This window comes from Meriones unguiculatus, chromosome 3 (assembly GCF_030254825.1).
Source record: "Meriones unguiculatus strain TT.TT164.6M chromosome 3, Bangor_MerUng_6.1, whole genome shotgun sequence".
NCBI lineage: Eukaryota > Metazoa > Chordata > Mammalia > Rodentia > Muridae > Meriones > Meriones unguiculatus.
The window spans coordinates 146,191,059-146,664,540 of NC_083351.1; the positions used below are offsets into that span (position 1 = coordinate 146,191,059).

Here is a 473,482-nt window from a genome sequence, read left to right on the forward strand (position 1 = left end):
TCTTGGGTTGCACTGGTTGTCAGCCCTCCGAGCCCTCTCCCTTGGTCTGTCCGGTGAGCGTGTCACTGAGAGGCCCTTACACGATCAATTCGCTTTCCACTCTTGATGCGCATTTGAGAAGCATTTGAGAGACTGGAGCCAGAGGCACAGAACTGCCGAGTTCTAGGGCTTGTTTCAGCGGAATAACCGGAAACTGAGGGTGGGATTTTGTTCTGAGTTAGTTAGAATGTTTGTTTCTTTAAATGATCTTTCTTTCACCATTTTATTCTTTCTTAATTTTTCAGACACACTTCTCTGTGTAGTCCTGGCTTCCTTACTGTTCTTGATGTTATGTGTTAACTCTCTGAGAAGTCCATGTAATGTATTTTGATTCGAGCTCTCTCTCCTCCCAAACCACGCTCCTCTCGCACTCCTTCCGTAGTTCTCTCTCACCTCCCGACTCACCCAGCTTTAACTTTGCTTTTCACATTTGAGTCCAGTTTGTGCCCTCCTACTGTTTTTTTTTGACCCTGTAGCATGGTCAAAGTCCCTGCTTGCCTTCTTGAAGGAAGTAGTTAGGCAAACGTTTTGAGGGACCGGACAGATTGATTTATTTTTATCTTAGGAATAAAATTGAAGAAACCAAAAGAAAAGCATAAAAGAAAAGAAAGTAAAGCTGCGTTACCCTGAATAAAGGAGTCCAAAGGAAAGAGAAAGAAGCCCAAATCAGAACTGCAGTCTTTTTTTTTTTTTAATAAAATAATTGCTAGTTACAAGAACTTTACATTTTTAAAATTAAGGTCTTTACCCTCCTAAACATAACCACTAGATGTTTCAAGCCTAATGCAGTGTTTAACAAAATCACAGTAAAGTGAGAATATGCTGGACGGCCTGCAAAGTGCAATGAGGGTCACTCTTAGGGAGGGGAACAGCTAGGTCCTGGGTCACTGGGACATCTGGGCTGGGCGGGCTTCCGCTGGGTCCAACAGCTGGGGCCGGGAGTCCTTGCAGCTGGCAAGCCCCGCCCCTTACGTCACGGGGGCGGGGCGGCTGGAGATGGGCGTCGCGCGGAAGCTCTGTGCCCCTGGATCCCGGGAGGCCTCGAGGAGGGAGGAGAGTCGCCCGCTCCGCCGGGTTCAGGCGCCCGCGCTTGCACGCGGAGCTGGGGGAGCTGAGAAGTAGGTTTTGTTCTGCTTCTTAAAGACAGATGGCTGGACTGGAAGCATAACTCACCACCCCGCCCTTTGGATCTCTGCTTGGTTCTCTTCTGACACCTCGGGATCCGTGGTGACCGTGCTGTGATGAGCGCCCGGGGAGGGACAGGTAAGAGAGACGAGGCTAGCCACCCCCGCCCGACCTCTGCTCACTCTCAGCCCAGCTGTGCCTACTTTTCTGCCACTTCTGGTCCGGGACAGGACTTGGAAATAGAGAAGCGATCACACCATTCGCGGTTATCTGATTTCTACAGGGCAGTATCTTTTTTCTTGAAAGCTGTATTCTTTTGTAAGAGATGGATTGTGCACACGCTTGTGCCTTCACACAGGCACACACACGTTTGTCATTCCGTTTCGAAATCCAGTTGTTGAGAGCAGCTTTGACTGTCTGCACCCCTCCCCCTGGTAATGAAAAGCTTTGGTAATTTCTCCCAGCGAACAAACCGCGGGGTTGATCCCTAGGGAGGAAAAGGTATTTTTGTGTTTGTGTTGGAACTTGTGATGAAATTGTTTTGAAAGGAATGCTAAAAATAATTAACAAATACAAAGATGTCCGCATTCTTCCTGTATACTCCAACTTTGAAGAACTTACTTGTTATTTGGTGCACGCTTCATCTTATCATAAAACTTGTTTTATTTCACCGCGTCAGTTGAGAAAGATGCGGGCTAGTCAACGAATTCCTCCAATCTCGAAAATCAGAAGGCCGATTTGGGACTAGGAATCTGTTCAAAGTATTTTCATTCGGGTATTTAGGATAAGACTACTAAAACTCCTTCTGGCCTTGTTTCAAGACAGCTGTTCACATGGAAGAAGACAATTCTGTAGGCTCAGAGCAAGCCTTTAAGGCTTATCAAGCAACTTTGAAAGATGTGCCAAGGAGGATAGGGGCTTCTGGCCAATGTTACTATATCCAAGTTGAAATTGCACTAGGGCCAGCTTCTATGAAAAGTGCACACACACACACGCACGCACGCTCGCACACACACCTGCTGCTTTCTTAAGAGCAAAAATGAGGCACATGAACTTTGTATCAGAATTCTTAGCTCAGTGTCCTGCATAAGCCCCAACTGCAGTCCACCCCCCAAAATAATAAGGAATTCTTACGGATTTTTAGTTTCACTCAGGTGTACCTTATAGACCGCTATCCTAATTGTATAGATCAAAATGAGATCAAACTGTCGAAAGAACTTGACAACCATTAGTTTATTTAACCTAATATCCTTTGTGTGGGGGGAAAAATGAAAGGTAAGCAATCTGAAATAGGATGTGGAGAATTTTTGACCTTCCTGTAACAAAAACTGAGTAATTCTCATACTTTGTGACTAAATAACTGATACAGTGTATTAATTTTCAGCAACTGGAGGGAAAATGCTTGGAATCTGACTATAATGGATTATTGGAATGGTGACTGGTCTATTGGATAATCACAGACTTTAGAATCAATTTTAAAAGAATTTTTAAAAATGTTCACGTATTAAAGCCTTCATTCATTCCATGTTTTACTTGCTGGCTGATTAAGGTGGAAATCTCTGCTTTCCACCTCCCATGACTTTTTTATTTTATTTTATTTTTTTATTTTTAAGCACAAGCAACATTATTGAGGAATCCTGAAGAATACATGTAACAGGTCACCAGCACTAAGCAAGGAGAGTTTTTAACCTCTGGAACAATGTGCTGGATGCGAGCCACACATGGTTTATAGATAGAGCCCAGGGCAGCTTTCCTGGGTCCCCCTCCCCACATTCACCCCCCAGCCTAGCTCAGAAACAGTGATATTAAGCACGTGCTATATATAATAAGGAAGACTGTGGGAACACTGCAAGACAGGGCTGGGATGGTGCCGCCTATGTGTTCTCCGTTCCCAGACAAGCTATTTTTATAAAGAGATCAGTTGTGTTTTTCCTGACAACTAAACTCTATTTACTAGTATAGAAAGTATAAATTTAATGCCACAAAATGAAATCTGTGGCATTACCACCTATGATCTCCTCACCCAATGCAAGAACTACTGACATTTGGATTATTTCTTGTCAGTAAATTAGTTTCTGTATAGGAATTTTTTTTTTAATTCTAGAAGTACGATATCATTTTGCAACTTTTGTTTACATCTTTCCTGTCAAGGACATCCTTCCATGTCCCTGAGTAGTCTTCCTGATAGCCTCACATGTTTTGACTTGCTTTCCCTATTTGGTGTGCGCACATGGGGGCTTATTACTCTGCTGAAATTCTTGGAAATTTTGGGGATGTTTCCACAGGTTTCCAAATGTAGACACTCCAATTTTTATTTTTCTTTATAATCCGCCACTTTCCATCTACTTTGTTCAGATGTATTTTATTGTTTCTTGTGAATGAGTGTTTTACCTGCTTGTAGGTATTTGCGTCAGGCGCTTGTCTAGTGTCCAAAGAGGCCCCCGGCTTCCCTGGGACAGGAGTTACATACAATTGTGAACCACCATGTGGGCACTGGGAATTGAAGCCTGGTCCACCACAAGAACAACAAGTGCTCTTAACCTCTGAGTTAATTCTCCAGCCTGATGTCTACTTTTTACTAAGGATCACTTTTATAGGGTTTGAATCTATCCCTGTCTTAGTCTTTTAGGTTGCTAAAACAAAGTAGTGTAAACTGGATAGCTTGTTTAAAGAAAAACACAGTGATTCACTTCTCCAAGTCCAAAAGGTCGGGAGGTCTGGGGTCATGGTGTTGATAGATAAAAAGGTACTTGTTTCTCTTGAGCCAGGCTGTGTGGGAGCGTGGTGGTCCCAATGCCCAGTCGGATTAAGTATGGTTTTGCAGCTTGAGTTGGTCATGGTCAGTATGAATGGACTAAGGGCAGGGATGTCTGCTGAAGACATGGCATTGTAAGGGTGGAGTTGTGGTAATAGGCAAAGGACAGTGCCGAACTCACAGGTCCATTCGGGAAACAGGGAATATGGCTCACAGAGAGTTAAGATATTGCTCTCGTCAGATGCATGTGCTGCCCTTGTCACAAAGGTGCCCTCAGAGGTGCTTTGGGAAGTGGCCCTTTCCTCAGGTCATCATGGGAAAACTACTCTAAGGCTCATAACTCCATTTTCCTGGCAGTCTCTTCCTTTGTCCTCTTCCAGTGTTGCTCTCACACTTCTTGTGAGAAAAATCCAAATTTTTGTACCATGTCACAGTCTTCTCGAATATCATTTATCATTTATGGGTTTTTATATTTATTATTTTATATTTATCATTTATGGTTTCCCATGTCTTCCAAACTAAGCATAAACTCTTCATCTCAACACTTAAGACTTCACCCTGGTCCTCCTGTCTTTATCTCTGTTTTTATGTACCATCATTCTGTAATTTGTGCTGTCTGGGATTCTAGCTATATGGGACTGTTCAGAGTTAACCCAAGTCTTCCCAACCTTCCTCTTTTTATAACTTTGCTTTTTTGGAGATCTATAGCTCCCTCCTTCCGGGATTCTTAGCTTCTGCCCAGGTTCTCTTTTCTGGGAAGCCTCTCTCCTTCCTTTCTATCCTCAGGCCTCATACAGTGATTTTTCCTGGGACTTTTTGTTTCCCTAAATTCACATATTATGTGATTTCCCTAATTTGATCTTTAAAACTCGAATTGGATATTTTTACCTGATTCTAGGGTTCTTTTATTCACCACCAAACAATGTGATACCTAAGACAAGGTCAAATAAGTGAGCCAGAGAAAGTAAGGGGAGATTTTTTGTCTGTTTAGTGGCCTGGCTGATTTCTGATTTATAGTGAGAGTACAGAAACAACAACAACAACAACAACATTTTAATGAATGAGTTAATAACAGTGGGCTAGACATGGTGGGCTATTTAGTTATGATTCGAAAACCGTGAGAAGTATTTCATTTAACAGTCTTGGAATCCAAGGCTCAGAGAGTTTAGTGCTTGTAGTAAGTGGCCAGTGGTCAGTCTGTGGGCAGAGCTTGTGTTCTTTCTTGCAGATGCATTTGATGCTGTTTAAACACAGCTGATGACAGTGTCAGCATTGATTCAAGGTCAGTGTGCTGACTCTTAGGACTCCCTTTTTTAATGTCATGAAGATGGCTGAAGGTGGCTGATCTTTTCTTCTTCAAGTATTTTTAAATACCCGATGCAACTTTCTTTCTTGGAGTCTCACCTTAGAATGAACATTTTTTTTTTTAATTGCACATCAATTCTTAACATCCCAGCATCTCTAGTATTTGTAATGGGATGAGGACAGTAGAAGCTTTCAGACTCTGAGATCAATATTAGATATACACACATAGCACATGCAGTAAAAACAGAGAGGGGAGAGCACTGATAAATTACAGCTGGACACATAGCTTTGTTTGATCACCAAAAAAGGCCTCTGATACTTCTAGCTCTATGCCATCAAATCTGTTGCTCTTGTTGACTTCGTTTTTGTTTGTGGTCATAAGTTGACCCATTTATTGTAGACTAGGGACGATAGCACTGCTACTGGTCTTCTGGTTCCCTTTGCTTTTCTGGTGGCAGGCTTGACTGATAGCAACACCCATCACTTTCATGTAGGAAGCAGTACGAGATGCCTGTGCCCACCCCCCCTTTTTTTTGATCTTGTGATAACAGAAGCAGCTACACTTGGCTTACTGCTCTGTTTCTTTTTTCTTTCTTTCTTTCTTTCTTTCTTTCTTTCTTTCTTTCTTTCTTTCTTTCTTTCTTTCTTTCTTTCTTCAGGAAACCCTTCAGCAGGTTTCATATTTACCAACGATTCTAAACTTGTTGGTGCATGTAGCGCTATCATTGTGACCTAGGCTCAAGCCTGGAGAGTTTGCTTTCTTCTTTTTCATATCGTTTACAATTTAGGCCTGTCCGTTATTAGTGTTACATGCCACAATTGTCATGCTTAGCTTACAGGCCCCAGAGACAATTGCAATATCTATGCCGAGACAACTTAAATAATTGGCATTTATAATCCAATCTTCCACAACAGTGCATCGTATATTGAAGCCATTTTTAGTCATTAAGAAACAATGGTGATCCATGTAATTTTATAACAGACTTAAGGTCAGCTGATAAGGTCTTAGGAATTAAGATTTTCATCCACTGTACTGAAATGAGTGAAGAGATGCCTGTCTTTTTCATTACATATCCAGGAATGCCATTTACCTTAAAGGCAAAATTGGAGATTGATGTACTTATTTGATTTATATTCAATAAATATATATGTTTGTGTGTGTGTGTGTATTAATCTGTGGAAGACCTTTAGAAAACATTTGGTGTCACACATTCTTATAACATCTGACTTTTCAAGTGCATACGCTTTTTTTTTGGAGACTCAATAATTTTCTTTTTAGCTACAACAATACTTCCTTATTTACTCTTTTTTTTTTCTTTCGTCATTCCTCAACCTATTTTCCTTTGTAGAGCAAATACTGTTATGTTTGCTTATACAAAAATAATATTTCTGGCACATAAGGAAAATATTGTGACTGGTTATTTTAAGATTAATGTACACAGGGTGGAAATGTCTAGCTGCATTAAAAACAATATTGGATAATAATCTGTGAGGACGATATAAATTAAAAGGGGGACTTTCCATGTAGACTTGAATTGTCAAATTATGTTTTTCAGTGTAGTCTCTAGACCTGGGAAATTGGTATCAGTTCAGCTTGTTAGAAATAAGCTTTCTCAGCCCATAACTGCAGACCTCCTGAGTTGGAAACAGGACAGCCTGTGCCTGGCATGGAGAAAGACTGAGCCTGTTTTTACTAAGCTCGCCCTGAGATTCTGTTTGGGGATAACTCAGCGAACTAGGCTTAGGGGAGATTCACAGGTGAGCAGGCCAGCTTATCCACTAGGCTATGACAGGCAGGTCTGGCCTCCTCTAAAAAAAAGGACCTTAAGAAAGAAAATTCCATCCACTTTCCTATGTCACTTCTTCTATGGAGGGAATGGAGGAAGCCTTGATTGAATGTGGATTGTTGATTACTGGCACAACCATGGCAAGGACCAATGCCTCAGACTCACGGGCATGGCAACGCATCCCCCACACTGGTCAGGCTGGGAATTGGCAAAGGCTTCCCCTGGTCCCAATGTGAATGTTGACAGCATGTGATGCCAGTGTATGTTGACGAAGTCTGATGAGTGTTTACAAACTCAGTGTGTGCAGAAACTAGGAGCTGCCCTTTCTGCACATTGGATATTCACAGCCGGAGACTGCCGGCCTACAGAGACCTCCTACTGAGTGTAGCTAACTCCTCAGGCTGGGTGTGTGTAATAAACACGCTGAGGTTCACGGTGGCTGTGTCGTTGATGTCACACCGTCAGGCACCCGACCCCAGCTTTTCCGTATGCATATCTATTCTTTCTTCATTCCCACACCGTCCGTATTCAGGCCAAGGTGCCAAGCCTTGCAGGTGGCAGTACTAAGACCTTTGTGTTTCTACTGAGCTGACCAGAAACACCACTAATCTCAAATCCCCGAATTCATAAAGCAGTCAGAGTACAGTGTCTAATTCTTAAAGACCCTGTTGGCTAGTTTTATGCCGTTTCGTTCCTGACAGCAGATTCCTGTTTGAAACAGAAGTAAGCAAAATGTTGTTGTGCTTGATAATTAGGACATTTCTACTGAGTAGAATTTAGCATGGAAGCTTCTTTAAAATTGATCTGATATAATGCTAGGCATTGACATACACCTTTTGGGGACTTGAGTGTGAATGTTAGATTTTACTACCGAGGCCGCATGCTTGCCGTACACTTCATGAGATTTTTCTTAAAAAGGAAAAATAAAACAAAAACTTAGCTGGGCAGTGGTGGCACACACCTTTAACCCCAGCACTCTGGAGGCAGAAGCAGCTAGACTCTGAGTTCAAGGCCAGCCTGGGCTATGGAGCCAGTTCCAGGACAGCCAGGGCAGTCCGTGTCTCAAAAAACTTTAAGAAACCCTATCTCAAAATAACCAAAAAATTCAAACACTACCACTTCCCACGGAAATAACAAAACAAAATAAAAACAAAACCAAAAACAACCCAAAAACCAATCAAACAACAACAACAAAAAACAACCCAAAACTTAAATTATTACATCTGTCTCCTCCGCAACATCCCATAATTTAAATGTGGAAGAATTTCATTCACTTCTGGTTGTTTGATGCTCCATTTAAGGAGGTTTCTAAATTACAAGAAGTAATATACTTGTGATCAGAGTTAATTTTAGTCTTTAAAGATAAAAATGGAGGTCTGTTTTCTGAATCAGAAATAAAACTTGGTAAAAAATAGAGGTCATCATAAAGACACTTAAAAATAAAACTTGATTATAATAACCTTAAAGTTAACCAGTGTTTTAAAAATATTTCATTATAGATTTTATATAGAATATCACTTCTGTGTGCTTTTTCAGGCTCTTCGGAAATATCTTCCTCATGTAAATATTTAAATCATAACTGAATAATTTATGATATGGACTTTTATGAGATGGGTTTTAAAGCAGACTAGTGTGATGATAAGAGAACATTTCCTATTGAAACAGTGAGGTGGATCCCACAAATGAGCTCAAACGTTATATAGGCTCATGTCTAAATAAAACCTATTTTGTAGTGCAATAGTCACATCACATTAGTAGCCACAGTAAATCTCTCATTAAAATTGACATAAGTAATTTGATGGTATATCTATAAATAAAGACATACGTAAGAATAATAAGAGTTCGCTTGGATACATGGCCTCTGAGGGTGAACCTGGGACAAGCAGCTAATTACTCTTTGAATAAAGGCAGTCTCTATGAATCTCATTTTTCTTTGATTTAAAATGAAATATTCTGTTGGCTATTTAAGATTATTTTCACCTGTAAGTATTGAGTTTTCGAGTTTCCAAGTCTTGCCATCCTAAGAAAAAAAGATGCATTCATTTTTATGTTTATGTGCGTGTGTGCTTGTGTGTGTGTGTGTGTGTGTGTGTGTGTGTGTGTGTGTGTCTACATGAGCATATGTTCTTCATGTGCATACAGCCTCCTGTGGAAGAGCCTGGAAATGGATCTGTGGGTGTTGAGTGCCCAGTGAGGGTGACAGTACTGGAATCAAACCCAGGTTCTTTGCAGGAGCAGTAAGTGCTCTTAACTCTGAGCCATCTCTCTGGCAGTAAGCCTTACTGTCTTTAAGATGCTTTTCGTGAATGGCAGACATGCCAGTCTTTAACAAGTGATAAGCCTTCCTCTTCTAGAACTACTATTTAGTGGTCTTTTGTATTCAGATAACTTGCATTCATTCTTATGAATGCCTAATAACAACCCTACAGGGTAGGTATTTTTTAATTGCTGTTTATCTTTTACAGAGAAATGAAGGTTGTAAGAAATCCTGCTGGGGCTGAGTGATGGAGTGTGGATTTGAACAATTAATCAGTTGTTAAACTGATTAACAAAAAAAAAAAATCCGTTCTTTACATTCTGTCACTCATACCTCTTAAACAAAAGGATGGTTTGCTTTGATCCTGGGTTTCTCAGCAGCAGCATTCATGATTTGGGAGCTAGTTTTTTTTTTGTTTTTGTTTTTGTTTTTTTTTTTTTTTTGGTTTGGTTTTGGTTTGTTTGTTTTTGTGAGAGACTATTTTGTGTATGTGAATATTTTTCATATTCAATAGCCTCCCTTGCCTGTGACATCGATAACAAAAAGTGCCATGTTTCTAGATACTGCCTAACCTGGCTCCATTTACATAATCAGTAGTCTAAAGGTGAATAGAACTGCCTGCCTTGGCATAGGTGAGCTGGCTTTAGGTCATTTTAAGGATCTGGATGAAACTGACCAAACAGATCTCTGGCAAAGGACCTGCTCATTCATTCAGTACTTGCCATAATTGATTAGCCTTTATTCTCTTAAAGTTTGCTTTGCTTGAAGAGAATTATTGCCAAGATGCATAATATAACTCCTAAAGCCTGAGAGACAGTAGTTAATGTATTTAAAAAATAGTCCTTGGGTACCTACTCTATGCCAGGCATTGTTGGGTTACTGTTAACACAATGAGATGGCTGTATAGGAGATGTTGATAGGCAAACAGTGTTAACACATTGATCTTTATCTTTCTAATAATATTTTTAATACTGTCTTCATAACCACAGTCCAGGGTGTTTACCACAGTTTATGCTCACACTATGTACACACACACACACACACACACACACACACACACACACGCACACACTCAAACTCACACACTCACTTGTCACATAAAACAGGAGTTTGCCTTCCGTGTGAGTGAGTGAAACCAAAGCAGCAGGAGATTTGTATTCTGCCTGTTTAACATGACCCTTTGGTTCTAGTTTTCAAAGTGAACACTTCTCTGTGTGCTTGCTTCCTTTCGGAACATGCTTACTTATTTATTGGCTGGCATTTTGATGCTCTGTTCTGCTCTGAAGCCTGCCCTGGCCTCTGTTTGTCTCACAGCAGCTACGCTCTGAGGTTTGGGCTAATGAGGGAACCTCACGGGACTCATGGCTGATCCCTTTGCTAGACTGTACACCCGCAGGCCAAGAACTGTATGGAGTTGGTGGAGGACCTTGGCTTCAGTGCCTGGGACACAACCTGGCTAGACCTGGGGGAGGGGGCGTTAGTGCTTATTTACTAAATGGCTGGAAGGACAGGATGTCTCTGAACAGCAGAGATGGTTGCATTAAGCGTTCTTGTTAGTTTTAGAAGTCACAATTTACTCTTTAATAACCTCTGTCTTGGAGTTAAAAGAGTTTCCTCTGTATAACAGTGGCTCTTTGGTGGGGGTGGCATGATGAAGCCATGTGTGTACATTCACGGAGGTGTTGAAAACAAGAAGACTCAGACACAGTTCCGAAGGCACCACCAGGTACCTCAGCTCCCAGAGCCCCGGTGCTCACCTCCCAGGGCAGAAAGTGTACTGAGTGCCTTGTGAGACGCAGGAGCATCAAGGACACCTTGTATGATGTCTTCTGTTCTGGATGGGATTAATTCTCACTTTATGTCATATGTTAAGTGGTCTGAAAATATAGTCTTCCCAGAAGAGTGCCCTCCTTGGGGGCTGGAGAACAATGAGGTTTAAATACTTCAGCTGTTTTAAAACTTGATTCTACTTGGCTCGTTTCCTTTGTCATGCGTCCCATAGTGTCACATGATTAATTTCTATTTCCTGGTGACATACTGTAGAGCTTAGCACAGACTCTCATGACTCCAGCATGCAGAATAAAAGCAATAGGGAGATACTAGGATATGCTGATGTTAATGACTCCCATCTAGAGCCAATGGGACTGAGATAGCGCAAGGGGACTGTGGCTGCAATGCATATATGAGGGGTATCGTTTCACTCATTCACTCATTAGTTCAGGCCACAAATACTCATTGAAGGTCTCTACTCAGTCCTGTTCTAGGCTGAAGCTGTATCTGTGAATGAAAATGACAGACTTTTCCACTGTGATGGAGAAGGGAAGCTGCCAAAGGCTAAAACACAAAAAGAGTTGTCTGTAGAAAACGACAGGAACGGTCAATGAAAAATAAAGCACCGACATACACCATTACTGCCATTACCGCCGGAGCCATGACAAACTATCCAGATCCAGTTCTGGTCGTAACAGAACCAGGGTGTTGGAGATGCCCCTGGGGTGATGGTAGGGGATACTATAAGGGACAGTGAGGCTGAGTGGCTCAGATTAGTTTTCAAGCGTCAGCTGTCAGGATTGGCTGATTGATGTGGGATATAAGAAAAGAAAATGTACTCAGAGAGTGCACAGGGGCGGCCACCGACGGACCAAAGCCATCTTGTGGTGGAAGCCGATCTGAGCACAGTATGACTAACGAGCTTAGTCTATTGTGTCTGTCTGGAGACTGGCTGCCTCCGAGGCAGCTCAGTGCAGGAGTCTGGGTTTTAGGAGGAGGGTATGCTTGAGCAAGTGAGCTGGGGTCCTTGTGGAAGCTCTTTTATGATGACATTGCTTTCCCTAATAAAAGAAGAAGTAAGATCAGGAACAGAAAGAATGTTGGGGGATGGGAGATATTAGCTATCAGAGGAGGAAGAAAAACATCTGAAGCACTGTGCATGGAAGTGGGAGTTACCACACCGATTCTGTGATTGCAGCCTGTGCTGACTTGTTACTTGTGGCTGTGGATTTCAAGGGACTGGTCTGGGATGGTGTGTTTCACCAAAGTCCTTTCAGGGACCATGGGCACTGAGGCAGAATGTATTCAAACTCTGTTGTGATTTGCTTTGAATATATGCAGAAAATGGATTTTTTTCAAGAAGGAAATGAGAAACACATTATCAGGTGTGAAGAATGTACAAGAGAGGGGTAGATGTTGGTCATAAAATTTAGACCTGTCAAGGAAGGAAGTAAAACCATGTGGGGATGATGGGCGGTAGAAAGGAAGTTGATCTATTAGTGGAGGATGGATCACGAGGTATTGGGGTCTTATTTAAGGAAACATTCATTTAAATACAAATTGTATTTACATATGTTGGATCTTATTTCAAGTGCTTGTGAGAAATCTACTGACCACATCTAATGTTTCTGAAATTAACAAATACAAATGTTTAAATAAGTCTTCCAGCACAGATCATGGCAAGTATTGAGCATTAATTATGATATCATGTTTATAGTGTTAATATATCACATATTAATATCTTTTTAATCCTGAAAAGCCAAATTTCAAAAATATACTAGTCTGTTATTTTAATAGCATAGTATTGTAAAGACATTGAAGATTACCAAAAGCAAAACATAGTATTAAAAAAGCTGCTGTTGGTGTTTCAATGTATGTTTATTCAGTTTTCAAAATTGATTAAGGTAACTAAGTCATTTATAAATATGGATGAGATTGTAAAGACACAAGGATGGGCCTCTATGCCTCTGGCATACCTGCCTCTCTTCGAGCTGACTGACCCTAGTATCCACCAAAGGAGACTCATTTAGAGATGAGATCCCTTCAAAAATGTAACAGGCTGATTGAAGAAGAGAAGCATTGAACTTTCTGAGTCTGAAGGGACCATCTATGTTTATTCACCCATCATCCATCCACCCCACCCATCTCTCTAATAAATGTATTTGTTAATATGTGCTAATGGTTCCCAACATATGGTGGTAAAACTATAATTTTTTTTTTTTTGTCTGTGACTTGATACCAAAACAATACAGATTTGGTAGAAACTATAATGTGCTTCAGAATTTGAACTTTAGTTTTTTTTCTCTCTCACCAAGCCAGAGCAGCAGCTGCTCCTGGTCAACCATGCAATCACATGGATAAGGGCCTAGTCTTTCACAGGGTGCTGTCATGTTGCCAGCGTTCTGTGCATACAGGTCTTCAGTAGATCACCGAGATAGTCCACGCTGTGTTGAGAGATAGATGTGTTAGATGATTTTGCCCAACCTTAGGCTAATGTAAGTGTTCTGAGCACATTGAAAGTGGGCTAAGCCATGATTCTTAGTAGCTGGCTATAATATATTTGACATAACATTTTAAACTTTCTGTGGCTAGCCCATTCTACAGAGTGAGTTCCAGGGCAGACAGGGCTATACATAGAAACCCTGGAGAGAGAGAGAGAGAGAGAGAGAGAGAGAGAGAGAGAGAGAGAGAGAGAAATGTGTATACATAAAATATTGACTTGGATATAGCACCATGGTAGAATACTTGTCCAGCATGTGTGAGGCTGTGGCTATTTTAAAACTCAGCATCTCACACAGACAGATTAAAAAAATGTTTATACTTTTATGCTATATATGCATTTAATACATTTACATGTATAAATGGTATAAACATGTATAAATGTGTACATGAGTAATATAGATACACAGAAATATATATTTTGTATATAATATATATAAGTAAATATGCACTTATATATTATATATACTTATACATATAAATAGATATTCACATTAGAGAATTGAAAAAACTTTTTATGTAATGTGTCTGAAAACTGTAAAAATCAATACTTTTTCTAGTGTAAAACAGTATTTTTTGGTAGATATTTTAGTTATATATTGTTCCTTTGCCCTTTTCAAAATAAACATGTTGTATTTAAAAGGCCTAATTTGATCCTTTATTAAGGATATATAAATATGGGATTGATTTTTATGACGTTCTTCGTGTGTGTGTGCTGTGGTGGGTGGGAGCTTTCTTCAGCTGCTTTCTTCAGTGAGAGTTCTGTGATGGAGAACCAGAGCCTTTTCTGTCTCTTTCTAAGCTTCACCCATGGTGTCTGGCTTGTGGTGAGTTTTCAGGACGTGCCTGCTAAATGACTTGGGAATGGACTTAGTTTTAAGCGCCCATTTCTAACAAGATATGAGGGCAATGTTCGTGATCCGAGTTGACCTTTTCCTATTTAGGGCCCTTAAAAAAATGACCAAACTACCATAAACATTTATTTCTTAGAGGTATAGTGAAAGTATGACTTAGCTTTTTATAACCTTTCCTAACACCTCCTTCCGTGATAATGATCACCCGTAATAAAAAGTAATTACCTTATGGCAGTGTTTCAGTGAGGCAGCAACCTAGCCTGGCCTCATGTCTATACCTAAACTGTAGGATATGCATGCTGACATGGGATTTAATTCAAAAAGTTCAATACAAAGAAATAGTATAGGTAGCATTCAAAAGTCCAAAGTTACTTCATTCAAGAGATCCGACTTACTTACCTGGTGTGGAAAACAGATGATATAGCTTCACAATTCCAGAACTACCACTTTCTAGTGAAATAAGCTTTTGTCATCAGAAAACCCCACGTAAGATACATCCAGATACTTTTTATGCTTATCTTCTATCCTAAAGAATACCTGAGGTCAAGGAAAGAAACTCCACTTTTGTAAGTAACAAGACATTCACTGCTAAGGGAGCCATGCCAGTAAATTATCTTGGTACCTCATGTAGCAAAGAAACCCACAAAGATAGGAAGTGATCTTCCTGTCATTCCCATGGCACGTAAAATAGAAAATCTGTCTCCTCGGGAGCTAAGCCTCTTGTAAAGTATGTTAGCGAATTGGGTCATAGATGACATAGGTTGGAGCAAGCTCAAGTTTTACCAGGATGTCCTGTGCTTCCGGCGTGGCCATCTCAGATGTACAGCCAGTGAAACATTCCTGAGATAAATCTGCTATGAAAGAATTCCCGTTTCATATTTGGAGACTGCTGTAAAATTCTCAATACTAAATAGGATTAGGAGCAAAGAAAAACTTTCATGCTTCATTAGTGTTTTCTTTCTTTTTTTTTTTTTTCAAAGCTAAATTGAAATTTATTTTTATTATTCTAAAATTGTGTGTATGGGTGTGTGCATATGAGTGCAGAGCTCTTGGAAGGCCAGGGCATGAGATCCTCTAGAGCTGGAGTTTACTAGTGGTTGTGAGCTGTCTGATCTTGGTTACAGGAACTCCCATTTCCTAACCCTGGAATTATCTCAGCAGACCCTGAACTGTTTTTTTGTTGTTTTTTGTTTGTTTGTTTGTTTGTTTTTTTAAACTTTGTTCTTTGACAGAAAGTTGAGTCCCTAACATTTAACTATTCAACCATTTTGATGACTTGCTTACTTAACAAATGTTCTGTAAAGGTGAATCTTTTTTCCTTTCTTATTTGTTATTCTTCTCCCGTATATTACGTTCTGACCAAAGTTTCTTTTCCCTCCAATCATCCCAGGCCTCAGCCCACATCTCCCTTAGATCTTCTCTTCTATTTCCTTTCAGAAGAAGAGCAGGACTCCCAGGGATAGCAATGAATGTAGCATGACAAGTTACAATAAGACTAGGCACAAATACTCATATCAGGGCTGCATGAGGCAACCTTGTAGGAAGACAAGGGTCCCAAGAGCAGGCAAAAGAGTCAGAGAGTCACTCCCACTGTTAGGAGTCCCACAAAAACACCAAGCTATACAACCATAATATGTATGCCAGAGAACCTAGCTCAGACCCATACAGGGTCTGTGACTCTCTACGCCCTGGTTAGTTGATTCTGTGGTCTTTGTTCTCATGGTGTCCTGACCCCTCTGGCTCCTAAAATCCTTCCTCTCCCTCTTCTGCAGGCTTCCCTTAGCCCTGCCCAGTGTTTGGTTGTGGGTCTCTGCATTTGCTCCCATCAGGTGCTGGATGAAGTCTCTCTGATGACATTTGGGCTGGTGGGTTGTGAAGAAAGCTATAATTCTGTCAAGGTGACGATCCATCATTCTTCCTTGCCAAGCTTTTGGGTACGGTAGTGGACATTAGTCCACAGAAAGAATTAATCTTTAAATTCCACTAGCCTGGTTGTGGTGCGTGTTTGTAAACTTGACCTTTCTATATTTTTGGTTCATTTCAGCCTTTGTCCATGAGATTCTGTTTGTATCAACTGTCAAGATATATATATTTTTTTATTTTATGTTTAAATGAACTGGGCTTCCCAACAATGTGTGAGATAGCATGTTCAGAACTGCCTGCTAACTTGTTAGATATTCTTGGTTTTGAGCTCCATCCCAGAACCCCTGGGTCGGAAACCAAACAGCCAAGGTTCAAGAAATTCAGGTACATGCTGAGAAAGACAATTGGAAACAACTATGTGTAAACCTGTGTTTGTCTTTTAGACAAATGACCTCATGTGTGTATTTGAAGTTGTTTGTTGGCTGGTGATGACCTCCAAAACTTTTAAGTACTAACTGGGCCCGAGAGAATTCATTATCCTGTATTTACCTTTGGTAATCTTTCCTGCTTCCAACATGCCAAATTAAGCATTCATCAAGGGAAATGGAGTTTTGAGAACTTAGCGTGTTTTTAAGTGATTTGTGTATAGTAAGTAACTGTAATAGGCACTAAATGTAGGTATACTTCAGTAGTATATCTGTATATATATATGTATACACACACACACACACACATAAATTTAATTTCCTAGGGAAAAGAAACATGCCTCAAGGAAATTAGCTCAGGACAAAGTATCTAAATCTTAAATGTTCTTTGGTTCCACTTGATCATCTTTGGACTTGAAGTGCCTGATTCTTTGAATGGTTTAAAAATATGCTTTTCTTAATCCTCAAGTCAGAGTGCCAGTCAGTGGCAGAACATCAGGCCAACTGTACCGTAGGAACCTTGAGTTGTTGAATCATGATTGAATCATGATTCAAACAATGATGAATCATCAGTTGCGGAATATGGATAAATCTTGGAATTAGGAATGGTAACCTTGAAAAAATACCTTAAAAGTATCTCACTCTAAGTTATTCTTTGAAGCTTCTGTCTCCCAGGTGCCAGGCTTGCCCCTGGGAGCAGCTGGGAAAGAAGAGGAGGAGGGTGTTGCTGTCCTTAGCTGTTACTTAGAAGATGCTCTCGTTAACTGAGGAGCCAGGTAACTAAAAGATGAATGTGGCCAGTGACTGGATACGAGTTAGAGTTTAAAACTTAAACGCAGATGAGTATCTGGGGTATGTTGTCACTATCATCTATTCATACAAACTCTCAACTAATACAGCAATGTTTAACCTCTACTTAGCGTTTGTAAAGGGTCACATATTATTCTGAGGGCTTGAAGTGTTCATCTGATGTTTACAACAATCCCTTGAGTGAAGTTAGCTGGTAAAAGAGGTGCCAGCAATGGACATTGATCCCTGGTCTCAGTGAGTGCTCTTAACCACCGCTACACTGCTTACCGAATTTATAGACCCAACAGCAGAGAGAACAGTGCTTTCCTGAGTTTCTCAGACCTGGCAGAGAGGGTTCCTTCTACCAATGGTAGAACGATGCAATCATAAGCCGCAATTGATGAGCCGCGCGTCCTCAAATGTAGATCTTTTCTTTCATCCTGGCTTCAAAGAGAAAACAGCGGTGCTGAGTTTGTGTTTCTTTTTTCAATATTACCACTTTTCTCTAAGGGTACAATGATCAACAGAAATTTGTTGATCATCTAGCTTTGGCCAAGTCCTGAACGGACACTAGAGAGTAATGGCCTAAGTTCTCTACTGAAAAAGAAAGCCAAGTATAGTAACTGAGCCGTGTGTTGGATGGTAGTGGTGGCAAAATAGGGGATGCCCTGCCATGCTGCCTATGTGAATTCTTTTTAGTCAAACTAAAAACAGGTCAGCAGTTCAGTAAGGGCTAGTGTGTCGAGTGGGTATTTTGGATGGCAATCCTCCTAATAAGAGAGAACAGTGTTTGCAGAAGGACAGAGGTTATTCTAAGGTCTCAACATATTGATAAGTCATCCTGATGCTAATAAAATTACACATGCGTGGGCTCCACTGTAGGTCCCCAGGATCGGAATCTCTTGGGAAGAGACCTGGCAGCCTGATTAACCATGCCCTGGAGCATTCCTATCAGGGGAGTTTGGGAAACCGAACAACTAGAATACAGTCAGCTCACAAACATGGTTGGAATAACCTTGGGAGAGAGGGGGTTTGGGGATGAGTATGGGTGGTTTAGAGGCAATTTCTTGTCACATTTGTTGGTTGTGACATTGGTGTGAATATCCAGCGTTGGTTACTTCCCAGGTATTATTGGTACATTGAACAGAGTATCACTTAGACTCCAGCAATCTAAATCACACTCTAGGCGATGCACTTGAAGTTTGCACTTTAGCTCAACATACAAGCTTCCGAGCCTTTGCTTGGGGGTGGCCTAAGAGATAGCAGACCACGAAAGTAAGGGCAAGAATAGTTTTCATGTACAGTGTGTCCCATGATCTAAACGGCATCCATTTTTTCTTCAGCACACTGAATTTGAGAGATTACTTGTGTGGGTCAAATAGCTGTTAAATGCCACAGCTAATATGTGAGCCTGCAGCACAGCAGGAGGATTTTGATGTATAAAGATGTGGTAAGGATGATCAGACACGTGAAATGTAAAGTTGGTTTCATAAGGTGTAGAGTAGAAGGCTGTCCTGGGGCAGAAAAGGAAGAAACAGGGAGAGGTTGATGAGATGCAGAGTGAAGTTAGATAGGAAAAATAAGTTCTGATGTTCCATTGTACAGTGAGATGAATATGGTTACCATATTGTATTGAGTGCTTCGAAAGAGCTAGAAGAAAGAAATCTGAATATTCCAATCGCAGAGGAATGGTAAGTGCATGAGGTGTTAGCTATTTAATTGGCTTGACTTAATCCTCATAAGATGTATACATACATTGACATATATCTGTAAACACGAATAACCATTATGTGGCAATTAAAGTAAAAATTATTTCAAATGGTGAGCACAGTACTTACTACAGCTCCAGCTAAAATGGATGAACTGTGAAACAGAGTTGCTGGAGTCAAGTCTCCGGAATGAAGAACTGACAAAAAAATAATGTGGCCAGTACTTTGTTGCTCTTCCTTTTAGGAGAAGCTAATTATTAATACTTTGTCTCTGTTTTAAAATGCTGATTATCTGTGTTCTTAAAAAGAAGTTAAAACAATGTGCTATTGGTACCTTGATGCAAACCACCTCGTTGAGTAGAAAGTCTTCAAGTTACGTTCTACTGATTCTAGATCACAGTTAGTTAACTAATCCATGGCTTGCAACTCCGTGGATGGTTGCACAAATGGGTGTGTGGGTTGCAAACATCAGATTGGTAATGATGAAGTGTATGTGAACGTCAATGATCAAAAACTAAATCAACTGTGTGATAAACCTAAGGTGTTTTTGGCAGTGCTGGCCTGCGTCTTATCTCACAGAGTCACTGCAAGCCTGAGTTCTGAACACACGTGTGCCTTGCAGTGAGCATGCTGTTGCGTCATCCAGGACCAATGAGTGCTACCCAAAATGCCTGGGTTCATATTTGGGCCTACTGCATTTAGGTAGTGTCTTTGTGTAGTGTTTAAATGAGGACTTTCTGCTCATATAGAAACGTAAGGCTTGATTATGGAAACCAAAGATTTTTGTGATGTTTTCCTACCATTGTTTCCCGGCATGCAAATATCAGATTAGTACGTTTTTGGATTATATTGCGATTGAATGTGTGATTTTAAAAACTGCTGTTTGAATTGCTGTGTTGTGTTTCAAAACAAAGAAAAAAATCATTAAATAGATTCTGGCATAGGATTAGGGCAGACTTTCTTTTTTTATGGATCGTATCTTTTATTAATTTATTCTCTCATGAATTACATCCCAACCACAGTTTCCCCTCCCCCTGCCCTCCGTCCCCACCTTCTTCATCCCTCCCATCTCATCCTTCCCCATCCATTCCTCCTTCATTTTACTTCAGGAAAGGGCCTACCTCCCAGGGATACCACCAAACATGGCCGAGCAAATTGCAGTAAGATTAGGCACTTCCCTTCAGACTAAGGCCAGGCAAGGAAACCCACGGGTCTGAAAAGCAGACAGAAGCATCAGAAAAGCCCCTGATCCCTCAGTTAGAAAGGATAGAATGTCTAATAATTTCTTTTTTTTTAAATCATTTCTTTTACTTTTAACATTATAATTACCTCATTTCCCCTTTCCTTTTTCTCTCTCCTAACACCAAATATATTCCTTCTCACTCTCTCAAATTCATTGCCTTATTTTTTAAAAATGAATTTCTAATAATGTCGTAATGATTTTTTTTATTATACACTTATGGAAAATAGTGTCCTTTGCATTGACAGTTATGATATATCTGAAAAATATCAGAGATAATCTATACACTGCATATTAAATACTCAGCCCAAATTTAATTCATTACATTTAAAAATAAGCAAGCGCACTCATCTTATTAGCATGTAAATTGGCTATTTCAAAATGAATTTCCTAGCTTCTATTATCCACAAATGTTTGATCTGCATACCTGTTTTATGTACAGGTATATCTGAGGTCTCATAAAAAAGTTTCTTGAGGGAGAAAGGTTCATGAATGGGAGGTTTCAGAAGGGCTGCATTCTTCAGTCCTGATGAGATTTGACAGGCTGGGGTAGGATGGTAGGGGAGGAGGGCTCCACTTTTCTGAGGACTAGGGGAGGGGAATAAGGGGGGAAGAGGGAGAGAAGGAGGAACGGGAGGGGTATGGGAGGGGGCTACAATAGGGATGTAAAGTGAATAAATGATAAAAAGTAAATTTACATTAAAAAATAGAAAAAAAAGGCCTGCTTTAGATTAAGTGACCTCCAGAATCTATACATTAAAATATCACGAGCCTCGATGATTCTAATGAAACTTTCATGAATGCTTATTGTTCCAATAATAATATGAGACTCTTTTTCTCAGCACTGACATACCTTTACTTGGTTGAATTAGGAAGTTTAAAAGGCTCTTGTGAGAAAGTGCTTGCATGCATCTGTGCCCTCCAGTCCTACTGGCATTTTTAGCTTGTTTCTACAGTAAGAGTCCAGTGTATACATCTCTCAGACTGAAACTGTGGATCTATTGACACCATAAATACTTTCGCTTCCATATAGAGCTTGTGACTTTCAGAATATGTATTTCAACACATTAGTGAATGTTGAAACCAATACTATTATGATGAAAGGGGGAGGAAGAACAGGAAATGTCCATCTGCAGAGCCGGTAGGAAGGGCACGGACTGTTTGTAGAGCCTTTGTTTGCAGTAACATGTCCACATACGTTAGGCTGCCTTCAGAGAAGATACTTTCTGGAGTTGGTAGGGAATACATTTTGACAGCTACTGAACCTGGCTAAACCTGATAGATTCCTGGTCATTCTGTTTGCATCAGTCATTTACACATCACTGTGGCCAGAATCCCTGACAGAAACAACCTACAGTGGGGGAGATTAATTCTCAAGGACTCAAACAGTCCTGGTTCATCTTGGCAGAGGAAAGGGGAGGGGCATCTTGATTCATGATGTCAGAGTGTGCCTCGGAGCTTTTCACATGGCCACTGACCTGGAGGCATTGAACAGCCGAAACTGGGACCAGGATAGTAACTTCCAAATCCACTCCTAGTGACCTTACCTCCTAAAGGCCCCTTAACACAACCTCCCCTCCCCCCAACACACACACACAAGATGGCACCACCAACTGGGGATAAGGGCTCAAAATATGTTGGAGACATTTTACATTCAAACCACAGAGCTTCCCAGAGGACTTCAGTTTTAAACTGAAAATTCAAGCATTCCTACCAGTTGGTCAATTACCTCCAAAAATTTTGTTCTCCGTCCCATGAGAGCACAACTTCTCTCCATCAGGCATAAGTTTTCAGATCCAATTATCACTTAAAAAGTAAGACTCGTTGACATTGACTCTACGTTCTATAGCTTTCACTCACATGTACTTTATCACTCTCCCTTACACACACCTACACACACATGGACACACACATAATCAGACAATTAGCTTGCCAGTGCACCTCAAGGTCTTGAAAAGCAAGAAAATCCACAAGCAGTAGACAGAAACAAAAAAGTGATTAAGACCAGGGTAGGAATTAATGAAATGTGAATTAAGAAAATAATATAAGGAATTAATGAAAAAAGAGTTGGTTCTTTGAACCCCAGATTAGATCAATAATTTTACCTACACTAATGAAGAGAGAGAAGAGATAAGTTAAGAGAATTAAAGAAGGTATGTGTTGCAACAGATGCTAAGAAATTCAGAAAAACTTTAGGACATGAACTAAAGACATAGTCCACTAAATTGGAAAAATCTCAAAGAAATGAATGAAGGTCTCAAAATACATAACTTTACCAGGTTAAAACAAGACGAGAGGCAACATACCCAGACTTATACCAAGGAGTAAGATTCATGGAAAAATCAGTCAATCAATCATCAGTCAATCAGTCTATCTCCCCACTGAAGAAAATGTTCAGGCTCAGTTGTGAAGAGTACAGGGTAGTGGTGACTGGAATGATGGCTTGGTGGTGTAGAGTGCCCCCTAGTCTTCCAAAGGACTCAAGCTCAGGTGTCAGCATTCATACTGGACAGCTACAGCCACCTGAGAGTTCAGCTTCAGAGCAACCCAATCCTTTTGACCGCCACAGGGACCTTATACATGGGCATGGAACCCACACCTGGACACAGATACATGTGTAAAAATAATCAAATCTTTAAAAAAAAATAAAGTATATTTTTAAACTATACAACAAAAGTTTATTGTTGTATAAAAAATAAACAAAATACCAGATAGTAGGCCCTCCTACATACCTATACAAAGCTATATTCGCAATCTTTTTTTTTTTTTTTTACATTTATTTAGCTCTGTGTGAGTATATCTCCCTCTGTGTGTGTCTGCGTGTGAGTACGTGGATACCAAGATGCATTTGGGAAGGTCAGACAACTTCTGGTCATCAGGCTTGGTGCGAGTACACCTCCCCACTGAGCCACCTTGTTGGCCCTCCCCATTCAGTTTTTGCTTTAAGACAAGGGTTTGCTAAGTTATTCAGGCTGACCTTGAATTTGTAATCCTCCTGCGTTAGCTCTCTAAGTAGCTGAAGTCCCAGGCCTGAGCCACCACGGCCAGTTCCCAGCTATCAATTTTAAAGACTGGGCAACAGTGCTGATGAGCTGGAATTCTTCCGATTCTGAGCTGCTGGGCTGTCAAGAGTGGAGTGGCTGAGGGAGGCGGTCCGGAGTGGTGAGCCAGCCCCAATGCACTAAATGCACTAAAATTTGTGGAGAGAGGAGGAAGGGATGAAATAATGTATGAGTGGATGCAGAGCCTGTAAGTTTAAGAAGATTGGGAAGGCACAGGGAAAAGCAGATGCTGGCATACATTGGCAGTGAAATGTTTTCCAGTCAGTATGCCGTCATTTCTCTGAAACCGGGTGATTTGGGGGAAGATACGGTTCTTGCCTGGCTGTCTGCCATGCGAAGCTGACTGCCTGTGTGAACCAAGTGGGTATTTTTGTTAGGACAAGGGTGTTAGTCAGAGGTACAATGAATTGCCAGAAGTTAACACCTCCTGCATTTGTTCCATGTTTCTTTAGTTTTATGTTTACATTGTTGGGAAATGGCTCTGAAATTTAAAGAGCCAAACGGTATTTAGATTGTGATGGGATGTTGTGGACACCAGGCAGACATGCAGTGTTATGTCTTAATAAGAGTTTAATTGCAGTTAAAAACTCCCACTTGAAGTGTGCAGAAATGATAGCAAATCATACCAACTCCCGCTTTCTGAAGTTGGAGATGAGTCAGGATGGCCCCTGATGTGCGTACACAAAAGCGCTTAGTGTGATATTAGCTATTTTGCTCTGCAGTGTTGATTACTTTGTGGAGTATTATCTCCCTTCCTTACCCAGGATACCCTTCATGAATGTTACAGCTTAAAAAACAAACAAAATTCTGAGTGCCCTTCCCCGCTGCCCAGACAGGGTTTCTCTGTAACAGCCCTGGAACTCACTTTGTAGACCAGACTGACCTCAGACTCACAGAGATCCACCTGCCTCTGCCTCCCCAGTACTGGTATTAAAGGTGTGCGCCACCATCCCTGGCTTAGCTGTTTTTATGTGAGGCAAGAATCAGGCTTTTCTAACACAGACATTTAAACACTGTATTGAAAAGACAGCATTATTTTAGCTAGCTAATTTTCATTTACTCACTTCTCTTGAGCAGGTGGCCTAGAGGACAGGATCCAAAAGACAGACATAGCGAAAGCATTGCTCTTGTCCTTTGCACAAAAGTGGTAAGACTGCTTTTCTAATGGGGGCAGATACTGAAACAGCATCCAGGATTCAGAGACAAAGAGAGGCCCTTGGAGGCGGTGTGCTTTTTGCGGAGAGTGGTTTTCTGAGCCAGGCCATCGTTTGCAGGATTGTTGTCTCCGCTGTGCAGCAGGCTGAGGCAGGAGGATAGCAAAGTTAAGTCCTGCTTGAGCGACAGATGAGTTTAAAGCAGCCAGGATAACTTGTTCACACCCTCTTACAAAACGAAATCACAAAAAAACAGATAGGGATATAGGTCAGAGGTAGGAGGCTCGCCTAGGGTATGTCCGGCATGTTCATAACCTCAGGTTCAGAGCCCCAGGACTGCAAAAATAAGCAAATGAATGTGTGTTTTTACCGTTTCTTATTTTCATTGCTTTGTTTCAGGTGAAGTTTTAAAGAGAGCTAATGGATTTAAGTCATTAATTTGTGATTCAGTGTATTTCCTGTGAATGTGACAATGAAGTGACACCAGTTAGCTGTACTATCTTGGAGTGTACAAGGCCCAGCGCACAGTGAGCAAATGCACTGTTCAGACCAGATTATTCAAATATTGGTCGGTAGAATAAGGGGAGTCAGAGCAGATCTGCCCATGTTGGTGGGTGATGGCTTAGGATTTCAGAGTCATAAGAGTTGAGTCCTTAGGGGAAATGATTAGCTTCTGATTTTTATGGTAGTACTTTAGAAAAAAAAAATGAATAAGAACTCATGTTATAAACTTACACTGAGGCTTAGGAAAGAACCCATCTCAAATAAATTTTGTTTTGTTTTGTTTTTTGAAACAGGGTTTTTCTGTGTAGCCTTGATTGGCCTGGACTCACTTTGTAGACCAGGCTGGCCTCAAACTCACAGAGGTCTGCCCGCCTCTGCCTCCTGAGTGCTGGGATCAAAGGCGTGAGCCACCACGCCCAGCTAAGTAATCTTGACGACAGGTGCTGTGATTATGATTTCACACCAGGGTTACATATTTGCATGCATAGGTCGCTTAGACCCTCAGCTCTCGGAGAATGGGGTCCAGAGCTTTATCATGTCTGTTTCTAGCCTAGAGCACTATTAGAACATAACCCAGGTTTCCTTCATACCGTCTACAGATGCCCACATCAGCGTTCACTTGGGAATTTGTCAATTTAGATGACTGGATGACACATTACAGATTTCCCGAGTGAGAAACATGGGCAGTCCACACCCACTGTAGATATGTACATGGTAACATTGGCAAATCAAGATGGACATCAAGGGCCCTGGCCTTTTTTCGAAGCATGTTTGGTGGCATGCTCGTTCCCTAGAGTATGGGTTTTGGGGGACATTATCCAAGGGTAGGGGTCCTCTAAATACACAGGCAAATGAAGTATAATAACGATGAGCCCCTGTTTCAGACGATGTGACTTGAATCAGCTGTGTGATTTTTTTTTTAAAGATCCTTATTTTTTTATATCTGTGTATGTGTGTATGTATGCATACATGTATGTGGGTGCTCAGAGAGGTCAGAAGGTTGCGTCAAGTCTCCAGGAACTAACCTTATAGGAGGCTGTGAACCACCTAATGTGGGTGGTGGGAACTGAACTCTGGCCCTCCGTAAGATGAGCAAACAATCTTAATGGCTGAGCCCTTTCTCCAGCCCTAATCGATACAATATTAAGAGATAATGTACAGAGAAGGTTTTGCAGTGTGGTCGGAATATAGTAAACTCTTTTTTAAAAAAAATTAAAAAAAGCATTTTATTATGTATACAATGTTCTGTTTGTATGTACATCTGCAGGGCAGAAGAGGGTACCAGATCTCATAGATGGTTGTGAGCCACCATGTGGTTGCTGGGAAATGAACTCAGGACCTTTGGAAGAGCAGTCAGTGCTCTTAACCTCTGATCCATCTCTCCAGCCCTATAGTAAACTCTTAATAAATGCTGGGCCTTTTTCTCTTCAATAGTACATTTCTGGGAAAATGAGGAACACTTAAAAGTAAAAAAAAAAAAAAAAAAATGAGGACGGGATTATGGGTCAATTGGAGTTTAGCACATGAACTTGATTGAGTCAGTCTGGCAGGAGGCTGTGTGCGGTTCAGTTCATCTGGGGCCACTCCTGCTCTTCCTTGTTTTTGGTTCCTGCTCTTCCTTGTTTTTGGTTGTCATCTGAGTGTACTAACGTGTTGGTGGTCAGCCTCAACCATACATGTAGAGTAGTGCTGGTGTGAGGGGACCCACTGCGCTTATCCTGCTGGCTGGCGCGGGCACATGGGTGTTCATGGTGGGCTTGGTGCAAGAGTTGTGGGGAGCAGTGAGAACGAGGAACCTGACAACGCTTTTCAAGCCTCTGCTTGGGTCTCGTTCCATGGCCAGAGTGAGGTAGACTAAGATGTCAGGCAAGGAAGGAGTCGCCTCTTGCTGAACAGAGTTGGGAAGAGCAGGTAGCCATGTTTGTGATCCTGCAGACTTCTCACTGTCCACTCGGCTTAGGCTGGACCACACGCATGCTCCTCCTTTAAGCTTCCTGACAGCCAGTGTGCACAGGCTGGTTTCAAAAAGGAGAAAGCTGATGACCAGGGAAGCAACGAGACTTGCATACATTAAAGTCAAAATAGCGGCCCCCAGTGACAGAAAAGCCTTGGAAGTGCCATCTTTTGTTGCTTAGATAATCAGCCGAGGAGGACTCCTGAGGATGATGGGGCATGCTTTAGCAAGAATTTGGTTTAAGAGGAGAAACAGCAATGAGCCGTACCTTCCCAATTACATATGAGAAACCCTAGGCCACACACTGGTCTGGTATAGAAGAAGAAAACTGTGCTCTCTTTCACAAGCTTGCAGAGGCTTACAGGAAGTGTGTTTTTGTTTGCTAGGTCACCTGAGCCACCCGGGCCTCCCTGCGTCTTGGACATGACTGAGCTTCTTCAGTGGGCCAGGCATCACTGGCATCGGCTGATGAATGGTAGAACCCAGGATGAAGATGAGCGGCCATACAACTATTCTTCACTGCTTGCCTGTGGGGGCAAGTCCTCCCAGACGCCCAAACCGGCAGGCAAGCACCGCATTGTTATTCCTCACCTTCAGTGCTTCAAAGACGAGTACGAGAGGTTTTCTGGAACCTACGTGAATAACCGAATACGGACAACCAAGTACACACTACTGAATTTTGTGCCAAGAAACTTATTTGAACAGTTTCACAGGTACTGTGGTACTTTTAGAGAAAGTGAAATCTCAGAATGTTCTTCGTTCTTCTACTTGATACTCCCATTAACCTCTCATTTTTCATAGTCCCATGTGCTACATAAGCTTAATGCATATAATCATCTCAGGCAATTTAGATTCAAGTCCAGGCTGGAGTGAGCATGCCTTAGGGTCACACATTTCTTTACAGCTGGAAGGATATCTTCTGTTGGTGAAAGATGCTATCATCCTTGTGTTAGCAGATAGAAAACCCGTCTGTGGCTCTGTCAGTGCCACACTGGCCATAAGCAGCAGAGTGGATGCCATAGCCTTGGGCCTTCTCCCTCTTGCTTAGTGTCCTTTCTATTAAACCACGTTGCATTTTAATAGCAGATATTTTTTTTTTTTTACTTGACAAAAGAAAAAAGAAAAGGACTCTTAAGCAAGTGTAATAAGGTGTTATTATTACGTGAAAGGGGGATGTCATTCGGCTTGGCAGACATTTCTCAAAGCTTATTTGAGATCTTAGTGAAGAAAATGCAGGCGTAACCTGCTACTGGCCTCACGGATTCTGTGGGTTATGCAAATGTGTGTATCAACAGTGGAAGGGCACAGTTGCTTTGCCCTTTACCATAAAGTGCAATCAACCAGAGTGGAGGCCTCCAAGAGAAATCATACTACTAGTGGAACAATAGAAGGGGCAATAGAAGGGGATGTGACACTCAATTTAATTATGGAGGGTGGCATGTCCTCCTCCCAGGAATGGGCAAAGCGTATTTCATGTGGAGGAAGGATTGTTCGTGAAAGTACAGAGACCTCAGCATAGAAGACTCCTGAAGCCTGGGACGTTTTCTCTCTGGTGATACCTAGTGTCATTGTTGGTAGAGCAGTAGGAAATAATGTCAGACAGACAGTCTAACTCACCAGAGGAGTATTGCTGTCAGAACAGAGAATGGAGACTCAATACAGCAGGTATGGTTCTGAAGAGGAGAAGGACACATCTGTGCCTGCGTGGAGGCAGTGGGGTGAGCTGATGGAAGGACTTAGAAACAGTGAAGAAAACTGAGCATTTAGGGAGCTGCTGCATATATCCCGCTGAGCTGTCAGGGAAATCCATGCTTATGACATGGGAATGAAGGGAAGGACAGTCAATTACAGATGTTACAAACCAGCTTTGGGAAAATAGCCGGAAGAGAGGAGCCTTCGATGTACATGTTGGGTGTGATGACTACAAAACTTACCAGGGTCAAAAAGGGAAGCCAGGACCAAAAAAGCAGCCGAGCTGGTGGAGTGAGGCCAGAGAGTCTCAAGATTTATACTTCATAGGTTCAGTGTACATTTCCTGAACGGTGGCTGTGTTTAAATGCTGGTGTCAGTTTATGCTGTGTGGGATTGATAACCTTCAGGGCTGTAGGTGTTTATGTTTGTTAATTCTAAAACTTAATGGTGTTCTCATGAGCTATGGACTTGAATGTGATCCATGGAGAAGTAATTTCAGCCACAGACAAAAACAGTTAAGAAAGAAAATTTCAGAACAAAATGAATTGGAGGTGACAGAGGAGACATTTGGGCAGATTTTTATTTTAAGGAGTTTCATGGTTGAGGGACAAAGGAAAATTCCTGATAACTATGCAGATCTGAGGTTTCTTGTTGGTGCTTTTTTAATTTGAATATATAAAATAGTGAAGTTTTGGAAGAATTTCCTGAGTACTGTTGTTATGAATAATGTGAAAACCAAATGAAACAAAACCCAGAAAGACTCAAAGAGATAAAAGCCCAAGAAGCCCTGATCATTTGAGCCTTGTTTTAATGTATTGACTCAGAATCTGTTTTCCTTTTTAACTTTTAAAGACAAAACAGTACTTCTTTTTTAACCATGTGTTACATAACTCAGGACCATCCCATTTGAAATTTTCACTGTGGCATGCTTAATGAAAAAAATCTTACATTTATTAAAATTATGATCCAAGCTAAATATCCTCAATAGATACAATACTTCATAACTGTTTGAGTTTTGCTAATTCCCTGTTCTGTGACGTGTAAAATCAGCTAGTATCTACTTATCTGAAAAGTACATAAAACAAGCAAACAAACAAAGCAAAACAAAAAACCCAGTGTATTGCCACTTTTATTTCGGCTCTTGTGTATTTTTTTTAAAAACGTTTTTGTCCATGCTTGGCTTGCAGGGCTGCCAATTTATATTTCCTGTTCCTTGTGGTCCTGAACTGGGTGCCTTTGGTAGAAGCCTTCCAAAAGGAAATCACTATGCTGCCTCTGGTGGTGGTCCTAACCATTATTGCAATTAAAGATGGCTTGGAAGACTACCGGAAATACAAAATCGACAAGCAGATCAACAATCTAATAACCAAAGTTTACAGTAGGTAAGTGGGATGGGTGTGTCCCTAAGGAATCAACTGTATCATTTATCGTTTATAAGCATGTTAGTCCTTCTACCCTCAGCTATGATCAGGACCCATTTTGTGCTGCTGTTGTTATCCTTTCTGTTTCTGTTTTGCTGGTTTCCTCTCCTGGTACCAGGGATTGAACTTAGGACTTCATAATCTTTTACATATCTATATAATATATGTATACATGTATAATATATGTGTGTGTGTGTGTGTGTGTGTATAAAATAACTGAGCTATATCCCCAGTTATTATTACTGATTTTAATTAACTTCTTTTTTTGGTAATAATTAATTATTTTTTTTTTATTACTTACAGTTTATTCACTTTGTATCCCACCTGTAGCCCCCCTTCCTCGTCCCTTCCCAATCTCACCCTCATTCCTTCTTCTCCACCCATGCCCCTCCCTCAGTCCACTGATAGGGGAGGTCCCCTCCCCTTTCTTCTGATCTAGTATATCAGGTTTCATCAGGATTGTCCGAATAGTCTTCCTCTGTGGTCTGGTAAGGCTGCTCCCCCCTAAGGTGATCAAAGAGCCAGCCACTGAGTTCATGTCAGAGACAGCCCCTGTTCCCATTAAATCCTCAGTGAATTTAATTGAAGTCATAGAGGGGAATCAAAAGCAACCGTCAATGAGGAACTTGACAAAAACAAAACAAAACAAAACAAAAAACCAAACTTCTGACTCACTCACAGAGGAACTGAAAGGGTTTGAACTGGATTGAGAACTGGGTTCAGTACCCCTCTAATGTCAGCAAGATAGTTGTCAGCCTAGGTGTGAGAACCAGGATGAGGATCAAGAGCAGGAAAAACAACTTGAACAGACACAAAAAGCTGGATGGAATATGAGAAGTCAAGAGTAATCTGTGTAGAAAAGGGTTGTGAAAACCAAAGAAGTCTTTTTGGGCGTAGAACCGGAGGCATCCTACTGCAGCAATGCTTGAGGGAGGCCACTCCAGGAGAGGGCTCATGCAGGAGCCTGTCTGCTCGGTCGCATGCTTTCATTGGCAGTATGCAAAGAGAAAGTCCGTGTGTCCAAGAGTGAACTCAGGTAAGGTGAGTTTTGAACAGGGATGCTCATGATTCACAGCTCCTGGGTGCTTCTTTCTAAATGTAAGTTAGTATGTAGTAAACAGCCTGGCCCAGAGCAGCTTGTCCTCAATCTTAGGAGAATCAAAGATAAAAACTTGTTTGAAAGATGTGGCAGTCAAGCTAAAGCCTGCAGGACAGTGAATTCTGTTCATAAGTTAGACTTCTTCGCTAGCTCTCTCAATAGAAGTCAAAACATCTATTGAGTAAACAAGGGAAATAATTCGTTTTTCATCATTGTAAGCTGATGTCAGATTAACTTGAATAGTGAAAAAAAAATAGTTCTAATTTTTATGCTGTTTATGAAGGAGTCTCCCCTTCCCCAAACACACACACAGAAAACCCTGTTACATGCTACCAGATACTGAAATAGTTTTAGAGTAAATGTCTCTGCTTTGTAGCTGAAAGCCACTGAGAATGTGTGCACCAATTCCAATCCCTTGAGTACTTAGGGAGAGAGAGGTAACACACTAGACCAAACTGACATTTGGACACTAGCTAGAAGAAATCAAAGATCGCAATGATCACCTAGTGACAGAATCCAGATTTTGACACTTTTGAGGTTGCCCAGGTGATACCAAGCTCAGCAGAAGGGAAGGACACTGCACATGTGTATTTGTGTGTAATACGTATGTGCGTCTGCATTTTGCATACAGTCTTGTAAATGTAAATTCTCGTTGACCTTCACCACTAGGATTACAGTCCATAATGTGTCTTTAATTTCTGTATTTTTCTAAAAAGTTATCATCTTGATTTCTTTTTCTTTCTTACTTACTAGCTCTGTAGCCCTGGGCAGATTTCTAATGCTCAGCTAGCTAATGTCCAGTTTATTTCATCATGAATATAATGATAAAAACAGAAAGCACCATGATGAGTGTATTTTAAGAGCTAAGTAAAGGTTAGCCACCAGCACTATGATGGCAGGTTAATGGCGGTTAGCAAGAGGGTTTCTTGGCGCATAGGCAAGCCATTTAATTAGCATGTAAGACTTTAACTGCTCAGTGGGAGACCTGGTAGAGCCTTTTCTCTGGGATCCTTTTAGATGATTCGCATATTCATTCAGTGATAAAATGCACTATTCTGGCCAGTTAATATCCATTTTATCACCTCATGACTGCATTTCATCAGAGACTGGGTAACTTGAAATCTTTTTATCTCTATTCCAGGTACTTTATTTTTGCTCAGAGCTATGAAAGAAATAATGTTTATTGTAGAGTCTCCCCCAAATTGTCCTTGGAACAATAAAGATGAGAAGAAATAAAAATAGGCTATGAAGCCACACAGTGTTGATTTACATATGCTAATTTAAATCTCATGGAATATTGAAAAGATTATGGAAGAAAAATATTTCCCAGAAAATTCAGGGCGAATTAAGCATGGGGCTTTTAAATGTAGCAAATGTCTTGACATTTCCATGCAAAAAAAAAATTGTTTCATATTCATAATATCTGGCTTGTCACAAAGTGGTTTCTATGGATAAATATCATAAACACAACAAACGGTGCTAAGAAATTGAACATTGGGACTTGGGGAGTGGCATGCATGCAGAGGGAGGAGGGAGGGTGGGATTGAGAGGGGAGGAGGGAGGGGCTTATGGAGGGATGCAGAATGAATAAAGTGTAATTGATGAAAAATTAATAATAAAAAAAATTGAACATTGAAACTCTGTAATACTCCAATTAAGTTGGAATGAACTAATACAGAAGACATGGCTTTCTTTCCATTGTCTTTAAGAGAGGAGCTGTGCATAAAGTTTTCATGACACAAGAGACATCCTCAGACCCAGTTATTAAACAAATGGGTATTTTCTGTGTGATTGAAATGGTCAGTCTTTACTTAGAGATTGGCCAGGTTTGTGTTACTATAATAAAATGCCTAATAGAATCTTCTTTACAAATAAAAGTTCTTTTGACTTACAAATTGGGTAGTGCCTGTCCATTGTCTGCTCTCCTCATTGCTTTTGGTGATGCAGCCTGTCCCATCAGACTCACATGGCAGAGGAAATGGCTCACCTTATGACAGCTAGGAAGAAAGGAGACAAAGGGCACACCCCCAAATGACATACCTTCTTTTCACGAGGACTCAGCTGTTTTTTTTCTTTCAACTATTAAAAAATTATATATTTATTCATTTTACATCCTCATTGCACCCCCCTCCTCTCCTACCCAGTCCTCCTCATGTGCCCTTCCCCCTTTTCCCCCTTCCCTTCTCCTCAGAGAAGGGGTATGCTCCCCCACCTACCCACATAAGTCAACTGCAGGGCTAGGTGCATCCTCTACCACTGAGTACAGACAAGGCAGCCCAGTTAGGGGGACTGGATGTAAGGGGAAGCATCAGAATCAGAGGGCCCCTGCTCCAGTTGATGGGGGACCCACATGAAGACCAAGCTACACATCTGCTACGTATGTGTAGCGGGCCTAGGACCAGCCATACACGCTCTTTGGTTGGTGGTTCAGTCTCTGTGAGCACCCATGGGCCCAGGTTAGTTGACTCTGTAGGTTTTGTGGAGTCCTTGACTCCTCCAGCTCCCTCAGTCATTTCCCCAACTCTTCCATAGGACTCCCTTAGCTCTGCTGATGTTTGGCTCTGAGTCTTTCCATCAGTTGTTGGGTGAAGCTTCTCAGAGGAGTTTTGCTAGGCTCCTGTCTGCAAGTAAAGTAGCTTCAGGGATTGGTTCTTTCCCATGGGATGGGTCTCAAGTTGGGGCAGTCTTTGGTTGGCCATTCCCTCAAATTTTGCTCCATCTTTGTCCCTGCATATCTTGTAGGCAGGACAACTTTTGAGTCAGAGGCTTTGGGGGTCGGTTGGTGTCCTTATCCCTTTACTGGGAGTCCTGCTTGGCTTTAGGAAGTAGCCAATTCAGGCTCCAAATCCCCTGCTGCTAGGAGTCTCAGCTAGGGTGACCCCCTTAGACTTCAACTTACTCCTCCATTCTTCTTTTCAAGAGATTTCATGTTATCACCCTTCTGGAAGGCTATCAGACCTCCTGTTGAGCAAATGACATAGGTGTGCTGGTTCTTATTAAATAGGGTCCCTTTGTAGATTCAGACTGGTGTTACTCCCACTTTGAAATTTTCTCCTCCTTTGTTTTTTTTTTCTTTACTTTTTTAAATTAATTACACTTTATTCACTTTGTATCCCCCCATAAGCCCCTCCATCCTCCCCTCCCATTCCCACCCTCCCTTCCTCTTCTTCACGAATGCCCCTCCTCAAGTCCACTGATAGGGGAGGTCCTTCTCACCTTCCTTCTGATCTTAGTTTATCAGATCTCAGGTGTGGCTGCATTGTCATCTTCTGTGGCCTGGTAAGGCTGCTCTCCCCTCAGGGGGAGGTGATCAAAGAGCAGGCCAATCAGATTATGTCAGAGGCAGTCCCTGTTCCCATTACTGTGTAACCCACTTGGACACTAAACTGCCATGGGCTACATCTGTGCATGGGTTCTAGGTTGTCTACATGCCTGGTACTTGAGTATGAGTCTCTGGGAAGACCCCTGTGTTCAACTCCTTTGGTTTTTATGACATCATTTCTTTTTGAATATTCTTGCACTTTCCTGTCTTCTTAAAGTCTTTTTTCCGTAAGGACTCTTGTATCATTCTTTGGCTGTTGCTAATTGCCTTTTATGTACCAAGGGCTTCCACATCTGCGTCTTCACTCACATCTGGATAAGAATTTTACACTTGCATTATACATCAGCTACCCAATTGACATAAAAGCTTCTTAAAGTGAATTTGCTCCCTCACCTCAGATGTAACTAGTTGCTTTCAAAATCGGGGACATGGTGAAGGGTATCATCTGTCATCCCATGATGCAAATTAGGAACCATTCTGTCATCCTGGATGTGCCTTACATGCAACAAGTCAGGAAATGGCTTTCTCTGGTACCTAAATATGTCTTCATTTAATCTTTTATTCATCTTTCCGGCTACCACCCTAATTCTGAGCCTTCTTACCTCTCTTTTGAGTTATTTCAGTAACTTTCCGTTGGTCTTTTGTCTATTCCACCACTAAACTAGGCTGCTGCTCAGTAGTTTGTTACTCTGCTCTAAAAACGTTCAGGGACACACCTTTGTTGGTGAACTTCTATGACTCCCCTTTTCTGTAGAATAAATTCCTCTTTTCTAGATATGTGTGGCATTTGGGACTGAGCTTTCAAAGTATAACCTCTACCTTTTTTTTTTTTTAATTTTCTCTTACTTCTCTCCAGAAAAAATTCAGTAGTATGCATAGACAGTAGAGAGAATTTTAGAAAAACAAAATAAATGATTTGCCTTTCTCTAAAGTTAGATTTGATGTTGTGCGGTAGGCACTTGTAAAGTTACAGACTTATTTACATTTCCTTAGCCCTTCCAACTAAGCATTTCTTTACGAAGCGGATGGAGCTTGGATGACAGAAGCTATCCAAGTAATCTAGGGCAGCATTTCCATTTAATCTGATGAATTAATGACTTTTAATATATCATACAGCTTAAGTAACTCCCAGGATTCTTGGGAGTGGATACAAATTCTATCTCCATCAACCCAACAGAAAATAAATAGCTTTGCAACATATCGATTTGCTTACTTATTTTTGAGATCCTTGCCTCCTAAATGCTGGGGTTGCAAGTGTGTGCCACCGTGCCCAGTGTGCATGCATATAAACTGTAACTAAAAAGGTATAGTACAATAAAGTATTAGAAAAAGTACGGAATGGGAAATAATATTTTTTAAAGGGAAGAAATTTACAGTTCTTCATGCAGAGGTCAGCAGCTGCAAAGTCAGGAGTAAACTCACCTGCCAGTGTTGGGAAGAGGGTAGGAGTGCCCAGGAGACTCACCGAGATGCCCAAGTCCCATGTTGCAGCACCAGCTTTTAGCTAATGCCTGTTCTCCTGTGAACTTTAACTAGTCTTTAGATGCTGAACACCATGTAAAAGTGGTATAGTCGCTAAATGTGTTTCTTTAGGAAATGATAGCAGGAAGAAAAGTCTGTACAAATTTTGTAGATGTTTTTTTTTTCCCCAAATATTCCTGACTTGCAGTTGCTGGAATCGTCAGATACAGAGCCTGTGGATGTGGAAGGCTGCTTGTATCTCTATTGAGTAAGAATTAGAGGTGGTAATGTGGTAGAAAAAAAATTTAATGTTGTGTGTGGGTACTGCCTTTCATTAGGTTTTCCTTAACTAGCCAGTGTAGGCGTGTGCCACAGGGCTCTCTGAGATCAGATGTGTCTTGTAACACCTTCAGGTCCTTGAACCTAGTCACAGAATCACGGGGAAGAACCGTTCTACATGTGAATGTGTTCATGTAATGTTAATTGTAGTTCTGTCCTAGAGCTGCAGTCAAGCAGCATAAGGGCTCAAAACCCAACAGTTAGGTCGAAAGATCTGAAAGAATATGTTTTTGTTTGTTTTGGTTTTTGGAGACAAAACAGGGTTTCTCTGTGTAGTCTTGGCTGTCCTGGACTCGCTTTGTAGATCAGGCTGGCCTCGAACTCAGAGATCTGCCTGCCTTTACCTCTCAGAGTGCTGGAATTCCAAGGCATGTGCCGCCATGCCTGGCGAAAGATTATGTTTAAGTGACTTAATAGATAAATTTTCCAAATAAAGCCTTTGTGAAACCGTTTTTGCCAGTTCGTAAACTACACACTAAGATTTTAAGAAGTAGTTATGTTTCGTCTTACTGCTTTTTTCTAAATCTTTTTTTTTTCACCCCTGTTCATATTTAGGAAAGAAAAAAAGTACGTTGACTGTTGCTGGAAGAACGTCAGCGTGGGAGACTTCATTCGCCTCTCCTGCAACGAGATCATCCCTGCAGACCTGGTCTTGCTCTTTTCCACGGACCCGGATGGAATCTGCCACATTGAGACTTCTGGCCTCGATGGAGAGAGCAATCTCAAGCAGAGGCAGGTGGTGCGCGGATACGCAGAGCAGGTAAAGCGTGTCTTCGCAGCTGGAGGGCTATGGGCAGTCCTTCTTCCTCAGGAAAGCTCTGGGCTCGATTTCACAAGGCAAAGAGATTTTTAATTTAAAGTTTTACCGCTGATAAAATAGAATTGCAGAAGGCTTAACCCGTTTTCAGATTGTCAGTGGACGTGTATTGTGTTTTATAAATAGGATAAACGTGACTCTGTAGCTATCACACTCTGTCCTGCAACCAGATTTTTAGGGTCTGCATTAGAGGAACACAGCAGGGTTCATTTGCAATAGAAGTAATCACCGGCCGATTTCATTTTTTACTCTTAGGGTCTTATATTTTTTTGTTTTCATCATTGTTCCTAAGATGTCTAATTACCTATATTCCAAAGCGCTTAAAAAACTTTTATGGTTTCTCATGCCACAGACTTCTAGGCTGTTTGTCTTATTGTGATAAGGGAAATTGGACTCATATCTCTGAGTAAATAAATCCTTACGCTGCCACGGGTTGCTTTGTGTGTTTTACTCATGAAGTAATGATCTTGTGAAAGTTATTCAAATACATCATGCCTGAGTTTCCTCATAATAACAAGTGATATCTCTCTCTTAGCATTGTGGTTTGACTTGTGAAAAACCATGTTTATAGTTAAGTATCACGTTCCTTTCTCTAGATCTGGAAACACTGGAGATAAAAGATTTTAAAATTTAATGGTCATTTTTTTTTTAACCTGAAGTATTAATAAGTTGGAATTTCTTCATCTTGTATGCATAAAAACTGTTTTCTCCTCCTAGCATTTCATCTCATATTGGGCCCCTTTTTCCATCCATGGATCTTCATGCAGATTGCGCCATGGGTCAGCCTCTGAGGTCGATAACTTTGTTACTTTTCTGAGCAGCCTCATTCCTATGGTTTTGACAACACCTTGCACAAGTTAGCATTGTGCTTCAGCACAGAATGCTGGTTAGCTGCTGTCAGTCAGCTGAGAGGCAAGGCTTTGGTTTCAGCTCCACAGGAGTGCAGTCGCTCCCTTTGTAATGTACAGCTTGTTTTGAGAACGTGAGGGCAAACTATTTGGTCCTCTGTGTGTCCTCAGCTGTTCTTTGGATTGTGAAAAAAGAAATCATTTAATATAGTTCAAGTCCATAATGAAATACATCAAATAACTCAATAGGGATTACTGGCAAATCAAATCATATTATCATATAATTCAAGTTTTCTGTATTTGCTATCGTGATATAAAAATATTATTCAAATAGCTACACTCAAACTCTCTCCTCACACCTCTCTGAGAAGATGTTCTGTAGCTCAGACTAGCCTGAACTTCACTACAAGTAGCTCCTCCTGGCTGTAAACTCACAGCACTCCTCCTGCCTCAGCCTCCTACGTGCTGGAGTTACAGGCACGAGCCGCCATGCCTGAGCTCGTGACTTGTTCTTACTGAAGCCACGGCTTAGAGTGGTTTGAAAGGTGTTTTGCCTACATCTCCTCTGGTTTCAGAACAGAATTATAAAAGTATCTGTTTGCTCCACCAGAGGACTTTGTGATATGCTGATGTCCTGCAGATTTGGGCATTTTATTCATAAACTTTGGTTGAGATTGAATGCTTTTGTATTCCAGATATTTCCACGTGCTCCGAATCTGGCAAACCATTAGATTATAGGCAACATAAAAAAAAATATCTTCCAGGCCTTAACTGAGACTAATGCTTGTTCCTTGAGTGGAAGCTCTGATGCAGAGCCCTGAGTACATTTCAACATGTAACTTGCATCATGTCATTAATTTGAAACATGCTATAACCAAAACCTACTCCTGTTTCTGTGGATGCCGTATTAGAACTAGAAAGTCATTCTGATCTCTGTTAAGATCTCTCTTCATCATAGGAGAGTCACAGCACACACTCTGAGCCAAAGTAAACAAACAAAAAACAGATAAAACATATATATGCATATATATGTGCATAGATCTATGCCTTAGTTACTGCATGTATTAAGAACTGAGCAAAAATGATACAATGTTTACATACTAAGATTTAATCTAAAATTCTTTTTCTTTTGTGATTTTTGGCAAAATATTTTTAGGACTCTGAAGTTGATCCTGAGAAGTTTTCCAGCAGGATAGAATGTGAAAGTCCAAACAATGACCTCAGCAGATTCCGAGGCTTCCTGTGAGTGAGGCGTAACTTACCCTTGTGGGCATAAAAGACATTGAGCTTGGTTCAGTGATGTTTTTGTATATTCGTATCCGGTGTAAATCATTAGAGCCTGCAAGTTTGGCCTTATTCTAAGACCCTGGTGACTTGATAGTCACAGAAAGAAAGACAGCGAGACCTTTTACTATTTTAAAGCTTAGGCTTCGCTGGGCGGACTCTCAACTAGCTCATCTAAATTAACCCGACCATGTAGCCCCACCCCAGAGCATTTAATGGTCTTCTAGGCCTCCCAGGCCCGTAGTCACTTCTGTCTCCTCCTGTGTCTCTGGTGAAAACATCCTTCTTTTTCTTCTTCCCAGAGTCTGCCCGGAAATCCCGCCTTCCACTTCCTGCCCTATTGGCTGTCACATCTCAGCCAATCAGCAGTGAGATTAAACAGGTTAAACAGGTAAAGCAGATTAAATAGACTAGGGTTAGAGGACAGTGTGACCTCTTCTTTAGGATTTACAAACCAGGAGGCCAGTAATGGGTCACAGTAATGAATCGGCATCAGATCTGTTAGCATTTAGCTCACTGCTGGTTCAGCAATTAACAATCGAATATACAGAGACACATCTTAATACAATGTGAATCAAGGTCACCTCCGCAGGCCGTCTATAATTTGGTAATAATTTACCTAAGTAATTTAATAAATGTTCATCTCCATGTATCATAAAATATTCTAAACAATAAAACCATCTAAAAATATTCCTAGAATTGTTTCCTATAGTGTAAGAATATCTTCTGGGACTATATCGCTTAGGCTGGCCTTGGACTTACTGTGCAGTCCAGACTTGCCGTGAATTTGTTGTTCTTCTTTCTCGGCTTCTTGAGGTTACAGATAAGCATCAACATGCCCATCTTCATGAGCTCTGTGTGAAGCTTGGTAGATGTTAAAGCTTGGGAGGAAGTTTTTGTACAGGCATAAATGATAGGCTTGGGTGGTCTGTTCCCATCTTGGGAAGTGGAGTAGCAGGTGTGCGGTTCTGGTTGGAAAGAGTCACTGACTCGGAAGCCTGTCTCAGAGTGTGGGAAGCCCCGACGGTACTCAGTCTCAACACTTGGAGCACCATCCTCAACCTTTCGCAAAGACACCTATAATGTGGGGTCTTTCTCCATCTCAAACATGGCTTCTGATACTTAGATATTTTATGACTCTGAGCCAACTTAGACTCTTTAATTTTATTTTTCAAAGGAAAAAGTTAGCCATAATTCTTAGACAGGAAGAGAAAATTTCCCACCTAATTTCCTGCTTTTAGAGATCAAAGTTATCCCGATCCCATTACCTGGTCATTTAAAACATACCAAGATATTTTAGGAAAAACTGTTTCTCATGACCTCATGATGAAAAGTGTGGCTTCTAGGGAGGAGAACTGACCCTAATGATCACCATGTTTTCACTGTCCCCATATAAGGATTTTGCAGCAAATGCTGTTACATCAGTAAGAACTGGCTGATGCACACCTGTACATGCCACTTGTAAACATGATTTCTTTGACTTAACTGCCTTATCTACAAAACCAGAGGGCTTCAAACCCATGGCTGTGGAGGCTGCAACAGGAGGATTGCCACAGGTTCAAAGCCAGCCTAGGTTTGATAATGAGTGTATGGCCAGCTTGGGTTAAAAATCCAACTCCCAGCCCAACTTCCAACGTAAAAGGAGTATGCTTGGGGAGGCGAGTTAGGTTGCTCAGGGATGTCTCTTGAGGTGATATTACATTGCACAGAAGTTTAGGTCTCTGGTGGAGTAAAGTCTATAAAACTGGGAGTAAAGTGGGCAATCTGTTTTCCTCTTTCTTTACAATATGAAACTTCGGTAGGGTTCCTTTTGTAAACTTTATTTTCCTTGCAGTGCTAGATAGTCAGGATTCTAGGTTTATTGAAAAATTTTGCTTGTGTAAGAAACAACAGCAGCTTATAGGTTAATGATTATTGCTTTGAAAACCATCAAAATTTAATGATAAAACTGAGATGACATTTTCACAAATGGGTGAAAGGTTAATTTTTGCTCATTTTTTTGTAACTATTTCACTTACTTTGCTCCTTGCTCTTGTTGCTATCATAGTTTAGTCAAGTTATTACTTTGATAATTTTGCAACAGGTTATGTCACAAATTTCCAAATGTGTGAACATGGAAAGAAAAGTATGATGAGCAGTCAGGTTCTCCCCAGCCTTGTCATTTCACAGTGGTGGTAATTTTGTGCCATCTTCCTTACTTCCTGCCCCGACCCTGTGACACATAACATCACCATATACTCAGAGCAGGTAAGGACATTATAAAAAACATGAAGCCATTATCATACTCGAGAAGAAGCAAAACCAGTTCTTAACCTCATCTACGATCAGGAATTTGTTCATATTATTCTAGCTGATGAAAAAAAAAGTGTTTTCTGACAATTGTCATATTCAAAACAGGACCAAAGTAAGTTCTATACTTTACATTTAGCTAATCAATTCTTAATTTTCATATCCCAAGAAATTCCAGTTTGAGTAGATTGTTTTTTTTATTTATTTTTATTTTTTATGTTGAGCCTTGCCTTCTGCTTTCATTCTCCTATAGTATTCTCTGAGTGAACCAGGCCATTTTTTTTGCTGGAAACACTTACCACATTTGCCTTTGGCCAACTGTCTCTTTCCCCCAGTGAGGCTGACCTTGTTTCTCTAGCTCTTTTATTTTGTCTTTCAGAAACTGTTGAATGAGTCAGATTCTGTCTCTAAAAATAGCAGGATGTACATATATATACAAACTATTGCTTATGACTCTAGAGGTATCACAGCACCCTAGAAGCCACAGACTTGAGGTTACAATTCGTTGGTAATGGATCTGGGACCCTCACCTCCTTTCCAGTAGGCTAGGAGACCTGTCCTCTGTCCCATTATCATATTGGTGGTGTTGGTCTTCACCTTTGGTTATACAGTTTCCCATCAGTCTTCCATCTAATGGCTTAAAAAGTCACCAATGTCAGTGGCCAGCAGGACTCTTAATTTTAGCCAAATCAAAAATACCACTTTTCTAAATCAAGACTGTCTCCTCGTCAACTATTACCTTCTCTAAATACAGTGTGTTAGAGCAATGCAGGATATTTAGAGTGTTTTGGAATTCTTGTGGAAATGGAATGTGACTGACAAGAAGTGATGGGGATTTGCAATTTGTCCTATTTGTTCTTGCTTTCTCCTACTCACCGCAAAAGCAAAGGGCCCTTCCCATGAGCTGTCAAACTTCCCACACAGGGTATAGAGCTTTCCAGGATCAAGACTCTTTATTTTTGCCTTTTGAAAATAAATCTCCATGATGTCTTTTCTTACAGGGAACATTCCAACAAAGAACGTGTGGGCCTCAGCAAGGACAATTTATTGCTCAGAGGGTGCACCATTAGGAACACAGAGGCTGTTGTGGGCATTGTGGTTTATGCAGGTTCGTTCCGTTCCTACCTTCACAATGATCTCCTCTGTGCCTCCTATGTGGTAACATTTTTCATTCCCTCAACATGGAGTCCACAGAAGGTAAATTGTGTCTTGATGAACTTAACCACAGACCCCAGTTTTCCTAAATAGACCACAGGAACAGATTAGACGGACAAAATGTTATGCAGCCATGGTTGATGAAATGTTGAGGCAGGGAGAGTTTTCAACAGGCGTGCTTGCTGCCTGCTTCTACGCCGTCCGTTCTCAGACACAGTGTGCTTTCTATGCAGGTCATGAAACCAAAGCGATGCTGAACAACAGTGGGCCACGGTATAAGCGCAGTAAACTCGAGAGAAGGGCAAATACAGATGTCCTCTGGTGTGTCCTGCTTCTGGTCGTAATGTGTTTAACTGGTGCACTGGGTGGGTAAAATTCAATTGTCCATTAATATCTTGTCAGTATCATCTTATACTATTTCTTTCCAAAATAACATCCATGATTGGTTTTGGTAAGGGGTTTTTATTTGTCAAAATTTCAGGCATGTTTTCCTTCAGCTTGACAAACGCTGTTGTTGGGTGTATCCACTCACACTCTGCCACAGTACTGAAGGGACCTGGGAGGAGGTTTAGAGGGAGAGTCAGAGACAAGAGGCTGAGCAGCCCTTTGAGTTTGAGCTCATTTTAAAGGAAAAACAATGTTGAAAGCAAACTCTCTCACCCGTTTTAGAGGGTGTAGCTCTCTATTTGCATACTCTCTCTGTAGCATCCTTTTTGCTGTCTGTACTTTTTAAAGGTCACGGAATATGGCTGAGCAGGTATGAAAACATGCTCTTTTTTAACATCCCTGAGCCGGATGGACGTGTCACATCACCTGTGTTGACAGGGTTCTATGTGTTCTGGACTATGGTCATCTTGTTGCAGGTAATTTCTGCCAGGCTAGCAGAAGATAGCTCGTTATCTAGCTATATTCTCCTTATTTCGCTGACGTTAATGTTTTTAAATTGTTCGCACTTTACTAGGTCTTGATTCCCATTTCTCTCTATGTGTCCATCGAAATTGTGAAGCTTGGACAGATCTATTTTATTCAGAGTGATGTAGAGTTCTACAATGAGAAGATGGATTCTACTATTCAGTGCCGTGCTCTGAACATCACTGAGGATCTTGGGCAGATTCAATACCTCTTTTCTGATAAGACAGGAACCCTCACTGAAAATAAGATGGTATTTCGAAGGTGTAGTGTAGCAGGATTTGACTACTGCCATGAAGAAAACGGTGAGTGGGAATTCTACAAAAACTACCTGTAACTTTTTTCCCAACTACTTAAATCCCTAATAATTCTTCCAAGAAAATTACGGGTCTAAGCATTGAATAATTAACTCAGCCCAATGCTGTATTCTTATTCCTTTGGAACAGTGGTTCTTAACCTATGGGTCGTGACCCCTTGGAGGAGGTCAAATGACCCTTTCACACTTGTCACCTAAGAGCATCAGAAAACACAGATATTTGCATTACGATCCATAACAGTAGCAAAACTGCAGTCATGAATTAGCACCAAAAATAATGCTATGGTTGGGGGTCACCACAACACGAGGGAACTATATTAAAGGGACACAGCATCAGGAAGGTTAAGGACCACTTCTTTAGAAGTTAGTAGACAATGAGTGACACGTTACTTTGTGATACAGACACTGGATGCTGAAGGGATACTGAATGGTGCAGTAATGTGGATACAGGTGTACGCACAGGTCAGAGGTGTGGGGGTAGATGGATTTGGGATAAGGCCCAATTCTTCCTGGAATGTACGTGGAGATATAATATTGTCACTGAAATAAAGCTATTAACAGTATCTGGATTTCTATGGCCAGTGTTTCAGGATTTTCTAGCAAACAAATTGCCCAGGAGAGAATTCTGGAAAGAAAACTGCTGCGTGGAAATAACCCCTTTACACATTCAAATGACTTAAACACACGTGGCAATACTATTATGTGTCTTAAAACCTGCCATCTTGGAAGTGTGACCCTTGTTATGGCATCACCAGTGGCTCCAGCAGCACCTGGGCTTTATTAGAAATTATGGAGCTGCAATTAAAATCTCACTTCGACAGAATCCTCACATGATTAGCTTGCATATCAAAATTAAAAAGCCACATTTTTTTTTAATTTGGTTTTTCGAGAAAAGGTTTTTCTTGGTAATAACCCTGCCTGTCCTGGACTCACTATAGACCAGGCTGGCCTTGAACTCACAGGGATCGCCTGCCTCTGCCTCCCCTGTGCTGGGATAAAAAGCATGTACGATCACAGTTGGCCAAAAAGCCACTTATTTAAAAAAAAAAAAAAAGAAAAGAAAAGAAAAGAAAAAAGTCATTCTTATTTTCAGAGAGAGCGAGACTATTGAAATATGTCATTTGAGAAATAAACTTTCCACATTAGGATAATTATAGATTGCAGAACAGCTGCAAAGACATTACAGAGGGTTCGGTGTGTCCTCATATCATTTCCCCTGTTAATGGGAGTCATGACATGGCTTTGGTAACTGATAAACTGGTATTGATACATCATCATCACCTGAAATCTATGTACCGAGAGTATCCTTCATTTTCTCTTATGTCTTTCGCGGTCCCAGAATGGCACCTGGAATGCCAATAACCACTATCATGGAGGTTTCTATACACCTGACAGTTTCTCCATACTTTCCTTTTTTGGATGAACAGATCAGTTTTGACAGGCACTGTTCTGGGATTGGGTGGACTATCCCTTAATTTGGGATTGCCTGGCAAATGCCTTTGTGACAGTTTGTAAATGTGTTCATCCATGGAGGCAATGGGGAGCGTGAGGACTATGCAGTCAAGTTTCTTAAGCCCGAATCGCCCTCCTGCCATCTGCAGAGTATGTGTGTTTCAGCGGACAATCTCTTTGAGCCTCAGGGAGAGAAAAAGAAGGAGATTAGAGCATCTACTTCATTGAGATGATCTGTGTAAATACCCACAGAGCATGGCACAGAGGAAGTCCTTATATATACAGTTGTTATTATTGCTATTTTTATTTATTGTTTTTGAAAAGAAGAGCCAGCTCATGAGCCAGAGTGGGAGACAGATGTATAGTTATAAAAATAGCATGTTAATTATAACATTAAGGTTGATATTCTTAGGACTAGGAGATGGCCCATTTGGTAAAGTGTCTACAATGCATGCATGAGGGCCTGAGTTCAGATTTCTATCATCCACATAAAAACAAAAAAAACATGTGATGATATTCATCTTTAAAGTCACTGCTAGGAGGGACAAAGATGGGCTTTCCTAGACCCTTAGAGCTCATTGGCCAACAAAGCTATCCATGTCAATCAGGTTCAGTGAGATACACTATCTCAAAAATTATAGTGGCTTCCTCTGGCCTCCACTAATGAACGGACACATGCATGTACCCTCGTGTATTTATGATTATTCATATGCACACACTTAGATGAATGTGCATGAATACGCATACACCTACGTACATACACTTGGAAATACTCCTTCCAAGTTTGTTTTGCCTTTTAGGCAGCCAGATAGTTTTGGAGATGAATTTTGCACTGATGTAATTTGGCATATTAAAGGAGGGATATCAGACATTCTTGTATGCATGAAACGTATGGAGAATTAGTTCAGAGCAGAGGTTTGTTATCAGTGATGTGCGGATGATGGGGTTGGAGGAAGGTTGGCTCTGCTGTTTACAAGTAGGTGAAAACATGGGATGCCAGGGATGTCTGAGAAATTAGTTTGTTGTGAGTGGTGTGAAGGAAGACAGCCCTTTGAACGGTTTATGTTTGGCCTTGTGTCAGTCTTATGGAGAGCACATTATAAGTTGTGACAACCTAATTTTCCTACAGTCTCAGACCTACTTCTTTCAGATATCAAACCAATGCCCTCAATGAGTTTTGGAATATTTGAAAAGGAAATTGCAAAAGAAGATACTAGAGATTAAATAAGAAGATGAAATAAGAAGGATAATTATGGTTGTGAGCCTAGCCTTTAACGGCTGAGCCATCGGGTTGATGCCCCAGGTCCCGCCTCTGAGAAAAAGGTATCGGACGGGTCTGATGCTCTTTGGGTGGATGACACCTAAATGAACATCTGTACAAAGTCCCAATTTATTTCTAATATCAGAGATCAGACCTCTACTCTTGCCTGATGCGTCTAAAACAAAAAGGGGGAACTGTAGAGAGCTGCGGAATGCTATGCCTTAAAGATGGAGCTGGTTTCCGCCTTCCACCTTCCCGATGGTGAGTGCTCTCTGTCACGAACAACTCCACATCTGGCTAAGGCTGAGGATCTGGCTTGCTTCCATGTATGTGGACCTATCTGCATTGCCCCCGTGGCACGCCTGGGTTGGCTACTCAGAGGCTATTTAAGCTGTGGGCTGGCTTTCCCCGGGGTCCGAGGATTGTTCAATGTTCCTGAATAAACTGCATTGAAAAAAAAAAAAAAAAGGATAAATTGTCTAATTCAGGACCTACCTTTAGAAACAGAGAGCAATAACAGACTCTGTTTCCTCCATGAGTCCAAAAACGGGAGTTCCTGGCCCATTCTGAGACATTCACAAAACTAAAGCTAAAGCTACTCTGTGAGAAGAATTAAATGGTGATAAATCCTTTTCATCATTTCACTACATTTTGCTTATTGATGTGACATGAACTTTGGCTTTACACAGCTAACTTCGATACAGTTTTCTCTGGGCCTTGAAATTTAGCTTCAGTGGCTCTGTTTTCTGGATCATGCTGTAATTTTTTTGACCTATATGTTTGTAGAACTTCCTACAATATGAGTACAGTTTGAGTCATTCTGTCTGCTGCATTCCATTATCAAATTTCTGCTTATTGAGCAAGTTTGTCCTACACTAGTAGCTGAGCTATTATTAATATGACTTGATGTCATATTAATTACACAACTGTGTGATCCTAATTTGCCAAGTGATGGCTCAGAGGAATTACATGAACCCATTTATGTGGGGTTTGAGGTATTTTTGTTGTTGTTTTTTTTTAAAATGATGTCTCATTACCATTAAATTCCTTGAGCTATTCAAAGTTTTATCAGTCTCAGCACTAGTCTCTCAATGGATTGGGTTATTCTTTGTTGAGGTGAGCAGCAGCTACACAGGAATACATTGACAAGAATCCTTGATGTCTGCCTGCTGAATGCCAGTAGCCATTGCCAAAAGTTCTGTAGGGAACCTATCCATAAACATTAAAAAACAAATAAAACAAAACAACCAACCAACCAAACAAAAAACAACTATTGAACCTCTGATAGCTGTTTAGAGCTAAGGAACCATGATGTAGGGATATTAGTTTTAGAGTGTCGGCTTCAGAAGCAGGGAGACTAAATTTAAATCCCAGTTCTATCTCCAGTCAGCTGTTTAACCATGATTCAAATATTTAGTCTTTCTGTTCAGTTCCTCAGCTGCCAAGAAGAAGAACAATAGTTCCTGCTACATGAAATTATTTTGAGGATGAAAATGTGTGTATGTGTAAATAAATATATGACTCTTGATGAAAACAAAAACCCTAGGAACTGAAAGTACCCTACCCACAGCTTTCCTTTAATACTAGAGATATTTCATTTATATATATATTCATCCATTAGTCATTTACCAAAAACTTATTTAAAATTTAAAAAAAAAAAACAAACATGGGCTCATAGACATTTGACAGGGAGATTGACATGCATATGGTGAAACACTAGCTTTAGGTCACAGAATGCTGGCTCTAGCATCCTACAAATCTGGTCTTAAGACTAATCTAGTTTTTTTGTTTGTTTGTTTTTGTCTTTTTTTTTTGTGTGTGTGTGTGTGATGACAAATTAATAATATGTTTTTCTTTACTTATAAAATGGGGGTGTTAAAATTTCCCACTCAGAAATGTCACAACGATTCAATGAAGCAAAGGTCTGGTGTATGGTATCATTCAGCGTAGGCAAACTGTAAATGTCTAATGAATAGTCTGGATGGGAGCTGATGTGTTCATCTACATTAGAGGTCTTCAGAAAGAGCAAGTATTTATTGAAACTCACCTAATTCATGCCTATAATCTTAGCACTTTGGAAGTGAAGTTAAGAAGGTCAGGAGTTCAAGGTCATTTTCGTCTGCATGCTGAATATCTTGGGCTTTATGAGACTCTGTGTCAACAAACAACAGAAAAAAAAAAGAACAAGCTACTCTGTGTCAATGAACAACAGAAAAAAAAGAACAAGCTTGATTCTTAGCTTTTTCAATCCTATAAAAATATGACAAAGCTAATTCAATAAATAAAACATGAAAACCCTTTATGAAACAGTTTCTCCCAATCTGTATCTTATTCAGTACCTCTTAGGTTAAATAGACACAACCACTAACACAAGCATGTTCTCATTGTCTGTCTCTCCAACACAGGTTTTAATGATAAGTAAGAATATATAAGGCAGCTACTCTTCCAGGATTTCTCTGGGAGAAAGTCATCACAAATGCCTAAGTAGATGAGTAGTGATCAGGACTTGGCAGACAGTTAGAATAAAGTGATATGGCATTTGATGGTTGGATGGCTACTTTGAACTATATGGCTTTTAAAGTGGGACATTCAAGTCTAGAACTGAATGACAACATCTTGATGTGCATGGGCAAAGAATTTCCAGTCCAAGGGAGCAGCTACTCCACAGGCCCTCATTTGCATTAGCTTTTAGGACATTCACTCGAGCTACCATTTGAGACATGGATCTCAGAGGGGCAAAGAGACTAGTTTTGAGGCGTTGCACTAGTTCACATGAACGATGATGGTAGTTTGACTGAGGTAATGGAAATAAGGAGACGCCTGGGAACTCAGGGTATATCTGATGTACAATTTGTGCTCACCTGTGCTGGTGAGCCTCTGGGTGTGCGGAGGAGATGAAGGATCAGGTGCAGTACTGTTGCGCGGAGGTGAGGAAGTCCAGAGGGAAGGTTGAGGAGGAAGAAGTGGCTCAACTCTAACCATATGGAACGTTAAGGTTACTGTTATTTGTTTACTTATGTATTCCTCAGGTATTTCTTGAGTACCTGTGAGTTACCACATTGGACTCTACATAATGCTCAGAACATATTAAAGAAACATGAGTTTCTCTGACCGTTTTGAGGTGTATGTTTTATGGGGTGATATTATAAAAATAAAAAGGTTTATAGTGTGTAGCACTGGCAAAAAATAAGACCAATGGTAAACAATAGGGATCTGCCCAAGAAATCTTCATTGATAGAGAGGGTAGACTTGGGGGAGGACAAGGGGTGAGGAGATCTGAGCCCTCCCACTGCCCATCTTCTAGAAGAGTGTTCTGGATAACCAGCCACAAGTATCTTGTGGAGATTCCAGTGAGAGGTCAGAGTTGAAGATACGGGTGGTTTTAGTTAGGGTTACTATTGCTGTGATGTAACACCATGACCAAAGAAACTCGGGGAGGAAAGGGTTTATTCAGCTTCCACTTCCACTGCACAGTTCATTTTCAAAGGAAGGCAGGGCAGGAACTCAATCAGAGCAGAAACCTAGAGGCAGGAGCTGATGCAGAGGCCATGGAGGAGTGCTGTCTATTGGCTGGCTCAGCCTTCTTTCTGACAGAATCCAAGACCACCAGCCCAGGGATGGCACCATCCATAATGAGCTGGGCCCTCTCCTGTCACTTACCAATTAAGAAAATGCCCTCCATGCTTGCCTGCAGCCCTGTCTTATAGAGTCATTTTTCTCAGCTGAGGTTTCTTTCTCTCTGATGACTCCAGCTTGTGTCAAGCTGACATAAAACTAGCCAGTACACAGGTTTATAGGCTGTGCGTAAAGACATTTTGTTTCAAAGATCAGGCCATAATGAGAACACCCAAGAGAGGCGTGTGGATGGGATTAGTTGGTCTGGAAGCTTCGCAGAAGCTGAGGGATGAGAAGAAACATAACTGGAGACTGGATAGATCCTAGTGTGAGAGTACTTGACTGCCTGCTTAAGGCTCCAAGGTCAATAACCAGCACAACAAAAAAGACAGTAAACTGTACCTGGGGGCTGGGAGGATAGCTTAGTCTGCAAAACGCTTGCCTTGCAAGCGTGAGGACTTGAGTTTAATCCCCACAACCCAGATGACGAAAACTAGCCATGGTGGTGCCAATTTATAATCCCAGCCTGAGGAGGTGGAGACAGGCAGATTCTGGAGCTTGCTGGCCAAGCATCAACACCCAGGGATCTCTGGGCTTCACATACATGGACATGCATATGTATCCCTACACACCCTCATATGTAGGAGGGTACATACAATAAACATGTACGAAAGACAGGAAAACGGTGAGTGCCATCAATGAAGAAGATGAAACAGGTTAGGATGATTTCAGAAGCCCTAAAGGATTATTTCCGGAAGAAGTTGAGTATTGTTAAGGGTTCATATGCGATAAGGACATATTTGTCTATCTACCTACCTACCTATCTATCTATCTATCTATCTATCTATCTATCTATCTATCTATCTTTATGTATCTATAGATCTATATCTATCTGTATCTTTGTCTACAAAAATATATAGATATAGCTAGATAGCTGTGAGATCACTGGGCTTGGCAAGATGGCGCTTATAGGTGACCTCCAGAGATCACTGGAGAGTTAGGCCAGAAAGTCGTAAAATTTGTTAAAGAGAGACTGGTGTACTGAAATTCAAATGTGAAGAGGAAGGGTTTGAGGACCCAGAGGGCAGGATCCAAACCACAAGTGGAGGGCTTCAAATTTAAAATGAGGAAAGCTAAGTTCTGCATCACAGTAGGGTGGTAGATAGTGTGTGGATAGAGGTGCAGACAAGGCTAGACCCAGAGATGGAAAAGGAAGGGTCTTCCTAATCCATTGTGTCTTCTTTCCTCAATAAGGATAGAGTAAGTTTACTGGCGATGGATTCCCATGGGGGGAGTTTGGAGGCCAGGACAGAAAGGAGATGGTGTAAATAGCCCTGGAGCTACCTTCTATATTCAGCTTGCAAGGTCTTCTCAGATGGTGACCTGGTGTGAATTTTATCCCGCAGCCAAGCGGCTTGAGTCCTATCAGGAAGCTGTCTGTGAAGAGGAGGAATGCACAGATGCTCTGAGCGGCTCCCTCAGCAACATGGCAAAACCCAGAGCCCACGGCTGCAGGACAGTTCACAGTGGGCCTTCGGGAAAGCCCTCAGCTCTTCTCTCTGGGAGCAAACCTGCCGTAGGAAATGAAGAAGGACCCGGCGAAGTGCCTCATTCCAGACAGGCTGCATTCAGTAGCCCCATGGTAAGTGGGAAGACATCCCCTCGCCCTGGACAGAACAACCCCCTGTTTAGTAGCCCAAACTACACTGCTCTTCTCTGTCTACAAAACAGGTGGCATTGTTACAGTTCAGCATGATGGTGACACATACCTTTTAAAAAATAATACAAATTTGAGATGCGATACATAATTCAATGTTGGAAGTCGGGTAGCATTTCTGAAACATAACGTATTTCTGGTCAGGACTGATCATGTCAGAGCTTAAAAAGGCTCCGTTGACATGACGATAATGACTCTAAGAAGCACCAGGACTTAGCCAGAATTATCTGGCAGGAATGTTTGTCTAATTAACATAGGTCTTTTGCTCTGCATTTATCACTCTGTAATCTTCCTCTGCATTCCACCCAAACTGGGATCTCCTTCCTCATCCCCAACTTACAAAGGGCACTTTCCAGTATTTTCATTCCAGAGTTCCACAGGTGGCTTGTGTCCCCGAAGCGGCTCTGAGGAAGTGATTAGTCATCTCTATTAACAAACCCATTTTACTGCAGAAGAACTAGAAGATCAGGTAGAACATGAAAAGATGATTGCGTAAGAGAATTAGAAATTAACGCTTTCACCAAATTTAAAATTACCTCTCTAAAATGTTCTCTGCCTTCTCATCCTTTCCTATTTCATCAACACCAATATGTAACCAAAATGGAGATTTCCCATCACAAGGTCAGTAACAGCTCAGGCGGACAACATAACAAGAACAGAGCACATTGATGTCCCTGCTCCTCCGTGCCAGAGGGGCTTCTGTCCGGGCTCACACAGCAGCTGCCGCAGGCCACCGGCAAGCCGGCACAGTACGTCAGTGCACATGGTCCCGGACCAGCTCATGGCTTTTGCGGCCCCTGTGCCCTCTGCAGCATGCACAGTATCTGCAAGGTCAGATTGGCAGCGCCCAGAACCACACCTACAGCAAGCTGCTGTGAGGCCTGCACATCCGCCCGGACCAGATCTACATCCACTCTTACGACGGGAACGCAGCCAATATGGGCTGGAACGGCACCACCTTCCCTAGAGTGCTGCCTGTACTGCTGTTCTTGGAGCCTTGCTCTATGCAATCAATGTTCTGTGTTCTTCCACCCGTCCTGATGCCCAACTTCCAGCTGGGAGAAATAAATGGTTTTAAAATACCAAAAAAAAAAAAATTATAGTAATAAAGCAGCTATGGGGAACGCGTGGGTTGCAACATACGGTCATTGCTCGATTTTCATTATACATTACATATGTAGGCCTCAGGTAGCTCACTTGACTTGAGAAGGCCTTCAGGGCATCTCTAGGCTCTTTATAAACTTGCCGTGAAATGTGCAGCTGCAGTAATGGTGTGGCCACTGCCAGCTCAGTTCTGTGGCAATAAGGATATAACACTCCTAACAATACAACTTCCTGATATAGCAATCTGTTCTGAAACACCTAGACTTAATTTTTTTCCTCTACAAATTTTGAAAGGCAGTTAGCAAGCAGTATGCACAGCCTCCCCCTTTTTTTCAGTCACTTTAAGGTTATGCGAGCAAGAAATATATGTGTATGTGTATACTCTTTTTCTCTATGATACTGTCTTGACTTAGTCATCTGCTCAACCTGTACATTTTCTGCACATTTTCTGTGTTAATTCATGTCTGGTTGGTGATAGCATTGAGTAATTCTGGCATCAAGGGGGGGGGGGCTACCTGGCCCTCCTTAGCGTCCTGAACAGGCTTCACTCTCCTGTGGGAACAAAGAGGTACTTCCGGAAGCTTCTGTGACTTTGCCTGTGCCATCTCCCCTGTCTGAGATACATTTTCTCCTCTCTACCCAATCTGATGAAGCGTTGAGCTGGGCCACCAATACCTGTGCCGATTCTTTGATGTCAACCTCCTGGTTTTCCGTGTGTGTTCCCATTGTCTCTTTGCCTGAATGACATTGGCCTTATTTCTGAACCTGAGATTGTACCATTAGCACCTTGAGAGCATGGCCTTTTTAAGCCTTTGAATTCCAGCACGTAACACAGTGCCCGCCACAGTCATTCTCAAAACAGTCATTCGGAAGGTTATTGAATGAATCTGATCAGCACACCCACATGGCCTGTTCTCCACTGTCATGTGTCTTCTTAGTTATTCGGAAGTTCTGCGGTGGTTTTTGTTCTGAGTCTTGCAGAAACACACTCCTATGTGTTGGATAAAGTGGCTGTGTTCTTTCATGAAACATGAGTCTAACTCCTGAGTCCTACAAGCTAAGCTTAATATTTTCAGAAAGGTATATAATCTGTGACCAGGAAAGTCACTGTAAAATTTATTCTGCATTTGGTTCTAAAAGCCCACTTAGAAAGCTTGGGTTAAAAGCGTCGAGTACCCAGATTTTAGATACTAGAAAGATAGCCCCCATAGGAGGGAAGCAGGCAGGACCACACAGAGCTCAGCAAATCCTCAGAACTTCTGGATGAACGAGTTGATATAGAGGAAAAGTCATCTGTGTGGCCTTTGTATCTTTCCTTGGGGAAATACAAGGGAAGGCTTTTGTCCCACAAAACCCAAAGTAACATAAGTAGAGTGACAGCCCCTAGAACTGCAGTGGCAGCAGGGGATGAAATGACAAGGACTGGGGACCAGCCTTACCACTGCTTGGTTGGCTCCGTCACCTCGATAGAGTGTCTTTTTCCATTACTGAACCGTGGGTGATTAGAGCTCTGTAGAAACCATTGAATAGGCCCGTTACTCTCAATCTTAAAATAGATGATATTTAAATTAGGTTGAAGCCTTGCAAAAGCTTCTGCAGACACGGAGGAGAGCCGAAGGGAGCCTCTCCAGAGTTTGCATATTCAATTGGGATCTAAATAGTGGAGAAAAAAACATAACAACAACAACAAAAAGTTTGAAGGAGAATTCCTTCAGTCAGGTAGGAGTTTGAGTCCTGATGATGGACATAAACCTGGAAATGGTCAGAAGTCGTCACACAAGGCGACAGCAAGGCTGTGACTTATGTTAGGGAACCAGCAAGGCTTTGCTGGCACTATAGAACAATGGTTCACAACCAGTGGGTTACAGCCTCTTTGGGAGCTATTGAATGGCCCTTTTGCAGGGATCACCTACCAGATATTTACACCTGTTCATAACAGTAGCAAAATTACAGTTGTGAAGTCGCAGCAAAAGTAATTTTAAGTGAAGGTCATGGCAACATGAGGAACTGTATTGAAGGGTTATAGCATTAGGAAGATTGAGAACCACTGCTTTGTCTGTGTCGTGCTGTGTGTTCTGTGATCTAATTATGAGTGGAAATGTTCTCTGAATCTTGACCAGATGCCTGGGTGAGACCCAGCGGGAGCATGTGTTTATTTTACACAGGTAATGACTCTAGCTTGTTTGTTACTCTACCTTTCCTGTATAGATTATAAGGCCAGCAAGATTTTTTTTTAGTAGTGTACAATTAACTTGGGTTATTTATCAAGTGCCAGGTCCTGCGTTAGGGATTTAAAGATCAATAGCATGTGCTCTGTGCTTTAAAGGGACCTAAATTCTGGGGAAGGCACTGTTTGAAACAGAGCTATTTCAAACAAACAGGCATGGTTTCATGTAAGATGGCAACAGTTGTCTAGAATGAATGTATAATAAAGCCGTAGAGAAGAATCTAGATAGAATTTTAAGAATACTCTGTGACAGCTGATAGTGTGTAAAGGCAACCTGAAAGGTGAGTGTGTGTCATTTGAAAGGAAGGAAAGAAGAAAGGCAGGTAGGCAAAGCCACCGTCCGGAGGCTGGTTGTCAGTGGAGTGGAGCCCAGACAGGAGCCTCGAGCATGTAATTGCCAGCATTGTTCTTCTCTCATTAAACCTGTGATCACTCTTAACAAATGCCAGGGCAGAAATACAAACCATGGTGCCTCAGTTTTCTCCTTGCTTTTTAAGAAGAATTCCAGACAAGAGCAACTTAAGTCTGAGAGGATTCAGACCATCATGGCGAGGAGCGTGCAGCATGGGAAGCCTGAGGCAGCGGGTCACATTGTACCCAGTCAGGAAGCGCCACTGATGCTCAGCTGGTGTCCTCCTCCTTTGTTCTGTCTAGGAACAAATCTAATGGAATGGTGCCACCAGCATTTATAATTGGTGTTTCCTCTTTGGAAACACCCTCACAGACACACCCACAGGTTTGGTTTTTTTTCCTTAAGTAATTGTAAAGCCAGCCAAGCTGACAATGAAGGTTAGCCGTGACATGGTCATGTGATTGTAGGGTCACGTGTCCCTGATGCACCTCTCCAGGCTTCCCTGCAGTCAGTGTGCTTTGCTTGTCTGCATCCAAGACCCCCCGTCACACAATGGCACCTCTCTAGGACCATGATTCTAACAAGTATTCTCTAGAGCATACGAAAGGATACAGTGTGAAAATCAGATTTCTGGGCTATGACACCCTTGTTAAAACCAGTACTTTCAAATGAGCTTGGGAGGCACTGTGCGAGATGAAATGGGGCTCCCACATCCCACTCTAGTGACCAAACTTCCTAGAGAAAATCCTTACCAGGAATCCTTCTGAGGAGGGCAGTTGCCAAACATGTTTCGTGATGAGAAAACTCTTGTAAGCACCCCGGCTGTGAGATGTCAGTCAGTCTCCTAGCCTGCTTAGAATATTTTTTTTCTCATAATAAGTTGTTTTTATAATATTCATGAACTGAGCAAAAACGTTTTGTTAAGTATTCTGATAGGAATTAAACCCCAACTTTGAAATAAGTGGTGTTCATCAGTTGTTGAGTAAAATAAGCCATGATAGAATTTTAAGCACAGTAAAATACATGCCTGGCACTATGTGTTTCGTAATGAGAAATACTCTTTCAGTTAGATTTTCATAGAAGGCAGTGTTTCTATCTTCTATTTAACCGAACAGTCATGATATTCGCCATTAATAACATATAATACGAATTTTCATTTTACGTCTTCGTCTCATTTTATTGTTTTTGTTTCCCAAGACATCATATGCATTAAACTTTCTAAAATTAAATTTACTGGGCTGGTGAGGTGGCTCAGTGGGTTAAGGCTCTTGTTGCCAGGCCTAAAAACCCACATGGCAGAAGGAGACAACTAATGTTCTTGTATTGTTTTCTGCTCTCCATATGTGCTGTAGTCCATGCGTGAGTAGGCACACACGTTCACACACACGCAAATGAATGACTGGAGGAAAATTAGAATTTAGTTTACCATCTCATGCTTCACTGAGATATCACTATCATCTATGTCACTTACGTTAATAGCAATACCTTGTCATATTGTCTCTTCAGGAGACGGATGTGGTACCAGATACCAGACTCCTGGACAAATTCAGCCAGATCAGCTGTCAGCTCTTCACCCCACTGGATGGCACCGCGCAGAGCCCCCCGCTGGAGACTTTGTACATCATGGACTTCTTCATCGCACTGGCAATATGCAACACGGTGGTGGTTTCGGCTCCAAACCAGCCTCGGCAAAAGGTAAAATGTCATTTAAACAAGGTTGTTTGTTTGTTTGTTTGTTTGTTTGTTTTTCCCCAGCAAGGGATAACACGGAGTTTACATGCATGCATGTATCTGTATTGGCATCTGTATTGGCTTTGCTGTGTGATGATAACAAATAAGAACAGCAGCCATTGCCTCTCTGCCCTTGCCATGCTCTGAGAGATTTGCTGCTACTAATGTGTTTAGTCTGTTTAGTCCTCTCGCAGCCCCAAGAGAGCTGGGCATTCTTGCTCTAGTCTGCGTTTTTTTTTTTGTTGTTGTTGTTGCTGTTTTGTTTTTGTTTGTTTGTTTTATTAATTACACTTTATTTACTTTGTATCCCTCCTCTAGTTCCCTTCCCTCCTCCCCTCCCAATCTCCCACTTCCTCATCCTTCTCCACGCATGCCTCTCCCCAAGTCCACTGGTAGGGGAGGTCTTCTTTTTCTTCCTTCTGATCCTAGTCTGTTAGGTCTCATCAGGAGTGGCTGCATTGTCTTCCTCTGTGGCCTGGTAAGGCTGCTCCCCACTCAGGGGGAGGTGATCCAAGAGCAGGCCAATCAGCTCATGTCAGAGACAGTCCCTGTTCCCTTTACTATGGAACCCACTAGGAGACTGAACTGTCATGGGCTATACCTGTGCAGGTGTTCTGGATTATCTCCATGCATCCTACTTGGTTGGAGTATCAGTCTCAGGGAAGACCCCTGTGTTCAAAATTTTTGGTTCTGTTTCTCTCCTTGTGGAGCTCCTGTCCTCTCCAGATCTTACTATTTCCCACTTCTTTCCTAAGATTCCCTGCACTCTGCATAAAGGTTGCCCATAAGTCTCAGCATCTGCTTTGATAGTCTGCAGGGCAGAGCCTTTCAGAGGCCCTCTGTGGCAGGCTCCTAACTTGTTCTACTATTCTATTCTATGTTTTAAAGATGCCTTGGAAGGATTTCACCAGGGTTGCTAAACCAGTGTGTGGGGTGGGGCTGAGGGTGGGTGTTGGCCTTAGGAAGTAGGACTCTGGGCTTGCTCTATTATTTGCCTACGGGAGTATTGCTGAGGAGAGCTTCTGCTTTGCAGTCATTGCCGTACTAAATCAAAGCTGTCCGTGAGACCTCTGAGAGAGACCTCCGAGACCTCCAACATGATAAACACAGCATCAAATACAATCCGGAGCATTAGTCTAATGCTCATGACTCTGACAAGCTTCTTCCATGTACCAGCGAGGTTTCTTTTAGCTCAGTATCTATAATCCAATATGGGTATGATGTGCCAGGATTCAGCAGTTCCTTACTCTAGCTGTACCTTAGAGCTCATGGAAAATTCATTTCCACTTCAGTAGAGCCTGGTCATCCGTCATGGTATGCTAGGCTCCTGGTGTATCTTGCTTTTCCCACACATCCACTTAAAATTCAATTTACAGCAAAACCCAATTAAATTTTCATTTTCCAACTGATCATTTTCTTTTGGCAACTGCAGAGGTGGGAACTTTAACATAAAAGTAATTCACTTCCAATTAAGCTGCACCTGATCAGCTACTGTATTTTACAAGGTTCTGCCTAAAAAGATGCTCTAGAAGAAGTGATTATGCAATTGGAGAATAAATGATGGGAGTAAAAAAAAAAAGTCTACTACACCATCTTTTATACCTGTTTTCAAAGGTTTTTTTTGTTTGTTTTTGTTGTTTTTGGTGCTTTCTTTTTATAAAGTATTGTTGATTTATTTTTAGAGGACGTAACTCTCTACTGCTTAGAATAAGATCTTTGGAGGCATCAAAGGTCCCTGCTTCTCCCAGATTCTTAGGGTAGTGGGAGAAAGGGAGCATACTGCAAGATGCAGACTTCATCCTGTCAAGGCGCACACTTTGCCTTACATCTGCGTTGCTGATAATGACAAAGATTGACCAGCAAGAGCCCTTCAGTGCTCAGAAAGTCAGTTTGTGAAGAAAAATGTTTACATTCTCCACATAGTTCTGAATGAGCAAATTTTAGAAATGGTTGGGTGATCTTTCATGATAGGCATGGAACTGTAAGCTTGATCACTGATATTAAAAGTGTAAAAGAAGACAAGGTACAAACAAGAACAAACTAGTAAACAATTTAAAGCGTGTGATGGTGCGGAGAAGTCCCTCTCAACTGACTTTTGTGTTCTGGCCTGTTCTGTTATAACTGTCAAGATAGCAGCCTTTTACAGACTCTAAAAAGAAAAGAGAAAAATGCTAGCCTTTTGGTTAATTTCCTCCAGTGGTCTTAGTGTTATGTGTGGTCTGACTTATTTGTTCTTCTATTTCTCTCTTACTGTTTTCTATTCTTTTCTGGTAATACTCCACAAGCGTTGGGCTTTTCTAACAATATGTCCATGCTCTATAAGCTTCATTTAAAATATATTTCAAGAAGATGTTTTTGTTTTGATATTGAATATTTAATTAATTTGCATCTTTATTTTAATGGTGATTAATTGTTTCATAATAGATTCCTTGAGACAGGGTGTCATTATGTAAGCCAGCCTTCTTTGAATTTGAGTCCCTCATGCCCCTGCCTTTCAAGGGCAGAGATTATATGCAAGCATTACCATGCTCGGTTCAATTTGCCCGTAAATGTTATTGTTAAGCTGTGCTAATAAAGATTATAGATTTTATACATGTAAATTTCTTCATTTTGTTTTGTGTTTTTGAGACAGGCTTTCTCAATATAGTGCTGGCTGCCCTGGAACTCACTCTGTAGACCAGGCAAGCCTTGAACTCATACACTACCGCACCCCAGTTTGGAAAGAATTCTATAAGGAGGAAACCCAATATTAGCATATTTTATCTTTTGTTTTCATTTGTCAAAATCTTTCTGAATAGGTACAGAAATGTATAATGTCGTCACATGTCACATCCATTCCTCTGTTGGCTTTTGTTTGTCTTCCTATTTGCTATGGAATGTCTATGGAGAAAGCAGATGGACAGCTAAGACAGTGATGGTTCTTTCATATGTCACCCCCCCCCCCGTTGGACCTGAGAATTGTGAGGACCCAATTTTAGACCTGTTATTGAGACCTTCTTCTCTTGTCTTTCCTAGATTGGGCTCTCCTCACTGAGTGGAATGCCCATCAAGTCCTTGGAAGAGATTAAAAACATTTTCCAGAAATTGTCTGTCCGGAGATCAAGTTCACCGTCCCTTGCCAGTGGGAAGGAACCAACTTCTGGGGCTCCCTGTGCCTTTGTGAGCAGAATCTCTTTCTTTAGTCGAACAAAACTGTCCCCTCCTATAGAGGATGCATCTTCCCAGATGGGTGAAAGCCCTCAGGCCAGTAACTCAGCTTGCTGTACAGAAACCGAAGCACAGAACAGTGATATAGGACTCCCCGCCGCCTCAGCCTCAGCCTCAGCCTCAGCCCTAAATGGACCCCTGTCCTTGGCTTCCAACCTGTGTTATGAAGCCGAGAGTCCAGATGAAGCAGCCTTGGTGTATGCCGCCAGGGCTTACCACTGCACTTTACAGTCTCGGACCCCAGAGCAGGTCATGGTGGACTTTGCTGCTTTGGGCTCATTAACATTTCAGCTCTTACACATCCTGCCCTTTGACTCGGTAAGGAAAAGAATGTCAGTCGTGGTCCGGCATCCTCTTTCCAAACAAGTTGTGGTGTATACCAAAGGCGCTGACTCTGTAATCATGGAGCTGCTGTCAGTGGCTTCCCCAGGTAGGTTTACACAGCCGCCATGGTGGTGATCGACAGGGCTCATGAAGTCAAACTTGAAAAGGAAAAGTGCTGCCTATTGTTGGGTGGGAAGGTAGAGGGGCTTCGGACCTACAGAGCTCCTGGCTTGTTTACATCTGAAATCCGTTGTCAGCTGTGCCCTTGAAGAGTCACCTGTTTGGTCTTTGGGAAAATGGGCACCATGATACCTTTTTATGGGTTCCAGAGAAGCTTAATGTCACTGTGTGAAATGCAGGAAGAACCTGTGTTCTAGCAAGGGAGGAGTGCCCCGAGAGGACAGGAAGGTTTGACCCATCATGGAAGCGTCTATATCAAAGCTTTTGTGCTTTTTCTGTCCAGGGGGAAAGGATCAAAGTGAATTATGCATCTGTGTTCCTTTCCTAGACACACATTTGACAGTCAAAGTGAAAATGCCTTTTGTTTATTATGGATTAAACTGTCATTTTTTTCAAAGGAAGAAAAGTCTAATTGGGCAGGCTGGCAGGAATAATGATTTTCTGTTCATGATTTCAGATGGAACAAATCTGGAAAAACAACAGCTGAAAATAAGGGAGAAAACCCAGAGCCACCTGGATGATTATGCCAAGCGGGGGCTGCGGACGTTATGTATAGCGAAGAAGGTGAGACTGCTGAGCTCACCCCAGTCTTGCTCCTTCTCCTGGTTTAACCCTCATTCCTGAAAATGGGTGCATATGAGACCTCATTCCCAACACAAGTACCCCAGACTAGAGTCCCCAGACTAACCTCTCCAATCTGTGTGGGACTGGGTTAGGATTCTGTCCCCAAAGGATTTTGGTGGCTACCTCAGTGTTATATTCTCACAGTTCTCACACATTTCAGTACAGCTGGCCTTTGTGTAAACAGTTGTATCTCTAGAGGTAAAAGTACCAACATGTTATTATCTTCCCCTGAGAACCTTGTATCTAACACGGTCTGTTTGTTAGCGTTAAATGAGAGTTGGGCAAAAAAAGCAAAAACAAAACCCAAACAAACAAACAAACAAACATAAACAACGTCCAGAGAGCAACTTTCATTTTTCTTTCGTAAAGTTTTGGTAGTTTTGTTTGGCTTGTTTTCTTATGTTCTTTCACTCCAAGTACACTTGCTAGGTTTTATCCCAGTTTTGATTACTCCTTGTGGAAAACAGTCTTCAGGAATAGTATGTCCTTTCTTAATGAAAAGTTAAATAGCCAGAAATAAGCCGAGTCCAAGAAGTGCTTTCGGGGGCTGCTACTGCCAAAACGTCTCACTGACTCCATGTGTTCTAGTTCTTAGTTAATATTTGGGAAAAGCTAGGACTTCCTCTGTTGTGGACCTCCAAGAGACCCCATCAAATAGTCACATGAAGGATCAAATGCCTCTAGTTGTAGGGAGAGGCAGGGATTGAAGGTAGAACCAACTGCTTTCTCACTTAAATATATTCCAATAGATGTCATATTTTCCCAAATCACTTTACCTTGCAGGCAAAAATGAACGTCTAAGAGAAAAATTGCTTAGCCCTCACTGCTCAACCCTGCTTTTAAGACCTAAAATACAGATTCACCCCGATGGCAACCAAAGATAGGAAGACATCGGCTCCTTCTCCAGGAGTTGCATTTAAGTTTGTTAGAATAAAGGCCTTCCTGCCTTTTCTATAGGGTGGCTCTCTTGTTACCTTTTCTGAAGCTTCACATTAAGAGCTACTCCTAAAACATCTGAAGGGCTGTTGGCTGAGGCATGCCTCGGGTGAACAACTTTGAGGTCATTTTTTTAGCTGCACCATTAGAATTCTCCCACATTTAACTGCCAACAGGAGGCCTATTCCACCCTCTTATGTTCTTAGGTTTAATAGGCTGACCCGCTTTCACCAAGGATAATGCTTCAAATTTCCCAGAACTACTAAGTTGCTCTCTATCAGCCGGGTCACGTTCATCTGAACAGAGTTTGGGGATCTTGTGTCCATGTGATTGGTGAGGGAGTATGGATCAGACCACAACTGTGTGCAGAGGGTGAAATTTAGAAACAATGTTGTGGGCATGGATTTTGGCCAGAGTCAGTCCTGGTAGGACATTGCAAGGTTCCATGCTCTGCCTCCTAGTGTCGTTTTTTTCTCTCTCTCTCTCTTAGGTCATGAGTGACACTGAGTATGCAGAGTGGCTGAGGGATCATTTTCTAGCTGAAACCAGCATTGACAACAGGGAAGAATTGCTGGTTGAATCTGCCATGAGACTAGAGAACAAGCTTACATTACTTGGTAGGAAAATGATGCTGTGTTACCTGAGCAGAGAATCTTATCTCTAAATGTATTCTTCTTTAGTCCCTTTTAGCCTCTTTGATCTATCTTATTTATCTATTTATCTATCTATTTATTAAGTTAGTTATTTATTTACTTTTGAGACAGGGTTTTCTTTGTGTATCCTTGATTGTCCTGGAACTAGCTCTGCAGACCAGGCTGACTTCGAGCTCACAGAGATCCACCTGCCTCTGCCTCCCAAGTGCTAGGAATAAAGGTGTGTGCTACCACCACTCAGTTTGCTCTACCGAGCTTGTCCGTTCTGATCTCTTCCCACGTTCCAGAGCAACCAGACCCATGTTCCACCTCAGCGAACTAGAACTGAGTTCATTAGTCCTGGGAACAGGGTGGACATCCTTGGTAAGCTGTGAAACCGAAACACCCACTGTAGAGTACAAACCCAAGCAAACATCCTGGTCTGAGAGAAGGGTTTTGCAAGTGTCTTGCAAGGAATTGGGTAACATCTGAAATACCTGTTTATAGATTCTTTAATCTTTGTAACAAACGTATCTTATTTAGAAGAATTAGGGCACAGGGTAATGCTGCTGCTCATTTACACTCAAAGCCTTAAGCGTGAACTGAAAAGCAAGAAACTCAGGTGTCTCTCACTACATATAGGCTCCGTGTCCTTTTTTCTACGCCTTTAAGTGATCCAACCAAGTCTATTTTTCTTCCCCTTCCTGATTCCAACCCAAATTGCACAAATACAGTGCCTCTTGTATAAGGTCGGCCTGAGCCTGGAATCACCCAAAGAACCCAAAGCCATACTGGGGTCAGAACCATGTCCCCAGGAATTCCAGGGCTGTAGGTCGTGTGCGTGACCGTGACAGTGGAATGGCTGAAAGCCTCCTGAGGGGTTTCCGAGAGCCATCAAGTTCAGAAGTGTGCTGCCTTGAAGCACAGAGATGTGGATTCTGATTGACGCTTTAATACACCGGGAGAGCTGCCTCTGAGCTCCGTTCCTCTATTCAGGGGGAAAAATAATCTCATTTAATATCTGTCGGGTAGCCGTGCTCCCTTTCACATGCTAATGATTTCTTTATGGCCATGGAAGCGGCTTGCTTCCTCACCTGCATTCCAAGGGAAATAAGGCTCTGTGGGCTTAGAGCCAAAACTCATTTGGCAGCAAAATCAAACCCAGTGTGATGTAACGCTATTTTTAGTATTAATGTATAAATTAACTTGAATTAGCATGAAAACCTGCAGGTTTTTCTATTGAAGCTTAAATATGTCTGACTAACAGGTATCACAAAATAGACTTGTATTGCGGCATTACTGGTGAGAAAACTTGGATTCCAAAACACATCTGGCTCCACCCAGTTGTTCCAGAAAAGGACATTGTGGACTGACACTATGAAAGAGCATCCCTAACAGACCTTGTATCTTAAGTATAAGAGTGTTCTTTAAGAGCCTACCCTCAATCCTGGGAGTTTCATAAAATTGTAAAATTCAGGGCAAGCTTATGTATGTGAAAAGGTGAATCAGCTTTTGAATTTGTTGATAAGAATACTAGACAAAAGGAGACTGCATGTATTATAAACTCCTTGAGGGGAACAGAATGCATGTTTGATAAATTCCATGATTCTTTATATCTTATGTCTGGTCTGCAGTTCATATAGTTCAGGACTGAATGGTCCATGGATAGGATTCAATTAATGGCTAAGTGAGTTACTGCTGGCTCTGGTTTCTAAGCAACCTTTTTTTTTTTTTTTTAACTACATTTTAATTACTTCTCAGGTGCTACTGGCATCGAAGACCGTCTGCAGGAGGGGGTCCCCGAGTCTATAGAGGCTCTTCACAAAGCTGGCATCAAGATCTGGATGCTGACAGGGGACAAGCAGGAGACAGCTGTCAACATAGCTTATGCATGCAAACTCCTGGAGCCGGATGACAAGCTCTTCACCCTCAACACTCAGAGTAAAGTATGCACCCCGCCGCTGAGCCAAATATGCTTTTAAACCCCGAGCCCGTAGGGCTCCAGGAGACTGACGCAGGCAAGGAGAAAGAAAAGCCAGTCGCCTGCAGCTTCATGATTCTAAGCTGCTGAATGACCTTGCTTGTATTTGGGAGGGTGCCATAGTTTTTCTAAAAGCCTGATTCAGAGGCATCATGGATGAATACAAGCATTAGAAGGAACTTCCTTTTTTTAATTTTGCACCACCTATCCCCCCCCCCCACTGTATGTTAAAACAGACAAAAATGAGAGTATGTGTGAAATCTTGAGACTGGAACCTGCTTCCCTTTTTAAGTTAAAGGGAAGTAGTAACTAGGTATTTTTATGATACATTTTAAAATTAGGCTCTCAGCATAATCCTGCCCTCTAGTGGTGAATTTAGGTAGTGCTCGTAAGAGCATCCAACATTTGTAGAAATGAAGGGGACAGAGTTTGTTTAAAACGGCAGGACTTGAAAAGATTTTAAACCACCCATTTCCCCCCTACCATTAAGCACTAGGATGGACATTTGAATACGTCAAATGGGTATTTCACAAAAGGCTCTAAGAGAGCGAAATACTCGCAGGTGTGCGCATCCTGTTTTCTTTGCTTGAAAGCACTTCCTGCCTCCTCCCTCGTGAAAGTCAGGCAGTCACATCATTCTGTCACAGCATCCTTACTTTGCGATGCCTTCTCCAGACACCTTGTGGGGTGAGATTCTGAGCTGGTGTCACAGGCTGTCACTTTTGGCTAGCCGTTTTGTGGCTCAGCCTCTGGAGACTGATACTCAGCTCGGTGATACGTTTTGAGGAAGAGAGTTGTCCTTATCCGTCACGGACTGGGTTCGCTTCTGTAGCAGCCCCGGGGGACGTATGCAGAACCACCAGCTAGCACCCAGTACCATCAACTGGCAGAATCATCTCTGACTCAAAATGGATATGGTCTGAGTGGCTCGTGAAATATCTATCTGCCACTGACCAAGTATATATCTGGTGGGGGGTTACTTGCCCAGTGCGGCCTCTTCTTCCCTGCCTGTCACAGACAGTAACACCCATGTCATGATGCAGTTAGGAACAAAAATAAGGAAAGGTCTCCTGCTGGCATCAGTTCTGTGAAGGGCTTCTGCAGCAGTGCCAAAAAAAAAAAGCTAAATGTCTCAGTGTCTATTGAGAGATTTGGTAAGCATAAAATAAAAAAAAAGAAAGAAAAAGGCAAATAGTGCTGATGAAATGCCGCTGCCAAGCCTGAGGCCTGAGTTAGATTCCGGGAACCAACTTGGTAGGAGGAGACCATGATTTGACTCCTGAAGGTTGTCATCTGACTGCCACACATACACCATGGCATGGATATGCCAGGACACACACACACACACACACACACACACACACACCCCAAACAAATAAAAAAAAAAAAAAAGAGGAATTAATTACTGGTGTCCTTAATTTGACGTAGAGCTTTTTAGCTGGGAAAAACTTTTATCTTAGATTGTAATACATTATTACACGTTCAAGCAACGCGGAAGCCTTTCAGAAAAGATGAAAGAATGGAATTGTCCCTCAGAGAAAGTCCACTGACAGTTCAAGCGTCCTTCCAGTTGGCTCCAACCTGCATGCACGGGAAACCAAGCATAACTCGGCATGCCTCGTGGGCCCAGCGCTCCCTGCATGTGTCGGGGGGAGTGCTTCCTGTGTCTGTGAGAACAGACGTGATGATCTGTGTCAGCATGAGAAGCGGGGCATAGCGTCACTCAGGTCGGGCGTGTCAATCACTCTTTGCAACCAAAGGGAACTTTGCTCCTCAGGGGACACTTGGCAAGACCTGGGGGCATTTTGGCTGGCGCACTTGGGGTAGGATGGATGCTGCTGGTTTGTAGTTATCAGAAGCCGGTGATGCTGCCAGATGTCTTGTACCTTGTGCAGACAGCCCCACACGCAACCAAAATCTTTGTTGTTGTTCAGATATTAGTGCTGCCAGGAGCGAAAGGTTGCTGCAGAATTGTTCCATTTCTAGGAAATAATAAATATAAGTGGATCAATGAGCTAGTGTTCTAACTGGCATGCTGATAAGTGCTGATATTCTGCATATTTCCTTTTTTAAATTAAGTAAGTGTGTATACGTGTGTGTGCATACATGCCTGCTGCGTGTGCTCCTTCACATGAGTGTGCATGTACGTGTAGAGGCCAGAGGTCAATTTATAATTTATAATGTTGGTCCTCAGGGGCCATATACCTTGCTTGGTTGGTTTTTTAATCTATCTATCTATCTATCTATCTATCTATCTATCTATCTATCTATCTATCTATCTATCTATTGTCTTACTGTTTTGTGTTTTGAATCAGGGTCTCTTATTTGCTTTGGGGCTTGCTGATTGGACTGCATCTGTCTGACAGCAAGCTACAGGGAGCAGTCTGTTTCCATCTGTCTCTGCTTCCCCATTGCTGGGTTTATAAGCAGCATCTCCTAAGCTCAGCCTTTTCCCCTGGCGCTGGGCCTTGAGCTTAGCTCCTTAGTTTGTGTGTGTGCAAACACTTTCCTGACTGAACTGTCTCTCCAGCCCAACTAAACTTATTTTTAGGTGATATTAGATATAAAAAAAATTACTCCTATTAATGGGATATTATTTTTCAGTCTATGTACAGATTCTCTAATGTTTAAATCATATTCAATATATTTGCCTCTTCAACCATTTCTCATTTCTTTATGATAAAAACATGTAAAACCCTTTCTTCTAGGTTTTTAGAAACAGTAAATATTTTTAATCTGTTGACTTGGGTACTCTGTAAAACTCAGAGTGATTATAAAATTTATTTATAAATACACAGTTTACGTTGGAAGGCATTTAGAACCACCAGTCCTAGACGTATTGAGCGCACATCTAATTGACTGTAGTTGCTACTAATAACTTCCTACATGTGAGGTTTGTATATGGCTCAAAAGAAAACAATGGACATGATTTGATTTATTTCTTGAACATTGGTTTAGTCACTAATCTGTAAATAAGTCCCTTTTCCAATCTCCATTCCTTAGGATTCCTTAAAAGCTAAAAAGGACCCAGAGAACACAAACCCCAAAGTCCTGCGGTGAATTACTTCTATAACATCCTCGGAGCCACTGGGCAGCCAGTGAGTCCTTGGATACCTGAAAGTCGTGTTTATGTGGCATCTTTATAAATTTCTATGAACTTCACTACTGGCAAAACTAAGGCTAAACTGTATCCACTCAGAAGCCTGCATCATAGGAAGGTTTTGTTTTTTTTTTCCTTTCATGTTCACATTATCAAGTCCTCAGAAACACAGAGACATCTCAAGATTGCTCGTTCATTTAAGTTGTATGCTTACAGAGTTTTTCTCCCAAGAATAATAACCTCATATTTGTAATCTTCATTAGAAGCGCTGAGAGGCTTTCTATGCATGGTCTCATCTGACAGTTGTAACAAGGGCATATTAACTCGTTTTATAGGCAGAGACACCACAATATTGTCATTTCTTACCAAGTGTGAAGTAATAGCAAGTGTTGGATTTGGTATCTCCTACTTCAAGATCCTTCTGTATTATAGTGTGATTTGCACATTATATATAAACAACCACTTCCCACTTTGGTGGAGTTATGTTTTATAGCGTTACCTTGAACCTGAATTACTCAGTTGTGACTGCTATCCTAAGGCAGAGTCACAATTTTTACTTCCTATATGCCTTTGATCATTTGGCTAACACAGCATCGTTTCATATGTGTTTCTTTCTCATGATAGGTTCTTTAATATTTATTGTGAATTCCTTCAAATTAAATGTGTGGGTAGCCTCACCCTAAATTCATGCCTGAAAAGAGTGTACTTAACACAGCAACTTCTTGGTAATGTACATCATAGCTGTTGAGTGTTTAGGGACACTAGCAACAGTGTAATTAGGAGCTATTTCAAATAACAAAATCACCAACAAAAAGGAGAAAGATAAAAAAAAAAGTGCCACCAATCAGAATCCCAGTACTTGGGAGGCAGAGGCAGATGGATCTCTGAGTTCAAGGCCAGCCTGGTCTATAAAGTGAGTTCCAGGGCTATGTGGAAAAATTCTGTCTTGAAAAACCAAATAAGAATAATGATGTAATAATAATAATAATAATAATAATAATAACAGCTATAATAATAGTGTGTCAGTCTGTTCAGCTTCTGCTGAGAGGGCATGCATTTGCATCACATGACCCAAACCTCTCTGCTGAGCCAGGATGTATCCCAAGCTCAGGGTGTTTTCTCAGCAGCTGCTTCTGGGTGGATTATGTTAGTTAAAAAGAAGATGAAAACGTTAGTCACTGCCTTTGACGTCTGCATCTCCGTTGGTCCTCGCTGTGGTGTTAGGATGGAGGTAACACGTGGCCTCCTGCCGATGAGAGAGTTGATGCTTAGGGAGGTGATGTGTTTGTGTAAAGCCAAACAACTAGAGGTTGATGGCCTGAGCCCCGAGGGCTCTTCTGGAGAGGGGATGCGGCCGACACGGCGGGATTTTACAGCAAGCATAGACATTTTAGCTGCAAAATTGTGTCTGAGGTGCTTCTGCCTTCTCACCTGGACGCAGAAGCCCACGCAAGAGCTGCAAAATTGAAAAGTTACGAAGTGGGCTCTTTGACGGTAACCTGTGGTTCACTACCCAAGGCAGCCTCGGTCCAGCAATTGCTAAAGAAAGAAAATGGAAAATTGAGCCAGCTTTCCAGCGGTGCCCCAAGGTTAACCGTCTCTGCCTCTTTGTTCCAGGATGCCTGTGGGATGCTGATGAGTGCAATTCTGAAAGAACTTCAGAAGAGAACTCAAGCCTCTCCGGAGCCGGCATCACCAAGAAAGGTCCTTCCTCAGCCTCCCGACCCCCGGCGCTCGGGACGAGCAGGACTTGTTATCACCGGGAAGACCCTGGAGTTTGTCCTGCAGGAGAGTCTGCAGAAGCAATTCCTTGAGCTGACGGCATGGTGTCAAGCAGTGGTCTGCTGCCGAGCCACCCCGCTTCAGAAAAGTGAGGTGGTGAAATTGGTTCGGAACCATCTCCATGTGATGACCCTGGCCATTGGTGAGTGGAGGCGGGAGGGTGGAGACCCTGCCCTGCATCCTCCTTTGTATAACTTCAGGGGCTGATCCTTTGCTTTCTTCTTTATATAATATATGAATATATATACATTATATATGTATATATAATGTATATATATATATTCTGTATTTTCTTTTCCTGCTGTACTGTCTTTCCTCTCCATTACCGTCTGTCTGTTTTGCTTTACTCCCTTCCTGCCTTTCTGATCACCCACTGTGAGCCTGGTGTTGGGAATGGAGCGCAGAGAACAGTGTGATAATATTCTTTGGGTCATATCTTAGACTCCAGATCAACTTAGTCATTTTGAAACATGGAACTGAAAACCTCAAGAGTTCAATCTTTTTTTTTTCTTTTTTTTTTTTATTATTTTACCCTTTATTTGTTTTTAAATTAGTATATAAAATAATGAGTTTCATTATGGGATTTACATACAGATTTTGGTTTTCTTTTTAAATTTTTCATCAATTACACTTTATTCATTCTGCATCCCCCCATAAGCCCCTCCCTCCTCCCCTCCCAATCCCACCCTCCCTCCTCCCTCTGCTTGCATGCCACTCCCCAAGTCCACGAATAGGGGAGGTTCTCCTCTCCTTTCTGATCTTAGTCTGTCAGTTCACATCAAAAGTGGCTGTATTGTCCTCTACTATGGCCTGGTAAGGCTGCTCCCCCCCAGAGGGAGGTGATCAAAGAGCAGGCCAATCAGATTATGTCAGAGGCAGTCCCTCTTCCCATTACTATGTAACCCAATTGGACTCTGAACTGCCCTGGGCTACATCTGTGCAGGGGTTCTGGGTTATCTCCATGAATAGTCCTTGGTTGGAGTATGAGTCTCTGGGAAGTTCCCTGTGTTCAAATTTTCTTGTTCTGTTGCTCTCCTTGTGGAGACCCTGTCCTCTCCAGCTCTTACTATTTCCCGGTGAATGGAATTTTAGGTAAGAACTGGGAAATAGTAAGAGTTCAATCTTTAGAAAAGTTAAATTTAGGAATATGAAAAATTTTATCCATTCAATGAGTAGTTTTGAGTGGCATTTTTGTAACATCCTTAGACAAGAGCTATAAAACAATATCTATAGGGCTGGAGAGATGGCTCAGTGGTTTAGACCATTGGCTGCTTTTCCAAAGGACCCAGGTTTCAAATCCCATGACCCACATGGCAGTTCACAACTTCTGTAATTCCACTTACAGCGGATCTGACACCCTCACATAGACACACGTGGAGGCAGAACAGCCATGTAAATAAAATAACAATCGCCACTCGGTCTGCAGTTTACATATTTATTCCTTGTGTGTGTCTCATGTTTCCCTCTGCCTCATGAAGGTGATGGTGCCAATGATGTCAGCATGATCCAAGTGGCCGACATTGGGATCGGCGTCTCAGGTCAAGAAGGCATGCAGGTGAGTCATACACTCCCAAGGACCATGACATGATCTGCTTGCTGAGGGGAACCTTCTCCGTGCTAAAATTGCCATGGGTCAGGGAGGCTGTGGGATGAGAGAAGCCTTTCAGCCATTCCGCCATTGGAATGTTATGTGGCCCTGGCTAGTTTCTTCTGTGTTCAGGTTTTCTTTACTTAAAAAAGCTTTTGTACATCGTAAGATTTTTCTTTGTAGGCATGCGATAGCTTTGTTAAATTCTCACTGAAAGTAAAATCTACTGCCATTTGAGTACATGACATGAAAAAATATAGAGGACTGGGAGGGAAGGGAAAGGAAAGGAGACATGAGAGAATGAGAATGAGAAAGATGTGACTCTGTCTGTCTGTCCTGTTTGTCCGTCCCTGTCTCTCTTTGTGTATGTATGTGTATATGTATAGTCTTTCTTTCTGGAAGGTAAGTTAACTGGTTTGGGCTTACTAATGGTCAGGCTGTACCTGCTAGGCTTTGTGTGTTCCAGCATGTTCTGTTGCTCAAGGTGCTCCTCTCTCCCTGTCGCCTCCACAGGCAGTGATGGCCAGTGACTTCGCCATTTCCCAGTTCAGGCATCTCGGCAAGCTCCTCCTCGTGCATGGGCACTGGTGTTACACGCGACTCTCCAACATGATTCTCTACTTTTTCTACAAGAATGTGGTATGTACCTGCTGAGAATCTGCCACCTCCTCTCCAGTTCAACCTTCTGGTTGCCTCAAGGATGAGGAGGACAGATAGGATGCTACCTCGCTGTGCTTGGTATCTGGAGAAAAGCTGGAAGCTGTTACAGTGTCTTCCAAGAGATAATCTGGGAGCGCTTATGTTTGAGCTATTAGGAACAAATTGCTAGGCCTGTCCATCTGTCAGCACACTCTCGTCCCTGTACGTTTGCATGCCATGAAGTCCTGACTGCTTCATTTAAAATCCAATTTTTGGCCTTCTCTGACAAGATAGTCACAAGCAGGATTATGAAGTGTTTCAGGTTGTCGGGAGAAAATAAAAAGGTTTGCCTCTGTGGTACTAGGGATGGCAAATAAGTAAATAAATGAATGAATAAATAAATAGGGAAATAATCTACTGCTTATAAGTAAATAAATCTACTGTTCCTAATTAATGACTCCTGTAGTATATCAAGGAGGGGTAGAGATGAAAACCCAACTGCAAGGATTTTCTACCCAGCCCATAAAAGTCTATTTATGCTTAGTAGATATTTTGTGGTCATGAAACTTTAGTGGGATTATTGGTTGGAATAATCAGAAACTGGAAATCCTGTTGTCTAATCATCAGTGTTTCATTTAAATTCCTTTCTCTCTTCCTTCCTCCCTCCCTCCCTCCATGCTTCCCTCAATCCCTTCCTTCATTCCTTCTGCTTCTTTTATTCTTTCTTTATTCTTTCATGCAGTGTCTTGCTCCACAGCCCTGGATGGCCTGGTAGTCACTATGTAGTCCAGGTTCACCACAAAGTTGGAGAAATCCTTCTGCTTCAGCTCGTTGCTAGGATTACAGCATATAGCAACATACGGGGATTCAGTTTTCTTTCTTACACACTCATGCTGATTTAGTGCAACTCATTTGATTCTTCTAGGTTGACTATGCAATTACATTATATTCTTTAGAGTGCATTCATTTTTGGTCTTTAAAAGTATAGCATGTTAGTAGTGGAAATACAGTGGATTACTCTTGAAATACCTGTTTAGGATATCTCCATGATGTGTAATTTAGATCTGTGTTTGTGGGTGGGGTGGGCTTTTCAATGATTTCCTAGGAAGCTCTCAGTTCTTTCTGAATCGAAATAGCGCTTATTCAAAGTTAAGGGCCTTCAGATACCTTACGAACATATTTGAAATATCAAATGTCTCTACCCGGAGAAATCTCTGGCTTGTCACGGAAAATTTCAAGAAATGTAGTCTAGGGCTTTTAGAGAGGAGGCCTTCTCCCTTCACAGAGAACTGGGCAAGGGCCAGAAGTCTTTGAAGTGGCTTAACTTCAAAGACTGTTTCTTTGATGTTGGTCAGCTTATGAGATATTAATGAATGCTCTGATTCACACCCAAAGTAATGCCCCAAACTACGTGTATCCAAACTGGATAGATGTGGAGGAACTGACCATAGAGCTTCTCCATGAATGCTAGAGGTGTTTATTCTGAGTTGTATGGCCCTGTGCTAGGGTGCTGTTGTAAATCCATGGGGCTAGTGACCACAGTATCTTGCTACTGGGTGATATGAAGTTGTAGCTCAGCTGGAAGGATGCTTCCGTAGCACAACGCGCATCACCACACAAATTGCCTGTGTGATAGTACATGCCTGTCATCTTCACACCCTGAATGGAGAGGTCAGACTTCGGGGATGAGGGTCAGTCAGTAAGAGCTGGGTGGAGGAGATACCCCAAGTTCAGTTCCCCAGGACTCACGCTAAAAAGCTGGGCTTGCTCAAGTGTTCCCATACCATAGCACTGTTGTGGATGGAGACAAGATCACTGAGGCTAACTGATTGCTAGCCTAGCTTCAGGTCCAGTAGAGACCCTGTCTCAAAGAGTGAGCTAGAACATGATAGAACAGAGTCCTGATGTCCTCCTCCTGTCTGTGCTTGCACATAGTGTGCACATACTCCTATAGAACAATACACACACACACACAAGTAAAGTAAGTTTAAGGTCATTTTTGGAAGTATAGGGACTTTGAGGCCAGCTGAGCTATAAACTTTACGATAATAATAATAAGTAGCACTCATTTTGAAAACTCTACTTTATCTGGGCTGTTTAGGCCTCAACCTCCCAGCACTGTGTAGGAAAAAGAAGGTGAGTGGGGAGAGAGGCCCCTCCATTTCTCCTAGCTGTTTGGGGTCAATGGGTTCTTTTAGGGCTCTATACCAATCTCCATCAACAGCAGATTCAGCCAGCAGGCTTCTTCAAGCCAGTGAGCCCCGAAGTGTTTCTGTTTCTCTCCGTCTGTCTGCTCCAAACAGCCACACCATCTTGTTCTCTGGTCTCTTGCTACATGCCACACGCCAACACCACACACCGCACCTTCTCTTTCTTAGCTCTCACTTTATGTCCTCTGAGCCTAGACCACACCCCTCTTCATACTGCCTGTGATTACTAGCTGACAAAAGCCACAGCCTGCATGAGACAGTTAATAGCTGTGGACAAACTATAACCCAATTGGAATCCCACACTTGGGATTAAAACAAAAACATGTTTATACGAACTAACTGAGTTTTTAAAGAAGCCAAAACTTCTATAATGATGATGATAATAATAATAATAATAATAATAAGCCCGACATCTTAATATGTGTTACACAGCTTCTTACGGGTTATGAGTACTCCCCAACTTGTTTTTGGCAGTTAGTTCTGAGGTAATATAATTTTGATTGTATACAGGATGAAACCAGAATTTACAGAGGTTCAGAAAATGACAAACATTTGAAATCTTGAAATTAGAAACATCCTCTGGGACCTGAGTTCCATACTCACCCCTTTGCCCTGCTTGAAAGCAAAGATTTTTTTTTTTTTCCTGTACTGGCCAAGTTTAAGATACAGTGCTCAGGGGAAAGACCGACCCCCAGGGCAGCCACGTCCTCATGTACGAATCCCATGCTTTGGGAACCTCTCAGTCTCAAGATAGCTGGATGCTGCCCATTCTGTTGTCACCATTCCATGTGACTACTAGGGCCGTAACTGGGCAGGGAGGCGGAAAAGTGTGTGGTGAGCCTTCTCCTGGCCAGGCATTCGCTTCTGTTGTCTTTATCTAGAGTGAAAATAGCTACGGCTCTGCCGCTTCCATGGCAAACAAGTAGCTGGGTAACCTGGTGCAAATGTTTTATTCTCTGTGGGTCTCAGTAGCTTAGATTATTGAGCATGCAACAATGAAGTGCCACAATAATAACCATGGAAATCTCCTGCAGTCTAGGAGCCAGAAGTCTGAGATCAGAGAGTGCGTGTGGTTGAGCTTTGGTACTGAGCTTTTCTGGCTATGTCCTCTCTGGGTAGGGGAAAGCCATCAAAGGTCTGTTTTTATAGGAATTCTGATTCCATTTCCACGGGCTCTACCGTGACCTAATAACTTCACCATTTGAACTCCCCTCCTACCACCATCACACTAGAGACTAAGATTTGCCTATTTGTATTTTAAGGGGTTGGAAATATTTAGTTCATTATGTGTAAAACGGGAGCAACGGTAATTACCAAGTTGTTATGAAGACTAAAGTAATTCTTTGTGACTCATTTAGAATAGTGCCAGCAGCCGGGCGCATGCGTGTAACCCCAGCCCTCAGGGAGGCAGAGGCAGGCGGGTCGCTGTGAGTTTGAGGCCAGCCTTATCTGCAAAGTGAATCTAGAACAGCCCTGTCTTAAAAAAAACAAAAACAAACAAACAAAAGAATAGTATATAGTATGTATAGATCATTGGCATGTGTATAATTTAATAAGATATTCCTTAAAAACAAAACAAAATTAAAGAACGACTTGGCCTGCTGTGTTCTTCCATCTGTGGTTGATAAAGCTGTGGGGAGGCAGAGGGCACAGGGCCCAGAAGCGCAGTGTATAGGAGTCTGTTCAAGTGTACTGATGCCTCTAAGATCTGAACGTCTTTCTTTTTGTCCTCAGGCCTATGTGAATCTCCTTTTCTGGTACCAGTTCTTTTGTGGGTTTTCAGGAACATCCATGACTGACTATTGGGTTCTGATCTTCTTCAACCTCCTCTTCACATCTGTTCCGCCCATCATTTATGGTGTTTTGGAGAAAGATGTGTCAGCGGAGACCCTCCTGCAGCTGCCTGAACTTTACCAGAGTGGCCAGCAATCAGAGGTAAGTACCCAAGCAGACGCACGTGTCAGGAGAGGCATGCCGTGGGGAAGCCAGCATGCCTCCAGTCAGCCAGACCCGGATAGTGTAGGAGTATTTAATGTGCTCGGTTGCTTTCAGTGCTCTGTACCAGTGGCTCTCGAACTTCCTAATGCTGTGACCTTTTAATATGGTTCCTCATGTTGTGGTGATCCCCAGCCATAAGATTATTTTGTTGCTACTTCATAGCTGTAATTTTGTTACTGTTATGAATTGTAATGTAAATGTCTGATATGCAGGATATCAGATATGTGGCCTCCCCGCAAAAGGGTTACGACCCTTTCTCTTTCTACAAGCTTTGGATAGAAAACAGTGACATTAATAAGAATAGCTAATTGACCTAAGATACATGTCATGAGTACCTGCTTTGTCTGAGCCATTGTTTTAAATAAAAGACCCACAGTTCCACTCTGAACCTTGCGATCAATTTTGAGAACCAAAACACCTTAGCAGTTTTTTCTGATAAAGGCTTTGTATGATGCTGTCTGTGCTAGTAAATGACAAGCTGGAGATATCTTTCAGGCTAGTCTGATGTCCCTCTGCGAGGAGGTGACTTTTAGGATTTGGAAAACTAGAACCAGTCATGTAGGGGGCCTAAGAAAGAGCTCCTAGCAAGGAGGATAGCCTGGAGGAAATGAATAGATCTGACTATATCCATGCTGTGGAATGCCAGTGGAAATGTAACCAGTGGCAAGAACATGCTGGACCTGATATGTCTGGGGAGGAACTTCAGTTAGAATGGAAATGTTCTAGGGATCATTGGAGCGACTAGAAAAAGGCAATTTGATCAACGAGGAACTGACATATTTTTAGAAAACCTAGTAGCTGGTATTGTGCAATTATATGTATGTACACACACACACACACACACACACATATACATACACACATATGTGTATATATTGTGTACACTTATACAATGTATTTTTATCGTATCCTTCAGCATCACCTCAGTTCACCTTCCACTAGCGTTCTCACTTCATGTTTTCCGTTTGTTCTTTGTTGTTGTTGTTACTGAAAATCCTCAGTCCAATTAGTGACACCCATGCCATGTGTACATGGGTATGGGCCTGCATTGGCAGTATTGTCCCCAAAGTACAGTGACCTCCTCAGCAAACACTGCTCTCCATAGCTCCTCTGCCAGGGATGGAGCCTCAGGGATCCCTCCCTCGTCTGTTTTGCAGTTTTGATGGGCTTGATACTGTGGACCCAACACCAGCCGCTGCGAGGTGGTGCCCGCAACTGCAGTGTCACCTGGAAGTTGGCCTTGCAGCTCCCTTCCCATTCACCAGCTCTTACATTCCTTTTACCTGGTCATTGATGTTCTCCGAGCCTTGGGTGAGGGAATGTTGGTACAGATAATTCATCCACACTTGGCAGTTAAGTCAGCTGAGAGTTCCTGCATTAACTATTAACGCTATCTCTGACCAAAGTTGACAGCGGCATGAGATTGTGGGTATAAACACAAACGTTTAGAATGCAAGTTGACGGCATGGCTGTTTAACAGGACAACCGTAGGTTCCCAGCTAGGTCCCAGGATCTCCCCAGGTTTACAGTGCCAGGCATGAAACATCTCCTCGGTTACCCCCAAACTCTCATGATACCATTGCACGAGTGAATGCTTTGTTGCCACGCAGCTGGATGCTGTAGCTCACGTTTTCTATTGCTGGCTATGATCACTGGTTTCTTTTTCTCCTCCAGAAGCCTGCAGAGCAACTTGTGGCACTGTGTAAGCTAGTCAGTAGGAAGAAGTTTCCTGTTCAGTTGAGGTTGGTTTATCTATGCTCTGTTTCCAAAGTGAGTGGTCTCTTCAGCAATAGGGTCTTACCATTTAAATGTGGTGACAGCCAAGACCAATGATGACAGCCTTTGTTGTTTTGGGTACCCCTGGGACCTGTATGGCTAAGAACTCACAGGCAAGTATCCTGTGCCTAGCACTGAGATTTGCAGTTAGCAAACCACACCTTCTGGGAGCAGCATTGTTTGCCCATGCAAGGTACTTTTGTTCAAATTCCTTTTTAAAAATATACATTATATTTTTAAATTAGCTTATAAAGTAGTGGGTTTCCTTAAGGCATCTTCATACATCTTCAGTCATGCCTAAACCAGCCCCTAGCCCCTGTGCTCCCTGTCTCCCACCCCATCCCCATTTATACTCTTTAATGCAGAGAATACTCCCCCCCCCCGTTCCTTCATGTCTCCTGTGCTCTTCTCTTATTATATTTTTTAATTGTGTTCAAGATCATAGGTTTCCTCATGGCTTTTTCATACACCCCTCATTTTGGCTAAGCCTCCTCCCAACCTTTCATTTCTCTATTCCCTACCAACTTCCATGTTTGAATCTTTCTACTCCCAGTAATTTTTATTTTGCCAAGTTCGCTTCTTTAAAGTGTAAGTGTCCCCTACCCAGTGTCCCTTTTACCATTACCTGGCTTCCACATGCATTCCAAATCAAACAAACAAAGCAAGAGTCAGCACTGGAATCTACACAAGAGAGAACATGTGACATTTGTTTTTCTGAGCCTGGTGGACCTCACTGAGTATAACTTGTTGAAGTTCTTCCATTTACCAGCAACTGTTATGATTTCATTTTTCTTTACGTTTGGGCAATATTTCACTGTGGACATGTACCACATTTTCATTATCCATTCTTCAATGGATGGACATCTAGGTTGGTTCTATTTTCTAGCTTTTGTGAATACAGCAGCAATGAACATGGACTTCCAAGTATTTCCAAAGTAGGATGTAAAGTCCTTTGGGGTTTGCCCAGAAGTATGAGAGCTCAATCATATATTTGTTTCATTTTGAGTTTTCTGAGAAACCTCCAGATTAATTTTTTAAGTGGACTGCAGTAATCTAACCAACAGTGTATAAGGATGTCCCTTTCCCCACATCCACACCACCATCTGCTGTCATTTCTATTTCTAATTATGGCCATTCTGACTAATGTGAAATAAAATCATAAGTTGGTTTTAATCTGCACTTCCCTGATAGCCAAGGATTTGGAATCTTCTTTACTAGCCATTTTATTTCTTGTTCTGAGAACCTTCTGCTAGCCTTATAGCTCTATTATTTATTTACTTATTTATTTAGTGCTTTCCTCATTATTGTAACCAAATACCCAATGAACTAAGGAAGGATTTATTTTACCTTACAGTTTTTTCCTTTCCTCTTTTGTTTTATTTATTCATTTATTTATTTGTGTGGCTGGTCATGTTACAAGCGACAAGAGATGGTGTACAGTGAGTCAAAGATGCAGCATTTGGGCAGATAAAACTAGACCTGGACTGGCCTACTTCTGCCAGCCAGGCCAGATTCCAAAACCTTTTTAGGTTCCAAAACCTCTCAAAATAGTACCAAGTTTGCAAGGCAAAAGGTGATTGGAGGACATTTTGTGCTCATGTTATAACATATAGAGATTGTGTTGAGGCTACCAAGGAGCAGCATAGAGGGTGAGTAAGATGGCTGTCCAGTTGTTCATAAACAGAACTGGTGGTAATGGCAGGAAGTGTAAGCAAAGAAAAGTGATGCATTTGGGTAAGTTTTTGAATAGCACTTTCTGATCAGTAGACATGAAAAGTTACTGCGATCCTTCTTTAGGTATTAAAATAGATCCAGAATATGCTTAACATGTGTGACCGGGTAGTTGAATCAGTCGCAAGGAGAGGCAACACACACCATGCATATACACACAGGCACATAAACACACACGTACATGTTTATACAAAAATACAGAATATATGTGCATGTGTGAACACATGCACATATGTACACACATACATGTGTACACATACACACATGATTACACATATGTTTTTCCATGATAAAGTATATTTTTAATTAAAATATAATTATGTTATTTTCTCCTTTTCCTCCTTCCAATTCCTCTCATCCCATCTCATCTCCTTTCAAAACCATGACCTTTTTTTCTTTAGTTGTTACTGTTACACACACATACAGACATATATCTACATGTATATATTCATACATCTCATGAAGTCAGAATGACTAGGAGCAACCAAACAGCTGACGGCAAATGCTGGAGAGGATTCAAGGAAAAGGGAACCTTCGGCCACTGTTCATGGGACTGTACCTGGTCCAGCCACTCTGGAAATCAGTGTGGAAAAACTCTCACAAAAAGCTAAGAGTAAAGTTAAATTTTAAATGGATCAAGGCTGTTGATTAAGAGTTCCTTTGCAGTTTGTTGCCTTCCCCGCCACGTTCAACTGCGAGGGTGTCCTCCCTCACTGCCGTCCCTCCTCCCCCACGCAATGTGAAATAGAGAATGAAGGAATGGATTTTTACTCGCACTAACCCTCCCTCTCCAACGTGTGCTCTGTTTCCAGGCGTACCTGCCTCTCACCTTCTGGATCACCTTGTTGGACGCCTTCTATCAAAGCCTGGTGTGCTTCTTTGTGCCTTATTTTGTAAGTCGTTTGCTCAGTATACTTGCCGTTAGTGAATCAATGATGTGTCTGTCTATGTACCAGCCTCTGGTTGACTGTTAATTGGCTGATTAATAACCCCTAACAATATGCTAGTAATGGACTCAATGAAGTACCTAGTTGCATTACCTTGGGTCTCTTGGTTAACACTAAAAACTGTTTACTTATTTTTGTCAGTGGCTTAAATAAAATTTAAATTCCAGCCATGTAAATGAACTAGCCAGAAATCACGGAGCACTACCAGAAATATAAGAGCTTCTGCTGGTGAGCATTAGGCAAATTCTGTCAGGCTTACACACAGAATAGAAAATGTAAGTGCCTGCAAGGAATATCTTTAACACTTACTAAAAACCACATTTTACAAATACGTTTGGAAGAAATGGAACTAAGCAAAGACTGTGTAAAAGTTCATTTTAAAAGCTCACTGTGCACAATAGACATGGTGAATCTGCCTGTCTGAGCCTTGTTCCAGAAAGAAGTGTGTGAGCACGGAGTGTGTTGACAGAGTACAGCGCTGAGAGGGAAATCAGTGACTCACGTTCAGCTGACAGTTTCTGTGCCTTGTTCAGCTTAAATTACCTGAAGTAGGCTCCCTTAAATATTCTGGCTGTATTACTGTTCAGGAGGAATTTACGCAAAGCAACTGGAAGTGCATTCAGGAACGGGCCTGGGAGAACAGAGAATTGTATCCCTCGAGGAAAGGCAGAAGGAAGGACTTCAAGATGCGTAGGTGGGCGGGAGGGATGTTTACCTACAGGTATAAGCTTAGGGTGGGTATAACTGCAACTTCAGTGATTTCTTAGGCGGAACACGTTTGTCTGCCTGTGTCTGAACAGAAGCATCCACGAAGATCAATTATTATTCAGATTGAAGAGGAATTCCACCCAAGAGTTCAACACACGGATTGATAGTCTACCTGGGGGTGTCAGTCTCTTTTCTGGAAACATTCGTTTTTCCTAAGTGACCATTAGTTAATAGAACTATTACAGAGAATACTCCATTGGATTTCGAGTCCAGTGCCTTGACCACATTTGAACTTTTAAGTGACATGGTGTTAACCAGCAAGTGTGTGTCGGTCCTCATGCTCACCGCCTGTCTTTCTCTCCGTGTAGACCTACCAGGGCTCTGACATCGATATCTTCACATTCGGGAATCCGCTGAACACAGCAGCCCTGTTCATCATTCTCCTCCATCTGGTGATCGAAAGCAAGAGTCTGGTGAGTGTGTTTCTTCTGCTCGGGCTTATTGTCTGTTAGCAGTGGAGCTGTCCAGCCCTCCGTGGCTGTGAGCGCAATGCTGGCAAGAGCAATGATTCTGTGGAAAAAAAGGGGAACAGGAACTATCTGACTCCTTTACCTCCCCCCCCCTCAGGGAGAAACAGTTTTTCTAGGCCACAGAGGAAGACACTAGCCAGTCCTGAAGATACCTGATAAGCTAGAAGGGGAGGAGGACCTCCCCTAGCAGTGGACTTGGAAAGGGGCAGGGAGGAGATGAGGGAGGGAGGGTAGGATTGGGAGGGAATGAGAGAGGGTGCTACAGTTGGGATACAAAGTAAATAACCTGTGATTAATATAAAAAAATAAAAATTAAAAAAAAAGGTCATTCAGGGCAAAATTGAGAGCACCATGATGCCGAGTCCAGGGAAAGTGAAAAGTACCTCTCTGTGTCTTTATTTCTGTCACTGGTAGGTATTTCATGGAGGTGTGAGTCGGTGGACAAGAAAATCACCATCTGTGCTGAGTAGGCTTTAAGACCAAGCTGAAGGCTTTGCACTAAAGTCAGTGACCTTCTGTGCCATAACCCCGCTGTGTTGACTTTAATAAATGATGACTTTATGCCCTTGTGATAATATATTTCTGATTTCTTCCAGCAAAGATTCTTTTTTAAATTTGTTATTTTTTTGATCATTACAATTTGTTCACTTTGTATCCCAACTGTAGCCCCCTTCCTCCCAGCAAAGATTCTTTATATCTTATTATACTTGGCATGAACTTGGAAATCCTAACACAGCTCATCAGACCTCTCACAGTGAGACGCTTAACCTGTGGTCACACTCCTTTCTTTATTCAAGGGCTGGCACCACGCTACCCCTCTTCCAGCTTCTCGGATGCATCGAGGTTGTTGTCACGTCAGAACCTCGCTGCTTACTGTATTTGTTAGTGGAGATCCTTTTAGGTTTCCCTTTGTGTCTCAGTCAGGTTTTATTGCTGTGAAGAGACACCACAACCACGGCAACTCTTATATAGAAAAACTTTTAACTGGGACCGGCTTCAGCTGCCCAGTTCAGAAGTTTAGTTCATTATCGTCATGGTGGGAAGCAGGGTGGCGCGCAGGCAGACACGGTACTGGGGAAGGAGCTGAGAGTTTTCCATCTTGATCTGTAGCAGCCAGGAGGGGACTGTGTGCTTGCTACACTGGGCATAGCTTGAGTGTATATAAGACCTCAAAGCCCAGCCCCACAGTGACACACTCCCTCCAGCAAGGCCACACCTATGTTATCAAGGCCACACATCCCAACGGTGCCACTCCCTGTGGCCAAGCATTCAAACACGTGAGTCTTTGGGAGCCATTCCTATTCAAACCACCACGTGTTTTATTTGTGACTTTTACCAGCTTCAGAATATTACTTTAGCTCATTAGCATGCACTTTTTCCCTCCAAAACTTTTCCTGAATCATCCATTATCTCATTTTATTATCTTGCCTTTATTCATAATCCTAAAAATAATTTATAGTTATTTATTTATCATAGGATTATTTGATCCATGTTTATCTTCCTCATCAAATTATAGTTTTTGCGAGGTCAAGGCTCATGCCTGTTTGTTCACTACGTAAACCAGGGTCAGAGAAAAGGCTGGTTAGAGTGAGTGTTTAAAAGTCCCTTGTGAGTAAGGAGGCAGATATGTGATCATTCTGGGAGTATATTTACCATCAGGGTAAATATCAGAATTCAGACAGGAACTCATTGAGTGAGGTTATAGTTTAAAATATACAGTGCTATATTATCAAATTATCTTTGACAAGTTATAAAGTAGAAACAGATATCTATTTTTGGCATCATTTGCTTTTCTTATGCATAATGATCTGTAAACTTAATCACGTAAGCCCTGAATATGATAAAATGTTCATATATGCAACTACCAGGTTGGCGGAAGAAAATTCCAAAGCAGTAATATTTGGTCTCCTTTGAACATCTGTTTAACTTTTAAACAACTGTTAAGAGACACTTTTGGTCCCGTCAGGATACATGGCACAGGCTCTGAGGTTTGTGTGTTCCAAAGGGACTGGCACATCATGTGTACCAGTTGTGGTTCACTGATTGAAAACACAGTTCATTCTGGAGAGCCTAAGCAAGTAGAAATGTTCTGAAAATTACACTGAGGAACCATGATTCAACAAACGAGAAAATCCAATGAGCTAGTGAAGGGCAGTCCCTTTCCAGTCACTTTGAGCTCAGGAATTGCATGTCCTTCGCACCCTTGCTCACTGTGTTCTGGCCACCTCCCTCTTCCTGGGCTGTTTTACCCACATTCACTTTTTTATGTCAACTCATTTATGACTGTGGGCTGTGATGTCACAATCTCACTTGCAAAAGCACATAATAAGAGGAAACAAACCTAGAATAAAGATCAAATATAGTGTAGGACGGTTGAGAAGAAAAACAAAAAAGAAAGAAAGAAACAAGCAAAGGAAGAACCTAAGAAGGGAGGGAGGAAGTGGGGGAAGAAAAAAGGATAAAGGAAGCAAGCATAAGTAAGTAAGGTAACGCCTTAATCAAATCAGTGAGTGACTGTATAAAAAAAAAATGAATGGGTGACAGTGTAAAAATGAACAAGGAAATCCAAACAGCTCCTGGTACATGGACAGTGCAAACTAAACCAGCCAGCAGAATTGCCCACGGACTTTTGATTTAGTTGTGAAGAATTCAAACACTCGCATGAGCCACTCTTGAATGATGCTCTTCCCTCAAGGGCTTGTGTGGTAAGGTCTCAGATGCCCTGTTCCTTTAATGGAGCAGGTTTTTGCCCAGTTGTAATGCACCAGCAGCAAGCATTCCTTTCCTGGCCCTTCTTGTCTTGCAGACTTGGATCCACATGCTGGTCATTGTTGGGAGCCTCGTGTCCTACTTTTTCTTTGCCTTGGCTTTTGGGGCCTTGTGCGTAACTTGCAACCCACCATCCAACCCCTACTGGATTATGCAGGAGCACATGCTGGACCCAGTGTTCTACTTAGTTTGTGTCCTTACAACCTGTGTAGCTCTTCTGCCCAGGTACGTAGTTTGTTTGCTCAAGAGAGTAAGAACATGAAATCACGGACTTCAGGTAACTATGAAGAATGGATGGCGACCACTCTATTCAGCAGCGAGGCCGCCAGCCTATGCTTTAGCTAAAATAGTGGTTTCTGTTGTTGTACCATAAAACAGGACTAGGTTAAGAGAGCGAAGACGTATTTCTCTGTCTTGGAAATTTTTAATTTGGTTGTTAGTTCACGGGAATAAGGAAACTTTCCTTCATGGGACTATCTGAGGACCTACCAGGTCCTATCATTTGCTCTGCCATCCCCTGGGCCCTTGCCTCGGGTCTGTGTTTTACGGCTATAACAGAATGCCTAAACCGGGTAACTTATGGACAGAAATGTGCTAGCTCAGAGTTGTGGAGACTGGGAAGTCCCATGTCAAGGAGGTTTGATGATGCCTGTTTGAAGATGAAACTTGATGCTGTGTCACATATGGCAAAGGCAGAAGAGCAAATGCTTCATGGCCTTGTCACTTGAAAAAGTCTCCCCTCTTCTATTGGTATAGTGTACCATGCCCGTCTCATGCTAAAAGGAAAGAAGTTTCCTGTGGGCCAAGGGCACGGATCTGCTGAAAGGAGCCATCTTCACTTACGCTGAAGAACCTTCTTTGCTTTGAATGTTTCCCTCCACAAATCTCATGTTGAAATTACTATAACTGTAGAAAAGGTGCTCCCTTATGCCTATTTGGAAGGCACTTAGAGGGTGCTCACTGTGTGCTAAGGCTTCATAAATATTAATCTGTTTAATATTTTTAAATAACGTTATTTTGAGTTTTTAAGTCAGGGTCTTGCGCAGTAGCCCAAGCTGGCCTGGAACTCAGAGCCAAGATTAAGCTGACCTCGAACTCATGGCTATCCCTCTAATTTAACCTTTTCCAAGTACTGGACTTATACAGGCTCACCATCACGTCCAGTTTCATGTTATTGTAATTACACTTTACAGCTGACTTACCTTCCTCTAGCTCAAAAGCTAAGTGTCTTTTCCTTTTTTTTTTTTTTTAAACTGATCAATGGGTCCCAGGGGTCCCATGATGCAATGGAAATGAATATAATTCTGTGATGCTTTTTGTAACCCTAGGTTTGTGTACCGAGTTCTTCAGGGATCCATGTTTCCATCTCCAATTCTGAGAGCCAAGTACTTCGACAGACTTGCCCCAGAGGAGAGAGCAAAAGCTCTCAAGAAGTGGAGAGGGACTGCAAAGGTCAACCGGGAGACATCAGCGCATGCCAGCCAATCAGTTGCTGCTTCAGACAGACCCATGACTGGCTCTTCAGCTGTCCTGGCAATGAAATCAGCAACATCATGTGCTGTTGAGCAAGAAAATTTACCTACATGTGAGACTGTGCTAGACCTTGGCTGCTCTGAACCTGAGGCCTCAAAGATGCCTGGACCCTCAGGACACCCTGCTTAGGGTTGCAGGTCATCTTTTAAGTTTGCAAGGATGCAGAAGTTGTGCCCCTCAAAAGTGAGGATTACTTGTGTTTTTATACAAGGGATGTCAGCATTTTGCTTGGCGTGGAAAAACCAACGCTGTGTCTGCAACTGTATACCTGCGTGTACATTTGTAAACAGGGGATAGCGTTTGACCTGAGCAGAGTTCAGGGAATTGGAATATTTGATTCAGGACCATATGTTGTTTTTATGACACGTTTTAGATTTCTGCAAAGGAATTCTAATCGTCTTTTAAGTGAAAACATTATCAAAGAAATTTGTTTGAAATATATTTACTTTAAAGCAGTGGAAATGCTTTAAGCGAGATCCAACCTGAATTCTCTTTAAGAAAGAAAAAAAGTACGTTTAAAACGTGTTTATTAGGAGAACTCATTAATTTGAAGACAAATTCCCTAGAGCCTTTGGTTTCTCCTGAGACAAGGCCTTTGGTCTCGATATGAGGGTGTTTAGCAACCCTCGCTGTCATTTCAGCGTTGTGCTGAAGTACAGCCTTTATAGGGAAGGAGGAAGTGGGGGACCGTTGGGTTCAACAGCAGCCAGGCTGCCTTCTGCTCTGTTTACTGTTATCAGTAGGTGCATGAGCTCCCGCCGTGCAGAGGTGGTCAACCAGGAAACATGCACGTAGGTCATGCAACACAGTCAGCTGAGCCTACAGACTGTGGGCAACTTCCGAGTTCTGAAACTGAGGACGCCCCCATCAACGTGAGACAATCACCTTCAACACAGTCTGCCGCGGACCACGTGAGAGTCCGTAGTTGCGGCACTGTGCAGCCCGTCTGTGTTGTACCCTCTACAGAATGAGATACGGGTTGGCACTGATAACGGGTTATTCTCAGTGGGGATCCCTGAGGCTCTCCGAAAGAGTAACACATTTAAAGGTAGAAATGTCTATAGCAAGTTTTCTGCTGTGACAAATCATGGATTTGCTTAGTGCCTAGGAGCTGCTTTATACCAGGTGAGTCCGTTTGCTGCTGTGAAGTCACGTTCTCCCGTCGAAGTCTTTCGAAACGTCCACGTTCACCTGACAGTGCTCCCACCAGTCATCTAGAGTGCCCTTTGTGAATCCCCGTGCTAAAGGTCGGTGTCTACATCAGAGTCTTACAAACTGTTGCTCTCAGGGCCTGTTACCTGCTGTGTACCCTCCTAGTCACTTTCTGTACCTTCCCGGTATCCTTGTTAAATGGTCTTTTCATATAGACTGATTCCTGGAATTGTCAAAATACCACGTGCCTCAAGGAAGCCACCTTCTACTTCCCTGAGATGTTTTTTTTTAAATAAATTATTTAATAAATAAATATTCACTGAAAACTGTCATCACTCCTGTCATTGCTCTATGAATCCAGCTGTAGCTGATGCCAGCACTACACCAAGGCACGCCTTTTTCAGAATGATGTTTGGACCTTTTTGTATGTGGAGAAAAAAAAATCACTTGATCATCAGATTATGTATCGTCCCCAAAGCAACTGGAATTCATCCCTGAGGTCATCATTTCCCAAATAAGTGTTAGAGACATACCCATATAGGCATAAAAAGGTTTTAGTCTAAAGAATAAAGGACTATGACAAGAAGAAGAAAGGTCATTTCCAAAGTGTGAATTATCTGTAGGTAAGAATATAGGAAAACACTGAATGTTTATGTCATGGGGCTAAAATCTTGCATGTACAACTCCAAAATGCTCACAGCTTTGTTTATAAATTAAATCCAAACTTAGTGTATTGGGTAAATCTGAAATGATTTATACAATTTATGCAATTATTTGTATATCTTGCTAAAAAATACTGCTACATTTAATTACTTGGTGATTAACTATTTTTCTTGAATTTGAAACATTTTAAAACACACCAGGCCCCTTGGCTGAGGAGATTTCAGATCTCTGTAAAGCTTTTAAAAGGTCCGATTTACAAGAAAAAATAATAATAATTTTATGCAGAATCAGCAAAACTAGTGTGGTGCAGTGTGCTTTCATAATTTGGAATATTTCACCAAATTTTGAGGAATCCAAGAAAACAAATAATAAACAGTTTGGGATATGATTTTATTATAAAAGGTTTCTAAAGAGTAGGAACACTTGCAAAAATGCACTATTCCTGTTCTGTTGGCAGGGTTGATGTTCTCCGGGAACTCTATGAATAATGCTACTAGTAACTCATCAGACTCATGAGGAAGCTGCTACTAGTGCCAAAGAGCAGGTTCCTGTGAGCGGGAGCTATACAATATGTAAATCTTAATTGACAGGAGACTGGGTACCATGATGCTATTAGAGAGACAGACACTTTCCTGAACTTGGTCTGTATATTCCATCCATAACCCTCAAGAGAAAAAAAAAATTTTTAAAGATTATACCACTTTATTTGTACTCAGAATTATTTAAAATGAGTCCAATATTTACATTTTGCTGAATAGAAGTTCACCAAGGCTAAAAGCATGTTTTATTAATCATGTGCCAACAATTATAACAAAACTGACCAATGGTCTTAAACCTTCATACAGTCGTGGCCACAGTACAATGGCTTGTTACACACCCTTCGTAATAAAGTCCAGGACAAGAGATGGATAACATGGAAAAAAATGCTTGAAATAACTTTCTGCATTTGAGCTATATTGACACATAGAAAAAGAGTATAAAATACAAGTAGAAAATTGCAGGTGGTCCCTGTTCGGAATGCTGAGGCAGTCTGGTTGCTCGTGAAGGTTAGTAGCGTGTCCTCCTTGTTCACAGAGGCATTGGATGTTACAGAGTTAATGTCTGGCTAATTAAATTAGGCATGTATGAAGGTTTGTGTTTGGAAGGTTTTTAATGGAAAAAAAAATACTTTTAACCACTAATGGCTTTGGAAATTGATTTGCGTAAAGCAGCCTAGTACTTAAAAGCATCTTTTAAATTTAGTTTTAATTATCAGTGGGGCAAAATGGCAACACCAGATGTCAGGCATCATGAAGGGAAATTGCAAAATCTTGTACTCTGTGCAACATTTTGCTACACTTGGAAATATATTTCTGTAGCTTTTCTGGCTTGGGTGAACACAGGCAGAGTAATTTTCAGATTTAACTTAATTTTTTTTTCTCCTTTTTAACTTGCTTGTTTTACAGAATGAGAAAGGTTCTCATTCATCTTCACATAGGCAGACAAATATTTTCACCAGGGTCGAGCTAATTGTTGGTATCTTAGCCATCTAACTGACCTATACTGAAAATCCCTAGGAATAGGGAAAGTCCTATGGAGGTATTTTTATGACATTACAATCTTAATATGAGTACAGGAAGGATAGAATTATACTTCCGAGTGTTAGTTTTTGTTGGCTAAGGAATTTTACATTCTGTATGTCTTGCAGCTTCACATGTGGGTGAAGACCCACATATTGTGGGTCTTTTCTGTCTTTCATAATTTCTTCAAATGATTTAGAACAGGATAGGAAATAACATAAAGCATGCACGTTATTTTGGCTTTTTATAAATTAAAAGTCAGTCTCCAAGGTCAGTTCTGAAATGTGCTCCCCTACGCCGCTGTGCTTGAGCAGAAACTAGAGAACTGTCAGGGTGTATCTCTGTGTGTGTGTGTGTGTCTGTGTGTCGGTGTGTTTGTGTGTTGGTCTGTGATAGTAAAAAAAGAACTTTCTATAACTTGTTATCATAGAGCTCCAAATGTTGTCTTTATGGAGTTGATAATTCTACACTGTGTTCAAGGTTAGCTTAGCAGAAACAAACCCTATTTTGCTCTGTGCTTTTAAAGAATTCATGAAATTAATGAATGATACAGTTGAAGAAATCAAAGGCTGAGTGAAACTCATCTAACAGCAGGAGATCCTGCAGTGAACACTGAGCATCCCGTGAAAAGCCTGCCTGCCCGTGCAGCTCTTGGCAGGACAATCTTCATTCTTGGTAAGGTTTCCGGCAAAGCCCCTGATTATCCTTGGAATTCCTTTTGGAGAAAGGTCTGGATATAGATTTGTCTTTGGATCCATTCAACGAAGTAAGACACATTGCTGTAGACTCCAGGTCCCAGGACTTTGGAAAAGCAGACGGAGCCCCATGAAGTCAAACCAAATAATGTCCACTGTCCTCTGGGTCGCTCACAAACCAGAGGCCCACCACTGTCTCCCTGCGAGGAATAGCAACTGATGTTAGTGCTGGGATTTCAGAGGTCTGGTGTTGGGCTATCACCCTCAGGTTGCAATAGTGCCTAAATCAGCTTAACGGAATTGGAAATTTTCAGCAAAGTGTTCGTGGTAAGCCTGAGAGGGCATCTGCTTTCCACTCTTATCAACAGACCTTTCCAATAAACATGATGGATTCTGAGCTTTAAAGGGATTGATGTAGTTTGCAAAGAGAATTTTCTGTCTGGTTACAAGGTCAAATGACTCTTAGTTACTTCATGCATATAACAAAATATCATAAATTAAAAAAAAAACACCTTTATGCATCAAAACTGATTATCTCAACAATTTTTTTTTAAGTTGGACTGATCTTATAAAAGTAGAAAGTACCCATAATGGGAAATTAAAACAGCCCTCCATTAATCAGTTGTACACAATGTTCTAAAGTGAGCCATCACAAATGGCATTTAATTCTGTTGGGCTAATGACAAGCATGGTTTATCTCCGTTTAATACTAACATCTGAAGAGCCTGATCAGCAAAGCAGCAGCACAGCACTGTAGCAGCCCGGCTCCCTGCTCCTCTCTGGCTGCTTCTTACTGCACGTGCCCATTTGAACCCCAGGGATAGTTCAGCACAATATCTGATGGTTGTTTAAGTAAATATAAAACCCTTCTCTCCACTGCCAAAGAGGCGTGGCTTGCAGATTTCTATAGCCATAAATCCTATCTGAGGTTGAAGGCAGTGACATTCGATAGGACACTAATCAAATGAGGGCCATAAGGTATCAAGCAATGCCAGGGTGTTCACATTGGAGAAGGAAGTCTTCACACGGTATGTGAGCTGGGGCGCCAATGTATGTGCTGATGTCATGGTTATACCTGATGATGTCCTCTGGTGCTCCCCCCCCCCGCCCCGAGCTTAAGACAGCACCTGACTTATGACCAGCTATGGAAGCTCACCAAAGTCACAGAGGATCCCGGTGGCTTGCATAGTTGGAAGGCAGCTTACCATGCATGAGTCCACGGTGCCGGACTCATAGCCGGCACATATCATCCGACTGGTGATGGTCTTCATGTCAAAGTACGCCTGGCACTGCTCCAGAGGAATAATACGGACCTCCCCCTCCTGCAGCTTAAAGGGCACTGCATTCGAACAGAAGACGAAAGAAAAATACTCAGCAGCGTAGAGGTGACTCAAAGGTGTGGCCAGCAAAATACAAAATGAACAATATTACAGGAACATTTTCATAACACCTAGAGAACCATATCTTTTCCCTTAGATATCATCTCAAGGGGAAGACTTGTTTGGAACCCAAATTTTCTGCTTGGAAATTTTGATAACAATCATCTATTGATACTCCTTCTTTTCCTAATGAGGCCGACGTTAAATAAGAGATTCTCAACCTGTAGGTTGCGACCCCTTTGAGGGTTGACTGGTGACCTTTCAAAGGGGTCAAATATCAGATATCCTTCATATCAGATAGTCACATTAATATTCATAACAGCAAAATTACAGTTATGAAGTAATTGTAGCAAAATATGTCATTGGGGGTCACCACAACCTGAGGAACTGTATTAAAGGGTCACAGTATTAGGGAGGTTGAAAACCACTGGCTTGTAATTTCCCCTCATCACGTGCTCTGGAAAAACATCAGCTATGACCATGAAGAGGGGGATGAGCAGCGTTCCTAGCTCTAGCATATCTGTCTATCTCTCTAGGATTAGTGAAAACCTGCTGTAGAAAGATCTGAAAAAGGCATTATCATTTATTGCTTACAAGAGATGGAAGATATGGTCTCTGTCTTGCCTAAAGTTTCTTAAGAATAATAGCAGCTGTCTCCAAGCAAAACATCGTAAATCTTGCACATCCTAAAAACCATACAGAGTGTCCTTTGTAGCAGTGATGGGGAAGCAATGCTAATAATGATAGTCATTTGGGGAAAAATAAATGTGATGTAGCGCGAGCTTAACAAGGCTTCAGAAGGAGGGCCGAGCACAGCAGCCAACACCATGCCGCACACTGGGGGAGCTGAGGCTCCTGCCACCAGCCAGCATCTTCTGGGCCGCAGTGCATTTCCTCTGGGCAGCAATCTTGTGTGTTCAGGATCATCTCATTCCTTCTGGGGAAGGCAAGAGGCTGGGATGGCTAAGGTCAATGTGAGCCTCCAGAGTGAATTCATTTGCGTGCTCTTAGTGCTGTTCCCTGACTGCCGGGTGTGCTCCCTGGTACCCCGTCACTGCAAGTTTATATAGCTGCTCTGTAAAGACTACGAATAGGGACCCTATGAAATATTGTCCACTCATTTCGTTACGGTACTAATCATGGTTTTTAAACAAGGCAACAAGTATAGGAATGGTGGCATTAGAAGGCAGCATTGCCTTCCAAATTCTTACAGGATGATGTTGAAGAAGTCACTGATATCTAAAAACATTAACTTCCCATCATTTTAAAAAATCACACAGCAAAGAAACATAGCCCAAACAGTCTGACTAAATTTCAAGAAGAAAACAAGTCCCTTTAAACTGGTGTTCTTATGGTTACTATCAAGATCCTAGGAGACCAATATGCACCACCATTCAGAGAAGCATGGCCCTGTCCTGAAGCTGTTGCAACAATTTTGTCGACTCGGTTCTTAGCCTAAACTTTAAATATGTCAAACTAGAAGCAAATGTTTTTTAGAGAGGTTGAGAGTAAGTAGCAATTTTTTTCCTATGGGTTTTGTGTTTAAGTCACTTTTTATAAAGCCCGGTTTAAGCCATTTAAACAGTTAGATATGTATCTCACTTATTTATAGAAGGATGTGCTGCACATGTAGATAAGAACCAACTAATGGCAGAATTGAAAACGTGATCATGTATCCCAACTGCAGCAATGGACTTGCCTAATTATTCCACACAGTCTCTGAGAAATTGCGCCAAGAGAGAGCCAGAACCCTTGCTCCCTCTAGCAGGGTGTCCGGCAAGTATGACCCGGCAGGGAAGCTCCAAGACATTGGTAGTAGCTCCCTGGAGAAAGAGTCAGAAGTGTAGGGAAGCATGTTAGAGCTTGCATCTCAGGTGGGCATGTGGATGTGCCGTGACTGAGTGCTCGTGTTTGCGATTGGCTGAGGGGAGAACACCACGCAGCCTCAGCATTGACCTTGTGTGGCTGTGTTTTCACAAGTGAAATGGGAAATCGCAGCCAAAGCCTAGAAAGAACGCTAGCGCTTTTCAGTTCTGAGCTCAGTGGGCGATCGCAGATGACCCTCGCTTACTTTTGTTGCCCATGTGGCCCCAGCCGGTGATGTAGCAGTACGTATCTGGTTCTAGAAACTCGTCCGGGCTGGGTAAGCAGACCGGTCTGACGTAGCTCGTCTCGCTGATGTCATCGCTCAGCTCCACTACGCTGATGTCGTAGTCCACCACGGCACGGCTGTACCGGGGATGTAGCATGATGCTTTTCACAAAGCGGGTCTGCATGAAGACTGATGGATGGTCCAGGTTGTTTATGCCGAATACCACTTTCCAAATATCAGCATCTTCTCTCCTAAAACAAGAATACCTTCAACCCCATCTGCTCCAATTGCAATGCTTCTGGAAGTAACTCTTGCACAAAAACAACAGCTATCCCCGTGCCCAGCTCCCAATACGTTCACGTAAGAAGTGGTCACACAATGGCCCAAGGAATGAATAGGTGAGTATTGTTATACAAGGAAGCAAAGATCAGACATCTTTTGTTATTTAATTAACCATTTTTTTAAGTATTGAGTGCTTCATAAATTTTCATATCATTCTTGTGCAGGGACATGCTAATCTTCCATGTATCACTGAAATTCTGGTGGCAAATACTCAGCCTTCTTGAACAGAGTATTCTTGAAAACGGAACTTGTGTGGTCTTAGGGGTAGTTACCTCTTTTGTGGCATAAAAATGACAATTAAAAATTAAGAGAAAAAGAGAGGAACAAGGGGGAATGTAAAAAAATAAAAACAAAACAAACAAACAAAAAAGAACAGAGGGGGAAAGCCAAGACTAAGGTCATCCAAGAAAGAACAAATACTTGAGAGAAGTTTCAAGTGTTCAGGGAAGCTGTTGGCAGATTTCAAGGCCAGGGTTTTAAATGCTGGCTTATAAACCCCAGTGGTCAATCTCAGGTTCTATTTTGGAGGAGCATTTGTCATCAATGCTTTAGGCAATGTTTACCCTTTTTGGCTTTCTTCCCCAAGTTTACAGGTCTTATCAGTCTAGATTTTCCTCCAATCTTAGGAGTTGCTTCCTGCTTCCTACCCATCTTTTCTTCCGAGTCTTTCTTCCACCCTCTTGGTGTCAATGTTGACATGCTCTGGGACCCCTTTTTAGCATTCTTTATGCACTCCACACTCCCTTGATGATTTCCTGTAGCCCAGTGGTTTTAAATACACCATATTCTGGTGACATCTGGAAGTATATCGTGAGCTCAATTCTCTGACCTGCGTCACAAACTTGATCCAATTGTCCATTAAAAACACTCATTTGGTATAGGAGGTCCTTCTCCACTTCTATATAACTCTAGCCTATCAGGTCTCATCATGACTGGCTGCATTGTCTTCCTCTGTGGCCTGGCAAGGCTTACCCCCCAGGGGGAGGTGATCAGAGAGCCTGTGACTGAGCTCATGCCAGAGAAAGCCCCTGCTCCCCATCCTAGGGACCCCACTTGAAGACTGAGTTTATGGGCTACATCTGAGCTGGGGTTTTAGGTCCTCTCCATGCATTGTCCTTGGTTGGGGTATCAGATTCTGCAGGGTTCTCAGAGCTCAGGGATTTTTTGTTTTGTTTTGTTTTTGGGAGGGGGGGCTCTGTTGGTCTCCTTTTGGAGCTCCTGTCCCCTCCAAGTCTTTATATCTTCCCCTTCTTTCATAAGATTCATTGCACTTTGCCTAAAGTTTGGCTATGAATCTCAGCCTCTGCCTCAACACCTCAATCGGTAGAGTCTTTCAGAGGCTGTCTGTGGTAAGCTCCCATATTAGTGGATTGGGGAGGGGCATAGGGGGAGAAGAGGGAGGGAGAGTGGGATTGGGAGGAGATGAGGCAGGGGACTACAGCCAGGCTACAAATTGAGTAAATTGTAATAAATTATATATATATATATATATATATATATATATATATATATCTTAAAATCACTTGCTTGGATGTTTGGTAATAGCCAAGATCTATAAAGGCAGTGCACAGGATTGGGGATGTATAAACATTCAGAATATTTGGAACAAAAACAGTTCCAATCACCGGTGACTAACTGAATCATTTCTCTCTTCAACCCAATATTGGAGACAACAGAAAGTCCTCTTCACGCTTACTTTCAATGTGTATCCTGCACCTTGCTATTCTACCGTCTGTCTCTGTTGTTCTCTGCTAATGAACCTGCTTTAATTTCCTTCTCATGGTTTTCACTGACATCAGTGACATTTGCAGTTAGTACATCTGTCTACTCTCTATAGTCCCCTCTCTACCCCCACAGAATTCTATAACTGTGAAAACAAGAACTATGTTAGTTTCTCTCACTGCTGAGACTATACCACAAACACAGCTTAAATGAAGAAAGATTTATTTTGTTCCGTAGTTTCAGAGGCTTTCAGTCCATTATTGTAGGGCAAGCATGGTAGCAAGTGTGAGTGGTACATCTGAGTTAGCTGACTGGCAATCTGTAGGGGGATTTATTCAACAGAGGTCACTCTTCCAAGATAACTCTAGCGTGTGTCAAGTTGACAGAAACAAACAAATTATTTTAAAGCATTATTAATAGACTCCAAACATGTAAACAAGGTCTATTTTTTTGATCACTTCATGCTCTCCTCTTTTTTTGACCTTTGTTTTCTGTGGAGAAGACTAAGGTCAGAGTTGTGGATATTTGTTGGATAATGGAGTTAAGGGGCTAATCTTCATGTGGACACTCTCTAATATTTTGGTATAAGAAACTAGTTGCTCTCCCACTCTTCCTGACTTAAAAACTTCTGGTCCAATCAGCTGTTGTAGATTAGTTTCATTGTGTAGATAAGTCATTTTTATGCCAGGGTAGACATGGAACCATTTGGAGAGATACCAATTCTTTAAACATTTCCACCTTGTCACTTCATAGGAAATCAAAGCTGGAAATGAGCATGGAAAAAGCTCTCCTGGCTTTGGTAAATATTCAAGTTTGACATTTAAGCTTATTTCAGTAACATCAGAACCTTGACCCAAACTCCATTAAAGAGCTCTGTGCAGTCACACATTCTGTACTTTTGTAAGTTGTTTTAAAGAAAATAATGTCAAACCTATAAAAATGACATCATGAATTGGATACAATAGATACAGATAAATTACAATTTTTGTAGGCCAAGCATTGTGCTGGAGATTACAACCAGCAAGAAAGGCATGACCTCTGCCTATACAAATTATAGGCTTGAGTGAAGATGACCAGTTCATGAAATGACTATGATTAGTTGGAGGAAATGTTATGTGGGCATGACAAGATAATGTTACAACATTATGGTCCATTACATAATGCTGTCATTCAAAATGCATGCTTTCCCTCCTGTCTTCTTTACTCTGGCCTTTTGTTTCATTTTTTTCTTACTAGCCTACAAGACTAGGTCTACATGATCAATGAGGAAACATCATGTACACATGGAGTGTTACTGTTAAGACATATGAAATCTACAATATTTTTTCAGATTGAGTTATTAAATGCCTCCTTAGAAGCTTCTTATCCCAAAACCACGACTTAGCTTTAGTTGTTGCAGCAATTCATCCTCTGCTTAAGCCATAAGCAATATTCAAAATAATTAAACATTCTTAATTGTTTGTAATGAAATGGAATAACATCAAAAGTCAATATTTAATTATAATTTAAATCCAACAGGAAAACACAGGGGTCAATAAAAACCAAACACTGTTACTAACTTACATTCAGCAGTCTTGCCGCACAGACTAGCATGCTTACGGCACTAACATCCACCAAGAGCAAGAAAAAGACAAAGTAGATATAATTATTCCTTTCTGTTTTGTTATGCATATTATATAAAATGTAGAGTGCTTCTTAATGTTTTTCCTCCACAGCTGTGTAAAAAGAGAACTGAGAAAGCGGAAAGGGGTTTCTAAAGTGAAGAAGAGGTGTAGGAATGGCTGATTAATTCTATTGTATAGACCAGTCGTTCTTAGCCATGGTAAACATGGCTTGAAACATACTAAACATATACTGGAAAAATGAGTCAGGAATGAGGGCAGAGACAGTCTGTCTCTAGGTGGAAGAAAACAGGGGGAAACACTTCAAGGCTACATGGATGCCGCCTGAATCTACCACCCATCAAAAAGTACTCAATGACAAGCATAGGAATAGCACGTGGTTATAAAGTTAGAATCAGGATCCAATGAGCCAAGTGTATGAACTTCAAATCCACAGCATAATAATGGCAACTTCCCATTTGAAATCCAAACTTCAAAACAGCATCAAAGAGAAGTTCACAATCTTTGTGCAAAGATTCTCTGGATTTAGGCACTGAGAGGATTGCTCTGATGGCAAAGTGCTTGCTTTGTAAGCACAAGGACCTGAATTAGGTCCTCAGAACTCACACCAGTCAAAAACATGGTCGTGTACATTTGTAAACTCAGCTGAGAAGGGAAAGACAGACAGATCTCTGGGGCTTGTTGGTGAGCCAGCTTATTCCACTTGGAAGGGTTCGAAATCACTGGGAGACCATTCCAAGCAAAAGAATGATACCAGAGATTAGCCTGTGGCCTACACACACACACACACACACACACACACACACACACACACACTATTCTTACCCTAATATTGAGTAAGCACGCTCAGGTAGAGCCAGGGGCCAGCCAATGACCCACAATGCATATAGCTCAAGAAGCTGTTAGCTCACATTTTTCTCTTTTCATTCTTCCTGCAGATACACTTCATTTTGTATCATTCACATTTAAGATCAAATGTATCCACGCTTCTACTGTTATTTTACACGAGTGCACATGAGAGATGAGGCATAGATGCTGTAATTTCAAGTCTTCAGTGATGAACTCTAAAGGGAAACCTCATGACTTGCATGTCTCATATGTACTGTCGTATCGACATCTGGATGAAATAACCTGTCACGGTGGTTTGCAATTTTCCACATTCAACTCTAGTGTTTAGACATGAAAATATGACTTAATTCTGCTAGGCAAAGGCACTTTGAAGTTTTTATTCGTTAGAGTGTTGGAGACTGAGCCCAGCACCTTGTGCAGGCTAGCTAGCACTCTACCAATGGCCGCCCTGCTCGGTTTCATCTACTTAGATTTATAGATGTTTGTCATCTTTATTCTTCAAGACACAAAATGTTTTTGCATTTGACTGCTTTATATGGAATATTTTACCCATTTAACAAAGGAAAATTGCTACATATAATTAACAAGCATAATAAAATCCATCCAACATTATAAGATTCAAACCAGCACAACTAGCTGGTGATCTGGGGGCAGTTTGGAGTTAACCCAATTCTTACTTTTAACACTGAGCTCTGTCATTAGTGCTGTAAAATTATTGTCTGCAGAAAGGGTACACAAAATGTAGATCAGGGTGAATGAAAACCAAATGCAAGAAGAGGTCAGGTGTAAGCTACTGAAAAGGTGTATCAGCCACAAGCTCTAGTTCAGTGCCTTCCACCTCTTGGCATCAGCTAATCACTGTCCTATTAAAATGGAACACCTCCTACACATATGTAGCTTGTGAGCAGCTTGGTCTTTATGTGGGTCCCCTAGCAATTGTAGCAGGGGTTGTCTCTGACATGGATGTAGTTGCTTGCTTTTGGATCACTTGCCCCTCTTTGAATCACTTAGGCTCCCTTGTCTGGCCTCAGTGGAAGAGGTTGTGCTTAGTACCAATGAGACTTGATGTGCTGGGGTAAGGTGGTACAGGGGGGTGACTCCCCTTTTCTGAAGACAAGTGCAGGGGGTATTGTAAAGAGAATGGGAGGGTGGGGCAAGGAGGAGAGGAAGGAGGGGGCTACGATCAGGATGTAAAGTGAATAAGTAAAAAAAAAAAATGAGAAAAAAATGGAATACCCAGTGTATCTGACCTTCCAGTTGTTCAAAAATCAAAGATGTAAACATCCAGATTCAAAGGCTAAATAAAGTTTTTAAAAGCAAATTAGATTCACAGCCTAGATTATCCATTTGTCAATGAGCTTTATAATTCTCCAGGAGTTTCTACACACTGTTTCAAATGATTATTGTCATGTCTGCTCTGAGAGGTTTATAAGAATATTTAATGGTAAGTCACGTAAGACACAGAGATAGTGGCAGTAACTAATGGGGTCAGAAAGCTGGTCCCTTGAACACCTACACCACACATTTTCTATTAAACTCTGAAGCAATGAACAGCATCATAGATATAAGTGAGGCACTAGGAAATAAAAAACTTGTCAGGTGAATGGAAAATGATTTGTGGGCAATAAGATGGCAGATGACAAAGGAAGATGACAAAGGAAGATAGCTTTGGCACAAAGTCCCAAAGCTAGCACAGAAGTAGTAAGCAGAAGTAGTAGCCTTTGCTGTCTGTATTCTGCCATCCCAAGTGACCACGGTAAGTAGGGGAAAGGAAGAATCATCTAAATGGTTAATGTGACTGCATATGGATTAGAGCCCTGTGAAACTGAAGGCTGTCATAGAGCGGCAGCAATCATCAAAAGTCTTAGCTCTAAAATGAGTAGGAGTTTGTTTCAAAAGGAAAACATAGGAAATGGAAATGGCTCTCAGTGGGGGAATGTGCAAGGAGGGGGAATGTGCTGGCTGTCACAGCTCATTTCATCCTAACAGATAACTAGAGCCAAGCAGAGCATTCTATCCACAAGCCTTCCTGCCTCCACCTCTCCATTCGAGAGTCATATGCAGCCAGTATGCATAAAATTCATCTTCTGTGTGATTAATATGTGCGTGCTTAACGCACTGCAATACTGAACTGATATACAGTTCAAAACATGGAAAGAGATGACGAGAGACTACTGACCCTCTAGCTGATCACTGAAAGACGGGAGGAATCAATAGCCATTTAAAGTAGGGCGTTTATTATACATTTCAATGGACATCTTTTCTAAGTATTAAAGTGTATGTGTGTGTTTGTGTGTGTGTTCACATGTGTGTGAATAGCAGTAGTAGTAGCTGCTGATGGTAATGGTAGTTGAGAGGAAAGGTAAAATGGGCAGGAAATATGAATTTGAAATCTACTAACAGTATTTGATATTCAAAACGGTAATACTTAATATTCATATTTGCTCAAATATGGCATATAATTGGACCAGTAAACTAAAGACAGGTAAGAAAACCAGGCAACAGACCCTGGAACATTCAGTGGTCCCAAAATAGCTGAGGATGGAAAAAGAAAAGAAAATGGTAGATCGTGAAATCAAGGTGTAAGCCAAAATATCTTTCGGTATTCCAGAATAAAAATAAAGTTATTTCAAGAAAGAAACAGTGATACAATGGTAAGGGACATTCCAGTGAGCTGAAACTGAAAACTCACTACTGGGTTTGGCAAGGAGGAAGTCATTACTAAACTCCAGTAAACATCGTTTCTTTGCTGCCCTTGATGACAACCCAACTACCACAGACACTAAGATAGGAGAAATGGAGAGGGTAACTATAACGGACATTTTAGGTGTCTTCCAGTGAACAGTGATCAAAATGGAGCAGTAGCCAAAGGTGGAAGTAAAAGTAAAGATTAAAAGCAAAATAGGAAATATGACCAAGGATACAAAGAACTTTTTGGAGCAAAGGGTTAAGATGAGATGAATGATGTGATAGCACCTCTATTATTTACAATATATGAGCTGAGATCACTGCAAGGTAATGAAGATTTATTACTTGACAAAAGCTGTCAAGTAATTTCACCCTAACTGTCTCTTAGGGTGAAATCTGACTTTCCTATTGAAGTGTCCATTGCATTAATTAGATGCTCATTTGAGGTTCATGATTATACACTTGGCATGAGCTCAGTTAGCAATTGGATATACTCTATTCTCCAACAATGGTCAACCTTTCTGTTCCAGGTGTGATGTACCAGATAGGAAGTGATGACATTAGACCCAGTGTCTCTGTCTCTTCTGGTTCTGAAGGCTTCCCATTGTACAGCCATTCTTTTCCCGGTTGAACTTTGCCAAACTTCTCCTAAAGGGTTTTTTTTTTTTGTTGTTGTTGTTGTTGTTTGTTTGTTTTGTTTTTTTATCAGAAGTTAAAAGCAGAAGGGGAACATTTAGTGTTGGAAGTCCCAGAAACTGGGGACTGGTTGGTAACCCAGGCCAGCTACGACCTACATTATAAACATTGTGGTGGTGGAGGGAGAGCGGAGAACATTAGAACTATCTCTAGAAGAGGCAGAGCAGTGGGGAGCATAGAGCCACATTCCGGTCAACTGGAAGTTTTTAAAACCACGTTTGCCTACTCTTCAATGGTATCACAGAGGAGGTGTGGGTCCAAAGCAGAGAATTTCTGTGTTCATGAACACTTTTAGTGATGAGAATGTATCAAATACTGCCAGAAGGTGAAATGGAAAAATAAATTGTGAATGACTGACCTAGTTCATAAGCACCAAGAAGAAGGGGTAATCCTAAGGACACAACACGGCCCTCAGTAATTCGCTTTCTGAGTGAACTATAAAGCAGTCAGATGGGGGGGAGTGTTGTTTGAGACATTAAGGGCATGATTTGTTCTGGGACAAATAAGAGAAGGAGCTTTCCCAATTTAGATGGAAAGATTCTCAGGGATTATTAAAGATCCAACTGATGTTGAAAGTCAGACATGGCACAATCTTTCTTTCTTTCTTTCTTTTTTTCTTTCTTTCTTTCTTTTTTTCTTTCTTTCATCAATTGATCTATTCTTTTTTGTTATTTTATTTATTCACTTACATGCCAAACGTAGCCCCCTTTCCTCCTCTCCTCCTGGCCCCATCTTCCCACCTTCTTCTCTCCTTCCCTCTTCCTGTTCTCCTCAGAAAAGTGGACCTCCCACAATACCAACTCATGCCAGCACATGCCAATCACATCAGGACTAAGTGCATACTCTTCTACTGAGGCCAGACAAGGCAGCCCAGCTAGGGAAAAACAAGTAGCAGAGTCTATGTCAGAGATAGGTCCTATTCCACTTACTAGGGAACCCATATGAAGACCAAGCTGCCCATAAGTTACATATGTGTCAGGGCCTAGGTCCAGTGCATGCCTGCTCTTTGGTTGGTGCTTTAGTCTCTGTAAGCTCCCATGGGCCTAGGTTAATTGGCTCTCTTGGTCTTCTTGTGGAGTTCCTGTCCCTTCTGGATCCTTCTATTCTTCCCCCTTGACTCTTACACAAGGTTCCCCAAGCTCTGCCTAATGTTTCACTGTGGGTCTAAGCACCTATTTCAATTTTCTGCAGGATGGAATTTCTGAGAGGATAACTATGTTAGGCTTCTGTTTGCAAGCCTAGGAGAGTATCATTAATAGTGTCAGTGGTTGGCTCTCACCTATGGGGTATGTCTCAGGTTGGGTCAGTCATTGATTGGTCATTCTCTCAATCTCTGCTCCATCTTTATCCCTGCACATCTTGTAGGCAGGGTGAATTTTAGATCAAAAGCATGTGGATGGGTTGGTGCCCCTTCCCTCCATTGGAAGTCCAACCTGGCTAGGAAGTGGCCATTTTGCTATTTATGTCCATCACTGCTAGGAGTCTCAGGTAGAGTCACTCACATATCCTCCCAGGAGCCTCCTCTATCTATCTATCTATCTATCTATCTATCTATCTATCTATCTATCTATCTATCTATCTATCTATCAGTCTATCTATCTATCTATCTATCTATCTATCTATCTATCTATCTATCTATTAGTCTGTCTGTCTATCCATACATCTATCTATCTATCTATCTATCTATCTATCTATCTATCTATCTATCTATCTATCTATCTATCTATTTCTAAGTAATGAATGTCCTGTATGTTCTTAAGGATATAAAGAAAAAGATTACAAAATGTGCTCTTCACCTTGGAAGTCTTCTTGCTTTATCTGACAGAAAGGTCCAGGGATGAGATCGTTGGAAGGTCAAAGAACAGATGTGATGCACTTAAAGGACTGTAAAAGTTGGGGAGAGGGAAAGGAAGCTAGGTAATTTGGGCAGAAATGCAGGCACACAGCCAAAATTCTGGACCACCTGGTGCTGTAAAAAAATCAAGACACTGGTGACATGACCGGGTTTAAGGTTGTGGTCAGGATGACAGTTTTCCATGCAAGCTTTCTGGAAGGAAATTAAAAGCTTTGATCATTACTCACTGTGGGCTGGTCCAAGAAGTTCATCCTTCAGTCCTTCAAGCGTGAAGGAAGGGAGGGAATTGCCTGTTATATTACCACTGCACGTCAAAGCCTTTTCCTCCTTAGAACCTCTGAAGCTGAATTGGTATAGGGGAATGTGGAGCTCTATCTGGTCAACTTAGTATCTCATGGTTTTGATTTTTATTTGGTGTTTTTAAATACCCCTCTGTGGAAAGGCAAAACAAATTGTCTTTTCTTTCCCACCAATCTAATTAAAAGAGACAGGATGAAAAGGCCACAGATGGATCATGTTATGCCTTGCCAAAGGATAGAATCAGGATATGAAGTAAATCCCAATAATTGCAGCAATTGATGGCCCCAGCAGAGAAGATGCCTTACAATTAAAAGTTCTGAAAAGCCTGCAGTGCCACTGGTGAGACCATAAAACAAAATTAGGTACTGGGTACACAGTCAAACAAGGACTTGTTTGAAGTTGGGCAATTTCTAACCTCGTAATGGATGAGCAGGGTCCTCTTGACACCACTGTTAAATTTTGGATTCAACAAAATTTCTTCAAGGTCTTTGGTATCATTTCTATGTCATGAATTAGAAAAACATACTTATTCCTTCTTACAAGCCCCCTTCCTTACTGTATAGGTACCCCAGTGCAAGAGAAAACGTTGATTCCACCTGTGACAAGAGCAGCCCATAAACTTGAATTAATGAGCACATTGGGAGTGTCAGTCTCTTAAAGAGCTATCGGTTCATTTAGGTGATGACTTTTGATGAATCTGCTTTGCCAGCATAATCTTCTGCTTAGTGAGGGCTACAAATCAGAACTGAAAAAGACACCTGGAAACATCTGGTCCCGAGAACATCTCAGTGTGATTTTAGAAAAACTCTAGAGACCCTTCCAACCATTCTGGCTCTCACATATGAAAATTCCCAACAGAAGGTGTTGGTTGATATTTTCATACTATTTTCCCCCAGTAGAGATCGAGTTTTATCATGTTTTTAATTTATCATCATTTGCTACATATTTGAATACATGTTTAAATGTCTGTCCCCTTTGTTGGTTGGGGTTGTCAAGAGGCTCCCCAAACATCATAATCTATTGCTATTGCTCTTGGTAACCCCTCGAGGTGGAGGACCATGCCCTTCAGACACACCCAGAGGCCTCTGAGCCAGAGCTGACCTGAAAGATTAGTGTTTATAGTATCAGAAAGTGACATGCAAGCTTCTAAGGGAGAGAAGCAATCAACAGTACTACCCATCTGTGCTCCACTAACCACTGTGGTACAATAACTCCAAGTAGTAGAACACACACTGTAGCAGCACTCAACAGTTCTCTAGTTGGTCCTAAGACCCATCCAACAAGAAGAAAGTTATTCCTGGTCCTGGAAACCTAGCTGACTAGCTAGGACTAGTGAAGTCATGGGTCCTGTAGGAAAACTTACAAACCACCACTTTTCTGTACCAGCAGAATCCCTAACTACATTCTCGATAACTTTATTTCTTACAACATATGAAAGAAACATCCCTTCGCAACAGACAGGGTCCATTATAGAAAATTTCAACCAACCAAATGTAGAGATATGGGACCCATTCTCAACTGATAGATACATCTACAACACAACTCATTCACCTGAGGTTCAGGGATCACTGCAGAAGAGGGGGCAGAAAGATTGTAAGAGTCAGAGGACCAGGGTGTTTTCTATGAGATTGTGCTCCCAGAAATGTGAGAGGAGTAACACCGACGAAGATTCACTAATATGGCTGACTACACATGACCTGAATAGGTCTTGCTAGACCACAGTCTAGCAAGGAGCAGAAGTCATAGTCCATGACCTGAATACTGACAACACTAATAAACATGCTACCATGGATGAGAGTGGGAGAAGCTCAGGAGACCTCAGTCCTAGACAGGAAACTCCGGGCAACTAAGGAATGCAGTGGGTGGGAGAAATCTTCTCACCCGGGGAAGAGCACACCACCTGGTTATGTAATATTAAACTGTCAGCACTGAAAACAATAAACGCAAGCAGCATCACAGACGGAACGAATTGTATTTATATATTTATGAATATACATCTGTAAGTATGATGACAATTAAAGGAAAGGAAGCCATGAATTCAAGAGAGCACAAGGTGGGTACATGAGTAGATCTAGAAAGAGAAAAGGGAGGGGAAATGATGTAACTATATTATAATCTCAAAAAAAAATTTAAAGAAATACTAAAAAAAAATCTGTCTCCCTACTAAACTTTCCAAGTTTAGTAAACCTGTCCATGTCTGTAATCCCACATGGAACCGAGTGTGTTCTCAGCCTTTTTTAGAAGCCGTAGCACCCATAGGAGACTAGAGAAGGGCTTTCTTCCCTAGCATTGTTATAATAACAGCAAGCTGAAACTATCTCAAATATTCATCAACTGAAGACCAGTAGAAAAATTCATGGCAAGTCTATACAGATAGTACTCAGCTTCCAAAAATAATGTACTAGTGCTACAAGAACTGACCTAGAGGGATGCCCATGGTATATTACTTAAAGAGAAAGGCATTAAGGATGTACAAAGTGTGATTTTAAATTGTAAAAATCAACAGTGACACCATGTGAATAACTGGATGTGCTTAGAGCCATGGAGAAATGTTCTTTGGGCTGTAACAGGGGTAACCTTCAGGATGATGAGGAAACAAGAGGAAGGGTGGGAAGAAGTGAATAACGCTGGCAAAATGGGAGTATACTCAGACCGTAATGCCAAGGGGAAATGCACAAGGCGTGCTTGCAGCAATATTTTTTTTTTAAGAGATGTACACTTTCATCAGTCTTGCTAGTTGCTGCCAAGCATGGTTCCTAAGGCTTTAAATAGACTATCTCACTTCCTGCACACACAAATCTGTGGGGAACCTATTGTTAGGACAAAGACTTGGTTCTGGAGTTTTGAAAAACCTAACACAAACATTGTACCTTTAGTTCTACCTACCAAACTACAAGCTAGTTGCTCATTTGAGCCTCATGGAGCTTCCAAACAAATAATTTCCATATATATTCATAAGATGTCCAGAACAGAGGCTGAACTGCGGTGGTTGAGAAATCAGTCTTCTGCACGTCTTCACTTTCCTCCTTCTATAGCAATACGTCCTAGCCACCTAGTATAGTTATTGGTCATTAGTGAGTGGAAGATGAGAAAGGCTAGAGAGAGTTCCACAGAGAATTTGTGGGAAAGAGAATGTCTGTGATATTTGTGTTGAAATGACTCCAAAAAGTTCCATACACCACTGAGAATTCCCAAGCAACAAATGGGAATACCTGGAGAGAAGTAAAATGAAAGTGTGTCGCTTACCCCTCAAAGCAATGGGCAACTGTGAGAACCCACTTCTTGGCAATGAGGACACAGCCACAGATATGTCCACTGGGCTCACTCTGCAGAGAGCACTGCCATGGCCACCTCCCAGGACGACTAGTCCGACCTCCAAGGATCCTCTTGTTCATTCGGGCAGCAGGGCGTCGACCACAGTCTAGCAGGGAGCAGAAGTCATAATCCATGATTCATCACCAAACCCAAATAGATGCTGAGCTCTGGTTGTCATGTATCAGTGATCCTGTCTCCCAGGAGCCAGCACAGTAAAATGCCATATCCCATGATACACCACCAGTCTCACCTTGCTTAGTACACAGAAGGGAAATCTTACTTCTGCTTGGACAGGACTGCCTAGGTTTGGAAACATAAAATGTTAGAACGTTAAGTTCCATGCTTAGTGTTTATCTGAAGCATGTTATCAAAGTCAAACAACACAGGGTCTACTTTCAGGGGAGTCCATACTCTCTGAGCACAACTGTCTTACTGCAAGACTTCTCAGGGCACCGGAGTGCTCAGAGCCCACACTGGGAGCACACACACTACTTGTTTCAGTTTATTTGACTTCATAACAAGATGTCACAATTGCGGAAAGAGAAGTTCTTATCCTGAAGCTTCTTACATCATCTTAGTTAATACTTAGAATCTATGGTGAGGGATGAGCAGGTCAGATATGTACCCCTGCTGAACAAACCTTGAGATATAGGCTGAGAGAAATAAAATATTCCTTTAAATTTTTATATAGAAGATAAAGGAATAGGGCACTTAGACTAGAAAAAAAAAATCCTGTCCAAACTGTCAAGGTTAAACTGTGGACATAGGAATTGATGACAGGAGAAAGTGAGCTTGAACTTACTCAAATGACTTGGGTCTTCACACTTAGACAGCAGGCACCTTATCAACTGAGCTGTATATCTAAGCCTAGTAGCCTAATCTCTGAATGTATTCAAATGATCTAAGTTCCTTGGCATCAAATCTTTCTTTCCTTTACTTCCATACCCCTTTTGAGACTAGCCCTGGGCCTAGTATAAAAATGACATTCAAAAATTAGTTGTGAATCTAATTATCACATTTTTAAAATAATGGCTTTTGGGTAGAGACTCATAAGGATTGCCCACCCCACTCTTTGTAGCAAAGTTGTTACACAATATCTTATTTAGTTAGTGAGCCATGCTTACAAATCCCCAAAGTGGAATGATTATTTATTCATTTATTTGACCTAAAGGGCTTTCTCCATACCCAGCTTAGAGGAACATCATTGTGTTGAAAGGTTTGGGTCACTGGCTTAGAGAAAGTATGTCATTTGACAGAGTATTCAGAAATCTGAGGACTGAGTTTGAGCAATAATGAAATCTTGAGATTTTCTGAGGGGTGAAGGGTCACCTTTTCTTTTCCTCTTTGTAGTTCTTAAGACATGATCTACCTCGCACTTAAATTTTGGAGTCAGATAAATTTAGCTTGAGTTTACCATTACTTACCATCTGTAGGCTGTGGCATTAGAGATGGTTGTTTAAATGGTCTTAAATCTAACCCTTAGCTTCTTCAGCTGTTAGAATAAGATAATTATAATTCAGGAGTTTATTGTAAAGGATCGATGGGTCAATCTGTATAAGATAATGTGGCTAATACCTGTAATGTAATAAGCGTCTAATAAGAATCCTTTCCTACCCATTGCGATGGCGCACGCCTGTAATCCCAGCTTATGGGGAGGCAGAGGCAGGTAGATCTCTGTGAGTTTGAGGCCAGCCTCGTCTACAAAGTGAGTCCAGGACAGCCAAGGCTACACAGAGAAATCTGTCTCGAAAAAACAAAACAAACAAACAAGCAAAGAATTCTTTCCTGCAGAGACTTGCCCGCTGTGTGTAGACACACAGAGGACAGAGGCCCATGTGGCATGGGAGGGAAAAGACATACAGAGACCTTCCTGCCACACACAGAGGTCTGCGAGCCACCATGCCACGCAGCATGGACAGCAGAGGACATCGATAGGCCCAGCAGCTGAGTGGCCCACCCACAACAGGAGCCGCTAAAATGTATAAGTATGTGGTGGATGGATGGGAGAGAGGAGAAGCAGGACAGTTTGAGCATTGTGAAGAGAGATGGAACTGGAGACAAGAGGAAGGAGAGGAATAGTCTGTTGTGGGTAGCCAGCCCCACTAGCTGAGCCATGGTGAAGTCCCAGCCCAAGCTGCAGCTGAGGGCCATGACTGAGTCTGTGGCTGTGTAATGACAGGGCCCAGTGCTGCTGTCTATATTGCCACTAGAGACCACGGGGATGTCTGTGATCTGGGAAGCCGCCTGGGTCCATATAGATGTCCAGAGGCTGTGCAGAACTGCCCCTACCCCTCACTGGCTCTGGTACTTAGGAGAGATGGCCCCACCCCTCACCAGCAGCAGCACTCAGGACAGCCGGCCCTGCACCTCACCCGGGCAGCACAGTGGAGCTGGCCCTGGTGAAGGTGAGCCAGCCCAAAGGGCATGAGAGTGGGAAAGCTGCCCTTGCCCCTGCTGGTGGCAGCATTAGGCAGGCTAGCCAGCACAGTACTGGAGAGCTCACCCTGGTGGTGTGGATGAGGAAGCGCCAGCTCAGCTACCACCCAGGCCCAGACCCAGGGCTTTTGAGTTGGCCCTCCCAAAACTGTATCATCTGTGAACTCTTGGAGTACGTGACAGGGCCAGTCTGCTGAACCAAAGCTGCAGGATCGCCATGACTCAGGGAAACAGCAGGGTAACCAGGAGGAGTCCAGTGAGGATCCAATATTGATGATATTGTAGAAACCAGAGGAAGAGAGCCAGGCTAATGACACACTGCAATGAACCTCTGCAAGTGAAGATGTGGACAGACGGGCATGCTATGGACACACGGCGACACACTACCTTGATGAGATGTTTTCTATGCCTTGTTTTGTTTATTAGTTTAGTTTTGTTTGCTTGCTTTTCATTGTCTTTTGGTGGGGAGGTTGTGAGGGTGGAGGGCGGATACGAGGAGATGGAGAGATGAGCGGGTCTGAGGCACATCATTTGAAACTCACAAAGAGTCAATAAAAACTTGGGGAAATTTTCATTCCCTGGGCTGGGAATACAGCTCAGTTGTAGAGTGCTTGCCTAGCATGCATGAAGCCTTCACTTTGAGTCTCAGGACCACAAAAATGTTCTTATTAAAACACACACACACACACACACACACACACACACACAAAACACATATATCCTTTAAAAAGGAGGAGGCTGGAGAGGTGGCCCAGCAGCTAAGAGCATGTAATACTCTTGTTGAGGGCCTGCATTCTACACTCAGAATTTACAGCAGGAGGCCCGTCACTCAGAGTTCTGGGAACCCAACACCCTCTGGCCTTATGAGACAGCACCTTCACCCTTGCTCATATACTTAACACACTCCCATAGATGAAAACAAATCCATGAAAAGAGAATCCATTTCTTTCACTCACTCTTCTAGCCCATCCATCAAGGAGAGAGACCTGTTTACTGTGTCATCATTTAAGAAGTGAAGACTTTCAGAGTTACCGGCCTTTGGTTTTAATTTGTATTCATTATTTTCTTACACTCTGACTTTTCAGTACCATTACTTAACTAGTCCCCTGTTAACTAGTCCTAGGTAGTATTTGTAGGAACTGCAGATGTGAGAGTTCATCTCAAAACAAGACATTTAAGAGACAAGAGATTAGCTCTTGAGTCTTTTTCCTAACATAGTATTTCCTGTGGCTCTGACTGAATCTGATAAATGAGATTTGTCAAAATAAAAACTAATCCTGTCTATAAAGAAGACGCTACTGTTGAAATGTAGAGATTAACAGGCGTTCTGGGGAAGTTATTCACTGGTGTGGCAAACCTGAGCGTTTTCATATTAAAAACAGAGGAAACACAAGGTGCGCACATGTGCTGCTGTGCGGTCGTCGTTCTTACCTGGGCACCAGCAGCTCCTGCAAGGTGGTCCCATTGAGATTCTCCCAGCCGGAATGCAGCCCCAGCCAGTGCTGGCCTTCCGGTCCGTGCATCAGCTCAGTCCCAGACGGTTCTCTGATATAAGGCAAATGCTGGGTAAATAGTCAAAGTATCTTTGAACGGGCACTATCATTATTTAGGACTCATTTGTTAAAAAATATATCACATTGCAAATCAGTATTTGAAGAAAAGAAATGTATTCGGGAGGGGGGGCTTTGTTGGTAGAGTGATTAGCAAAGGGGGAGGGAGTTAGGAAAAGGACCAGGCCCATTAGTTATCTTGGGGAAAGGCCCCACAGAATACAACATATTGTGTGTTGCACATCATTCATTCACAAGCTTCCAACAAGAAAAGCCATTGTTTTAGCTTGCTCCCAGTTACATTAAATAGAAAATCTGAAAAACTCATCATTAGGCAGAAGGGAGTGCTATTATAAAAATGAGTTTTAGACATTCCTCGTATTACAGAACTAACTTCTTCAGCACCGGTAACTCTGTCCTAAGGCTCACTACTAAACAGAGTCAGTGAAACCATGGGACTCACTATTAAACATAGTGAATCCATAGGGCTCATTACTAAATACAGGGGGTCCACGGGGCTCACTACCAAACAGAGTCAGTGAATCCGCAGGTTTCCTGATGAACCATAGTGAATTTACGGGGTTCATGCATAAACACAGTGAACCCATGTGGCTCATGACTAAACAGTGAATCCACAGAGCTCACTATTAACCACAGCCAGCAAATCAACACCATTCTAGTCCTAACAGAGTTTGAGCATGGGCATGATTTCAAGTTTTCTTACCTCACCCTTTCCAGATACATTGCGATAGCCTTTTATTAAAAGATGTTTATGTTTAAGGCATGCAATGTGATGCACTCACAGACATTTCCATCATAAAGTGTCTTTCATACCCTTTTGTGGTGAGGGCGAACAATCCTAGTGAATTTCCACTACACAGAACAAAGCACGGTTAAGTCGTCACACTGTCCGGCAGATATGATCATTCGTTCATCCATACAAGTGACAAATCATCCGTCTGGTCCCCACTGTCTGGTCCCTGGTTCCTGTCAGTCTACCATTCTACTGTCCAGTGTAGAAGATGATCCTTTCAGAGTCTGCATGTCAGTGAGACCTTGCCACTCTGAGCCTGGCTGATTTTACAGAGCATGCTGTTTATCCAATATTATCTATGCTGACTCAATTTGCTTGAGTTCTTAAAGCCGAATGCTGTCCTGCTGTGTGTGCATGTGCACAGACGCATGTCCCCTGTTTTCTTTGTCCATTCTATCCATAGATACAAAAGCTGTTACCATATATTGGCTACCGAGAACACCATGTTAATTAACCTGAGAATGCCAATAACTCTTGGAGATACTGATTTCATTCCCAGTGTGTATACACCAAGACATGGGTTTGCAAATAAATCATGTCAGATTTTGTTTGTTTGTTTGTTTGTGGGAAAATAGAGTATATTCTACCAAGAATATATGCTTTTCTTTCTCTAAATATTCAGTGGTATTTTGAAGTGTTTTTTAATAAATACTGTTTCAACATACATGAAGTGTTTGTCACTGTGATTTTTAACTGAATTTCCCACAATCAATATTGAACAGCCTTCCTTGTTACTTATGACCATTTCTAAGTCTTAAATTGAAAAATGTCTATTCAAGCCCTTAGTCCATTTTTTATCATCTTTTCTGTAGTTTTTTTTAGTGATTTCATTGATTAAGTTCCTTATGTATTTTAGATATTTGATATCCTTTCTCAATATATACATTAATGTAGTTTATTCCATATGTTTTATTTTTCATATATTTAAAGATGCATACGTATTTTAAGATGGGGCTTCACTATGTAGTCCAGGCCAAGCTAGAACTCACTAAGAATGACAAGATGCCTTGAACTCATGGTGATATTACTGCCTTAGCCTTTCAAGAGCTGGGGTTACAAGTATGAGTCACCAGAACTATGAAATAATTTTATGAGAAAAATGAAATCATGAAATTTGCCAGTACATGGATGGAATTAGAAAATACTATATTCAGTGAAGTAGCCCATATCCAAATAAACGAACATTACATGTTCTCTCTCATCTGCAGTTCCTAGCTCCAAATCTTCAGGTGTGAGTATATAACCTAGGTGACTTCAGAAAGAGCGAAAGAATAAGGGACCAACAAACAGGGAAATAGAAAGATATATGTGATTTGAAGAAGGAAATGAGTAAGATGGGTGTTAACTGGTTGGGGAGATAGAGTTCAACACAGGAGGAAAGGGAGGGAAGAGGGTAGAATAACATTAAGGAGGTCTAAAAAAGCCAAAAGGAATCACATTATTATTTGTTCACCCAAATTACATACAATAGATATAAATCTATATATACACATGTCTATATAAATATGTATATTTACACATATATTTAAACATATATTTATACTTATGTGTACATAAATAGTTCAAATGAAATTATCCCACTTGTGTTGGCAATACTCCCCTGTAAAAGCCTTAAACTATCTAAGAAAAATCTCAGTACCAAGCATGAGAAACTCTTTTTGAACTTGTTGGTCAGACTTGTCCAAGAGACTCCCAAACCAATACAGGCTTTTGCTGTTGCCCTTGGTTGCCTCCCGGAGCTCGAAAGCAAGACCCTGTTGCTAAAGACACAGGCTGTGGAGGATCTGAGTGGTTCCGACCTGAAAGCCTCCTCTTTGATGACTGGCTATGCAAGTTTAAGGGAGGAAAACAATAAGGTTGCACACGGCTGTAACATCTATGCACCAAATGATGATTAGAGTGGTTCCTTAAAGGAGCAATAGTGTCACACATGTCTCGGTGGTAACCAACAGCTCTCTAATTGGACTTAAGGCCCACTCAACAAGAGGAAACCCTATGCCTCCTACTGGAAACCTAGCCAGTCTCCTGGGGCTATTGAAGTCATGGATCTCCTACTACCATGTTACTAAACTTCACAATCCCTAACTGTAGTCTAGATATCTGTCATTATGCTCACGTGGCTCTCACACCTCATCAAAGAAGCTTCTTTTTGCAGCAGATGGACACCATTACAGAAGGCACAACTGACCAAAATACAGAGAAAGAGTGGTTTGTGGGATGCCTAGCCAGAAGTGATGAATCTATAATACAGCGCCTGCATCTAAAGCTTAGAGAACATCACAGAAGAAGGGACAAAAAGAACACAGTAGCCAGAGGACCAGGAAAGTGCTGTGAGATACTGTCTCCTCCAAATGACAGAGAAAGCTTCACCCATGATCCCTCAACAACATGCCTGCCTAAACTAGACTGCAAAAAGCACACCACCAATAGACAACCTAGCACAGGAGAGGGAAATCTCATGGGACCCACCTCCAGACAAAGAATTACAGGCAATCAAGAAATGCTGAGAACAAGAAAAATAGCCCTCCCCAGGGATGAGACCTACAATCAGTAATCCAGTATCATCAGGTCATTAGGTCATTGCTCAAATCATAGGCATACAAGTAACACTAAAGGGAATTACAGGTTGCTCTTATATATTTAGGCACACGTGTGCATGCAAACACACACACACATGTCTATATGTACAGAAAGTAAAGAATAAAGAAGCCATGATTTTGAGAAGGAGCAAGGTGGGACATAGGAGAGGGTGGAGGGAGGAAAGGGGATAATAATGAAATTATATTTTAATTTAAAAAACAATAAGCATAAAATACCTAAGTGTGCCTATAAAACAGCACAAAAAAGAAAAAATATTTCATTCCATTTCGGATTGGTAGAGACAAAAAAAAAAAATTGTAAGTGACATTTGAGCACTTGTGTCCAGACTTTTTAGTCTGTCATGAATATCACCCTCTTCTTTTAGCCTCAATGTATTTTCTGTGTTGTTGGTTTGCTGACGTGTGAGAACCATTTTACGCGGCAAATACTAACAGATCAAGTTGTTTTACCTTTTGTAACCCTCTCAAGAACTCTGCACCTTTATTATTACTTCCCATTTTTGACATGAAAAATCGAAACGAAAAGAAAAAAAAAAGCTTAAATAGCTGGCCTTCAGTCACCAGTGAGCAGATGTCAGAGCTGGTAACTCAATCCCCAGAGTACCACTTCTTACACAGTGAAAATCACACGGCCTCCTCGATCACAGGACATGCAGCATTCTTCTCAAACTGCACAGTGGTGTGTGTGTGTGCGTGTGTGTGTGTGTGTGTGTGTATGTGTGTGAGCTCTTTATTGAATTTACTATTTGTGTATATTATATTGGTTCAAAAAATTTTCTTTTACTATTTTGGCAGAAAAGCAGCAGTTACCATCCCAAACAGTTTGTCATATCTTGGAAAAATAATATCATTGAACATCATTTTAAATGTCTGGTTGATGTTACGAATTTCCTTTCAAACAGTAACTGAATATATGGGTGTATATCGAGAACTTGCGGGTCTAAACTGCTTCTCGAACCCCTAACAACACAAGTGTCTCTTGGCAGTGAACAGCAGGGAACACAGAGACTCATAGCTGTTCTAGGTTCTCTCTGCTGAATGGTCAGCTCTAAGCTAGACATTTAGGATCCAGGGAGAGTTACAGAAGAGGGGCTGGAAAAAATGGAAGGGGCAGTAGACAGGGAGAAGGCCTGTGAAGTGCTATCTTCTGGCCATGATGTGGCCCTCACGACCATGATCCCTCTTGGATTCTGGGGGAGAGGCAGTTGTTTTCAGCTGTGTACACATGGAGGAGTCTGCCAGGCTCCAGTGGGTATGCCCAAACCCATGGCCACACAGGTAGCTCTGATTAAAAACAGCACATCACAAAACCAAACAAAAAGACATAAACGGGGGAAATGGACTTGTAGAGAAGAAAGAGCCAAACAAGCCTCTCTACGCTGAGCATAAAAATACCACGGCTGTCCTCAGTGTCTGAGAAGCACCCGCTGGAGGAAGAGAAATACCCAGGAAGTGAAGAGTGTATCTGTATGCTTCTGACATTATTACTGAAGGAAGTTTTTATACAGGATTTACACTGAAAAATAAGGTATTATTAGTAATCCAGAGATAATGTAACTATGTAAAAGGACATGCCCAGGTGGTATGCACATACTACATCATTTCTATAAAGGTATTTAAGTACCCACAGAACTGAGGCTTGAAAATCAATCCCCTGTAGAAAGCAAGGCAACCATACAAATGAATGTGCTTCTTGGGATTCATGTAGTTGCAAAAGACATATACAAAATTTGTGATTTTTCCCGTTGTTGAACTGAGATGGCCAAACTGACTCGGGGTTCTGAAACTTCCTGACAAATGACATTTTGTATTGTTTCGATGCAGGCATCGACTCCAGGTCTTATGGACACTAGTCAAGAATTTGACTGCTGAGCTATACAACCCAGTTCCATCCTGAAAGGAACTGCCAGCAGATCACTAGGCAACTCTGCCCATTCTGGCTCCATCCTTATCAGTGGGCTTTGGTCCAAATACAGGCACCCCATGACCCTGTTATAACTGGGCTTGCTTACATTAAACATGCAGATAAGCACAGGTCTCCAAAAGACAGGGGCCCTGTATCTAGACATCATGAGAGCAGCAAGAGCTTACACATCCCCACAGGACAATGAACTGTTGTGTGTCTGTTGCTGGGGAAGAAGAACCCCAGTGTTTATTCACAGTGCTTGAGAGAAATACATGTTGAAGTACGTATGCTTGTGTTGGAAACAGGCTCATTTCCACCCCCTCCAAGTACCCTGTTCAGAATGTGGAACATTTCTATGAGAATACTTAGAATCCAGCTTCTGAAGTCTTTTCTTGGACCCTATCATATCATTATTCTTATTTGAGTCCTGTTTTGTAGATAAAATTTAAGGTAGCACCTGACTCTGAGCCTGTTACAAGATAAATAATTGAAGGCTGGTTAAGTTACTTATCAAACTGAAGAATGAGTTAAGGTTTTGACAGAATGGCTTTATTGGGTTTCAGACAAATGTGAATGAACACTACCACTGAATCATTTGTCTGTTTAGACAGCTCAGCTTACACTTGCACAACTCTCTTCAGTATAAATATTTGAAGTGGAGCACGAAGTCTGAGGCTATCTTAGTAAAATCATAATTAAAAAATATTAGTGAAGTTCCAACTGAAAAGGAACAACTTTCTTATCTTACAATCTATCTGTCTACTTCAGAGATGGGATATAATAATTATATTGGGCACAGTCTATAAGTACAAATTTCTTAAAAACCATTTTTAAGGAATGAGAGGAGCGGTATTACTTTACAGCATTAAATTACAGTTGTTAAAGTTCACAATATTAAAAACATCCATTTCAGTATGAAAAGTCAAATTATAAGTGAAGTGAAATTTTTACTTGATCATAACTATCAAGTAATATTAACGTTATTAGAACATTAACAACAGTGTTTAAACAACATTTAAATTGTAAACAGCAATACACTATAAACATTATAAATTAAAATGTCATTTGATAATAAAACTCAGTTTTACAAAACCAAGTAAGTTGTGCCAAGCGATAAGTATATTTTTATGTAAATATAGTCTTTGTCTTTCTGGATTTTTTGGGGTAAATCTTATGTCATTTTTAGTAACTTAGAAAATACCTTTTGGGGCATCACTTTTACTTTTTAACAGATAGATACTCAAGCATTGTATTGACAGCACCTTGATTTTGGTTTTAAAGAAAATGCTATCGCTTTTCAGCTTATTTGTATTGCTGTGTAAGGTTAGAGATTACCAGTTTCTGTTTCAATGCCATTTTTTCTTCTTCAGGAGGCTGTGAACAAGAGTTGAATTTGACTCTCTAACGGAAGTGCCTCATCTTGTTAGATGCTATTTTCTCCAGTCTTTTGAGGCTTTTGGAAGCATAGAAAATGCTTTTAAACACAACTTGATTCAAGTACCAACATTCAAGTATCTGTAGGTAAAGAGATACTTTAAAGTTAAAAATAATTAAATTTAAAGATAATTTAAAGTTCAGAGTGTCAGAGAATAGAGGTGGGCTCAGCCTATAAAGGGATGTGTTCCTCTATCAAACAGTTGGTGCTGGGGAGCTACACAACCTCAAGGCCCTGCATCTCTCATCTCCATTTCCTTTGCAGCGAGGGAGGGGGAAGGGTGGAGGAGTGCTTTTCTTCTCCTCGGCTGACTCTCCTACAAGACACCAGACTGGATTCCTAATAGCAATAGACTAAGCATTCAATCAACATTGTGACCAAAAACAAAAGCAGTTTCCCCCAGGTCCAACTGAAATGCATCTTCTTGAAGAATTTTAAGTATCTCCTCGCCACTCACAAGAACCTGGGAGTGAGGTACTTTCATCTAGTTTTGATTAATGCACATTCACCTCAGCCAAGAAGAGAAGGTCATGTTTAAGGATGTTAGCACTCATCTGTCTTCCAGGGATAAATGGAAAGTGAAACAAGTTCATGAAAAGCAAAGGTTGTGTGTTCCAAAGGAGAAGGGTAATGCAGATAAATGTTTTCTCCGCTTCCAGGGATATTAAGTGTAATATTTTATTTCAAGAGATTACTGAACCCTGGAATTAGGAATCTACATAGTCCTTTGTATGTTGGCTTTTGAGTAATGTAAAAAGGTTAAAGGAGGGCATTAAAATTACACTTGACTTATGCTCATAAAATGGTTTAACCAATAGTGTTCAAACAAGTACTGCTAGCCATCAGATGGCTTGAAACTGAAAAACAAATCTTACTTCAAGAGAATTTAAATAACTGACATAGTCAAGTAGACATTAAAATGGATAACAATGAGTTTAAAAGGTAAATAGAAATAGAAATCAAAACAAGAAATTAACAGACATCATTTTGGTGAGAGAAACAGATTAATGCTTATTTTCAAAAGTTGCTTGAGGTACTGGCAAAGGGCTTCAAAAAAGATGAAATGAAACAATGTAGTGATATGAAGGCTGCTTCAGTCCAAAAACATCTCTGGCTCATCTGCGCAGGAGCCGAGATGTGAATGGTGACAGGCTTAGGGACTTAGGTGAAGGTCTAGTGATCAGAATTCCAGGCAGAAGGGCCAGGGAGTGAAAGTTGCCCTCATTAGAAGGAATGTGGAGTGTTAGAACATCACTAATTAGATCAGTAGGCCTAATATCTAGCGAAGAAGTAGAGAATGCTTGAAGATGGGTAGAGTATAACAGGAATTGACATTTTATAAAATGCTAGAATAAGAGAACTGAATTTTCTTTCCAGATTTTAATATAATAAGAACAGACAAATAGTTTTGAGATGAAGGTAATATATCACTCCTGAATTGAAGATAATTTTTAAGAGACAACACGAAGAAGACCTAAGATCAGAAATTCAGCCATCACTAGGAGTTTCCCGGTGCCATTTCAAAAGGAAGCTGCTGTGAAACAGCTTTTGTTGGAAACAACTCAAGCCCTCTTGGGCCAAGCGCTGAAGGCTACACAGGTTGTACCACACTCCTATCCGCCTAGGTTTCATTCACAGTCATGTCCCAGTCAATGCTCTAACCATTGGAATGGCCTGGGAATCTGATAGCTTAGGAGATTCGTGTGAGCCAAGGTCATTCCTGCTCCTGAATTTCATGGTTCACAAGTGGTTCTGTTATTACTGGCGTCAAGACTAGAAGGGTAAAAGCTGGCTCTGGACAGTGCATGGTTCTGAAGAACTTGGGGAAGCTGGTTTTCATTTGATAACCACTGGTGGGAATGTCTTTTTAAGGATACGTTGTTTACAACCAAATGTAATCTGAGAGAGAACAAATCTGATTAACTTAAGATCCTGCCTTGTTCCATTGCAGTTAATAATGGAGACTTTCTCTACCTCACTGAGAAGTTTCCATTTATTTCATAAATTATTCAACTGACACACTTTAAAATTCAGTTTGCTAATAGATATCCAAATTCTTGGCAGAGTTTACCATTAGTGGTCAGAAACATATGTTCTCATGACAACAGGAATATTTTTCTTTTGTTTTTCAAAGCTGATACCAAGTAGTCTCATGGAAGGACTTAAACAAAAAAAAAAAAAAAATCCTTTTCCCATGGGTACCTTTTCAGGAAAATTATTCTCTTTTGCCCAAAATATAATGTTCTAGGAAATAGTATAAAGACACACATTACACTCTAGATTTTCTTTTCACCTAGATGTTTAAGCACTAAACCTCTTAGAGTTGTTTAAGAAATTAATTTCCTATGCATTCAACGTAAGACATGCTCCAAAGCTGCTATGTGAAGGTCATGGCATTCCATGGGCCTGCTTCATGTAGCTTCTCCTTAGACGTGAAAACATCTATTCATTACTGTAGTCATTTTTTTCCAAGAAGTAAAAAAAAAAAAAAAAAAAAAAAAAAACAAAAAAAAAAACAAAAAGCAAAAAAAAACCCATGGATTATGTTATGTAGGGTGGTTTCCCTCAGTTAGTAAACACAAAAGAAGGTAATACAGTGAATGTGATAAGAATAAATTATATATATGCAACATTTTTCAGATAATTAACTAATAAAAAAGAACTATAGGGCTGGAGAGATGGCTCAGTGGTAAAGAGCACGTGTTGCTTTTGCAGAGGGCCCCAGCTCAGTTCCCAGCACCTACATGGTGGCTCACACTATCTGTTAACTTCAATTCCAGGAATCAGATGCTCTCTTCTGGCTTCCAGAGGCACCAGGCATACACATGGTACACACACGTATAAGCAAGCAAACATTATTACACACAAAACGGAAATAAATGAATCCTTAAGGATAAAGAGTTCTGCCTTTTCTGGGATCCTAGAGTAGAAATGAAAGACTAAGTTAAAAAGAATGTGTTTGACATCATTAGCCCTTATGGAAATGCAAATAAGTATCACAGTAAAAATATTATCCCATTGCCACTAGCCTAGCTATCAGAAAAAGACAAGGATATAAAGGAGCTATAACTCATGCCTTAGTGGTGGGAGTATAAGATGATATGGCCCCTTTGGAAAAGAGTTTGGCAGCTCTTTACACAAATTAAATATAATTTGATATTGTAATTCCAGTTCTAAGTATTTACTACCCAAGAAATTTGAAAATGTGTGTTCATGAAAAAGCTTACAGATGACTCTTGCAGCATCATAAATCAACAATGGGGATGAACCTGAAAACAGTATGCTAAATGGAAAAAGTGAGACCCAAAAGCAGATATTTTATAATTCTGCTTATGGGAAATTTTCTCTTTGAAAAAATCCACAGATGAAAAAATGGATTAGTAGTCATCAAGTTCTGGGAGAGAAATAAGTGAAATCTGGCTGCTAACAGCCATGTGTTTTTAGGGTGTGGTTAGAGTGGAGGGAGGCTAATAAGAGGATTTTGGAATTGGACGGTACTGATTCTGCAGCTTTGTAAATACAGTGAAAGCAATGCAATAGTACAAAGAGAAAAGGGTGAATTTTATGATAAGCAAGTTATATGCCAATCTTTAAAACCTCGTGACTATCATGAGCTGCTTATCCAGGGGTAATAAGCATGAGAGCAGTGTCCTGGGCAGGACTTTCAATTGCAGCAAACACAGAGCTTTCAAGTTTCATGTGAATAAGGCAGCCATTCTGAAGAAAGCAGCTCTTTCCCAGAGAGTAAGCCTCAGGAAGCAATGACAACATAAGCCCATCCTAGAGATGACTAGGTCACAAAGTAGATGGCGTCTCTAACTGTGGTCTTGCTCCAAATATAGAAACATTCTCCGGATGAATTTCTTTTGATTAGCTTTGAAAGAGTAAAACAACAACAACAACAACAAAATCAGTTTACAGCTAACTCCACAAAGACACTCTGCCAATCAAATAGATCCAAGACGCAGATTTCCAGACTAGCTCATGTTCTGTAGGGATAGAGCCTATGGAGCTCGGAGACAGGGAAGTTCACATCCCCCTAAACTTATCCCCAAATGCCAGATGTCTCAACCCTGCATTTGGCAAGGATTAGAGGGCATAATGAGTTCTGATTTGTACTGTTCATTAAATACGTGTGCATATGCTTTTAATAGTGTAGATAGAAGTCAACATGCTGTCAAAGGAGCGCAGAGCCTTGATTTATGCCCTTGTCTAAACAGCAAAGCGCTGTGCTTCCCGCCTGGGGTGAACCCTGGAAGAACCTACAGATGATAGTAAGTCTTCAGATTCAACAAAAGCACCATCCCCTCGCCCCCACTTGGACAAACACTTAATTACAGGTCTGCCATTTTTGCAGAATCCGAGACTGAAAAAAAAGACCTCGCACATCTTTTTAATCAACAGCTTTTACCAGAAATATTGTGTATAATCCCTGAAAATACATCACTTGGCACAGAAATGAGTTTTTTTATGAAATAGTTCTAAAATGTACCCACTGAAGTCAACAAATACCCTTTTCATAGGAAGGGTGAGTTAGTTCTGAATGTTATCAGTGCCTTTTTGCAATCTGTGCTTACATAATGAACCCTCTCAAGGATTAGAGCTGAATAGTTCTTATATACTTTTTTGAGGTTGTTTTTATTTTTATTTTTTTTACTTGTTAATATTTACTTGCTCAAATTTATTTTTATTTTTTATTTATTACAATTTATTCATTTTTGTATCCCATCTGTATCCTCCTCCCTTCCTCCTTCCCTCTTCTCTTCCCATACCCCTTCCCCAGTCCACTGATAGGGGAGGTCCTCCTCCCCTTCCATTTGACCCTAGCCCATCAGGTCTCATCAGGACTGGCTGCATTGTCTTCCTCTTTGACCTGGTAAGGCTGCCTTTCCTCAGGGGGAGGGGATCAAAGAGCCAGCCACTGAGTTCATGTCAGAGACAGCTCCTATTCCCCTTACTAGGGAAACCACTTGGAGACTGAGATGCTTTATTTGTAATAGCCTTTATCTGGAAACAACCTAGCTGTCCCTCAACTGAGGAATGGATACAGAAATTATGGTACATTTACACAATGGAATACTACGCAACAATTAAAACCAAGGATGAAATCTGCAGTCAAGGACTTTGACTCAGAGACAAAGGCTGTGCAGAGATTGCTTGTGGCATCAGTAGCAGAAGTACAAATTTGTACAATACCGCTAGTCTCCAGAGACCCAGGAAACAGCAGCGTTCCAAGCAGCCCATCCTTACACCAGGAACGTGACCTCACTTGCTCTTATCTTCATTCTTTGCCTATTCTATTTCTAAATATATATCTGTCATCCATATGAGCCACAAACATAAATTGACAAGTACATCTGAAGCCAGTCTCAGATGACCTGATATTATTTATCTATTTATCCATGAACTCAGTCAATCATTAAAGCTTTTTGACTATATTTCTACGTCATAGTCTCCTTGCCTTTCAGTAAAATAAAAGAATTAAAAATGAAAATATCCATGTATCTATTGGGTCTTTAAATATCTAAAGTACTAACCTTTTATTTTCATTTTGGAGACAATAAAATAGGGGAAATAGAATAAAGGAACTTGTTTACACAGAACTTCTGCAGACTCAGCTGCCCTTGAAGCTTACAACAGGATAAAATTAAACTTGAGGCAATTCTTCCATCTCTACTTCCCTGGTGTTGGGATATCAGGTATTCACTATCATATTGATTAAAGATTCATAAATAATAAATCTCATATGCAATAAAAAGTAGAAACAACCCAAATGTCTGTAGGGATAATTAAAGGTGGCATAACACTTGAAATGTGGCTAAGACCGAGTCAACGAAATATTATTTAGCTAAGAACAATAATGAAGAGTTGGTACATAGTGTTAACGCAGGTGACTGAGAATATTATCTAGACAAAAAAAAATCACATGCTATGTGCTTCCTTATCAAAACATCCAGAATAGGAGTGAAATGCATAGAGATGGAAAGTAAAGGAATGATTTACTGGGTTCGGAGGACAACTGAGAATGACTACGTATGAATACATAGTTTCCCTTTGTGGTGATAAAAGTGCTATAGACCTACACAACAGAGACAGTTGAGCAACACCGTGAATATGCCAAATGCCACTGAAGTAGGAAAATTTGTTAATGTATTTTAGCTCAGTGAAAATCCAATATGCAAGAAATGCAAAAAAAAAAAAATGAAGTGTGACATTTAAGACAGGATCTCTTCTATTTGCAGTTAAACAGTTACATTTAAGGTGGCTTGTCAAAACTGTTGTTCTCGTTGCAAACATTTGCAGGCCTGACTTCCCCTCAGAGTTCTCAGTAGAGCTAAGTCTCATTATATAATTGAATTTTCTTATTAAGCAAGACCCCTATGTCTTGGTGAGAGAACCAAGATAAGCACTTTCAAGGGGGTTTCGTTTATCTAATCAAAATCATATCCCATTTCATTTAGACACAATAAAGAAATTGTTAAAATGGATGATAATCTAATGGATCGTGACAGCTATAATTTTTCTAATGCTGGAAAGGATTAAAATTCTTCTATTATAAATTAGTACCAGTTACTCACATTTCCAAAGATGTGGTCCTTTACCTGGAAGAAAATGGCTCAAGATGTTAGCAGTGATATGATTCCTCAAACTAGGGTAGCAAAAAAGTACAGCTAGGTGCCGAGTTGAATGGCTCATTATTGTAAACGGTCTTCAGTTGCTCAGTGGATCCTGGGAAGTGCGGTAAACTCTGGCTTTAAGTCTAGAATTGCATGACCCCCTTATCTTTCATTTTTCTCATTTCTATGTTTACACTCGAATCTCACATCTTATTACCACAATAAATCAAAATGCCATATAAGTAACATAACAGACACGTATCCGTGCATCGTCCTTTATGGGCTCTGTGATGATACGGAAGACTGCTGTCTGCTGCTGGGGACTTGGAACAGAACACCTCACGAAGCAGCGCGCCTGCGTGTTTCAGAGCATCCATTTCAGTCTGGGTATGTAAAAGCCAGGGTGAGCCTTCCCATTCCGCTAAAATGCAAAACTGGTGAATTACCCCTTGATCCATCTTTCCTGTATTACTTAGGATAAATAGAAATACCAGCAGCTTCGACTTCTATTTTTCAACATTTTTTTTAAATGTATGTGTATTGCTTAAAAAGAAATTTCCAGTATCTCAAGGGAAGGCACATGAAGAGTTTTCCATCCAGGTTCCACAGAAGAGGGAATCTTAATGCTTTTATAAATAGTGAGACGTATTCCATTTCAGAAATACTTAAAAATACAATTACTTCATTTACTTTTGAGGCTTCATCCTAACAGGTTTTCAGCCCACACTCTTCTGAGCAGGTGCCTAGAATTAAATAAGTTCCTCACGCCGGATTTATTACTAGGGCTTTGGAGAGTTCTTATTTTCCAGTTCTACATCATTCATAAGGAAGATATTATTGCTAACGTCCGCAGAGCCCTCTGAGAAACTCATCAGTGCTACAAACTACTGACCTTACCCTAAACCCATCTGCCTGCACGCCAGCTGACTCAACGTCTCCTGCCAGCCGTCAGCGCACACGTGGTGTTCTGTTGCAGATCTGTGAACAGTCAGCAATGAGGAGGAGTTCCCATTTTTAGAGAGGGTCACTGAGGAGAAAAAAAAATTTTTTGAGAAAGCCTAATTAAAAACACTTCTTCTCCCAAGACCGTAAGTTCGTATGCCTTTGCTTTGATTACATACATTCATTCGTATTTATTTTAGTTGAGAACCATTTGGGGTTGACCTGTTTTGCGCAAATCACTGCCCCCTCAGTGTGACAGGAGACTAAAAAAAGTGAATTAGATATGTGCTCTGCTTTCAAAGCACTGCAGAGTCTACTGAAAGAGGCAGGCCGTTCTCAACTTTTCCTTATGAGATACAAGATGGCCAAATGCAGAGCCCCACTGCCTTGAACTTACCCAGAGATTAGCTGAGCTAGCTGTGAGGAGCAATTTGAAACTCCTTATATTTTTTTTTTCCTGAGGGTGGGTGCTAATTTAGGATTGATGTGCCATAGGCACAAATCCCACAAATCCTCTGCACTGCTCAGCCACAGGTCATTTGTGGAACACTGTGTACCTGATCACAGCACACAGGAAACCTGTTATTCAGCCAGAGGATACAAGAGACGAAGGTAGGAACTGAGGGAACTAGCAGAGCGATGTGTGCAGAATGAGGGGATCAATCAGATCATCAAGATTACAAGCTGTCACACTGGCTGAAGTGCCTTTAAGTCCTGCCCATGGCAAAAACTAGATGGTTAGAAATTCCATCTGGATGAGGAGTAAGGCATACAGCAGATGAAGAAGGCACTTCCATGTCGTCTTTTGGGGGATGTAAATGACCCAAGAATGACTGATTATTCACCACAATTGAACTTGGGTGATACATAAAATTTATGTCCAAAAATGACATGTTTACAAGCATTTGAATGCAAAACGTTATGCCTATAATATAGACATTTCAAACAGAGAAGTAACTTGGGGACAAATTTTCTTTTACTTAGAAACAATACCCATGAATCACCACTGTCAGCTTTTATAACAGTAAAACAAAATAGATGGACTTGGTTGGTAAAACCCATGAAGTCATTTAGGATTTATTTAGCTTTAAATGGTTGACGGACATGTAAATGTCAGGCAGATGGCAGGCACCAGAAGCTTACCACAGCCCCATTCATCTGAACTGTCTGAGCAATCGGCCCCTCCATCACACCACAGGTCACGTGGTACACACTCATGGTTGGCACATTCCAGCTCGTCATCCCGGCAAAATGCTGGCAGGGGGACCAAGAGGAAGAAGATGGAAGTGTTTAAGAAAGCAGACTCTGTTCACATAGATAGATGGCTTTTGAGGGACCCTGCTATTAAATTACTCTCTGAGTCACATATAAATCTCTTTTGGATTTTTAAAATTACAGTAAATCTCCTTGATTACCTACTTAGCATCCATTTCCCTTCTTCCTTCCGTGAAAAGGAAACCTGATTTTCATCCAGGGCTTTGTACCAACCATCCCTGGTCCCAGAGGAGGATCTTGATTAGTTTACCATCGGCATGGCATTTTTTCTGACAATTCTTATCTGAGAGTAATTATTAGTCCAGAATTAAACATGATTCCACAACAGACCCTCGGTCTACGATTTTATAATTTATGCATTGCAAAATAGCATCCACCCAAAGTCTGCTGGCCATGCCATGTGCCTTAGCCTGGAACCAGGCCAGCCTAGAGCAGACAGCATCTCCTAATCCCTGCCTGAGGCTGTGCTTTGAGTGTCTGTAGAGACTTCTTTCCTAATAACACAAAAGTCCCTTGCTACAGGCTGTGACTCTGCCCAGTGTTGACCCATGGGGACCCTGTAGCCATAGTCCAGAGAAAGGGGCAAAATCCTCCCTTCTTCCTATGGAATATGGTCAAGACAGCTCATCCAACCCAGATGCTCTTTGCTCTTGACCATCCAGCCTGAGCTCAAGCTAAAATGAACACAAACAAGATGATGTAAATCTACCAGAACCTCATGAATTCATTCTGCGTTTACTTTTACTATAATAATATGAGACATGTATGATATGCATAATAATAAATGTCTTCATAATAATAAATGCCTTCTCTTTTCGTTAGTTTGAGTGGAGCTTTCTCTTACTTATGAGTAAAATATCTTAAGAAAAAATTAACTAGTTCTAAAGATAATGGCCGTATGTAGTTTAGACATAAAAGATTTCAAAATCTCAATACTTAATCACAAGATAACTGTAAACTTTTTATGATCTTCTGATGTTTTTCTTTATTTACATATATATGTATGTATGTATAGATATATATTTAAAACTCAGCACAACAGTGCACATCCAACTATATAATTTCTGTTATTAGACTGCTAAGTTTTGGATAAGTGTCCTTTGAAGCCTATTTCTTAAGGGTTTAGTCTCAAGCCTATGATGCTATTGGAAAGCTGAGAACTGATTTTAAAAAGAGAGAAGGTGTGAGGGACAACTAGCAGTCAGTGAAGGTGTGACCTTGATGTATATGGTAGGACCATGGCCTCTTCTTTCTCTCTAAGACACAGCCTTGAAGTTAACATGCTTCTGTTGTCTCCTCTCCTCCATGAACCACAGGTTCAAAAGCAATAAGTCTAAATCATGGACTGAAACATTGCCAAACTCTAAACCAAAATAAATCCAACTTTTAAAATTGATTCCCTTGGGTATCCTGTGAACTAATAAGAAACCAACTAATTATATCATCAACTAAAGCTAGATAATGAACCCAGGTCAAATTATTCTTCTATAGCTTGAGTTTGATGTTAACATGGTGTTTCATCTTATGGTTGCATTTTATGCATTACAATTTTGGATACTGGGAGGAGGTATTTTAATGTTTCCATAATGTTAAAATAATATATGTATGTATTTTGAAAACATTAGTCTGTCTAGGTCAAAAGAGCTAAAATCTTTTAATATGTATTTCCAAATTTTCTAGCTTACACTTAAAAGGAGGCAATGGGTATTTAAAATAAAGAACACTGTTAACAAATGCACTTACAGCAGTTTTTTTCATCCATGCCATACGGGCAGTCTGGAAACCCATCACAGATTAGAGTGTGCTTCAGACATTGCTTGTTGAATGGACATTCCCAAAGGTCTCTTTCCTCACAACCTGGAAACAGAAGAAAGAGCTATTGGCAATAGATGCACAGCTGAAAATTATGGTAAAATTTAATTAAATAGGGTAAAAAGAAAAACTTCAGCATGATGGTATGATTTCATCTTGAAGAGTTTGCATATCTATGATTACTATGAATAATGCGATTTCGAAAGTAGGACTGTCCAGTAGTCTCCGTTCTGCACTGCGAACAGAACAGCTCTACTACCACAAGATACAAATCAACACACGGGAAACAGAAAAAGTGAAAAAGCAGCTACACATTAGCATCCTTCCTGAGTTGTTCCTTTTGCCTTCTGAGTCAACTTGCCAGCATGCAAGGCTCAGCTGTAAAGCAACTTACCGTTCAAGCAAACATGCCAAAACCTAAATATGGAAATGTGTGCAATCTTAAAATGTAATTTCAGTCTGCAAACTGAGGGACCATCTGTGTGTTTCATAAAAGAGGCTCCTCGTATGTTAAGTACCTACAAGGTTCATTTAAGAGCCAGGTGCAAAAGCCGTTACTTTTTGGTGGCCAGAGATCTGAGAGAGCTCAGGTTGGAAACCTCACCGGTTAGTATGGATTAGTCAGGACTGTGAATTTACAACCTGGACTTAATTTCCCTTTGAGGAGCAAGTCCTTAGACTACACTTATTATCCATCATTTGATTAAGTGCAATGTGTTTGAATGTCTTCTAAGATATGCCAAGATTCTACTGCAGCTAGATGCCTCAGAAGATCCATAGTCCTCACCATACTGTGAGGGTGGGAAAGAAAAGATTTCATAGCTTTGAACTTTTATGCGTTTTGGGCTTTTCAATTATTTCACTGAGTGGCCAAGGCTGTCCTCAAACAAGATCCACCTGTCTGATTATAGACACGTGCTCCCTTGGCCTTTCTAATATCTCTCATTTCTCCTAGAATGGTGGTTAGTTCATGGTAGACCTTTATAGTTAATTCATATGCAATTTCACTTCATCTAAGAAATGAAAAACTCTGGTTCCCAGGAAAATATAATTTAAGATATCTAAATTGCAAAGCAGTGACCAAATAAGGATACTCTTTTAAAGACTATCTTTGTGATAGTTATCACAGACCCATCAGAAAGAATTCGGAGACATCTCATGGATGATTAACTCAGGATGCTTGGAATCCATTATGAGAAAAAAATTCTCACTGTTAAAAATGGTCACTCAGAGTATGGAGCAAAATATTTCACCAGAATAGACATTTTGCTGAGCTAAAATTAAGTTTAGAGTGTTTTATCAACCATATTTGTGAGGGATAAATGGTGAGAGTCCTTGACTGTCTGCTAACCTGGAGTGGCCTTAGGTCCAGATGTTGATTCAATGAACTCATGGTCATGATGTTTGGAGTTTTCAGCTGGCAGAGGATGAATGTCAACCCTAAACACAACATTATGGTATTGTCCTCTAAGGATGCAAAAAGGACCCTGAAAACTGCCAACAGCCTAAACTTCTCATTCAACCAGAGGGCAGAGAAAACACAATAGATATGACTTTTGTTGTTGTTGAGAAAGTACTATACTTGGGGACAAGAGAAAGAAGCCTGAAGCCTGATGCAAAGAAATCTTTGAAATGCTTGGAGAATCTGTACACATGGAAAGGACTAATATAAAACAAACCCAGGAACAGGGGTTTAAGGTCACTGGACATAAGGTCTTCTGTAGTGCGTGCTCGTCAACAGTACTAACTGCAAGAGGCAATGGCATTCGTCATCTGCTATTTATCTGCATTCTGCAAACTTAGATGTGTATTCTGTGAGCATTTTGATTCCTTTTGCACACTTGTGCAGCTAATCATCTCTTGGGAATAAAGGTAGTAAGAATAGAGGAAATAAATGAAAGGAGGTCACGACATCGGTCACGTCAAAGATAGTATTATTGGTGAAGAAACCACTTTGTCTATACAGTGACATTTTTGATGTAAGTATAAGTTTAATGTATGTTCTAAAAGCAAAGTGCAAGACTCCTTAAGAGCAGATATGGATAAGACAGGATATTTCATGCACCTTTAGGTTGTCATACCAAATAACAGAGGTTGTTCTAACAGTGGTCCAACACAGGAAAAACAGCAAGGTACACCAAAGGAGGCAAGATACCAAGTCCTGATTTGCCCAGAACCTTCCTAGTTTGAGTACCAAATGTTCTTTGTTCCCAGGCAAACTGGTATGGCTAGGTGCTTTAAACTGGCTTAGCACTCTGTTCACTGTGTTTAGTGAATTCACTGCTCACTACACCTCTCAGTTTTGCTGACACTTTAGGAAAGACACTTCTATGACAGAGCCAGACTCTACCTGGACTCAGCACCTGGTTTCTCTACCAAAAGAAAATTGTTATAGCAAAGACAATGAATCATTCTCTCTCTCTCTCTCTCTCTCTCTCTCTCTCTGTGTGTGTGTGTGTGTGTGTGTGTGTGCATTCAGCTGGTAGAGATCACCTTATGGTATCCAAGAAGCATAAAGTAGGCACAGAAACATGACACAATAGCAGAACATAGCCACCCAAAATAGACTTCTAATGACTCACTTCCTCCAATGAGACCCATCTTCCAAAGTGTCTGTTACCTGCCATTAATGTCATTGAATTATAACTGGATACATGGGTTAATCTACAGATTTGGATTAGGCTCATCCAATGTTCTCTCAGTGAGCTGTTCTACTAGCCAGGGATCAATATCCATATCATAACCCTAACACAGATACTTCTATGACACTTCATATCCAAAGCATAATCCTAAAACTGATATTCTTGCTGCATAAAAATCTTAGTTATGCAAATATGAGGTCCATTCATTTTCCTAAATGCAAGAAATAAAACCCACCTCACCCTTCAGACCAGAGTTGCTAGCAAGGGGAAAGGAGAAAATGTGCTTCTGGGTTTTTGAGACACTAAAAGGTAAGGCACTTTAGATCCAGAAATCATGGGCCAGAATCTGTCCCAGGAAAGGACTGTGGATGTAATCTTACGATGAATCACGTGAGCAGGAACAGCTTGTACTCAGTGTAGCAGGTATGAAGATCCTGCAAGAATGTGCATAATCCTGACTCCTCCCCAGTACTCATCCTAGCAGTCAGCATAGATGGCCTCCATCCCTTCTGGGCTCTAGGCATTGACCATCGTGAGCAACAGCACAGGTCCTACAGCTTTGATCTACATGTTTACTCTTGGCGGGTTTACCATTTCTTCTCTTTCCTAGGGGGACACACTTCACATCCTCTTTAGAGCATAGTGGCTTAATGCCCCAGGAAGAGGGAATAGTAAGGCTTTAACCATAGTCTGAGGATCCCTGTCAATGACTGAGATTCTGGAAACAGAATCACCCATCCCTAATAACCACTGCCTTTAGGATAAGATACTTTCCTCATATGCTTGTGCTGAAAGCTGGGGACCTGGTCCAGCTCTGCTCTGGATATGTCATGCTATGATGGTCCACTCCACATTGCCAAAATGGGCTGTCTGAAACAAGACCAAACCAAACATGACTTCAAGCAAAATGCAGAGTTAATTTAGAAGAGAATTACCTCTTATATTCTCTATTACCACGCAAGTGGGTTCCTGGCCTCTGTCTTCTGAGGATCAGAGTGGGCACATTATAAGTCTTTAAGTTCAAAAAGATAAAGGAGGGCACATCACAACTTGCAAGCAAGCTCTAGAAGGAAAATGGCAAGCTAAAGCTAACAAGTCCTCTAAATGTTGAGTCTGGATGCCAAGCTAAAGTCTCCACAGAGCACTCTACCAATCCAAGAAGCTCATCCGATACACAGCATAAGAGAGTGACATAGGAACCATGAAGCAAAACACCAAAAGGAAAGATCGCTCTTTTCCTTTGGCAGAGAGGAATTAGGCCTGTTCAGAGAGCAGAAATCAAACCCACAGATTCATCATAAAAGCACAGTTAAGGATATGCTCCATGTATGGACATAATGGCTCATTCTTCTGATGGTCACAGAACAGAGCTGTCTCATCCACAAGTGAAGGCTTTTGGGTGATAAATCATCTCAGTGCTCTTAAAGAGTACAAAAATATACAAAACCTTCCATAAACTTCAAAGTATCACAGTAATGATCCTCTGAGGATCCCCAGAGGATTGAACTCCAGGAAACAGTTCTGGTTACATCTAAAGTTTTTGTTTTATCTGAGTTTAATAAAAGACCAAAGGTAATTAATAAAAATGGGTTTTTTTGTTAGTTTGAAGATAAATGAAAGTCACTCAACAATTTGTACTGCCATCAATCTTTCTCTGCTCAGGGGATGTCATTATTTAATACTCAGAAAAGTGATCCGTACTAGTGGTAGTGATACTATATTCGGAAAAGTAAGGATTTTATTTTTATGTTAGATATAAAGAATTTGCTTAAGCCATGTTCTCATTTAATGGTCACACTGAGAAGACCCTCTGTGAGCATGATAGATGGCCCAGACTGTGGTCATCAACCCTAATGAAAGCAAACCTCAGCTTTCCACAGCCAATGTTAAAGTCTAGCAGCAGAAGGCAAATGCAGAATCTCATTGCTGTTTTCTTTATGTCTTTCATGTTTGCATCTCTGTTCAGGACTGGCTGTTCTCCACTGTTTAATGCACAAAAGTGTTATGCTGAAATTAAACTGATTTTATCAAGTTGCCAGTTTAATTATATATGGATATGCTATTTATTTTATCACCAGCAAGCTGTCAACCTGTAAGATGAGGAAGTGCTGACTCTGCTAATCCCTATGTCTCCAAGGATTCCCTCGTGTGAGTCTGTTCTTCAGTGATGGCTTCAGGCTTGCATAGTTCTTACAAGCATTAGTAGAAAACTGAATATTAGCAAGCCTTACAACACTTGTTTACATTAGCAATTGCAACAGCGAAAAATTTACCACGAGAACAGGAGCCTGCTATGTGCAAAGCTCGCATCACCAGGCTCTCATACGTTTATCTTGAAAGTGCGTCTATAATTTACGTGCTTTTCCAGATACATTTCCAGGTACAAAGCTGCCAAATACAATCAACTTAACGTCCTAACTGAAGTAAGTGTTGTTTGGAAGGGAATCTCCGATAGTGTGGCTAAGCCTTCTATAGGAGCTGTTGATTCATGACAGGCGATACCAAGCACTGAGTGTCTTTGATGCAAGAGACAGAATAAATCAGAGTGATGAGAAATGTGGAATGCAGCACAACTTCCTTGTTTCCATTTCCACATCGACATGTGGGCACGTGAAAACAGACAACTACAGAGCATGAACTAGATGACGTTGCTAGAGTATTGTGGGGCCTGTCAACTTGACATTTTATCTAATCATCAGTAATGTGTCTTCCCAGAACATTGGACAGCCAATCTGACTGGATACACAAAGGGAAACTTGTCCACCATGAGTCAGTATGGGAAAACTCAGTGTAAATTTTCCCATGTAAATTATTACTATTAAAACCATCAATTTAGCTCCAAACAAGTTAGTTCCTTGTCAGTTTTTAAACTTTTTACATCAGAGCTTCCAGTGGTAGAGAAGATATTTTGAAAATGAAATAAAGGTTAGTTTATTTTATTATGATGGTATTCTGTTTTAAGATTAAAGTTTTCATGAAAACTCATTATTTAACTAGATACATACTATTCTACGGTCATTTAAGTACTTTATCAAAGTACTGTGAATTTATGCTTTTCATAATGTGTTTTAGAATGAAGACCATTTATTCTCGGCAAGATGTATTTTAGTTGCTTTTTTGTTTGTTTTCTTGACTTAAGGCCTTGTGTAGCAGGCCAGGTTACCATGACACTTCATTGTTGAAGGTGACCTTGGACTCTCAACCTCCCAAGGGCTTGGATTTCAGGTGCGCACCACCAGCAGCACACTTGAACTAAGTATTTGCCAAATACTTAGTCACCCGCTGAAAATCTGGAGTTAATAGCCTCAATACAGTCATATAGCCACTTTGAATAATCTAAGATAATCTGTCCTAGGTCCTACCTTAGAATATTATATCCCAGCAAAGTTCTTAAGTGACTAATCTAATACATTGTGGACACACCACTAAAATGACAGTAGTGAATTTTTTTTTAACAAAAATCTCACAAACAGGCAAACTATAGTACATTCTTAAATTCTTAAGTATTGCTACATAGCAAAATTACACTGGCCTCTGTACCATCATCCTGACAGCTGCAATCTTCCTGAAGATGTGTGTGTCCATATTTATAGTATCTGATAGTGGTTTAGCTGATTGCTTATGGCATTTTGCCTTGACCAGAAGGGCAATGCTTACTACAAAATTTCATTTTGAGGGGGAGGCAATATTTCATACTTCAAAGGCCAACAAAATGAAATAATCTCAAAATATATATTGCCTTATGTGCTTCTAATGAATAAGGTGTCAGTTTTATTTTGGCGTATGACAAGCTAAATAATCATCAGCAAGCTAGTTTTTAGATCTCACCTCAATCATTCTGCTCTATGCCAGGCACTGTTTGTTGAAAAGCACTGTCTGTTTTCTGTTCCCTGGCACATTCAGCATGCAAGAATCACAGTTCTCAAGAAAATAAACTGGAAATGGCTCTGTCAAATTGCCATTGGCATCTCCAGCCTCCCAGCTGACGATTTTGGGGCCCAATAGCACAAGTGCCAAGGAGAGTTTTATCCTTTTCAACAGAGGCAAGGGGAGAGGGGCATGAAAATGAATCTCAATTAAATGTGAGCTCTGTAGCCTGAACTGTCTCATGGATGTAGATGCCTGATTAGAGGCTTCGGAAGGTATGCCAAGACATAAACCAGATTAACAATGGCTTTGCAACTTAGTAACAAAAATGGTTCCTCACCTTTGCGAACTGTTCCTTTTTCCTTTTACTGTTTAGATATTTAAGGCTATAAACTGAAATGTAATTTTATTATGAATTACAATGTAATTTAGCACAAAAATCACATCAATTCATGTCTTATGGTCTGCTGATTTCAGAAGTAGGTGCATTAGCTTCAGAGAAGATGCTGCTCCCTAGACAAGCACACAGTTTACAGGTTCCACACACTGCCTTATCCTTGGCAGTTACTGACCTACAGGAAAGACAATGCCATCTCACACACATACCGCAGTTCTCTTCGTCACTGTCGTCATCACAGTCAGCCTGGCCATCACACCTTCTGGAGCCCAGCACGCATCGCCCCGATCGACACTTGAAGTGACTCGGCGAACATTCTGTCAAAAAGCAGTGCTGCTCTGAGTGGACAGAATCCCGAAGATGTCAGCTAACATCTGTGTCTCCATGTGGGGTGTTGTGAGTGGACAAGTGCTAAAGATAGAAGAGCAGGTCTCCACACAGCCTGAGACGCCTGAGCTTCACTTGTTTTTCTTCCTTCTGAGAATCTGAGAATCTCCAACCTTCTCCTTCACCCCTGCTACCATCTCCCCAGATCAGCATTTAGCACCTGGGCATTGCAATAACTAAGTACCTTTTTAAATAGACACTTAACAACAGCCTGGGACTTGTTCGTAATCCATGATTCTAACTTCCCAGACATTCTAATCTTTCATTTGATGGACCAGTCCCCTGATAAATAATCACAGGTTATTTACTTTGTATCCCAGCCATAGCTCCCTCCCTCATTCCGTCCCAATCCCACCCTCCCTCCCTCATCTCCTCCCTGTCCCTTTCCAAGTCCTCTGCTAGGGGAGGTCCTCCTCCCCTTCCATCTGACTCTAGCTTATCAGGTATGCACTTTTCTATTAATAATCCAAAGTGCCTTCTTACGTGGAAGAACCAAGGGCTGGTTTTTACTATTAGCTTCACAGCTCCTAAAACAAACAGCATACACAAATAGCCAGCTCTGGAAGGAGAGTATGCATAAAGTGGGAAATACCTGGATGAGTAAGCTTATCTTTGAGTTCATTTTTGCTGCTTAAAATTATTTTACGTGTGATAGGAATGATAACAGGTGCCAATGCCTTCTAGGGCAATCCACTAGTTTTCAGCATCACTCACCTATGCAGCCTAACTGACAACTAAATAGAAAACCAACAACAGGCCTTCCTAACTCAGAGACTGCAAAAAGTAGCTGGCATGTTCATCCATGCTAGATGCCCTACTGGAAATACATTGGAACATTAACCTTCCACATCTTCATTGGGCAGGAGGCAAGTCTGATTATCCGAATTTTCCTCTGGAAATTGATTGCACTCTGTGTCTTCAGGCCACTGGAGGCCTACGATCCCAAGGACAGACTCACAGCGCTCTTTGGAGTGCTCACACAGGAGTCTACAAGCAGAAAGACAACGTGTCAGAAGCTGCACAGCTCCCGAGGAAGCGTGTGCTCAGAACGCATTTCGGTTTTAATCCTACGCAGGACTCTAGGTGTAAGGAGGTGTGTGGAAACATATTGGCACATATACATAACTGGCACTTAAGAAATCCAAACAAGCAAGATTACTACAAAAAGGAACCAGCTGCTGTCACCAAGATAGATTTCACAGCAGACCCAAAAAAAAGAAAAAAGAAAAATCCCCTTCCCTTTGGCTTTTTACTTCTCTGTCTTTTGGGCGAGCGTTCTTGAGCTTTTGTTCCAAGCAGAGTAACGCCCAGCATCACTCCCTACAATCTGTCACCATGGACCACGGGCCCAAGAGACTCCAGTGGCGTGATCCTCTAATAAGCAGTGGGGGAGGGAGGGCGTGTGCTTTACTGGATTCTCTGAGGCTCTGCCTCTGTTTCCCCTTCTTCAGCTTCCATCAATACTGCTCACTTGTTTATTCTAAAGATAAAACTCAATTTCTAGTTTTGATTTGGAATTTTCAACAAAGACAAATATGGGCCATTCTCCTATTCAGTTTGAAAGACATGGTAAGCTCAATATTATTCAGGCACGGCTGGATTAGAGCTTGGCTGCAAGTATACGACAAATGTACAAGCTCAGCTGTAGCTGTCATCTTAAGGTTACATTGACTATGCCACTTCTGACTTTTACCAGAGAATGGAAATAGTGCTAACAGCACCACCAAAAGGTGAAAGATGTTCTTGCCAAAATCTGTGTGGCCTTCAGTGGTAGGCACCTGCCATGATGGTACAACTTTGGTCAAAGGGGATTTCAGACACAAGACATACTAACCCTCACACTTTTACCACATGGGAGGGGGGGCCTCAGTAAGATGGTTATCTTTGGGCGTGCAACTTAAAAATTAAATGTTAAGGTTACTAAACAGACTCAGCAGAAACAGCTATGCATTAATTCATAAGCTTAGGAGCACATTAGTTGGTTATAATTAAATAGATTTATGCATAAATATCAAAACGTTTCCATTGCTGGCACTGAAGTTGCCAACTAAGCTAAGAAACAGAATTAAAGTCACCAAAAGAAGTTTATCAACATGTTTCACTGAATAGCATCTCAGAACTATTTGCAACCCAGTCATTTTAAATTATAAAACTTAAACCATGAAACTCAATGTGGGATATACATTTATAAGAACAGTAAATTGATGCATTAGGGGAATTTCATGTAGATACCAAAAAATATCAAACACAGTTGGGGAAGGTAGCAATTTCACTACCATCACTGACCTTGCTTTGCAAAAATAGAATAAGATTTACAAAAGCTTCAATAGGAAATCAGTAGATACCCTGACAATACTTTGAAGGGCACGTAATAAAATTCTCAGTATTGCTTTTGCCCAAGAAAACACTAAATCTTACTTTCCTTGTATGATTTGTTTAGCTGCCTGAGTCATCCTGTAATCTTATTGTTTCCTGCCCTGACTCCAGAGATAGCCCTACTTCATCATCCATTTGATATACGGCCTTAAATTTATTGTTTTCCCATCTTTCCACTCTATTGATATTCTTTTTTTTTTCTTAAAGCTGTGTGCAACTTCTGATCCAACATGTGTTTTCTATAGTTACTGTTCACAGCCAGACAGGCACACCTGCACGGCCACCCTTGATTGCAAGACAGCATTGCAGAAGGTAGCAGCAATGAGTTCTTGGATAGTCATCTCAGTTATGCGCATTCTCAGACTACAGCCTCTCACATGTGGCCCAGAAGGGGGACACAGTTGCCACCAAGCAACTGAGCCTATGTGCTATCTTTATAACTACATCAGTCAATATAGGGTCCGCGGCATTTATTTAACTTCACAATCCTTTCTTGAATGCTCATTACAACAAAACTCAACAAACAAAATACTTATATCACCAGAGACTTGCAGTCCAAAGGGACTGAGTAATTTGTCCTAAGGGTACAAAGCAGTTAGAGAGGACTTGAAGCTGACAGTGACCTCTACAGCTGTACTACTGGCCCCCAGGATGTTATTGTTCAGACCCAAGGTTCAAGCTCTGCTCCTGAGATGTTGTCTTTCTTTCACTCAGACAGGCAGAAAAAATGTCAGTGATGTGCATTGCTGTCACACCTGTGGACGGCCATCCTGTCTCCCTGTGTAGCCCTACTAATTTGTAAGAACATCTTAGAAACATGGATGAAGAACACATTTAAATAATTTCGAAAAGCAAACACACCAGTGTTTCCAAATAGAGTGGCAGACACAGGCCCTTCCTCAGCTCCCTCACATTCTTCTGCTTTGCTTTGGGGTGCCAGTGATCCAACCCAGGACCTCACATATCCTAAAGGATGTGCTGCCACTGAACAGCACCCTATCCCTAACTTATATTCAAAGGGATTCTTTGTGATCCAACAAAATGAAACACAGATAAACACAGACCTGTCATGGAAGGAAGATCATGCCATCCATATTTGGTGCTTGCATGATGATTTCTTACTCAGATATTCATTTTATTCCTATTTCTCTGTCTTTTGAATCTGCTAACTTTCAGAGTCCCTGGCAATATATATTTGTGTAAACCCAACTTTGTGCTTTGTTGGTTCTCTCTGAGATAGCATGAGGATAGCACACATTTACAAATCGAATTACCTGCAAGGGGGGATGCGTTGGCCTGTATTCACATCACACTTTGGAACCAAAATGGTGCAAGCAAAAAACATGAGGTATTTGTAACAATTGGTTTGTACAAGTGCAGGGAAGAGAGATGACTCCCAGCTGATGGACGCTTCCTTTTGAGTCCTGTGGCCAAGGTAATTTGGATAATGTGTATAGTTGTAGGGCAAATTCATACAGAGTTCCAGGGTGATTGGCTCACATTGACCTAATAGAAAAATCACATACAAATCTGAATATTAGAAACAACCTCTTTAAGTTTCCCACACTCAGAGTCTATTTTCCTTGATTTAGATCACAACTTCTACAACTCTGTGTCCTGGTTATATAACCATGCATGAGGGCTATACAGTAACTGGCAACATTCAACGGTTTCTGAACATACAATGGCCAAAGCTTAATTCGAAATAAAACAAATAATGAGTCTGAGGTGTTAATGACAGTTGAAAATGTTGTATCATGTGACTTCACTGCAGCCTCGGTTCTGAACACATGACACTGAGTTCTGCAGTACACATCCCGTTATATCCTGTGTGACAGCAACAAGCACTGCATGAGACACAGCACACCTCGGCTCTGGTCCTGGACTACCCTCTGTTGTGAATTGCGTACTACTGTATACGCTAAGTTTTCAGCTCTGATAAAAACAAAGTGGCTTAACTGCAGGAAGTAAAGACAACATTATTTTCCATCTTTCTTCAGCATGTATGAAATTGGTATGTATTGAGATTGTATAGTATTAGAATGAGTAATTTTTAAAAATGGCAATTGAATTTGACTTGAATTTTAATGAAAAACTTGTTCAGAGAATTCTGTCTTGAGACCAGGACAGCATTCCCCACAGTTCCTGAAACTTCTTCCAGTTTGTACTATGTTTTTATGTAAATGATGGTAGCATTCTCAATGTGTAGAGAATTATAAAATTAAGCACAGACCAACTTTGAAAAACATTAATGGTGTCCTATATCTTGTAGTATCAATTGGTTTTTGGTTGGCTGGTTTGCTGCTGTTTCTTTTGGTTTGTGCTCTGGCTGAGGTTGCCCAGAAACTCATTATATCGCTTAGGCTGGCCACGAAGCTGAGGGCATTGTCGTGCCTCCGCCTCCTAAGTTCTGGAATTGCAGGTGGGAGGCACAGCACCCAATTTCATTTCAAATATTCAACAAATATTTAATTCTTATGCAAAAACTCTATTTATCTCATTAGTAAGCAAATTTGTTTTTTATCTCTAAAAAAATGATAAAACTATAGTATACCAAAGATTTGTTTTAAAAGAAATTTCTTTATGAGTTGTTACTGGTAAATGTTCAGTTTGTATTTCTGTTTTCCATGCCTAAATACCTGAAGTTGGAATTAAAACAAAAAGGGGTTGTGAGAGAAAAAGTTTAAGAAGCCCGGAGACTGAATGTCAAAAACTAGACTGCAAGGAGTACAGGACATTTGTTTATGGACATCAAAACCAGGGACCCTTCTCCAGAAGAGCCATGACAAACCTGTGTTCATTTCCAGGCATGGCGCAGCCAGCACGGTGGCCAGCACATGCATTAGAAAGCCCTTTCTCATTCAACTTAAAGTTGACTCATCTGTATCTGAAAATGACTCTTGTATCATTCCTGTGTTTGGTTCCCTTTTCTTCTTCTGATTTATTCATTGCCTCTAAAATAGCATAGGCCCATTATCTGCACAAATATTTAAAAGAGAGTCAATGAGGTTTATTAAACGGGCAATTAGACAATTTCTGAGTGTATGTTTTCTTATTGACCAACGAATTTAAAGATAAGGCAACAATATGTTAGCTTAAGAGCAGACTGTTATCTGTTGGGTGCTTCTAGCTAATGAGGACAAAATGCAAACATGTTAGCATGTAATCCAAGGATACTTTATTCTTCAACAACAGCCCAGCTTCCCCTCCTATGGCCATAGCAACAACCGATCTTTGCTGTGGTCGGTTCTGCACCACCGATATTTCCAGAAAGCTACGACCTCGTGCAGCCTGTTTGTTCCCCTCTTCCCACTTCTTTTCCTGATATCATTCACCCAAATGGGACTGGCTTCAGTTGCCATGTATTTCGAGAACTTGGCACCAGGCATAGTCCTTCTCCACCTTCCTCAGCAAGTTGTCTCTTCTTCAGCATACTGATCTCAGGAAGTGTAATACCACTTCCAGGGGCCTTCCTGACTGAGGGCTCATCCTTTTCTTCCTGACACTTGTGAGGCTGCTTGCCCACTAGGCATGATGGGCTCATGTTCACTACACCCTGTTGTGGTCCTCCTTGACCTACTTTTGCCTCCTCCACATCACTTCCAGATTTTAAAGAAACGACCTTTATCTCTTGACCTCAAAGAACGGAGGAAGAAAAAGAGGGGAAATGTGCCAGGGACTGTTCTAAGCATGGAAGGAGAAAGGCAGTGTCCTTGCCATTTTGAACTCCACAGTCTCGACAGAAGAGAAGACATGTGCACTGACTACTGCAGAAGGTGTGACCAGGCTAGGATAAAGTTTGCATGGACTATGTCCCCCTCAGCCCTAAATTCACAGGCAGGAGCTCTAACCCCTAATGGTACTGCACTTGGAGGCGGGGGATAGGAAGGTAGCTAGATTTAGTTACAGTATAAATGATAGGAGAAAACTCACTGTGGAATTAGCATCCTTAAAGCTAGTCATCTTGCTTTTACCACCATCTAAAGACCCAGAAAGACTTCAGCTCTTGGCAAACGGTGAAATAAGCAAACTCTCCCTTGAGATCAAATATGCCAGGACTTTGACTGTGGACTTCCAGCTTCTTGAACTGCGAGGCACACATGTTTGTTGTCTCTGCCTCACAGCCTATGGTACTCTGTGATGGAAGCCTGAATTTACAAACGTAGTGTTACAAGTTCAAAGGGACAGCACAAGATACCAAGAGTGATTCAAGCCTCCGAGGACAGGTGAGTTTGGGCAGGTTTGAGAGAAGGCAGTAGAGGCTTTCTGTCTCCTTGGAGACCCCAGTAGATATACGATTGAGCCTGGGGTAATAGAGTTCATTAGACATGTGTCATAAAATTGACCTAGTCACACTAAGCCCATGCCTTATTGTGAGCAATTATTCAAATCATACTGTTTATCTGAAAAGTGCTGTGACACAAATAAATAAGTAATAAAGACTGGGGTGAAATAAGCCTCAATCCTACCTACTAATTTAGAGACTGTGAGAGCTATGTGGATATAATAGCCATAAGGAGCCAAGTAGACTAAAGCTGTGATGGACAGGATGTGCTTACGACTCTCTGTTTCCTGGAGGAGCCAGGACACCAGAGAACTGGCATAGTATTGGGGACAAATACAACGTGGAAAGACAAGAAGGCAGAAGAAGGTCAGGGTTTGGCCCTCATTGTTTCCTGTACTTATAAAGGAAGGGTATTAAAACCCTTTGTATTCTCTCAAAGTCATAAGCCTAAGTCCTCCAGTGAGATGGTGTTGGGGGAAAGGGCCCTTTCATAGTGACTAGGTCATGAGAACAGTCTTTGGGAATTTGATCAGGGGTCTCTGTACATGAGACCCCCAAGTAAACCTTCCTCTCTCATCCTGGCATATAGAATACAAAGGGAGGTTGGCCTTCTGCAGTTGAGAAGGGTTCGGTTCTGAGCTATGCTGGCATCCAGGCCTCAAGCTTCCAGACCACAGGACTGTGAGGTATAAATGCCTACAGTTGAAGCTACTTAATCTACAGTAATTTATCACAAATGCTCAGAGTAAAGCAAACAGGAACTTTCAAACTTTGTGCTCTGATTCTTAGAAGATTTTCTTTTTTAGCAACAACACAGAAATGCATAACCAGCTCAGTATCTCCAGTTCCTCCTTCTCTATGCCTCTCCCAGAATCTTCAGAAGACTTTAGAGCCCCTCCCATGCCTTTCCCTGATCACTTTCACACACACGGGCATTTACAAAGCCAGAGTTGTGTTTGCCTTTGCCAATGAAGAATCACACTGTTTCCCCTATTCGTCCTGTTGCTTTTGTTACAGGCATCTTCCCTTATCACAAACATCTTCAGTTCCAGAGATGTGGACCTCTTTTCCCTCTTCCCTTAATATACTTATAATTTTACAAAATGGCATTGTTCACACAGATGTCCGAGGCAATCAATCCTTCTTGCTCTTACACATCTTTTCTTTCTCTTCCTTTACCACCCCACTAAGATATAATTGTTTTACCAGTGTGCTTCAACGAGGCGGTGAATGGATAATATCACATGGATAATTTCTCTCTGCTTTGACATATGGAGAATGTGCCACTCTTGATTTGTCAAAACATAACTTTCAGCGTTTTACAGCTAAGTGATGATGGAAAGATTACGTGATGAGCATGCATTACGCTGAAGGTCCTTACTGAGTGAATTAAGGATTGGTTCTTATGTCTTATTTCCTTAAAATGCTGATTTACAGATTGCTGAACAAGTTAGACTCTTAGATACTCATCAAATCCAAATTCAGCGGCTTTGACCAATACTTAGGCTGGTACATCGAACTTAATATAAAATAGTCACTAGAGGGCGATCACGTCACAAATGCGATGATGCTTAGCATAGAACAGCTGGTCCAGCTTGCAAGTATTCGGCACAAACCCTCACTGGGTCCTGCAGATAAGGTTTAATACATATCCGTTTTTAATAGCCTGGTATCCTGACAATAGCATCTCATTTTCAAAGTCTGAAACACGAGCTATTAAATTCCACATAAAAATGGGATTGTGAACTACACATGACGCAGAGCTGTGAAGTCACCGGAAACTGGGTGTTAAGTGACAACCATTTATAGGAAAAGATGAAAAGTTCAACATCCAGTCACACTGCCCAGACATTCATTGTGAAAACTCCAAACTTCTCTCTATCACTGTCATTTATAACAGTCTATGAGCTTTTATAAAGTGCATGTTGTTATAACTACCATCGAGAAGAAGTAAGAGCAGACCAGAAACTGTAGATGAGAAGGAAGCTATCTGGGGCAAAATTATCCACCCCTCCCTCTTCCTCAATGTTCAGTAAGAGCCTTAGGAAGTGGATTAAGAGAATAGGTGACTTGCCATATTAAAGTAAACACAGACAGAACATTGGGAGCCCAGGAAAACGCACAGGAGCATGACAGCCACACCAGGCTTCCTGGGGTCTCTATGAACATGGGTACAAAGAGGAAGAGACAACCATGGGGATTACTTTCTCCATCTGGCTCTCCTGGTTGCCTGGATTATATTCTATGAGGTAAAAAAAAAAAAAAGTGATGAATTGGTTCCTCTGTGCCATAAGAACTTCACTTCTATTCTTGGCCCTAATGTGAGGCTATGTCTGCAATTTGCTCCCTGCAAGGCATGGAGATGTCAGGATGTCATGTGGGTACTGGACAGAACAGTCCAGGCTACTCAAAGCTATTCTAGTGATGCTTTTAAGTCTTTCAATGTATTGTCTCATTCACAGAGATGTAAACTTGAAGACTTTGCTTGTAATGGTAGACATTTGTGGTGATGGAAAGTAAGCCATGGGCCTTTTCTAGAACAGTGGTTCTAAACTAGTGGGGCTCAACTCCTCTGGGGGACAAATGACACTTTCACAGGGGTCATCTAAGACCATTTGAAAACACAGATACTTGCAATCCATAACAATAGCAAAACTGCAGTTATCAACTAAGCAACAAAAATAATTTTATGGCTGGGGATCACCACAACATGAGGAACTGTACTAAAGGGTCACAAGATTAGAAAGATTGAGAACCACTGCTCTAATGAAAAAAATGTATTACAGAGTAATATGAAAACTTCCCACATCCAATGTCCAAGGAGGCACAAATTCATGTAGCCAAGTCACAAACAGACCGCAAGAGCAGTCTTTGTCAACTGTGGCTTCACACAGGAGTCCGCAAGGACATCGAAAATATCCTGAGACCCAAGTCTTACCCAACACATCTTCAGAGACCACTGAATAGCTGTGCAATTTTTATGAGACGGCAAGAACTGGTGTCTTCCGAGACTGAACTGCAAGAAGGTTTGATGAAATGTTGGCTCTGCCAGATGACTATCAACTTTCTTCACTTACAATGTCAAGGGCATCAGAACAAACACCGTGCTGTTCACTTGTGCTGAATAACCAGATAGTAATAAATTCGCCATCTCTGTGTCTATCCATGCATTCATTTCCCTTCACATTCTAAAGTTTAATTTTGCACTGAAGAAGAGACAAAATGTGAGTGGTACATGCCTTTAGTCCTAGGACTCAGGAGACAAAGGCCAGCAGATCTCCAGGAGTTCAAGGCCAGCAAGGTTTACATAGAGAGTCCCAGGCTAGCTGGGGATACATAGTGAGACCCTGTCACAGAAGAGGGGGCAGGGAGTAGGAAGAGCTGGGCAGCTTTCCTGCAATAACTTCCTTCGCACCTGTTACTTCCTGTTCTCCCTTTGCAAGCTCCAACAGGAAGAAACAAACACCATGGGGGTGAGGGGTTAAGAAGCTAAACAGCATGGATTGCAGCTGATGTTAAACACCATTAAATAATCACATTTCCATGTACGTGAACAGATTTACAAGAGGATACGCTACTTATCCAGCCGCACAGAGAACCAAACATACGCAACCCACCCAGAGGCTCCTTGGGAGCTAGCTGGAAGTCAGGGACAGATAGCGCTTTCAATCATGGAAGGACCAACGCATAACCCAGTGTCTAACACTCAGAAGATACGCGCTTCCGGTGTCTGCTATATACAGAAAGGAGTTAGCGGAGATGTACATGGAGAAGCTGGGGAAAGGGAATGTTGAAAGGGTATGAAAAGAATAACGTGGTAAACGTGAGCGGGGAGACCACAGGGTGTCCTCCGTACTAAAAGCTACCTCCAGTAAGCAGGAACATGACTTCTTTCTTCTCCCTTAAAGAGGACAGTGCCCCTTCTGGTGCCCGGAACCTTGCATATTCATTGCAAGCTCTGCTTAATGTATAAGCCAGAAGTAGATGTTTGCCCTTCCTATGCCTCTTTTTTTTTCTTGTAAGTTGCCAGTAAACTCTAAATTTTCAGTTATTGAAAAATTTCTGAGATTTTTTTATTTATTAACATTTAATATGTATGGATGTTCTGTCTGCCCGTAAGTCTGGGCACCATGTGCATGCAGGGCCCACGGAGGCCAGAGAAGGTCTTGGATCCCCCTGGACTTGGGTTGCAGATGTGGGTGAACCACTGTGTAGGACCTGGGAATCGAACCCACATTTTCTGGAAGAGAAGCCAATGTTTTTATTCCCCAAGTTTTTCTATTTTGAAGTGTTTCAAATGTAGAGAAAATAGAAGAGCATATTTGGCTTCTCCCTTTCCCAATTGTGACACAGCTGACAGTTCCCTGTCTACATATTTAGTCTAACAGTGTCATTCCATGTCAAACGACACGGAAAATTTTAACACTAATAAGCACACGTCCTTGACATGACTGTCATACTTCAAAATTATTCATTCAAAAATTGAAAATGAAATAAAAATAAATCATTCTTTAAATAAGATCCCAGACCTGATTGTGACATAATAAGGAAAACAAAATGATGGGATCTATGGACCCTTAACACATTCAGATGTACATTTATCTGCAAATAAAAACACACCTGATATGCCTGGCTGAGAGAGTAAAGTGGCCAGGGCACCTTCTTTCATTTTCATTTTATTTTATTATTTAAAAATTGTTTTGAAGACAATGCTCATGTAGCTCAGACCTGCCTCCTATTCACCAAGTAGCTAAGGATGACCTTGAACTTCTAATATTATTGCCACTTCCTAGGAAGTGCTGGAATTATGGACGTGCAGGAACATGGGGGCTAAAGATTGAGCCCTGGGCTTTGTGCATGCTAGGCAAGTACTACAGTCTGAATGGTGTCCTCTGCTCCTGCTGGTGTATCTTCTTAGTGACCAGACTAATATCTACTGTTCTTTCATATAGTGCCATAGTTTGTCTGCACTGAAATCATGTAGCTTATTTCCATTGTGAGGTATTAAGAGTGAAGAGTTTTAATCGATCCAAGATCCATAGACGTGGCACTTTAAAAAGTGATAGGAACAGCAGGGTTGAGCCCAGGACTGGGCACCTAGGGCTTTGCTGGGAGAGAGGAAGTCCCTTTTAAGCCTTCACGGGATGGCCTATGCCTGATTTTCTAGCAGTAAAAAGGATATGACCATATGGGGCTTTTCAAAATTGAAGCAGAACTATGAACAAAATAAACCTTTCTTGTGAATGGCCTAGTTTGTGGTCTTGTGTCATTAGCAACAGCAGGAAGAACTAATATAATAGATAAGAGAAGCTGTCCCCTTGTATGAGAACTACAGAGACTCGAAGTTTTGCTTTCAGCCAAATAGTTTCTTAGAATCCATGAGCACTGACATACTGATATAATGCACCTCAAATGTTACAAGGGCACTGAAAGTCCATGGCCCCCTTAGTCTACTGGCCTCAAAGCTTCCAACAGCCACATGACGTAAAGTAACTCTCTCTTGACATCTGAAATCTGACTGACTGTCTAAGTTTTTAACCCCAAGCTGAGGACGGAACAAACATTAATTACTCCAAGAGAAAAAAGTGAGTATGCTCTAATAACCGAGTCCGGCAGGAATAAATGATTTCTAAAAATCAGTCTTTGGAAATGTCCTAATTCAGTTCAGATTTCCCACACGAGTTGATTTGACAGTCTTCACTCTTGCCCGTCTTGACTTCCCTCAGCTAATCTCTCCTGAAAACTAACTTAGAGACAGACAGCCACCTGCTTTCTCCACCGGAGCCACCTCACCATCAATGAAACAGATTTAATGCAACGATTTCCAGATCATCATATTTCGACATGTCGGAGGGGGAAGGGGAGGGAAGGATCTCCTATCTGCTTCTTGGATGAGGTCTCCAGTTTGGAGCTGTGCTTTCAAAAAAGAAGAAAGCTAACATCTGCCTGCAGATGGAGCCACGGACATAATTTATAGGAGCTGATGTTGAGTAGAAAGCAATGGGTAATGACACCAAGCAATGTGGATTGATGGCCCATCCACAACCACACATTTGTTTCTTATTTAGCTAATGAAGACCGTTTTGGTTCTTTTCTGCTACCACATGCAACCTTTGGACTAAAGAAAAAGCAAACATATATACTTTTTTTTTTTTTTTTGGAGAGGTTCCAAACTTGAGGAGTTCACGGCAGTGCGCTAATAAGAGGCTGGATGTTCTGTCTGTCAGAGATGGCTCACATCAGCTGTTGTACTTACTACAGTTGCTTGGGCTGCTGTCCGAGTCGCACGGAGAGGCACCAGCACAGGAATCGAGGCAGGAACTGTCGAGGCACCCCTGATCTCCTTCTGGACATGGTGTCTGACCTGTGGAAGGGGAAAAGCCCGAGAGCTTTCATCACCTGCCAATCTGCAGCCCTCTGTCTGAAGGACTAAAAATGTCTGCTGGAGCTGTCAGGCGACAGAACTTTAATTTCCTTCCAATCTTGCTCCGAAGATTGAACACATGTGGAATAGGTATGTTCTGGATTCATCCTCCCACCAACTAAGCACAGCCCAGTCTCCAAAAGAATTCTGTGCAAATGAACAAAGAAGAGGCGAACCACACTAAAGGGAAAAACTGATGGTTGCTTATAATGGGGAAAAGTGTATTCTGTTTTTACACAGGTGCCTATACTTTACAAAATAAAATGCAGGTGATGTGAAGTCAAGAGGGTTATACAAAGAGGTTCACATTCTGGTTTGTAAGTGACACCTGAAACTCCAACTCTCCAGTTTAAGAAAAATATTTGCCCTGGCAATCAACGGGGCATCGACATAAACGCCCCATTTCAAGGGTCCTTTATCAGAATGCAAGCCTTTCCCAGCTGCTACCCAGACTTTTAGTATCCCTGGAAAGTATCATTAGCCAAGCTCTGACGACCTAACATCATCGTGGTTTCTTCTTTCCAAATGAATGGCAGCAGCCTTTTCCCTGATGGCTTTTCCTTAAGGTATGTAGAGAGGAAACTGCCTTTGTTGTTGATTTCCTGGTCGTTTGTGGATTAAGTCGATAAAGTAATAAATTGCTACCCGTTCTCTTTCCATCTCTCCCCAACAATTATGGTCACTTACTTTCAGACATGTCATCTGGAATCTAGAATATCCTTCAAGGCAACCTGAGTATGAATAGCCATACATGCACGTATATAATCATGCTTATCCATATCTCTAAGGCAACGTGTACCGTACCGGAATCCTCCTTCCAGCCCTGCTAGTGTGAAATGTTCAGTATCGTCACCTTGCCTAAAAAATGTCACTGTTGTCAGGTAAAGGCATCAGGTTTGTTTGTTTGTTTGTTTGTTTGTTTGTTTTTTCCATCCCTCAAGGCAACCCTAAACATTTTTCGTAAGCGTAAGCTCTTTGTGACATTTTAGGACATCACATATTCAACAGTTCAGCAAATATTAAGTGCCTACTTTGTGGCAAGTCTATGCAACAAGCCAGGAACTGAATGCTGAAAGACAAAAAAGGGCACGGCCTCCTCTGTGCAGTTTCTCTAACATGGATGGCATGAGGGGCAACACCACACGAGGCTGTGAAAGCCTGGCTCTACCAGAGGTGTTTATCAAGAAAAGTCGAAGCAGGCTAGGTCAGGGGGGCCAAAGCTACCCTAGGAAGTGTTCCAGGCTGATGGGATATGTTGTCCTGAGGAGAGAAGGGCTTTCTGAGGAGAAAAAGTGACAGGAAAAGGCCTGTAGAAAAACTCACAGCAAGGTCTTCGCTCGGCATGTAGCCGAAACACACCTCCTGCTTCCTATTTCAAGACCGTCGTTCATGTGGTGCTATGTGGGGGTCTGTCGTGCTCCTCCGAGCTCGCCTCTTCCTAGAGAGCACTGCTCGTTCTTCAGCTTGCTGCTCTAGTATGTCTCCATCAGAAGGCACTCCTTGCCAAGCGTGCACAACACACACAGGAGCACGGCACCCTGGATTCTTTGCAGCCTGGGCTACTTGGTTGGATATCAGCCGTAGGCCTAGTCATCTCACGAGATTCTGAGCTCTATCAGTTGTTTGGTCATTTTCCAGGAGAAAAATGACCCCGTATTAGCCTGGTAACAACATGCAATATTTTCTTAGCTCTACCCAGGCACTCGCCCCGCATGGCACGTATTGTCATCGGAGCTGAACTGTGACCTAGAAAGGTGGAGTGACTCACTTACAGCCACCCAGACAGCAAGGAGAAGAAGCACGGGGCTTGAGGCTTGGCACCAACGTATGAACTGATATGGGGTTTATTAAGTTTGGAAAGCTTCCGTCAGCCCCACGCTGGGAGGTTTTCATACAAAAAAGGTCTTAAAATAACCAGTGTGGAACTTGCCTTTTTTTTTTTTAACAGACACGATCACATTTAAAACCTAACATGCTTAATTTCCTTTTTCTGTTTAAGTTCCATGCACAGATATTATGTTCTTTTTAAAGTATATTTAAATCTGTTGCTCAGCAAATGTGAAACATTAAACTGCTTCCACGAACACGGCCAAATTAGGATGCAGTTACACTTAATTTCATGAGCCAATTCTTTCGATTTGGAATCACATTTAACCGCATGCTACAGGCTGAAGTTTTCTCGTTATTAAGCCTAATAAAGAGAAGGCTCCACAGAGGTCTCCATAGAATCTGACTATGTGGCTTCTTCTCTAGCCTGCATCCTTGGGAAGGAATTTCTAACCTGTGCTGCTTAGGCATTACATGTTTGCGGAGGAGAAAGGTGACCAGAGAATCTGAAAGTATCTGTACGGAAATCCTGCTTAAGCAACCTGCAGAGGTTCTGTTTTGTTTCCCAAAGAAGGATCCACCAGTACAAACATGCTGTGGGGGGTGGGGACGCTGGGGGACACTCACTGTCACTGCAGTGTTCCTCATCGCTGCCGTCCTTGCAGTCTTCATCTCCATCACACTGGAAGGTGCCAGGGATGCACTGCCCACTTCTGCATTCCACCAGGCCCTGGCTGTGACAAGCTGGGGAAGGCCAGGAGACCGGTCATCTTGCTCATGACTCCTCTTACTTTTCAGGCAAGTGATGCCTGATTTATCAGGTGTCACTGACAAACGACACGTTGTACGCACACAAAGGGGCGCAGCACTCCAGGAATTTTTGGAATGGAGGGTTTTCTTTCTTTCGAGAACCTTCTCTTCATTATAAAAGAGTGCTTATTAAGAACTAGGTGCTTTTCAGTGATACTGGCAATGATAAAAAATGCAGTTTATAAGGGGTGTATTTTGTGGCAAGAACTGTGGTAGATGAGGCAAGTGTATAAAGCTCAGATCCTTGTAAACAAACGTTTCAGCCCTTGTACAAATGAAGAAACTGAAGTTGAGAGAACGCAACACCCATTTCTTTTTTTTTTTTTTTTTTTTTTGACTAACTCCATGTTTTCCTCCAATTTTGAAAGTCATTTAAGGTTCTTAAATTACTTTTTTCCCTTTTTTCTTAAATTTTTCATCAATTACACTTTATTCATTCTGCATCCCCCCATAAGCCCCTCCCTCCTCCCATCCCAATCCCACCCTCCCTCCTCCCTCTGCTTGCATGCCACTCCCCAAGTCCACTAATAGGGGAGGTTCTCCTCTCCTTTCTGATCTTAGTCTGTCAGTTCACATCAAAAGTGGCTGTATTGTCCTCTACTGTGGCCTGGTAAGGCTGCTCCCCCCCCAGAGGGAGGTGATCAAAGAGCAACACCCATTTCTAAGTCACATGGCTGCTAGGGGGCAGAGGAAGAACATGAAAACAGCTTTGTCTGTAGCTACACCCAAACCTTCCATTCCTTAGCTTCCCAACCTAATGAGCCAACGAAATAATGTGTTTGAAAGAACTCCCATAGGACTACTTTACTGTCTAGCTTATTTTTGACTGTTATTTGAAAGGAGGGTGTCTGATTACCTTTAGTTTTCTGATTCTTGTGATTTCTCAAAATTGTATACTTCCTGTGTTTGAAAGCCTAAGACAGCCATGTGTCACGTGACCTCAGGCTCCATTGAATTGCCGTCTAATGTTAATACCCACTTCTTGACTCAAGGCTTCTCAGCAGATGTGCTTTATTTGGCCATCATGGCCTTGCTCTCCCCAGTACTCTGATACAGCCATTCCATCCCATTGGCTTACAAAGCAAGGGCCTCAAATTAAATAGGAAAAGGGAAGAGAAAGCCAGGTATCATGTTTATGAAACTTTTTATACAGCTTTCTTTTGTGTCAAAATATAAACTATGTTATCTACACTTCTATTTTTGCCTCAAAGTATAAGGCAAGTAAATATCCAACTTCATATACAACATCTATGAGGTCTGAGCTTACAGATTTAGCTAATGACAAATCAAAAACACTGGGGCAAACATTCACGCTAAACATGCACAGAATATTTTCCGTATTATTATCTCTTATGTAATTCAGTGTAACAACTGTTTATAGAGCTTTCACATTGTATTGTGCATTGTAAGTGAACTAGAGATGACTTCAAGTACCCAGGAAAAGTGAGTCAATTTAACACAAGTATGCATGCCTTTCCATTGCACCCACCTGGGCATCCTGAGCCAGCGTCCTGTCATCAATGCAGACACCACAGTGAAACATTGTACCAACTCTTTCCACTAAGTGAGCTAAAGGGTTTACTTCAGTGATGTGAGATACATCGCTTTAATCATTTCAAGTCAGGTTGTACTATTTCAACATGTAGCTGTTACTATTAACTATTATTTGTTTCATTTCTGTCTTCTGAGGGATAGCATGTTTTCCAAGAGGAAAAAAAAATGTGGTTAACAATCATACTTGTCATGGGTTGATGTGAGAACAAGTTCTCATTCATCTAGAAACATAGCCTGCTATAAAATGGTAATTACTATCACACACTTTCTGAGTTACTATAGGATCATAACCTGCTCCCTTCTCTCTGGCACTTCCCCCATGGACTCCCACAAATGGCCCCCGAGAACGTGCTTGGAGGCTCATCTGCTCATATATAATTTGCAGAGAAGTGGGGGGGGGGGATCTCCGTGGTGTCTGGGAAGAGAATTGATTGCTCTTAGAAAAGTCATAGATAGATGAAGGATACGTGGGCAGCAAGAGAAAAAGCAGGCAGTGCTGGGCCATATCAGCCAATTTCAGCTTGGAATTGGAAAAGAGGGGCTTGAAGTCAGAGCTATGCTGTTACTGTTCTCACATCTCTTGAATGCTGTATTCGTAGACAGAAGACAGAATCAGACAGAACCAAGGCTCATGAGTCCTGAGGGCAGTTAACATAATGGACTTTGATTTCATTACGATCTAAACAAGCAAAATGAGCCACCCTGGGGGAACTCACAGCAGTTGACCTCGTCAGATTTGTCCACGCAGTCATGGTCCCCATCGCACACCCATTCGGCTGCAATACAGCGCCCGTCTCCACAGCGGTGCTCTTTTGCAGGATTGCAATCTGGAGAAAAGAAAAAAATCAGGAAGAGGAGACAGAGCATGGGAAACACTTAAGAAGGCCTGTGCTGCTCACAGTCCAGCTGAAGAGACTCTCCTTTCATTCCAGTTCCATCACTAATGCGCCTCGGATGAATCCGGCCAAGTTCAAATGCTACCTTCCCACGTGCCCAATCCTCACTGTGTGCAAAGACTCATCCGTTTCTGAGGACAGGTGTTCCAACTATTGCCATGTCTTGTTTCTTCATTAGGAAAAGAATCTACTACTTTTACACTGGGTTAAGTGAACTGAATAAGCTTTGAGCTTCGGGATGCAAATAAGATGTGTCCATAGCAAGTCTGCTGTGTTCCTAAAAATTACAGCATCTCCTGGCAAGGTGGAAAGATGAGAGTTTTCTTATGGCATCCGTCCTGATGCTAAGCCTAGGTTTTCTGCTGGATTATCTTAATCTATAGCTCATGTTTGAAAGAACTGTTAAGCAAGAACAGAAAACCACTGTGACTGTTTTTATGATTTCTTTGCATCTGGATACATACTCTGCCCCAATCCACACATTCTTAGAATTCAGCAAGTGGGAAGTAGAGGATTTTACTAAGTGACAAGTTTCTTCTCTTAAAAAGAAGAATTCATAGACAGTTTTGCTCTGAGGGATGTTGTGACATAACAGCTCTATGGGAGATACAGATTCACAAATAGCAGAAGCAATAATGAGAAAGTCTTATGTGTCTCCATGAAGGTGGCCATTGTCATAGTCTCCTGAACAACAAAGGACCGTAAGGTGTATTTTAGAGAAATAAAGCAGAGACTCTGGAAGGTATGTTGTAGAGAAAAGAAGTAAACACAGAGAGGATGCTTGGACAGGAACCAGAAGATCCATTCATGCTCAGCCCACCAAAGACAGAGAACAGGGCAGAGGGAAGACTATGCTGTCTGCTATGTAGTGAAGACATCTTGAAACCACAGACTTTGTGACTTCTGCTCATCTTCAGAGGTCTTTGGTACTAACAATCCTTTTTTTTTGACACATGAACTACCCACTAACGTGCCCAGATCCTAAACTGGTCCTGCTGTGGCACTTTCCCAACCGCCCTTTTCCCTTACTTCATTGAAAGGGAGGGGTGTGGATTAGATGAACTGTAAGGATTCTTCACACTGGATTCTGTGATGGATAGGATTACAATTCTCTTCCTCCTTTATCCCGAATAGGGGCAGCCCCACATATATCTAATCACTATTGAGTGGTTTGTACACCTAGAGTTTTCAATATTTTATGGATTTGGTGAAGAGAAGTTAGATCACACTCCTAAAAACTACCAAATATCCCAGCTTGGCACTATTTTCTGAAGATCTCCACTCCAAGACTGTCTTTGCCTCACACTCCAATCCTTTCCAGCATCCATTTAGATAGTCTCTAATGTCAACCATTGTCCAACATTTGTCTTCATTCCAGCTTTCCCTTTGGTACACATTGCAAAGATCGTGCTGTCAATAATATATTGCCCAGAAATGTAAAACTAATCACAAAGCTATAAAGATCAAAAAGCAAGAGTTATTTTGCTGGCTTAGATTCAAAAGATGTGATGCAGAATTGAATATGCTCCTTAACAGGAAGGTTTGTGTTTGGAAAGACAAGAAATCAGCATTTGCATATAAAGCCAATCCATCATCCTAACCCCTGGCAAATGCACCATGCAAGGAGTCACTCCAGTGTCTGAAATTCAGATGCTGGGGAGGGTGGGATTCTTTGGTCACATGATAATACTTTATAATATATGTCTCAGCAAAGTTTTTCTCAGGAGCTCAAAATCCGAACATGAAACAGCCCCAGCCAGAGGAGAAACAGAACAGGACACAGAAAAACACTAGCACTTTGCCTGCTCCATTATCTTTCCACTCTGCTTCCTCAACATGCCCTTAGAGTGACTGTTGGGTGAGGAGTAGAATGCTCATCATAAGGCACGGCTGAGACCAGTGTCTGGACAAACTCTTCTTTCTCAAAGAGGAGGAGGGTTGTTGTTTATCTCGTTTCACAACCAAAGTTGTTTAGTAAAGAGACAGATACGTGTCCTTGGTCATAAATAATCAAATCCTTTGAGGGATCAATGTTACTTACCACAGTTTTGCTCATCGCTCAGATCCCCACAGTCGTCATACCCATCACACACAAGGCTGCGGTTGAGGCACTTGCCTGTGTGACAGTGAAACAGATCCTCGCTGCAGTCTGCAAACAAGGGAAGTGGTAGACCTGTCATCGGGGCAGCACTCTACAGTAGTATCTAGTTGGACAGAGGCTAGGAGGGGAGAGGAACCTTGGTGTTGTCCTGACCCATGCCTATTGTCTTATAGGTAAGGAGTCGGAGATGTTCAACTGCAGAATCACTGAAGGACCAGGGCCAGGCCACTGACTCCCAAGTCAAGTATTCTTATCCCTTTCTAAAAGTCTATTTGCCTTCTACCTTACATTGCCTGAAAGGTCTTTGGCAATCAAAGATGAGAAAAAAGACCTGCCTGGGTCACCAGGGTAGGTAATGTAGTCTGTGCTTATCTGGAATGGATGGCTTTGGTGGAAGATGTGTAGCTTTTTCTAAACACACCTCCTTTACAGGGAAAATCTGGGTTGGTGTCATCACTGTGACACGGCCATCTACACTGCAGTGCAGTCATTCCCTTCCACACAAACATCATGGGTCCTGTCACTGGGCGTTTCATACTGCAGTCCTCAGGTAAGCAAGCACTTCCCCAAGATTATGGTGACAATATGAGAATAAGTGATATGTAAAACTTAGCAAGGTTACGGTTAATGTGGAAATAAACTACATGCGGGGAAAGGATTTTGTGAGTGAGAATTTCTGGAACAATGCTGCGACTAGAAAGGCTGGTTGACTTTGATTAGAGTTCAATGATGTAGGGAAATTGAATGTTGCAAGCCCAGAGCCATCTTTATCGTCATTACGATACTTATTGCCGCAGCCAGTTCCGATGATACCGGATAAGCTAGGGTCAGATGGAAGGGGAGGAGGACCTCCCCTATCCGTGGACTTGGAGAGGGGCATAGGAGGAGATGAGAAAAGGAGGGTATGATTGGGAGGGGAGGAGGGAAGAGACTACAGCTGGGATACAAAGTGAATAAACTGTAATTAATATAAAAAATTAATTTAAAAAGATACTTATCGCCCCCTTCTTTGTGTGACCTACAATCTGGATGACCTTTTGGAATGTGTAAACAGACCATCAGTTTCCACCAACCAAAGGCTAAGAATGCAGCCAGTTAGCACCTGAGGCCTGTACATGAGATTTCCCTGCTCTTGTGTAACCCACCAACATGAAGCATTTGAAGCGTCTTGACTTACAGTTTTTATTGTTTCGTTGCTATAAAACTTCATGGAACTGCTATCATGTTGGAACCCGGTAAAGCTGAATCTGTGTTCCTGGGCCATTGTCACTCATATTTAGCTCCAGAAAAAAAAAAAAAAACCCAACAATTTCTTGTGTTCCTTTGAGATGAGAGCTGTTTCCTTTGCTGACAGTTTATCAGTAATATGAGGAACATAGGACTTGTCCTTGGGTGGGACTCTTGTGTTAGTTCTGATGTCTACTACCTGTGGAACTACTAGGGTATTCAGCTCTACCAGTCTCTAAAGTCGGTGTCTGAAATTAGAATAAAATAATAATAAATAATGTTTTGGAGAAAGTTTAACAAAAATGAAATGTGCAAGATGCCAAGCCAGTTTAATGAGAAAAGGGATAGTCATGTTAAATCTGGTATTTGGATATTAAATACCAATGAGTAGATTATGAACTCTAACCTCCAGCTCAAATCATATGTAAAAATTAACTCAGAATAAATTACATACCTAAATGTATGAGTAAATATCATAAAACCTCTAAAAGAAAACATAAGAAGAAAGTCTTTGTGACTTGGATTAGGCAAATAATTCTTAGATAAGACATCAAATGTATAAACTATTCAAGATATCATTGATGAAATGAAAAGACAAGCAAAAGTGCAGAAAAGTATCTGTAAAACATACTTAAGTTTCAAATCCAGCATGCACATGTGCTGATAAGCACACACACACACACACACACACACACACACACACTATGTAACAATACAATTGCAGGTAGAAGACTTGAATAAAAGCCTTTTTGAAGATACACAAATGGCCAAAAAGTATATAAAAGGTGTTCAACATTTCTAGGTGTTAAAGAAAGGCAATTTTGGACCACAAAAAATTCTCTTATACATTCAATTCCTAGAACCAAGAAAGAAAGAAAAAAAAAAGTAAATCCAAGTAACAGTGAAGATTTTGTAAAACAGGAACTCCCACAAAAAGCTGGGGAGGATATAAAAGAACTCCACTACAGAAAGAGTTTGGCAGCCTCTTAAGAAGGAACTGCAACTTTGTCACACAACTAATTCATGTTTTCTATTCTTAAGAGTCTGTCCAAGAGGAATTAAATGTGATTCACACAAGATCTTGCATGTGAACATTCACAGCAGCCTTATTCTTCACAGCCCTGAACTAAGCCGTCAAAATGTTCACCAGCTGATGAACGGACAACGATAGAGAGTGCATGCTTGCAGTGGGATACTTTAATCTAGAGATTAAAGAAACCAAATGCCTAGTGTATTATGGGACTGTAATGGCCCAGGATTATGGAGGAAGTGTTGAGGAGAGCTTCAGCTTGGATACTTCAGATGAGGATGGCAGGAGCTGGCTTTCTCCCCACTCTGAACCTGGCGCCTTACAGCAGGCTCCCCTACCATCAACCCTAGTAAGAATTTATTACCTGGACAGTGAAGCATGCAAATGAAGTATCTTTCAACACCTCTGTCCTGGCCAATTGTACACAGCCACACAAACCTTGCCCCAGAGACACTCCCTTTCCCCATCCCCCAATAAACAAACCAGTTCTCTGAAGCTGTTCCCAGGTGTGTGCTCTTTGCCTCTGCACTCACCACACAACCAAGATCCTGCCTGTACCCACCCTCCCTGGCCAACCTTCACTTCCTCCACTCTAGCCTGGTAAGCAACAGGCCTGAAAAACCTAAGGGAAGAAGGGGCACTATTTGTGACAAGATTAATTAACCTCATAATGCTCTGTTAGTGAAAGGAAACGGAACCAAAGTCTTCGAACTGTGTTACCCATCTATGGAACTCCCAGAAGACAGCAAATTTATAAAGACAGATTTCAGTGCAACGGTTTCCAGTGTCTGGAGGGTTAGGAATGGGCAGATGGTTGGGAGAGAAAATTGGAACAAACTGAAAAATTTTGATGACTGGATTTTGATAATGGTTGTACAGGTCTGTAAATTCACTAGAGCCTAGGGGTGAAATTTACAGAACACAAATTATACCTCAAACAACTTCTGTGAAATGTTTTGTCCCTCGTTTAGTAATTGAATTTCAAAAATGTGTTGTCTTCCTTGCTAAAACTAAGTTGAGGTAAAAATAGCTTATTATAGGAAGGTTGTTTTTCCTCATTTAAAATAAAAAAGAACAAGATTAAGTTTGTTCAGGTTGTTAAGAAGGACAACTAAAAATGAGAGGTCTTTGCCATTGATCAGTTGAACAGTTCATATGCATCTATTTCAAGAAAACTTTCTTCTGTGAGGAAGTTAGAATTCCCTCATCTCAAGAATAATATGGGCCTTGGAGATCCTCTACAGCAATTTCAAGGAAATATATATATATTATTTATTTTACATATTATATTTATATATATATACATATATGTATTTGGAAACAGCTTCAGAGAAGTAGTTTATTGGGAGGTGGGAGGAAGGGAGTATTTATGCCCCTGGGGAGGAGGCCAGGGTCTTTGGGGCAAGAGAATGACTATATATATAATTTATATATATGTATATAGAAATATATATACTATGCTTAAATGTATACAGAAAATTTTAATCACTTTTTATTTGTTTTATTTCTCCCAGCCTGAATAATTTTCAAACAAGGGCGGAATAACAAAGGAAAATATAAGAACTAAGAGGAGATGCCAGTCTTATTCCCATTTCCTCCTGTGTGACAGAGGGTACTCTTTTCCTATGCTGTACCCCTCTTGCTGAGTGAGGTGTAGGAAAGCTGAGGGCAGGAAAAGATGATCTTGCTTTTGATATCCGCAAGGCACATTCAGGAGTGTGCGCTGAGATGTGTATAATTCTTTGAAAAGGTTTAGAAGGACTTTTTCATTTTTCCTTTGTTTTAATTAAATTGTTCTTAGGATATCTTGAATTACAGAACAAGCATTAGCCAGGAAAATAGTCATTTTCACTTACCTCTCAGTGTAAGAATCCAGGCATCCCCAGGGAGGGGACGGGAAGACTGGAAACCATGAATAAAATTCTTTTCAAGCAGCATGTTTAGTTTTTTTGATGGTATGAGCACTGGGGAATCAAATACTCCATTTAGAATCTGATTGACCTAAGGGCACACCAAAATTTTCCAGAAGTTTCTGTGTCCTCTGTGAAACCTATTTTGGCTCTTTGGTAATCCCTACTAAAGCACCTCATCAGAGATATTTTTTTTACTATTAGCATTTTCTTTTGCTAATCTCCCTCAGAAATTGAAAGGGTATAGGCATTTAAAAAAAATAGCATTCACGTACTCCCAAATTCAGCTTCCATTGTCTGGTCCTCCTCAGTGAGAAGAGCCTTTCAGAAGTTAGATACCAAATTAGCTGCACTTAGAGAACAGCCTGTTACTTCCGAAAGGGCCCCTCAGATCAGTAAACACTGAGAACCTTAACCAAGCACACTGCACAGCCAGGAACCCACAGCAAACAGCCAAGATCACAGTGGCTCCTTTTATTGGCGTAAATGTTTATTTGTGCTGAAAAGAGATGCGGTCAGTGCAATTTGGGGCCAAGAGATCATAATTTTCCAAAGGAGCTTGTTGACATTTTTCTTGCTCAGTTCAAGCATAATTTTTGCCTAGGTGTTTTTATACCCCTCGCTTTTTTTTTTTTTTAACAGAGAACTTGGTGGAAAAATGTTTCTTCTGGAAATCTTCCATGTAAATATTTACTTCAGGCAGGCACCTGATAAACACACCATTAACCTTTGTCCCCCAGAACTAAGTTAAAGCCGAACACTAAGAAACAGAAAGCCTTTTTAGCAAGGACTCTCCTCCATTTGTACAGCCTCCCACTCTATAAACATAAGTTGATTTGTCTCAAGAAGTAGGTGGGGAGGGGTTAACTTTCTATTCACAGAACTTCATAGAGTAAAGGTCATTTCACACAGCACTGTGTTATGGCCAGAGAGGCTGAAAGGCTTGTCTGGCTCTGCCTCACCCCCTGAGAGACCTGGAAGAAGAGGCTGGCCTTGGTGAATACCTGGATTTTCTTTCCTCATGCTGACTGCCTCTGGAGGAGGGTCCTGCCATTCCACTGGTACCTTAGATGGAGTAATTGACAGCTCCTTGGGAGTGGATGTTTATTTAGTAGCATCCTTGACTGAAAACCGTTAGACAGTGTGAGCATCCCTCTCACACTCACAGCTGTAGCAGCGAGAATGTCTCCATGTGTTGTGAAATAACACCTCCAGGCTTGAGAACCACTGTCCTAGCACATAAACATAAAGTACAGGTCTAGCTTAAATCCTCAGTTTCCCCCGGGCGTCTCTCCATATCCTTGTTCCTAGTGACACCGTTTTCTAATTTAGTGTCACTGCATTCATACCATCTTGCTTGATTTTACATTTCGTGTATCATTCTTTTCAAGTGACGTATTTGAAATGCCGTATTTAGGATCTGATTTAATCTTTAAGGCTTAATGGTATCTCAGAAATCACAAAATCCCATCTTCTGGGAGTGTTGCCGAGACAGTAGCACAGACTGCCTGCGTTGGGCCTGTCAACCACCAGTTAGGAAGGATGGAGGGAATCCTAGAGCTCCAACTCTCCCTGGCAAAAGACTGACTATAGAAAGGTCCTGGCTGGAAGGGTGGAAGTCAATGTCTTCAATCCTTTTCCCAATGAGGACCTCACCAAACTCTGACAGATAGTCCCTAACCCTTAGTCACACAAGAGGACACCAGTTAAACTCTGCTTCCCAAAACAAAGCAAAAAGTCAACAATATGAAAAGGTGCAGGAGGCTGACAGGGGCAAAATGTGAGAGTAATTGGAATGCATTTTATATATGAAAGAAAATGTCCAAGACAACTTAATTAACAACAACAACAACAACAAAAATGATTTAATGTTCTCTGTGTTTGTATATTATTCTCCTGATTAGACCAAAAATCTGTGAAGAAAGCAACCAAGATGTAACATGTTCAAGATATAACATATCTGCTGACTGGGTTTCTACACCATGGGTTCACAGAGAGCTGAAGCTTAAGAACCCACAATTGTTTGGGGGAGTCAGTGTTTTCGCAGAGCCACTGCTCTAAGTGGATTTTTGCAAACATTTGAAGCTCTTTCCTTGCTTATCAAATGAGATACTTCTATTATTCAGATGGAACGCTTTCTAGTAGTTACATGCACTCTTATTTTAGGGGAAAAAAAGATTTCTAGAAAATAGAAATCTCATTATGTCCTTAACGGCAACCATGAGGGGCGCCATTTTGCTCCACCTCACTCTTCCTCTGTGCTCTTCTGCCTCATTTCAGGTCCAGAAAAACACCAGCCACCCAAGCACATGCTGTCATCTCTAAGACTGTGAGCCAAATGACCAACACCCAAACAAAACACATGCCTCCCCCATAAGAACCCTAGCCTTCCTCCTTTTCAATTGTTTCTCTAGGGTATCTGTCTCAGACACGAATAATACAATGGAGGAGGCAGAGACGGGCTTCACATCAGTGAAAAGTGCCACTTGTCTTGGGAAGCTGTGCCACGGCTATACAGGGTTTACATCCAACAACTCAGTTCTAGAGATAATCTTGTTTCCACTTTGCTCATGAAGAAATGGAGGCAAAGACAGGTAGAATGTGCCCAGGTTCCCAGAAACAGGAGTGGTAAGTACAGAAATATAGGAAAGTAGGTAGCCTGACTCAAGCACCTACAATACTGATCACCATATTGTAAGGCACTCCTTACGGTTAGGTGACCACTCTCAACAAAAACAATCGAACAACAACAATAGCAACAAGCCAAGTTTACCAGTGTTTCCCAGAGCTCAGAGCAAATGGCTTCCAGCAGTATTTGATGGATTTTGTGTGCCAAAAAGTAAACAGTCATACCACCATGAACCCACCCCAAACTCTTCTGATCTTGGAAGCTAGCAGAGTCAGGCTTGATTAGTTTTTGGATTGGAGAAGTTTTTGAGCCCAAGTATGTGGACTAGTTTCTTTGGGGCTTGCTTTTGTGGTTAGACTTGCTTATTTTATCTTATGTGCATGAGTGGTTTTGCTTGCTTATATGTCTGTGCACCACACGCATGTTTGGTGCCCTTGGAATCCAGAGAAGGGCACCAAACCCCCTGGAACTGGAGCGACAGACGGTTGTAAACCATCATGTGGGTGCTGGGAATCAAATCTGGGTACTCTTCAAGAACAATGAGTATTCTTTACTGGTAAGCCATTCAGCTCTGTGGGGCTTTTAGGCAATCTATACCTATAAACGCCTGCCATGTGGTAGTTTTTGCAGCCCCTGCTTCAACTGTTCAATGGTTACCCAGCCAAAGTCTATAGAACATCAGCAACAACAGAGATGTGCTGCCTTCTGGTCCAGAGTCTACCTGCTGGGTTACCTGGGCAGCTGCCCAAAAGCACTTCCTCCTAAACTCACCTCCAGGTCAATTACATCAGTATCCTTTCAGTGGGGAGAAGGTGCTTCCTGAGGATGCTAACGCACTCAGCAAAGGCTGAGGAAAGCCCAGGTTATAGGCACAGCCTGCCTTGAACGGCAGCATGAAAAAAAAAAAATTCTAAGTGTTCCTAATTTTTCCAAAAATCTTTCTGTTACGTAACTAAGATTGCTCCAAGTAGTTAGGAATAATGTTCAATAAATCCCTAAAGAATAGACTGACATACAAGACAAAATTAGTTCTAAAGGAAAGCAGTAAGGGGTACTTACAGTTACGCTCTAACGGTCAGTTACCACCCAGGGCAGCTGGGACAAAACATTTTCTTGTCATATGAGTGATGAGACCATCACCTAATTCATGAAAGCTGAACTTGGGTGAACAAGGCCAATTCAAAAGCAGCACATATGACAGAAAACATGTTAAGTTTGGAACTTTCGGCCTGGAGAGATATCTCAGAGGTTAAGAGCACTGGCTGCTCTTCCAGAGGTCCTGAGTTCAATTCCCAGCAACCACGCAGGCTCATAACTATCTATAGTGAGATCTGATGCCCTCTTCTGGCATGCAGGCACACATGTTGGCAGAACACTGTATACATAAAAAATAAATAAATAAATAGATAAATAAATAAATAAATAAATAAATCTTTTTAAAGAGTTTGAAACTGGGCAAATCCATCACTTCGCTCACTGATAAACTTCTTCATTGCCCCAAGCCTCTGCTGAATTTGAACAAAAGTAAGACATACACAGTTCCTCCTGAGCTGGCAGTTCAATCAAATCCTGTAGAAGAACAGTTCTAACATGGCTGACAGATAATTCACCACAGCTAAGTCCTTTCCCTGGCTTTGACTGAGTCTCACAACTTAACAATGTGATAAACTGCACAATCTTCCTAACTTGCTTTTTCAAAGACAACAAGCGCAATGCAAGAGGACATTTTAACTTCCTGTCTTCTCTGGTCTCCTCTTGCCTGGAATACAGGAGCTGGGTGCTTTCTCCTGCTTCTCACAGACAATGCTCAGCCAAGCCTACCCCCTCCCCAGTGCCTGGGGCTGTAGTAACTCTCTCGACTTTGCACACACACAGTTCTCACCACAGAGTAGTAACAACAGGAGAGTAGGTCTGGTTGCAGAAAGCTCATGTTGAAATGCTGTGCACATCAAATGCTCATGCTCAGAAGATGCCCTCAGATGGTCAGAAATGATGGCATGCAAGTTTTATGTTTCACTAAGGGGTTTCATAGAGACCTTTGCTAAAGGGAGGTATTTTCTCAATGGGCTAGACCATGTCCCTTTGAGGTATGAATGTGATAAAAAGCTAGTAGCCAACTTATTTAATAACCTGTTCCCAAGACACTGCCAGGTACCTTCCAGAACAGCAATGCCTTCTCGTTCAGTTGGTAACTAGGAAAATGGACTCCTTCAAATTATACTTTAAAAAGTGCAGCAGGAAGCACTGACTGTGCGGACAGTATAATCCACGCTCAGCAAGTACCAGAGAACAAAGCGGTGAAGGCAGTCCTGGCCCACCACAGGGAAAGGCATGTGCTGACCTTGAGTAATGCCCCAATACTGGCCGCAGCAGGAGATAAACAAAAGGTTCCACTGCAGTCCCATAAAATGGGCATAATCCAATTGAACCTCTCAGAATTCCCTCCTGCGGTCATTTGGGATATGATTTTCTGCTAACGCTCCAGCAGTAGTATTCATGTAAATACATAGCCTAAAAAAATGTTTTGCGTGTAAACTTGCATGCATAAGCTTTTCAGAAGAGAAAATTTCATGTTGTAAAAAAAAATCAATATTGTACTAAAAATAAAAGGTTTCAAAATACATGTAGCACGACTTAATTTCTACCAAGTGCTAGGTAATGTATAAAATAAACAAATGTACAAATAAGTAAAGGTGAGAGTCCACAGGAGAAAAAGCTTGAAGACCCGTTGAATTGAGCAAAAGTGACTTAAACTGCAACATTTCTCAGACCATTAATATATCAATATGTGCTGAATCTCTCTAAAGAAGTTGACACAGAGCCTATCTTGATGGTTTTGTTTGTTTGTTTGTTTGTTTGCTTGTTTCACTCAACCATCTTTTTAAAAACTCGTGAACTATGAAACCACATTTTGGCGAACGGTGATCTGCCACAGTGATATGCCACGGCCCAAAGTTCCAGAAAACGAGTATCCTAAGCCCTTTCACGAGGAAAAGCATCCACACATGGTAAACAGACCAGAGGAGTCTCTCTGCTGAGGCAGCAATCAGGCAGCTCACAAGGCCTGGTTGACTTTCTCAGGAAGGAAGCACAGTGCTGCCTGTGCTGACTGCGAGTAATTAAACGTTGGTGAAAGGAAGTGGAGCGCAAGGGCTCCGATCTTCTCTGAGAAGGTGTGGTGTAATACTCAAGGTTGTGTTTCCCCTCTGCTCAGCGAGTGCAAAAAGACCTGAAGTCTGAATCTGTGTTGACAAACCACTGGCTCATTCAGTCCAAATGACAGAACAATTAAACTGAGCAGTGGAAGGGTCGTTCTGTTGACTAGAGGGTTTAAAACGGTCAGCACCAGTGAGGAGCCCTCCGGCTAAGGGGAGGCATACACCAGCAAGATGCTTTGGATCTGCTGCGCAGTGAATGTTAAGAATCATTAATATAAAAAGTTTCTTATTAAAAACAAAACAAAAACACCTGCTAGACGCCTACTATCCCAGCACTCGGGGAGACAGAGGCAGGTGGATTTCTGTGAGTTCAAGGCCAGCCTGGTCCACAAAATGAGTCCAGAACAGACAAGGCTACACAGAGAAACACTGTCTTAAAGAAAGAAAAAACAAAACAAAACAAAACAAAACAAAACAAAAAAACTTCCTTTAAACCATTGATCATTACACTCATAGAGTTTTAAAAACAAAAACAAAATTCCTCACCCAAACAAAATAAACCCAAACCCTCCTGCTCGTGGTAGGTCAGCTTCCTTTGGACATCTAGCTGCAGGGGTGCCTACAAACACGCACCTTTGGGCAGGGTATGAACCCAGTTTGGAGAGGCAAACCTGTTGGCTTACTTAAGAATGCCAAGCCATCTGCTCTAATACCCTGCGGGTAGAGTCTCTCAGAGGCCCTCTGTGGCAGGCTCCTGTCTTGTTCCTTATTTTTAACTTCTTCCGATGTCCATCCCATTTGCCTTTCTGAATGAAGACTGAACATCTCACCCAGGGTCCTCCTTCTTGCTTAGCTCCTTTAGGTGTACAGATTTTAGTATGATTGTCCTATTTTGTGTCTAATATTCACTTATAAGTGAGTGTATACCATGTGTGTCTTTCTGCTTCTGGGAGAGCAGGGAATCTTGTGGAAGAATGGGGAGATAGAAAGTCCTGGAAGGGTCTAGAGTTCTACAAGGAGAACAACAGAACCAAAAAATCTGGGCCTTGGGTTTTTTTCTGAGACTGATACTCCAACCAAGGAGCATTCATGGAGATAATCTGGACCCCCTGCACAGATGTAGGCCATGGCAGTTCAGTGTCCAAATCAGCTCCCTAATAAGGGAAGCAGGGGCTGTCTCTGACATCAACTCAGTGGCTGGCTCTTTGATCACCTCTCCCTGAAGAGGGAGCAGCCTGACCAGGCTACAGAGGAAGACTATGAAAGACAGTCCTAATGAAACCTGATAGGCTAGAGTCAGAAGGAAGGGGAAGAGGTCCTCCACTATCAGTGGATTGGGGAAGGGGCAAGGGAGGAGATGAGGAAGGGAGGGAAGGCGGGATAGGGAGGGAATGAGGGTGGGGTTACAGCTGGGATACAAAGTTAATAAATTATATTAAAAAAAGATTGGCAAACCAATGGCTGCTAGTAACAGCCCAGCTGGCTGTCCGCATCTGACAGTGCAGCCGTTTAGCTGTCTAGGCTCCTAAAGGAAATCCCTTCCCTCCCAGACAAGCCCCACACAGCTGGTCACGCACTGCAGTGAGCCTCGTCACTCCAGTCATCGCAGTCATTGTAGCCATTACACTGGACCTTCTTGGGGACACAGAAGCCACTGGCACACAGGAAGCTCTCGCCGCCTCCGCAGAGCGCTGGAAGAGAAAGAGGGGGGTGGGTTAGAACAAGGTTCTTTGTTCTTTTAAACTTCAGAGGGAGAGAAATTTTAAAAGAAATAGAAATAAAAAACTTCCTTTGTGATTTGATGGGTTTGCCTCCAGGTTCCCTCACTGTCATTTGTCACCAGTTTTCCTTTAGGTGTTGGAACACTCTCGGTAGAATTACCTAGAAGTAGCCCAAACAGAGCTTGCTGGAAACAGCCAGGGTACAATTTACCGGCAGCCTTGCACAAGAGCTGTGTGTTCAGGGAACAACTGTACAATTTATGTGAATAAAATGCCAAATGGGGATTTTTTTTTTGTAGCAATGGCAAACAATGTGAAAGTGTGCAAACCAACAATTCCCTCTTAAAATGCTACTGTGTGAGGCATAGAGACAGTCCCAATAAAACAGAGTCAGACAACTGATGTGCTCTGGAGTACGGACACAGAGACTCCATGCCCTGTATTGGAAATACAGTTGCTTGCCTCAGTAAGGAGGCCAATTAAAATGTAAGAGCCTGCGTGAGCATAACATTCATAAGGAATGTGAAATGACATTAACATTAATATTTTCCTTCTTTTTGTCCCCAACAGTGAACATATATTTGGAGTTTTTGTTTTGTTTTGTTTTATTATCATATTCCTTTTCTTCTTTCATCTTCAGCAACTACTTGACCACTTGAAAATTATGATATATAACGAATTTCAGATAAAAAGGCAGAAATACTATCAAGAAATGTCATTACCGAAAAGTGAAACCAGTTCAACAAAGCAGATACAAATAAACCTCCATATGTGCTTATGTGCATTGGATAGACTTTAAACTATAGCACCTCTAACTCGGCAATCTGAGTTCTTGGACTTTGTGCAAAGGAAATCAATATAAATGTAGACATGTTTTACTTTAAGGCTATTCATACTATCCTTGTTTATGACTAGGAAACCATAAGATGACAATTATACCATAGGAAAAAACTGCCTGTATTCATTTGGTAACTCCTTAGTAAAGAAAACTGGTATTGTCACCGAAAATATACACCACAAAAAATATTCAACTTCCTGGGGAAAAGTTCAAGATACTTCAAATGAAAAAACAAACAAACAAACAAAAAACAACAATTGGTTCTAAATAGCATGGATCAAGCATCGATTCTTGTCATGGATCAAGGTCAAGTACTATAATTATCCCTAGTAAAAAAAAAAAAAAAAGCTAAGGACAATTTTAGTTTGGCTACCTTTTTTATTCTGAATTTCACAAATATAGTGATCATGTGTATTTCTCTAGTCAGAGGAAATGCTTTTGCTTTTTTTGTTTTATTTTGTTTTTGGGGGATGGGGGGATGTTCCAGTTTTAGAATAATCGAAAATAAAATCATCAACAACACTCCTTCCCTCTGCCAAAGCTACTGTGCATCCTACTCGAGGGCGTGAGCTGTCTGCTCACAGCCTCTTGAACTACCTGTTCCTTGGTGATGTGACCCTTCTTCACTTAATAATGAGAACTGAGAACTCTGACGTAGATAGAAAGGGAAATGCAGAAGAACACAGGGAGGGCTACAGGAGGGAGTCCCAACTGCCACAGTTCTCGAATGTTCAGTGGCCTGCACTCAGAAGGCTCTAGACTAGTGTTTGGTGGAAAGAGCCATATAATTCTCCACAGGGCCATATATCATCACAAAGCTTAAAAGAAATAAACAGTACTATATCAATGAATTCCCACCCCCAAAGCTCTCAAGAAAATCAGTGCTTTGATTTGCTGAAAGCGAAGTCCTAGCTGATTGCAAAACCCTGCAATATCAATAATAAAAATATGGTTTTCATTGCACCTTACAATTTCAGAATCAACCTAATTAATTACATATTGAATCTCAGTTACCAAAGTACTCAACACATCTGATGTGTACAGGCTGGACAATTTAGCACACGCCCAAATGCCTATAAGACTGCAAGTACAGACTCCTAATCGGCACACAGGAAACCAGATATAAAATGAAACGCTACACCAGGAGTTTACTAGCTGGCCTACGCAATATCCTCCCTCCAGAGTGCAGAGAAGATTGTAAAGGAGGGTTTATCCTACTGTGAGATTGGTTCTCTACTGTCCAAACCACAGAGTGCAAAAGTCCATGTCTGCTTCTCAGTGGGGGCCTCAGGAAGCACTGTGTTCCCACGTATGGCTCTGATGAGTCCCTAGGACATGGAGCTGAAAGTTCAGCATGAACCAGCTCCTGACTTCTAGAGTACATCTCAAGACCCCATGCAAAGATGACTTCAGTGAAGTCATTACTTGGATTATTTCATCTCAGATCTAGGCCAAATTTGAAGCCCAGCATTGCTTGCTCTGCCTCGTTATTGACCTCTCTTGTCTTGGCTCATTCAGCAGGAGGTAAGGCCTGTGCCACATTTGAAAGGGGTGGCGGAATCTTCTTCTTGGTTTTGAGACATTGAAAACCATGACCTTATTCTTTGTTTGAAAGTGTGCACTTAAGCCAGCCTCAAAACAACAGTGTGCGTTTTCTCTCATTTGTGGTTGACACAATTTATATTAATACATAAAGTAATGTGTGTATATTTAAATTCGTCTAGAGAGCAAAGGTGACTAACAGGATGGAGGGTGAAGATGGAAGGAGGGAGTGGAAAGGATTATGTACAATGCACATTATGTACCTGTATAAATGTGTCCTTATGAAATACAGTATCATATACAATGAGCACACAGAGATTTAAAAAATAAAATGAAAAAGTTCAAAGTTTTGTTATCCATCTCACTTTTTAAAAATTAAAGTATAAAGAATCTTTTCTGTATGACCCTTGTCTGTAGAATTTGCAATTTTCTTGCATGCATTTTTCAACCTACAGAAGGCTATGGACATAAACTTTGAATTTCCAAAATTCAAGGCAGGCATTCTCACTCTGACATCCTTGGGGGAAAGGTACTTTACAGACAGAAGAAGCAGAGCACTGAGAGGTTAAGACAGCAACAGCCCAAAGCTACACTGCTCGTAAGAGGTAACAACCAGCCCACAATCTTGAGGTAGACATGGCAGCCCAATCTTCCATACCCCACTGGCTGCCTGCCCTGTTCTGCGAGAGTCCATAGCATTTGTGCTCAGTCCAATTCCAGGGCACAAGGCCTAAGTCAAAGTTCAAATTGTCTTTATTTTTCTCTTTAAACCAAAGACAGATGTCTGTTCTCCAGGTGAGTTGGATCCACATGGAATGACATTCCACGTCAGCACTCACGTTTTGGAAGACATCCTAAAAGAGCACTTAACAAGTTTCTGCAGAGTTTTTGGCATAAATTTTGCTGTCTTCTACGGATTGTCTTCCCACAGCTTTTGAGTTATCACTTAGATGAGAAAAGGGAGAGCCCTGAGGAGAAGTCATGCTGCGTCATCTTGACACCACCTACCGAGTTCGTCTGCAATTCTACAAGGAAGGTGCTGAATGTAAAATCAGTAACAGGTAGGTTAATGGGAGATTTGTTAATTGAGAGGAGGTTTACAGAGCACCTTCCTAGCCCCGTTCCTCAATCAACTGTGCACGCAACCGATCATCTGATTGAAGGTGTCTCACCACCAATGCTGAATTCCCTTTATCTGTGGCACAATTAACACTACTGCGAGAAGAGCAGTGCTCAGAGATGTTTCCTGAGATGCCACTTTGCATGTCCAGGTAGCGTGAGGTTGATGAGGAACCACCTGGGCTTTAGATCGTCATGGCCTCAGGAGAGTGTGAACTATGTGGATAGTTGGCCTATCTCAGTATTCTAGTCCCTTGATGAGTTTCTGAAATAAAACTTCGCAACCCGAAATTACGTTGGAAGTTTCGACTTGGAAATTACATTGAAAAGCTTCCAGCCTTCCTTGCTTCTCTCTGTGTTTCAAGGCAAATTTATGAGCCACCATGTGGTTGCTAGGAATTGAACTCAGGACCTCTTGAAGAGCAGTCAGGTGTTCCTAACCACTGAACCATCTCTCCAGCCTATCATGGCAGCATTTCTAATAGCAAATGTGCTCTCTCTTTCTCTTTCTCTCTCTCTCTCTCTCTCTCTCTCTCTCTCTCTCTCTCTCTCTCCCTGTGATCAACTTCTAGCACCTCAGAAACTCCTCACAAACTACTGACTGTGAGGGAGCCCCATCAACCCATCCATTAGGCTTGCTCAAGACCTGAAGCTCAGCTTCAGTTCCATCCCTAGGGAGAAAGCTAATCTAGAACAGCACACTTCAACTTGGTCTACACAGACTAAGAGCCTGTCAGCGCTGCACTCCACACCCAGCTTGAAAGGCTTTGTGTAAACCACTCTCATTCTCTTCTTCCAAAGGTTACTTATGTGCTTGAAGGAGAGCAAGCACGGTCTGCCCTGGCTGATGCAATCACTCCTGGGGAGAGCGCTGTATCTTTACGAATAAAAAACAGACCTCAGCTTTGGGATAAAAAAGAAGGGAGGAGAAAGTCCACAGGTCTGATCAAATTACCAAACTTGGTCTGTGCCCTGTCTTCCATGGAGGGTGAGTCATAACGACTGGGCCTTTCATTTGCTGAATCTTAAAAAGTTATGGCTAGGAGTGGGAGTCAGGAGGCTCTGAGTTTGGAATCTCAGAGAATCCCCAAGACATTTTGAAAAAGAGCACAGCCTTGCTGGACGCTGTTGAGGAAGAGATCATGTACAGCAAAGAGCCTGTCTTTGGATGGAAACTAACCCCAGGTCTGCAATGCTGAGCTAGTGGAGACCCTGACCAGAGTTTCAATAAAGTAGAGGCAACAGCCAGATGGGTGTGTTGGCGGGAGAAGGAGCGGGTGGTGAGCAGCTAAGGAAGGACAACTTTGCTGCAGAAGAAAGCAATTAAATGTTCTGGTTGATGAGCATAACAAAAACATGGTTTGAAATTCAGCATTTCAATGCTTTTGAATTAGTGTGTTCTATAGAAGAAGCGGGAAAGACAGTAAGTATTGCCCACAGGCCAAATAAATAAAGTCCACTCGCCCAGACAGAGACAAGGCATGTGTGTGTGTGTGTGTGTATACATATATGTATGTCTCTGTGTGTGTATGTATCATATAATTTTACAACAGAGTCTATATCTTTCTATCCCTTTAATCCATAACAAAAATGAGGAGTCCTCATATACAACTATCTACTAATCTAATAAATCCTTTTCATTTTCTTCTCGAACATCTCCTTTTTCTTTTTTTTCATTAAATTTTGTTTTGTTTTGTTTGGGGGTTTGTTTTGATACTGAGTCTCAGAACAGATCCCAGGCTGGCTGGGAGTTGGAACTCACTGCCTGTGCCTGGAACACAGTCGCAGCAAAGGACTCAACTATGGTATCCTTAAACAGTGCCCTGTGCCCATCATTTCCAACAGTGCTGATATCCAGGACCATCAGAACACAATCGGCAGAGTGTCATACTAACCCAGACAGCAACAAAACCATGTTTTGCTACAACTCACACAATTTATATTACAAAATATATACATGTTTGCTCATTGTCTCTGGCTCTTTTTCTACAATGTAACTTTCCTGAGGCAGGCAATTGGTCAGTTCTCTTACTGCTGTGTCCTGAGTCTAGAAAGAAACTGTCACATGAAGGGAAGAAGTTAGATTATTTATAAAATAATAAATGAGGCCTGGGAACATGAGGTACCTGGAAAGGAGAGCTAAATGATGATTCCAGTTCCTCAGCCCTCCATATTTAAGGGTAATGAATATATTATGATGTTCTGTCCACTGATAGATGAATAACAGGAGAATATATTAAAATGTCTTTATGCGCCAATAGGATATTAATCAGACCTGCAGACAAGGCCTGCTTCTTAGTACCATTTGCTCTAAGAACAGGACAGAGAAAGGCTCTTAACTAAAATAACCGTCTCTTCTGGCCCACGATGGTGTCTGGTGCTCTGATTCAACATACATCACCCATATCTTAGGTTACAGTGGGAATATGTCTGAAAATGTCCATGATGTGCAGGAAAGGGACCTTGGGGCCATGTCACGGATCCTGGTGTGTGTCAGGACTGCACGCCTACAATGTAAGCACACACTTACTGTAGAAAGGCCTTTGCTGCCAAAAACAGCACTGGAAACTACCTCCTTAAGATTATACGTGTTCAGTTCAAACTTTTTTGTAGAACACAGTTAATTTTGTTGTGGTAATCAACAGTTAAAATTTCTATTGTAGACCTTTATCTTTTCATTATAATTAGTATTCATTCACCAGGCCCTTCCCCACAGTACCCATGCCCCTTTAATTTAATACCCTTAGGTGCTTTTTATACAACATCTTTTATTTAGTAAGAAACTATCTCTGTCAAACAAATGTTCAAAGAAAACCCAAAACAACTCCCAAAATTAAGTGTCTTCACGCCTGAGTTCCTCCTGGACTTAAACACCCCACCCTCACCCCCGATGTGAAATAAAGCTATGCTTTGTTTTTGTGGGGAGACTTTACCATATGGCTCTCAGCTTTAATTCCTAAAAATAAGAGCAAAGTGTAGGTATTGCCTTGTCTGACAGCATGATGGAAGATCTACCATTCTGTAGAGAAATTAGTCATCATAAAGTTATCTAAAAGTGATAGCGAGGAAACAAATTCTGCATGTGCAACTGGGAAGGAGAATGTAAGTGGAATTCTGAAGGCAGACCCATGCCAGCACTCGGCATCTCAAGGAACATCATGTTATAAAAGAGACACAGTCTAGTCTAGTCTAGTAGATATTTAATTATAATTAGACAGAGTAGAAGGTAAAGAAAAAAAAATAGATGAAAATCTGGAAGTCAAGCTGGATGACCAGAGACTGACAATGCATCGTAAAAAGAAATTTGTGCTTAATTCAATATTTAAGAGAAGGAAAAAAGGATGGGAGGAAGGAGAAAGATACAAAGCGTGGAGGGAGGGAGATGTTATCAAAGAATCGTCCAAAGAAAATCAGAATCGTATAATGAAAAATGACACTCTGATATACTCCTCGAATATTCACCCTCAAAAAGGACTTGTGGCAGTGTGTTTTCAAAGCTCATCGGCAAACAGGATATATGCAGTGATGATCACTTGTTTTTCCCTGTAAAAAAAACTGCAATAAGTTAAAGTTTCTGAAAATCACAAAAATTCAAAATTGCCTGTTTATAAGCCAAGCAGGTATTTCTAAATTTGAAGAAAATTACTTCCTTAGAGTTTTGAGAAATTAAAAACTTTTATCCACCCACTTTCTGAATTTGCTTCAGAAAATACCAAAATTCTAAAAAAAAAAAAAAAAATTGAGATTCTTCTAGACTACTGGCATAGTTCTGAGATTTTTCTCCAGACATAAGGCCGCCTCTAAGGACTGTCTTTGGCAAAGTCCAGACAAATGGAGCATATTTTTTTATTATTATTTTAAAGATTTATTTATTTATTATGTGTACAGTGTTCTATCTGCATGTATGCCTGCATGCCAGAAGAGGGCACAGGATCTCACTATAGACGCTTACAAGCCACCATGTGGTTGCTAGGAATTGAACTCAGGATCTCAGAAGAACAACCTGTGCTCTTAACCTCTTAGCCATCTCTCCAGCCCTGAGCATGGTTTTATACAAGCCCGATGAGTACACATAAAGATATATTGAATAAAGGAAGTTCAAATGACGTGGAAAAGAATACTCCGACGTCGTAGTTGCATATGACTAGACTGAGAACCTAAACATTGCAGTTATTATATAAAGAGACGGCCCTCTTGTCTTCTTTCCCTTACGGCTGGGCTGCTTCCCACGTCGGGTGAAACAGGACAGGAGCCTTGCTGAGACCATGCTTCTGGACTTCAAGCCGCCAGATTAAACCTCTGAAGAGGAGCCATCTTGGAGCTTTTGTTATAAGGTGGACTAAGCTGATCCGTGATCCCATGTGAATGTGTTGGGTTGTAGAAATCCCGCAGATTTCATTTTATGTGTCGAGACTCTAGATTTCATTTTTACTATACCCACCCTGAAAACGTAATGACCATTCTTTTTTGAGTTCTTTTTTTTTTGTACCAACCACTTATAAAACTAAAATAAATTTGCTTGTGATTCTGTAATATTAGGTTGCTCAACAAGCAGGACTAGAACAAGCATGCATTTATATTTTTGTGAAAAGGATTTAGAAAATGACCTTTCAAAGGCAGATCGCATGTCTGTAAATTCACTGTGCACCCTGAGAACGATCAATTCCACTTCTTCGCAATCACATCCTAGTGTTGTTGTAATGTAGATCACCCCAGAGCAGTTCTCACCCTTCCAAGGGCAAGGGCACAGGGACCTCAACCACCTTCCAGAGGTGACAGCCAGTGGCTAAAAGCCAAGTTCTGCAGCTCGGTGTCAGCGTTCAGCCTGAGGTCTGCTGCTGTCCTCATCCCCATCACTAATCACACAATCTCATTCCACGCAGAAGCCCATAGTGACAGCACATAGTGACTGAGCCAAGGCAGAGTTCAGAAGGCCTGGCTATTTCCAGCAGTTTGTTCCTGTACAGGCCACTCCTCAGACAGTCAAATGACTTCATTCCTGAACGCTTTCATAGTTAAAGGAATAAAATGCCAATGATGAAAAAGTAGTTCCTAAAACTCACCCTGATATCCAGCTTGATTTTGGGAGGGTTTGGGAGAGGGTAATTTCAGACCAAAAAGCTCAGAAGTGTGAAGCTGTGCTCTAAAAGCAATCAGATACTTTAATTCAAATCCACGGCTGTACTTTTTCTCTAATACCACTGTTTTGATATGCCGAAAGCATTGTAAGTATCTGTATTGCTTTTAAAAAACTACTTTACACTTCCGAGCTTTCATTTTCTGCCTATTTGAGGTTGTCTTTTTTGCAGTCTATAATAGTAACAAGGGTTACTGCTACCAAACTGAGCCAAGCCCGGTGTATTCCGTTCATTAAGACCAGGAAGTGTGTGGTTCTCCTCTGACAGAGACAGACATGCCACGTGCCTGAAGGATTAACCTGCAGTAACGAGAATTCTCACCTTCAAACCCAGGGATACATCACTGCCTACCTAGATGGGGAAGGTGAGGGCAGTCAGGTTCTTTGAAATAAACAAGCTACAACATGTCTCCGAAAAGATGAACACACACATGAACTAACACAATAGCATAAAAAAAAAAAAAGATTTGCTACAGACTTCTTGGCTCATAAACAGAAGGAAGCCCATATCTCCAGCAAAACTTGTGCTGTCAAATCCTGTTCTGTGAACTGATTTACATATTGGAAGAAGAGGGAGGGGTCTGCATTCTTTTTCCCAATTTCATTAGTGTTTCTGCTATTGCAAGGCCTTGACATGGCTACAGAGAACCACTCCCAGCACCTCTAGCTATGAGAGTCTATAACAAAGCCGCACAGGCTAAATGTAACAAGGAAAAAGAATTAACTGTGCTTAGAAGAAAACACACCCACAATTTAATTAACTTGCATTCTGCTGCCAATTCCCAGATACGAGGAGACTAAGTACTCAGCACCCAAGGGCACAGGGAAGGGAGAAAAATCTACTCTTCCCACATGTTCACAGGAAAAAGTATGTTCTTTTGTAGCAGCAAAGAGAAATTTTATCTGGTCCAGTCTTGGTTGAACAGTGTGTACTGATCCAATCAGAGGTCCAGGATGGACAGAGGGAACAAGGAGGAAAAGAGTTTAGAAGGGACAGAGGTTTCAAGAAAGACACATGTATTGGAAGTTGCCGGCTGAGTCAAGTGAAGAGCACTGACTTTATTCTGAAAGGAGGAGAGACACTCAACAGTGCCTCTCAATGCTGAGGCTGCCATTGATAGAACTATGAAAACCACCAATCCCAAGGAAAGCACTCAGTCCCAAGACCTTGAGGACACAGGGCTCGGTCGAGGTCAGGTGATTTGTGGCTAGTGAGTGCAACAATGGGAAACACTTTGTTTAGAAAGATTATTTTTGCTCATTTTCCCAAAGAAAATGTGTAGTTTCCAAGACAGTAACCAGCTCCTAAGTCCCTGGGAGGTTCACTCAGGGATGAGGTTGGCTGAGCCCCTCATGAGAGATAGAGAGAGAACATGGAAAGTCAACGAGTCCCCAGGGGGCTGCAGCTTTTCTAAAGGTTGGTTACAGCTTGATTTGTGGCTATGTCTGTAATCACCAAACCCTGCTTCTGCCTGGACTGACTTTAGAGGGGCCTCCCACGCAACTCATGCCTGTTCACACATGTCTTGCATGTTTTCCGGTAGACTTTTACTTTTATCAGGGCCTTTCATGTGGTCACATTTTACTCCTGTCAATCATCTATTTACTTTTAAAAATTACGGTCTCTTTAACTATTAAAAAAAAAAAAGTTTGATGGACCCATGAAGTAAAGTATGCTACCTTTATGAGTTTTGTCCCTATAAATCACACCACCATGAGGACAGTGACTTTTGTCTGTTCTGTTCCCAGCTGTAGCTACAGGAGCTTGTAAGAGCTGGATGCACTTCATGAGCTAAATAAACTTGGCATCCAACTCGGAGCTCTTTGGAGCAAATAGGAAAAAAAAAAAAAAAACAGCCAAAATTCAGGGCTAGATTCTGGCCAAAGTACACTACAAAAAGTCCACAGAGATAAAGAAATCAGGACGCATTTCCTAACTGTCAAAACTGAGTCTGACAAGCCATGGGAGAAATCCACAGAATGACTGGCTAATTGATTTTTGTTAGGTAGTTGATCTTTCCATGCCTCTAGCACAGCCCAAACACAATGTGGACGGACCTGGATTTCACAGAATAGAATTCAAGACCCGTGTCCCGGCTACTTTCCAGATCTGGGTTTCAGCAAGATGTCCAAGACCACAGCCTTGCTCACTGAGAACCACCAGAGGGCACGCACATCCTGGGCTGCCCAAGACACGCCCAGAAGGTGCCCCAGGGTGTGATGGAAGTCCAGAATAACTGCATTGTGTCTTCACTGTTTATTTTAAACAAGATGGCATTTCTTTAAAAGTTGGCTTTGCATTTTACAGAACAACAGAAAATTATGAGCTATGGAGACCCCATGACTGCAGAACAATAATTTATTTTTTTCTGCTTGTATGTCTGAGTTGACTTTTCTCATAATAAGAAACAACTTCAGGAACCACTATTTTAGAACTGCAACTCATGTATAATGTGATTTTTGTGGGCTGTAAATGGAGTTTTCAGTGGGGACTCTCATTAGAAGGTAATCGCATTACGGATCCCTGTTAGACTTTCTCACCATGTCATCCAGATAGAAATGAAAGGTCTTTACAGCTGTAGGAAAGTTCCGGAACTGTTGGCGTTATAAGCTCAAAACTGCTCTACTCTAAGAACTTTAAAGAAAAACTGCCAATTTCGCCCAGCAACTACACTCCAAAAGGAAAAACTGACAGCCAAAAACGTTTACAAGCAGACAGAATGGGAAGCCACATGCCTCGCAGAATTTGGCTAGATTCAGAGGACTCCTGGGAGGTCTCCTGTCTTAAACATTTCCCAGCTCAAGTTTCTCACGTTGGAGTCTATTCATTTCAAAGGAGCCCAAGGTCCTCAATTAAAAGGCAATTTTCTGAGGATTCTTCATTCAGTTATCAGCCAGGGTTTCTAAGGACTTTGCAAATGACACAGCTCTGAACATAGCAAAAACTGTCTTGGGAGCCAGCAACAGCTCAAACAGCTCATACATATGGTTGACTATGTTAATGGGTTTCTGATCTATGGATTTGCCTATCCAAAGACAAAAAAAAAAGGAGGAGTTAGGTCTGTAATGGCTGAGTCATTATGGGAGACACAGACAGACAGACCAACAGACACACACGCACATGTAATTCCTCATCATTCCTCACCGAACAATGTCTTAGAATGAAGATTTATGGAATATTTATACTCCTATGTGGATTAGCTAGAAATGAATTAAAGCACACGGTAAGACTGCATGGAGGGCACATGAGAATATGACAGTCTCTTATATTAGTCATGAGCATCTGTGAATTTACGTATGTGCACGAGGGGTCCAAACCAATCACCCAAAGACACCTAGGGCCCACTAAATATTTCTCTTTGTGTTCCTTTTTTAAAAGACATTAGAAGATTAGTATGGGGAAACAAGAAAACAGTGACATCTGAGAAATGGGGGCAATGTATAAACTTAATTGGTTCAAAGCCTTAGATAACTCTGCTGGCTAGTTTTATATCAACTTGACACAAGCTAGAGTCATCTGAAAATATGCAACCTCAATTGAGAAAATGCCTCCACGAGATTCAGCTGTGGGGTACTTTCTTAATTCGTAATTGATGAGGGAGGGCCCAGCCCATTGAAGGTACCATCCCTAAGGTGGTGGTCCTCAGTTCTACAAGAGGGCAGGCTGAGCAAGCCATGTGAAGCAAGCCACGGAGCAGCACCCTCATGGCCTCTGCATCAGCTTCTGCCTCCAGGTGTCTGCCCTGCTTAAGTTCCTGTCCTGATGTTGGTCATGGTTGCTTCATTAATCCTAACTAGGAAAATAAACAAAGGTCAGTAGAGACTGAAGAAGGCAAGGCAGAAAACTACAAAAGTACAAAAATATTCAGACTGAGACATATTTTTGTACTTTTGTACAAAGGAGAGGCATCCTCTGTCACACTAAGAATTTCATACAGACTGAGACATCCAGGACTTGTTTTCTCTTTTGTTATCTTTTTAATTATGTGTACAAGTGAGAAGGGATGGGTGCATGGGAATACAATTCCCTCTGGTCAAAAAGAGGATGTAAGACATACCCCCTGGAACTGGAATCCCAGGTCCTTGTGAGCCGGCTGACATGGATGCTAGGAACCAGACTCAGGTCCTCTGCAGGAGTGGTATGTGATTTCAAGGGCTGAGTCATTGCTCCATCTCTCCTGACTCCCATTCATGCTTTTTTTTTTTAAAGCTAATGCTCATCTAGAACTTTCTAGGTACAGAGTATGTCTAAAAGGCTCTACTTCATTTTTCTTTAGAATACAGACAGCTCTGACATGAAAATCTTAATTACCAGAGGAGAAACTGAGGCTTTGAAACTGACTAACCTTCTCCACAAAGGGCTGACAGCCATCAGAGCTACACAGATCACCCCAACAGATAGATTCCAGAGCCCTGTTACTGAATACCCTCAAGGGCCTATATTAACTTCCAACTGCCACCAACTCTCTGACAAACTGGGTGAAGGTAACAGAATTTGTTGCCTCTTACAGTGTGGAAAGTCAGAAGTATGACAAGGGTCTCTCTGGGTGGGGTGGTGAGGCTTTTACTCATTGTCACTTTTCTCCTTTCATAATGTCAAAGCCTAAAACATGCAGGTCTTTGACACATGTCTGTCCTCACATCTTCCACTAACTCCTTTGTCTCCCTCTTCACTTCTCAGAAGCCTGTCATTATCCCAAGGCTACCTAGGTAACCCAGGAGAGGAGCAGTTCTCTGTCCATCTTCAGTTTGGACTCCTGAGGACCAAGGTAACTAATGTATCCAGGGATTAACAAAGAAACATCCTTAGGGAGTCAGGTGTCATTCTGCCTACCAAAGATGACCAGCTTTTTCACCCTGCTTTCTATGTTCCTTTTACATGCAGCATTCAAAACCAAGTTTTGAAATCCTGGAACTCTAGGACTCTTTGATAGACGCTTTATTGATTCCAATGTTTTACAATAGTTCACTAACAAAGACTGTTTCCAAAATGCCAGTGGTTTCTGCCCCCAGGTTCAGCTAGAGAGCTAATACTGGCACAGATGCCACAGGGGTAGAACTCCAGGTATAAATGGCCAAGCTAGCCTCACACAGACCCCAGTGCTCACCACTCCCTTCCCCCTTATCCATAGTCACTACTGCCATCTTGGTTGCTTCTGCTGTTCCCAGTAGGGGTCCTGGTCCAGCAACCATGGAGTCACTTGAACACCTAGACATACAATCCTGAAGTGCATGCTGCGCTGGAGAGACAAGCCAATTGTTCAGCATCCACACTGCCCAACAAACAAGTTCACATGTGTTCTGATGGACATGATCCCACATAGGATATGGCTGAGGCAAGTGCATTGGCCTGTAAGACACCACTTAAAGATCATGTGATTAAGAATTACAATAAAAAGCTGGGGGTAGAGGCAAGAGACATGATAATGCACAGGAGGCAGCGACGGGTGGATCTCAGTGAGCTTGGGCTAGCTTTGTCTACACAGTGAGTCTAAGGCCAGCCAGGGCTGCCTGTGAGACTGCCCCAACAGGCAAGCAAGCAAGCAAACAAGGAAAAAAAAAATACAGGAGAGCAATGCCAAATTAATAAGCTTAGTACCACGTCATTCAGAGAGCAAGATCCCATCCCAAATCTAGACCAGGAAACCAGCTGGAGCTTAACCTTCCAACGCAAAGGTGAGATGGGAACAAAAGGCCTGAAAGAATTCCAGTAGCAGGGTACCAGCAGCCCAGCACTCCTACAAGTATGATCTTTTGGCCACATACCTCTCCTCCCTCACCCACATCTCTTCTGCCACACCCACCAAACTGCATCCTGTTGGAGTCACAGCGTACACAAATGACCCAGCCCTGTGATGCCAGAGACTCCTGGTTGTCATCCAAATACCCCCCTCGGCTCGTTTATAACAATGACATTAATGACGCATCCGTGATTGCCATTCTGAAGCCTTGGCTGTGTCCATGTGACGAAGTTTTCACCAACACAGCAGGATCAGTTTGTCCTTTGCCCTGACCTGCCATAAAAAGTCTTACTGCCATGCACATTGCCTCACAGGATGACGCACAGACAGAAGACCGCTGGACCAAGAAGTGGGTGGAGCCACATTTTTAGATAAGTTCATAGGACAAGCTGGCCTGGAAAGCTTACACACTAGAAAGGCTACCTTGGGTCTCTTGCTTTACTACGGGGGGAAGAAATGTTATTCTCATGAGCTAACACTGTTACAGGGAAGTTTGGGTGATAGTAGTTTTGCTTTCACGTGTCAGTCTGTTGGGCAGATCAGACAGTAACAGCCAATCTAGGCAGAAGAGCTAAGTGTCCAGAAAGAGATGATCCCTTCACATCCCCTAGAAGCTGATGAACCTTCCCACAGTGGGCTAACATATTAGCCATGCATGAAACAAACTTCAGTAATCCAGCCCAGCCTATACCAAGAGCGTTATCTCTGTGACAAACGCCTTCCATATTTGAAATTGCTAATTTGGAAGTGTATCTTCCAAATATAACCAATTTATTGGTTGAATGAGACTGTACGTCATTAAGCATGATTGAGAGCAAATGAGTTTAAAGTGTCACTAGTATGACCGACGGTACTAAATTGACGTCATACCACAGACAGCAAAACAAAGACATTTATTTAATGACACAGGCAACAGTCCTCCCTCCCTTGACCCACAGATACAGAGGCACAAGATGTCAATTGTTTTCAGAACATTTGGTTTCTACAAGAACTTCTAGCAGCCTTTCCCAAAATATACCAAATAAAATATTGTCTCAAAGATGTGTGAGTTGTGAAAACAGTCACCAATGCATAGGGGAATATCGCTGCACCGGAAAAAAGAAACAAAGAATTGATGCAGGAGAGAAAGATAAAAGGAAGAGGCATCCAAGGTGAAAATGGCCGCTATTCATTCTGGGGGTCATGGGATTTTTTTCTCCCAGAGTGAAGAAGCGAGTCTCCTTGTTGGGAGATTCACTTTCCTTCAGTAATACACAGCTGAGTAGAGTTCTCATAAACATAAAGAGAAGTCGCTTTTGTGTCGGGAAAAGTAATAAACTCAAACTGTGTCTAAAACGATGGGGAATACAAGGAGATAATGGGAAAATCTTAAGATTTAATTAGGTGTGGTGAAAATCTATCAAGCAGATGAAACCAAGAAGTCCCACTTTTAATCACAGCACCTCCAGAGTGCTGCTGTCAGAAAGTGGACAATGGATGCTACAATTGCAGTCCTGAAAAGTGGCAGGAAAGAGGTGGTGACTTGGCTAAAAACTTTGAGCTTAATTTGAGCTCCGTGGTGTTTCATGTGCTCAGCATTTTTAAGGGAGGAAACATTTCTCTCAAGGAAGTAGTGTAAGCTTATCAGCTTAAGTGTCTTAATTCTTTCTGTAAATTTCATTCAAGTGTCACTGAATGGAAAACTCAGTCTCCATTGTCTTAATCAAGCATGCAAATGTTTAGCATTTCCTTGAGGCTCTGGGGTCCTTACTAGGAGGAGAAAATGTTTCTTGGCTCTGAGATAAAGTTAGCCTTATGCTACGCAGTCTGAGGCTTCCTCGGCACCTTGTCACTCTTCTTTATCACACACAATCTCCCAAGCACCATTTCCACCACTATCCCTGCAACAGGATCTCTAGCCATGCCCATTTCCAGTTTCTTTGCTGTCAATTATGAAGACTGGTGAAAATGAAAAAAAAAAATTAAATTATTTTTTAAAATAAAAGACAAATAGACTATGCAAGAGGACTTCAGGGAATCTTTCTTTTTAAATGGCAGAGTGAGTATCTGTTAGATGTTAACCTTTTCATTTCCCCTTCTTTTTAGTCACTGAACGTATTCTACATAACTGAGGTACAGTCTTCAGATAAGTGAGGTGCTATCATATAGTCAAATGACTAAATTAAAATGGAGGTGCTGCCTGGAGAGACACAGTGTTGTAGTAAGAGAGAAAACGTGGGACGTTAGGTTCAGGTCTCAGCTCTGCCTCTTTCCAGCTGTAGAAGTCTTCAAGTCTCAGCACCCTAATAAAAAAAAATGTAACTATTGGGTCAGTGGTAGAGTGTATGCCATGCTTAGCATGAGTGAGGCCTTGGGTTAAACAAATGTGAGCATACTCTCCAATGATACAGATGTGTTTTTGAAGGCTACAAGAGACAAGCTCTCCATATTTGGCATTTAGAAAGCTTGGACAGGTGAGCTACGTTATTACTATTCATCCTTGGTACAAACATCTCTGTGGGTGTCTGTCACAGTCAAAAGTGATTCCTGCAAGCTGCAAATTTAATCCCAAGCATATCTGTTTAAAGTGCTTTAGGTGAGGTCCGATTAATCCAACCTTTCAGATTTTTTATTTTAAAACCAAAAATACCATCAAAGATATGTTCCTGCCTTCTAATACTCTAAGTAAGCAAATGAAGGCGAAAGAGTCAGCATGACACAACCAAAGTCATGACTAATTAATTAAGTAACTCCCAGAGCTATTTAGGAAGCAGAAATGGGATTCTGTTAATTACGTTCATGTCAGGATGGCTGTGAGGGAACAGTTTAAGGATGAAAGATTTATTTAGAATAGCAGTTCAATCCATGCATGTCTGGAACATGCAGTAGCAAGAGGGTGTGGTAGAGCCTGGCCTTCATTCCTAGGAAGACAGGAAGCAGAGAAGAAGGAGCCAGGGACAGGATATGGGCAAAGACTCACTCCCAGCGACCTACTTTCTCGAACCAACCCCTACCTCCTGAAGTTCCTAGAACCTTCTAAAACAGCACCACCAACTGGAGACATTCAAAAGGTAAACATTTCATATTCATTTCATATGCAAACCATAACAGAAATGAAGATGTCCTAGTGTTAATCAAATGTTCTTAAACGAGTATGGCTTATTCTAGAACAGACAAGGGCAAACTTTCCTATATAAATCTATAGATTTTGTGGTGGACAAGTGTCTGTGTGTTGCTGTTCATCGTGCAGCAAGAACATCTGCAAACAATAGAAAATGGAGTAAATGTGGCTATGGTTCAGTAAAACTTAAAAGACAAACAAGCAACAGGTTGCATTCAGCTGACGGGTTATGGTCTGATGACCTCTGAACTAGACTACACTGACGGAGTTTCTTAATAAAGGAAGCGTGACAAATATAACTCCGAATCAATAGACCTTTGCTTGCTGTTGCCAATACTCTAGAAGACCAGGATGATAATAGGAGCGTTTAGCGGGGCAGGATTTAAATGTTGTTCTTGTGACTAATAGAACAAAGCGGTGTTTGATGAGACAGTTTCTATTCAAGCCATAACACTGCAGGTTTCAATATCATCTTAGTAATAACCAGGAAGTGCTAATCAAAGAATTCGATTCAAACGGGGTATGATGATCTATCCTCATTTAGAAAGACAAATGGGATATGCATTGAACGTATGACAGGAGTCTACCGCAGAAACCATCTGAAAGACTCTACCTAGCAGTGCTCTAAAGTAGATACTAAGACTCATAACCAAACCTTCGGCAGAGTGCAGGGAATCATATAAAAGAAGGGGAGTTTGATGTGGAAAGGATAGGAGCGCCACAAGGACAAACATATCTGGGCACAGGGTCTTTTCTGAGATGGACACTCAACCAAAGACCATGAGAGGATAAAACCTAGAACCTCTGCTCAGATGTGACCCGTGATAGCTCAGTAATCAATTGGTTTCCCATAGTAAGGGGAACAAGGACTATTTCTAACAGGAACTCAATGACTGGCTCTTTGACCTCCCCACCTCCCAAGGGAGGAGCAGTACTGTTAGGCCACAGAGGAGGACTTTGCAGCCAGTCCTGAAAACACCTGACAAAAGGGAGTCATATGAAAGGGGAGGAGGTCCTCCCCTATCAGTGGACTTGGAAAGGGGCAGGGAGGAGATGAGGGAGGGAGGGTGGGATTGGGGAGGGAATGAGGAATACAGCTGGGATACAGAATTAACAAAATGTAACTAATGAGAAAAATAAAATTAAACAAACAAACAAACAAACAAAAAAACTGCATTGGTTAAGTAACAGTGATGAAAGTAGAAGCCAGCACTAAAGTAGTTACGAAACTTGAGTCAGAATAACTGAAACCAAACCTCTAAGGAAAAAAAAAGAGTATTCTAACCTGAAAAGATATACAAATTTTCCCTCCAAACTCCACTGATTAACACGAAGTGGGAACATCTTATTCATGCAAACAATATGTTTGACATCAGCCACCACCTCCCCAAGGCGCCACCCTTAAAACCCGAATCGAAGCCAGCAATAAACTGCAAGAAACAGAAATGCTCACCAGTCTCCTTGGCGGCATCAGGTCTTGCTGAGGACGCTGGCCTCAGACAGAGAGGGCTCGTGGAGGAAGGCGTTTACTTATGTGGCCCCTCCAGTAAGGACACACACAAATAAAGCCCTTTTAGCAACTGGAGGCCTGGACCAATTTCTACTTCCTTCCAAGAATGACAGATAGGGGTGGGTTGCCAAAGGAACACCAGTCATGCATCCTCTTTTGGAAGTCTGAACTCTGCATCTGTTTGGCAGGAGGTATCCCAGAAGAGAAAAGGAACTCAGGAGACAGCCCAACCTCCAGCATTAAGGGAGCCATTCAGACTGTCATTCGATTCACTCAGTTGAACAAAATGTAGCGTTTTATTTCCCCCAATGTCTACGTAGCTCCTTCCCGGTAAATTGGTTGTTTAAAAGGCGCATGTACCAGGAGACACTAAAGAGGAACAGGACAACAGGCGGGAGTGTGGGGCTCACTGTTTCACATCAGCTGACTGCCAACATCTGCTCCATTTAAGGAATTCACTGCAAACCAGCTGAGATTTCCCAATATTTGGTTTCTCTTTGGCTTTTTCACCTGAACTTTTGTTTCAGGGAAAGAGCTTGGAAAAATACATGCATAAAATGAACCATGTGAGAGGAGAAGAGACTCAGTGAGTTATGAGAGGTTTTGTTTTTGTGTTTTTCTTTTCTCTTTTCTTTTCTTTTTTTTTCTTCTTTTCTTTTCTTTTCTTTTCTTTTCTTTTCTTTTCTTTTCTTTTCTTTTCTTTTCTTTTCTTTTCTTTTCTTTTCTTTGAGACAGTGTTTCACTGTGTAGCCTGGGCTGTCCTGGACTTGCTTTGCGGAACAGGCTTGCCTTGAACACAGAGAGATCCTCCTGCCTCTGCCTCCACCAGTGCTGGAATTACAGGCATGTGCCACTGAGCCCAGCTGAGTTGTCGGCTGAATTCTGAGAGTTTTATGAATGTAGTGTCTTCTACTCAGTGGGATTTCAGTTAACAAGGCATGCTAACCAAAAAGCACTTCATCATCTTTGTCCTCTTCAGAAACACAGACAGCATGACTACCTCAGCAGCATCATGGAGCCACTATCATTTCCTATGCTTAATTCTTTTAGTTGAGAAATTATAACTTTTTTCCTAATTAATTTATTTTTTATTAATTACAGTTTATTCACTTTGTATCCCAGCTGTAGCCCCCTCCCTTGTCCCCTCCTAATCCTACCCTCCCTCCCCTTTCTTTTCCTATGCTCCTCCCCCAGTCCACTGATAGGGGAGGTCCTCCTCCCCTTCCATCTGACCCTAGCTTATCAGGTCTCATCAGGAGTGGCTGCATTGTCTTTCTCTATGGCCTGGTAAGGCTACTCCCCTCTCAGGGGGAGGTGATCAAAGAGCCAGCCACTGAGTTCATGTCAGAGACAGGCCCTGTTCCCTTTACTAGGGCACTGAGCTGCCATGGGTTACATCTGTGCAGTGGTCTAGGTTATATCCTTGGTTGGAGTATCAGTCTCAGAAAAGATGCCTGTGCCCAGATTTTTTGGTTCTGTTGCTCTCCTTGTGGAGCTCCTGTCCCCTCCAGGAGAAATTATGACTCCTTATTTAAAAAATCCCAATTGAATAGTATACTAGAGCACACAGAATATATGTGTGTGTGTGTGTGTGTGTGTGTGTGTGTAAATATAGATAGTGCTTTTTGTTTTCATAAAGTATTTTTTATCTTGTAATGTAATTAAAATAAACATAGTCTTGAGAAAAACTTCATTTGTTTCATTTCTCATTTTGCTTCTACTTTTTAAGGGCTTCGATTATAACACAATAATATTGATGTTTTGCAAAGTACCAAGAAGCTTATCTAAGTGAAACTACTTTTACAAAGTAAGAAGTAAAATGCTAGCCACAAGAATTACACATTGGCATGATACAGCGTATCCTTGCTATCAACAGAAAGAGAGATACCTATGAGTTGTGACTGATATTATATAAAATACCCATAGAATAAATACTATCAGAACTAAAAATCAGAGCTGAAGGATGCTATTAAAAATAATTTAGCAACATCAAAAAGATCGCTATCCCTTGACAAGAGATGTTTTGTTTAGTTTGGCTACAGGAAAAGTAACTTTGGTGTTGAAACTCAGAAGTCTTTGAATCACAGATCTTTGTCATTTATTTTCCATTGTCATGTCTTTCTGGGCTTTTCACTGGATCTCACAGACAGCTCAGGCACGAACAACCAGTACATCTTCCATTTCACCAGTTGGTGAAACTGTTTTCTCTCACGCACAGCTTTGAAAAGGTCACCATCCCTACAGGGGCCTCACTATTATTCTCCTTATCAGGAGCAGACTCCTGGGCCTCAGCTTCAAAGGCCTCCTCCAGCCTTCCCAGCACTCATGCCTGACCACTCTGGACTCTCCCAGCCAAGGAACCCTTCATTCATCCCTTTGATTCACTGCCCATCTCACATGCATCCTATGCCCGAAACCTTCAGCATTGGCTCAGACCACTAGCAACAGCCTTGTCCCCTGGAGGGGGATTCCAGTACCTTTGTCTGCAGATGTGAGCGTGACAAGAGACTTTAAGACGGGAAGAGATCTCTTCAGCAAATTTCTTGTGTCTTTTACCTTTCCTTTGTTTCATCTCCTAGACCTATGTGAGGCATAGACGGAAAAAATAAAGTACTGGCCTCACTTTTGAAGATACACGACTCAGTTGGTATAGCACTTGCTTAGCAAGCACTAAGCTCTGGCTTCACCACCTAGATCTCACAAGACTCTGCATGTAGTCGCACACACCCAGGAAGAGCAGAAGTTCAAAGCCATCCTCAGCTAAATACTAGGTTTAAGGGCATGTGGGGGCTATTTGAGATCCTGTCTCAATAAAATAAAATTTAAAAAGAACAATGCTAGGAAGGTAGCTTAGCTATTAAAATGCTTGCCTTGAAAACACAAGGACGCGAGTTGGGTCCCCAGAACCCACATTAAATATGCCGTGTGCAGTGGCACAAACTTGTGGTCCTATTGGGAAGAAAAAAACAGACCTATCCCTGGGCCTAACTGGGATCCAGTAACTGAGCCTATTGAAGAGTTCCAGGCCAGTGAGAAACTGCCTCAAAATGAAGGCGAGTGGTGTCTGAGAAACAGCGCTTGAGGTTATCTGCTGGCCTCTACATGCCACACATACACAAATACAGAGAGAATAAAACAGAATAAATATACTGCAACATCTCATGACTGCTCTGCACAGGAATGCCCACTGATATCATGCCAGAGACCATGCCAGGGATGAAGGAAACTGGGACAGTTTTATGTCGCAGACAGGCATCACCGATGAAGTGCCGACGAGAGTAGGGAGGACAAACTGTGGTGGGGTCTAAGAGGGGAAGTCGGGAACTGGAGAAGCACAGACCCCCAAGTGCAGGGAGCCCTGCCACACGGGGGTGCCAGTGGCTTCTGACTTTGTGCCACATGCCAAGATGATTCACGGCATGAGTGTCACAGAGCACCGCCTCAGGTACTGTTCCTCACACAGAGCAGGTGGCAGCTCCCAGGCAGAGGCGGGCACCGTTTGCTGAAAGTTCCAGAACTTCCGAGTTTGTGGAAAGGTCAGAATGTTGCAGGTCCGGGGCCTAATTAAAATTTATCAAAGTGTATTAAGCTGGCAGATCCAGGTTCCACCAATCAAAAGCCTCAAAAGGCCATCAGACAGCATTTGAGGCCTACAGCTGAATTTCCGCTTTGCTGGAACAGCCTACTTACTGCTTCCAACAATGCACCTTGATTTTTTGGCTTTCTTTGTTCTGTTAATACAAAAATAAAAAATGATCAAACTACTACCAGGTTGAAACATGGAATTCGAGGCAACCTAAATCGGTGTTCCTGGGCCATGTTCATTCCTATTTGGCTCCAGAATAAACTATCTGTTCTGCCCTTCAAGGCAAGAAGTGCATTTTTGCATCCACCCAAATCAAGATGAAACTCCCTGCTGAAACAGAAAAAGTTAAATTAATTCAGGGCTCTTTTTTTTCCCCTAAAAAAAATTTTTAGTCATTCTCATTCAAAAATATATAAACAATGATGCTGGTTTGTGTCAGAAGATATGATTAAATGATGAGCCCCAACTTACTTTCTATAAAATAAGAATAACAAGATATATCAACTCTGGGTTGTACTGAAAATTAAAATAGGGCATATGCAATACCCAATACAGAAACTATGGTACCCACCATGCATGCAGTCAACGTCAGCTATTATTGTTGGTGTAATTATAACTCTAAAACCCTCGTTTTATGTGGGGCCTGGTGGAATACACCTGCTTTCCCAGCACCCAGGGAACAAGGTCAGGACATCAACACAAGTTCAAAGCACTTTGGTCACATAATGAGCCAGCCAGGGCTACACAGTGAGACCCTTGTCTCAGACAAACAAAACAAAAGATTTTGTTCTTGACAGATGGCAGAACTCTGGCGTTGTTGCTGCCTCACTTGGGCTGTGCTGTAGGAAACTTTGAGCCTTAGACCCAAAGTTTAGTCTAAGAGTCTTAAATGTTCAGGTACAGTGTATTCATTTTTCTATTCTTTTGTAAAATGCACTGAGCCACACTACCTTCATGACTTTCCTGCAGTTTCTTTCCAATTACCCAAGCCTAGAAGAGGCCCGGCTTGCTTAATAACTAACATTACCTGGGAAGCAGAGAGGTATGAACTGGGGTTTTAGTATTTCTTCAACTGTGGCGACAGGCGTACGTATTGAACCATCACCCATAATCCTGGTGAGCCTGAAGAAGGCTGATGGGGTTGGCGCTGCTCCCACAAGCCACCTTTGAGATGCCCCTGGCTGTTCCCTCCTCTAGTCTGTTTACTCTCCCCTTCACCTTCCCCTCTCTTGTTAGGCTGGGAATTTTAGCTCACTGTGTGTCCTAAAAACTCTCAAGTCCCTATTCATTCAGCCCCGAACAAGTCTCTGAAATCCAGGCACTTAGAGTCAATGATATAGCCCAGAAATTCACAGATCCATGTGTTCTTTCTTCCAAACTTTCATTTTTCCTATGGTTTCTACGTTAGCAAGTACAATGAGCACTGCTTTCACATTGTTAAAAATAAAATGTTCAGTGAAAGATTAAGACATTTTAAAAAACTATAGTATATATAATATAGTGGAAAGAAAAGTGATTATTATATTACTTATAAACTATAAATAAAATTCTTTTTTTTAAATAAAATCCTTATAGAATATAAATAAAGTTATTATAGAATAAATATGATGAAAATCAGAACTAAACAGTGGTGGTTAGGACGTCTGCTATCCTTTCCTCTCCCCAGTAGCTCATCAAATTCTCAGCTCTGTGAATCTTTGAGAACAGGGACTTTTCTGTCCTTTTCCCTCCCGAATCCCCAGTGTCTGAAACAATACCCAGCATCAGGTGGTTACTTCACAAACCTTTGGCAAAGTCCTGTTCATTTGTAGTTGTGTGTGTGTGAGTGTCCCTGCTTCTCTGTATGTGGGCCACATGAGTTCAGTGCCTGCAGAGGCCAAAAGAGGACAGCAATTCCCCTGGATATGTGAGCCACCCAACATGGATGCGGAGAACCAAACCCCAGTAACATACAAGAGCAGCAGTGTACTTAACTGCTGAGTCATCTCTTCAGCCCCTTTGTAAACATTTATAACGTATTCATGGCACCTTGTTGGTGATCTATGGCTCTCTGTTGGATAGAGCTGCTACAAAAAATTTATGAGACACCATCCTTTGGGTTGAGTTCCTGCAGCAAGCCCCGTTGGACCAGGCTAAAAATCAGAATGAAGTCACTCATGTCAAATTCCACATAAGCAACTAAAAATTCAGTTCAGCACATAGACCAGTTTTTCCTAAAATAGGAGAATCTAGTCTCCCCATGTCAGAATAATAAGGATGCTCTTCTGTGCTTCAAACTCTTACAGAAGGGTCATTTGAAGTCATCCATGGTTTTCCCCACAGTTATAGGATGAATTCCCCACTTGACACACCCCTGGGAAGCCATCCAAATCTGTGAATCACAGATAAAAAGATAAGATTCAAAACTAAATGTTAAAAAGAAAAAAAAAAGTCTTCTGACAGCTCTAGCTACTGATAGAAGGAGCCGGCCGGCACTGCTGAGGATCCGCAGGCCTCTCTTCCCAGGTCTCTTGCCTTTCGCTTGCTGGCGGAGGACTGTGGGTAAGCAGTGCGCATCTCCTGAGTATAACCTGTGTTTTGGCATTGGGTCCCCCAGCCTTTTGACATCCATATTAGTTTGTGCTTGGGTGTGGGGTGGAGTGGGGAGGGACACATGACCTTGAGAGACTATCTGACTGTTGCAACTTGTGGTGGCTGATGAATCACTGACAGAAGTAGAGATTAGAATGAGACACACACCTTTGTCCAAGCAGGCACCCCAGCCTGGTGGTGGGCCTGCCCTTATCCTTATCTGCACAGGGTTTTGAACTTTGTATACTCTTGACAGTTGCTCACTGGAGGATAGGAGCGCAGCCGCCTGAAATGATAGTTTCTACTGTTTGTGCCGTCTGTAGGACGTAACCAGTTCCATGATGGAGTATCTAAGGACCCGCACTTGTGCAGGTCTGTGTGGATAACTGTTATGTGTTCAGTTTCAATGGCAATGCCGTACCTGGATGGCAGCACCTCCTGACACTCTGATCCATCCTCCAGCTCTTAAATTGCTCCGTCCTATCTTGGAAAATGTCCCCTGGGAGTGTGCTACGGATACGCTGCTTAAAGCTGAGCTCATCAGTCACTTAAGCTTGAATGTGGAATCTCCTCTTCTGGTTCACTCATATGAGTACTGGTCCCATCCAGCAATGTTGGTTGAGAGATTTTAGCAGCTTTAAGACTGGGCTCCAGCCTGTTGACACGCACTATGTGAGGAGCCAGCCCTCGAAGGCTATAGCCCCCTCACCTCTGGTGTAGCCTCATTGACCTCTGACCCACTGGGGTGTGAGCCAGGCGCCAGCCCATGACTGCCTGTGTGAAACTGTGATCCAAAATCAACCTTTCCTCCATGTTGATTCTGTCAGGTATTTTGTCACGGTGGTGAGGAAAGTCATCGCCTTGCTCTGTTTTTGTAGAAATGGGAAAGATCCAGAGAGGAAAGATCGCATTTCAGAAGCGCATCTCTTAGCTGTGGCCCTGCCGCTCAGTCTTCAATTCTTGTATTCTCGTAAACCCAACCGGATCCTAAATTTTCCTCCAGTCCATTTTCCTTGCATGGAATCACTCAGAGCAAGAACTACTCTGCTGCCAAGTCTCTGTAAGCTGAAGCCCCACACCCTGATGTACCCTTCAGGGCACAGCTCTTATCTTTATGTACTAGTGTGCAAACGACTGACCACAATTCTCATGCCCTAAGCAGAGAATTCAAACTGTGTTTCAGTCAGGATGAGAAATTGACAGCATCAGGCTGTGACTAGCCCTCCTCAGTACCCCAGTACCTCAGTACTCAAGGGAACCGCTTCACCTTGAGTCTCATAAGCTTCGTTGCCTTGCTCGTGTTGACCTCCTTCATGAGGCATAATCCCATAGATATACTTCCCATCAGTAGTTTCTCTGGTTGCATGACAGAAAGTTGAATCTGTCATGTCAAACTTGAATTTCTCCATGACTTGAGAAACTCCTACCAGACCCGAGCATTCCTTCAGGTAGGTACCTCAGCTGAGGAAGAAGGTCAGCTGGGTGTTTTCTCTGCCTCTTTGAGTGAGCAGGCTTTCACCACAGCATCTGGCCCCAGAATCTTTATTGGTAAAAATCAAACGATTGAGATTTTGTTGAACACGATTCTGGTACTCCTTAACGTGCCTGGATAAATATGCCGCTAACTGCCGAGACTCCACCGCAAAGCTCACTTCACTGAAAATCGCAAAAAATGGCCTCTTCAACTTAGTCGGGTAAATCTCTCAAATCAAATTTTGTCTTTGATTTGCTCAGTATTGGTTGGCTTTGTAAAGGCACTGGCAGGCCCCACGCGTGAGATCTTACTCTCTAGGCAGTCAGATCCTGCTATTGCTAGGGTGCTGTAGCCTTGCACATGTTGTCAACATCTGAAATCATCTCTTCATTGAGTGTAAAGTGGTTTGTCTCCAGTTGGAGTCTTAAAAAAAAAAAACGCAAATAAATGCATGAGTGTGAGGGCACTGTTGCCAAGAAACAGCATGCTGCAACAGGAAGCCAGAAGAGAGATTAGTGCTACGGCCGTGAGGGTTGTTCACACGTAACAGAAGTAGATGAGTCATGACACAGCTAATGGGGAGGCCATTGTTTTAGACTTATCCCCCCCCGATAAGACCCCAGTGGACCAGGATAAAGATTGAGACAGTATCATTTGTTCTAAATGCCACATAAGCAAACTGAATCTTTCAGAGGAGATAGCTCCCCCCACCAAAACAGACCAGTTTGTTTTGTTGTTCTGAAAGCACGATGCACTGCCCACCTGAAAAGGCATCCTAATGAAGTCCCCTCTACTTCAACCCATAGGAAATGGAACCTGATGTCAGCTAGCTTCCCCTGCTATGGCTGTTTCCTAGTCTCGCTCTTATAAACTTCTAGTTTGCTGTTTCCCAGTGGGAGTTCTTGTTCTGTTTCGTAGATTGGAGGCTGCCCTAATTCACAAATTACAAATAAAAGCAAATTAGATCCATAACTAAATTTGTTGTACATCTGTCTTTTGGCAGAGTAAATGCATTTCTTTAAGCTATGCTCTGAGGAAAAGAAAATGTAAAAATAATTCTCTTTCACTTAGCTCCTAATAATACTGTAATTTGTTCAGATAAACAAAGCCTTTAAATCATACAAAATAGTTTTGTTTTCCACCAGAACAACAGTCTAGTATTTGTTTTATTGCAATGTTCCAGTGTTAATCCTCTGGCTGTTGAGTTTCACAGTTAAGCAAGACATTTTCCAGTCTTCAGATTATATCCTTTAAAATCTGCAAAAATCCTCTGTTCAAAAGTTACACTTAGCAGGGAGTCTTCTGAAATGTCAAATGGAGAAAATTGGAAACAGCTTAACAACCCAAAAGAATAATATTTCACAAAAACCTATGGAGCAAAAACTCAGATCCCAGGGGGCCACATGCTGTGCTAGGCAATTTGAGGAAATATTAACCCTTTAGGCGTCTCTGTGCACTGTGGACAGAAGTAACCTGGCTAGAATCCCCAAGTCTTTGGAGTGGTCGGTCAGTCCTCATCTGAAACACACTGTGCTCTCCACTTGAGTTGGTACTAAGGACAGGTTCTCAGGCTCACTGGCAACATGGATTCCTGCCATGGTCTTTTTTCAGTATCAAGTCTCCAGTCAAATCGACTTGCCTGGCTCTGCTTCACGAAAGTAGCACAAATATGCTACGAGTAACAGATAAATAAATGGTCAGTGTTCTCGCGTCTGCTTCTGCATCTGATGTCCAGAATAAGAGACTTTCTGGAGTCAAAATATTCTGAGGGTCTTTCATTCTCGCCACTGCTGTTCTACGCCAGGCAGATCTAAACATCCACGTTGCCTTAACTTAGAAATGAGCCATCGAAAAGACTTATTTTCCGAGCAAGTTCTTCACCCAGATGAAGTCAGACACCACTGAACTCTTGCTCAAGATGGATGAAACCAGACTTCAAAACTTCTGCCTACCGGGTTGACATCAATGGCCACATCTTTCTTGTGCCCTTGCTTTGAGATTCATACACACAAACCGGCACTCAGGCAAGGAAAGACAAGAATGTTTCCATGAACAAGCAGAGAGAAGCTGTGGTTCATGCGTGAGCCTATCTGATCACTTACCCAGTTAATGAGTCCTCTCCTAATTATACATATGGCATATTTTATGTGAATTTATATGTCACTAACCTATTCTTCACAATTTCTCAGAACTTTACTGTCCTTGACTTTTTCCAGGTATGTTGATGTGATGATAATTTGCATAATTCATCACACTTGCATTTGCAGATTTCATCATACATGCACCCGTTTGCCGATGCAGATCATCATTTAAAAAGAAGGACCAGAACAACACACAGATTTTACAATAGCCCAATGGTCACTTTCTAATTACAGTGTGCATTTCTACTATGTAAGAGCCCTCCTTGAGAGCATAGAGACAGTTGTATGTGTGTGAGTATGTGACGGTACTCACATGTCACGCTAACTACATAGAGGTCAAGAGCAACTTCAGGAGTCAGACCCCGTCTTCCACCGTGCTGGAGACAGGCTGCTGCCATTGTGTAGGTCAGACTAATTAGACAGCGAGCTTCCAAAGATTCCTCCGTCTCTGCTTCCAGTCTCATCCCAGGAGCACAGGGGTTACATGTCGGAAGCCACCGTCTGGGTGATGTCATCAAGATTTTCTTTTTCTTTTCCCACCTCCATTTTCACAATGCCCCTTTCCAGCTGACCAAGGGACAGACAGACCTCCTATTCAGTCCTAACCTGCCGCTGCACAGTCTCCTGGGATTGACAACATCTGGGATTGAAACACATAAACGATCAAACCAGCTCCCGCTTAGCTTCCTTGCCTCCTCACCCCCAAGTATTATCAAAAATATATTTTTGCCTGATTCTAGGGTGAAGTTGAAACAACACAGACAAACAGTGAAGGCAACAAAACTTCTGTCGAGGACTCAGGTTTTTTTTTTTTGTTTTTGTTTTTGTTTTTTTGTTGTTGTTGTTTTGTTGTTTAGCTTATATCTGTTTGTCTGCCAGTCTGTCTACTTGAGTGCACATGAAAATTAAAAGTAAAAAAGTGAGGTTTCTAAGCTGCCAAATGTAGCTAAGGTTGAGTAAGAATGTTACACTTTGCCTCACCTTCTGGTTATAACTAAATATCAAGGTTCCAGCAGACAAAGCAACTATCTGCCATTCTTGGCAATGAAGGAACAACAGAAAGACCAGAGCATGATGGGTGAGTGTCCTGCTGTTCTCTCATCTGCATCTCCCAAAATATAATGGGGGACAGTATAAATGTGGATGTGTGCAGCAGGTGGGACCAAGTGGAATATGCCATCCATATAAATACACTACACATATTCTATTTCTATTCTATTTATGGGATGGTCGGAGGAACCGGAAGGAGGGCTCCAATAAAATAGAGGGGATGGGGACCCTTGGCACTGCTTACACCCCAGGAGTTTCTCTGGGGTGTAAAGATCCCCATTCCTGAGGTTGCATGTAGCCAAAACAGCCAGATATGCTACCTGCCCTGGTCAGGCTGAAGGGTCCACAGGAGTCAGAGAAATACAACAAAATCACAGAAAAGTGATGTAAGGGCAATTTTCTTTATTTTACTTTATCCCAATTGAATATATCATTTGTGCCCCACAAGCTCTCTCATATCCTGCTCCTCCCTCTTACCCTTTTTCAAATTCATGGAGGAGCGGTATTTGTTAAATCACTGTACTAAGGGCTAGTTAATCTTCCAGACATGCATGTGTGGAGCTGATTTGAGGAATAGCAAACATGTAAAAGGTAAACAGCAGTGCGCTCCACAGCCAGGTGCCAGGCTCCCCTGGAAAAATCCTGGCATGAAATCAAAGTCCACAAGTGTCAATGAGGCACGTGACCTGAATCTAACCAAGCCAAGTGATGCCGAATAAAAGCAGGCACGTGGAGAAAAGGCAATGAGATTGGTAACAGGGCTCATAGTCACACCACACAGTAAAACTTTGTGTTATTTTGGAATCACGTACAAAAAAAAGCAGACCATTCCTGGCAACTCTCGGACATCAATAGATTCTCTTCCTGAGGTGACCTAGATATTGAAATTATTTGATAATGTTAAAGCAGCCACTATACCCTTGCTACCCAAAGAAAGAGTCAAATGAAGAAGGGAACAAGAAATTTCAAATGAGTAAAAGTCTACAGCAAAGAAAGAATAGCTGAGAGAAAATCAAATGTAAATTTAAAACTGAAACATACGCTAAATGGTCTTGAATAACCACTGTGTGGCAGAATGAAGGTAGCAAGGAAGAAGCGATAGACTTCCTGATTAGAACAACAATGCGAGTGACAGAGAAAATAATTGGAAAGTATTCACAATGTCAGAAAACTGTCATAAACAGTCAGAAATCTACCACTTCCTGTCACTGAGGCCCAAACACAGCAGGAAAAGACATACATCCTCCTTGAAATGCTAGTGACTAAAACTTTGTCAATCTAATGAAAGGTATAAATGTAGACTCAAGCTTCTCAGAAAAACTCAGAATGCAAACACAAAGAAAATCATGCCTAGACACACAACAAATCTGACAGGCAGCATTATTCAGAGAACACAAGGAAAAACGATAGAAAACCATTAATGTAATTCTTACTTTAACAAAGCAAGTAAAACTGCATGATCATTTCAATAAATGTAGGAAACACCTTTGATAAAATTTAGCATGTTAAAAAAATTAACATGCTAAAATATTTTAAGTGGGCTCAAAGGGTAAGTATTCATTGTGTAGGTGTGAGGCTCAGAACGTTGATCAGACGGGAAGATCCTGGGACTTCTGACTAGCCAGTGTAGCTACAACAGTGAGCTCAAGATTCAATAAGAAAGTGACAGAGAAAGGTACCCAAAGTCAATCACTGGCTCAAAGGCCCATGTGCTCACATACAAACACACCTGTGCATGCACACACACACACACACATACACACACACACACTTACACATGTACACACATACACACACATGCACAGAAATATACACATCACATACATGTTACACACACGCAAATAAGCATTTTAAAATGTAAGTAAATGTTTATAGTAGCAATAATTTTCATAACTACAAGAACCTTGGGGGGTGCAAATACTAAATATCCTTCACCAAGTGACTGAATAAGTTAATTGAAATCCATCCGCACAGTGGAATACTAGTAAGCATTATAAAAGAGTGAGTCATTGATACATACGGTATTGTGGTTAAATGCTGGAGTTACCACGCTAAGTGAAAAAAGACAGCACCAAAGATAGCCTACAGTGTAACTTCTGAAACATGCTGGAAGAGCAAAGCCACAGATACGGAGACTAGATTAGTGATTCCCAGGGGTTGTGAGGAGGGGTGCAAAGCATGTGAGGGAATGGACAAAAGACAGCATGACATGTTTTTGAGAGAATTGTTCTAAAACCTATGATTTTTGTTAGTGGTTACATAAATGTTATACGTTAAAATCTATGTAACTGTACACAAAACTGTGGATCATATTATATACAAATATAAAACTAAAAACTGAAATGAACCTGTCATTGTCAATGCCTAATGTTTACCAGCAAGCTTGCCATTGAAGATAGTTTTCATCACTTAGGTCAACTTAATGTAAACTGAATTGATAAAATTAATGATGCCGAGATTTTTGTTAAGTATCTAAGGCACATGGTAACTACACTTTGTCATGAATTACCATATTGTCAAAGATCAACTGAAATCAACAGAATGTCAGTCTTCCTAACTTTTTTTGAGTATGTAGGATTTTTAATAGTTCAATTAAGTTAAAAATAATGTATAAAAGTCTAATCCTGGTAATTTTTCCAGAAATGAAGAACATGAATTTCCTTACCAGTATGCATCAAATTCATTCACAAGCTCTGTGTGTGTGCCAGTGACAGATTAAATACTACGTGATGTTGACATTAGATGACCAAGCTGCCCAAACAATTAAGTATCATCATTACAATAAAACATCCTCTTTTCCTGTGTTCTTAACCATGTGAACAAGTTTCCCAAACATGAAAGGAAAACACGAATAGTATTGATTTCCTGATACATTCTCCACAAACCAGATTTATTTTAATAAAAATATGTTTTTGTTCTTGTGTCTCTGTGTATATGTACTGGGTGCAGGTAAATGTGTTTGTGTGTGTGCACATCACTTTAGGTAAGTGTGTGTGGGTATGCACTCATGAACGCAGGAATGTGGGGGTATGTACACGTGAGTGCAGGTATCTGTGTTTGAGGATGTACATGTGAGTTCAGGGATCTGCGTGTGGGTATCCACATGTGAATGCAGGTATCCATAGAAACCAGAGGTCTTAGATATCCCTGAGGTGGAGTGACAGACAGTTGTGAGCTTCTCAGTATGGGTGCTGAAACCTGAACTCAGGTCCTCTGGGAGCGCAGTGAGCACACATCCCCTCGGACTCACCCCTCCAGACCCCCAAACCTGTTCTTTAAAAACAAAAACCACCAAACAACATGAATATCAAAATATGACTTCCTGATTAATCTCAAATTAAAGCGTGATAATTATTCACAAATACTTATACTTAATTCAGAATGATCATGAATTAAATTACAATCAAATATAAGTTATAGTTATAAATATAAGTTATAATTAAATATAAATGAATCAAAGAAAAAATGTTTAGTCTCACACTAGAGAAAACCATTTCAAAAACAATAATTTCTAATTTTCTATATAGTGTTGTTTCAGAGATTGTTAATTCCAAGCATTAACTTGATATTGAGCCAAAATGAAATTGTGTGAGAGAAATAGAAATTGATTCGGACAAAAAAAAAATAACACTGTAAAAATTTGCTGAATGTTACAAGAGGGAGCTTATAATTTTTGGGTGGTGGATGAAAACCAGCCTGCTTTGGGACTTCGGTTCCACTCAGCACTTTTAGAAGAGTAATAGCAGAAGGTTATTTTAAATAAATGACAATTATTTTAAAAACCATTTAAATCGCACTCTCTGCCATCATTTACACTCATCATTCGGTTTTTCGATATTAACTTGGAGTTTTGTGAGAGATGTGTCACATTTCAAAATCTTTTCAGGGAAACACGAGCGAAATGTTTGAGAGGCGTCAGCTGTGGAATATCTGTATCCTGCCTCAGGATTTCTGTCATCTTGTCCAAGTGTGGAGGGGATTTAGACACAAAATAAACACAGGATCAAGCTGATGAAAACGGAGACCTCAAGGTGCCTGCTGATTGCTGGGGTCACAGTCAGGAAGAGAGCGATGCTGTTCGATGTAATGAAGTCTCGACTTCAGAAGAGAATTACAAATTTTGACCTGATTTTTAATCTTGCGCTAGTTTCACTGGGTGGTCAGAGCTAAGGGTTCAAATTCCACGATGTCTGAGTTACTAGGCAACCACATCGCTGCAGCCCAGCTCCATGGACTGCTTGAGCTTAGTGGACCTGTCCTCCCCAAACACCCAGACAGGAACCTGTTCTCCCCTGAGCAGGGGAAGATTGAAAAGTGTTTCCTCCGAGTTGTAGAAGGGTGTGCCAGGTAGGATTAAGTTGAGCACCAGAGGGGATATGAAGCTAGATTAAAATTTAAAATAGATGATGGCCTGGATCACTTAGGATATGAAGAGCAACATTCCTATTAGAGAATTCTAATTGGACCATCCATCAAAATGGGCTTAGAATTGCACTAAATTTATATCAAAAGAGATTTTTTTGCCTTGTTACCAAATGGTCACACGTTTTGTTGGAACCTGAATCGCAACTAAGATTTTTAATTGGAAGCAAAACACTGAAGCAAGAGTTGGCAGATGCCCTTGGTATCCAGACACTGACCAGAGCTGTAAGAAACACTGAGATCAATCCAGTCTTCTCTTCACCAAGCAGATAACTTGCTCGTAGTGCTGAAAATGGGCATGAGTGAGGAGAGCAATCCTCTCACTTTGTTTCAGAAAGCACTCTGGTGCTTCAAGCAAAGCAACTCTTAATAGAACAGAAACCTGATCACAAACAATCTATAAATAAGAGCGACTGAGCCTGGAGGGAACAGGCAGCACACAGGCTCAACAGCAGCAGCAGCAACAACAACAAAAAGGTCTTTATTTGCTTTTTCTGGCTAGGTATGTGCAGTGCAAAAGCAAAATGAGACTGTTGTTCCCATAGAACAGTCATGGTCCAAAGTGAGGGGGGCCAGTTGTCCGTGGACCAAAAGGTGATGTCCACGGAATGAGATGGTTTAAGAAAATAAGTTTCTCAGGGACAAGACAAGGCTGTCCATTGTCCCCATATCTCTTCAACATAGTACTTGAAGTCCTAGCCAGAGCAATAAGACAACTAAAGGAGATCAAGGGGATACAAATCGGAAAGGAAGAGGTCAAAGTGTCACTATTTGCAGATGATATGATAGTATACATGAGCGACCCCAAAAATTCAACCAGAGAACTCCTTCAGCTGATAAACACCTTCAGCAAAGTGGCAGGATACAAAATCAACTCAAAAAAATCAGAAGCCCTCCTATATACCAAAGACAAAAAGGCTGAGAAAGAAATTAGGGAAACAACACCCTTCACAATAGCCACTAATAACATAAAGTACCTTGGTGTGACCCTAACCAAGCAAGTGAAAGACCTGTTTGAGAAAAACTTCAAGTCTCTGAAGAAAGAAATCGAAGAAGATATCAGAAGATGGAAAGATCTCCCGTGCTCATGGATTGGTAGGATTAACATTGTGAAAATGGCCATCCTGCCAAAAGCAATCTACAGATTCAATGCAATTCCCATCAAAATACCAACTCAATTCTTTACAGACCTTGAAAAAAAGATTCTCAGCTTCATATGGAGAAACAAAAAACCCAGAATCTCCAAAACGATCCTGTACGACAACAGATCATCTGGAGGTATCTCCATTCCTGATCTCAAGCTGTACTACAGGGCAACAGTAATAAAAACTGCATGGTACTGGCATAGAAACAGAAAGGAGGATCAATGGAACCGCATAGAAGACCCAGAAATAAATCCACACACCTATGAATACTCGATATTCGACAAAGAAGCCAATTCCATTCAATGGAAAAAAGACAGCATCTTCAACAAATGGTGCTGGACCAACTGGATGTCTACATGCAGAAAAATGAAAATAGATCCATATTTATCACCCTGCACAAAACTAAAGTCAAAGTGGATCAAGGACCTCAACATAAAACCAGATACCCTAAATCAATTGGAAAAAAAAGTGGGGAACAGCCTAGAACTCATTGGCACAGGAGACAACTTCCTGAACAGAACACCAACAGCACAGGCTCTAAGAGCAACAATCAATAAATGGGACCTCATGAAACTGAAAAGTTTCTGTAAAGCAAAGGATACCGTCATCAAAACAAAACGACTGCCTACAGATTGGGAAAGAATCTTCACTAACCCTTTATCTGACAGAGGACTAATATCCAGTATATACAAAGAACTAAAGAAGCTGAAAAGCAGCAAACCAAGTAATCCAATTAAAAAATGGGGAACAGAGCTAAACAGAGAATTCTCGACAGAGGAATATCGAATGGCAGAAAAACACTTAAAGAAATGCTCATCCTCATTAGCCATCAGGGAAATGCAAATCAAAACGACCCTGAGATATCACCTTACACCCATCAGAATGGCCAAGATGAAAAACTCAAGCGATAACACATGCTGGAGAGGTTGTGGAGAAAGGGGAACCCTGCTCCACTGCTGGTGGGAATGTAAACTGGTACAACCACTCTGGAAAGCTATCTGGCGCTTTCTAAGACAAATAGGAATAGTGCTTCCTCCAGACCCAGCTATACCACTGCTAGGTATATACCCAAAGTTTGTTCAAGTACACAAAAAGGACACTTGCTCAACCATGTTTATAGCAGCTCTATTTGTAATAGCCAGAACCTGGAAACAACCCAGATGTCCATCAACGGTGGAATGGGTACAGAAATTGTGGTATTTTTATACAATGGAATACTACTCAGCAATCAAAAAGGAGGAAATCATGAAATTTGCAGGCAAATGGTGGGATCTAGAAAAGATCATTCTGAGTGAAATATCCCAGAAGGAGAAAGACAAACATGGGATATACTCACTTATATAGACCTATAAGATATGATAAACATAATGAAATCTATACACCTAAAAAAAGATAATCAATTGAGCGGACATGGGGTAAGATGATCAATCCTCGTTTAGAAAGACAGATGGGATGTGCATTGAACGTATGACAGGAGTCTACTGAGCGCATCTGAAAGACTCTAACTAGCAGTGTTTTCAAAGCAAAGACTCATGACCAAACCTTTGGCAGAGTACAGGGAATCATAAGAAAGAAGGGGAGTTAGTCTGATGGGGAAAGGATAGGAGCTCCACAAGGACCAAATATATCTGGGCACAGGGTCTTTTCTGAGACTGACATTCAACCAAGGACCATGTATGGATATAACCTAGAACCTCCACTCAGATGTAGCCTGTGGTAGCTCAGTAACCAATTGGTTTCCCAAAGTGAGGGGAACAGGGACTATTTCTAACAGGAACTCGATGACTGGCTCTTTGGTCTCCCCACCCCCGAAGGGAGGAGCAGTCCTGTTAGGCCACAGAGGAGGGCTTTGCAGCCAGTCCTGAAGATACCTGATAAAACAGGATCAGATGAATGGGGAGGAGGTCCCCCCCATCAGTGGACTTGGAAAGGGGCACGGTGGAGATGAGGGAGGGAGGGAGGGAGGGACTGGGAGGGAATGAGGGATCGGGACACGGCTGGGATACAGAGTTAATAAAATGTAACTGATAAAAAAAAATAAAATAAATAAAAAAAAAGAAAAAAAAAAAAAGAAAATAAGTTTCAATACAGAGCAAGATCAAATTCAAATTCCAGAAAAGTTAACATTGAAGTTTTCTGCTTTTGTTGCTGTTGTTGGTGGTGGTTTGGTTTGGTTTGGTTTGGTTTGGTTTGGTTTGGTTTGGTTTGGTTTGGTTTGGTTTGGTTTGGTTTTCTTGAGAGAGGACATGTAAATCAAGCTTGCTTTAAGCTCCGCCATGAGCCTCCTGAGAGCTGGGATTTTAAGCATGCACAGCAGGATTGGAAGTTCGTTGTAAGAACTGATCAATGGCTAAAACACCAAAAACTTCTTTTATTTGTATTGTTTCTTTTCCTCACCTTCCCTTGCCTACTCTCCCTAGAATACTCTGTTACAACCTTACAGACAGGTGCTTGCAGGTACAGAGAAGTGTGTGTGTGTGTGTGTGTGTGTGTGTGTGTGTGTGTGTGTGTGTGTATCCTAGTATGGGCAAATGAAGCTGCCTAGCTGGAGCCTAGAGTGGAAAAAGCGCTGAGAGAGAAGACAGAAGTGATTGAATCTGAAGATGAAGAGCAGGGCTTCCGAGCTGCAAGGGCCACAGAAGGCTGTGTTTCACACTGCGTTCTGTGTGACTGCCGTTCCTCAGACTGTGTTATGCAGCAGTCTGATGGAGAACTCTGCTGTTTGCCTGGTCCATTGGTCTGAATGCTGAGTGAGACAGATAGAAGCTAAAATTTTGTTTTTTTTCTTCAGAGAAGGAATACTAATGTTTCAAGGATCCCCTTTTGCTGCTGTGTGGAGAATCTGAGTAGATCCCAATGGCCTCGAATTCTCTTCCTGAGAGCCTCCTGAGTGCCTGGATTATCAGGGGCAGGTGAGGAAGAGATGCAGCACCAGTGACGGTGGTTCTTGTTATTTTAGTCCTGGGTCAGTTCTTAGGAAGAATTACAAGATGGCCGGCATGGCGCATGCTTACAATCCACAGGACCCAGGAGACTCATGGAGGAGTTTAAGGTCAGTCTGACCTACATCCCAACTCTCACCTGATCTACAAGGAGTGTAGGAGGGCAGTAAGGGAGCCAAAAGGGGACAAAAGGACAGCTTAGCCGTGACCCAGGATGACATGGCCCAGGCAGCGGTTGTGGAAAGACTGATGGGTCACTGACTGGTTCACACAGGTATTTTGACAGACACTCCCATAAACCTCTCTGAAAGATCACATATGTCAGTGTAGACAAAAAGGAGATTCAAGAATAAGGCAAGCGTGAGCATGTGTGCATAGGGGTTGCTCATGTACACATGTGTATATAGACCCACGTATATTCACATGGGTCTAGAATTCAGAAGAAAGATCTAGTGGCGATCCACCTTTGGACCTGGGTATCAGCAGCATTTAAAGCCAGGAATCTGAATTCAATCACCAGAAGGGAATGCAACCAAGGACTAACCCTGCTTAGGGGAGAGGAATGAAGGAAAAACAAAGGAGAGGGAAGCAGCAAGAGAAGGAAGAAGCCCTCTCTGGGAGTCAAGAGCAGAGCTCATAACAGCGGAGCTTGTAATTCCAAGGTAAAGGAAGAAGGGACTTTGTGTGGAGGCTACATAGAGACAGAAGCCTTGGAGACATTCAAGAGGACCTCTTCTTGGAAGCAAAGATGGAAAATGTGGGTCTAAACTTAGGGGAACGGGGTAACATAGGCTTTAGTTGTCTGTGCTTGTGTAGCTGTAAGCATACATAAGAATTCCAAGGGACAACATAAAAGCCTTGAGAAAAGAAGGCTGAAAATAGAATCCTGAGGAATATCAACAATGGTGGCACCAGTAGAGGCAAAGGAAGGCACCTAGCAAGTAGCCAGAGGCCTGGAAGTGTATCGTGTCAGAAAAGTGTTCTAGAAGCTAAAGGCAAACAGAACGCTCTGCTCTATAGCTCAAAAAACAGCAGGGACAGAAGCCTCCCACACAGGATCCTACTTCCTTTTTCTGGATCTCACGTCTCTTCTAAGAATTAGGACTTGAGGGCTGTATCAAATCCTATCCGGCTCAAAGACTGTGGGAAGTGCCTACCTCACTCCAGACTAGTGGGCTGTGTACTACTTGATATTTTCCCATTAAATACAGTGCCAGTTGCCTGCTATTGTAAATGGTTTAATAATTCACTTCTTTTCTGTCCTGTGTTGAAGGCCAGGGTCTCTTGCATAGCAGGCAAGGACTCTGCCACCTCAACACCCAATAAGCTACTCCTTTCGCCATTTTTCTTTCACTGAATAACATCCCACTCCCTGGCCCCAACCTGCCCTAACCCCATCTCTCTCAAATTTGCCACTTGAGGCTAACTCCTTGTGTAAGAGTGGAGTCTATGCCAAAATATTTATCTCTTCACTGACCTGTGAAATCATGGGAAGCAGATATGTTAGCATTCTTTTCCCAGCTATAATACAGTATGTGGCACAGAGAATATGTCCACCAAACTGAAACATTTGTATGTGCAAAATGCATCGTGGCTTCCAAAGTTTGAAATACTTTATCCAAAGTTTATTCCAAAGTTGTTTGAAATACATTATCTCTGGTGATAAACTGGTTCTACAGTCAGGTTATTACTTGTGTCATAATGTTGAGGAGATAGACATTTGGCTTCAACCTTCTCAAGTCCCAACAGATATGAAACAAAACCATTAAAGCTCAACTATAAAGTCATTAAAGGCTAAGACAAAGTCCTCATAAGAGGTAACATCTATGTACAGAAAGGGTAGTTTAAAACTTCTAAGTAATTTAAAGTTATAAATGCAAGATAATTTGAGGCTCTGGGAAAAACATCCTTTTATCTAAAAGCCAGTCACTGTGATGAAAAGTACACGGCTAGCTTTTAATAGTTTCATGGTATTGCCATAACTGCTGTCAAAACAACAATTCTAAGAATCTCAAATAAATATTGTGGCATAATCTCTCTGAAATGAACCTGTGATTCAATTGCAATGAAGAGCGGGTGTTTTACCAAGGCCCAGCAACTCCAATTAAGGAGTCTGATACTACGAAGTGGTTGCTATCAGCAACGAGAGCTGGACAAGCCAAATATAATACTAGGAAAAAAAGGAGGAAAATGGAAGAATAAATAGCTGAAGCTCTTTCATGGCAGGGGATTGCTTTAGACTCACAGAAATACCATTTAAAAACTACTTTCCATATATGATTACAACCAAGGTAAAGCAAAGGATTAGTTGGAACACTCAGAATGATTGATGGGCCTTGAACTTTAGCCCCCTTGAGTTCTCACAACTTGGCTATGAAAACACGCACAAATGTTTATTTTTAAACCTCTGAAGAACAGTTCCCACAGCATTATCGCTTTAGCACGTTATTTGCTTTGCCGGGGCCGGCAACAGAAAGGATAAGACAACTGTGTGTGCTATATGAGAACAATATGCCTCAGGAATTATGACTGATTTCAAGGCAGCTGAGAGGGGATGAATTGAATTCCCAGAACCATGCGTTGAGAAAGGCAGTTATTACAGGTTGTAGGCTTTGGCTCAATGCAGTCTGGAAAGACATTTGAGAGTTCTTGTGAGAATGGGGCTGCAGTGGAGTCTAGAGCTCAAGGATTACTAATTGACTCCCAGGATGGTGTGGGGTGCTAGTTGGTGGAAGGCAGATCAGGAGGTTGGGGAATGGAGGGGCAGGATTTAAAATAACCCCGAGATGACCTCCCTCACCCTCAATTTCTTAATTTATAAAATGAAGATGAAAATACCTCGGGGTATTTGAAGCAAAAGGAGCTAACAGCTGTGCATGCACTTCAGTAAAAAGAACGAGGCACCAAATATAAAGGCGAAGGGGGGAAATACTATTTTCATGGGGCCAATTATTTCACAAATGAGGAGGCGAGCCCAAGACAGGAGTCAGCTTTTGCTCCCAGTCATATCCAAGGCTGAGCAGGAACCCAACGTGAGCACGCGTTCAGCATCTGTTGCCCGCATGAGCACACCTGTTCCCTTCATCTTTGCCAAGAAAGACCCCTTTCTAGTCAAATAGTCATTACTTATCCATGGAATTAACTCCATGCTATGCTCCTGTCCTTTATCCAACGTCTCTGTAATTTCTGCACGTCAGCATTTCACATGAGTCACTGTTGTTCTTCTCTCTCTTTTTATAAGTATTTGTCATAGTCTATGTTCACTGCCGCTTAAAAGGCATTAAGCTTGCTTGGTGCTGGTGGTGGTGGTGGTGGTGGTGGTGCTGAGGATGATGGAATCAGAGAAAGAACTTTTTAAAATATAAATTCCTGTCAGAGTTTCTTAAATCTCACTGACATTTTAGACCACAGAACATTTTAAAATAGGAGACTGTACTTTGTTTGCTGAGAGATGTTTAGCAGAATGCCTGGACTCGATTAATCATACAACTTCTTTTCTACTCTGATGTAACAACTAAAAATGTTGGAAAATTACCTATGGTTAAGAAGTACAGCATTGGTGGGCTGGTGAGATGGCTCGGCGGTTAAGAGCACTAATTGCTTTCCCAGAGGACCTGTGTTCAATTCTGGGCACCCGAATGGCAGCTCACAACGGTCTGTAATTCCAGTTCCTGGAATTACTGTCCTCACATAGACATACGTGCAGACAAAACACCAATGCACATAAAATAAAAGTAAAGAAAACATTTTTGAAAAGTATTACATTGTATAGCTATAAATTAAAACTATGATTGATGTTATTAATTGTATTGTTTTCAGAGTCCCTGGGTAGACAAAGTAGAACAGGCACTTAATTTACTCAGTGAATCCAAATAAAATTTAAAAAAAGAGAGAAAAAGACTGCACTCAGCAGTATTTAAAGAGGCCTTATAGAACAAGCCCTTATATTATTATATTATACAATAAATGTTTTTTTTTTTTTTACTTTTTTACTCAAATTAGCACATGAGCCTTTTTCAATAGGTATTTAGTCACGTTGGGAATTATATACTTTTACATACATGATAATCATAGGTATCAGTGGCTTTCCCTATGGCACAAGAATTATAAATATATTTAGGATAAGCCTATTGATCCATCAAGTATAAGGCAAAAATTATTATTTTAAATCTAGAAAAACATTTTATTAAACAGATAACATTTCAGAAAAAAATTAGGAAAAAAGTTAACGTTAAAAATAACTGGGACTAAGAACCTAAAAAGACTGAGACTCTGATTACTGTACTTAAGAAATTACTGCTAGTGAACACAAGGCTCTGATTATAATTGTTTCACCATTTGCCCAAAGCCATCAGTCTTTTCTAAGATTAGAAGTGCTTTAATGCTTCTGGATGACAGAGGACTGATATTCCTAGTGACATCTCAGGGTGGCTTATTAAACAGTTGGATACTGACATGTGTATGTGATTTTGACTTTCAAAACCTAGATTCTGGTCATCAGAACACAGTGGGATTCTGACACGGAGACTTTCTGTATGAATTCTTAAATCCTTGTCAACGGTGGTGTTTTCAAAATGGCCACTAATAAACACACTTGGTGTTCTCATCCAACTAGGAACAAATGTAGATAGAACAAGAAAGATGTGAAAGACCCTTCCATCTCTACTTGCTCATCTTTCTGATAGTGTATTGCATGGTAACATCTTTGTGTATATTTGGGGGGAGGGAGGAGAATCAGGAATTAACAGCAGATCTCTACTAAAGCAATGTATTCAAAAGAAATGAGATAGATTTCTACTTCTGGGCACAGTGTAATAAATTTTGAGAGGTCATGGTCTTCATCAAGAACAAATAGAAAAGACAGATAAAATTTGAGAAACTCCCGGTTAAAAAAAAAAATCTGAGAGCTGAGCAGATGATTAGGTCATGATCAGCCAAGATCAAAAAGAGAAGTAAAGAGAGAAAAGATCCACATTCTGACAAGAGGCCATGATTTTGAAGGAGAGTGGGGATGGGTATAGGGGAAGATTTGAAGAGTGGAAAGAGAAGGGGGAAATGTACTTAAAACGCAATCTCAAAAATAAACAAGAAAAGAAAATCCACATTCTGTGCATTCTTTTCCCCCATGGAATATGCCAGCTCTTGCCATGCACTTATCACAAAAGCAAGAGACTAATGAGCTAAGCGGGAGTCTTCTAAAAGTGAGGTGAAGTTACTGAACTCAGGACTGTCCCAGGACCTGAGGAATACAGCAACTCCCTGAGTCTTGAGCTGAGATTCCCTGGAGAAAAGCACTTCAGAATAGACACAAACCAGAGTTAGATGGAGTCTTAGAAAAATGGCACAAAAATCATCTTAGTTTCCCATTAACTTGAGGGACCTGCTCTCATTCTATTTTCCTCTACTTTATGAAATGGCTTGGGGCTCTACCCATCATCTAATAGCCCTCAGCTTTCAAAACATTCAGGCTCTTGCCTCATCTACAGAGTGCTGCAAAGAGCTGCCCTACTCAAGGGCCCATTCTTCCCAGGAAGGGTCCCCATCAACGGCTGACTGAGGCAAAAGTTGAAAGAGCTGGCTATTTGGCTGATCATGGGCTGATTCTGACTGAGACCAGTTACCTTCCTAGAGCACCCTCACATATGGCTGAGGTTTAAATAGTACTGGATCATATTCCAAATCTTCCCTTTCCCAATCAGAAAAGCTGATTTCTTTCCTCTCTACAACAACAACAACAAAAAAAAGCTGAATCCTAAAATGTAAGTGTATCACAGACTTCCTCTTAATGACTATTTCTAGAGAACCCAACTTGTAATAATTGGTCTCAGTAACAGTCCAAGAAAGGGGGTGATAAGATAGAGATATTGGCCTGGAAAACTCAGGGAAGAATGAACATAAAGATGTCATCATTAAGACCTAATTGACTAGGATCAGAAGGAAAGAAAAGAAGACCTCCCCTATCAGTGGAGTTGGAGAGGGGCATGCATGCAGAGGGTGGAGGAAGGAAGGGATAGGGACAGGAGGAGGGAGGGAACCACAGGGGGGATACAAAGTGAATAAAGTATAATTAATAAAGAATTAAAGAAAAAAGAAAAGAAAAAAAATGTCATCATGGGTGACAGGTGCAGACAGACACCCTGGCAGCACAGACTGACCCAGCTGTTAAAACCATCATCAAAGGTGAATTACAGTAGTATAAGTTATTCAAAGGAATGAACTAAATAGAATAGAATGCCTCACCAAATGTTCTAGCAGTATAGAAAAATAGTTACTCTAAGAGAAATAGGTTGAATAGGGTTTGTTTTGTGAGGTGTGTGTGTGTGTGTGTGTGTGTGTGTGTGTGTGTGTTATACATATGTTTGTCTGGGTGCACACACAAGTGTGGATATGTCTGTCAGTGTTCTACTGCTGTGAAGAGACACCACAGCAACTCTTATAAAGGAAAGTATTTAATTGAAGGTTGCTTAGAGTTTCAGGGGTTTAGTCCATTATCAGCATGTCAGGAAGCATTGTAACACACAGGCAGACATGGTGCTTGTCAGGAAGCTGAGAGTTCTACGTCTAGATCCATGGGCAGCAGGAACAGAGAGTGCCATTAGGCCTGGCTTAAGATTCTGAAACCCCACAAGGACTGGAGAGATGGCTCAGCGGTTAAGATCCTGAAACCCCAAAGCCCACTCCAGTGACATACTTCCTCCAACAAGGCCACATCTCCTAAGCTCAATCAAGTAGTACCTCTCCCTAATAACCAAGTATTCAAATATATGAGCCTAAAGGGACCATTTCTGCTTAAAACCTGACCGTGGGTGTATGTGCTTGTAAGTGCTCATGCCTGGATGCCTGACCTCATTACCCTTCCACCTTGTAAAATAAAGCAGGGTCTCTCAATCAAACCCAGAGCTCCACTGCATAGCAACTCTCCTTAGGCAGCTGCGGATCCCCTGTCTCTGCCTTCTCAGAATGGAATAAAAGGCAGGATTCACTCCCACAGGGCATTTACTTGAGTTTTGGGAATGAGGAACCAAATTCTGGTCCTCACTCTTCATTCTTGAACAGCAAGAGCTTAATGACTGAGCTGTCTCTTCAACCCTGAATAGCTTTTGGTGAGTATTAATACAGTGGGAAAAAAAAAAAGATAATTTTAAGTTAAATGCAATCCTTACATAAAACTGTCCTGTTTGGTTTATTGTCCACTTGGCCAAACCTAGGGTTATCTGGAAAAAAGAAACCTCAACTGAGAAAATGATCCAATGGCCTATAGGAAAGACTGTAAAGAATTTCTTGATTGATGATTGATATGAAAGTGCCAAGCTCACTATATGCAATACCACCCCTGAGCGGGGTTATATAAGAAAGCAGGCTGAGCTAGCCATGAGAAGCAAGCCAGTAAACAGCTTCCTCTGTGGCCTCTACTTCAACTCCTCTAGACAGGCAAGCCTGAAGGGGCAAACCAGTAAACGGCTGGGTAAGACTGATGCCTCCCTGGTCTTTACTTCAGTTCCTGCTTCCAAGTTCAACTTCCCTCGGTGGTAGACTGTATACTAGTCAGGATTCCCTAGGGTCTTGAACTTATGGAATGAATCTTTGTCTCTCTGTCTCTCCATATGTATATATACACGTATATGTATGCATGTAATTTATTGAAATTCCAACTAATTCAACAATGGCTATCTATGAATGGAAAGTCCAAGAATCAAGAATCTAGTAGTTGCTCAGTCCCATGAGAATGAGTGTCTCAGCTGGTCTTCTGTATAAGCTGGACTCCTGAAGAAGTAGGCTCCAGTGAATGTGCTGGCAAAGCAAGGGCAAGCAGATGAAGAATGAATAAACCTTTCCTTCTTCCATTGCATTATATAGGCTTCCAGAAGATGGTATAGCCAAGACTAAAGGTGTTCCTCAAGATCAGGTTTAAAGGTATATTTGTTGTTATTTTGTTGCTGATTGGCCTGACTTCTGGTACTTGCTACTATGTATTTAATTGGCTCTTGGGGTGGGGGGCATGCAGGAGATGGTTCAGATTCCCCACTGCCACAAGAGGGAGGGGTGGCACTGGATCACCACAGCCTGTGAGACATCAAGATGGTTTGGTGTAGCCTGCTGCCTCAGCTTGGTCGACTGTCCCACTCCCTGAGGTAGGTTGAAATAGCTAAGGCTTGGAATTGCCTCAGTCTGGAGTGTCCAATGCAGTGGGCTTGGGGTGGCAGGTTGCCTCAGCTCCAGCCTTACAATGTGTCATCCCTCCTCTGTCTTCCAGCCTCAAGATCTGGATGAAGGGAATGTTGTCTTTCTGTCTCAAGATCCAGATTACAGGTGTGCCCTCCATTTCTGGCATGTAGCTCATTACAGATATAGTCAAAATGACAACCAAGAATAGCCATCACAGACTGATTTGAAAGTGTAAGCCAAATAAAGCCTCCCTTCCCCAAAATAAAACTGCAAATAGAAGTTCCCAAATATGACTAATAATATCTTCTGGATCCTACCATAAACATTAAAAGCTTATTGCTAAACCATATACTTGAATCATAGAACATGGAAAAAGCAAACTAGCAATCACTTGGAAGCATCATCTTTAATGGCTAGCTTTCATGGTGATGAAAAGGTGCTATGCATGCTACCCTAAGAGAAAAGTAATTATCAGTCTTACCTAGCTGTGAACTCTGTGAGCTAATAATGACTGCCCTGGAAAGACATACCCACTGGAGCAATAGTGGCATAAATGTCACAGAAGTAACCAACAACTTTCTGGTTGGAGTTAAAGCCTGTTCCGCAGTAGTAAACTCATACCTGGCACTATGGTAGAGATCAAGAATCTATGGTTAAACAAGTTATAGGCTCTGGGGCAAACTACTACTATTATTCTCTAAATGGACACAGTATTAAAATGACTCCTGATAATTTATTGTTATTTCCATAGACTAGTGCATCTCTCAACCCTCATCAGAGAAGCTTCTTTTTGCAGTAGATAGAGTCTAGCACCTTACAGGCTGACCAGTGGATGGCCGCACACACAAGAGTATATGGGCAGCAGAAATCATACTCAGAAGACTTTTTTAAAATGAAGATACAAAGTTGGGTGGACAGGCAAGCAAGTAGATCTTAGAGGAGTTGAAAGATGGGGAGTGAATATGATTAAATTACATTATGTAAAATTTTCAAACAATTAATAAAATAATAAAGCAAGATTGATAAAACTCCCTCTGTTTCTGTTCCATGTACAGGGAAAAGTGGTATGCGTGTTGAAAGTGGGAAAATGCAGTCAGAAACCTTTGTAATACATCTGCCCAATAAATTGCATCTGTATTAGTCAGCTTTGCATCACTCTAAAATCTCAAAATGCCTGAAATAAACTGTTTAAAGAAAGGAGAGATTTGGTTTGCCTCAGAGTTTCAGAGATTTTGGTCCATGGTTCCTCACATTTACTTTGGGACTGTTTGGAGTAAAACATAATGGCAAAGGCACATGGTAGATGAGCCTTCTCACCTCAAGGTGGCTGGAAATCATAGAGAAATAGAATGAGCCAGTGTCTCAACACCCACTTCAGAGGCTAGACCCCAGTGACCTAACTTCTTCTACTGTGCTCCACCTCTTTGAGATTTCAGAAACTCTCAGCAGTTGTTACAGGCCAGTAGACAAGCCTTCAGAAAACAAGATTTTGGGCAACATTTCAGATCAAAACAATAATGAAGTATATCCATGCTGCACATGAAACTGTAAGTTAATAGGACCATTGGAAATGGGCAAATATTTATACAATAGAAAGGACAAAGTAGCAATTATTCATTTTTTAACATATAATTGAATTCCTTATGGAAAGACAACTTAAAGTCAAAGGGAGATACCCTAGTGCTCTCATCAGAAGTGTAAAAAAGAGAAAGACTGAAAATGCCAACATCAGGAAGGGATGAGAAAAAGATGGCTTTCACACACAGATTTGAAGAGTATAAATCCATACAACTAGTTTAGAGAACTATTTCACTGAACATGTCCACAACTGTGTCCAACCAAAGACATGTGCAAAAATAGTAACAGCACTGTTCTTCATAATAACTGAAACTGGACCAAACTCAATGATCATCAATAACAGACTAGAGAAATATAATGTTGTGTAACTGAGTATTAGAGCACTTCAAGCAATGAGAAAAAAATGGAACCTGCAATAAACACAATGCATTGCTCAAGTGTAATGTTAAGCAAATGCAAAAGGATACAAAGGTGTCACACATTATTTAGCTCAATTTATATGAGCTTCAGTAATAAGCAAAGCTACCTGAAGTGATGGAAGTCTTTGGCAAAGGTGAGGTGATTAGGAAGTTTATTGTGGGCATTTCTCAGTCTGGTTATTATCCTGCTTCTTAATCTGGAGTCTTCTCATTTAGTTAAGACTGTACAACACTTACGTAGATATCCCCAAGTGGACGGTATCTGAATACAAACTTTAAAAGGAAACACAGACACTTACATTGCTTTCCATGTTCCTGCTGCAGGGAGAAGCAGATCTTGCTGACATTGTTCTTGTTCTCAGTGTGGTCTACAAACTGAGAGCATCTGAGGGAATCTGGCCAGGAGGAGTTCACCATCCCCAGGACAGACTCACACCCTTCTTTTGCAGCCTCACAGAAAGATCTACAGGGTAGGAGGCCACGCCTAAATGGAAGGAAAAACAGGAGATATTAATATTGTTATAGAAGAGTTCTCAAGAGAATAATATTGATATTAAATTTACCCACAAGCAACTTAATGTAGACAATTAACTTGCGTTTCCTATGTACCATCAACAACTTAAATTTCTGTATTCAGTCCTATGACTGTTTCATCCACCCAATTATGTGGATTCTGAAGATAATAAACTAGTTTCAAAACACATAGTGTAGTCATTTATTGTAGAAGCACTTTCTCCCAAATGATTGTTCTTAAGCTTCCCATGTTAAAATATACTGGTCAACCAACAGAAAGAAAAAAGGGAAATGGAGGCCTCCAATTTGAAAGAGTAAAGTAGGTCAAAAAAATATGTTACACTCACTTTTTATCTTTCCTTTGAGAAATTCAATTCAAACTGTCTCTCAGAGGCAAATATAGAAAGCTGATTTTTATCCTCCCTGGCCTTCAAGGATACTGCATACAGACAACTGGCAATGCGGAAAATCTTGTGTACTTTAAAAAAAAAGTGATTCCCCATTTGTTAATAGTAAAAGCAGTGATGCCCTAGGAACTATCCTCCTTGTATGTAAACAAACACTCCCAGACCCCCCCCCCGTCTGCTCTGAGGATTTTAACTTATATGCTACCAATGTCAAAACCATGAAATGGTTTCCTCTCAGAGCCAAGTGGCTTTCTCTGCCTCTCAGCTATAGGTTGTATCTTTTTTCCTTGCCTAACTCTGCCAAAGGCATTTCAAAGGACTTGAAAAAAAAAAAAAAAACTCAGAAAGAAGTAGAAACTTCATGTGACTGCCATCAAGGCAACTATTTCAAATCTTGATATCACAAAGTCATACAATATTGGATCTGTACTAAACCTATCCTGGGAAGCACAGGCCTGTGAAGATTCTGGAGTGGAATCAAATATCACACACTTCTTACTCCCGGCTTCACAATGGCAGAGGTAGGGAGAGAAAGCTGGTGTGTGAGCTTCCAGTCCTTGACCTCTATATCTTTTAACAATATCTATTCTTGTATAATAACTGGACTTTACAAACCCCTTGATCAAACAAGCTCATCTACCATACACCATTTGTTACAGTGATTCAGAAACATGATGGGACTTGACATCTAGTGGGTTATACTGGATTTTTACATGATGTTTGAGAGCCTTGGAGGAGAAATTCTGTTATACATGAAAAGTGGAAACGGAGTTCTCAACATTTGTGTTGTGTGGTGCTGATGGGTCATACTCAGGGCATTGTCCATCCTGCTGATCTAAGATTTCCCATTCCCTGTCCTTATTTTGAGACAAGATCTCACTAAGTTCTCATGCTGGCTTTGAACTCACTGTATAGCCTAGACAGACCTTGAACTTGTGATCATCCTGCGTAAACCTACCAAGCTACCTATATTACATGCCTGCATCACCAGGCGCCCCTCATGAGTCATATTCTAATAAAAATAATTCTATTTTAACTTTAAAAAGTTGAAAACTATCTTTTAAAATAATCTGTTTAAAATCAATAAACCTGAGTTCATGGGGGCTCACAGAGACTGGGACAATAATCAGGGGGCCTGCATGAGTCTAATCTAGACCCTTTGCATATATGTTATATTTATGTAGCTTTGTGTTTTTGTGGGACTCCTATTTGAGAGAGCAGGGGCTATTTATGGTGCTTTTGCCTGCTTTTAGGACATTGTCTTCCTGCTGGGTTGCCTCAGCTAGCATTAACATGAAAGAGTGGGGGTGTCTAGTCTTATTGCAAAATGATATGACATGTCCGGTTGATATTCCTGGAAGGACTTCCCTTTTCTGAATGGAAACAGAAGAGTAGTAGATGAGGAAGGGAGAATGGGAAAGGTTTGGAAGGAGAGAACAGAGGGGAAATTGTGATCAGGATGTAATATATGAAAGAATAAATGATTACAAAATAAAATAATAAAAAGATAATGCAAGGATCTGTTTAAATTAATATGTAACTAAATTTGATAGTACAGGAAGAAAAGTTTTGCATTTGAACAAGTTACATTGAGAACATAAAACATGAATTGGTCCTGATAGCCATTCTGGAATATCTCCATCAGTGTTTCTATTGCTATGATAAAACACATGGCCAAGGCAACATACAAAAAAAAAGCAATTAATTTATGGTTTACGGTTTCAGAGAGTTGAAGTCCGTGATGTTAGAACAAAGGTAGGGCAGCAGGAAACACTGAGAGCTCACATCTTGACCCACAAGCAGGATGCAGAGAAAGCCAACTGTCAACCCCAAAGCCTGATTAAAGAAACACACTTCCTCCAACAAGGTCACATCTCCTAATCCTTCCCAAGGAATCCCACCAGCTGGAGACTAGTTTTCAAACACACGAGCATATTTCAGCTATTCTCACTCTTACCACCACAACACAATTAGATATTGCAGAATCAAGAGTGGACAAGTCTCCCCAGTAGTTCAGGAAACTTTCTTCAGTTCTGAGGCTACATATTCTTCACCATCTGTGTCTTTTTTCATGTACCGAAGTTAAGTTTTTAACCCAGAAACGGACTCACTGTCATGGACTCGTACTCTCTACCATGCTCATTTTCCTAAGTCCTCCACTCTAGATCTTCCCACAGATACTATGCCACTATCTGACCTTGAGCCAACAGTCCATTCATGCCAGGACTCAGTTTCCTCAGTGAGGAATTTAGAAAAGCTCAAGTTTAGACCATTTTCCATAATTCATTTATTATGAACATTTTATAAATTTTAATTCATTCTTTAGAGCAGTGTTTCTCATAGGAGTGCTGAGGCTATGATAACCCTATCAGCATGGCTGAACTGCAAAAAATAACAGACATTTTTCTCAAGGTTCAAACTGAGGATATATAGGAATACTAAAATACCATTAGGCCATCTGTTCTATAATTAGTGCCTAGGAAAAATGTCTAAAGCATTTCCAAATAAGTCTCCTAAGAGGTGTAACCAACTGAGACACATGAGATTTACATGGCTGGACTGGAATATGTGAGCTGGGGGTAGAGTATTAATAACTATGAGCCCTTGCAAACTGTGAACAAATGAGGAGCCATTTGTTATTGTTTTGCCTGAAATTCAGCTGCCTGTGAAGGACAGATGTGTTTTGCTTTCCATCACATGGAACAGGGTGGTGAGACAGGCTACACTATTTTGGAATATAAGTATCTATATCCAAGCAACGATACACTGGCAACTGAAAAACAGTGCTTGGCAGAAGGGAAGGACTACTTTGACTATCAGAATGACTATTTTAGAAAGGGTGACTGTTCTTAAAGGATGTGTGATACATTTGGTGTGGTGCATGCTAATTCAAGGGAAGGAGCTGAGTTCTGATGTACCTCTACAATTATCTGTTGACACGTTTGATTAATTTGGAAACATGGTAACTCCACAGTGATAATAAGGACTTGTAGAACTTGCACCAGGGAGGATGTTTTTAAATAATCAATTTACCAAAACTATTGCTCATCTAATCTATAACGTCATAACTGAATTTGTTCACAGGAAATTTTATTATGATTCATCTAAAAGGATATAGATGTTTATCTAGAAATAAGTGTAAACAGCCATAAAAGTGAATTTTTTAAATAATCTAGAGATACAAAATAAACTTCTATGGCCAGTAGGCTTTTAAGAGTTATAAATCATATTTTCTATCAATGTGAACTACTCTGTAGAAATGTTTCATATAAATTCTTTGAGAATTTCTTGTGACCACCACCCCTGCCGTGCAATATATTTTGATCAAATTCATCCTCACTTCTCCCTCTAATGCCTTCCAGATTCACTGTCACCTACCTCCTAACCACCAAATTCGTGCCCTTTCGTTTTTAATAAGCTTTGAGCCCAAGCTGTGCTGTCCATATACTCCTGAATTTGGGGCCATCTTTCCCTCCCCCAAAACACATCAACTGTTCACCAGTCCTCGGAGGTAAGATCTCAAAAATCGCCTTCCCACTCTATGCTAGAATGTTGGCTGGCCTGACCTTGTGCAGGTGGTCACAGCTGCTCTGGATTTACAGCTACAGTGACTGATCCAATCCAGGAGACACTGTTTTGTTCTGGTCCCCTCTGATCTCCAATCCCTGGCTGGGGTTGTGTGAAAACAGACAGTCCATTTGTGGCTGAGCCTGCTACTGTCACTTATTTCCTTCTCTGCACTTTGATCAGCTGTGAGTGTCTGCATTACCCATCATCTACTGCATAAAGGAACTTCTGTGATGAAGACCAAGAGCCGCACTAACTGATGGATATGGAGATACAAAGTTAGAGGGTAGTTTGATCTTACATCCACTGAAAAGAATAATAATGGTAGGCTCATCCCTAAAACCTGTAAGATCCCCAACTCAGACTTCTTGGCCAGATTTACAATATGAGGCATATGTTTCCTCCTGTGGAGCAGGCCTTAAATCCAAACAGAAAACAATTGGTTACCCCAATAGCATTTTTGCCACTATCTCACCCAGGGACATTTGTTACCACACTGGTCACTGTTGTAATTCACACAGTTTACAGCTGGGGAAGCCTCTTTGAGGTGGAAGTTTCTGGTTTCTTTGGAAACTCAGTTGTGTCATGTGGATACGTCTTCTTCTTTTTTTTTTTTTTTTTTTTTTTTTGGCTCCAAGTGTGAGATGTGGGAATGTTAACAGGCAGGTGATATATCTCAGATGAAAACTACCTCATGTGAGGGGCAGGGTTTTTGTGAGCTGGAAAACACCTTTGTGTGGACTCTGAGAAAGGATAATAGAAGCCCACAGACAGTGAGGACAGTGAGACAAGGCTCATTGCATCTCTATGGTTTTCAGCGCTTTGCATCGCTTTGCTTGTTTTTGTAGAGAAAAAATGCTCCAGAGAACTTTCCTTGCTGCTTTGGAGGAGTTTTGCCACTTCAGCAGACTTGTGCCATTTGGTGGAGTCTAGCAGATTCTACTGACTCATTATGCTGCTGTCGACGCATGTTGCTGCTGCTGCTTTGCTGTTGAACTGGACTGCTGGTATCATGACAACTGAGATTGGTATATCCCCAAAAACCCATCAACCCTTATGAACAGGAAGTAGCTCAAAGAGGTCTACAGCCCCTTTCCCTACTAATCTGTGTAAAGTTGGGGATTTGGAAGGGAGGTGGAGGCATTTAAAAACCTTAAATAAAGTAGGTGTTTGAAAAATCTATTACTACACCTCTTGCTTATCACCAGCCCCCAAGTGGATGTTCTGTAGATGCTTTCCCTTGAGTTCCTCAAAAGCAATCATTTCATGTAACTAAATTTAGAAGAAAAAAAAAACACAAGAAATTAACAGTAATACAATGCCTTTGAGCCAAATGTTCTGTTTAAATATTGCCAAGATATCCATTCAAAATCTCATATCACAGTTGTCAAATTTTATTTTTAATAGACTATGCTTAAAATATATTAGAAGAGCTCTATATTTATATTAGAAGAGCTTTTTGTGGATATTGGGGAGGATGATTTGTGGCTGGGAAAACTTAAAATATTACCCATGACCTCTGCCTTCTACTTCTCCTGCCTGTGGAAGCCCCTCCCTTGATTACATACTGGCCTATTGACTTCCTTCCAACCATAGAACTAACGGGATGCCATTTCATTATTGAGCTACATATAATCATAATCTATCTTATTTGTGCTCCACCACCCCTTTCTCTCTTGTTGACTTTGACAAAGCAAGTTGTGGTACATATTAAGGAGATCACATGGTTGGCCTTGAGGGTGAACCAACCATTTCCCAACAGCCCTTGAGAAAATGAAGTTCTTTTAATGACTCATGAACTTAGATATGGATCCTTTCCCGGTCAAGCCTTCAGATAAGGCCTCAGCTATAGCGAACACCTTAATTCATACGGTGAGGCTCTGGAGAGGAGCCAGCTAAGTAACCTTACTAAGGCTCTTATTTACAGAGGTAGTAATACAAATACATGCATTTGTAGCACACAGAGAGTGTGCTAATGTATAACCCAGTAATCAGTAATGATGTTTCCTGGGCACATCACTTTGTCAAAGTCACATTACTGAGTTAACGTACAATTTATGTGTGAGACTTAAACAATCATTTCTAATGCAATCCTAGTTTGTCTTTTTTAGACTGAGCTATTTAGCAATTGATGCTCACAGAGTCAGAGCTGGCCAACTCCTAGAGCCATGACCCTTCCTCAGACATAAAGACACTGTTCATGTCTAAAGAGTCTTGCAAAATCAACTGCCTTCATTTTCTCCTTTCCTGTTGTAAGAAGAGTAAAACTTAAAGAGGAGACGGCTATGGCCCCAGAATTGTTTGTTAGGTGACCACTTCTACATATGAACCAACATGGTGCAAGAATATAAACCCATCACCTTTGCTAGAGATGACAAGACAACAGGAGGCATGGTGTCACTGTGAGGGGTCAACAGAACGTCAAATGACTGAAGAATCCTTACATGTACGTAAGAGAAAGATAGAGTGCTTCCTTTGTCTCTACCTGCACTAGGCATGAAGATGAAGTTATACAAGTGAAAGCTTGCCTTTGCCATAGTCTCCTGTCAGAAAAGAGATGAAGGAAGGAGTCAGAGTATTCCTTACTCTCTTTAGTCTGTAGCTCTAACAGCTAGGACTGTGACTATCTTATCATTATTTGTAATAATCATGGTCCAGGATAGAAAAGATGAACCACTGAAGTTGGAGCAGTGTGTAGTGTTCAATGAAACTACCGACAAAAGCAGTGTTTCCTAATACCAACAAGGGGTGGGGACAAGAGCTATTGACATCTAAGTTTACAAAGGAAAGGAGTAATTGCTGGAATAAGGAAGGCTGCTGCACAGGAGCCAAGACCTGCTATTTAAGATGCACCCAATATGTGCAGTAGGCATAGAGGAACACGAGGTGATCACTATCCAAACTCCCTGTTGTGCATTCTGATTCCCTACTGGTGGCTCCCTCTGTACGAGTCAACATAGAGCCCAAAAGTGATCATTTCTAAAACAGTGTCGAGGGAAGAGCTGGAGCACAGGCATGTGGCAAGTGACTATCAAGAAGTAAACCAAGAATGGCCAGCACATAGCTGCATGTCTCACACCCAACAGGGCTCAACAAATACTTGTTTAGCGAAGAAACACGATGGCATGTCGAGTAAAAGGTTCAGCTACCATTAGCTTAAAACCTGGTAGGAGACTTTATCACTCAGATTCAGTAAATACAGCCATGGCAGGTTTTGTGGGCTGCTGTTTGTGTTTGTCTCAGGGGGCTGCTGCAGAAGAGCATGATTTGGATGGAAGCAAAATCATGTAACTATCCATGAAAGACAAGTGAGTATAATCTCTACTCAAGTGAAAGTTACTCTTGTGGTCTTCTTGAGCCAGAACAAGAAATGATCTCAATCTATTGATTTATTTGATAATTTGTTAATCTCCCACCAATACAGTGTAAACTCCACAAAGCCAAAGGTTCCTGGGCATTATCTTTACAGTGTCTGCCTAATCTACAAGTGGGGACAACACAGGTAGCTGTTGAATTAGTGAGTGAAATGTGCAGAGGATGACTTAGGCACCCTAGAAATAAAGCTGTCAGTAGCAAATGTGGAAGGAGAGCCGTCACCACAGTGCTCTTCTCCCAGCTGAGTGAGCTGGACAAGGATGCAAACCTTCTCTGCTCTCCAGACTCCCTCTCCTTCAGGACTGCAAGTCTACACTTTCCTTGCTCTTCAGTCTTTACATCCCTCCCACATAATAGGAGAATGTCAGTAAAATAGATAATAAACATCTGCAGACACATTGTCTTGTTTATTTGACAACTTGGGGGTTTCACTCTTAAGAGAAAAAAAAAAAACTCAAAAAAAGAAATGCAAACAGATAAAGACATGCTGATTTAAGCCAGCAGGGATAACACAAAGCCATTAAACGGCTCCTGAAAGAATGTCAAAAGACAGGCCTTCTAACTGATGGGACACTGTTTATCTCTAATATGTGCCACACGTACCAAGACCCACAGGATGAGAGATTAGCAAATATCAAAAGCAACTTGCAACATTGCAGATGCTTTGATTTTTTTTTTTTTTTTTTTTTTTGTATCACCAAATGACACCAATGATAAGGGTTTTTCCAGTGAACGGAATCCCAAGTATCATTTTTAAGTTCTAATCACATGCAACTGATACCGAGAATTGGAGAGAAAAGTAAATGAAGATGCCACTGAACTGGGTAAAGGGTGAGTGTCCCAGGAACTGGCAGTAATATGACAAGACATTTTCAGGAAGATTTTGGCTGGCCCAATTCTCCAGGTTTACAACGTGGTAAAATAAAAGCATACTGAATTATGCAACAATTATGTACATTATCGGACCACTTTGAGTCATCGGATGGAGTCTCACCTAAGCTGACATTTTAGGCATAATTTTACAGAGTAGCTCATCAGTGTTGCCTGGCATTAAAGGGAGTTGTGCTATGCTTGGCTGACTGAACAGTCAGCTGACAAGTACATAATAGACCTCTGCTTCCAAGTTAGGAAGTAACTTAACCCTAACAAGTACCAACTCTAGAATACATAGTTTGTAACAGGGTCAGAGTCCACTTTCTTTGACCACTGCCCCATAGCATTTTTAGTATAATTATTTTAATTCTAATTTTCCATATGTACTCAAAGGTGACACAATAAGGTTTTTAAGATACAAAGTCCTTAGCAAGATAAATTAGCAGTGTGCAATTATTCTCTCTAGATAGTAATAACATGAGCTTACAGTGACCTTATATGTTTAATGAACTCTCCAGAGAATGTTCTCATTCCTATTACACAGAATTCAACACAATGCCAGGGCTGCAAGTACATACGTGACTGTCACGGGCTGTGCTATGACATGACTGCTGCAGAGGAAGTCTCCTAAGCCTATATGTTAAGCAAATGTGTTACTATTTAACTGAAACACTATTAGGGCAGTCCAACTGAAAGTGTCGTGACAGCGTCGGGTACGCAAATAGCAGAAATTGCTCTTTATAAGCTTTGTAGCTCTATGTAGCCAAAGTTTTGGTTTTTCAAAAACTATCCCAATGTATTATTGGTATATACCATGACCACTTCCTGGAGACATTTCAGGCTTATTTTGTAATGTGATGAGGCCCAAACAGGAAAATCCTAGCACCTATCCATCGAAATGAAAAGTGTGACTGTCATACAAGAGGCTCTAAGTAATTGATGCAAACAATATGACCAGTTCAGAAATTAGAGAGTAACTGTGAAGCCATTGCCTTCATCAAACCCATAAACTCAGCCACTTCCTTCTGCTTCTTAGGCTAAACCTGGTGTGTTTCTTAGGGGTCTATGCATGTTAAGAACACTTAACATATGGTGAAAACAAGGGGCACCATCAGGCTGCCATGAAAAGAAAATAAAAACCTGGGTGTTGAGAGAAGGCTTCCCTACAGCCAGAACTTTGAGACTAAGGGCTTAAAGTGGGAGGGAATATCTCAGAGGCAAAGGAAACAACATTATGTGCAAAGGCTGCTCAAAAGAGGTTTGTTTGTTTGTTTGTTTGTTTGTTTGTTTGTTGAGAAAGGGAAAGGAAGGTTAGTGAAGGTGGAGCTGGGTCCATGACATAAGAGAGTCAGGAAGGGCTTCAAAAACACAGCATGGAGCTTAGCTTGAAATCTAAGTCTGACAGAGAGCTTAAAAGGATACTGAATGGCACCATGCAAAATGTTCTTAAATTATCACATGGGCAGTGGAAGGGTAGTGGGTCAGGAAATGGAAAGAAGGAGGTGACAATAGAAATCTGGCATCTCCAAACATGGAATCAAGTCGATATAAGCATATGCTCTATCAATAACAAGAACCACTATTTGTGAAGAATTTATCTGCCAGACAGTCTAGACCATAGACCATACATGAACACTTTCTAGAAGTGATAGAAAACAACAACAACAAAAACTGGGAGACACAATAAGAACAGTGAGTAACTTTGGTGGTTCATTTCAACAAGGTTGTTCAGAAAGGTTGTTACTATTTCTTAAATTTGTAAAATTTTATGTTACTAAAAATTCTTACACTTGAAAATGAGTTACAGGAGCGCTGGAGAGATGGCTCAGCAGTTCAGAGCACTATCTGCTCTTCCAGAGGTCCTGAGTTCAATTCCCAGCAACCATCTATAATGTAATCTAATACCCTCTTCTTGCAGATAGAGCACTCATACACATAAAATAAATAAATCTTATAAAAGTGAATTCTACTCTAAGCTGTGGAAATAGCTCAGTCAGTAAAGTGCTTGTCACATAAGAACCTGACTTCAATTCTTAGAGCTTGTGTTTAAAAAAATGAAAAAGGTGGGCATAGTACCACGTGCTTGTAACTCCAGCACTGGGATGTGAAGGCAGGAGAGTGTCTGGAGTTCACTGACTGGCCAGCCTGTCTACTCTGCAAGCTCCAATCCAATGGCACAGTCTCAGAAAACAAGGCAGCTGGTTCCTGAGGAATGAGGATGAGGCTGGCCTCTGGCCACACACACACACACACACACACACACACACACACAGTGTTAATTTGAGGAAGTTCGTCTATTTTCCAGCACATACTTATAGGAATTTAGACTACTATGGGAAATGGTCCTACATTTGAGATATGCTTTCTAATATCTAGTCATCTACCTACATAAAGAAATTTGATTTCCTTGCCCTGGGTATTTCTGCTAAAGCCCAGTCACAGATTGGTACTCCCAAGGAGAAAGTTCATTAGGCCACTCATCAGTTTCCTTACTTCAACCCACCCTGTCACGGGTAAAGACTTTCCCTGCAAAGGAGTAGAAGGTTTGAGTGGGGTGATGGGAAGTCAGCAAGGTTTCTGGAGAACCTTCTAGAAGCTAAATCGAGGCTTATATTTCCAAGCCAAATTAACACCCTCTCGGGGCTGATAAAATTACAAGCCAATGGTTTGAAGGAGGTAGAAGAGGGCAACAGTTACCTATCAAAAGCACAAAAAGACTTGAACTTTACTTCTTATATCAAAACATCATCTGGGTCTAATATTCTGTTAGCTAGCCAATACTTTCTTGCTAGCTATTTGATATTTTAAGCACTGTCTTTTAACCTACATACTTTAGAGCCACCCCAACAGCTTATCAGTTAAATTTTTATACTTCTAGATATGCTCCATTGGAGCCATATGTTCTCCTGTCTTTCAACTAGACCGTGCTGCAGTACATGAACATACACTTGGTCCAAAATAAAGACCAAGAAAGTCCACTGAAGCTTCAACATACAATGCAGTTAATTAGTATCTGTGGTCTCCAAAGAATCAGGTTAAAAAACTATACTGTTTATACATCCCGCTACAATGTTTTAAAATTAAATTTTAAATGTTATATAGTTAACGGTTTTTCTCTAGGTTGGAAAACAAACACTTTTCCTTTATTTGAATAGTGTAGCATATAATAGAGGATACAAAAGAGTGAAACACAAGAAAAATATGTTTGACCTTATAATGGTTTTCTACAATACATTTACTTTGTTGAACTTACTCTGCTTATTAAATTAGGTTGCAGTTCCCATATACACAGTAAATGGCAGCAGGAAGCATGGCCTAAAAGGACAATTATAAAACTAAACATAATAATAAAAATGAGATCAGTCCCCAAGGAACACTTGAAACGTAACTGTGAATTATTATTAATTATAAGAGAAAATGGAAAACTCTCATACCAGTGCAGTTATCAAAGGATAAATCAGGTCAGGGGAAAAACAAGTTTATCTTAAAGTGCCCTGGAAAGTGTGGGAGCTCAAAAATGTTTATTCAAGCAGAGACTGAGTTAGAATAAAGAGGATCATCATGATGAACCTAGTTGTTCCGAGCCTATGAACACACTTCTTTTCATTGACTTTCTGTGTGCATGCCTGAGCCTACAGAGGACCTAATCTAAATATATATATATATATATATATATATATATATATATATATATATATAAACTTCTTGGAAATTAGACAGAAATAGAATGAGAATCCAGTTCCAAAAACCTTTGGTACTGAATGTAATTTTGTTTTAAGCAAAGGAGTACTCTTTTATTTTAAATCCTTCATACATAGCATATAGATTAGAAGTACATTTGTGTGTGCTCCACTTCATTCATTCTACTTGTCCTTCACAAATCACCACTTTATAGCTATTGCTAACATTTACTGAGCTCTTTCTAAGATCCAGGTAGTATCCCAAGACCCATGAGTCATTAAATCCTCACATTAAATTGGTAACATAAGTATAAGCATTATTTCTCTTTTATGTAGGAGGAGGCCATGACACGTAGTTCCCTTAGCCTGTTTCCCAACCACTGCCTCAAAGACAGGGGTCCACATCGTAATCTCTGCAACTGGAAATGCCACCTCACTGAAGACAGGTCTCTGTGGATATAATTAAGGATCTGGAGGTGAAGCTATTACCCTAGATTGTGTGGCTGAGCCCTGACTCCAATGGCAGTGTCCTTAGAGGAGACAGAAGAGGAAGAGATGGGTGCTCTGTGATGGCAGAGGCACAAGCTGGAGAAATACGGGCACAAGACAAAGGAACAGAAATAATAGGAAACCAGGAAAGGGACAAATGAATTGTCCCCATAGAGTTCTGGGAACCAGACAGCCCGGCAGACAAGCGGACTTTCAGCCTTCAGATCTGTGGGAGAAGACATTTCTGTTGTTTAAGCCACCCAGCAGGTGGCACTTTGTTAAAGCAACCCAAGAAAGCCAACAGAACCACTAACTATGTTGCCACAGTCTGGGAAAACAAAACAAGTCTGGGTGACCATCTTCAATTGTTTCTGGAGCGCAGGGTTCTATATATGCTAGGCAAGCACTATGGCGCTGACTCATAACCACAGCCCACACAAGCATCTCTGATTTTAACCCATGAGAAAGATCAAATCCACCTTCTCTTTCTATGCACCATGAAGCCACCCTCTGTACCTGAGTCCTTGACAAGTCAAGTTCTGCCGAATTCTCCACACAGTCCTGGTTTTTTATTTATACAGCTCAACATCTACTGCTTCTGCTCTACCTGAGCAGTGTAGCATCTTGCAATTAAAACAACAGGTGTTTGCCCGATTCACAGGGTATTTTACACACTGCTCAATTTATCACAAACAACATGGGATGTAACTGCACTTGAAAAATAAAATGTGTCCTGCTCTTACTAGTCTCAAAAGTTCCTAACATTTAAATCCAGATAATACCTGATGTTGCTTGAGAATAGGTACTTGGCATGTGCTTTGAAATTGTCCAAATATACCTTTAGTGCTGTAAATAACCATGACATTATTTGGGTTGATAGACTGCTACTGAAAATTATTTCCATCCTATTGAGTAGTTTCTGCTTGCATATCTACACCCCAACCCTAGCACTAGGTCCTCATGCTGATGAGAAAAACCAACCAGGATGCCATTCGTAACTGATTTAAATAAGATTCTGGACTTGTTAGCTGATGATGTTTGATGAGATTCTGGATCTCACCCATTGTACTGGATGTCTTTGTCTCTTGCTGGTGAGTACATTCACTGGCAGAAAGGATGATTGGAGAAGGGGTCTAGGGTGTCTATTTCATCTCCTCACACGCAGCTATGAGTTTACAATTGCTTCGTGCCTTTCTTCTCTTGAAGATTTTGGTAGTAGAACTGCATCCTCTTACCATGAGACCGTGGTGCTTATTACTTAATTGTTTCCTTTGCCCCTCCCTCCTGCATGCCTCCATAAAAAAAAGTCTCACCAATAAACATTTCAGCTATACATTTCAGAGGATACATTTCTTCCTCTGTCAGACCCTCACTGAAAGAGCAATTGAATGTCCCCCCCGACTAATATATAGATAATTTCTTCCCATAAAAAATTAATCTGGATACTCTAAATCTAAATACATTAGTTTCAGAGACTTGCAATTAACTATGACAGATGCGGGTCCTTTCTCCCACTAAAAGCAGCAAAACTAAAAAGTAGTAACAGGACAATTTGTTCCTCTGGGACACTTGTCCCTAGAGTAACTGGGCTCTTATCATTAAATGATTTGGTTCCAAAATACCTGTCATCACCATCAATGACACACTCAGGAAAGGCGAGGCTGCAGCCAAATAGCAGGATATGCTGATAGCAACTGAGGCGGTGCAGGTATGTGAAGAACTTGAGGAATTTCTCCATGTCCATGTTTCTGACAATTGGCAAGAAAGGTGCCAGCGTGCTGTGGTAGGGCAGAATCTGACACTGGCTGTGAGTGATGTTCACGCAGGTGCCTGGGAAGCAGAGACACTCACATTTAGAAGATGAATAAGAAATCCACATTTGTAAGCTTATGTGATATAACAGGGAAACGAGTTCATAATAGGGCATATATTCTATATTAGAGTGCTAATATAGTACAGACATTCACACATATGTGAGTACAACAATGAAATCAGCTTAGTGACATCTACGAAGGCAGAGCAGGTGGTTCCTAAGAAAATGTAGAAAATTCTCTTCTAGGGAGCTGCTGTGGACCAGCTACCTGGGAAGAAAAACATTTGTCAGTGTGTTTAGATGCCCATATTCTTTGACACTCCAGTGCCAGTTATAGGCATTTTATCTTATGAAAATAACCCTGATTGTGGATGTAGATGTATGCATATACATAACTTACTACTTTTCAAAGATAGAAATGCAAGCCTTTAACTGTGGAGTTGAAGTTAAACTATATGACTAGGCAGTAGAGTATTTAATCTTAGGATGTGGACTGCTTTGGAAGACAATGCAATCATACAGAATGGTGGTCATAAGCTAATAAAAAAAATAGCACCTTATAAAAAAAATGTGTCCTAACACCTAACCCACACAATGGCACAAGGACCTGCGATCCAGCCTACAGCATGGTTCCCAGAGGCTCTGACCTCGATTTCTTTCAGAGCCAGTTCTGATGGGCATTGTCACATCCACGGCCCACCCAATGCTTCCACCCCAGGAACTTGACTGCCTAGACTAACATAAATCAAAATGTTGACATGGATTCACATAACAGAATTTTAGAAGACTTTTATTTTTCATTTTACTCTCTGCTCTTGTATTGGTTTTAATAACCGTCTAGGGTTTTTAACTTAAAGTTGTAGTTTATGTAAGCTCCTATTTAAAAACAAAGAAGCCAAAAGCATACAATGGAAAAAAAAAAAGATAGCATCTTCAACAAATGGTGCTGGCCTAACTGGATGTCTACATGTAGAAAATGCAAATAGACCCATATTTATCACCCTGCACAAAACTAAAGTCTAAGTCAAAGACCTCAACATAAAACCAACTAAATCGGTTAGAAGAAAAAGTGGAGAAGAGCCTTGAACTCATTGGCACAAGAGACAACTTCCTAAACAGAACACCAACAACGCAGGCTCTAAAAGATCAACAATAAATGAATGGAACCTCATGAAACTGAAAGGCTTCTGTAAAGCAAAGGACACTGTCAATAGAACAAAATGACAGCCCAGAGACTGGAAAAAGATCTTCACCAACCCTACATCTAACAGAGGGTTAATATCCAAAATACATAAAGAATTCAAGAAATTAAACACCAAAAAAACAAGTAACCCAACAAAAAATGGGGTACAGAGCTAAGCAGAGAATTCTCAACAAATAACTATCTAGTAGCAGATAAACACATAAAGAAATGTTCAACAGCCGTAGTCATCAGGGAAATGAAAATCAAGACAACTCTGAGCTTCCATCTTATACCCATCAGAAAGGCTAAGATCAAAAACTGAAGTGAAAGAACATGCTAGTGAGGATGTGGAGAAAGGGAAACCCTGCTTCATTGTTGGTGGGAGTGCAAACTTGTACATCCATGTTGGAAATCAATCTGGTGCTTTCTCAGCAAATTGCGAATAGGGCTACCCCAAGACCCATCTATACCACTCCTGGGCATATACCCTTAAAGATGCTCCGCCATACAACAAGGACATTTGCTCAACTATGTTCATAGCAGCTTTATTTGTAATAGCCAGAATCTGGAAACAACCTAGATGTCCCTCAACTGAAGAATGGATTTTTTTAAATGTGGTACATTTACATAATGGAATGCTACTCGGCTATTAAAAACAAAGAAATCATGAAGTTTGCAGGTAAACGGATGAAACTATAAAAAGATCATCCTGAGTGAGGTAACCCAGACCCAGAAAGACATGTATGGTGTATACTCACTTACAAGAGGATATTAGCCATATAGTGCAGAATAACCATACTAAAATCCAAGTCCTGAAGAAGCTAAATTACAAGGAATCTTGCGAGGATGCTTAATTCTCATTCAGAAAGGCAAATAAAACAGACACCGGAAGCACTTGAAGACAGGGATAAGGACAGGAGCCTACCATAGATGTCCTCTGAAAGACTCCACCCAACAGAGGCTTGAAGCAGATGCTGAGACTCATAGCCAAACTTTGGGCAGAGTGCTGGGAGTCTCATGGAAGAGTTGGGGGATAGAAGGTCCCAGAGGGGACAGGAGTTCCACAGGAAGACCAACAAAGCCAACAAATCTGGGCCTGGAAGGGCCTGCAGAGACTGATGTGCCAACCAAAGATCATGCATGGAGAGGACCTAGACCACCTGCTCAGATGTAGCCAATGAGCATCTCAATCTCTATGTGGGTCACCTAGTAAGGGGAGCAGGAGCTGTCTCTGACATGAACTCTGGTTGCACTCTTTGATCCCTTCCTCCTGGCAGTGTGGCCTTGCTAGGCCATAGAGGAAGAGAATCCAGGCAGCTCTGATGAGATTTGATAGGCTAGCATCAGATGGTAGGGGAGGAGGCTCTGCCTTTCTAGGAAAGGGAGATGAGGGAAAGAGGGAGAGATTGTGGGACCCAAGAGGAGACCAGGAACAGGGCTATAACCAGGATATAAAGTGAATAAATTTAAAATATTAATTAATTAATTAATTAATTAAAAACACAAAATTCACAAGTTTCAGAAATGTACTGAACCATTAACTCTCTTTCAATGGAGAAAAAAATAGGAGGGAAAATTCAACAAAATGGGAACATTTCTTGTGGGTATCATCATTTCCAGAAAAATGATGAAAATATCCTCTCCATACTTAACGCTCATTCCACATTAATAAAACTAATGTGGACAGGCAAGCCTGCAGCTGAGTTAAGATGAGTAAACTCCTCTTTCCATCATGGCAGATGGTGAATGTATTCTCTAGGGCAGCATCGCCCACTCTTTTAGACATGGCTCAGAGTCTACTCTGAAATCCCTATTTTCTTCCAAGCACTTTTCTTATCTCACTTTTCTTCCACACTATTCTAAAAAGCTACCGGGTTCTACAGGAAGCCCTTCCCCCACATGACCAGACTGTAGCTGTTTGATCAAAGAGCTTCTTCATGCTTCTTCAAAAGACACCATCTTCCATTTTTAGATGACGCTCATCGATAACTAAAATGTGCTGACCTCAGTGATATGAGATCAAAACATGGATTTCACTTTTAAAGGCAGCTGGAAATAGATGTCTCAGTACACAGATGCTTAGCATAAACATGACAAAAAAAGTTAAAGCAATAGCACTTTCATGTACCCCTCAATTTTCAAACTACAAAATGAGGGTGAAGGACTTGAAAAACAAGGAACATTCAAATAGATAATAATAGCACATAAACACACACACATGCACACACATATGTGCACACACAGACATTGTTGTGACGGGACATTCTGGATAGGTTTCATGAAGTTACTTGAGAATGAAAGTTAAAACACTTTAGTGTGAAAAAAAAAAAAACATTGTAGGTGGCAAGAACAGGAAGACAGGCATGATGCTATGAGGAAGTTTCTTTGAAAAAGCTGACAGTAAATGTTTCCCCATCAAAAGATGAGATGATTTAGACGAGATCTAGACAGGAGTTCATTTGCTGAGAATCAGATTGGTTCCGGGACCCAAAAGAAGCACTCAGTTTTTCTGGGCCACAGCTGTCTTACTTCCATAACCTAGAGAAGAGACATTTGGCCGATACTACATATATGGAAACTTAATTTCAAAACACTAAAACTTTCCTGACAGGACAGCCACAAAGACCAAATGTTAAACTTCTGGGTAGCTTCCACCTGGAGGCACAGCAAGGCTAATCTATTAAAAATGATTTCCGAAAGTTTAGTCTTCATGGCCGAGGGAAGGAAAAGACTGAAAAGAATATGTCACAATGCCTGTATCTGTCAGACTATTTTCTGTTGCTGGTAACAGCATACCATAGAGTGGGTAAGTTACAAGGAATAGAAGGGTATTTTCCCCCATGGTTCTGGAGGCTCAAGAATGGGGAGGAGGGGTCACACCTGGTTAGGGCCTTCATGTTGGGTGTACTCTCTGCAGAATTCTATGGTAGTATGGGGTATCACAGAGCAATACAGAGAATCTTGCTACTTCCAACCTCTCTGATTCTTCTTATAAAGCTCCTAATTGCATCACGTGATGAGAGTGAGGGGGATCTCGCCCTCATGACATCATTTAATCCTAAACTACTCCTCAAAGATACCACGTCCAAATGCAGTGGTGTATTTTTTCTTCTTCTTCTTTACTTCATCTTTTCTGCTTGATCTTCTTCTTAAGGCAGGGTCTCACTATGTAGTCCATGCTAGCACTCATGATGAACCAGCCTCAGCCTCCTAAATGTTGGAATCATGGGTATGTGCCCACCTGGATGGTCAATGTGATTTTTAATATACAAAATGTGGAGAATGCTCTCAAACCATAGCAGCCTGAACTTACATGAATATCAAATGTACTCACATTCTCCCATTACATTGCATGGTTTTTATTCCATCATTTTCTTCCAGGATTATCAGTTCTTAAATCTATAGACTTTACAGTAGAGCATATTTGAAGCTCAAGAATAACCAAAAGACCGTTCCTTATCCAAACAAAGAAAATATGGACCACTGACAGATCATTTGAAAAACACAAGATAGAAAAATGATACTGTTATGGGTTATAAATCATGTATGGCAATGTGAGTTGCACACACACACACACACACACACACACATACAAACACCCTACAAGACCAAATGTTAAACTCTCATTTCTGCTCATAATAATTAAGTTCCTTTAAGTAAGGGAGACCTATCCTCAAGAAGAATTGAATTAAAACTATAAATCTTTATAATCTCAATTTGCATAGATGCAAGTAACAATCCCTTATGTTCCTGGCACAATTACATTATAAAATTCAGACCTAACACTACCGCACAAATTTCCTCATTATGAATGAAGAAGCTCTGTAGTTTATTCCATAAATACGTCGTTACATAGAAAGGTAATAGACAGACAGGCAGGCAGGCAGACAGACAGACAGACAGTAGGCAGACAGAAAGCGGGAAAAGTAACTTACAGAAACAGTCAAGGTCAGCAACGGGAGTGAGGCTGGCATGTAGGTACGCTATGCTGGGGCACATTTCCTCTGTGTTCCGCGCCTGCTGATAGCACAGCACGCTCTGAAGGGACATAAATGGGCAAGAACTTGAGGTACGGCAAATGAGAACGAAAGACCGAGTGCAAAAGAACCCATCCTGATGGTGAAAGCATGTATGAATTCTAAGGGGCCAAATGGCACCTAGGACAGTGCTGGCCAGTACAGGGACCATGGGACCGCCTTATAATTGCAAGTGCCAGGGAGGGCTGTAAAACCTAAGACTGGGGGAGAACACTCAACAGACGTAGCTGAGGCCATAACCAAGAAATATAAAGAGAAATTATTTTCTAAGGGTACTAACTTCAACTCTTTCATGTGCAGACAATTCTGTCTCTTTCTTATTATCCCTCCTGGGCCGAATATTACTCTTTCCTAGAATGTTCCATTGTCTTCAAAACATGTATCGTATGTATACACATTCTCACCAGCAGAAATTTCTTTCCTGAGCCGGCTACATGCTGTGCACCATGAAAAGCCGCTTCTCTGTGGGGAGGCGGACAGCCTTTTGAAAACGGGCCCATTTGCGGTTACTACTACATCAAACTTGATTTTCGTAGGATGGAGGGAAAGCTGGGGGCATTTTTCTTTCCTGAGAACTTCGTGGTGAGTCTCATGGAAATTGGAGGTTAGGATTGATGTGTGAGAAAAAATTCAAAATCCAGTGGATATAATTGTTCCTCCTCATAGACACTGTTATTCAGTTTTTATATATACTGTTGAAGGATAGTTACTCCAAGTCAAAAGCTGCGGGAGGGGAAATCCAAAAAAACAGACCTGAAGGAGGAAAGCTATTGCCTGATCCATGGTGTTCCTGGTGAAATGCGGACTCTCACCAGTGTCTTGATGCTAAAGCACTGTTTCTAGTTAGAAATGGTTCCGTGACAGTTGTCAGACTAAGACACTGGCTAAGAGAGCTCCCCGTTGGAGAGGATGTTAAACTGTGAAAGCACAGTGTGCCTGATAGCTATGCTCATGATTAGGGAGATGTGCTTTCAAAAAGGCTGTGAATAACTAACCTGAAAGTGATGATTCCCCTGGGCTGGGGAGGTGCCTCTGAGGTTAGGGACATGAGCTGCTCTTCCTAAAGACCAGGAGTTCAATTCCTAGCACCCACATGGTGGCTCCCAACCATCTGTAATTCCAGTTCCAGGGGCCCCTATAGTTCTGATCTCGGCAGACACCAAGTATACATACAATGCACACATGCAGGTAAAACATCCATACATATGAGGTAAAAACAGATGACTCTTAGAAAGACTGAAAATAATTTTGATGATATTCATGACCTGTCTTGTCTGGGAAGGAAATCTGAAAGTTTATGATAGGAAAAAATCCACATTCACTTCCTAGACATTTGGCACTAGGTTTTCTGTCTTATCAGTAACATTCTTTATCGTCTTTAATCACAAATGGTTTCATTTTTGATCAGTGCAACAGAGTAGATAGTGTTTAATTTTAATTTTCATTTATTTCAACAGTGCTTTCTTTTAAATGTTTCTTAAAATTAAATAAGGCCTGTTTTTTTTTTAAGTAAAAGCAAAGCAGTAACAAAACCACACTAACTATGTAATATTATCGCTTGACAGGCAAGAGCTGTTCAAATTAAAAATAATTTTTAAAAATCTGCTTTCTAGAGAAGTTTGCTCTCTGTTCTCCAATATCCTATCAGGAAACCTGGGTGGAGCTTCCTTTTGCCTGGATACCGCTGAGTATTTAACTAAACGGTGACTATTCTGAGCTATATCATACCTCAAGTTTACCCTAATTTGCTCAGAGTACATCATTTTAAACCATTGCTTTACCTCAGAGGTCTCCCCTGGCAATGTTCCTACGTTTGTTTGCCCTGTCTCGAGCCTGTGGATCTGTGAGATTAAGCCAAAAAGCTCTTTGTACACAGCCCTGCTCAGTGGTTTGTGGAGAAAGTTGTGGCAGGGTTGGCCTTCTTTCCCATTTTTTCCTTTAGCTCCCCTCATAAAGTCTGTCGTTACTTCTGCTGCCACTTCCCATGCGGTCTTCGGTCCTTTGTGTGGTGACATTGCTCTGAACATTCTCGAGTTCGCTTCTGTCTGTGTGTTTCTGAGCTCAGTGTTGACTGAGTGACCACAGGCCTCCCGGCATTGTCCTCAGCCCATTCTCAGGCACTATGAGTTCATTTGCTCTGCCTACAACTCGTTATCTCAGATCCACAGCTGAGGAAACAAGGTGGAGGCATTTCCCCGTCAGCCCACACAGCTGGCAGATGGCAAGGCAGGACGCTAACACCATCTGCCTCACTCCTCGCTCAAGCCCCTTTTCACCAGCGGCTGCCTCCTCCGCCAAGCATCTTCTCACCTAATTCCTATCAGTTCTGAAGAGTTCCCATGTAACCACGGGCCTGACTCCCATAGAGGTCCCTCTCCCCACGTGACAAATCCCTACCGTACCCCCCAGTGCTTGTCAGGCGCTTCTCAAGCCTCAAAGAAAACCGGTACACAAAACACAAAACAAACACATGTGAATATGCACTGCCTGGCTTATACAGTGAGACGCACGCCCAGTCTCCTAACCCTCAGAAGGAGCCAAATAGGGGACGCGCCTCGCTAGGCAGAGAAGCTCACCTCCAACCGGCCTGTTCTTACTGAGAATGAGCTGAGGACTATCATTAGCCAGAACCAGAGTGGAGTCCCTGGGTCAGCCCTCACAATTCATTATGTAATGAATTAATTTGGGATGCTATTCGAGAAGACCTCCCATGCATTACCACCCAGCAACAGTAACCATCACAAAAGACTGTGAGGACCAGGGTCTTGCACAAGGGCCACTGCAAACATACGCAAAAGTTTGTCCCCAGGGACCTCTGTGCAGCTGCCTTTTCTTTAATCTTGGACTGATGCTGCCCTGTGTGGTCAACCTTGTAAAGCTAATCACTGTAGTCGAGGATTCTTGTTGGAAAATATGGAATCCCCATTCACCCCGCTCCTCCAAAGCTTCCTCTTGCCACTACTTCTTTGAATACACATCGATCACCATGGCAGGCATACTCTCACAGCAGGGCTCTGCTGTTCACAAATAATTAATACCTGGGGAAACTCTAATTATTATCAGAACTGACAGTTTTGAAGGTAAATTCCTCCTCTAAAAGAAAATACACCTGATCTGACTATTCAAGCAGCAAAAATGTAAGATTCAGATGTCAAAAGCAACCATTTGACTCAGCTCTTCGATTTTCTGTGAAGTTAGATTCACATTCAAACACTTTGCTTTCCGTACCTGCCTTCATTGTTCCTATTAAGATATTTAAGTTGTCATCCTGAGGATTTATAGTCATCAAACGAGATCATCAAAAGACAACAGCTCCCTTCTTGCCACTTAATCGTAGCAGCTAAACTGCCCCTGGAGTGTAAAGAGCCACATCAGAGGCCTGACTCAGAGACCTAACCTTCCCAGATAATGGACATACCCCACGAGCATCCCATTTAAAGAGTCCCTGCATCTTTTTACACTGTGTCAAATACTATTATCTTTAACAAATACAGACATCCTTCAACATCATAAAGTTAGATTCTAATAAATGCATTGAAAATTGCAAATAACACCCAGGCCTATTGGCACAGGTTGTAACCCTAGCTACCCAGGAGACAGAAGCGAGAAGAACACAAGTTTAAGGCTCCCATGGACAGAATGAGCTCGAGGCAAGCCTGTGTGAGACCCTGTCTCACGCATGCCAGACAAATACACATGCTGTTCCCCAATACTCTTTTAATACTTTTTATTGGTTACTTTGAAATCTAAAAATATCAAACTATTGAACAGCTTCATAGTGGGGCTGGAGAAATGTCTCAAAGGTTTAGAGCACTGGCCCTTCCTCCAGAGAACAGTTTTAATTCCTAGCACCTGCATGGCTGACAGTTATGTGTAGCCACTGTTCCAGCACCTCCAGCTCTCCCTTCTGGCTTCCCGGAAACCAGCACACACATGGTCCACAGACATACACCCAGGCAAAACACTCATACACATAAAATAAACTAATAATTATAATTTTTTAAAAAAATATTTTAAAAACTACAGTCATGGTATAGTCACGAGGGGCTCAGTGAAAGGAGATGAACACTGGGAGACATTGGTTAAAGGGTGCAAAATTTCAGTAAGATGGGAAGAATGAATGTGGAAGGTCTACTGTACAACTCTGTGAGTGCAAGTACTAATATTGTATTTCGTACTTTGAAATTTGTTAAAAGACGTCGTGTGTGTGTGTTCTCCTAAAATAAGTAAATAAACAAATAAATAAGCAATTAAAAACAAATTAATACCAGTCAAGAAGAGAGACCCAAATAATATCACAATAGTTTTTTCATGCTTAATATGAAAGCAGCCAGGACTTGCATTGGGTTGCAAGTTCTCACCTATGGGCCAACTACACAGAAGGCTTAGTCTATTCCCTGCTGTACGGTAAAGTCAATCCAGGTCAGAAATACTTCCGCTGACTGGAATGATGAAGGTCATCCTCTACACTCGGTAACTTACACAAAGGGGACTACGCTTTCAGAGTCATTTCTGAGACCAGCCAATTTGAAAGGATTTTGTGTCCTCAGAAATTAGCAAGAAGAGTGTTCCAGGAAGGTAAGAGGAGGCAGGAAGCTCCCATGGGCAGTCTCCTGTGCTAGAGCCCAAGGGCATCAACTGCACACTGCTTCCTCATAAATGTTCGTTCAGATGCAGCTCCAACTTAGAATCCCTTAAGCCTGAAGCATGCAATTATGCCGAATAATAACTAGTGTTTGCTTTTGTTCTGAGTCTGCAAAAGATGCAAAAGAAGGTTGTAAAGGAAAACATGGTAAATGCCCAATGGAATTTTATTTTATTTTTTTTGTCAATAGTCCCACCACGTATCAATAGTTTATTGCTCAGATTTTTCTCTCTTTTTTAATTTTATTTTTATTTTTATTAATTACACTTTATTCACTTTGTATCCCCCCATAAGCCCCACCCTCCTCCCCTCACGATCCCACCCTCCCACCCCCTTCTTCACACATGCCTTTCCCCAAGTATCTACTGTCCTGGAAATACACAAGTATTAGTTACTTTTACATTGGTGTGATCAAAACACTGGGCAGAAATGGTATGGGAGGTAAAATGCTTATTTTTAGCTCATGGTTCCAGAGCTGAACAAAACTGAAGAGATGTCTGGGTCACGTGATAAGAATACTGGTTGTGATTATTCTTCATAGGACCCAGAACCCTGACTACTGTCTGCAAAAGATGTTGCTGACACCTGTAGGCTCAAGTCTTTATGGAGGTTGATGGTGCTTGCGTATCTCTCAGGCTCATCTACTTCATTGCTTCCCATGATCAGCAGGGACAGAGCCACTTGGCCACTCTCTAAACTCCATCAGATCCTGAGGATATGTATAAACTCCAGAGGAAATGTGTAAACTCTAATCAAAGCAAAACAAAACTATCTGAGTCTGGCTACTCAATAAATGATGGTGAATTCAAAGGCAATTCTAAGACAGAAAGTGAAAAATTCTAGTTCCCCAACTTTCTAAGGTAATAAAATTTCCATGTTTGCAGGGTTGGCCTCACATTTGTTATAGCTGGAAAGTATCCATTAAATCGTTTGAAGACACACACATTATATATTTTTTTAATTTACTAACATAATAGTTTATCAAAAATTCTATAAAAAAGTGTGGACTCTGCAAGTCATAATGAATTTGGTTTTGTATAAACTGAGTCTGAAGTGTCTATGGGAGTATCTATTGGAAGTCTATTTGGAAGCTACTTTATGATAAGACATAGGCACCAACAATTTTAGGCACCAACAGTTTTAGCCAACAGTTTTTGTAATAGTGGAGTAGCCCAGGTATAGTATGAAACTAATAATTATGGAAATCTTCACAGGAATCTGACAAATGAAGATGAAAAAAGACAAGTCTGCGATACAAAAGAGTATGTTTGGTGTAATTAAATATAAAAGCTATAGCATAGACCTTTAAACCAAAATGTATTTTTAAATTGTAATTAAAACTTAATCTTGAGGAAATGAAGCGTTTGTTATAACATTCAAATTGTATAAGATAGCAATATGTGTGTGTGTGAATTAAAGTGGATCACATTTTTTTCCTCTGAACTTTCATATAATTTTTCATATTTTTCCCCTCAAACTCTAGGTAATACCTTCATGTCTCCGGGCAATTGACCAGCCAAGGGCTGGCTGGATGGGATTTCTATCATACTTAACTTTATGGTCCATGGAGACAACACAGAGCTAGTGCCCAACAAATAACTACAGACAGACAAACGCTCCATAGAATGTTAAACCAAACGCTCTGGAATTGAAATCTCATAGAAGTTGGAAGTTCACACAGGCTTCAGAAGGGGTTTTTACAGCTTAACATAATTATAAACAGTGTTCTAAGTCTTGTCAACTCAAGCATCTGAGGTAAATGATGCAGAGCAGAGAGATAAAGGCATAATACATGCTAACACAAAAGCACAAGGGATGGTTTGCGTCAAGTATGGACAGATAGAAAGCTTTGGGTTTGGAAAATTCATCACCATACTCATTTCAATTACAACTATGTGAAAAGGCTTATTCTCCAAAGACACAAGTAACAGCAAACAGATCTCCACTGATGAGGCTTTTCACTCTCTGTACAAAACTGTACAAAACCAAATCCCTTAGTCAGCAAATTGAATGATTCAGGCCAAAAATTATACACAGTATCAAGTTTCTTTCGGAACCACATAATAAAGCAGATTGCTCAGTTTGGGTTGGATTTTCACTTGTTCCTGGAGGATCACTTCCTTGCCTTGAGTTTGAGCAGGATTGTTTTCTTTTGGTGGTGGTGTTTTGTTTGTTTGTTTGTTTGTTTGTTTATTTTAGTGTTGATATCAATGTGCTACTGCACATGATTTTTCACTGTAGTAGATCAAGCATATTGGGCTTTTCTTCCTAAAGGGGAAGTGATAATGGATCTGGAGAGAAAAAGTTTTAGCCACAAACTTTTACAGCATGACTAATCTGGCTCTTATTTGCTGTAACAATCTGCTGTGGGATCATAACCTTTAGAGGTACATGTTACATAGGGGATATATCAGGATTTTCTTAGGAGAATGGTTGGAGGATAATCCCAGAAATGATTAATAATAACAATAATAGAAAGGGTAACATAGACACTGGTTCCATTACCTTTGACAAAGAACCATCTCTGCTCATCAAATTAAGTTTGCTGCTTCTGGTGGAAAGTTCTCTGCTTCCCAGAGAAAGCATTGAAAGACGGAGTAAGGAAGAAGAGAACAGAGAAGCATTTCCTTCTCTCCCAGGAGGCTGTCTAGGTCTTCACCAGAAGCCAAATGAGTATTTAACAACAAGCATGCAAAAATTAATTAGCAATTCACTTGTTCATAGTTCGATGCTTACACTGACCATGTCTGAATCTCCTAACTGTACTTTTAACCTGCGTAGTTTGGTTTAACATGTGGGAGAGGGCCAACAACTGGACATGGCCATTTAGATTTATCACTGGTACCCAGTGAAACACATAAGGGAAGATGTTCATGCTTCGTGGCTATAGTAACTTTGCAAGTACTCCTAAGACCTAAAGAGACAGAAGACCCAACTAAGCACCAACAGATTAAGTTCTTCTGTATCAAGTAGCCTTCATCAGAACACAGACCATAGCAATCAGACAAAACATTTGGGCTGTCTGCAAACTTGTATAATAGCAAAGTAGCATCTCTGTCCTAGAATCTCTGACTGAAATTTGGGCTAATTAAATTACCAACATGGGCAACATATACAGAAAAAATATATAAATCATTGATATTAAATCAATAGAGAGATGTTGCAGAAATCCTAAAATATTATTTATATTTTATCCCTGTTAGAAATTTTTAGTTATTGACCAATTGTTAGATACCATATTTAATGCATTAATAAGCAGACATTTGACTATTTGATGGATGTTTTATATTTCTAACATATTAGTGACTATTTTAAATATAATTCTTATTATTTAACTCTGTGTAAATGTACTTTAGTAGCAAAATATTACTCTGGAAAGGCATTTGCCCTCCCCAGATTGCTAAAGAAGTCCTTGGCATAAGAACATTAAGAATTATGCCATGGAGCATCCGTGCTCCTTCTGGACATGACACAGAGAGCTGGGAGCTGGGACCCAATGCAGCTTTCCTCATCCTGAAGAACTGTCATCTAATACACAACACTGTTCACACAAAGAAATTTTTTTTACAGGCACACACATAATTAGATATAAACCCCCGGATATTATAGAAGAAATATAAGCAAAATTGACAGAATTTAAATTACTTAACAATTAGCTAATATGTTCATGGTTCTGCTAAAATAACCTGAGTACAAAGCTGGTCGCTGTAACATAAGTGACATACTCAGGAAGCTTCTACCATGCTGATCTTGACCGAGTGAGTGTGTGGCCATTTTTCTCTATCTGAGCTGCTATAGAAGCAACCTTCAGAAACATGTTTGGTCTTCAACAAAGCAGAAAATCAAGTGTGTGCTTCATTCCTTTCTTATAGCTCTTGAATAAGTAAGCTATAAAAATATAGCTAAGTAGTGATATAATCATGTATAGAAACTCAAATTAGCACCAAAACTCCATAGTGGTGGCTGTTATTAGTTGTTTTGCCAGGTAATCTAGAAGAGACTTAAATTATTTTATAACTCTTTAAAGAAAAACATACAATCAAGATTTACATAGAATTCTTAGATAATTCAAATACACCTCAAGCCCCAGAACTAAGAAAATGACTAAGAGTAACTTGGTGTGATGGTGGTGGTGGATTTGGTGGTGGTGATGGTGGTGGTGACAATGAGAACAGTGGGAGGCTTCAATACCCACTCTTGGTAGTGGATAAAACAACTAAACAGGTAACGATTAAGAAAGTAGAGAAGTAATAACACATTTCTACTTCCCTTATAACCCAAAGAAAATTGGAAGCACGTGTCTGTACCACAGCTTGAACACAAACAGACACAGTTGTATAACTCATGGCTGCTAAAAAGATGGGCACAAGTCAGGTATAAGTATTGGAGAGATGGACAGATAAAATGTTACATGTCCATTTGACGGAATATTACTTAGCACTAAGAAGAGGATGAAGTCATCATATCTGACATGAATTCACCCAGAAAGCATCCTAAAGAAAAGAAGCCTGTGTCGTCTGATGCCCTTCCACATATGTCTAACGTTTTAACTTTGAGACACCACGTTGTCATCTACAAAGCACACACTGAGTTCCAAAAAAACATTTCATTAATGTCCTAAATCCACTTTGAGTTTTGAGGAACATTTGTAGCTATCTTTGGCCAGATGCAGGCCATGAGCCTCAGGCTAAACACGTCTGCAAGTTTCAAAATGAGCAAACCCATGGAGACATAATTAGATTAGTTTAGGCTAGGGATTTTATACAAAGGTAATATAGAACAATAGATACAGCATTTTTTTTTTTGCAGCCAAAGAAAGTTAAATTAAGCAGTAATAATAATTGCACAACTTAATAAATACATTTAAAACTGCTGAACTGTACAGATTGAAAAGATAAGGCTTAACATGTTGATGACATCTTAGGAAACAGTTATTTGCTTTACTAATTTGTTCTTTGAGAGTGTGATACTTGCATAGAATGCATTCTGGTCACAGATCTCTCCCCTCCCTCTCTCACTCATCTTCTACCCCTAACCTTCCTCCCACTGAGCTCCCATCCTGCTTTCATATCCTTTTGTTTCAGTTTTTCTTTTTAAAAGGTTATTCTTAAGACGTGAATGAATGAAAAGGAAGACGCCCTTTTCTCTGAAATAGGACATCTAAGGACTGGCCACCGGAGATCTGAATAGATAACAGAACAGGTGAAGTTCTCAGAACATCAAACCACTCCGACACTTGACCAGAGCACCGTCTTCCCCAGTCTGACTCACTCATCTGATTCCCCTACCTCTTCCTGGCCAGTTTTTCCCTTTCTTTCAACATGTGTTTAAGTATTTATAATATAAATTGAAACCCAGATATAGCACAAAACCTAGAAAAATCTCTTGCTGAAACACCACATTAAAGTTTATGGTGGCTCACTTCCTTCTCTACGTTGCCCTTGGAGTTCACAGCAAGGGGAAGGAAACCCCAGAGGGATATAGCCTGCCACAGGAAGCCACCCCACATGCAGAAAGGCTGGTGTGGTACAGTGTGGTACAGTTATGCGGTGTATTCTAGACAACACTTTAGAAGTGCAGAATTCCCAGCCTTTGCATGACATGAGGGTCCTCCAGGAGGAAGTCTCTCTAAGCAAGACTGTTTCTAACTACATTTGAACGAGAGCTGGCCAAGACATCCGGGTAGACTGTCTGGCCATGGTATTTTAGGACTAAGGTAGACTTCAATAGCTTTTACATATGCCAGGAAATTTAAAAACGCTCAGTTGGAGAATATTAACGAAACAAGGAAAATGAAAGAGAAAACAGTTTTTCTGCAAGAGGCTAATATTTAAAAAGACAGTAAATGATACTTTAAAGTTGGTTAAGTGAAATCAAGTGTGATCAGATGCCACTAACAAAAATGACAAGTCATATGTTAAAATTTTTCAGTGACTACGCTACACCTCTTGATTCAAGGAATCGCTTTTGTATCAGAATAGCATGGCTATCCCTCAAGAAAACAGAAAAGCCAAAACCAGACGACTCCCTCTCGTCTTCCAGAGCCTAAGATGTGTGCAGCAATGTCCTGAGCACTGTAAAAGAGGTCATAAAATTCTATCAAAAAAATAAAAAGGCAGTGAGAGAAGTCCCAGGAGTCCTGAGACTAGAGACACAGCTTCATAGCCACCAACAACTAAGCAAATGCCATGGGATGTGCCGATTTGATCACACATCTTAAACACTGACATTTAAGCTGAGGCATGTATCCCATGACTCTCAAGCACACGAACAACACAGATGAGCAAATTGTTAGAGGCCTCTGACAATTGTGATTTCTCCCAGATTTCATCTACATGTCCAAATAAGTTGATATCCATCCCAAGGAAGAGATAAAAAAACAGAAAAACAGGGTTCTATCAAAATTCCAAACTGAACAACAGCAAACACTGTGTGCGTGTGTGTGTGTGTGTGTGTGTGTGTGTGTGTGTGTGTGCTTATTCTCCAGGATATGAACTTGTCAAACTTATTCGAATCTCAATGAATGACTGAACTTTGAAACTACAGACAAATCCTCTTAGAGGAAGCAAATAGCAGTTGCTGTAATTGCAACCACATTAACTGGGCTGTTTTTATGTAAACGGCTTCTTCACTTCTGGTGGAAAGCCCTGTCCTTGAGAGTAATGAAGTGCTTGAGCAAAATATGAAGCCCTGAAATTGAACTCCTGAGGAAAATAATTTCACCGTGCCATAATTCTGCCTTGCAATATTGCCGCCAGGTCATAAGCCTGCCTGCACCTGGATCACCGGTGAACACTGACTGTAAGAGATGGCTAATACCTGTAGGTATGCTGTGAAATAGAGAAATATAAACATGCTGCCCTTTGTGAACTGGAGAAATAAAATAACTCTGCTTTTTCTCCATCACTAGCAAATCTGTACTGTGACAGCGCCAAGTCAACTTCGGTTTTTCCTCTCTTAGTTCAGAATGAAAATAAATACTCTGGCTGGGACTAAGATGTGATCCCCTTTTCTAGGTGTCACGAATGAGAGAGGAAACAATGTGACCATGGATGGATGAGTTTTATATCATTTCTAATGACATAATTTTGCTAAGGGGAGTTTAAAAATAAAAAAGAGGCAGGATAACTTCACAGAAGGTCTTCATAGTGTGTGTGTGTGTGTGTGTGTGTGTGTGTGCATTTTTTGTAGCAGAATGTCTTTACACACAAACCCACCCCACTTCTGGAAGTGAGATAATCTTACTGAAGGTCTGGGGCTGTCTAGGGATGGAGTCACATTCCATAGTATGATGTCTCCTTATTCTGTCTTTTTTCTCTGGCCCATCTCTTTTTCTAGAAACACTAACTCCTCCCTTGCTTGGAGTTCACCCAGCAGGAGTTTGGCACTTTCCATTTTCCTGAAGGTGAGATCGTTTTCAGTCTCCAAGATGTCAAGTAACTGTCACCACTAATAAAAGAAGGAAGCAAGAGACAAAGAACACAAGCACTAGAGAGCAATCATAGATGTCCTCTGAAAGGCTCCACCCAGCAGGGGATTGAAACAGAGGTAGAGACCTACAGCCAAATGCTGGGCAGAGTGCAGGGAGTCTTATGGAATAAGGGGGAGATAGAAGGACTTAGAGGGAACAGGAGGTCCACAAGGAGACCAACAAAGCCAAAAAAATCCAGGCCCAGAGGTCCTGCAGAGACTAATGCATCAACCAAGGCCATGCATGGAGAGGACCTAAACCACCTGCTCAGATGTAGCCCATGGGCATCTCAGCCTCCATGTGTAAGGGGAGCAGGGCCTGTCTCTGACATGAACTTGCTTGCACTCTTTGATCACTTTCCCCAGCAGGGCCATCTTGCCAGGCCACAGAAGAAGAAGCTCCAGGCAGTCCTGATGAGACTTGATAAGCTAGGGTCAGATAGTAGGGGAGGAGGACTCTTCCTTTCAGTGGACTAGGGGAAGAGAATAAAGGGGAAGAGGGTGGAAGAGTGGGGCCAGGAGTAGATGAGAGAGGGGGTTACAATCAGGATATAAAGTAAATAAATTTTAATAAAATAATAAACAAATAAAAGACTGCAAGCACACCTCAAAAGCATATGGGGTGAGTTTTAATAATGCTCTCCTCTTTCTGTGTGGATGGGAAATCCCTCTAGCACGGACCTGAGAACACAGCAAGTGACTTCGCTTGCTAACTTAATAAATAACTTAAGCTCCAAACGGAGTAAGCAACTTTTACAAAGGGCTATAGCTCAGAAACGTTGAATCGTTCTATTTCATGCTCCGTCCCAGTCTTGCCTGCAGAGCATTGCATGCTGGCATTTCAGACTTAAAGGACAGACATCCGCTAGGTTATCAGAATGAAGCGCTCTCACCAGGTGGCCCGTGTGACCTCAGAGCGTCAGTTGTCACTGACACAAAGGCATTCCTGGTCAGCACCTTCACACTTACTTGTATTCCTGTGACTCTGGTCCCCGGAGAGAGGAGGAGCTCTTGGCGTCCAGGCTGGAGTGGATTGGCTGGGGGATGTAGAAGGTGCCTCTGAGCTCTCATTATAAACTGTGTTTACGTGGAGAACACCAGGCACTTCAACTTCACCGTCGGTGACCAAAGGTTCACTGCCGTTTGATCTAAAGTAAACCTTTTTTAGTGTTCCTGAAAGACAAAACACACATATATATATATACATATATATATATATATTTAAACATTTCTCAAAGTATTTATTCTTAAAAGAAAGAAGTAGACATCAAGAAAATGTTAGTGTTATTCACTTGCCATCCTAGGCAAACACAAAAAACAAGACAAAAGCTTTAGAGCCACCATCTTCATGGGGACAGTGGCAAGTGAGAGTTTTTACTATCACATTTTTTCTCAACCTCCCTAATGCTGTGACCCTTTAACACAGTTCCTCATGTTGTGGTGACCCCAACCATAAAATTACTTTTGTTGCTACTTCATAACGTAACTTGGCTACTGTTAGGAATGGTAATGTAAATATTTTTTGAGACAGAAGTTTGTTAAAAAGGGTTACGACCCACAAGTTGAGAACTGTCAGACAGCCTTCAAGGAAACCATTGTTTTCTGCAGCACTTCATATTTACAGCTGTTTCTGGAACACAAAGACTTTGGGACAATTCTACCCCAGCTGACATGCACCAGGAATAAAAGACGATGAGCCCTATAGCATTCTTGTACCGCTGTCTCAGTTTCTCCGTGTCACTTATCATTATGACCCAGGACACATGCCCCACACGGCTCTATACAGTACCTACTGCCTAAATATCGTGAGACGTGCTTGCTTCCTGCCTTATATTTCTCCAGAGTTTGATTAAATCTTGTGATAAATAAAAATAACCAGACTCAAATATTTACCACAAAATATTATAGAAGGCAAAAAGAATTAAACCAGTATTTTAGCACAAAATAAATGGAGAAGATATATTACTTTTGTCTTTAACAAAAACAATCTATAAGTATGAAGTAAGAAAGGCTCAATGAACTTGGATTATTGACTATTATTGATTATTATGGCCACATTCACAAGACAGAGACCCAAATGTAAGATTATTGATAACTCCTTTGTTTGTTTTCAGGCAGGATTTTTAAGACCTTGAAAGAGATTTCGTAGTTTTAACAGAATCAAAACAGATAGTAGACTGCTCTCTGTAAGCACGGCACTGCAGTCAAGCCCAGCAATGAAAGCAAATGAATGTGATATTGACCTATCCTGAGAAACACCCAAGGGAGATTTCTTTATATTCAAAAGCCATTTGCAGTGAATTGATTTTCACTTTTCTAAATATTCCCATGGACCATTAAACACAAAAGAAATGTAAATGTGATGTTTACTATCAGTCTATGAAAAAAAAAAGTTTTCTCTGCATGAGGAAAACATTAACTCCAAAATCAAAATAGCAAAGCAGCTGTCTCTTGCTAACTAATGTCAACAATTTCATCTGCCAAAGGTTTCTAAATAAGACACTGGACAGAAAAACAAGCCGCATGATGCAGGTAACACACTCTTCCACCAGGAGCGGCTGTGAGGAAAGGTCAGGCACACGCAGAGAAGCGAGGCAGCCGCTCCACTGTCTTCAATCTTCAAATGATTCAAAATCTATCCCAGATCAAAAGAAATGTGCATGTAGGCGTCATTGTTACATACAGTGCATTGCAAAAGCCCAATAATCACATGTTTTGCGGTCTGTGAATGTGACGAGTTAATAATCTGGGTTTATTGACTTTATTATTTTGTATATTTTGCCATTACTTGCAATTTTGTTTCTGTGTTAATTACTCCCTTCTTTGCTTATTTCTGCATAGTTTTTGTTTGTTTATTTTTCAGATAACATATTTCTGGCAATGTGACTGTGTAACTAAGATCCACTGAGCTGATTCTTACCATGCTAACTCTGAGTAGGCAGCCAGCTTCATCAACATACTTCCAGAAAATGCCCGTTCCTTACGTCTCCACCTCAAATTAATCCTACACAAATCAAGGCCTTGCCACATGAAATGCTTCAGCAGTTGTCCTTAATGTTTTTGTAATCACTAGTCTTATTAATAATCTTGCTTATATTTTTAAACTCACCGTGGTGGCATCTGCTTGGCCTAAGGAGACGTTGGAAACAATAACATTTGTAGAAAATACTAATTTAGAGACCATGTTTCTTTAAAATTAACAAGCAGTTTCCTAGTCCTTAGCTCTGTGTGGCAAAGCAATTTGTCAGAAAACAGAGAAAGATAATGTTTGACAGTTGCTGAAGTTGACGTTATTGGAGGATATTTAGGAAAGAAGGAAGGTGGGGGGTGTAGAGAAAGCAGAGGAGGGAAAAGAAGAGGAGAGATGGAGCAGAAAGTGGGTGTTGGGCGGGAGAATTCAAGGATGCACTTTTGAAAGATGGAACTTCCTAGAAAATTGTTTGCAGGCATCTCTGGAAACTGACAACCTCCCAACATAGCCGATCCTCACCCATTAAACATTCTCCTGAAAACATAAAAATGAGAAGCCAGCAGTAATAAATGAATTCAGCCAGTAGCACGAGGAGGAGTACAAAGAGCTTGAGCACTAGGGGCCCCGGGTAGAGTTCAATCTAAAGTCACCTGTCATGGTCTCCCTTCCAGTCTTCAGGGTGCTGCTGTTCACAGCAGTGTCCGCAGCCTGGACACCTTATTTTAAAATCCCATCCTGGCCGCTTTCCACCCCGTAGTAAGGCAAACTGTTTCAAGTACTATGAAATTAGGAAAAGAGAAGCAGTACAAAGTTAGAGGCTCACTGCAGAGACCTCACCAGTCAATGCTTACTGTGTAAACACTGAAAAACAGCTCTTAGCTCATAGTAATTTCAAAATAGCTGTTAGTCATATTATTGCTACAATAATAGCAAACAAAAAAGTGGGGTTTTTTTCTTAGTACTACCAATATATTTTTAAATTTCAATTTTCTTTTACCATAGCATGTATGCCAGCATCACAAAAGGGCTGGTGAAGCACTTAACACACTTTTGGATTGAGGGAAGCATGGCTCTTTCAAGCTAGACGATCAGTAGACAGTACATCACATCGAGGATGTATGGCTTGAGAGTGTCTGGGCTCTAAAATAAGAACAGTTTAGCTAGGTCTAAGAACCAACCTGTGTATCAAATGATAGCAAGCCTTTAGCGTGTGTGGAAAAGCACAGAAGTCAGCACGATAACATTTCCTCCAGAATGTTTAAATCCCAGTTCTCTGAACCTGTGGCTCTGCGATTTTGTTTTTCTTGCACTTAGATGCACTGTAGACACAATTCAACTAAGGATCTTAAGTTGGAACATTATCCTGACACATACTCACAAGGGTCCTTCAAGGCAAAAGCGTCAGTCGTAAAATACAGGAAAGGCTCACTGAGATACTGTTTCTAGAAATAAGAAAAGGTAATCAAATGGATTACTCCTCTAGAACTTCCAGAAAGAACTTTGCCCAGTAGGTTTGTTTTGGATTTCTGACCTTCCTAGCTGTAAGATAACAGAGGAGTGCTGGAAGCTACCAAGGGTGTGATCATTTGTCATAGCCACACCAAGGAACTACTGCAGGCTGCTAAGTGCCTTCACTATAAACATCAGAGAGTCCAACAAGGCTATGAAAAAAGCAAAACCATTAAGCACTCCTCACAGAGTATTAGAGAGAAAGCAACTGAAGTTTATGATAGTTAACTCACCCAAGAGCAAGCATACATATAATACACACTGAGATATTCTGAGATATTTAGATAGATAGATAGATAGATAGATAGATAGATAGATAGATAGATAATCATTGTATGTTTGCAGAATCTGCCTTTGATGTTGTGATTATATCTTTGAGTCTTTGTCTGTGCATAGCACATTTACTTCACATTTTCCACATGCCAGGAACTGCATAATTATTCTCTCCTAAAACAGATGACTTAGTAACGTGTTCCTGCCATCAAGATGTGCACAGATTCTTGAAGTGAAGCGAGCATGAAATCTAAAAAACACAAACTGTGCGCTTTGAGAACGGTACGCACAGGATGGTCTGCTGGCTACAACTGAGGAAACAGTCTTCACTCCATTTGAGAAAGTCAGAAAGCATTTCTTAGGGGAAGAAACATCCTTGGAAATCTTCAAGGAGGATTACAGATGTTCCAGGTGGGAGCAAGCTATTTGCAGTGAATAAGAGGGGTGGTAATAGGGGTCAAGGCATTTTTCTAGACAGAACAAAAGACATGGAAAACCTTGCAGCAATGAAGCACAGAAAAAGGCTGGGAGGCAGCAGAGGTCAGACATGAAGGTTTGCATGCGTGGGACTCAGAAAGCACCCATGATCATGGTAAGTGTGCCTGTCCCTCTGTGCTGTTCACCGGATGCTTCATCCTGTTCCATTCTAGTAATAAACACGGAGCTCTTGCAGTCTCTGGTCTCCTGGGTACAGTCTTCCAACAAGTTCAAAGACACAAGCAAAACTAAGCAGAGGCATTTAATTGCCACTATGACAGCCTCCAGACCTTTTATACAACAGCCACAAAGTTTAGGTAGACAGCTGTTCCATCCGTGCAGATCTGGAAGCCCTGAATGGTACACACTTCCCCCACCAACATCCCACAAATCACCTGTGGAGTGAGTGAGAAATTAGCCTGGTGCTGTTATTGTTGTTGATGATGATGATGTTACATAGCTGTAATCTAACCAGTCCTGGCTGATAAAAAAGAAAATGAGGAATGCAAACTCAACCTGTAGAGGTTTATTTTGCTGTAATTGGTTTGCATATAATTAGTATGAAATGCCTGGCAATTTTTAAAGGGAAAGGGTCAAGCTGAAGCAATGTAAGGAGCTCCTGTGGAATGCCTTGTCATGCACCCCACAAATTGCTCCCTTCATCATGCTCCCAGAGCACATCTGCATACACTTTAGAGTAGGCACCTATGTGGAATTGTTCATCCCAAGACCCAGAAGAACACCCAGAATCAGCCCCGGCCTCCACTGTAACTGTGTTGGATGTACAAATGATAAATGGAGTGATGGGAGTGGATGACGTTGCCAAGGAAGAGATGAGTGTAAAGTGAGAAAGGAGTTTAAGACACCTTGACATTCAGTGGACAAACAGAGAAAGATGAGCTTAAGGGAACAAAATGCAGAGAGAAGACACGGGCCCCTTGTTTCAAAGTCTGGTTAAAATAACTATAAGTTCCAGATGCAGCGCATTAGATAAAAGGGCTTTGGTAGCTGTGATAAGAAAGACCGACTGGTCTAGTTGGAAGGAAAGAGGAAGATCTATTGCACAGAGGAGAGGATGGATAGGTACCGGGATCTCCCAGGAGTTTCGCTGGAGTGGAGCCTGAGAGCACAGCCTGCAGGTCAGGGTCCCTTGGAGGGTGGCTGTTTGGACTGCGCTTTGAATACAAACCCTTTGATCATCATTTCAGGAAGCCTGAGGCATAGATCTAACTACAGCCTGAGGAATTTATAAAGACATATACTTGTGTTTGAAAACTCTCTGTTGATGAATCTGTACCAGAAAGCTAATGTTATGAAAATAATCTGAAGATTTATATAAGCAATAAGAAATGAGAAGGTCATGGCAGATCATCAGCAACCTGATGTTTTCTGGTTTAAATAAGAACTTGGAGAGTGTTTCATTGAAAATAGGGCTCAGAATCCAACATTATAAATTAACAAGTTCAGAGTCTTCTGACTCCCAGTTTTCATAAAAAGCTTTAAGCTGTTAAGAAATTTGCTAAGCAAAACAAACAAAAACAAAAACAAACAACCAAAACCTGTGGTTTCCACCTCAGTAGTCTCAAACTCAGCTAGCCCGCTTGAGGGAAGGACCACCACTTTTGAAGGATACTTTTCTTTTGAGTTCAAGAGAAGTAGGTGGAAATATAAATCACATTTCCCACGGTCTCTCTACCACTCTGCTTTTTCATTCTTCTTCAGGTCACAAATGAAAAGTCTAACGAGCTAAGTCTAGAGCTTTCATATCACAAAGAAATCTAGAAAGGTAACCTCAGACCCCACTTTATAAAACTACAGATAAAACAAGAATGATTACTTTTAGGCAGTGATGAGTTTAAGGCTTTTTATATAAGTCTTCAACAGCCTGGGAAGGAAACATTCAGTAGTCTTCCAGGGAGACTTTTAGAAACATAACTGGTATGAACAAGAGTTTAAAAGTCAGTTCCAGCCGGACCCCACAACGATTAGGATTCCATGACACATACTCAACCCATGTAACCCCAGTCTCAACACAGAACCAAACACATCTGTTAAAAGTCCAAACCAAACAGCTGGAGTGGGCTTTAGCGACAATCAGTGCTCTAGCATATGGTCTAGGTACCCTCCAATCTTCAGCCACACAGAAGTAAAGGGGGGAAATGCTTGTAATCAAGACATCAATGCCAAGATAAACAGAAACAAGCCCCATTGCAAGTCCTTCTAAGTGTTTTAAAACTTATTTTGGTGTGATTTTTTTTAAAGTGCTCAGTTCTATTCTTTTTCCATGTGGATACACAGGTATCCTAACACCTCATCTTTCAGAGACCATATTATGCTCGCTGTACATTCTCAGTTCCTTTGCTGAAGGTCAAGTGAGCACACATATGTGGGAGAAAGGGAGCTGTGTCTGGGCCCATTTTTGCCCTATGGGTCACCGTGTCTGTTGTAATGCCAATGCCCATGTGGTTTTGACAACTCTGCCTTTAAAATCCATTTTTTTAAGTCAAGTGTGATGGCTTCTAACTTTGGTCTTCTTGCTCAAGACTGCTCTAGTTATATATGGATGATTGCTGAGCTTCCATATGAATTTTAGGATTTATTTTTCTTGAAAGTACTTAGTTTTATTGGGTTGCATTTTTCCTTCTAGTATCTTCTGTAACATCAGATTTGTGTGTAGGTAGGATTTATTTATTTTTCCTACTGGAATTTGGCTAGTTACTGAATCAAAGCTATCAAGTTCTTCGGTAGTGCAGTCCCTTTAACAGTAATAATCTGTGAACTCAATGGACACAGAACATCTTCTGCTTCTTCCGTGTATTCCAGTTGATTTCTTCAGAATACATGGGGCTCATGTGTTCGATCCCCCTTGCTCAAGTTTGTTTCTAATGATTTATTAGTGTTTTACGTGTTGTGGGCATCAATGTGACACCAAAGCTCAATCAATAAATGCAAAAATAGTCTAATGGTACTAACTAGTCTAACTGTATAAAGCAAGGAGGTTTGTGCACAACAAGCAGAACAGAAAGACGATGGAAAGTGTATCTGATAAAAGGTCAATGACTAAAATATATAAGGAATTCATGTAACTCAACAGCAATAAAACAGCCCGAGCTCTAAAAATGAACGAAAAGTAGACCTTCTCCAGTGAAGAAAACAACAATAAAAATTATCACCAGCTGTTCAATGGCATTAATATTCAGAAAAACAAACAAACAGACCCTCACTGAGATATCACCTTACTGCTCTCAAGATGGCTGTTAGATCGTTCTATCTTCTGAATGTTCCCTCATGGATGAAAAGGAAGCTCTTGAGACAGAATATTATAAGACCCACAAGGCCCCTCCCTATGGTTATAGAGACAGTAAACATTTGCTGGAGAAGAGGAGATCAGTAGGGCCACCTTTCTAAAACAACATTGCCTAATCTTCATTTTACATCCACATCTTGGGGTCCATATGGACAACCCAAGCTTCTGAGAAGCTTCAAGATACAAACCTAACCTTCACTTTGGCCGTTCCTGTTAAGGGCTGTGTGGGATGCTGCATGCCACTGCCCCTCCATAGCCTGCTGCTCAAACACATTACAAAGTTCTACTCTCCTCTCCAGAAGTCTGTTTACCGTGCAGGCAGGAGCCCTGTGAGAATGTGAAAGGCTGGAGACAGACAGCGCAACGTGAACCCCAGGATCTGAGAACAGTCCTTGTGGACACACGAGCAACAGTCGGAGTTGGGACAGCATGGGGTTATCTTCCCCAACAGTTAGAACTTCCCTAAAGCAAGCAGGATTTAATGGGAGTTTGTCAGCAAAGGTATGCAGCGGCTGAGATGCTTGTTACAACAGCATGAATCTCAGTTATAAAATACGAAATGTTTATGGGGCAAGATATTGCTTCACTATGAAATCGTGCTGTGCAGAACGTAGAAAAATGCTTCCGAAGACGCGTCATGAGATTCCTACTTTGTGAAAGTTTCCAGTGTTACAAGCAGGATGTGATTTAGGGCTGGATGCTAATTAAGAGCCCTCACAATGCCACAAATGAATGTGCAAAATTATACTGCTGGTGTATGCCTAAGAGAAATGAAAAAGTTTGCACACACAGAAACTTATACATGTATATGACCCAGGATAACAGATAATTTATAGAGGTCAAAAGCTGAGAGCAATCCAAAAATGGTGGGTGATGTTAAGACAACACGGCAAGTGCATGTATGCACTCACAGCAGTTGTGACAGTATGCACAAGACCTGTGCAAGTTCAAGTCATACCAAATCTCAGCATTGGCAGGGGAGGTGGGCATGAGGTCCCATCCCCAGCTAAGGAGCTGCTAGCAACTGATGGCTGCTGTGAGAGGGGCAATGGGCTTTCTTTAAGGTTACAGGCCCCGGCAAGTCAAGCAAGCTTCAGTGGAAAGCCACAGGTCTAAGAATGAAAAGAAAACACAAACAGGACTTGGTGGGAAGTTTTAAAAAAAAATAAAAAGGAGAAAAATGTTGATGGGTAGGGAAAATAGAGTGGATCTGAGAGGACTTTATACAATCTATTTCGATCAATAGAGTGATTGAAATAGATTGTATAAAATTCCCCAAAAACAAATTACAATGAAATAAAAGAAAAACAACAAAACACCAAAGTGCCGCTTCGGTAGCACCCTCTCCTGCCCTCTCTTCTGCAGTTACTAAGCACGGGGGCTCTTAACCACCAGATTAACTTTATATGAGCACGGGACCTTGAGAATGAAAGGAAGTGCTCTTCTGTGTGTGTGAGCCATTCATAGTCTGGTGAGAATGTGGGTTTTAACAGTGATGGAACTGTGACCAAGGGAAGCTCCTAGGAGACAGATGTTCCCAGAGATGAAAAGTATGAATGTGGACAAAAGTCAAACACAGCAGCCACAGAGGGGCTCTGGAGAAAGGAGGGTGGGGCAGGGCTGCTGGGCGTTGGTCTTGGAAGAGGACAGCAGAGACAAGGCTCAGTGTTGTTGACTGGCCGCAGCTGACCCCTGATGTCCCACTAGTCTCCATCTATGCTCCTTGACAAGGCCCCTCTTCTGTCTTCCTCCTACTTGGTAACTCTCTGACCACATGTTTGTTTCATCTCCCTCAGCATTTGAGCAGCTCAGGAGTTCCCAGATCCCTTCCTTTCTTCTCTGCCTCCATCTTTCTGCTATCTCTTCTTGTCCATTTTTTCTTTATCTGACCTTTGACTTTGGCTTTTAATTAACGTGTTTTCTCTTCAAATGTCACAGTCCCCCCGATTTTTCAGTTATGCCTGATATCCCCTCATCCTTCAGGGTAGCCAGGCTCCATCTCAGCATCTCTGCTGTTGCCTCTGCTTTGTTCCTGGGGCAGAGGGGTGAAGGTAAATTCGAAAGACAACCATAATGTAAATATTATATGGAGTTTTAATTTCTCGTTATATTTTCCCCAAGAAAATGCCATGTTGGGGTTCTTATATTCTTCTATTTCTTGGCCAAGACCAAATTTACAGAAGACATATACACAGATGCTGTGACCTTACTGAACTTCGTTGTCTCATGACACTCCTAACGTACAAACTGATCTTCCAGTGAGTTTCCACTGGCTTGCATCATTCTACTCCTCCTGAAAAACCTGTCAGCCCAAGCTAGAAAGCTACAGATCAGTCTTTACTTCTTTTCCTCTGTTACCATAAAATCCAACCCATCTTGATTTCTGCTTATTTTAATGTATCCAAGACCTCACTTCAAACTTGAGTCAATCTTAATTTAAGTCACAGCCACAGCCATAAGCAAGTCTACCTTCCTTTACTTCTTTCTGCCATTGTTTGCAGCTATAAGAATGGTCAGATTTCTTCTTCCTTGGGAAGATCCTCCAGCTGTAACCCACTGCCCAAACAAGGAGTGTCAAACATTCTCACAGCAAACAAACACAACCCTTCCTCCACATCCACACATCCAACTACCCCCAAATGGACACTATTGAGGGCAAGAAGAAAGTGCATCTGCTCTGACCATCTACAGACCTTATTTTCTTCTGATTATTTCCTAAGCAGTAGAGCAACTACTAACATTACATTCATGTTTCATTAGGTATCATGAGTGATCTAAATGTCATTTTAAGTAGCCAGAGAGTGTACATAGGTTGTGTACAAACACTCCATTGTCTCATATAAGGCATGTAGGCTAATATGGGTTTTGGTATCCTAGGAAGACCTTGGAACATATCCTCTGTGGATAGCATGATCCTATATATATATATAAATGGGCATTTGATATTTACTAGAACCAACTTTCCCTGTCAATTCTAAATGTATGGCTTTCCTAAGCCAATTTATGAAAAAAATAATGGTTTGCTTTAATAAAATTACAATTTTTAAATCTTTAGTGCTGGAATTTGATCATCACTAACTTGCTATTTGTTTCCTGTTTCATTTGATCGCATGCATCCTTTACAAAGCCTGATTTACCATGAAATTTGCAGGCAAATGGTGGGATCTAGAAAAGATCATCCTGAGTGAGGTATCCCAGAAGCAGAAGACACACATGGTATATACTCACTTATAAGTGGATATTAGACATATAATATAGGAAAATCATGCTAAAATCTGTACACCTAAGGAAGCTAAGTAAGGAGGACCCTGGGTAAGATGCTCAATCTACATTCAGAAAGACAAATGAGATGGACATCAGAAGAGGGAGAAAACAGGGAACAGGACAGGAACCCATCACAAAGGGCCTCTGAAAGACTCTACCTAGCAGGGTTATCAAAACATATGCTGAGACTCATAGCCAAACTTTGGGCAGAGTGCAGGGAATCTTATGAAAGAAGGGGGAGACAGAAAGACCTGGAGGGAACAGGAGCTCCACAAAGGGTGCAACAGAACCAAAAATCTGGGCACAGGGGTCTTTTGTGAGAGAGATACTCCAACCAAGGACCATGCATGGAGATAACTTAGAACCCCTTCACAGATGTAGCCCAAGGCAGCTCAGTATCCAAGAGGGTTCCCCAATAATAGGACCAGGGACCATCTCTGACATGAACTCATGGGATGGCTCCTGGATCACCTCACCCTGAGGGGGGAGCAGTCTTATCAGTCCACAGAGGAAGACAAAGAAACCAGACCTGATGAGACCTGATATACTATGGTCAGATGGAAGGGGAGGAAGACCTCCCCTATCATTGGACTGGGAGAGGAGCATAGGAGAAGAAGAGAAAGGGAGGGTGGGATTGAGAGGGATAGGAGAGACAGTACAGCTGGGATACAAAGTGAATAAACTGTAATTAATAAAATAAAATAATCCAATGCTATAAAAAAAAGAATGCCTTCATCAGAAGAAAAAAAAAGCCTGATTTACAACATTAGTGGACAGCAATTATCACAGGCTGTTGGTTTTTCCAAGAGACTGCCTTTTTAACTTCATCTGCTGTTCATTAAACCGTGATGGGAATATGTAAATAAATAGCACAGATTACTTGGTTGCTGGAGTCTACCTGGTTAAAATCTGATGTGTAACGCTTTGAGTGTGTCTCAAAAAGCTTGATTTTCAAAGACAAAGAAAAGGCTGGTTTGGTGTAGCTTTTAATCTCCCCCTCCCAATACTCTGAAAACCAATGACTGACATACTTAAGCCCTGACCCTCACTGTGACAGACACGATCCACTGGCATGTGCACTGCGTTCGTAGAGCTGCATTTTCCAGTGTTGCCCACGGTTTACTCGGTTTCTGATGTCTACCTTTGTAGTCAGGGAGTTATTTGGCTCCTGCCCTTGCTGCTGCCCTCATCCTGGATTACTGCTCAACTCACTGAAAAGGCTCGGATGCTAATCAACCCCCTATGTTATACTGTGTCAAAGCACTCTCTATACATCTCTGTCTCCAGCTTGTGTGTCCTGTGTGACATTCTTTCCTTGCAGCTGTGAGCACCTACGAAAAATGACTAGTCTAGTCAGTACTCAGTTTTCATGGTAATTGTTTTCTTTGTAAGCATCGTTGGCATTAAGAGCAAAAGCAGGTCATATGGTTGCATGGCTGAAACTCCAGGTTTTCCCAAGGAAAACCAAAGACCACATTCTCACTGATTTGACCTAACAAGTTGGGGTGGAGTACAAGCTGCCTTCTAAACCACGTGAATGGTAATTATGACTTCCTTTAGTAACGGCATCACCCACCCACGAAGGACAGCAGGATGGCCAGCAGCACGATGAGGGCGCAGATGCAGGGGATGAGCACCAGCAGGAAGAAGCGCAGCAAATTGGCCGTCACCAGCTTCCGAGGACAGCCCTCGCCCACGCTGCTGTCGGCTCTCAAGACCTGATGGAAGAGGGAGAAACGAAACATGGCTTTAGAATCACGCAGCAGCTCGGGGGCTGGTATGAAGCTTTACATTACAGCTATCCTTTCAGGGAGGCGCTGTTCCTAAGAGGCTTGATACTGTGTACTTGAGGGCATGAATAATGTGGTCCAAAAACAGTAATGAGCGATTGAATGACTGCAAGCACAAATAAGACCTTCTCTTCCCCATCCTCTTTCTTCTCTTCTTCTTCTTCACTTTTGTCCTCACACTCTTCCTTTTCTCCTTCCTTCTCTTCCTTCCTCTTCTCCTTCCCCCCCCCATCCTAAGCAGTCTATCAACTTTCCTTGTTACTTTTTTGTTACTTACTCTGAATTTTTTTCATTAGATTAACTTTTAATGATATATCAGCTTGCTTGTTTATTAGTTTGTTTGCTTTAAAGAAGCACTTATCAGTTTGGCAATATTCCAAATGCCATGAATTACCATGGCATCACCCTTCCTCAGCCAGATGTGAACAAAGCCAGGGCTGTCTGACAGTAATAAAATACTGGTGAGTAGGTACAGACAGGACATTAACTGGGCTTCATTCTTGTTTGTCTCAGTTCCAAACCACGTCTGCACGCACACACATCTGGGTAAAATGAGTTTCCAGGCCTTCACAATTCTACAGGGTTAAGTATTACTAATCACGCATCTACTAGAAGTCCAACAGGGAGAGACCATCATGGGTGTCAGTGAAACAGAGCTGGGCCAGCTCTGCTGCTCCCCTCCCCCATTCTCTCACAGCCCATCCATGAGAGCGGGAGACAGACCACAGTGATGACTCAAGAGTTCTTGTCAGCAAATGCTTTACATTGTGTGAAGTTCAAGCTCCTGTCTGGGAATTTGTTTATTACAAATGGCTAGCTGAAGGCAGAAGCTTTCTCAGCAGAAGCCTGAGATGCTGCTAAAAGTGCTTCAGTTATGACAGGCTGCTGTCCTAGTGCCCAGAACAAGGATAGCTCCTAGTTCTTGAGCCCCAGCCTTGCTCTCCTGACAGCTTCGGCACTCGGTCTGCTAACCTCTGCAGGCTTTAGAAACACCATTGTTCAGCCCTGAACTGCCTCTCTTGCTATGTTGTGCAGACCCTGTGGTGTCTGGGTGGTGACCAACCCAAACCCAAAATTAATTTGCTTCTCTTTCCCTACTTCCAAACTAATTGTCTCCTGCTTTTTGTATATTCACAGAAACTCTACTGTTCTAACAACCCCAATACCAACCACTTCCCACCCCCTGAACCGCTGCCACACATGGCCAGTACTCTTCCTCTTTAATATATATGTAACTTTCAATAACAGAACAGCCCTGCCTAAATACTTTTCATTATCAAGACTGCTCCAACAGAATGGTCCTGTAGTAGTGTTAGAACTTCCTGGCTAACCCATGGTCATTCCCAGGACCTGCGAAGGAAATGAGCGGGCATTCAATAGGTTCTTCCGAGGCATACAGTAAGAAGTGTCTGTCACAGAATGCAATGGTGTCTCCAGGAACTTTAAGAATTCTCCAGGAGAGACGCTTTTTGGAAGAACATGTGATGTGAGCTTAGGAAGGGCTTCGTTTATTAGACTCATGCGGCCACTAACCCATTTCCATGGCACCTGGTTCAAGGCACCAGCCAAGGTGAATTTATTTAGTCAGTCTGCAGTTGATTCTGAGGCAGATAGAGGGATGGCATAATAAAACAGGAGGTCTGAGACAGCACCTCAATCACAGCTCTGTCACCGGACAGGGGGAACCCTTTCAGACTTGCAGATGGTGTTCGTCTGATGGGACTTCAGGCCAACAAAGATAGTGACAGAATCAGTTTACTCAATTAGGTATTGAATGCCTGCAATAAGTCTAACGATGATTTCAAACCAATGATCTCTCCAAATCACATACCTCATAGGAGTTACGCTGCCATGAGAACTCAAGGATAGGAATATGGTTTCCTGTGGAAGGCCTATAGAGAGGATGCACTTCAACCAACATAAGTCTAAAAAAAGTAACCCCGAAAGAGTACATAAGAGGGGACAAGACAGCCACAGCACTAAAGGATCATGAACTTCCTTTGACTCCTCCCTGCAATGAAATGACAGAAGCCGTCTCTTTATTAAGATGGTCATGGGACTATTTTAAGGATAACTGTCCCAGATTACCCATGGCTTCTTGATGTTCAGTATGCTACAGCAAACACATTCCACTTAGTACCCACAAGGGAAGAATCAGAGGCAGGGAGTTCTATGATTCCGTACAAGTGCATATCAGTAAGTGCCTAACCTTCAGAAACTACACTCCCGATTAGTCTAAACATTTTTACCAACGGCTAAGAAATCAAATCCTTTATTTTTTTCTTTTTTTTTAAGGAAGGGAAGGAGGAACTACTTAAAGCAACTCAGTATCTTAGCACTGTCTTCTCAGCCACATGGTTCCTGCCTGCTCTCTTGGCTCCTGAAGACTGTGGCTAGAAGTGTTGTGTCCGTTACATATCTGTTAGGCTCCTCTGAGCACCATGCAGTGTAGGCCCGGTGAGTTTAAAACTTTCTTCTCAGACTCTTCTGCTCTGACACTCTCAAAAAAAAAAAAAAAAAAAAACCTACCCTCATCTAAAACTGACTCTTCCACTTCTGCTACAAACCCTGCCACCTCTGTTCAAGAGTCCTACATTCACCTTTTAATCCTCCTCCTCCATCCTCTCCACTCCCCCTCCATCCCTCCTTCCTGTATCACCACATCCTCTATGGACAGCTTTTTACCAAACTTAAAATCTTAATTAAGTCTGAGGCTAAGGAAATGGCAAGCACAACGATCTGGGTTCAGATTCCCAACACCCAGGTAACTTCTGGGTGGGTTTGATGGCTTCCCTGTAATTCCAGCCTTGGAAGGGAGGGACGTGGGATCCCTGGAGAAAGCAGGTAAGTGAGACTAGCCAGGCTCTGGGTTTCTTTGAGGGACCCTGCCTCAGTGAATAAGGTACAAAGCAATGGAAGATGATTCTTGATGTCATCCTGGGTTCTAGACACACACACATACACACACACACACACACACACACACACACACACACACCATACACACACACAGGAAAAAGTGAGGAAGAGGAGCAATCTTCAGTCTCTGCTAATTTCATCAATCCTCAAGCCTACATCCCACTCCAGTTACTGGAGGGAATTAACAATTTTCAAATAAATGAGTAAATTAAATCACCCAAACAAAATTATTCTGCAGTTATGCAAACGACTTCTCTTAAAATAATGTTTCCCTAGAGATTCCCCCACATGGACTCTATTCCTGAATCATCCAAAGTCTCTCCAGTGGAAACTGTATTTACAGATGTACAACCATTATAATGTTAAGTGAGATACAGGTCTTTGTATGGAAAGCATCCTAAAGTTAGTAAACTTTAGTTAAACCAAAGTTAGGAAACTTCCCAGGTTTCCTAGGACTGTAAGTGGAAGCTTACATTCAGACCTCATTATTATAAACTTTGGCGTCAAATAGAAAACTGTGTTGTAGAAAGTAAAGTGTAGTGGATCTTACTATAAACAAAACCACAAACGCCACCGTGCTGAGATACAACAAGTGGCCCTGGAACACTGCCAACCCAGAATCAGAAATCCCTCAGCAGTTCTGCTTTCTGGCACATTAAATGTTGTCTTTGTTGGCGGCTTCTTCTTCTTCTTCTTCTTCTTCTTCTTCTTCTTCTTCTTCTTCTTCTTCTTCTTCTTCTTCTTCTCCTCCTCCTCCTCCTCCTCCTCCTCCTCCTCCTCCTCCTCCTCCTCCTTCCCCTTCCCCTTCCCCTTCCCCTTCTCCTCCTCCTCCTCCTCCTCCTTGTCGTCCTCCTCCTTCTCTTCCTCTTCCTCCTCCTCCTCCTCCTTGTCCTCCTCCTTCTCCTCCTCCTCCTTTTCCTTCTCCTTCTTCTTCCTCTTCCTCCTCCTTATCTTTTTCCATAGTGGTCATAGGTCAAAAAGAAATGACTAACAGTTCTGTTGATATATTAAGGACCTTGGTCTGATGATTTTATAAGCTTTCACTTCCTAAAAACTTAGCTGTCATTCAAGCAAATACTACTTTTGCACTGAAATAAGCACTCTCATTTCACTCTCAAGTAACGAATTGCACACTAAATGGAATGCGTTCAGCAGAAAAGTAACTAAGACAGTAGTAAAAACTGAGATAGGAAAGGAAACCCTGGAGAGATGGATACACAATGAAGAACATTCACTGTTCTCCCGGGGACCCTTTTGTGTCCAATCACCCACATCAAGTGCTCACAATCACCTCTGACTTTAGTCTGGAAGGTTCAATACTTCTGGTCTCTGCAAGCACCTGCATTCACATGCAAATAACTCCATATCTTTATACATACACATAATCATCATAATAAATATGTTTAAAAGAAACAAGGAGATCAAATTTATATTTTAAAAGTCAACAACCTATTTTTTTAAGAAAAAGTAGCTTCTGATCATTCTAAGGTGTCACTAAGCAAATGTCATCCTTAGCCTCTGATCACTTAAGACTAATATTCACCTTCAGATAGCCTGCAAAGAGACAGCGATATGCTCTGTATTAAGTTTCAGCATCACATATACAGATATTCCAACAATGCCGTCTCCTGTATGATTTGTTTAAGTTAGCACCAAATATTAGGCAGACTTGAGGGATCATGTAAATCATTTCACTCATTGGATTTTGTGTGGTGTGCACTTTAATTCTACCTGCAAAATTTGTCTCTATATAATGAACACCATTAAATATAAACAATGAAATCATCGTATTCCAAAAAAGAAAAAAACAAACAAACAAACAAAACGTTGTGAAATTATGGAGACAGAACAGTTTGTCCAAGAGTGTGTGGATCTGGAGTGTCCAACTACTCCTTGCTAGAGGATTGCCCTAGTTCTGATAGTCATCTGGTGGATTTAGCTAAAATCACTTGCTGTTTCAAAGTTTATTACAGCACCTAGTTAAAAATGTTTAAGTGTTCTTACAACACAATGAGAAAGTGAGATCATATATAAAATTATGGCAGAATAAAATAGCTTCACCCCAGAAGACTGGGTTACAAAATTAACCACAGTTAAAAGTCATCCAGAATCAAGGCTACTCTTGTTTGAGAGAAACTGAGTCCCGTATTTCCTGAGGTAGGAAAATGAGGAACTATAAATGCATTTGTGCCCTGCTGGTTTAGCAAGGCAGGTAACAGGCTGGAGGGACAGTAGGTCACTCCTACTCCTGAGGCCTGCAAAGGACACAGAAGCTCGTGGAAATCCCGGGGGGGGGATAGCATCACAGGCCAACATATTCACACACTCAACAGTGCAAATACTGGCCTCCCACTGGACACTCAGATTGGAAAGTTCTCCTGCCCAAGGATCAGCCCCAAATGTGCTTTGCATCTTTTTTCAGTAGTACATAGAGATGGAGTCTTTTCACTTCATCTCTACTCAGTGTGCACCAAGCAGCAACAAGACAATTGCTACCCCAAATTTAAAATGAATAGTTGCCAGTGCTAGATGCATACCGCTTTGTTCTCAATCAACCGTGAAAGTGTCCCTCGCATGAATTAAGAGTAGATTTACTGAATAAGAGCTCAATAATATAGGTGCTTCTCAAACCAACCATCTGTCAATTCTCTATTTTAGCTTTCATTCTACCAGTAAGCAAAATGCTCCCAAATCATCCATCGGTGAATTTCCCTAGACCCAAGTGTCTTTTGTTGTGATGTTTGTTTTGAATATCCCGAGAGGCGTGGAGAACGAGCATCTGGTTTTCAGTAAGTCTTTTCATCCCATTTTCTGGCATTTAACTGAAGCGTATGAGGTTCACATAACTCAGTGCCCTCTCTCCAAATGAAATTACTGAGTTCACACCAGAACACACGGTTCTGCAAGCCAGCCCTGCCCGCAGCTTCTCCTTTGGAAATGACAACAGCACCAGACAGTCCTCTCCCAAGACATAGTCACACATCCAAGAATGGATGCTCAACCTAGAGGCTAAATACCAGCACAATGTTTGTTCTGTCCAGGAGACAAGATAATAATTATCCAATAACGCAGACAGCTTGCCACATTCGCGTTCCTGCTTTCAAGGTGGCGTTGTTCAGCTCAAGTCTGAACTATGAGAGAACAGATTGGAATGTTTCAGAGGCCACGTACACAACTGTCTCCACCACTGGAAATTTAGGTGACCTTATAAAGCCATGCCTGCACCCTGACCAGATGCCTATATCTGTAAATTAGAAACCAAAAAAAAAAAAAAAAAAAAAAAGAAAGAAAAGAAAAGAAATGCCTTGATACCAGTACAAATGTTCAAAAATTAAATGAAATTAGTGAAGAAAACAATAAAGGTTTTGTTTTTCTTACAAGTTCATGAAATTTGGAGACCTGATTTCTCCCTGGTTCAAGCAGCTGGGAAGGAGTCAGCTCCATTCAGTTCCTGGGAGGAAAGTTATCATCTTTATTCTTTAGAGGCAATAAGATAATCCTCACTTCCTGTTCTCTTCCTAGCAAGGTTGAAAGATCATATTTCCACAATAGTTACAAATATACAAATACAATAGACTCCTTTTATCCTGAGAAGAAAGAAGCCGAAAAGGACAAGAGGAAGATAAACAGACCCCTCCCCCCTGCCCCAACACATACACACACGGAGACACACACACAGGCGGTCCTTCCTGGAGATGACTTGGCCCTCAATCTCATATATTTCAATGCTGTCATTTTATGGAAAACACAACCTAAAGGTAATGAAAATTTTCCCTGAAGACAGATAAAATACCAGAACTCTTTCTTCTGCACACGTCGGAGAATCCTAAGATCTGTTTCCTTTTTTTTTTTTTTTTGTCTTTTGTTATTGTTGTTATCGTTGTTTGTGCATTTTTAAAACAATGGAAGTGAGGAAAGAAACATAAGGTTGAACTATCTGTTCCTCAGGAAATTAAATATTTGAATTTTAGTCATAAAAAATGCTTTTAGTTTTGCATCCTGGGTTTGTTACTACGCTGCTTAAAAAAGAGCTGGGTATATTGTAAAAGGAAGCAATCTCTTTCAGATAGCCAAATGGACACTGTGGAATCTGTGCAAACTGTGGACATTTAATTGACTCACAGATCCTCTAACCAGTGAAAACCTTGTGACTTCAAGATCGAAAGAGATTGGCAACATGAGTAGACATCTAAAATATTGACTTTCGACAGCTGAAAACAATCAGGAAGAGCATACACGACCAAATGGATTTTCTGCTCTATGACAACCCATTTCAGGCATTTTAATGCAGAGCAAAGCATAAACAGATGTGGAGTGGTTAACCTCCTGACCCCACCTGCAGACAGAGATCCCGCCGTGCAAAAGCACAAGGAGGGATGGTATGTGTTAGATAAAGTGGCAGCTTCTTGCTGAATACCTAGAGCAGAGGATGAATTCCAAACTTAATATGCATTACGCAGTTTGCCGTGTATCATGAATAGTCTAGTAAAACAAAAATATGTGTTGAGAGCCTCATAGTAGAACATACCTATGTTACGTGTTGATATTAATTTGGCTTATTCCAGGAATGTTTATTCGGAGCCTTTTCTGTACACAAATGTGATCCAGGTACATGAGGATGAAGAAGACATAGTCCCTGCCCTCAGGCACTTCATAACCTCCCTCTAAGGAGATAACAATGTTTAGTAATACTTCTATACACAGGGACAAAGCAATACAGGCAAGTTTAAAAGAGACTGGGACCAGTCATAGGCACAAGTAAAACAGCATTTTGCTCCAAGATCACCATTTTTCTTGACCATGCATTTCAATGAATGTCAAGGCATGTGTGATGACTGACGGAGTTTTGGTCAGTTGTTCCTGTAGACTCTTGTGCATTTCAAGATATTTGGCATGCCTGGGCATGACCTAATAAATGCTGGTGGGAACATGAACATTCATGTGTGTGCATGTGAGCACACACAGAGTGACTAACAAATATATCCTGCATTATTTGTATGGAGATGACTTTGCTGTCAATCTCAGATATATCAATGCTGTCCTTTCAGCTCTGTAGGCCAGTACCCAGTATGCTCTGCTCTGTATAAGATGTCACACTTTGACTTCTGTAAGCTCTGCTGGTTCCAGAGGAAATTGGTCCAGTGTTTCATTTGCTGTTGAGCTAGGACCAAGCCTTTCGTGGGTGTTGGGGGGTGAGCAGGGCAAATTGTGCTATACCGGAAATACAAAACCTTCAGGGTCCTTTAGCTCTCAAGGATACAACTGTGTGTGTTGAGTTTTGATTGCCTGCAGTGTTAATTTGAGTATGAGAGAGAATCAGATACAAATCTTATTATGTCATTCTCAACTACATTCAGGGCCATGGAAGGAAACCACATTAGAGCTACCAGCCCCTCAGAACTACAGGACTTGTCCACAAATTACAGGAAGACTCCATCTTGTGGTCCTACTTCAATAACTTCTGATCCAGAATTGAAGTTGTTAGAGACCTAACCTAACTCCTAGATTCAGATATAGGAAGGTGTAAGATTACTTTCCAAATAAATAATTGAAGTCATCATGGTGCCCTCTTTATGTTCTTGGGATAAAACAGAAAAAAAAATCAGCAAAACTCTTTTTAATTCCAAAGACCCAAGAGGCAACTGAATATGTCTGTGTTAATCACTCAGATTTTGCAAGTCCTGCTCATTTTGGGAAGTCAAGGAAGAGTGACATGATTTGAAAAATACGCTTGTCTGACATTTACAAAAGCTGATACCAACTGAGCTAAAAAACAAGAAAGAAAGAAAAAAACACAACCCAGAAGGTTAGAATAAACAGATTGATATAGAAGAGTAGAGAGTCACCCGACGTCTGGTACTCCTAAAGAACAAACTAAAAAGACAAAAAAAAAAACTTTATATAGTTACTAAATAATTCAGTAGTGCTGGATCCCAGAGGAGAAAGGAAACAAATGCTACTACATAATACTAGAAATATTAGAAATACTAGAAAACAAATGCTGCCCTTAAGTGGCCAAGAGTCTGAGCAATTGCTGAAAGGTAGGTGTTAAAGCTATAGCTCAACACAAGAAAAATCAGAAACCCATGCCTCAAAGACTGGACAGTTATGCCACATGACTAGCAAAACTATGGATATACTGAACAACTTCAGCAGAAAGTTCCTGAGCAAGACTTTTGAATTGACATGGGTCTTATAGGTAAGTCCATTAGTATTGCAATGGGTCTCCTTACTAAGATACTATACCCATGAAAACAGGAATAAAAGAAGACACAGCAAAAATGAAGCCTATCATAGGGGAACTGGGCATTCCATAATAGATTGGACACAAATATTGGTAAGATGTAGATTTCACAGGTTCACAACTTCCTGGTAAGAATTAGCCAATCAAGAGGCTAATGAGAGATAAGATTTATTGAGAAAAATGAAAGCTGTTGGTTGAGTTATAATCCAGTGACTTCATATTTCTCACTATAGAAGACCTCACAGAAGGAAGTTGAGAAGAGAAAGAAAAAGAAAGGTTCAAGAAGAAAACAAACGCAGCAAGCCCAGCAGAGAGTACAGCACCTATGTGAAATACAGTCAGGAAGGAACAAACTAAGGAGAGGGCTGGAGTCCTGGGGAAATGACAGAGATGACAACTCCACACTGAGCAGTAGAGATCCCAGTACAAGGACACACCCACCCAAAGGTACAAAGCAGGAGGAAGAATTAGTGGCAGATGTCGAAAGAGAGGCTGAGTCCACCAAAATAAGGAAGATAAGAAAAGAAAAATAATACTTTGCACTCCATGAGCATGCAGATTTTGAAACATCTTCACCTCAAAGGGCCAGGCATCCGGCTGCTCTCTTGGGAATGCTGATATCCACAGCTGAGTTTGTTCTTGTCTTTCAGTTCTCTTCCAAAATTCATGACTTTACTATGCCTAGGTGGTTAGCTAAGTTTCCAGTACAAGGGATGATTTCTGTCTTGTTGAGCAAGTCTTAAGTTTGATTAGAGCTGTTGGTTACCGCCAAGATAAACATGCCACTACTGCACACTTAGAGTTATTACACTATGTTAGTCACTGTTGTGGTTCATAGGTTATCTTTGCTCTGTAGGAATGTTGTTGCTTCTCTCCTTACATTGTAGATCTTTGTCCTTACACCTACACATAAGGATAGCCCTCACTCTGTATCAAAGAAAACTCTCTTTACAACAGAGAACACAGAAAACCACAACGATCAAAGTGAAGAGCTGTGGAGCCAAGTCCTAAGATATACTAAGGCATTCAACTATGATACAAGCCCCTCACTTGAGGTTCAGGGATTATTCTGGAAGAGGGAGCTATGGAAGAGGGGGTGGAAAGATTGTGAAAGTCAGAGGAGCGGGGAGTTTGTTGTGAGATTGTGTCTCCTAGCAATGTCAGAAGCACCCACAAAGTCTCATCAACATGACTGCATAAACAGCAGCTGAACAAGGACAAAAACAATAGACATGATGCTGTGCTCACATGGGGGAGGTCAGGAGGCCTCAAGCTTACACAAACAACTACAGGCAACTAAGGAACACTGAGATACGAAAAATAGAGTCTTCCCCAGGGAAGAGCACACCAGTTGCTTGACCAATGCCAAATGGTCAGCCCTGAAAACATACATACAAGTCAACATTACACAGACAGAGCAGGTTATACTCACATATTTAGAAATAAGTGTGTGTATGTAACAATTAATTTACATAAATTTGGGGGGAAAAAGCAAAGAAGGGCATATGGGAGTGTTTGAGGAGAGAAACAGGAAGGGAGAAATTATGTAATTATATTCTGGTCTCAAAAATTAAAAAAATAATAATAATTTAAAAAGTAGACACCAAACTGACGAAACCCCAGGGTGCCTGCTAGAAGCAAACCAGAGCCACTCCGCATGTTCAAAGCACCCTCTTCTCAGACACACACACAAAATGAGCTCCCAATAAAAACTAAAAACACACACAAGAAAATGGCCTGTCAAATTGTGCAAACAAGTTTCAAAAGCCCTGTCCTCAAAGAAGGCAGTACGGCTGGGGAGAAAAACAGCCATCAACGACACAAACTCATCTCACAAATGCTGTGGAGGCAAAGCACATGACCAAGTGTGATGGTCACATCTGTGATCCTAGCACTCAGAAAGCTGAGGATTGCCATGAGTTTGAGAGCAGCCTAGCCTAGGATTCTGTCTCAAGAAAAAAAAAGGTATGGAATAAAAGATTTATAATGTGAAAATAATTTGCAAAACTGACTTCTACTTTTTAATAAAATGTCCAGTTCAACTAGAACAGGAAACCATCTAATATTCAAAACACTTTAATGACAAAAAGAATCAATGAATACTCTTATTTGTACTTCCTGAAGAATCTCGGATTGGTTGCAGTTTTAACCAAATAACTGAACACACCAACTTCTCTCCACTGGTAGTTTTGCTTTTTAATATGTTAATACTTATTATATTAAGCCGCAATAAATATTTTATGGTCAGAATACCCAAATTATGAAGAATTACATTACATTTTTTCAAATTATAAGATGTTAGTGATGGAAAAGAAGGATTCAAGTGTTCTATCAATCATATTTTTCAATTTTGTTTCAACATATTTTCACAGTTATTAACTTTAACAATGAAGCAATTTTTGGATGATAATATATTTCACAATGAATATGTACCATCTTTAAATTATCTCAATTTTACTACCAGTGCTAAAATTGTCTGCATTTTAAGATAAAACCAAACTCATAAATGATAAATGTTTAGAAATATATTTTAAAAAATAAAGAATGTAACAAATTTGCTTATGCAAAGGCAAGCCCTCAGATCAAAACCAAGGCAAACTAGGCTAATTTAATTATTTTTCTTTTAATGTGTAATACTTGCCTTGATCTATCAGCTTTTAAACATTGAAGGAAATACATACTTAAAAGTTATGATTGTGAATTAATGATTATAAATAATCCTATTTTCTATCAAAGGACTTTAAAATATTATCTTATAATTATCAAATCAACTTCCCTATTAGCATACTAAGTTGCTTACTAAGGACAAAAAGGATTTTTATGGCTGTAAAGTTTGTCAAGTGTATACACAAATTACCAACAACAACAAAAAACCTCATGGAAGCAAAAATTGTCATTTTTCTCCCTTTAAAGGAAATTGAGGTAGCATACTCCTGCAGTCCAAGCACTTGGGGAGGCAAAGGCAGGTGGATCATTCTTTATTCACATTATTTTTAAATAGCCCATATATTTCATTTCCTTCCACTGGGAGGAGGCAGCTTCCTCAGAAGAGGCCTTTCTTTCCCTTTTTATTTGTTCTGTGTAGGGTTGCACAAGGCCTTCTATATGCTAAGCAAGATTTTGTATCACTTTATCACACTGCCAGCCCTGAAAGAGGCCGCTTTCCCCCTGGGGACTTGGGGAAAGTGTGTCATTTTAAATGGGTTGGGGAGGTCAGTATCCATATTACACAGACGGCAGGTTGAGCGTCGCGGGGGCCATACTCCTCAAGACTAGAATGTGATCCCAAAAACCAGTCCAAGAGAGCAAGCGAGCCTTTCCTACCAGCAGAGAAAGGGAATGCAGTGAGCAGCCTTTCTGCCATTGCTGCCTCGGACAGCCCCTCCCTCTCCTCACCCCACCCCTGGCACGGATACCCCAGTGGGCAGCTGGGTGTGAGAGCTTTGCAGGGGCCTCCCTGGCACTATTTTTAACCTGGAATTTTCTGCTTATAGACTTTCCACTGGGGTAGCCCCGTGTCCGGGAAACTCACTCCAGCTGGGAAATCTGAGAACTCAGCTGGCCCATGGCAAAAGAGGTATTTTTAGCTGAAATGTGGGGAGCTCGGGATTTTCGTCTACTTTAGACCTCAGAGTGGGAGACCCAAGACGGAAGAAAACTGTCCAGCATCGACGCCTAAGTTCCCCAGTGACAGCTGAGCTGACGGTCGGGAGGGTTATGTGCCTGAACAGAAAGGCCACTGTGGATCTTTCTCAGCAATTGTGTGTCTCCCTCTGCATAAAGGTGTCACCCTGAGCTCTTCCCGAAGGTCAGGTTTTCATCAGTGGCACTCAGGACTTGATGGAGTATGGATTCTGAGCCTTGTCCTAGGCACACTAAGCTAGAAACTGACAGAGGGTCCAATAGCCCCGGGAGACACAGCCCTCCGGATGACAGCCGCCAGCGCTTTGGTTTGAGACCAGCAGTAGCATTCATAGACTAACACTCTAAACATGCCCAATCATGTAGCAGTGTTTTTTTCTTTTCTTTTTTAATTAATGGACTTTAGTTTTAACAATACTTTTTAGGAATTAGGGAAATGGCTGTGGGTACAGTGCTGGCCAGGCAAGATCATGGTATGTTACCTGTAACCCCAGCGCTCAAGTGGAGACAAAAGGATCTAGAATCAGAGCAATTAAAGTAGGCAAATGAAGTTGACTTTGTGGTCCCCTCGTGTACAAATGCACACACACACACACACAAAAAAAAAAAAAACCATTCCCCAACATACACCTGTACGCACTCACATTATCACACACACGCATCATACTCAGACACCACACACAATTAAAGAAACTACTTTTCAGCTTTATTTCCCCAACTAAGCAAATAGTCAAGAGAGCTGGTAGCTTTTTCCAGCTTCCTTTTCTTTCTGCTGTCTGCTCTAACTCACTATGAACGACCTCTCATCCCCGTTTAAGTCAGTTAAGATATCAACCAAGTTTTGCCATCAAAGGCTTCAATTGAATCTAAGGAAGAGCAGACTCCGGCCTGGGGGTTGTTGGAAAACATGTGTCCCGGACATGGGCGCCAGAAATCAAGCCAAGATGAAGCCTTTCTGGGGAACGCGTTTCAAGATGACCCAGGACAGATGCTAGCAGTAATGTCTTAGTGATATATTAGTTTCCTATCCTGCCTTTACAAATTACCACAGGCTTCATGAGGTGAAGCAATGTTCTCTTTCCTTCAGGAGGCAGAAGCCTGAAATAAGTCTCATTGGACTAAATCAAGGCGTCCTCAAGGCTGCTTCCATGGAAGGTACTGAGGGCAGACTATCACCTGTCCTTTCAAACCTCAGCTTGCGGTCCCCTTGCATCTTCAAAGCACAACCTCCCCACCTACATCTGGAATCCTATTGCTGTCCAGCAAGCCTGACCTGAGGCCTTCTTCTCAGAGGCATGCCTTCTCCCACACCCACACATAACCCAGACTTCTCAAAATCACCCACTTAACCAGACCTGAAACCTCCTTTTCCCATGCAAGGCACATTCACAGGTCCCCCTGACATGTCAATAGCCAATGGGTAGCTCTGTGTTACTCAAGGAGATACATACCAGCCTGAAATATTGTTTGTTTGAATTGACACTAGATAGAGGAATTATGAGGCATAAGGATTTGCTCCAAGAAAAACAAGGTAAAATATTTAATAATTGTATTTGCTACACATTAAAACTATAAAATGTTGGATATTTTGAGCCAAAGAAAATAATTACCAAATTTTAGTTCATCCGGTTCTGTCCTAAGTGCAACAAGAGGCCTTATCAGTGGCTACTGTGTTTCTATTGGACAGGGCCCACAGTGACTTCTGATTGCTTCGGATTAAGCAACGTTTCTTCTTCTAATCTTCTCTGAAAGAACAACCAGCTCCCCAGCACCCAAACCTCATATCAAAATGGATATTGTTTTAGGACACACACAGCTAAGTGTATCATCTGGTAACAGTGTCAGCAAGGAAAATGCTACACCAACCCAGCAACCCTCAGGAAGCCCTCATTCCACAAGTCTCCTCCACATGTCTGTGTGAGAAGAATCGCTTCTCTGGGAAAGGAAAGTTTTAGAGGAGCCCCCAGCTGGCAGGGCCCCTCTGTGAGAGAGGGAGACGTGATCAGCTCCCTATGGTCCCTGCACCCAGGCCTGCCTAGGAATGTCCTCCCTCAGGCTGAATGGAATAGCTAACTAGGCTCCCTTTGCCTAGCAAAAATTTTTACCCAACCTTCCTAAATTTCAGAGACCCCAGAATTCTCCCTCCTTACCTGATGATTTGGCACCTTTGCTATTCTGAACACATTTTGTTTGTTCTTTTCTGTTTCACAACTTTAAACTTACAGCTATGTCAGAAGGAGCATTTTCTCTGGTACTAAGTTCTTCCTCAGAGCGCAAGTGTCTCCCAACTTGATTCTGGAAGAGTCTGTTTCTGTAACCGACTTCTCTCCCTTCCTCCCACCACCCCAAGCTGCACACCCAGGCTCAGTTTCAGTTCTGACCTGTTGTCAAGCGGGGACCCTCAGAGAAACAAGGGCTTCGATGGTCAAGACTGCCTGCCAAGTTTGCTGTGATTTGGTTTCTCTGGGTGCTGAACAATTTTGCCTTTGGCTGAGGTTCAGGGTAATAAGCCCTAGAAAACACTCGCTGAGAGGAAAACTAATCTGAAGGTCTGTGTGGGCGCCTCTTATCCAGGCAGCCCTCCTGTGGCACTCCCCAGTCCCCTTCCCACAGAGTTCCTGAATCCTCCTTTGGAATTTCCTGAGCAACAGCAGGGATAAGGACACCTCTTGTTCTAATGAGGTGATTCTGGATTCCTGATGGGCTCCTAAATAGCTCCAGTCTGGTTGCCAGAAAGACCAGACCTTGATTAGAAGGTAGCAGTTTCTAGTCCCCTTCCCCAAAGGGGGCACTGGAAATTCAATTAGCAATCAATTGTGCCTGTTTGATTAGGCTTCCTTAAAAGCCACTGAATGCTGGGCTTTCGAGTTTCTGGGTTGTTTAGCCAATGTACCCATGTGTCCCAGGAGATACACCTGATCCCTACTGTACCACTTCTCCTGGCTGTTCATTTGCACCCTTCATCATCAATCAACAAGTTTTAAGAAAAATGTCTTCCTGAGCCCTGTGTCATTCTGCCATATCATTACACCTGAAGAGTGGGTGCAGAAGTCTCCCTGCCTGCCAGCTCATCAGTCAAAGGTCAGGCAGCTGGAGACCTGCTCCCAGCAGTGAAGGCAGCACTGAGGGACAAGCCCTTTAACTCCAGGTAAATTGTCAGGATTAAGCTGAATTGTTGGCGCTGAGTTGGTGTCAGAGAGTCAGTCAGAGAAGTGGCATTATAAAAAAGCCCAAGCATCTGGTGTCAGGAGGAAAGAGCAGGCCAGCTCATCAACTGTCACAAAGGTCAAGGGAGGGGAGAAGAGAGTAAATGGCACAGCACCCTGCTCTTTTCCCACCATCGCATTAAAAAGGCAGCTCTCCCACACAGAAAACATGACCCAGCTCACACGTGAGAAAATCATGACAAAGAAAGTTTCACTGGGTCCTGCATCTTTTTCATGCTGAACTCCCATTCCTAATCTTACTTGACTTGGACAAAACTGCCTTAAAGATAAGAGAAATATTAAATAAACCAATGTCAGGAAGGCTTCAAAGCTACACCCCAGAGGCAAGCCATCCTGCCTGCAGTATGAGGCTCTGAAATAAACAAAAGTGACAAAGGAACCATCAAGACAAGACTTGAAAATTCTCAGGAAAGGAGAAGGGTATACTTTCCATCATTGGATCCCATGTGTTCAGCTTCTCCAGGGATGGAGTAGGCTCCCAGAGGAGTAACTAATTAGCCCATTGGCTCCAACTAAGACAATGAAAGAGACCTAAGAACAGAGCACAAAAGTCAGCTGGGTTATAAAGCTTTGGGTAGCGTACTCCCTGTCATCTTGTGCTCGCTCAGGACACTGGGCCAAGCAGGCAGACATAGAATCTTCACTGGGTCTTTCTTCTCTGTATTCATGCCATAGGGTCCATTGTTTGGTTAGAAGGCGGGGGCCTAGCATAGCTGTCCTTTGAGAGAATCTATTCCTCTTCATTGCTAGCTGTGCCCAAGAATTCTTTGAAGATCTAGCACCTGCCTTCCATGCGCTGGGGGGCTGAGTGGTCCTAACTGAAGAAAGTCACATCAAACTATTCACAAAGAGACCTTTCACCATTTAAGAGGTCCAAGTAAAATTTTCTGGTATTGTCAGACTGGGCATAGTGGTACATGCCTGTAATCCCAGCACTTGAGAGGCAGGGCAGGAGGAATGCAAGGATAGACTTAGCTGCATATGGAGTTTGATATGTAGGCCAGGCTGGGCCAAATGAGACCCTGTTTCAGAAAGGCAAAAGCAAAAACAGAAGCCTCCCAGAGTCACCTTCTCCCAAGGGCTGCAGGGGTACTTTAAATAAATGACAACTCCATTGTTTTCAGAGAAATCTTTGTTGTACAGTGGCAGGATTTTCTTTTAACCCCCCTCTCAGCTATTGGACACACAAAGAACTCTTCAAATGCTGTTGACCTAGAGGCTGTGTCCTTGAGATAAGCAAGTGCATGTGTGCCACTAAAATGGCCTTTATAACCCACCCTTCATTTTCAGCCCCCTTTCTGAGTCAGCCTGGTGGCTCACTATCATTCCTTCTACAGACACATTGCCTTGAGCTCTTCACAGCTTCGGCACCACTACTGGACCGTGGCACGGGTCTCCTGCAGGACCCCTTTAGAACTTGTGCCAGCATGATCAGAAATAGGCATGCATTTGTCAACACCAGCTCTGAGGGGTTGGACGTAAAGGAATGTTCCACAGGAGAGCTGATGGGGCAATGGCCTGAAGGATGAGAGAAAGACAAAATTTACAGGCACCAGACATCCCTCAGCAGAGCTCGGCAAATGCTAAGAGTGAGACCAACAGAGCGGTCTTGGGATGCCCCAAGGCATCATGGTTCTCTTTACATAAAGACAGAGAAAATGTTGCAGTGGTACCAAACTGGTACCAAACCTGAGAAAAGGGCTGTTGGCCCTGTAACTCAATGCCCAGAGCTTCTTACCCAGGTAAAATGTTCCCATTAGCAGAGCATCATCTCCCAACAGATAGTGACTGTGTGTCTGCAAGAAAAATCAGCCTTGTGTGTATTACTTATGCTAAAGCATATTTACATAAGCAGAAGGAGGACAAGATTCAGGGAATAAGAAATGCAGACACGTTAAAGATATGATCACACTGGGTTAGGGTAAGCTGCAATGTGACCGGTGTCCTGAAAATAATAGGAGAGAGATGCAGGAAAGGGTGTTTGACAATGCAAGCAGAGATTGAACTGACACATCTATAGGCCAAGGAATTCTGAGGCATTTTCCGGGAAAACTAGGAAGATCAGGGGAAGGATTCTCCCATTTCAAATGTGTGGCCCCTAAAATTGTGAGGACATACTTTCCTGTTGTTTCCATTTTATCATGGTAGCCACCAGAAACTAGCATAACACCTCTATTTTCACTAGGTCCAATTTTACCTCAGTCATTCACAAGTAATGCACCCACTGTATACCGGACATTCACCTGACAATGAACAAAGACACAAATACGTCTCTGCCCTTGAAGGCTGACATTTTAGTATAGGAAGAGAGAGAAACTTGTCCAAAGGAAAAGAAGTAAAATACAGTTTGTCAAACAATGATACATTCTGGAAGGGTCTAACAGAGTGAGGGAGGTAGCCTTTTTCAACATACACAAACCAGGCACCCTCGGTGGATTTTGTGCCGAACATCAAACTCAATATTCTAGTGCCTTCCTTCTTACAAACACCAGCACATCAAGTAAGGGAATATTTGGTGGGAAGGAGCCACTTTGTTGAACCAGAGTCCATTCCAGAGGCAGGAATGCCACAGTATTGACTGTCACCATCAGTGGAAAAAGTGATCTATAAGCGAAGATAGAGACCAGAGGGAAAGTTCAAAAGGAACTGGTTTGGGTGCACACACTGCCTTATTTATGGTCCTCAACCAGTGCTGGGGCTGTAGAAAAGACCTCAGAGCCCTGGAAGTGATTCTGCTGCAGTAGGGGATGCGAGGCAGAACTTTTCACTACTCCAGGAGAGAAAGAAGAAAGGTGGCCCATTCTGTATTGAAGAGGGCCTTTGAGCATTGCTGTCCAAATGGGAGTAAGAGCCATATGTGGCTACTGAGCACGGGACACATTGCTAGTGAGAGTAAACACTTGGCTCTTTCTAATGGAGTACGTTACTTTGAAATAATTTAAACAGCTATTATAACATTATAAACCTGAAGCAAGCAAAGCAATCTAATTCTAATATAAAAACAGACCTATGGGCCAATGGAAAAGAAAGAGCCTATGAATAAACTCATACATACATACATTCATACATATGTACATGATCAAATGATCTTTGACAAAGGTGCCAAGAATACACAACAGGGGAAACAGTCTGTCCAAGATAGTGTTGGGAAAACTGCATAGCAACATACAGAAGAGTAAATCTGAACCTTTAGCTAACATCATACAGAAAAATAAATAAAAATAGATTAAAGGTATATAGATAAGACCTCAAACCATAGAACTCCTGAAGGCAACAGGAAACATTCCTCCTCAGAGGGTGCTTGGATATGACTCCAAAAGTATAGGTAACAAAGCAATAGCGAATAGTTGGGGTTACGGCAGAGCAAGTAGTTTCTGCACTGAAAAGGAAAAGATCAGCAAAGTGAACATCAACTGTGTGATGGAGAACATAGTCACAAATCAAACCCCTTCTGAGGCTTTGTTCTCTACAGGGAACACCTCTAACCCAGAGGCAAGAGCTAGTGAATAAGTAATAACACAATTTTAAAACTAAGTAGAAGATTCACACAGGCATTTCCCCAATAAAATCAGACATATCACCATCGGGTGTATGAACGGTGTTCAACTTCTCTAGGTAGAGGCATAGCAAAACCACAGAAGGATGGTATCTCACACTGGTGACAGTCCACTATCCCAAAACAAAAGATTAAAGGGGATTAGATAGAGAAAGATACAAGAAGAAAGACTATAAATTGGTATAGCCTTTATAAGAAACAGTGTGGACGTTGCTTATAAAATTAAAAAGAGAAACTATATGACCCACCGGTCTTACTCTAAATACAAAATAAATGAAAAATAACTGCTCCCAAAAGAGTTGAAAACAAGCTCTTGAAAAAAAGTTGTCCATTGCAGTATTACTCACATGTCCAGGACGTGGAAGAGCCTACACGTCCTGGTCCTAGACATTTTCAGCAAACAGTGTTACAGCTCTTCCTAGTCCCCCAGTAATGGCACTAGGAGAGACATTGTGTTGAAGGACACTGGGGTAAGGAGAAGAGGACAAAATAGGGCATCATTCCTGCTGTGGAAGTTGCATAATGAGGGCTGGAGAGAGGAAACTGTGACTCTGCTCCCTCTCTGGAGACACTAGCTTCTAAGGGTGGATAAATGTGGTGGGAAATGAAAAGTGTATGTACACATGACGGAATGTTAGTTAACCATAACAAGAAGAATGGTGCTGGGGTATGTTCTGCCCAATGAAATAAGCCAGACACAGACATCAAAATTCTAAATGATCCCACTTATATGGGGAACCCAAGAGGAAACTTCGTAGGAAAGAGTAGAGCAAGATGGGTATGAGTAGAGAGACATGGGAAGGTATTCAGAAAAAGCATAAAATTAAAGTACTGCCAGATGACTAAGGCCTGAAGACCTGTCCTTAGAGTAGCAATACTATATTATACTTCAAATTTTGGCTACCAGAATCTCTTATGCTAAATATTCTTATAGAAAAGTGATAATAAAAGAACAGAAAGCGGTGTTAGAACCATTCATTGTGGTGATGGCTTCAGGGTCACCATCTTATTTCAAAGTCTAGTTGTATATACTAAAGATGTACAAGTTTGGAACAAGACCCCAATGAAGGTGTTTCTTAAATACTTCATGAGGTTTTACAGAATGCAGTGGCTATTATGTATAATTACTTGTAATAAGCATTTCTTTCATCACATGGTGTTCTTGAAATGGGAAACAGCATCAACACCCCCCCCCTTTCTGATGGAGGAAACAGCCTTGACCACAGTCTGGCTGCTTTTAAAAACCAGAGCTGGAGCTCTGACCCAAGTCTCCCTCCTAAGCAATGCTTCTTCCTGGCGCCTTTCACTCAATAGTCCTCCATTTGCACCAGAAAGTGGGGGAGAGAGGGAAGGAGAGAAATTGTGATGAACAAGAAGAGCAAGTCTGGGGTCACCTGACCTCTCAGTGGGGACCTGGAACTTGGGTGGGTCAGTATCCTTAAGCCAACCAATATGGTTTCCTATTTGGCTGGCCAAAACAGATGACACAAATGGGGCATGAGTGCATCCTTGTTGATTATCTTATTAAGGCAGAGATGGCAGGGTAAGGAATCCTTGCCTGTCTTAGACATTTTCAGCGAACAGTTGGTGTTACAGCTCTTCCTAGTCCCCCGGGGATGGCACTGGGAGAGACATTGTGTTGAAGGACACTGGGGTAAGGAAAAGAGGACAGAATAGGGCATCATTCCCGCTGTGGAAGTTACATAATGAGGGCTGGAGAGAGGAAACTGTGACTCTGCTCCCTCTCTGGAGACACTAGCTTCCCATCTCCCTCTTTCTCTGACAGTGGAGGGGGGGGGAGCCTTAGATTGGCAAGGCAACAGAGGCAGCGAGCACCACCCAAAGTTCATGATTTCTAAAGAAGTTGTTGTTTTGGTGAAAGGCTGCTTTGGTCAAAGGCTCAGACGCCTCATTTAGGCCTGAGGATATCTAACAGATAAGAAAAAAAAATACTTTTTTACCTTCGCTCTGCATCTCCTTTTGCCTTAAACGCTGGTTCTGTTTCCCGCTTAGTTCTGCACACAAACGTGCAATTATTTTAAGAATGTCTATCTGGAAATGGTCACAAGGGACTGATCGGCTGTAAGTAAGCCCAAGTCTCTTATTCCACTTCAAGCCTATACACAAGCCAGCTCTGTAGGGACATGATGACCTCCACCAGCTTTTATGATACTCTGTTCCAGATACCGCAGAGTGGCACCCCAAAATCCCCAGTGGCCGCACTGAAACCTTCCAGGAAGAGCAAGCTTTGCAGGGAGACCGGCCCACAACGAGACTGACTCCCCCAACCCCGCCACACACACACACACACACATCCATGCGCGCACAAGAGCCATCACCCCACTATGGAAACCGAGGCTATTCCTGAATGGCTTCTCTAGAGACTTACAGACTCTGAGCCGAGATGATAATCACCTGGACCACTGCGAGCCTCACTCAGGTAGTGTGTGCACCTCTTGTCCCCACCCTGCCCTTCCCGTTTAACCCTGAAACTATGCACTTCCTCCCCACAGCAACCTTTTGTCTTGTCAATATGGCAGGTACAGAGCCCTGGTGCGTGTCTCTGAGAGATTTAACAAAGCGTTTCTTCCATCTTTTTACCCCACTGGAAGGACAACTTGGGCTTTTATTTGTACTCTACCCCACATGGAACCTTCTGGAGCGGGCCCACTCCCTTACAAAGGCGTCACAGCTTCCTGAGGCTTAGGTTACTCCACGTTGCTCGCCCTCTAAAGATACTTCACACAATGAAAATGCTTGGTGTCCTAGGAGGAACCGCTGAGCACCTCTGCGGACATCGATCAACCCCAGAACCCTGGTTTTAGAAACTGATTTTGAGTGCAATCTCATACAAGACTAGTGGATAACCAGGGAACCAATGTTGGTAGTATTCTGAGTGACACGCACACTCCAAAAGCCTACTTTTTGTTGTGGTTTGTTTGGGGGGAGGAGGATTTGCCAAATTAATGTTTGCATCACTTCTAACCTCAAAACTTGGGCAAAATGCAGCAGCGACTCCTGGCTTGGCTCCCTTTCCGGTGGCACTCTGGTGTGCTCTTGTGGATTTCTGCGTCCACCAGCGCCTTCCTTCAATTTTTAAAAATGAAATGACTCTAAAGCACAGATGCGGACGCAGAGCCCCTCGGAGCCTTGTACTGTAAGCCTCCGCAGCGCATAGTTCTGGCAAACTTCAGTGGGCGTGGACTGCTGGGACTGCTTTCCTGGGAATCTAGAAACAGGCTCCAACTGGTCCCCAAATGGGAAGCTGCTCCAAGAGCGCACTCACCCTGCCATCCTCCTGCCTCCAGAGCACCCGCATGGAAGTCTGAGTTCCAGCAGTACCCGACAGCACACCTCCTCCGGAAGCCCTCCTAACCAGCCCTCTCTCCCTGCTGGCACTGTCCGGACCAGTCCTGCCTCCGCGCAGCTGGGACCCCTGCGTTACCCAACAGATTCCAGAACTCAGGACTCCGCAGCCAATGGGGTGGCTGCAACTTAGACTGAGTTCTCTGAGGCTCAGGTCAGGGGGACCCTGTGCAATGCCCTTCCTCTGCAGAGCGCAGCAGCAAGGCTATCTCTTCTCAGCACAGCGGTGAAAAGCGTCCCAACCGGAGCAGCTTAAAGTCTGCCCGCTGCGCCTAGCGCTGGTACCCGCCCGAGAGAGAAAGTTTGCAAGCAGGGGATCAGGTGTTCCCAGCACTCTGTCGTGCCGTGCCAACGCATAGGACCATCCCGGGGCACTGACTGACCCCCAGTGGGGAACGCTACTGGACATGGGACCTAGTCCCAGCGTGCGCAGCAGTGGCGCGCGCAGTGGGCATGCAGCTTACGTCTCGGGCAGGCGGGGCTCCGACGCAGTCTTTCCAGCTGCGGGGAGCCTGGAACTTGGGCTCGGCGAGGAAGCCACAGGATCCCGAGGGGCCGGGTCCGACGGCTCCACCTGCAGCCTCCCCCGGAACCCGCACGCAGCCGAGCCCGCTCGGGGAGTGGGGGGCGGCGGCTGGAGGTACCCTGCAGGAGAGGTAGCATCGCCCGGGACAAGAGCAGCGGGCTCTCCGCACCGAGCTGACCCGAACGCCGAAGGAAACCTTGCCCATGACCGCCAGAGTCCCCGACGCCAAGCCTCAGGAGTCCGCCGTCCGCCAAGGGGCCAGCTGCAGGGCACTGACCCGGCCACTGAGAAGTCGGTGCTCGCTGACCCACGGACAGGAAGGAGGTGGCACCCGGTGGAGGGAGGAAGGGACAGGGAGAGAGGGGTTGACTCTGAAGTCACCAGGACTCCTGCGACCTGCGTGCAGCAGGAGCGCGGAGTGTGGATCTTACCCTCTCTGGGGCGCCAGCTCGGCGACTGCGCTCCTCTGGAGCAAGGGCGAAGGGCCTTTTCGTGAACATATCTTTTCCCTCTAATCTCGGTCCACTCTAATCTCGGTCGCTTTGCTCTGCTCTGTGGCTCTCTAGGAGAGGCACTACGGATGTCTCTCTCCTCACTCGGAGTGAAGTTGTACTCGGGCGATGGGAGCCCCATATTTTGTCTGCTGGGCAGACCCCACCCGCAGACCACTCCCCCTCCCTTCACTCACGTCTCTGGGTCCTACCCATAACCCTTAATGACAGTTCCTTCACACCCACCCCTGCCTTCAGAAAAGTTCTTCTTCTAAGGCAGATGGGAAGCCCAAAAGTCTGCTGCCCGCATCCTCCACACCAGGATGAAAAAAAAACAAAAACTAACAAACAAAACCTTAAACTACTGGACAGGAGCAGCAAAGCCAGAACTTTGTTTAAACGGTGTAAAGGGCTGCACTCCTCTGAACTCTCTTTAGCACATCCTAGGACACCCCATCCACCCAAACCTGAATCTAGCCAGGAAAGTTATCAAAATGACTGCCTGCAGGCGCTGGCAATCCAATGCCAAGTTTCTTGTTTTTGAAAAGATGTAAGGTTTTGAAGGCAGGCATTATTTGCACTATGAAAGTTGCAAATCTGTCTTCTGCTACGAGTTTAGGGAAGACACTGCTTTTGCAAGACGGGGTCTCTGCTCCAGCTTCATGGACCAGGAAAGCTCCAGCCTGGGGACTGCCTGCAGAGTACTACAGGCTGAGGTCAGGGGCTAGCAAATCCGCCCTCGTCATTCACAGGGAGCCAAGTTCCTAAAGGCAGCAAGGAGTGTGCTGGAGACATTCCACTGCACAGGTTGCATTGCTGCTCAAAGGCTAAGACAACTGTTAAATATTTAGTGAAAAACGAAAAGGGGGGATGAAATAAAGAGGCCAAGGACTTCATTAAGTTTCCTTAGACGTGTTTTTTAATCCAACTTCAAACAAGATTTTTAAAAATTCAATAATTACTTGGTTTTACTGTAGTCTGTCTCCATTGGAGTCATGTGACTTGAGCATCATCCTGTGGATGAAGGCACATTTCTACAACTGAAGGGGGCGGGAATGGATATTTTGCTTCGGAAAAGATATGCAATGTGGGAAACGCCATTTACGTGCAGTTAAAGAGGTGGGTCACCGACTTCTCATGCCTCCAAGAGAATGCAGTTCCCAACAAACATTTCCTAGGTCGCAAACCCCACGTGTTGTAGCTCGGCAGGCTCTGCAGTAAACACTTCACCGCCACCCTCAGAGATGAGAGGCAGCTGGAGCAACCAGCTTAAGGTTATCAGTCAGCAGCCAGCCGACCTGATATTTCCCAGAGGTCCTGACATTTTGTAACTGAGCTCCGAGACACTGCCTCATCACACACCACCACTCACAGGGCTCCTATCTGGGAACCCTACCCAGAGCCCAGAAGAAACGTCTGCCAGCTCCAACTTGAAGGCCAGAGTTGGTCTGTGAGTACAACACTGGGCGGATGTGCACCATCATGAATTCACCGTGAGTTTCTTTTCTGCGTTCTGCCCCCTGGTGGAGGTGGTGTGGGACCTACGAAACTGAAGAAACTCCGTGGATTCCGCAGGGTCTCCCTGCTCTACTTCGCGGTGTCCCTAACGTGGACAGTACTGATAAGGTAATCACTCCGTCCCCACACTTCCTTCCAACAGCTTTATATGAGTATCAAAACCCGAGGTCTTTATTTTTGCTGCTGGGGAGAGGGTGGGATATAAAAATGATGGTGAACATCATGTTTATACTTTGTAATTAACTTTTATGCTGTAAGAACTCAAACGTCTTGTATTCAAGTTAATTACGAAGCATGCTCACAGTGGTTTTTAATGATCTGTCGGAATTATTCTTTTAAAATATGTCACGTAAGTACTTGAACTTACATTTAGAGCTGTGGATGCTGGCTTTGCTAGGCAAGTGCTCTACCACTGCCCCTCAATTTACTAAAAACATTGGAATAACCAGTGTCCAATGTCTTTAAATACTCTTCACTTTACAAAAATTAACATTTCTGGTACCATTCTGAAAGTTTTACTGTCTAGCATTTCAGGCATATATCAAACTAGTAACATAATTTAAAAAACACACAAAGATTAAAGAGATTTATGGGGAGTGCTGACGAAACAACACAGACCTGTGTGCTAGCCATAGGAAGATTTTGCCATTACCTCATCTTCTTTAACTGAGTCCCATGAACAGAACCTTCACTTAAAACTAAGGATTCCATGGCAAAAAAGATGCATAAAGGTCTGGTGTGCTATTGCTGGTGCTGGACTAAAGATAACAATTATATACTGCACATTGCAAAATGCTAAAATTCATTATTTTGATACATTTTTAAAAGAGACTTATGGGAAATTAAGTTAAAGTGCAGAGTATAGAGGCATACTCAGGGTGATTTTTACAGAGTAATGTTTGGCCGCATGTCATAACTATAGTCCAAATTAGCCCTTAGCACTACAAATGAAGGCAATTTCAGAACAACAAAAAGCTTTCTTAACAAACGTGGTTGGCATTCCAGCATGATGACAATAAAAAACTGTGAAAGAAAATTAAATAGGATGAAACCCAGGCAAGTTGGAACTTTATTACAGAAAAGGATACACTTATCTTAAGAGGGAAAGATGCTAGGTGTGGTGGTGCACACCCTTGATCCCAACACTCGGGAGGCAGAGGCAGAAGGATCTCTCTGAGTCTGGGGCCAGCCGGGGTCTACACAGAGAGCTCTAGACCATTCAGGGCTGCATAGTCAAGACTGTCTCAAAAACAAAAAGAAGTGAAAGGAGGAGAAATACCCACCCCTACCAAAATCTCCAGCACAGCGAGGTCCTCTTGTATGGTGTATAATGTTGTGTGCTGATCTAGTATTTGTGACTCATCAGCCTCTAATACACCATGGTGCTCACTGGGACAAAGAACTGGCCCAGGAGGAAATCTCAGCGTTATTTTTAGCATACTCATACACCTCATCCTACTCAGGGCTTCTGATGCAATCTCACTGCCCAAATGCAATCATCTTTGGCCAGTGTCCTCCCTACTCCTCCAGGAATTGTGACCCATGAGCATAAAGTGAGGTGACACTCTTGAGCATATACACAAAGGACATTTTACCCCACCACAGAGACCTGTCTACACTATGTTCATTGTAGATTTATTCATAATAGCCAGAAATTGGGAAGAACCCAGCTGTCAGCAGACAATAAAGAAAACGAGGCACGTTTCCATAATGGAGTGTTATATAGCTGTAAAAAGAATAAAATCATGAGCTTCACAGGTAAATGGTTGAAACTAGAAAAACTACACCCTGAGTGAGGTGACACAGACCTCAGTATGCTTTCACTTATACGTGGGTATTAGCTGTCAGATCAGCGGTAGCCAAGCTACAATCTGTAGAGGCTGTAGGAGGTTAGGAAGGGAGTGCGGAACTAGAGAGGACATATCTCCCCAGGAAGTTCCTTTTCATAATGTCATTGGCTCTTCTTTTTATCCTGCAGGGTCTTTGTATATACGGTTCATGTTTTGTTTTGTTTGTGATTCCTGAGTGTGAATGTATGAATGAGTGGGTCTCTGCATCTGTTTCTTGTGCTTTTTTTAAATCCTATGCCAATGTTAGTTTTTATTTTACCTTATTTTATTATTATCCCTTAGCCTGACTGTTTCTAATGAGACAGAAAGGAGGTAAATCCAGATCAGAGGGAGGTGAGGAGAAACTGGGAGGAGCAGAGGCAGGGAAAACGATTACAATACATTATATGAGAAAAAAAAATCTATCTTCAGCAAAAGGGAAAAATGAAGAGTGAGAGAACTCCATTTCCAAGGCCTCTGTTGCTACTCCAAGGTAGCATTTACTGGATGTCTTAAGGGTAGGAGATAGTCATGTTTAAGTTCTTCAAGCACTCCATGTCAGGCATTTCACAGAAAGCCTGATTCTAAAATGTGTAAAAATGGCTTTCAAAATGGATAACTGTCTGGGATCTCTTAAAGGTTTCTAGAGAGCAGAGGGGTTTCCCAGTTCCTCCCAAATCCATCTTTCCAGGAGGTAGTGGCCGCTGTTCTGCTTCTTCCTCAGTCTTTGAAGCTCTATAGTGACAAGGACCTAAGGTACAGGCTCCATTACTGCCACTCAGCAGTAGGCCACTCAGCAGGGCTTGGCCATCTGCCTTACTTCCCATTCCCAGGAATGGGAGGGTGAACACCAAGAGTCATTTTACTGCTCTTATCTAGCCCTGAAAATGTTGGCCTCCACTGCACCTCTAGCTGTAGAGGCAGGGTCTTGCTTTGTAGCCCAGCCTGGTCTAGAATTCACAACCTTCCTATCCCAGCCTCTGGAGTGCTGGTATATTTCTCATTTACCACTATGTCCATTTATCTTTGTTTTGGACACTGGATTATTTTCCAGTTTTTCAATAATTTTGACTATAAAAAACCTGAAGCTTAAAAAAAAAAAAAAAAAGAGTCACCTTCGGCATAGGGCTTCCCTCTCAAAAAGGGCTGTTTTTTCCTACTGTATCTTAACCTGGCTCATCACTCCTTTGTTGTCTGCTTAGGTGGAGGAAGCCACAACAAATCATGCACAGCTGGGGTGGTGAGCACTAGTCTCTCTACCAGGGACCCAGAAGAACAAAGACTCTGTGAGTATCAATATGGAACACCAGAGGTGAGATGGGAAGCAATACCAAAGATGTATTTCAAGCTCTGGACATTTGGTATTAAAGTCTTCTCCCAGAGAAGACTCACCTGTGTTTAAAACCCTTAAAATCTCTGGCCGTGAAACACAAAAATTAAAAAATTGTTTGCCAAAAAAGCAAACATATTCAAATGTTGCGCACCAATAAAGCTCCTCGGCCAATTTCAGTAACAATGACTCTTATTTGAGATGAAGCTTCATTTCGATGTGAACAGTGAAAGCCATGAAAATATAAATACTAGGTGTTTGAGATGAAAAGTGTTTAAACTGAAAAAAAAAAAAAAAACCTCAAAAATTTCTACAAACTTAAGCAAGCATCAAATTTTCCATTTTTTCGTTGTGTTAGTGTCACAAGGTAAAAGTAGGAGAATTAGATGAACAGTTTTGCCTCTAATTCCTCGTGACTACTGGTTAACTTTCTCATTTCTCCTTTCACTAACACTATAATCAAAAGGGCAGCATGCTACTTCAGAGAATTTAGACAAAATGTAAGCTCACCTTGGTCTTGAAGATGGTAATCACTCCCTCCTTATATTCCCCTGCATTCTTCTCAGAAATGTTTGCAGCATCTTTGTGACAGTCGCTGGAGTCCCATGTAACTGAGCCACAGTCCCCAGTGTCTGCAGCCTGCACTGCGTGCTGTCTCGGATGTTTCCCGGAGCCCAACCCTAAAACACCCCTTGCAGTCTTCAGTCCTCCTCGCAGCCAGCAATTGCAAAAAGCAAAACAAAGGTCTCTTCCTTGCTTAAAACTGTTTAGGGATGTCCACTCCAACTAGAATAAAAGCCAAATCCTTACCTTATTCTTTCGCCAACCAATATTGGCCTAGAATTTGCCCCCTCTCAATTTAAACTGAACTTAAATTCTCATTTTCAGCCCCTCATCCTTGCCAAATGCATTAAGTCCCAAATTTAGTGACTTTGTATCTACTGCTGTTTGCAGACTTTTCCCTCAGTCTTCCAGATGGGAGTCCTTCAGATCAGTTCAAACATCCTTCCTTCCGAGACACTTTCTCACTAACTGACCCTAGTACACTTCTACCCATTTTCTATGCTATTTCTTGTTGGTTTTCTAATATTTATTCATTTTTGTTTTATGTCTATCTGTTTTGTTTGCACACCAGTTGCATGCCTGGTGCCTGTGGAGGCTGGAAGAGGGAGGATGCAGCTGGCTTTGAGCCACCATGTGGGTACTAGGAATCAAACTCTCCCCGCAGGAAGAACAGCGTTCTTAACTTTGAGCCATCCCTCCAGGCCCATTTCTTATTTTTTCAATACCACTTACCACAAGAAACTCATTCATTTTCTGTGAGTCTGCTCCTTGCTTGCTAGCTTATGCAGATTTACAGTCTTCCTTTGGAGTGATGGTTAAAAGGCACGTCTACCACTGCTAATGTTACTGTGTTCTGTAACATCACTTTCCCCATTGATACTGAGATCTAACCTAAAACTAGGCACTCTTGGGTGTCTTAAAAAATAATATTCTTTATTACAAATTCAGTATGAAATTTTTAATGAAAACAATCATATAAAAATTAAATACCAAACTATTTTAATTGACATACAAATCTAATGTGGCTTATTATTTTCTAACAGTATGATTTCAAAGATTATTCCCAGGTACCTATATCAAGAATTGCAGTAAAGAAAAATGAACTCAAGTACATAAAGCTCACAAGCCATGTGCTCGGTACACACTGCTCATACGTATTAATTTTCTTTTATTGTTATAAAAAGATACACACAAGTTTTACAAAACATGCTATCTTCAGTTAAAGCTTCTTGCACAAAAAAACCCCAGCCTCCTGCAAAGAACCTAGTGTAGCATTTGTTTAGATTTTCTGAGGAATACACAGTGTAAAATTTGCTTCAATGCCCAATAAAAATTTCTCTCTGATAAACTACTCTGGAATCTAATTATAAAGCCTTGTGTTAGAATTTAAGATTCATTTACAGAATCACTTCTTTAAAAAGTACAAAGTTACATGATCAAGAAAAGTACCCAGTAAGTGATCAGAGAAATATCCCCACTGCTGCACATATGGCTCAGTTTTATTTGACTTCACAAAATGGATGAAGTATTGAACATGGAAATATCAGATGAAAAGACTAAGTTATTACAAGGAGGCACAATGCACCAGCTAAGCCTATGACCTGTCTTATAACTGCAGTCACGCTCAGGCTGCAGACAGTATCTCACTGGCCCTGATAACCGTGCTGATTCAGATAAAGCTAAACATTCTGTCCTAACTAGAGCCAGATGAGGACACAGAGAGGAGCGTGAGTGTGTACCATGCGCTACAATGCACGCTTTCTAACATCTTAAACTGAACATTCATGTAACGCCAGTCTGAGGTATTTTAAGAGTTGGAGGATCATTACTCCACACCATGGGCAATGTACCACACAAGCACTGCCCCTACAATGCCACACACGGGAAGGAGGTAGGACTTATACTTCTGCCACAGCGAGAGCTCCACGGCCACCTCATCTCTTCTCCTGTTCTTCTTGCGGCGACCCTTCAGTCTGTTTTCAAAAGCCTCCAGTTCAGCCTAAAAAAACACATTTGTATTAAATTAAAATAATACGCTAATTTGCAACTTTCTATTTAAATGAAAATACAACAATTTAGAAATGTTTTGATACTATCAGTATAATAAATATATTAATTTAAACAAGATAAAGACTCTCATCTACTACTGACTATATTCAACACATGCTAGGCTTTAGAACAGAACTGAGTGCCAATAAAGTGGTTCTTTCAGACTAAAAGCCTGTCTTTAATATTAAACATGAAACAGATTAAATCAAAGGGATTCTAAAATGCAGACAACAGCTCTGAATTTAACATTATTTTATACCTTAAGAGCACATTCCTACAAGTACAGGCATGCTCCATATATAATTTTAGCCTTTTATAATGCAGGAAATAAGAACTAGTGGTTTATACACAGAAATTTAAAAATGCCTCAAATAGATTCTTTTCCTTATCACATAGTCTCCACCCCTTTTTATAACACAGTAAAAACTCTTTTAAGGGGAAAAAATGCTTCATGCTGTGATGCAAATGATTACTTTAGGAAGAATTAAAAAAAACAATAGAAAAGGAGGATACCCTGGAGTGGCAGTCATTTTCAAATGTCATCTTTTATCTTCTGGTAAGAACTCACTAAGTTCCTATACAATGATAATATGATAATGTACCATAGTACACACTGACTAAAAAATGATGAGCATTAAATAAAATGAAGAAAATGTAAATTTTTATTAAAACACCTGTTATTGTAGTAACAGCTACACTTAAAGACCATTTATCAATGCATTTAATTGAATATAAAAAGGCATTTGTTAAATGAACAAAGATTTTGAATGTATAGAACAAACTCAATGCTGGGCTGCACTCGGTTCCCTTAGGCCACCCATGCTGCAGGTTGGACAACCACAACTATGGAAGAGACAAGTCTGCCCATCAATGAGGTACCTGCTGTCTTCGCTTTTCTTCTTCCAGAGCAGCGTTGGCTTCTGCTTCTTTTATCTACGTACATTTAAAAGTAAATTAACAACCAAATATCAAATTTCCACAGATTCTTGGCACCCACTCACCCAGGCTCTACTAACCCATAACAACTTGTGGTAGCCTTACATTAAAAAGCCTATGAAGAATTGTAAATATTATACTGGGAAGTTTTACCAAGGTTCCATCCAATAGATTCAGGTGGTGAATATAACTTGTATTTGTTTTATACTTGTTATAATTTAAATAAACATCCCCGCTTACCAGCTACATGAGATTAGATCATAATTCAAAACATTGAGAATCTGTAACTTAAACACTTTTAACTTTTCCTCTTAAGTTATCAGTAATATTAAGAATCTAAAATCAATTATTAATACCATATTTTCCTAAATAGAAACTGATAATTTCTTTCAAATGCGTGTCTGGAAGGCAAGACTTTGAATCAATAAAACCAAAATGATTTGTGGACTGGTCGTTTTGGCAGGCAGAATCAACACTAAAGATATCTCAAACTCCAAAGCATCCCCAAATCTTACATTTGTAGTATTTTAGCCTAATTTTTAGGAGGCTACTTGTAACATTAAAACAAAGAGCTAAGGCCAGAGCAAATACACTAACTGGTGTAAAAGACAGAAAGCTCAGACACACAGCAAGCCATAAAGCTACCCAGTGCTCAGAATGGGGCTATACAAGTAGCCTTTTGTAAGATAAGCACAAGATGTTTAAACAAGCATTTTTTTTTTTAAATAGAACAACTAGTAGATAACAGTATCACATCTGTATTAACACCTAATGGGACCTCACCTCAGATGCTTTCCGCTTCATTTCCTTGCATATTGCATCACATTCCACTGAAACCTGGTTTTCACGTATTTTATTGCATGGCAATTCCTACAAATAACCAAAACTGATATATTTAGTCAATTTATTCTTTCAAATCACAACTGTATACCAGCTAAACATACAGCAAAACCTAACAGCTAAAGGTTACAGATATGTTACATTCGCTAGACATTATTTATCTTGGTTCATGTACTTAATTTTCTCTGTCTTTTAAAAATTTATTTATTTATTTATTATTACAATTTATTCACTTTGTATCCCGGCTGAAGTCCCCTCCCTCATCTCCCTCCAGTCCCATCCTCTCTCCCTTTTTTCCCCCTGTGCCTCTCCCTTAATCACTGAAGAGGTCCTCTTCCCCTTCCATCTGACCCTAGCTTATCAGGTCTCATCAGGACTGGATGCATTGTTTTCCTCTGTGGCTGGTAAGGCTGTTCCCCCATCAGGGGGAGGTGATCAAAGATACAGCCACTGAGTTCATGTCAGAGACAGTCCCTGTTCCCATTACTAGGGAACCCACTTGGAGACCCAGCTGTCTATGGGCTATATCTGAGCAGGGGTTCTAGGTTATTTCTATGCATGGCCCTTAGTTAGAGCATTGGTCTCTGTAGGGGCCCCTAGGCCCAGATTTTTTGGCTCTGTTTGGCCTCGTTGTAGAGCTCCTGTCCTCTCCACTATCTCCCCCTTCTTCCATAAGATTCCCTGAACTCTGTCCAAAGTTTGGCTATGAGTCTCAGCATCTACTTTGATATATACAAAATATGTTCAACTATACAACAAGGACATTTGTTCAGCTATGTTTGTAGCAGCTTTATTCATGATATCCAGAATCTGGAAACAACCTAGATGTCCCTCTACCAAGAATGGATACAGAAATTGTGTTATATTTACAGAATGGAATACTACTCAGCAATTAAAAACAAGGAAATCATGAAATTTGCAGGCAAATGGATGGAACTAGAAAAGATCATCCTGAGTAAGGTAACCCAGAAGCAGAAGGACACACATGGTATATACTCACTTATAATGGATATTAGAATATAATATAGGATAAACATACTAAAAATCTATAGTTCTAAAGAAGCTAAACAAGGAGGACCCTAGGGAAGAGGCTTAATCCCCATTCACAAGGGCAAACAGTGTAGACACCAGAAGTGAGAGAAGACAGGGAACAGGACAGGAGCCTACCACAGAGGACCTCTGAAAAACTCCTTTTTTTTTTTTTTTTTAATTGGGGGTTGGTGAAGATGGATGCAGTGCTCAGAGACCAGAAGACGGCACAGAATACCCTGGAGCTGGAGTTACAGAATGCTGTGAATGGTAAGATATCGGGTCCTACTAAATCTGTACATCTAAAGAAACTAATCAAGAGAGAGGACCCTGACTAAAACGCTCAATCCCCATCCTGAAAGGCAAAGAGGATGGACATCAGAAGAAGAAAACAGGAAACAACCTAGGAACCTGCCACAGAGGGCCTCTGAAAGGCTCTGCCCTGCAGCCTATCAAAGCAGACACTGAGACTTATGGGCAACTGTTGGGCAGAGTGCATGGAATCTTATGTAAGAAGTGGGAAATAGTAAGATCTGGAGAGGACAGGAACCCCACAAGGAGAGCAACAGAACCAGAAAATTTGAACACAGGGGTCTTCCCAGAGACTCATAATCTAACCAGGTACCATGCATGGAGATAACCTAGAACCCCTGCACAGATGTAGCCCATGGCAGTTTAGTGTCCAAGTGGGTTACATAGTAATGGCAAGAGGGACTGCCTCTGACATAATCTGATTGGCCTGCTCTTTGATCACCTCCCCCTGAGGGGGGAGCAGCCTTACCAGGCTATAGAAGATGACAATGCAGCCACTCCTGATGTGATCTGATAGACTAAGATCAGAAGGAAGGAGAGGGGGACCTCCCTTATCAGTGGAGGGGCATGCATGAAGAAGGGGAGGAAGGGTGGGACTGGGAGGGGAGGAGGGAGGGAACCACAGGGGGAATACAAAGTGGATAAAATGTAATTAATAAAGAATTAAAAAAAAAAGGTATGGAGTCCTTTGCTCTCTTAACCACTGAGCCAAAATAAAGGGATCTCCTCTACTCTATTTAATTAAAATAATTAAAACCATAAAATTAAAATATCAGCAATTCACTATATGCCTCTATCAACTCAGCTGAATTTTATTTTTATCCTTTACATTTATTGCTTCTTGTTATTCTTCCAAAGCATTGAGGAAATGGTCTAGAACATTCTAGAACAGCACTGTCCAACAGAGCTTTCTGAGGTAAAGGAAATGCTGTCAGCTGTCTAGTAGAGCAGCATTAACAACCTATGCTGACTGTGCACTAGTGTGACCAGTGCAATGAGGAGCAGTACTTTGTGAGACCTAAGATGCACGTATTTAGTGCGGCTATCCCAGCAGTCAAAAATCTGGCATTTTCCTGAAGAGTTATAAATCTTTTTTTTTAACTATATATCTTTCTTTTAACTATTAACATTTTTTAAAGTTCCTATGAAAATCCTTCGCTGCCTAAGTATTAGTGGGTAGGAAACTACACTTGGACAATACATGGGATTTCACAAAACTGATAAGTCATGCAGATTAAAAATAGCTCGTAAATATTTTCATGTAAATGTGGTGGATTTAAATACAAACTAAATACAAACTCCAACAGTAAACTCATCTACTACAGGAAAAGATAATGAAAATTATAGAATTAAGATCAATAAACAAGCCACATAAATGAACTTCAATAAATGTCTGTTGCATGGAAGAATGTGGAATTAATACAAAGAGGAAGCATTAGGAAAGGACCACAAGAACATGATATAGCATGACACAACTATAACTGCAACATGGTCAGCCAAGCCAAACAAAAGTAAGTCTCTGTCTACACTGCCCGTCTGAGGTCAAGCAAAATGAGAACTGAGTGAGACGTTCTTTTAGCTCTTGTTGAACAGCCTTTCTGGTCACTAAGCTCTCAATTCTTTATTGCTCCATTAACTGTTTCTAACTTACAATTATTTCTTCTAGGTTTGAGTATTATTTTATGAGGCTGTGAAAATCATATAAAAGAACAACAAACCCAATTCCAACCATTTCTTTTTATTTATTTATTTGTTTGTTACATTTTATTAACTTTGTATCCCAGCTATATACCGCTCCCTCATTCCCTCCCAATCCTACCCTCCTTCCTTCATCTCCTCCCTGCCCCTTTCCAAGTCCACTGATTGGGGAGGACCTCCTCTTATTCCATGAAAGTCACTTTATCACTCATACCTGCCCCTTGCTCAAATACTTCAATTTAGAAGCCACTAGTACTATCCCAACAAAAGGGCTTGAGCTTCAGTCAACGAAATCAACTTTTTTCTGTTGTTAAGTTACAGAAAATTGGACTATCAATGCTGATTTTTTTAATGAGCATTTACAGAAATAACTAGGCTTAGTTTAAGTATAATGAAAAGATTCTAAAAAATAAAATCTTAAAATTAAAGCAAAAAAAAAAAACCTACCAACACACAAAACAAGGCAAACAAGAATTGTTTAAAATACTTACCCGTTTTATTCTTTTACAAGGGCATCTAAGTTTTACCTTCTGATTGCAATTAAAGGGACATTCACCAGGATGACACATCTCTTTGCATCTATGGCCACAAGGAAGCTAAAATGAAAAAAAGTGATTGGTCATTTATATTTTGGTCATATTCTTCCTTCCCCTTCTCCCTAATGGTTCTTTCAACAGAGCCTACCACACGTAGTGCCAATTAATCCTGAAAAATAGATGAACTGATCATTCAGCTTCTTTTTGTTTTAGACAGATTGTTAATTCTTTATAGAAATTATTTTTATTAGAAAATGTTAGTATTTTTCAGCTCTATTTCAAGAGCAGGTGTCACTGTCAGAATGTCACATGCCACTGTCACTACAGCCAGGTGACTAAGCCAATGGAGGGTAAACAAGTATTAAGTGATGTGTGCCTTAAAGCATTCAGGAACATATTTCTATGTTTTCCCTTTCCAGAGTTCTAGAAATGACGAAACCAAGCAGTAATGGAAACCACGTGTAAAAGAGGACAACCTGGCTAACATGCATTGCTGGGGGAACCCATGGAGCACAGGAACACTACCTCTCCTTTATATTGTTGTTACATGAGAAAGGAAGCTTTCTCGTCATGGTCATAACCACTTAACCTTTCGCTCTAAAACACTGATCCTTGACACTACATTAACACATATTATACAGACAGTCAAGACAACTCAGTAACTGCCACGATGTTTAAATGTTCCGTATCTTTATTTATTGTCTTTCTATCCTGGGAGTCTTCACATGAAACATTCTCTTCTATTCACATATCATACTTCAATTTGAAATCAATGATTCTAAATGGGAAAGAGAATAAAGGCAGACAAAACACCAATGAAGGAATCATGACTACAGTGTGGCCCTTCACTCATCACTGCTCCATTCCTCCAGTGCAGCGGAGGTTAATGAAAGGGTGGGTAGCACTGGCCTTATATCACATCTTCTTGATACTAAAAGTCCTCAGACTTTTCAGAACCCTACCAACAGCATGCAAATCACTTTCTCTCACTGGATCTTTTGGCTCCAAACTATACATGTCTTCTTCAAATCCTTTATTTGACCTTGCCATCTCATTTAATAATCAGTCTGCAATGCTCTTGCCTTTTCCCAGGAAAAACTGATTGGAGTCATGAACAAGGACCTACCCAGTTCCCCTCCTTCTTTTACAATTATTTATACAAAACCTTTTTTATTAGAAAATTTTAATCTTCTCAATCTCCACTGCAAGAGCTGAGATCATAGCCATGGCTTCGTTAGCTACTCCAGCTTTTTGCCTTATGTCTATAGCTGCCTATGCCAAGACAAGTCCACCCAAGGTGAGCCAGTCAGAGAGAGAAGGCAGGATAGTCATCTTACCGGAGAGACCATATCTTTCAGGCTGCACAGATTCTGTCCATCTGAATGCTTGGTTGTAAGGCATTCCCTTCAGACTCTGTGTAACAATGCCCAATGTCCTCCTTAAGATACCCTCTCATCTGTCTGTCTGTCTGTCAGTCTATTGCCATAAATGACTCAGAACTAATTCTGTAGCTTGCAATTAGAAGTAAAACTTGTTCATTTAGTATATTGTGCTGGATTATCCAGCAGATACCCAAAAGCAAGAGATGCCACAGTCCTGAGGAGACACTCACTCACTACTGATCAGGAGTAAAATTGTAAGATAGAAAAAAGAAATTTCTAGAATTGTCAAAACAAAATATTGGCAAAAATTAGAAACAACAGAAACTTTCACGTAACAAAAGTAGGAAAACCTTCTGATAATTTTCTATAATTGGAAAATTTTACTAGTTGTAAACTGGCATAGCCATTTTGGAAATCAATTCAATATAATTTATTAAAGTTGAAATTAAATATTCCCTGCGGGCAAGGAAATTCACTATTTCTATGTGCCTATAGGAATTTGTACACATACAAAGTATCAAGTGTAGCAGTGGTTTTTGGTAAAAACTGAAAATAACCCAAATATTTATCCACAAACTATAGAATACTCACATGACAGAGTAAGTGGACAAATGTAACAAGCAAATCACAAAAGCTTTCTAAAATACTAGGCAATACTTCTGTAGCTACACAGACCTGCAGCAAGGGCTTAAGTCAAAGGCAAGCCACAGGGGACTGAGACATGGCTCAGTGGGTTGAACTTCTCAGGCTTGCTCAACAAGCCTCCCAAGCCGAGTGCTGTCTCTAGAAGCTGCATAACGGTGGAGGGACCAAGGCCACAGAGTTGTTCTCAGACTCCCACACATGCACCATGGCATACAAGCACTCCCTGTCCCCAGTAAAACTGTTTAAAAATATAAAGTGGTAGTCACATTTAGAATAGAAAGAAATGCATTCAGGCCAAGAGTTTGACAGAATTTTGAGATATCAGTAACGCTTTGGGTTTTGTTGTTTTTGTTTTGAATGAGGGTGGAATATATGAGAATACTGACTGTGTTAAATAATACATATATACTATGTACATATATGTGACATTTCATTTTAACATTTTTTATTTTAAAACCTGAAAATAAATAAAATAAAACACATATACCCAAGTTAACCATACCCGAAGGCTATGCAATTTAATGGACTTATAAACAGAATTAGCATGTAAAACTGAAGCTGTGGTCTTACCCACCACCAAAACAAACAACAAACAAACAAAATCAAGACAGAATTAGAACTAGAAAACTAGTAGCTTCATATCCTTCCTCATAACCCATGGCCATCACCTACAATCAGTCCTTCCATGTCCCTTCATATTTAGCATTTCTCATTCTCCTTTTCCTTTATACTGGACTTTCATGTGATAACCATTTAAAAATAATCAAACATACACATGTATACACCTGCACTTTCTTGTTTTTATTTTTAATAATCTACCATCTAGGTGCCTGTGAATCACAGTTTCTAATCTATCAAATCCTATCTTATACAGTAGGCTGAGTCAATACTTTACACAATAAAATTAATAAGCTAACTTTAAAACTGTTCTCAAAAGAAAAAAAAAAATCCCTCCAAAGGGTCACTTCCAGTCCTAAGCCCCCAATCAAGACAGAGAAGCTTCTAGCCTAAGCAGCTGCAGACAACACATGTCTAGTGGGCCCAGAAGCGACCTCAACTATGGCAGCCAACAAAGACAAACACCCAAGGAACCGGACTTAAAGGGTATTGCAGCTTACCTCTTTGGGGCACTGGTTTTTGCAACAACTGAGGAGGTTCTTTTCATTTACATCAGCTGTGGTTATTTTTCTAAAAACACAAACAGTTTTGATGACATTCAAAACCCAGTCCAGTTATTCATATATATAAGTGTTCATGTTCACGATTTCAAGCATACCCATTAAAGTATCTTATTTTTTTTTTGTCAGAAAATTTAAGTTATGTCTCTATAATTATCCTCAATGCAGGTACCATGGGGGCTGGTGAGATGACTCAGCAGGTAAAGGTACTTGCTGCACAAGCCCAACTGATGAGCTCAATCCCCAGATCCTACTTGGAGGTAGATGGAGAGAAATGACTCCACAAAGTTGTCCCCTGACCTCCACACATGTGCCAGGATGTGCAAAGGCATGCATGTGCATGAGCACACACACAATTATTTTTTAAAAATCTAAGAGAAAAAATAAAAACACTCCAGAATATCAGAAAAATTAGATTTCTAAAAATTATATGCAACCTTGAAAACCTATCACAAAACTAAACTTGAAAAACATATCGAGCAAGTAATTTCCAAGCAAAATACGCATTTCCAAAATTAACCATGAGTTGTTATTATACCAAAAAGCTGGAAAACACTGAAAACCAGATGGAAACATTTCCAAGGGAAACAGAAACTAGTTTGAAAACACTCCCATAAGCCACTGATTTTCAGAAGTCAAAACTAAAAGTGACAGCTATAAATGGTAAATTACGTTAGATCTATCAAGACAATTACAATTTTTCCCCTGTTCATAATGTACATTTTAAGTAAGGAAAAGAGACAAAGCAGATATTACTATGATAAATTCTATAACAAGAACTGTTTTTTTTTTTAATAATAAAGATCTACCTTTTAAAACTATAAATCAAAAAGCATACTTAAGCTATCAACAAGTTAAATTTCTTTCCAGAAGAATTCTAGGTTTACACCATCTTTTAAGCCCTCTATATCACAGGAGCACTCTACAGTTCTTAAACCAGTGATACAATGTCTTTCCTCGCCAAATCTTCCACCTCCCACCCCTTCACCCCCAAGCAGAATGAGACAGAGTCTGGCTGATGTCAGAGTGAGGCACTGGAGGGTAAAGCTACACACCCTCCTCTCAAGTCCTGCTGAAAAGCTTGGCCTCCAGCATCTCAGCAACACAAGACGCTTCCTAAATGTTAATACGGACTCTTCCAGAGATGTCACTTAGTAATCTTAGTAAAACGAGAGTATTCTTCAGTATTCTACTTACCTACACTCCACATAGAGGCTTGTGATCTTGCAGTGACATTTTAATCTAAGCATCTGAACACAAGGAGGACATTTCCCAGGATGGCACGGCAGAACACAGGGGTGAGGACAACCCACAGGCCGTGACTTAGAGCACCCTTCTTCACACTGAAGGCATTCTGGGCCAGCCTGAAAAGTAACAAGGACATAAACCATCAACATATCTAAGATTTTCACATGTGGAGGTTATCCCACTAAACTTCTACAATCCTCAGAAGTACCATTACTATAAACAGACTGTTCCACAGGTACAGTGCTTGCTGCAGAAGCACAGGGATCCAAGTTTAATCCCCAGGACAGATGGAAAGCCAGGTATGGAGGCATACAGTTGTACTAATGGCACTGGGAAGGCAGAGACAGGAAGTGTCTTGGAGTTTGAAGTCAATTAGTCTAGCCAACTGGAAAGTTCAGTGAGATATCATGGAGACCGCCCCACCCCCAAAGAAAACAATGTAAAGAATGACTGAGAAGGATGTCTTATGATGACTTTGGTTTTTACAGACACATTTGTATATACAAACATGGCCACACAGCATTAATTAAATGGTACCTATTTTTAATCTTAAAAATCAACAAATATAAAAATAACAAAATTGTTAATAGGACCAGTATCATTCAGATTCTTATGTCTATGAACTTCAAGTCAATCTACCTCAACTATACAGTGAATCTGACCATAAAAAGTATCCCTATTAAAACTGTAAATTACTTCCTAATAATAACCATTACCAGCAAAAAAAAATCAGATAGAACATTATCAATACATTCTAAGTCAACGAACAATCATCGCTGAACTACAGAAACTGTTAACATACAAAGTTAAGTTATACTCAAAAGTATACCTCAGTGAAACTTAATAATGCACCTCCCTCTGCTCCAGTGATTTAGTTCTATAACTAGGGTTAGAGTCTATCAAAGATGGTTAAAGATTTTAACTGTTTATATTATTTTCAAATGATATATTTGAAATAAAGTTTGTAAAACAGCTATAAACAGACAAGACTTAAAGGTTAAGTCTTTAATCCTAAATGAAGTCATGATTATAACAATGTGTCAATGAGTTCTATGTGATCAGGAGCTAGAAAAGCATCTCAGTGAGTAAGAGCACTTCCTGTTCTTCCAGAGGACCAGTTCAGTTTCCCACACCCACACTCAGCAACTCACAATCATGTCTAACTCCAGCTACAGAGGATCCAACACTTTCTTTTGAATTCAATGGGGACCTATCCACTTGTGCACATATCCACAAACAGAAACATATAAAATTACACATGCCTAATTTAAAGATATCCCTTTTCAAAAAATAAGTTATTTTGATATTTAGACTTTTAAAAGAACATTTCAAATACTTAAAAAACATTCTACAAATAATTTGGGGCTTGGGGGAGTTGTTTTTTTGGTTTGTTTTTAGGGTCTCATTATGGAGCTGTGGCTGGCCCTGAAACTCACAACATAGATGGGAACTGGCCTTAAGGTGAATCCCCAGAACCTACATAAAGAGCTGGGCAAAGTGACTCGTGCTTGGAATAGCACCACTAGAGAAGCAGAGATAGGCAGATCCTTAGAAATCCTCTACACAACCAGTCTAGTCTACATGGTGCATTCCAGGCCAGTGAGAATGGTGTTTCAAAAAAATATGTAGCATCTAACAGTCATTATACATGCGTCCATCCTAAGGATGTTACCTTATTTTTGCCAGTACAGCCATCAACTTCAGTCACTTTGTGGCATTCTTTCATACATGTATGATTCTGACAGTACAATATTCTTCCACAAAGTCTCTTGCAAGAGTAGTGTCCTACAGCATGGCATGGTAGTGGGCTCACCTTAAAAATGAAAATAAAAATAAAAAAAAATGAAAATAAAAAGCAGTCAACTAGCAAAGCGCACATGTAAACACAAAACCTTCTGAACTAATCTAAGATCAACTTTACAATGATTTAACATGTTTCTATTAATCATATTAATATCAAAACTAAGCACCTATTATAGCATTCCTCTAAAAACAGATGCCAGGAAAAAAAATTCTACTATTGAAAGGGATTTCTGATATAATGATTCTATAGTAAACACAAAGAGGCTAATTCTCACATAAAAGCAACACATATAAATATGTGTGTGTGTGTATATATATATATGTATATATATAAATATATTTTTTTAATAGAAACCCTATGCAGGCTTCATAAAACAGACAGATAGTAAGTTATCTCTAACAACTCCAGGACAAAAGTGATAGAGATTAAAAGATAAACTTAAAGATTATACCTATCACTCACCTCATGCTTCCCCAGACATTCTCTATAAGAAAAAAAAAAATCATACATTCTTTTAGAAGAGTGTCTGAAACAAATATGCTAACTACACTAGCTTTTATTAAATATAAACACTTAAATATAAGCAATTACAGCACCTGCAGAATATAAAGTTGACATCTACAGGCCAATTCTTTGCAAAAGGGTATGAATAAGTAATTGGAACATGAACTTTATTTACACTTGCACACATAAAAATAAAATGGGTATAAATCTAACCAAATATCTGAACAACAAGATTAAAAAAAAAAAAAACCTACAGAAGAAGAAAACTTAAGGGTTTAAATAAAGATTCCATTTTAAAAACAGGAAGGTATATATCTAAATATTAAGGTCATATTTCTTCCCAATTTCATCTATATTCAACAAAATTCCAAGATCTCACCCAAAGCCAAGCACAGTGGCACACCACTGTAACTTGACCACTCAGATGCAAAAACTTGGCAACATGAGGAGCTCAAGACCAGCCTGAACTCTATCTATATGAGTGCCTACAAAATAAGGTTCAGGCCAGCCTGGGCTACATGGTCCCCAGGCTCAAAGTCCAAACCAACCAAACAAAATCCTAATATCTAATCTAAAGTCTATATGGGGGGAAAAAAAAAACAGTGACATGAAACAGCCAACACAATACTGATGAAGAACAAAGCTGAAGGATTAATGTGTGCTTACTAAAGACTTATTACAAAGCAAAAGTTATCAAGGATATGTAGTACTGAGTACTGATGAAAGACAGAAACATGTATTAGTGAACTAGAACAAAGAGACCATTATTAGGCCTACACAAATAAGATCAGCTCATTTTGACAAAACAAAGGCAAATTACAGAAGAAATACTCTTTTCTACAAATGGTAGTGCTGGAACAAATATATACCCACTTAAAAAAAGACAGACTTTACACCTTTCACAATTAACTCAAAGTGGATTACAGACCTAACTACAAAACACAAAAGCATAATACACAGGGTAAGCTTTAAACAATGGGATTCAAGATGACTTCTTAGAAACAACGCCAAAAGCATGACCCATAAAAGGAAATGAGTATGTTCTAATTTACTAAACTAAAAACGTCTGTTCAGCAAAGAACACTTTACAGAAGGAAGACGAGACATAGATGAGCAGACCACATTTGGAAAATGTATCTGGTAAACAATACAAAGAACTCATACTTAACAACAGACAAAAAGCAAACCACCCTATTAGAAAAATGGGTAAAACACCTGAACAAGAGATAAATCTTAACAAAAGGATGACAAATGCCAAATTGGCATATAAAGAGGCCTGGCATCAGGAAGCGGTAAATTACCAGGCAATACCTCATTCACCTAACAAAATGGCTACTGTGCTGACAGTGTCCTATGCTAACAGGGTGCAGAGCAAGAAGACCACCGATGCTAAGGAGAACACAAACTGGCATGTCACTAATAGACAACCTGACAGCTTTTTAAATACCTAAACAAATTCAACTTGATTTTATCCTAAGATTTTGTCCAAATGAGCTAAAAAGTTAAACAAAAATATGTACATAACCATATATAGCAGCTTTATTTTTTAGTATAGAACAACCAAAATGTCCTTCAATGGGTGAATCATCATAAATTGGACTCAGTAAGTCAGAAAAGGATAAAAAAGGTACAAAGTTGAGAGTGGGTGGTAAGGTGGAGACAGATCTAGTAAGAGCTGGGGAAGGGATAAGGGGTTGGGTGACATCAAAATACAGTGCACAGAATTCTCAAATAAATTCTTTATGACATTAAAATATAAACAAGACAACTATGGGATGCCAGGCAGTGCAATAATGTTATTCAGTGATAAAAAGAATTGAGGTATCAAACCATGAAAAAAATGCAGTGGAACTTAAATAAATGCATAAGCTAAGTGAAAAAGGCCAGTATGAAAAGGCTTTGCATGACTCCAACTACTTGGATAATGTTCTGACAAAGGCAACCACAGAAAAACGATGAGAAGCTTCAGTTCTAACAAACACTTGAAGAATCCACACTAATCTTTACAGATTAGTATTACAGAGAAGTATTTCCCAACCTTTTCAAGGAACCTAGTATTTGTCACCCTGTCATCCTGGCTATCCTAGAACTCAACTCACTAGGAAGGCCAGGCTACCCTTAAACTTGTGATCTTCCTGCCTCAGCTCTTGAACGCTGGGATTACCGGTATGTTTACCACACTTATATAAGGAAGTACTTTAAAAATATTCAGCCAGCCTAGTCTATAAAATGAGTCCAGGACAGCCAAGACTATACAGAGAAACCCTGTCTTAGAAAAAAAAAAAAAAAAGGAAAATATAGTATTCAGTTTTTATGTGTAGGGGATGTTTTGCACAGACATACATGTATACCATGTTCCTGGTGGCCACAGAGGCCAGAAGCAGCAGCAGATCCCCTGAAAGTGGAGTTAGAGACAGTTATGTGGGTGCTGAGAATCAAACTTCGGTCTTCTGAAAGAGCAGAATGCTATCTGAGCTATCTCTCCAACTTGTTCAAAAATTTAACAGACTAAAATTTAACTGAGCTATCTCTCCAACTTGTTCAAAAATTTAACAGACTAGTAAACTGAATCCAGCACACTGTAAAAGCAGTATGTAGGAGAGAAGGTACAGAAGAAAAATGACTTTTAGAAATAAAGAAAACCAGAATTCTTTCTTTAAAAGATGAATGCCCAAGATGTCCCAATTGTTGATTAGGAACCTAAGTTGTGGACAACAGCCCCATCTCTAATATTATGCTGCTTCTCAGAACTGTTTCCTTTTCCCCTCTAATGCAAAGCCTCTGCTGAAAGCAAGAAACATTAAAGGATTCACCGTTCTTCTAGATTCAACTCCTTAAAACTTAGTCTCCATCATTTCCTGATCCATCCAGGAAACATTCCTTGGATTTCCAATACTTCTTTTATACATTCACTTTCGAGTTTTCCATCTAAACCTAGCTGTCCTCAGAAATGTAACACATTAGTGTAAGAATCACCAGGAAAACTAAAAAATAACAAGCCTCTTGGAAGTCATAACTGCCAATACCTGTTGCTATGGAAAGCTAAGGATAGTACACTCTAGCTAAAGGAAGACACATAAAAACCGACATGCACAGGAAGCTTAAGCATCACAGCAAACACAGTTAAGAAAGAATGAACCAGAACATGGAGACTAAACTTAAAAAGCAAAGAAAGTGAAGTTCATGTCAGAGACAGTTCCTGTTCCCATTACTATGGAACCCACTTGGACAATGAACTGCTGATTGGCCTGCTCTTTGATGACCTCCTCCCTGAGGGGGGAGCAGCCTTACCAGGCCACAGAGGAAGACAATGCAGCCACTCCTGATGAGACCAAATAGACTAGTATCAGAAGGAAGGAAAAGAAGACCTCCCCTATCAGTGGACTTGGGGGAGGGGCATGTGCGGAAAAGGGAGAGGAAGGAAGGGATTGGGAGAGGAGGAGGGAGGGAACTACAGGGGGGATACAAAGTGAATAAAGTGTAATTAATAAAAAATTTTTAAAAAAGGTGAAGTTCATACTGTCAATAACATTTTTTTAGAGGTTCAAACTCCAGCTCTTACACAGGAATAGGAACTTGACACGGAGGACAAGGTAATGCAGTCTGAATAAATGTTGGCTCAGCTGGCTGTTCCCAAGGGCCTGTAGGCTGATGCTAAGATTCAAATGCAAAACATTGTAAAGTCAGAAGGGCTATCTCACACAGCCTTCCTAAAAACTAGAGAACTAGTTCTTATGGATCTTATGCTCAGACAGGCTGAACTTCATCCAAATGCTCAACTAAATGTGCTTACTGAAATATTTTATTCCATCTGCATTATAAAAATCGTTCCTCTCCACACATACTATGAAAAACTGAGGCACATGGCAGGTTTAAAAGCTAGAACTAAGGCAGCAGAGCCTCCTCAACCTCCTGCAAGCCTAAAGAAAAATGAGAAACACTTAAACTCCAGCATCTACCAACTGAATGCCATCTCCCGTATGTTCCTCATTACCTAAAACCTGACATAGAGCCAGGACTCAGTAAGTATTGCATAAATGAACAACAAAATAAATTAAGAAATAGCTGTATGTCTAGCCATACTTGAAGGAAAACTAGAAAATTAATCTAAATACGATTATCACACTATATTTACAAATATTTATTAGTTTCTCCCTTAGCCCCAATCTTCCTTCCAGTCCTGGGGAATGAACCCAGGGTAATGGAGATAGTGGAGAAGTCTCCACCACTGGGTAATACAGCAGCCTTTTATGAGTTTCTTAAGATAAAAGACAAAGTCTTGTTTTCCTTACACCCCATGTCCAAGCAGAGTACTTAGTAATCTTAAAAACACCTTATATTGCTTATGGAAAACTTACTGAAGAAAACACTACTCACAGCAAGATATTATCTCTTTAACAATGTCCTTACCCTGCCAGTCTGCTTTACTAATGCTTGATCATGACATGAAGCAGGACACAAGTGCCCACATTTCTCCAAAACCTTTTGGCAAGGTTGATGACATGGTGGACATGGGCCAAAGTGACAGCGGTGCTTTTCTTGACTTGTGTGATGACATGTTGGTGGTTGACTAAATCAGAAAGTCTTTAAGTTACTTTTGAGAACTAAACAATACATCTAACATGCAATTATTTAAATACCTTCTGAAATCATAGAAAAGAAACACTATGAATACCATTATGAATAGAATACCAACACAATATAAAATTAGAACACAATCAAAATCAGGTAGGAATTTAATGCTTAGACATCAGACGTTGGGCTGTGGAAAGCTTCATACCAACCTGCACAGCTCTTTGCACTTGGGTGGCTTTGTGGTCCGCTCTCGGCCACAGGGTACTGTCAGCTTTGCGCTACCACAGTTACACTTCACATCTACAGTTTCTGGGCATGGATAGCAACTGCCTGAGTGGAAAAAAATTCAGTATTTTAAAAGACATAGATTAACTTACCAAAATGCCCATCAATGGTTAATCAATAACCAGCATACTTGCACAATTCACAATAGGATCTCCTGCCATTAGAAAGCAGCACTAATGTGACAGTTCTTAGCACATTAAGCAAAAGAAGCTATGCACAAAGGCTACATGCGTCAGTGTTTAATTCCACATATATAGAGGAAACAGGAAAAACTAACTTTTACTGTTCAAAATCAGAAGAGTATTCAGGGGATACACGTGCTGAGAGACATCGGTAGAGTGTGTTCAATGATCTGGATTCAGTGCACGATCACATTCACAAGTTTCATCACACTACACACTTAGGATTTGCACATGCTTCCTTATGGACACTAGTTCTAAACAGCAAATTTAACATGTTACTTACCCTCAACCACAACAAGCAAACAAGCGGTTAGGTCCTTGCAGAATCTAACACTAACAATAATCTTCTGGCCTGTTTTCATACATATATCTATCCAAGGACACTATTTTGACAAATTACCCCCCAAAGAGCCACTTTTCTCTCATGAACTATGACTGGCTATTAATAAGACAGAACAGTCACTTTCTATTATTTGTGCTTCATAAAATACTAAATTCTAAACAGTCATCTTAGAACATGATTCTAAAATGTTTCTCTTCTAAGCATTTCCAAATAAATACTAGGTTTTACTTTTTATTTTCTCTATTCAAAAATATGTGAAAATAAAACCATAGAAAATTTCACTTCAGCAGGGCATGGGATAGTCTCATTAGATGCCTCAAACCAGCATCAGCCTATTGGTACAGGATTATAGCTGTGCATCACAATATGGCAACCTGAAGAAAACCTTTCCATACAGCCTACATAGTTCTTCCCTATGAATCTCTGATATTATCTAAAGGACTTTCTTCCTAGTTATTTTTCTAGTTTTCTCAGTAAGGAACTCCATCAGAAATAAAATAATAAAGAAGGGAAAGGTCCTCAATTAATAAGTGAAAATGTTTAAAGGAATTATTTCCTAGATGTCAGGATCAAATGAAATACTATCAAGCAGTTAACCTGTTTTTTTTTTTAAGTCAATTAATAGAAAATAGACTGGTATAATGACTCTAGAAATTAAAAAAGAATTACAAAATGAATTAACAATATGATTCAAATAATAAGAAAATGAAAGAAAAAATCACAGGAAAAATGTTTTATTATAAAATTATTAACTTTATACTTAAGTGTTTTATCAAGCATAATCTAGTGAAATTTCAATCTTGACAATAAAATTATCAAAGTTATCCTAATCTACATGATCAGGTTTTATTTTGATCTTTCCAAAGAATCTTATACTTTTCAAATTAGGTGGGGATATTTATGTTGCTCTCATTTAGTATATCAGTATCTGTACTTAAAATAGTTTCTAATCCACACTCAACAATTCAGAGAACTTATCAACCTTTTGTTGTGACAAAATTATAGCAACACTTCTTTTTTTAATTAAAGCTTGCAAACAATTTAGAAATAATTTTACCTAAACAGTCTTTCTACTGACCAAAAAAAATCTATTACAGAGACTGGTATGGAGGCCGAATTAAGTCTCAGCAATTCTCATTTCAAAATTAAAAAGCAGAACAAATAGTAACCAGTGGGCTAACAGCCAAAATGGGAAGGCTTCCAATACCGCAGAGACACACAGACGACCTTGCATCTAAATGAACTATGTATCAAATCCACGTATATTCACCACACAATGTGCTGGGAGGATTCTCTCTCCCTATGAGTTTCAGTATAGTTCTGATTATAAAGGCAACCAGAATAATGAAACCAGTGAAATAATGATTCCACATATGAAACTGGGTTAAACCAACGTTCAAAGTGATACAACCATCTTCTAAATTATCATTTTAGGTACAAGGAAGAATCCTTGGGAGCTAAAAAGAACTTTCACAATAACAAAAGTCATACACACACACACCAAAAAAGCATGGATCTGATCAAATCTCTGAAGGATAATGAAACATATTTTAAAAATCCCACAGAGGTAATCTGTACAATTGAGACTGGGAAACCAAACAGCTACCTAATTTCTTCAGTTAAATCATAAGGCATTAAAAAATGAGAGAAATGATAGATTTACATCTATCATTCAATGACCATATTCTATTCTTATTTAGTTTGTGAGTCATAAATCACCTAAGAACTGTTATAACAATTTCCACACCAAATATATTGGTGATGAGAAGAAATATGTTATTTTTAGGTTAAGATTCTACTTTTCAGATATGAATAATGAAACACTTATGGAACTGCTTCAAACGCTAGGAGAAATACACCTAAGATTTCTCCACTAGGAGTGATGCTTGCTGCAGCCTTCCTATAGACGCCATTTACCAGATGCAGGACGCTCCCTTCCTTTTCCACATAAATTGTTCTGGATAACAAAAAATCTTACTAGATTACTAATGTTGAAATAAACCCAACTCAATGTGACATTCTAGTGATTTGGACAACTAATGCCACAGGACTGGATGGCAGGACTTCTAAAGCTTTAATACTTTTACAACCATATTCATGAGTTAGACTTGTCCTTGTTTTGTCAGATAGTATAAAGTTGACATTCAATATAAACTGATTGATTTATAGATGCCACATCAAAAATCAAGTGTGGAAATCAAGCAGCCTGGTTACGCTGCTGGGAAGAAACTGTGCACTGCTGATTCCCCTTCTACAGTTGTCGTAAGCCATCACTGAAAAAATAACCTACTTGGCCCTGCTCACATTCTCTTTCACCAGAAACTATTTCTTAACTTACTTACTTACTTGCTTGTTTGCTTGCTTCCTTATTTGTCTGTCTGTCTTCTTGTGGAGGAGAGGTGGCAGATGTTTAGCCTGTGTGTATGTCTGTGTACCATGTCTGTTGCCTATGGAGGCCAGAAGAGGGTGCTGGGTCCCCCAGAGACCATAGCTAAATGGTATGAGCTACGAAGGAGGTACTGAAAGTCAAACCCAGGACTCTGGAATTGGGGATGGGGCTCATAATTGTTCAGCCATCTCTCTAACCCACCTTCTCCCCAGCGTTTCTTTAACCCACCGTGTCTCTGGCATCATGTCCTCCCATTCTGTCCTTCTGAGCAGTGAGTACTTTGCAATCCCTGCACTTTTACCTAGAGCACACAATATTCTCATTTCCAAGTGGCATGAATCCTTACTTTTTTCAGGTTCACTCTCAAATGTACCTTTTCAGAGGCCTCTCCTTCACAGTTTCTAAAACAGTACGCAGCATCTTCAGTTTGACTCTCATTTTCTTCTAAAGCTCACCTCTACCTAACATCTACATAAATTCTCTATATTCTACTGAGGAGGTGAAATACCCTCATCAGAACAAGAACGTTGGAATGTCACTATAATCTAGAACATAATTTTCAAAGGTGATCCAGAAACCCTGGGGTCCCTGAGACCCTTTGTGGGGGAGGGGACTTACAAGTTTACCATTTTCTAGAAGCTAGTGACAAGTAATATTAAAATGGAAGCAAGAAATATTAAAATTTAATACAGAAGCAGATTTGTGAATTAGCTAAACTTTAACAAGCTAGACGTTAAAGATATTTACAAGAATATAAAACAATAACATCTTAATTAGCATTTCTGAAGAAAACTTAGTTCTTTATCAAATATAAAAAGCCATGCTACTTCTATCAAGAAGTAATGGGATAATTTTACATAAAATAATTTTAAATAAACCACTTTAAATTATTATATTTTATTTTAACATCAAATACAACAAATGTAAATGGATAAAAGCCACTCATTAACGTTTCACGATCTCAAAAAGTATAAGGAATCCTGAGACTAAAGTCTCTCAGGCATAAGTAAGTTATTTCATATAACTCCATAAAAGTATATAAAATTCATACTACAACCAAATCTATGAATGCCTTTCTTAAAAAGTCTCCATGGGGAAGGTTAAAAAGGAAGTAGGCTCTACCATCATGGTATTATAAAATGGATACAACCTACATTCAGACTTGGGCTTGCATATTGCCACACCCCTTCCCTGGGCATTTCCCTGTCATTTAGCTACAATTGCATTGTTCAAAAACAGAAATACAGTGACTGTCCTATCTTCTCCTCAGTGTTAGGAAGCCCAAGTAAGACAATGATCTGAAAGCTCTCCATTGACTATACACTAAGGAAACACAAATATAAAATGACATCTACTGTGAAGCTTTACCTCTGTGGCAGACAGACGGACATTTATGGTTTCTACATCCTAAAGTCCGTCCACAATTTTGATCACAAGGTGGACAGTTTCCAGGGCAACACTGAAGAGAAAGCAATATATAAAGAAGAATAATTTAAAAGCCCACACATAGCACATCATTCTGAGTCACTTACAGAATTTTAGAAAGCAAAAAAGTTTTCACTCTAAAGATAAGATTTTTCAAGAGTATTAACATTATTCTAATAAATACTACACTATATTAAGAACTTACTAGTTTAAGTAGGTAATGATTTAATTTAATAAAACCAGGCTAGAGCCCCTTGCCTCTTATTAATTATTCTGACATAATATTTCCATGATAAAATTTCACTTACTTTTTCTATGAAGAAAATTGCATTAACCCAATGATTTGATCAAATTCAGTCAATTATCAGACAATGAGTCTGGCTAACATAATTTTAAATTAAAATAAAATTGGCTGAATGTATAGGCTGTCAGTTATTTTCAAAACACAAGATTAGAAAACAATTAAGAAAAGAAGCAAAGGTGAGCCCCCCCCCCTTAACTGTTACTTCCTTTATTTCTAATCTCTGCGGAACAGATATTACCTATCTGAAGTTTTTATTCATTAATTTCAGGCAACTACTTAGAATCTATATTATCAATTTAACTCTTTCCATATCTTTTCTCATATCCAGTTTTTAGTTTTGTTTTTAAGGAAACACAGGCTATGATTGTCTTATAGAAACTTCTTATAGAAACTTGGGGCTGTAAACATATGAACAAGTTTCAGTACTCAGAATTATACCTCACTGAAAAGCAATTAATGAATTATTTAAAACTTCTCAACTAGACAGATATTTGCTGAGTAGCAATGTGTCTATTACTTAGTAGCAGTAGAGAAAAAGGTTTTAGTAGTAGTAGAGAAAAGGGTTAGATGGTCCATGACCTGAATAGGATAACTGGCATTTCTATGCATGATAAAGTAATAATCATATTTGCCCTCCTGTCTAAACATCTAAAAAACCTGACTATAAACTGGAAGTTACAGATTTCAGAGATAAGTCACACAGCGTAGGACAGTTCCTCAAAAGGGAAGCACAAAGGGTGAGCCCCACAATGCTATCAGCCTAGACCTGCAGGCTTCTAGGCTGTTGTACAAGAAGACTGCAAACAGAATCTAGTGATCTGAGTTGAGCACATAAATGCATAGTTCATGTAGGCCAGAATGAAACAACTTATAGTGAGATAGTGTGCTAGCATAGAGAGATCTCTGCAAACTCCAGAGCAGACCCCTTGAGTCTTTGCTTGAACACATGTGAGAAATAACTTTAAAACCCCAAAAAGCACCAAAGAAGGAAAAAAAATAGTAATTTCTAGAGTTCACAGGGCTAGGAATAGCTTGTGTTCCTTATACTCAGTATGGGAGAACTTTCTGATACGCAGGCACCAGCAGAATGCTAGCAGTTATTACCATATTGTGAGAGCTTATCAATCCCAGACAAAGGTTTCTCTGGCCATGAGGCCTATAAAGAACCGATAATTTCTGAGTAATGTATTAGCCCCAGAGCAACTCTTTAATAGTATTTAAAGCAAACAAACGCAAAGGAAAGGTAAAGACTTAAAGAAAAAGAAAAGCATGTAAAAAAAATGTCTGCATTGTCTAAAAAGCAATAGAAAATTTCTGTAACAGGACAGGAAGCAGAAAAATATAATAATAATAATAATAATAATTAGTATGAGAAAAATCAGTCAAAAGACCCAGAAATGAGAACTGATATAAATAGTAAACAAACACATTAAAGTAGGCATCTACGTATAATAACGAGCAAGCGTGCAAAGCGTTTCTGCAAGCTAAACCAAAGTCCCATCAACTCCTAAAGATGAAAATAACAAAAATATGAAGGATTGAGAAAATGCAAAAGCAACCGGTGAGACTGAAGACAAAACTATATAAAGTATTCAGTATACTATAAAGAAACATGAAAAACTAAAAAATAGAGCATTGTTGAGCTGAGAGACTTCAAGGAGCATACATGTCATGAAGAACTGAAGATGGGACAACAGAAAAAACATATCTGGGCACAAGGGTCTTTTCTGAGACTATATCTCCAACCAAGAACCATCATGGAGATAACCTAGAACCCCTGCTTAGATGTAGCCCATAGCAGCTCAGTATCCAAGTGATCCAAGTGGGTACCCTCTAATAAGGGGAACAGGGACTGTCTCTGACATGAACTCAATGGCTGGCTCTTTGACCTCACGCCCCAGGAAGGAACAGTCTTGCTAGGCCACAGAGGAGGACAGTGCAGCCAGTCCTGAAGATACCTGATAAGCTAGGGTCAGATGGAAGGGGAGGAGAACCTCCTCTATCAGTGGACTTAGAAAGGGGCATGGAGGAGATGAGGGAGGGTGGATTGGGAGGGAATGAGGAAGGGGACTATAGCTGGGATACAAAGTAAATAAACTGTAACTAATAAAAAAATAAAAATTTAATTAAAAAATATAAAAAAATAAATAAAAATTTGAATATTGTATAAAGTTGATGAGAACTATAAACTTTCAACTCCAGAAGCTAATTCAGTGAAAACCACACTAAACATAAAAATATATTATTATTATTATTATTATTTTCAGAAAGGCAAAAGAAAAGTATTTTCTCATATATTAAAGTGAAAAAAAAATACTGGCCAGCACAATAAACATTTTAAGGGGGTCTGTGAAATAGAAAGGAAACAGAAAACAGAAAACCTGTATCTAAACAAAAAGTGAAATGCCTTGATACATATGACAAATAATTACTTATTCTTTCAAATACATCTAGAAACTAGCTACTGAGGCTGGAGAGATGGCTCAGCAGTTAAGAGCACTTGCAGCTCCTCCAAGGGACTTCAGTTTGGTTTCTAGCACCCCTGCCAGGTGGCTCAAAACTTCACGTAACTCTACCTCCAGGGGATCCAGTGCTCAAGCCTGGCCTCTATGGGTACCCGTAGAGACAGAAACACATGCACATAAATAAAATAAATCTTTAAAATTGTAACTATTTAAAACAATAATAAAAGTAATACTTGGGGTTTTTGAAACACAAATTATATAAAACACAAGAGTGTCATAAACTAGGTCAAAAGAAATAATATAAAATTTGAAGGTCATTGTAACCACTCAAAAGAAAGGAAAAAGGGAGGGAGGAGGAGAGAAGAAAGAAAAAGTCATAGCTAATAAGCAAATAAAGTAGATAAAATGGAATCACTGAGAAACAGGTCAAATGAGACAGGAACAAATGGATAAATAGAAAGCCACTAGCATGATGGTTAACAGACAGGGTGTGTGTGGTGGGACACACCTTTAATCCCAGCACTCAGGAGGCAGAAGCATGCAAGATCTCTGTGAGTTAGAGCACAGCCTAACCTACCAGTGAGTTCTAGGACAGCCAGAGCTACATGGTGAGACCCTGTCTCAAAACAACAAACAAACAAAAAGATGGTTAACTAACTTTAAAAAACACATTAACTCTAAGTGTAGCCAAATTAAATGACAAATATTGCCACACAGATTTAGATTTAGATGAAATCTAAAAGCTATAAGGAATGTACTTTAAATATAAAGAGATGAATAGGTTTAAAGCCTAAAAGAAAGAAAAGATACACAGTAACAGTAAATAGAAAAAAGCTGAAATCATTCACATTTCACTGAATTTAAGAACCAGGAATCTTGCCAAGGAACAAAGGATATTTTATAAAGAAAGAAAGAAAAAAAAAACATATAAGAGCTACAATTCTATAGAACTAACAAAATATTTCAGTCAGATTCACTCCAAGCCAAGAATCAGTAATAATTTCTATTATCATCTAACCTTTGTTAGGAGTCAACTATCAAAATACTATCAATCAAGCACTGCCAATGACATCTTCAATCAGAAAACAGAAAGAGCCCAAAAACCGAACTGAGAATTAGCGTGAGAGACAAGGAGACTACTCCAGTCTTTGGTGTTCTGTTCTGTCGGGACAAAGCCATGCTGTATTAGGTCAGGCTGCCCTCTACTCACGATCTTTCTGACTCTGACCCCTGAATTACCCACATATGACAATACATTCAAAAACTGGCATGATTCCCCATGAACACAAACTTCTGGTGTTAGTCTAGAATATTTACTAGTAGTTGGTACAGGAACATGCCTGAATACTTGAGAACTAATTAAAACGGTGCTCACCACAGTCCCATATCATATATGAGAATTTTTCCCAAAAGGAAAAATTCAACAACTTTTAAATCAGTTTCCCAAGTTTATCACACATACCTTTCTCCTACATTGATGCTTTTGACAGTCCCGCATTTTAACACATTTAGTTTCACAAAGGTAGGTTTTATGACATGGCATTCGCTTTGTATGCTTTCCACAGCGACATTGCTTTTCCACTTCCTAGGCAAAGTACCAAGAGGCAATGTTAAATTGATTAATGTTAATGTTTTTCTCCAGACTGAAATTTCTGTAATTTCTAAAAGGATAAAAACATTAGTAGCAAATGTGTATTAAAAACTAAGCTAAAACTGAATCTCCTAAAATACTTGTTTTACTTTATTCCTCCAAATAGGACCTTATACAAATTATGAAATTTAGTAGAATTCTGGTATCAAACAGTAAAAATAATGAAAACATATTAAGACAATTTACAGAAATTCCAGCCATAACATCTGCGCATGTTGTCTCGGTACAACAAGATAATCAGACTGTTTAGTATGGTTGAAACCAAACAATATATATATTTAAAGTCTCAAAGCTAGGTACGGTCTGTTTCCATTGCATCAAGGCTAAATTCATCAGAGCTCTAAATATCTTCTGGTAGCAAACATCCAGACACTGAACTATGCAAATGAGAACATTATAGCCTGTATCAAGGAAAACAATAAAGGGTAAAGTTCAAATTTGATTTCCTGCTCAATTATACAAATATATTACACAAAATGATTATGACACGGACGTTATAAAAGTAATGAAAAACTTCACAATACAGTTTCTTCTGATAACTTTTGGTGCATAGCTCTTGAAAGAAAGTGTATGGGACACAACTAACTTGTCTGCATGTTTCACAAGGACCTCGGTGGCAACGCTGTGAACACCTATGGATTCCACACTCAAGTACTTTGTCACAGCTGTCTCCACAAGTCGGTACATCTTCAGTACAAGGCAATGAAAACTCTGAAACAGACAAAATGTTAACGCTAAAAAAGATAAACCATTATGAATCACTAAGTTTCCTGTTTATTTCCTGAAGAATGACAGCTCTTTTGAACTCTAAAAATTCTATAACCATATAATATTAGAAAAAAATTAACTTCAATAAAAATAATTCCTGGAGCTGGAGAGATGGCTCAGTGGTTAAGAGCACTGTCTGCTCTTCCAAAGGACCCAGGTTCAATTCCCAGCACCCACATAGCAGCTCACAACTGTCTGTACTGCCAACTCCAAGGGATCTGACACCTTCACACATAAAATAAAATTAAATAAATTATTTTTAAAAATAATTCCTAATATTTCTGCAAGGCTAAACCCAAATTCACAATCTCTTACCAATACCTAACTACAGCCAACAATGCCAAGCTTATCTTATTTGTTTTTGTTTTGTTTTGTTTTGTTTTTGAAACAGAATCTATTATGTAGCCCTGGTTGTCCTAAAACCCATTATATAGACCAGACTGGCCTAGAACTCAGAAATCTACTTGTAAAACACTGAGAGATTGCCACAATAAACAGAATTTTCTTTTTTAATTTTGTGTGTCTCAAAGGGCAGAAAAATATAAACTTTAAAACACTGTAAAACTCACTTTTAACAATAACATTATGACAAGTAGTAAAAACAATCTTAGAAATGAATCCTTCTAAAGGAGAGTCAAGAAGGTTTACTCAACCACCACACTGCTGCATAAAAACAACCACAAAGCTCACAGGGTAAGTGAACTCCTAGTGAAAGCAAGAGCAGAGCCTCCTTCAACACCAGTATGTGCCAACAGATGGACTGTAACAACTAATGATCTTCCGATGATACATCATCATCACTCAGACACCACAGCTGATATGAGGGGTCACTCCATGTGCATGTACTTTGTGGATACAGACAGAAGTACAGTGACTGCTGAATAACATCTCACAGATGGGTTTCAGCACCCCAGACCTTCTGTGCCCAGCTGATCATCCCTCCTTCTCCTTAATCCCTGATTCCTGTCACTGTTTCACTTTTCCAGAAAGGCATGTAGTTCGATTTCTACAGGATACATCTTTTTCAAATTAGCTTGTTTCATTTAGTAATAAACATTAACATTTCTTCTGTCTTCTCATAGCTCAAATCGCTCATTTCCTTTAAAACAAATCTTACTTGATTTCTGACATGGACAGGACCTCTTCCCAGAGCGAGGACACGCTCCACAAGCACCAACATGACAAACTTGCTCACATGTATGATTACCACATGGCAGTGTCTTTCCACATACCTAAAATAAATGTGCTCATCAAAAGATTAAAACTACAAAAGAAGGCAGAATAAAATGCAACTCACTTGCAACCCCAAAGAGCTTCATTATGCTTCTGACTATTCTGTTTATGTCTAACAAAGGAGTCATATACACCTGTGTGTGAACATTTACACATGTGTACTTATTTCCTAGGTACCAAAGAGGGTGTCGTAAGATTATAAGAAAGGACAGATATATATTCAGCTTTCTATGACCACCCACCATATTCCCAACCAGTACTAAACCCTTTCCAAACCTAGAAAAAGAAAACCCACAGAACCAATTCTATTTTCTCAATGGCATGATCAAGAGGAGAATGGTGGTAGCTAAAGAAAAAAAGAAAATTGAAGGGGTAAATCAATACACTGAATTAAAATCCAGCAACTAACTGGGGGGGGGGGGGTGATTTTCCTCCAGTAATTAAGCTATTAATTGAAAACTAGCTGTATCTGTCATTCCACCTTAGCTTTTATTCAGCTACCCTAACAAACACATGTGCTTTCCAGTCATCTGTTTCTACACTCTTTAAAACCCACCCTTCAAAGGGCACCAACACTTACTTGATCACAGTGCCACACTGGACTCGCACAGCTTCTTTCTGCTACTTTTTTGCCACACACACATTTCTGTCTACTAACTCTTGGACAAGGCTGACAGTTTCCTAGAATACAATCACAAGTTAGTCCATAAATATAAAAGCAAAAAGGCAGCTTTGACTTGTTTAAGGTAAGAGTCCTTCACGTCTGGTCTTTTACCTGCATGACAAGGATTTTCACACTTATGATGCCCACAGAGCAGTTTCCGCCCGCATGGCAGCTGACAGGACCACTGCTTGGCACTGCACCGACGAGGGAGAGGTTTTGCTTTCCCACAGTAGCAAGTAGTTGTGACCATCTTTGGACAAGGAGGGCAGGGACCTAGAATGAAACAAAGCAGGATGGGGGATGTGATTAAAAGTCAGTAAACAAAACTTCTATGTTGTACGTTTTCTTCTCTACCTTTTTCTTCATTGCTACTTTAAAGGGTAATTTCTCCTTATATTTTCTCACAGTAAACTTCAGTTCAACTTGGATAATTCTGTTTGCTTCAACATTAAGAAAAAACAGCCACCCCAAAGCAACTACTGACACAAAAAGAAACTCACCTGGATGGCACAGCAGTAAACATTTATGGCCACAAGGAGGTTTAAATTCTCTCTCACATACTTGGCCACACGAATGAGGTACAAGCCATGGATCTAAAGGTGGATCTTCTACTTTTCCACAGTAGCAATAATATCTACTAGGTGTTTCTGATCTTTTGTATTCAAATCTACATTTTGGACTACAAAAAAATTTTAATTTTATTATTACAAGCAACATGAGAAACAACAGTAACAAGATTATATCTTAATTTTTTTGTTAGGTAAAAAAAGTAAATTCTTACTAAAATTTCTGCATGAATAAATTTTACTAAAATTTCTGCACAATAGAACTTACTGAAATATGAAACTATTTAATATTCACTCTCCAGTACAAGAGCCAACAAACAAATATGGCACGTGAGATAAAGCTATGCATAAAACTTGGCAACAAGCACCTTTTTTATATGTATACTTTTAAAAACTGACAATAGTCGCATATAGTTAGTTACTAGACCTTAAATACAGATATCCACAGTGCAACCATAAAGAGAAATCAACATTAGCTTTCTACTAGCTGAGATTTTTCAATCAAAATTTCTACAAAATACAATTTTGCAGTATGCACCCAGATTTATAAAAGACTTGGTATTTTTAAAAGTTTGGTTATATAGTCTATAAATAAACAAAACAGTAAAAGAAAAATTAAAAAGTAATCAGATTATACAGAGGCTAAAGACAGCAAGAAGAAACATAACAAAATCTTAAAATTAAAAGGAAAAAATTAAATGTAAGCAAATAATTTCCTAATTTTTCTTTTTTAAGCATTGATGTTTTTATTTTATGAATATTTTGCTTGCCTGTACACATATGGATTAAATACATGCCCAGTGCTTACAAAGACCAAAAGAAGGTGTCAGGTGCCCTGGAATTTCAAACAGCTGTGAGCCATCCTATGGGTGCTGGGAACTGAATCTGAGTCCTCTGTAAGAGCAGTAAGTACTCAAAAACACTAGTCATTTCTCCAGTTCTGAGAACTTCCTACTGTTAAATGTGTAACACAAAGTACACATATTTCAAGTTGACTTGAGTCAAGGAAACATTTAAATATGATTTTATAGTCTCTGCTACAGCAGAATGAGTTAAACATTACATCAAAGCAAACTTGTGTACTAAAAATGATAACCTTCAACTCTATCAAAAACTCACTTGTAGTTCATCAAATTCCTAAAAGATGCTCTAAGCCTTGTTTCTTCTCAAACAACAGTACAGTCAATGTATTGCACGAGGCTATTTGCATCACCATTTAAATCTGTTCTGTGTAAAAATCAGTGTATTTTCATTGTCATGAGAACATGCTGTCCTTCCAAATACATACCATACAATGTCCAAAATAACCAAAACATATTTGTTCTCTAATTAAACTTCAAAAACAAGGTATGGAGAGATGGCTCAGCTGCTCTTGCAAAGAATCTGAGTTAATTCCCAGATCAACATCACGTGGCTCACAACAGCCTATAACTCCAGCTCCAGAGGGATCCTGATGCCTCTGACCTCTGTAGGGGTGCCAGCACTTATGTGCACATTCCCTCAGAGACAAACAACATGCTCAAATAAACACTTAACTATGATTTTTTAAGTAAAAATGGAGAGCCAGTGGCACACCTCAAGTTTCTAGACAACTGACATTTTGTTAAGTTTCCCTTTACTAAAGGAAAATGACTTTCTTGTGGCTTCTATGAAAAGGGATGTGTTTAGATGGTTAAAAGACAGCTAACTATGCGCTACACTGCCCGCCTACACTGACAGAACTACTTTGGAAAGGGTCATGTGTACAAACACACATGTTTCAATTAAAATGATTGAGTACCAACATCCTGTTACTCAATAAATACTTATCTTAAAAACACATAGTATAAGCTCATTTCCATAAGTAACTACTTTATCATAATTCTTACCAGTTTCTGGCTATATCTTGAAAATAAGTAAACAGACTAAGTTCTTAACTAGCCACTTATTTTCATTTACTATATTCAGAATATCTGTGCAAATATTGAGAAGGAAGGAATACTACACAGGAGATTACACTTTGTCCTTTCAGGTCTGGGAGAAAAGTACATTATTCTGGTAACTGACACTTCGTTCCTCTATGGAAAAGTTACTACTTAAAACAGAAGTGAGTGATCAAAAGGACATGTGAAACTCAATTCTCTAAAACAAACAACTCTGAATATCAGCTTCATCAGCACCCACCGAACACTAAAATCTTTCTGCCATAAGTAACAGTAACAAGCAAGGATGGACTTCAAACTTAAACTCTTTCAAAGCACCAAGTGTTCAAACAGCAAGCAGTCCACCATGCTGAACTCAGTTGGGAATATGAAAGGTCTAAATTTAAAAGAGTAAATCCCTAGGCTTCAAACTCCAGCTCTACATCTTAACAGTGAGAGGAACGTGGACTCACCACTGCTCTCAGCTAACTTCAACATGCTCTGGGGAATGGGCAAAATCTCGAGACTGCCAAGAATTAAACGGTTTTTAAAATTATACCACTAATTGTACGAATATCTCAGTATTTATGATATCTCATGACTCAAAACCAGACTTTAATAGGCCTAAGGTTATACAATTTGGGAGTTATTAGCAAAAGAACACTACCTTTTACATTTAAAACATCAGTTACAAAAATTGTAATATAAGCATATGCTGCCCCTGAGCTACATTTAATTATGTTAATGGTGAATCTACCACTCTAGACTAGCAGAGACAAACAATTTTATTTCTCTACTTTGTCTTAAACATAACAGAAGCCCACGGTCCAATAATCAGCAATAATAAACAAAGTTGGTAAAATCGACATAGATAAATTAAGATATCACATAATACACAAATACAATTGAGACTGAAGATCTGACAGGAGACCATAAATTCAAAATATTTTAGATGATAAGTAGTATGATACTAGTGTATACTAACGGGGATTCCATGACAGAGGTAACAGATTTTGAATGAGTCTCATTCAGCCTCATAAACAAGACATTTAGAAGCATAGCTAAAGCATTATTTCACAGGAAAAACAGCCTGCTGATTTATTAATTGAAAGACACTAGTATTTACATAAAAACTGAAAGGAGAACATTAACGAAATCTTCTATCTTCACAAACTATATAAGCAATGGAAAGCAAAATAGATTGAAATTTCCAGCAACATAACTTCTGATCTATAAGGGTCTATATTTATTTATTCTACAACTTAAACCCAATGAACCATAAAAAAAATTACCATGGCCAAGGATAATCTTTCTTTCCAAAATCATCATCTGTCACAGAAGATACAAGAAACTGGCTGTCTTTAGCCCACTTCTGAATACAGGGCATATGGAATATACAGAAACATCCTGAACAGCTCCAAACCTAAAAAAGAGGTGTCAAAATTTATTATATATAACTTTTGTTAATTAGTTAGTTGTATAATACTTTAAAATGATTATCACACACTGAATTACTTTCGAGTTACCCAAAGACTAAAAAACAAAACAAACTTCTAATATCATAGAAGATTTGATTTTTAAACAATGTATTTAGGGGTATAACATTTGAAAGAAAAATATTAATCACCCTGTATTCAATTAGCAAGAAAAACAGCTATAGCTATCAATCTGAATGATCTCTAATACATGTGTGTATACACATATTCATACATATATACTGACACTAATAAAATAATATCTTTTAAAAACATTACATAAGCATTTATCCTTTTCAAATATACCTATACATTTTATCATATAGATTTATGTACCATAATTTCATCAATTTCTTATTGCTAGACATCTATTATTCCCTAATATAAATAATACAAGAAAATCCTGGCCATACTTTATGTGCATATAATCTGTTTTGTTATAAGAAAACAAGCAAACCTTTAAGTCTAACACTTAACACAAAATTCAAGTAAACTGAGCAATTAGTGAAAATATATACAATATAAACGCTTAAGGAAGAGCCAGTGAGATGGCTCAGCAATTAAAGGCACTTCCTATGCAAATGTAGAGACCTGAGTTTGATCCGTAGAACCCACATAAAGATGAAGAAAAAAGCCCACAAAGTTGCCCTCTGGCGCTCCCAGATTTCACTGTGGTACACATGTATTCACATACATTAAAAAAAAGGCTTAAGAAATAATACTAAATTAATTTTTAAACCTACCAAGATTTTGATATAACAAAAATTCAGTTCTGTCTCCTTTCTACAACTATTTGGAAAAAAAAAAATCAGCCTGTACCATAAAGCAGAGAGCAGCATTAAATGAAAACAAACAGTTAATTCCTTAGTTTTGATTCCCCAAAAGGGTTATTTAATAATCTAGGATATTTCTTTCTAAAATAACCTAGAGGCATGATTGGACAAGACAAGGAAGAAGAAATGCCAGAGGTATTTTATAGAATTCATTACTCCTAAGGCCACAGCAGTGCAGTACTGCAGGAAGCCCTTTAAAAGAACAACTGTAAAACATGCTTTTCTAGCTCTAACAAACACCCTAAGTGAGACATTCATCAATTCCCTGGAAAATGTTATTCCAGGAAACCTGAGCTCCTCAGTGCTGCATTTTTCCTGTATACTGGCTGAGTCAGTTCCCAAGATGGACAAACAACCTTGAAAAGGTGGGTCATGGAAGCAACCTGCACAGAGACCAAGCACTCAGTACAGTGAGAAACAGATGCACTACTCACCCTGCAGCTGAAAGCATGAGAAGCTAAGGGGAGGACACCTGCCGCTACTGCCCTGCCCCAGCCCACCTGCGTACCTTAACCTCTGCTTCACTCTAATGACCAGAGCATTTCATTGGTGCTCATCTCTCTCTGAGCAATGCTACCAGTACAGGATGAGTAGAAGTCCTAGAGCTGAGTCAGTCACACTCAGCTGTCCTCCTCTCTAAATGCTTCACTGATGCACTTTTATATTTATGTCAGCTTCACAATCAGGCAAGAGCTCTTGTAACAGCATCAGTTACTCTGTCTTTCCCCCTAGTGACCCTGGCCACTTCCCACAATGCTTTCACCTTTGTCAGAAGAAGCTAATAAACCTTAAGTGTCACTCTCAAGTTCTAGTTCCTCGAAGGCAAAGACATGGCTTTATTTCACACCCACTGAAAATATGCAGCTCAGCGGCAGACCATTTGCCCAGCATGCATGAGGCTCTGACTAGCTCACAGCACAACATATTAGCATTTTATATTTGTAGGAATCTCTAAACAGATGCTACAAACAATGCGTCAGAACTAAAATATTTGTTTCAGATATCAAGAGTGCTAAAAATTATTTAGACATAATTCCTTCAATTTTTCAAATTTATAGAATGAAGATTAATTCACATAAAACATCAAATAAAGAATTTTTAATCAAACGTAAGTGAAAGTACAATAAATGGCTAACTACTATAAGTATGAGATATGACACTTGGGGAGAGACATATCATAAGAAAAACTTACTGCTTGGTTTCTCTTGACTGAAGCAATACAAATTAGGCATGTCATAGCTCCTGCTTGAAAAGCTTCATTCAGATACTGTTTTGTTCGCTCTAGTTCATGTAAATCTCCATCTTTCAATTTAAAAATTGAAAACATCACAGTAAACAACATCTGAAAACAGCACATCTTTACCAGTAATCAAGTTATATGATAAATACTGAGAAATTTTAACTGCAGAAAATTTAACTTAAAACCTCAAAGCTTAACAAAAAAAAAAAAAATACTCAATGAACTGACAAGGGTTTACTAAGACCACGAGGTAACATCACTTTAGTTCTCTTGGTGGCTTGCTTTCTGATTAATAAATCTGGTGGAGGCAAAACCACCAATATGGCAAGTAATAACATATCCAGAAACTCATGTGTAATGCAAGTTTTGGTGTCTTTAAAAACTCAGTTATGTTATATAAATATGTTTTTGTTTTAATCCCAGGTTAGGATATGGGGCTGCCTCAGACTGTCCAAGGCAGCAGACTATTTGCCTCGTGTAGGATCTGAGAGGCTCTCTGCCAGCTGCAGATAGTTTATATCTGAGGACTCGAAAGGAAATAAATGCTAGAGTCCAGGGGGTGGGGGACTCCGAGAAAGAAGGTGACTGCTGTTCCCCTGCTGTTCCTGTTAATGTTGATGCAGTTTGAGAGGCTGGAGATACAGAGAAACGAAGATTAGACTTGCCCCAAGGAGCCCAATAACCCAAATCAGCAGGAAATAGCTCAAAATAACTATGCCACTTGTAAGAGAGTATTAAACTCTAGTTTAATAGGGTTTTCTTATGTTTCTACCTTCCTTCTCACCCCTTATCCTTCCTAATGCCTTCCAATACCAAACACTAGGTAAGAAAGAGGAGAGGGGAAAGGGGGCGGGGTTCTCTTTGGCTACTTCTGGCTAGTTAGGGTTATTGTGATCTTTGGGAAAATACCAATTTCAGCTGTCAGGCTATACAGGAGTCCCGCAACCCAGCAAACATCAAGTGCAGCTGCAGCACTCTTCTTTCTCTATCTCCTTGAAGCATCCCTTAAGTGTTCATTCCCCCCTCTCTCTCTGGGCTCTGGTATTTATACCCCTTCAGAGTCCTCAGAATTCCACTAACTGCAGCTGCCAAAGACCACACCCCTCTAGTAAATAAAAAGCCACTGAAGGGAAGGGTTAGCACCTAAAACACTCATAATCAAATCCTGTGCATGAGAAAATACTGAGGTTACTAGAGTACAACACCATGATACATGAGACTATGCTCACTGCTCCTGCTATGAACAACAGTACATGTTTTTTTTTGTTTGTTTGTTTGTTTTTTTAGGGAAAACAAATTACCAGACTGTATTTCCTTTAAACAGTTATTAAGTAGTTATTTCTAAGCAGGATAAACTACTAATACCTCAGTGTTATACATGAGAAATCTGAGACACAGAACAAGTCAGTTACCACTAAGTGAGTCCTCAATCCCTGTCCTATGCTTTAATAAGGGGTTACTGAGAAGCAGGTCCAAGGGAAAAAAAAAGTTAATAAAAGAATGACACAACAGCACTTGAAAGCACAAATAACACCAAAAGGGTGGTAATTCAAGTCATGTCAGTGTAAGAAAAATAAGCTCACATGCCTTCAGTATAAGTAAAATAATTCAACACAAACTGACTGAATTTCTAAGAAAAGGAGGTTAATAAATAAGCTTATATAAGAACAAAATTTACCACAGCAATAATCTAGTTCAACCCAAAATTTGTTGCCAGAAAGGAAAACTAGTAAGAATCTTAGTTCAATTTCTAAAATCATCTAACTAAGCACAGAATTTAACAAAAGTGCCCTACGGTAACATAAACATAAATGTCATTTATGGTGTTAAAGAACAAACGTAAAGCACTCTGAAACTACAAAATTACTAAAGACATGTTTTTATATTGACATTTAAGTTTCTAAAATATCCTTAAACAGAATAACTAACTATATTTAGTATAGTTATACTGCTTACACTGATTTTTAAAAATGTGTGACATTTAAAATTTCATCAGCTTATTCACACAATTTAACAGATAATTCATACACCTTAAATTTAAAAATTTGATGGTATAGTCTTATAAATTAAAGTCTAAGCTTATTCTAGGTAATTTAGGTAACATTTCTCTGAAAATTATACTATAGTTTGGCTACAGCAATGAAGTGCATTATCTGGCATGTCACAGTGGGCACAGAATGGCACTTCAAGTCACATATTCTAAAATGACCACAGTGGCAAGTAAGGAAATATGAGTTTGAGGAGGTCAGAAAGTACCAGTTGAAAGCAGTCAGAGCAGAAAAAAACACCTAGAACTTTGGAAAGCCCCATAATGCTTCAGAGTTTTCTCTTCTGTCAAATACGACCCACAACCACACTGTGAGTAAAGTAGGCCTGCAAGAGATGAAGCCAGTGTTCAAGGAGAAAAGGGGATACTTAAGAAATTGAGCAGAGGGGAAGCTGAGTAAGGAGGTAAGATGGGGTAAAAAGCAAGTTCTAGCCAGACAGAGCTATATGATGAGACCCTGGTTCAAAAATAAATAAATATTTTAAAATTTACCAAATAAAATCTAGGCGGCTTGTGTTCTATCTAGATTGTGTTTAATTCGTGCCATGTATACACCATCTCTGCTCACATATTTCTGAGTTAGAAGACTGGAACGCTACTAGGTAAGAAAACAAGAAAAGTCAGCTTTTCTGATGTGAGGTATCAGTGGGTGAAGATGACACACTCTTTAGACTAAAGCCATGCAAGTTTGAAGTCAAGAGAAGAGAATCACAGAAATACAAAGCCTGAGACCAGAAAAATGGGAGAGGTTCTTGGTAATGTACCAATATTCAACTCACCAGTGTGGGAAGGGCACCATTTCATTACTCTGGCATCTATTAAATTAAAACACTTCACTGCTGCAGTTTCCTCTACTTGTCACATGCATAAAGCAGAATATATAGGAATAAGAATCCAAGCATTGATGTATTTGATACAAAAATTACTGAGAAGAAAACAGTGCTAAAACCTCATGAAGCATGCCAATAATATTATTTTCTACTACCTACAGTGAAAAAGATATTTCACCTCTACTAGAATGGTTCAAGTGAGGTCCTCTTTGCCATGAAGCTTAAGATTGCTATTTGGGAAGTCATCCAGAAGTAGGAAATCCTCTAACCTTAAAGTTGCTCTCAATTGCTTTTATTTTGCTCTGCTTGACATTTTTGCTGAACTTCCTTAATTCTTCAGGAGGTATGGTAACTTTCTTAAAGAATGCCTATCAACCTTTGCAGTTTCATCAGTACATGCAGGTTACCCACTGGGCACCAAAAGAAAGATGGATTGGGGTGAGGGCACACTACATGACTCAGCTTGAAGACTTACTAATTCTAGTGTTCTTATACTACCTTTATTCCACCTAATATACAAGCTCTGCTATGCTTGACCCTGTTGGACTAGCAATCCTCATCTCAGTAAAACACTATGTAATAACTAAAGGGCAAATCAGTAACAAATATAAAAGAGAGTTGATATGGAATTATGATATAAGGCCTATGCCTAAAGAAAAACAGGACTTTTTTAAGCAGAAAAATCTTTTTAAAAGACAAGGAAAGAAAGACAATCAGCTCCAGCAGAAACTCTAATACTCAAGCTTACAAAATGCGTTAGACATTTCAGTAGACAGTACAACAATCTGACAAGCAGTGCTACCTCACTCCAACCACTCTACAGTACTTACCACCACTAGACACGTCACAAATAAGAGACCTGAGCCAATGTGAACATGGTGAACACGCGTCAGACACAAGCAATAATGAATTCCAAAATCAGTCTACTAATTTTCCCTCATAAACAGGTACAAGAGCAGCCGTCTTGTCTGCTTCAGAATGGCCTTGCTTTTATACAGAAAATAAAATGAGCCCAATAAAAGTTCGGAAGCTAAGCAATCATGTTTAAGCCAACTTCGCCATTTACTAATTGTGTAATTTTAGGGTGAATCTTCTTTCCTATAAAGAGTCATTTCCTGAAATTTTTCTGGTTTTTTTTAATAGTTCTAACAAGATTTTAAAGTGAAAAAGAGAAGTGAGACTATAAGCATGTATAACTAACATAAGACTATATAAATAGCATGAAATATATCTACAGAAATACTGAGGTGTTAATGTTTCTAAGGACATGAGTATAACTAACATAAGACTATAAATACCATGAAATATGTATAAAGAAATACTGAGAGATGTTGTTTCTAATGACATGAGTATAAAATTTACCAAGTGCAAGAGTATAGATATTAATCTTTGAAATAATTATTTTAATAACCTGATATTAATCACCACACACCTCTCTTACATTAAATAAAAGCAGGGAGGCGTATTTTAAGCATAACCCAAACACAAACAACAGATAACAGATATACATGTCAGGCCTTTAAAGATTTAATTTTTTAAAAATAGTACTGAAAGTCAAATGTGAGAAATAAGACTATAATAATAACATCAAGAAATGAAATGGACTTTAAGGCAACTTTAACGTGATAGAAAGAAGAAAATGAAGACTACCTTGAAAGGGTCCCTGAAAACCCTGTGGCCCAAGAGCATCACAAACACCAACTCTACCTATTTCTCTGAGAGCTAGGGTTATAAAGAGCATTTGCCACACAATCTACTTTATACAAAGGTTAGTATTAATAACATATAATTTAAAAACCAAAACATACTCAACCTCACAAGATGTCCACACTAACAGTGAAAAGTTATCCCGTGTAATATTTTAAATTATAATTAAACAATATCAGAAATATACTTCTATTCATACTGAAAAGGTCAACTGTCAACATAATACCTGTGTGAGTAGTGTATGTTATGAATGTTTTAGCAACGATTTCGCCCCGTTTTCCCTCAAGGTCTTCACCCCCTTCTTCTTCTGAGGAAGAGCTCCCTCGATCCTCCACGAGCTTTCTGGCTGCAGCTTGATTGGCCTTCTTGATTTCCTCAAATTTCCTCTGAGACATTAGCTCTGCTTAAACAAAAAAGAAAGAGGTTTCATTTCTGCAAATCAGAGTCCTCACAAACCATAGCATGATGTAGAATGACACCTCTTGTTCACGTCAACAAGACTCTAGTGTATTTGACTACAATATCAGTTTTAAACACATATTTGAAAGTTGCCTTTAGTCACCTATCTTCTAACAATCTGTGAGGGGAAAAAAAAATCTAATTCCTTACCACAGACCAAAGAAAACAACATGACAAACACTAACTTTAGAAGTATTCTACCAAAAGTAATCAAGACACAGAGGCTAAAAACCTAATGACAAATTCTAAAGTATAGTAATGGTGCTGAACACCTCATTAACAGTCTCAAGATAAAAATACCAACAAAAAAATGTAAATGGAAATGAAATGTTAAAACACTGCACAATCTGGGGATGGGGGCACATACCTCTAACCCTAGCACACAGGAGGCAGAAGTAGATCTCTGTGAGTTCAAAGCCAGCATGGTCTACACAGAGAGCGCCCGGACAGCCAAAGCTACAAAATATAGAGACTCTGTCTCAAAAAAAAAGAAAAAAAAGAAAAAGAAAAGAGTACAATACAGGTATAATAACGCACATCTTTTAGCCTACTAGCACTTGTAGGAGACAGAAGCAGGTGGATCTCTGAGTTCAGGGATAGACAGAGTTAGCTATATAGTAGGATACTGTCTCAAAAACAAATAATAAAAATCACTAAAATATATTATACACCATGGTTTTTAAGAAAACATATATAAAATATATAAAAATATATTATACACCATGGTTTTTAAGAAATGGGTAACATCTTCAGTGGAAGAACCCAGAATGACATGAGGTGGTACTTCTTCAAACCAGTCTCAGGAACCCAGTCCAGCCCACCAAAGCCTTTGCACAATTGATCTCCTGTATTCATTAGCTGCTTAGAAAGCTCAAAAACCTTCCAGCCTTTGAAGTAAACTTGACATTTTTGAGGTCACAAAATGTTACCATGAAAAACATGCTTCTAACAATTTCATTCCAAAAAAATATAAAACAGGATTGTTCTACTACTGTCCAGAAAAAGGATGTGAAATAACGTTTGAGTGAGACCTTCTCATTTCTAGAGCTTTCTCTGTACTCCTCGTTGTCACTCAACTACATAAGAGTACAAAGCAGATAACTCCCTAGCACATGTTCCCAATGAGACTTCCAATTTCTGGCAACTGTATTCCAGCTGATAAATGTTGTAGACAGCAATGGTGTTTTAGGAAAAGACTCAAGCCTGCTGAATTATAAGCACTGGTATTCAATATTAAGAGGATTTAAAATTTACTATTCTAAATCACTAACTAAAAACTTACTTCATGCATCAGGCTGATGAGCACTATCAAAATAAATCTCACTTTAGGTGGTCTATTTGTACTTAATGATATTTTAAATTTTACTTCCCTTAGGGATTGTTTTCCTTACTGCAGCTAATCTGATTGGTGATTGTTAACCAAAACAGACTGTTTCAGATAAAAATGGAAATTTATATGGTGCTTACTTTAGAAATCTGAGTACTAGGAGAAAGAACAGCAGAAACTACGGTAAGATAACTGTCTCAAAATTAGAAGGATGTCATTAATCTCTGGGAATAAGCAGGGAGTGTTAAAACAAACAAACAAACAAACAAAGCTTAACTGGGAAGACAATAGAAACACTTAGACTCTGTTATGTACCTAGTACCATCTGAAGGCAAAGCACAGACAAAAAGTCAGTGACCAAGCAGTCAACTCAAATGTCAGCTATCCATATACGAATGACTGCTTTCTTGCTTCCCACAAAATCCAAGCACATTTACCAACTTGCTCACAGGTTTCCAAACCCCATATTTCTTCTCGATAAACTGACCAATTGTACAAACTAACTTTCAAGTTACCCTGAGAAATCCCTCTCAGAGGCTCAAATTTGCTCCTAAAGGGAAGGGAGAAATTATGCAAGCATATCCCCTCAGATATAAGAATTCTAAAAAGTCTGAAAAATACATTCCAAACGCAAAAATGATTTCAGTGAACATTCTCCTTTTTTTTTTTTTTTTTTTCTATGCAGGTATATGTAAGCGCTCTCAACATTCCACTAAAGCAAGAGCTTGGACCAGGGCTATTGGCAAATTCATGGTGGCAACACCAGGTACATCCATGGAAAGTCATGAAATTTATGAACAGCAATCAGCCGTAAACACTGCCAACAACCAAAGCACTTAGAGGGTCTAAAGCAATTAAAAAAAAAAAAAAAAAAGAAGTCAGGTAGCCGGTTAGGGACAGCTGTCAACAACTATTCTTGAAAGTTGAGTTAATTAATGTAGAATGGAGTTCCCAATCCTTATGTCAATGGGATTCTGAGACGTTAGCCTGGCTTGCTGTTACCATAAACAAAGATAAGAAGGCACAAGATCTTATTTTACAACAACAAACGTTAAACATTCTAGATTTTAAAAGAAAACAAACAGTGGTGATCAGTTTCCTGGTGGGTAAACACTGAGTTAACCAAGCAAACCAGATCAGCTGGACACAAAACTTACGATCTAGAGATTCTTGTAGGTTAAAAATGATGATAGATAGAAGAAAGATAGATCAATAGAGATAGACAACGTACAAAGATAGATAGATAGGTAGATGAAAGAGAGGAAGGAAGGAACGAAGGAACGAAGGAGAAAGAAGAAAAAGAGAAAGAAAGAAAGAAAGAAAGAAAGAAAGAAAGAAAGAAAGAAAGGAAGAGAGAGAGAGAGAGAGAGAGAGAGAGAGAGAGAGAGAAAGAAAGAAAGAAAGAAAGAAAGAAAGAAAGAAAGAGAAAGTTCTGACCAGAGAATAACAAAGGCGGTATCAATCAAAATGAAGATGAAAGAGATAAGATGGAACTCTGCCTGAGCCTGAGCAGGTCCCCAGTACTCAACTCCCCGAGCGGTTGAAGAGTGGATGGGGCAAAGAGGGCTCTTGCAGCCAGCGAGGAGTAGGGAAGTGCCGGGGAGCTCGGTGGGGCGGGGCACCTAGCCATTCTCACCGCTGGCCCCCAGGGTCGGCCGGGCTTCGCCTCCCGCTGAGCGCTGCCTGCGACCCGCAGCCGCCGGGATGGCCGTTCCGTCGGGGCCGGGGCCGGAGGGCACGGCGCCCCCAGACCCTTTGACTCGCCCTCCTCCTGCGCCGCCGAGGGGGACTCCATTTCCTGAGGAGGGGACTGTGGCGGCCCGTCCCCGGGCTCGGCCTCGGCCAGCGGCCACCTGGCGCCAGGAAGGGTCCATCCCTGCAGCGGAGAGATAAAGGGGGAGAAGGAGCGTGAGCGGGCGTCCGAGGCTGCGGGCGGCTGCCGGGGGCCCGCGAGGTCGCGGCGGGGGGCGCACAGACCTCGCCACATGGCAACCGACCAGGTCTGAAGAGGTCGCGGCCCTGTGTCGCCCCAGGACGAGTCCCCGCCAAACCCGGACTCGAGCGACGGGCGAGGGGGGGGGGGAAACTAGGACAGAAATGAACCCCGGAGTCACAAGGACCCCCCCACCCGGGACAGGAAAACCCGAGCCACAGGAAATTTTCCTCAGCCTAGAGAGAAATGCCGTGAGCAGAGAAGCGCTGACTGACCCTTCGGCCGCGGCCGGGAACCAACTGCTGGAGTGGACCGCTCTGAAAGCTACGTCTCCCTACCGACGGCGCCCACCGCCGGAGACTACAACTCCCAGAAGCCTCCGCCCGTGGACCCGCAGGGTGCGTGGCAGCGCCGCAGCTTCCTTATCCGGAAGAGCTTAAGGAATTCATAGTGCGCAGGCGCCCACCGGGTACTCTCCAGCCTTCGGGAACTGTTTTTCCCAGCGTGCTCTGGGGCTCGTGGACGGTAGATAACTTCACTGGTAGGCACGTCGGGATTAGCGGCTGCTCCCCGGAAATCCGCGGGGTGTCAGGATTTAGTTAGAGAGGGTTGGATTGACGTGCAGTTGTCTTGGCCTTCGACTTGCTGCATGCAGGTAGAGGGGAAGGTCCAGGAAGTTTTTACAAAGAAAACCACTGAAGTCGCCCTGGGGAACAGGGACAGGAAAGCTACGGAAGCATTGTGGGAAAGTGGCTTGAGTTAAGAAAGCTTTCTTCTGAACTCCCAATGAAATCCAACCCTTATGATTACTGTCTTTTATAGTTTAAAGCGAGCTTTCCCCTAGAGGCGGCTTATTTTACCTTCGAAACCGCTCCCTCAAGTAGATTTCATTAAGGAAAATAACAAAGCCAAGAGCTAACGTTACACCGCGCTGAGTAGACAATAACATGTATAGATTGCAGAAATTAATTTAGTAGTCCGTCTTGGACTGGGCAGAATTTTGGTTAATATTTGGAATTATACCATCCTTAAATTATCCTTCAATTTAATTAATTCCCCAACATTTGCCACAATTAGCTAATATTTAGGTGCCATTTTATGTGTCCAGGAGTGGACAAAATATTTGCACATATGCCTTTGTAGCTTTTTGTCTTTTTTTCCTTATGTTGTGTTTCGATATGTGTATTTACACATCTATAAAGTTTACATATATAATTTATTGAGGCGAGGTTTTTAATTGTCTAGGCTGTCCTTGAACTCAAGATCCTCCCACCTCTGCCTTTGAAGTTGTTGGGGTTGCAGGCTTTCACCACCTTGCCCACTGGGTTAACAAATTTTGCATTCAAACAACCTTTTTTATCATTCCAACTTTACCACTGAAAATATTGGAATATAGATAGGTAATTGTGGTGAAACTAAGCTTTAATTCTAGTCTGTTATTGAGAATCATGCTTTTAACCTCTTACACATTAACTATTGCATCATGACCTGTAATTTATCCAAAATCAGTAATGTCCAGGGAATATTGACAGGCCATCGATGAGGGAGGCTGTAGGCTCAGATGTTTCAAAAACCTACTTTATTTAAAGTTCTTAAATGCCTCTACTCTCCCTCCAACCCACCCACCCCACCATACCACACCACACCCCACCCCACCACACACACACACACACACACACAGGTTAGGAGAAAAGCAGGTTAGTAGGGACAAGAGCTGGTTAGGAGTATTAGGTTTTGGGGGGCAATACCAGTCTCAGTCGTCCATATTCCAGAAGTCCAGATGAACAGCAATCCAGCAAATATACCAGCAACCTTGATGTGTTCTCCGGAACATTCCTCTCTAGGAGTGTCTCAAAGTGATTCGAAGCTAAGAAGCCAAGAGGTGCAAAGTAATGACCTCCCAAAGTCCATACAGGATGTTTTCAGCTGAGAAAAACCACACACATACACCCCACAAGACAGCTTCCAGCTAACAAACATCACTTGCCTTTTCATGGGAGCTGTTTACCACCAGGATATACCAAAAACATTTCCACATACCACACTTGGGATCAAATCAAAAACATGTTTATATCTACTACAGGAGAGCCTGATAGAACCATGGTGAATACCACACATCTGTGTTACCACGTTTTCCAAATCTCCATAGTGAACCTTCCTGAGAGCACATTTTCTCCATCCCCCCAAACATTAGCTATTAACTGTTCTTTTCGCAGAGCTTCATGCAAGCGTTATTCTAGGTCTTTTATTACCTGTTTAGCAACATGTTAAGTATTATTGTTGAAACCATTTTTAATGGATAAATAAAGACACAAAAAAACTATTTTTCAACACCCCAGCAGAGCCTGGTTTGTTACTAGGCAGAGTAACTTCCTGCATATGCTCTTAGAAACTATACTCTATGATGACTTTAATTTTCTTCTGAATCTCAAGGGTCCTGATAAGCCAAATGTTAACATGTTGGTCCTTGGCCCTTGTAATGAAACCTGTTAATGGCAGAGTTTAATGGGAGCCTCAAGGTGTTAAGACAAGGAGTGTGCCCTTGCAGGAGACTGGAACTTTGGCACTCTGTTTCTGTCTCTCTGTCTACCCCCACTTCTGATAATATGTGATTCGGCCCCCACCACATAGGACTGGAATGAAACATTGTCTGACCACAAACCCAAAGCAGTGAGGACAGTAGTTTAGGACTAAAACCTCTGGAACCTAGTCATCTTTTTAAGGTGGTCAATCTAAGGAATGTGGTACAGTGCATAGAAAGCTGACAAACAGGTAGGGGATTCTAGTTACTTTGAAGCACCTAAAAAGGTAACATTTTCATATATTCAAAATTTCCCATGAATGTAATGAGAAGTTATAATGATAATTACTTTGACATCAAACAGAATGTAATGAATTCACTACATAAGCAAATAGTATATCATCATAAACCTTGACCATGGAGAACTGGTGAATCACAGCACAGGAGGATGTGTAAGTGGAGAGTAGGTTTTCAAATTTTCCATGCTGTTATTTTTACTTTGAAATTTCAGATAGAAACAGAAATAAGGGTTCTTATATGTCTTTCAAAGGGCTGTGGGTGCAGAGACTGAGAAATATAATTGTGAACTTGTAATTGACTTTAATTTTTAAAAAACTGTCTCCACAAAAAGTGTTTTAGAAGTTAGGGAGGTGACAGTCCCAAGTGTCTGGAGCATTCACGCTTTCCAGTGGAAGTGGAAGCTGCTTCAAACTCAAAAAATGTTTAACAGTATCTACTCATGTACTATGACTAAGAGGTTCTATTTCTGGATGTACAGTCAAAAGAAAGGAAACTATAACTACACACATGAATGCACACACACACACACACACACACACACACACAAAGGCATGCACGTAAGTTTGTTGGGAGTGTATTCAAAATAGTCACAAACTAGAAACAGTGAATTTGGCCTCTGTCTGTCTACTGTTGCTATTATAATAGACAAGACCACATTTGAATATTATGAGCAATTGTAAGTAGTCTTAACAGAGATTTATTCTTAAGAGTTTGGGAAAGTGCCAGTTGCTGGTGAGAGATTTCCTGCTGTGTCATAACATGGCAGGAGACATTACATTGCTATATAACAAGAAAGGCAAGCTCTGGCCTCTCTTCTTATAAAGCCATTAATCACATCATGGGGCTCCACCCCCATGATGGCATCTAACCATAATGGTCCCCCAAAGGTTTCATCTCCAAACCCCACCAAACTATTAATCTGGATATTAAGTTTATATTTGTATCTGGGGAACACACGTACGTTATAACACAACCCTGATGTCACCTGACACTTGAAAAGTAAACCATTCTACAGTCACATGATAGAATACCGTGTTGTCAAAAACACTACTGATATATGTGCAAGGTGGGTGACCACCAATTCAAATAAGAATAATATGTCAGTATTGCAATTAAATTACATTGGCAAATACCTATTCAACAGGCATATCCAGGTACCATTTCTCTAGACTTATTTTAGAATAGTTTTTAAAATTAGAGGTATAATGCACATATAGTGCATGGTGCAAGTCATAAACATGTAACTGACAAACTGATGCATCTATATATGCCCGTGAAACTGCACTTTTTTATCATGATACCCAGGATAGCCAGACTTCACGCTTGAGTCTTCCTAATTCCATCAGAAGCGAGCACCTATCAACCTTCTAGCCCTTGTGCAAAAGCAGCGCAGGAGTGGCAACCATCACGGTGTTATGGGCCCTCTTACGGTAATTATCAATCATGAAAAAGTCCCAAAGCTTGTTCACAGGCCAATCTGGTAGGGGCATTTTCTCAATTGAAGTTCCCTCTTCCAAGTGATTCTAGCCTGTGTCAAGTCGACATAAAACTAGCTAGCACAAGAGGGATGGATTATACTCTAGGTAATTTCTGAAAGGAAAAAATGTGCAGCTTCAGGCTTGGGGTTTTCTTCATGTATCAAAACGGTCTCTTCCTGTAATCACATGAAAAAGCTGGGACACCTAAACTCTCACTTACTGGTTTTCAGCCCCTTCATTGACTTGTCATCTTCAAGTCACCGAATTTACCTGCAAATCTTAGCACCCTTCTCTTGTCCTGAACTTCCTCATAGTCATGCTATACCTGTCCTTATCCTAGTATGCTAAATGTTCACATTGCACAGCCAATTGATACCTAAATGTGACTGGTTTCTGCATAGCTAAGATGTGAGTTCCTGCTTTAGCCTCCACATGCACCCAGATTCTTAAAATGAGTTTTTCCAAAACCACAAGTATCCTGTCTTTTTTTTTTTCACTTCCAGTTGAAGCAGGAGCCTAGTCTTGATCCTCTGCATTGCCATTCTTTTGCTTGTCTAACCTGAACTATAAGCATCAGCTTAGCCTGTCAGAGCCCTATACCAAGAGGAGACATGAGAAAGGAATTGCATAACTTCTTTACCTCAGGCTTTGGGCCAAACATCCATCGGCAGTTCAGGGTAAGCATCAGCTTGAGATTGAAGATATCCAAATAAAAATGCTTGGCGTTATTACTAGCCCAGATAAGATTCAAAGCATTCTCTCACCCTGATGTTGATCATGCTTCTCAGAAGCCAGGCTTAAGCGAGGAGTGTAACACCCATTCCTATCGTACTACATGAAGAAGAGGAGAAGGAATAGAGGAAGAAAGAGGAAGAGGAGAAGGAGGAAAGGGAGGAGGAGAAGGAAGAGGAGAAGTAGGAGGTGGAGGTAATAGAAATGACACGTTTCAGGTAGAAACCACATTACATATCATATATAATATACCTACCTGAGGACCAAGACATTTCCTCTTTCATAAAGAAACATATGCTGGCTGATTCTATGCTATCAATAGAACCCAGGGCATTGTAGTCACTAAACAAGCACCCTGCTGCTTAGTTAAAGTCTTGTATTCTGCATTTCCAAGAAGCTTTGTAGTGGCCCATAGAACATTCACATCAACTTTTCTGATATTACACTTGCCCTAATTAATCATCCAACAGCATTGCATTTGTTCATTTTTCTTACTTGGTCAAGCATAAAAGAAAAAGAAAGATCACAGCTGTCAGGCCTTCATATTCTGAGCACTGCTTAAATTTAACATTAAAAGATTCCTACATCATCTTGTGATGACAATAAACATCTTAATATCCATGTGCACATATTTTTCTTATCATAAAATCTGATTTATTTTGCTTCTGTCAGTAAGAAGCTTCCCTCAATCACCCAGACTTATTACCACAAAGGCTAATATCCTTAAAATGACCTGAAGCTCTTCAAGACACTATTTATCCCTTCTTAATCTTCAAATAAATCACATTTACTCTGGTTTTGTAATCAACTTCACTTTATTCTAGTTCTTCTTAAAACTGTATCTCAAACACAATGTACACAGTTACACTGAATACTTTTGACTCCTCAACAATGCAAGTGGCCTGAAAATGAGAAACACTCATTTACTTTACAATGATTATTACATAAAAAGAGCATCTGTGGGGGAAAAAGGATCCTGACACAGATACATTAATCAGTTCGTGTCCTTTCACACTACCCATTGTGAAAACTCCCAGATAAGATGATTCTTTAGTTGCAGTACTGCACAACGGATTTGTGTCATCCACCCATACACATTTTCCCTACAGAATAAGTTCCCAGATGGATTTTTTTTCTTCCAGTTTTCTGTTGTGTCTGGTCAAGTGCTCAAAGGATTATGAGATGTGCATTTTTTAACCGTTGACGAGCTTTTCAGTCCTGTAGAGACTCTGTGGGCTCACCTTCTCCCCCAGGTTCCTCAAGAGCTGAAAATTCTGTTTCAATAAGTGGTTTCAGAAACTTCTCGACCTTGGTTAATCTTTGCTTGAGTTTCTGCTGCATCGACTCATATTCAGCCAAGACTCTGGCAAATCTTGTTTGCAGGAGGTCAACTGACCCCTCCATTTGAATGACCTTCTCTTCCAAGTCTTTAGGGTCACTGCCCATGTTTGCAATGTTTAAATCTAGTAGACCATCTTTCATTAAGATCTGCCTCCCTTTCTCCTCCAACATAGTTTTGGCATCCGGGTACTCTGTAAGAGCTTCCATGAGGTCATCTTTTGACAGGCAGAACAAATCTGAGTAGCCAATGCTTTTAATATTGGCCGTTCGTCGGTTGCCAGCCTTGCTGCCTTTGATGTTAAGAATGCTGATCTCACCAAAGTAGCTGCCATCACTCAGAACAACAAACTGTGTGATTCCATCATCTGCCACCACAGCAAGTTTGCCTTCTTTGATGATGTACATCTCTCGTCCAATGTCCCCTTTCTTGCATATGTAATCTCCAGGACTGTACACCTGGGGCTGTAGCTTCAACACCAATTCCACCAACAGACCAGCCTCACAGTCAGCAAAGATGCGAACCTTTTTTAATGTGTCTAAGTGAACGTTGATCGCAATTTCTGCCCTTAGCTTGTCAGGTAAATATCGCAAGACTTCTTTTTCATCAACTGTTTTTTTGTTGGTCCACAGATAGTCAAACCATTTAATAACTCTCTTCTCCATATCTTTGCTCACATTTCGAAAATTCATGTATTGTTTGATAGCATCAACTCTTGATTGAAATTCTGCCCTGGCTGCATTCATATTGGAAATCATAGAACCTATGTTACCAACGATGGTGGCAAAAATTAAAACTCCAATTAAGAAGTCTACCACCACAAAGACATATTCAGAATCCAGCACAGGAGGTGGAGTTTCACCGATGGTTGTCAGTGTCAGTGTGGACCAATAAAGGCTGTAGACATATTTTCTAGCCAAACGGCCAAATTCAGGGTCATTGACATCAGGGTAGACCCATGTGTCATTCCCAAATCCAATAGCTTTTGAGATGGAGTAGTATACGCAAGCATTCCAGTGGATAATGATAACAATGTACATTACAAGGTTTGAAATCCTAAAGATGTTTGGGTAGTTGGTCCTTGTTTCTGTCCTCTGGAAGAACTCAAACATTCGAGAGATTCTTAATAGCCGGTTTAATCTAATTTCTGGATAGTTCCATCCAAACTTGAAATACAGCAGATCAGTCGGTATCACAGACAGAACATCAAGTTTAAACTGCAAGTTTGCTTTATACTTCTCTATGAGTTTCAGTTTGTCTTTCACTAGCAATCCTTGTTCCAGGTAACCTAAAATAGAAGAGAGAAAAGCCAGTGTTTCTGTCTGTTATATCATGTTTATCTTATTTTTTTTTTCCTGTAGTAACTCTTAACTTTGTTTAGGTCAAAATAAGAATACTTTTTAATAAATATGTCTTTAGTGGTACAGTAACATATAAGATCAAATCTACATGTGGTTACAGAAGAGTCTATTGTACAAATAGAAAAATAAACCTTTTTTTAGTGTAAAGGTAATATACAGATAGTTAAATAGGTAAATAGAGTGATTGATTCATTGATGGATAGACAATTTTACCTGACCAGGTAAAATCATGTCTTTGATGAATTGCATTCATATTCTACAGCATTATTAAATGATAAGTTACACATTTTTGTTCCTGTCCTCAATATCAGTGGCACATCACTCTTAAAATCCTTATGATTTTCTGAGAAACCAAAGTATCTTTTGTTCTGATATTTGGTCTTGGCCTCAGCTCCTGATGCAGAACTCCAGAGTGCTTTGAATTCCTTGGATGGTAAGGGTCTCTTTGTTCTATGGAGGCAGCTCTTGGTAGGCTCTTAGGTGGGACTGGTCATCACAGGCATTATGTTTAGAAGCTTGGCATTTTCAACCTCCATCCCCACTTCCTCCAGGAGAAGAAGATGGGCTGGCAAGGAACTTGATAGTCTGACACCAATGTATGATATAGCCTTTCATAAAGATCATTGACTTTGGTGATGAGCATCCAAGTGAGAGGGCAAATGTAGAGGGTTAGAAGGATGTCATAACTGAATTCCATGAGGTCAAAGCTCTCAAGGTCTTCCACAGTTGTCTTCTGTATCGCTGCACCTTGCCTGTTCATCTGTACCATTTATCATGTCCTTTATTAATAGAACAAACTACCAAGTATGGGGGATTTGGGGTTCAGTGGGCCATACTAACAAATAACTGATCCTGAAGAGGGATTGTGGGAACCCTAAGGTATGCCTATTGGAGCAGAAACACAAGTTGGGTCATGTCCCTGACATCTGAAGTCAGGAAGAGCCTTATGAGACCCAGCCCTTAACCTGAGGGGTCTCACTAACTCCAGCTGGCTTCAGAACAGAATAAATTGTAGAGGGTGTTATAGATGCTTAATAACTCAGGCTACTCCTTGGCAGAATCCAAGCCCTGCTCTGAGAAGTGTGGGCACCTGCCCTGCTGTCTCACTGTTTTGCATGGCTATGCTTTCACCTTCAGTGTGAAGCAGAAATATCTCTTCAGACTGTGTTTTCACTCCTTAGTCTTGTCCTCCAAGCTGTCCATAATCACCCTTAATCATCTCTTCTGTGCTGTTACTGTGGGCCTTGGATGGTGAGCCCAGAATCCCAGCAGTACAAAGAGAGTTTGTTTCTTCTTCTATAGTGGCTACCAAACCTACAAGGAAGCTCTGGCAACAAAACACTGCATTGACATGTAGAGAGCTTCCTTTTGTGATTTCCCAGAGGTGTCTGTGCTGTGTATAATGGTTACATTTACAATGGGGGAGCAGTGCAGAAACCCAGAGGACATGGGTTCGGTTCCCAACACCCACATGGCAGTTCAGAACAGTCTGTAACTCCAGACCTAGAGGATCTGACACCTTCTTCTGGCCTTCTACCCTGGTGCACATGGTACACAGACATACATACAGGCAAAACACCCATACACATAAAATAGAAAAGGTAAAGAAAAAAATTAAGGTGTCCTAGCAACATCTTCCTGGATCAGCTGGAAAGACCGAAGCCAATGAGTAGGAACATGTTATCTCTCTGTAGATGTTTTCAACTGAGGTTGTGAGTTTATATTGAAGAACAGTTGTATTTGGAAATGTCATTATGTGTTAAAAATAAAAGCAAGAAATTTCAGAAAACCCAAAACAGATCATACTTACCTGTCCTTGTTCGTACAAACATATCAGCAATATAGACTATGTCTGATACATAATCAAAAATGAGCCAGTATCCTAGATAATCAGATTGGAGTTCATCAAAACATGCTCTATAATGAAGAAAAAAATACAAAAAATTACATGGAGACTAACTGGAATAAAGGCCCCTTTGTATAATGTTTTTCAGGATGGCACATACAATATGCTAAGGCTAGAGGGGTCTTCAGAGCACAGAGTCATCACAGTTTCCGCAAACCCTTCTTTGGTGGTTATGATTCATTTTCTCACACTTCTGAATTCTAATATCTGTTCTATCAGTACTAGTTGGGCTTGTATAGACATCAGATAAGAATTAAGCAGGTAGGGTAGGACGTGTCTATCATCTCAACACTGGAGAGGCAGAGCAAGAAGACCTCTGAGTTCAAGGCCAGCTTGATCTACAGAGAGAGAGAGGAGAGAGAGAGAGTTCCAGGACAGTCAGGGCTACACAGGGAAGCTACAACAACAACAAAGAATAAATTGTTTCATCTGGGAGGATACTTCCATTGTTAAAGTGCTTGGTGAGAAAGCATGATGATCTGAATTCAGTCCTCAGAATCTTGCAGACAATAACAACATCAACAACACAGCAGCCATGGTGGCATATGCTTGTCATTCCTAGCTCTAGAGAGCAGAGAGGAGCACCCGTCCCCCTCCCCCACACCGCCGCTGCCATGTGAGCCAGCCTAGATATAACAGCTAGTTCCAGGTCAGTAAGATATTCTATCTCAAATACAAGGTAGATAGCATCCTGAGGACACACAAAGCTGACCTCTGGTCCCCATGCATATATGCATACATGTACATGACATACACAGAAAAGAATAAATGGCTTAAAGCTAAAGTCAAATCTCATTGGGTGAAACCCACTGATCACAAAGTTAATATTCCTTATCTATACCCAAAAAGTTTCAGGAAAATGTTCCTACTCTTGAACAACAAGAGGTTTCTTACAGATACTAGACTCTTCATTGTTTTCCACTATGGGCAATTTTTTTTTCCTGATAGGCCAAGAATTACAGTTTTCTCCCAGTGTCCAAATTTCATAATTAAACAACCTGAAGTTTGAAAGCATGCTTCTTCTTCTCTCATCCCCATCCCTTCCCAGGACTGTATGTCCAAGAACACTATAAATAAAAGACATGCTGACATCAGAAAACACAGAGAGAATGATTTGGCCACTCTTTCCAACCTGAGGCAGGGAAAACTGGTTTGCTCTGAAGAGCCCTAGGTCAAAGTATGTTGGTAGTCAACTTCTAAGGGTTTTGATATACACATAGAATATATGTAAACCTTGCAATAATCATCGTCCAGTTGTACATCACAGGCAAAGTGATACAAAACAGCCAGTTGTAGTATGTGTTTCCTGAAGGATCAATGACCACAACTTCTTTCTTCTCCCTAGCAACAATTAGAAATAGAGAGGAAAGTTATTAAGAAACAAAAATATTGGTATTTACCATACCAAATGAGGCTATATCCACCACCCATGATCATTGCAGTAGATGATGGATACCCTTGACTTAGGAAGATTAGCTCTATAATTATATTCACCATAAGAACCTGGTTAGTTAGTGAGGGGAGAGTAGATAAATCAGCAGTCTTAAAATGAACCATCTACTGGACTTCTGTTAAAGCCCTATGTTTACTACAACAATGCAGTCAGTTCTATATCCCAAGTATGGAGTGCAAATAATGACCTAAATTGTAGGAAGCTGTAGATTTCCCAACAGTTCTTTGTAAACTTAAGGGTGATAGAATGATAACGTTTCCATCAATTCCCTTCCCCTATCTAGAAGCAATGACCTGAGCTACAATGTTGAGGGAAGGTTGTGACTCAATCCACAGAGAAAGAAGGGCAATGCAACACAAATTTGTGCAGTACTCGCTCGAGTGAAGCAGGGATGAGCTATGAGAGAGGCAGTAGAGGGCATAAAGAAGAAAGGAATAAATCATGTGATCAAATAGCTATTTCAAATGGTCTGGTACCAAGCCTATATTTAAAAAAAAAAAGTTTTCTCCTTATACAAGCGTCAACAACTTTCTCAACGGGACACAAATAGTTGAATTGTTGTTTGATGGGTTGTTTTGTATAAATAAGTTCAGAGAATAAGTTCTTTTGAGTAAAATAATTTTGCTTTAAGACTTTACAAATATGACTTTGTACCAACCCCCATGAAATTCTAGATTTTAATTGCCTACTTGAAAAGGAGTTTTTCAAGAGCAGCATTTGGAATGCACTTCTGTAGTTGTCAAAAGTTGTCTGGGGTACTGTCAGACTTCTGTCAGACTGAAGTTGCTACTCTGAAATGTTAATAAGATTATCAAGTTTTTATCTGGCCTTTACAGGCTGATGAGATCCTAGGTACCCAGTGATCCTTAACCTGAATATTTAGTGGGAAGTTTTTCTTCATTGATGCTTATGAAAGAAAATAATTCATACTTGCTAAATTTTACGGAACCTAGAAAAAAGTTTTCAATTTCATTTGATAGCAGTTTATACAAAATATTTGTTCTTAAGTATTTAAGGACTTTGTCTTTGCCTGGGGCTTTTTGCTATAAAGCTTTTTCTATGCTTTGGGAAATTTTACCTACATCTAAAACCAATTACAAGTTCATGTCTGTTTTCAATGCCAGTAAAAATATTTACTCTTCTTTCTTATCTTTGGTTTTCTCCTCTTTCTTTTTCTTCTCTTTTTCCTTTTCCTTCTTCTTTTTCTTCTCTAGGTCCTTTTTATTTTCATTTTTGTCATTCACCTTGCTGGAAAAGTTGAGTAAGTGTTGTTACCATATGCAAATAACACAGACAGGCAGAAAAACAGAGGAATTGATGCAAAGTCAGGCTTACCTCTTCTTTTCCTTTTTCTTTTTCTTTTTTTCTTTTGGGTCTCTAAAAAGAAACAGCATCTGTCACATAATCACATTACTCCAACCCCAGCTTCTTTCTGCTTTCCTCTCCACTCAGCAAGGATTCTCAGCCTTGCTTTCGAAGTTCTGCCTCAGTGTTCAGAAACCAAAAGGGAGGGTGGCCAAAATCAAACAGGTATCCAGACAAATAACAAAACATGCTCAGGTTAACAGAAAAGAAAAGTTGAAAAGGACAGAATACATAAATTATGTAAAGAATTTCACTAACTTAAGAAACAGCAGTCTCTGAATGAGTGTATTCCAGAATTCTAATACATAAAGGTAATGGTTTTTTACTTTAAGCTTTTAATATCATTCACATGTTTTCTTAAATCTCAAGAATCTCAAAAAAAAAATAATGTCATGAATTCTCTTTCAAGGAAGTGATTTTGATGGGAGCATTGTTTTTAGTTTTTATTTTTTCATGAGTAGTCAAAAAGGAAAAAAAAAAACCTCTTTGGTCATTCATTCAAGTCATGAGGTCAGACAATAATCCAGAATATGATAAACTAGCATATCTGAGCCACAGATATAAGTAGCAACGTGACCCATGGGGAACAAGTAAGCTGCTAAGAAGGTGGATTAGCACACCATTTCACCCCATGTCACTTACCACTGTTTCATCAGCACCTATTCTTCATGGCCTACCTATGGCTATACATAGGATTTCTTTAGGAGCAGCTGTTGGAATTCCAACAAACCTCAAGCAGGCTATTTCTATACTATGAAACCATCTATATGTGGCCTTGAAACACAGTGGTGAGCCTAGGCTTCCCAATGGCACAGCTTCAAGTACCATGCAGTCACTCACTTTGTATGAAAAAAGATACGGTTAACTTAAGAATACATAAAGACTCATGGGCAATCACAAAGGCCTTAAATGGTTGGTTAAGGAATATTTTTCCTAGATGGAAAAATATTGAACAATCGGGGCAGATGAGTTCTAGAGAAAAGGCAAACTAATAGACTTATAAGCACAACATTTGAAATCTTTGTATCCCATGTCAGAGAGTAACCACGCAGACTGTAGGACTCAGCTAGCTGATAAATACAACCTCCACTGTGGCATCCCCAGTGCTGGCAGCCTCCATGGCAACAAAAATGAAGGCTATGTTTGGGCCAACACATGGCTTTCTGCTCATAATGGCTGGTGTTGAACATCTAGCCTTCTAGTTATAAATAGAGCATGTGAATCATGTAGGTAGCATTGCTGTTATAACATGACTCCAGTGCATATCTCTTAAGTAAAGTGTCACTTGATGGCACATTAACTTCATTGCATCCTCACCAATGAAGAAAGTACACCAAATGCTTTTATACTAAATGGCTTATATTGTGGTATATGTTGCTTTTTGCCACAAACTTGACCAGTATCATTGTTTAGGGTTTTTGAAAATATGACCCACTTATAAAGACTACTACACAGCATCACTTTGGGTCTACTTTATAGCAAAAGAAATGTAGCAAAACAATAACTGGCCCAACTTGAGAACTACCCCATGGAGAGCCAGCCTCTGTTATTATTAATGATACTCTGCTATGCTTGCACACAGAAGCCTAGCATAACTCTCTTCTGAGAGGCTTCATCCAGCAACTGATGGAAACAGATGCAGAGACCCACAGCCAAACAATAGGCAGAGCACAGGGAGTTTCACCATGGCTTTCTAAGCCTGCTTTTTTATAGAACCCAAGACCACCAGCCTAGTAATGACACCACCCACAACAGACTGAGCTCTTCCCCAATCAATCACTAATTAAGAAAATGCACTAAAGGCTTGCCTATAGGCCTATCTTATGGAGGCACTTTTTGTCTCAATTGAGACTTGTTTCTTTCCTGTGACTAGTGTGTGTCAAGTTGACATAAAACTAGCCAGCACAGATACTGAGTTTGGAATCCAATGGGTCTATTGTATGCTGCTCCATGCAGAACCTTCTCATGTGTTACAGATATGGAGTGAGCTTCAGAAGGCACAATGGAAATGCTGCCTGGGAGTACACTTTCCTTGAAGATGAGTGACTATAATCCAGGATACTGTAAACTTAAGAAAAAGAATGGTCATTAGGTGGTGCTCTATGCCTGCACATGAATAGAATGCACAGGTCTAGGAACCAAGGTATGTAATTAGGGGTACTTTACATAGGGAAAGTATACTTCTCATTTCTGTACAGCTGGGTTTTGTGGTTCTAGAGGTCACAATTCATGAAAGGGGTCTATACTTCTGCCAAAGGGCACAGTTACAGTTCCTTTAAACATTAATCTATGACTACTTCCCTGGCCACTTTGGACTTCTCATTCCAAGAAACTAATTGGCAGAGAAGAATCACCAGACTGTAAAGTTTATGATCCTGATCATCAAAAATAAGTAGTGCTGGGGTTGTGCAATGAGCAGATAGAAAAATATCTGACAGGTGCATGATCCACCATGGCAGCTGCTCTCAACATGTAGTGCATGACCCCTTTGGGAGCTGAACGTTCCTTTTAAATGGGTCACATATCAGATACCATGCATATCAGATATTTACGTTATGATTCATAACAGTAGCAAACTTATGGTTATGAGGGAGCAATGAAAATTTTATGTTTGGTCATTACAACATGAAGAACTGTACTAAAGGGTCACAGCATTAGGAAGGTTGAGAACCACTACGTTATGGTATCTGTTGAAATATCCTCAACGCATCTTTGATAGTGAAAATAGACAAGTCTAGCAGCCACATCTTAAGGACAGCATAATGACCAGATAAATGTCTGTATTTTCTAGACTGAAAGAAGTTCTGCACAATCATGAGACTGCTCTAGAATGGACAAAAGTAGATAAGAAGTTTCTGTGTACACCTCAAAAGTATCTAAAGTGGCCAGGCATCTTTATACATCCCATTCACCTTCCTCTTACAAGCTTCCCTGGGACAAAAGAACATCCAGAAGCCTTAGATGGAGCAGCAGCATCATTTTCTCTCTAAAAGAGTGGAGCTGAGCAGGGGCACAGGTGGGCTGCAAGGCTGCAATTACACATGGGTTTCCTGGATATCAGGCACTCATTCTCCACACACCAACACTTGCTGACAGCATGCTTTCTCCTGTCTTTTGAAAGGAATGATTGGATGATGAAAATCACCATTTTTAAATTTATCTCACAGATTCCTAGGGCTGTTCTGACTGTGTGTGACTGCAAAGACCCAGTTCTGTTACATAAGTATGACATAAATTTGAAAGCATACCCATACTCCAAAGCTTCAATAAGACCAAATGTCTATTCTTCGAATTTCAGCATCTCCCTCTGCCCAATTCTGCCACCCCTAATTCCCTTCCAGATACCACTCCAAAGGGCACATCCAATAAATATCTGCACAGAGACCGCTATGTCAGAGGCTGCCTCCTGAAGATTGTGGCCCAAGGTCCATTTTTCAGTGTTTCATAACTTTGATTGTCCAGTCTGCCCTAAGGAAGGGCAATTGCATATATAACAAAGACATTTTTTAAAAAACATGTATTAAGCGAAAGAATAAAATACATGCATGTTGCTTTTAATCGGGGCAGATGTATTTTCCAGATATAAATTAGCAAACAACAAAATAATAGAATGTTGTTTTTATTAAATGAGTTCATGTGCTAATTATTAGCTATATCTCTAATTTAGATGCTGCTGGTTTTTTACTTGTTTTAATTTTCTTCTGTAGATGTACTTACTGCTCTTTGTTGCTGCTGTTGTTAACATTGAAAAGAGCCATAGTACCTGGCAAGTACTGCTCCCTGGAAGAGAAAAATTATATAGTGGGATCACAATGCGAACTGCCTTAAAAAACAACTATCTTCACAGTTTTCTACTCACTACATAATATTATCCACGTGACTATTTAAAAAATACAGAACTTCTATGAAGCACGGCTTGCCAGAAAACAGTTTATTGATGCAAAGTAGTTACTAAATGCCTATTTGTCAAGGTTCATACCAAAAATTAGCAATATCTTTGGCCTTGAATGAACCAAGATGGTTGACGCTGACTTCCATTGAAAGACCCCAGATAGCCAGCAAAGACAGAAAAAGAAAGGAAACAGATTTTTAAAGGAACAAGTGGAAAGCTATAGTTAACCAATATAAAGGAATTTTAAAAAAAGGGAAAATGATAATAAAAAACAAGATACGGTGCATAAGATCAGAACCCGTGATCCATACCGTGCCTCATTCCTTAATCCTTCAGTGGCTTCGAGGATCTCTATTTGAACATGACTGCTTTCTTTTTCCCCCATAAATGCTAACCTTTCCTTTTCTAATCCCACACTGTAGTTCCTGGGAGTAGGCTCTACTGGATATAGCAGTTTAGAGAATGATAGCCCACCCTCTCATATGGAGTTATCCCAAAGGATGCATTTAAAAGAAGCAGGAAATCAAGGGAGTGTGGGCAGCCAAACACACCCAGGACTTTCTCAGAGGTTCTGATGAAAGGACAGAGAGAACTTTAGTTCTATGTCCTTGTCCAGGTGCAGATTTGGCAAGGCCAGGCTAAGACTGGAGCCAGGTCCTCGAAGGAGTCAAGGGTGTGCTTTCTGAGGACTTTTCCCCCTGGGCTGTGGTTTTGGGTCCTATGTCACTCTCTCTGAGGTATCCTGTGCTCTCTTTGCCACTTGTCTGCTCTCTGCTGACCTTGGCCATTTCCCTCCTAGAAATAGTATATACAATACTGTACTTCTTAATAAACTTGCATGGCATAGTCATTGGCTTTTGCAAGACCTCCTGATCCTAGTTACTGCTTTTGTCTTTTTTATTTTTCATCTTTATTTCCCTCTCCAATCATGCTGCTCAACATTTTGCTGTTTGGGACTCTTGTTCCTACGGGTTCAGGTCAAGAGAGTTATTGGGGCACAAGGTTTATGAGAAACAAACATTAGTCTCAAGGAGCATGATGGGGCATATTTATGACTGGGAACCTATGGCTGTGAGTAATTAGACATCAGCAGTCTTCCAAGAAAGGAAGAAGGTAAGGAACAGAAACAGCAAGGTATGCATTAGTTCTTGCATTAGAACTAATCTCAATGGCAAGCCCACTCTGTAGACGGAATAGAAGGATTTTCATTAAAGTAGTAGTTTAGAAGATAGATAGAAGATAGATGCCCCTCTCACCTCTGCGATGGTCCTGGCATTCTGTGTGACTTGTTTCTAAAGAAAGAGTCCTCGTTCTCTGACTCTTCAGACGGAGAGGCATTGTCTTCATCAGAAAAGGAGCTGCCATTCAAAGGGGAGCAGAAGTGAGCAGGATTCCTGTTTTAACCAGCTCAGGGTATCACGACTCTCATCAAGGTGAGGCCCACCACTTCCCACCCCTTCTCAGACTAACCCACAGCACATGTTTAATTAGGTGGGGTAGGAGTGCAGCATTCTACGGAGTGTGTGTGCTAGTGAAGGTAAGATACCCTGATTAGACCTCCCATATCACTGCTGTTGGATGCACTGGCCAATGTCAACGTTTGTCCAATAGAAAGTGCAGGATCTACCTTTGGGTCATTTTATACATGTGACTGAACTGTCACTTCCTGATACTTTCCCCCCATTAAAAGAAAATTCCATCACTCTCACTCTCTCTATTCATTTATGGGTAACTGTTTTAAATTACACTATTAAATTATATTATTAGATTTTATAACCAACATAACTATATAGAAAATATTCAATATTTTCACATGTATGTACAGCAATATCATCTATTTAGATTTTATATTTCCCATGGATAAGGATTCTATTTATGAGTAAAAAAGTATTTGTCATAATACTTTTACATATATAATACATAATAGGATGAAAATACATAAATGATAACAAAATATCCTTTGTGTAATGGGTAAATTATACTGTTCCAAAGTATAAGTAAGTTCACTAAATTAAATAGGTTACAATTTTATAGCTACAAATTATGAAGCCAAATTAAAATCCAACCAAAAAAAAATGGTGCTTGTGTTAAAAAAAAAAATGCATGAGAATTTGCATAGATTCACCTGCACGCTCCATTTTCCATCCGTCGGATTTCCTTTTCAATAGCTGGTACAACCACATTGGGAGTATTTACAAAAGAGTGCCACGTATTGACAATGCTTGTCTTCATGGTTAGTTTAGTATCTGAGAAGAAATAAATCTTATTAATGAGAAGTTTTGTGTTTACATTGTGTAATCACATTTCACCCTACAGGGACTATGCTGTGACAGCAGAGCTCCACTGAGGAGGAGACAGTGTTTCAGCTGCAGTTCTTCAACTGAAATGTGCTGAAACCATACCTCTGAGGTTTTCAGCACATGCACCTATGAAATTGAAACTACCAGCTGGTTGCTACCCATCTGTCCAACCCAAGGGCTCCTCAACCCTTAAGAATGTTAATTACATCCTCCCTTCTCTGCCTCAGCAATGGGCACACATTTGAATAACTCTCTCACATGCGAAATCACTATGCATTCTATCTTCAAAGCTAGCTATAACCTTCGTGGAGACCTTTGTCACAATGGCAGAGTGCTGGGCAGGTAATAGATATTCAAGAAACAGTCACTCACTAAACAAATCCTGTTTTGTTTTCTGTGGTGGGGGCGTGTCATTGTTGTAACTTTGATGGTGAGAACAGAACCTATTTTCAACATGTTGGGCATGTTCCCTACCACTGAGTTCTAGTCCCAGCTCCAGATCTTGTTCTTATATTTAAAAAGCTGTACTCACATAATGTTTCATCAGAGGTTATAAAAATGTGGTGAGTTTACAATGATGTTTGAAATGTTTGTTCGGTTGTTAACTATGGTGAGTGGCCCGTGACATGACACTCAGTCCTCTCACTGTATGGTGTGTATTTGTGCTCCACAAAGACAGATTGAACTAAAAATACCTGCATTTCCCTGATTCCTGTGCAGTTCAGATTCTCCGTGTCATGGCAGATTAAACAGTCATATAAGCATCTATGATACTTGAAAGGCAGAACTGTCACTAAAAACATTTATTTTTTTTCTGCCTTGCTATGACAGCCAGCAAGAACAGGCAAGGGGGCCACTGTGTTTTCTATTCTCTGGATCCTAAAAACAGGGTATTAGGTTTACTCTGTGAAGCAAGGGCGGGGGTGGGGCATATGTGAGGGTGGCGGTTAATGCAAGAATGAGGCTCTTAGATCTGCCTCCAATATAAGTGGTCCCCTGGGCTCTGGCTTACAGTTTAGGTGACACATTCCTATAGGAAACAAGTTAGGAGCCTCCCACAGAGGGCCTCTGAAAGGCTCTGCCCTGCAGACTATCAAAGCAGATGCTGAGACTTATGGCCAACCTTTGGGCAGAGTGCAGGGATCTTATGAAAGAAGTGGGAAACAGTAAGATCTGGTGAGGACAGGAACTCCACAAGGAGAACAATGACCCCTGCACAGATGTAGCCCATGGCAGTTCAGTATCCAAGTGGGTTCCATAGTAATAGGAACGGGGACTGACTCTGACATGAACTATTTGGCCTGCTCTTTAATCACCTCCCCTTGACAGGGGAGCAGCCTTACCAGGCCACAGAAGAAGACAATGCAGCCATTTCTGATGAGACTTAATTGACTAGGATCAGAAGGAAGGAAAAGAAGACCTCCCCTATCAGTGGACTTGGGGAGGGGCATGGCTTTGCCCTGCAGACTATCAAAGCAGATGTTGAGACTTATGGCCAAACTTTGGGCAGAGTGCAGGGAATCTTATGAAAGAAGTGGGAAACAGTAAGATCTGGAGAGGACAGGAGGTCCACAAGGAGAGCAACAAAACCAGAAAATTTGAACACAGGGGTCTTTCCTGAGACTCATACTCCAACCAAGGACTATTCATGGAGATAACCTAGAACCCTTGCACAGATGTAACCCATGCCAGTTCAGTGTCCAAGTGGTTTGCATAGTAATGGGAACAGGGACTGTCTCTGACATGAACTGATTGGCCTGCTCTTTGATCACCTCCCCCTGAGGGGGAGCAGCCTTATCAGGCCACAGAGGAAGACAATGCAGCCACTCCTGATGAGACCTAACAGACTAGGATCAGAAGGAAGGAAAAGAAACCCTCCCCTACCAGTGAACTAGGGGAGGGGCATGCATGGAGAAGGGAGAAGAAGGGAGGAATTGGGAGGGGAGAAGAGAGGGAACTAGAAAGGGGATACAAAGTAAATAAAGTATAATTAAAAATAAAAAAGAATAAAAGAATTGGAAAGAAAAAGAGCTAATGCCCAATTTAACCTCTGTAGGTGCCATGTATGTTCAAGGGGTAAAGATATACATACAGGCCCACACTCATCATACGCATAACATGAATTAAAAATGAGAAGATTCTATAAAGTTGCAATATGAAAAATAAAGTAAAAAGCATTGCAAAAATAAACAAATAGAGAAATCATGCCCCAGACCAAAAAGACGAGCTAGACTTCTATGGAACTTTCTGTCCAATAGTTGCTAAGTAAACATTTTCTCCATCCATATATGAAACATTCTCCAAGACAGACCACAAAACAAATTGTAACAAACTATATTAAGAGGTTTATTGGACTGCAGTGCACTAAAAGTAGAAACCAGAAAACTTTAGACGCTATATAAATATATAGAAAACAAATAACTTACTTTTGCACAACCAATAGCTAAGATACTTAGTAGGAATTTTTCATTTTTCTTGAAACAAATAAAATTCCAGACATAGCACATCGAATTCTGTGAGATACAGGAAGGGAAAGCTTATGCAGATGGTGAACATTACAGAAACTGGAAGTCCTTCAGTGAACAAGTGCTCACTACAGTTAGAGTAGTGCTTCTCAAGCTGTGGGTCATGACCCCCTTTGGTGGTAAGAACAACCTTTTGGCAGGGGTCGTTTAAGATTGGAAAACACAGATATTTGCATTACTGTTCATAACAGTATTGAAATTACAGTTAATAAAGCAGCAACAAAAATAATTTTATGGCTGGGGTCATGACAACATAAGGAACTTTACTAAAATGTTGCAGCATTAGGAAGGTTGAGAACCAGTGCTCCACAGGAACTAGACAGGCAAGTACAAGACAAATCCAAAATTAATAAAAGGAAAGAAATAATAAAGGCCAAAGCCAAAATAAATGAAATAGAGACTGAAAGTTACCGAAGACAACAAAAGAGCTTATTCTCTGGAAAAAAAAGAAGGAAAATTGACAAGCAAAAAGGAGAACCTCTAATAAATAAAGTCAAAGATGAAAAGGAAACATTACAACTGATACCACAGAAATGCAAAAGATCTAACAGATTATCTCAGAAAATACATAGTTAAAAATTTGATAGTCTATAAGTGACAGAAAATCCATAGATACACACATTTTATCACATTTGAGTCATGAAGAAATAGAAAACCTAACCATATTAATATCAAGTACTGATATATAACCAATAATAAAAAGAACCCATCAAAGGAAAGCCTAGACCAAATGAATTAGATCAGTCATTTAAGGAAGAGGTAATGTCAGGTCTCTTTAAGTTATTCAAAAACGGAAGAGGCAGAAATTCTTTCAAACACTTTCTAGAAGGCTAGCATTACCTTGATACCCAAATCAGATAAGAATTCAACATAAAGAACATGATGGACCAGTGCCATTGATGAACAGGCACTCAGAATTCCTAAACAAAATAACAGCATACAGGATGCAGAGCACATCAGGAAGTTTGTTCACCATGACCAGCCAAGTGGGGATTTTCTCCAGGACAGCAGAGGTGGTTCGTATCCTCAAACCAATAACATGTATATCACAATAGTATGAATGACAAAAGCCATGAGATCATCTTAGATCACAGATGCACAGAAGCACTGATGAACAGATGCATCATAGATGCACAGAAGACATTTTAATAAATTCAACATCATTGATAAAAATCTCTGAACAAATTAGGTATAAAGGGGATGTACATGCAGGTGACTCTGATCAAAATACATGTGTACACAGGTATAAAAATATCATAATGAAACATATACAATTAGTATACTACTAATAATTTTTAAAGCAAAAATAAGATAGCTCAACATGACAATGGTAGCCTCGGACAGTAGCTAGAATTGTGCAGAATGGAAAAGGGCCAAAAGCACATCTGATGAAGAGCATGATGACTGAACATTTCCCCCAATATCAAAAGCAAAGTAACAGTATTCTAGCATTACTTTCTATCATTTTAGAGGTTCTAGAACTTGTAATAAGGGGAATAAGAAAGAAAAGACATTCTAGTTATAAAAGAAGAAATAAAACATCTATTTGCAAATGACACAGTACAGAGAAGACAAAACAAATGCCAAAGATAGAACAAATAAATAAATAAATGTGTCAAGTTTTCAGGATTAAAAGGTCAATGTAAAAACTAAAGTTTGTACCTATATGCCAAAAAATTTACAAACACACATTTCCTCTAATCAATGTCAAGTTGTTTTTTGTTTTGTTTTGTTGAATTTCTTTTTTTAATTTTTTCTTTTTTTCTTTTATTAACTTTTATTTTTCTATATTAATCACAGATTATTTACTTTGTATCCCAGCTGTAGCCCCCTCCCTCATTCTCTTCCAATCCTACCCTCCCTCCCTCATCTCCTTCCTGCCCTTTTCCAAGTCCACTGATTGGGGAAGTCCTCCTCCCCTTCCATCTGACCCTAGCTTATCAGGTATCTTCAGGACTGGCTGCCATGTCTTCCTCTGTGCCCTAGCAAGACTGTTCCTCCTGGGCGGGGGGGGGAGCTTGGCAAAGGAGCCAGTCATTGAGTTCATGTCAGAAATACTTCCTGTTCCCCTTATTAGGGAAACTGACTTGGTTACTGAGCTACCATGGGCTACATCCGAGCAGCGGTTCTAGGTTATAACCATATATGGTCCTTGGATGGCGAAACAGTCTCATAGAGGACCCCTGTGCCCTGATAAATTTTGTCGTTGTGGAGCTCCTGTCCTCTCCCGGTCATATTAACTCCCCCTTTTATATTTTTATTAATTACAGTTTATTCACTTTGTATCCCAGCTATAGCCCCATTCCCCATTCCCTCCCAATCCCACCCTTCCTCCCTATTCTTCTCCTATGCCCCTGCCACAGTCTGATGATAGGGAAGGTCCTCTTCTCCTTCCATCTGACCCTAGTCTATCAGGTATCAAGACTGGCTTCATTGTCTTTCTCTGTGGACTGGTAAGGCTGCTCCCCCATCAAGTGGAGATGATCAAAGAGCCAGCCCATGAGTTCAAGTCAGAGATGGTCCCTGTTCCCATTATTGAGGGACCCTCTTGGATACTGAGCTGCCATGGGCCATCTCTGTGCAGCGGTTCTAGGTTATCTCCATGAATGGTCCTTGTTTGGAGTATCAGTCTCAAAGAAGGCCCCTGTGCCCAGATTTTTTTCATTCTGTGCTCTCCTTGTGGAGCTCCTGTTCCCTCCAGGTCTTTCTATCTCTTCCTTCTTTCATAAGATTCCCTGCACTCTGCCCAAAGTTTGCCTATGAGAGTCAGCATATGTTTTGATACCCTGGTGGGTAGTGTCTTTCAGAGGCCCTCTGTGATAGGCTCCTATCTTGTTTCCTGTTTTCTCCCTCTTCCAATGTCCGTCTTGTTTGCCTTTCTGAATGAAGAGTGAGCATCTTACCAAGGATCCACCTTCTTGATTAGCTTCCTTAGGTGTGCAGATTTTAGTATGGTTATCCTATATTGTATGTCTAATATCCACTTATAAGTAAATACATACCATGTGCATTTTTCTGCTTCTGGGATACCTCACTCAGGATGATCGTTTCTAGATCCCACTATTTGCCTGAAAATTTCATGATTTCCTTGTTTTTAATTGCTGAGTAGTATTCCATTGTGTAAACGTACCACAATTTCTGTATCAATTCCTCACCTGAGGGACATCTGGGTTGTTTCCAGATTCTGGCTATTACAAATAAGGCTGCTAGGAACATGGTTGAGCAAATGTCCTTGATGGATACTAGAGACTATTTTGGATATATACCTAGGAGTGGTATGGCTGGATCTTGAGAAGCACTATGCCTAGTTGTCTGAGAAAGTGCCAGATTGATTTCCAAAGTGGTTGTACAAGGTTACATTCCCATCAGCAATGGAGGAGGGTTTCCCTTTCTCCACATCCTATCCAGCATGTATTGTCAGTTGAGTTTTTGATCTTTGCCATTCTGATGAGTGTAAGCTGAAATCTCAGGGTCGTTTTGATTTGCATCTCCCTGATGACTAAGGACGTTGAACATTTCTTTAAGCGTTTCTCTGCCATTCAATATTCCTCTATTGAAAGTTCTCTGTTTAGCTCTGTACCCCATTTTTTAAATTGGATTGTTTGATTTGGTGCTGTTTAACTTCATAAGTTCTTTATATAGTCTGGATATTAGCCCTCTGTCAGACATAGGGTTGGTGAAGAACCTTCCCAATCTGTAGGCTGTCGTTTTGTTCTGATGACAGTGTCCTTTGCTTTGCATAAGCTTTTCAGTTTCATGAGGTCCCATTTATTGATTGTTGCTCTTAGAGCCTGTGCTGTTGGTGTTCTGTTCAGGAAATTGTCCCCTGTGCCGATGAGCTCAGGCTCTTCCCCACTTTCTCTTCTAAGTATAGTGTGTCTGGTTTTATGTTGATGTTTTTGATCCACTTGGACTTTAGTTTTCTGCAGGGTGATAAGTATGGATCTATTTGCATTTTTCTACATGTAGACATCCAGTTAAACCAGCACCATTTGTTGAAGATGCTATCTTTTTTCCCATTGTATGGTTTTGCCATCTTTGTCAAAAATCAGTTGTCCATAAGTATGTGGGTTTATTTCTGGGTCTTCTATTTGATTCCATTGATCCACCAGTCGGTTTCTATGCCAGTGCCATGCAGTTTTTATAACAGTTGCTCTATAGTACAGCTTGAGATCAGGGATGGAGATACCTCCAGAAGATTTTTTTATTGCAGAGGACTGTTTTAGCAATTCTCAGTTTCTTGTTATTCCATATGAAGTTGAGAATTTTTCTTTCAAGGTCTGTAAAGAGCTGTGTTGGTAATTTGATGGGAATTGCATTGAATCTGTAGATTGCTTTTGGTAAGATGGCCATTTTTACTGTGTTAATCTTGCCAAGTCATGAGCATGGGAGATCTTTCCATCTTATGAGATCTTCTTCTATTTCTTTCTTCAGAGACTGAAAGTTGTTTTTTTTTTTTTTTCATACAAGTCTGACTTGCTTGGTTAAAGTTACACCAAGGTACTTTATGTCCTTTGTGGCTATTGTGAAGGGTGTTGTTTCCCTAATTTCTTTCTCAGTCCTTTTGTCTTTGGTATAGAGGAGATATTTTTTTTTAGTTAATTTTGTATCCAGCCACTTGACTGAAGGTGTTCTCAACTGTAGGAGTTTCCTGGTAGAATTTTTGGGGTCATTCATGTATACTATCATATCATCTGCAAATAGCGATACTTTGGTTTCTTCCTTTCTGAACTGAATCCCCTTGATCTCCTTTAATTGTCTTATTGCTCTAGCAAGGACTTCAAGTACTATATTAAAGAGGTATGGAGAGAGTGTGCAGCCTTGCCTTGTCTCTGACTTCAGTGGGATTGATTTAAGTTTCTCTCCATTTAGTTTGATGTTGTTTATAAGGCTTGCTGTATATTGCCTTTACTATGGTTAGGTAAGTGCCTTGTATCCTTTTGATCTCTCCAGGACTTTAAACATAAATGAATGTTGGATTTTATCAAATGCTTTTTCAGCATCTTAGATTATCACATGGTCTTTTTCTTTCAGTTCGTTTATATGGTGGATTGCATTGATGGGTTTTCGCATATTGAACCACCCCTGCATACCTGGGATAAGGCCTATTTGGTCATAGTGGATGATATCTTTGATGTGTTCTTGGATTTGATTTGTTAGTATTTTATTGAGTATTTTTCAGCAATCTTCTTGAGAGAGATTGGCCTGAAATTCTCTTTCTTTGTTGGGTCTTTGTGAGGTGTATGTATCAAGGTGACTGTGACTTCATAGAATGAGTTTGGTAATGTTCCTTCTGTTTCTATTTTGTTGAATAGTTTGAAGAGAATTGGAGTTAGCTCTTCTCTGAAGGTCTGGTAGAATTCTGTGTTGAAACCATCTGGCCCTGGTTTTTTGGGTTTTTTGTTTGTTTGTTTGTTTGTTTGTTTGTTTTTGGATGGGAGACTTTTGATGACAGCTTCTATTTCCTTAGGGGATATAGGACTATTTAATTGATTTACCTGGTCTTGATTCAGCTTTGGTAAGTGGAATTGATCAAGAAAATTGTTCATTTCATTTAGATATCCAAATTTTGTGGCATATATGCTTTTGAAGTAAGACCTAATGACTGTTTGGATTTCCTCAGTGTCTGTTGTTAGATCCTCCTTTTCCTTCTGATTTTGTTGATTTGGATGGTGTCTCTCTGCCTTTTAGTTAGTTTGGTTAAGGGTTTGTCTATCTTGTTGATTCTCTCAAAGAACCAGGCCTTGGTTTCATTGATTCTTTCAATTGTTTTGTTTCTAATTTATTGATTTCACCTCTGAGTTTGATTATTTCCAGCCGTCTACTCCTCTTGGGTATATCTGCTTCTTCTCTTTTTTTCCTTGGGCTTTCAGGTGAGCCTTTAACTTGCTTGTGTGAGATGTTTCAAATTTCTTCTTGAAGGCACTTAGTGCTATGAACTTTCCTCTTAGCACTGCTTTCATTGTGTCCCATAAGTTTGGGTATGTTGTGCCTTCATGTCCATTGAATTCTAGGAAGTCTTTGATTTCTTTTATTTCTCCCCTGACCCAGCTGTCATTGAGTAGCAAGTTGTTCAGTTTCCATTTGTCTGTAGGCTTTTTGCTATTTCTGTTGTTGTTGAGATCCAGCTTTAGTCCATGGTGGTCAGATAGGATACAAAGGATTATTTCAATCTTCTTGTATCTGTTGAGGCTTGCTTTGTGACCAACTATATGGTCTGTTTTGGAGAAGGTTCCATGAGGTGCTAAGAAGAAGGTAAATTCTTTTGTGTTTGGGTGAAAAGTTCTGCAGATGTCTGTTAGGTCCATTTGATTCATGACCTCTGTCAGAGTCATTGTTTCTTCATTTAATTTCTATTTTGTTGACCTGTCCTTTGTTGAGAGTGGGGTGTTGAAGTTTCCAACTATTAATGTGTGGGGATCTATGTGTGGGTTAAGTTTTAGCAATGTTTCTTTTACAAATGTTGGTGCCTTTGTATTTGGGGCATAGATGTTCAGGATTGTGATGTCTTCCTGGTGGAATTTTCCCTTGATATGTATGAATTGTCCTTCCCCATCTCCTTTTATTAATTTTGGTTGAAAGTCTATTTTATCAGATATTAGAATGGCTACTCCTGCTTGCTTCTTGGGTCCGTTTGCTTGGAAAGTCGTCTTCCAACCCTTTACCCTCAGGTAATATCTATCTTTGTGTCTTAGGTGTGTTTCTTGTATGCAACAGATTGCTGGGTTTTGTTTACGTATCCATTCTGTTAATCTGTGTCTTTTTATTGGAGAGTTGAGTCCATTGATGTTGAGGGAGATTAATGACCAGTGGCTGTTAGAACCTTTGATTTTGCTGTTGATTGTGGTAGTGTGTTTGTGTGCTTGGCTACTTTTAGTGTTGCTGTAGTGAGGTTATTTCCTGTGTGAATGTAGTTAGCTTTCCTGGGTTGTATTTTTTCTTCTAGTATCTTCTATAACGCTGGACTTGTGGGTAGGTATTGCTTAAATTTGTTTTTGTCATTGAATATCTTGTTTTCTCCATCTACGAGGACTGAGAGTTTTGCTGAGTATAGTAGCTTGGGCTGACATCTATGTTCTCTTAGGGCCTGCATGATATCCATCCAGGCCCTTCTGGCTTTCATAGTCTTTGTTTAGAAATCAGGTGTGATTCTGGTGAGTTTGCCATTATATGTTACTTGGCCTTTTTCCCTTGCAGCCTTTAGTATTTTTTCTTTGTTCTGTATACTTACTGTTTTGATTATTATGTGGTGGGAGGATTTTCTTTTCTTTTCTTTAAATTTTCTTTTCTAATTTATTGGTGTTCTGTAGGCCTCTTGTATTCTTATAGGCCTCTCCTCTAAGTTGGGGAAAATTTTTTAATGATTTTGTTAAAACTATTTTCTGGGACTTGGAGGAGGGAATCTTTTTCCTCTACTCCTATTAGTGTTAGGTTTTGTCTTTTCATGTTGTCTTGGATTTTTGCATAGTCTGTGTTAGGAATTTTTAGATTTAACATTTTCTTTGATGGATACATCAATTTCTGCCATTGTAATTCTTCCACACCTGAGATTCTTTCTTCCATCTCTTATAGTCTATTGGTTATGCTTACCTCTGTAGTTCTTGTTTTATTCCCTAAGTTCTTCCTCTCCATGATTTCCTCCATTTGTGTTTTCTTTGATTTTTCCAATTCTGTCTTCAGATCTTGAGCTGATTTCCTTTACCTGTCTGACTGTATTTTTCTGTTTTCCCTTTAATTTATTCAGCTGTTTGTTTGAACATTCCTCTGTTTCTTTTATTTTTTCAGTGGCTTAATTATTTCCTCTCTACAGGCTACAAACTCTTTGGCTGCATCTTCCCCTATTTCTTTATGGATAGCCATAATCTGTTTGTCTTTATCCTCCTCTAATTCTTTATGCATTTTATTTGTTTCCTCTATTATCCTCTTCATATGCATAGATGTTAGGTCATCTTCTTGAATTTCATTGGTGCTGGGGTGTCCAGAGCTGCTTGCCCTTGCATAACTGGGTTCTAGAAATGCCACATTGCTCTGTCTTTTGTTGGTTGAGCTTCTACACTGGCCTCTACCCATTGGGCTATCATAGGTGTTGGCTGTTAGTTTCTGGTGCTTCTTGGAATCCTGGGGTGGGGAGAATCCCCTTGTCAGGAAGATGATTTTTCCTGAAAGAAATCTCCTCAGCTTTTTTGGGTATGGTCACTGAATGGCCGGTGTTTCTCAGGAATTGCCACAGCTCACCTCAGGCATATAGAACTGAGTGGTAACTGTGGTCTTTGTTAGTCAGGGGGACTTTCCTTTCAGCCAGAGAAGTCCTGGAGACAGCTCCCCTCTGCTGTGTTTCTTGCTCTGAATTTAGTGAGCTGCTGCTGCTGCTGTTCTTACACTGTTTTCTAGGCACAGCCCTCTTGAAGGACCTGGGAGCCCTGTGGTTTGGTTAGTTCAGTTATAGATAATTGGTTGCCCCTTGGAGCAGTACCTGGGGGCTGATCTCAGGGATCCAAGGCTTCTGTAGGTCTGAGGTTGGAGCTCTGCGACCCAGTACCCAAACAGTGATCAATGGCAAGTGAGCACAGCTCTCATGCATGCAGCAGGAGGTTAAAGCCTGGAATCTGCAGGGACACAGGAACTTTTCTGGAGCTGTTTTAGACCTCCCACATCTATCTACAGTTTATGGGATCAACAGAGGAAGCAGTGAAAGTAAATGGAAAATGAGGGGCACAAGTAAGTAATATTTTTCAAGTGGGAATGGCACTCATAGCTAAAAGCATAGATGTAAGAGGGAAATGGCCCAACTGGATCCTACAAATCAATCTGATTTAATTTCCACACCCTTTAAGGTACTGAAGGACAAACCTGTGAAAGTAAATGCACTTTGATAAAATAGGGGCTCATAGCCAAGTGTGCTGGCACATGGCTTTGATCCCAGCACAGGGGAAGGCAGATTGCTGTGGGTTTGAGGCCAGCTTGGTCTACAAAGCAAGTTTAGGACAGCCAAGGCTACATGGAGAAACCCTGTCTTAAAGCAACCAAACAAACAAAAAGATAGAGGTTCATTTTTCTTCTAATGGAAAGGAGGAATCTTTGAAGATTTTAAGGAAGAAAATGACATTATCCCACATGAACTTTGGAAAGGTCAATCTGGTGGCTGCGTACAGGATAAAGTAGATTATATGCACAATTAATTGTTGCTACAGAGTCTCAACTCGATCATCAGTTCTCTTCCTGCAGGTATAAAATTGTTGTAAACCTTGTATGTTCATTCAGACTCCCCTTCCATACACCATTCCCAAGAGATCATTAAACCTGAGCCACACTGGTCCCTTTACCAATGGAATATTCCAGTCATAATGACTGGCTGGAACTCCACAAAGCTTAGTGCACTGGTTTGTACAGAAACACGGTAATATCACTGACTTGGAGATGTGGAGGATGAGACATCATTAGTAAAGTGTGTTAGTTTGCTTTCTATTCCTCTGATGAAACACCGTGAATAAAAGCAACTTGGTTGTAGGACTGGTGAAGATTCTTTTCCCAATCTGTAGACTGTCCTTTTGTTCTAATGACAGTGTCCTTTGCCTCACAGAAGCTTTTCTGTTTCAAGAGCATCCACTTATTAATGGTTGACTTAGAGCCTGTGCTATTGGTGTTCTGTTCAGGCCATGTTCTGTGCCATTGAGTTCAAGGCTCTTTCCCAATTCCTCTTCTAAAAGATTTAGTGTATCTGGTGTTATATTGAGATCTTTGATTCACTTGGATCTGAGTTTTCTGGAAGGAGATAAGTATGGTTCTATTTGCATTTTTCTACATATAGACATCCAGTTAGACCAGCGCCATTTGTTAAAGATGCTGTCTTTTTTCCATTGTATGGTTTTGGCTTCTTTGTAAAAGATCAAGTGACCATAGGTCCCCATTTCCCTTACTAGAGGATCCACATGAAGCCTAAGCTGCCCATCTGCTACATCTTTGTAGGGCACCTAGGTCCAGTTCTAGGCACAGCCTTTGGTTGATGCTTCAGTCTCGCAAGCCCCTCTGAGCCCTGGTTAGTTGTCCCTGTTGGTCTTCTTGTGGAGCTCCTGTCACCTCCAGGCCCTTTTCTCTTTCCTCCCACTTTTCGACAAGATGCCCTATGCATCACCCAGTGTTTGGCTGTGAGTCTAGGCCTGTTTTGAGGTGCTGCTGGGTAGTGCCTCTCAGAGGACAACTCTGTCAGGCTCCTGTCTCAGACTCACTTGCCAGCCTTTTGATCTTGTCTCTGGAGGGACTGCCAGGCCAGGCCACAGGGCAGTCCTGATGCAACCTGATGAGCTGGACTGATTGGGAAAGGGAGTTCTCCTTTTATGTGGAAAAAGGAAGGTGGAGGGAGGATGAGACTGAAAGAGGAGGAGAGATGAGGCTACAAGAAGGGTGTAAAGTGCAGGAGACAACTTCCTGAACAGAACTCCAACAGCACAGGCTCTAAGAGCAACAATCAATAAATGGGACCTCATGAAACTGAAAAGCTTCTGTAAAGCAAAGGACAGTGTCATCAGAACAAAACCACTGCCTACAGATTGGGAAAGGATCTTCACCAACCCTATATCTGACAGAGGACTAATATCCAGAATATATAAAGAACTCACGAAGTTAAACAGCACCAAATCAAGTAATCCAATTAAAAAATGGGGTACAGAGCTAAACAGAGAATTCTCAATAGAGGAATATTGAATAGCAGAGAAACACTGAAAGAAATGTTCAACGTCTTTAGTCATCAGGGAAATGCAAATCAAAATGACCCTAAGATTTCACCTTACACCCATGAGAATGGCTAAGATCAAAAACTCAAGTGACAACACATGCTGGAGAGATTGTAGAGAAAGGGGAACCCTCCTCCTTTGCTGGTGGGAATGTAAACTTGTACAACCACTCTGGAAATGAAATCAATCTGGCGCTTCCTCAGACAACTAGGAATAGCACTTCCTCAAGATCCAGCTATACCACTCCTAGGCATATACCCAACAGAGGCTCAAGTACACAATAAGGACATTAGCTCAACCATGTTTGTAGCAGCTTTATTTGTAATAGCCAGAACCTGGAAACAACCCAGATGTCCCATACAGAGGAATGGATATAGAAATTGTGGTACATCTACACAATGGAATATTACTCAGAAAATAAAAAACAAACAAACAAAAAACAAGGAAATCATGAAATTTGCAGGTAAATGGTGGGAATTGGAAAAGATCATTCTGAGTGAGGTATCCCCGAAGCAGAAAGATGCACACGGTATATACTCACTCGTGTAGACATATAATATAGGATAAACCTACTACAATCTGTACACCTAAAGAAACTAATCAAGAGGGACGACTCTTGCTAAAATGCTCAATCCTTATCCAGAAAGGCAAAGAGGATGGACATCAGAAGAAGGAGAACAGACGGAACAAGTCAGGAGCCTGACACAGAGGACCTCTGAAAGACTCTGCCCTGCAGACTATCAAAGCAGATGCTGAGACTTATGGGCAACCTTTGGGCAGAGTGCAGGGATCTTATGAAAGAAGTGGGAAACAGTAAGATCTGGAGAGGACAGGAACTCCACAAGGAGAGCAATGACCCCTGCACAGATGTAGCCCATGGCAGTTCAGTGTCCAAGTTGGTTCAATAGTAATAGGAACAGGGACTGTCTCTGACATGAACGGATTGGCCTGCTCTTTAATCACCTCCCCCTTACAGGGGAGCAGCCTTACTAGGCCACAGAAGAAGACAATGCAGACACTCTTGATGAGACCTAATTGACTAGGATTAGAAGGAAGGAAAAGAAGACCTCCCCTATCAGTGGACTTGGGGAGGGGCATGCGTGCGGGGGGGGGGGAGAAGGGAGGGAACCACAGGGGGGATACAAAGTGAATAAAGTGTAATTAATAAAGAATTTTAAAAAAGGTGTAAAGTGAATAAAAACATTGAAAATCTTATTTTTAAAAAAGCAGCTTGGTGAGAAAAGGGTTTATTTCATGCTATAGGTTAGAGTCCTGTTATCCCAGAAAGTCATGCTTAGAACTCCCGTCAGGAACATGAAGGCAGGACCAGTACATGGAGAAGTGCTGCTTACTGGCTCGCTCTTCCTGACTTGCTCAGCCTGCTTTCTTATAGCACACAGGGACACCAACTCAGGGGTGAAACTGCCCACAGTGAGCTGGGCCCTCCCACATCAATAAGCAATCAAGGAAATGTCCCACAGACATGACCAGGCCAATTGGATGGAAGCAATTCCTTGGTTGAGATCTCCTCTTTCCCAGGTATGTCGGGATTCATGTCAAATTGAACAAAAACCAATCACATGGGGAATGATGCAGGAACAGTGGCTTAATTTGAAGCACACAGATAACACAAGGCCAGCCCACAGTAAAGGCACATCCAGGGGGCTCATTAACCTGACTCACCACCTACCTCTTGCTGCACACACTGAGCTCCTGCTGGAATACTGTACTAGGGTTACCCAGAGACCATGGAAACACAACCAGTGGAAGTCAGCACTCATCTCCAGAGAGCACACTTGGAAATGGATGGAGGCAACACAGAGCAGCAACAGCGTTATGCCCATACAGAAACGGCTCAGCCCAGAGATATTATAGGAGCCAAGAAGAGTTTCTCCGACTCCTCCTCAGGGAACTTGAGGTAGAACTAGAGCATTCTTGGATGAAATCCTGAACATTGATCCAAACAGCATTCTAGGTATAAGCCTTAGGAAGTACAAAAAGCAGGTACATGTATTTAAAAAAATAGAACCATGTGTATTCAGAAAACGACAGCAGGTGCACACAGAGGATGGAGAGTAGTGTATAGGAGGAGAAGGAGGAGGAAGAGGAGTAGGAGGAGAGAGAGAGAGAGTCACTGATATGTTGAATACCCAATTTTCTGAAAGAAGATGAGGGTTGGGGGTTTCTAAGTGAGACACTGCCCATTTTACAATGTAATGATAACTTATGGAGAGACTAAGGTACACAAGAGCTTCACTTCCATAGGTGACAGGAGATGGACAGAACAGGAGCAATGGAAGGAGTGTAAGATAACAGTAGGCACCAGATGATGCAGTGCTAGAGCAGGCAGTTCTGTGATGTCATGGCATTTGTTTCACGTGACTCGGTGGTTTTAATGAGAAAGAGAGAGGAAAGGCAAGTGTTGGGAAAATTCTGGCTTGCACATCAACCTAGACTGGGAGTAGATAAGGTGGCTGGGGTAAGGACAAGCGTGCAAATGAGATAAAGAGTTTGTATGATACTTAAATGGAAGATAGCAAGTTGTAGGCTTTGAGAACGAGATGCCAGAAAATGAAAGCATGAAAGAAAAGTAGAAGTCAAGGGGACAAATCTATCAATAAGTTTGAGAGACAAGTCTAATGAAAAAAGTGGAGCTCCAAGAGGGAAGCTGGGAATCAAAGATATGATATATATGAATTAGAATATATATATCTAATATGCAGGATAGGTGAAATGTGACCCCAAAAGTGACTCACAGGTTGTGAATCACTGCCATAGTCCATCTGAAGGTTGAAAGCTACACTTACCTGTGGGCAGTAAGTATAATTACTTAGAATGCGGATAGAAACTATGCTTAAGCCAGGCTTGGTGGCACAGTCCTTTAGTCCCAGCACTCAGGTGACAGAGGCAGCCGGGTCTCTGTAAATTCAAGGCCAGCCTGGTTTACAAAGTGAGTTCCAGGATAGACAGAAAGGGCTGTTACACAGAGAAACCTTGTCTTGAAAACAAAACAAAACAAAACAAAACAAAACAAACAAACAAACAAACAAAAAAAACCCAAAGAAAAGAAATTGCACTGGTTTGGAAAAGTGGTAAGAGCAGGTTCCCCTCTAGGGTCCACGATTTCCACAGCCCCAGGTGGCAAATTTTCCACTATCAGGCCTAAATTAGCCTCTACTTAGTTGTCTGTGAATCTAATTAGATAACCTGTTGGTTAGCCCAAGGCAGAACTGCAGTAGTGGCACTTTTTCCTTTTTATTTAGTCCAAGACCAAAGTTCAGAACATAATGCCGTCTACAGTTAAGGCAGAGCTTCCCATCTCAAATAACTTGGGTATTCACCCAGATGCACGCCTCCTACGGGGTTCTAGACCCTGTCAGCAGGGGCAATCAATTTAAACCATCGTACACTTCCCCGTATCGGCCTTAACCAACTGCTTAGTCCCGGGCACCACATGCGATTCATTCGCTCATTCTAGATAGTGCAAGTGCCCGCTTCCTTTGTCCACACGCTCTCTGGGCCTGCACTCACCGGGCCCATGGAAACTGCCAAGTCCTACTGTAATGTCGCCTCTACTTCCACTTTCTCATTTAACCTCCTTCAGCCTGTCACACATGTTTTACGACCTCTCTTTGACAAAAGCTTTGTAAGGTGTTGACTCAAGGCCAATCTCGTGTTTCCTCCGGGATGGTCTACAAAATGCTACTAATTAGTCATCTTCTTTTTTTAAGATTTATTTTTTTACCTGTGTGTGTACACACATGTGGATGCGTGGGTGTCTATGGCTGAGACATAGGGGGTCTTCTCTTTTGCCTTCCTCCCTAGATGCAGCCACTGCTACAAACTGGCTGTGTGTGTCTGGGTCTCTCTCTAAAGTTTTTCTCCATCTGATAGGTGGACATTTTTGCAGTGAGGCTTGTGATTTGTACGTGTTAATAAGGTTGAACACACTCTCGTGCTTGTGAGTCATTCCCATTGCTTTTCTGTTAAGCACATAGCCACGCCCTTGGACCACTGTCTTGGCTGGAGTCTGTGTCATTGAATGCTGAGCACACAGGTAATAAATGACTGCCGATTGTGAGGCGGCGTTATCCCACTGGTCCTGAAGCTGTAGCTGAGCTTTGATTGGAACTTTCGGAAGTCGCCTGCTTATGCTGTTTGTGTTCTTTACTAGCCTACTAACCCCGTGAGTCACAAAAGGAAGTGTCTGTTGGCCAGTTGATTGCTTCTATAGCAATTCAGCACATATAATCTTAATTATCATTACAACTATATGTGCATATGTACATACAAATATATATTGATATATTCAGAAGTCACGTATATCTGATGTCACCCAAGTAGTAAACTTCTTCTAGATAAGTTGCAAACAATTTGGAGGTCAGGCTTTGTAAAGTTGGCATAATATGTAAACTCTAACGCACAATTTCCAAGCAAAGATGGTTATACATTTTGCAGCTCACAGTTCCATCTCATGGAAGTATTATAGGAAGATGGCTGATCCCTATAGAAGCTTCCTGTATATTGGTGGTTTCAGCAAGAATGGTCCCAAGCTTTACTATAGAGGGTTCTTTTGCTATATATGCATTATTTGTAGTGTTTGGATTTAAAAATAAAGTGTGTACCTTAAAATTTAATTATGTGTGTGTGTTTGTAAGTATGTACATATGTATGTATACCACATGCATGTAGTGAAGGCCCTGCAGAGGTAAAAATGGGCATTGGATTCTCTGGAACTGGAGTTGGAGACAGCTGTGAGCCACCTGATCTGAGTGCTGAGAACCAAGCCCAGGTCCTGTGCAAGAGCAGCAAGTGTCTTAACTGATGAGCCATCACTCCATCCCTCTAAGATATGCACCTTTAAAAGAGTAAGGATGTTCTCTTCTCCATCAGTTCAAAATGTTTCTTAAACAGTTACTATAGGCGGGGAAAGTATCTCAGTTGATAAAGTGCTTGCCTTGCACTGTAAACAGGTGACTCACTTCTGTAATCCCAGCACTCGGGACCTGGAAAGAGGTGTCAGGAGTTTGAAGTCATCCACTGCATCAAGGCATTAAGTAAAATTAAAAAAGACGCAGATCACAGCACCAAATCCTCTGCGGAGACATTACAGCTCTCGGTTTAGGTTTTAATGGGACTCCCAAGTGTGTGAATGAGAGGGTCTCTGACTCCTGTGCTTTCTTTTGGGGACTTTTCTTTCTGTTTGTTTGCCTTGTTCAACTTTGATGTGATGATTTTTGGCTTATCTTTCTGTATTTTATTTTCTTATCTTTTGTTGTTATCTTTTAGAAGCCTGCTCTTTTCCAACAAGAGAAAGACAGGAAATTAACCTAAATGAGAAACAAGGTGAGGAAGAACTGAGGGAGGGGAAACTATAATCAGGATACATTGTATGAGGGAAAAAAATCTATTTTCATTAAAAGGGTGGAATAGTTACAGACAACTGTAAGATATAACTCTGAAAAGCCTAGAATTAAATGGTTTTGCCCTGCTTAAATTTTATATGCAAGTACATGCCAATTTCATAGTAAACGAATACATTTACTTAGGAAACATAATTAGGTAGAAAAAGCAGAATCAAAAGCAATATTTATAGCAATAGCATTTATTAAGGTTATGTACATGCACACAGAAAGGATAAACACTTCAATGTTAGCCAGTGTTAATGTTAAGTCATGAGTCTTCGGTATTTCTCCTTGCTCTTTGACTGTCCATATCTTATCCTAATATATTTTTGTTGTATTTCATATATTCTATTCCCCATAAAACAAAACAAGATTTTGTTTAATGGCAAACACCTTTGCTTTTTGTTTTTTTAAGCAATGTTTATGAATAAGAGTGTTTTGCCTACGTGTATGTCAGCGCATCAGATGCATTTTGTGTCTGTGAGGGCCAGAAGAGGGCATCGGCTTCCCTTGAACTGGAGTTGCAGATGGTTATGAGCCACTACATAGGCGCTGGGAATCAAACCTGGTTCTTCTGGAAGAGTAATCCTCTCAGCCATCCTTCCAGCCCAGCACTTTAAAATAATGTTCTTTTCGCTAATACAAAGGAAATTTGCTGGCCAAAGACCGTGCGGTTCCACTGAGATATGAATTTGTTCTGGCAGGATGAATACCCAACAACCGACCAGGCATGTTTTCAATCTTGCACGATCTCTGTATTTAATTGCAGGCCTGAGTTTGTTTCTCACTGTGCGGCAGTACTCAAGGCGTTGTTACCGTGTAGAGCCAGAGCAGCGGGGAGGAATCCACTACCTCAAACAGCAGTCACCTGCTTATCAAGGATGCGGTTTCTAACCACAGACTTCAGAAAGCTGCTCTGAAGCCTAAGCTGAGATCTTCCTGAGCTCTGGGCTCCTCCTTCTTTCTGTAAAACAGGGTGACACCTCCCTGACTATTATAATGACTGTCTCTGGAAAGTTAATGAAAAAAGCATAAAACTACACTGAAGGCTTGAAAAGTTACACAAAACAGGTTGATAATATGATGATGTAGTCCACAGAGACTGAGATGGAAAGACAGGCAACCCTAAGCCCGATGAAGTGTCTCACACCTACGCTCCTAGCACACAGGAGGCTGGGGCAGGAGACTGGGTTAAAAGCCAGCGTGGCTAGACAGTAAAACCCTGTCTCAAAATGAGACGGCTAGCGGGATGAGAATAATCCTCTAATCTTCCCCCTGAATCATCACTCTGAGAAGTCAAAAGTGTCATGGGAACTATTAAGAAAATCATCATCATCATCCCAGGATCATAAGCAAGCTGTAATTCCCTTGAAAACTTACTACAGAGCTGACACAACACTGTTGGTCTCTATGCCTCTCAAAAGCACAGAGTTTGCCAAATCGCTAATCCAGTTGTTATCACTGTAGGAAGAAACCCTCAATACTTTCTTGGGAAGAAACAGTTTTACCAAGGAAATCATTATTATCAAGATCGTTATCACAATCTTTACAGTCCACAGATAATGCATCCACAAAGTAGAGATTTCAGTCAAGAGTGAAATTAACAAAACCATCAAACAGTCTATTTTCCTGTGATCCCTTTAAGGCAGCATATATAATAGAAACAAACTTATACAACTATTAAATATCAGAGAAAGTAATAATATATTTTAATGTTTAGTACATTTATTATATAAGTACATGTTAGTCATTCTTCTGTTACTATAACAAATACTACCTGAGTTAATCAAGTTATAGGAGGAGAAAGGTTTTACTTTGGCTCATGGCTCTAGTTCATGACCAGGTTGAGCCATTGCTTTTAGGTCTCTGGTGAGAGCAATACCAGAGAGCTTTTTTATGGCAAAGCAAAATTATTTACCTCAGGCCAAGAATCAAAGAAAAGGAAGAGGTCAGAATCGACAATCTCCTTCATGAACACTCCAATGACCTAAAACCTCCTCACTAGATTCCATCTCCCAATTGTTCCACTATCTCCTAACAGTCCCACACCAGGACTCAGTCCTTTAACACACAAGCCTTTAGAAGCATTCAAGATCCAAACTATAGCATATAAATTATGGCCCTGGAGCATTGCAAGATCTTACATCACCAAAAATGTTTTCTTCAAGCTGTGCTCAGTGGCACACACCTGTAATCCCAGCACTTGGGGAGGCAGAGGCAGCTAGATCTCTGAGTTCGAGGCTTGGTCTACAAAGCAAGTCCAGGACAGCCAAGGCTGCACAGAGAAACTTGTCTAAAAAAAAAAATTTTTTTTCTTCAAAATCAGTATGCTTTCCTACCACAAAAAAAAACCTGGAGACTATCTCTCTTCTCCACCTCCACAAACAAAAAAGAATTCAGAACCTCGACTGTTTGATCCTTGGCTTCCACAGTCATGTGACCCCACTTTTATTGCTTACAAACAACATGGTCTATTGTGTTATTCTGTTATATAGTAGCAGCCGGAAACACAGAGCCAAGGCCTGAGCACCCACTTCCTGTCACACATATCTATGTTCACAGGCAAATGGCCCATTGTCTCAATATTCTGTAAGCTTCAGAGGAGTGGGGAGTTTACTTTCTCTTCCTTCCTTTATTACTCTTTCATTTTATGGTACAATAAAGGTAAGTCAACACTTTAGTCAAATACTCACAATTCAGCACACGGAGACCCCTGGACACTAATTGCACAGACTGTCAGTCACAGTAAGTGGCCGACAACTTGGTGTAACAGTTTGCCCTGCTTTGTGCTACTATGGCTTATCCCCAAATGATCACATTAAAAATGCTCGTAATTTTGTTGGAAATAACCTGCAAACGCTATACAATCCAGTCTGTGCCTCATTAACTTTTTTCTTTCTTCTTGGCTTTCACTGACTGCTATCTCAAAGCAACACTGCAAAGTTTGCTGAGAAATGAAGGGGAGAGAGGAGAGAGGGAGGGGTGAAATATTGAAGGCCAGTGAGTTAGTACAGAAGGAAACACATCTCCTTTTAAGCCTGACCACCTAACCTCAATCTTCAGGACCCACATAAAGGTGGAAAGAGAGAACAAAGTCCACACACACATTAATACCATACCACACACACATTAATAACAACGAGCTTTTTAAAGACAGAAAGTGAAGCCAAATCTGACAGTGTGGTGTGTACATAGGCCAGTACTGTTCAAGTTGCAAGAATCACAAAAATCACCCCAAATCGCAAGATCTGTAACACAATAGAGAAAACGAACTTTTTGGAAGAGGAAAAAGCATAAACCAAAACCAAAACAACAAACAAACAAAAAACAAAAACAAAAAAGGTAACTAATGAAGAAAAGGTCAAGTGTCTCTCCCTCCCTTTCCTCCTCCACTGCTCTCTGTCTCTGTCTGTCTGTCTCTCTCACTCTCTCTAGTGTGTGGTGTGTGTTGTATGTGTTTGTGTACAATTTTGAATCAAGGGCTCACTATGAGGCCCAGGCTGGCTGTGAGTTTGTGGTAATCTTTCTGCATCAGCCTCCTGGGTGCTGGGATTACAGGCACAAACCACTATCCTGGGCTTCCATTTCAGGAACTGAGTTGTGTACTTTTAAATTTCTTATAAGGAAGCACTAACCCCTAGGACCCATGAATTTGGATTGGAGGCAGAGCCTTTGAGACTGTGATTAGTTAAAAAGTGGACAAATCGGCTCGTTCCAATCTCATGGGTGTCCTTGTAAAATGAAGCAAAGACAACACAGACAAAGGAGGGAGGTACATGAAAGGAATGACCACGTGAGGAAATAGCTACAAGATGCCTACCTGCCAATCAAAGGCAGCGGTTTCAGAAAAAACTCAAACTGCAGACGCCTTCATCTTGGACCTCCAGCCTCCAGAACCATGAGACATGTGTTCTGTTGTGTCGGCTGCCCAGCCTATGGACCTAACTGTCTCGCATCTTCCCTTGGACCTGAGGTCACCTGAGCATTATTTACAATGCCCACAAGCATGCAAACAGTAGCTACCTTGCATTGTCTAGAACACACACAAAATATCTACCTGTTCAACACAGACACAGTTTTTGAACGCTTTTGCTCTGCAGCTGGTTGGCTCTGGCTGCCTTTTGCTGTGGTCCCTTCAAGTAGACTGATACGGTCAGATGTAGGACAGTGGGCATTGATGTCCCCTCCTCTGCATCAGAGTCTGGAGAACTTACCGTCAATGCATAAGTCATTGATACAGTGGTCCGCGTGTGTGAGCCCCCTTTTCCCCAGACTTTAGAACAAGCATCAGTGAGCTCCCATTTTTATGTCTTTATAACAGTGGCTCTAAACCCTCCTAAATGCTGCAACCCTTTAATACAGTTCCTCATGTTGTGGTGATCCCAATTGCAACATTATTTTTGCTGCAAATTCTTAACTATAATTTTACACTGTTATGGATCGTAATGTAAATATCTGATATGCAAGCTATGTGATCGTCAAATCCTGTGAAAGGGTCATTTGACCCCCCAGGGGTTGCGACCTGCAAGTTGAGAACTGCTGTTCTATTACTTGTACAGTGCCCAGCCCATAATAAGCCACCAACTTTTTCTCTTGACTTTTGTTGTTTTATTTTGCTGCACAAATACTACATGTGAGTAAGTAAAATATACATCTATACGCAGAGCTCCTTTGAAGGTTGTGTTTGGATGATTATGACCCTTCTGTGGGTGTGAATCACATGGTTATTGCTCACCGTCTTCCCTAGAGTAAGATGATCCTGAGAAAGCTCAGAGTGCTTTACAAAGAGATTTTGTTAAATTTATAAGTTGATTTTAGAAGAACTGACGTGTTAACATATCAGTGTTTATCATCCAACAAGAGACATATTCTTGGTAAAAACCTGCTTTATATTTTTTGTAATTTTCATTAAATGTACTTTATATATTAAATTTTCATTTTTATAAGATATGCTATCACATTATCTAATGGGTCTTTAAAAAGTTACAAATTTATATTTTATTTTTTGAACTATCATCTTGCTAACCTTATCACTTTTTATGGTTTTGAAATTAATCTATTAGAGAACTTAGGACCTACAATCATATTTTCCTTTGATAAATAACTTCAAAACTTAATCTCACACCCAAGCGTGGTGGCACTTACTATTGACTTCAGCACTCAGGAGACAGAGGCAGGCAGGTCTCAGAGTTACAGTCCAGCCTAGTTTGCACTCCACATAGTGACATAGTGAGTCCCAGACCAGCCAAGACTACATAGTGAGACTCTGTTTCAAAAGTTAAAAAGAAAAAAAGAAATCTTAATCTTTATTCTTTTCCTTGTTTTGTTGTATTGGATGGGACAATATTAAACAGTAAATATTATATCCAGAACTATTTCAGTATCTAGAATTTTTCTTATTATTGCCTATTAATTTCATATACATTTTCTATTGCACTGAGTTTCTTTACTCACCATTTTATCAAAGATAAATAAGGCACTTTCTTATTGACTGCATAGACATTGCCAAAGCTCAAGCTGACTCACTCTTTAACACTTGGAAACTGTCAGGTATAGTAACGAACATTTTACTCCAAAGGATAGGATTCCCAAATTATCGTCATTCAAATTCGTGGCAGAGGTTGTATGTCAATTTCCCCATGTGCGACCTTTGTGCTCTACTAGAATTGTTTTGTGATCAACATCTGTGAATGCTCCCAGAGAGAGGAAAGGGAGCATTTCCTAATGGTTGTAGGTGCAGGAGGCAAAGATGCGGTAGGTTAAGCACATTTAAGCTCTGACGCTCCGTGCTCACCTTCCTCTGTTCAGTGGCTGAGTTAGCAATGACACTGTTGAGTGAGAAGTGGCCTCACACATCAGCTGATAATAGAATAGGTAGCTTAGAGGATGTATAAAGAGAAACACCAAAATATAAAAAGCCAGTAACTGGGCATATGTCTTAAAGCTTTGTTTAATAACATTTAATTTTCTAATATAGAATAAATTACTAATATCTGAAAACATGAAACCATAATAAAAAATAATAAGAATGATCATTGGCCGTTTTTAAACATACAAAAATAAAATGCGGTAGTAGTTAAAAAGAGTTATTTGTTTAAGGCCTAACTGAAACACATATGCTTGTGGCACACAGTTAAAGACGTAAGGCTGGGAGATGGCACAGCAAGTTGAAGAGATTGCGTACAAAAGTGAGGACCACACCCCCCTCCACAACACACACACATACAGGCACACACACATATACAAACACATACACACCACACACACACACACTTACACGCAGGCACACACACACATATACAAACACACAAAGATGTTGTAGTAAGATTCTGGCCCTCACTGTAAAGAGGTGCTTCCCTGCTGAGTCTCTTCCTCCCCACAGACCACTGTCTTCACCTCTGACTGGAGGATCAGGTTGTCATAAAAGTACTTATATAACCACCGAACGCTTGAATGCTTCCAACTGAAATTTATGTGTTCACACTTAATCTCCTGTTACCGTTCATGTGAATTTGATGCCCAATCTTCAAATATCATAAAGAGAAAGAGAAATTAATATTTAATATTTCTTTAGGAAAAATATGCACCAGTCATGGTTATTGCATTTGACTTCTAAAAGCAATTTTAAAATTCATACACACACAAAAAAAACAGTCATATTTAGAAGGCTATACAATTAAGATTAGCAAGGTTATGATGTGAGACCTTTATTTGTTGCTCTTTTTAACTGAACTTCACAAATCTGAATCAAAAATGCAGAGACTCTAGAGATTCAATTATCAGCTCTTACTAAAGGGTCTCTATCGTGGGAACTGCCACAAAAGCAGGCACATTTGTAAATAAAAACACATGTCAGCACAGACTTAAAAGTAAATGGAACCACTGGCTTCTTACCTGTGCTTGTTTAAATGAGATATCTGTCTTTCTGCAGTGCCAATCAGTGGTGCATCCAAAACACATGCAGATATATGGTTACTCTTGGCATTGTCAAAATCCAGATAAAAGTTTTCTTAAGTACTAAATATGACGTTGTTTTTTTCCCCTCTCCTTAAGCAGCACAAATGGCTCGTTTATTAATTATTTCCTCAGAAAGAAAGTTCCGTGGCATCGGCAGGGGAGGATGTTCGTGGCTCAGTCCTGGATTTGCGGATTTGTGTGCAGATGAAAATAACAGCACCCAAGTCATCCTTATCCTTAGCTTGAACCTGAGCTCATTAATATGTATGTGGCTGATAATAAAAAAGCGCTTCTCAAAGCGATGTCTCTCAGAATGTTTGAAAGTTAAACCAAAAGAAATACTATCTAATAGATTTTATTAAGACAGCACTGCCAGTTTTCCCCAAGTTTGTCTTGAGGGTTAAATTGAGACACAGTAAAATGTGGGTATTTGTGGAAGTCCTTACAGGCTGGGCTGGTTGTTACTATAACTTTTAACAGGAAAACTATTTTCCTGTTATAGTTTAAGGGAAAACTATTTTACAGTAATCACGCGTGCCCTTACAAACTTGCTTGATTCCTTTCAGAAACTGACGATACCCGTTTCTGGCTTAAAATATACATTTCTAAGATTATCTTGGGACAAACTTTTCTCGTCCTACTTCACACAGGGAAGATGTAACTAAGATAAATACAACACACACATGAATGCAGGGTGGTGCTCTCCTTATAACGTGCCTGTCATAGGACACTTTAAAAAAAATGGTAGGGACAGTCTCTCCTGAGCACTGTGATGAACAGGGAGGCTAGAAATTTTGTCTGTATATATGAAACATAGGATGGGAAGTTTTCCCAATCGACTCCAGTTCACAGGAGTAAGAATACTATGCACTGTTTCCTTTTCCCCACCAGTGATTAGCTTGCTCCAGTCTACCTATCGCTGAGTTTCTCTTCCTGGGACCTGCAGTAACCTTGACTGACAGCAAGAACACTGCCGCATGGATTATCTACTTAACAGGTTACTTTCAACCAGGCTCTCTGTCCTGCTTTGTCAGCTCCCTCTAAGTCTTTATAATCCTATTTAAAGTGCCTGTCACTATAGATGCTCATTTGCATGAAACTGATTGTTTACATATTTTCGTGGTTGAAAAAAAAGATGTGATTTGAGAAATTCTGGCTCTTGACTCTGTGTTATTAAGTATTTGATAATCCGTCTCCCAACCCACCAAAACCTTCAGGCAGCACAGCCTGTTAACGACTTCTCTGTCTTTATGGTCACAATTAAAAGTTGTGTAATCAATTACTTAACAGCTAAATAATTATCTTCCCTGTAAGAACCATAAACCCCCTGAGTCTAGGACTGTGTCCATTACTTGTCTATTACTCTACAGGCAGTGAATGGTTCATTACAATGTGTAATTATTCATTCAAAGCACAGAAGCACCAGGCTCCCTTCTAAGCACTAGGAAGTTAAAAGCTGACAAAACTACATTTCTACCCTTATGAAGCAAACATTCTGATGATGGGGAGGAAGAATAAACACAGTAGGGAACACATAAGCCAGGCATGATCTGCAATGTGATAAAGGGGGAGAAAAATGACACGAGGGAATGACCAGGAGCACAGCTTCTTTTAGGGGACATCTGAACCATGTCCACTTCCCAGGGAAAAGCAGGCTTGTGTTGGGTTGTCAAAGAGAAGCAGAAAAGCCAGCGTCATAATAAGCAAGAGAAAGAGGAAATTGGGGAGCTGTGGTCCGAAAAGGAAGATATGGCTGGGACCAGTTAGGAGACTGTGGCAGCAATTCAGTAAGAGGCGACAGTCGCTCTAACAAGGATGGTGGGAGTCAGGGTGGGGGAAGGGGTCAGATCTTACATAGATTTAAAGCAGAGACAAGCAGATTTGCTGATTGATTGGATGTGGGGTGTGAACGAAAGGATGGATTCAAGGATGATGCCAGATTTGTTTGGCTTAAAGCAATTGAAGAAGAGATTATTTAGTTTGACACAATGGAAAGTCCACCATAATAGACCAGGGTGGAGGGGGATTTGGAAGGTAAAGTTGCATATGTGTCTCCTAATACTCACTAGACTAAAGAAAGACTCTTCATTTTCTTATACAGGCTTTAGTAACTAGGGTCAACCCAGAAGAGATAAAAACTGCAGCTCTGAACGCAACCGAGTGTTTGGAAATGAAGCCTCGTATTCCAAAATTAATTGTGTTAAGGAAGAAAGTAAAGTGAGCGTTTTTACATAAAGCCAACTAAATGTAGCAAAAGCACAACCCATCAAAATTTGGAGGATGAAGGCGTGTGTGGCGTTTGAAGTTAAATATTAGCCTCAAATGCTTCCATAGTTTTTAAAGACATTTTCATTTTAACTCTCTCTCTCTCTCTCTCTCTCTCTCTCTCTCTGTGTGTGTGTGTGTGTGTGTGTGTATGTGTGTGTGTGTACCTATGTGTCTATGTGTGGGTTTATTGTATTTACCATGCATGTGTATATGGTTACACCTATAGTCAAGGGCTGGGGAATGTAAATATTTTATTTACTTTATTCTACCAAATACAAATGGTTATACGATGCCAGATGTGAGTGCTGGGAACTAAGCTCAGGTTCCCTCCAAAACAGTATGTGCTTTTAACTGCTGAGCCATCTCCCATACCCTCAAATACACACACTAAGAGACAATAAGTGTTTAAAACCAATGATCTGAAATTTCACATTGAAAAGTACAAAATTATCACAAATTAAATCCAAAGTATAAAGAGGAAAGTATTCAAAATAAGAACAGGAGACAATGATTTTAAGTCAGCAAAGAAAATTGCTTCTTAGGAAGATTCTTAAAATAGGTAACTCCTCAAATAGACTGATTAGGGATGTTGACAGTTAATAAACTAAGAGCTGAAAACTAGTGCTATAAATTAATACATCTACAGATTGCCCTCCCTCCTAACTATCAGCTAATGTCCCCTCTGCATTGTCACCAGAGAACTGCAAACTCCCCCTTAACGTGGCAACTTGGAGGTTAAAGGTTCACACAGGAGGCACTCTCCAGACCTGCCGAAGCTCCAAGACAGTGTGGCTTTGCTTCCTCCAGCTCTGAGGCATCTCCAGTCTTTAGTTTTGACAATCATTACGGGGTCTAGTGACCTTGCACGGAGACCAGTAGTGTGAGTCTACCATTAGTGGGCCTTGTTTACCGTCACATTCTAAGTATTGCATCACAAGAGGACTTTCCAAAGTCAAGAGTGGGCTCACTGGAGATTTTTAAATGTTGTTCTTCCTAGAATTAAATAACAGATTGTTGAATGGGGATAACACCAGCCCCCTTCTGATGCACTAATGACATTCTGTGTGATATCCACATATCTGCTCATCTAGAAATAATTGGTGAAGGAAAATTCATGATCAATTTCTGCCTAGGTTACCCTGGGCTTAGGACAGCAGTGATCTTAAGCAAGTTTGAATTTTTTTTCCCCAGAAAGTTTTCTCACATTTTCAGAACTGAGATAAATAAGGATGATAACAAAGTACCGCCTGCCAAAAACAGACCTTCATCATCTCAAAGTGCAGGAGAGAGGACTCAGAAGGTCACAGCACTTGCTGCCCATGCATGGGAACCAGAACACCGCTTACACCGATAACCCTAGCATTCCAGAGGACAAAGGTAGAAGGGTTTCTGGGGCTTGCTAGCTCCAGGGGCAGTGACAGGCCCCGTCTTGAGGGAATCAAGTAAAGAGCAATGGAGCAAAATACTCAATGCCCTCTTCTGGCTTCCACAGAAGAACAGCCATGTGCACACACACACACACACACACACACACACACACACGTGTTAATTCCTGAGTAAACAAACGGAACCAATGCATCTCAAAGGAACATTTTCAAGGGTGTTTTTTTTTTCTCCAAGTGAAGATATAAAGCATAAGGTGGAGAATAACAACATCCACCATCTTGAACGATTTTTAATATGAATTAAACAAATTTTTTATAAAATGCTTAGGACAGTTTTGCCTCAGAGTAACTGATGTTTGTTAAATAGTATTAAGTACCTGAGATCAAATTTATTATCATAACCAATCTGTGAGGAAGACAAAACTTCTAACCTGATATCCAAAGAAAGCATTTAAATAGACGTCTAATTCACAAGCCTCCCTATCCAAAACTGACTTAAGTCAACCTTGCCCCTTTCGCCTGTTCCTGTCCCCACCCCATTCTTTTTCCACAAGTCATGCCCATGTAAAAATTACGCGCCTTGGACTATTGACTAATTTGGATTTAAACCTTGTCTCATAAGCCCAAAAACAAGAAAAGCAAGATGGATCTCTGCAGTGAAACTCTTAAGCAATAAAGTTATTAGCTGTTCATGAATACCTAGAGTAAAGGGAGGAGAGCAGCGGGGAGCGCGGTGTGGAAGTCAGAGCGCAAAAGCAGCCCACACTCTCTGCTCTTCCTGCTAAGGGTTTTGGCAGGAAGTGTGCTCATTTCTCGAGGTATACCCTCGTGGCTGAGTTCCTTCACGTCATTCTCTCCTTCAGATCCCTCCCCAGCCAACTGGAGTTAATAAACTGTGCTGTGTGATGTAATCAGTCGGTACATCGTGTATATCCTGTAGCATACAGCTAGAACACCAAGAACCTAGCGTAGGAACAGGCCTTCTCAGTTTGGACATCGCTGTTCCCTTAAAAGCTTATTCCCTGTGTTTATGTGACTGGGCGTGGGGGTAAGGGCGTTGGGTGGGTGGAGAGGCAGATGCCTGCTGGTTGAAAACAGGTAGGCATAGGTACTGTAAGACAAGGAGGACAGTGGGGGGTACCTAAGAGCGCTGAAGCACCAAGCCTGTTCGAAAATTTCCAGAATAAACTTCAGCATGGACTCAGCGCAGAACTCTCAGCAGAAGGAGCCTTGTGCCACCAGAGCCGGTGACGGAAAAGTCCCACAGCAGCCAGGGCCCCCAGATGCCAGCCAGCACACGGTCAGCTCCGGGGCAGCCAGAAGGGGGCCTCGACACAGCTTCTCCTTCACTGAATTCCCCGAGCGGCTTCGGCAGCCTCCACGCTGTGACCTCATCGCCCCCTGGACAAGTGTCTCCGGACTCGGACTGCCGGTCCACCCCACAGACACACCGGCCACTGAAGGAGCTTCAGCGGCGGCGGTCAAAGGGTGGAGAAGGAGCCTCAGATCACCTTGCCTGGGGCGTGGCTACCTCCGGTGCCGTCCACCCGGTCACTCTCATTGGCTGAAGCCGCCGCGGGGGGCGGGGACAGCACACACCCTTCGCCGACTCCACGGCTCTGCCGGAACGAGCGTGGGTCCCTCGGCACAGGTGTGTGAGAAGCCAGCACCAACCACCAGCCAAGAAAGCTCGGTCCCCAGGCCATGGGGGCACAGCTGAGGCTGCCGCCCGGAGAGCCCTGCCGAGAAGGTGAGCGTCAGCCCCGGCTGCGGGAGAGCTGGGGACACCTGTCACTGGGTGGCCGGGAGTCCAGATGCGCCGTCTCTATCCGACTAGACCCAAGCGGATGCGCGGGTTCTGAACGCGGTCCTCCAGCCATCCCGTCCTCCAGCCTGTCCCGCCAGCGGGCCAGTGAGGGCCCAGCCGGCTCCGCCGCGCTCCAGGCTCCGTGGGGAAGCCCGAGCGGGAGCCAGGCAGACGTGACGCACGCTCGGTGCCCGGGCGGGTGCCCGGGCGGGTCCCCGGGCTTGACAGAGGAGGACGTTTGCTCTGACTCAGCCTCACAGGTTCAGAGCCCACGGTCCACGCCACCGGCCGGGCGGAGGGCGTGCCGGGGAACCCGCGGGCTGCGCCCTGAGCGACCTGTGCCAGGGTCCCGGTGACTGGTCCCTCGGCACGGGGAGGCCAGGACCGGACTGGTCCCTGCCGTCCTCGTGGCTGCTCTGCCTTCGAAGTCTCCCACCCGGAGCTAGGAATAGGACTTGCTGGGCAGTCTCTTGAGTAGGGCGACTACTGAAACAGTTGTGGAACTGGGCGTAGCCTTCTATAAATTCTTGCGGGCCAGGCTAAGAAGTACACCCCCCACCTTGTCCCATAAACTCCCTGGGCCGGGCCCCTTGCCCTTCAGCAGGGGTTCCCCACATCCCCTGGCTCCCTGCAGCCTCAGAAGGTGCGAGTGAACTGGACCGAAGATAGGGAATGGAGTGGGGCAGGCTTGAGAAATGCGCATCGCAAATAAAATTATCATTTTTCACGGTGTTAGGGCAAAGGCCAATGACTCCAAGAGGGCAAAGAGCTGTCTGGCGAGAACCTCACTTTAGAGTGGTTCCCAAGCTACCGCTGCAACCCTTTAATACAGTTCCTCGTGCTGTGGAGACCTCCCAACCACAGCTACCGCGTTGCTGCTTAATAACTGTAATTTTGGTAATGTTAATGAGTATAATGTAAGTATCTGATAGGCGACGCGTGTAAAAAAAAAAAAAGTCGTTGGATCCCAAAGGGGTCGAGACCCACAAGTTGAGAACCTGTGTTTTAGAAGTTCCTGGCCACATCCTTTAGGTCCTTTTCTTGGCTTCTCCCGTTTATAGCTTAATGGGGGGCGGGGGGGCGATAAAAAGGAGAGAAGGGAGGAAGAGCGGGAACTCATCAAAAACCTTAGAAAGGGAAGAACATGTACAAGAGAACGCTGCCACAACCCACAAACTTGCCCCAAATTGAGACTGGTGGTCCCTGGGGAAGCGCATCTAGAGCCATGTGGTAGTTAATCATGTTGTAGTTGGTCCCCTTTCCAAATAATTCTGAAGCCACTATGTCAGAGCGGCATTAATGCACCCTGCCCTTGTTTGTTCAGGGATCTGTACGGAGACTGTACCCACTCATTTGACCTCTGGATATTTTTCCTGCTTTACTCATACATACATTTAGTAACAACAAGAAATGTTGGGGCTCTGTTTCACCTCTGTGATTAATTGTGCAGGAAGTTTCTGAGAAAGACAGGAGAGGTTACATTGTATTCGCAGTAGTGAGAGACCTGGTATTAGCCTCAGAGAGTCCCCTTGGCTCCCAATCTTTCTATCTAAAATGGCAAGGAATCTTATTGTTGACCGTCAGAGTAGGTGCCAGAGGCGAGATACCTCGGAAATCCGGAAATCCGCAGGGCAGAGCCTGACAGGGCTTAACCGGAGTCTGCTTGATTGGTTTGTTTGAGGTGAGAACAAGAGTCCTGTGAGTCAAGCACTGGCCAAGGTCTCAGGGTAGGATTGTCATTAATCTGGCCCAAGAACTCCCAAGGAGTTCACTACCCTGATGACAGGTAGTTCCGTGGAAGCAAATGACCCGTTAGTGGGCCTGTTATAATAATGATTAATATGCCACCGCAACATATTTTGATATAAAGGATGTTTATTGTGGGTTAGGGAGAAGGTGGGGAAAGGGAGGTGCCCATGACAGAGAGCAAGAGAGCCAGAAAGACAGAAGAAATGGAGAGCGTATGTAAGAGGAAGGAAGGAAAGTAAGAGAGCAAGGGGCTGGGTCCTCTTATAAGCCACACACCTGGTGCACACCTGGCAGGGGCAGGTGATGATGTCAGAGGTCGCTAGGATCCTGACAGTCCCCTGAAGGCAAGCCAGCTGAGGGAGTCTCCTGTTGCTCTAATATTCCTCCCTTTTCATTTAAATAAGAGAGAGAGAGAGAGAGAGAGAGAGAGAGAGAGAGAGAGAGGACTTTAGGAAGAGGTGGTAAGGCGGGAATGGGGACATTGTATTCAAAAAAGCTGCTTCCTGCTGACTTGAGGGTGACAGCATCTTTGGGGACCCTAAGAGAATGGAGGACTAGCAAAGTGCTGGGGGAGCTGGCTGTTTTCCTACTGTCCAGAGTCTGTGAGAACATCTGTAAAAGCATGTTGTAAGAAAAGGCAGTAGACACACATCTTTGTGTCATAGCTTGGGAAGTTATTTTGGGCGAACAGCATGAACAGTCTTTGAGGTGAACTCAGGAAGGCAGAAGCCTTCTGTAAAGTAGAAAAAGCAAAATCTCACTTGATCTTGATTTTCAGTATGATTACACATCATGAAAGAGGGGCTTCTCTCTTCTACCCAGAAGAGTGGGTGTATATAAATGTCTAGCACAATAAGAAATATTTTAAGTCTATATTTTAAAGGCAAACCAAAGGAATTTAAAAATCTTGAGCTTGGAACCAGGATAGTGAATCATATAGTGGATTTTTTTTTTTTTACCAGAGTTAGATAAATAAATCAGAGCTCCGGTGATTAGTGTCAAAGCTCTGAATAGGCCTAATACCACAGTAGCATAGCAACAGGAAGAAATGTGAATCACTTTCTTATAACTATCTAGACTTTCACTTATATTTGTTAACCTTAAAACACCCTTTTAGACCCTAAAATACTTTCTTAGGTCCTCACAACTTAAGCTTCTGTGTCCTTGGGCCATACATAAGCTTTTCATCTTCCTACACAATTCTTGATCACGAGACACAGGTGAGACTGTTGGGAGCATCATTGTCCTTTAGCTAAAGGAAATAGCAAAAAGTTACATCTGAGACATTTTTTCTGAGTCTGGTAACAAGGTGGACTGTGTGTAGATCTAGCGGCAGCATCTCTGAGAGGACTGGGAAGTCATCTGAAGCCTCGGATTCTGCTGTCAAACTGACTAAACTTTCACTAACTAGCCTTTAAACCCATCAGAGACCTGAGATAGGGAGCAGGATCTTTGGAAAGGAAGCAGGTTCCATCCACTCCCACGGCAGAAGGTGGCAATGTGACCGTGGGACCCGAGTGTGAGGTTAAAACAGACCTGCAGCATTACCCTGGGTGATGGAGCTTGCTGAGTCTGCAAGCCATCAGACCTCCATCAGGCCAAGGAGCTTGATGGCTGGAAGTGTCTGTGGTGCCTGTACTGGTTGGGTTGGACCTCCGGGGCTGGGCATGGAGGCCAAGCCCACATGGGAGCACTCTGACTTGCAGGGCCAGGCTGCTGGCGGGCAGGGCATGGCTTGGTGGCCTGCCAAGGGCTGGAGCATCCGAAGGATTAGTGTCTTTCCTGGCCACCTTTGAAACAGGTCCTTGGCAGAGTTGGTTTAGGCTGGACCCCAGTGAGATGGGGTGGAGAAGATCTCCCTGCCCAATCTTTCAAATATTGACTCCAAGTTATGAGTTTTAACCATATCCTGTTTTCGACCCTGAGAAATGGTAAACAATAACCTGTTTCTGGAGTCAGTGATGGTGTAGAACAGTATAAAACAACTTTAAAATTACATTTGAATTTATTATACCAAACCTAGAGATGAACCCCAAACACAGACAGCTAGCTGCAGGAGGAAGAAACAGCATTCATTATACACCCAAGTTCTAGCAAAGACATAAGTAGTTGGACATACATTTTAAATCAGAATAGACCTGTTTAACCTTGAAAGCTCACCATCATAGAAAGAACATTTTGAGCCAGGGTTGAATCACATATACAGTATGTTGCAAAAGTGTAACTTTTAATTTCTATAAAAATGATACCAACTTAAAAAAAGACTTGTTGTTTTCTTGGTCTAAAAGGAGATAAAAATAATAGAGAGTTTATTAGGACTAAGAAGCTTTATAATTATTGTTTTTTACCATACGGTCTTTTTAAGATCGAGTCACATGGCAAGTTGTAGGCCATGTGGTCAATCTGACTGTTTACATACACATTTGCACACATAGACATGTCCTAAACAAGAGTTGAACTTAGATTTTAAATACCATGCCCAATAAGCAAACTGTAAGTCCTTAGATAAGAGTTCATAGTATAATCTTAAGATGCATATTTTTTATTTTGAAAGCACAGTGTAAAGAAAAAAGATTTGTTAAATGTTGGGAAGTAGAACTTTAGAGAGGGGAGACTTTGGGAACATAGAACAGAGTTTTAGATCTCTGGAAATCACTTGTCTGTGGTTATAAGAACTTGGAAATTTGGTGTGCCATTTTTATTTTTTATTTTTTTATTTTTATTTTTTATTTTTTGCTTTTGACTGTGGCCAGGTTTTTTTTTGGTAATAGAGAGTCCATTGAAGGGGGGAGGGGAAGAGCATGCACCTGCAGTCCCGCTACAGGAGGGGTGTGGGGCAAGTGCTAAGCAGGTCCAGGGTCCACGAGGAGGGGCCTTCATGAAGGAAATTATAGCCTGAACATCCTTCATGCAAAGCACTTAGGATCCGAAGTATTTCAGATTTCAGATGTCTTGGGATTGGGGAAATATTTACAAGTACATAATGAGATATTTTGGGAATGGGATCCAAATCTAAACAACAAGTTCACACACATCTCATGTAAAAATTATACATGTTTCTGAAGGTAATTTTATACAATATTTCAAAATAATTTTTTAGATAAAACAGTCTCCTGATTTGGAATTTTTTTCAGTAATGTCATGTCAGTGCTGAAAAGCTTCATGTTTTGTAGCATTTGGGACTTTGGATGATGGATGTCCAACCTGAAGTGCCTCTGTATGAAAGAGGCCTGGAAGCTCACCCCAAGAGAACACAGGGAAAAGGAGGTGGTCACCAGAAGCCCAAACCCAAGGCCACGCCATCTCCAGACTTCAGTCTCCAGAGCTGTACAAAATAAGTGCTGCTTAGACATCACCACAGGTGTTGTGCCTCGGGCCCAGGGCAAGCAGCTCCAGATTTTCCCAGCACAGTCCCGACCTGGTGCAGAGCATGACTTACATACTCTGCCCTCTACCTTGAACTTTCCAGGGCAGGGACTTCCCCCGTCAGTTTCTCTGTCTCTCTCTCTGTCACTCTCTGAGACATCCCTCATTCTCTCTCTCCCCTGCCCCTTTCCACAATGAACTTTCTTCCTTATACCAAATATGTTGCAGCAGATTCTTAATCAATATTATAACAGTAGGCGCTGGGGCTAATGCAATACCCTAACCATCATCCCATGGCCTCTGAGACACAATGTGTCTTCAGAATTTTAACACATCACTCTTTCAAAACACATGTGTGATAGGCATTTCTCAAATGAGAAATTCCATAAGATAACCATGTGTGATAGTCATGTCTCAAAATCCGTGAGATAAACACAGTTTTTATTACTAAGACACTTTGATTTTCTGGGTAAAATATAACTGTTTATTAAATGCTCTGAAAGAGATTTTCTTCATATCTTAACAAGAGAATGAAAAGACAAGGTTGTTTTTTTTTTTTTTCTAAGTCCCAAAAGATTTAAGTGACAAAATTAAGCACTACTTCAAAAACAAAAACTCTCCACTCAAAGTTGTTCAGGAAACACCGTGATGTACACAGTTGAGCCTAATATTTAGTGTGGACTATAAATGATTGATTTTAAATTCCTTAATATGCATGCAAGCTCACTGGAATGTTTCTTAAGTTCCTTTCTTACATTTTCATTTGAAATTATTTGGTTATTCATTTTAAGTTTTTTTTTTTTTTTTTTTTTTTTTTGAGGTGGAGTCTCACTACATAGTTTTGGCTGGCTTGGATCTCACTGTGGACCAGGCCAACCTTGAACTTAAAGACATTCACCTGCCTCTGCCCCCAGCACTGGTTTCAAGGTGAGCACCACCTCACCTGGCTTTGGTTTTGTTTGTTTGTTTGTTTGTTTTAACCCCAAAAGGATTTAATCCTTCGCAATCGAGTAAACTTTCTTTTAGATGGTAAAGTATGAAAACCACAGAAACTTACAGAAACCTCACGGCCAGCTGTTCTTTGACACTCCCTGCCACTACCATCCCCACCCAAACCCACCCCGCTCCGGGCCCTTTGAAGAAGACCATGTGTAAAGATAGGTTTTAAGACAGCAGCAGTAGTGCATGTCTTTATTCCTAGTACTTGGGAGGCAGAGGCAAGCAGATCTCTGAGTTTGAAGCCAGCATGGTTTACAGAATGAGTTCCAAGACAGCCAGGGCTACAAAGAGAAACCCTGTAACCAAAAATAATAACAAAAACAGTAACAAAAACAGAAAGAAAACAGGTTTTAAACCAGCATCGTCTTCTCATGTCCATTTTGAAGCATTTTGTCGGTGCTGCAATGGCTGCCTTGCTGTGAGGTTTTCCACTGTAGTTTACTTGTTTTTCAAGTGCTGGGTATCAAACCTAAGACCTCCCATGCCAGGCAAGAATGTGCCTCTGAGCTAAACCTTCAGTCCTCAACTCTGTTTTGTTAATTGAAATAATGGGCATCTTACCCAGCCACATGAGAGTCTGTGTATAGATCTGTCCACCATGAAGTGGTCTCCAAAATCATGCTGTTATTTTGTTCCAAATTTGTCCTCATTTATTTCTAACCCTTATTCTGTTCCAAATTAGTCTACATAATATACCCTTCCTGTTCTGCTCCCTCTGCTTATTCTGGCTTGCTGTGCTTTCGTTAAACTGCTTTGCTGTCGTGTTGACCTGCACCTCACCAGTTCACAGAGGAACTGACTGCATGTGAACAGAGAGAATGTTAGCATGGCACCTTGGGTGGAATGGGTCCAACAGCTGTTTTGTTGAGCAAATACATAACCATATGGACATGCAGATGTTATAAAAACATAAGCTGTGAGAAGAAATGTGATTGATTGGGAGCCTTCAAGAGGATCATTTGCTGAGAGGCGACTGGCCATTTCTTTTGGTGGGGACTGCAGAGAGGAGCTGTCTAAGGGATTGTGTTGGGGATGTGTGCATTGTGTCAGGGCTCTGACACCGAGCTATACCTCAACCCAGAAAGAGGCATTTTAGTGCCGAGAAGCAGCTGGCTAGTGTGCCAGTACTCTGTAAGGGGATAAATAATAGCCGCTATAAAAGCTGCAAGGTTCCTCTTTCTCCACATCCTCTCCAGCATGTGTTGTCACTTGAGTTTTTGATCTTAGCCATTCTGATGGGTGTAAGGTGAAATCTCAGGGTCGTTTTGATTGGCACTTCCCTAATGACTAAGGATGTTGAATATTTCTTTAAGTGTTTCTCTGCCATTCGATGTTACTCTATTGAGAATTCTCTGTTTAGCTCTGTACCACATTTGTTAATTGGGTTACTTGATTGTTGCTGTTTAACTTCTTTAGTTCTCTATATATTCTGGATATTAGTCCTCGGTCAGATATAGGGTTGGTGAAGATCCTTCCCCAATCTGTAGGCTGTCATTTTATTCTGATGACAGTGTCGTTTGCTTTATAGAAGCTTTTCGGTTACATGAGGTCCCATTTATTTATTTTTTTTATCTTAGAGCCTGTGCTGTTGGTGTTCTGTTCAGGAAGTTGTCCCCTGTGCCAATGGGGAGCAGCCTTACCAGTCCACAGAGAAAGAAGCCAGTCCTAATAACACCTGATAGACTAGGGTTAGATGGAAGGGGAGAAGGACCTCCCCTATCATTAGGGTGGAGGAGGGGCATAGGAGAAGAAAAGGGAGGTAGGGTGGGTTTGGGAGGGGAGGGGAGAGGGGGCTAGAGCTGGGATACAAAGTGAATAAACTGTAATTAATAAAAATAAAATAAAATACATTTTTAAAAGCTGCAAGGTGAAGAGGAACTACTCTAAGAACAGACAGCTGGGCCAGTAAGTTTCAACAGACAGAGGAAGTGGGACCACAGGTCTGCTGACTGTGTATGGGGCAGGTGGACTTATTTTCTCTGAATGTAAAGGAAAGCCAGTGTACAGCTTTGGAAGGAACAATGGCGTGCTGGAACCTTCTTTCTAACAGCTCATTTCACCCGATCTTGCTCCAAGTGCCCTGTGACTACGTCCTGTTCCATCTCCCTCCTGTCCCCAACCCAGCTGACTATCACACATACTTCTGCTACAAATTTTTGCTGTTACATGTAGCCGAGATGTCTACCTAATCCTGTTTTCAAAATATACATATGTCTGCGGCCTTTACTGCTTTTCCTAGCATTTAAACACATCACACAGTTTATTTCTCTATCCCATTTTATTTCTCTATCCCTCCCCTATTAGAATACAGGAGGGTGCGAATTTTGTGACATTCACTGTAGTACCCTCAGCTTCTAAGAAGATTCATGCCAACCAAAAGACAATGACTATTTGGATGAATGGGTGAAATACGGCATGCTGTGTGAGGGAGAGGAAGAGTAACACAATGCAAGGTCAAAGGTGAGCATGTTTCAGAGCTTAGTGAGTTTTAAAGTTTCGGGTGGGTAGGAACTGAGGCTTTATTTTAACTGGCATGGAAACTGTGATGGAATCAGTGAGACCAACCAAGGAAGTGTAACCTGACTGACAGTGGCTCCATCTGGAGAATGAACCCTGGTAGACAGAAAGATTTCATTCAGATTTCCTATGTCAATGAGGTGGGCAGCTGCGCTCTCTACTCCTGCCTCGTGTCTTCGGGTCAGCTGAGGGCGGGCCAGACGGGGTTCCTGCTTCAGGCTGCGTATCTGCCCGGGACTTGTTCCTGCCTAAATACTCAGGTGTTCTCTGTGTTTTCTTCGTGATTGGGACTCTTGCTGAAAGGCCAGCAGCAGCTTTGAGAATTACACATGTGCAAGAGAGTAAACTCAGGCTAGGGATGTTAGAATACTTACCAAGTACACACACAGCCCTGGGCTTGATCCCAAGTACCACATAAAGGTGTGATGGTGCATGCCTGTAATTCCAGCATTTGGAAGGTAGATAGAGGAGAATCCACAGTTCAAGGTCATGCTTTTACATAGCAAGTTCAAAGCCAACCCGGAGTGTATGAGACCTCTGACGGAGGAAGAGATAGAAATAATGAAAGAATATTCAACCGTGGAAGCAAGTTGAAGTTTGAGTTCAGGTCACCTCTTACCTGTCAGTGACAGAGATAACAAAGTGAGAGAATCTATTTGTAAAGAGAAATGATGCATTTTTGACTCAGAATTTTGGTGGTTTCAGTCCAGGTCCTCTTTTTTCCTTGCTTTGGGGGTGTAGTGAAAGAGCACATAAATAGGAACACACAGGAAGACAAAATTGCTCACATCATCATGGGAGAGGGAGGAAAAAGGAAACTGGTCCATAATCCTCCCAAGGGCACACATCCAATGACCCAAAGCACCCCACCACCTCTATCTCTTGACAACGCCACTGTCTCCCAATAGGGCCAGCCTGGGGATCAGGCCTTTCATGGACATCTAACATCTACACACACTAGGGGAAGAACCATCTGTTAACAGTGGGAAAGCTAAGAGTCATCAAGCACAGGAGACTAGATGGTGAGATAAAGCTCTCTTCAACCTGGGAATGCATTGCTGGGATTCTCTAATTAAAATGAAGTGTTACCCAATCATAGACTTCCTGGAAATCAAATAATCTGCCACATACTGTGCAATTAAATGATTCTCCATAGGCAAATGTAGCTTTGAGAGATGAAAGCTTTTCACCTTTTGTGTAAACATTAAGACTCTACTGGCCTTATTTATATGTTATGTTTATAGTTTTCTGAAATAAGAAGACTGACTTGGCTTATTTAGCTGTGCCATTTGCAGTTACACAACTTTGGCACTACAGCAAGGAAATCACTTTTCTAAGGAGAGAAATGTTAAAGAGAGTCCAGGATCGGTGTCACTTGTAAGGAGTAATGTTTTATTTCTTAAATTGAGTGCCTTTGATTTTCAAATAACATTTATCTTGTATTTTTTTTTTTTGCTTAATAATGAAAAAAAAGCATTAACATCAAAGAAGCAGTCTCTCTTCTGGTACAAATATACAATGGTAGTCACTGTCAAAGTGACTGACACTGTCTATTACAGTTTTAAAATGACTATTATCATTTGAATGACTAGACTTTCAATGCTGAGTAACGTCTAGGTTCAACTCCTTGAATAATTAAGTTGCTTCCTGGGATCCTGAGATGCCCCACTCTCTGTTAGAGATAGCTTCAGATCCTCTAAAACCCTCCAGGGTCTCTGCTGACATGCTCTGCCCCACTGTCTATGCCATGCCCCCCCACACACACACATACACCCTCATTCTCCCTCCTTCATAGCTTCTGTGGGTTTTCCTCCCTGAATACACTCCCAAGGCATAAAACGATTTAAGTTCTAAGGTCAGTAACCCAGCAAGATTTCTATCATATCTCCTGCCATAAAACTCCCAGCATTCATGCCTGCCACAGGGAGAGCTTGGAAAATGCAACCAAGATTATTTGCGTTCCCTTGGCACCGCTGTCCCCACTCCCCCTAAAGTGTAGGAAATGTTCTTTTGCTCCATCAGCTGCTTAGAAGGCATATTGTTTTCCTGGAATGAGGTCCACCCACCCTGATTTCAGAGACAAAATTCTGGAATGGCTATGTTAACCACATAGTGAAAGACAGGAATGCATTCATTGGGAAGTTAAGTTCAGTGTTTTCTCAGGAATGAATGTAATCAGAATTGTAACTAGCAAAACAATGCTCCCAGGCTCCCTCTCCATTTGTTTGTTGTTTGTTGGCTGTTTTGTTCTTTTGCTGTCTCTTGCTGTGATCCAGGCTGGCCTCAGAATTGTGAGCCTAGCTCCCAAGTGCCTGGTTACACAGCTGGCTCATTTCTTGGGTTTAGATGAGATGCTCACTGGGAGTAAGAATACTATAGCTACCTAGCTACTATGAACATTTGTGGGTGTTCTTTTTAAAATAATATTCTAGAGCATTTCTCAATTTTATTTACTTATCTATTTATTTATTCTTTTGGAAATCCCTTAAGAAATGTAATTTTCCTTGGAATATTAAAAAGTTCTTGACTCAGAGTCTCCATTTCTCAGGTAAAGCCAATTCATCTTTAAATCACACGCATAAATAATGGTCAGGAAATTTTTGAGGTCAATTACTCAACAATTTCAAAACCTGAACTTTAAGGCTGTTTCCTAACTGCGCATTGTGAAATTATGATGGCTTCAGAGTGCAATGGGAAGAAGTGAAGAGCGCCTTCTGGGAAGTCTTTTTTTTGCTGGGTGTTTAGGAAGCTGTCATTAGTGGGTTAGGGTACTTTTTTAAGATGGGGGCGGGTGTTAAATCAGAGTGCTTTTGTTTATTTTGTTTTTACTCTTTTTTTGGTTTTGAGAATTTCACATATGAGTACCCTGTCGACAGTAGCCTCTCCTCCCTCCAATGTCTCCTGTGTCCCCCACCATTCCTTCCTACCTGTATGACCTTACTCTTTAACTGTCACTGTTTAAATATTATTGTACATATAAATGTATAAGAACAACTTGCTGAGTTCACTTAGTGACGTTTAGCTGGATGTGCATCCAGGGTTGTTCACGTGGGACTGCTTCGCCTTCTGAGAGGCTCTTCACCAGGGCGAATTCTATGACTTACCTTTGTCCTATTTTTTTTGTTTGTTTGTTCAGGATAAATGATATTGGGACACGTTGCCTTTTTAAAAAGGAAATAAAATGAGAAAGGAAGAGATTTGGTCACAATGTCACCTTGTTGGTTAACTGTTCAAGAGACAGACTATTAGAGTTTCCCATATTGTATAAAATATTTCCATTTCATAGTTTAGGGTTTGGCCTAAAAATTCCAGTGCACAGAATGTGTCTTTTCTAGTGGTTTTGCATTCATACTTGAATCTTATTCTTTATAAAACTTACTGATGTTTAATTCAGTTTTCTCAAAATTTCTGTTTATTCAGGAGCAAGTCAATTAGTTAAAGTGAATGATTTTCTTTGGGCAACGTGGGATGCAAAATTAAAGTTTAATGCAATTTTTTGGAATGCACAGTTCATACCCAACAAATGGGTCAGCTAAAGTTCAGATAATAGGGTAGTTTATAGGACAGTGGCACCAACACAACCTTCTCCACTCTCCTAGATCACAAGCCCTTCTTTCTGAGAGACAGACTGATCCTGGGAAGGAGGGGGAGATGGGAGTAAGGGACTGTGGTGAATGATAAAGCACAAGGCACGCCTAAGCAAGCACTCGCATTTCCAACAGGCTGCTTCCTTTGTAAATATATATATATATATTTCATATTAATTACAGTTTATTCACTTTGTCTCCCAGCTGTGGTCTCTTCCCTCGTCCCCTCCCAATCCTACCCTCCCTCCCTCATCTCTTCCCATCCCCCTCCCCCAGTCCACTGATAGGGAACAGGACAGGAGTCTTCCACAGAGGGCCTCTGAAAGACTCTACTCAGCAAGGTATCAAAGCAGATGCTGAGACTCATAGCCAAACTTTGAGCAGAGTGCAGGGAATCTTATGAAAGAAGGAGGAGATAGAATGACCTGGACGGGATAGGAGCTCCATAAGGAGAGCAACAGAACCAAAAAATCTGGGCACAGGGGTCTTTTCTAAGACTGATACTCCAACCAAGGGCCATGCATGGAGATAACCTAGAACCTCTGCTCATATGTAGCCCATGGCAGCTCAGTGTCCAAGTCAGTTCCCTAGTAATGGGAAGAACAGGGACTGTCTCTGACATGAACTCAGTGTCTGGCTCTTTGATCAACTTCCCTGAAGGGGGAGCAGCCTTACCAGAACACAGAGGAAAACAATGCAGCCAATCCTGGTGAGACCTGATAGGTAGGGTCAGATGGAAGGGGAGGAATTCCTCCCCTATCAGGCTGCTTCCTTACTGGAACCAAGACCCACTGATTTATCAGAGGATTCTAGACTTTCATGTGAAATCTCTCATCTTTGAACAATGACAACTAAACAACTTTTAAATCATTTTAAGAATGTGTGAAAGCTTAATTAAAAGTGTCTGAAGGCCCATGGACCACTTCTTAGGGGGAGTTCTTTGTTAACAATAAGAATGTGTTTCCATCCACATCCTTTCTTTTGCAGTAAGCATTTACACAGCTCGCTTGCATCCTAATGTGTCCTTCCTCTTTGTCTTTACCAGGCTATGTGTTATCTCTGGTGTGTTCAAACTCTTCCCAGGCTTCATGTGAGATCACAAACGTGTCACAGCTGCTGGCTCATCCTGTCCTCTACACAAATCGGAATTCCACTCTAACCAACTTCAGCATCTCAGCAAATGTAGAAAACAAGTACAGTCTTTATATGGGCTTGGTATTGGCAATAAGCTCCAGCATTTTCATTGGCTCAAGTTTCATACTCAAAAAAAAGGGTCTCTTGCAACTGGCCAACAAGGGCATTACTAGAGCAGGTAAGAAACACATTCCCCTTTGTCCTGCCCTTTGCCAGCTGACTCATCCCTCTGAATTCTGCCATAGTTCACCAGCTAGAAAGGTCTCCTCAGTTTCTATCACTGAACCAGTTTCCTTCTCTACCTCTATGATAGTGCATGCATTGTTTATTTTAGTCCTCAGGTTTGCTTGCTTACTGATAGGAGACTCATAAACCGTGCACTCACAGTGCTGGGCACCCACAAGATATTTGTTGAGTCAATGAATGGATAATGGTAGAACCACACTGCTCTTTACAGTGACCTTTCAGATGCTGAGATCCCTGTCTGACTGCATTAGCTACATATTTAGATTCTTTTTCATGAAGTTAATAGCATAAAGAAATTTAAATTTTTTCTAAGTCAATATGGAAAAATAAATGGATACAAATTATGTAAACAAGTTTTTGAAGGAGTATTGGGGGATATTTGCTTCTTCAGGAAACCTACTCTATTGTGGTCTTAATGAAAACAATTTGGTGCTGGAATTAAAACAAATAATAAGAGATTGCTGAAGATGTACAAGTTGAAAAGATTACATATAATGCCTAACATACAATTTTTAAAAGTAGTATTTCAGATTAATGAAGAAAAATGAATTATTCAATTAAAAGTACTGAGGCAGTTGGGAAAAAGCAGAGGGGAAAACGTGAGAATTCTACTTTTTAACCATTCTGCAGAATAGACTCCAGATTCTTTGATGTTGAAATGAAGCCTTCTTAAGTATAAACCTAGTCTGTGCAACAGAAGAATGAATTCTATGTAATGTAAGAGATGCTCTGAGTGAATGGATAAGACAGGCCGCACACAGACATCCTCTTTGGAAAGAACTTACTTGAAACTAAATAGTCAGACGATATTGGGGGAGCTATGAAATATACAGCACAGTATGACAGAGTTCCTGATATATAAAGAACAAGACAAGAAAACACAGACCCTAAAATAAAACAGCAAAGCAGAAAAGTAAAAAGCACAGGTGAGATGTGCGAACAGCCACTGTGATGGAACCTTTCCCATTCAGTCATTTGTACATTTCATTACGAGAAAATATAAAGGAAGCATAGTAAGCTAGTTTGCAAGATCATCGTTATTGCTTATAGAACCTGCTTAGTTATATAATTATCATATAACATATTATATTAATTACAATAGTAGGTGATTACTATAATGAAATCATCTAGGTCAAAGTCAGGAAGTTAGATGTGTCAGAACTGAGAAAATGCCACTGTCTACAGCTGACACGTTAGAGGTGACCTCAGATCATGGGTTACACTCATGGTGAAATGACTCCAAGCAGCTTCAGAAAAGCTCCTTGTCCTTCTCAGAACGTCAGGGTGGGGGCTAAGCAGAGTCCAGCTGTCTGATGCTTGTCATTCCTTTATTGACTCATCCAAAATCTCAAAGACTCCCATATCAAGTATCTTATTCTCTCGAGGACCAGGGTCACTTTCAAGCTATGTTTGAGTCTTAATTCCATGGCTGAAATAAAGAATTCAAAGTTTATAAGAGCCCAGGCCTGTGCTGCTGACTGACATCAGCAGTGAACCTGAAGACTAAGTAAAATTTCATACAGGTCAAAGGAACATTCCATAGGTAACAGAAAGCCTGAGAAGACCTAAGGAAGGACCCTCAGAGAGGACAGTTGCTGAGTTGACTAGAAGTCTTGCCTTTGCCAACACGTTCGACAACTTTCCCGGACTCAGCTCTTCTGCCCTTATCCCCTGAGGTGAGACTCTAATTTTTGGTTTTTGGTATTTCCCAGGACAAGGTGGATATTCTTACCTCAAGGAATGGGTGTGGTGGGCAGGACTGCTGTCAAGTAAGTATGGAGCTCGTGAGTTTTCATAGTCCATTGTTCTAACCTCCTCCTGCGGGGGATGGGACTGTGTCTGCAAAGGACTGTGGTGACTTAGCACACTCCCTTCTAGAGATCTAACACCCTCTTCTGACCATCACAGGCACCGTGTGCACAGACATACTATATGAGCACACCCCTCACACACATAAAATAAAGAAGTTATTGTTTTATTTATTTTTTTAAAGAAACTGTTTGAGTACCTTTCCCCTAATAAATGACGGAAGCAGAAAGGGATGATGAACAAAAGGCATCTAAGTTTGCAGAGCCCTTTTCATTTTTAAGGTGTTTTCATCCCCACTTGCTGAATAGAAGTAGACTGGAACCTTAGGAAGGTTCCCGTTGGTATTATCTGAGTGATTCTCCTCCTCTGTCTGTTTCTTACTTGTATCCCCTCACCCTCCATTCACATTTTCAAATGGAAATACAGGGGCTTGGAGATAAGTCTCAACGATTAAGACCGCTTGATGCTTTTGCGGAGGACCTGGGTTCCCTTCCAGAACTCATATGGAGGCTCATGGCTACCTTCAGTTTCAGTCCCAGGAGAATCTGACGGTCTCTTCTAACCTCCATGGACACCAGGCACCCACAAAATGCCCAGATACACATGCATGCCAACACCTGCATCCACGAAGTAAAAATAAATCTTAAAATGAAAATCTAAGGAGAAAATTGTATGGCTATATTTTATAATGTTGTAGAAACCAGGCCAAAAAGCTTGTGAGAATGTGGTTGAGAACATTCCTGAGGGGTGCTGTCCAGCTATTAGCATATGAATTGGGATTTACGTGGAACAACAGCTATAAAAATAGAAACTATAAACAAAATAAAGTCACTGAAGGAAATAGTCTGGAAAGGTTGTTACAGTTCTTTTTATGACAGCAGCCTCTTAATTGCTCTGAACTTTTAGACCTGTCTTCACGGTGTTCTAATGCTGGGTACTCCTGTAGTTTCCGTGTTGTACCAAAGTAGACAAAGGAAAGAAAAAGAATATATTCTTCTCTTTTCTCTCCCCACTGCGCGTTTGCTTGGTGCAGTTGGGCAGCGTGGAATACTTCAGTCTCTGGAGAAATATCCCGCTGCAGTCCCTGAGAATAAGCTGGCTCCACACAAAAGCTAGCTCTTGGGGGAGCTTCCCTCACTCTGGAAGGTATTTGCAACACGCTACTTGGTGCAGATCTCAAGTTTCTCAGATAAGGTCGCATTCAGACATCCATCCTTAGGACTTTCAAACAGCTGCCTGGATCTTCTTGAGCTCCTGAGACACCAGCACTTACTCGTGGGCCTATGGTGGGGATTCCTGGCTGTCAGGCACCTAGACACAAGATCGCCACAAAAACCCTTCTCATTTCATAAAATGCCAATGTTGTTGCTGTGGTCAGACTGCAAATGGGGTCACTCTCAACTTACTCCAAAGCTACCCCTACCAGATTCCATTAAACTGACATATGTTTTCAATGTGTAAGTAGCTCAAGTCTCAGTTGAAAGCCAGGTAGAGTGTGCATTCACCCATCAGTGTTGTTACACTGTTATCGCCAGACAATTACATCCCATGGTAGCAATCCTTTCCCACTGTCTTAGCGCCTTTGAGATAGACATCTGTTGCTAGCAGGAGCCATTTTCTTACCTCTTCCGAGGAAGCCATTATCCCACCTGCTCGTATTTCTGCTTGCTTTCCAGTGGCAGCTGGAGAGGCTGCAAACTTTGCGGCCTATATATTTGCACCTGCAACCTTGGTCACCCCACTGGGGGCTCTGAGTGTCCTCATAAGGTAGGTGAACAACAGAAAGCTTGGCTTCTGTGGCTTCTTCTCTATCACCAGCACCCTTAAGCCACGAGACGCATTCTGCTAGGAACAACAATGCAACCTGAGCTCTCCAAGCACAGAGAGCTTAATGCCTGGGATTCCTGAAGTCTTAGAGACAAGTTACATGTATTATAGGCGTAAACGATTATTTCTTGGGCTAAGAATCGCTCACATGAAAAAGGCTTTGAGTTAGACCTCCAGCAAAGAAAATAAATCTTGCCTCTAATTAAAAATTGAGAAAGCTACCCACCCCCCAAAAATAGTAGTAGAAATAGGAACTACATGGTCATATTGTTACCACCCCACCCCCAACCCCTCACCACCACCCCCAAAAAAGATCCTGACAAGAAAGCTTGACTCGCAACTAACAAGGTAATTGCAAATTATGGTTGCAGTGATTCAGTGAAGCCTAGCCAGGGGGCTTTTTTGTTTTGTTTTGTTTTTTGGTGTGTTTTATACCTCTCACTTGAGTAACTTGTGACCCTCCTTTGAATTTTTTCTTCTTGGCATAGTGTTCAAGCTACATTTCAACTCTCACTAAAATTTTACCAGAGCCTGCTGGATACCTCTGTGTGGATGTCCTAATTCACACACACACACACACACACACACAGAGAGAGAGAGAGAGAGAGAGAGAGAGAGAGAGAGAGAGAGAGTCATTGAAGGAGGCCATGGCTGAAGTTCAAAGGCAGGAAGTGAAGCAGAAACCATGGAGAAACAGCTGCTCGCTGGCTTGCTCCCCACAACCTGCTCAGCTTGTTTTCTTATACACCTCAGGCACACCTACTTGCCCAGGGTTGCAGCATTGCTGGTGTTGGGCCCTCCCACATCAACCCTTAATGAAGACAATGCCCACAGATTAGTCTCAAGGAGGCAACTCCTCAGTGAGGATCCATCTCCTCACATGACCCTCCTTTGTGTCAGGTTAAGAAAAACCAAGCAGCACACAGGGTCTGACTTTTCTGAGTTCATCTATATTATGATTGCAGTAACCATGAACTCCTTGTGCGGCTTGGCTACCATTTTGTTGCATTTGGGGTTTTTTGTTTGTTTGTTTTTGTTTTTTGTTGTTGTTGTTGTTGTTTTTAGAGTCTATAAATTCTCGGTTTCTAGTAGAAAGCTGCAGACTAGGCCTACCAACTTCTCCTTCCTGTCTTTATGGAACTGAAAGAATTAAATGAGTTGATGTGTGTGTATAAAGCAGTCACAAGACTTGGCTATGAGTTTTCGCAGGGGCTGAAGTGCCACTAGTGACCACAAGATGGCAACTCTGAGAAGGCGCCAGGTAAAAGTCTTGGCATCAAATGGCACCACTAATTGAGAATGGCCAGGAAGAAGGCTGGTTGGTGGGCAGGGACCACAGTGAGCCTCTTGGTGTAGCAGCAGGATGTCCTGCTCTGGTACCCATGGTGATGCCAACAGTGATTAGGTTGAAAACAAATCCTGAAAAGCAAAACATTGGGAGCTGTAGATAGACAGAAACATGCAGGCCGGGTGGACAGTAGGGAAGTTTTTCACTCTTTGACAGTCTGAACAGTTGAACAGGTATGTGTCAGTTATGAATCAGTTCTGAACAGAGTACCTGCTGTCTAGGTATATATCGTGTGTGCGTCTGTGTGTAATAAAAGTCAAAGGACAGCCTCAGATGTCAATCCTCAGGCACTGTACACCTTTTTTTGTTGAGACAGGATCTCCCACTGACTTGAAGCTTGTCAAATAAGCTAAGATCCCAGCAAGCCCTTGGGATTCTTTTGTCTTCACTTCCCCAGCACTGGGGTTTGAAAACTATGTACAAACCTACTGGCTTTTTTTTTTTTTTACAAGGGTCCTAGTCTTGAAACTCAGGTATTGGTCCTTATGCAGCAGACACTTTACAGAATGACCCAGGTCCCCAGGCTAGGGTGTATATCTTTGAAACATTTGTGGCCGATTATATTCTAAATGGACTGGCTGAACTTCCCTGCTTCAAAACTTACAAAGCCCAAGTGCTCCCAAATCTGAAACATTCTGGGCCTGCACAGGATGCCATAAGGGAAAAATTTCTCACCTGACCTCATGTGACAGGCATCAGTCAAAACACGAGCACATCAAACATACTGTGTAAAACTGCCCTCGGGGGAGTTTGTCAAGTCTACACAAAGCACAGATGAATCTTTGTAAACTCAAGTTCCCTCCCTAAGAGTTGTCATACATGCAAATAAGCCACACACACCCAAAACACCTACAATCAAAACAGGTCAGGAGCCAAGCATTTGATAAAGGATAGATAGATAAGGATGCTCAGTTTTGCCAGCGAGCTACAAAATATTGTTCATTCCAGTCCACTTGACAGGACATAAGGTGACTAGAAGCTAAGTAAGCTCTAAGTCATATGGGGAAATGTCTGGGGCAAAGCATGTCTACAGTATCTCCTCCCGACGTATGAAAGCAGCAAAATAGAGAAGCTTAACCATCACTGCTGAACAAGCTAGGGCCTTCCAGTGTCTCCTAGTGTATTCTAGCCAGTTCTGTGGGGCACAGGGCAGGACATACAGCAGTGTGACCTCTAAGCTGCAGTGGAATCAGAAGATAACTGAGCTGTGCTGATTTCATTTCTCTCTCTCTCTCTCTCTCTCTCTCTCAACAGTGCAATACTGTCTTCCTATTTTTTAAACGAGCGCTTGAACATTCACGGGAAAATAGGCTGCATATTAAGCATATTGGGGTCAACTGTGATGGTTATCCATGCCCCACAAGAGGGAGAAGTCGCTTCTTTACGTGAGATGGAAATGAAATTGAGAGATCCAGGTCAGTGATCCACTGAAGTCATTTATGTATGCCTGCCTTACGTTTGGTTTGGTTTGGTTTGGTTTGGTTTGGTTTGGTTTGGTTTGGCTTGGCTTATTGAGACAAGACCTCACTATATAGCCCAGGGTGATGGCCTTGAACTTACAGTCCGCTTTGTCATTCCCCCGAGTGCTGACATTACCAGCACACTCCACCATGCCCATAACCATAGGAAGTTTGTGCTGACACTGAAGGTATCCTACAAGCCTGTTGTGGCTTCTAAGACATTTACTAGTTATAACTCTTTGAAAAGAAGTAATAAGTTGTGTTTGTGTTTGTGTGTCCTCGCTGTACAATAACAAGGAGAGATGAGACAAGTGGAGACAAAAAAGTTATGATGAACCCAAACCCCTGCCCCTTCTTCCTCTAAGTAAATATATAAGACCCTTCACCTGCCCTGCCTAGTAGTGATGTCGTTGAGATCCAAGCAATGTGTTTGTGAAGTGTTCTATGTACTCTTAAGTTGGTGGCTAACAGGACCTCAGGAAGGCACAGTCCTCTCAGTAGCTCCTGGGTCTAATTCTTTCTCTCCCCCACCCCCCAAACAGGGTTCATTTCCTTTGCTGTGATCGTCTCTGTGATCTCTTTGGTGCTGATTGTGATTGTGGCCCCGAAGAAAGGACAGAGTAATATATTGGTCTATATCGCAATCTGTTCTTTGATCGGAGCATTTTCAGTGTCTTCTGTCAAGGGCTTGGGGATTGCCATCAAAGAACTACTAGAGTGGAAGCCTGTTTACAAGGATCCCCTGTTCTTCATCCTGTTGACTGTGCTTATACTTTCAGTGACAACACAGATTAACTATCTCAACAAAGCCCTGGACACTTTCAACACATCTCTGGTGACTCCCATTTATTACGTGTTCTTCACATCCATGGTAGTGACGTGTTCTGCCATCTTGTTCCAGGAGTGGTATGGCATGAAGGCTGGAGATATCATTGGGACCCTGAGTGGGTTCTTCACCATCATCAATGGCATCTTCCTATTACATGCTTTTAAAAACACCAACATCACCTGGAGTGAGCTCACATCTACTGCAAAGAAAGAAGTCTTTTCTCCAAACGGCAGTCAGAACAGTTATGTTTTACTAGAGAATGCAGACTGCTCAATCTCAGGAACCGATGATGATGTCACCCTGTTTAGCAGGACTGATGACCAAAGTATCCATAAACTTTGAACTTCAGTGGAGACACCTGGAGAGAAAACAATACTTTTCTTGGAAGGTCTAATATGGGAGTCAAAAAAAAAATAAATGAATGGATAGACTTTGCTGTGACCACCAAATTGGAAAATCAAAGTTTGATCATCTTCTAGAAGGTTCGTGTCTTCCTGTTATGTTTTCACAACTATTGAAGACCACAAAAAAAAGTCAAAGACTTGTCATTTGTCTCTAAATAAGTCTTCTGGTCAGTAGATTTGGCACTGCTTGGATGGCACTTCAGTTCTTCAGTGCCTCGTCTTAGACTCAGGGTGATCCAAGGAGCTGTTAACTGTATTCTGACTAAGCAGAGTCTCACCATTCTCTGAGTCATACGCTCAAGCTATTAAGACTAAGAAATGGGAAGACTAGTGCGTTGACCTCTGGTCTGCAACTGCCTGCTTTTTAAACTACACTGAAGATGAGTGAAATGCTTAAGAACACAGCGGGCTAAAATGTTCATGACACAAACTTTTTTTTTCTTTTCCTCAAACACACACACACATGATTATTTCGGAGATTCTATTAACATAGACCTGGAAAATGTGTTTTCTGGAAGACCCGAGTGAATTTAGCTTTGCAATGACTTACAATAGTCATTTGTTCCTTTTTCTTTTTTCTTTTCTTGGCGTTTTGGAGATTGGCTGTTTTCTTTTGGTTTGTTTTCTTGTCTGTTTATTTTTCAGACAAGCTCTTACAATATGACCAAGGCTGGCCTCACGTTCTTTACTCCTTCTTCTACCTCCTGAGTGCTGGGGTCACAGGTGTGTCTTTTTGAAAAATTATTGTACCATATATTTCTTCTTGTTGGCATAAAGGTTTTTGTAAAACAATCACAACACAGTGAAGTTTATAGTGTGCTTCAGTTTTTCTCAAATGTCTTATCCCTAGAAAGTGGGTCCTCCAAAACTGAAAACAGCTGACAGATTCTTTGTAAAATATTAATGCTATTTTTAAACCTGTTTTTTTTTCACCCTCAGGAAGGAACTTACAAACAGTTTCTACCTTTTCAGAATGACCACAGCCTACTGTTGTTATAAGTGAACAGATGCATTTGTTTTTCCTGTTGAATTCACCTTGACCACGCTTTCCAATTCGGCTCGTTGACCAGTGTGTAGGGAGAGAGAAATTCCTAAAAACGAAGTGTCGAGACTTCAGACATGCTACAGGAAGTGTCTTGCTCGTTAAAACTTTGCCTTTGGTGTCCCTGACTCATTCTAGAGCTCTGCTCTTAGAATCTTCATCAAGGGCTACTGATTAGTGCAGTTAACAGCACTGCATGTTGGCGGAAGCTAATAAACCATGGGCAGTCCATGAGTTGATACCTCAAGTCCAACACATGTTTACTTTCCATTACTGACTCACTTATGTCTCAGGTATATAAGCTGTGAACATACATTTGTAGAAAATTATCTTCTGAAAGGGTAGCATGTTGGAAACCTGTACAGATTCTTTTACCGGTATTCTTTTTTGCTTTGAAAACTCCACTGGGACCTCCAGGGTATCTTCTTGGTGAGAATATCAATCATTTCTCTTGACATCCTTCCTCAGGTTGTGACAGTTGTCCACTCTAAGGATTTTAACCTTCAGACACTTAATAAATGTTGCTTGTTACTTGACACCGTAGCTGTCAAGTTTGGCCCTTGGTACATTGAGCACAGGTCAAAGGTTCCTGGAATACAAGGATCAATGTGTCCTGGGGTTGGAAAATGAACTTGTGTCGACATATATTTCTAGGAGGAAGACTGAGAGATTTAATCAGTTGTCAAAGATGGAGAAACAATGTAATATTGACAAAGCTCTCTGGAAAGATTATTGGTGAGCATACCCATTTAAAAAATGAAAATGTTACTGTGAGTCTAATACCACAGCTGAATCTTTCTCGAGTAGAAAAATGCTGCTTAAGGAAGAGCAAACTACTGTGTTCCTGTATTCACTCTGTGTCACTCTGAATCACTTGTCTCATATTCATGTGCATTTGAATGTATAATCCCTGTTACCATATAGGCATGTTTATTTGGTGGATATATATATATATATATATACTATATAAATATTATATATATAATTATTGTATCTTTTAATTTATCATTTCACCATTAGGTCAGCGGTTAATGACTATTTTTAGTCCCAAGTAAAAGATATTCATAAAATTCTTTAGATTTAAAAATATTAGATTAAATTTAATACTTATTTCTAAAAGAAAGAAAATCCTAGCTCACATACATGGAAAGCTTCTTGTATCTTGTCCAGTAAATAGCAGGAAATTCACTAAAGTTAATTCTCTTGAGTTAGTATTCTAATCTGCACATTCTTTTTGATAGACAGAGGAGGACCACTGACCACAAGTTTTCATGAATCCTTCATCTTTCCTCCGTTTCGCTCACATTATTCATTTCAGACAATCCAAGTGAAGGGGAATTCATCACTGTCCATTCTCGTTCACAATATAGAATCATTCCAACAAAAGTGTTTTTGTTAGAGGTGAGGAATGTAGCTCAGTGGCTCATGCTCCATCAGCAGCCACACAAGACACTGAGTTTGATCCACAGCATGAGGGGGGAAGTAATAAAATGAGTGGAACCAAACCAAATGTCCCTTTCACCTCCGAAAGCTTTGGGGGACGGGGAGTCATGTGAATATGTTGAGTGCTCTTGATATTTTTTTAATAAACCGTGTTCATGAAAGTTTATATTTTTCAAATGCTTGTAAATACTATTCATTTTTAGATAGTTTATAAATCTGTAATGTTTCTGTATATTTCCAATAAAATAATGTGGTTTTGTTGTGCCTTTCTGTGCATTAAGGTGTGTTCCTGTTTTGTTCTGAGATTTCAAAGAAAGTTCTGAAGGGGGTAACACTGCACAGAGTCTTCCAGCGCCTTCTCTTTCAGACCGAAATCTGTTTTGAGAAGGCTCTCCCGAAACCATCTGTGGCAGAACAGACTTGGCACCTGAACAAAAAAGAAAAGAAAAGGAAAAAAACCTGTCTTATCCTTCAACAGTGTCATTAAACAAAATGGAGGTTCAAGGCAGTTAGTATAATGAAGTCTCCTTCAGCTCAATAGCGTAAAGAAAAGGGGCAGCTGTCCCCCAGTACTTATGAGAGCACTGGCTTCAGGGCTCCACCTGGGGTAGCTCAAGCCGGTTCTATAAAATGGCACAGTCCTCCCCTACAGCTGATGCCCAAGACAATGGAACTGTTACAAACTAAACTCTTAGTTGCTTCTAATTCAAATAAAGGAATTGTCTAAGGTAGAAAGCCTCTCTCTTACCTGTATCTCATACCCTTTCTTTCCTCAGTTTTATCAACCAAAGGGAACAATGTGCTGCGCTTTCTGGCATGCCACCTTCCCAACACACCCAGTACCCAGTCTACGGACGGTAGATATATGAGCAAGCCGGGCAGTGGTGTCTGTGCAGGGGAACAATGTGTGTCTACATTGAAGCTATGCAGACTTCCATCTTCCAGAGCAGGCTGTCTGTGTGGGCACAAGCCAGCAATGCCTTGTCCACAGCTTAAAGGAAGCCATCAAGAGGCAGATCACGAGGCTGAGGGGACAGCTTGGTTGCTAAAGTGTGTGCTGTGCAACCACAGGGACCTCTCTGAATCTCCAGCGTCCACGTAAAAACCGACCCAGCGGCACACCCAGCACTGAGGTAGCTAAATCAAGCCCTGGGCTCAGTGAGAGTTCCTGATTCGAAAAATAAGGTGCAGTGTGAGAGAGGAAAAAAAACCTGCTATTAACCTGGAGACACACGCATGCACACATGCACATACATGCACCACACACACACACACACACACACACACACACACATATATGCACCACACACACACACCACAGTGAGGTACACTTGGGTTATAAAGACTCTCAAAGTTTACTTTAATAAATGAATCATGTGTTTCTCCCAGTTGAAACCCATGAAGTCAGTGAGAGTGCTGACAGCTATAACCATCTTCTCTTTTGATGACTACCCATGGAATAGCTTTCTCCTTCAGTGCGAGGCTGGATCTCCATCTACACTCGGCTAGTAACAGAAAAAACCTTGACCCAGCAACACCTTAGTCTTCCTAGGTAGACAATCTCCGGCAGTTGGAGGAGTGAGGGCATTCACAGCCTCCCCAGAACTTCCAGGAGCAAAACCCTTTCCAGGAACTGTTTCATCGTGCTGAGGATGTGCAACAGGCTACAGGAAGATCTCCTTCTCGCCCTGATCTCTGTAGGCCCCAGCAGCTGTTTGACTGGGGAAGTTAGGCACTGTTAATTGTGGAGGGAAGCGAGCGTGTTCTGATTGCTGCATGCCCAGAATGTCCTAACACATTCTCTTCTCTCAGATCTTGTTAGTAACTGACTGGCAACATCTTAGCTTCATTTCTGTGATGAAAAAAAAAAAAAAAAAAAAAAAAAAACCTGGCACAAAGCAGTCTTGGGTAGAAGGGTTTTACTTCAGCTCACAGTTTCACACTGTAGTTCATCATGCCAGGAAAGTCAAGGCATTAGGCACTCAAAGCACCCAGTCATGCCAGATCCAAGCTCAAGAGCAGACAAGACTACGCTCATGGTCAGAACTCGGCTACTTTTATTTTTAATCTGATACAGTCCAGGGCCCCAAACCAGGAAATGGTTCTGCCTGCTTTTAGGCTGAGTCTTTCTGCATTAATTAAGGGAATCACACAACCCCTCGGAGACAAACCGTCGGCAGCCTGATCCAGCCAATCCCATGTTAAGACTCTTTCTAGGTGGTTTCATATTGGGTCGACGTGACAAAGCTATTGCAGCTAGCTAGCTGTAGGCAGCTAAACCTGGCCCTAAGATTTGTAGACTGTCTCCAGAATGCCTTCCCGGACAGGGAGTGTCATCTACCATAGAAACCAAAACAGAACCCCAGTCCATTAGTCTATGAAGAAAGTCTAGAATACCTCCAGAGTAGACCCTGGCTCTCAAAAGGTGACCCCTCCTGTTGCTAATAGACCCCACTAAAAAAAAGCCAAGTCCTCAGAGACCTACAGCCTAGCCCCTCCAAAGCAGGTTGATACCACAGACCTGCTGAGGAGACTTCCAGTTCAGGCTCTGTGTCTCTCAACAAGCTCTTGCTATTGTTTTCACTACCGTATTCCTAAAACTGTTTAAAATGAATTGGTATGTCAATACAAGAGACCTCTCGGGCTGGAGGGATGGCTCAGCAGTTAAGAGCACTTATCAGAAAGCCTCGGTTCAGGTCCAGAACACACACTGGACGGCTCACCACGCCAGCCACAGGGACTCTGCCACTTTCCTCTGACCTCTGAGAGCCACCCGCACACAGACACATGCACTTACATCATAAATTCATAAATAAAGAAATAAATCTTTTTAAAAGGGAATTTTCTCATCCTTTAATCAGGAACCTGTTAACAGTAAATTATAATGAAGAAAAAAAATGAAACAAATTCCTCTGGGCACAATGAAACAAGGCTTTATTTTACCATGGTTATCTAGACTGAACTAAATTCCTTCCAAGCAATCTTGCATAAACACACACACACACACACACACACTCAGAGAGAGAGAGAGAGAGAGAGAGAGAGAGAGTAAAGCACCCTAGTATTCGGGGAGCCTGTTTCTCAGCATGACAAGATGTAAGCACAAACACCGCAGCAATTCAGCAAGCACTGAGTTGGACATTCAGCCAAGATAGGCCCTAGCACACAAGTTCCCTGAGGCGGACATCGGCTCCTTGATGATGCTGTCTCACCGTGGGAATGAAACTGGCTTAGAAGCAGGCAGGACCCAGGGAGTTAGATATGATTCAAGCTATCCACAAGGGTTCCACTTACAGGGTAGCACCTGCTGATTAGAGATTAACCTCCAGCAGAAAAGGAATAGAAAAATCATGGAGGAACTGGTCCAACAAGACGAAACACTGCACACCCACACAGAGGACACATGACCTACAGTCACAGAATCTGAGCGGTTCCCAGCCACCACCTCCATCCAACACATCTGTGTCTCTACTGTCCCCACAGGGGGGGCGATTTAAATAGATCAAAAGGGATTGAGAAGCAGAAACATGAACAAAAATAATTAGAGTGACTACTTCAAAAACAAATTCACTTGATTTTCATTTCTCAAATCAACTGGCAGACTCCACAAAGTAACAAGGCCTCTTTAAAAATATTGAAACTTTTGGCTTTCGTCTGCGGTTTCATAAAACTCTGCATGCACGATGGCATCCATATGAGAATTCTGCTGGCTTCTCCATCGTGGCAATGTTTTTTCAGAGACTACAAAATCCCACCTTGGTTTTTGGACTCATGGTTGTCTTCACTGTATTTTCTCTTCACTTCTGAGCTTGAACCCCATAGCTTCTCCAGCTTCTGCTGCCTGTTTTAGCCATTGTCTGTCAGGGAAATAGTAGGATGTGGAGCTCAGACATGTGCTGATTTAGCTAGGCACAGCCCGGCAAACTCTGTTATTCTCCAGGAACTGAAGGTATATCTTTCTCCTTTCATTCTGCCTTTTAATAAACTTCACAAGAGTCCTCAACACAGAGTCAGTGTATGTCCACAGTGCTGTAGCCACTAAAATGACTCATGGTCTGGTAGTACATCACCTGAAGAGATATGGGACTTGTTTCTATTCTATTGCTTTGTTTTGTTTTACATGTGTTGGCATCACCATATTACATGTTTTGGCACCACCACACAGACCAATGAACAGAACATCTGAGGAGACAAAGCCCAATGTCATAGTAAACACACAGGAAGTTTTATCTAATATTTTCCAAAGTTGACCTAGTTCAATGGCTTGTTGTGGGATGTTTGTAGCCCCATTGCCCTCCCAGTTCAGATATCGGAGCCCTCACTTGCCAGTTAGATATTTTCTGGAGGCAGAAGATTTGGAAAGAAATAAGGTGAATCGAGTTCCTGAGGGAAGAACCCTTATGATGGCATTAGTGGTCTTGTAAAGAGACCCCAGGGATCTTGCTCTTTCTTCCTTTACCATGTAGGACATCACAAGGAGTTGAGCATCTTCCAGGAAGAGAGCCTCCCAGACCCCACCATGCTGGAACCCTGAGTCTTAATTCTCCACCTCTACAAAGTCTACTTCCTCTTGCCCAGGAGAGTCATCCTTACTGAATTCTGGCAACTCTGGGAGATCGGGACCACTGTCTCCATTTTACAAAGTTGTAGGTTCACTTGGCTCAAGCCCCAGGAGGCTAATACACAGCAATCCTGGTGTCCTAGTCCCTTGTGGCTGGGATAAAGACCTGACAAGACCAGCTTACTGAAGAAGTGCTTGCTTGGGTCTACAGTTGGGTGATAAGATGGTGGCAGAAGCATGTGGTGGCTCGCTAGCGTCTCTCCAAGTCAGTCAGCAGAGTGGTAGATGCTGGTAGATGCTCTACTCTTTCTTGTCTTGATTCTATCTAGGTGCCTCCTACATTCAGGGTGATCTTTCCTCACCGGCTAAGCATCTCTGGAGATGCCACCCTCCCACAAAGACACACCCACAGGTTTGTTTCCTACATGATTCTAAACCCATCAAGTTGACAGTCGAGATTAACTACCCCAACTGGACTGGAAAGCTAACAGTCCTTGGCATTAATGTATTAATCTTAACAGTATAACCAATATAATGAAGCATTTGATGAAAAAATTCTAGCAAATGTGTACCAAACAATAACTACCACAAAAAGTCAATGGAGATGTGTCATTTATGAGTTGAACCAACTCTGGGTAATTAAACATGAGACAAATGACTTAAAGAACCAGAGGCTCATTTATCCCCTGTAACAAGCCTGCAGCTCAGCATGTCTTGGAAAAACTCAAGCTCTTCCCACACTGGTGGTTTAGTGAGAATGGCCCCCAGAGGTTCATAGATTTAAATGCTTGGTCACAGGACGTGGCACTATTCGAAAGGATTGGGAGGTGTAGCCTTTTTGGAGGAAGTGTGGTGGTTGAGGTGGGCTATGAGGTTTTCAAAAGCCAAAGCCAGGCCCAGTGAGTGTCTCTCATTTCCTGCTGCCTGCAGATGCAGACGTAGAACTCTCTTCTGCCTGCATGTCACCACACCCACTGACATGAAAATAATGGACTAAGCCTTTGAAACTGTGAGCAAATCCCAATTAAACATTTTAACTTATAGGAGTTACCATGGATATGGGGCCTTTTCACAGCAACAGAACACTGGACACATACATGTGTGGTGTTGTCTGATATACAACAAAAGTACATGATGCCAAGATAAATACTTCAGGATCCGTATGTCATCCACCATATTTATGGTAATAAGGAAGCTGACTCCAGTTTTTTTTTCAACATAATATTTTTATTGATTTTTTGGGGGGATTTCACACCATGCCCCTGATTGTACTTATTTTCCCAGTCCTTGGTTTGCTCTCCAACTCTTGTGACCTACCCCCACCTAAAAATTTTTTTTATTGAAACAAAAAATAAATCCAGTTTGTGTTCTACTCGCTGAAATATAGCCAAACTCTCAATGGCCTGCCCATGCTTATATCTTGACGCAAGAGAATCCAGAAAATGGGTTGTTGTAGCCTTCTGTAATGGACAGTAAGGGCTGCCATTGAATCTTGAAAATGAAATCCATTATCTGCTAGGGAACTATTTCCACATACAGTGACTCCGTATGTTTTATGAGGTTGGATGGAGAAGGAGCTACACAGGCGGGCATATGTCACAGCCAGAGGTCCTGTCTTCCTTAATTGTTTCTCCACCTTATCTGTTGAGACGAGAAGTCTCATTGAGCCTGGTGCTCACTATTTGGCTAGCCCCACTGGCCAACAAGTCCCCAGTTTGAGGCAAGGGCTGGAATGTGGGTTCTCTGTTTGAGTGTTCTGAGCTGTTTTCAGTCCCCCAGTGGTATGCACAGAACCCAGGCCTTCCTGTCTGTGCCCAGTCCGGGTTTGAGAACCATAAGTATCCACCATTCAAGGGCAAGGTGACCTACAGTCTCCAGAAAACCCTGGCTTAAAGGAGCTGTGGTGAGGTTTTGCCATCCAGAAAGAACTTTTGTGGCCTGGCCAGGTCAGAATTGACCAGCCTACACCAGTCACCAACTACTCAAGGGCAATCGGAGTGATAAGAACGTTGTTGTGTGCCCACAGGTGCCAGGGGACACTGGTCCCGTATAAACTCCCCTTCCCTTCCAACATTGCAAGGTCACCTATGTGGCCAGGGCTGATAGCCACACTCTGCGCTTTGTAGGTTGGGTCAGTCTGAGCAGCTAGCATTCATTCCAACCAGTTTGTATCTACGGCAAATCAGCTGTTGAATGCTCTCATATCATCTAGGATAATGCCACACCTGTCCCTTCTACGCCTACATTATGTGTTGGCAGGGACAGAGGGCAGAGGAGGAAAATCTGAAACACTGCCCACTTTACCTAAGAAAACATTCCCATTGTTGCACGTAAGTTACAGGTTAAAATATGTTGTTTCCCAGCCCTACCAGCTAGTAGGAGGACCTGACAGAATTCAGAGGAATAAAGAAGCCATGGGTTGACTGCACATTTAAGAAAAGAGAGGAGGTTCCATCCCCACTGAGCATGTAGCAGTATTCTGTTTCCTCTAGAAAGTGCTAATCTACACATTCACACACATAAAATAAAAATAAATAAATTACCTTGTTTAAAAAAAAAGAAAGTAGCATAAAATCACACTGGCTGCCAGAGACATGATTTCCCTGCTCTTTCTTCTTGCTGTTAGCCAGGTGTGAGGGCTTGGACTTGAAGTGAAACTGATAAACCTGTTTAGATAGAGAGCTATGTTGGCTGCATCCAGCCCTTCTCTCTGCTGCCATGCACGGGAGTGCCTCTCATCAACATCTAGGATCCCACCATAGGGGGAACAGGAGGTGCCTATGTGATGTTAAGTTTCCTGTTTAAATTGCTGTGCTTAAGAGATCTCCAGAACAATAATGCCTCTAACCTTTAAGCCCCAGCTGCCCAAAGACAAGTCACTTCCTGGAATGCTGGGGGCTGTTGTTCATGTGAAATAACAAGCCACGTGTTTTTGTTTCCATAAACAAGTTTGGTTGCCCCAACTTGATCACACACAGGCAGCAGATAGGCAGGAAGTACATCAGGATTTATGTTTTGCCCTGATTGGATGAAGGATGGAACCTTGTGGTTTTTGTCTTTATAAGCCTCTAATAATTATAATTTACAATACTCTAGGAACCCTGGGTATGGACACTGTCTGTCCAGTGTCTGTCATCCTGGCCAGTATTTTAAAAAGCTTGCTTCAAATTTGGACTCCCCCAAAAGTGGTAGTGGTCTTATTCTCGCCTGGCAAGGTGAACACCTACACCAGAAGAAAAGACCTGACAGTGTGTGGTTGAAAGGGTCTGGCTGATTTTGCATATTAATGAGTTATCTCCACAGTAGCCAGAATGAGATCCCTGCACGCAGCTGATGAGCGGTGTGTGGCCTGCCAGGCACTCTTCTAGCTTCCCAATCCTGTTCTGCTCAGAGCTTCCTTATGCTCTTTTTTTTTTTTTTTTTGTCTTTGTTTTTGATATTTTTGTTTGTTTGGGGCTTCTTTTTTTATGCTATAGATCCTTCAGAAGTCTGATCAAGACTTTACCCTCCTTCTGTAAATAATGTTTTAAACTGTAAAGTAGAAACCTGCGGATCTAGAAAGGGAACCAAATACAGGAATGAAGTTATCAAAATATCTTAAAGCTAATGTGTGTTTTGTGGTGTGTCTGGTTGTACTGCATCAAATACAACCTAGTGGCAGTTCTGATGGTGGCTGGGATAATATTTTGACTGTCACAGAACCTGGCTATTACAGTACTAAGATTTTTTTTTCATCAGTAAAGTTGTGAGAGATTCCAGAGTTTAGGTAGACTTTATTCAGGATCCTTCTGCTGCTAAGTCGATGCTTCTTAGCCTTCAGTAGCAACTGCCCACTCTGAAAGGGGACATTCTCCCCACCCCTCTCTCTGTGTGCACTTGAAGTTGCATGTTCATGTGAGTGTGTAGACCTGAGAACAGTGGTGGACGTCTTTCCTCCTGCGCCATCCACCTTGGCTTTTGAGATAGAGTTTCTCAGAAGTAGGCTAGGTTGGAGGCCGGAGAGTCCCAGGACCCACCTGATTCTACTCCCTCAACCCTGAGATTACAAGTGTGAGCTGCCACACTCAGTTTTTCTACAGGAGTTCTGGGATTGAGCCACGGTCCTCTTATTTGCATGACAAAGACTAAACCGGCTCCAGCCCCTCCACAGTTACCTTGCAGCACTTCTAGCTGCCACTCCTGAGGAAGGATATCTGCAGACGTCTATTGGTTGAGGTTGTTACTCTTCCGGCAAACTGTGACTCCTGAAGTATCAAAACTGCTGAGATGGAATGCAGAGTGACAAGAACCCTCGGTTCTGGGGAACCAAGACTCGGGATAAAATCAGTTCTCCCAGAAGAAATGGAAAATCTGCACCTTGCCCAAATACACACACACACACACACACACACACACACACACGCTCATCATCATCATCATCATCCTTCAGAAACCCTGAAAAGACTGTCAGCACACCGCAAGGTTGCTAGTATTGGAAAGATGTTTCCATGGAAACTCAGCTCAAGGCAGACACAAGAAAAGAATGCAAGAACAATACAAGCAGAGGATAAGGATCTGTTTATTAAAGGAAAAAAGAATTATGACGCTCCAGGACTGGGCTCCTAAAGTCACACCCACATTGCCCAGGATGAAATTTAAATCAAATTAGAGAAATTAATCTAAATGACACAAAGTGTGGATAGAGGTGTTGCTGGGGAGCCAGGGGCATACGGGACCACACCCCTGCAAGCCCTTGGAGTGAGCAGGTGATGTCCTGGGCAGTGTCTTTTGGCCCAGGTGTAGCCTGACTCTCGTGAGCTCTTTTCCCTAAACCCAGCTAATCCCCCTCCACCCTAGATATCTGATCAAATTCCTTACCACCACACTGAATGTCAAAATTTTTATCCTAGTCCTTATCTAGCCAAAAGGTTAATCTCTGGTTAAACCAGTCTAGCAAGGTTCCTTTTTCCCTTGATCTCTCCTTTCAGAAACCATGGTGCCACTGACCCCTCTCTCTGCTTTCTGTCCCCACCTGAAGATTTCTTCAATCTTTCTCCACACTGACATAACCTTAACCCCCATTGCAATCATCTTAAATAAAATCTTCCACACCATTTCAACAAGTGCCAAGACAGTCTTTCTTACTCTAAGCATGGGGAGACGGCCCTAGACCATGCAGAGAGGGTGAGAGCTGAAGAGAGTGGCTTTCCAGAGAGCAGTAACTAGCTTCCTAGGGGCTGAAACCACTGTCAGTTTGGAGGCTCCCTCCAAGAAGACTCTGCATGCCTGACAGTAACCGAATGCCAGACACATTTAACACTTGTCTACAAATGAAACAGCAGAGTCCACGGGTCCTGGGATACCCTTCACCTGACACTAAACTCTGTTGTCCATGGTGGTTCTTATACTATCCCCAAGGAGTGAAAACTGAGGCTCATGGGAAAGGAAAGCCATATCACAAACAACCTAACACAGTAGACATTTCTTTTTCTTCCCTCTTCTAGAGGCATCAGGCACTGCCCTTCCTCTGATTATTGTGTCTGCTTCTCCCCAGTGCCCTTAACTTTTTTGATTAGGCAAGCATGACGTCAGTCTCCAATGCTAACCCCTAAACTCTGTCAGCCAAAAGATCAGCTTTCTCCTCAAATACTTAAAAATACCCAGGCTCTTTGCAAGGCAATTAGAGATGCAAAAACCCATGTGAGTGAGAGAGCATGTGTGTGTGTGTGTGTGTGTGTGTGTGTGTTAATTTGTAAACTTGTATCTTTCATGTCTTCACTTTTCAAGTTCTCTTGCCAAATTCCCTCTTTCTGCCCTGCATTGTACCTCTACACTTTTTGTAGCATTCAAAATCCATTTACTCTTCTTCAGTATTTTAAATTGGACCTGAAATATACTGCAGTGATGACAGCAAAGAGCCAGGGATGCAGATAACATTGCATTGTACCTCAACCAACAAAACCTAATATGATCCAGGACATCTTTGAAAGTCTTTAGGCTGCTGCCATGGCTAGCAGAGAGAGGCCAAGTGTCGTTGAGAATGCAGAGTAAGTGGAACCCTCATCTTTGGCCACTGGTTGCATCCTTGGCATCTCCATTGAGTTGAGAAGCTTAACACTTTAAGAAGGCTAAAGGTGCTTATGGCTTTGGCTTTGAAATGCCACTCCTTGGCATACGCCTAACAAAAAGAAAGATGTATTTTCACCAAAAGGTAGCAGGAAAAAAAATCTCAATAAGTTAAATGTTAGAGAAAGATCAAATATTAAAAAAAAGTAAAACAGATAAGGAAATGACTTATGAAATAATGTAAGACAATGAAGAAATGGAAAAATAAAATGAGATGCGATTCACAGATAGACCAAAAATACATATTATTTAGTAACAGAAGCCAGGTACCAACTAGTACTGATCCCATTCACATAAACGTAGAGCTAAGCCACACTAATCCTTGGTTTTAGAGTCCCTGATATGAAAATTACTTATTGCCCGATGTGGTAGCACACGTCCTTAATCCCAGAATTCTGCAGAGGCAGGCGGATCTCTGTGAGTTCAAGGCTAGCTTGGTCTACATAGTGAGTTCCAGGACAGCCAAGGCTACATAAAGAGACCCTGTATCCAATGTAAAAAATAAAATAAAATAAAATTAAATTAAATTAAATTAAATTAAATTTAAAATAACCCTTGGGTTAGTGATTTAGATAGGAAGTACAAATTGCTTGGGATTCTGGGAAATATCACTTCTTCTGCACCTGGCTACATAAATGCCTACACATTATGAACATTAGTAAGACTATCTATACATTGTAGCTTTCTCTTTTTTAATTTTCAGTTTGCTTTTAGTCAACACAGCTGCCTCGTTATGCTGTGACTCAGACCAGAGCATTGCTCGGCCTCCATCAGACAAGCTTCTTGCAGTCTATGAAAATTAACACAAAGACCCACAACTGAACAATGTGCAGAGACTATGGAGCCCTCGGTCCTAAATGGGATGTCTTTATCAAAGCCCTCCCCTCAAGTCTCAGGGATCTATGGATAGCAAAAGGCAGAAAGACTGTGACAGTCAGAGATGGCAGATGTCTCCAAGGCAACAGCCTCTCTCAGACACGACAAGACGATGCGCACATGAACTCACAGAGACTGTGGCAGCACAAGACCTGAATAGGTTCAAGCCAGACGAGCACTAAGAAGGAAAAAACAGACACTGCCTTAGTTAGGGTTTTATTGCTGTGAAGAAACACCATGACCACAGCAACTCTTACAAAGGAAAGCATTTAACTGGGGCTGGCTTACAGGTTCAGAGGTTTAATCTGTTATCGGCACAGTGGGAAGCATGCCAGCACTCAGGCAGACATGGTGCTGGAGAAGGAGCTGGCTGAGAGTTCTGCATCTAGATCAGTAGGCAGCAGGGAGAGAGAGAGAGAGAGAGAGAGAGAGAGAGAGAGAGAGAGAGAGAGACTGGACATGAAACCTTAAAGCCCACCCCCATAGACACACTTCCTCCAACAAGGCCACACCTCCTGATATGGCCACTCTCTATGCGCCATTTTCATTCAAACCACCACAGTCACAGAGTCCCATCCCTAGTCAAGAAGCTGTTTGCAGTAGATACCTTTTGGGCAAGGGGAAATTAATCTTTTTTTTTTCAGTGAAATGTCACTGTATATATCAACCACGCTCAATGTCCAAGAATATGTGGCCAAAAAAAAAAAAAAAAGGATTCCATGGTTTTGTGTGTAATTTTTGTCTACTTTTAGTATTTTGTTTTGTCATATTCATTTTTCTGGGTTTTAATTTGTCTGCTTTGATTTTCATTTTTGCTGTGTTTCTTGTTTATTGCAGAGAGAAAGAGATGTCAAGTTGAGTGGGGAGTGGGTGGGGAAGCGGGGAGCATCCGGGAGGAGTTGTGGGAACGAAAAGAATATTAAAATCTAGTATATGGAAAAGAATAATACATTTTCAAAAAAAATGTTTCAGTCATCTGCTTTGCTGGGACTTAAACAGAGGACTTCATTCATGACAAGCCCATGCTGGTTTTCTGAGCTACCATGTCAGCTCTGTATACTTATGTATGGGGAAGTCAAGGATAACACAGCAAGCCAATGCGCGTTTTCTCTAAGACCTAGAGCTTACCCAGGGAGATCTTAAGTTTACTTTCTCCCAGCACCGGTCCTTTGTAAGCGATCCCAGTTAAGATAAAATTGTAATGTTGGGTGCCGGAGCATATATCTGTTGTGTACATTGGGGATCCTATGTTGGGTAACAGAGGGTGGAGACCTGCGAACTGTCAGCCTGTCTACAAATAGGAAAATGAAAGCATCCCGTGGCAATTATAAATGCTCTCTGGGCAGGTGAGGGCAAGGGTTGTTGGCTTCATGGCGACTGGGAGGATGCTCACAGAGACAAGAAGCTGTGTGTGTCTTGTTCTCTGCCATGTATCCTTCCAGAAAACAGCAACAAAAGCCAGTGCTAGATTAAATGTGTCTTGTGAGTTTGTTTGTCAGTCTGGTGGAAGTGCAAACTTGTACAGCCACTAAGAAAATCAGTGTGGTAGCTCACCAGAAAGTTGGGAACCAATCTATGTCAAGATCTAGCTATACCACTCTTATACCCAAATACCCAAAGGATGCTTGATCCTACCACCGTGATACTTGCTCAACCATGTTCATTGCTGCTCTATTCATAATAGCCAGAAACTGGCAACAACTTAGATGTCTCTCTCCACGGAAGAATAGATAAATAACATGTGGTGTGCTTACACAATAGAGTATTACCCAGCTGCTTTAAAAAAAAATGGCATCATGAAATTTACAGACAAATGGATTGGACTAGAAAAAAAATCATCTTCAGTGGGGTAACCTAGACCCAGAAAGATAAACATGGTATGCACTCACTTATATGTGGATCTTAGCCCTTAAATAAGTAATAAACAAGCTACAATCCATAGAACCAGAGAGGTTAGGTATTGAGGAAGGGAAGGGGGGGAGGTCACATGGCTCTTCTGGGGAGGGGGAAATAGAGTAGATTTTATAGGTAGAGTGGCAGCAAGTAGAACAGGAACAGGAGGATCAAGTGGAAGGAGAGTGAGGACATGGGGTTGAGGGAGGGAATGCAGGGAGAGGCAGCTGGAATATGACTTGAGTGACTAAAATCCAGAGAATAGATAGCCTAGAGACCTGGGGCAAAACCAAATACTACTGGTTCAAAAATTTAAAAGTAACCATCAAAATGACTCCTAATGCCATTCTGCTGTACCAGTGCTTTATCCAGCCATCACCAGAGAAGCTGCCTCCTGCAGCAGATGGGAACAAAGACAGAGACCCACAGCCAGACATTAGGCAAAGAGTGAGACCTTGCAACACACAGCTCTAAATGGGATGTCTCCATCAAATCCCTCTCCTCAGAGCTCAGGGAACTCCACAGAAGAGGAGGCAGAAGAGTATAAGAGGATTAAAGAGATACAGGAGAACAAGGCCCTCTGAATCAACTGAGCAAATGCCACATGAATTCACAAAGACTGAAGCAGCAAACACACGATCTGCCTCAGGTCCTCTGCATATATATATTATAGCTTTCAGCATAGTTAGTTTGTTTGTTTTTTTTTAAATGACACTCCTGAGTGATTGATCATGTGGGGCCTCTGATTCTTGTGCCTTGTCTTGAGGCTCTTTCCCTACATTGGTTTGCCTTGTCCAACTTCAACATGAGGAGTTTTGTTTTATCCAATTATATTTTATTTTGTTGTGTTTGGTTGTTATATCTTAGAAGCCTGTTCTTTTCTAATAAGAGACAGAAAGGGAGTGGATCTGGATGGGGAGGTGGGAGGAACTGGGAGGAGAAAGCATAATTAGAATATACATTTTAAAAAATAAAGATAAGAAAAGCCGATGGCTGGGATCTAGAAAAAAAATCCTGAGTGAGATATCCCAGGAGCAGAAAGACACACATGGTATATACTCACTTATAAGTGGGTATTAGCCCTATAAGATAGGATAAACATACTAAAATCTGTACACCTAAAGAAGATAAACAAGAAAGAAGACCCAGGGTAAGATGATCAATACTCACCTAGAAAGACAAAGGGGACCGAATACAAGTAGGAGAATACAAGTAACAGGACAGGAGCCTACCACAGAGGGCACCTGAAAGACTCTATCAAAGCAGATGCTGAGACTCATAACCAAACCTTCAGTAGAGTGCAGAAAATCATATGAAAGAAGGAGGAGTTAGTATGACCTAGAGGGGACAGGAGCCCCACAAGGTCAAAATATATCAGGGCACAGGGGTCTTCTATGAGACTGTTTTTCCAACCAAGGACCATGCATGGATATAACCTAGAACCCCTGCTCAGACATAGCCCATGGTATCTCAGTATCCAAGTGGGCTCCCTAGTAAGGGGGACAAGAATTATTTCTGACATGAACTCAATGACTGGCTCATTGAGCATCCCCTTCCCCCCAAGGGAGGAGCAGCCTTACTAGGCCACAGATAAGGGCATTGCAGCCAGTCCTGAAGATACCTGATAAGCTAGGGTCACATGGAAGGAAAGGAGGACCTCCCCTATCAGTGGACTCGGAAAGGGGCAGGGAGGAGATGAGGGAGGGAGGGGTGGATTGAGATGGAAAGAGGGACGGGGCTACAGCTGGGATACAAGTGAATGTATAAAATTATTTAAAAATACAAATAAATTTAAAAAAGAAAAAGAAAATCCAATGGCAACAGAGTAAAAACATAATCATAAAGCAAGTTCCCCTACAGCCACTCTGCTGGAAGGGACAGTGTGTAGATATGGGCTCCCCCCGAGAAAGTTCCCTGTAATCATGCTTCTGTTTCACACGGTGCTGTTCTTCCCATGGGGTTCCCGAAGCACACAGAATAATAAAAATCAGTTTGCGGTCCATTCCCATGAAGACTGTATGGTAAACTAAGAACTGTGGTGGAGCTCGATAGGTAGCCCGGATTGACCCAGAACTCACAGAGAGCCTCCTACCTCAGCCTCGTGTGCTGGGATTAGAGGCGTGTGCCACATCTGTTCACCCCGTGGCCTCCTCATTTGGATGGAAGGCGACATCCTACAGAAAGTACTGGAGACGGTCGTTATGGCAGAACGAGGCATCTTAGGTAACTCTGTCTCACATGTCCAAAGGATGAACTCTCAGAACTGAAGGCGGGCTCTGGATTTCCCTGACAATGTATAGCACTAGAAATAGAAATTTTGCCAATGTGTGTTCAAAGGGCGCTTTGGTCCAGGTTTTCAACAGTGTTAAAAACTTGAACCTTATGACCCACAATAACCAAAGAGTTTATTAAATAACGTACGGCAAGATAATAAAAGGCATTGCCAGAATGTTCCAAAGGCATGTTTTTCATAAACATTTGTACAGCCCCAAACATGAAACTCTGTCAGGGAGGCTTCTTTATTCCATGAATTGGCAGAATCTGGTGGTTGCTGTTGCTTCCTCTCCGAATGGACCGCACCAGAGAGGAATTTCAGTCCTCAGGAAAGAAGTTGCTTCAGCTTCTTAAGAAGAATCAAGGTTCCATGTACACGTTAGGGTTCTGTGGGCGCCAATCATGAAGAAGCCAGTTGGAGGACAGAGGTGGAGTCCACTCCGTTCACATATAAGATGTGAAACATAGAAGTGTAGTTCAGAAGTCCCTCTCGCACATGGAGAAAAACTATGAGAATATTTTGCCTTGAAATCAGTGTGGAAAGCCTGAGACCTTTGCTCTATTGCCAAGAGTCAACAACCCTAATGGAGGACACTCCCCATCAGCGATACCCCTGATTTCACCTTGTGACAGTGTTTTGCAAGATGAGCCTGTGGACTGGCATTCCATTTCTGGTCACCAGGTTTCCGCAGTCTCTGTGAGAACCTGAACCAGTTCGGCAAATGTTGGGCGGCCTTTAGGGTTCTGGAAAACAGAAAGAGAGCCGTTCAGCTCGGCTTGCTTCGCACTCATACACCAGCTGCGGGACTTACAGACAGAGCCCTCAGCCTCTGCTGGCTGTGCACAACTGAAGAACGGTGTATCTTGGCTGACACACAGTAGCATGATTGGCATGTGAGGAAGGCACTGGTGAGAGGGGAACAGTAGAGAGCACAGACAAGACTGCATGCCTTAGTTACACGTGACTGTGTAAATATACTAAAAACGGGTAAGTATTCCAGCTTGGTTCTTCAACCATACTAGCCACTTTCCAGATCCTCTGTAGCCAGAGTTGGCTACTCTGTGGACAGAGCACACGCAGACTATTTCTACCCCTACAGAAATTTCTTCTGGAACATGACAGGATTTAGATTGTGAGGTCCCCCCAGCTCAGCGTCAGTTTACTATACTTGGTTTAGTATAGGAAGGGTTTCACGCAGAAAGCGAAAGGCACGTCTCCTCGAGGATCTACTCCGTAGACCCTGGAGCGCAGGGAACCAAGCCATTGGCAGTGGAAGCAGGGATCAGAGCACCTCTCGCTGTGTCACCTTGAGATTTGGTTTGGCTCTGCCCCCCTGAGGAGAGACACGGCACTGTGGAACCTTTGGAATCTGGTGGAGTTGGAGCTGCGCACAGCAACGGAATGAAAAAGGGGGCAAGAAAGGTGGCTGATCCTTGATGAGGGTCAAGAGTAAATCGCGGTGCCTTTCTGGGAGGTCCAAGTTCATCAGGTGGAGTCTCTGGCGTGTTTATCAATGGAAACATAGTCCTTTTTTTGATAAATAAAAATCACTTTATTCCAATTAACCCACAGTCAGAAACACCACACAGCCAGTTTAAGGAAGCCGCTCAAGCAAATATTTACCTAGTCCCAAACTCTCTACATCTCAGTGAACTTCTATACAGTTAGAAGGGCCCTCCTCAAGCCTCAGGACTTCAACCTAGGCAATTAGACTCCATCACTAATTACATTTTATTCGCTTACCCACCACAGAAAACAGCTGACTATGAGAGTTAAAACTAGAAAAAAAATAAGTAGCTTTATATCTTATTTTAGCATATGTGTGTATGTGTATGCGTGTGTGTGTGTGTTGTTTGGGTACATTTTCTGACTTCAACTTGAGACTAAGTTCATTTCCTTATTCCTTCTGTGACCATCCTGTTTACCCTTCCTCCTCTCTGGCTCATATCCACATAAATAATACACAAGATTGCAAAGCTCTATGCACTTGTGTGTGTCTGTTAGGGCTCCCTGACTCAGGGCGTGGTCATCTCCTAGTAAACCCATTCTAAGTTGAAAATGTCGTAAGCTGAAGATGCGTTTTATGTGAGTGCTCTACCAGAAGTCACAGCTTAGCAACAGTCTACAGCAACCACTTGTTCATTCTCATGATCTGTGGCTGCCAGGAAGAGGGGCCCCTTCCCAGCATCCCGATAGAGGCTCATACCTTATATTATTCATCAAGGAAAAGATCAACATTTAATGCTCAAACTATGGCATTATAAAATTAGAAATTTCTAAGTCAAAAACATTGCAGCCACCATCTGCATGTCCTAAGATATTTACATTGTGATGGCAAAGACAGTCCGAAGGCAGCTGTTGTTCCTAACAGCTTACTTGACAATTCTTGATCTTTCAAGATTTCAAGATTCCTTGTGGAACAATTAATTGTGACTATTTTCATACACTGGGGATCTTCCTAAAGGAAATACTTCTCTGGAATATGAATAGTCCCACCACTCTTGAAATACTGGGTTTTTTTTTTTTTTCCAGTGTTTGTGAATTGGGAATCAAATGATGGGTTTGTTGGTTTATGGGTTTGTTTGTTGTTTGTCTTTCTGGCAGCAGGAGACCCCCCTCACTAAGCTATGATTTTTCTGGGCTAAGCTTGCTGATTACAAAGCAGAGCAGGAGGGATGTGTTGAATAGGTGCCCAGAAAAGGAGAGAGAGGAGAACAGAAACCCAGCCCCTCCGGCTTGATTTTTTAATCTTGGCATTTCAACAAAAAGAGCAACTCCTAAGTGATGGTTTCCCAAATGGAGGTTCCCAGCACAATCTGCCTTCAGTTTCTATTCTGGTTTAATCTCTCTATCAGGAGTCTTAAATGCCAGGAAGAGATGAAACCCGCTACTTTTGGCCTTGAAAGCAAAGGCAGATGAAAATGAAGTGCGGTGAATAAAGCAGCAAATTCCTTATCCTGTGGGGAAGTTCAACAAGCCAGGTTGTTTTTTTTTTTTCTCAGCTCCACCACCCAGTTCTTCCAGATAATAAATCATTTAATCATGAGCCTTTAGAAACATGCAGTTTCTGCAAGAACCCAGCTCAGATAGATAAGACTTGGAAATGAGCTCCCAGATGAAAGTCCATTGTGGAAAAACTGGGTGGAGGGTGGGGGAAGCTCATAAGAGAAGCGGTGCACTGACTCTCAGGGTCGTTACCAGGGAACGGGCAGTTCCGGCTGCCACGGTACAGTCATGAGGGACACCTACCTCATGCCAGCAATTGTACATAACTCCATAGACGCACATGGGGGCCAGGTGAGGGCGGTACAGCCGGAAACCTTTAGAAATGGCTTCCACCACTTGCAAATTTGACTGATTTTCAAAAGGCATTTTTCCTTCTGTAAAAACTTCCCACATTAAAACTCCTGCAAAGAAAACAAGAGTCAGTTGGAACCCAAACAATGTCTTGATTCAGATTTCAAGATGTTAATCTCCCGCGGCCTCGAAACCACGATTGCCCAGAAAGAAAGCAATTCTAGATGGGAAGCAGACTGTGTACCCCTGAGTTTTTAAGTAGTCTGTACCTTTGTTTTGGTCCCAACAGCCTCCCCATGGCAGAGAATGCAGCAGCATTTTCATTGCTAAGTACCATTCCTGTTCCCACCTCCTCCTGTCCCCACATCATCAAATCCGTGGATCTTTCTGCTCTTCCATAGATAATGACATATTTGTGTGAGCCTTTTCTGCCCGCTGCAGCCAGCAGGCCCCCAGAAAGCAGATGGCACATGTCTGCCTCTTTCCATGAAGAGTCTAAGCCGATAGGAAGAACCCTACAAAATCCAGCAGTTCGTAATGGTTTTGCTTACAGACATGAAGCCCCGAGGTTGATACCCAGAACCCATGTCAAAATGCCTGGCATCCCTGGAGAGGTGGTTCAGTGGTTGGGAGTACTGATGTTCCCCTTGCCGAGAACCCACAACTGGTTTCCAGCAACCGTGGCAGGCACTCCGCAGCTGCCAGTAACTCCAGGTCCAGGGGAAGCCAATGCCTCTGGCCTCCATGAGCACACGTGGTCACATACGCATACCCACACACATTCACATAACTAAAAATAATAAAAATAAATCTTTTTTAAAATGTCTGGCCCGGTAATGTCCTCTTGTAATCCCAACCTTGGGGAGGTAAAAATGAGCAGATGCCTGGGGCCCGCTGGCCACCAGGAGGTGAGCTCAAAGCCAATGAGAGACTATCTCAAAGGGGCTGGATGGCATTCTTGAAGATGATACCCAAGAATGTCTCCTGGCATCTACAGTATATGTACACACACACCCAGAGAGAGAGAGAGAGAGAGAGAGAGAGAGAGAGAGAACAAGCTCAGTAGTTCACCACTCAAGGAGGAGGAAATGTGTGAACCAAATGAGTTCCAATTGCACCCCAGCCACCTAGGCAACTAAAATGCACTAGCATAATCCTCCCCAGCAAAGCTCAAAACCTCACCGCAGAGAGGAAGTCAGAAGAGAGCTAAGAAGATCAAGCCTAACATTACCGTGAGGAATAGACCCCCTCAGTTGTGAGAACAAGAACGGCTCTCTAAGCCTTAAAGCCACCCAGGAAGTTCCAGATGAAAGTTAACAGATTTTTGCTCATCAGTAGCCATGGTTTGAAAATCAGCTCAAATGAACAGACAGTTACAATTAAGCTGCTGCATAATTAAACAACGGAACTTTTCAAACACACTGGAAATGCAGTGATCACCTCCTTCAAACCACTGTGACATGGCAGCATTGGCTGCACGTGCCTTCTAGATCAGCGGGCTTCTTGTTACAGCTTCATGGTAAGTGTTCACTGGGGAAGGAAAAGATCCAGAGCACAGAGCTATGTGGGGAGCTGGGTGACGCCAGTTGCCAAAGCAGTTACAAGAAAACTTTTAAAGACCACTACACCATGTCAAAAAATAAACAAGCAAGAGCTGAAAAGGAAAGACTACCAGTGTATTAAGTCTAGCAACAAACAAACATACTTACCAAATGACCAGACGTCAGACTTGCTACTGTACTTGTTAAAGTGAAAAACTTCAGGCGGGGACCACTTGACTGGGAACTTGGCTCCAGAAGAACTGATGTATTCGTCATCCAAAACATACCTGCCATTGTGGGATTCAAACATACTGTGTTAATGGCCTCAAACAAGGCTTAATATCATCGAATACTCTTGTCAGCTCCGATCTGTTAAAGCACAGCACTTTCCCGTGGAAAGAACTTATGCGCTGAGTCTTCTTGACAGCAGATAGTGAAACAGCCTTCGATTTAGTTCCCTCCTCTAGAACCATGTCTCCTTGATTTCATTTTTGGTGGATCTCTGAAAACCACAGTTCTACAATCCCCAAACTATGTTCTTTAGGGTCCAGTCTTGATTCTGCAAAGAAATGTGCCCTGTGCTCTAACAAGGAAGTAAGTGATAAGTAAAAGACCCCCCATCTCATAAAACACCGATTCGAAACAGGATGTCATATTTTCTTTCATGTGCTTATATTTTGTGTGTCACAAAAAGAGAGAGAAATAACAGTGTGTCATTACAAACTTCTGATATGGAAAACTATCTAGTATATTGTACAATATATTTTCTACAAATTAAGAATGACAGTTTTTAAGACATAAGCAGCAATACCGAAGTCCTGGGACCCAAGAGAGAAGAGACAGCTGACTTCAGCCCCTTGTAAAAGAAAGTTTTTTAATTATTTATTATTGCTGTCCTCAGGCGCCCACTTTTCCCCATGTATTCTATTTCATTTCACCTTGAATCCCAACTCTGTAAAGACTGCATAGGGTGAGTCTTGGGAGATGGCTCAGTAGTTCAGAGATCTGGCTGCTCTACCAGAGAACCCAGGTTCTGTTCCTAGCACCCACACGGTGGCTCTCAACTCAACTGTCTGTAACTCCAATTCCAGAGGATCTGATGCCCTCCTCTGACCTGTACCAGGCACTGCATGCATGTGATACACAGACATACACTCAGGCAAAACAAACACCTACACATAGAAAATAAAAATAAAGTCTGAAGAAAATGTTGTAAAGACTGGAAAGCTGGGTATACTGCTGTGCACTTATAATTTCAGCACTTGGGAGGCAGCAGCAAGCAGATCTGTGTGAGTTCTCAGCCTGTCTGGTCTACATGGAGAGTTCCAGGACAGCCAAGGCTACAAAGAGAGACCCTGACTCAAAAAAGACTTATGTAAGAGGAAACAGTGAAGGGGAGGTCCTGTTCTACTGATTTGGAGTGTCTCTAGATTAGACTTTAAAGAAGAAGGACAGATCTATTAACAAGATGCTTAGGGGAAAAGATCCCTGGGTGAGAACATTCTCGTCCCCACAGGAGGACAGTGGCACTACAGAGCAACACATATCCAGTGTCCTCTTCCTAAGTAACGCCCAAGCAAAGGCAGAAAGGTTCTTTAAAAATGTGTCTTGACATGCCTCGGTAAACCAGACCTTAGTCAACCCCAGGAAATTTTCTGGAGGAATCGTCTAGCTAGACATTCATCAGCCACTTGTGCAAATGGCCAGGCCTGGACAAAGGTTGAGGGCAATGGATGCACAGATATTGTTACAGATGGTGTTGTGCATCTTACAACAGGACTAGCCAGACCCCCTCCAGGACAGTGCCATGAGACACCTAAAACTTGGGCTTGGACTGCTGAAGAAATCTTGAGTTCATAAGGGTTAAATTTCTAGAGCTCTAAAAAAAAAGATTGTGTATATACATCTTTAGATTTATTCCAGCTTCCAAACGTAGTTACATAGTGTCTAATGGTGACCTCAGAAAATACATTTCTTTCTCTTTTAAAAATCACATTCAGTATGATCTTTTCTAGCTCTGTCCATTTGCCTACAAATTTCATGATTTCCTTGTTTTTAATAGCTGATTGGTATTCCGACAACAACCCACCGACAAAACTTTTGATCCAAAAATTACCCTGACTACAAGAAGTAGAGGGATCAAGAGGAAACAAAGATTGAGAGAATGTCCAACCAATAACTGGCCCAACCTGAGACCCACCTCATGGTAGCCAGGCCCTGACACTACTCATGATGCTCTGTTTTGCCTGCAGACAGAAGCCTAACATGACCGTCCTCTGGGAGGCTCCAGCCAGCAGTAGAAGCAGACAGATGCTGGTACTTGCAGCCAAGCATGGGGCAGAGCTCCGGGGATCCTGTGGAAGTGTTAAGGGAAAGACAGAAGGCCCTGGAGAGGACAGGAACCTCACAAGAAGACCAACAGAGACAACTCAGCCAGTCCCATGGGGGCTTTCAGAGCCTGAGACATCAACTAAGGAGCGAGCATGGTCTGGACCTAGGCCCTTGCACAGATGTGGCTGATGGGCTGCTTGGTCTTCATATGGCGAGTGAAAGGGGGTGTTTTCTAACATGGACTCTACTGCCTGCTTTTGGATCACTTCCCCCTAGCAGCGTTGTCTTGCCTGGCCTCAGTGGATGAGGATATGCTCAGTCCTGATGTGACTTGATGTGCTGGAGAGGGCTGATACAGGGGAGAAGGCTCCTCTTTTCTGGGGGAAAGAGAGAGGGAAAGGGGGTGACTGATAGAAAAGGAGGGAGGGGGCTCCCTTGGGACATAAAGTAAATAAACTAACATTAAAAACAATTTAAAAATATACATTCTGTATGAAAAATACATTTACTTAATCACACACATTCGAGTGGATCGAGAAATTCTTGTTTCTGTTTTAAGATCTAACATAGCTGTAGCAACAACAACCTGAAAGAGGCTAAGCATAGGACCACAGTAGGGCTGGAGAGGTGGCACAGCAGGGGGCCTGAGTTCAATTCCCAGCAACCACCTGGTGGCTCAATGGAATCTAATTCCCCCTTCTGGTGTGCATGAAAACAGAGCACTCATATACATAAGATAAATAAAAGGGTTAGGTCACAGTCAGCACGCACCTCACAGGAAAAGCTGGCACTTAGCCCACGCGGATGCCTTCCCCACAAGAACTCTCCCCAGAGAAGGGAAAAAGAGGTAACAGCAACTGGCAAGATGGCCTGGCGGGAAAAGGCACAAATACAAAGCCTGGCTACCTGATCCCTAGAATTATAGGCACAAGAAAAGAACTGATTCCCACAAATTGTACTCTGACCTCTGCACACCCGATTTTTTTTTTTAAACATAAGGCTCCCTCCTACAAGTGTGCACAGCAGAAGGAGATGCCACATACCTCGTCATCCCAAAGTCCGAGATCTTTACTACACAGGCAGAGCTGACTAAACAGTTCCTTGCTGCCTGTAGAAGGAAGAGGGTATTAAATTATAAAAATTGAAAAAACGTTTTTTTTTTAATTGGTAACATTCAGTCTTAACTTTTCATGACATTGAAGAGTCATTAAAACTCATGGCGTACAAGCAGGGCATTAAGTTATGAATATCAAGGATGATGTCACCATGAAATCCGCAAGGTTCCTCGTACAGAGATGTGATGTGGAGAAACTAAGGAAAAATGAAAGTAGACGTTTTTGAAAGAAAGGGCTGTGGTTCAGCTTTGATGCAGAAAACATCTTACCTTTTTTTCACATAAGTGATGGAGGTCTGACACTCATGACAGATAAAGCAGTCATGCAGTATCTTTGAGCTCTACAGAGCTCAAATTGAGTAATAATATATTAAAACCTTTCTTTCAGTGAGCGGAACTATTTCTAGTGATGATTTCATATTTCTTTTTATTTATTTTTTTATTTAATGCGTATGGGTGTTTTGCCTGTGTAGGTCAGATTAGAGTGTTGGATCCTCTGAAACTGGGCTTACAGATAATTATGATCTGTGATGTGGATGCTGGGAATGAAACTCAGGTCCTCTAGAAGAGCAGCACGTATCCTTAACCACTGAGCCATCTCTCCTGACACCCCTCACCCTTCTTTCTTATCACACTGAACTAAACATAATACAGGGTCAATCTGGCTGTAGTCAGAATAACTCATTTTCCGAATAGTTCACAGAGGAAGTCGTCGTTTTGATCAGCCTCATTTAGACGAAGTGTTTGGCAGAATTGTCCTCCTTTCAGTCATTTTGAGGTTCAATGTATCCAGTCATAAAAGCAAGAAGTTTTAAAATGGTGATCCAGAGGAGCCAGTTTGGAAGGTACTTGAAAGTACCAGAAATGCTCTAGAATACAAACCACGGGAAAAGGACCCACTGTGGGCTGATGTATTTTATATACAATGTGGTAGATAAAATAGAATATAAAGAAAAATCATCAATTGATGGCGGAGGTAATCAATTGGTTATTCAATGCCAAACAGCCTTTAAAACATACACACAAGTAATAACAGCTTCCCCTGAGATTGTACCATTCCATCCTGCAGGAAGTTCCTTAAGCAGGAAGGTCAACACCTCAAAATAGCTTCAGGAAGTCCCTGAAGCTGATCAGTTTTACTCAGCCTCTCCCAGCCAGAGTAAGCAATTAAAGCTGGCAGTCTCTCTCAACGGAAGCTGACCTGCAAAGAAAGAAGACTCTCAGGAGGAAATCTGCTAAGAAGACTCTGAGACTAGACCAGCTGAGCCACCTGGCAGAAGTTTAGATCAACTGAGGCACCTGGAAAGGACACTCTCCAGTCTAGTAAGCCGGCCTTCTCTTGTCTCTGCTGTTTCTCTCCCCCAGAGACAGCCGCCCTCTTGTGTCTTTCCCAACACATCTCTTGGGTGTGGTTTGTGGTGCAGTGTGTCTTTGAGGTAGTCCTTGGCTCTGGACTGCCAGGGTAACCCCTTCCCCAGCCCCGGGCAGAGCTGGACCACTTACAGTGACTACTGGAGTTTGACATTCCTTGAAAGAAAGAAGGGTGAAAGGAAAGAAAAAACAAGGAAAAGAAATAAGGGAATGAGGAAGAGAAAAGAGGAAAGATCGTTGTAGTTAATTGGTACATTAGGTAGCTAGCTAGTGAGAGACATTTTGGGGTAACTTCTGACTTGGTTACAGCGTTAAAGGGCAATTAAAAATAAAGTTACAGGGTTGGTAGATGGAAGTCGGCGATAGCGCAAAGGCTTAACATGCGCAAGACCTTGGGTTTAACCCCCAGCACTGCAAAGTAAATGAGAAAATTAATTAGCCTTTCACAATAAAATGCATGAGTTAAAAAAAAATGTTCTAAAATTAAACCAAAGGCACATTCTTGCAAGTATCAGAACCAATGCCGTGCCCTTCTGGATCCAGGGACATGAAGTACGGTGGTTTGCCTCCAACTCACCAGATCCCTGTGAATATAGCAGTTCCTCTCCAGGTACGCCATGCCCTCACATACGTCCTGGCACACACTCAGCAGGAAGGCCTTCCGGAGCTTGCCTTTTCTCTCCCTGAGATAGGTAAGCAGGCAGCCATGTTCCATGAACTCCGTCACTATGAAGAGGGGCTTCTGCTGTATACACACCCCATACAGCTGAACGAGCCTCGAATGTGACAGTTTCCTGTCGAGGAAAAAACACACCGGTGAGCTGTATATTAAAACAGTAACATATCCTTGTCCTATCTGAGATAAGCATCATTCCAGGCACCAGGAACGCATTGCATTTTCTTTCTTCTTTATGCGCTAAAACCGTGAGCTCAGAAGTTTGAGCAGTACTTCCACCGTTACTGATAGAGAATATTGCGAGCCCCGTAGCTGACTGGCAGCACTTTCTCTCTCTTCTTCCTGTTCTGTCAGCTTTAGCGTTCTCATTATTGATTTTCCCAGCCCAGAACTCAAAAGAGTTCCTGCTCTTTGCATCCCAGTCGTCCTAACCACAGTCTTTCCACGGAAAGTTCCAGGCAGGCAGCAGGGAGGGAAGATGATGTTGGTGAGGAGGAAAATAGAATTCTAACGAGTAAAGCCATTTCAAAGTAAATTTATGGATAAAGCTGGAGATTTAAAAATGATCAGCCACCATGAAACCATGTTGTGTATTTGGTAATCGCACAGAGATTAGGTTTTGCTCTAACAGGTACTCACATTTTTTTTTAATTTTAGTTTTATTTTATATGTATAGGTGCTTTGTCTGCACACAGGTCTATGCATCTTCTGTGTGCAGCCCCCACAGAGGCCAGAGGGGGCTTTGGATCTGTGGACCTGGAGTTACAAATGGTTGAGTACCACATAGGTACTGAGATTCAATCCAATAACTCTGCAAAAGCAGCTCATACCCATAAGAGCTGAGCAGCATTCTGGCTCCAATATATACATTTTTTTTAAAGCAATCAAGGCTTTGAACATTTATTGGGTTCTTCCACCCCCTTATGGATATATCATTCAATGTCTTAATGCCTTTTAGGCTATAATTAATTAATTAATTTTAATTAATTAATTAAAATTAATGTTTGTAATTCTAAAAGCTGTATCATAAACAATTCTGTCGGTCAGAAATACTGTCACAAGTTCCTTAGAAAGGCTCTTCTTCTTGACCATAACAGTAAATTGTGTGTGTGTGTGTATGTAATGATATGTGTATATGTTAGACATACTTCGCCTGATTTATCTTTCAAGTTTATAAGCATGCTTCCAGCTAAGGGCTGAGTTTGCATGTGTGCAGAATAATGTCAGGAAAGCAAATCACAGAATGAAACATTTCCACGCATGAGAAACCTGAGGCTATAACTTCTGGGAAGTATTTGAAAACCGAAATACTGCCAGGCGTTTGTTATGAGAGCGACTGCCAAAATATATCTGAAATAAGACAAATATCTACTGGAAATAAGGCAAAGGCGGGTAAATAAACCTTCCTATGGGGTTCAGTTGAACGGATAGAAGAGAAATTCCTCACAGAGAACCATGTGAGAAGAAGTGGATGTTCCTGCTTCCTGTTGGAGGAAGTGTCATGGCTCACTGTGGAACAATTGGTAGAAATATCTGAGTTTGGGTTGTTTTTTTTTTTAAGTATTGTCAAAACCTTTCGGCCTTCTCCTGTTACACTTTTCTATCGCTTCTTCTTCCCTCGGTGACGGAATCAAGTTTCATGGTTCTCAATATAACATTCGGGAACCGTTCTCTAGTTCATGCCCTCCACCTTGACCTTTCTTCTGAACTCTACCCCGAGCATTTACCTGACTACTTAGTCATCTTTGGTGTTCTAATAGGCTTCTTTGATTCATCAGCACACACACATACTCCCCTGGAGCTCCCTGCACGACTTTCAGTCAATCCCGCTAGAGAAACTTCTCTTCTTAGCAGTTACTGTCTTTGTCCCTGTGGAGGGACTTGTGACTCTTACACACCCCTGGACTCCTGAGTCATATGTAGGTTTTATCAACTTCCCGAGTCTTATGTGCAGGGGGGAGCGCTGCAGTTGCAAGAAAATACCTTTACCTAAAACATCCTCAGAAAGTCTAACTCCTGGATTCCCAACCAGGATCATATCCTTCAAGAAGCCTCTCAACTCCTCGAGTTCATAAAAGATTCTGACCTGTTTTTTAACTCTGAGTTACCCGTCTCCCATTTATTCTTTCCACGCTGTGTTGCTTTAATCCAATGCACACTACGACCCATTTGTCCTTAAGATATAGAACTCCCTGATCAGAGAGTATAGGTCAGCAAACAGGTGTCTCAGGTACGTGGTGACAACAGCAGCAAAGTCACTGGGAAGCTGATTTCCCTGGAAAATTGTGTTTCTCTTGACTCCACCCAGATTCATCCTCTTGTAAACCGACAGAATATTTTGATAGGATAGCTTGGGGTATGCGCTTGAAAACTCCCAAAGTCATAATTGCGCTGTCTTCCATGGAGAATAGCTCTATCTAATCACTCCAAGTGTTATCTAGTCTCTCTCTGTTCTTCTTTCCCTTTGGAGGCCGCACATTTGGGACAGAACTGTGTGTGCTGGACAACAGAACAGTTGAAGTGAGGACACCTGGGTTTTTCCTACTCTGATACATTGCTGTTCTTCTAAATAAACATTTAACAAATGTTTAGACAACGGTGATTTGAACCTTCCTGAGCCAAGGTCAGGTTATTGTAAGAAACCACAACTAATACATTTGCAAAACTAAACACCGGTAAACTATATAGCACCTATCACTGAGCTGAAAATAATACTTTCCTTGTCTTTCCCGGTGATCTTCTCATTAATTCACACCTCGATCCAATGCCGTAAGTATTGTTATTCCCAATTTTATAGGCCAGGACTTTGGAGACCGGAAGGTGACATAGTTCATTCCTGTTCACACAGAGGTTAAGTAATTTGTGTGGTCACACAACCAGCTTGGTTGTGACATAGGTGCAGGAATGTCTGACTCCAAAGTCCAGGTTCTATCTAAGACTCAGAAGTGCTGGGCCCCATTTATGGAATGGAAGGGCCCATACTCACATCATCACCTTGGCCTCCTCAATGAAATCTTCTTCAGACATGGAACCTTCATTGATGGCCTTGACGGCGACCCGGATATGTGCTCTCCACTCTCCTAAGTGGACGACCCCAAACTGACCGCTTCCAATCTCCTTGACAAAAGTCAACTCAGAAGGATCTATCTCCCACTTTTCTAGAAAGGCAAATTACTCACATTAAAAAAAAAAAAAAAAAAAAAAAAAAGAAAAAAGAAAAGAAAAAGAGCTATTTTTTTTTTTTGAGAAAAGATTTAGGAATTACCTAGTCCTATCTCCTTATTTTATGTAGATGTTAAAGCTATACAGGTGAGGGTCTGTAACTGTTTTTAATATTCTCATTGGGGCCTTAATGTGTAATTCAAGACACCAACTCTTAAAAAGAGTCAACTGCTTGAAGACAGGAATATATATAACAAATTGTGACTGTGGAAGCATTATAGCAAACGTATCCATATACTTTTCTAAACAAAACTCGACATGGGACCTAAAACAGGATGTTTGCAGCCTGGTTTTGCTATAGTGCTAAAGTCGGTGATACTTCCTCTTCCTGTTTCAGTGTCCCGCCCCCGCCCCCACTGTTCTCATTCCACTGTTACAGAGCCTTCCTGCCTCTGGTAGCCTCTCCTTAGGGAGGGGTCTCATCACCTAATGTGCATGTCCATTGCCAGACTGCTAACCAACATATATCTAAACGTGTGTGTGTGTGAGGTAAAATTCATATTGCTGTATATCAGGAAGAAAAAAAAAATACCCTTGAAACTATCGAAGCCTAACTTTTTAGCACCTAGTTTTTCTACAGCAACACCACCATCTGCTGGAACTTCAGGACAGTGCACTCAGCAGAATTATTAATGGTTATACATCTCCAGTGGTGGGAGGGAGTCCCCAACCCAGTAGTGGAACGCTGTTGTAAAAGTGACAGGAGAAAACTGGAGTTACTAGCTTGACAGCAGCATAGAATTAGTTGATAAGATATGATCACAGAGGAAAATATTAACTAATTGCATCTCATAATTTTGTCTGCTCCTCTGGAGAAAGGACTCAGTGGTTCAAAGCACTTGCTGCTCTTGAAGACCAGATTGCAATTTCTAGCACCCACATGCCGGCTCAAGCCCATTCTTAGCTCCAGTTCAAGGGATCCAGCTCCCTCCCTCTTCCACAGGCACCAAGCACACATGAAGTGCACTTACATACATGTAGACAAAACACTCATGCATGTAAAATAAAGACAAATATTAAAAAGAAAGCATTAAGCATAAACCAATCAGAAAAAGCATAGAATCCAATTTTTAAGGGTGAAAATGATGAGTATTTGATCATAGAAAGAATATCCAAATGACCACTATACTTACTAAAAGGTAGCCAAAATAATTATTCGTGAGGGATCAAAATTAAACCATAATGCAATACCATATACACTTACCAGATTGGCTGAAGTATTTAAAAGAAATCCTACATATTGGGTTAGGCAGTGGTGGCACACACATTTAGTCCTAACACTCAGGAAGTAAAGGCAGGAGGATCTCTGTGAGTTCAAGGCCAGTCTGGTCCACAGAGCTATTTCTAGGACAGCCAGGGCTGTTACACAGAGAAACCCTGTGTGTGTGTGTGTGTGTGTGTGTGTGTGTAACACATATTATATATACAGGATGAATGTAATCTATAGTACATAATATATAGTAAACATTCATATCCTCCAGTCTCCAAAGTCCTTGCCTATAAAATTTATATATAATAATTATATGTTAAATATATTATATAATTATATATTAGGTGAATGTAATAGATACAATTATATATAATATATAGTATATTATACGGTGAAAGAGTGGAGCTGGCATTCTTATACATTGTTGATAGACTTGGAACTTTGTTATAAACTCTCTGGAACATTAATTCTGCCTAGTAAACCTCAAATTGTGTATAGCCTATGACCTAACAAAATTACTCGAAACTAAACACGCAGTTGAGCATAAACATACATTTGTCATCTAAACACAAGCAAGAACTTTCATAACAATAGTGTTTGTAGAGATAAGCATGAGTGACAACCCGTGGCTGTTAAAGAAGGTGGTAATCCCAACAGTGTAGCACTATGTCACAATGGAAATGAGTCAACCACACCCAGCACTATAGATGAAATTCAAAGATGTGGTGAGAACAGGAAGTGGCCAGACACAAGAGTGTGTAGTTTCTCATTCTATTACCTAAAAACTTGGTAATATATATACAAAATATCATGTGATAGCTGTGGCTTATGTATTCTGTTCAAAAGAGTTGAACTTTTTCTAAGGAATTAAAGAGCATAATGTTCAACCAAATTGCTAATTATGTAAGTTCTTACATATAGGAATGACAGAGGTATCCCTAACACACTAAGTCCCCCTTCTAACTTGTTTAATCTTCAACCCTGAATCATAGTCATTTTTATACAATATAATTTTCACTGTTTTTTTTTTCAGTATAATCTGAACTAATGAGAGGGATTCAAAGAAACAAATTTTGCAAAAAAAAATCAGAAAACAAGATCCCCTGGTTCACATTTATTCTCGCAGATTGTAAATACCATACTTGCTAGAAAGTGATTTGAATCTGAAGACACACCAAGTCTGTTTGAACAGGCATGAAGTGGAGCCATTCAACAGCTCTTTTTGATGGGTTCTCACGGAAAGCAACCACTTCCCAGCAACCCTCATACCCAGAACACAACAGCCTCAGCATCCATAGTAATATTTATCAAATTGGGAAAGATGACAGATCCTCATAAGGTGTCATGAAATGCCAAGTAAAACTGAAACATTGCTACCAATTTCAAGTTGCCCTAGGAGATGGATTATTTAAACATCTCCAGCAAGAGATTTAAATTTTTAAAAGAAACATATGTAGGTAGACATTTGAAATGAACTGAGAGTTTAAAGAATCTGCGGGGCGGTTCCTGGATGAATGGAAGTCTCCCCTCAGCACATGTGTGTATTTTACCATAGCTAAAACCAGCTGTGGCAGGGAGACAGCTGCCCAGGAGTCCAACTGGATAGCGGAGACGGGACATGAGCCCTAAGGAGAGATAAAAACGAGCATATCAAACCTGGTTCTGAAAGGAAGAACAAAGTGTACTAGAAGATAGCACTTGTCTTTAAATAATTAGGTGTAACAATTCTGTGGGTCGTAGTTTTCTACTTTGCATTTAATAACATTTTCATGACATAGACTCGCTGTACACACAGTTAACAAAAATTCTCTCACAAAAATCTCAGCGCACACAGAGGAATTGTTATCACTTTGGTGTAAAATCTGGCAAAATTATTTGTTTTGATATTTGGAAACATTTTGTGTTACATACATTGTACAAAATAGAAATGTTTTACTGTAAGTTTTTCATACCAAGCATGTAGTTTATTCATACTGATGACCATACATAGACCCTAAAATATGTCTGAGATTCTGCTATCATAAAATATGTTATATTTTCTTGAACATAAGTTTGTATGAATTCTCTCACATTTTCCTCTTATAAAAATAGGCTACTTTGATCAAATTGTTTCCAAAAGCATTACAAAAATTCACTTAACCATCAAACTGAACACCCTTTGGAAATAGGTTTTTTGTGGGATTTTTGTTGTTGTTGTTGTTCTGGTTTATTTTTGTTCTATTTTGTTTTGTTTGAAAGTAGCATAGTAAAATGAGTAAGACTCCATGTGATTAGGTCAACATGAAAAATTCCAGACAACCAATTCCAATTTAACATCAAACATCCATTGTTCATTTCCTCAACTGCTACCGATTGAACGTCTGTTTGCATCGCCTTGATGTGAGGAGACAGTGGAGAATGAGGTGCTGGTGGAGCCCGTATTCTACAGGAGTGGGAGATAAAGCAGTGTGTGTGCTCACAAGAAAAAGTGGATGGGAAACACAAACAACAGAAAAAGAGAAGGTTTAATATTCTGAAATATTTAGGTCAAAGTGTAACGGCAAAAGCCTTGGTTCTGTATAGCTTTGTATTCTTCTCAAAGCAAGAAAGAACAGAGGATGAGAGGGTTAAAGATGATGTCCTGTTGTAATTATCTAAACAAGAGAGCAGATTTGTGGGAGCGAAGGAAAGGCGGCCTTGTCGTTTAGATATTTGAAGCTGTGTTTCATTTAGCCCTATCTAAACTTCCAGAACAAATGCATAACTAAATTTCCTTGGCTCCCCTGTCATCTACCATCTTTCTAATCTGGTAGAAATCAAAAACTGCAACCCAAGTCTAGCAAAAAAATAAATAAATAAAACAAAATAAAATAAAAATAAAAACACCAATGAGACCAGCCATTGCCCAAGAAAGATTGTATTTCAGGCTTTAGGCCGGATGTCCAGGGCAGTTTGCTTCTGGGGACTCTCTGAGACCATGCGAGCACATGGCTGCCCTGTTCCCAGCCCTTCCCACCAGGCCTCACTCCTCACTTACCAGCTGCATTGTACTGGTGATACTGGACCAACTCGGGAACTGACGGAAATAGGTGTCTTTCGGTGACGTACCACTGCCCTGAGTCATTCCTTTTAATCTGATAATGTTTTATTGGAGACTGCGTACGTCTGTAATCAATAAAACGTCAGTTACTAGAGAAGCAAGAGACTGCTTTAGAACTAAGCCAGTGTGTTAAGCAGCGGGACTCCAGTGATCAAGTTCTCTTCTTGGTAACACTACCCACTGATGAGCTGAACGAATGGGCTCTCACCTGATCATCCAGGAAAATCCCTCAGTTGTCTTACCCGTACCTCATAGTCAACATAACTTTAGGAGACAAGCCCCGTGCCCAATAAAGTGATGTTCATTGTGAAGCATTTATTGGATGTTACATATTGACTAAACAACATGAGAAACTCCATTGTGAGGGACTGGAAAGCTGAGATGAGGAAGGCAAAGTCGATAGAGGGAACATAGCCGAGCAGGTGATTGCTTTGGGAAGCTACTGCTTCATTAATAAGTCACAGATGCGCTGAGGTATTCACTCCTCAGCTCCTTCCCTCACGGAGGGAAGATGCTCCTGAGATGCTGCCTCTCAGGCACCTCCAGCCTCATCACAAGTTCATCACAGGACATTCCAGGCCTAATGGCATAGGAAGTTTGTGGAGCTCAGGGGCCCTCTGTATAGGCCAACCCCACAGGAGAGAGTGTCTGAGGGATGTGCCAACAGTGTCAGCCACAACTAATCAGATACACGGGAACTGGATGGTTGTCCCAGTTTCTAGGCCAGCAGTCTCCTTAGGGTGAACCCTTTTTCTGAGTCCCCATGTAATGGTATATCCACAGAGCAAAATTGTCCCAAGGATTGGTTCTCAAGTAATCAAAATCCACAAATGCTTACCTTCCAGCTCTTGTAAACAAAGAAATTGTGTAGGACCCCAAATGTCTTGAATCTCTCACAATAAACGCACCTTCTTTAGCCTGCAAAAATAAAATTTATCCATTATACAAGTATATGCCTTCTTTAAAAAAACAAATGGATCTTACTGATGAAAACCAAACTTAGATAGATTTACTATAAGTAACTTAATTTTTCTTAAAAACCTGACTTCTACATTCTTACTATTGGAGAATGAAATTGCTTATCTCTTTACAGATTTAGAAATCATGTGCCTGGGAAAAGGTAAGTGAGATAAGAAATTCATGATGTGTGAGTGTTTTAAAACATTATCCTTGATTTTTCCAGGAAAAGTCCTGGTTTGGACAACCTTTTACCCAGCATTTAGTGGCTTTTTTGGTTGTTGGTTTGGATAGCAGATGAAAATTGCTTTATAGAATTGATTGATAGAAAAAACTCTGAGACAGATTGACAGGACTGTATTCTAGAAGAAGTGGGTGAAGGATGCACGGAGAGATATTTCTGGAAAGGCAGAGAGTAGGGCAAGAGGTCAGAGTTCATGAGAAAGAATACGTGTGGCAGATCCTGTTGGGAGATGAAAACCGTTGTAGGATGTGGGAGAGATGAAAACAGGAATAGCAGTGGGGGAGATGGTAACACTTTCAATGCTCAGTTAAGAACTAGGTCCCTGTGGACATTCTTTGAAGAAATGCCAGGAAAGCTGTAAATTGCCTTCCAGTCATCTTGACAGCTGGACTGTTTTACACAGCTCCTCTGCTTTATTGGTTCCGCTTATTTATGTTCCTGAAGGCAGAGCAGCTGCAGGATCTCTCTTACCAAACCCATAGAGCAGTGGTTCTCAGCCATCCTAATGCTGCGACCCTTTAATACAGTTCCTCATGTGGTGGGGACCCCAGCCATAAAATTATTTCATTGCTACTTCATAACTGTAACTTTTCTACAGTTGTAAATCACAATGTAAATCTCTGATATGCAGGGTATCTCAGTGCTGCAGCACAATTCACTTAAGATACTAACACAGTCTCCTCCCACACCTGCACAAAGGCACTAGGCTCAGTCCCCGATTGAACTCCCTCATGGGCATTGCAAATGGCAACATCCAGCCTTTACTGAATTACTATGAGTCACAAGGGTTGCACTGTACATCAAAGGGCAACACAAGATATAAATGAGAAAGGACAGCATGAAGAACAGTGGCCTGGGAAGGAAAGGTTTTATCCATGATGGTTCCTTGAGAGAAGAAGCCAAGGCAGAAATTCAAATAGTGGGACCTGGAGGCAGGAACTGATGTAGCGACCATGGAGGGGTGCTGCTTACTGGCTTGCTCCTCATGCCTTGCTCAGCCTGCTTTCTTAGAGAACTCAGGGGCACCAGCCCAGGGATGGCACCGCCCACAATGAGGTAGGCCTTTTCTCCCATCAACCACTAATTAAGGAAATGTTCTACGGGCTTGCCTATATATAGCAGATCTTATGGAGGTGTTTTCTTAATTGAGATTCCCTCCTCTCCGATGGCTTTAGTTTATGTCAGGTTGTCATAAAAAAATTAATAAATAACAAATTAGAATATAATAAATTATAAAGATAAAAATATGATACAACCAGTTCAAAATCTCATTGTTCTAGGAAAATAGCAGATAAACTAATTAACCTAGTCAATAACTAATTGTGAAAATTATCAAAATTTATATCACAAGACGAATAAATTAATGATCTGGAAAAAAAATAAGACTTCATTTGCCTGTGTGTAACAAATTTTAAAACTTGAACGAAATTTAATTAACAAAACACTTTATCAAAATTGAATCCAATAAAGCTAAAAATCTTGATGGATCTGTGGAGTAGTACAATGGGTATGATTCTTAAAACACAGCCTTAGAAAGCACCATACTCACATACTGGGAAATACTAAACTTGAAAGGAAAAACAGTAGAGGTTGAACTGCTTCAGAACAAAAGGACGAAAGATAAACTTCAAAACGTGTGCGTGTAAGGTCACCTTGACACCAGCAACACCAAGCCAGACCAGGACATATGAAAGAAGAGCCACCGAGCGGCCTCGTTTCATCACACGTATCAAAGAAAGTGTCGATAAATTGACCCAGTAGCATCAAAGCGCACAGGTAGCCCAGCCCATTGACTTATAGTGCCTGTATGCTTTTCCCTAACGTAAGCTCTCTATTCAGCACAACACAAGAAGGTTTGTTTTCAATGTCTCGTGGTGAGTCTGAGTGTGAGGAAAGCTGGCCACATGGAGAAAGCCTTTGTGTTTAAAATAGTTAATGAACAGGCCGATGGCCAATGAAGACAAATAGTAAATAAAGATGTAATGCAAAATAAACATGTCTATCGTTATAAACGTGGCAACTCAACTGAGTGCAAAATAGGCAGATACTTGGCAAACGTCTAAGAAATAAGTAATCCACTCTTCACGAGTTGCATCAGGAAACCTTCGGAATGAACCAAAGGTGCGAACTCACAAAAGAAGACAACTAGCCTCATCAAGAAACACATGGGGAGTTTGTCTTGTAACCTTAGAGTGGAAAGGGCAATTCAACCTTGATACAGTCTACCAGCCTTTACAAAAAAAAAAAAAAAAAAAAGATAAATTCAACCATGTGAGACTCAGATGCCTAATTCATGCCAGAAAAACCTCTGGACAATCGAAAACCTAGGGGAAACATTACCACATGCCACAAAGCATTGGTTTCCTTCGTTACAGCTACATAGACTGTAGATTCGGAGAAGTGCATCACCAACCTAGTAGAAAACCATGCAGAGAATATGAACAGACAGTTACAACAAAGAAAGTCAAACGCATACAATGTAATGTATGAAAAATGTTTAACATCCCTAGGCTAAGAGAATGCAGATCACATTCACGGTAAGATGAGGCACCAGAGGAAGGACCATGTTTCTCATGAAATGCTGCCTGGAAAGGCTGTGAGAAACAGATGCTCTCGTATTTCTGGTGGGTGTCTAGACGGGTGAGAGTCCTCACCATTCCTGCAGAGGGCACGCTGAGGTCTATGGAAGTCAGAAATGCACATTCCCCGTGGCCCTGGAGTTCCACTTTGTAGATTTTTTTTTTTCCCTACAAAAAGATTCATATAAATGGAAAAAGATGTGTGTGGGGAGAGTATTGAAGGCAGCATTGTCTTCATAGCAAAAGAGAGTACATCTTACTTTTCATAATGAGCCATTTGATTTACAAATTGTGATATATCTGATCTAGAGAATGATATGCAGATTATAAGGCAAATGAAACACACTCCTGTGTACTGATGTGGGAAGACTCAGTAGGAAGGAAAAGGATGTTTGTGGAAGAGTTTATATCTAAGGGGCTGAGGAGATGGCTCGGTGGATAAAGTGCTTACTGCATAAGCATGAGGATCAGAGTTCAAATCCCCAGCACCCACATAAAAGCTGGTCACATGTAGCAGCCTATCTGTAATCCCAATGCTTGGGAGGAAGAAGCAGGGAATTCCTAAAACAATCTGGCTAGCTTGATTAGAGAAGTCAGCAAACTAGAGGTTCAAGTGAGGGACCCTACCTTAATATGTAACACAAAGAGCAAGCAAAGAGGATCCCAGATATCAACCTCTGACCTCTGCCCACACACATGCACACAAAGGTAATATACACCACACACACACACACACACACACACACACACACACACACCTTGTATTGTTCCTGATCTTAGTGGAGATGTTTTGAGTTTTTCTCTATTTAACATGATGGTGGCCATAGGTTTTATAATGTTGAGGTATCTGTTCCCTCCATCTTTACTCCCAGGGTTCTTGTGAAAAAAGATGTTGGATTTTGTCAAGGTAATATGAAGTGGGAAAGAGATTGGGTTTCAGGCCCTTTGCTCAAGAGGAGACTTATGCCTGGTAATGTAAATCTAGCCAAGACTCTGTGGCTGGGAGCTCATAAATCCTAGGAATGGACATGCTACTGCTATTTTAACAAATGGGCTTAGTATCAGCCTGCTCTCTAAACGCATATCTCTACACCCACAGATGAGTGCAGCTCTCAGTCCTTATCAAAGAGACTCACAACTGATCAATGTGCAGAAATCACGGATTGGTAGACTCCTCGGGTATAAGTGAGACAGCTATATCGTATCCACCTTCCTCCAAGAGTTAGAGCACGGCACATGACAGGGACAGAAAAATTCCAAGCGCCGGTGGTAAAGGAGGAGAGGTATAAAACAGTGTCTTCTGGACTTAGCAGGACTTCTGCATTCATGAACTCCCAGCAGCTGTGGTTGCCTACAGAAGCCGGTGCTAGATCACTCCAGTCAACATTTCAGCACAGACGGAAGAGCGACACACAGCTCCCACCTCTAGCTGAATGACTATTGACAGTTGATGGCAGGTAGTGGAAGGAGAGTCAGTTCTCATTAGGGATGTGGCCCCTGATAGGTTGACAGGGCTCCCGTGGATGGCTTCATTCCTGTGCGTGGACAGACAATGATACTTGGCAGTTTCTTTTTCTGGGATATGAAGTTGGGAGGAAGATGTGAAGAGAGATGGAAGGAGTTGGAGGAAGGGGGAGGTGAATATGATCAGAATGCATTGTATACTTGTGTGAAATTCTTAAAGAATAAATTAAGCTGTAAATGAGTATCCTACCTTTCTATCTCCATGACAGAACACCATGAACAAGGCAACTTATAAAAGAAAATGTAATTTGAGATGCATAATTCCAGAGGGCTGGAGTCAATGGCCATTCTGGGGGTGGGAGTAGGGGCAGGGCAACTGTGTGCAGGATGATTTTTATAAGGAAGCATATCACTGCGGTGTTCCTAATAGTAAGAAGCTGGAAACAGTTCAACTGTTTATGAGCATAAGATACATTTTATATGTGCACATAGTGAAATATTAAATAATATGGTGGTTCTGTTCTGTACACATATGAATGAATTTTTAAAACATAATGTTTAAAAATCCAAAGTTTGGGATAATGGCTCATACCTATTATCCCCACACCTGGGAGGCTGAGGCAGGAGGATTGCCTCAAGTTTGAGTCCAACTTCAGCTACACAGTAAGACTTTGTCTCAAAAATTAGTGAATGTCAATGTATATGATTTTCACATCAAGTGGTGAAAATTGTCACTTGATATTCTCACATCATATAAATCATCACATTATATTCTCAATTATGTAGTAAGTTTGAGGCCAGCCTGGGCTGCATGAGGCTCTATCTTAAACAAGGGGGGAAAAAAACCTTTTTAAAAAAATCAGGACCAACTTTTTAATGTTGCATTTGTGTGGCAGGCGTGTGGGCTGTCCCATAATTCCTTGCCCTCGTGTCTTCAGCAAGATGAGACCTCCCAGGTATACAAGCTCGTGTGCTTGGATCACGTGACCCATGTCGTCTTGCTTATTGTGCAGCTGCTCCCAGCTTTCCTTCCCTTAACTTCCCAGGGTGGAGGCCTGGATTTCACAAGCTCTCTCTAGCAGGCAGAGCCCGGCCTGTCCAGGCTCCACCCACACCCACAGAGACCAAGCCTTGGCTCCTCATCCTCCACAGGTCCCCCTATTTTAAAGTGGTCTTCTCAGCATCCTGGGCCAATGCTGACATGGATTTTTTTTTTTTTTAATACAGAACTGATTCTCTTTCACATTTCTAGAGTCACTCAACATCTGAGGCCGGCTCACAGTGACGCACTTCCTGTCCAAGTTCTGGGTTTGACTCTTCATCTCCCCACAGGTACCAGGCACTGACAGTTGGAAACTTAAACTCTCTGCTTGTTTTGTCTTGGTTTGACCTAAATGAGCAGTTTTGATCTGAATTTACTACTCTAACTAGCAACTCTCCCCCTTTGTTCGCACCACAATTCTCTGTATTTGTGTTTTCCATGAGTGTCAGCAGAGGTCAAAAGGTTAGAGCCTCAGCTATACACGGCCATAGCGCAGTGGTTCTCAGCCTCTGGGTCACAACCCCCTTGGGGTCTAAACAAGTTTTCACAGGGGTGGCCTAAGACCATCGGAAAACACAGATTTTTCAATTGCATTGCTTTACAATTCATAACTGTCGCAAAATTACAGTTATGAAGTAACACCAAATAGGAATTCTATGACTGGGAGCCACCACAACATGAGGTCGCCGCATTGGGGAGGTTGGGAGCCACTCTTCATGGGCAACTCACGTACAGACTCCACTGAGAGGATCCGTGTTGAATGAGAGAGTCTGGAGTTGAAATCATTTCAAGAGAAACAAGTTTCTGAAATCATGAAGGCAGTCAAGGAAAAGGTGATCTAATGCAAATATGTCTGAGTTTTGGCTTAGAAAAATGTGTGAAGGGAATGAGGTTGTGGCGGTATTTGAAAATTGGAAGAATATGAATACACCTTTTTTTGAGTGGCTACAATCTCTATAGTAACCTCTCAGGGTTAGTAGGAATATCCGCGGGCTTGTTCTTGACACATTGATTTACCTCTTGCCTCAACAGGCGTTCTGTCTGGTTTCTAGTAATGTTCTTATGGTACCATCTGGAAGATTAACAAAGAACACAGTTTTAACTTTACATTAATTTTTTTTTTAGGCAAAAAAAAAAAAAAACAAACTCTAGTCTAATTCATTCATTTTAAAGTTTTTACTTTAGAATTTAGTTTAGAAAGCTGCAGCTTAAATTCAGATAAATAACAATGTTCTGTTATGTTGCCAATTTAACAAGTTCAATACTTTTTTTTTCCACATTTCAAGCCAATACATAGTTCATTCTACCCTATCTCATGTCACCCTTCTGGCCCACACAGTACTTATATATAATTTTGTATGATTTAACATCTTGTAAAATTCTATGAAAGATACAAAGTTAAAAGTTGTCATCTTCAACAAATGCCTAGTTCTGCAAATAATAGCCATGTCTGTATCTTCCCTTCCCTTTGGGAAGTTTGAGTGATTTTAGAAGTCCTAGGTTATCCCTTTCCATCCTGACTTATCTAATCCTCCCAAGACATTCTCCTCCCCTATATGGTTAGTGCTTAACAGAGTCTACAGACAGCCAACCCGTGACCCTGACCCAAATACTCTCTCTTCTCCCTTTTGCCTTCTCTCTCACCACAGTCTCCCCTTACTCATTAAACCACATTGGGAGGTTTTTGTTTTGTTTTTTTCCTATCTTATATCAGCAAGGCCCCTTCTACCTTCAAGTCCCTCTGTTTTTTCTGCATTCGGTGTGTCATTGGGTGCCTGGACTTATCAGAACTACACACAATAAACATAATTAAATTATATTAGAAGGTAACACGTAGTTTGATATGACCATGCTTAAGCAGTAAACACATAGTATACAGAATAGGGAAAAGGATGGTTAAACAAAGAAGACAGAAAGGTTGAGAAATTTTTTTTTTACTTCAGCAAAGCAAGACATTTACAAAGAGCTTTACGTGTGATGGAGGAGTATTACCAAAAATACTGCTTTGTGCAGAGTGTCGAGAGGAAGGCAACATTGAACGTGGACAGAGTGACCGTGGGTGAGCCAGAAGTGTCTAACTGAAGGCCCTCGGGGTAACAGGACGGAATCTCTTAGTATATGGACTCCCCCAACACCTGGTGGTGAGAAACTGACTCAGAATCTGGATGGTCAGCCATCTAAACCACTCGCGTCATCAAACCAAAAAAACAAACAGCAGAAAAGACGAGCCACAGAAAACCTGAGATGATGACAGTGGATTTGAGATCAGCTGCCACTCAGGATGGCGCTGTGGGGAGAGCGACAGCGAGCGTCAGGTGGGACTTTCAAATGAATGCTACAGTGATGGAGAAACTTCAAGATCGGCGTGAGAAGAAATCCCTTCTGAAGAAATGAGGCTGAATATCAAAGACACAGGCAACTAACGTGGAGAGGCCACCACTGGTTAGCTTATAAAATTTGCATGTTAAAAATGGTGATGAGAGTTCACTAAAATAAGTTGAAACTGTAAAATGATACTCAGAATTATAGAAGTTCATATAAGTTGAGTTTTCAAGTAATATTATCCACCTACTATGGTGTTAGTGTTCATTTTAGTATCTTACATTTACCTTTTACATTTATTATAGTGGTAAATAAGGAGTGAAATTATTCGTTGCCTTTAAATATGAATTAAAAATTCACCCATATGGAAATAACTTCAACGTAGTTACCAAAGAGCTAGGTAGAAGTTTGCGACAAAGTCAGGGTCTTTTGGGGACTTCGTCTTTTCTGAGTAATGAAGCATTTCGGGGGCAAAGTGAGATTGGGAGTTTCAGAACTTCATTTAAATCAAATGTTACTAACTAAAAGTTAGTAAGGCTTAAAAAAAAATGAGGTAAGGCCATGTCTTAGTTTCATTTCCTGTTGCTGAGCTAAAATACCTTGACAAAAATCAAGAAAAGGTCTATTTATTTTGGCTCAGAATTCCAGGTTATAGTTCACTGTCTCAAGGAAGTCAGGGCAGCAGGGACTAGAGGTTACTAGCCACAGTCTGGAGAGACGGGAAGGTACATCCACAGTCGGGAGAGAATTAATGCAGCATACTCAAGCTCTGCTTGCTTTCTCCACTCTCTTGTTTGTTTGGAGAACTACTTGGGATTTTTAATAAAACTATTTTATTGTAATGAATTTACAAATGAAAACATTATGCAACTAGATTTGTTGTGATGGCTGTTCTACTGTTTGCTGTCAATTTGACTACCTCTGGAATTAACTAAAACCCAAAAATGCAGTAGGCAGGGTAATTTTTGGATCACAGGTTTTGTCGGTGGGTTATTGTTCCCCTCCTTTGAAGGAACACAGGTTGAGGGAAAGTCCAACATATAATTGGCACAACCTGAGACCTACCCCACGGTAGAGCGCCAGCCCCTGACGCTAATAATGATACTCCGCTGTGCTTGCAGGCAGGAGCCAAATTAAACTGTAGTCTGGGAGGCTCCAGCCAGCAGCAGATAGATTGGGATAGATGTTGGGACTTGCAGCCAAGCATGGGGCAGAGCTCAGGGGATCCTGTGGAAGTGTTGGGGGAAAGATGGAAGGCCCTGGAGGGGCCAGGAACCTCACAAGAAGACCAACAGAGACAGACAACTAACCCAGTCCCTGGGAGCTTTCAGAGACTGAGACATTAACTAAGGAGCAGGCATGATCTGGACCTAGGTCCCCTGCACACATGTAGCTGAAGGGCTGCTTGGTCTTCATTATGGGTGCCTGGTGAGTGGAGGGGGGGCTGTTTCTAACATGGACTTTATTGCCTGCTTTTGGATCACTTCCTTCTGGCAGGGCTGCCTTGCCTAGCCTGGGGGCGGTGAAGATATACTCAGTCCTGATGTGACTTGATGTGCTGGGGAAGGTTCAATGGAGAGGGAGGCTCTCTTCTTCTGGGGGAAAACGGAGAGGGGAAGGGAGAAGCAGGGACTGAGAGGAGAGGAGGGTGGGGCACCCTTGAAATGTAATATTAATTAATTAATAAATATTAAATTTACATTATAAAACCCCAAAATGGTTGGGCACATCCGTGAGGGATTTGTTGTTCTTAACTAAATCCTCTGAAGTGGGAGGACCCACTTGTAATCCAGATCTTTGAGGTGGGAAGATGCACCTTTAGTTCAGATCTTTTGAGGTGAGAAGATCCCCCCCTTTTTTTAAGAGAGAGAGGGTTTCTCTGTGTAGCCCTGGCTATCCTGGCCTTACTTTGTAGACCAGGCTGGCTTTGAACTCACATCGGTCACCTGCCTCTGCCTCCCTAAGTCTGGGATTTACAGGCGGGCACCACCATGCCCTCCTGAGAAGAGCCGCTTTTGACCTTGGCCATACCTTCTGCTGGCCCAGGTTTAAAAGTCAACCCAGCATATGAAGCGACAGCTCAGTAGAAACTGTGTATTATATAAGGCCTTGAGTTTTACACGAACACCCCTTAGCGTTCTGATGAGATTGGATGGGTTGGAGATAGTATGGCCTTTGACCCTTCTTAGATTTCTATGTAATGGGTAGTACTGCTGTGCTCTTCAGTTTTGGATCCAGAAACCCCATTACATCTGAAAAGGTTAATTTCCTTCCACAGTAGATGACTGTGTAGCTCTGAGAATATCAAGGATTCAGTACAGAAAAAGAAAGAGAAATCAGCAAGTTCAATTCGCAGGTTAAGTTTGGATTCTTAACATGGTTAGTATTTTAACTGTTTGTAATTTAAGACGATGCCATGTATTCTGGTTTTGCTGGTTTCAAATGCATAATTCATTTTAAACTTGTTATTTGAAGTAAAAGAGAATTTAATTAATTTGTAAATATTTGCACAGTTAGGAGAACATAACTTCCCACATCATTTAAACACTTAACTTTCCGGCATTATTTAAAGGATTTACATAGCACTTACTACAATTGTAAATTTGCTCTGCCAATCATTTGAAGTACTTAAAACCATAACTGACTGTATCCAGTCTGCAAATGCAAATCATATGTTTCAGGAAATTGTATTAACTGAGCTTATAAATGTCATTAAATATTTAAGGACATTTAGTAAATAGAACTTGGATTGCAATAATTGTTCTTATTTATTTAAATTCATAAATAATTTATCAAGATCATCCTGTTGAATTTAAAAGCTTACTGAAAACTGTTAGTACAACGGACCGCTGATAATTTGAGCATGTGTTTAAAGCCAAAGCGGCCATCAATGTTTCTGTATGCCAGTGTTCATTTGGGATAACGGAAGCCCTTCATCACCTTTCATACTGACTGCCTCCTACCGCCTTGAGAGCTCATGTCATGTTCTTATAGAACTCTTCCATCTACATCAATCTCTTCCCCCCTTTTTCTCCTGGCATGTCCTATGCTAGTCTTTTAGAATTACAAGTTAGCACTATAATTTAGAATTATATATATATATATATAATCATATATATATATGATTGTTTAATGTCTCTTTCCTCCATTAACTGTAAGCCCCGCTAAAGCCAAAAAGGTTGTAACTAATATTGGATCTATCCCCAGTGTACAATAAATGGGAATGAACGCATAAAGGGGATTCAGGTACTAACGTAACTAAGATATGCTGGTCACCTGTAAAACTAGGCAGGGTGGGCTAAACTGTAAAGGGCTTTCCCATTATCGTCATTGTTCACAGGAATAACATTAATTACTAGACTGTCTCGAATATTTACTGTGCTCCGTTTGAGGGAGGTGCTCCACTTATTAGAGCATTCAGAGAAAGGAGGCACTGTTGCCCAGGAACAAAGCACTATAGTAACGACACCCTAGCTTGGACTCGGTTGCTCCTGCGCTCAGTACCTCCCCCTATGGCAGTTCTTTTGTATAGTCATCACAAGAGCGTATGGCACACCCTATGTGATCAGTAGGTTCTAGTGATTAATTACGATAACCATCGTATTCCTATTTTAACACACCTGTTCAGAAGGAAGTAAAATTTAGTGAGTCATCCTAAAATCTGAACCATTAAAGAGCGTGACTTTAAAACTCATGTAAAACAGAGCCCAGAAGAATGAAATGGAAACTAACACCAGAAGTGTTCCTTCAGTATCTACAGAATAAACAGCCCTAAACCAGAGGTCCCGCTTAGTCTAAACAGAGGAAATAATGAACAAATGAGCCAATGAGCCATGACTGAAAGAAAGGAGAACAGTACCACCAGTATGGGGTGTCCATTCAGTAACTACCAGGCTCTTGGGCACTGTCACACATGTCTCCTCTGATCTACTGGGAAATAGACTTGAACAACAGTATGAAAAATGTCCTACTTTGCTAATTATTCTAGGCTGGGTTTCACACACCGTCTCCTCTAAGCTAGGCTTGTTCTGTTGGTCAGCTTCAGCACAGGGGAGCAGTGAGGCCATGGGCCAGGCTTGAGTGACCATAAGTGCATGTGAAAGTGATTTCTAAGGGAAGTAGCTCAGTCCCCTGAAGGGGGCAAAGAGTGGAGACTGGAATCTTAGGCCAAAGGGTCAGGTCAACAGAAAGGACATTCGAGGTGGACAAGAGTGAAGACATTTCATGATGGAGCTGAGGAGCATGATGGGAAGGAGGAAGAGATTATCCAACAGAGCAGTCTAGGAAAGTCATGTAAGATATGCCACATGCCCTGTTGTCATCTTCATCTATGCTCCAAGAAAGCCTGCATAGTCACCAAAACTTTTGGAATTGGAGTTATATTAGGGAAATGTGTACTGAATCTCACCTAAAGCAAGGCCAAGGAAGCTTCTTCCTTTGTATTTGCTGTCCAGTCTCAAGAAATACTTGGTACCACTACTCTTATCAAGCATATGCTAATTGCAAGATAAGGAGGGGCATGAATTCAAACTGAGAATGTAACTTTGTAAAAATATAGGACTAGTCCCTGGCTCTGCACTCTGTACCTATAGCTTAATCTATCAGCCTTACTTTTTCACCTGGACAGTGAAGATCCACAAAGTCATCGCTCATATCTCCCGGTTCCAAAGTTATAATTGTCATCAAAAAGAGAAAGTCTTTTAAAGCATAAATTTATGAACATAAACTTAAGGTTCTTTCAAACAGTACCGTTAGCCGTTCTAAAAAGTGTCAGAACAAGAAACAATATCTAACAACTGGCTGCTGCGCAGGGTAGGATTCATCTGTCATTTTGAAAAGTAAATGTTCCATGTAGGACCTGCAGTGCCACACGTGTGTCCGTGTTTCTAAGGCATGGCCACGCCAAACAAGAGAAACACAAGCTTAGGAAGGATTTTCAGAAGCAGCTGAGGTAAGTATCAGAGGTCCCTATTGCTAAGGCTAGCAAATGTGTTACTTTCTTTTTCTTTTACAAACTTGAAAACTGTCTACACTTCAAAGTTCCTGGCAGGTCCCTGAGTTTCAAAGGTTAATCACGGTGCATGCTTGGCAGGGGGCACTTACTCGTATATTTCTAAGTTGGTGAGTCTGTTCTCTGTCACATAGTTGCTTGGGATTAAGCCTTCATTCCTACAACACACACACACACACAAAAAAAAATTCAAAACGGGAGATGGGTTTGTAACGTTACCATGACAATTGCTTAAATCCGAAGATGTATGGGGAAATCAGAAGCATCTTACTCATTAAACTGTTAAAAGAATAAAAATGTTTTTCATTTTCAATTCCATAAAAATCTCTATACAGTAAATGCCAAGATCCTGACTTGTAAATTAACTATTTTAAGAGAGTATTTGACGATTTTCTTTTGCTAAAATAATCTCACCGTGCAGCCCACTCAGGCTGACCTCAAATTTCAGGTCCTCCTGTATCACCTTAAGAGCGCTAAGGTTGCAGGCAGGTGCCGCCATGCTCAGCTCCAATATGTATTTTAAAAGAAAAATGAATGTGGCTCTGAGTTTAGCCTCAGCGTGTGCTGTTCAGTGGAAAACGCACAGTAGTCTGAGTACTGTGTAATTTGCCTCACTATAGGTGGACTATTGGAACGCCCCATTTCCCTTACCTCTGGCAGAAGGGACAAATAGCTACCTGTGGTTGCCTATCAAAGCCCATGGCAGCCTCCAGGCTCCCTTAGTGTCATAGGTACCTATTATATCTTTCAAGTCCACACTAACATCCTAGCCCTTCTCACTTCCCCAGGCTTCTCTCCTTCCAGAAGGATACATCTTTGTTCTCTTTATAATGCCAAGGTTTCCCACACCCCTGCTGTTCTCATTACTCTATCTGTCTATCTATCTATCTATCTATCTATCTATCTATCTATCTATCTATCTATCTATCTATCTACCTATCATCTAATCTACCATCTATCATCTATCTACTATCTATCTATCTATCGATCGATCTATTTAATATATCATCTATCACCTACCTACTATCTATCTATCTATCTACCATCTATTTATCCACCCATCTATGGATACTTACTCTCTCTTATTATCTTACCCTCTCCTACTGTGTTATTCTCTATTCTTGCTATCTGCATGACTCTTTCCCATGTCCCTAGCCCCACCCATCTCCAGTCTGTTCATCCTGCTTTCTTTCCTCTTGTTTCTGTCTCATATCTACAGTGAACACCTAGCCATAGGTGCCTAGCAGTCACATTGGCAGTCACTTTCTTCACGGAGTCCCCTCTTTTTATACAGTCACTACTTCCAAACAGTGTCTCCTGCACATAACAGTGCTGTCCACTTTATCGATCATGTCCAGTGAGCTATAGGCTCCATTTTGAGATATATGAACTTGTTTGTAGATTTAATTTACATAATTAAATTTAATTTACCACAAATTAAGACTTGCTCTACAGCTCGCCTTCAGTTTGTCAATAATACATCTTGGTGGTCTTTTGGTCATTTCTAGAGGAGATAAAAGGACAGGAAAAAGAGAAAGCCTGCTCTCCTGCTGACGGGCACCAGCAGCTTCTGTGTCTAGGGAAGCATGGGAACTGCAGGAAATCAGGAATTTCCCTGTTGAGCCCCAAACTCATAAGAATAGCCTTACTTGAGTCCAAGGACTGTTCATTATTTATAACCAAGGAGGAGGGCAAACTAAAATACATATACATTGTAGATATTAAAAATAATGGACCCAATACCTTGGCAGTTTCTACTTTTAGCTTAGTCACGATGATATCAACGGATTCATATAGGTCCACCTTGACAGCTTCTCACATTATGTACTGAGGCGGAGTCTTTCAATGGTCTCCATGTTCCCCGGGTCTGCTAGTCTAGCTAACCATCCTGCTGCAGGAGTTTCCTCTCTTGGCCTCTCTCTAGCTCTGGGGTTACAGAGAGCCACCAGGCCCACTGGACTTTTATGTGCCCTAGGAATCCAAGCTCCAGTCCCCACCTTTGTGAGTGGAGTGCTTTATGGCATTTCCCCAGTCCTTATTATACCTATCCTCCAGGTCAAAGCTCCAGGACACGCACGGCCAAGTGGTAGCATGGGGGATTGAAGGATAGCGCATCTGGTTTCGAAAGTCTGGCGGAAATCACCGTGATCTAACGTTCACTTACAAATAGGGGTGTGGAGGCCTTTCTGTTCCGTGCAGAGGGAAGAGTTGCAAGCACGGAGACAATGAGCCACAATGCAGGGCCTTTTTTTCTGTTCTGACATCTTCAGAGGTTGGGAAGAGAAGATATTTGAGAAAGACTCAGCCATCATCTTACCCCAGACGGTCTCTGGCTTTCCACCAGTGAGGATCACATCTCTCCACTATCAGATATTCCTCTGCTCTCTTCAGTGCCAGATCACAGGGCTCTCGGGGAAGGAAATCATAAAGAGCCTTGACCTGGATCCTCTCCTCAGCAAGCTCTGAGACCGGGAGCGGAGGCAGGGGCTTGCATTTTGAAGGTTGCACCCGGGCTCTGTTCGGCTGTAAAAACCAAGAGGTCTCTTATTATTTTATTGTTTTAGTCATATGTACCAAAAAGGGAAGTTTATCCCCCTCTCCCCATCCTTCCCCCCTTCACTGTGTCTCAAACTCTATGAGGATTAGCAGAGTAGGCTAGCTTCACTGGATTTCTCCCTCACTTTCTTCTTGAGCATCTATTGTGTACCAGTCAAGCTTCTGGTTTGGGGGCATGGCCGCAAGCAGGACTGCCACAGAGAGCCTGCCTGTGCAGGGATGCCCTGGGAAAATGGTACTCACTTGATTTTTGCTCGTGAGCTTGGAGAACCAGGGCCTTTGATGATGGGAATATTTTTCTGAAAGTTCTTCATTTTTGCTCAGGCTTATCTGTGTTCTCACTTGTCTATCATTGAAAAGCAATTGTGTTACAATTGTTCATAACAAGCATATTCCTAAATCCTTTAGATCCTTTCAGAGATAAAGCAACCTGGGTATCTTTTCTTTAAAAAAAAATTAAAATCTTTGTCTCCCACTCTCTTTATCTTCCTCCCTATCTTCTTCCCTCTCTCTCTCCCTCTCCCTCTCCCTCTCTCTCCTTCTCCTTCTCTCTCTTCCCCTTCCTCTCTCCTTCCCAGACAGGGTTTCTTTGTGTAGCCCTGACTATCCTAGAACTTGCTTTGTATCCTAGGCTGGCCTCGAATTCCCAGACATCCCCCTGCCTCTGTCTTCCAAGTGCTGGGATTAAAGGCGTGAACTACCATGCCCAGAAAATTCCTCCTGTTTCTTCTAAGTACTTCAGCAAATGAAGTAGAAATCTGAAGGCTTTGTTTTCTATATCCCAAAGTTAGAGAGGCTAAGTGAATTCAGAGACGTTTTGAAATAAAGTTGCAAGAATATGTCCTATGCCCAGAGTCTGGTACTTATGCCGACCCTAAAATTATAGTCAGTCCAGCAGCCACTTATTCTGAGTTAGGCAGAGCACAAAATTCATCTATATCACCTGTTGTTATACGTGTAAAAAGTGAGTGATTAAGAACACACGTGTGCACCCCAGCTGGCCTCAGACAAAACAAAGTCACCTCTTTAATCCTCTGTCTTCCTCATCTATAAAGTGAGAATCACAAAGGAAAACACATTGGAAGGTTTTAAGAGCTACGTGAAAGAACAAATGCAAACCTCTTAGCACGGCGCTTCTGAAATGACCGCTGACGAGATGCCGTGATTTAATTCTTACACAGTCACATACCAAAACGTAAGACTCACAGAGTGAGGCACAGACCGGAGGCTTACCAGCCAAGAAACTGCATTCACCCATTTCCAAGAAATTGCCCTCAAAGCAGACTCACCTCTTCTGCACTGAGCAGCAACAGCAGCAGCAGAGGACGGACTGGAAGGTACTGTCTGAAAAGGAGATCATTGTCACTGTTAGGAAGCCACGGCAGTGTGTGCATGAAGCTGGCCGTGCTCCCAGTTAAGGGCGGGAACCACGAATGGTCAGAAGCATGGGAACATTGTGATGGTCTTCAGTAGCGGAGGACAAAAAAAAAAAATAGTATAGTTACTGGCACTCTGGCCAGTGTGGTTTCCCTTCTCAGGCTCTTCTCTCTGGCCTGGTTTCTGCATTTCCTTTGTCTTGAGTAGTAAATGGCCAGTAGACTCCATTTGCTTCTGTTATGGCTAGCGTCAGCTCTCAGTATAGAAGAATGGCTTCCAGAAACAGTGTTTGCCAAGGAAATCTATTAGCGGGAATTTTAAGTCAGGTCCATCATAGTTTGTTAGTTTGTTTGGAAGGTTTTTGAAATGAAAAAGTAAGCTCTCAACTTCACTACAGATAACTGATAATTTTTATCTAATTTTAGGTTAGATCACTAATCTCCCAGCCGTATTTATTTCCCTAGATCCAGATTGATAACCTATCTTGTTTGTTTGCCATTACCCATGAACTCCTGTGTGGTAACGGGTCAGACTACCTCTTTCCCTAAGAGAGCAAACTCAATGGCCCCCCGAAGTCTTGGAAGGCCCTCCTTTCAACATTAATTTCCAAGCTGCTTCTGAAAGAGACTCTTACAGTGTCACCTGTGTAGTTTTTATATGTACAGGCTTGCCATGCAGACCTACCTGTAATGAGGCCAGATCCTTCACCTCTTTTCTCAGCTCACAGAGAAGTAATTGTGAATCACTGGTCAGGGCTGAAGGGTAATAGCTGAGTATTACCACTTGCACATAATAATTTGTAACATCCCTCCAAGCTCAGTTGTGTAGTTCATTGAGCCAGGGAACACTAGGCTCATGAGAGACATATATTAGATTCATGATCAAGAATCTAGCCCTGAGCTATAGCTCAGTAGGTAAGAGCGCTGGTTGCTCCTTCAGAGGAAAGGGTTGGATTCCAATGTGATAGTTCACAACCACCTACAACTCCAGCCCTGGGTCATCTGGCACCCTCTTCAGGCCGCATGGGCACCAGACACGAGCATAGTACATATACGTGCAGACACGATAAGCAAAGACATAAAACTGATTAAAAGTTGAATGATAGAGATTTATTTTCTTTTTAAATAAAATAATCTAGCCTTGTCTTTTCTCAGCTGCTGCCAAAAGCCTTGGTGTTTCTCAGAAACTAGGGCAATGTTGGAGTTGGGCCCTCACTCTGTGTAGTGACTGGCACAGGTCCACGCCATGGCCTCAGTCTCCAAACTCACCTTGCTGCTTCTTGCATGGTGATAAGTAGCCATCACAGGCTACTTGATGTAGCATCACAGCCATTGCCCTCATTAAAGCAACTGGTGTCCATACTGAGCCCCTTGGGTCTGGTTCTTTCATTAAGGCCCTCTCCAGTGTCAGTATTAGGACCCTCATATACCAGGTTGGAGCTTGTGGACCTGCTCTGGCGGCTGGTGTGCCAGCGACGGGCACTCCCGTGGCTAGTGCCTTGACAACTGGATGAAGGTCCTACCCCTTACTGCTGCTGCCCCAATGAGGAGGAGAAAGTGGAAACCACAAATGAAGAACATGATGATGCCATGGCTTTGATCTTGTTGATTAAATGTCTTTTGAAACCTGTTCAATAAAAAGCTGGAATATGGCAGATGGCATTGGATCTCCTGGAGCCAGAGTTACAGGCAATTGAAAGCCACACAATATGGGTGCTGAGAACTTAACTCCGGTCCTCTGCGAGAGCATCAAACTACTGAGCATCTCTCTAGTCCCATAAAAGAGCTACTTAGAAGGGTATTAATCACAAAACTATAGAGGGGGGTGAGGGAACCACAGATAGCAAGGTGCTATCCTTAACTGTAGCTTTCCTTAAGTTCAAAAGAACTATGAGAAAGAGGGAAAGCAAAGTGGAAAAGAACTTATTTTAACAGCAGCTTTGGTCTGAAGTTAAGGGATACAGATGGCTCCAAGCATCTTGCCTACAATTCCTCCAGCATTCCATCAGTGTGATCCAACCAGAAATCAGAAGGTTTAGAGTCATTTTAATTTAACACTTCCAGATTCCCTACACCCTTGCCATGCCTTGGTAGAATGTAGGTTGAGAAAAACGAATAAGAACAAAGGTGGAGTTGGCTGAGCCATTTTAGAAGTTGGCTACCATTTTTAACTCCTGCCAAGCCAGCATTCACACAAAAGTTTTGCATTTCTCTGATTTAGTCTCAGCCACTGTCAGTCACTGAACCTCTGACACATTGGGTATACAGTTATAAACTCTGGTTTCCACCCTGGGTTGAGGCCAGTCCCTGACAAAGATGCCCCTTAGCTCCTGTTGCCATTATGACTCACTCTGACTTAGTTACTTTCCCTTTTCTTTTACTACAGGCTTGAAAATAAAGTTAATTTCTGAGTCCTAAAAAATCTTCAATATATCACATTACTGGGTTTTCACATTCCAGCTGCTTCTGTCAGCTTCCATCAGCTTTGTATGATGTCTGTGTGAGCGAAATGCCAGAGAGAAAGACAGAGACACAGATAGAGACAGACAGACAGACAAACCACTCCTCAGAGAGAGGTTACATTAGCCATTCAAAATCTATGGACCCATTTGGAGGAATGGGTCCAATTGACTTTCCGACCCATTTATTGCAAGGCTGTTGTAGAGGCTCATTAGATCTGTGTCTGTTAAGGCCAGGAGAAGAATTAAGTGCAGGTTATATAAATAAGTGAAGCAGGCCCACAAGATACGCCGTGACAAAATGCCATGTCCAAGCTCATGCAGAGGTATTCAAACTTAAAACTTTAACCGACATTCCTCTTCCTGTGTCAGTGTTTTCCCCTTCTTATTAGGCCATTTCTGTCAGTACAGATACACTGTTCATTCAGCCACAGTTAATAGAACAAAACAGATGGGCCCGTAATCATATTTCCTCCACCAGTTTTACACTATTAGGGTCAAACCCAGAAATGAAGAGCCTACACTTGTTCCTCTTGGTTGCTCTCTACCTATTTTCTCTTTCTTCTGAAAAATTGCTCGTGTTAGGGTCACCAGTGACCCACGCACTGTGGGATCCAGTGGTCAGTTCCAGGTTCTCCTCTCATGTGACCTGTGTGGCATTTGACACTGTATTTATTTCCTTAGGCTTCTTCTCAGTTTTCAACCATTTCCTCATCTTCCTCCCTGGCCTCTTAATTTCAGATAGCCTCCAAAGCCTTTGATCCTTTCTCTTCTTTGTCTCATTCCCTCCTTTGATTATTTCATTTCCCCCCGTAGCTTAAAAACTATCCATCAGCCCATGACACAGGAATGTACACATCCAGTCCATTTCCGACGAACTCCAGCTGAACACACCCAACCGAACTCTAGAATTCCTCACTTGGATGTCTAGTATTCACCTCAGGCTCTGTTGAGATGAAATCTGAACTCTTTTCTCCTTCCCTTCCTTAGCTTTCTCTACCCACCCTTCTCCATCCTGTCAAAAGCAAGTTTTTATTCCAAGTGGCTCAGGCCAATGACTTTTGAGTCATCTTGGATTCGCCTTTTTCTTTCACACTCCAAGCCCACCTGTCAAGAAAGCACATCAACTGTGCCTTAAAAAAAAATGAGTTTGGTGACACATATCTGTAATCCCAGCACTTGGGAGGTTGAATCAGGAGGACTGCTGTGAGTTCAAAGGCAACTTGGATGACACAGTGAACACAATTCAAGCCAGGGATAATTAGGAAGACCTTGATTTGATGCGCACGTACACGTGCGCGTGTGTGTGTTTGTGTGTGTGTGTGTGTGTGTGTGTGCACGCACGTGCGCACGTGTGTAAAAGAGAACACCAACCAGATGTGGAACACAAATTTAGGCAGGTTACTCCCTACAAGAGTCAAAGAGCCACTGCACAGAGATCCAGGACCTAGAGCTAAAATTGTACCTGTGTGTTTATACTCAATCTCAGGTCTTTGCTCTGAGTACTCCTTTCCCTAAATCAGCCTCAGGCAACAGCTCTTTGTCTTCAGTATGACATTCTTCCTCCTTGTTGAAGACTTCACCACTCCACTCTGTTGTGCACCCATTCACCCTGCACTCCCCTCTCCCAGTTGCTCTATTCCCAGAGACACTTTGAACACTTCTGAAAAGAACTTCGTTGCAATCTGCTCCCTTCTTCTTGTGGTGTCCTAAAGCAGACATTGTCCATCCTGGCCTGTGCTTTTCCATTAGATCCCACCCTAAATGGCTAGTTCTTTATGTGGGCTTCACCCCTCTGAGGTACCTCAACCTCTCCGTTATCGCCATTTCACACCTGGTAGTCCTTTATTGTGGGAGGGCTTTCCTGCGTACCATGCTCAGCACCCCTAATGCACACAAGATGCATGTAGCAGCAAGGCCTCCTCTGCTCTGACACCTATACCGCTATCACCCTCCAGCTGTAAAAACCAAAACATTTCTACACACTATAAAATGTCCCCTGGGGGTGAAAAATACCCTAGGTTGAAAGCTATTGTGTCCTAAGTTCTCATTGGTCCTTCTGATCTAAGGGAGTGTACCCTACACTTTTTCCCCCTTTTTCCATAGCATCCAGATCAGTACCTGACACTTCGCAAAAACTCAGTAAGTAGCTGATAAGTAGGCTACCTCATCGGTAGCCCTATCATATAGGACCTCAAGCCTTGATGCTGCACGAAGACCAGGTGTGTGGGACCATGTGTTAACCATGACTACTGTTGACAAGGTGACCATGTGGAACAGCAAAGCTGAAGGAGCGCTCTGGGAATTTTAGCTAGCATTTGTGTTGGGCCACAAGTCTAAGACTCTATTCCAGATCTGCCAAAAAAAAAAAAAAAAAAAAAAAAAAAAGAATTGAAAAAAGCTTATCCAAAATTAAGCATCAAGGCTGGTCTGGTAGTGGTGGGTTATAATCCAGAATGGAGCATTGAGTCATGAAATGCTAAACAGAATTATTAAAACTTCAGTGATAACCTATTTTTATTAGGATTAGTATATGGGGTCAAGGAAGGCATGATTGTTCCACTATCTTACAGCAAAGAGATGATCCTTCGCAACTACTTAAGAACATTTATAAATAAGGAAAAAAAGTAATAAAACCTATCTTCTAGAAATCCCTAGTCCCAACTTGTACCTACACACCCCTTATTATATGGAGCAACATGTACCCAAAGATATCACTACGCTATGCCCTTTACCTGCGCTAACTGATTCACTCTGGACTCTCACAGTGAGATAGATTTTAATATTTTATGATATGATGGTTAATCTTTTTTGTCAACTTGACTAGGCTTAGAACAGCGTGGAGACTGGTGTTTCACTTTAGGTGTGCCTCTGAAGATGTTTCTAGAGAGGAGTAGGTGAAGATTTAAGACCTACACTGAATGCAGGCAGCGCTATTGCCTAGGTTAAAAACCCGGATAGAACAAAACGAGAAAAGGCAGAACCCCAGCCAATCATCATCATTCCTCTTTTCCTCTGCTTCCTGTTTGGCCATGAAGTAAACAGCGTTTCTCCTCTACAGGCTCCTGCTACCAAGATCTTCTGCTTAAGCATATGGACACAAGCAACCAGGACTAAACCCTTTGAAACTGTGAGCCAAGATGAACTCTTCCACTCTTCACTTGCTTTTATCAGGTAGCCTGGTCACAGCAAAGCAAAAGTAATGTACATATATGGAGATAACAGGGCCAGTCTCAGCATTACAGAATAATGGAAGGTTTGGTGCTTTGTCCGGTAACATAGCATCTGGGCCAGAATTTAAGCCCAGAGAGCATCCTCAGAGTCCAGGAGCATAACAACAACACAGCCTTTAAAGATGAGATCAAGATAGCAGGGGAGAATCGCCTGCTGCAGAGAAGTCAGTTTTTCCCACCAGCTGGCTAGAACTCAGTAAGCTTGTATTCATTGTGTTCTCGCCAGACAGACTTAAGATAAATACAGAACAGGTATGGTCTCCTCTACAGGCAGATAAGGAAGCAGGCTGAGGAAGCTGCCAGTCTTCAGGCCCCACAACTCCTCTTGTCTGAGTCCTACCCAGCCCCTGTCTGAAGGAAGATGCTTCCATACAGGATATAGAGGGCAGGCACATCTCTCCTTGCTATCATCAGGAGAGGCTCATCCTGGGTAAGCCCTTCCTGACCTGTACAGCAAGAGGCCTAGAGTAGGGGCTGCAGTTAGAGCCACCTGGAGGTTAGTGAGCTTCACTCTTGTACTAGTCAGGACTAACAGGGAGATTGGTGTTAAGGAGTTGGCTTCTGTGACCTTGGAGACTCCTAACTCCAAAGCATATGGGCAGGAAGCTCAGGGAGAGAAGCTAGTTACAGCCCAAAGGTAGTCAGCGAGCAGAATTCCTTCTTGCTCCGGACTGCTCAGTTCCTGGAACCGATTCTACAAGGTGCCATGACACACACATGTGCACATACATACACACAAGATTTTTTTTAATGTAAAATAGATAAGTACATCTTAAAACATACAAGTCTGAAAGAGAAACCACAGTGTCAGCCTGCAAGCAAGACTATCAGAAAGTAGGGCAAGACGGTCACCAGTTCACTGAGCCCCAGTTCACAGGCGCCCACCACCAACACAGTGTCCTGGCTTTAGCTTAGTTCCCTTCTGCAACCTGGAGTGTGGGAGAAAGGCTTTTCAAAGGGACTTATTTTTCCTGACCCAGCAGCCAAGGCGATTGCCTTTGCACGAAAGTACAGCCTGCCTTGCTGTTGCTTTAATTGGGTGAGCATTCTGGTCCTTTTTCTCTGAAGATCAAACGCAGTGGTGAGTGGAGGAGCCAACCTCTGCCTAGTCACAGACCCGCCCCTCTGCCACCACGAATGTAAGCAACAGCTGCCACCTCATGTGCCCATGCTCAGTATGAGTTCCCAAAACACTAGACGTGTTTATGAAATGTTAATGCGCTGGACCAAAATCTTCCCCAAAAGATATACTACTGATCATGGGATTTATGGGCATTTCCTACTTCCGCTATCCAGGTCTTCGGGGAGAGTGAGTGAATGGGTGAGCTTCCTTCCACACACATTCTTGATCGCAGAAGTCAGTGGCTATCCTTTGGTCATGAACCTGCAGGGGGAGAGCTCCTGCCCTTGTAGAAAATTCCCAATTTAGACAGGAAGTCATGCACATCAAGGGCCTTTGCCAGAGACACTAAATGTCCCAGGAGTGGCCAATGGCTGGCTATTTGCTCGCTGGAAGGTCAGTGGGAAGGACACTCAGAACTGAGGACTTTTACAGGAACCCAGCTTTTTCTCCCAGACTTGTATCTGTGCTGTTCTTTCCACCTACTTCCTATTCCCCAGAGAAGATCCTTAATAGTATGCCACTAGTAAAAAAAAAAAAAGCATCACATTCAGGCATGAGCTCTGTAATGCTTCCAGGCTGGACCATCTCTCCCTCGCTAGGTGGTACCTGGAGCTATTTGTTTACCTGTCTTCAGTCCTCCTTTTATCTGGTATGGGTGCCTGGGGGGTTTCTTGGTCCCAGGAGGCTCATAGTGACCACAGCAGAGATCTGATTGTGAACAGGCTTCCACTAGGGAGCTGGGGGGGGGGGAGGTGAGGAGGCGGGGAAGCATAGTTTCTCAAAGCAGTACCTTGATCACCTCTGGGCAGGCAAAGCCTTGGTGCTAAAAAGCCTGTGATAAGGCTGGCTGGGAAGCAGTCAGCTTCTGTGTTCTCGGTTTCTGAGATTTACCAGCAACGTCTCAATATAGCTGTTAGCGTGGGCAGTGTTGAGATTCTTCTGGATCGGTGCCTCTGACAGATCTGTACCTACCAAGTGTGGGCATCAGAGTAACTGGCAGGTGGCTGGTGACTTTTTTTTTCCCTTTAAAACAGACTTAAAATTCACTCCGTTTCAGAAGGTTTCCCTGAGCCAAAAAAATTGTGGATTGAAACTTTTAGATGAGTCCTCTCCAGAGAGCTGTGGGAAAGAAAGGCTGATAAACTGGGGCCCAGGATGAGCAGAATGGCTCTTTTTGGTGACAGCGTCTTTTTACACAGCTCTGGCTGTCCTAGAACTCACCAGGTTAGCTTGATCTCACAGAGGTCCACCTGCCTCTGCCTCCTAAGCAGGGATTAAAGGTGTATGCCAGAATGGCTACTCTTTTTTTTTAATTAAATATTTATTTTTAATATTAGTTACAGTTTATTAAATTTGTATCCCAGCTGTAGCCCGCTCCCTCATTCCCTCCCACTCCCACCCTCTCTCCCTCATCTCCTTCCTGTCTCTTTCCAAGTTCACTGATAGGAGAGGTCCTCCCTCTTCCATCTAACCTTAGCTTATCAGGTATCTTCAGGACTGGCTGCAATGTCCTCCTCTGTGGCCTGGCAAGGCTGCTCCTTGGGTGAAGCAGGTGGGAGAGGTCAAAGAGCCAGCCATTGAGTTCATGTCTGAAATAGTCCCTCTTCCCCTTACTAGGAAACCCATTTGGACACTGAGCTGCCATGGGCTACATACGAGCAGGGGTTCTAGGTTATATCCATACATGGTCCTTGGTTGAAGATACAGTCTCCTAAAAGACCCCTGTGCCAAGATAAATTAGGTCCTTGTGGAGCTCCTGTCCTCTCCAGGTCTTACTAACTCCCCCTTCTTTCATATGATTCCCTGCACTCTGCCCAAGGTTTAGTTATGAGTCCCAGCATCTCCTTTGATACACTGCTAGGTAGAGTCTTTCAGGGGCCCTCTGTAGTAGGCTCCTGTCCTGGTACTTGTTTTCTTCTACTTCCAATGCAGAATGGATACTCTTAAGTTCATTATAAGCTAGGCACTGCCTCTCCCCAGCCCCTCATGCCATCAAGAGAAAAGCCAAACCTCTATCTCTGCCACAAAAAGCCCACCACAAGATCCATGTCTTAGGGCTAGACACTAAGTAGGCCAAGATGGTCTTGAACTCTAGACCCTCCAAACTTTGCCTCACAAATGCTAGATGATGGGTTTATGCCACCATACCTAGTACCTTTCTAAGAAATGGTCACCTGAGATCCCACTTTTTCTAATATGTTGGCCAAGAAGGGACTAACTCTGTAAACAGATCCCAAAGCACTTTGTTTTCTTATGTTTTATATAAGACCGTGAAATAGTTACATTGGGGGATTCCACAGTAGGAGAAAAGTAGAAATGGGTCTGGGAATAGACACATTTGCGTAGGTGATAAGTATGGTCCTCGGCCTGTCTTGAGCCTGAGGATCCTTATTGTTGGGAAAGGAGTATAAGACTCTGGAAGCCTGAGCATCTGGATCTAGATGAAGCATGAAGAGATGGTCCAGGGAGCAAAGGGTGATGTGAGGAAAGGCTGTGAGTCTCCCACAGGAGGACACATCTTTCCCAGCTGTAGTCAGGACCCCCGTTTACCCCTCAAAGAAATCCCTAGAATCAAGTGCTCTGGGGGCTTTTACCACTGAGCTCCACTCCCTGCCCTTGGTTGTGCTGCTGTTTTAAAACAAAGTCTGGTATAGGCCAAGTTGACCTGGAATATACCATACAGTCCAGACTGGCCTCCAATGTAAGAGCTCGTCTTTTCCTCCCTGGGCATGCCCAGGTGTGTTTGCAGGAATGCCGATTCCTTCCCGGTGATGGGTCCGTGTGAGCTGGGCTCTGCAGTCATCTCTCACACACCATCTCTTGTCTGCCCCACACCTCAAGGTCTTGTTTCCTAGAACTGTATCGTCTGGGGGCCCGCAGTTCACAGGCTCACAGCCCTCACTCGCTTTCTGGCCAGTTGTAGAGTGAAGAAATGCCTGAGTGAGCCAAGAGCCTATGAGCCCTGGACCACAAGCTGAACCACCTGCCTCTGGGGGGGGGCAGGAAGGGCGGATGAGACTGGCCGGGGGTCCTCCTCAGAGATAGCTATGGGATCTGCAGATCAGCCCACAAGAAGGTAGGGAAGCCTCACAGAAGTTTGTACACCTTCATACAAGTTACTTACAGGAGAAACATTACTCCAAGACAAAAGGAAACACTCACATACTGTGTTTAGGCCTGTTTTAACACCAAGTCTGTGGGTGAGAAAGAGCATGAACTTCAGTAGAGGCAACGGCAGCAGAAGCAAACACGGTCATTTTTGATCTATGGCACTACCCGCCCTTGCCACTACAAACATTTTCTGTTCCTGGGAACAAACTCTTCCCGCACCTAATCACTTTTATGGCCAGTTTGTTTCTGTGGACCAGCTGTGTAAGGGACCCCCAAGGGGCTCAGGACCCCCAAACCAAGTTCTCACCACAAAGGAAATTTATTTGCCCCAGAGGGACAACGGGCAGGGAATAAGAGACAGAAAGGAAAGGGAGGGGGAAACCTCATGTTAGGATGAGGTGTTTAAGTTCAATTGGACATGTTATTAGGTGAGCCAAAGGGGGATTTGATTGCTGGACTTCAATACTTTGATAGCTGGACCTTGGTAGTCAGCCTCAGGAAGAGGAAGTGGCCAAATAAGGGAATGGACCTTGGTAGCTATCTTTAGGAACGTAATCTAATGGTTTTTAGCCAGGCAGAGGGAATGGGAAGAAGGGCAAGGCCTGTCAGAGGCATGTTTGCTATGCTTGGGCTGGCTAGAGCCCCTTCAAGCTGTCCTCTAATGGAGCAGCACGATCTCTGTGAAACTGCAATCAAACCAGGCTGGCCTGGGGCTAGAAAACCACTTCCAAGTTCACTTCACAGCCATTGGCAGGCCCTCGGTTCATGGACTCCGGGTTTCCAGGGTAATGAAGCCAGAAACTTGCCGTTGAGCAGTACCCTAGGCATTCATCAGGTGAACTGGGACACACACACACACACACACACACACACATATATACATATTTATATATAGTTTTCTTTCTACTTTATAAATTGGGAACAAAAGACAGAAACAATAAGTGCAAAGCACTCAAGAAGAGCAAGAGGTAAAATGTTCTAATCTGCAGCTGCTGCCCAAGGATCCTGGCATCTAAATCCATGTCTGAACTACAGCTGTTCTCATGGTAACTGAGTTGCTAAACTTTACACTGGCCATTTCAACCACACTTCACAAATGTAACCTCCCTGGAGCAGTGTCCTTGGACCCTGTTCAGAACGCACCATCATTCCTTTATGATCAAAATCCCACCCTACCTAACTACCTCCTCTCCCCTTCAGGCAGCCTGTGACTCCAGGTTGCCCTGACAGCCCTTAGACCAGTCGGTGTGTTTGGTCAGTGACTACTGGCAAATACAAATAAGCATCCTTAAGTTTAATATGCCCCAGAGCATGCTTGGTGTTGCCTTGTTGATGATAAGCACTCATTGTTTCACCCAGAAGAAAAGAGACCATTGTTCAGCTACGTCTTATGACAGAAAGAAATGTGTTCTTGCCAGCCATGTATCCGATACAGGATGGTATAAGGAAAAAATTGCATTAAAATCCTCCTTCTCCAGACCAAAGGGAGTGATCGCCAAAGACCTCACAGATAATAACTAGCCTCCCACTTCATCCCTAGACAGCCTAGACTTTGTCTCAGCCCCCGAAACTACTTGCTTTCCATATAGCCAAGCCTTTCCAAACATGTGAGGCCTTTAAAGTTCAATATTCTGCGACTTCTCAGTGTTGCTCTACACTTACAGAGGTGGGGACACGTGACAATTCTTTGTGTCTTTTTCTGCTTGGCCTATTTCTGATAAGAAGAAGCCTTTTGTTTTAGTTGTTGTTTTGTTTTAGTCTTAGTGAGTCAAGATTCTAAATCCTATTCGGGAAGGCACAACTAAAAAAGCATTTGTTTTGTTTTTTGTAAATCCTACAAATGTATGTGGAGTCCTAATGAGGTGTTGTGGCTTAAAGAGGCATATAAAACTCACAATCAGGTTTTCCTAATGCCAGCTAAAAGTTCGAATTCTCGCCTAATCTAGAACGACTGAGTTCTGCTGCTGTTTGATTCAAAGGCATCTAAAATTAAAATCAGAGATGATCTTTTTCTTTCATTTTTAAGGCTATATATGTAATAAGCCTCTCTGAGTCTTAAAGTTAAAGTGTTGAGTGTTTCTAGAAATTGTGCTGAATTCTTTCAAAGCAACTCTCAAATTAACTTGACGGTGCACTTGCCATTTTTGCCTATTATTTCTTTATGATATCTATGGGAGAAGGCAGAAAGAAGTAGTCATGCTGTAGACTTGTTCATACAATCAAGTTGCCAACGGGGACCTGTCAAAGCTGAGGCAAGACCAGAAGAATTTGGTCTCCTGATCTTCAACTCTTGAGTTCTTAATCATTCTAGAAATGAACATGTCATATCACATTGACTACATTTCCACACATCCAAGTATACTATATATATATATATTTATATATATAGTATAAAAATATAAATATATATAAATATATATATATACTATATATATTTTGGCTAGTCATTTGTGTTCTCAATTCTCAAACATAAATTTTATCAGGAGACAGTGGCTATTTAAATAGGTCACAAAATCCTGTCACTGCACCTGAAGAAATTATTTTTAAGATCTCTCAAATTCCTTGTTTTATCAAAAAGCACTCCTAGTGTTCAAGAATCGGCCACACACCCACAAGC

At 41.3% G+C, this 473,482-nt stretch overlaps 6 protein-coding genes, 1 long non-coding RNA gene and 1 pseudogene across 12 annotated transcripts; 3 read left to right on the forward strand and 5 right to left on the reverse strand.

Annotated features, from left to right (window-relative positions):
* Positions 1-1,034: 1,034 nt before the first annotated feature.
* Positions 1,035-88,181, forward strand: Atp10d (ATPase phospholipid transporting 10D (putative)). 3 transcript variants are annotated; one of them, XM_021654650.2, is made up of 24 exons: positions 1,038-1,302; positions 17,341-17,455; positions 27,478-27,804; positions 29,971-30,165; positions 36,981-37,185; positions 39,247-39,332; positions 42,665-42,771; positions 43,052-43,183; positions 43,554-43,681; positions 43,780-44,032; positions 51,778-52,013; positions 57,278-57,466; positions 60,518-61,139; positions 61,671-61,777; positions 63,264-63,390; positions 65,167-65,351; positions 70,104-70,410; positions 71,747-71,823; positions 72,370-72,495; positions 76,440-76,640; positions 81,023-81,103; positions 82,234-82,338; positions 85,202-85,389; positions 86,493-88,181. In XM_021654650.2, the coding sequence occupies exons 3-24, from the start codon at positions 27,515-27,517 to the stop codon at positions 86,824-86,826; spliced, it is 4,281 nt and encodes a 1,426-aa protein (XP_021510325.2). In that variant the 5' UTR covers positions 1,038-1,302; positions 17,341-17,455; positions 27,478-27,514; the 3' UTR covers positions 86,827-88,181. The 3 variants fall into 3 exon arrangements, with proteins under 3 accessions (XP_060236712.1, XP_021510325.2, XP_021510324.2); XM_021654649.2 differs by lacking the exon at positions 17,341-17,455; XM_060380729.1 differs by lacking the exons at positions 17,341-17,455; positions 85,202-85,389; positions 86,493-88,181 and adding an exon at positions 82,810-83,832 and having other exon boundaries at positions 1,035-1,302.
* Positions 88,182-89,194: 1,013 nt separating this feature from the next.
* On the reverse strand, positions 89,195-286,358 carry Corin (corin, serine peptidase). 2 transcript variants are annotated; one of them, XM_060380731.1, is made up of 22 exons: positions 286,290-286,358; positions 262,165-262,306; positions 249,757-249,960; positions 231,262-231,469; positions 217,035-217,219; positions 168,111-168,224; positions 156,520-156,627; positions 154,299-154,409; positions 151,846-151,962; positions 149,224-149,331; positions 139,957-140,188; positions 137,148-137,293; positions 136,129-136,236; positions 128,945-129,058; positions 127,070-127,180; positions 125,882-126,011; positions 111,494-111,607; positions 107,877-107,926; positions 107,558-107,732; positions 94,217-94,488; positions 91,972-92,105; positions 89,195-90,966 (listed from the first exon to the last, which is right to left on the reverse strand). In XM_060380731.1, the coding sequence occupies exons 1-22, from the start codon at positions 286,356-286,358 to the stop codon at positions 90,772-90,774; spliced, it is 3,147 nt and encodes a 1,048-aa protein (XP_060236714.1). In that variant the 3' UTR covers positions 89,195-90,771. The 2 variants fall into 2 exon arrangements, with proteins under 2 accessions (XP_060236714.1, XP_060236713.1); XM_060380730.1 differs by lacking the exon at positions 286,290-286,358 and adding an exon at positions 285,797-286,076.
* On the reverse strand, positions 94,699-94,813 carry LOC132653293 (U6 spliceosomal RNA; annotated as a pseudogene).
* Positions 286,359-286,789: 431 nt separating the features above from the next.
* LOC132653168 (uncharacterized) lies at positions 286,790-297,249 on the forward strand. Its single transcript, XR_009590910.1, has 3 exons — positions 286,790-287,975; positions 290,899-290,982; positions 296,642-297,249. It is a non-coding gene; the product is annotated as an uncharacterized LOC132653168 (long non-coding RNA).
* Nfxl1 (nuclear transcription factor, X-box binding like 1) lies at positions 292,742-336,726 on the reverse strand. The gene is made up of 23 exons (XM_021654652.2): positions 336,629-336,726; positions 336,057-336,296; positions 332,861-333,034; positions 328,003-328,112; positions 325,795-325,925; positions 322,536-322,714; positions 322,147-322,308; positions 321,952-322,052; positions 321,256-321,370; positions 319,957-320,081; positions 319,182-319,304; positions 314,894-314,984; positions 310,536-310,656; positions 310,162-310,321; positions 309,314-309,405; positions 305,710-305,731; positions 305,116-305,256; positions 303,393-303,559; positions 302,136-302,205; positions 298,946-299,050; positions 295,359-295,445; positions 294,519-294,572; positions 292,742-293,589 (listed from the first exon to the last, which is right to left on the reverse strand). The coding sequence occupies exons 2-23, from the start codon at positions 336,292-336,294 to the stop codon at positions 293,416-293,418; spliced, it is 2,742 nt and encodes a 913-aa protein (XP_021510327.1). The 5' UTR covers positions 336,295-336,296; positions 336,629-336,726; the 3' UTR covers positions 292,742-293,415.
* A 5,454-nt stretch (positions 336,727-342,180) lies between these two features.
* Cnga1 (cyclic nucleotide gated channel subunit alpha 1) lies at positions 342,181-380,806 on the reverse strand. The gene is made up of 9 exons (XM_060378724.1): positions 380,555-380,806; positions 354,826-354,946; positions 353,957-354,058; positions 352,526-352,588; positions 348,779-348,820; positions 348,581-348,691; positions 347,224-347,331; positions 345,895-346,001; positions 342,181-344,011 (listed from the first exon to the last, which is right to left on the reverse strand). Exons 2-9 carry the CDS (start codon positions 354,930-354,932, stop codon positions 342,597-342,599), a joined length of 2,055 nt encoding a protein of 684 aa, XP_060234707.1. The 5' UTR covers positions 354,933-354,946; positions 380,555-380,806; the 3' UTR covers positions 342,181-342,596.
* A 4,759-nt stretch (positions 380,807-385,565) lies between these two features.
* Nipal1 (NIPA like domain containing 1) lies at positions 385,566-410,117 on the forward strand. 3 transcript variants are annotated; one of them, XM_021627771.2, is made up of 7 exons: positions 385,566-386,020; positions 394,496-394,651; positions 399,341-399,607; positions 401,388-401,444; positions 403,161-403,251; positions 405,914-406,074; positions 406,662-410,117. In XM_021627771.2, the coding sequence occupies exons 3-7, from the start codon at positions 399,502-399,504 to the stop codon at positions 407,288-407,290; spliced, it is 1,044 nt and encodes a 347-aa protein (XP_021483446.1). In that variant the 5' UTR covers positions 385,566-386,020; positions 394,496-394,651; positions 399,341-399,501; the 3' UTR covers positions 407,291-410,117. The 3 variants fall into 3 exon arrangements, with proteins under 3 accessions (XP_021483446.1, XP_021483447.1, XP_021483445.1); XM_021627772.2 differs by lacking the exon at positions 394,496-394,651 and having other exon boundaries at positions 385,567-386,020; positions 406,899-410,117; XM_021627770.2 differs by lacking the exon at positions 394,496-394,651 and having other exon boundaries at positions 385,569-386,020.
* A 15,548-nt stretch (positions 410,118-425,665) lies between these two features.
* Positions 425,666-460,923, reverse strand: Txk (TXK tyrosine kinase). The gene is made up of 14 exons (XM_060378725.1): positions 460,853-460,923; positions 459,807-459,909; positions 459,325-459,530; positions 457,100-457,165; positions 450,692-450,746; positions 444,227-444,306; positions 443,326-443,453; positions 441,860-441,934; positions 438,864-439,035; positions 435,779-435,995; positions 433,760-433,824; positions 430,554-430,672; positions 428,797-428,954; positions 425,666-426,290 (listed from the first exon to the last, which is right to left on the reverse strand). Exons 1-14 carry the CDS (start codon positions 460,921-460,923, stop codon positions 426,222-426,224), a joined length of 1,584 nt encoding a protein of 527 aa, XP_060234708.1. The 3' UTR covers positions 425,666-426,221.
* Positions 460,924-473,482: the final 12,559 nt, after the last annotated feature.

Excerpts from the sequence above, each read along its gene's own strand:
- Atp10d (XM_021654650.2), top strand. The coding sequence starts at position 27,515 with ATGACTGAGCTTCTTCAGTGGGCCAGGCATCACTGGCATCGGCTGATG. Across the intron at positions 30,166-36,980 it reads ATAACCAAAGTTTACAGTAG|GAAAGAAAAAAAGTACGTTG; the intron begins GTAAGTGGGATG and ends GTTCATATTTAG. Across the intron at positions 57,467-60,517 it reads CAAACCAGCCTCGGCAAAAG|ATTGGGCTCTCCTCACTGAG; the intron begins GTAAAATGTCAT and ends TGTCTTTCCTAG.
- Corin (XM_060380730.1), bottom strand. The coding sequence starts at position 286,063 with ATGGGCAAGGTTTCCTTCGGCGTTCGGGTCAGCTCGGTGCGGAGAGCC. Across the intron at positions 262,307-285,796 it reads GAGCCCCGCCTGCCCGAGAC|GTCTTGAGAGCCGACAGCAG; the intron begins GTAAGCTGCATG and ends CTCTTCCATCAG. Across the intron at positions 154,410-156,519 it reads GAGCGATGAGCAAAACTGTG|ATTGCAATCCTGCAAAAGAG; the intron begins GTAAGTAACATT and ends TCTTTTCTCCAG.
- Nfxl1 (XM_021654652.2), bottom strand. The coding sequence starts at position 336,294 with ATGGACCCTTCCTGGCGCCAGGTGGCCGCTGGCCGAGGCCGAGCCCGG. Across the intron at positions 322,309-322,535 it reads TTTACTGCTGTGCCATCCAG|GTCCCTGCCCTCCTTGTCCA; the intron begins GTGAGTTTCTTT and ends GTTTCATTCTAG. Across the intron at positions 320,082-321,255 it reads CTGTCCATGTCAGAAATCAA|AGTTTTCATTGCCTTGTACT; the intron begins GTAAGATTTGTT and ends TGTCTGTTTCAG.
- Cnga1 (XM_060378724.1), bottom strand. The coding sequence starts at position 354,932 with ATGAAGACAAGCATTGTCAATACGTGGCACTCTTTTGTAAATACTCCC. Across the intron at positions 354,059-354,825 it reads ATGGAAAATGGAGCGTGCAG|CTCCTTTTCTGATGAAGACA; the intron begins GTGAATCTATGC and ends TTTGAATGGCAG. Across the intron at positions 346,002-347,223 it reads TGGACGATGATTATTGCAAG|AGCATGTTTTGATGAACTCC; the intron begins GTTTACATATAT and ends TCTTCATTATAG.
- Nipal1 (XM_021627770.2), top strand. The coding sequence starts at position 385,975 with ATGGGGGCACAGCTGAGGCTGCCGCCCGGAGAGCCCTGCCGAGAAG. Across the intron at positions 403,252-405,913 it reads GCTCTGAGTGTCCTCATAAG|TGCAATACTGTCTTCCTATT; the intron begins GTAGGTGAACAA and ends CTCTCTCAACAG. Across the intron at positions 406,075-406,661 it reads AATGAAATTGAGAGATCCAG|GGTTCATTTCCTTTGCTGTG; the intron begins GTCAGTGATCCA and ends CCCCCCAAACAG.
- Txk (XM_060378725.1), bottom strand. The coding sequence starts at position 460,923 with ATGATCTCCTTTTCAGACAGTACCTTCCAGTCCGTCCTCTGCTGCTGC. Across the intron at positions 459,910-460,852 it reads TGCTGCTCAGTGCAGAAGAG|ACAAGTGAGAACACAGATAA; the intron begins GTGAGTCTGCTT and ends TTTCAATGATAG. Across the intron at positions 430,673-433,759 it reads TCGGACTTTGGGATGACGAG|GTATGTTTTGGATGACGAAT; the intron begins GTATGTGGCATC and ends CCACAATGGCAG.